Genomic DNA, 576,716 nt, shown 5'->3' on the forward strand with positions numbered 1-576,716 from the left:
TGTGCTTTTACGGTCACTACAAATAACTTGACCAGCTAAAACAGTACAGATTTGGTTAAATAGAGATGTGAGGCCTGTTTTTTTTTGCGCTGTGTGACAGGTATAGGTTTAATCACAGAATCAGATTTCTATCAGCACGCTAGCGTGTGTCTTAGGTTTTTCTGAATGACACTATCACTAGCTTCAATGTAAGATATTCTTTTTGGGATAGATTTCAAGTAGGCCTCAAATACCAGAAACTAGTTATTTTGAGAATGGCAAATTTGGGAATGGTTTTTCAACCCAGAAAAAAAAGTGTGCTTTTACGGTCACTACAAATAACTTGACCAGCTAAAACAGTACAGATTTGGTTAAATAGAGATGTGAGGCCTGTTTTTTTTTGCGCTGTGTGACAGGTATAGGTTTAATCACAGAATTAGATTTCTATCAGCACGCTAGCGTGTGTCTTAGGTTTTTCTGAATGACACTATCACTAGCTTCAATGTAAGATATTCTTTTTGGGATAGATTTCAAGTAGGCCTCAAATACCAGAAACTAGTTATTTTGAGAATGGCAAATTTGGGAATGGTTTTTCAACCCAGAAAAAAAAGTGTGCTTTTACGGTCACTACAAATAACTTGACCAGCTAAAACAGTACAGATTTGGTTAAATAGAAATGTGAGGCCTGTTTTTTTTTGCGCTGTGTGACAGGTATAGGTTTAATCACAGAATCAGATTTCTATCAGCATGCTAGCGTGTGTCTTAGGTTTTTCTGAATGACACTATCACTAGCTTCAATGTAAGATATTCTTTTTGGGATAGATTTCAAGTAGGCCTCAAATACCAGAAACTAGTTATTTTGAGAATGGCAAATTTGGGAATGGTTTTTCAACCCAGAAAAAAAAGTGTGCTTTTACGGTCACTACAAATAACTTGACCAGCTAAAACAGTACAGATTTGGTTAAATAGAGATGTGAGGCCTGGTTTTTTTTTGCGCTGTGTGACAGGTATAGGTTTAATCACAGAATCAGATTTCTATCAGCACGCTAGCGTGTGTCTTAGGTTTTTCTGAATGACACTATCACTAGCTTCAATGTAAGATATTCTTTTTGGGATAGATTTCAAGTAGGCCTCAAATACCAGAAACTAGTTATTTTGAGAATGGCAAATTTGGGAATGGTTTTTCAACCCAGAAAAAAAAGTGTGCTTTTACGGTCACTACAAATAACTTGACCAGCTAAAACAGTACAGATTTGGTTAAATAGAGATGTGAGGCCTGTTTTTTTTTGCGCTGTGTGACAGGTATAGGTTTAATCACAGAATCAGATTTCTATCAGCACGCTAGCGTGTGTCTTAGGTTTTTCTGAATGACACTATCACTAGCTTCAATGTAAGATATTCTTTTTGGGATAGATTTCAAGTAGGCCTCAAATACCAGAAACTAGTTATTTTGAGAATGGCAAATTTGGGAATGGTTTTTCAACCCAGAAAAAAAAGTGTGCTTTTACGGTCACTACAAATAACTTGACCAGCTAAAACAGTAGAGATTTGGTTAAATAGAGATGTGAGGCCTGTTTTTTTTTGCGCTGTGTGACAGGTATAGGTTTAATCACAGAATCAGATTTCTATCAGCACGCTAGCATGTGTCTTAGGTTTTTCTGAATGACACTATCACTAGCTTCAATGTAAGATATTCTTTTTGGGATAGATTTCAAGTAGGCCTCAAATACCAGAAACTAGTTATTTTGAGAATGGCAAATTTGGGAATGGTTTTTCAACCCAGAAAAAAAAGTGTGCTTTTACGGTCACTACAAATAACTTGACCAGCTAAAACAGTAGAGATTTGGTTAAATAGAGATGTGAGGCCTGTTTTTTTTTGCGCTGTGTGACAGGTATAGGTTTAATCACAGAATCAGATTTCTATCAGCACGCTAGCGTGTGTCTTAGGTTTTTCTGAATGACACTATCACTAGCTTCAATGTAAGATATTCTTTTTGGGATAGATTTCAAGTAGGCCTCAAATACCAGAAACTAGTTATTTTGAGAATGGCAAATTTGGGAATGGTTTTTCAACCCAAAAAAAAAAGTGTGCTTTTACGGTCACTACAAATAACTTGACCAGCTAAAACAGTACAGATTTGGTTGAATAGAGATGTGAGGCCTGTTTTTTTTTGCGCTGTGTGACAGGTATAGGTTTAATCACAGAATCAGATTTCTATCAGCACGCTAGCGTGTGTCTTAGGTTTTTCTGAATGACACTATCACTAGCTTCAATGTAAGATATTCTTTTTGGGATAGATTTCAAGTAGGCCTCAAATACCAGAAACTAGTTATTTTGAGAATGGCAAATTTGGGAATGGTTTTTCAACCCAGAAAAAAAAGTGTGCTTTTACGGTCACTACAAATAACTTGACCAGCTAAAACAGTAGAGATTTGGTTAAATAGAGATGTGAGGCCTGTTTTTTTTTGCGCTGTGTGACAGGTATAGGTTTAATCACAGAATCAGATTTCTATCAGCACGCTAGCGTGTGTCTTAGGTTTTTCTGAATGACACTATCACTAGCTTCAATGTAAGATATTCTTTTTGGGATAGATTTCAAGTAGGCCTCAAATACCAGAAACTAGTTATTTTGAGAATGGCAAATTCGGGAATGGTTTTTCAACCCAGAAAAAAAAGTGTGCTTTTACGGTCACTACAAATAACTTGACCAGCTAAAACAGTACAGATTTGGTTAAATAGAGATGTGAGGCCTGTTTTTTTTTGCGCTGTGTGACAGGTATAGGTTTAATCACAGAATCAGATTTCTATCAGCACGCTAGCGTGTGTCTTAGGTTTTTCTGAATGACACTATCACTAGCTTCAATGTAAGATATTCTTTTTGGGATAGATTTCAAGTAGGCCTCAAATACCAGAAACTAGTTATTTTGAGAATGGCAAATTTGGGAATGGTTTTTCAACCCAGAAAAAAAAGTGTGCTTTTACGGTCACTACAAATAACTTGACCAGCTTTTCTTGCAGCATACTGGTAGTCTGTCAGGACTGTAGTTAGGGTTTTCTCTAGGAGGTGTCCATCTTCCTTCCCTAGTTTCCAGGCTTTTTTCCGGTATCCCCTTTCCCTCCTATGCTCGGTGTGGTGTTTTCCTCCCACACACGAGCGTGACAGGCGCTCCATGAGCGCCAACGGCTTCTCGCAGCTTACCAAGCATGGTGCTGTACATTGTATAGTGGCTCTTTAGGAACCCTATTGAACTTATTCAGTGAATAAACCATCACAACTACAGATTAGTAAATCAGTTCTACATGAATAATTTTTTTAAATGATTTTTACAAACTTTACATGAATTGCTCAAAATAGCATCTGCTATTTTACATATAAGACTATGGGGAAGATGAGAAAGCGAAGATGGAGGGTCACATGACCCCAGCATGTTGGGCTTTCCCATAATTCCTAGCGGTCAGCCTCAGCCAATCATGAGGGACTATAGCTGGGATGTCAGTGGACCTGTTATAGGCAGTGTATTAAGACCCCAGGCAAGATCTGTCATGTTTTTCACCGTACATTGGAGGGATAGCATGTGTGTTAGATAGAGGAAAAATATCTTAAACTACAGAATACAGCTAGTTCAAACGGGTTATGCCATAATTAATGCAAAAAAAATGAAAAAAAGGCATCGTATAGTACATGACAATCTCTTTCTAACAAAGCCTGAACCAGCCGTGTACCTCACATGGAGCCAGAGATCTCCCGAATCATTGCTCTGGTAAATTTATATTAAGCCAGCAGCTTAAAGAGGACCTTTCACCTGTATAAACTATGTGAACTGAGTATGCTGCCATATAGAGCGGCGCCCGGGGATCTCACTGCACCTACTATTATCCCCGGGCGCCGCTCCATTCTCCCGTTATAGGCTCCGGTACCTTTGCTTTTTAAGTTATAGTAGGCGGGTCTTCCCTTGTCCGGTGGGCGTCTCCTTCTCCTAGGCTGCAGCGCTGGCCAATCGCAGCGCACAGCTCACAGCCTGAGAGGTTTTTTTCTCCCAGGCTGTGAGCTGTGCTCTGCGATTGGCCAGCGCTGCAGCCTAGGAGAAGGAGACGCCCACAGGACAAGAGAAGACCCGCCTACTATAACTTAAAAAGCAAAGGTACCGGAGCCTATAACGGGAGAACGGAGCGGCGCCCGGGGATAATAGTAAGTGCAGTGAGATCCCCGGGCGCCGCTCTATATGGCAGCATACTCAGTTCACATAGTTTATACAGGTGAAAGGTCCTCTTTAAGGTGAATATCCTTTTTTCTGTAGCTCAGGCGGCATGTCCTTTCAGCTCTCTCCCTATCAAAGCCCAGGAGGCAGTTGAAGGATAAAACTGAGCATGTGTGGCCATGTCAGTAAACCAGACAAAAAAAAACAGCAGGCAGTGCTATACAAATCCATTTTATTGAATAACTCAATGGCTATACTAACTTTTAAATACATGCAATTACAAAAATATTCAGGTGCTGGTTTGAAAACTGTAGAATATTTTTAGTGGGACAACCCCTATAAGGTCAGAAAGGATATTTCACAGTGAAGAGAATAGTCTATACTACTTAAAGGGGATTTCCAGAAATGATTCAAAAAGTTGCATAGCTGCCTTTGACGAATAAAGGGGAGGGGCCTCACTCAGGGTCGGCCATAGATCCTACAGAGAAATTTCCCGGTTGGCCGATGCCTTATGGTGCTGCCCAAGCCCTCCTCCCGGCCAGCAGCCGGGTACATAACGATTTAATTCTCTCCTATGCACCTGGCCAATGACCGCAGCTGCCCTCCTGAATTCAGCTGTATAGCTGTTCTCAGAACGGTGATACAGTTGAATATTGTGGTGCAGGTGGCAGTATTTTGTGCTGAACTATTGTCATGCCCTGCTCTGACTATGTGCGGAGGTCGGCCAGAATAGCAGCACGTGTTTAGTTTTGTTTTGTTTTGGAGTCGTGCTGAACCCGCCTCCCATCAGGTGCACTGGGTGGGGTCACTGGTTTAAATATCACCTTAGTCCAGTGTTCTGAGCGGGTTATAGAAATCAGTCTGGCCTTGGAAGCAAGGAAGGAAGGTTGTCTGTTCCAGCTCAGAAAAGATAAGTGTGGTTTCAGTTTTTGTTGATTGCTGTCTATGTTGTGTTTGTGTCATCTTTCCCATCCAGGTTCTGTGCGAGCAGGCTGCTCCTTTTCCCCTTTTCACCATCTCAGGGAATCTAGGGTGTTTTAGCCCAGGCACGAGGACACATCATTCCTACCTTCAAGGTCTGAATGTGGGCTGTGCAGTGCAGGGAAAGAGGTCAGGGTTTAGCTAGGAGGTGACCCTTCCCCTGCTTCTCGCCTAGAGCCTGGTTGTTGGTTTATCTGTGTGTCTGAGTTCCCCGTCTGCCGTGACAACTATGGTATTTGGTTCTACTGGGGTAGTATATTGTTCTGCGCTATAGTATTGCTGGCCCTGTTTACTTCTGTTGTCCCTGCTTACATATGTTGGCCCTGATTAGTTGTGTTGCCCCGCTGTCACGGATGTAGTAGGGGAGAACACCAAAAGACAACAAGAAGAAAGGAAAAAGACACTAGGCCTCACCACTAGGGAAGGAAAAGGGTCACCACCTATAAAACCCTGCTCCTGGCCCTAACTCCTATCCGAATGGGCACCTCTCGATGGTAGAGATGCCCATACACAGGAACCTAGAAAACCCTGGTGGCCCTCGGATGCCCTAATGGTAATGACAGGGCAGAGACAACCCGCTCCTTACCTGGTGAAGGAACCAGCGTCTCGATGAGGCCTAGTAAACAACAAAGGTGGGGGGAATACAAAACACAACAAGCGGAACACTTAACTTCTGAGGCTGATGGATGATGGATGAACAGGACTTCAACTAGAACCACACTCCAGCTCTTCCAAAAACCAAATGAAGCTATCCAGAGCAAGGAGTGATGGGTAAAGTCAGGCTAAATAGGGGAAGGTAAAGGTCACATGATCCACACCTGAACAGGAGGTGTGGACATACCAGCATCACACAGACAAAGTGCAACCAAAAGAGGCAGTCAAATCAGTAAAGTGCAGATAATCTTTCAGACCTTCTCAAACCTGTCACCGGTGTGACAGTACCCCCCCCCCTTCTACGGGTGACCTCCGGGCACCCAGGACCGACTTTATTAGGATGAGCTCTGTGGAATGCTCTCACCAGACGACTAGCATTAACATCGGTAACTGGAACACACATCCTCTCCTCTGGTCCATACCCTCTCCAATGAACGAGATACTGGAGGGATCTCCGGAGAACTCGGGAGTCCACAATCCTGCTGATCTGAAATTCTAAATTGCCGTCCACCATGACAGGAGCGGGAGGCAAGGAGGACGGCTCAACAGGTTCAACACATTTCTTTAACAACGATTTATGAAATACGTTATGGATTTTCAATGCCTGAGGAAGTTCAAGACGGAAGGCTACAGGGTTAACAATGGTAGTGATCTTATATGGACCAATAAATCTTGGTCCTAACTTCCAAGAAGGTACCTTAAGTTTAATGTTTCTTGTAGACAGCCACACAGAATCACCCACTTTCAGGTCCGGACCACTCATACGTCTGCTGTCAGCCGCACGCTTATACCTGTTACCCATCTTTTCCAGGTCATTTTAGATTTTCTGCCAAATAGAAGACAAAGAAGAGGAAAATCGTTCCTCCTCAGGAATGCCGGAATTATGAGCACCAGAAAATGTACCAAACTATGGATGGAACCCATATGCCCCAAAAAATGGCAACTTATCAGTGGATTCCTGTCTACGGTTATTTATAGCTAAACTAAGCTAACGATAAAAATTAAGACCACTCTTCCTGATTCTCTGAAACAAAACATCTCAAGTAAGTCTCCAGATTCTGATTAGTGCGCTCCGTCTGTCCGTTCGACTGAGGATGAAAAGCCGAAGAGAAGGACAATTGTACACCCAGACGAGTACAGAACGCTCTCCAGAATCTGGAAACAAACTGAGTCCCTCTATTGGACACCACATCAGAGGGAATGCCATGTAGTTTCACAATGTTGTCGACAAACACCTGCGCAAGAGTTTTAGCATTGGGTGGACTAGGTAATGCAATAAAGTGTGCCATTTTACTAAAACAATCGACAACCACCAGAATCACAGTCTTTCCCGAAGAATTCGGTAAATCCGTGATAAAATCCATGGATAAATGGGTCCAAGGTCTGGACGGGATGGGCAATGGAAGCAGAGATCCGGAAAGCCGAGTATGTGTCACCTTAGCATGTGCACAGGTACCACAGGCTGACACATAGTCCTCAATACACTTACGCAACCCCAGCCACCAGAATCTGCAAGAGATGAGATCGACAGTCGATCTGCTGCCAGGGTGCCCAGCAAGCACCGTACAGTGATGTTCCTCGAACACCTTGTGACGTAATTCGGAGGGAACAAACAATTTCCCCTGAGGACAAGAGTCTGGAGCATCCTCCTGTGCCTCCAACACCCTGGCCTCGAGATCAGGATAAAGAGTGGATATAACTACCCCTTCAGATATAATGGGACTAGGGTCATTAGACTTACACCCCCCCCCCCCCCCCCAGGAAAGCTACGTAAAAAAGCATCCGCCTTGACATTCTTAACCCCAGGGCGGTAAGTGATGATGAAGTTAAATCTGGTGAAAAACAATGACCATCTGACCTGCCTTGGGTTCAGTCGCTTAGCCGACACCAGGTAGGCCAGATTCTTGTGATCCATAATTACCATAATAGGGTGAATTGCTCCTTCCAACCAATGCCGCCATTCCAACTTAATGGCCAGCAATTCCTTATTCCCCACATCATAATTCCTTTCAGCAGTCGAGAGTTTTTTAGAGCAAAAAATGCACATGGGTGCCATTTACTAGGTGAAGGACCTTGCGACAAGATTGCTCCTACCCCTACCTCGGACGCGTCAACCTCAACAATAAATGGCACGTCACGTCCGGTTGCATCAGAATAGGGGCCGAAGCAAAACATTCTTTCACAGCAGAAAAGGCCTGTAATGCCGCATCAGACCAGACAGAAATATCTGCACCCTTCCTAGTCATGTCTGTTAAAGGTTTAACCACCGATGAATAGTTCAAGATAAATTTACGGTAGTAGTTGGTAAACCCCAAAAACCGCATAAGCGCTTTCAGATTTTCGGGTCGATCCCAGTCCAGCACGGCACGGAACTTCTCGGGATCCATACGAAAACCTGAGGATGAGAGCAGGTAACCCAGAAATTGCACTTCCTGTACAGCAAATACACACTTTTCCATCTTAGTATACAACTTATTCTCTCTTAGGCTCTGTAACACCTGTCTCACATGATCCTGATGAGTCTCTATATTAGGTGAATAAATTAGTATGTCATCAAGGTATACAACGACAAACCTCCCCACCAGATGATGAAAGATGTCATTGACAAAGTGTTGAAAAACCGCAGGAGCATTGGTTAACCCAAAGGGCATGACCAGGTTTTCAAAATGACCCTCAGGGGTATTAAATGCAGTCTTCCACTCATCCCCCTCCTTGATCCTTACCAGATAATATGCCCCCCTCAGATCCAACTTAGAGAACACCTTGGCACCGACAATCTGACTAAACAAATCCGGAATCAAAGGAAGGGGGTAAGGATCACGGACGGTAATACGATTGAGCTCACGGAAGTCCAGGCATGGTCTCAGGGTACCATCTTTTTTCTTTACAAAGAAAAACCCAGCAGCCACTGGGGACTTGGATGGTCTAATATGTCCCTTTGCCAAACTCTCGGTGATATACTCTTTCATGGCCTTTCTTTCGGGTTCCGAATGATTATACAACCGAGATTTGGGCAATTTAGCTCCGGGAATAAGATTGACGGGACAGTCCTACTCCCGGTGCGGAGGTAACTCCTGATTACCACTCTCAGAGAAAACATCAGAAAATTCAGAAATGAACGAGGGTACAATTTTAGTGGTCACCATAGAGAATGATGCATTAAGACAGTTGTCCATGCAAAAAATCACTCCAATCGAGAATCTGTCTCGCTTGCCAGTCGATGTTAGGGTTATGTTTGCTTAACCATGGTAAGCCCAACACCAACAATACATAACAGGAGATAAATTCCTGATGCAAATCACCCATTCTTAAATAAATGTCATTCACTACCTGCGACAGGTATTTTTGGGTGAGAGGTGCTGAGTCAATTGCAAAGACAGAAATACTTTTCTCTAATGCATTAGTAGTCAACCCATGAATGCGTACAAACTCTCCATCAATCAAGTTAACTCCTGCCCCACTGTCGATAAATGCTTCGATTTGCACAGTTTTGGACTCTAGCGCCACCTCGGCAGACGGGAGAAAACGGGTACTACCAGTAAAAGACAAAAGTAGTCTTTCTTGCTCACCATCCACACCACCAATAGTAATTTGAGGATTAAAAGTTTTTTTCTTTTTGTTTACTGCAAGTACGGACAAATATTCACAAAATGTCCCTTCTTGCCACAATAGAAGCAGACTCCTTTCACATGACCCAAGCTTTTGCCAGGAGTAGCTCCTCCTAACTGCATAGGCTCATCACAAGGCGCAACTACCAGTGTCTGTCCAGCATAAGTGTCAAAGGAAGCAGTACCCTTTTTGGAAAGTACGTCCTGAAGGTGAGGACCCCTAGATCTCTCCCTCAGGCGTCTATCTAGACGTACAGCAAGGGACATAGCTGCCTCCAATGACATAGGATTTTCATGAAAGGCCAACACGTCCTGCAGTCTCTCAGAGAGACCCTGACAGAATTGGCTGCGGAGAGCAGGATCTTTCCACTCAGTATCGGTAGCCCATCTCCTAAATTCAGAGCAATAGATCTCTGCGGAACGATCTCCCTGCTGCAAACTCCGTAACTTGGTCTCGGCCTGAGAGATCCAATCCGGGTCATCGTAGATGAGACCCAAGGCTCTGAAGAATTAATCTACCGACTGGAGGGACGGTGATCCAGTTGGCAGAGAAAATGCCCAAGATTGGGCGTCCTCTTTAAGCAATGAAATAATAATACCCACACGTTGACACTCATCCCCAGAAGAGTATAGACGCAGCTTAAAGTATAATTTACATGACTCCCTGAACCGGATGAAATTGTCACTACCCCCGGAAAACCTGTCCGGGAGAGCCATCTTCGGTTCAGGACAGGCCTGGGACCCACCACCGGAACCAGCAGCCTGTGGACTCTGAATCTGCAAGACAGTTGCGCGGAGGTCTGCTACCTCCAAAATCAGATTCTGCATCTGTTCGACCAGTGCAGACATAGTATCCATAGCTGCACAGATCAGAACAAAAATGGCGGTATCGGCTTGGGATAATGTCGTGGATGTAGAAGGGGAGAACACCAAAAGACACCCAAGAAGGAAGGGGAAAGACACTAGGCCTCACCGCTAGGGAAGGAAAAGGGTCACAACCTGTAAAACCCTGCTCCTGGCCCTAACTCCTATCCGTATGGGCACCTCTCGATGGTAGAGATACCCATACACGGTAACCTAGAAAACCCTGGTGACACTCAGATGCCCTAAAGATAATGACAGGGCAGAGACCACCTGTTCCTTCCCTGGTGAAGGAATTAGCGTCGCACTGAGGCCTAGTAAACAACCAGGGGGGGGGGGGAATACAAAACACGACAAGCGCAATACTTAAAGGGCTTCTATCACCAGATTTGGTCCTATTTAGCTGACTGACACTAGCGATATGCTAGTGTCAGCAGTCCATAACAGTGTTTTTACTTATCATCTGTCTGCTGCCGTTCACCTTAAAAACGTACTTTTAGAGATATGCTAATGAGCCTCTAGGTGCTATGTGGGCGTCATTAGCACCTAGAGGGCTCCGTCCACTAACCATTTCAGCCGCCCATCGCGTCCCTCCAGCCCGCCCCGCTCCTGTTGATTGACGTGAAACTTTTCAGTATCTCGTACCAATTCCCGCGCCTGCGCCGTGCGCTTCTGTATTCGGCGCAGGCGCAGTGAGTGAATGCCGCGCTTCTGGTGCCGGCTTCCTCACTGTAACGTAGTTGGCGCTGGCGCAGTGAGGAAGCCGGCGCCGGGAGAATACAGAAGCGCACGGCGCAGGCGCGGGAATTGGTACGAGATACTGAGAAGTTTTACGTCAATCAACAGGAGCGGGGCGGGCTGGAGGGACGCGATGGGCGGCTGAAATGGTTAGTGGACGGAGCCCTCTAGGTGCTAATGATGCCCACATAGCACCTAGAGGCTCATTAGCATATCTATAAAAGTACGTTTTTAAGGTGAACGGCAGCAGACAGATGATAAGTAAGAACACTGTTATGGACTACTGACACTAGCACATCGCTAGTGTCAGTCAGCTAAATAGGACCAAATCTGGTGATAGAAGCCCTTTAACTTCAGAGAATGAAGGATGAACAGGACTTCAACACGAACCACATTCCAGCTCTTCCAAGACCAAATGAAGCTATCCCAAGCAAGGACTGAAGGGAAAAGTCAGACTAAATAGGGCGAGGTAAAGGTCACATGATCCACACCTGAACAGGAGGTGTGGACATACCAGCAACACACAGACAAAGTGAAACCAAAAGAGGCTGTCAGATCACTAACGTGCAGATAATCTTTCAGACCTTCTCAAACCTGTCACCGGTGTGATACCCGCCTTCTGTCAATTTGACCCTACAACATGGGGCCACTTTCATTTTTTTTCCAGGGCCACTTTAGTTTCCTAGTCCACCCCTGGCCTCACTACACACTACGCTGCGCTACATTAGATGATGACGATATGATCCTGCCTGTGATATGCCATCATGGCTGAACAGACAGGAAACTCACTAATATCTGTTACGACTATTGGGTGGGACCCACTGGTCAAACCCGAGAGGGTGGATTCTCTGTGGCAGCCACTAACCCCTAGGATGTTATTCAGCACTGTCACTGGGACAGGACAGAATGCAGCAAGAGAGAAACAGAACCAATACCTACAGGATTAGCTAATATGGTTGACAGCTGACTGACAGAGTCAGACAACAGGAAATGCTCCAATAGCTCAAGTTGCAGTAAGAACCGCAGTTAGTCCAATAGCAGACATGGTGGTGAGAAGGAAGCAGGCGCCCTTATGGGAGGCCAGCATGGGATGGAGCTTCTGGTAGGCATGTGCCTGCCACATCTGGTTGAGACAGCAGCGGGAGTGAGGCAAAAGATGCTGGGGACATGACAGGTGAAACAGCGGGAGGTATGGCAGGAGGCCGGGGCCTAACAGTACCCCTTTCCTTAAGCCTCCCGCTCCTCTTATTGGACCTGAGGGCAAATTTTGTGAGATCCAGAGGAGCATCGATGTCTTCAGGTTTCCAGGATCTCTCTTCAGGACTGTATCCTTTCCAGTCAACTAAATAGAATATTTTACCTCTGACAATTTTTTTTGTCCAGAATGTCCTTGATCTCATATCCACCATCCGTGGTGACTGGAGGAGGTTTCTCAGAGGCACCTTTACAGAATGTTAAATACAGCAGGCTTGAGTAATAAAACATGGAATGAGTTAGGAATGCGAAGAGATGCTGGCAGTTTGAGTTGCACATAGGGTTAATCTTCTCTGTGACAGGAAAAGGACCCAGGAAGCGAGGAGCCAACTTATAAGATGGAAGCCTTAAATTGATGTTCTTAGAGAAGAGCCATACCTTGTCTCCAGGTCAGAATTGAGGAGGAGTGCTGCATCTCTTATCCACATTTCTCTTCATCTGACCCATGGCTTTTTGAAGAGAGTTCCTGGTATCCAACTAGATCTTGGAGAATTCTTCGATAGAGGCATCTGCGGCTGGTACCCCAGAGGAAGAGGACAATGGAAGAGGAATATTAGGGTGGTGATTATAGACAACAAAAAAAGGGAGATTTACCTGTAGCATCACAGACGTGATTATTGTGTGAAAATTCAGCCTAGGGTAGGAGTTCGACCCAGTCATCTAGATGAGCATTAGTGTAGTTCCGCAAGAATCCAGTAAGGATTTGATTGACTCGCTCCACATGTCTATTAGATTGAGGATAATAGGCTGAAGAAAAATCGAATGTGACATCCAGTAGTTTGCATAATGTTTTCCAAAAACAAGAAGTAAACTCTACACCCCTATCAGAAATGATGTGGAGAGGAAATCTATGTAATCTGAAGATATGGAACAGGAACAGCTCAGACAGGTACAAAATGCGCCATTTTAGAAAAACGGTCAACTACCGCCTAGATGACCGTGCAACTTTTAGAGGGTGGAAGATCAGTGATAAAGTCCATTCCTATATGTCGCCAAGGGACTTTAGGTAGAGGCAGAGGAAGAAGGAGACCGGCTGGTTTCAACTTAAAATACTTATTTTGGGTCCATAGTGTACAAGAGGAGACAAAGTCTTGAATATATTTGCTTATGAAGGACCACAAGTAAGGACAAGCAATTAATTTCTGAGTTCCCCGAACTCAGGATGACCAGCAGTCTTAGACTATTTTCACACTTGCATTTTGGGCAGATCCGCCATGGATCTGCAAAAACTGATCCGTTACATTAATACAGCCGCATGCATTCATCATGAACGGATCCGTTTGTATTATCTGTAACATAGCCAAGATGGATCTATCATGAGTTCCATTAAAAGTCAATGGGAGACGGATCCATTTTCTATTGTGTCAGAGAAAACTGATCCGTCCCCCTTGACTTACATTGTGCGACCGTTTGGCTCAGTTTCGTCAAGCGGACAGCAAAACGCTGCAGGCAGCATTTTGGTATCCGCCTCCAGAGTGAAATGGAGACTGATCGGAGGCAAACTGATGCATTCTGAGTAGATCCTTTTCCATTCAGAATGCAATAGGACAAAACTGATCAGGTTTGGACCACTTGTGAGAGCCCATGACGGATCTTTCAAACGGAAAGTCAAAATGCGAGTGTGAAAGTAGCCTTAGAGGCATGCCCCCATTGAAGGACCTTAATACGTTGGGCTTCAAGAAGAAAAATCTTACCCATGGGTACTTCCTATAGTTTGACAGGTGCCACCTAAATGCATCTGGAAGGATCAATTATGTGTTGTGGATCGTCCTCAACATCAGAAACATCAAAGGACCTGGAAAGAGCATCGGCTTTAATGTTCTTATCTGCAGAACAGAAATGAAGCTGAAAGTTAAAGCGTGCAAAGAAAGGTGGCCATCAAGCTTATCTGGGATTGAGCCTCTGAGCAGTAAAATTTTTATGGTTAGTGAAGACAATTACAGGATGAAGAGCTCCTTCTAATAAATAAAGAAATTCTTCAAAGGCCATTTTTATGGCTAGTAGTTCTCTGTCTACGATTGAATAGTTCCTTTTGGCAGCAGAAAAAGATTTTGAAAAGAAGCTACATGGTAAAAACTTGCCAAAATTTTTTTTTTGAGAAAGCACCAGCACCAGTTGTCACTCCTGTGTGTGGGAGGGAGACACCACACCGGACGAAGAAGGAGAGGGAACAATGAACAAGACCTGAAAGCTAGGGAAGAAAGAAGGACACATCCTAGTCAAATCCCTAGTCACAGTCCTGACTGGCTATCAGTATGAACAGTCCCCAAAGGTAGGTGAGTTCATATGCAGGAGTACCTAAAGTCCTAACTCACCCTATAAGACCCTGGCAATAGTGATAGGACTGAGACTACCTGTTCCTCCAGAAAGGAAGGACGAACAGGAGTCTCCCTCAGGCCTACAACAAAGGGCAGGTAAAAAACAATACACAGGTAAACCAAAACAAAATGCAAAAGGGAAAGGAAACACTTAACTTTTCAGTAGTTATGGCAGCAACAGGAGCCAAGAACCAAACAGCAGACCACAGATACCACTGAAGCTATAAAATGCACAGCATTGCGGGAGAAGCAACTATAAATAAGGAAAGGTAAATGACCACAATGGCAACACCTGGAGGTTAGAGGTGTGGCCAGTATCAGAAACAACACAGATGCCTATTGATCCACAAGGAAACCTGTCAGATCTAAGCACGTGTTGCCAGTCTCACAGATCTTCTGTCACCCACTGTCGTGGGGACATCCGTATGTCTCAGTACATCCGTGACACCGGTGGAGGATGCGTCCACCTCCAAGAAAAATTGTCTATTCACATCAGGACGATGAAGAATGGCTGCAGAGGCAAAAGATTTCTTCAGGGTCAGAAAGGCATTTTTAGCCTCAGGAGTCAATTTTTTTGCATTGGCACCTTTGGTGAGGGCAGAGAGACGAGTGATCAGAGAGAAAAAATTAAGAATAAACTGTCAGTAATAATTAAACATAACCTATATAGTAACCCAGCGAAGCCACACAGAATTGCATAATACCTACATAGATATAGTGTATAGCCAATTATAAATTACAGACAACCATCTCATTGGTAAAAAAAGATCTCTTTATTAGATACAGATATATAACAGACATGTAAAAAACATATACACAGGAGTCCCCACCATTTCTTTTTAAATCAGATAAATTTTTATTATTTTGTAAAAATAAACAATATCATTTTACAAAATTCTTGTGTCTTATATTATGTTCAACACAGTGCAAAAATACTCATTGTACAAATTAGGATAATCAATAAACAGGATCCTTAACATAAAGATCCAACAACCAAACTCCCCTCCCCCTCCCCCCCACTGTGAGACCTTGTTGTGAGTAGATAAGCATAAACATGTGTAAGACCTATTTGTTTTAGTAACAGACCATGACATCACCTATGCACTATAAAGCTTAAGCACACTAGGCTTAAACAAACACAATCAGCCCCATCTCTCCCCTCCCGGGCTAGCCCGAAGATCCTCTCCCCTCCCGGGCTAGCCCGAGAAGATCCTCAGACTAGTTAGCCATGTACTACAAATTCCAGATCTGTCAATCCAGGGGCCCCAAATGGTATCAAATTTCGACATGCTATTACGCTTCATGTATACTCTTTCCAATCTTATGACTGTATTCATTCTGGTAATGAATTCCGATATGCTTGGGGGAAGCGGCTGTATCCATTTAGCAGCTAGGGTTTTGCGTGCCTAATATAAGATTCTGTTGATTCCGATAGTAACATTTGGTGGCAAGTTATCCGAATCTAACATACCAAGCAAGCAAAACCTAGGATCCAGTTTATAATTAGCGCTATAAATTTTGTTTAATAAATTGATTATATCTGTCCAATAACCCTGTAGCGTACTGCAATTCCACAGCATATGGAGCAATCCGGCCCCTTCTTCCCTACATTTCGGACACTTGGAGTCAGATCTATATCCCACCTTCCATAAGAAGATTGGAGTTCTATATACCCTGTGTATCCTAAAGAGTTGAGACAGTCTGGCCGCTTCGCTAGGGGTTAGAGTAGGAATCTGTGCAAGGACTTCCTCCCATTGGCTGTCTGAGATGGGGCCCACATCCCTCTCCCACTTCAACTTAGAGTCCCCACCATTTCAGTGGGACTAAAGAAGTGAAAGAGGGACAACTGGAATGAGACTAAATGTATAAAGTATATAAGGTGAGCACAAGAAAGATATCTTCCTGCTGATGACACATATATTACCTAATAAAGTGCTTAAGAGAGGAGAGACACAGGTAATTGGATCTCTACTCCAGGTTGCACATGTATAAATAAGAAAGTGCATCAATCATTATGAAGTCACACACAGGTATAATATAATGTTGAACCTGTGGCAGTAAAATCAGGAGGCGACCATATAGGGGAGAACCAAAAAACCGAAAACAGGCTTATCAATATGTAACAGAGTGTAATCACGTCTCTCATATGAGTAATAAAGTACTTAAGCAAGTGAAAGTGAAGGTAAACGGATTTCCACTGCAGGCTGTTCATATATGAATATAAAAAAATCTTAACACATTACAAAGTCACTCACACGTATAGAAGAATATATTTAGACTTGTAATAGTAAAAACATAAGATAGCCATATAGGGGAGAGCCAGAGAAACCTCAAACAAGCTCACCAATGCATAAACAGAGTATAATCACATGTCCCATACCAGTGTCCCTAACTTACCCAATGCATTTCAACAAATAGCTTTGTCAATGCAGGGATGAGGTCCCACCGTCACACAATTAAAGAGAAGAAGCTACACTTTCCTATGGCTAAGCATTTCTGTAGCCCAGGACACAATGAAGAACACATGAAAGTTCTCATATTAAAAGGTAACTTCAAATCCCAAAGAGCTAGAAGAATTTGGGAATACAAATTTACAGTATAACACTGCTTGACACTTTGAATACTGGACTGAATTTGTCCCTGGGATTTATGACACACTACAAGATCTAAAGAGTCTTCTATAGACATAGTCGGGGCACCAGGTCTCTGAGATAACATCAATTTAGAGACCATAAAACTTTCACACCCCTTATCTGTAAGATAATTAAGGACTCATTCTCAAGATCTTTGATATGTTGTTCTGTTATTTTTCAAATGTCCATTCATTCCCCCATGTCTCTGTTCTTATTGCTGTTTCTTCATATATTCTTGTAGTACACCTGATAAAGGGACTGGTGATGTCTCGAAAGCTCGCTATGTAACATCATTACTTCTATTTTTGTTAGACATTAAAATGTATCAAACCTGCAATACTCTTATTTAGTTTCTCTTAATGAGAGCACTAAACTAGTTTTCTATTGCTTAACACGTTACCAGACTTTTTCCTTTTTCTTTTGGTTGCTTGTACTACTGATTTATGCAAAGTTGTGTGAAAAGTTAATGACAATTTAACCACCTCCGGACCGCCTAACGCAGGATCGCGTTCCGGAGGTGGCAGCCCTGCGCACAGTCCTGCGAGACGCGAGATTTCCTGTGAACGCGTGCACACAGGCACACGCGTTCACAGGATCGGAAGGTAAGCGAGTGGATCTCCAGCCTGCCAGCGGCGATCGTTCGCTGGCAGGCTGGAGATGCGATTTTTTTTCAACCCCTAACAGGTATATTAGACGCTGTTTTGATAACAGCGTCTAATATACCTGCTACCTGGTCCTCTGGTGGTCCCTTTTGTTTGGATCGACCACCAGAGGACACAGGCAGCTCAGTAATAAGTAGCACCAAACACCACTACACTACACCCCCCCGTCACTTATTAACCCCTTATTAACCCCTGATCACCCCATATAGACTCCCTGATCACCCCCCTGTCATTGATCACCCCCCTGTCATTGATCACCCCCCTGTAAGGCTCCATTCAGATGTCCGTATGTTTTTTACGGATCCACGGATACATGGATCGGATCCGCAAAACACATACGGACATCTGAATGGAGCCTTATAGGGGGGTGATCAATGACAGGGGGGTGATCACCCCATATAGACTCCCTGATCACCCCCCTGTCATTGATCACCCCCCTGTAAGGCTGCATTCAGATGTCCGTATGTTTTTTACGGATCCACGGATACATGGATCGGATCCGCAAAACACATACGGACATCTGAATGGAGCCTTATAGGGGGGTGATCAATGACAGGGGGGTGATCACCCCATATAGACTCCCTGATCACCCCCCTGTCATTGATCACCCCCCTGTCATTGATCACCCCCCTGTAAGGCTCCATTCAGATGTCCGTATGTTTTTTACGGATCCACGGATACATGGATCGGATCCGCAAAACACATACGGACATCTGAATGGAGCCTTATAGGGGGGTGATCAATGACAGGGGGGTGATCACCCCATATAGACTCCCTGATCACCCCCCTGTCATTGATCACCCCCCTGTAAGGCTCCATTCAGAAATTCTTTGGGCCCAAGTTAGCGGAAATGTATTTATTTTTTCTTACAAAGTCTCATATTCCACTAAATTGTGTCAAAAAATAAAATCTCACATGAACTCACCATACCCCTCACGGAATCCAAATGCGTAAAAATTTTTAGACATTTATATTCCAGACTTCTTCTCACGCTTTAGGGCCCCTAGAATGCCAGGGCAGTATAAATACCCCACATGTGATCCCATTTCGGAAAGAAGACACCCCAAGGTATTCCGTGAGGGGCATATTGAGTCCATGAAAGATTGAAATTTTTGTCCCAAGTTAGCGGAAAGGGAGACTTTGTGAGAAAAAAAATAAATAATCAATTTCCGCTAACTTGTGCCAAAAAAAAAAAAATTCTATGAACTCGCCATTCCCCTCATTGAATACCTTGGGGTGTCTTCTTTCCAAAATGGGGTCACATGTGGGGTATTTATACTGCCCTGGCATTTTAGGGGCCCTAAAGCGTGAGAAGAAGTCTGGGATCCAAATGTCTAAAAATGCCCTCATAAAAGGAATGTGGGCCCCTTTGCGCATCTAGGCTGCAAAAAAGTGTCACACATCTGGTATCGCCGTACTCAGGAGAAGTTGGGCAATGTGTTTTGGGGTGTCATTTTACATATACCCATGCTGGGTGAGAGAAATATCTTGGCAAAAGACAACTTTTCCCATTTTTTTATACAAGGTTGGCATTTGACCGAGATATTTATCTCACCCAGCATGGGTATATGTAAAATGACACCCCAAAACACATTGCCCAACTTGTCCTGAGTACGGCAATACCAGATGTGTGACACTTTTTTGCAGGCTAGGTGGGCAAAGGGGCCCACATTCCAAAGAGCACCTTTAGGATTTCACCGGCCATTTTTTACAGATTTTGATTTCAAACTACTTCTCACGCATTCGGGCCCCTAAAATGCCAGGGCAGTATAACTACCCCACAAGTGACCCCATTTTGGAAAGAAGACACCCCCAGGTATTTTGTGATAGGCATAGTGAGTTCATGGAAGTTTTTATTTTTTGTCACAAGTTAGTGGAATATGAGACTTTGTAAGAAAAAAATAAATAAATCATCATTTTCCGCTAATTTGTGACAAAAAATAAAAAATTCTAGGAACTCGCCATGCCCCTCACGGAATACCTTGGGGGGTCTTCTTTCCAAAATGGGGTCACTTGTGGGGTAGTTATACTGCCCTGGCATTCTAGGGGCCCTAATGTGTGGTAAGTAGTTTGAAATCAAAATGTGTAAAAAATGACCTATGAAATCCTAAAGGTGCTCTTTGGAATGTGGGCCCCTTTGCCCACCTAGGCTGCAAAAAAGTGTAACACATGTGGTATTGCCGTACTCAGGAGAAGTTGGGCAATGTGTTTTGGGGTGTCATTTTACATATACCCATGCTAAGTGAGATAAATATCTTGGTCAAATGCCAACTTTGTATAAAAAAATGGGAAAAGTTGTCTTTTGCCAAGATATTTCTCTCACCCAGCATGGGTATATGTAAAATGACACCCCAAAAAACATTACCCAACTTCTCCTGAGTACGGCAATACCACATGTGTGACACTTTTTTGTAGCCTAGGTGGGCAAAGGGGCCCACATTCCAAAGAGCACCTTTCGGATTTCACCGGCCATTTTTTACAGATTTTGATTTCAAACTACTTCTCACGCATTCGGGCCCCTAAAATGCCAGGGCAGTATAACTACCCCACAAGTGACCCCATTTTGGAAAGAAGACACCCCCAGGTATTTCGTGATGGGCATAGTGAGTTCATGGAAGTTTTTATTTTTTGTCACAAGTTAGTGGAATATGAGACTTTGTAAGAAAAAAATAAATAAATAAAATCATCATTTTCCGCTAACTTGTGACAAAAAAAAAAATTCTAGGAACTCGCCATGCCCCTCACGGAATACCTTGGGGTGTCTTCTTTCCAAAATGGGGTCACTTGTGGGGTAGTTATACTGCCCTGGCATTCTATGGGCCCTAATGTGTGGTAAGTAGTTTGAAATAAAAATGTGTAAAAAATGACCTGTGAAATCCTAAAGGTGCTCTTTGGAATGTGGGCCCCTTTGCCCACCTAGGCTTCAAAAAAGTGTCACACATGTGGTATTGCCGTACTCAGGACAAGTTGGGCAATGTGTTTGGGGTGTCATTTTACATATACCCATGCTGGGTGAGATAAATATCTTGGTCAAATGCCAACTTTGTATAACAAAATGGGAAAAGTTGTCTTTTGCCAAGATATTTCTCTCACCCAGCATGGGTATATGTAAAATGACACCCCAAAAAACATTGCCCAACTTCTCCTGAGTACGGCAATACCACATGTGTGACACTTTTTTGCAGCCTAGGTGGGCAAAGGGGCCCACATTCCAAAGAGCACCTTTCGGATTTCACCGGCCATTTTTTACAGATTTTGATTTCAAACTACTTTGCACGCATTTGGGCCCCTAAAATGCCAGGGCAGTATAACTACCCCACAAGTGACCCCATTTTGGAAAGAAGACACCCCAAGGTATTTCGTGATGGGCATAGTGAGTTCATGAAAGTTTTTATTTTTTGTCACAAGTTAGTGGAATATGAGACTTTGTAAGAAAAAAATAATTTAAAAAAATCATCATTTTCCGCTAACTTGTGACAAAAAATAAAAAGTTCTATGAACTCACTATGCCTATCAGCGAATACCTTAGGGTGTCTACTTTCCGAAATGGGGTCATTTGTGGGGTGTTTGTACTGTCTGGCCATTGTAGAACCTCAGGAAACATGACAGGTGCTCAGAAAGTCAGAGCTGCTTCAAAAAGCGGAAATTCTAATTTTTGTAAACGCTATAACTTTTACCCAAACCATTTTTTTTTTACCCAAACATTTTTTTTTTATCAAAGACATGTAGAACAATAAATTTAGAGAAAAATTTATATATGGATGTCGTTTTTTTTGCAAAATTTTACAACTGAAAGTGAAAAATGTCATTTTTTTGCAAAAAAATCGTTAAATTTCGATTAATAACAATAAAAGTAAAAATGTCAGCAGCAATGAAATACCACCAAATGAAAGCTCTATTAGTGAGAAGAAAAGGAGGTAAAATTCATTTGGGTGGTAAGTTGCATGACCGAGCAATAAACGGTGAAAGTAGTGTAGTGCAGAAGTGTAAAAAGTGGCCTGGTCATTAAGGGTGTTTAAGCTAGGGCTTGGCTGAGGTGGTTGAGAACAAGGCCATAACTAGTGACATAACCTTATGAGGGCTTATTTGTTTCTGGGACAATTATATTTTTTAATGGCACCATTTAATTTACCATATTTTGTATTGAAAAATGGAGAAAAAATATATTTTATAGCATGAAATAAAAAAAAAGAAATGAAAATTTTCTTTGCATTGTTATACAACAATGGTAAGGTAGAGGGGATAAACTGTCTGTAGGGAATCATGTAACATTAGTTTTACTAAGCTATGTTACATACTTAGGGAGGCAGAAGTTAGGACAGGGAGATTAGATTAAATGTCCTTTTCAGATATTGTAAATGCTCATCCCTGTCCCCAAACATATTGAAAAGTCCATCATCTATAGTAAAGCCATCAGATATAACCGAATCTGGTCCAGCCCATCAGACAGGGATGAGCATTTACAATATCCGAAAAGGACATTTTTACACCAGGGCTATCATTCTGCTTCAATTGAAGATCAAATCACAAGAGCCACCAAGATCCCCAGAAGTCAACTTCTCCAACACAATAAAAAGAAACAGAACCAGCGCATACCTCTGGTTGTGACCTACAACCCACAACTAGAGGTACTGAGGAAAACTGCCCAAAAATTACATCATGTCCTACGTAAGGATGAACGACTAAAAACAATCTTCTCAGATCCCCCCTTACTAGCTTACCGACAACCTCCAAATCTAAGGAATATTCTGATCAGATCAAGTTCAAGGTCACGTACCACAGAAAAAGGAACCCATCCCTGTAATATAAAAAGATGCAAAACCTGTTCCCATATAATGACAACAGATAAGATCCGGATCCCAAACACACAGCAGGACTTTAAGATCCCTGGGACGTTCCCATGCTCTACATCTAATGTTATTTATCTGTATATCTTATTCTCTGCACTAAATGTCCTGTTGGAGGCCTCTACGTTGGAGAAACAGGACAGAAACTCAATGCAAGGATGAGGTCCCACCGCCACACAATTAAAGAGAAGAAGCTACACTTTCCTATGGCTAAGCATTTCTGTAGCCCAGGAAACAATGAAGAACACATGAAAGTTCTCATATTAAAAGGTAACTTCAAATCCCAAAGAGCTAGAAGAATTTAGGAATACAAATTTATAACACTGCTTGACACTTTGAATATTGGACTGAATTTGTCCCTGGGATTTATGACACACTACAAGATCTAAAGAGTCTTCTATAGACATAGTCAGGGCACCAGGTCTCTGAGATAACATGAATTTAGAGACCATAAAACTTTCACACTCCTTATCTGTAGGATAATTAAGGACTCATTCTCAAGATCTTTGATATGTTGTTCTGTTATTTTTCAAATGTCCATTCATTCCCCCATGTCTCTGTTCTTATTGTATATATATTGCTGTATCTTCATATATTCTTGTAGTACGTCTGATTAAGGGACTGGTGATGTCTGGAAAGCTCGCTATGTAACATCATTGCTTCTATTTTTGTTAGCCATTAAAAGGTATCAAACCTGCAATGCTCTTATTTTGTTTCTTTTAATGAGAGCCCTAAACTAAGCAACCAAAAGTAACTGTATGGGCAGCTTACCCCCTTTGCTAATTGCTTTTCTCTTTGAAATATGATTTAAATCCATGCAGGACTATCAGCTCCACAGAATGATCATATAAATACACTTAGCTAAAGAATTATTAGGAACACCTATTCTATTTCTCATTAATGCAATTATCTAGTCAACCAATCACATGGCAGTTGCTTCAATGCATTTAGGGGTGTGGTCCTGGTCAAGACAATCTCCTGAACTCCAAACTGAATGTCAGAATGGGAAAGAAAGGTGATTTAAGCAATTTTGAGCGTGGCATGGTTGTTGGTGCCAGACGGGCCGGTCTGAGTATTTCACAATCTGCTCAGTTACTAGGATTTTCACGCACAACCATTTCTAGGGTTTACAAAGAATCGTGTGAAAAGGGAAAAACATCCAGTATGCGGCAGTCCTGTGGGCAAAAATGCCTTGTGGATGCTAGAGGTCAGAGGAGAATGGGCCGACTGATTCAAGCTGATCGAAGAGTAACGTTGACTGAAATAACCACTCGTTACAACCGAGGTATGCAGCAAAGCATTTGTGAAGCCACAACACGCACAACCTTGAGGTGCATGGGCTACAACAGCAGAAGACCCCACCGGGTACCACTCATCTCCACTACAAATAGGAAAAAGAGGCTACAATTTGCACGAGCTCGCCAAAATTGGACTGTTGAAGACTGGAAAAATGTTGCCTGGTCTGATGAGTCTCGATTTCTGTTGAGACATTCAAATGGTAGAGTCCGAATTTGGCGTAAACAGAATGAGAACATGTATCCATCCTCTGATGGCTACTTCCAGCAGGATAATGCACCATGTCACAAAGCTCAAATTATTTCAAATTGGTTTCTTGAACATGACAATGAGTTCACTGTACTAAAATGGCCCCCACAGTCACCAGATCTCAACCCAATAGAGCATCTTTGGGATGTGGTGGAACGGGAGCTTCGTGCCCTGTATGTGCATCCCTCAAATCTCCATCAACTGCAAGATGCTATCCTATCAATATGGGCCAACATTTCTAAAGAATGCTATCAGCACCTTCATGAATCAATGCCACGTAGAATTAAGGCAGTTCTGAAGGCAAAAGGGGGTCCAACACCGTATTAGTATGGTGTTCCTAATAATTCTTTAGGTGAGTGTATGTCTGTACAAGTCTATGGAGAGGAGATGAGTGAGCAAGAAATCAGAGACAGGCACAGCAAAAGACACTGTTAAAGCTAAATAGGAAGTTTATATCTCAGCTCAAGCGCTTTATTCACAGCCATACAGGTTAGTACTTCTCTGTAATGTCCTCTATAATCCTGGACCTGCCTCTGAAGGAGTGTGATAAAATTAAGAAGCAAATTCTCCTCTACTTCTTGTGTGCTGTAATTAGCAGCCAGTCTCCACCCACCAGATCTGGAGGAACTACAAACTAGACATTCAGCATGCACAGGGAAAAACAGCTAAAAATGCTAGAAATATAATGGCCAGAATTTTTTTATTCCTCACTATTTATTAATGCAAAGTTTTTTTGTAAAGGGGTATTCCCATCACGCTGTTTTATACTTACCTGCTCCCAGCGCGCTGTCCACTTCCTGGTTTCGGCAGGGGGTGGGCTCCATCTTGATTGAAGTCTTCGCGCATGTGCCCTGGTGACTTCTTCCTGGCAAGTATACTATACTGGCCAGGAAGAAATCACCATAGCGCATGCGAAGCCTCGGCGTGCGCTTTCGGGACTGCGCGCGGACGGCCGGGAGAAAAGAAGAAGTCGTCTGCGCAAGCGCGGCCACCGCGATTCCGGAGAAGAGTGGTGGCCGTAACCAGGGTAGACGGAAGACAACAGTCAGGTAAGTATATGCTCATTTTCTTCTAAGGGGTGGAATTAGTTAATTAAATAGATTTAGAAAAATGATAACTGTTAAATCATTAACAGATTTAACAGTGATCATTAAGATGGGAATGCCCCTTTAAGGGAGAAAAACTCTCTACTCCATATATGACATTCAGAATAAATATCTGCCTCAGTGCTTAATCTCTAGAAATTTAGGGGATCATGTATCAAACTGGTGTAAAGTAAAACTGGCTTAGTTGCCCATAGCAACCAATCAGATTTCACCTTTCATTTGGGCAACTAAAACAGTTTTACTTTACACCAGTTTGATAAATGACCCCCGTAGTATGTACTTTTTAGAAAGGCTTCCTCGCACTTGGCCTTGTACAATAAATCGACCATCACAACATCTTGTGGAAGAAGGTTCCATAGTCATGGTAAACCCTGCTTTCCTCTAGATGTAGAGGATGTCACGGTTACATGCCTAGGTGTAAAAGATCGCTAGAAGGATCTCTTTATTGTCTAGATATATACTTTTACATTATAATTAGGTCGCCCTTAAGCCGTATTTTTTTCCACACTAAACAAACTCAAGTTTCAGAACCTGTCTTGGTAATGCAGTCCACCAATTCTTTGGTCACTCTCATCTGCATGCGCTCTAGTTCGGCATTTGACACTGTACCACATAAAAGGTTAGTATAGAAAATGAGAATGCTCGGACTGGGAGAAAATGTCTGTATGTGGGTAAGTAACTGGCTCAATGATAGAAAACAGAGGGTGGTTATTATTGGTACACACTCAGATTGGGTCACTGTCACTAGTGGGGTACCTCAGGGGTCAGTATTGGGCCCTATTCTCTTCAATATATTTATTAATGATCTTGTAGAAGGCTTGCACAGTAAAATATAAATTTTTGCAGATGACACTAAACTGTGTAAAGTAACACAGAAGAGGACAGTACACTGCTACAGAGGGATCTGGATAGATTAGAGGCTTGGGCAGGGAAGTGTCAGGTGAGGTTTAACACTGACAAATGTAAGGTTATGCACATGGGAAGGAATAATGCAAATCACCCGTACATACTAAATGGTAAAACACTCGGTAACACTGACATAGAAAAGGACCTAGGAATTTTGCCTTCAGAATTGCCTTAATTCTACGTGGCATTGATTCAACAAGGTGCTGATAGCATTCTTTAGAAATGTTGGCCCATATTGATAGGATAGCATCTTGCAGTTGATGGAGATTTGAGGGATGCACATACAGGGCACGAAGCTCCCGTTCCACCACATCCCAAAGATGCTCTATTGGGTTGAGATCTGGTGACTGTGGGGGCCATTTTAGTACAGTGAACTCATTGTCATGTTCAAGAAACCAATTTGAAATGATTCGAGCTTTGTGACATGGTGCATTATCCTGCTGGAAGTAGCCATCAGAGGATGGATACATGTTCTCATTCTGTTTACGCCAAATTCGGACTCTACCATTTGAATGTCTCAACAGAAATCGAGACTCATCAGACCAGGCAACATTTTTCCAGTCTTCAACAGTCCAATTTTGGCGAGCTCATGCAAATTGTAGCCTCTTTTTCCTATTTGTAGTGGAGATGAGTGATACCCGTTGGGGTCTTCTGCTGTTGTAGCCCATCCGCCTCAAGTTTGTGCGTTTTGTGGCTTCACAAATGCTTTGCTGCAAACCTCGGTTGTAACAAGTGGTTATTTCAGACAAAGTTGCTCTTCTATCAGCTTGAATCAGTCGGCCCATTCTCCTCTGACCTCTAGCATCCACAAGGCATTTTTGCCCACAGAACTGCCGCATACTGGATGTTTTTCCCTTTTCACACCATTCTTTGTAAACCCTAGAAATGGTTGTTCGTGAAAATCCCAGTGACTGAGCAGATTGTGAAATACTCAGACCGGCCCGTCTGGCACCAACAACCATGCCACGCTCAAAATTGCTTAAATCACCTTTCTTTCCCATTCTGACATTCAGTTTGGAGTTCAGGAGATTGTCTTGACCAGGAGCACACCCCTAAATGCATTGAAGCAACTGCCATGTAATTGGTTGACTAGATAATTGCATTAATGAGAAATAGAACAGGTGTTTCTAATAATTCTTTAGGTGAGTGTATTTCTGGAGTGTAATAATATTACAGGCTATAGCTACTAGAGAGGGGTTGTTGATCCAGGGAGTTATTCTGATTGCCTGATTGGAGTCGGGAAGGAATTTTTTTCCCCCTTAAGTGGGGAAAATTGACTTGTACCTCACAGTTTTTTTTTTTGCCTTCCTCTGGATCAACTTGCAGGATAACAGGCCGAACTGGATGGACAAATGTCTTTTTTCGGCCTTATATACTATGTTACTATGTCCTTATACGAAGGAGACAAAATAATACACTGCATTCCATATGTGGTCTGTAAAGTGATTTATACAGAGGCAAAACTATGTTCTTGTGATGAGCATCTGCGCCTCTTTTGATGTATCCCAATATTTTCCTTGGCAGCAGCTGCCTGGCACTGGTCACTAAAGTTTATTATCCACAAATATCCCCCAGTCTTTTTCAAAGGCAGCTTTTCCAGTGTTTCACTGTAAATTACATAATTGTACATTATAGTTCCTCGGCCCAAACCTGACCTTACCATTTATCCACATTGACCTTCATTTGTAATTTCTCTGCCCAGATCTCCAACTTCCTCAAATGAATCTGTAATCTGCAATCCTCTGTTTTGATTAGTTTGCAGAATTTAGTATCATCTGCAAATTATAACGACACCCAATTGTTTGCAACACTGCAGAACTTAATTCACCTATAGAAGTCACTTTTCCAAGTCCTAGCCAATGGCTATGGTACTCAGAATCCCCTAGGACTTGAGTAGGGCAGAAATATATAACAACCGGATCATGGCAAGAAAAAAAATATACACAGCACATTTAAAATTGACAGACATCAAATACAGAATAATAAAATAATGGATAGATGACAGAAAACTGGGTGAGGATGGCAACAGATGAGGGAGATGGGAATCGGCAACAGAACAGATGGCAGACTGCAACGGCGTATAGATGAAGACCAATGGCTGTAGGTAAGAGGAATAAAAACTAGCAGAAACTGACCCTCAACTGCTAAGTCCAAAGAAAGAAAACCAAAACCCAAGAAAGCTGAACCCACAACAAACACAACTACAATACAGAGAACAATAAGACTGTGGAACTACATATCCCAGGATGCACTCAAGCAAAGCCAGTGAACTAAGATTCAAGACCCTCTAACAACTGCACATAGCATTTGCTATACCCGACAAAGAGGCCCAGAACCTAAAAGTGTTTAAAGGCAATCACCAGACTAAGCAAATTGATATCAGATTCAGGTATAAGGCAGTTGGATAACACCTACCGCAGAAAAAGTTAGTGAGCAATAAACAGGAGATTCCTGTTGCCTGTAACACAGATATTAAAATTCTAATTTGTACGTTCTCTACAAGGTCATTAATAAATATATTACATAGAAGAGGACCCAATACTGACCTTTCTGGTACCCCAATGATAACTGTGACCCAGTTTGAGGCTGTACCATTAATAACTACGTCCGGAACATAACCAGAAAAGGCTGTCCTCATGGCAAATTTTTTAACTGGGCCCCTCCCAAGTGACTACAAGAGGAATAGTAAAGAATTTACTGTATGCCATTCTGGGTCTTGTATACCCTCTTAGTGCCCCACACAGTAGTTATCCCTCTTTAGTGCCCCACACAGTAGTCATGCCTCCTTAGTGTTCCCTTCACAGTAGAATGTCCTCTTAGTGCTCCCTTCACAGTAGTCATGCCCCCTCAGTGCCCCCACAGAGTAGTCATGCCCCTTTTGTGCCCCCATACAGTAGTTTCCCCCCTTACAGTAGTGCTGCCCCTTGAGCATTAATACAATAAAACAAAATAATTCTCAAATAGCCCTGTTCTCATGAACGAAGCACATCCCGCTCTCCCAGCAGGCGCATTGCAGTGATGTCATGATACCTGCTGGACTGAATAGGGGAGAGCACAGGCCAGGGAATGACCCTCAACCAGTGTGAGCTTCTGCTCAGTCCAGCGGGCGCGATGACGTCACTGCATTGCACCTGCTGGGGAGAGCTTGGCCGGGGAATAAGGCCTAAGCCCTCATGGATGACATACACAGCACTTCTATGTCTGTCTGTCATTACAACCAGGGCCTCTCCTGCCAGTACACATATGGTAATCATTACTCTTTGTGAGGATACAGCTGTAGTTCTGTCACTGTGTCCTTTCACTGAACCAATTGTTTACCCAATTACACATTCTCCCCTTGCACCAGTATTCTCATTTTATGTACCAAATTTATATACACCTGTACTATATCAAACACCTTTAAAAAGTCTAAATACACAACATCCACAGCATTACCCTCATTCAGTCTTGAACTCACCTCCTCATTGAGGTTGATCAGATTAATCTGACAGGCTATTTTAAAGGGGTTCTGCAGTTTGTTTAAACTGATGATCTATCCTCTGGATAGATCATCAGCATCTGATCGGCGGGGGTCCGACACCCTGGACCCTCACCGATCAGCTGTTTGAAAAGGCTGTTCACTTGAATGGAGCTTAGCCCCACCCAGGCCAGTTGATATTAGTTGTGACGTCACTGGGCCTCCGGTAAACAGTGAGAAGGCCGCAGCACTCCTGGAGTGCCGCTGCCTTCTCAAACAGCTAATTGGCGGGGGTCCCGGGTGTCGGACCCCCGCCGATCAGATGCAGATGCTGGATAGATCATCAGTTTAAACAAACTGCAGAACCCTATTAAGGAAGGTTATTTTGTAAGAAAACCTTCAATTACAGTACTGTGCAAAAGTAGGCAAGTGTGGAAAAAAATGCTGCAAAGTAAGAATGCATCCAAAAAATAAAAGAGTTAATAGTTTATTTTTATCAATTAACAAAATACAAACTGAATGAATAACAGAAAAATGTAAACCAAATCAATATTTGGTGTGACCACCCCTGGCTTTCAAAACAGAATCAGTTCTTCTAGGTACACTTGCACACAGTTTTTGAAGGAACTTGGCAGGGAAATTATTCCAAACATCTTGGAGGACTAACCACATATCTTTTGTGGATGTAGGCTTGGTCAAATCCTTGTGTTTTATCATGTAATCCCAAACAGACTCAATAATGTTAAGATCAGAGCTTTGTGGAGGGGGAGGTGGGGAAGGCGGAACATATCATCAATTCCAGTACTCCTTGTTCATCTTTACACCTTGTTCTTCTTTACACCTATCGGACATTGCCACCAATGTCCAATAGGTTGGGTCCTATCTCTAGAATGGGTCCTCCAAAGTGAACAAGGGTGCACCGTTCAAGCACCACCACCTTTATTCACTTCTATCGGAGTACTGAAAATAGCCAAGCGACCGCTAGGCTATTACTAGAAATTCCATAGAGGTGAATGGAGAAGTGGCCGTGCTTGTGCTGAGTGCTCTCCATTCACTTCTATGGGAGTTCCGGAAATAGGCGAGCAAATGCACTCAGCTCTTTTGGGAACTCCCAAAGATGTTAATGGAGGGCATACCACGTATGCATGATGCACTCTCCTTTGTTTTGGGAGCCCTGTTCTAGAGATACGTGCAGGTCCCAGAGGTGGATATGCCACCAAAGTTCGAGATGGACCAACCCTTAAAATGGCACCCTCTAAGGAGTGCTGTAGCCATCAGGTGCCTGGTGTTTTACACAGCAGAACCTGCCATTAGTGTCTGTTATCAAAGACCCCATGCCATGGTCAATTACCGGACGCAACATGCTCCCAGTGAGCGAACACCCCTGCAACAAGATTACAATTGCTGTTCATTTGCTATGAAGTCACATTTACAGTGGTGCTTAAATGTTTTTGAACCCTTTTTCTAGATTTCTGAATAAATTTGACCTAACATGATCCACACTCTGGCTGTAGAATTTAATTTATTCAACTTTTAGAAAAGAAAAATACACAATTTTTCGACATAATCTGTCTTCTTTTTCAATACACTTTTGTACAGATTTCGTATTCCCTCATTAAAAATTTTTTTTTAGATTGAGCTGGGAGCTGTCTTCATCTCTTCATCAGATGTGAATTTTCATCCTTGTAGGGCCACATAATCCACTTTCACTTGTCTATCCAACAGAATCGATTCAAGTGCACATTCAATTTTGTCATCGGTCGTGGACGGGTGTCTGGTTTCTTCATGGTTGACACTTGTGCAACCTTCCTTGATCCTATCTATCCATTCATACACACTTTCTCGCTACAAAACACTATACTGTGCACAAAGTCTTTCATAAATATTGGCACCAGACATACCTTCAGACCACAAAAAACACACTGTTCTTCTTTTGTGCAAATCACAAGTGGTGCAGCCATTGTTTCTCACACTGCAGTCACAAATGGACTGACGTAACATGTTTAAACCTACACAGCAGTTACTAGGAAGACTATGTCAAAAAATTATGTATTTCTTTTTTCTCAAAGTTGATTGAGATGGATGGCTATTTGGCTTGGTTGTTTTCCCTTGTCATGCCACTAGGCTTTTTAAAAAGTCAGATTATGAGTCATAGGGAGCCACTTCCACAAGGTGGCACTAATGACGGCTTGACAATGAATGGGGACAAACCGGAAGCGTTTTTTTTTCCAGTATTGAGAACCTATGACGGATCTCAATACCAGAAAATGTTAACGCTAGTGTGAAAGTAGCCTTAGAGATGGATAGTCTTACATTGCAAAAAGAATTTGCCTAAGGCAACATATATATTTATGTGTGCTGAACAAAGAATCCTCAAGGTGAGGACTCTTGCCAAAGATAAGTAAGCGGATGACATTTCAGCTGTAAGAGAAGGAGGGCATTGTTATAAATCCATAGTATTATATAACAGTAAAGAGGTTGTCTCATCTCAGACTTTGATAGTACTGTATATCGCTAGGATATGTAATCAAAGTCGAATAGGTCAGGGATTCATCTCTGGAACCTGCACCTATTTCCAGAACAGGCTCCCTGAAGCTAATGACAGCGCACCACGCAACCACAGCCATCCTCTATTCACCGATATGAGAGTTGCGAAAATAGTCCTATAGAGTTGAATAGAGCTGTGGCCACACTATAAATTTCTATGACATTTCCGAAAATTACAGAGAGTGCTTCACTTTGGGGGCCCTGTTCTAGAGATAGGAGGGGGGCCCAGAGGTAGGACTTGCACCTTCTTTGACTTTGATGGCATATCCTAGGACCCTTAATAAAACAGGATTCTTAAAGGGTTTCTGTCACCTGAAAAATGGGTATTAAGCTGGCTGACATTAGCGATGTGAAGGATGCTCGGCGCGAGATTTACACTGCAGACACGGCCTGAGGGAGGAGAGCAGCGCTGCCCTGGCCCTGTCAATCAAGAGAAGAAGGGCGTGAAAAGAGGTGGGCAAACGGAGCTTATAGGAGCACGTGCTCCTAGAGGCAAATTAGCATATTATTAAAAAAAATTCTCTCAATAATGGCTTTAGGCAGTGAGATGACACTAATATAGTTTTGTTCAGCTGACATTAGCACATCTCTAATGTCAGCCAGCTTAATACCCATTTTTCAGGTGACAGAAACCCTTTAAGGTCCTGTATAAACAGAGGGTGGGCGCTCAGAATAATTTCCTTTGGTGGGCCCAAGGGACCTCAGTCTGATGTTGGAAGGACCTAAATCAATAGAGCCGTCTTTAATGGTGGTTTAGACAGGAGTGCACCCGTCAAAAGCCCATAAAAATAGGTACACTGTGTAAAAAGTGGGCCATTACTTATACTGGAGGACACTAAGGGGGCCATTCTTTATACTGGGTGCATTATCGGGGCATTGGATGTCCAGGGGGCACTATGGGGGCATTATGTATACTCAGGGGACTGCAGGGGAGAGGATTTAAAAAAAAAAAAAAGCCTATTAAATTCATCTATTTTTAACAGCTGTTAATGGCCATTAGAAATGGATAAACGGCCAGAAAATGGATGCACACACTGATGCAAAATGGCCATGAAAAACTGAGTTTATCCGCTTTTAATAGATTTTTTTTTCACTGTTGTGTGAATGCACCCTAACAGACAATAGCATTTTTTTTATACTAAAAGCCATCCTCCTAATTCTGCCCAATAATTATCTATACATGCCCATTCCTGCCAAGTGCCCTTTATGCATTCATACAGTAAATAAGGTATCCCCCCTTACTGCCGCCACACAGTAAAATATCCCTTTAGTGCCACCAGACAGTAGTGATGCTCACCTGGTGCCCCCTGAGTGCCGATTTTGAATGTGTTTTTTTCCCCACAAAAAAAAAAAAAAAAACAACATAGTATGGAAAGACTTCAGGTCACAAGGGTAAAAAATAAAATAAAAAAAAGACTCACCTGTCCCAGGCGCTTCAGTTTCAGTTCCACTTGTGATTTCCATTCTCCTCCGCTTCCAGCCCCCATGGGTCCAGAAATATGATGTGTCGTCTACACGCACATAACCGCGGCCGGCCCGCCTCAGTGGTGACATGTGCAGGCATAGGACGTGACTGCTGCCATCGCTGAGGCCATTGATTGGCCGATAGCAGTGATGTGCATTTAGACAGCACATCACACTTTGTTCATTTCAGTTATGATCCGGCATTTCCGTTATTCCTGTAATGGAGCCAAACAATGGAATTCATAAGCACAAAGCCGCTTAACAGTAGAAATAATACAATACAGACTCAAAACCACCTCCGATAGATCAGGGGTAAATAAAAAACAAAGTTGGCTCAGTTACAAGGGGTTCACAAAGTGCGGGGGCAATCCATGCAAAACTTGCAATTATATGACCTCCTTGCAATCATTTGAAAATTCCGACCACTCGTGCAGTTTTCCAATTCAAAGTTACATCAATTGTAACACTGCAGGAGTAGTGTATATTATTCGCTGCACTGAATGCGATTTGATGTACATCGGGAGCACGATTCGGAAATTTAAAAATCGACTCCTAGAGCATCTGAATTATATAATTAACCCAAATGCATTGAACATTTCAAATGTTGCGAGACATTTCGTGCAGAAGCATGCTCGCAAAGTGAAAAGCTTTAATGCCGCCTTTGCAATAGAGAGGGTGTTTGCACCCACGAGAGGGGGTGATCATCGCAAAAAACTCCTCCTATGGGAGGCTTTCTGGATATTCAGACTGAATAGTAGAGTTCCAGCAGTTCTGAATTTGAAAAGGGAGCTAATGTATATTTATCAGTAAATCCCACTTTCAGGAAATTTAATGTATTATTATTATTCTCCTCATAGCAACCATGTATGTAATCCCATGCAATCCCTTCAATCAGGAATGCAAAGGCAGGTTTAAGGTCATTTTAGTTTGATAATAAATGTTTTTATATGTAAGTATGATATTCACACTGTGCGGTTTCTCTTTTCACTTCCCTTAGCCAATATGACGGGACTATAGTGCCCGAGGGGTTAATTTGATCTAGAGTTCCAGCACAATGTGAAACACATCTATCTGGTGATTACCAACCCAGAAGATGGGTGTGACACATAGTGAGACAACCAATGAAAATTTTTCCCTCCTCCCTTGAGTTTGAAGGGACTGGCACTGAATTCATTTAAATTGTAGTGTCTCACTATGTGGCAATGTTACGACTAAGGGTCCAGTACCCGAAACGCGTCAACGACTGTTCCGTGTACCTTGTGGCGATGTCTGCTGTAAATTGTATGTTCTAATAAAGAAGAAGTTTTTAAAGAGGATCTCCATTTGAATCCAAGACCAATCTTTTCCAAGTTATTTGCAGTCTGCAACGGGGACACTCCCCCAAAGGTTTGGAGTCGGGAGCATATATTGACCAGGAAGGTGAGCTGGATTAAGAGTGTTTTGCTAGTAAAAAGAGAAAACTGTTATTTTCAGGTGGAGCACATGGATGAAACATCTACCTCCTCCGGGCAAAACTTCTACACTAGGCTTGATCAACCTTTTATGGTCCAAGGGCCTATGACACTTATGACACTTCTGACATTTTGAAAGTGCACAATGACGGTCACTTATCAGAATCCCATTCTCCCATCACTCCAGAAAGTACCCAGCAGCGATGTGCCGTTTGGGGATACGTGACTGCTGAAGTTGACAGCGGGGAACGGGAAGTGCATTGAAGACTGCCCAGGAGCTGGAGTAGAGCAGGTGAGTATAGATCTCTTTAAAATTACCTCTGGGTGGGTGTGAGGGGTTATTAAAAAAAAGTCCTGGACAATCCCTTTAAAGTCTACCTGCACTTTGAAAAAACTTTTGAGATGTCATAGCAACAAAGGTTTTGTCATTTTGGAATCACCTAATAATACAGATTTTATGGAGATGCTGACGTCATTTGAAGTCTTTTGGAGTATATCAAAGGTTTTGATCAGTGGAGGTCTGAGGGCCTAGACCCCCACTGATTGCTAGAACGAGGAGACAGAAGCTTTCACACAGAGCTCACAGACTCATAGCATATGTTAGCACTTCTTTCTCCTCGTTCTAGTGATCGGTGGGGGTCTCTGCACTCAGACCTCCACCGATCAAAAGCTTTGATATACTCCAAAAGGCTTCAAATGACATCAGCATCTCCATAAAATCTGGTTTATTAGGTTATTCGAAAATGACAAAACCTTTCATATGTTACTATGAATATCCCCACACTAGTATTTATCTCTGTACTACAGTAACTGGGAAGCTGAGCCTCTGGCTGGGGAGCACTGGTGTAGAGTATCGACAAACTTCCTGATGTTAGTCCACAGGGGAACAGAGATGACACATCTACATTAAAAGGGATATCATTATTTAAAAAAAAAAAAAAAATTCATATTCATCTGACCTATACCCTGCTGCTTCTGTTGCAATGCTTACCCACCACTTTCTGCTCCTGATCCCTATGGATGTGGATTTCCAATGCGGATTCCACTCTTTGTGATGTACAGGGCACAAGGCTTAGCACTGCCAATAAGTCTTCATACCACTGAGCACTTCCAGTAAGTCTCCGTACAGAACTGGTCTCTTTAAGGACAGCCAGTCAGGGGAAGACTGGCTATAGACCATACAGGGAGTTTTCCCAGTGGGCCCTTGGGCCCCCCTAACTGCCGCTGGCCAAGGACATGGAACTGAGGTAACTATAAAGGTCCTTATTAGAGGAGGTCCAGGAAGCATGCTGAAGGTAGGGCTGGCTTGGTGTTGTCGCTCACATCTCACCTCCTGAGCCACCCCTCGCTTCATATCCACATTAGAGAGAATTGGAGGACAGAACATGGAGGTTATTGATGGCCACCACAGGGACAGGTACTGGGAAGGTATTTGATTCTTTGGGATGGTATTCTGTGCTGCACTATGGTTTTACAGACCCTGATGACATGTATTGGCCCCATCTTACTTGTGTTGCCCCACCTTTTGTCAATTTGGACCCACCTACAATGATGGGGCCACTTTTGAGTTGTTTTTTTTTCCAGTCTGCCCCTGGAGCCAGTACCCTACCTAAGCTAATGTACTGGGTAAAATTCAAGGCAAAGCCACAGAAAAATCTACCACTTCTGTCATTATTCATCCGCGCGAGCCTGCTGCTTTAAGCCATACCTCCCAACCATCCCAGATCCGGAGGGACAGTCCCGGATTTCAGTGGCTGTCCCGCAGTCCCCGTACGGGGGTGGTATGTCCCACTCTCTGGTAGTTGTCCCTGGTTCCATAGGATGCAGAGACAGTTGCCTATAATGATGAAGCAGAGAGACGTCCATTGGCTCCCTGCTCCATCATTTCTCCCCCCTGCCGACGCTCCACACTGCAGGTCTGGGCAGGGGGCGGGCCAGCCGGGAGCTGCGTCTATCATCCTGCTGCTGCTGGGGAACTAGGTAAGTATGTGGAGTTTATTTTTTACTGCCTGAGAAGGGGGCACAGCTGGGCATATTTCTGTGAGGAGGCACATAAATGGGTATAACTACTGTGAGGATGCACAAAACTGGGCATATTACTGTGAGGGGGAACAACTGGGCATATTACTGTGAGGGGGCACAGCTGGGCATATTACTGTAAGGGGGCACAGCTGGGCATAACTACTGTGAGGGGCACATATCTGGGCATAACTACTGTGAGGGGCACATATCTGGGTGTGAGGAATATGGATCATTATTTAATGGTAGCCATGATTTTCATCTGATTCACCTTTGTCAGTGTACATGCAAAATAAGTTCTCAGGGGGGATGGCTGCTTCAAAGCCAGAAGATGGCAGAGAACCTCTAGCAGTCCACCAGTGTTTACAACTTTTCACGCTTCCATCCAGTCAGTCAGGAACCAAGCTGATGTGACAGGAAGAATCTATCAGCATGAGGTCTAAGCCATTTTCACCACTTCAATCAGATTATCAGACAGGTTTGAACCGGCGGTTCATAAGGAATTATGAATCGCCCGTGCATTACAAACATGAACCAGATACATATTTGTGTCCCTGTAGCCACGACGAACAGGTCCGTGGTCTTAGTGTGGTGGTGGGAGGCCAGGGAAGGCAGATATACATATCTCCCCACAGAAACAAAATAACGGTACCATGCTTGGACTCTACTTGTAGCCGGAACCCAGGCGGGTCTGTTGGTCCCAGAACCATCTCCCTGTGACCTTCTGGTCTGAAGCTATGAACCCTAAAGCGTTTTGTGGGTCATTGAGCTGCCAGGATCAGCAGGGAGGGGGGACCCTTCCCATAGGTGGGAAGAGAAGGGGCCAGCTACAGTTTAAAAGGCTTGTGCCAGCAAGAGGGCAGGTCTTTCTCTTAAGGAGGGTCACATCGTGCCATGTGTTTAGAGGGACCTGCAACCAGCTGACATCACTGCCCTCCATGTGACTACCCGGTAACTGACTTGTACTCTGTGTAATCCTGTTTGTACCCTATTACCTGTATTTGTAACCTCAGACCACTGTATACATTCCTGTATATTGTGTTATCTAGTGGGACTGGGTAATTATAGGATGGGAAGATAGGGCAAGGAAGTGGGACTGGGGGAGCAATGGAAGGAGGGACTAGAACAGTTCAGAAAGAAAGGTGTAGGGTAAAAATATTAATTGTATGTAAACTAATGCCAGAAGCCTGACTAATAAAACTGGGGAACTGGAATTAGTGATGTGTGAGGAGGACTATGACATAGTGGGAATAACTGAGACATGGCTGGATGATAGCTATGACTGGGCAGGTAATGTACAAGGTTACAGTCTGTTTAGAAAGGATCGTCAAAACTGGAGAGGGGGAGGGGTCTGCCTTTATGTAAAGTCCTGTCTAAAGCCCACAGTCCGAGAAGATATAAGTGAGGGACATGAACATGTGGAGTCACTGTGGGTAGAAATACATGGAGGCAAAAATAATAAATTAGTAATAGGAGTTTATTATAAACCACCTAATTTACTAGAGTCCACAGAAAATCTACTACTAAACAAGATAGACGAGGCAGCAAATCATAATGAGGTGGTTATTATGGGGGACTTCAACTACCCAGATATAGACTGGGAAATTAAAAGCTGTACATCTCATAAAGGAAACAGGTTCTTGGCAATAACCAAAGACAATTACCTTTCCCAACTGGTTCAGAATCCAACTAGAGGGACGGCAATACTGGACTTAGTATTAACCAATAGACCTGACAGAACAACAGATGTGCAGGTTGGGGGACACCTGGGAAATAGTGACTATAAAGTAATAACCTTACAATTATCCTTCAAACGAGCGTTTCTACAGGGAGGAACAAAAATACCAAACTTCAAAAAAGCTAAATTTAGCCAACCAAGAGAGGCCATAGGCCTAACTAACTGGAACAAAGTCCTCAAAAATAAAGATACCGCCACAAAATGGGATATTTTTAAAAGCATCCTAAAATCTAATTGTGAGAGGTACATACCTTATAGGAATAGAGGGTTAAGGAAAAAGAAGAAACCAATGTGGATAAATAGAACTGTAAAGAAAGCAATAAATGACAAAAATAAAGCATTTAAATCACTAAAGCAGGAGGGTAGCGAGGAAGCACGGAAAAACTATAAGGAAAAAAATAGAATATGTAAAAAACAAATAAAAGCCGCCAAACTAGAGACAGAGAGATTAATTGCCAAAGAGAGCAAAAATAACCCTAAAATGTTCTTCAATTATATAAATGATAAAAAGTATAAATCTGAAGGTGTCAGCCCTCTACACAGCGATGAGGAGAAAGCAAAGCTATAAAATATTTTTTTCTCCACTGTATCCACTGAGGAAAATAAACTGTCAGATGAAATGCAGAATGTAAAAGTAAATTCCCCATTAAAAGTGCCCTGTCTGACCCAGGAAGAAGTACAACAGCGACTTAAAAATATTAAAATAGATAAATCGCCAGGACCGGATTGCATACACCCCCGTATCCTAAGATAATTAAGTAATGTCATAGCCAGACCCTTATTTCTGATATTTACAGACTCTATACTGACAGGGAGTGTTCCACAGGATTGGCGCATAGCAAATGTGGTGCCAATATTCAAAAAGAGTGCAAAAACAGACCCCGGAAATTATAGGCCGGTAAGTTTAACATCTGTTGTGGGTAAACTGTTTGAAGGTTTTCTAAGAGATGCTATCTTTGAGGATCTCCATGAAAACAAGCAAATAACATCATATCAGCATGGCTTTATGAGGGATCGGTCATGTCAAACTAATTTAATCAGTTTTCTATGAGAAGGTAAGTTCTAGACTTGACAGTGGTGAATTAATGGATGTCGTATTATCATTTGACACTGTACCGCATGAAAGGTTAGTATATAAAATGAGAATGCTCGGACTGGGAGAAAACGTCTGTATGTGGGTAAGTAACTGGCTCAATAATAGAAAACAGAGGGTGGTTATTAACGGTACACACTCAGATTGGGTCACTGTTAGAGTTGAGCGGACACCTGGATGTTGGGGTTCGGCCGAACTTCAGAAAAAAATTTGAGTTCGGGACCCGAACTTGACCCGAACTTGACCCCGAACCCCATTGAAGTCAATGGGGACCCGAACCTTTGAGCACTAAAATGGCTGTAAAAATGTCATGGAAAGGGCTAGAGGGCTGCAAATGGCATCAAAATGTGGTTAAGAGCATGGCAAGTGCTCTGCAAACAAATGTGGATAGGGAAATGACTTTAAATAACATAAAATGGTAAAAATAAAAAATAATAATCTTGATCTAGGAGGACAAGGTCCATATGGAGTAGGAGGTTGAGGAGGCGGTGGATGTGGCGGTGTAGGTGGAAGTGGTGGTGGAGGAGGAGGAGGTAGCCTACACTGCTTTTTCTTTTAAATTTATAAAAAAAATATTAAATCAGGGTATACCCCAAAACATTGGGAAATATAACCTGTGATAACCCCCTCCAGTCGTGCTAAACACACGTTCAGACAATACACTGGCTGCAGGGCAGGCCAGCACCTTCAAGGGGTATAGGGCAAGCTCAGGCCATGTGCCCAATTTAGAGACCCAGAAGCTGCAGGGGCTGACCCCTGTCAGTCAGTTCGTGTGGGCGTGTGCACACTTACTGCCCCACCATGTCACACGTCCCCGCGATGTTCACGATACAATTTGATATCTGCTCTATCAACTTTTGATGTTCTTTTATGCGCCTACCATGGTGATCACGGTTGGCGGGGAATCAGGGTTCCGCGCCGGAGAGGGAGCGTGAGAAAGAGAGACCACATCCAAGGGAGGATTCGTTTTTTCAAATTTAAAATTATAGAGCAGAATTATGGGACAAATTATTAAATCGTAAAAGTGGGACAACTTTTTAAAGTTTAAGCATTGAATGAAAGGATGTGGCGCATTAATTAATGAAGAATTTCTTAAATTTTATTCCCTGTCAACTATGCAGAGCAGGGGTTTCTATCCGGCAAAATTTAAAAAATGTCACCTGACAATGTAATTGACAATTTTTTAAAATGTATGTTCCTGTCACCTATGTAGAGGTGCCCCAGTGAAATCCACCATCCATTTCGATATCTTCTCTATCAACTTTCGATGTTCTTTTCGGAGCCGACCATGTTGATCACGGTTATCGGCGAATCAGGGTTCCACGCCGGAGAGGGAGCGTGAGAAAAAGAGACCAAATTTAAGGGAGATAAATTTATTTTTAAAAATTGGGATCGAGCGGAAATTTGGGAAAAGCTATTGAGGCGCAAATCTGGGACAATTTACAGAAGCCCAAATGTGGGCCAAAAGAGTAAAGTGGAAATATGGGAAAAGCTATTGAGGCGCAAATGTGGGACAAATTACAGAAGCCCAAATGTGGGCCAAAAGAGTAAATCAGAAATTTTATTCCCTTTCACCTATGCAGGGGTTTATTCACGTCTAAAATTGTATAATGTCAACCAGAGGCGTAGCTAAAGGCTCATGGGCCCTGGTGCAAGAGTTCAGATTGGGCCCCCCTTCCTTCAGTGCTTTATGGCCAGGGGCAGGGAAGCACATTGCCTTCGTGCTGTCTGTACAAATTCTTGACATTACCCCTTTCCCTCCAGCCAGAGGTGTAACTTGACCAGCATGCACTTTCTATAATACTGGTGTCTTCTTATGTGGCACAAGGGTCTTTGGGCCCCCTCAGGCTCCTGGGCCCGGTAGCGACTGCTACCTCTGCACCCCCTATAGCTATGCCCCTGATGTCAACCCAAGAATGTAACAGAAAAATTACAGAAATTTATTAACCTGTCTACTTGGTAGAGCACGGGTCTATGACAGAAAAACATTGTTTATTGTCACCCTAAAATGTAAAATAAAAATGATTGAAATTTATTAAGCTGTCAACTAGGTAGAGGAGGGGTATATTACACCCAAAAATTTGTGAATTTCACCCAAAAATGTAACAGACAAATTATAATTTTTTTTTACCTGTCTACTCGGTATAGCAGTGGTACTTCACACCCAAAAATTGTTGAATTTCAACTGAAAATGTAACTGACAATTTTTTTTACCCGTCTACTAGGTATAGCAGTGGTACATCACACCCAAAAATTAGTGAATTTCACCAGAAAATGTAACTGACAATTTTTTTTTTCAACCTGTCTACTAGGTATAGCAGTGGTACTTCACACCCAAAATTTGTTGAATTTCAACTGAAAATGTAACTGACAAAGTAGTGAAATGACATAAAATAAAATACGTACAAATAAAATTAGATTTATGAGGTGGAGTTCCATATGGAGTAGGAGTTTGAGGAGGCGGTGTACGTAGCGGTGTAGGTGGAAGCGGTGGTGGAGGAGGACAAGGTAGCCAACACAGGTTTTTGGTTTTAATTAAATTTTTTAAAATTAGGGTACACTCCAAAAGAGTGTGAAATATCCAAAATACAAGAATGAGCAATTGCGCTGCAGTATACCAATGGCTGGTTAGTGCCGGTATACATGTCTATTCTGCACAAGGTACGGACAAGTCCTGTGGGATCCATGCCTGGTTCATTTTAATGAACGTGAGCTTGTCCACATTGGCTGTGGACAGGCGGCTGCGCTTCTTTATGATGACGCCCCCTGCCGTGCTAAACACACGTTCAGATAATACACTGGCTGCAGGGCAGGCCAGCACCTTCAAGGTGTAAAGGGCAAGCTCGGGCCATGTGCCCAATTTGGAGACCCAGAAGTTGAAGGGGGCAGACCCGTCATTCAGTACGTGTAGGCATGTGTACACATACTGCTCCACCATGTTGGTGAAATGCTGCCTCTAAGATGTTCCATATCAGCTGGTGGCGCTGGTTGTTGTGTCGTGCTGACAAAGCTTTTCCACATTTCGGCCATGATAACCCTGCCTTCTGAGGTGCTGGAGGTGCCCCAGCTGCGTTGGCGACCTCGCCCTCTGCCTTCGCCTTGTGCTTCCACTGTGCCCCCGCTGTCAGGTGGGAATGCCACCAGCAGCGCGTCTACCAGTGTGCACTTGTACTAGCGCATCTTATGATCACGTTCCAGTGACGGAATTAAGGACGGTATGTTGTCCTTGTAGCGGGGATCCAGTAGCGTGGCCACCCAGTAATCAGCAGAAGTTAGAATGTGGGCAACTCGGCGGTCGTTGCGGAGACACTGCAGCATGTAATCGCTCGTATGTGCCAGGCTGCCCAGAGGCAACGAAAAGCTGTCCTCTGTGGGAGGTGTATCGTCTGTGTCCTCTGTATCCCCCCAGCCACGCACCAGTGATGGCCATGAGCTGGTCTGGGTGCCACCCTGCTGTGGACATGGTTCCTCCTCCTCCATCTTCTCCTCCTTATCCTCCACCTTGTCATCCTCCAGAACTGTGCCCTGGCTGGACAATTGTGTACCTGGTGTTTGTCGGTGCAGGAACCCACCCTCGGAGCCACTTGGGAATGACTGGCCGGAAAACCTACGAAATGATCCCTCTTCCTCCTCCTGTGCCACATCCCACATCCTCTTCCATCATCGCCAGCAGCGTTTTTTCAAGGAGGCATAGAAGTGGGATAGTTATGTTGAGAACGGCGTTATCGGCACTGGCCATGTTGGTGGAGTACTCGAAACAGTGCAACAATGAACACAGGTCTCGCATGGAGGCCCAGTCATTGGTGGTGAAGTGGTGCTGTTCCGCCGAAAGACTCACCCGTGCATGCTGCAGTTGAAACTCCACTATCGCCTGCTGCTGCTCGCACAGTCTGGCCAGCATGTGCAAGGTGGAGTTCTTAAGGACATTTTTTTTTTGCATAAAAAAATACCTAATTTACCAAAAAATTTAAAAAATTTGCAAATTTCAAAGTTTCAGTTTCTCTACTTCTGTAATACATAGTAATACCCCCAAAAAATGTGATGACTTTACATTCCCCATATGTCTACTTGAATTATTTTGGGAATGATATTTTATTTTTTGGGGATGTTACAAGGCTTAGAAGTTTAGAAGCAAATTTACAAAAACCTAATTTTTAGCGACCACTACAGGTCTGAAGTCACTTTGCGAGGCTTACATAATAGAAACCGCCCAAAAATGACCCCATTCTATAAACTACACCCCTCAAGGTATTCAAAACTGATTTTACAAACTTCGTTAACCCTTTAGGTGTTGCACAAGAGTTATTGGCAAATGGGGATGAAATTTGAGAATTTCATTTTTTTGCCCAATTTTCCATTTTAACCAATTTTTTCCTCTAACAAAGCAAGGGTTAACAGCCAAACAAGACTGTATCTTTATTGCCCTGACTCTGCCGTTTACAGAAACACCCCATATGTGGCCGTAAACTACTTTACGGGCACACAGTAGGGCGTAGAGGGAAAGGTGCGCCGTATGGTTTTTGGAAGCCAGATTTTGCTGGACTGTTTTTTTGACACCATGTCCCATTTGAAGCCCCCCTGATGCACCCCTAGAGTAGAAACTCCATAAAAGTGACCCCATCTAAGAAACTACACCCCTCAAGGTATTCAAAACTGATTTTACAAACTTTGTTAACCCTTTAGGTGTTGCACAAGATTCAATGGAAAATAGAGATACAATTTCAAAATTTCCCTTTTTTGGCAGATTTTCCATTTTTTTTCCCCAGTAACAAAGCAAGGGTTAACAGCCAAACAAAACTCATTATTTATGGCCCTGATTCTTTCGTTTACAGAAACACCCCATATGTGGTCGTAAACTGCTGTAGGGGCACACGGCAGGGCGCAGAAGGAAAGGAATGCCATACGGTTTTTGGAAGGCAGATTTTGATGGACTGTTTTTTTTGACACCATGTCCCATTTGAAGCCCCCCTGATGCACCCTTAGAGTAGAAACTCCAAAAAAGTGACCCCATTTTAGAAACTACGGGATAGGGTGGCAGTTTTGTTGGTACTAGTTTAGGGTACATATGATTTTTGGTTGCTCTATATTACACTTTTTGTGCGGCAAGGTAACAAGAAATAGCTTTTTTGGCACAGTTTTATTTTTTTTTGTTATTTACAACATTCATCTGACAGGTTAGATCATGTGGTAATTTTATAGAGCAGGTTGTCACGGACGCGGCGATACCTAATATGTATACAATTTTTTTTATTTATGTAAGTTTTACACAATGATTTCATTTTTAAAACAAGAAAAATGTTTTAGTGTCTCCATAGTCTAAGAGCCATAGTTTTTTCAGTTTTTGGGCGATTATCTTAACTAGGGTCTCATTTTTTGCGGGATGAGATGACGGTTTTATTGGAACTATTTTGGGGTGCATATGACTTTTTGATCGCTTACTATTACACTTTTTGTGACGTAAGATGACAAAAAATGGCTTTATTTACAACATTTTTATTTTTTTTTATTTTTTATGGTGGTCACCTGAGGGGTTAGTTCATGTGATATTTTTATAGATCCGGTCGATACGGACGCGGCGATACCTAATATGTATACTTTTTTTTAATTGACTTAAGTTTTACACAATGATTTCATTTTTGAAACAAAAAAAATCATGTTTTAGTGTTTCCATAGTCTAAGAGCCATAGTTTTTTCAGTTTTTGGGCGATTATTTTGGGTAGGGTATGATTTTTGCGGGATGAGATGACGGTTTGATTGGCACTATTTTGGCGTACATGAGACTTTTCTGATCACTTTTATTACCTTTTTTGGGAAGTAAGGTGGGCAAAATTTCAATTTCATCATAGTTTTTTATTTTTTATTTTTATGGCGTTCACCGTTCGGATAAAGTAACATGACCGTTTTATAGATCAGGTCATTACGGATGCGGCGATACAAAACATGTGTATTTTGATTTTCACTTTTTTTTCACTTTTCTTTACTTTTTGTTTTTACCCAGACCCACTTGGTTCTTGAAGATCCAGTCGGTCTGATGTTTGTATAATACAGTACAGTACACTATATAGTGTTTTGTATTGTATTTTACTTACACTTTGTCTGAACAGATCTATGCCTTCAGCACCATGGACAGCAGGATGCCTGAGAAGGCGTATTGTTGCCATGGGAACCTTCCCCGTCTGCTCAGTTGTGTCCACAACTGCGCAGACGGGGAAGGGTAAGGAGGGGGGCTCCCTCCCTCTGTCACCCCATCCTGTCGGGGGGCTGCAAAGGCACAGCAGCCCCCCGATGGGAGAGGGAGGGAGCTCCCGACTGTTAACCTCTGCTCTTCCATACCGCGGTCCGTACGGACCGCGGTATGGAAAGGGTTAAACGGCTGACATCGCATCACAGATGTCAGCCGTTTATACCAGGGTGTCAGCAATGTAGATCAGAAACCAATACTAGCTTTTAAAAGATGTCGTACATTTGGGGACATCTTGGTGCGTAGCCGCTACAGCGAGCGTAAACCACGCGATTGGTTGTCACTCGGTAAGCCGGTTGGCAACTATCGCTGTGGTGACTGCTCCCTATGCGGTTATATGCTTCAAGGTCGCCATCTCTTTTTTGGAGGCATTGAACACTGTGCACATCAATTTATTAATTGCAGAACAACATTTATAGTCTATGTATTGATCTGCGTATGCGGGTCCTTCAATGAAGGAAAAACCAAAAGATCTTGAACACCGCAATTCTATTAAAACAGGCAAGGGACATACTCGCCTCACTGAGCATGTACGGTGCCAACATGGAGGAGATGCGAGCGTCCTACGATTTGCGGGGTTAGAACAGGTTCCCCCATTATTACAGGGAGGTGATAGGAACCGCATCCTGCTCCAAAAGGAAGGTTTATCATCAAAACCAATGCTACTGGTTACTTGGGCCCAGGGCCGTCTTTACCGCGGGGCAAAAGGGGCAGCTGCCCCGGGCCCAGTTGCTCCTGGGGGGCCCAAGCAGCATTTTACTTGGAATTTACTTGGGCCCCCTATATTTTGTTGCCGCCGCCGCCCACTGGCCATGTAACATCACAAAGTCACGGTTCGGACTATAGAAAGAGACTGAGTGAGTCTCTGCTGCCTGGCCTGCCTGTCTCTTTAACAGAGCAGACCAGTGGCTGCTGGAGCGTGACGCAGCTGCCGCACAGGCAGAGAGAAGAAGGAGGCGGAGCGAGCGCCAGCCAGCAGCCACAACAGACACAGCCTGAGCCAGCCAAGCAACTAACAGAACTTATAGGTATTTGGTAGTACAAAGTACAATTTTGTACAAAGATAACAACTGGATGGATCCCATCTGCCACTGGCCCATGATGGAGTGGGAGAAGAGAAATGTGCCATGGGGGGGGGGGGGGGGGGGGCTCATATAGGACAGGGGGACAGTGTGTGCTTTCCTGCTACTACATCAACCCCCCCCCCCCCCCCAGGGATTTTGGGGGCCATTAAGGGTTGGACTTTAACTCCTTGCTGCTGATGTTGAGTGTGCCAGTGTGTGTGTCCGTCCCTGTGTGTGTGACTGTCCGTCCCTGTGTGTGTGTGTGTGTGTCTGTCCCTTTGTGTGTGTGTCTGTCCTTTTGTGTGTGTGTGTGTCCGTCCCTGTGTGTGTGTGTCCGTCCCTGTGTGTGTGTCCGTCCCTGTGTGTGTGTGTGTGTGTGTCTCTCCCTGTGTGTGTCACCATGCCCACAGTGTTCCTATGTCTTGACGCAGCTGCTTCAGAACGTTCTGTGTGGGGCAAGAAGAAGAAGATAGAAGAGGAGGCAGCGCCAGCATGGAGTCCGTGCGATAGACATAGGGAGGCACACTAAGGACGAAGGTAACACTTCCACATGATCTACACTAGTGTTATCTGTGGTTTTACATAGGACTGCAGGTAACACTACTACATTTTTCAGCACTAGTGTTATCTGTGGTTTTACATAGGACTGCAGGTAACACTACTACATTATTCAGCACTAGTGTTATCTGTGGTTTTACATAGGATTGCAGGTAACACTACCACAAGGTTAGCTCGCACAGGGCACCTGAACACCTAAGGCCGGCCCTGGCTGCGCACCCCAGCGCCAAGACCCCCCCCCCCCCACACACACATCCGGCGCTTTCCCTCAATATAGCGGCGGAGCAGGTGCCTCATCCCTTGTACATATAGATATATATACTGTATGGAGACCAACCCCGCCGCCCGCTCATTTCCCGGGGTTCCCCCCTCTAAACAGTTTGTGTGTGTCAGGCACATGTCTGATGTCTCACCCTGCAGCTTTATAATCTCCTGTGTCATACAAGAGAACGAACTGTAATCTGTAGCGTCATATAGAGGGATGCCGTCAGTGCTGTAATATGCCTCTTATATGTGGAGAGCGGTGATGTCACAGATGTAATATATCACCTATATGTGGACAGCGGTGATGTCACTGATGTAATATATTACTTATAAGTGATATATTACATCAGTGACATCACCACTCTCCACATATAAGTAATATATTAATTCAGTGACATCACCGCTGTCCACATATAGGCGATATATTACATCAGTGACATCACCGCTCTCCACATATATGTGGAGAGCGGTGATGTCACTGATGTAATATATTACTTATGTGTGGAGAGTGGTGATGTCACTGATGTAATATATTACTTACCGATATATGGGGACAGCAGTGATGTCACTGATGTAATATATTACTTATGTGTGGAGAGTGGTGATGTCACTGATGTAATATATTACTTATATGTGGAGAGCGGTGATGTCACTGATGTAATATATCACTTATATGTGGAGAGCGGTGATGTCACAGATGTAATATATCACCTATATGTGGACAGCGGTGATGTCACTGATGTAATATATTACTTATATGTGGAGAGTGGTGATGTCACTGATGTAATATATTACTTATAAGTGATATATTACATCAGTGACATCACCACTCTCCACATATAAGGCTACTTTCACACTAGCGTTCAGGTGTCCGCTCATGAGCTCCGTTTGAAGGGGCTCACGAGCGGCCCCGAACGCATCCGTCTGGCCCTAATGCATTCTCAGTGGAGGCGGATCCACTGAGAATGCATCCGCCTGCCAGCGCTCAGCCTCCGCTCCGCTCAGTGAGCGGACACCTGAACGCTGCTTGCAGCGTTCGGGTGTCCGCCTGGCCGTGCGGAGGCGAGCGGATCCGTCCAGACTTACAATGTAAGTCAATGGGGACGGATCCGCTTGAAGATGACACTATATGGCTCAATCTTCAAGCGGATCCGTTCCCCATTGACTTTCAATGTAAAGTCTGAACGGATCCGCTCAGGCTACTTTCACACTTAGAAAATTTTCTAAGTTATAATGCAGACGGATCCGTTCTGAACGGATGCAAACGTCTGCATTATCGGAGCGGATCCGTCTGATGAAACATCAGACGGATCCGCTCCGAACGCTAGTGTGAAAGTAGCCTAAGTAATATATTACATCAGTGACATCACCACTCTCCACACATAAGTAATATATTACATCAGTGACATCACTGCTGTCCCCATATATCGGTAAGTAATATATTACATCAGTGACATCACCGCTCTCCACATATATGTGGAGAGCGGTGATGTCACTGATGTAATATATTGCCTATATGTGGACAGCGGTGATGTCACTGAATTAATATATCACTTATATGTGGAGAGCGGTGATGTCACTGAAGTAAAATATCACTTATATGTGGAGAGTGGTGATGTCACTGATGTAAAATATCACTTATATGTGGAGAGCGGTGATGTCACTGATGTAATATATCACTTATATGTGGAGAGCGGTGATGTCACTGATGTAATATAACATTATATGTGGAGAGTGTTCATGTCACTGATGCAATACAGCGCTCCAGATGGCGACCAAAATGGAGTGCATGCGCGGTCAAATTCGTAGCGGGCGCATGCGCAATGCGATGCCCGCTCCTGGCAGGGCATCGCAATACCTACTGCGCATGCGCCCGCTACGAATTTGACCGCGCAGCTGCAGTGGAAAAGGACAGAGGAGGGGAGTAATCGGACGGGCAGAGGCACACGGAGGGCGGGGTTATGAGCCGTTGAGGAGGTGCTGCCTGGGGCTCGGAGGATTGAGACGCCGCCCTGGGCACTTGAGAGGGCTCATTAACATAATGTTCAAAGTTCATTTTTGGCCAAAAGAAAAGTCCGTTTTCCACAACAAAGGTACCGTTTTTAAGTTCTGGGTGGCACATATAACACTATTTGATCAGTCTAATATGCCCAAATGTGGTGACAGACTCCCTTTAAGCCGTGAACTCCGCTGTCCTGGATAGTTGGAGGAGGCCAGGTATTGGTTCCGTGTCAATACAGGTGGGAAGACGGTGCCCTCAGCACTTCTTGTTGTATTTATGCTGGTGCACTGAGCTTGCATTAAATGGCCGCCGCCCGCCTAACTGACTTATAAAAGTTATTTTTTTTAGGTCACTGGGCTCAGGGCAGGATAAAAAAATTGTGCCCTGCACCCACACAACACAATGTATGTAGATCGCTGAGTTAGGCCTCATGCACACGACTGTTGTTTGGGTCTGCATCCGAGCCGCCGTTTTGGCGGCTCGGATGCGGACCCATTCACTTCAATGGGGCCGTAAAAGATGCGGACAGCACTCCGTGTGCTGTCCGCATCCGTGGCTCCGTTCTGTGGCCCCGTTAAAAAAATATAACATGTCCTATCCTTGTCCGCGCTTTGCGGACAAGAATAGGCATTTATATTGTCGGCGCCTGTTCCGTTCCACAAATTGCGGAAGGCAACACGGTAGGCTTCCATTTTTTGCGGATCCGCAGTTTGCGGACTGCAAAAAACTGCACGGTCGTGTGCATGAGGCCTTAGATTCACGTTTTGAACAAAGATTCTCTCCTATTCTCTCCCTGAAATCACCAGCAGTATCCTCTCCCTACACTAAGCACAGCAGAGTGACGTGCAGCGCTACGTGACTCCAGCTTATATTGCAACATCCCAGAGTATGTCACTAAAACTCTGTCACCCAGCTTCATGATGTTAAAGCGTAGATGTGTTGTCATCTTATGTATTCTAACATTGCATTTATATTGTATGCCATTTCTATGTCTGTATTGAATATATTTGCTGTAATTCCAAATGTACACCAGCAGGTGGCAGCAATATGTAGACAGAATAAGGCCAGTTAGTATACCTAGACTGGAATATACCATTCCAGGCTAGCTTCCCCCTATCTGAGGAGGAGTGGAATGTTCCCACATCCTACTTCAGAGGGAGGACAGAAAGTTCTAGGCAGTGTACCAGCCACCCCCTGTTGGGGTAGGCTGTGTGAATAGGAGCTCCCAGAAACAGGGATCCCAACCAAGGATTCAGGCCTAACCTGAGGCCCAAAGCAACATTCCCAGCCTGAGTTCCTTACCTCAGCTGGATGACAAAGAAAGCAGCAAGCTTCAGAACTATCAGATCTCCAGGAAGAAACCACCATTCCCTGCGAGCAGTCCTGTAAGTACAGATTCCAAATACAAGGAGAAGATAAGTACCTCCATAGCTAGTCAGGCCCATACTAAGCAGACCTCAGACAGAGCAGAAGACAGATACCTGCCAGATTCTTAAAGGCGTATGTTCAGATGCAGAATATAGATATAATTCCTGCCACATATTGCCAATACCTGCTGGGACCTAAAGACTATTGCTGTAACATTGTATGGATCTAGAGCTGCATAAGATAACCTCAAGTAAAGACAAATTGGACCCTATTCTCTGTGTGGAATTCCATCATTCCTCCATTACTCCTATTAACAACACTCAATTTGTTGCATGTGAGCCAGGATACAGGAGTCCGGCCGTACTAAGGTAGGAGACACCATTGACACAATACAGAGACAATATCCCCCTCTGGCATTCCTTACCTAGTACGTGAGCTCATAACATCTTAAAGGGCCCTTTTACAGTACCTGCGCAAGCTGCAACTGGCGTCACGAACTTAGTTACACCTAAATCTGACCCACTGCATAGCATGCCCACTGACCCAGTGTCCTGCTCATTGCAATATAGAGGGTGGGTCACATGCTACACTGGCCAATCACAGCCATGCCATTAGTAGGCAAGGCTGTGATGGCTTCTAATGGCACAGAGTTAAACGCTTGTTGATTGGCTGCTCTGCAGCCTTTCAAAAAGCGCCAAGAAAGCGCCGAACACCGAACCCGAACTTTTACTGAAATGTTCGGGTTCAGGTCCGGGGTCCAAAAATCCTAAAGTTCGGTACGAACCCGAACTTTACAGTTTGGGTTCGCTCAACCCTAGTCACTGTCACTAGTGGGGTACCTCAGGGGTCAGTATTGGGCCCTATTCGCTTCAATATATTTATTAATGATCTTGTAGAAGGCTTGCATAGTAAAATATCAATTTTTGCAGCTGACACTAAACTGTGTAAAGTAATTAACACTGAAGAGGACAGTATACTACTACAGAGGGATCTGGATAGGTCAGAGCAGGCATCCTCAAACTGCGGCCCTCCAGCTGTTGCATCCTGCCGCTAGTGACCGTGTGCCTCCGGACTGCTGCTCCGTCCCCATTGACTATAATGGTGGCGGGAGCGGAGTTCCGGCGAGGCACGGCGAGAGGCTGCCGGAATAAATGTCGAACATGTTGTAGTTTTATTCCGGCAGCCTGTCAATGGGGACGGAGCGGCAGTCCGGGGGAACACGGTCACTAGCGGCAGGACGGATCCGGCAGGCTGTTCACCCGACGGAACAGCCTGCCGGAGGACCGTGCCGCTAGTGTGAAAGTAACCTTAGGCTTCTGCGTGGCCATGCAACAACTCCTGTGACATCATCTTCCTAATGAACATAAATTACAATGGGAAAATTTATTGGAATGCATAATAATTAAGTAAAAAAAAAAAAAAGCATACAGTAGATATGAATATTATTAAGGTGAATACTAAATATTATTCGTTAACAGATAAATGATTAGATGTCATGAATGATTTACAATGAATTTCTACACTTTCATCAAATTGTCATGATGAGGGAGAGAACCCGCGGACGCTGCTGAGGGGGGGGGGGAGGGGACACTTTCCCTTTAAGAAAACGTACGAAACAACGCAAACATGGCGCCCTGCAGGCTGCAGGCTTCACGCTCCTCCCCTTTTCTGAACAGATGTTTCCCGACCTCCCGCTGGGCCCGGAGCAGGTCAGCCAATCAGCGCCTCGGAATCTTTCCTCTTCTCAACCAATCAGCGAAGAGCAGGTCCACAGTCGTCACTGGGCGGTCTCCCTGACAAGAATTCTGCGCCATTTTGGCTTCGTTCTTTGCGAGGAGGTTGAGCGGCCGGGGGCTTATTCTCTGAGCTGTAGCCGCCGGTAAGTGTCACTCCGGTTTTCGTTATTTTCAGGTATATTCCTGGGTGTAAACGGCAGGACCCGTTATGGAAGACCCGCGGCTCTGGCAGCGGTTGTAGGCGGCCGTGTACTGCAAATGAATGGAGCTGTGAGGGGTAGAAGAAGCATCTTTGTTCAGCACATCATCCTATGTTTTGCTGTTAGAGTGCATGTCTCCTCCTACTGGGCCTTCTACACCATGCAATGCCTCATGTGTAGGTGGCAGTTGGTATATGCTATACTGATGGGACTACAAGTCCCAGCAGTCAGTGCAGAAGTCGCAATATCTTATGTAGTGTGATGGTGGAGCCCAGGCTGCAATGTACCCAGGTGCACTATAGATGTATGATATGGTGGGATCCTCCCCGGCCTCCTCCATATGGATAAAAATACTGTGTTTTTTAAAAACGGGAACTTGAGCATGCGATGATTACACTGCCATTGCAGCCTGTGGGCAATTCACTAGGTTCCTATGTGTGGTAGCCTTGGATTCTTCAGAGGGACTGAGGCTACCACAGCGAGTGAAGGGCTTCCCCGATCTCAGTGCCGGGAAGCCGTTTGGGCACCAGTAGCAGCTCGGTGCTCCTCGGGAAAAGCCATCGTTGACCAAGGCATCGTTGCAGGGAAGGGGTTAAATGAGCCCCACTCCTCTCCTTTTGCGTTTGATTGACGGCTCCCCGCAGGCGCGGTGCGTTTCAAGTTTGTGACATTTCTATGTCTCTGTTCATGACAGATTGATTTGACGTAGGAACTGGCAAAAAAAAATATAGAATAAAAATACAGCCCCTCTGCCAAGCCTCTCTGCTGTAGGAGCGGGTTACAGGGGTCCCCCGGGAAGGGAAACATCGACCGCAGCTCCCCTCAACTGAACTGCGTGTTTATGATACGGTCAGCTCATATCTGAACTTTAAAGGGGTCCTCTCAATTCAGTAAATTGTATTATAAAGAGGAGTCAATACAAGGCACTTACTAATGTATTGTGATTCTCCATATTGCCTCCTTTGCTGGCTGGATTCATTTTTCCATCACATTATAAATAAGCAGCTTGTTTCCATGGTTACGACCACCCTGCAATTCATCAGTGGTGGTCATACTTGCACACTATAGGAAAATGCACCAGTCTATATGAGCTCCCACGGTCCCGACCACCGAGAGGCCAGCGCTTTTTCCTATAGTGTGCAAGCACGACCACTGCTGATGGATTGCAGGGTGGTCGTAGCCATGGAAACCAGCAGTGTCTAATGTGATGGAGAAATGAATCCAGCCAGCATAGGAAGCAACATGGACAATGACAATACATTAGTAAGTGTCTTATATTAACTTCCTCTACATGATGAATGCCATCTGCTGAAGTGACACAACCCCTTTAAAGTTCCTCTGTTATTTCTCCCAGAAATATATGAACTGGACATTACCATGATCCTTGTGATACTGCGCTGTCACCATGGCTGATATTGTTAGACTTTGTAGATACACCTCCTGTTGACCAGGGGAATGGATTTATGTGCAGATTCCTTTTGCTTTAAAGGGGTTGTGTGAGATGATAAAATCAAGACATTGTGAGAAGACGACAAAAACGCCAGTAGTCATGTGAGATTCCCCCTACTGCTACGACCATGACCTACCCCTCTACCCACATGATAGCAGTCATTGGTCTCTGTGGTGCAGAAAGAAGCACAAGACTGCAGAGGCCAGTGATTGGCTACAGAGGTTGCTTGGGTAGACGCACGTGTCATCAGCACAGCCAAGTAAACCCAGACTGATGGGGAGCATCAGTGCAGATGCTTTGGAGGTCCCCCACGGGTCTTTGTTTACAAGCTCCCAGAGGAGAGGTGAAGTGCCATACTGGCGTGTGACTTCTACGCCCAGTCAGTGGCCTCTGCGGTCACCTGCCAGATTGCTGGCAGCTTATAAACAGGAACCGCCGGATTGATAAGGGGAGTATTTTTTTCCCCCATTTATTTTATAACATTTGCGGTTTGGTTTGATATGTGTCCGGAGAGGACCATTGTATATTTTAACCTACCAATATGTTTTGTATTTTAGAAACTGACCTGAAGATGCCAATGGACCGGTTCGAGCTCGGCTACGAGCCCAGGAAATTTAGGTACAGTCTCTGCTGAAGAATGTGATTAAAGGGGTTATCCAATCCCTATAATGACCCCACCAATGCCCAGGCCCCTCCTCTAGGTCATACTTACCTGTATCCATGCGCAGCTGCCAATGCATTTCCCCGTTGCAGGGATCAAAACACAGTGACTAGCATCTCAGGTGACGCTAGGGAGGCTGGTCACCATCGCGGCCTGCCATTGGGATGGGAAAACTCCTTTAACAAACATTAAATCTAAAAATTGGCACAATATGGTTGCTGTTAAAGAGGACCTGTCACCTCTCCTGACATGTCAGTTTTAGTAATTGCTTTCATTCCCTATGTAATAACAATTCTGGGGCATCTATTTTTATAGCTCTATGTCTCGATGTTGTGCCATTCCTCTTTTTCCTTCTAGAAGTTTATGAATGAATTACTATCAGTCTGCAATGAAGGTCCAGTTTGGGGGGGGATTTCTCCTACAGTGTCGTAGGGACACCCCCATGTATATTGCATCGACCAGTGTAACAGGCCGACGGAATCAAGTGCTGACTGACGCGTGTCCAGCCCTAACATCGGGCAGTGTAATGGTGCCCTTAGGGCTGATTCACCTGACTGTGATCATGGCTGGGAAACATGGTCCATGTATCGGCTGCATCTCCATATTAATTTATAATCCAGTCAATGTCTGATCACAGGGCTATTGCAGTGTACTCACATGATGATGTGATCAGATACAGACTGATAAGGGTCAGGGGAGCCGTGGCCAGCACATGCACTGTGTTTCCCAGGCTGGTCATGGTCGTGTGAATCAGCCCGTAATATGTCTGTACATGTCCCTGGGTGAATAAAATAAAAAAATGTAGAAGTGGTATCTGTCCTGTGCACTCTCTCTCTTTTTATGATTCACAGCTGGTTTTGGCTTCAAACTGCATAAAAGAACCTGAATAAAACCTGTGCATGTACCTCTAAAGGATGAATGACACACTCCTGGTGTAACCGTACAGCGCAGAGGGGAGACGCAGTAGTCTACCGTGTATTGGCTCTGCTTTGTCCTCCTCTGTTTACAGTGCCTGCAGGAAACCAGTGGGGAATTTGATATTCCAGCGTCCACCCCCTCCTCCATAGTTTAACTTGGTTTGCCCCAGTTTTTACGTATTTTTATATTTTTTTCACAGGGGCCGAGGAAATCGGGGCAGGGGGAACTTCATTGGTAGAGGCATGAAGGTTCAAGCGTCATTTGGAAGGGAGAAGTTTGTGAATAAACCAATGAATGGCATTGTACCAATGAGGTAATATTATTTACCAGCCTCTCAGTAAGTGTTGATTCTGCACCTTAAAGCAGCATGTAGGCTTCGTTCACACGGGCAAAAGCTTCCGCTGATTCAGTGGACAACGGTGTTTTCCACTGTGTAATCCACATCCAAAACGATATAAACATCTTCCCATTGTCTTCACTTTAAAAAGAAAAACCTTTACAATAGCTGAAAGGTTGAGAAGTGACATGTTACTACTTTGAAGCAGATTTGATGGCAGTTTTCCATTGAAGTCAATGGGAAAGGGGTAAAATAGTAGAAAGAGAGAGAGAATAGGAGACGTATTTGGCGTAGTTTCCTCCACCAAATAAGATTTTGTTACCGAGTGAACATAGCCTTAAAGGGGTTGCCCGAGCGCTGCCATCTACTCATTGTTTACCTGCTCGCCGTCACAACCGCAACAATGAGCAGGTGTAATTACATCTCGGCCATCCCATTCACTTCTATGGATGGCTCTGTAATACTCACTTGAACAGGTAGGAGCCGTCCCATAGAAGTGAATAGGATGGCTGCGAAGTACTTATACCTGCTCACCCCTTCGATTGCAACGGTAAGCAGATAAACACGCAGGAGAGCTGCTTTCTCTTCAAACAGGTGATCGGCGGAGGTGGTGGGAGTCGGACCCCCGCCGATCTGATATTAATGACCTATCCTCAGGAATGGTCATTAATATAAGTGAAGGCTACATTCACACAACAGTGAAAGAAACGTCAGTTAAAAATAGATAAACTGCAATTTTTTAACGAAGTTTTTTTCACTGATGCCTTTCTGAGAAACAGACGTTAACGGTCCCATAATTGTGTGGGGGCTGTCGGTCAGTGGAAACGGAAAGATGGAACATATTCTATTTTTTGACGTCTGTTATTCACTAGCCGTAAAAAAAAAACCTGCATTGTGAATGACCATGCAGACCACCATTGTTCTTAAAACCGACGCGTGACAGCTGTTAGTTTTTTTTTTTTTTTTTTTTTTTTTTTTTCTCACTGTCATGTGAATGTAGCCTCAAAAATAAGGCCTAGCCCTGCCTTCCCTGAGTCGTAACTTTTTTATTTTTCTGTTCACATGGCTGTATGAGGGCTTGTTTTTTGTGGGACAAGTTGTACATTCTGATGACACTGAACCCGGACATACCCACAATTTCACACAGGCAGTACCCCCCCCCCCCCCCCCCCCCCTCCCCGTTATGAGCATCAGAGCATTTCATGCTCTGATGCTCTCCTTTGCCCTGCGCGATTCAGGCATGGAGTTCCGGTAACATACCGGGCTTTACCAAAACGGCCTGGGCAGCGCTAAAGCCTGCCCCCCCCATCAGCGCCGGTGATGTCACCGGGAACACTGCAGCAGTGTGTTATAAGCAAAAAAAAAAAAAAAAAACATTGCCCTGCGCGATACATTGCGGGGCAAGGGAGAGAGCATCAGAGCATGAAATGCTCCAATGCTAACATCAGCGGGCCTGCCTGGAGAAAATGTGGGTATGTCTGGGTTCAACTCTGAACCCGGACAACCTCTTTAATATTGCATAAAATGTAGAGGGAAAATATTCCAATTATGGTGGAATTGGGGGTAAAAAAAAACTAATTCCACCATAGTTTTGGGGCATTTCGGTTCTGTTTATACAGCGTTCCTCAATGCGGTAAAAGTCACTCTACTCGGCTATCTCTGGTGCTTTCATAAAAATGAATGGAGCAGCGGCCCGTGGCGGAGCTCCACAGGGTATGGGGCCCCTGTTTTCGTGACCAGTGCGGGTCCCCGCTGTAGGAACCCCACCGATCTAATAGTTATTAACTTTTCCTAAATGGAATAACCCTCAATTTTTGTAGGACGATTTGTATTTTGTATTGATAACATTTTCAAGTGCGTGAATTTTTGATCACTTTTTATGAGATGAGATGAAGAGACCGAAAAATGTGAATCAGCCTTTTTTTCCATTACAGCATTGAGGGTACGGGATAAATGTGTGTGTGTGTGTATGTATATATATATATATAATATATTTTATTTATGAATCAAACAATATTTTCCATACAAATACATATCCAAATCATTATTACTTTATTAGTTTTCAACCTCATAATACCCTCCCTACCCACTGCGGTGCGTGGGATAAATGTATATTTGAATAATTGTAGCATTTTGGGATGTGACGATGCAAATGATAATTTTTTTTTTTTTTTATAGACTACAATGATTTAAGGCTAGTTTCATATCTGGCAGGCTCTTCCAGCAGGGAACAGCCTGCCGGATCTCTCTGCATTCCAGCATTGCCTACAGCTTTGCCATCCGGTCCCATTAACTATAAAACTAGCCTAATATTGCATCCTATGGAAGACTTGGTGCACTACTATCAAGCCCTGGGCCTGATAGGAACTTCACTGTAGCAGGCTTTGGAGTCTTCATAAGGCCCAAGGCTGCCATAGCAAGAGAGAGGCTCCCTTGATCTCAGCACTGGGAACAAAAGACCACTCAGGTGCCATGGTTGCAATTGACCACAGCATCTGATGGGTTAAGGTTCCTGCTCAGCTCCTGTGCGGGTGCCAATCTTTAAAGCCCCAACTTGCGCTGAACATGTACAACGCAAGTCCTTAAGAGGTTAATTGTGGAGTCTATGCGTAAATCCGGAGAATCAGTTTGCCGGCAGTGCATGTGAACAGGACTTCTCTCATACCAGAAAAAATCAATACTGGATAATAAACATGCCACAGATTGTAAATCCACAACATGGACTCTTGGAGAATGCTAAATGTGTCTTTATGTGTTTTCTAGACGTGGTATTGGGAGAATGCATCCGTACATGGACCCTCGAGGACGTGGAGGTATGAGAGGACGACCTCCAGGATTTATGCCACCACCACCACCACTTCCTCCAAGGGAAATGGGAGAACCCTTTCCACCACCACTCCCTCCACCACCACCTCCCCTCGCTCCTCTAAGGTTTTTTTTGGGCATAATTCAATGTATTAACTTTATGTTTATGGCTAATAATGGGCAGTAATGCAGTTTATAATGTGTTTTTTTTTTTTATTATTATTTTTTATTTATTATTATTATTATTATTTATTTTACGTGAAGGCGTGGACACCCACCACCTGGACTGATGGGGTTTAGAGGCATGCCACCTCCCCCCCGTGGTAGAGGTATGTTGCCGCCACCACCACCAAGAGGAAACTTTTCTCAACTAAGAGGGTAAGACCACTTAATATTTGTTCCCATATTAAAGTTAATACCATATTATATAAATTAAGAAGCTACTAAGGATATATTGGCTTTTATTGTAGAGGCATAGCTTTAGAGTAATAACCGTCTAGGTGCCATGTTACTCCTGCATGCAGTACTTTATATAGTTATGTGTATATATAAATAGTATACACTATTTTTTATTTATTTAAACCAGTTTCCCATATAGCAAACACTTGTGATTTTATCCTTCCACACAGCTTTCCCAATGGACGCGGTGCTGCAGCACATCCTCCGCCACCTGGCCGGGGCCAGAGATGGCCCGGACCGCCAGGTGGCAGACGCTTTTAAAGAGACACACTGTTTACAATCCATAGCAGTTTTTATGTGGCCGGAGAGTGAAACCCGTTTTATTTTTAATTTTTTGGGTCCTTTTATTGCCAAATGAGTTTTTTTTTTTTTTAGTTTGAGTTTTGAAAGGAATGTTTTCCAGCAGCCCTCATGCATTAAGCGGCATAGACAAAAAAAAAAAAAAGCCAGACCGCATCACATAAGACAAATGATCTTTCTCTTTGGACATTTTATCAAACACGTATTCCGTAATAAAACGCGTGGACATTTGGCTGTTGCACAGCAGGAAAGAACTTACAAGATGGGTCAAGCGTTAACCTTAATTATAATTCTAAGTATCGGACTTGTGTGCAACGTCCTCATTGTATTATAAGCACTCTATACCAATCTAGCAGAATCTGCTGTCGTACATATTTGTAACGCTAAGTGTTAAAGTTGGGGGGGAGAAAATTGTGAACACTAAGAAGCAGAAATGTTGTGTAGTAGAATACAAAAGCCGACCTCCTAGTCACCTATAGGAACGCTTGACCTGCTGTGAAGGCTGCGTACTTGGCATAATTGTAATCTGTACCATTTTCAAGTGGCTACGTAATGCCATTTGGAGAAGTAAAAAAGTAAAATTTGTAAAACAATCCATTTAACGTTAAGATTTGTATGCTTTGTAAAACTTCAACAAGACTGTATTCTGCATCTAAAGGTGTTTTATAATGTGAGCAAAATCTATAATTTACCAAGTATTACTGTTCATAAATGTAATTCACTTTAGCATTACTGTAAAAATGGAGCTACAACGGCATATTGTACGCACTGCATTTCTCTCCCCCCCCCCCCCCTCCCACTTCTCTCTACTATTCTGCTGAGGGCTGAATTGAAACAAAAAGGGGGTGATTCATACTGAGGCACTGTAATATTCCCAAGCCAACGTGCAAAACATTGATTGAGTACCTTAATTTATGAATATCCTTGAATCGGTTTCTTGCTCACACACAAGGAAACTGTTGTATTTTTTTTTTTATATTTTAACAGAATTGTTGCATTTCTTTAGTTCTGAAGTTAAGCTATGGTTTACATTGTAACACTAAGCTAAATGTATACTCCTGCCTCGACAGTATTTATTCTAAATGTTTAATACATTTTTTTTTTTTTCTTTTACGTGTCTCCATTTTTTTCCCCATCGAAATACAAATGTACAATATTAGCAAGGCTAATGTTTTTAGTGTAAGTTTAGTTTTTTTTTTTTTGCTGATGGAAGGTGTCTATAAACCGTGTTGCAAATTTGCCTCCTACACCGCTAAAAGGAAAAAAAACGAAAAACTATTTGACCGCATACCTATCCATATATACAAGCACCTCCTTGACTGTGCAAGCATATATGAAGATGTGGTATGTCTCACTTATTCTAGACATATAGCCAGAATGATATAACACAAGGGATTACTTAAACCTCGCAGTTTACCCCAGACGTTGCAGAAGCAGACGATGTCAAGAGAATGTAGTTATATTCATGGAGAAAACATCAAGCAAATGTCCATCTATTCAATACAATTGCAGTAAAACAGAGCTCCATCTAAAGGGTACCTAAACTTTCATGCAGTGAATGGAAGGCGGTGCAGCAGCGCTGCTCAGATAGATCTACCCCTTCTGCTTGCCTCGGCTCTGCGCTGCAGAGTACGGATCCTATATTCTTTCTATGGATCCGTACCTGGCATGCTGTAAATGTAGAGCAGTGCTTTGCGTGAAGGTTCATATACCTTTTTAATCCGTACAAAAACGTTGGAACTAAAACTGACCTGGTGTGAAAAAGTAGACATTCATTTTAGGATTGATGTCAAATAGGCTGCATGTGAAGAGTGATTCAGCTCATGAAGGGGATGCCGGGCTGCACTGATCATGTGTAGAACAGAAAAGTTTGTACAATGACAAGACAAGGGGGAAGATTTAGCAAAAATATTGCAAAGTAAAGCTGTTGCCCATAGGAGCCAGTCAGATTCCATCTTGGGGCTTTTGTAAATTGAAAGCATCAACTGGATCCTGATGGACAACTGCTCTGTGTTTTTTTTTTTTTTTTTTTTTTTTATACAGTACAGACCAAAAGTTTGAACACACCTGCTCATTCAAAGAGTTTTCTTTATTTTCATGACTATGAAGGCATCAAAACTATGAATTAACACATGTGGAATTATATACATAACAAGCAAGTGTGAAACAACAGAAAATATGTCATATTCTAGGTTCTTCAAAGTAGCCACCTTTTGCTTTGATTACTGCTTTGCACACTCTTGGCATTCTCTTGATGAGCTTCAAGAGGTAGTCCCCTGAAATGGTGTGCCCTGTCAGGTTTAATAAGTGGGATTGCTTGCCTTATAAATGGGGTTGGGACCATCAGTGGTGTTGAGGAGAAGTCAGGTGGATACACAGCTGATAGTCCTACTGAATAGACTGTTATAATTTGTATTATGGCAAGAAAAAAGCAGCTAAGTAAAGAAAAACGAGTGGCCATCGTTACTTTAAGAAATAAAGGTCAGTCAGTCAGCCGAAAAATTGGGAAAACTTTGAAAGTAAGGGCTATTTGACCATGAAGGAGAGTGATGGGGTGCTGCGCCAGATGACCTGGCCTCCACAGTCACCGGACCTGAACCCAATCGAGATGGTTTGGGGTGAGCTGGACCGCAGAGTGAAGGCAAAAGGGCCAACAAGTGCTAAGCATCTCTGGGAACTCCTTCAAGACTGTTGGAAGACCATTTCAGGGGACTACCTCTTGAAGCTCATCAAGAGAATGCCAAGAGTGTGCAAAGCAGTAATCAAAGCAAAAGGTGGCTACTTTGAAGAACCTAGAATATGACATATTTTCAGTTGTTTCACACTTGTTTGTTATGTATATAATTCGACATGTGTTAATTCATAGTTTTGATGCGCATATATATATATATATATATATATATCTCCCCTATACGCTTGAGAATGGGTTTTCCATTATATTATAGTCACACCGGTGTGCAAATATATAAGACTATATCTAAATAATGTTACTGAACTGAAAGAATGATGCTATTGTTGTCGTCCTTTGAAGCACATAGAAGATGGCACGCAGACCATTGAAGATCGAGCCTTTTTTAAGGTGAGAGTGATTGTTTTCTTCTGTGTCCTCATCCTCTGGGGTTTCTTTAGCAGGTAAGGTTAAGTGCAAAGCCATGCTGCCATCTGGAAATCACGCTGCCTTGTGTGCTCATAGCTTAGGAAAAACCTTCACTTCTTAAAATAGGAATAACCTTTCTGTTAAAGTCCCTTTTTAAAATTCTGTGCAGTCAGATTGATCAGGTCACAGTAAAATTTCTCTATAGCTCAACATCTTGAGGTGCTGCATGGACGAATAGAGGCACAAACTAGACTGTTTAAAGGGGTCAGCCATGAAAAGATATTTGAGTTATCCTTAGGATAGGTTATCAGTAGGGATGAGTGAAACATTTTACCGAACTCTGGTTCGGTTCCTGGGTACCACCTGGAACCGAAACAGAGTTTGGTAAAAGTTTTTTTTCAGTAGAAATTAATTTCTGAAGTTATTACCCGAAGTCTCGCAAGAATTTGTGAAGTAATAACTTTTGGCTCATCGGAGCCAATACATTCTAATGCTGTACGGAGTGAGCTCCGTACAGTATTCAAACAAAGTTTTATGTGAATCGACTTCGGATGTTTCATCCAAAGTCTTTTCGCTCATCCCTAGTTATCAGAATTATATCTGCGGGACTTGAGCGCTGCAGCCCCTTCCTAGGCCAGTGACATTACTGTGCATTGGTCACATGGCCTAGTTGCAGCTCAAACCCATTCAAGTCAATGGCTGAGCTGCAGTACCAAGCACTGCCTCTATAAGGTGTACGGCGCTGTCCTCGGAATGGTGCAGGGAGCCTGCATTGCTGACCGGAGCTTCCGCATGTTTCCTATCCCACCAGGACAGTTGTACAAAGCTTCTATATGGACACTATAGGTGGTCAATGTTAGTGCAGTTTACACTAACTTACTACTAGACAAAGATGTTGGGGGTTCACATACATAGCTATAGCCAGCAATGGTTAAACAAGTACAATTCTCTAAGAAAATTGACATTTTAAGAACTTCAGACAGTAATTTCTATAAGGCTACATGCACACGACCATATGTGTTTTGCGATCCGCAAAAAAAAAGGATGACATCCATATGCAATCTGCTTTTATTTTTTTTTGCGGATCTATTGTAACTGCCTAAAACGGACAAGAATAGGACATGTTCTATTTATTTATTTTTTGCTTGGCTATGGAACGGACATTGAAATGAATGGGTCCGCATCGTATCAGCAAAAAAACTGAACGGAAACAAACAACATTTGTGTGCATGTAGCCTAAAGCGAATGTATGGCTTAAACTTTCACCATTTTAACTAACAGTATTGCACCACAGAAGATTGAAAACACATTCCAAACATACCCCTGCGTACTTTTGGGGTCATTTATCAAACTGGCGTAAAGTAGAACTGGCTTAGTTGCCCATAACAAACAATCTGATTCCACCTTTCATTTTCCAAAGGGGCTGTCAATGAAAGGTGGAATCAGATTGGTTGCTATGGGCAACTAAGCCAGTTCTACTTTACGCCAGTTTGATAAATAACCCCATTTGTGTCTTTATTCCATGTCCTGAAAAAGTTCATTTATGCTGCTGAAAAATAGCTCCAAAGTCCCCGTCAGCAAACCAAACTTAAGATGGGCTGCTTTAGCTGCTCATATCTTGGGATTGGTAGCAGTAGAGATATGGGCTTGTTCTTGCTTGAAAGGTGGCATTCCAAGCTTTAAAAAATAAAGTTGGAATCGCGGCATTACATCCACTACACTGGGAGATATAGCTGTTAAAAATTGAGTTGGCAAAGAAAGCAGTGACACCTGCTTTTACTTTCAGCTGCATTCACTGCCATCCTAATTTCTAACAGTGATATCTTCCGATGTAATCGATATAATGCTGCGATTCTGGTATTTGTAACTATGATGCTTCAGTACTTAGGGACATTTCCATATCTTGTTTTAGATTTATGAATGTAAAGTAAATGGAGAATGCTTGAAAACGACTCCAGCTCATCACTAACTCCTAGGAGACCCTTAAAGGGGTTCTCCAGGAATTAAGAAAATGAAAATACATAAAGTAATATTATAAATAAATTCCCAAATACCTTTCATTTGTTATAAAGGCTCATTTTCACTGGGGAGCAATCATTAGGACGGAGAGGACAGACTATGGTAATGGAGGCTGCATACAAGAGCTGCTGCTCATCAGCCACATCCCCACCTCTTCTCTGTACCTCATGGGATCCACTCCTACAGAGATTCAGCTGAAGATCATAGATCATCAGCGAGGAGGATGAGGCAGCTCTTTAGCTCAGTGATGTGAAGTAACTTGTCCTCCTGTGATTAGAACAGGTTTTGTATGTACTAATAGGACGGCGGCCATTTTATTTCTCCTAATCATTGCTCCCTAGACAAAATGAGCCATTATAACTAATGAAAGGTATTTGGGAATATATTTATAATTAAAGTAATATTTAGGTATTTTCATTATCTTCATTCCCAGAGAGCCCCTTTAAACATTTTCCATCTTCCTCAAGATTCATTTTATTACATACCTCCATTTATCAAGGTCACTGCGGTAATACCTCTTAGGTTAGAGCAGGGTCTCCCTGTGGCCGTTTGTGGGGGAAAAATTCAGTGTGTCTTGTATTTTATCTACTGAAATTTTATCTACTGAAATTTCTGTTCTTTTTAGGTTTAGGAGTAAATTGGGTGGTGTGATTAGTGCTTGACAGCTCTGTGTGTGTATATATTCAGGGACCTCTAAGTATAGAAAGGGCAGAGGTTTATGTGGATAAAATACAGATTATGCTGAATTTTCTCCCACAGAATTGTATATCATTCTGCTTGGCTCTCCCTGTTCTAGAACGTGTTTAATGTGAGAGGTTGCCTTCAGACTTCCTGAAGATTTTACTGTAACTTAGGCCTCAATAATTCAGTAATAAAGGCCCATGTTTTCTGAGTTGCATCTTATTATTTGGTACTGCTGTTTGTTTTACAGTTTTCATAAAATAGGTCCTGCAAGTAGTAAAATTATATAGATTTTTTTAAAATTTACTTTCCAGCCATCCTTACTTTTATCTTCCATTCTTTATTTTTTCCAATTTCTGCTGAATGTAGTGTCATGTGCCACCACATCAAAATTTGAGGTAGATATATTAGAAATGTTATTTTCTCAAATAAAAAAAAAAGGTGATGCGTTAGTTGAATCAGTGAAGTTAAGTGCAGCTGTAAGGACTAACGTATTAAAGTAGAATAGAACACCTTTCCATTGGTCACAATAGATGGCTCTAGTCCCTTGGACACAGCAGTTCTCATAAGGGTACCTGCACTAGATTGCCGTTTGAGGTTTTTTTTGGTGGACTTTTTATGTTAACCAAATTGAAGTCTAGGGGAAAAACAGAAGGTACTTAATCACACAAAGTATCACAAACATTTGACATGCTGCAGATTTTAAAATATGCACAACAGGTAAATTTCAGCATTGAAGAAAACAGCAAAGTGTACATGAGATTTATCAACTCTCTCATCACTTTGCTGGTACTTTATTAGGGCTCATACACACGGCAAACAGTCGGTCCCCAATGCACGGAACGGGTGGCACACATGAGCCCTTAGACTGTGGCTTTTCTGCACTTAATCTGCAATGCGTGCATGTACTCTTAAAGGGATTGTGAGAGATTGAATATAATTTAAAGGGCAACGGGTGGGTTTAAAAGGAAAAAAAAAAAAAAATCAAGCACTTCAGCACTCGCCTCAGACTGTCCTGTTCCAGCACTGCATCCTCTGTGAGGATATGCTCTCTCTAATCTATCTCTACACACAACTGCTGCCAGCCGATCTGGTCACATGTTGTCCGAGCAGACATCGCTGCCAAGCATCTATAAGGCATGTCATCCCTCCCTCTCCAGCCCCACTGTAAATTTTAGTCTCAGACAATCCCTTTTTAATAGGGAGAGGGGAAAAGCCCACTTCTCAGACGTGTTAAAATTCAACCCTTATTTCCTTCGACATGTGGGGGACGGTCAGGGCACCTGCATACACAGTAGATGGTCATTTGATCCAGTCACAATGGCGAGGCATGGCTGACTTTCTCATATTATGGCCACCTGTAGGGTAGGCACAAGCTCCCCTTTTCAGGATCAGCAGTAATGATTTTGGATGGACATGCAACCCACAAATACGGTATGTTTATTTCAGCTCTACTTAGAAGAGGATTGCAGAGGTAGGCAGCAGCCTTCTATCACTAAAATAGCACAATGACATTGCTTGGTCTGGACAAAATTGAAGGAAAAGTTCTTAGAATAGATCCTGTTTGTTTCTGAAATTTCAGTTTATAAATTGTTTTGTCTTTCAACAAGAATTTTTCAACATAAAGTAAAACCTTTTGTTTTGCGCAGATCTCAAACTATTATAAAACAATACTACTTAACCACTTGCCATCTGGGCCATTTGCCCCCTTCCTGACCAGGCCAAATTTTGCAAAACTGACATATCTCACTTTATGTGGTAATAACTTTGGAACGCCTTTATTTATCCAAGTCATTCAGAGATTGTTTTCTCGTGACACATTGTACTTTATGATAGTCATAAATTTGAGTCAAAATATTTCACCTTTATTTATGAAAAAATCCCAAATTTACCCAAAAATTTGCAATTTTCTAAATTTCAATTTCTCTGCTTTTAAAACAGAAAGTGATACCTCATAAAATATTTATTATTTAACATTCCCCATATGTCTACTTTATGTTGGCATCATTTTGCAAATGTCATTTTATTTTTTTAGGACGTTAGAAGGCTTAGAAGTTTAGAAGCAATTCTTCAAATTTTTAAGAAAATTGCCAAAACCCACTTTTTAAGGACCAGTTCAGGTCTGAAGTCACTTTGTGGGGCCTACATAGTGGATACCCCCATAAATGACCCCATTGTACAAACTACACCCCTCAAGGTATTCAAAACCGATTTTACAAACTTTGTTAACCCTTTAGGTGTTCCACAAGAATTAAAGGAAAATGGAGATCAAATTTTTAAATTTCACTTTTTTGGCAGATTTTCCATTTTAATCAATTTTTTTTCTTTAACACATCGATGGTTAACAGCCAAACAAAACACAATATTTATTACCCAGATTCTGCGGTTTACAGAAACACCCCACATGTGGTCATAAACTGCTGTATGGGCACACGGCAGGGCGCAGAAGATAAGGAACTCCACATGGTTTTTAGATGCCATGTCCCATTTGAAGCCCCCTGATGCACCCTTAAAGTAGAAACTACCAAGAAGTGACCCCATTTTGGAAACTAGGGGATAAGGTGCCAGTTTTATTAGTACTATTTTTGGGTACATATGATTTTTTGATCATTCATTATAACACTTTATGGGGCAAGGTGACCAAAAAATTGGTTGTTTTAGCACAGTTTCTATTTATTTATTTTTACAGCATTCACCTGAGGGGTTCAGTCAAGTGACATTTTTATAGAGCAGATTGTTACGGACGTGGCGATACCTAATATGTATACTTTTTCTCATTTATTAAAGTTTTACACAATAGCATTTTTGAAACAAAAAAATTATGTTTTAATGTGTCCATGTTCTGAGAGCTATAGTTTTTATTTTTTGAGAGATTTTCTTATGTAGGGGCTCATTTTTTGCGGGATGAGGTGACTGTTTTATTGGTACTATTTTGTGGGACATACGCATTTTTTATCACTTGGTGTTGCACCTTTTGTGATGCAAGGTGACAAAAATTGCTTGTTTTGACAGTTTTTTTTTTTTTTTTACGGTGTTCACCCGAGGGGTTAGGTCATGTGATATTTTTATAGAGCTGGTTTTTACGGACGCGGCAATACCTAATATGTATACTTTTTTTTTTATTCCTTACTTGGGAACTTTTTTTTTTTATTTTTTTTCAACCCTTTATTTTTTTTATTTTTTTTTACACTCTTCGTCCCCCATAAGGTCATACAAGACCTCTGGGGGACATTTGCTTCACTTTTTCTTTTCACTGTTGATTTCTCCTGTAACTGGGGCTGACATAGTAGCCCCAGTTACAGGACAAATGTACCCCTAAAGAGGCTGTACAGCAGCAATCCAGCGCTGTACAGCCTCAGAGCAGGGCTGATCGAGGTCTCTGAGAGCGCTGTGTCTCGGTGAGCGCTGTGTCTGCAGGGATCGTGAAGGCAGGGACACCTGGGAACTGTCCCTGCCTTGTCTTAGGGTTGCCCTGCTGTCACTGACAGCGGGCAACCCGATCAGCGTGCAGCTGCTATTTCTGACAGGACGTTTTAAAACGTGCTGTCAGAAATAGACGTCCACCCATAGGACGTTTATAGTCTATGGGCGGACGTGAAGCGGTTAAAGATTTGACAATACACACTGCATATCTTATTAAAGGGGTTCTCCTGGAATTTAGAAAATGAAAATACTTAAATATTACTTTATTGTAAATATATTCCCATATACCTTTTATTAATTTATAATGGGTCATTTTGTTTAGGGAGCAATCATTAGGAGAAACAAAACACACAAAACCTGTCCTAATGACACAGGAGGACATGTTATTTCCGAGCACTGAGGTAAAGAGCTGCCTTATCCTCCTTTCCTACTTGTCAGGGGCTATGATTAGAGATGAGAGAATTTCATGTTATGAAATTCATTCACTCTTCGTTTGGTGGTAAAAGCATAACTGCGTTATGGATTCCGTTACCACGGACCATAACGCAATTCTATGATGGAATGCCTTTAGAGGCATTCCATCATAATAGAAGTCTATGGGCTGCAAAACGGAGTCCTCTCCTGCATAACAAAACGAATCCGTTATGCAGGCCAGACTGACCGCTTCTTTTTAGCCACACTAATTTCTAAGTTTTTCTTTACAGACCAATTATATGTAGGTTCCCCCCCAATAATAAAGCATTGGGTAAGGGGAAAATATTATATATTTTTTTATCTTCCTTCCCCCCCCCCCAATCCCATTAGGGACTTGAAGTTATGACACCATGATCCCTGAAATACATTGCAATTTCGGTACTGTAGTGTAGATCAGGCTGCCTATTAGATCCAGCAGACGTCATTGTTAGGACCACAGCTGCCATGACAACCCTGAAACAAATAAGACTGGTAAGCGAAGCAGTACCTGATGTGATAATTACAGTACTTGACCTGTGCATCATTTATGAAAAGGGGAACAGAGAGATTATAAAAGTCCATTTTAGTTGGAAGCACCTTGATCTAAGTGTTCAATTCTCATCCAGTTAAATCTCTTCCCCTTTTCGCAACTAATGTATTCAGAGCATTAGTGACAGCAGATTATACTGTTTTCACAGACTCATTGGCGCTGCTTCCCCGGAACATGAGAAGCCTCACTGCAAGTTTATGTGCAGCCTTGTTCCTGCTATGCAGAGGTATCTATCCATGGTACTGACCATTTCATATGATTAAGACGTATATGTGCAATGTAAGCGACACCAAGTGATGTATGGAAAGGTATTTGAGATTTGCAGATGTCCCTGTGGGACCATGTATGTCCTTATTCTTCTGCGCTGGAGGGGATACGACTTTTTTAGGTTTACCATGTGAGTCTATTGTAAAATGCAGTTAGTAATAAGATGACATGAAGCTAGGATTGGCCCAAATTAAGCAACAGTTACAGGCCTTGAGTGGCAGGTGGTCTACTGTAGAGATTAGCGCTGTAGGCAAAGAGGACGCAGAAAGCCATGTGATACACAACATATTTTATTACAACAGGTTTACTATAGGCTCAGAAGGGCAAAGACGATTCAAGTCTGCTCCACGCTCTCCAGTTTGTCCCATATTGGCTGTTTTAGATGTTCTGGTAACTTCTCAAGTTTGGTCTGAGAGCAGAATAAAATGTTTGGGTTAATTTTTCCCCCCAGAAGTCTCTACACAGATAACACTAGGTTGTGTTTCATACCTTTGTGATCTCTAAGGCCACACCTTCAGGGAGATTGCGCTGGATGTATTCTAAGTAAACGTTAGCAGTGCTTCCGGTCAGGTGTTTTAACTGTAGAGAAAGTTTAGGAAACTAATGTCCAGGTATTATACCAAGACGATGAATGACAAGATTCCTTTAAGAGATTATGACTTCAGTTATAAATGAACAGCAGCTCCTGGAACGATTTTATATAACCACAGTCCCAGCTCCTCAAGTCTAGAGTCTATTGTCGTACAGTCTTACCTCAAAGCATCTGTAATGTGTCCTCATCTCATACTGCACCCTGTGCTTCTTAAAGATGTGTATTGATTTTAAGAGGGTGAAACGTTCAATCTTCCTCTTTGGCTCATTCCTAGAAAGGAGAAAAACAGTGTAAAGGAAAAGATGACGAGTATGTGTAGTCATTTGGCTGGCCTGTAATACTACATTTCCCCATTAGAGGCCACTGCAGGGAAAAAATGTGGTCGGCTGCTGCAACTTCCACTGGCAAAATCGGCTAATCTGTATAAAGTGATCTATCCCAGCATGAAGTGACCCCCAAATACTTACACTTCCAGAGACAGGCCAAGCTCCTTAGCTGCCAGGACTGTGAAGTATTCGTAACTATCCAGCACAGATTTGTCATGGCCCTTTGCTAACACTTCTATCTTCTTGTACAGGACGTCTGGCTCATTAGTAGTACTTATCTGTATTAATGAAAATAAATGAATTGAAAACCACTTTTGTTGTGTCCTCGTGATTATTTTTCTCTTTACTACACAGTATAAAGAACTACCCCCTCCCTCCATGAATGGAAATTAAAACCCATTCTGTTCCAATTAAGTGTTTATGAAGTTTTTTTTTTTTTTACGCACTTATATAGCGACACTATAGTCCATAGCGCTTTGGGCTCTCAATTAGAGTTGAGCGAACCTGCCTTTTTGGCAGCTTCGGATTTTAAGTGAATTACATTATGGATTCAGTTCTCACGGAATCCATAACGTAATTCAATTCCAGCATGCCGCATAATACAAGTGTATGGCTAGCAGAACGCAACTCTCGGAGCTGGCCATATACTTATATTATGCGGCAATTACATGATGGATTCTGTAATTCACTTAAAACCCGAACTCAACTCTCACAATCTAAGTTCTCTATCAGTATGTCTTTTAAGTGTGGGAGGAAACTGGAGTACCAGGAGGAAACCCAGGCAAGCACGGTGAGAAGATACAAACTCCATGCAGAGCAGGAAAGAACATACTCCAAGATCAGGGGTGGATTCAAAAAAGAGAAGTCATACCTGTACTTAATCTTTTATGAGCCACTCCTGATTTTGGTTTCAAAAACTGCATAAAAAAAAACATGAAGCCTCAGGGTTTGGCTATATGTCGAGCATGGTTGCGCGATTTACATGTGTGACCATGCCCATCCATTGCCAGATGTAAACAGTCTGAGGGCAGGAACATAGACATGCAGTAGCCAGCGCTGAGGACTGGGGAACAGGCAAGTAGGAATCTTCTATTTACGGAGGCAAGCTGCGGGCTGATAAAAAGTTTTTATTCCCATAGAACCCGAATGGGATTCAACTGCAATACTAGGCACAGCCACTATGCAGTGTACTGTACTGTGCCTGGTATAGTATCAAGAGACCCCAGTGCTCCTCTGAGGCTGATTGACAGGGGAGTAACACCCCTGCCAATGAGATACTGATGACCTATCCGAATATTTCATTTCTGGCAAAACACCTTTAATGTTATTCCAGAAAATGTCTTTCACAACAGCTTTTAAATAGAGATTATATATATATATATTTTATACACACAAGGGTGAGTCAAAAATTATTCACACTCTGGCGGTAGAATTAATTTAAATCAACATTCACAAAAGACAAATACATCATCTTTCGACAGTCTCCCCAGTCACTGCTGTGCAGGTTTAAACATCTTACGTCAGTTCTTATGCGACTGCGGTGCGAAAAACAATGGCTGCCCCACTTGTGATTTGCGTGCAGCGATTGTTTTTTGTGGTCTGAGGTTGTGTCTGGTGCCGACATTGACCGAAGACTTTGTGTACAATATGGAGAAAGTGTTTATGAATGAATACAGAAGTTCAAGTGTCAGCCATGGCATCCTTCCACGACTGATGAAAACAATGAACGTGCGCGTGGATAGATGAGTGACAGTGGATTACGTGGCCCTACAAGGATGAAGAAGTGACGACAGCGGTGCATTCATGGCTTGCAGCTCAGCATTTTTTAATGAGGCAAAAAGAAAGCTTGTTGACAGATGTACAAAGTGTACTGAAAAGCAGAGAGATTATTTTGAAAAATGAAGTATTTGTCTTTTCTGAAAGTTCATTAAAATAAATTCTACAGTTAGAGTGCGGATAATTTTTGACTTGCACTCGTATATTATCTCCTAAATTATTGTGAAACTTACCAGCTTCTGCACTCTGGACTGTATGTCATTTGGAGGAGTCCCTGGCATCGCAGTAGATGCAGCATGGCTGCTAGTTCTAAAAGAACAGAAACCAGTCAACAACACTTCAGTCAGACAGTGGCATTCATGTTTGAGGTTATACTTTCATCTGCAATCAATTGTTTCTGTTGTCGGCCATTGCAGGTTGGGAAGAGGCTAGTAATTATTACTTAGGTATTCTGCCTCAGAATCACTACCTTATCTCCTATATCTTCAGGGGTGGCACAGCTTGATGTAGGGGGGGCCGTGGCCCCCTCTGGCGATGCCACTGTTCACACTACCATATCCGTTTGGCCACGTGTTTGACACATTTTTCCCTTCTGCAGATACTGCACTATGTAACGAATACCTATTTTTGTCCACAAAATGGACAAAAATAGGGCATGTTCTAGCTTTTTTGTGGGGCCGTGGAATGGACATATGGATGCGTACCATCCGCATCTTTTGAGGTCCGATTAAAATGAATGGGTCCGATCCACATTTTTTGGATCGGTCGTGTGAATGGACCGTAATGCCTCATTCACACGTCAGTGATTTCCATCAGTGATTGTGAGCCAAAACCAGGATTGGAGCCTCCACAGACATGAGGTATAAGGGAAAGATCTGCTCCTGTTCTGTGTTTAGAGCCGCACCTGGTTTTGGCTCAAAATCACTGATGGAAATCACTGACGTGTGAATGAGGCCTAAGGAAGATATCTGTGTTGTTAAAGTTAATCTATGGTGATGTATATTTTTGGTCAGTGACAGGTTCTGTCGTTCATGCCAAAGGACAAATCTGCGTCCCATCAACAGAAGCTTGAGACCAGGCCACAGATCACGTCAGAGATCAATAACCAATTTGTCATTTTAATGTATGGCACTGCCGTCCAAAACAAACTTTGTACAGATGAATCGAGAAGAAAACGTCCACCTGAAATCTCATGTGTGACCCAGCTCAATGTTCACCCTTGTGCCCAGGGGTCTCACTACTGTGCTTACCTTACATGTCTGTAACCCTGGGTAGCAGTACAGGCACACGAGGGAAGCTGCCTTGTTTTGAGCACCTAGGACAGAAGAAGAAATAAAATGTGGTCAGTGTTCCTTGGTTGTTGACCTTGCACTCCAGCATGAATGGTTCAGCAAAAGAAAGTGAACCACCAACCCAGCCTCTCCAAACATTAAAGATATTCTGGAGTAACAGACAAGATTAGTGATCTCTATACAGAAGACCAGACCATATCCTCTTGACCCTAGGGGGAGCGGGGGCTCAGGGTTAGGGGAGTAGGACTCACAGGTGTTCTCCACGATTAAGGGGGGGGGGGAACAGAGTTGATACCACAGACACTGTTCAGCATTGCCCCTCTCTCTTTTGCAGCACTGAGGAGACACTGCGGATGACACTATGATCTGAACACAGCAGCTGATCCTAGCGGTAAAGTGTGAAAAACACCATACCCTATCGGGGTCCCGACACGCCACTCTATCGCAGTTGCAAAGGGCACGCTGCCCCTTGTGGTACTACAATACTCCCTGGCTGCAGCGAGCCCCTCGGCTACCTATCCCGCTGTCACATCCATGATTACCTGACAACGCGCCGCTGCCCGCACAGTGCGGGAGAGAAGGGCAAATCCTCTACAGGCGCTCATGTTTTTCTGACAGGCAGCGATGCCGTCACTTCCGGCGCATCTTCATGACGTTTTGACAATATGCGGTATTAAGGGCGGAAAAAGGAAGTGTCGCGTCAGATTCACAGAGAGGCTTACCGGGCGGAAATTGTGAGCGGCCATTTTTTATTTGGGCACTCTGACTTTTCCCTGACACGATGACACCTTATTTTTGTTAAACTTTTAATGTGTTTGTATCGGTGTGACTAATATATAAATAATTTTTTACTAATATATCAGTGATTTTACTTGTAAATTGTGTTCGGTAATTAATTCAAGGCATTTCCAGGCAGGGGCTTTTCATACATGATGCAGTTAGGCGTTAATACAATAATAATAATAATAATGTAAATAAAAACAGGAAGATGTTTGGTTCTTCTTTCTGTGCAGTCTGACATCTATAATTTCGTGTTTCATGCAGGTAAAGTTTTACATTTTTTGTAGTTGATGGCATTTTGGGGTACGTACATATAATTTTGTGTTTACATTTTATTATAGGGGAAATTCAGCAATCACCATGAGTAATATTATATATACCGCTATGTATGTGCTATGTAATATTTTATGCAGTTAATTCTATATAGTTTCCTTTTTTTGCAATATGGTTGTACATTTTATTTTTTGTAACTTTTTTGGGGAGTTTTAAATGATTTTTCATAGTGTGAAAGCAGTGTAGCTGTCAATCATAACCACTATTCTGTTCCATTAACAGCTCATGCAGACCTCAAACTGCAGATCCGCAAAATACAGATGCAGTCCGCATTTTTTTGTGTGGATCCATTGACTTCAGTGGGTCCGTGGTCCACATTTTGCAGACTTATTGTGGAAAGCGCATAGATGATCCATGTGCTTTCGAAATCCGTATGTCCGTTCCGTAAAAGGGTAGAACATGTCCTATACTTGGCCACAAAATGCAGACCCCGGACTCATTGAAGTCAGTGGGTCTGCAAAAAAAAATAGCAGATGCAACATGGACGGTATCCGCATTTTGTAGATCTCCATTTTGCCAACCACAATTGCAGGTCCACAATTCAGATATATAGGGTATATCTCAATGTGTGGAAGCCCTACAACAGGTGGTGGAGAGGAGCTGGGACTGGAGCAGCGGATGAGGATTGGGGAGGTGAGCATTATTAGTTTATACATTTTATTCATTCTGACCCTGTTTTTTTTTATTATTTCCCTGATATACCACTTTAAGTACTTACCTGCTCGCAGTACCTCCTGTAGATCACAATCAGGTGAATGCAAATTATTTGTGACTTTCGGGAGCTGCCAAACAATTGCAGATCAAACGTTTTCAGATTTGGATATTTTTTAAAAAGGTGTCATTTTGAAGTCTTTGTATCCCTCCTCCCTAAAGTTTTCTCTTAAAGGGGTTGGTCCAAAATAATAAAAAAAATCTAGAAGTAGCCATAAAATGGTTTAAAATAATAAACATGTCCTACTCCCCCTTTTCACCATCGCCGCTAAGGGCAGTGATTGGCTGCAGTGGTCTGTGCTGTATACAAGAATGTCACCGTAAACAGCAGCAGGAGAACCTGACCAGCACCACAGAGAACGGTGATGGAGAGGGTGCGAATAACCTTTTTTTTTTTAGACCATTTTAGGGCTTGTCCAAAAATTTTTATGATCTTGGATAACCCCTTTAGGGCTGGGTTCACATTAGCGCTATCAATGTCCATCATTCTGCTCTGTTATAGGAGCAGAACAACAAAAATAACCTAAATGGAAAAAAATCCAGCACAAAACTGAACCGAACAGTGCAGAACCAACACAACTGACTATAATGGTGTCTCTTCGCTTTCCGTTTTGGGATCTCGCTCTTTTAGTGAAAAAAAAAAAAAAGGTCCTGCATGGAGAATTTTTATTGGTCCGCTGATTTTGACAGTCTAGTGTTGAGCAAATCGAAGTGGACTTTGATCCGAATTTCAGGATTAAATTTGATTCATCGAGAAGCAGAATTTCCTTGTGCTTTGTGGTAACCAATCGATTTAACCTGAAATAGTGTAAAAAAAAAAAAACATACTTCATCCATTTGCAACGGGCTGGCTTCCACCATCTTGCTTGAAGATCTCGCACAAAATCCCGTAAGATGTCACCATGGGCCGCGCGAGATTTCGCACCAGATTTTCAATCAAGATGGTGGTGGCCGTCCCATCGCAAGCAAATGGATGAGGTAAGTATGATTTTTTTTATATTACACTGTCTTATCTCATTCATAGGTGATCGCAGCATCTGAGGGGTACAATGACGATGAGCGGCTACTTACAAACGACTACTTACAAACAAATGCGCTTTGTGACGAAGTAATTAATCAGAAAGCGTTTTTTTTGTTTTATTCGTCAAAGCAGCCGAATAGTTTTTTTTAATACTTCGCTCATCACTAGAAGTTCCCTAATGAAGCCGCCAACCCAGATAAGATGATACATGTGTAACAATTACACAAGGAAGCCAAATACCACCTGAATAAAACTCAATTTTATTGTGAAAATAGGTACAAACCCAACCACAAATACTGCCCCCTTGTGGCGAAGAACGGTAATAAGGCAACAGTTTGTACAAAGTCGTACAGTGGATATGGGCAGAATTTCAGCTTTAAATGTACAGTAAAAAAAAACAATAACAGTTTTCTATTAGTAATTCACAAATCATCAGCAGCAGCGATAGAAAGGCACAGGGATATGAGAAGGGGAAGCACTGTCAGCCCATGAGAGAACTGTACATATGGCTATCATCTCTGCTTTATACAATTTACAGTCAAAAGCCTAAAAAATATTTACATCTTCTTACTGAAAAATCTAACAACAGTTAAATATTCTCATAAAACACATAGTAACATCCTATAATTCAGTATATATATTTACATAGCTGTTTTTTCCCCCCAGAAAACAGCTCCACACCTGTCTATGGGCTGTGTCTGGTAGTGCAGGTCGGCTCCATTGATGCGAATAGGCTTGAGCTGCAATACCACATACATCCCGTAGCAGGGGTGGCGCTGTTTCTTGAAGAATGCAGCCATGCTTTTCTAAACATTTTCTGTACAACCCCTTTAATGGCCGCAAAGATTGAACGTTATACAGGGGGGACAATACAGTATGACTGGTGGGCCCGAGGCAAGTCGCTAACACTAACCGCAATCTTAAAATTCTTATTCGTGAAGAGTCTGCATGCAGTGTTAATAAACGGATTGTACAGGATTCAAAAATCATGGCTGCTTACTTCTAGAAATAGCACCACACCGGTGCACAGGTTGTGTCAGGTACTGCAGCTCAGCTCAACTGAAGTGGATGGCGCTAAGCTACAATAGCACACACAGTCCGTAGACAGGTGTGGCAGTATTTTCGAAATAACCCAGCAATGATTTTCTAATCCTGGACATAAATCCTTTAGGCTAGTTTTGCCCATGGGAGACTTTTATTAAGGCCTCATGCAAACAAACATATTTTCCATTACGCCCCATGACAGCACCTGTGAGAGATCCTCCCCCTTCCGGACAGGAACTTCCCAGATCTTTAAAAGGGTCCTCTGTACTCCACTGCTCAGTTTCTTCCTGTTTCCTGTCCGTAGGACAGGGGGATGGTTCTTTCCCAGGTCTATTAGGGGCCTGCAGGACCTCTAGGGTTAATTACCTTAGGCCTAGTGGAGCTACCTGACGGCGTAAGTCTCCACTAGGAGCTGCTGTAAAACCTGGTCATTCCCTCTTCATTATGCCATTGGGGGATCCCTGGTGGCCACCTCGTACCCTTCGGTCTGCGAAGTTCGGTGAAGAGGGGGGAGGAGTCGTCCTCTACTCGTGGTTAACGGCAGGCCTGTCCTGGGCGCACGGGAAGTAACACGTGCGTTTCACCTGAACAGGAAGGGCCAAGAAACATGGCGGGCGGTGCACGGCCTTTTTGAAGAGGGGACGCCAGCCAGCATGGAAGGAAGCAGCAGCAGGCTTTGACCAGACAGCCAGATCTTCCTCCCATACCCCTTAAACGCACGCAAAATGCAGGAAGGAGGGGAGATGCAACAGCGCACTGAAAGACAGGAGATACACTCCGAATCCTGCATGGTACTACTGGGGGGTAAGAGGGGTTATCCCTGCTATCTCCTTTTTAGGAGATTATTTTTTCCTTTTGGTAACTGATTATGGGCTATGTGTTAATGCAGGTTAAGAAGGCCCCAAGAAAAGCTACGCACAAGACTAAAGCCAGAGAATGTGGAATTTGCAAAAGAAAATTGAGCCCATCTTACCCCAAAGCTTGTTGTCAACCCTGTCCGGATAAATTGGTAGCGGAATAATCCCCATCCTTACTCTAGAATATTCAGGATTTAGTCAAAATGGAGGTTCGTTCCTCTGTGGAACAATTTAAAAAGTCACTTCCAGGCTCGTCGAAACATAGGAAAACTGATTCAGCGGAAGGAGCAATTACAAGCTCGGATTCTTCCTCTGAAAAGCTTGCGGGGAGGCCACTGTTCAAAGTGGAGGATACAGATTTATTACTAAAAGCAGTGAGGTCCACAATGGAGGTAGAGGAAGAGAAAGAGTCTAGATCCAGACAAGAAGTAATGTTTGAGAGTCTGAGATCAAGAAAAGCTAGAGTATTCCCCATTCAGGATTGCATTAAAGAACTAGTTAAACATGAATGGGACAAACTGTATAAAAAGTTCTTTATCCCTAGAGCTGTTAAAAGAAAATACCCATTTAATGATGAAGAAATTGCGGCCTGGCAGGATGTCCCTAGGGTAGACGCCCCGGTAGCAAAAGTGAATAAAAGATCAGCACTTCCATTTGAAGATCTTGTATCCCTTAAGGATCCAATGGATAAGAGAGGGGACACCTATCTAAGAAAAAATTGGGAGGCATCCACATCGTCTTTTAAGCCCAATATCGCAACGACTTCAGTGGCCAGATCGCTTAAAGTCTGGTTAGGAGAATTAGAATCACATATAGTGAATAAGACCCCCAAGAGAACAATTACTGGAGGGGATACCTACCATGCTAAAGGCAGTAGATTTTATTTCAGACGCCTTGGCGAATGCACTAAGGTTATGGGTTAGAGCAGCTGCATTATCTAACTCCGCCAGGAGATCCCTCTGGTTGAAGGGATGGAAGGGTGATGTGGCATCCAAATCTAATTTATGCGCCCTCCCTTGCCAGGGAAATTTCTTGTTCGGGTCAGCATTGGATGACATACTGGACAAGTAGTCAGATAGAAAAACTACCAACTTTTCCCAAACAAAGCAAGCCATTTTGGGTGGAGAGAAAAAAAGGGGCTTAGGGGACCAAGAGAAAGGTAGTGATTGGAGAAGTAGCAAATCAAAGGGTTTGTTGTTCAAATCCAAACCTCAAACCCCAAATGTGTCTCAGCAATGACGCCAAGCCTCAGGTTGGCGCTGATCTTTCTTTATTTTCTCAAGCCTGGCAAAATATCACAACAAGTGCCTGGATAAAAAAATATTATAAAAGGAAAATTACAGTCTGATTTCAAAAAGCTTCCACCAAAAAGATAAAAAATCGCTGCTAATCAAAACTCACCAAAGCAAACAGCATTGATAGAAGAAGTAAAAAACCTACTGACCAAGTCGGTACTAATACTGGTTCCCACGGAAGAAATAGGGAAAGGATTTTAGTCGACTCTCTTCCTTGTCCTCAAACCCAACGGGACTTATCGGACGATAATAAATCTAAAAGAGCTGAATCAGTATTTAACATACCGAAAATTTCCAATAGAATCAATATCCTCAACAGTTCTTCACCTATTCCCCAACTGTGTGATGGCCTCTATAGACATAAAAGACGCCTACTAACATGTACCCATACATCTTTCATCTCAGAAATTTCTCAGGGTGGCAGTACGGATGGGGAATCGATAGCTCATCTACAATTCAGAGCGCTCCCCTTTGGATTATCACAAGCGCCAAGAGTGTTCACGAAACTAATGGCAGAGGGGTTGGCACAAGTAAGGAGATCGGACATTATCATAATTCCTTATCTAGACAACCTCCTTATGGTAGGGCAGTCCCCAGACATTCTGGCGAGCCAAATTCAGATAGTGTTGGGGATTCTGACAAAACTAGGTTGGCTCATAAATTGGGACAAGTCATGTCTAACACCAGCTTACCGCTGCATTTTTCTAGGAATTCAACTAGATTTATTAGCCCAAAAATCCTTTCTTCCAGTAGAAAAGAGACTGGCATTACAACAGACGATGAGGGAATTCAGCAGAATATCCACGCTGAGAGAAGCTATGTCCATTTTAGGTCTAATGACTGCATGTATACCAGCGGTAAAATGGGCCCAGTTCAGGTACAGAATACTGCAGTCATACATCCTTTCGCATTGGGACGAGGGAATGTTATCCCTAGACTGCAAATATGTAATCCCCAGGTCAGTAAAGGATTTCCTTTTGTGGTGGATGAAGGAGCTGAACTTGATTCAAGGAGTAGAATGGGTGAAAGAAGATCCATTGATAATTACAACAGACGCCAGCCCCAAGGGGTGGGGGGCCCCCTCAGTTTTGGGGTTTTCCCAAGGTCAGTGGTCAAAATCTCAGAGTCTACAATCCCAAAACTCCAGGGAATTGAGGGCAGTACGGGCTGCCTTGAAGGAAGGTCTTCCCTTTCTGATAGACAGACATGTCAGAATTCTATCCGACAGCACGACAGTGGTGGGCCTATATCAACAGACAAGGGGGGACAAGATCTCCTCAGTAGTGTTGAGCGAACTTGTGTTTTAAGTTCGGCGTCTAAAGTTCGGGTTATCGAAGTATCCCGTTATGGATTCTGCTACCATGGACCATAACGGAATTTAGAATCCATAACGGGATGCTTCGATAACCTGAACTCAAACTTTAGACGCCGAACTTAAAACACAAGTTCGCTCTACACTACTCCTCAGCTACTGAATCTAGCGTCCTTAATTTTCTAATGGAGGGGAAGGTTCCATCTCTCTCAGCAGTACACCTGAAAGGCTCAGAGAACTGCGAATCAGACTTTCTGAGCAGACACAAATTCAGTCAAGGAAACTGGTGTCTAAACCAAGATGTCTGTTATCAGATAGAAGCTCTGTGGGGGTCCCCAACAATAGACCTTTTTGCATCCAGAGAAAACAGGAAATGCCAAAAAAAATAATTCTCAGTTTGTCAGATCAGTCCCTGGGGATGATGCCCTGTCTCAACATTGGGGCAGAGATCTGGTTTATGCTTTCCCCCCTCTCTGCCTATTACCCAGGGTAATTCAGAAGATCAGGAGGGAGGAGGCAACGGTGATCTTAATAGCTCCATTCTGGCCGAAAAGAGTATGGTTTGCCTGTTTAAGGAGGCTATCTCTTTCGGATCCCTGGATACTGCCAGAGATGGAGGACTTGCTGTATCAGGGCCCTCTACGTCATCCGGAAGTAAAGAAGTTACACTTAACGGCCCGGATTTTGAAAGAGAGAGTTCTTTAAGGCCAGGGGTCTGTCAGAACAAGTGGTAGAAACTCTACTAGCTAGTAGAAAGGAGGTTACCTCTAACATTTATTTGAGGGTTTGGAAGACCTTTGTTCAATTTGCTGGGTCAGGCCTAGATCTGGTTTCGCCACCAAATATTCTATTCATTTTAGATTTTCTACAGGAAGGTCTTAACAAAAAATTGAAACCTAGCACTCTAAAAGTCCAGATTTCTGCCTTCAGTGCGCTATTTGACTTCAGGTTGGCTACCCATCCCTGGATTAAGAGGTTTATTAAAGCGCCATCCAGGTTATTCCCTTCTGTTAAGGTCAAGACAGCTCCCTGGGATCTTAATATAGTACTTTCTAGGTTAACAAAAAGTCCATTTGAGCCCATAGATTCTATTTCCTTGAGAATGCTGTCATACAAGACTGCATTTCTGATGGCTGTTACATCTGCTAGATGAGTGGGGGAGCTTTCCGCCTTATCCGCCTCTCCACCTTATACCTTGGTACTGGAAGATAGGATAGTGTTTAAACCAGACCCTGCTTTTCTGCCAAAGGTTGTCTCGGATTTTCATAGATCCCAGGAAATTGTTCTCCCCTCTTTTTGTCAAAATCCCAAAAGTGAAGACGAGGAGACATTTCATACACTTGATGTGAGGAGATGTGTCTGTAGATACTTAGAGTCAACAATAGGAAAGCCTCTCAACTTTTCGTTCCGTTCTAGGGTGCTACAGAGGGTTAAAAGTTACAAGTCGCACTTTAGCCAGATGGATTATGAAGACAATAGGCTTAGCTTATTCTCTGGCAGGTCTCCAGGTTCCTACTGGCTTCTCGGCCCATTCAACGAGCGCAGTGGCATCATCTTGGGCAGAGAAGGGGTGTGCCACCATTGACCAAATTTGTAGAGCTATGACCTGGAACTCTCAGACCACGTTTTACAAACATTACAGATTGCACTTCTTGTCTGCTCAGGAACTGTCCTTTGGGAGAAAGTCCCACCCTAAAATTATCTAGTCTAATCTCTCACAGGTGCTGTCATGGGGCGTAATGGAAATACATTGATTACTCTTACCGGTAATCTGTTTTCCATGAGCCCATGACAGCACCTACATTATTCCCCTCTCCCCCAAAAATAAAATAAAAATTACACATATATTTAGTTTCATAGAAGTTATCTTAAAGAGGAGATATGCTGAATGGCATATATTTAAGATATTTATGTATGAGGTGTTAAGTTTCACTGTATATAGGGGTTTTGAAGGTCCTAGGAATCTTGTCACAAACTGAGCAGTGGAGTACAGAGGACCCTTTTAAAGATCTGGGAAGTTCCTGTTTCCTGTCCGGAAGAGCGAGGATCTCTCACAGGTGTTGCCATGGGATCATGGAAAACGGATTACCGGTAAGAGTAATCAATGTATTTTTGTCCACGTCCGATCTGCATTTTTTGCAGATCGGATGCGGACCCATTCAATGGGGCCGCAAAAGATGCGGATCGCACACAGTGTATGTCTGTTCTCTGTATGTCTGTTCTGTCCGCGTTACAAAAAAAGGATAGAATTGTTCTATTATAGGTCGTATAAGTTGAAAAAGTGGAACGCACATGGACGGTATCTCTGTTTTGCAGATCCACAATTTGAGGACCGCAAAACAGGCTACGGTCCGGTGCATGAGCCCTAAGACAGGTGTTTTGTAAGCCAGTCTTAACTTGTGTCAGATGCACCACAATTATGAAGAGGCGCATTCTCCCTAATAACTGGGGGCATATTGGGCCATCTGTGCACCAAAACTGAAATCTACAGCAGCAAGGGGAGTTTTTATTTTTATTTTTTATTATTGTAAATTTTATACAGGTCGTTTTTCAGAAGTTTTTCCCTTAGGTGTCTGCGTGTATAAAATTGACAATAAAAAAGCCATAAAAAATATGGTAACACCAGGTGAAGCAGAGATCTGATTGGCTACGGTGGCGGTTGCCCCATTTTCTCTCTGCGCTACTTAAGGCCTAGTATATACATTTTCTTTCATCCTGGTGTACGCTCGAGGCCCCATGTGAGGAAGGTTGCACTTTAGAAAAACTTTTTAAGAGACCAGTCTGATAATAAAAAAATAAAACATTTTAAAAACACATTAATTAAAATAGAATCCCGTTTCAAACACTCATTTAGTACATCACGACATCCACCCTAAACAAAACAAAGAACGAGGACACCATCTTGTTTCTAAGGATGGTTAAACAAAAGTCAGGGATCTGGGAGGAGCCCAAAGCGAAACTTAGAATGACTTACGTACCGTAATGGGGGAGAAGCTGCCGATAGTATCCAATCGGATCACAGGTTGAGAACTGCAATCTGGGGGGTTACCACGGGCAACATCACCACCATTCCTGGGCACAGCTCTTCTGGTATATCATCGAAGATGTCCTTATCTGAATAACGGGGTCCAGCAGCTAACTGCTTGGGTTCATATTGCTGGTAGCCCCCCATTAGTAGGGGGAGACAAACAAGGGGCTCCAACCCAATGGATAGCCGTAGTGTCCTTCATTTAAAATGGACATCCCTATGATCCTCCAGTACTACAGCTCCCATCATCACATTGGGTTTGGTGGATGGAGAGTATTCGGTATAGTAGTCATGTACAGTCAGCTTCTAGAAGAATCTTCCTTATATGTAAACATGTCGTTCCCTTTGGTTCCTGCCTGTAATATTTTTCATCGTTCATTGACGTTATAGCCCCATGACACTTCCCTCCTATGCTCTGGGTTTTTCCAGACGACTTGTCATAGGGACGCTGTAAGAATCCAGATAGTCATTTACACCAATCTCCACATCTTCAATGGCAGCTTTGTGTGGATAATCACAGGGACGGTGTGGATTTGGATCCACGCAATGTCCCTATGAAAAACCAGCAGAGAAGACTTCTCATGAGAACACTATTGATTTTTCATATTTTTATCCCAAAATAACCATGGAGATCGCAGGCTTGTGTATTTACCAGAATAAATGAACCTTGTTGGGGTCTGAATAGGTAACTGCTACACTGCACAACGGTCTGACCACAAAATGGTGGCCACCATGGTCACGGTTTTGCCTGAGCAATGAATGTAAACAGCCTTAGAGGGGTATTCCTATCTCAGGCATTGATATATCTCTAGGATATGCCATCAATATCAGACAGGTGCAGGTCCTACCTCTGTGACCCGCTTCTAGCTCTCATAGCTGTGAATAGAGAGGTGGCTGTGCATGTGCGGTGCGCTCTCCTTTCACTGCAATGGGACTTCTGGAAATAGCCGAGCAAGCTCACTCCGGTATTTTCAGAATTCCCATAGTAGTGAATAGAGAGCAAGCTATGGATGGGCTCTCCTTCACTTTGGGGTCCCATTCCTAGAGGTGGGACCCGCTTCTGTCTGACACTGATGGCATATTCTAGCGATGTGTCATTAATGTCTGAGATGCGCCAAGCCCTTTAACAACGGCAAACAAATTCGAATTCAGTAAAGCTTCACATCGTACTTTGTGTTACAGCGAGTTGGTGGCTCCAGGGCATATAATGCTCAGCCAACAAAATGAACCCCCAACTATAACTGAAATGGATGCAAGGATCCATGTTGGTGGCTACAAGTCCCCATCCTGCAGTAGATCCACATCCTCATCATCCAAGATCAGATCGGGGTGCATGACCTCTGTCTCCTTTAGGACATCTTCTAAATCCTGGGCCACATCGTCATCAAACTCTTCTTTCAAGCTTTTAATCAGGCTGAAGGGATCAAACGGCATGATATTGTCCGTGGGCAAAGTAGTCCTTACTATAGTCCTTGCAATGGTGTCGGCCATTTCCGCTGCCACCGCCGCCTTCTGTGCCTTCTGCCTCTGCTGCTCCTCCTGCTGCCTGTGAGTCTTCATGTGCGCGTTACGACTCTTGATCTTGTAGAAGACCCTAGGACCACAGATGGTAGGTATAGTTATACACAGGTTGTATTGCCTGCGCCTGTCAGTATGCATCTACACCAGAGGAGTAACTTGATGCCTCTGGGCCCTACAGCAAAAGGGCCCCCAAATATTACGTATCATTTTATAACACTGGTCTCCTCATACATGCCCCCTTAGATTGATCGCAACCGATGTATCCAGGGCTGGACTGCGACTAAAATGCTTTTCTGTTTGGTCCCGGCTGTACTCCTTATAGTTATGTCCCTGGATATCTTATAATAAATTATTAGCCTAAAACTATAACATACAATCATCTGAGTACGTGAGTAACAAGGGAGGGCTTGCAACTGAGGAATGTTTCTTTAATCAGAACGTACAAGGAATAATTTCTCTGTCTGGGACCATTTATGTTACAGCCATGCACTGTACGGAGTATCTGATACGATGCACTTTCCTGCGACTTGGGGGGAACGATTGGGAAGATGTGGGTAGTAAATGAAAAATAAAACAAGTGAGCAGGGAGCAACAGCGAGCACTGGTGTTTCGGATTGTGGAATACCAGGCCTAAACAGTGACACCTACAGGCCACATTAGAGAACACCTCTCTGTAAGGGCTCTTTCACACGAGCGGATGCCGTGCGGGTAATCTGCTGCGCGAAAGAGTACAAAGCCCCGTTCTGGACAGCAGAGACACGGAGCATTACCATGATTGATAATGCTCTGTGCCTCTCTGTGACCTTTTTACTACAAAATCACAGCGAGATAAAATTGTCACCGTGATTTTGTAGTAAAAAGATCACAGAGAGGCACGGAGCGTTATCAATCATGTTAATGCTCTGTGTCTCTGCTATCTGGAACGGGGCTTGGCACTCTTTCACGCAGCGGATTCCACGCACGGGATCCGCTCCTGTGAAAGAGCCCTAAGGGTTCGGCTACACAGCGGCAAGTGTTGTGCGACAAAAAGGGTACAGCTAGACGGCAACACTTGTTGCGCAACTTCTCGTCGCAGAACAGTCGCACAACTTTTTTTGTAATGATAGTCAATGGCGTCGCAATGTGACATGCTGCAACAGTCGCAAAAAAATCCAACTTGGATCGATTTTTTTACAACTCGCGTCATAGCAAGCATGTCACATTGCGACAACATTGACTATCATTACAATAAATGTCACGAGACTTTTCAGTGTCTCCGTGTAGCCGGACCCTAAGACTGGATTCACCTGCTGTGTATGTTTTCTCTGCGTTTTTTTTTAATATTTTTTTTTAGGTGGCGCTATAGAGATATTTTATTGAATAACTCGTGACTGTAATAAAAATTTTTATTGCACACAATTCCAAAAGTATTTACCCCTAGGTGCTGGTTTAAAAACTGCTGAATATTTTTTTTTGGGACTCTGCGTTTTTAGTTGTCAAAAATACTACAGATGTTATTTTAAAGTCTATAGCAAACTAATGAAAAGCCTGCATGCACAGCATTTTTGTAGAAATTTTTTCAAAACTCAGTATGCTCTGGGAATGGATTTTTTTCTCCGTCTCCCCCCCCCTCCCGCACCTATATAGGACCCAAAAAAATGCACGTAAAAAATGCCACCAAAAAACTTAACTCAAGGAGGCCTAACATAGCTAACATCTGGATTCACAGTTAGGCTACTTTCACACTTGCGTTGTTCTTTTCCGGCATAGAGTTCCGTCACAGGGGCTCTATACCGGAAAAGAACTGATCAGGTATGTCCCCATGCATTCTGAATGGAGAGTAATCCGTTCAGTTTGCATCAGGATGTCTTCAGTTCAGTCGTTTTGACTGATCAGGCAAAAGAGAAAACCGTAGCATGCTACGGTTTTATCTCCGGCTAAAAAAACTGAAGACTTGCCTGAATGCCGGATCAGGCATTTTTTCCCATAGGAATGTATTAGTGCCGGATCCGGCATTCAGAATACCGGAATGCCGGATCCGTCCTTCCGGTATGCGCATGCGCAGACTGAAAAAAAGGTGAAAAAATAAATGCCGGATCCGTTTTTGCCGGATGACACCGGAAAGACGGATCCGGCATTTCAATGCATTTTTTCGACTGATCAGGCATTTTTAAGACTGATCAGGATCCTGATCAGTCTTACTAATGCCATCAGTTAGCATACATTTTGCCTGATCCGGCAGGCAGTTCCGGCGACGGAACTGCTTGCCGGATCTCTCTGCCGCAAGTGTGAAAGTAGCCTAAGTTACATAAATAGTAGTTTTCTTTAGTTTTTTTTTAGATTTGTGTTAAAAAAGAAAAAAAAAAAGAAAAAAAAAGTATTCAAAAAGTGAAATAAAACACCACAAAAATGCAGTTTGTAGTGTGTTTAACATTTTCCTATTGACTTGGCGTCTTTCAGACGAGCGTATTAATCCCGGGAAACACTCCCCTTGTGCGAGCGGTAAATCCCTGCCTGAACGCTGCACCTGTGAAGTAAACTCCCAGCAGTATAATGATTTATGATGTGATGAATTCCAGTCTCACCGCCGGTCTACTGAACTGTTATAACGTAATGCGGTGACTACAGTTTGGTAGATCGAAGGGGAGACTGACATTCACATCATCATAAATTATAATGTTGCACGGTCACTTCAAAAGGGGCAGTGTTCAGAGTGGGAAATACCATTCACAAGTGGAGAAGGCTTCCTGGAATGAATACGCTCGTCTGAAACTACTTTTACAGCGAATATCTGGCCGCAGCAATAAAAAAATAAATAAAGGAAACTCCCCCCCCATAAAAATAAATGGTTGTTTTTTTTTTAAACCACTCAAATTCAGGTTTTATTTATGTATGCCAAGAGTTGGAAAATTTGCCCCAAAACCCTGACAGAGGAAGGGTCAAAAAGTGTCCAAAAGGTGACCACCTAGAAATCAACATCATGGATACAGCCTTGACGCTGGCGCATAGCCGCTGCCATTTACTCTGGCGCCCTGACATGGCAAGAATGAGCTGCTACTTACTTGCCACAGAGTTTACATGGGAATACGGATGTAGCGTCGGTCTCCCCGCTGGTGGTGCTGTGCGCCGGGGAGCTCTTCACAGAACAGTATTCACTCTGAGCCCCTGATTTGGGTCTTCCTGTACTTGTAGCTGTAAACACCTTGGCGGGGGTAGCTGTTCCTCCGTGAATACGGGCATGGCCGTTCAGAGCCTGCCTGGAGCAGAATATCTGTAAACCAAAGGACAGGATATAATATGACAGGGAGAAAACTGCGCTCAGTGCAACATAGTATCATGAGAATCTTGTCAGGGTGGTAGCATGTCCCTGCGCTGTATGCCTGCCACTAATGACCGTGCACTTACAGCTCCGCAGTTTCCCATTTCACACACAAAGTTGGCGGCTGGAGGGCCAGGGTGTGCAGGTACAGAATGGTCGATCACTGCTGGATGTAGTAGTTCTGCAGTTTTCTGCACTGGTTGATGGGCTGAATCGTTCTTCTTGGGTTCATCGCCATCCTCCTCATCCACGTCATCCACACTGGTCTAAACAAAAGAAATGATCTTTGTCAGTGCAATACATGTGATAAACTGAGGCCTAATCACTAGTCTTGTGTGCAGAGGGAGTTACATAGCGGGATTATCCAGGAATACCATCCTGGCCGCTCTGACATCAGGCATGGTGAGGCCCCACTGCATCCTGGGAGGTACAGTTACCAAAGCAAATGTCAGATACCTAGCGAGCGTAGCATGCAAGGGTCCTGTTCTAATTAATACTAACTGGGCATCAGACGATTGCCCTGGCCTGCAGTGGTAGATCGGGGGAAAGACTATGCCTGGATAATACCCTTTAGGGCTCGTTCCCATGGCAGAAGTTGTGTGTGGATTTCTGCACCAAAATCCACACGGAAAACCGACCCCCGTTGTTTTCAATGGGAATCTGCTCTGCCAACCATACGACGCGGGATCATTTCTGAGCAGATTTCCAAAGAAAGGACATGGACCTTTATGGGGTGGTTTCTGCAGAGAGGTTGTTCACTTGCAGATTAGCGCCACTGAATGAGGAGGATCCACAAAATTGTGGCAGAAATCCATGGGTCGCTCATGGATTCTGTGGTAGATTTTTCTGATGGAAAAATCCAGTGTGACTATAACCTCGATGGGACAGAAGAGAAAACCCCACCAATGTTTGATGGCGGAGTTGATGTTGTAATGTACGGTTGGGCTTCATGTTACATATTTGGAAATAGCCCTGTTCACATTTTGGGGGATGTTTATCACTGCAAGATGCATGGATAGTTTGCGGCAAATTGATCAAAATGTCATAGGTGGCTTTAATTGTCACTATTGTCCCCAAAAAACTTTTTGATTGATAGGGGTCCAGGTACTGAGACCACTAATGATCGCTGGAATGAAGGGGCAGAAGTGCGTAACTAAGGAGCTTATATGGACTTGATCAGCCTTGGGCTACATTCACACATTGAAAAATCGCTGTCATGCGGTCATTCTTAGAACCAATTGAGGTAAATAGGGCTATTCACATGACAGGTTTTTTTTAAGTGCACCTGTCAGCCGTTAAAAATGGGTACACCAGTAAAAAAATAAATAAATAAAATAGCCTTTTAGGGGTTAAAATAAAAATGCCTCTGCCCGTGCAAGTGGATACGTTTTTTTTAACCCCTAAAAGGCCATTTATTCACTAGTGTACCCATTTTTAAGGGCTATTAGATGGGTGCACTCCTGTCTAATGGCCGTAATGAAGTATTAAAAAAATCCTGCACATTATTAATGCTGGGGGCCACTCGGGGGAGGGAACCTTATTACCGCCGTCAAAAAAAAACTGACAAAAAACAGATGCAAAAATGACAGAAAAACTGACAGTGACTGTAGTGTGAATGTAGCTTTAGGCTAGGTCTACACGACGACATTTTGTCGCGCGACAGTTTTTATAATGATAGTCTATGTATGGTGTCGCATGCTGCGACTGCGATGCAACAGTCGCAAAAAATCCATTCGAGATGCACTGTAGTTGTGCCCTATCTGTTGCGCAACTTATTGTCGCGCGACACATGTCGTCGTGTAGACCTAGCCTTAGATGTAATGGAAGTGATGCAGCCAGAACCACAGGGCACAAAACACATGCATTTTTACTGCTTGCTGATGTGGTCTCATCACTTTAATGCGTTTTACCTGTGTCCGCTGCCTAACCGCGGCACTTGGAGGTAAAATCTGAGGTTTCAGATCACTCAAACAGCAAAAACTGCACTACAGGGGCTACAAACAAAGCCGGGTGCACAGAGCCTGTACCTCATGGAGGCCGTGTGGACTGGACTATATAGAGATGAATGGTTTCCATGAGCTTCTGTACAGGCGTTAGGCCCCTTCGTTCCAGCAGGCAGTGGGGTCTTAGAACCACAACTCCCATCCAGATATCCCACCATATTCATGTGAGCCCCCTCCTCAATATGAAATATCACATCCCGGGCCGTCCTAGGACAATACCCTCACCGTATCATCCTCATGCAGTTCAATGAGACGTGACCTCTTCCTGCGGCCCATGTGCAGGATCTTCTTCCAGGTGTAATAATATTCTACGCACTGCGACACCGTCTTTGTCTTTATCTAGAAAAAACAACGGCAACGCGGCTTCGTTAAGATCCTCTTGTTTTATCTGTCCATGCATGGAGGTCACACAGGCTCACCAGTACGTGCTATAATTATAAAGGTCTGCTAATAAATCACAGAAATGTAATAAAATGTATATCTCCAGAAGGCCAGTTTCACACCAGAGTTTACAGATGCAGCAGGGTGTTCCTGTCGGATCCTTCACTGCCATAATGGCGTCTGGCCCCATATCTATAATGGGATCCGGCGAAGATCTAGCCAAAACCCAGCAAATATGCCGAGAATCGGCTGGGCAAAACGGTTTGTGTCTGGCTGATTCCTGCCGGCAGTGTGAAACAGGGCTGACGGGTGTGCAAATGCTCATACAAAACCAGTCGCATAAGAATAATTCGGATAGCCAGGACCGCATGGTAGTAAAAGCCCCAAGCATATCCACCGGCCCCTCCTAAGGAAGTTGCCATAGATGTTGACAATACACGTGGGGTTCGTGGTCATTTATACTTATTTTGGGTAGAGTTAGGGTGGCCCTATTCACTTTATGACTATGCTGCTAATTATATTTAGTGTTATGAGTCATTTCCGGATACGGAGTATATCATTTTCTGTGCGGCCAGAAGTAGCAGCATAATGCCGTCATCCGAGGTTCGTGTGTACTCCCTTTCCTTAAAGGGCATCTGTCAGCAGTTCTGTACCTATGACACTGGCTGACCTGTTACATGTGCGATTGGCCGCTGAAGGCATCTGTGTTGGTCCCATGTTTATATGTGCCCGCATTGCTGAGAAATGAATACTGATGTTTTATTATATGCAAATGAGCCTCTAGGAGCAACGGGGGCGTTACCATTACACCTAGAGGCTCCACCCTCTCTGCAACTGCTGCACCCTCTGCACTTTGACAGGGCCAGAGATTGAAAACATGATCACACCTCGCCCTGTCAGCTGCAGGCTCGGCAGCTGGAGAGAAAGCGGAGCCTTTAGGTGTAATGGAAACGCCCCCGTTGCTCCTAGAGCCTCATTTGCATATAATAAAACATCATTTTTCTCAGCAATGCGGGCACATATGAACATGGGACCAACACAGATGCCTTCAGCTGCCAAGTGCACATGTAACAGGTCAACCAGTGTCATAGGTACAAATCTACTGATAGAGGCCCTTTAAACAGTGCTCCTTGTAGATGCCACAAGTCCCGTCTTGTGAGGTCAGCCATGGAGCAGTCTGCTATAGACAAGCTATAACGTTTCCATCAGTTGCTGCTGTCTGTCCTACATGACATCAGAACATTTGTTCTTGGCTTGTGTTGGGAGGAAATGAGACTGATGGCCATCTCTGCCCCGGGGCTGAACCCAACACTTATCACAGCACTTTCTCCTTGTGACGGTCGGGCGAGGAGCTTTGGTATCTAATGTCCTATCATCGTTGTGCACTCTGCACATACCGCCCACCGTTTATTTCTATTCTACAGTATACAGCAACCATTTTAGGTTTTAAATTATGATTTAAGAATAATAATACATTTCTGACATGAAATGTTCATGAAACTGTATATAAGACCCCCGTGTAGTCACTGTTCAGCTGGTACCCATTTTAGGATTTTATTCCCCCCCCCCCCCACCCCCACCCCACTCTGGATTATCAGTATTTCTGGCCGATCATATATCATGTGCTGCATTAAAGGGGTTGTCATAAAAAAAAAAAAAAACTACAGGAATGGTCTTAAAATAATAAAAGAACGTATATTCACCTACCTTCTTATCCCCCTGGACCGGCTTTGTTTGTTTGTCTGCAGCAATGTCGCGCCCATATACCTCTCCATAACACTGCAGCCAATCACTGGCCTCATTGGTCTTGTGCCGTGTACTGCTGAGGCCAGTGATTGGCTGCAGCAGTGTTTGGGATGTCATTGCTGCAGCCAATGAGATGACGTCATGGATGCAGCATCGGGTAGGATCGGAGGCAGGTGCAATTGATTATTTTATGACTATTTCTGCCTGTCAGAAGTTTTTTTTTTTTTTTTTTTTTTTATCTCAAACAACCCCTTTCATGGATTTTTACCATATTCTCTACTGTCCATATGACAACAGGAGGAATTTACCATCTTCTGGACATGGAATAAATCCTTATTGCAGGTGTTTATTGCTTTGTTAAAACTCTTCTTCTCGTTGGTGGTCCAGTAATCGGATCCTGGAAAAAGGAATATAAATAGAGTTTCAGTTGGAGGCTGAAAAAACGGTAGGTACATCCCTCTACCACCCGATGGCTTTGGGGGAAGGGGGATTGGTTGGTGTCAGATTGGAAAACATGCACATGGGTTTTTTGACTTGACAGGTGAAACATATTAAATAATGTGTTTTAACCAAACAGTCTAAAAACACCTTAACGGCCTTGTCTGCAGGCATGCTGGGAGTTGTAGTTAGCAGTAGCTGGAGAGCCACAGATCAGAGGCTACTCCTGCATCCTCTCTCTGCTTTGGTAATGGAGATATCTGGCAGCTACACACCCTCCTCCCTCCATAGACGGAATGTGTTCTTCTGAGCCAACCATAAATATTAGGGTCCATTCACACGACCATAAGCTGTCCGTGCTCATACTGCAGACCGCAAACGGCGGTTCAGCAATATATACGGGCACCAGCCCTGTACGCTCCATATCCTGGATGCGGACCCATTCATTAAATGGGTCCGCAATATACGGAGCAGTGTGGAGTGGAAGCATTATGCAGCACTTCCGTGGGATTTCACTCCGTGCCTCCGCACTGCAAAAAAAATGGTCTATTTTTTAGCAGTGCGGAATGAATCGTGTGGATCGCAAACCCATTCAAATGAATGGTTCCGCATCCACAAACGGGGGCCACAATGCCGGTGCCCATGCATAGTCACAGGGCGCACATGTTTGTGTGCATGAGCCCTTAATGGGAGAAGGTGGTGTGAAAAACAGCAGCCGGATAACTTTTGTTAGTTATTTTATGTCTATGGCCGGCTGACATAGGTGGTAGGCACTATTTTTTTTCTATCCAACAGCCCTAAAGTTGAAAACATGCATGGATACATCTTGCATCCAGAGCATTTTTGGTTAAATACACAGTATATACAGTCAAGTCCCATTATTCTGACCCCCTCCTACTCTCAACATCAGCAGTGTTTAGCTCATGAAGGAAGTCACATATGCTGAGCTGGCTCGGTGGGTATATAAGGTGTGCTGAGCTGGCTCGGTGGGTATATAAGGTGTGCTGAGCTAGCTCGGTGGGTATATAAGGTGTGCTGAGCTAGCTCGGTGAGTATATAAGGTGTGCTGAGCTGGCGGTGAGTATATAAGGTGTGCTGAGCTGGCGGTGAGTATATAAGGTGTGCTGAGCTGGCTCGGTGAGTATATAAGGTGTGCTGAGCTGGCTCGGTGAGTATATAAAATGTGCTGAGCTGGCTCGGTGGGTATATAAGGTGTGCTGAGCTGGCTCGGTGAGTATATAAGGTGTGCTGAGATGGCCCGGTGAGTATATAAGGTGTGCTGAGATGGCCCGGTGAGTATATAAGGTGTGCTGAGCTGTCTCGTGAGTATATAAGGTGTGCTGAGCTGGCTCGGTGAGTATATAAGGTGTGCTAAGATGGCTCGGTGGTTATATAAGGTGTGCTAAGATGGCTCGGTGGTTATATAAGGTGTGCTGAGATGGCTCGGTGGGTATATAAGGTGTGCTGAGCTAGCTCGGTGAGTATATAAAGGTGTGCTGAGCTGGCGGTGAGTATATAAGGTGTGCTGAGCTGGCTCGGTGAGTATATAAGGTGTGCTGAGCTGGCTCGGTGAGTATATAAGGTGTGCTGAGCTGGCTCGGTGAGTATATAAGGTGTGCTGAGCTGGCTCGGTGAGTATATAAGGTGTGCTGAGCTGGCTCGGTGAGTATATAAGGTGTGCTGAGCTAGCTCGGTGAGTATATAAGGTGTGCTGAGCTGGCTGGGTGGGTATATAAGGTGTGCTGAGCTAGCTCGGTGAGTATATAAGGTGTGCTGAGCTAGCTCGGTGAGTATATAAGGTGTGCTGAGCTAGCTCGGTGGGTATATACCATGTGCTGAGCTGGCTGGGTGGGTATATAAGGTGTGCTGAGCTGGCTCGGTGGGTATATAAGGTGTGCTGAGCTGGCTCGGTGGGTATATAAGGTGTGCTGAGCTAGCTCGGTGAGTATATAAGGTGTGCGATAGGTTGTCTGCACACATATCCTACTGTAATGGGTAATAGGGGATATTTATCAGAGTTGCAAAAAGGGATGATAATTGGCTTTCGGGCCAAGGGTGGCCGTATTTCGGACACTGAGCAGTGTGAACAGTTCACATGCTTCTGAAGTGAAAGTGTATGGGGAGTGGACAAATTGCACCATTGTGAATAAGCGACATGAAAACTTCAGAGCACCATGTGCCACTGATGTGAGAGGTGAACGTCGGCTACGAAGGTGCATGAGGGTGAACCAACCAGCTACAGTAAAAGCAGCTTACCGCCAGAATGAACCAGGGGGCACCAGACGTGTGTCTAATACAACAATTCAGGGAACCCAACTGCATATGGGGCTCCAGAGGAGACATTGCACCTCTGCTAACGAAGCTGCATCAGCGGAAAAGCTTCAATTTACATGTCTGTGTCCGAACTGGACCTCAACTGATTGGTAAAGGGTTGTCTTCTCCGATGAGTGACATTTTCTACTTCATCAGGACGTTGGCATGTCAGGTGAGAAACATCAGAGAACAGACACCCTGCAGCCATTGCTGGAAGAACACAAGCTGGTGGTGACGGATAGGATTTTCCAGCAAGACAATAAGACATGTCATACGGCTAGAAATGTCCGGCATTGGTCGGAAGAGCATGACCAAGACTTTAAGTCTGGGGAATTAGGGGCCAGGGTAGTACCTGAACAGAATTAAGCATCCGTGGGACCACCTCGATGGTCGTGTTCGCTCTATGGATCCCCCTCCAGCAGCTGTGGGATGCAGTCAGCATGGCTCCAGATACCTGGGACAACCTACCAGGACCTTACGGAGTCAGTCCCAGCCCGTCTAGCCGCTGTCTGTGCTACACACAGCGGTTACTCTGGATATTAGCTGGTGGTCAGAATAATGGGACTCGGCCATGTAGTACATAAACTCTAGTACTTCATATGACATCTGCAAAACCTTCACCAGTCTCTAGGCACTGGAAACCATAAACAAGTTGCTGATGATGGATCTATTATTTTTATTGTATGCGTCTGTTTAGTACTTTCAGCATATAATGTTTCCATATTGTGAACGGGCTGTGGGTCTGATAGCCAGCACTTCAACACATTAATAACGCCTGTTATTAACAGTAACATGACCAATGTAATAAATACTGTACATTCAATATTCATAGTCATCAAATACTGCGTTAATGACCTTGACTTGGATGTAATGTACAACCTATGGTTAAAAAAATAAAATAAAATCCATAATATAATTTGTTGGTAGCAGTGGCCTGCTTGTTGGTGGTTTCCATATTTGTAGATACCAAAGAGAATAAAGAATGAAAGCACATTTTTGCAGAGTCTGGAATGGCATTGTTTCCTTCTGTGTTCTTCCATCCAATATAGTGTATGGTAAAGCACTAATGACTATCTCCATCGAGATAGTCTTCTGTTACCTCCTTTGTGCAATGGATCTACTGTCGCACAGATAATGAGAGGTTTTATTGTGGAGGGTCGTATCACGCAGGATCAGTAAGACCTGGTCACGAGGTGATAAGTAAGTAATAAGTAGATTGTGCTCCTCGGTGTCAGTGTGCGGTCAGGGTGAGGCTCTGCACATAGTCGGAGCTGGTTTCGCTCTAGCATTGTTCTTCATGTCATTTTGACATACAGTACAGACCAAAAGTTTGGACACACCTTCTCATTCAAAGAGTTTTCTTTATTTTCATGACTATGAAGGCATCAAAACTATGAATTAACACATGTGGAATTATATACATAACAAACAAGTGTGAAACAACTGAAAATATGTCATATTCTAGGTTCTTCAAAGTAGCCACGTTTTGCTTTGATTACTGCTTTGCACACTCTTGGCATTCTCTTGATGAGCTTCAAGAGGTAGTCCCCTGAAATGGTCTTCCAACAGTCTTGAAGAAGTTCCCAGAGATGCTTAGCACTTGTTGGCCCTTTTGCCTTCACTCTGCGGTCCAGCTCACCCCAAACCATCTCGATTGGGTTCAGGTCCGGTGACTGTGGAGGCCAGGTCATCTGGCGCAGCACCCCATCACTCTCCTTAATGGTCAAATAGCCCTTACTTTCAAAGTTTTCCCAATTTTTCGGCTGACTGCCTGACCTTAATTTCTTAAAGTAATGATGGCCACTCGTTTTTCTTTACTTGGTTGCTTTTTTCTTTACTTAGAATTTGTATTATGGCAAGAAAAAAGCAGCTAACAGTCTATTCAGTAGGACTATCAGCTATGTATCCACCTGACTTCTCCTCAACGCCACTGATGGTCCCAACCCCATTTCTAAGGCAAGAAATCCTACTTATTAAACCTGACAGGGCACACCTGTGAAGTGAAAACCATTTCAGGGGACTACCTCTTGAAGCTCATCAAGAGAATGCCAAGAGTGTGCAAAGCAGTAATCAAAGCAAAAGGTGGCTACTTTGAAGAACCTAGAATATGACATATTTTCAGTTGTTTCACACATGTTTGTTATGTATATAATTCCACATGTGTTAATTCATAGTTTTGATGCCTTCAGTGTGAATCTACAATATTCATAGTCCTGAAAATAAAGAAAACTCTTTGAATGAGAAGGTGTGTCCAAACTTTTGGTCTGTACTGTATATTTGGTAAATTATGCATACTAACTCATTTTTATGGAGGAGAGGAAACTGATGCCAAAATGCAGGATGCACTTTCAGTCCAGATCCAAAAAATGCAATGTGTTGCTTTGTTGGGTTTTGTAATAACTAAACCTGCTTCAAAAGCTGATGTGAACTGATATAACTGTCTGTAGTATAGAAAAACATAGCTGCAGCTTTGTGTCCGGTCATAGAAACTAAAATAAAATAAACGGATCCGGTACTGAAAACAATAAAAGTCAGTGGTGACAGATCCATTTTTTTAACAGCCTAAAAAAACGGATTAGTCACCCATTGACTTTCAATGTACTTAGCGATTGATCCATTTTGATTTCACACAACCGCATCCTAACGGAAAGGATAAATCCTGATGTGCAAGATCAAAACTGATCCGTTTAATTCCGGTATTGAGATCCGCTGCTGGATCTCAAAACCGGATTTAAAAAAGCAAGCGTTAAAGTAGCCTTACTTACTCCTCGTAGCCTCCATCCCCTCTGGTCCTGCGCACTGGATGATGTTCGTCCATATTCTGGTCTCCAGCTTGTTTTCTTCACGTGCGCTGCTTCAGCATCACTGCTGAAACCAGTCATTGACTGCAGCAGCGCAGGCGACAATGTATCTCAGAAAAAAAACAAGCTGGAGACCAGAACATGGATTAGCGGGAGCCAGTGCTCAGGACTGGAACGACAGAGAGCAGGTAAGTATGAATCTTTCAATAGGTGATGCAGGCTACAGGGCGCAAGTATGAAAAATCTGGCCTATTAATTAAATCAGGATTTTATTTTACACAAATATTTATTCAATTTTTGTTTTACATTTTCCACATCACTATATTTAGAACAAAATATCTCAAATCATGCAGTTATCGCACTGGCCACTAGTCCTAAAAATAAGTTGAGACTTCCGGTTCTTTATAGGTAACTTTTCAGTAGCCATCGCATTATCATTACAGGCAGAATTACAATGACAGATATCACCTCTGTATAGATAACACAGGATCCACTGTGATATCACAGCTTATTTCCTCTCTCCTGACCTCTGCACAGGTCACAGAGCACGCCTAGAAAACTCTACCATAGAAGTCAATGAGGTCCGTCCTCTCTATTGTGTCGACGGCCCATGTGGCTGCGCTCAAAGAACAGGATAGGAAGTCTTGACGTGTTTTAAGCCTAGTGGCCAGTGTGAGAATTGCATGATTTTAGGATTATTTTTTAAATACAGATAATGACATGGAAAATTTTAAAAAATTGTCACCAAAAATTCTAAATAAAATGTTTAACATAAAAACTTGATTTAAACAATAGGTCATTTTCATGTCCCCTTTAAAGGTACACTACCATGAAGGTACTTGCATCCATACTCCGTGATGAGAATGTTTACCAGCATATTTTTGTCTGTTCAGTTCTGACGACTTTGTGAAAATAAATTTAGGTGTTGGGCGTCTCAGGCTCTGCTTCAGTTCAAAACTTTAATATGATTTATGTACCATAATTATTATTATTATTATTATTTTTTTAAATAAAATGTTACATTTGGATGCAAAATTGCATGAAGGAGCTGATTAGTGTAAAATATTGTGTGATATTGACACAAGGTGGCAGGTTTCAGAAAATACAGTATGATGATGTTATAAAACTTTTAGCCTTTATTTCAGGTACTATTTCTATACTGAATGTCATTAAAGGGCTTCTGTCACCCCACTAAAGTGATATTTTTTTTTTTGGGCTAGTTAAATTACTTATATTGCGATATATGAAAATATAATGGTCTTACTTACTTTGATCCAGCAGTTTCTTCCAAAAACGAAGTTTTATAATATGTAAATTCGGTCTCTACCAGCAAGTAGGGCGTCTACTTGCTGGTAGCTGCTGCAGAAAACCGCCTCCCTCGTCGTGTTGATTGACAGGGTCAGCCGGGATCTCCTCCTCCGGCCAGCCCTGTCGGCATTTCAAAAATCGCGCGCCTGTGTTCATGACATCACCGAAATAGAAGACGTCATCGGCGCAGGCGCACTGAGGGAGTTCTGAGGAGACGAACCTCCTCATCTCAGAGCGCCTGCGCCGAATGAACACAGGCGCGCGATTTTTTAAATGCCGACAGGGCTGGCCGGAGGAGGAGATCCCGGCTGGCCCTGTCAATCAACACGACGAGGGGGGCGGTTTTCTGCAGCAGCTACCAGCAAGTAGACGCCCTACTTGCTGGTAGAGACCTAATTTACATATTATAAAACTTCGTTTTTGGAAGAAACTGCTGGATCAAAGTAAGTAACACAATTATATTTTCATATATCGCAATATAACTAATTTAACTAGCCCAAAAAAAAAAAATCACTTTAGTGGGGTGACAGAAGCCCTTTAAAGGGCATCGTCAGCAGATTTGTTTCATAGGTAACAAATCTGCTGACAGATGGACTTTAATTGTTAAAAATGTGTCCATAAATTCCTGAAGCTCACGGAACGATCCATACAAAAGAGTTATGTTTAGTGCAGGGGCTGGAGGGGGTGGAGCATGACTCATGGATTCTCTTTTTAATCTTTTATGCTTCGCCCCCTCAAAAATAACACCGTGTACCATTTATGCTTGGAGAATTCCTTTAAGAACACCCAGTGTGTCCTGGAAACACTGCTGTTTAGTGCAATACATAATGTATATATATAAAAAGCAAACACTATGCCTGAGCAGCAGCACAACACTAATATAAATGATCTTACTGTACAGGGAGACTTGGCGAGATCATTATCTGGCAGCTACGACTTGCACATAGAAGGCTTGATTGTGGCTTTCTATCACTATTATATCAGACAGCCAGTGCCATTCTGACTGACCTCAAACGTATGACTAAACAATCACATTTCAACCACGCGGCTGCCACCGAACACCACAAGTAACCTTCAAAGTCAGCATCACCAGAGGAAGATCACGTAAGAACCACAGAAAAGCAGAAGGTAAGTAAATGGGTTTTTAGATAGTCCTGGCAAACCAGTGACGCACCCTCATTCCTGAATCTTCCACACTTGGGTTTCATAAATTTGTGTGGTTTCGGGAAACTGTATGCAAAGCACCCAGGAAATGCCTACAATGCCAACTCTGGGGTAAATACTGTATGTAAAAACACCCACCGATCTTTACAAATGCTTGCATTCAAGGACTGTTGGCAACTATGAAATCAATCCCACATACTTAAAGGGGTTCTCCGGGAATTAAGAAAATGAAAATACTTAAATATTACTTTATTATAAATGTATTCCCAAATACCTTTCATTAGTTATAATGGCTCGTTTTGGCTGAGCAGCAATCATTAGGAGATATAAAATGGCTGCCGTCCTATTAGTGCACACAAAACCTGTCCTGATCACACAGCAGGACAAGTTACTTCACAACACTGAGCTAAAGAGCTGCCTCATCCTCCTCTCTGCTCTACTTGTCATTGATTATGGTCCTGAATACAGATGATAAGAACTTCAGCTGAATCTCTGTAGGAATTGAGTTAACGAGGAGACATGAAGTACAGAAAGGACGGACAGGACAGACTGCGGTAATGGAGACTGCATACAAGAGCTGCAGCTCATCAGCCACATCCCCACCTCCTCATGAACTCCATTCTTACAGAGATCCAGCTGAAGATCTTATTATCTGTATTCAGGATCATAATCCCTGACTAGCAGAGCAGAGAGGAGGATGAGGCAGCTCTTTAGCTCAGTGTTGTGAAATTACCAGTCCTACTGTGCGATTAGGACAGGTTTTGTGTGTACTAATAGGACGGCAGCCATTTTATTTCTACTAATGATAGCTCCTTAGACAAGACGAACTAATGAATGGAATGTGGGAATATATTTCTATTAAAGTAACATTTAAGTATTTTCAGTAATTTTATTTTCCTAGTTCCCGAAGAACCCCTTTAAAGGGGTCGTCTTGTGAAACATATTCTACATTAGATCTGAATACTTTTGTAATTGCATGCAATTCAAATTTTAGTATAGCCACTGAGTTATGTATTTATAAACATGTACTTGCATAGCGCCATCTGCTGCTAATTTCTCTGTCCACCTCAGTAGCATAAGCTAAGGAGGTCGCACATGCTCAATCCCATCCTTCAAATGCCACCTGCTTTATCTAATGTTAGAAGCTGTGACAAGGAGACAGCTACAGAAGAAAGGACAAGCCCCCTGAGCTGTGATAGGTAGAGAGCTGCAGCGGAAAGGACATGGCCCCTGAGAAAGGACACATCCCTGAGCTGAGATAGAGAGAGATGCTGCAGAAATGACATTCCCTCTGAGAAAAGATACACCTCTTGAGCTGTGATAGGGAAAAAGCTTCAGAAGAAAGGAAACCCCCCTGAGCTGCAGCAGAAAGCCCTCACCCCCATGAGACAGGACACACTCCCTGAGAAAGGACACACTCCCTGAGAAAGGACACACTCCCTGAGAAAGGACACACTCCCTGAGCTCCCAATCAGAAGAGAATCTAGCAAAGCAATTGGAGCAATGAATGTGGAGATCTCTGGATCCATGTGAGGTGCAGGGCTGGTTCTAGCTTTGTTAAAAGAGATTCTTGTGTACTATATGGCGCCTGATATTCACTTTTTCTATCAATCACAGGATAACCCCTCTAATAGAGTTGGGTTGGCCCACTAGAACAGCAGAGGATGCTCCGCTGGGCCCAGGCTCTGGCACAAGAATAGTCTCCAAAGGTCCTGCAGAAGACAACCCTATTTGGAGGCGAGTCACAAATAACCTATTATCTATTAAAGAGATGTCCTGTGTATACAAGGATACAACAGCAAACATTACATGAATCTAATAAATAGTGGGCATGCACGTCTTCTGTACAGATGGCAGTTGGGCCCCTAAGAGTCATCTAGGAACCCTGGGGTGACACTGCACATGGGTATTAAATTCTCCCTTTTATTTCTTGTATTTATGATCTCTAATCAGGATAAAATGTCAGAAATTTGAAACTTACTGATATCTGATCGGCACAACCAATGTATTCAATGTATACATTAGATGCCCTATTTTTCTGCTTCTCTTCGTCAACATGCCCCATTAAAGGGAACCCGTCATCAGCTTTATGCTGACCTCACTGAGGGCAGCATAAATTAGTGACAGAAATGCTGATGTCAGCGGTGTGTCATTCATGAGCTAAATGTAAGTGGTTGCCGAGAACCAGCATCATAATCATTGCAGCCCAGGCCTTGAGAAGAGTCAGATCTACCTGAGAAGAGTCCTGGTTATTCCTAGTCTCCTGCTCTCCTCGCCCATCTGCTGATGACTGGCAGTTCTCTCCTAGAGAGAAAGGGAGAAAACTAGGTAGAAGACTGTCAGCCATCAGCAGGTGGGCAGGAATACCCATGACTCTTCTCCGGTGGCCGTGACTCTTTTCCAGGCCAATTCTGCAATAATTGTGATGATGGTTCTCGGCAACCACTTACTTTTAACTTATAAATGACAGACCCCTGAAATCAACTCACCTGTCTCTACTTTATTCTGCCGATAGTATGGGCAGCATAAAGTTGACGACAGGTTCCCTTTAACAAGATGCATAGTACTGACCAGTTATCAATGTATTCATATTTTTCTAGGAGGAATAACAGAGGAACTAGCCAAGATAGGATTCTGAGGAAAGATGCTTCAGAGTTGCTAGAGTATTTGGTCTGCATCCAGGTAACATCTTTTCAAATGCCCCTTTACACTTTACTCATCTCCTGCATCTCAGAGGAGGCAAAAAGCTTCATACAAAATATAAGAAGTCACAGGAATAACCCCCCTTATAATCTAATCCCAAACCCAAACAATTTCCCAAATTATATAGCCTCTAGCTATGAGAATCAGTTTGTGGCTGGACGTGTCAGCCACACAGCCTATTGGACAGTGTTACCTGCATAGTGGTAACTTGCCAGTGGATGGGTTTTCAGCCTTGGTGCATTTCTTAAAAGCAGCAGCTCCAATGCAGTCTGTAATTTAGAATAAAATAACAGCAATTATACAAAACTGTACCAAATCTCCATATAAACAAAAGGGGTTATTTCAGATTAGAACAAAATCTGAGCTGCAATACCAGGCACTGCCCCTGGACAAGAGTGGCGCTGTTTCTGGATAAAAACAGAACTTTTTTTCATTTATACAACCCCTTCAAGGGTATTTTTCATATGTACAACTCTGCTGACATTTCCTTTCTATGTGCATCCTGAGCAGTAATGCACACTACAGCTTAAAGAGAACGCATCACTAATTAAAACCAGAGAGAGATTTTTTCCTGATCTAGTTATATTTTCTAATTGTACTTTTTTTTTCCATTTAATTTTCTGTATTGTGATTAAGGCAATCATCCTGTAATGCTATTAAAAGCATTCCAAGATACGCTTTACAGCAGCCACATGGACCATAGACACAATAGTCGGGAGATGTTCAATGACTAATATAGGAAAGCGTAGTGGGCATGCTCTGTGACCTGTGCAGAGATCACTGTACAGGGAGGGGGAGTATATAAGCTGTGATCTCACCTATCCTGTGTTATCTATATATTGGCATTGATGATGTGTGATGACAATGAGATGACTGCTGAGATGTGATCTCAACAGAACAGGAAGCTTCAGAGTGAAAACTGTAAAATTTGAGGATTAATTGTTAATATAAATAGTGACAGAAATTTTTAAAAATCATCTGATTATGGGGGCAGCCATCCTGCCTGTGTTGTTGTTAAAAGACTTCCGAGATACGCTTTACAGCAGCCACATGGACCATAGACACAATAGTCGGGAGATGTTCAATGACTAATATGGGAAAGAGTAGTGGGCATGCTCTGTGACCAGTGCAGAGATCATTGTGCAGGGAAGGGGAGTAGATAAGCTGTGATCTCACCTATCCTGTGTTATCTATATATTGGCATTGATGATGTGTGATGACAATGAGATGACTGCTGAGATGTGATCTCTACAGTAGTGTTAAGACTTTTATGAGGCTCAGTGATCAGAGTGAATAATTGTAAGATTTCAGGATTACTTATTATAAATAGTGACTTAGAAAAAAATTAAAAAATAAATCTGCAATCTCCAATATGTCTGCCCCCTAAAAGGAAAAGAATAAATCACAAAAATATTCTCACCATGATGTTTCCATTGGCTTCAAAGAGAGAATGCAGAGCGTATTCCATGTTGGTTCCTCCTCCTGGTAGTACGCTGGAACACGACATGCTCAGGAACACCTCCACTGTGGACAAAACAGAAAGAGCATTACCATAAGGGGGGAGTCATTGGACCGAACCTGAACATCTCATTACCAAGGCTTCTTTTACAGGGGTGGAGTCTCAGCCCCCAACTAGTGCCCATACAGTTCACGGTCGCTCATTTATCTCCTTTGACACAGGAAATGGGGATGACCCTTCTCGGCCGGTGATTGGCTGAGCGGACAGTCCAAGCCATTTCCGGTGTGATGAGCCCTGGATGTGTAAGTCTAGAGCAGCAGCTTGGGAATAGAATCACAGGAGGATCGGTGAGGCGAGTAATGATTATTTCTGACCCATTCTGCTCCATTTAAAAAAATATATAATTATTCCCATAGAAAACTCTATTCATGTCCTCATAAAAGACGCGATCAGCCAGTAGACTAGCGTCGGACATGTTAACGGTTGGAAAAGAACACTCCCACTGACCAGTGAGAGGACAAAGCGGGATATGAGGCCTACAGGGTGACTGGTCATGGGAGAGGTGGAAGATAGACGCTGGCCTGAATATTAAAATGGAGTTGTCCAGTATGAGCAATGACTTTTTTATTAGTCTCTCACAAAGGCCCCGCTGCTGGGACTCCCAGCGATCAGCTGTAATCTCTCAGGGGAACTTGCCAGCAGGTGTCTCATTTCCCTGCAGCATCACCACTGGACAAATTATGTATTACACAGTTCCCACTGAAATCAATGGGCTGTTTATATAATGCTGAGTCCTCCAGGATGAGACACTCTTTGTAGCTGGTCTAAAATATGGGTCTTGAATGAGGAACCGTGTCTATTAACTCTTTATTACCTAACAAAGGATATGAAAATGTGTGTTTTTTAAGCAGTCAAGGCTCCTACATAAATAAAGCTTAATCATCAGAATAGCATATACTTTATTTCCTGCGTTTCATTTGTTTGCGGTCAATGAATATTTAGAAGCAGAAACACTGCCCTCACTGCTGACATAGTCAGATGACTTGTTACAGTGTACCAGTTTAGGCAGCCCACTGGGATATAAATGCAGCAGTGCAACTTTCTCTTTCTACTCCAGATCTCACCGAAACTAACACCATTGTAACACGCTGCAGTGTGAGAAAGTCTGGAGTAGGGCGGGTCTTCAGTAATGTAGTGAATGTTTCAATTCGCTGTTGGCAAGCAGAGATCTTAAAATTGGTGAGGAAACACAAAGTATATTAGAAAACTATGTAACCCTTTCCATCCACGGTGACTTAAGGGCAGGGTGCTGAATCTCCTTAAAAAGAACAGTCCTGTATGGAGACTTATTGGCAATGCTCCATGGGAAATTAGGTATCCCCAAAGAAAGAGAACCATCTCACTAGCGCCACCTATTGGAGTGTATTTCTTATAAGTCAAGATCTGACTTTCTATCAAGCACTAGGATATGACAAAAGTCTTGTTGGAAGATCTTGACTCATAGAGAATACACTTCCAATAGGAGGCGCTGGCAAGATGGTTCTCTTTCTTGGGAAATACCTCTTTGCTCAAACACCAAGTTTTATTGACTGCACCACCTTGTAACACTCAGTCACCACGTACACAATTATGGCAGAGAATGCATGTGTTTTCAATGGAGAGAGAGGGAAGTAAGCAGTTGCTGGACACCTCCATTGGCAGCTTAAATGGGTTGTCCAGGTTCAGAGGTGAACCCGGACATATCCCCATTTTCACCCCGCCAGCCCCCCTGACTTGAGCATCGGAGCAGTTCATACTCCGATGCTCTCCTTTGCCCTGCGCTAAATTGCGGAGGGCAAAGACATTTTCTGGAGTTCCTGTGACGTCCCGGGCTCTCCATAGGACTGCCAGGCGGAGGCTTCCGCCGAGCAGGGTGCCCGGTGACGTCACCGGCACTGATGGGCCGGCTTCAGCGCTGTCCTAGCTAAAGCCCGCCCATCAGAGCCAGTGACATCACTGAACACACTGCCGGTCGGAAGCCTCCACCCGGCAGTGTGTTATTGTAAATAAAATAGCCCTTGCCCTGCGAGATCCAGCGCAGGGCAATGGAGAGCATCGGAGCATTTCCCTAACATCAGGGGGGACTGCCTGGGTGAAATTATGCGTATGTCCGTGATCAGCTCTGAACCCGGACAACCCCTTTAACTCTCTGAGAACAGAAGGAGCAGACATGTTGAAAACCAGCATTCTTCTTTTCCCCTGACATCTACACATTAGATGTTTGGCCAATACAGGCGTATTAGTCTGATAATAATCTAATGTGTATGGTCAGCTTACTGCAGGGGCTGCCCTGAGAACGGCGCACACGTCAGCACTCCCAGCCTACCTCTGTGTTGCGATTCTTCACTCTCTAGGTCCGGCCACGGTTTCCACACCAAGGTCGCTTTGTGCGTATCTTTCTCAAGCAATGAGCGGTGCTGAAGATCTGGGATCTTGGCCTGGAATCTTGATCCAATATTGATTTTCCTTTAAATACAATAAAGTTTTTCTGAGTCGTTAAGAAACCGATCATCAGACCTGAGCAGCCATCCCATTAATGTTCATATACTTGGAGAAGTAGGCGAGATCAGTGGACCATGTGATGAACGCAGTGACGTCACCAAAGGTCCTTTTCCTCCCAGGTCCTCCTATTATTATTTTTTAACCCCTCCATCCCTACTTAGCATTCTGTATTAAGAATGCTATTATTTTACCTTATAACCATGTTATAAGGGAAAATAATAAAGATCGGGTCCCCATCCCGGTCGTCTCCTAGCAACCATGCGTGAAAATCGCACCGCATCCGCACTTGCTTGCGGATGCTTGCGATTTTCACGCAGCCCAATTCACTTCTATAGGGCCTGCGTTGCGTGAAAAACGCACAATATAGAGACTGCTGCCATTGTCACACAACGCACCAGTGATGTGTGAAAATCACTGCTCATGTGCACAACCCCATTGGAGTGAATGGGTCCGGATTCGGTGAGGGTGCAATGCGTTCACCTCACGCACTGCATCCGCACGGAATTCTCGCCCGTGTGAAAGGGGCCTTAGGCTTTGTTCACACATCATTGTTTCATGGACGTGTGCTGTCTGTGTTCTCCATGGACAGTACACACACCCATTCATTCACACATCCGTGTTCTAGTGCGGTCCGTGGGTCCATGGTTTTAGCACAGAAGCATGCTCTATTTTGTCCGCGTTTACAGTTCCATCATGCCCACTACAATCAGTCTATGGGTACGTGCATAACACATACCCAAAACGGACGCAATCCGTGTTTTGTCCGTTTCACAATAGGAGATGCTCTGAAAATTCATTTTCAGCTGTGCAGTGTCAGTGGAACATGGAAGACACACAGAGAAAAAATGGACACATGGACCAAACACGGATCCTCACAGATAAATTACTGACCATCTTATCACTGATTTCATTATAGACACGGTTGTGTGAATAAGGCCCTAGCTATATGAGAACTTGAATTTTGCAGGACAAGTTGTAGTTTTTTTTTTTAGGAACTATTTTGGGGGACAGAAAGATAAAAAAAAAATGGAATTTTAATAATATTTTGTGGGATTTATTTTTATAGCGTTCACTGTGTGGTATAAATAACTTGATTCTGTAGGTCACTCTGATTATGACTTTTCAAAACTTGTATATTGTTTTATATTTTTTCTCTACTATACTGCAGGCTGTCATCTCCCCCACTTCCCTCTTCCTCCTCCTCCAGGCTGGCTGAGATCACAGCCAGCTGAAAGGGGTGGGTTGCTTTAACTCTTCGTATCTCGGGCTGGGTAGCAGCTAGAGATAAGAGTCTGGTCTTGTTTGAAAACTGATAATCTAATATTTAATATTATGTTACAAATAAGGTTGGGAGTGAAAGCAGCTGAAACTTGCTTTCATTTTTAGGTGCTATCATTCCCGACCTGATTTCTAACAGCTATATCTTTTGATGTAGAGGAGATAATGCTGTGATTCAGGCGTTGTTTTAAAGCTTTTCAAACTTTCCTATATCTCTAGCTTCTTCCTAGCCTTTAAAACCAGCCCCCCCTCCCCCTCCCCATTCACACCTTATTGCCCAAGCTGAACTGTTAAGTATATTTCTCTTGGGCAAAACTGTTAAGTGGTTAAAGGAGTATTCCCATCATATAATGTTTTGGCACATTGGGAAATGATACCTTAAAATTGTGGTCAGTGGCGATTCAACCACTGGGACTTCCACCGATCCAGACAACTAAGGGACAAAGATCTTATTGGTCTTTATTCTAGTATTTTATAGTTCCCTGCACAGAGGGAATGTGCTGCTGATATATAACTCGGTCAAAGGCGAAATCCAGCTTTTAACATTGGTGGCTTGTGCAGTCGTGTCTTGTACTGTGGCTCAGACCCCTGAAATGAATGGAGCTAAGCTGTGGCTGGAGTTGCAGACCATAAATATTAAAAGCTGGTAAATTCCCTTTAAACTGATAGATCTATTCCCTTTTTGTGAGGCATATTCATCTTCATTTTGATGACATCAGGCTCTCTCTGGGTTGTAGTCAGTGCTGAAGATACCCAGAACATGCTGTGAACTAACTGAGGACATAAAAATGTATGAAATATATCTACTATTTCTTACGGTTCAACATCAACAGTTTGTTCTCCAGGTCCTGGCGTTACTGTAGCAGTGGTCCCATCAATGCATTCTGAGGAACAAATACAGCATTACATAAAGTTGTCACTTATTACTGAGATCCAGTAGGTTGTCGACCCTGTCCTACAACATGGAAGTCAACAGACCCACTAGCATGGAAACATAATTGACTGCAGGTCAATTTCACCAATAGATTTTTCTTATATTTTTAAAAATCTTATCCATTTTGCTGGTACTGTAATACGATGCAGAAAATCAGCAGTGTATCTGCCATGTGTGAACATACCCTAAGGGTAAGGCCATACATGCAGTGAATATGTAGGAAAATCCATGTGTTTTACACAAAGATTTAGCTGCGGATTGTGCCATGGATTTCACCCTTGCCACATTGAAGGTAGTGAAAGTGTGTGTGTGTGAATTCAAGGACGGAATGAAAATGCTGCCGATTTGAAAACCCGCAGCATGCTTGATTACCTGTATAAAAGTCTAAAGCACAATCCTCAAATCGGCAAGGTCTAAATTTACCCTTATAGGGACTTTTATTGAGTTGTCTACAAAATCCCTTTTTGTTAGAAGTGTTCCTGTATGGTAGGTTAATATGGCACCTCCAGCAATCGTGGGAGAACCTGGATATGTTCATTTTTCCTACAGTGCCACCACAGGTGAAATGAGGTATTACTCAATTCTCATTAAAACCAATGTGTGTCTGCATAATAATTTGGCGTTCTGCGTCCTTCACAGCAATACACTGTTCTTTGCTTGATGAATTCTAAATGGAGGATTCTCTCATATTACTCTAAATCCCATAATAGTGTCATTGAATATATGTCTTCTAAACCAGACAACCCCTTTAAGTACATTCTTAATTGAAGTGTAATACTTACTATATCGGCAGAGCAGCACTCTTGGAGTGGGTGTCAACGGGGTGAGCGGAAGATGAGCATTGTGTGCTGATGTGATGACGCTACTGAAAAGTCCGGATCCTTGGCGCACAGGGCTAAGCATAGGCGGTGGAGTGTAGGTGAGTGGCTCCTGAGTTCTCAGAAGCAAGGGATCCGCAATGAGGCGAGGGGAGCGGAGCTGGCTTTGGTACAATGTTGCCCCAAAATGAGATAGATTTGCACCGAGGAAAGGAGGAGGGATGAACAGAGGTTCAGGTCTGTGGCGATATTTCCGCCTTTCTTGCTGAGGTTTGGTTCCCTGTGCTTTGACCAATTTCGTACTGGGTTCTTGAAGTTTTCTGATCATTTCCTAAATGTAAATGTATAAGAATCACAGGCTTATACTCTGGAACCGTGCATAGCACATTTTCCATCACAGTAGTCTGAAGAGTGCCATGTGGTTTTCCTGTGATAACCAAGAAGACTAGACGATGACATGGTTTACTTGGTTTATGTACAGAGATAAGTAGGCAGAAGCTGCTGGTGGCTCCGATGCGGACTCAAAACAACGGTTACATGCAAGGATTTTGACAAGCCATCGGACATTGGAGGAGTTAGAGGTAGGGATCACTACTCCACCTTATTTTGTAAGTAAATCTTGACCCATCTGCTCTTATATGCTATGAAGGTTGAAGTACAGTATCACCCTATTTAGCACTAGAACAGAGTTTCCTTTTTCCCCTCTTCTATACTTGCTAAACAGTGGCCTATATAAAAAAGTAACAAAAAGTGTATACACAGTATATACAGTCACATGTTCTGATCACTTCCTACTTTCAATGTCAGCAGTGTGTAACTCATGAAGGTCATGGAAGTCAGGTGTGGGTATATAAGGTGTACAACTAGAAATGTCCAACATTGATTCGAAGAGCATGACCAAGACTTCCAAGGACTACCCTGGCCACTAATTCCCCAGACTGGAACCGAATTGGGCATCTGTGTGATTGTGTTCGCTCTATGGATCCTCCCCACGTCCCCCCAGCAGCTGTGGGATGCAGTCAGCATGGCTCCAGATACCTGTGACAACCTACCAGGACCTTATGGAGTCAGTCCCAGCCCGTCTAGCTGCTGTCCGTGCTGCACACGGCGGTCACTCTGGATATTAACTGGTGGCCAAACCAATGTGACTCAACCATGTATTTTATTTCTTCAACATATATATCTACCACTGCAAATACGGTTTAGTACTCCAATGATTCTATAATAAAACAAATGCAGCAACTTTACAAATAGACTTTACTGTTCTCATACCATTTTGTGTATACCGTTCCTATGCAGTCCCCAGCTTTCAGATTACTGAAACTAGGGTATTAGTTAAGATATTAAGAAGTTAAAATCGAATCTATCTTTGTCTTTCAATCTAAATATCTACATCTGCTACTGACAACAGAAGGGAGAAAGTACTACACTAATTCAAGTCTTATCCTATTCTGGAAATTAATTGAAATACTACACAATTCCTATCACAAACTGAAGCCTTACATTTCCATTATTTTTTCTTCTTTCCTATCACCTTCCCTTCTTCATTTCTATCAATTCTTCTTCTTTTCTCCCTCCTTCTGTGCGTCATTATCTATCTACACTCTATCTAACTGATATGAGCAGGGAGAAAGTAAAGGACTGCACTCTTTGTATTCCACCCCATATGTAAATTAATGGAGTGTGCAACCTATAAGTGAAGAAAGAGTTCAAATGATCATGACTTCTACATGTCAGCAATGCTATACTTGAAGTTGAGAATAAAATTGTTTTCACTGGACAGAAATCTTTTTCAGGTAAGTAAAAGACAATCATGGTGATGAATCACCAAATGAATCATTTACAATTACATGATGTTGGAAATGTAGTTTAAGTTGTAATCCTCTCTTGGCCAAATATAATACAGAATTTAAATGGGTTGTCTCATCATGGACAATGGGGGCACATCGCTAGAATATGCCCCCATTGTCTTATAGGTGCGGGTCCCACCGCTGGGACCCGCACCTGTATCGAGAACGGAGCCCCGCAAATGAAGGAGGGCACACTGCGCATGCGCAGCCGCCCTCCATTCATTTTTTATGGGGATGGCGAAAATAGCTGAGCACTGGCTCGGCTATTTCCGTCGGCCCCATAGAAATGAATGGGAGAGGGGGCCGCGCATGTGCGGTACGTTCCCATTCACTTCTATAAGAAGCCGGCTTGGTGGTGGCCGGACCGGAGTGCTCCAGCCAACACTTTGCGGGGCTCCGTTCTCTATATAGGTGCTGGTCCCAGCGGTGGGACCCACACCTAAACTACAATGGGGGCATAGCCTAGCGATATGCCCCCATTGTCTATGATGAGACAACCCCTTTAACAGCACTAAAGATGGATTCAGCTTGAGATGTGGTGCTTCAGATGGTTTACTACTTTACAAACAGGGCATACAAACATAACTCTAATAAAGCCTCAGAGCACCCATTCAGCCGGGAAGCCGCCCATCACTCCCTCCAATGTAGAGGTTTCACCAGGAAATGGTTCTGACTTCTATGACTATGTTACTTGCACTACTTATATACATCTCTTCCTCTTACTACACTACCAATCTTTAAAGTTTTTCAGGAGTTTTTGTATCTACTGTTATTTCCATGTCAAAGGGCCTGAAGTACAACATGTCCAGGGGTGGACTGGTCGTAGACCCTACAAGGAAATGTCCTAGCGGCCCACCCAAACTCTACTCATGGCTGCCAGCAGGATACATAATGATCTCATGCTCTCAGTAGTTATTAATGCAAGGAGTATCAGGCACTTATGCACTTGGCCAGCAGCCATAGGTGCCCATCTGTATTCAGGATGGTAGTACAGTTAAATACTGCAGCGTGGGTGGCAGTATTTTGTGCTGCACTACGGTATTGCTGGTCCCATCTACTTGTGTTTTCCTTGCCTACTTGTGTTGGCTCACCGTCTGTCAATTTGGACCCGCGTACAACATTGGGCCTATTTTAGGTTTCTTCCAGGGCCACTTTAAGTTCTCAGTCTGTCCCTAGACACGTCATCAATCACATGCTGTAAAATGGGGCAGGGCTAGGGTTTTAAGCATGCACCTCTGGCGCATGTTCGCTGCGTATGTGGGCCCCCCTTCCCCCAAATGCACCATACATGGGGTTGTTCTATACTGAGCACAGCAGCTGGGACGGCCGCATTAGGATAGCATTTTTCATTGTATTGCTGAGACTATAAAATACCGCAATTTCTAGAGAGAGGACTCCAACTGTTCCTAACAAAATAGGATGGAGAACATCAGAACATCTGTAATAATTTGGAAAAATCGCACAGACACAAGGACAAATATCATGAACACACATGGATTAGTTGCTGCTGGAGGCCAAATAGAATTGATTTTATAACTTTCTGCAGAATTTCCAGCAGAAGAATCCAAATTGTATCTTTGTTTCTAGATATTTAGACGATGATGATTTTAGACCAACCATCAGCAACGTGAGATAAATACGACAAGACATGGAAGCAAAGAAAGACGAGCACTCACAGAAGACGTGCGGGAGCTGTCCGCCTTTGGGGAGGATGTTGGGGAGCAAGTCATCCTGGTTAAGATGGGCATTTCGTCATCGGACATGCTGTTCGCTGGCTGATCTGCTCTGCAGCTGAGCTGAGCATTGGCATCAGGTGGCGTAAGCTTTACAGGTACAGACACAGGCATGACGATGGGCGTGAGGTTTTCCGCCTCGCTAGTCTGTGACTTCTGGCCTTCGTCCTGCACAGATAAGTACACACGTTCAACCTCAAACAGCCACAACGCTGACAAGGCACATGCAGAAAATGCTAGCAAGTCTTCAGAGTATGGAAAAAAAAAACTGAAGAATTATAATGTACAGGATGAGGAACCAAAGAACGTGGAGATGGTGTTGGGCTTCTTTCACCCCACAGGAGTCAATAGAACCCCCCTAGTTCTACTGAACAAATATATAGCAAGATAGAGCCCTACAGCACTGTAGGTTTGGTTCAGTAGAACCACACAGGCCTGGGTGCTACATCCAGGCTATGCACAGTTAAACATGGGTCATGTACATACATCTTGTTACACATCTCTCCAGGGTCCCATGTAGTTCTATTCCTCTGTACTCTGCGCATTGCCGCAGCAAAGACATGGTTTTTATCTGGGTTTTGAGCTCTACTGCTATTCCGTTGTTCTGAGATGCTCATCAACATTGCTATGTCTACTCCATCAGACCTCTCACTCCCTACCTGGAGATAAAGGGGGTCATTTACAAGGACCGTTGTTTGACCCCGGTCCGATTCCTCCCTGTGCTGACAAAAAATGCCCATAATTTATAAACGAAGCTTTCGCTTTGTCATAAATTAGGCTACTTTCACACTAGCGTTTTTGCTGGATCCGGCAGGGTTCAGCAAAAACGCTTCCGTTACTGATAATACAACCATCTGCCTCCGTTATGAACGGATCCGGTTGTATTATCTTTAACATAGCAAAGACGGATCAGTCATGAACTCCATTGAAAGTCAGTGGAGGACGGATCCGTTTTCTATTGTGTCCCCATTGACTTGCATTGTGGTCATGACGGATCAGTTTTGCTCCGCATCCCAGGACGGAAAACAAACCGCAACATTCTGCGGTTTTCTCTCCGGTATGAGAACGGAACGGAATGCATTTTGCAGCACTCCATTCTGTTCAGTTCAGTTTTGTCCCCATTGACAATGAATGACGGATCTCAATACCGGAAAATATTAACGCTAGTGTGAAAGTAACCTTAGGTGCACCTTCAGCAGACTGTGCTCCTGATGTAAAAACGACTTCACCCCCTGACTGGAGTAGTTTTTCGCCAACATTTAGCCCTGTTTCCAGTTGTAAATATTAGTAAGTTTGTGGAGATTGATCTTGGTTCCCACCACTGTCAAGAATTCGCATTGCATGGGGAATGCAAGCAGTTACTAAAACAGACAAGAGAGGTCCTCTACTATCACTTGTGCAACAGTAACGACATCCTCTGCAGAAAGGTGCAGAACACATCTGAATGAGGCCTAGGAGCGTTCATGGCAAACTGCTTTTGTATCTGCTATTCTTATGTCCCAGATGAGTGGAGACAAGAGACTGATCACATTTCTATTGACTGGTTAGGCATGGTACTGGCTCTTCTTAGGGCTCTTTCACACTTGCGTTCTTGTCTTCCGGCATAGAGTTCCGTCGTCGGGGCTCTATGCCGGAAGAATCCTGATCAGGATTATCCTAATGCATTCTGAATGGAGAGAAATCCGTTCAGGATGCATCAGGATGACTTCAGTTCCGGAACGGAACGTTTGTTGGCCGGAGAAAATACTGCAGCATGCTGCGCTTTTTGCTCCGGCCAAAAATCCGGAACACTTGCCGCAAGGCCGGATCCGGAATTAATGCCCATTGGAAGGCATTGATCCGGACTTAAGCTAAACGTCGTTTTGGCGCATTGCCGGAGCCGACATTTAGCTTTTTCTGAATGGTTACCATGGCTGCCGGGACGCTAAAGTCCTGGCAGCCATGGTAAAGTGTAGCGGGGAGCAGTATACTTACCGTCCGTGCGGCTCCCAGGGCGCTCCAGAGTGACGTCAGGGCGCCCCAAGCGCATGGATCACGTGATCGCATGGATCACGTCATCCATGCGCATGGGGCGCTCTGACGTCATTCTGGAGCGCCCCGGGAGCCGCACGGACTAAGTATACTGCTCCCCAGCTCCGCGCATGGCAACCAGGACTTTAATAGCGTCCTGGGTGCCATAGTAACACTGAAAGCATTTGGAAGACGGTTCCGTCTTCAAATGCTTTCAGTACACTTGCGTTTTTCCGGATCCGGCGGGCACCTCCGGCAACGGAAGTGCATGCCGGATCCCAACAACGCAAGTGTGAAAGAGGCCTTAAAGAGACCCACTGTGTATGGAGACTTAGTGGCAATGCTTCATGGGAGAATAATATGCAAATAGATAGCTCCCAGGGAAAGAGAACCATCCCACTAGAGCCACCTTTGGAAGTAGCAAACTATGAGTCAAAGTCTGGTTTTTTAACAAGCCTTGGAACATGACAAGGGAAAATAGCTAAGTCAAATATCCATCCGCTAACAGCTGTTTTAGAGGTGCTTGCCCCTCATCGGTACGGAGCAAGATTCTGGCTGGCTGGCTACCATGCCTTGGATGCAACTTAGGTAGGGTAATGATTCTATGGTTCTTCTTAACGAGACCAGCAGTGTATGGAGAATTAGTGGCAGTGATCCATGTTATGGAGACTTATTGGATGGTCTCTTTAAGCACAGCCAGTACCCTGCCTAAGCTGTCTCCAAGGCGCCTCACCCAGCCAGACAGAATCCTGCTCCGTACTGATGAGAGGCAAGCACCCCAAAACAGCTGTTTGAAGATGGATATTTGGCTTGGATATTTTCTCTTGTCACGTCCGAAGGCTTGTTAAAAATTCAGTCTGACTCATAGGGAGACACTTCCACAAGGTGGCGCTAGCGAGATGGTTCTCTTTCCCTGGGAGATACCTTTGTGCATACTATTCACCGGTTAAAAAGGTTTTGCAAAAAAAAAAAATTTCTATGCTGAAAGGACATGGTATTAAATATGGAGCGTCGGGGGTCCTGACACTGGGACCTGCACTGATCTGGGTCATCTCCATGCATGCTCTACAACATCTATTTATTTCATTGGTAAATGATCATGCATGCACAACCCTTGTCTACACTAAAACTAACAGGCGTCAACCCCCACCTATGAGCGTTATATAGATATATATATATATCACTGCAGAGATCGATCGTCGGCTTCAAATATTCTATGAAGAACCAGGATAGAAACTTGAATCTTTTTGTTCATTGCAACATTTAGAGCACGGACTGGCTATACAGGAATAGCAAGATACCTTACTGGATGCTTCTGAGCAGAGCTATGTATTTGCAAACAGTAAGCAAAGCACAGGACAAGCAAGCACCAAAAGTAACTCGTCTCATCTCACCTAATGCCAGGGGGTGCAGTTACAAAGTAATACGAGTGAGGTGTCCGATTCACCAGCACTACAGGCGGTAGAAGTAAAGACCACATAGACAACATAGCTGTACCTGTTTGGGGACTGTTCGCACCCCACCATGTGACCTCAAGTGTCCGTTCAGGGCTGGAAGGCTCTTGAATTCCTTGAAGCATACTGAGCACGTGAGCCGGCTTTTCGACTCGTCCAGGAATAACTTGCTGGTTTATGTTCCAAAGTGATAAGAACAAAAATGTTGAATGTTTACATGGCTGCTTCCATTCTACAACGTATGCAAAACGGCACTTGAAATCTGGTTATTCCTAACTACAATACTGCTGTTCCTACGTGCAATATTATAGATGAGCCTCGTCATACAGGAGCGCAGCTATAAGGGGCGCATGTAGCAGTAGCATCTGAGCCCTGGTGTCTGAGGGGGCCCAAAGCGCCTTATCCACACAAGACACCAATATTATAGCATTTATGTTGTTTGCTATGTGCGGTCATAGAGCAACCACACATTGATGGTCATGCGTCTGAATTTACCTGTTGTCTGGAGAGACAGTCCCGACTTTCCCATCCGACACATGCTACAAGAAAGTAAAAAACATTCTTACATGTTTATGGCATAATAGTGCAAAAGGCAACAATGTATTAAAGGGCTTATCCCATGATTAATGTAACAATAAAAATCAGACATCATATAGTACATGACAACCTCTGTCTAACACAGCTAGAACCAGCCCTGTACCTCACATGGATCCAGAGATCTCCCCATTCATTGCTCTGCTACATTTATTTTAAGCTGGCAACTTAGGGGGCATGTCCTATATACGGCAGCTGAAGGATGGAACTGAGCATCAGCTTCCATCTCAGTGAGCAGGACAGAGAAATTAGAAAAAGAGCAAACAGCAGGTGGCGCTATACAGATAGATTTCAGTGAATAACTCAGTGGCTATAATATTTTTTTAATTACATGCAATTACAAAAGTATTGAGATCCAGGTGCTGGTTTTAAAATGTAGGAATATTTTTTTCATGGGACAACCCCTTTAAAAGTAATTCCTCCTCATTTTGCAATTCACACGTGACGATTTCTACCGGACAGTGGAAAAAGGGTCTAATGAGAGTTTTTTCCAACTGACCTACAATACCAGATGCAACTGATGGATCGGACATCTTTGTTCATTACACGGACAGCCCACCGCCGTCAGTGAGAACTGTGCAATACTTTAATTCTCGTACCTAATCCTCCGCCCCCCCCCCCCCCCCCCCCCCAATTGAGTCACACTAGCCTACAAGTGGTTCCAAAATTCTAATATCTAGGAATTATAATTTCCCCATGTCAACATGTGGAACACCTTCTGGCTAAATTCAAGAGGAAGATTAATATGTGGTGTAAACTACCTCAGATGCAGTAACCTTCTTAAAACGGTGCCTATGCCCCACCTATTGTATATCCTCCATAATTCTCCTGTATTGCTGCCTCAGAAAAATATTTTTTTAAATACAAGGGTTGTTTAGAGCTTTAATCTGGAAGACAGAGCAGGCGAGAATTAAATTGGAGACCTTTCAGGAGGGGAAAGAACTCCAGCGGGTTGTCCATCCCGAACCCTTGGCTATACTTTATGGTCTCAGAGCTTCACCATCTCAAGGGTTGGGCGCGGACTGAATACTTCTGGGAAGAAGACAGCTGTTCTTAGTAGCCAAAGGTCCGGCTCTTGAATTGGGTGGGATTAAGGCTCACGCCCGTATGTTTCCCCCAAGCAACCTTATGGTTAAGGTTAGTTTCACACATGTGGCATAGCAATTCGGCAGAAAACAGCCTGATGGAGTTCTCTGGATCTAACATAGCCAAATAGTGCAGCATGCCCGCCAGACCCCAATGACTATTATGGGAAACGGCGAGTTAAAAATTTCTGCGCGCAAAGTTTTTGGTCTGGCTGAATTCCAGCATTTTTGCCGGGGAGCGAATGGATCCCTGTCGGTTCCCATTATAGTCAATGTGATCTGGTGGGCACACAGCACTATCCGGCTATGCCGGATCCAGAGAATTCCAGCAGGTTGTTCTCTGGCGGGACAACCTGCCAGATTGCTGTGCCACATCTATGAAAGTAGACTAAGACTTGGAATAAATTCAGAACTATTACACATCGAGGGTTACACCCTTATGGCGAAATCCGAAGCTGCCAAAATTGTTCCGTGTGTAGATTAATGGTGTGGTTTAAATCCTTTGCCCAAATTAAAGATGAATTTGGTCTACAGCAAACCTCATTTTACCAGCTCTTACAATTATGACACACCTTGAGTAGAGATGGCCCTGCTACATTTACTTCTAAGGCCTCATGTACACGAACGTATATTCTCTGTGTCCGTTCTGTTTTATTTTTTTTTAAGGACCATATGCAGAACCATGAACTTCAATGGGTCCCCCAAAGAAACGAAGTTACTCCATATCCATTTCATTTCCATGTCCGTTCCGCCCCAAAAAAAAAAAGAACATGTCCTATTATCGTCCACATTACGGACGAGGATAAGACTGTTCTATTAGGGGCCAGCTGTTCTGTCCTGCCAAAAAACAGATTGCAAGCGGACGTCATCCATATTTTTTGCGGATCTGTGTGTTTCTGCAGACCGCAAAATACATATGGTCGTGTGCATGAGACCTTATGCTGTGATGTAACAGGTTTTGGAAGATGGCACCGAGGGGTTTATCTCTCTTGTGTAGACACTAATGCTGGGTTTACACAGCTAGGTGTTCAGCCGAATATCGGGAGCGAACGTGGCTATGAACCCTCGTTCACGATAATCTGCTTGTCTAAAGGGGCAGCCGAAATGCTCGATCATCGGGTCAAACAATCATTAATACAGACACCTAAATTATCATTTCTGGGCAGCAGATTGTGTTGGCTAAAAAGCGATCTGCTGCCCAGAAACAATGCAGCTGTATGAGGAGGAGCGATTGCAGGAACCATTGCTCGTCCTCATACAGTGGAGGGGATTGCTGCATGTAAATGCAGCACTTCACCTCCACTGAACCAGCAGCCAATTGTCGAAAAGGAACATTTCCCTCCCGATAATTGGCTGCGGATCGGAGCGTGTAAATGCAGCAGCACTCTCTGATTCACTCCAGCCTTCCTTATGCATCAAATTGGGATTCAGAGAGATCCCTCCTGCCCTTGATGCGAATTTGCTCCAGCTAAATCTTCTACATATGGTTTGGGAATGTACGTAATTGGGGGAGTATTGGATAGACGTTTTGGGAGTTGTTCAAAATGTATTTGGCATTTCTATCCCATTGGATCCTACGATATGTATAGTAGGTATTTTGAGGGATTTAGTGACATGACTACCTTGGGTATTCAGAGGATCTTATCCTAGGTACAGAAGCTAATCGCCCGGTATTGGATTTAACCTAACCTTTCCACCAATTCATTAATAGAATGAACACTTTCATTAAATTCGAAAGGAGAATCTATTTGAAAAGAAAGTGAATTTATAGATTTGAGGCCCTATGGAATAGATGGCTTGATGCCTCTGGGGTTTACCTTCCAAGTTTTACTGGTTATGAGATGTAGACCATCATAAAAGTATTGTTTTTCTTTATTCTCCTATGCAGGATGCTATCTATGAAGATGTTACACAGTGGAGTCCCATTTTTATGACCAGGAGCTAATATCCAGAGTACTGTGCAGCATGGACAGCAGCTAGAGGGGTTGGGAGTGACTAAATAAGGTCCTGGTAGGTTGTCAAAGGTCTGGAGCCATGTTGACTGCATCCCACAGTTGCTGGAGGGGGTGTGGGATCCATAGAGTGAAAATGACGATCGAGGTACTCCCACAGATGCTCAATTGGGTGTAAGTCTGGGGAATTAGGGGCCAGAGTGGTACTTGGAAGTCTTGGTCATGCTCTTCCAACCAATGTTGGACATTTCTAGTCGTGTGACATGTCGTATTGTCTTGCTGAAAGATCCGATCGGCCCCAGGGAAGACAATCAGCATTTATGGGTATATGTGATCTGCAAGAATAGATTCATACCCAAATCGGTGAAGTGTGCCTTCCACATAAATGAGTGGCCCAGAGAATGCCAAGAAAGCATCCCCAAACCATAATGCCGCCACCACCAGCTTGTGTTCTTCCAGCAATGGCTGCTTGTTCTCCGAAGTTTCTCGTCTGACACGCCAACATCCATCCATTTAAAGAAGCAGAGAATGTGACTCATTTGAGAAGACAACCCTTTGCCAATCAGCGGAGGTCCAATTGCGATACTGCTGTGAAAATTTTAGCTTTTCTGCCAATGCAACTTGTTTAGCGGCGGTGCAGTGACCGTCCATTGGCTTTGGAGCCCTATATGCGATAGGGTTCACTGAACTGTTCTGTTAGACACACGTCTGGTAGCCTCGTGGTTCATTTTGAAGGCGAGTGACCTTCACGCACCTTCATAGCCGATGTTCACCTCTCACATCAATGGCACGAGGTGCTCCACAGTTTCCACGTTGCTTATTCACAATGGAGCCATTTTTCCACTCGCCATACACTTTCACCACAGCAGCACGAGAACAGTTCACAAACTACTAGTTTGAGAAATACCGCCACCCTTGCCCCAAAAGCCAACAATCATCCCTTTTTGCAACTCTGATAAGTCGCTCTTTTTACCCATGACTGCAATATGGGGATATGTGTGCAGACAGCCTATCACACACCTTACATACCCACCAAGTCGCATGTAACTTCCGTCATGAGCGTCATGCTGCTGACGTCGGAAGTAAAATGTGACTCAACTGTGTATATTACTTCAGTTTGTCAATATATTGGTGATAGAAATAAATGATATTTATTACTTATAAGTATATACTGCCTGGTTATGTCATTATGCCTTATTATGCTGGAAGTGTATTATTTATACCTTGATTACATTGGATTGAGTATACATGCTTTGATCTTCAGCCCACGTATCTGACTGATTTCTGAAGACATTAAACAAAACTGTCTCTCTGTTTTCTCCTTATATATCTGATTAAAAAAAATACTTTACTTCTCCTGTGGAGGCACTGAAGGAAAAAGGAAGACTTGTCGCCAGGTTTCCCTGCAGATTACGGCTCAAGCAAATGGAGACTGGTGGGAGAATGTTTCAAGACTGGTGTTTCTTACGCCAGTCTTGATAGCAAACGCTGCTGATGGACGTTGCGTCAGAATTATTAAGAGGTAATAATTTGTCGAGAGTCACGGTGCTAGCTAGGGAGCTGGTGTAGATTTCTGGTCTGAGGTGCACCAGTTTTCTGGCACACATTTTGTTAAATTAGTTGGACTGCGGACATCCCACACACCGACTGCCTCCTCCGGTAAAAGTGTCGAGAGAGGAAGTTGCAACTTTTGATCCAAAAAATTGTGCCTTTCGTACAACAGAAAACTGTCATACACAGAGATGATACATTCTTACCTTCACGAGAATGTTCTAAAAAAAGGGACTGTCCAAAGCAGACAGCCCCTATAATTAGATGATACCATAATATAAATGGTGTAGCTTTATGCATTCCCCATGTAATAACAATTCTGGAGCATCTATTCTTATGGCTCTATGCTGTGCCGTTCCTTTATTATTTCTACTAGAAGTTATGAATGAATTGCTAGCAGTCTGCAGTAAGGGTACAGAGGGGAGGTAACCAGCTGGGGGGGGGTGTACTGCTGCCATTTTCAGACTGTGCAGGTACCCCCCCCCCTTCCCAACTGGTTGCCTCCCCCTCTGTACCCTTACTGCAGACTGCTAGCAATTCATTCATAACTTCTAGTAGAAGTTATGTCGGACCTCCGCCGATCAGATGCTGATGATCTATCCAGAGGATAGATCATCAGTTAAAACAAACTGCAGAACCCCTTTAAGTAATCTATCAATGAACAACATTCACATCATCTAATGCTGAAGTATAGGGGGAAATAGAGGGCTGGTTTGCAATCGAAACGATAACTAGGAAGACAGTAATCTAGTAATGAGATTGTACTATTGAGAGATCGGTACCCTACCTGGGGCCATGCCGCGCTTGGAGAATGCCGCGCTCCTTGATTACTTAGCAAGTAGGAGTTATCCTGCGTTAAAGCATGTCGTTGAGGGGCACCATCCGCCATTATTCCCATACTGTCCTGGCTGTAGTCATTTAAGTTGTCTGTATTCGATAGCCCCACAGATCTCCTCATAAGAGCCGGAGGTTGAGCTTCATTTTTATATGGCTTTTGAGCACTGTTATCCTGATGAAGGGGCAGTTGCGGGGCTACATGCTGTTTATACGAATTTCTGACTGGTTGTGCGTTCTGAAACATGTACTGCGGCACTGCACCTAGCTGAATCAGATGCATGTCGTGGGACTGATTTTGGGCATACTGCTCGGCTTTGGAATTGCTGTACGGTGGTTGCTGATGTTGAAGCTGCACATGATGGTGATGGGATTGCAGTACGTTGTGATGCATTTCTTGCCCTGCTGCCTGCACTTGGTAGTACTCAGACAGCTGACCAGAGAACGGACCCTGCTGCTGTACTCCCTGGTGTAAGAGTCGATGCTGTTCTGGCTGTTGATGCTGCACATAATACCGAGTCTGTTGCAAGCCCTGTCCGTGTTGTGCTAGAACCTGATTGGACTGTCCCTGCTGCCCATACTGCTGCATTGAAGGCTCGGGCGGCATCTGAGTGGCATGCGGGAAGTAATCATAGTAAAATGACTGGGATTGCTGCATGGGCTGTAGAGGAGGCTTCTGCTGTTGGTTGGATAGGCTTGGATGCATCTGCTGAGAGACCTGAGGATACCTGTCCATAGTGGTAGCTTGCTGCACACCCGTTGGTTTGACTGACAGCAGCTGCCTGAGAGCACTGTCACAGTCCGCCAGCGACTGTTCGGGTAAACCCTGAGCCATGGCATGGATTCTTAAGTTCTGCCTAGCAAACACCTGCGTGAAAGAATCCAACTTATGTAATGCTCTGCTGGTCATTTTCGGACGATTATCCAGTTCGGGATAGTAAGACATCTGGTAGGCGCCAGATGTGGGATCGTTTGGTACCTGTGAATTCCATTGTAAGCTTTGGTCATAGCAATTCATATTATTGCCTCCCTGAGTGTGGTTACCTACATTCGACCAATGTAAAGTTCTAGATGCATCGACCTGTCCGGTATTTTTAGCTCCAGGATTTAATGTGATCTCTCTGGAATCTTGGGACAAGTGAGGAGAGGATGAAGAGGACTCGGAGGCGTTCAAGTCCAGAGAGTCGTAACTGTGGTTGAGCAGCTGGCTGTTTGCCTGATGCTGCATTTGTTGATAGTACAAACTATCGCTACTGTTGGAGACGAGCTGTGTCTTGTACATCTGCTGGTCTTCCATAGTGACTGGGGTAACCAGATCTGGTTGGAGCAGTGCCCATGTAGGATAATGTCCCTGAGAGATGAGAAGAAATAAAGTGTGCAGCTAAGTATTGAGCGTGCCCATTTATTTGGAAGAAGCTTTTCTTCTAGTTAGAACGGCTTAAGCTCTCCGAAGGAAAAGGCTTAGATTCTTCAGAAGGAGACCATAGAGGACAAGGCAACAATTCTGTAGAAGAGCCATCCATCTGCAAAAAACAAGAACATTTGGTCATTATTTTACTATAAATCAGCAGATATATCCTTGGTACACGGCGGCAATAATTTCTAAAAACTGAAGTATTAATACTTACAGCAAGGTCACCAACCTCTGAGACAGAGCTTTTACTTTGAATGGCTGAAGGTTTGTTCAGTTACCAGGGTCGAACTAGGGTTCCTTGAGGAAATTATTCTCGGGGCCCAACCCCCAAAGCATAATACGTTTTGATTCAAAGAAACAGACCCTAATGACAATTTATTGTCTCCAAAGGCAGCTCCAAAAGTATTATTTTTTTTTCTAGGCCTTAGGGGCCCACTATGGGATCAGAGATGGGGCCCACAAGAGGATCCTGTGGTACTCTGGTGGGCCAGTCTTACGCTGCCAGTTACCCTAGCCGAAAATTCTGAGTTGATAGAAGGGGTTCCACTATTCGCGTGTGGAGAGCGGTTACAAAGCCCCTCTCACTCTGGAGGACCTATCCGGTACTACTTTACACAGACAACCCACCGATGTAAATGGGCACTGTTTAATACCTACCTTCCCCTGTGCTGACACTGCAGAGTAATTAAAACACTTACGGCAAGGTTACCCCACAGATTACAGCTGGTCGCTGCGGGCCTCGGCAGGGGGACACTTTGGTATGTATTGGTTGTCAAAGTAGGAATTGTACAAGCAGAGAACTAATTAAGAGTTATTATCCAGCAGATTTCAAGTTTAAGTTAGTTTTTGTATTGGTCTAGTGCATCTAAAACAAGCAACTCTGCAAATATTCCTAATGAAGTATTTCCTATCAATTGTGCCTTTAGATAATGTTATGTGTCTCCATGGTAACAGACTACAATCAAGGCCTGTGTAGTCTGATCCTGCAGTCCCCTTCTTCACATGGTATGTTGGCAAGAAGTAGGTGACACATGGATGACGATATTGCAAAAGATACATTTGTAGCTGAATAAATAGACTACAAAGTGTTTTCTAATGTTTTCAATCACTGTGAACTAGACTTTTCTGCGTAGCACCGTGGTACTTAAGTGGTACCTGTCACCAGTGACCTCACAATCACGCTGTTTGCATAGACACATAGCTGTAGTTCATATGATTAAAACCCCATTTGTCTTTTGTTGATCCGAGACTCTGTTCCCAAGTTAAATACTTTTTCTTAACATGCAAATTAGGCCTTTGGTGCAATGAGGGCATCACCATTGCTCTTGTTGCACCCAAACTCCACTCTTCTCTGTAGACAGCTCCTCTCTCACTGCTTTGATTGACAGGGCCAACCAGTGGCAAAGCAGCCAGGAAGGGACTGACCACAGAAAGCAGTGGAGCTTGCGTGCAACATAATACACCCTCATTGCACCAAAGGCCTAATCTGCATATTAAGAAAAAGTATTATAGCTTGGGAACAGAGTCTCAGATCAACAATAGAGAAACAGCATTTTAATCCGGTAAACCACAGCTATGTGTCTATGCAAACAGTTTGATAGGGAGTTCGCTGGTGACAGATTCCCTTTAAGTCCAAGGTCATCCCCATGTTTTGGCAGGTTCATACTGAATACAGCAGAGCTTGCTAAGTGGGTGGATGGCAATGTGACTGCAGGATCAGACTACACAGTAGTTGTCTGTAGTCTGTTACTATGGAAATATATAGTTCTGTATAGAAACTTAGACAAAAACATATTTTTAATATTTGCTTAATTTTAAGGTGTACAGGAGCATGCAAATCTGTGAGAATTATCTTTAGTATTTCAAGGATGTCCACAAACATTAAATATGTCATTTGTATCTCAACAATTTTCATGTAATCTGGCGACAGTATAGGCTTAGCATACCTTCACCCAGGTGAAAATGAAAAGTCAAACAAGCAGACTATTCTGCTCCGCTATCTCTCTGTAGCACACCCACAGAAGCAGCACCACGATGGACATTATACAGCAGTGTTGAGCGGTGTAGCTGTGAATCCTGCACTGGAGTGAGGCAGAAGTGCACTTACTAGAAGCAGTAGCAATGTCTGTGTCTGTCTCTCTCTCCTCCCATCTCCATAGACTCCTATGGGAAGCTGCAACCCTTTCACTCAGGGAAGCTGATAATCTGTCTCTTATCTGCCTCACTGAGAATGGATTTTTACCAGTGAATTGACAGGGGGGGAAAGGGGGGGGGGGACTGGTGGTAGAGGATCTTGAGAACTGGAGAAAAGGGCATTTCAGGTGGCCCCTATCTGTTAGATTGTAGGTAAGGAAGGAAGGCAAAAGTGGGATGTTGCACTAAGCAATTGTACAATAAAAACGGTACCTGGATGATGTAAAACTGATGAATGAGTTTTGCAACCGGTAAAAAACTTGTACTTAAACCAAAGTCTATATACGAACTTGTTATGTCACAAGTAATACATGGCATCAAATATCATACATACATGCAGTCATTCCAGTTTTTAGATTTATATCAGGAAGTATTTCATTAAACACACAAACCTCGCACATGATGTGAGTGTAACACGCAGCGTACCTTCTCTCTGTCGGTAACCGTCCACTTCCTGTCGTCACACAGAATGTAATGAGATGAACTGTTCAAGCGCTTTTCTAAACAGAAGTTACAGTCTGGATCATATTTCAGATCTTCCTCCCTTTCACACAAATGGTATGTAATGCATAAGATCTAAAAGGTGACAAAATAGAACAAATCGTTAATTAGGGAACAGAAAAAAAAAAAAAATCTGCATTGATTTCAGTAAAAAATAATAATTTTGTTCTACATGATTTTTCTGTACAAGAGCTCACGGCAAATACCTTTTTTACTTCTTATTGGAATTTTCTACCTATTATGCCCAAGGTGGATCAAATATTTTAAATTCTTCGAGATCTTAAAGGGGAAATCAGGTTATATAAAGTTACCCCCTATCCACAGCAGTCCTACCAGTGGGACCCCCACCGATCAAAAAAAAAAATTGGGCCTACCCTGTGTGGCCCCCCCTGAAATGAACAGAGTGGCTGGTCGGACATGTGTGTGGCTGCTTCATTCATTTTTATGAGCGTTCCAAAGATAGCCGAATGTTGTACTCGGCTGGGAGTCCCAGCGGTAGGACCCCCATGTATCTAATAGTTATCACCTAGGGCAGTGGTGGCGAACCTGTGGCACAGGTGCCAGTGGTGGCACTCAGAGCCCTCTCTGTGGGCACCCGCACCCTGGAAAAAGTCTATGGTGTACAATACGCCTTAGACTTTTCCTGCCATTCATCAGCGCAGGGCGCGCTATGAACAGCACAGGCAGCGCACTGAATGTAGGCAGGCTGCTATAGCTAATTGACAAAGTACATGGAAGATATACTATATTAGAATTCAGGGTAAATTGCTGTGTTGGCACTCTGCGATAAATAAGTGGGTTCTGGGTTGCAATTTGGGCACTCGGTCTGTAAAAGGTTCACCATCACTGACCTAGGGGATACCTTTACATAACCGTAATACCCCTTTAACATTAAAAACAGAATTCGAAGGTCAGTAAATATTTCTTTTTCTTTTGGTTTAAAAATGGGTAATGACCCTTTGCTGCTAACCTGAAGTAGTTCCAATGCCGGTGTCTGCTGTGTATCCAGTCTAGCAGATGACCTTGCCTCTCTGCTGCAGTCCTCTGGACCTAGCGATGGCTCTTCTACGCTACTCGATCTTCTACCTAGCAGATTGTGGCCCGTGCATATTCTGCCCATTGTTCCCTGGGATCTTGATTCAACCTGATCCTGACCTCAGCTTAGTTCTTAGATTTCACTCCTGCCTGACCCTCTAGACTGTTCAGGTGGCACCTAGAGTTAAACTCCTGGCTCTTCCCATCGTCTCTGCTCCTCACTATGATCCTGTCTTGTCCTCAGGCTTGATGCATCCTGAACGCTCTCCTGTTGACAACTCTTTGCCCCATTCTTGACTACTCTACTTTTCCCATCTGTGCTGATGGTGGCAATGGCATGGGGCTGATGGCACTGGCTGGGGGACATGATGATGGTGACAATGGCATGGGGCTGATGGCACTGGCTGGGGGACATGATGATGGTGACAATGGCATGGGGCTGATGGCACTGGCTGGGGGACATGATGATGGTGACAATGGCATGGGGCTGATGGCTCTGGCTGTGGGACATGGATGATATGGCAATGGCATGGGGCTGATTGGCCTGGATGGGGGACATGGATGATGATGGTGGCAATGGCATGGGGCTGATGGCGCTGGCTGTGGGACATGGATGATATGGCAATGGCATGGGGCTGATTGGCCTGGATGGGGGACATGGATGATGATGATGATGGCTATGGCATGGGGCTGAAGGACACTTCATCTTTACATTGTTTGGAAAAAGATCTGTTACACAGTACACATCTTAAAAATTTCTTGAACAGTTTTGTAATTTGTAAACATACAGAAGAAAATAATATATTGCGATATATATCATTATATCGCACATGCTTCAAATTATTTTGCGATATAGGTTTTAGGCCATATCGCCCAGGCCTAGACTCAAACAATCGATGGCCAGAGAAGTGACCGACCTCACCATACTATATGGGGGCGAATTACTATGTGGGGGCAGAGTGCGGGAAAATTACTATGTGGTGTAAGTGTGGGGGACATTGCTATTGGGGAGACACTGTAGGGGCATTTCCATTACAGGGGCATATAATGGGACATTATTTTTGGGGACACTATTCAGGCATTATTACCTGGAGCACAATATAGGGTGTTGTTATTACTGGGGACACTCTAGGGGACATTATAACTGCTGTGTACACTAAAGGGACATTTGGGGTCATTTATCAAACTGGTGTAAAGTAGAACTGGCTTAGTTGCCCATAGCAACCAATAATATTCCACTTTTCATTTTTGACAGCTTCTTTAAAAGGTGGAATCTGATTGGTTACTATGGGCAACTAAGCCAGTTCTACTTAACACCAGTTTGATAAAAGACCCCAAATGTTAAAGTTAAAGTTAGACACCACATTACCATTTCACTACATTTAACATACATCTACAGCTGTCAATGGAGTAAGTATGATTTTTTTTATGTGTGTGTGAGATGACGGGTACTCCGAGACTGATTCATACTGTAATCTTGGTCCCCTCAGCAATATTAAAGATATTTTACCATTTTAAAAGGAGTCCGTCATCTCTCTACAGCACTATTAACAACAGTAATACATGAGTAGTCCTGGGATGGCTAATTAATATCTTGATCCCCCTTCCCCGTTGTAATACATTAAGAAGACTCATGAACTCTGACCCTTTGCTGTTGGCCCCGCCCATTTCCTCATCTGCTACTGTAGCTTTCAAAACAATTCTAATGTAACATCTACTAGTGCGATTACATCAGTAGTCACGGTAACGATGGCGCCATAAGACCTACCACTTTTCCGATAGTGATTAAATTTAATGTGTTATGGGCTAAAGGCATTTTAAAAGTCAGTTTTTGCTAAAAAAAAATAAAAAAAAATTAAAATAAAATATTAACCATTTGGCTTCTGCAGCCTGTATGTATTACAATATATAGCAAGCTGCATTTACAGTTAATTCTGTCGGAGGATCTCATTCTGCAGCTCCTCTCTCTGTGCTCCTGAACGTTCATAAAGCTGACATGCCTTTTGATTTAAGGCTCAGTTCACACCTGAGCGTTCTGAAAGGAGAGCTCTGTATGCGCGATTGTACGGGCGTTTACAAGCGCGCATACAGAGACAAGTGTACACACAGTGTCGCGCGTTCCCGAAAGTCTATGTACGGGAATGCGCGACAAGCGCCCAAAAAAACCGCTCCTGTACTTGTGTGAGCGTCGGGCGTTTTACAGCGCGATCGTACGCGCTGTAAAACGCCCAGGTGAGAACCATTCCCATAGGGAAGCATTGGTTTCTCCTTGTTGAGCGTTTTACAGCGCGTAGGAACGCGCTGTAAAACGCTCAGGTGTGAACTGAGCCTAAAGGGGTTGTCCAGGATTAGAGAATTAAAACATGAAAAGCTTTCTTCCAAAAACAGCATCACCCCTGTCCATGGGTTATGTCTGGTATTGCAGCTCAGCTCAATGGGGCAGTGCTACAATTTCAAACACAACCTATGGACAAGGGTAGTGCAGTTTTTGGAAAAAAGCAGCCATGTTTTTCTATGCCTGGACCTGTACCCAATCCTGACGTGTCTGTTTCTGATAACTACTTGCACTTCCCATGTAATAACAATTCTGAAACATCTATTCTTATAACTCTAGGTTGTGCCATTCCTTTATCATTCCTTCTAGCAGTTATAAATGAATTACTGGCAGTGTACAATGAAGGTACAGATGGGGGGGGGGTCCCTTCACAGTCTGAAACTATCCAATCAGTGCTCACGTCAGTCTGTGCAGGGACACAACCTCGACTGGTAACACCCAACTGGACCGTCATAGTAAACTGCTAGCAATTCGATTATAACTCCTAGCAGGAATAATAAAGAAATGGCACACTATCGAATCATAAGAATAGATGCTCCAGAATTGGCAATACATGGGGAATACAAGGAATTACTAAAACAAACATGGTCAGGAGCGGTGACAGGTCCTCTTTAAAGGGGTTATCCAAAAGCCACCCACAATGCCCGAGCCCCACATACAGAGAATACTCACCTGGTCCCAGACAGTGACCTGCCCCCTTTCCTCACATGTGACACGAGGGGAGCAGGTTGGGATGCGGCCTGCTATTGGCTGCACCCCCCCGTCGATGGATGTTGTGATCTGCATGCCAGGGAGATGCAGAGACGGCTGTGGAAGTATTTGGGAGGACACAGGTGTCGGGACCAGGTAACTATTTTCTGTATGAGGGGCCCTGGCATTGTGGGTGGGTTTTCCAGGTTTGGATAACCCCTTTAAATGTATTTCATTTGGTTATAAAGAAGTAATTTAACATTTTTAATTAGGAGGGCGTAGAGAGGGGGCGGCCGTGTGAGCCGTCAGAGCTCTGAATAGTATCCAGCGGCTGGTACTGTAGTGTAAAACAGAAAGGCTGCAGAAGGCAGACTGTCCAAAAATTCTGATCCGAAGCCGTCCATGGCCTTTAAGGTTATATTAAGATATAAAACCTTGAGTAACCCCATGCAAATTATTTCTTCAGATTGTTAACCCAGGAAGCTCTTAACCGCAGAATGTGTCAATCATACCGACCATTATAAAGAACAGAAGGAAGCAAAATAGGGGATACTTTGAACAGACATGGGGACAGATTTACTAAACCTGTGTAGTCTTCAGCCAGTGTATACTTAGAACAGACAGATGTATGACAGCGGCTGATGCTGGGTGATAAATCTGCTGCACCTTTACACTGTCTCGCCTAACTTTACACCACCCATCGTGACAGAAGGCTTCCTTTACGCCAAAGCACTGCTACAGTACATCCTAAACCATCAAATTTTCCCCTTGGTTACTTCCCTTTCCACCTAAATTATAGAAGTCGAACACAGTGGGTGAGTCCAGGTGTGACTTTTTAAAAAAAATTTATTACAATTTATTTTGAATTAAAATTTCTTTCGCTTACGCTACTTTCATACTAGCACCAAAATGAACTGGTAGAGAAAAAAAAAATATATTAATTAACTGGTAGAGGAACAGCCTGCCACAGTTCATTGCATCTGGCATAGCCAGAAGGGGCTGGGGCTCCGCCAGGCACCATTGACTTAAAAAGGGACTTGGCCTGTTTCTGGCATTAGGGCCGAGATTCCTCTAGACAATTAAAGGGGGGTCATTTATGATGGGAAGTACGCCACTTTGTGGTGTATATTTGTTGCAGATTTGTTCGCAAAGGGGGTTTGCGGGCCAATCTGCAACTTTTCCCCGCTCACTCCACTTTTCTAAGGTGGCGGGAAAAGGGGACGTGGGCGGGGAAGAGGAGCTGCCATCCCATTTTCTACGCCAGTTTATGGCGTGGAAAATTGTGTTAAACGACTTCAGCAAGGGATCTGGTGTAGTTTAACCCATTTCGCGAGGCCGGCGGAACCAAGCGGCAAAGTTAGGTAGAGGCCTGCGCCTCACAGGGGTATTAAGACCAGTGTATAAATAGCCGGTCTTAACAAATGACCCCAAAGGTTGTTTTCTGTCTGAATACAGGCACTAATGCCAGAAACAGGCCGCATCCCCATCGGGTCCCATTATAGTCAAAGAGTCCCCGTTGGGAAAGGTAGTATCCGACAATGCCAAATACAATAAACTCCAGAAGGCTGTTCCTCTACCGGATCATATTAATTCATCTGAGATCTGGGTCATTGAACTTTGCATGGGAGTGATAGACGCACACATAATCAGAAACTGGGTAGGGCAGGGGAGACCATTTTAAGTTTTGCTATGAGGCCTTACAAGATCTGTCTGATGAGTCAAAAAAGATCTAAATGTGGTGCAAAGCATGTATGCCATTATTACTGTATCAATGGGGCACTCTGTTTGGCACTATATTTCTGGGGCTACCTACAGTTATAGGGTGCCTAAGCTAAAATTGGAGGAAAAGCAGAATGAGGCTACTCTAAAACTTAACCTTTAAAAAATATACATAAAAAAGTGTCAAAATAACAAAGGTTATGTTGAATCATCCCAAAAAAAGACAATCTGAGAAATTTCATGCAAAGCAAATAGGAAAACACAAAGAGGGGTCACATATCGAGGGGAGACATATCGGATTAACCACCATATTAGTTTGTGGAGATTACTGCACAAAAATAATAATAATAATGCAACACTATGCTGTACTTATCAAACAAACAGTACGAGTAACGAGTAGACCACTTTCACAGAGTCAGGAATTTGGTCAGTGATTGTGAGCCAAAACCAGAAATAGAGGCTACACGTATAATGGAAAGATTTTCACCTGTTCTGTGTTTCTGACTCGCGCTTGGTTTTTGGCTCACAATCAATGATGGAAATCAAACACTGACCAAACACTGTGTGAAAACAACCTTACTGTGGACTCACCACCCCTAGTCAGAAGCTCAGTTGAAGCATGGAGAGCCGCCTCCTCTTCAAACAGCTGATCGTCTGGGGTGCCGGACACCCACAGATCAGATATTGATGACCTATCTTAAGGATAGGTCATCAATATAATACCACCTGCACAACCCCTTTAACCAGCTTCATCAGTGGGCAACAAAGCTAGGACAAAATCCTTCAGTAAATGTGCATGGTCAAGTGTAAAATGACTAGTGCACCAATTGGATCTGACTAACGGGGGAATTTACAGGGGCATCAAAATAAGAACTTTGTGTAAAGAGTGAACATATGCTGGAAAAGCGTGGAGCCAAAGACATCTGAGTGGCAAACTCTACAGAGACGAAACAAGGTTGGTAGAAGTCTTCATGGTGGTTTGGGTCAGATGGAGAGGAGAAGGGAAAGGGAATGACTCCAATTACAGAAGATGTCATATCTACGTCAAAATCTTTCCTACTAGTTTATCAAAAAATTGTCAACCGTCTAGCTTTAAGACAATCCAATATTGTAACCCTAGTGTGAATGTGGTCATTTATTAAACTAGAAAGTCTTCTAGTTAAACAGAAATCTAGGAGTGCAATATTTAAATTTTATGGCCTCAAAAAAGATCTCAATGCTAATTCTAGATTTCCTGTTGAGGTATAGTTCAGTGTTTCCTGTCACACGTAACTCAAATTTATTTAAGCAATATAATGGAGGTATCAGTGCCCGAAATATACATTGAGATATACGCACAAAAATAGAAATGAAGTACACCAGGGAAGATTTACCAATGTGACAACTGAAGATAGACCATATTCAAGATAGACTGGCCACTGTGACACATTACTGCCCTGGCCTTGGGTTACAATGTAGTGAATAAGATTTTATGAAAACTCATTCACAAAGTGAGGTTAAAAACCATTTAAGGTTTGGACTTTTTTTTTAAATTACCTATTTAGGGTGTTTTTGCCATCTTTTGCCTCTAAGGAAATCAATAAGCAGCATCACAGTATTTAAATCATCACTATCACCACCCATCAAATATCCACTAAGACCCAACTGCCCACCCTACACAGATGAAGACTATTAGTGGACTGTTGCCTGAAGCTGGAGCACATTACCTTCTTCTCGAGACTGTCTCAGGCAGAGATCGCGCTACATTTTTTCCAGAAGAGTAAAAAAAATTTGAGGAGTATTTTTAGCAGAGGAGGAGTAAAAATTTTGTGGTAATTCATATATATAATACATAACGTTATGAGGCTGATATTTCTGCAGGAAACCATTGCTAGTCTCCCATGCAGAAATAAATGTAGACAATTTTACATTTATCCAACATCATACACTAAACAGAAGACCACTGCTGCCATACACAGCGCCCACCTGACGATGCCATACACAGGGCCCTCCTAACGCTGCCATACACAGGGCCCTCCTGACGCTGCCATACACAGGGCCCTCCTGATGCTGCCATACACAGGGCACACCTGACGCTGCCATACACAGGGCACACCTGACGCTGCCATACACAGGGCCCACCTGACGCTGCCATAAACAGGGCCCACCTGACGCTGCCATACACATTACATACACAGCTCTACCACATGCACATTACACATATAGTTTACTATATACACATTGCACACACACAGATCTACTACATGTCCATTACACAGATAGAACTACTGTGTGCACATTACACACAGAAAACTGTACAATAGACTGGTTACACTGACATAGCCCTGCTTTATACACACCTTCCATACATAAAGTACCTCTGCATTCTCCACCAGCACAGTCCTACAGGGAGCCTGTGTTCCCCTAACTCCTCCCACACACATGGCTGTGACATCACCACAGGTCCTGTAACCACAATGTAGTGTTTAGTCCAGACTCTGGAGCTGCTCCTTGTAAGAGAGATGTCCGTGAGGGGTGGGGCTTCTCAGGAGATGGGCGGGGCTTCATGCGTGCCGAACCTGACAGCTTCTAATACAGCGCTCCTGACTAGAAAAGACCATGCATAAAAATACGCATGAGTCTTTGTCCATGGAGTAAAATGGCCTGAACAGGTGTCTATGACTCTTGTTCAGGCGTTATTGCGACCTCTGGTCTCAGGTAAAAAGTTAATTTATGCACCATACCAAACCAGGACAACCATCAGGCTAAGAGGGTAAAGAAGAAGGGCCAAGTAAGGGCTCTGATGTGTTACCTGCCATCATTGAACTAGATCTGTGATGGCTAACCCCCGGCACTTCAGCTGTGCTAAAACTACGACTCCCAAGATGTACACTTGCTTGGCTGTTCTCAGAACTTCACAGAAATGAGTGGAGCATGCTGGGAGTAGTGGTTTCACCACAGCTGGAGTCTTGGAGGTTAGCCATCACTGAACTAGATAAAATTATTCCACCCTTCATCCACCACCAGGAGGAGCTCCTTACACACAGATCCATGCAGTTGTTATTGCATGACATGAGCTCCCCCTAGTGGTAGGTGCAGGCAGCCAAAATGTTATCATTTACAAAGGCATTTGCATCCATGCTATTTTGCTTGGTGCAACAGTTTTCAGCCATTTATTTGTTCTGTAATGCCATGCTATATTTAATAAAGACTGTGCCCTGTTGGGTAACGCAGCACACAATGGAGTACAGCACAGCAGGGTACCCCTAACATTTTATTGTATGGGGCCTAGAAATTTCTGATGATGGTCCTATATCAAATTTCAGCTTTTTTGTTTTCAAAACTGCACTGGAGAGAAGAAACTGCAACATGTCCACTTTTTGTCTGAGAAGGTTTTGCTACACGACGCCCGTACAGCACTGTGCAAAAAACAATTGAGAAAATGGAATGAAAGTAAAAACGTCTGATAACCGAGTCCTCACCCACAACCTCAATAGACTCTTTAGTAAAAGAGTGTATTGGCTGTGTTGAAGGGGTCAAAGGGGTATCCCACGAAAAAAATTAAATAAAATAAAATCTGGAATAACGCACACCATTTTTTAAACTATATCAAAGCAAGATATCCAGTGTCATTTTCATCCTTTTTTTGATATTTTATTCACTCCTCTGGTCTGCCCTCACCCCTCACGCAGCTCTGGTCTCTTCACTTTCTGTAGGTCGGCAGCAGCTGGTCACATGAGACAGTCAAAGCAGCTGCATCTCACAGGAGTGCATTGTATTCAGTTCTTGTTAGTCCCTCACATATAGCCCCAGAGATACATAGGGTATGTAACGTCCCCACAATTTCTATTTTTCCCTGTCTGTAGAGAGATATACGGTAGCTATATATTTCTATGAATGGCTGAAAGGCATCAGGGCCTCTCTACTATGAGATCACTATGTCAGTACTGAGAACAGGGACGCTACTGAGCATTAGTCCACTTTTGAATGCAGGAGAAGGTGGACCAGAAGGAGAAACAGCAGGGGGTGCGTCCAGAGTGCAAAATGTAATCTATGTCATATATACAAAAATAAAAAAAAGAATATTTTTATTGCCGATATATTGTGCTAATACTTTATTTGAAATGCTCTTTTCGTTACATAGTAATATTTTTCATGGGGTAACTGATTTAAGAGGGTTTTCAGAGATGCAGCACTACTACGAGCACCGGTGCCTTCTCAAACAGCTGATCAACACAGGCCCCCCCCACCGATCAGATATTAATGACCTGTCCAGTTCAAAAATCTCGGAAAACCCCTTTAAAGGATACACGATTATTTTATGCTGTTGCCAAAATGTCTCCTTTTAAAGTGCTATTTATTTCAGCTAAATTATCAGGGAAATGATCTCCCTCTGTATGAATTGGCTCACCCGAGCTCTAGGCTGGCAGCACAAAAGTCACCACACCTCTGTAATTCCACACAACAAACACTTTATAGGATCTGAAAGGAGCACACAGTCCTCCCGCTGACAGTGTCAGTTAGGGTAAACCCGTCATCCAGTGCCCATAGAACATTGCATTCTCGTGTCTCCTCGGTGCACCTGTCTTATATAAATGACGAGACTGTTAGAAGACATTTTTGTAGACCTGTTGTAGTCAATCAGTCTCTCCACAATGGCTTACCAACATCCATGGCTGATGAGAAGTCTTCCCCTTCTTAGGCACTATGCAAAACGATGCCCAACCCAATTGTCTGTCCACCCCAGCCTCTTGGAACTGAAACAGATTGTATGGCCACCCCAAGCCTGTATTCACACATGCACTATTTGGTTCAGTTTTTGATGCAGTTTTTTTTAGCCACAGTCAGAAGTGGGTCCAAAAGGAGTCACAGAAATTAATATTTTATTTTTGTATCTACTGTGCCAAAAACTACATGTGTGAATATGGCCTGAAGGAAAAAAACTCAGTACAAATATTTTTTGTATTTTTGAATATTTTTCATGGCAAATGTTCAACAGTCTGCAGCAGCACGAAGGATACCTAACTTAAGAAATTAAGAGGGGGGGGGGGGGTCTCACTGCAGACGACCCATCTTTCAGGGGGAAGCCATGGACATTTCACATGAAAGGTAGTCTATGTAGCTGTGTCCAGTAGAATGGCTCTCGGCCACGGCATATGAACAGGGGTTGTCTGTCGGGATTCTTTTAAGAAAACATATGGTAGAGCTTCCAATTATGTGAACAAAGCCTATTATGGTCCTTGAATTTTAAAATAGAGAAAAAAAACTCTTAATAATTCTAGAGTACCTTTTAGCAGGCTCAACCCTATTTAATTAGGCATACTGTCTGGTAGGGCAGAATTTATTAAACTGGTCAATCCTGTCTATTTCTGTATGCCACAAAACATTCACTTCCACTTCCTCTTTTAATTTCCTGCGCCTCTCCCTCCGACTTACGAATGTTATTTTTCCTGCAGATAAATGTATTTCATCCTGAAATCTGTTCTAGAGAAGACACACGGTGGAAAATGTATAAGTCCCCCTGAAGTAAGAAAAGTTGTACGTTTTCGCGCAAGCCCCCTTTTCATGTAGAAATTTTTTTCCGGCGCAAGGACCTCCAGAAGATGCATCAAAATCATTTTAATATTTTTTTTATAAAAGGTGCCAGACTTAAGGGAGTTATCCCATGATTAATTTTTATTTTTTACATTAGTCATCATATAGTACATGACAACGTCTAAGAAAGTCAGAACCAGCCGTGTACCTCACATGGATCCAGAGATCTCCCCATTCATTGCTCCAATTGCTATGCTTAGATTAGCGAGGAGTCTACTTTCTAAAGGGATGTGTCCTTTCTGCTGCAGTTGAAGGATGGAGCTGAGCATGTGCTTCCATCTCAGTGAGCAGGACAGAGAAAATCGGAAAAAGAGCAAACAGCAGGTGGCGCTGTACAGATACATTTTATTTAATAACTCATTGCTTATACAAAATGTTTAATTAAATGCAATTACAAAAGTATTCAGATCTTGGTGCTGGTTTGAAAAATGTAGAATATTTTCTATATTACATTCCTATCAAGCCAAAATAAACATAATACTGTCTTTAGATGTTGAGCAATAGGTTGTTCAGTAGTAATTATCAAGCCACACCCCTTCTACTTCCTTACCTAACCCCTATCATAAGGCAAGATTCAACTGAAGACCATAAGAATCCATAGCAAAACTTAGAATGGACCATATACCCTAAAAAAAAAAAAAAAAAAAAAAGAAGAAGAAGAAGAAGAACAAAAAGGCAAAGAAAAAAAAAGTAGCATTTAAAACTGGATATACCGGCATTTATTAATAACGGAGCATTTATAGAGAGAAGATGGCAAAACTTGTGCCTAATTTATAAAAACATCACTATTTTTAAATCACTGGGCGCAGCGTTCTTGTGATTGGCTGCAGCGGTCACATCATCGCTGCAGCCAACAGCCTGGGAATAAATGGGTAAGGAATGCTTCTTCTTTCCCCTTAGGTATTGTTAATCTCCAACTCAGACAACCCATTTGAAGTGAATTTCCACCTTCAAAGGGTGTCAGTAGTTAAAGGGGTTGTCCATGTTCAGAGCTGAACCCGGATATATCCCCATTTTCATTCAGACAGCCCCACTGACATGAGCATTGGAGTATTTCATGCTCCGATGGTCGCCTTTGCCCGGTGCTGAATCGCGCAGTGCAAAGGCATTTTATGGAGATCTGGTGACGTACCTGGCTCTCCATAGAGTAAGCAGTGAGCCTGGTGACGTCACTGGCAATGATGGGTGTAAAATGGCTAGGGCAGCGCTAAAGCCCGCCTATCTGTGACGGTGATGTCACCGGCAAGACTGCTGGGCGGAGGCCTCCGCTAATCAGTGTGAAAACATAAAAAGCCCTTGCCCAGCGCAATACAGCGCAGGGCAAGGGAGAGAATCGGAGCATGAAATACTAAACTGCTGACAGCACTAGGTAATGCCTGGGGAGAGCAGGACAACATATAAATACACCTTTTGTGGGACTTTTATTATCAGCAGGAGTGTGAATAGGAAGTTTTAGTCCACCAAATTTTACTCTTGCAAGTGCCCGGTAGGCAGAGCTTCACTGTGAGGTCCTCTCTGCTTCACAGCCACAAGCATCTTCTTTGAGTAACTGTAGCATTCAACCAGAAGACCACTACAGCTGTCACAGAGAGTGGGGGAGAAGCTGTACAGCAGCTCCATATGGAGAGCACTTTATAGTAAAGCTCCACCTACTGGACATTTACAAGAGCAGAATCTGGCAGAATAAAAGGTCATATTCACACTACTCCTGATGATAAAAGCTCCACAAAAGGTACGTTTTCCCTGCTCTCCCCATCCGCTACCTGGTGCGGTCAGCAATTTAGTATGGTCAATACTGCTGACAGACTCCATTTAAACACTGCAAGCGTGACACAGGTCACATGTAATACTACATTTGTCTGGCCAGGCAAGGCTTGCTGGAAACCAGACTCACAGGTCAGACAATCAGTATAATCGCTGGGAGTTTCAGAAATAAGATTCAGCATGATAAACGTCACCGGGTTGGGTTTAGTACAGAGAAGAGCCAAACATTTCCACTAATCATTTGTACCAACTAATTGTTTAATCAATGGGGCTCCTGGTTTTAAAATCTGCAGCATGTCAATTTATTTTACTTTTCCTGTCTGGATTTTCTCCATTCACTTCAATGGGGACAGTAAAATCCGCATGTAATTCAGCACCATTTGACGCGGATTGACCGCATGGATTTCCCTGCGAACCTGCAGATTTCAGGGCGGATTGTCCACACATAAATCCTGAACGTGTGCAGTTATCCTTAGGGTGCATTCACACGATCGTAGTGTTTTGCGTTCCGAAAAACAGCGATACCGGCCTGTGTGCGTTCCGCAATTTGCAGACTGCACATGGCCGGCACCATGACAGAAAATAGTACACGCGCTATCTTTTTTGCGGTGCAGCAGAACGAAACTACAGATGCGGCCCCCCTTGAAATGAATGGGTCTGCACCCATTCTGCAAAATTGCGGAACGGATGTGGAACCATTCATAGTCGTGTGAATGTGCCCTTATGATGAAGGTTGATCCCCGATTGGTTGCGATAGACAACGAAGCCGCTTTCTCTGGGAAGGTTTTGATCCATGGGGCGCATTGGATGAGACTGTAATAATGCAAATGTAGACATAAGGGTTGGGTTTAATGAATCATAATGGGATTAATTTATTCTGAAATGGCCTATTTTCCCAGGAGGTAAAGCGTGTCCTAGATAAGCGCGTTCTCTAGATGGAAATCAGATCCGTGTACTTACATGTTTACCTCTACGCCATAATTACATTCTATACGCTTTGCTTTTTTATGAACTACATTAGTCCTGAAAAGTGACAAAATACTAACTTTTTAGACGTTTTACTGTCTTTATTGCTAGAAAACCCGTGAAGTCCCATATATGAAGCTGCTTTATCCAATATAAAGCACGAAGATGGAATAGTTGGCAAAGATTTTCCCTTTTCTTGGGATCCAGAGTTTTTTTTCAGCCTAAGGGCTCATGCACATGAGCGCAAAAAAACGGATCCGCAAAAAGTACGGATGACATACGTGTGCATTCTGAATAGAACAGCTGGCCCTTAATAGAACAGTACTATCCTTGTCCGTAATGCGGACAATAGGACATGTTCTATTTTTTGGCGGAACGGAAATACGGACATACGGAAACGGAATGCACATGAAGTAACTTCTGTTTTTTTTGCGGACCCATTGAAGTGAATGGTTCCGCATATGGTCCGCAAAAAAAAACGGAACAGACAAGGAAATAAAATACGTTTGTGTGCATGAGACCTAAGTTTTTTTCTAAAGTACTAGAATCTTTACAGCATTCGTTAAAAATTTCTTAAAGGGAACGTGACATTTTTTTTGGTGTCAGTTAAAACCAGATAGCAACACAAAGCCTTTTTTTAAATCTGTTTTTATTTTCTGATTGCAGATTTTTTTAATTCTATTTCCTGTACATGATTATGGGGGTGGCCATCTTGCCTGAGCTGTTCTTAGCAGCATTAAGAGAGCATTTCCAGAATCGCTTTACGTCAGCCCCATGGTCCATAGATACAATGATCAGGAGAGGATCTCATTGACTTCTATGGGAGAGCTTTCTAGGTATGCTCTGTGACCTGTGCAGAAGTCAGGAGGGACTAGGTAAGCTGTGATATATCACCTATTGTGACAGGTAGATCCTGTGTCATCTATACACAGAAATGATATCTGCCATTGCAATCCTCCCTGTAAGGATAAGCAGATAACTGCGGTAAACTGATTTGTACAGACCAAGAAGTGGTGCCTTTTATTAGACTTCGTAGCCTGTGTGAACACTGCAGGAATTTATAGTTTTTGTTTAAATACAGATATTGACATGAACAATTAAAATAACATCATTAAAAATTATTTAAAATTATGATTTAACATAAAAAAGTGACTTAAACAAAAGGTAATTTTTGATGACACATTTCTTTTAACATTTTGTTTCTACAGAGCATGTAAATCTTTCACTTCTGACATAAATCCTTAAGGCCCCTTTCACACGGGCGAGTATTCCGCGCGGATGCGATGCGTGAGGTGATCGCATTGCACCTGCACTGAATACCGACCCATTCATTTCTATGGGGCTGTGCACATGAGCGGTGATTTTCACGCATCACTTATGCGTTGCATGAAAATCGCAGCATGCTCTATATTCTGCGTTTTTCACGCAACGCGGGCCCCATAGAAGTGAATGGGGTTGCGTGAAAATCGCAAGCATCTGCAAGCAAGTGCGGATGAGGTGCGATTTTCACGAACGGTTGCTAGGAGACGATCGGGATGGAGACCCGATCATTATTATTTTTCCTTATAACATGGTTATAAGGGGAAATAATAGCATTCTGAATACAGAATGCGAAGTAAAATAGCGCTGGAGGGGTTAAAAAAATAATCATAATAATTTAACTCACCTTAGTCCACTTGCTCGCGTAGCCCGGCATCTCCTTCTGTCTCCTTTGTTGAATAGGACCTGTGGTGAGCATTAAATACAGTTACAGGACCTTTGATGATGTCACTCCGGTCATCACATGGTACGTCACATGATCTTTTACCATGGTGATGGATCATGTGATGACCGGAGTGACGTCATCAAAGGTCCTTTACCCAGGTCCTAAAGAAAGAATAAAGGAGATGCCGGCTGCCTATCAAGTGGACTAAGGTGAGTTAAATATATATATTTTTTTTAACCCCTCCAGCGCTATTTTACTTTGCATTCTGTATTCAGAATGCTATTTCTTTTCCCTTATAACCATGTTATAAGGGAAAATAATACAATCTACAGAACATCGATCCCAAGCCCGAACTTCTGTGAAGAAATTCGGGTTTGGGTACCAAACATGCGTGATTTTTCTCACGCGAGTGCAAAACGCATTACAGTGTTTTGCACTCGCGCGGAAAAATCACGGGTGTTCCTGCAACGCATCCGCACATTTTCCCGCAACGCCCGTGTGAAAGAGGCCTAAGAGCTCTGCTTGCGCCTCTGATGTTTCTCTCTGCTCTCCTCCTCCCTTCTCTCAGTGTTTGACAGCAGCAGAGAGGGGGAGGAGGTTGTACACAACAGATCATAGAGTGGAGAATTTGGAAAGCATCCAGGTTAGAGTAGGGTAGTAACTTCAGTACTCTGTTCCAGCAGAGGAGCAGACTACCAGAGTTACCATATGAGGCATGGCCAAATACCGCCAGATCCCAAATGGGATTTGGGGGGTTTCTGACATAAATGCTGGCTTTCTGTAGGAAAAAGATCACTGCATGTGGTTACTGAACGTAGATGTGAATCTACCTTTAACAGGAAGGGAAGATCAAGAAAGCTGCAGATAGGCAGGAAAGCACACAAAGAGTCTGCTTTATTCCGCCCAGAAACAGCTCCACTCGTGTCGAAAGGTAGTATCTGGTATTGCAGCTCATCCCTATTCACTTGAGCTTTAATACCAGACACAAAAAGTGGTGCTCTTTGTGTGGGCGGGGAACAGACCCCATTTTTTCTAATCATGCGCATCCCTTTCACTTCTGGTTGTCTGTCCTGCCTTCCTCATGACCTAGATCGCACATGGATTGATCTGACTTCTCCTCCAGTGTCTATTCCCAACAAGTAAGCTGTCTTATCTCATGCGATCAGTTCTACCCCTCCCGTATCTTCTGTTCTCTCCAACAATACATTATCCACATGTGGCATTACTAGTTCCAAAAAGAAAACCGCACAAAAAATCTGTTCACATTGCACCTGTAAAGGGCGTCCAGGCTCAATCCTTCTGGTCAGAACATACTAGGGGAGACTGATCAAAACTGGTGTAAAGTACAACAGGCTTAGTTGCCCAAAGAAACCAATCACATTCCACCTTTTATTTTCCAAAGAAGCTCTAAAAAAATGAAAGGTGGAATCTGATTGGTTGCTATGGCTTTGCTGGCTTGATTCATTTTTCCATCACATTACACACTGCTCGTTTCCAGGGTTTATGACCACCGCTGCAGCGCAGATACAAGGTGGTCGGGACGGGAGCTGCTGCGCATGTGTGCCTATGCGCAATCACACGGTCCTAGCCACCAGAGAAACCCGAAACTTTTCCTACGGTCTGCAAGCACGTCCACTGCTGCTGGATTACAGGGTGGTCGTAACCCTTGGAAACAAGCAGTGTATAATGTGATGGAAAAATGAATCCAGCCAGCAAAGGAGGCAATATGGACAATCACTATACATTAGTAAGTACCTTGTATTAACTTTCTCAACATGACAAATGCCATTTGCTAAAGTGAGACAACCTCTTTAAGTCTCATCATCTCTTGAACCAAAACATTAAAAAGAATAAAATCCCCATGTGAAGCTGGCTCACATCCTAAGTTCCCTATCAGTATGTCTTTGGGGTGTGGGAGGAAACCGGAGAACCCTGACTAAACCCAGGCAATCACGGGGAGAACATACATACTTCATGGAGGTCCTTGGTCGGAATCGAGCCTAGGACCCCAGCGCTGCAAGGCACCAGTGCTAACCACTGAGCCACCCTGCCGACCACCATTCCTTTATATTGCAAACGTCAACACTGGTTTTTACTTCTGGAATATTGCTATAAAACTAAGGCTTCGTTCACATCACTGTTCAGCCTTTCCGTTCTCCTGCTCCGTTTAGGAGCAGGAGAACGGAAAGGACGAATTCGGCACATAACTGAGCCAAACGGAGCCCTTAGGACCCCATAGACTATAATGGGGTCCGTAATGTCTCCGCTCATGCACAACTTTTGTCTCCGCTCCAAAATCATCTTCTGAGCGGAAAGATAACGGACCCCATTATAGTCTATGGGGTCCTTAGGCTCCGTTTGGCTCAGTTATGTGCCTTCTCCGTCCTTTCCGTTCTCCTGCTCCGTTTAGGAGCAGGAGAACGGAAAGGCTGAACGGTGATGTGAACGAAGCCTAAGAGTGGTTGCTAACCTGAGAAAGGCCGCCTCCGAAATGTGTTGCCTCCTGCCACCTTTACGTGTTATTGTTTTATATGTTTTTAGCCATTTTTGGTATGTTTTTTAATAAAACTTCATTATAGTGATCAGCGCCCCAGAAACCATTTTCTCCTTTGCTACCTCCCTTTCTCAGGACCTTCCTTTGTACTTTTGAGAATTTACGTAAAGGGATTCTGTCACCCCGATTTTGGACATGCGTAGTACTGCATATAAGGAGTCCAGATCACTATATTGTATTTTCCCGCTGCCCCCAGTTCCCCCGTCGTCAGCACTCAAAGTAGTGATTTGGACTCCATACCTAGAGTACTACTCGTGTATTACTGTAGATGATCAGGGCTTCCCTTTAAACAAGCAGAACAAGAAGAAGCGGCAGAGTGTGATTAATAAAATAGGTCAGTAAGATAGGCAAACATGGACTAAAAAAAGAAAGTGAAGAAAACAAATAGAAAGGGGCTATACCATAAATCTCTAAGTAGAATGCATTACATAGAGTCCATACTGTGCTTGGTGCAGATCCACAAGATGTCTCGTGATGAGACAATCCCTCCAATCTGATCTCCGATTGTCCCTTGGGATGATGGCACCTGCTGCTCATTTCCCCTGCAGTCATTCAGATAAATGGTCGTTCATATAACACATGACCAGCTTTCTGCCAAAGGGGAGGTTCGAACAAAAGACCCTCTATTTTGTTCATGAGGGGCTGTGCTCATGGGATTATCATCCTTAAAGGATCTCAATAGCGGGGGAAAACGCTTCCATTTTGTCCCCATTCATTAGCAATGTGGACAAAACTGAACTGAACAAAACGGAATACACCAGGATGCATTCCATTGCGTCCCCATCGCGGATATAATAATGCTTCAAGCAGCGTTTTTCTGTTCGCGATGTGGTGCGAAGCAAGACGGATCTGCCCTGACACACAATGTAAGTCAATGGGGACGGATCAGTTTTCTCTGACACAATAGAAAACGGATCCGTCCACTATTAACTTTCAATGGAGTTCATGACGGATCCGTCTTGGCAATGTTAAAGATAATACAACCGGATCCGTTCATAATGGATGCAGACGGTTGTATTATCAGAACAGAAGCGTTTTTTGCTGAACCCTGCCGGATCCTGCAAAAACGCTGGTGTGAAAGTAGCCTTACTAATGTATTGTGATTCTCCATATTGCCTCCTTTGCTGGCTTGATTCATTTTTCCCATCACATTATAAGCTGCTTGTTTCCATGGTTACAACCACCCTGCAATCCATGGTCTCTTCAGCAGCACAGGGGAGAAGAAAGCACTCTCTCCCTCCCCCAGTGCCACTGCTGCCGCTTCCACCAATGAGGAGAGAGGGGCGAGCGCACTGCGCCACCAATGAAAGTAAACGTTTAATACAAATCCAGGAGGCAGGTGCTGGCGGGGAGCTGCGATCAGCGGCAGTTAACCCCTCAGGTGCCGCACTCCTGTATTAAATGTTAATTAATCATTCGTGGCGCAGTGCACCCTCCACCCTCCTCCCCAGTATTAAAATCGTTGGTGGCAGTGGCCACAGGGTCCCCTCCCCTCCTCCTCATTGGTGGTGCAGTGGCAGTTGTGATCGGAGCCCCAGCAGTATAATCCTGGGGCTCTGATCAGTTACCATGGCAGCCAGGACGCTACTGAAGCCCTGGCTGCCATGGTAACATCCCTGATGCTGTGTGCACAAAGCACAGAGCAGCAGGGAGAGTGTGAAGTCCTATTCATCCTAATAGAGCTCTATCAGGGTGAATAGGACAAGGGATGAAAAGATCCCAGGTTCTAGCCCCTAAGGGGGAAATGGTTATTAAATAAAAAGTATAAATCACCCCCTTTCCCAATTTTACATATAAACTATATAAACAATAAATAAATAAACATATCACATATTGCCACGTCAAAAAAGTCCAATCTATTAAAATATAAAAAAAAGTCCTATGCAGTGAACGCCATAACAGAAAAAATAAATAAAAACTGCGCGATTCACCATTTTTTTTTTTTTGTCACCTTGTCCCCCCAAACAATAGGATCGGACTGTTCTATTATGGGCCGGACATTCCATAAAATGCAGAATGCACGCAGCTTTTTGGGGTGTTTTTATTTTTTTCGCATGGTATCGAGTATCGCAATACTTTTTGGCATCGAAACAACCCTAGTCATAACCATGGAAACGAACAGTGTAAAATGTGATAAAAAATGAATCCAGCCAGCAAAGGAAGCAATATGGAGAATAACAATACATTAGTAAGTGCCTTGTAAGTGTGCCTTCTATCCCAGTGCTAAGGCTAGCTTTAGCACTGGGATAGAAGGCACACCTGCTAAAACGTTGCAAACCTGCAATCATAAAAATTCTAGAAATGAATTAACTTGCCTCATGGATGATGCTTCCCTAATCACATCATTTAGTAGGTTTTTATTAATCCTTTTGGGAGTATTGTTATTATTGTTGCAATTTTTAGTTATCCTTTATGCACACAAACTCAACAGTAAAACGTGATATCATCAGGCCGCTAATAATCAGGGAACAAAAGGAAATCACTACCTCCCCTGAGGGTCCAATCCCTTGTTGTAAAGCAGAATGCTCCTTAGGCCTCATGCACACGGCCGTGGAACACAGCCGTGAGCGGTCCGTGGCATCCCGGCCTGGCATCCTGCTGAGAGCAGGAGCGCACGGCGTCACTGGTTGCTATGACGCCGTACGCTTCATGCCGCCGCTGCACTACAGTAATACACTCGTATACAGTCGTGGCCAAAAGTTTTGAGAATTACATAAATATTGGAAATTGGAAAAGTTGCTGCTTAAGTTTTTATAATAGCAATTTGCATATACTCCAGAATGTTATGAAGAGTGATCAGATGAATTGCATAGTCCTTCTTTGCCATGAAAACTAACTTAATCCCAAAAAAACCTTTCCACTGCATTTCATTGCTGTCATTAAAGGACCTGCTGAGATCATTTCAGTAATCGTCTTGTTAACTCAGGTGAGAATGTTGACGAGCACAAGGCTGGAGATCATTATGTCAGGCTGATTGGGTAAAAATGGCAGACTTGACATGTTAAAAGGAGGGTGATGCTTGAAATCATTGTTCTTCCATTGTTAACCATGGTGACCTGCAGAGAAACGCGTGCAGCCATCATTGCATAAAAATGGATTCACAGGCAAGGATATTGTGGCTACTAAGATTGCACCTCAATAAACAATTTATAGGATCATCAAGAACTTCAAGGAAAGAGGTTCAATTCTTGTTAAGAAGGCTTCAGGGCGTCCAATAAAGTCGAGCAAGCGCCAGGATCGTCTCCTAAAGAGGATTCAGCTGTGGGATCGGAGTGCCACCAGTGCAGAGCTTGCTCAGGAATGGCAGCAGGCAGGTGTGAGCGCATCTGCACGCACAGTGAGGCGAAGACTTTTGGAAGGTGGCCTGGTGTCAAGAAGGGCAGCAAAGAAGCCACTTCTCTCCAAAAAAACATTAGGGACAGATTGATCTTCTGCAGAAAGTATGGTGAATGGACTGCTGAGGACTGGGGCAAAGTCATATTCTCCGATGAAGCCTCTTTCCGATTGTTTGGGGCATCTGGAAAAAGGCTTGTCCGGAGAAGAAAAGGTGAGCGCTACCATCTGTCCTGTGTCATGCCAACAGTAAAGCATCCTGAGACCATTCATGTGTGGGGTTGCTTCTCATCCAAGGGAGTGGGCTCACTCACAATTTTGCCCAAAAACACAGCCATGAATAAAGAATGGTACCAAAACACCCTCCAACAGCAACTTCTTCCAACAATCTAACAACAGTTTGGTGAAGAACAATGCATTTTCCAGCACGATGGAGCACCGTGCCATAAGGCAAAAGTGATAACTAAGTGGCTCGTGGACCAAAACGTTGACATTTTGGGTCCATGGCCTGGAAACTCCCCAGATCTTAATCCCATTGAGAACTTGTGGTCAATCCTCAAGAGGCGGGTGGACAAACAAAAACCCACTAATTCTGACAAACTCCAAGAAGTGATTATGAAAGAATGGGTTGCTATCAGTCAGGAATTGGCCCAGAAGTTGATTGAGAGCATGCCCAGTCGAATTGCAGAGGTCCTGAAAAAGAAGGGCCAACACTGCAAATACTGACTCTTTGCATAAATGTCATGTAATTGTCGATAAAAGCCTTTGAAACGTATGAAGTGCGTGTAATTATATTTCACTACATCACAGAAACAACTGAAACAAAGATCTAAAAGCAGTTTAGCAGCAAACTTTGTGAAAACGAATATTTTTGTCATTCTCAAAACTTTTGGCCACGACTGTAGATCATACGAGTGTATTACTGTAGTGCAGCGGCGGCATGAAGCGCACGGCTTCATAGCAACCAATGACCCAGTGCGCTCCTGCTCTCAGCAGGATGCCAGGCTGGGATACCACAGACCGCTCAAAGCCATATTCCACGGCCACGTGCATGAGGCCTTAGAGACACTTACTGATGATAAATAAACCAGAGAATATAGAATTCCATAAATCTTATACAAACCCAGATGAGACTACAACACAAAAAAAAGGAGTATCCTATAGGTTTTTATGTTAACACCAATGTACACAAAGCTAGCAAGTTAACTCTTCTTTCGAGAGATTATAGAACTGGCGAGCTGCCAGCTGTATAGTCAGGCCTCTTCAAGAAATATCACCTACGTTTTGGTGCCGGGTCATCCTCTGACACGTGTTCAAAATCATTTAAAAGGGACAGGACACAATTCAATGACTGCTACTGTAGTCATGTGCATTTATAAATCAGATTTATGGTGACCTTTATTCTGTCAATACATTGTAGAAACTAGTCTGTAAAGGTTATCGTACTTCCAGGTCATTATTTATCTTAATAAAATGGGAATGGTTGGTGATATTAACTTCCTGTTTGTGGCACATTAGTATATGTGAGGGGGGAAACTTTTCAAGATGGGTGGTGACCAAGGCGGCCATTTTGAATCCAACTTTTGTTTTTTCAATAGGAAGAGGGTCATGTGACACATCAAACTTATTAGGAATTTAACAAGAAAAACAATGGTGTGCTGGGTTTTAACTTTATTCTTTCATGAGTTATTTACAAGTTTCTGACTACTTATAAAATGTGTTCAATGTGCTGCCCATTGTGTTGGATTGTCAATGCAACCCTTTTCTCCCACTCTTCACACACAGATAGCAACACCGCAGGAGAAATGCTAGCACAGGCTTCCAGTATCCGTAGTTTCAGGTGCTGCACATCTCGTATCTTCACAGCATAGACGATTGCCTTCAGATGATACGAGATGTGCAGCACCTGAAACTACGGATACTGGAAGCCTGTGCTAGCATTTCTCCTGCAGTGTTGCTATCAGTGTGTGAAGAGTGGGAGAAGAGGGTTGCATTGACAATCCAACACAATGGGCAGCACATTGAACACATTTTATAAGTGGTCAGAAACTTGTAAATAACTCATGAAAGAATAAAGTTACGTTAAAACCATTGTTTTTCTTGTGAAATTCCCAATAAGTTTGATGTGTCAAATGACCCTCTTCCTATTGAAAAAACTAAAGTTGGATTCAAAATGGCCGACTTCAAAATGGCCGCCATAGTCTCCACCCATATTGAAAAGTTTCCCCACTTACATATACTAATGTGCCACAAACAGGAAGTTAATATCACCAACCATTCCCATTTTAATAAGGTGTATCCATATAAATGGCCCACCCTGTATATATATATTATATACACACATACACATTACTCACAAAAAGTTGGGGATATTATGCTTGCGGGTGAAATTTCAGGATGAACCTAAACTGCACTCTAACCTTTACAGGTGAACTTAATGTGACCTTCTCTAAACTTCTGAATGCACATGTCTCACTGTTCAGTGCTTCACTACTTTTTGCACAACTTTCTGTTCTTGAACAAGGAGCTTAACAGCAAAATTCACAACAGGTGTTTGATCCATTTCCTGGTTTAATTAGAATTGGTATTTAAACAGTCCTCCTCATCATGCTGTTCACATTTTGACATCATGAGACCAAGATGACCATTAACAATTGATTAACTGTACCTCGCCCTTGCGAAGCTTCAAGCAGGATGTTCTCAGCTGGAAGTGGCTGCTGAGCTTAGAGTGTCACAGAGTGTCATCAGCAGGGAGACTGGAAATGTCACAGAAAGGCATAGAAGTGGACGACCTTTGGCCATCAGCTGAGTCGCCGTGTAGAGGCTGGTAACTCTGTACCCCAGAACCTCAATGACCTGAGGGTCGCCCTTCAAGAAGAGTGGGATGCCATGCCTCAGAAGACAATAAGCCGAGTTGTGAACAGCATGAGACGTCGTTGTCAAGCTGTAATTGATGCTCAAGACCACATGACAAGTTATTGAGACACTGACATTTTTGTGGGGGTATACCCAGCACTGGTGTCAGCTTTTGTTTCAATAAATTGTTTGAGATGAGGAAATCACCGATTCTGCTTCTACTTAAATGCCCTATTTTCATGATATAATATCATTGTAGTGGGAACTACGTTTTCCATAAATGTCACCTGAAAGCCAATTATCCCTAACCCTACTATATATACAGTACAGACCAAAAGTTTGGACACACCTTCTCATTCAAAGAGTTTTCTTTATTTTCATGACTATGAAAATTGTAGATTCACACTGAAGGCATCAAAACTATGAATTAACACATGTGGAATTATAGACATAACAAACAAGCGTGAAACAACTGAAAATATGTAATATTCTAGGTTCTTCAAAGTAGCCACCTTTTGCTTTGATTACTGCTTTGCACACTCTTGGCATTTTCTTGATGAGCTTCAAGAGGTAGTCCCCTGAAATGGTGTGCCCTGTCAGGTTTAATAAGTGGGATTTCTTGCCTTATAAATGGGGTTGGGACCATCAGTTGCGTTGAGGAGAAGTCAGGTGGATACACAGCTGATAGTCCTACTGAATAGACTGTTAGAATTTGTATTATGGCAAGAAAAAAGCAGCTAAGTAAAGAAAAACGAGTGGCCATCATTACTTTAAGAAATGAAGGTCAGTCAGTCAGTCAGCCGAAAAATTGGGAAAACTTTGAAAGTAAGGGCTATTTGACCATGAAGGAGAGTGATGGGGTGCTGCGCCAGATGACCTGGCCTCCACAGTCACCAGACCTGAACCCAATTGAGATGGTTTGGGGTGCGCTGGACCGCAGAGTGAAGGCAAAAGGGCCAACAAGTGCTAAGCATCTCTGGGAACTCCTTCAAGACTGTTGGAAGACCATTTCAGGGGACTACCTCTTGAAGCTCATCAAGAGAATGCCAAGAGTGTGCAAAGCAGTAATCAAAGCAAAAGGTGGCTACTTTGAAGAACCTAGAATATGACATATTTTCAGTTGTTTCACACTTGTTTGTTATGTATATAATTCCACATGTGTTAATTCATAGTTTTGATGCCTTCATAGTCATGAAAATAAAGAAAACTCTTTGAATGAGAAGGTGTGTCCAAACCTTTGGTCTGTACTGTATATATATTATATATACACTCAACTAAAGAATTATTAGGAACACCTGTTCTATTACTCATTAATGCAATTATCTAGTCAACCAATCACATGGCAGTTGCTTCAATGCATTTAGGGGTGTGGTCCTGGTCAAGACAATCTCCTGAACTCCAAACTGAATGTCAGAATGAGAAAGAAAGGTGATTTAAACAATTTTGAGCGTGGCATGGTTGTTGGTGCCAGACGGGCCGGTCTGAGTATTTCACAATCTGCTCAGTTACTGGGATTTTCACACACAACCATTTCTAGGGTTTACAAAGAATGGTGTGAAAAGGGAAAAACATCCAGTATGCGGCAGTCCTGTGGGCGAAAATGCCTTGTGGATGCTAGAGGTCAGAGGAGAATGGGCCGACTGATTCAAGCTGATAGAAGAGCAACGTTGACTGAAATAACCACTCGTTACAACCGAGGTATGCAGCAAAGCATTTGTGAAGCCACAACATGCACAATCTTGAGGCGGATGGGCTACAACAGCAGAAGACCCCACCGGGTACCACTCATCTCCACTACAAATAGGAAAAAGAGGCTACAATTTGCACGAGCTCACCAAAATTGGACTGTTAAAGACTGGAAAAATGTTGCCTGGTCTGATGAGTCTCGATTTCTGTTGAGACATTCAAATGGTAGAGTCCGAATTTGGCGTAAACAGAATGAGAACATGTATCCATCCTCTGATGGCTACTTCCAGCAGGATAATGAACCATGTCACAAAGCTTGAATCATTTCAAATTGGTTTCTTGAACATGACAATGAGTTCACTGTACTAAAATGGCCCCCACAGTCACCAGATCTCAACCCAATAGAGCATCTTTGGGATGTGGTGGAACGGGAGCTTCGTGCCCTGGATGTGCATCCCTCAAATCTCCATCAACTGCAAGATGCTATCCTATCAATATGGGCCAACATTTCTAAAGAATGCTATCAGCACCTTGTTGAATCAATGCCACGTAGAATTAAGGCAGTTCTGAAGGCAAAAGGGGGTCCAACACCGTATTAGTATGGTGTTCCTAATAATTCTTTAGGTGAGTGTATGTGTATATTTCAAATCTGGCCAGCACTGCCCTTAGCAGTAAAGTCTGGGCGCCAGCGTCATAAACCCTTGATCATGGGTGCATCAATAAAGGATTAAAAAATCCACGCAACTCCTGTAGATATGGTGAAAAAACGTGTCCTTTATTCACATATGACACAGTGACGTTTCAGTCCTGTCACGGAACCTTTCTCAAGCCAGGTTTTTTTTTCCCATTGGTAATCAGTTATGCTATTCCAAATAGAGGTTGCCAATAAAAAAACATATTTGTTATCCTGGGAGCCTACTGGTTGTGTATGTCCCTGAATGCCTACACAATGGCAAATGATGAAGACTTCTGTTGAAAGTATACGTCAGGACATTCCTGCACCGTATACCTCAGTGTGAATGTAACAAGACTTAACTCTCAATTGGGTTTTAACAGAAATCAATATAACAGCACTGTGGCTCAGTGGTTAGCACTGGTGCCTTGCAGCGTTGAAGTCCTGGGTTTGAATCCAACCAAGAACAACATCTGCAAGGAGTTTGTATGTTCTCCCCGTGTTTCCTCCGGGTTCTTCGGTTTCCTCCAAAGACATACTGATAGGGTTCTTAGTGAGCCCCACTGGGGACAGAGCGATGATAATGTCTGTAAAGTGTTGCAGAATATAACAGTGCTATAAAAGTGCATAAAATAAATAAGTCCTGAGGTATAAATTATTTTTTTCTTCACGTGCCTCTACCCACACTCTAGTTCTGCACTGATACCAAGTACAAAATGGCGGCCTCCTGTGCAAGTGAAATGTGAACAGGTTTCAATTTTGCATTCAAATTCATTTAGAAACTTGACAAAATGAGGTGTCAACGGCATGTCAGGTCCAAGTAAAAAAATAAATAGAAAAATAGCACCATAAAAGGAGAATACAGTTTAGTCTATGTTTACTGCATGGTGTTAAATCCCGCCCCCCAATTTTTTTTTTTTATGAAATAATTAAAACCTATTATAGATGATTTTCCCTACTTTAGGAAAAGACTAATTCCCAGCCCCAAAAAGGCAATGTATAATCAGAAAATGACATTTAAAAAAAAAAAAGGTTTTATTAGAATCATATGTATTTTTGCATTTTGTGTTTTTTTTTTGTTATACGAGTAGCCATATAAAAGAATCCTGATATATTTTACTTCTTACACTAGCCACTGGAGCAATAGGCTGACATTTCCTGGTTTCTGCAGCTCACTTGTCAGCTTTGTTGTGTAGACTGGAAACGGGTAAGCAGAGTCACCTCATTATCATTACAGGGTGTCGGATTTAGGCTACATGCACACGAACGTTGTTTGTTTTCATGTCCGTTCCGTTTTTTTTTTTGCAAATAGGATGCGGAGCTTGCGGACCCATTCATTTCAATGGGTCCGCAAAAAATGCAAATGCTGTCCGCATCAGTATGTCCATTCCGTAGCCCCGCAAAAAAAAGAAATAAATAGAACATGTCCTATTCTTGTCCATTTTTCGCACCGTTACAATGGATCCGCAAAAAAAAACAAAAAAACGGATGGCATACAGATGTCATTTTTTTTTTTTTTGGATCCGCAATTTGCGGACCGCAATACACATACGGTCGTATGTATGTAGCCTTAGTGTGAAACTAGCCTTACTGCCAATTTGCTCCTGCATGAGACAACGCTACATTTCCACACTTTTATGGTAGCATCTATCTATCTATGGCTGTTGCCAGAACTTAAAGTGTATCTGCCACCGGCGACCTCCCTATCCAACTGTGCATAGACACATCACTGTGCTTTACCCCGATTAAAACACAGTTTTTCTTTTGTTGATCTGAGGCTCAGTTCCCGAGTTATGATACTTTTTCTTAATATGCAAATGAGGCCTTTGGTGCAATGAGGGCATCACCATCGCTCTTGTTGTACCCAAGCTCCTTTCCTTTCCTCTCTCACTGCTCTGCCACTATCTGGCCCTGTCAATCAAATGAGGGGAACTTGAGTGCAATGTTGACGCCTATATTGCACCAGAAGCCTAATTTTTATATTAAGAAAAAGTATCAGAACTCGGGAACGGAGCCTCGGATCAACAAAAGAAAAACAGCATTTAAAATGGGATGAACTACAGCTGTGTGTCTGCAAAGACCTGGAGGTTGCTGGTGAGAGATGGAGGTTGCTGGTGAGAGATTCCCTTTAAAAGGGGTATATCAGCCAGAAACATTCAACACCTATCCACTGGATTGATAATAAAAGCTAGCATGGCAGAGGTCCACCACAGGGCCACAGCTAGGAGAAGTTTTATTGGAGTGGTAGTCAAGCCTGTGCCCTGCCACTCCATTCAAAGTCTATGCTCTGACAGAAACAACTAATGGCTGAAAACGCCTTTAAATGGATATCGAAAGGATAAGGAAAACATGTCCGATTTCTTTCATAAACGGAACCACATTTGCCCAAGAGTTGTGTCTGGTGCTGCAGCTCAGCTACATAGGGAAAAGGGTTGAGATGTAATACCGCACACAACTTGTGAACAGGTACGTCTGTTTTTGAATGAAAGCAACCATGCTTTTCTAACCTTTGGCAACTGCTTTAAAGGGGTTGTCGCATAAAAAATATTCTACAGTTTTCAAACCAGTATCTGGATCTGAATACTTTTGTAATTGCATGTAATTAAAAATTTAGCATAGCCACTGAGTTATTCAATAAAATGTATTTGTATAGCGCCACCTGCTGTTTGTTTTGTTCATATTTATTTGTCAAGCTGACTGAGATGGTCGCACATGCTCAGTTTCATCCTTCAACTGCCTCCTGAGGGAGAGTATGGACACGCCCCCTGAGCTGCAGCAGAAAAGACACGCCCCTTGAGCTGCCAGCTTGATATAAATCCTGTAGAGCAATTTATGAGGAAATCTCTGGATCCATGTGAGGTACAGGGCTGGTTCTAGCTTTGGTAGAATGAGATTGTCATGTACTATATGATATCTGGTTTCCTATTTTTACATTAGCATTGGGAGAACCCCTCTATGGTCCTGGATGCAGTTGCAGGAAGACATGGCTGACACAGAGATAAAGCTAGAATTACATCTGGTTACATGCAGACTTCTTTAGACTATAATACTAAATTTGGACATCCCGCACCCCCTTTCTTTTTGCACATGCCTAAAGATATTCCTATGGATTTTGTTGTAGCAGCCGTTGCCCTGTGCTACATACGGCTAGCGTATAGGCTCAGTGTGAATACAGTGACAGATGCTGCCCCGTACGTATGCACTGGCAGGACCATGATGGAGATTTTCCAGGACTGCAGGATGAGATGGCGGCTGTTCCACCAGACAGTAAACACTAATGGCATTCTGCGCCGTGAACAGAGATAATCAAGTTAACGCTCAAAGGCAACATGCCGACCAGCTTTTCCAGTTTAGCTCACGCTCATGAAATCCTCACTCTGGTTAGAAAATACACATAATATCTGATTTAGAAAAACCTTCCGTCCTAAGAGAACATTGCCCTCCATTTTTCAGAGAAGACCCCCACCAGTGAGGCCAACAATGCATCCTAAAATGTTCACTATAGTGGAATTGGATTGGTTGTGATGGACAACTAAGCCAGTTTTTCCTTTACACCAGTTTTGATATATCTCCCCCCCAACCTAGGAGAGAGTGTTGTGAGCATGGCTCTGTGACATTTGCAGAGGTCACATTGTGGTAAAGGACAAGAAGAGCTGCCCCCCAAATCCTGACCTAGGTCTCTCACCCAGTTAAGCCAGTATTCTCTGTGTACTGATGAGGGGCAATCACCCCGAAACAGCAGTCTGCAGATGAGATGCAGGCTTATTTATTATCTAAGTTATGTCTAAATGCATAGTTAAAGTGTTGCACATTGTCTTATAGGATAGCTGCCTTACATCTGGTGGCATCAGAGGCAAAGCTTGTTAAGAGCTCATTTGCATACATTTCTTCCCAGAATTCCAGAGGAGCATGTATGGCCTATACATCTCCTCACGCTGATTAAGGCGCTCTCCATAAGGAGAGACAGTGCCCCCCAAATCCTGACCTAGGCCTCTCACCCAGTTAAGCCACTGCTCTCAGCTCTGTACTGATGAGGGGCAATCACCCTGAAACAGCTGTCTGCAGATGAGATGCCGGCTTATCTATTATCCAAGGTCTATTTAAACAGTTGAACACTGACTTATAGGATAGCTGCCTTACATCTGGTGGCATTAGAGGAAGAGTTTGTTAAGAGCTCATTTGGATCCCTTCTTCCCAGAATTCGAGAAGATCATGTATGGCCTACAAGTCTCCTCACACCAATTAAGGGACTCTGTCTCCATAGGGAGATACAGTATTCCCCAAATCACAATCTTTATATAATCATCCAAACTCTCCCCTGCCCATCTATCCTGAATTCAGCAACCAGGCTCATCTCTCCATCATGGAAGGCTCTACTGGGTGCCAGTCACTGGGCGCCCACTCGCTTTAGAACACAATTTACAGACAATTTACAGATATTAATCTCACCCACAAAGCTCTGCACAATGCAGCACACCCTAAATCTCCTCTCTCACCTCTATCTACCGCACCAATGTCAAACATCATGCTGCACCAGGTCCATGGTGCAGTACAAAGATTGTCATCCCGTCTTTCCCTGTCCCCACTGAAATTCAAACTAACCTATCAGTATGTTTTCTGGAGCAGGACAGAAAACTCAGGCAAACAAGGGGAGAAGATATGAACTCCATGCAGATGTTGATTCTGGTCGGAGTCAAATCCTGCCGCATTATGTGCACTACCTTATGTGACATAAAAGATGGCTGGACCATTCTACCAAACAAGCTATCAATTTTACCTACTGCATCATCCTCATCTTAATTGCTAATTGTTTTCATTCTAAATTTTCTTTAAGGGGTTGTCCTATGAAAAATATTGAACATTTTTTGATTCCAGTGCCTGGATCTGAATACTTTTGTAATTGCATGTAATTAAACATTTAGCATACCCACAAAGTTATATAGTGTAATCCTGTGGTATCTACCTTCAGCTTAATAAGTGACTAGCTGAAGGACCCGGCTTCGCTCGGGTATATTTACTCTATTTCATTTAATGTTTGTGTGTGTCGTTAAAAGATATCAACACTATCCACTATAACAGTGACCTCTACAGCACCCCCACCCCTTAACATTGACCTCCCCCCACAGTGCCCCGTCCCTTAAAATTGGACCTCCACAGCAGCCCACCCCCTTAACTTTAACCTTTACAGCAGCCTTCCCCTTTAACAGTGAGTTTCACAGCATACCACCCCCTTGACAGGAACCTCCACAGGGCCCCGCCCCTTAACCCCTTAAGGACACAGCCTTATTTCACCTTAGGACCAGGCCATTTTTTGCAAATCTGACCAGTGTCACTTTAAGTGCTGATAACTTTAAAACGCTTTGACTTATCCAGGCCATTCTGAGATTGTTTTTTCGTCACATATTGTACTTCATGACACTGGTAAAATGAAGTCCAAAAAATTATTTTTTTTGCACAAAAAATACCTAATTTACCAAAAATTTGGAAAAATTAGCAAATTTCAAAGTTTCAGTTTCTCTACTTCTGTAATACATAGTAATACCCCCAAAAATTGTGATGACTTTACATTCCCCATATGTCTACTTCATGTTTGAATTATTTTGGGAATGATATTTAAATTTTTTGGGGATGTTACAAGACTTAGAAGTTTAGAAGCAAATCTTGAAATTTTTCAGAAATTTACAAAAACCCAAATTTTAGGGACCACTACAGGTCTGAAGTCACTTTGTGAGGCTTAGGGCTCTTTCACACTTGCGTTCTTGTCTTCCGGCATAGAGTTCCGTCGTCGGGGCTCTATGCCGGAAGAATCCTGATCAGTTTTATCCTAATGCATTCTGAATGGAGAGAAATCCGTTCAGGATGCATCAGGATGTCTTCAGTTCCGGAACGGAACGTTTTTTGGCCGGAGAAAATACCGCAGTATGCTGCGCTTTTTGCTCCGGCCAAAAATCCGGAACACTTGCCGCAAGGCCGGATCCGGAATTAATGCCCATTGAAAGGCATTGATCCGGATCCGGCCTTAAGCTAAACGTCGTTTCGGCGCATTGCCGGAGCCGACATTTAGCTTTTTCAGAGTAGTTACCATGGCTGCCGGGACGCTAAAGTCCTGGCAGCCATGGTAAAGTGTAGCGGGGAGCGGGGGAGCAGTGTACTTACCGTCCGTGCGGCTCCCCGGGCGCTCCAGAGTGACGTCAGGGCGCCCCAAGCTCATGGATCATGTGATCACATGGATCACGTCATCCATGCGCATGGGGCGCTCTGACGTCATTCTGGAGCGCCCCGGGAGCCGCACGGACTGTAAGTATACCGCTCCCCTGCTCCCCGCTCCTACTATGGCAACCAGGACTTTAATAGCGTCCTGGGTGCCATAGTAACACTGAACGCATTTGGAAGACGGTTCCGTCTTCAAATGCTTTCAGTACACTTGCGTTTTTCCGGATCCGGCGTGTAATTCCGGCAAGTGGAGTACACGCCGGATCCGGACAACGCAAGTGTGAAAGAGGCCTTACAGAATAGAAACCGCCCAAAAATGACCCCATTCTATAAACTACACCCCTCAAGGTATTCAAAACTGATTTTACAAACTTCGTTAACCCTTTAGGTGTTGCACAAGAGTTTTTGGCAAATGGGAATGAAATTTGAGAATTAAATTTTTTTTTTCCTAATTTTCCATTTCAACCTATTTTTTACCACTAACAAAGCAAGGGTTAACAGCCAAACAAGACTGTATCTTTATTGCCCTGACTGCTGTTTACAGAAACACCCAATATGTGGCCGCAAACTACTGTACGGCCACACAGCGGGGCGTAGAGTGAAAGGTGCGCCGTTTGGTTTTTGGAGGGCTGATTTTGCTGGACTGGTTTTTTGACACCATGTCCCATTTGAAGCCCCCCTGATGCACCCCTAGAGTAGAAACTCCATAAAAGTGACCCCATCTAAGAAACTACACCCCTCAAGGTATTCAAAACTGATTTTACAAACTTTGTTAACCCTTTAGGTGTTGCACAAGATTTAATGGAAAATAGAGATACAATTTAAAAATTTCACTTTTTTGGCAGATTTTCCATTTAAATTTTTTTTTTCCAGTTACAAAGCAAGGGTTAACAGCCAAACAAAACTCATTATTTATGGCCCTGATTCTGTAGTTTACAGAAACACCCCATATGTGGTCGTAAACTGCTGTACGGGCACACGGCCATGTCCCATTTGAAGCCCCCCTGATGCACCCCTAGAGTAGAAACTCCAAAAAAGTGACCCCATTTTAGAAACTACGGGATAGGGTGGCAGTTTTGTTGGTACTAGTTTAGGGTACATATGATTTTTGGTTGCTCTATATTACACTTTTTGTGCGGCAAGGTAACAAGAAATAGCTTTTTGGCACAGATTTTTTTTTTGTTATTTACAACATTCATCTGACAGGTTAGATCATGTGGTAATTTTATAGAGCAGGTTGTCACGGACGCGGCGATACCTAATATGTAAGTTTTACACAATGATTTCATTTTTAAAACAAAAAAATATATTTTAGTGTCTCCATAGTCTAAGAGCCATAGTCTTTGGGCGATTATCTTAAGTAGGGTCTAATTTTTTGCGGGATGAGATGACGGTTTGATTGGCACTATTTTGGGGTGCATATGACTTTTTGATCGCTTGCTATTACACTTTTTGTGACGTAAGATGACAAAAAATTACTTTTTTTACATCGTTTTTATTTTTTTACGGTGGTCACCTGAGGGGTTAGGTCATGTGATATTGTTATAGAGCAAGTTATTTCGGACGCAGCGATACCTAATATGTATACTTTATTTATTTATGTAAGTTTTACACAATGATTTCATTTTTGAAACAAAAAAAAACATGTTTTAGTGTTTCCATAGTCTAAGAGCCATAGTTTTTTCAGTTTTTGGGCGATTATCTTGGGTAGGGTATGATTTTTGCGGGATGAGATGACGGTTTGATTGGCACTATTTTGGCGTACATGCGACTTTTTTGATCACTTTTATTACCTTTTTTGGGAAGTAAGGTGGGCAAAATTTCAATTTCATTATAGTTTTTTATTTTTATGGCATTCACCGTTCGGGTAAAGTAACATGACCGTTTTATAGATAAGGTCGTTACGGACGCGGCGATACCAAACATGTGTAGGGAATTTAATTTTTTTCATTTTTAATCAGTGATAAATGTGTTTTTTGATTTTTACTTTTTTTTTCACTTTTTTTTTTTTGACCCAGACCCACTTGGTGCTTGAAGATCCAGTGGGTCTGATGTCTGTATAATACAGTACACTATATAGTGTTTTGTACTGTATTTTACTTACACTTTGTCTGAACAGATCTATGCCTTTAGCACAGATCTGTTTAGCACCATGGACAGCAGGATGCCTGAGAAGGCATCCTGTTGCCATGGGAACCTTCCCTGTCTGCTCAGTTGTGGCCACAACTGCGCAGACGGGGAAGGGTAAGGAGGGGGGCTGTCTGGGGGCTCCCTCCCTCTCCATCGGGGGGCTGCAAAGGCACAGCAGCCCCCCGATGGAAGAGGGAGGGAGCTCCCTGAGCTGTTAACCTTTTCCATACAGCGGTCCGTACAGACCGCGGTATGGAAAGGGTTAAACGGCTGACATCGCATCACAGATGTCAGTCGTTTATACCAGGGTGTCAGCAATGTGCTGACACCCTGGTATACCCACTGGCCACCAACGATTATTCAAGGGGAGGCGGGCGGGGGATCGCGATCCCGCCTGCCGCACCGCCCACAACCCCCCCTGCACCTCCCGCCGCCATCAAATCATTCAGGGGTGCAGGGGGGGTGAAACATATACAGTTTAGGCATACTAAAGTTTCTGATCCCCGTGGTTAGGGACCGCGGGGATCAGAAACTGCAAAAAGCGCAGCAAACCGCAGGTCTGAATTCACCTGCGGTTTGTTGCGATCGCCGTCATTAAGTACCAGGACACAAGGATGTACCTGTACGCCCTATGTCCTTAAGAGGTTAACAGTGGCCTTTACATCAATCTTCCCCATAACACTGACCTTCATAGCGGACCATCCCCTTAACTGTGACCTCCATAGCAGCCTGCCCCTAGGGTGGCCAGAGGTCCAGTTTTAGGCCGGACAGTCCGACTTTCAGACTCCCTTTCCTCTGTCTGGCACAGGGCCTGGATGCACACAAAGATGTCCTTTTTAACAGCTCACTCTCAGACAGCAGCACTGTGCTGTCTGAGTGTGAGCTGCAGGAGAACCTTCCATCCCACCCCTGCAGCTGACAGAAGTTGATTTTTAACTTAATTTTTTCAATCCCTGTCGGCTGAGGAGTGCGAGGGGGTATGGCCTAACCAGATCGGAGCGTGACATAGCGGGACCTAGAAGTTGATTTTTAACTTCATTTTTTCAACCCGTCGACTGAGGAGTGGGAGGGGGCGTGGCCTAACTGGTTTGGGGGAGTGTCCTTTTGAACAGCTCACTCTAAGACAGCAGCACTGTGCTGTCTGAGTGTGAGCTGCAGGGAGAAAGTCATCGTCCTTCCACCTCTGCAGCTGACAGAAGTTTATTTTTACCTTCATGTTTTCAATCCCTATCGGCTGGGGAGTGGGAGAAGGCGTGGCCTAACTGGATCAGAGGCGTGGCTTAGCGGGACCTGGGGGCAGGGTTTTAAGTCTGTCTTTTGATGGTGGCCTAAATGGCTACCCTGCCTGCCCCCTGAACTGTGACCTCCACAGCACTCTGCTCCCTTAACAGTGTCATGCACAGCGCCCTGCCCCTTTAAAGCTGATCTGCAGTAGTGAAGAAAAATGTTATGGAAACCTGGTGTAAAACTGTGTACGTGGAGACTGGAGGACCTGCAGGCTTCTATTGGCTGATAAGGGACATGTGACCGTGCATATGGCAGTTGGGATATGAAGAGAAAGACCTGCAGGCTTCTATTGGCTAATGTAGGTCATGTGATGTGTCATATTTGCATTTTTTGTGGACTATCTCAAGAACGGTACGTCCGGTCTAAAACCTTCCTGGACACCTGATGTGCCCGTGTGCCAAATTTCGTGATTGTAAATGCGATGGTGCGGATTTCTTTAGCGGACATACACTCACACATACACTCAGCTTTATATATTAGATGTGTCTGTGATCTGCTCATTGACGGTTATCATCTTTCTACAGACCAAGCCCTAGTGTACGCAGCACAAACTGAAAAGTAATCAACACAGTACCGATTAAAGGCTAAGCTGTCAGTGTAAAACCTGCAATATTAAAAAAAATATTACAAGGTCAATTTAAAAAATATTACTAAATATTACCAACCTACAGGTGACACTCAAAAAATTTGAATATCGTGCAAAAGTCCATTTATTTCAGAAATGCAAATTAAAAGGAAATGCATTCAAGGCGTTCTACAGTTTGTTTTAACTGATTATCTATCCTCTGGTATTTTTCGAGTTTCACCTGTATATATATAATTTTTTTTAAATAATTAAACCTTGAATTAAATAATAGGTAACCTTCTTACAATAGATTCCCATTTATAAGGGCTTGCTAAACAATTTAAGGTGTTATCTAAAGTCTGAAAGATCTCCCCCCAATGCCCGGGCCACTTGAATAGCAACTAGGGAGGCTCCTCCCCATCATGGCCTGCTATTGGCTGCTCTCCTCCGTTTTAAACCGCGTGATGGAGAGGATCCTGAGCGACCCGGGTGCTGGGTAGCAGGTAAGTATAAGATATATGGGGGCCTGGGCATTGGCGGAGATCTTTTAGAGCTTATTCCAGGCAGAATCATTTCTATAGGTGGGGGTACAACCACTGGGACCTACACGGATCATGAGAACCGGGACTCCATGTGCTCAGTTTGAATGGAGCAATGGTTGAGCATGCACATGACCGCTCCATTCAAAGTCTATGCTGGAAACAACTGAGCGCTGAACTCTGTTGAGGTGAATAGAGTGACAGTGTGCAGATTTATTCATGCAGGGGACCCCAATTTCCGTTATTGGTGAGGGTCACAGTGGTCAGAACCATAGCAATCCAGCAGTAGAACCCAATTCAGTGGACAGGAGGCATCTTGTTCTAACCAGAATATCACTTAGAATTTTTAAAAAAAATAAAATAAATAAAAGACTTCCCAGAAATCCCCTTGAAGGAGTCTGTCTGGTAACACAGCCACTATCTGTTTCAATTTAGAAGTGGAAAAAAGAAAAAGAAAAATATCAACAAAAAGTAGTGGAGGCGAAATTACCGTAAAAAAGTGCTGAATGAGCAAATCTTCTGAGTAAGGTTCTCAGATTAACTCACTAACGAGGAGTTTCACAACTAGCACTAAACTTTCATTATGAAAAACGCTGTAACTCGGAATATTTTTCTCTTCAGGTTACACAACATCTGCCAGTGATACCTTCAATTACTGTAATACTGAGTGGTGGTGATGTAAAGAGACCTCTTTACCTTTGGCCACAGTTACTGGTGGCCCAGGCCAGGTAAACACCAGCTTTCGCATGCGGGGGCATCCCATAAAAAAATAAAATCAGAAGCATGGGATGTGTGTGCAAAGTTGCCAATCAAACAGCGGTGTTTATTCAGACATTGGTGTATAACAAAATGCAGATAAGGTGTATCACAAAATGCAGGTGGTTTGGCGTTTGTTCACACACAAGGAAAGTCCATAAACAATAAAAGTCACCTCTTTATCTGGGTGTTCATTCACACCCGGTTAGCAGTTCAGCCTCATCAAGTCCATAGGCGGCCTGTCCGCCTTTAGATGGGCCCGAGTCCGCCAAATCCCAGCACAGCCCTTAGTTCACAGCACACAGACTCCTGAGCTCCACTGTCAGAGGGAAGTAAATCCACCCACCTGGCAGTGCTGGCTGTTTTTTATGCCTGGCAAAACCTGGCCTGAAAGATGGGGAGTAGTCACCCACCCAGCACTTTGACTAATCCCAGTAAAAGCCATCCCGGATCAGCTATGATAGCCATTCTAACTCTCAAGGTGTCAATTAGCAATAGCTGCTGCTGACACATAAAATACCGGCTCTTACTTCACCGAGGCCAGGAACCTCGGTGACACATACCTTCCATCCACGATGATTCCAGGTACCTTCTTACATACACATGAGGTGGTGAACACCTGCCATACAGTATACCCGGGACAGGGCATCCGCGTTTCCCTGCAACCGGTCTGCCTATGTTCCACGGAGAACTTAAAATTCTGTAAGAACAGGAACCACCTGGTGACTCGGGCATTTCTCTCTTTGGCCTGGCTCATACACTTGAAAGGGGAGTGGTCAGTCACCGGGCGGACTTTCTCCCCAACAAATAGTAGCAGAGACTCGAGTGCCCACTTGATAACCAGGCACTCTCTCTCTCCCTATTGAAGTCGGGCGTCACCGGTGACCCGCACAGGGCTGACTTCAAAGTAGAAAAAGCCTCTTCCGTCCGCTTATCCCAGTGAACCATCACCGATTTTTGTCCCTTCCAGAGCTCTGAGGGCGCGGCTATAGTGGCAAAGTGGTGAACAAATCTCATGTAATAGCCTATCATTCCTAGGAACGACTTTACTTGTTTAGTGGTGACAGGTCGGGGCCAACTTCTTATCGCCTCTATTTTGTTTATTTGGGGTTTGATCACTCCGCGCCGAATTACATACCCCAGGTATTTTGTCTCCTCTAACCCCATCGCACATTTTTTTGGGTTAGTAGTTAGTCCAGCTTTTGGAAGGGAGTCTACTACAGCCTGCACTTTTGGGCAGGTGACTTTCCCAGTCGGCACTGTGGATGACAATATTGTCCAGGTAAGCTGAAGCGTACCGATGATGTGGTCGCAGCACAATGTCCATTAGCCTTTGGAAAGTGGCGGGGGTGCCATGTAGACCAAAGTGTAACACCTTATACTAGTACAGCGTCTCCGGTGTGATGAAGGCCGTTTTCTCTATGGCAGCCTCCATTAAGGGTACCTGCCAGTACCCTTTGGTGAGGTTCAAAACAGAAAAATACCGGGCTTGTTCTAACCTCTCAATCAGCTCATCTACCCGGGGCATGGGATACGCGTCGAACTTACATACCTCGTTTAAATTTCGAAAATCGTTACAAAACCGCAACGTTCCGTCAGTACTATATGGCTGGCCCACTCACTTCTAGACTCCTCGATCAGGTCTAGTTGCAGCATTAGTTGTACTTCCTCAGAGATCGCCTGAGGCTTACTGACGATGTCATGCTGGATTATGTGCAAGAGGTCTGAGAACACATCCATGTTCCTGCCTCCTGAACTCCCTGGCCTCCTGAGTCTGTTTAGAGGAGAGGCTGTCAGCAATCTTCACTGTGGCAACCACTTCCCTTACATCAGACTTAGGGGCCGGAACCTCTCCCCCTAGAAAACTCGGCCGCGGGCTATCGTCAGTACTGGTCTCCCTATCCTTCCACGGTTTGAGTAAATTCACATGGTACACCTGCTCCGGCTTCCATCGCCCTGGCTGGTGTATCTTGTAGTTTACTTCTCCAACCTTTTCGAGTACCTCATAGGGTCCCTGCCACCTAGCCAATACCTTACGGTCCACTGTCGGTACCAGAAACAAAACTCTTTCTCCCGGCTTAAAGATCCGAACCCGAGCCTGATGATTATACATCAGACTTTGAGCTCGCTGAGCTGCCTCCATATGTGCCTTTACCAGTGGCAACGCGGTTTCCATACGTTCCTGCATCCGGGTGACGTATTCAACAACACTTTTATATGGTGTGGGTTGTTGCTCCCACTCCTTTTTGGCTATGTCCAACAGACCACGTGGATGTCTGCCATATAGTAGTTTGAAGGGCGAGAACCCAGTAGAGGCCTGGGGCACTTCTCGCACTGCGAACATACGATAGGGCAGAAGGAGGTCCCAGTCCTTTCCATCCTTGGCTACTACTCGTTTTAACATAGTTTTTAAATGTTTGATTAAACCTTTCTACTAGGCCGTCAGTTTGCGGGGGATAGACGGATGTTCGTATCTGATATTCAGCAACTTACAGAGCTCCTGCATGACCTTGGACATAAAAGCAGTCCCCTGGTCAGTCAGAACCTCTTTGGGTATCCCCACTCGGGAAAACATCTCCATTACCTCTTTTGCTATGAGTTTGGCCGATGTATGTCGCAGTGGCACCACGTCCGGGTACCAAGTGACGTAGTCCAGGACGACCAAGATGTGTTCGTGCCCCCTGGCGGACTTCGGTACTGGGCCTACGAGATCCATAGCGATTCTCTCAAATGGTACCTCGATAATCAGGAGGGGCACTAAGGGACTGCGGAACAGGTGCTGGGGGCTAGTGTTTTGGCAGGTCGGGCAAGACTTACAAAAGTCATCCACCTCTCTAAAGACACTGAGCTAGTAAAACCGTTGTAGTATCCGGTCCTGTGTCTTCTGCAGTCCGAGATGACCCCTGAGAACATGTTGGTGGGCTAACTCTAACACAAGTTTTCGATAGGCCCCGGGCACCACCAACTGTTCAACAGGTTCACCTAGCAGCTGGTTTACCCGATAAAGCATATTCTGGTGGACCACAAAACAGGGAAACATTGACTTGGCCCCAGGTTGTTGGGGTACACCATCAAGTATTACTACATTCTCCCAGGCCCGGGATAGGGTTGGGTCTTGGCGTTGGGCTGTACCGAAATTCTCCCCGAAGACGTTGAGGTCTGCCAACCCAGACCTGGTGGCAACTCCTCCACGTCTCCCACCATTACCCTACGCAGGGTTGTCTCCCCCTCTTCCACCGAAGTGGCAGTCACCCCTACAGCTGGCCCTTCGGCCTCAGGTTCCCAGGGTTCTGGCCATTTCCCTGAACAAGGCCAATCTCCTGGGCTTATTCCGGTCTCAGAGGTATCCGTAACTCTCACAACCGGCCATAGGGCCGGGAAACCTGGAAAGTCTCTCCCTATTATGAGTTCATAGTGGAGATTTGTGACGACTGCCACTTCGTGGGTCCAAATGCCGGCCACCATGGTTAGAGACACCAGCTCAGTGGGGTAGTCTTTCAAGTCTCTATGAATGCACATCACCCCAACTTTCCGGCCACTATACTCAGCGGACTGCACCAGGGTAGCCCTTACCAGGGTCACCAAGCTCCCTGAGTCCAGCAGCGCCTCCGGGGTACCTGTGGCACACAGTTTCCTAGCATATAGCTATTGTCGGTAACCACAGTTAGTGTCCATGGGCTCAACCCGATGAGGATACTCAGCCCTGGTGTGGCGAGGTTCCTGACACCGCCAGCAGGTTAACTGGGTCCAGCCCATAGGGGGAACCTCCCGGGGAGGGTTTCATTGGCTCATACCAGTGGGCCTGGGGTGGGGAGTTCTGGATTTTGCCCGCATCCTCCACCAATTGTGGGGATTCGCTCTGGTAGTTAGGACTAGCTGATGCAGTATAGTGGCAAAGTACACAGTTCTTGAATCAAACAGCGGTGTTTATTCACACATTGGTGTATAACAAAATGCAGATAAGCTGCATCACAAAATGCAGGTAGCTTGGTGTTTGTTCACAAACAAGGAAAGTCCATAAACAATAAACCCTTGTTTCCTGGGTGTTAATTTACACCCTGTTAGCAGTTCAGCCTCATCAAGTCCATAGGTGGCCTGTTCGCCTTTAGAGGGGCCTGAGTCCTCCAGCCCGGCTCAAACCTCAAATCCCAGCACAGCCCTCAGTTCACAGAACACAGACTCCTGAGCTCCAATGTCAGAGGGAGGTAAATCCACCCACCTGGCAGTGCTTGCTGGTTTTTGTGCCTGGCAAAACCCGGCCTGGAACATGGGGAGTAGTCACCCACCCAGCACTTTGACTACTCCCAGTAAGAGCCGTCCCGGATCAGCTATGACAGCCATGCTAAATCTCAAAGTGTCAATTAGCAATAGCTGCTGCTCACATAAAATACCGGCTGTTATTTCAGTGAGGCCAGGAACCTCGGTGACACATACCTTCCATCCACGATGATTCCAGGTACCTTCTTACAATACATATTAGATAAATGTTGGCCAAAACCAAGGTTTTAAAGGCTATGGACACCTTTGAGGGCAATTTTTAATTACAGTATTCCACTCATTTTGGACTCAATTATTTATTTATTTTCTTCTACAGCTTTCACTTTCAGTGCATTTGCAGACTAGCGGCCTCTCAGCTTTAGGCCTTATGCACACAAACGTATGCCAGCCGGGCCCGTGCTGCGGATGGCAAATTGCAGTCTGCATTGAATGTGCACCGACCATAGGGCCACCATATACGGAGGCAGGACCCATTCACTTGAATTGAGTTCGCGATCTGCATGCTCTACTTTTTTACGGTGTGGAGGCATGGAAAGAAACCCCATGGAAGCACCTCCGTTCCAGACCAACCTTCAGGATTGCGGACCCATTTACGGCCGTGTGCATGAGGGAGCTGTTCTGATGGCTTAATCTACAGCCCTTATCTTTGAATTCCTGACAGAACATAAACACGAGAAGCTCCCTGATGGCTTCAGTGTAAGGCCTCATGCACAAGGCCGCATCGCGGCCTGCAAACAGCTGGTCCGGAATACACCGGCACCGGCCGTGTGCACCCCGCAACAAGGATGCAGGCCCATTCACTTGAATGGTTCCGCAATCCGGAAGGTTGGTGCAGAGTGCTTCCGGGTGGTTTCTGTCAGGGCCTCCGCACCGCAAAAAAGAAGTGCATGCACTACTTTTTTTGCGGTGCGGACCGTCGGATAGGGTTCGCGGACCCCATTCAAGTGAATGGGTCCGCATGCGGTGACCCTACGGTTGGTGCCCGTGCATTGCGGACCGCAATTTGCGGTCCGCAGAACGGGCCCGGCCGGCACACGTTTGTGTTCATGAGGCCTAAAGTTGAGAGGCCACTAGTCTGCAAAAGCACTGAAAGTGAAAGCTGTAGAAGAAAAACTAAAAAAATGTGAGTCCAAAAGGAGTGGAATACTGTAATTAAAAATTGCCCTCAAAGGTGTCCATAGCCTTTAAATCCTTGGTTTTGGCCAACATTTATCTAATATGTATGGTGACCTTAAAGGGTTTCTGTCAGCAGGAAAATTCTTATTAACCTGGCTGACATTAGTGATGTACTAATGTCACCTGAAGTTACATAACTATATTACTGCCATCACACTGCGTGCCGCCGTTATTGAGAAAAATAACGATCACAAGTCAATAACGATCACATTTAAAAATGATGCCTAAAGTAAGCACGGTGCAATAATAATAATAAAAATCATAATACATGCACCTAAAAGGTGTCTATAGCCTTTAAGCAGGATCGGCTAGTTATCTGATGAGCAAATCTTAGTATATGTCGGCGTAAATAAGAATGGGCCATGTTGGATCTTTCGCTCCTGTAGGAGATAAGCTGTCCGTGGTATCGCTCTCTCCCCAGTGAAAAGCAGGTTTAGATGAGCACGTTAATGGGCGATGCGGGAAGACTAGCTCTTGGCTTCAATCCACAGCCATTTACGGAGTATGGGTAACCTAACTCTATGACGTTGCTGCTGTATTATACAGACTTCCACATACAGTATGGTAAGCCTTAAATGTGTTTCTATCATTTTTATGAAATTATACAAACAGGGTTCCCTCAGAAAATGAACCTTTTTTTATTCCTATAAACGAGGAACAATTTTTTCTTATCAATTCCAGAGAACTCATGTATAAGTCCTTATCTATGCATGGCATTTTTGTATGAGATTACACTATGAGATACATTTAAGGAGGGGTTACCTCAAAAGGCAAAAAAATTTTTTTAGCTGCCCATAAGTAATATTACACAGAAATGCATACTATTTCTCTGTACAATTTGCTATCCTGCTACATTTTCACCAGTAAAGATAAGAATTCCGCACAAATGTACTCTTATAGTAAACATGCATAATACAAGGCATAGACTAGAAGAAAATAACTTTTATTACACTTTGTGGACCCTTCATCTGCTCCTCAGGGGTCAAGATGCCCCAATCTCATGTAGTTAATATATCCTAAAGACAAACCAATAATAGGAGGTCCTGAGAGACCCAAGTAATAAGCCGGCTGCAGGCCCCCGTGCACAGAGCACCACCGATATCTTCTGGCACTTTCAAGAGATAATTAGGCTGGGTCTACAAGGAGATCTTGGCCGTGACACCCATAGTGCGACCAAGGGGTTGCTGCATAGCAGTTCAGCCTTTGAACCAAATGGGGTCAAATCGTGACGTGCAACTTGCTGCTACCATGACCCCAGAAATGTAAAAAAATCCAGCAGTCTAGAATTTTATTTATTCAGGAGTTGCAGTAGCTTGCGAGTCGAGCTGCGACCCCTTTCAGTTCAATGACTGCGTTGCCACAAAACAGTCCTTCATCGGACATCGCTACATAGCCCCAGCCTTAAAGTCAAATATTACAGAGGCATTCCTTGCTTTTTTATCCCCATACAGGCCTAAGAGGCAGCATTTGAGACTACAGAACTGGATATCTTTAGAATCTGATTTCTGTTGAAGACCTTTCTGACTTGACTTGGTTTCTAGGACTTTCTGGGAGGCAGGGAGGCTGCTGCACCAAAATTCCACGGGAAAACCGGCAGTGTGAACGGGCCCTAAGTCGACCATGTCTGTGAGAGCAATGATAAAGAATACAATGTAATTAAAACTACCTGACGCTTGCATGTGCGGTACGGGGCTGCTCAGGTCAGTGACTTGTTGCACCCGTCACGTGGGTGTATAGTGACATCATCGCTGCAGCAAAGTAAACAAAGTCTGGCAGGGACCTCAGGGGTGGACAGGGCCAAAGCGGTGGGGGATTTAACGGGATAGGTTAAGACATAGATGTTTTTTAGCAGGCCAGTGCCAAATCTGCATATTACGTGCATTTTGTTATGTTGCTCCTTGTGCTAAAATAAAATAAAAATTCAAGTCTTCCCCCCCAAATCAATCTGCAGTCAATACCCCATAATGAAAAAGTTAAAACAGAATTATAAAAAATAATTGCAAATTTATTGAGAAGAAAACAAATACATTTCGTGTGGACAGTATTCAGACCTTTATTGCTCTGGGCCTTCCATTTTTCTTGATCATCTTTGAGATGTTTCTACACCTTGATTAGAGTTCAGATGTGGTGTTGATTGGACATGATTTGGAAACACAGCCCTATCTACATAATGTCTCACAGCTGACAATGCATATCAGAGCAAAAACCAAGCCATGAAGAGAAAAGAACTGCCTGTAGAGATCAGCGATAAGATTGGGTGGAAGCATAGAAGTTCCCAAGAGTAAACCTGATCCAGAGTGCTCTCGACCTCAGACGGCAGAAGGCTCACCTTCCAACAAGACATTCACTCTAAGCACAGTCAAGACAACATAAGAGTGTCTTAGGAACAACTCTGTGAATGTCCTTGAATGGCCCAGCCAGAGCCCTGACTTGAACCCAATCAAACATCTCTGGAGAGACCTGAAAATGGCTGTCCACCGATGGACCCCATCCAACCTGACAGAGCTTGAGAGGATCTGCAGAGAAGAATGGCAGAAAATCCCCCAATCCAGGTGTGCAAACCTTCATCATCCCCAAGACTGGAGGCTGTAATCACTGCCAAAGGGGCTTCAACTAAGTCCTGAGTAAAAGCTCTGAATACTTATGTCAATGGAAGATTTTAGTTTTTCCTTTTCAAAAAAATTAGCAAAGATTGTTTACATTCTGTTTTAACTTTTGCGCCTTATTTTTTTAAAAATTTTGCACAAGGCTGCAACATAACAAAATGTGAAAAAGTCAAAAAATTAAGTGCATTCTAATAAAACACAATTCTGTCTCTGAGCTCTACAGGAAGTTCTTTCCTCCTCACGGCTTGTTTTTTTTTGTCTGATATGTATTGTCAGCTGTGAGACCTTATATAGTAAGGGCTGTGTCTTTCCGAATCATGTCCAACAGAGAAATGGGCGGCCCCCAGAACTAAATGAGGATGGTTGCATCCAAGACGGGTGACTCTAAGGCTGTTAGAAATTGACAGCTGGAGTCTAGGACCCAGTTTTAACCCCCTAACAGTAAAAATTAGAATTGTAAAAACCATCCCAAAAATGTAACTTTTTTTAATTGTAGATTTTTAAATGTGTGTCTGCAGTAAATCTTGTTGGCGCAAAACTCAGGGGACACTATTGCATTTTTAACCCCTTAGTGACAAAAATTTTAGCCTTAAGGACCAATAATATTTCCGCCCTTCGTGTTCCAGCAGTCATAACGTTTTAATTTTTTCTTCTAAATTCTTTTTATATTTTGCAGGATTAGTTGTAGGTTTTTTAGATACCCTTTTGGGGGTATTTATAGTGTATTAAATAACTTTTATAATTTTTTTGTTAGGGGAGGGAAAAAAAAAAAGCAATTTCAACATTATTTTGTGGAATGTATTTATGGTGTTCACTGTGTGGTAAAAATAACAATTTTATTATGTCGGTCACTACACTGATGATAATGTCACATTTCTACATATTTTTACTATTTTTCCTTTCTTCCTGCAGCCTGTCAGCTCTGCAGCTGCTCCCTCATTCTCCTCCAGACTGAACAGGAGGAAGGGCAGCTGCTTTAACGGCCTATATCTCTGGTTTGGTAGCAGCTAGAGATATTGTTTGAAGGCGGCCATTCCAAGCTTTCAAACAATACCAGAATGACAGCAATATCCTCATTACATGGGAAGATATCGGGATGCAGTGAATACAGCTGAAAGTGAAAGCAAAAGGTTTTACCCGTGATTATTCCTGAATCGATTTCCAACAGTCATATCTACTCTTTAATGTCTGGAATGCCAGCTTTAAAACCATGCTTCTAGCTGCTACCATTCAATAGATATCAGTAGCTAAAGCAGCCCCCCTTCCCTTCCACTTCTGCCTGAGCTGAGCTCTGGCAGAACAGTTAAGTACTTTTCCCAAATCCAGAGCTGAGCTCGGGCAGAACAGTTAGGCCTCTTTCAGACGGGCGTTGCGGGAAAATGTGCGGGTGCATTGCGGGAACACGCGTGATTTTTCCGCGCGAGTGCAAAACATTGTAATGCGTTTTGCACTTGCGTGAGAAAAATCGTGCGTGTTTGGTACCCAAACCCGAACTTCTTCACAGAAGTTCGGGCTTGGGATCGGTGTTCTGTAGATTGTATTATTTTCCCTTATAACATGGTTATAAGGGAAAATAATAGCATTCTGAATACAGAATGCATAGTAAAATAGCGCTGGAGGGGTTAAAAAAAATAATAATTATTATTATTCGCGGAGCCCAGCATCTCCTCTGTCTTATTTGCTGAACAGGACCTGTGGTGAGCATTCATTGCAGGAACAGGACCTGTGGTGACGTCACTCCGGTCATCACATGATCCATCACCATGGTAATAGATCATGTGATGGACCATGTGATGACCGGAGTGATGTCACCACAGGTCCTGTTCCTCCAATGAATGCTCACCACAGGTCCTGTTCAGCAAAGGAAACAGAAGAGATGCCGGGCTGCGCGAACAAGTGTACTAAGGTGAGTTAAATAATTTTTTTTATTTTTTTTTAACCCCTCTAGTGCTATTGTACTATGCATTCTGTATTCAGAATGCTATTATTTTCTCTTATAACCCTGTTATAAGGGAAAATAATAATGATCGGGTCTCCATCCTGATCGTCTCCTAGCAACCGTGCGTGAAAATCGCACCGCATCCGCACTTGCTTGCGGATGCTTGCGATTTTCACGCAACCCCATTAATTTCTATGGGGCCTGCATTACATGATAAAAACGCACAAAGAGGAGCATGCTGCGATTTTCACACAACGCACAAGTGATGCGTGAAAATCACCGCTCATGTGCACAGCCTCATAGAAATGAATAGGTCGGGATTCAGTGCGGGTGCAATGCGTTCAACTCACGCATCGCATCCGCGCAGAATACTCGCCCGTGTGAAAGGGGCCTTAGGGTTAAAGGGAATCCAGACATCCAAAAATCTCAATAGATCTCAGCAGGGCAGCAGGTGTCACCACTGATAGATCTGGTCCAGCACACAGGTGGGTAGGTGTGAAATTCACATCTCTTGGGTTTTGCTGTTCTCTACAGCAGATATTTATGTCGTGTCATGTGCTCACTGAGCCATTTCCCTTGTCATATGTGACTTGTGCATTATTAGCTTACTTCCTGCTCACAAAGGATAAGAAACCCTGACGCGGAAAGTTATTTTCTAATTTGCTTTTCTTAATGAAAATGAAAAGACTTCTACAGAGGACGCAATCTACAGATACTGATATGTGGGGAAAAGTCTGAATTTGGCAAATAAATTGGTATCCGGATCTTTTTCAGTGAGACGTGTCAGCGGATAAGATAACTGGAGGGGCGGCTGTAACGGGTGTGAGGCGCAGTACCATTTCCTGACTGCAGGGGGCGAGCAATTTGTCACATTAGGCTAGTGCTACAGGGCAGCATGTGCTGTGCGTCAGCTCGGCTACGAAGTTCCGTGCAACTTGTGACCAAAAATCCAACAGGGTTGGATTTTTTGTGACTGATATGTCTCGGTCGTAAAATCATTAGATGCAATACCAGGCGGCTACATTCATGTTGTGCAACACATTCGCCATGTAGAACTGGCCTTTAAAGGGAGTCTGTGACCTCCGGTAAGCCTACCCCTAGCTCTGGATAAGTAATTTGTATGTCAATATGCAACCTGCTAGAATGCACTGAGAGGACTCCTGCGCATGCGCACATAATAGAGAGGAGTCCAGGAGAAGTCCTCTCTATGTGGTGGAGGAATGAGGATATGAGTATCGACATACAAATTACTGATCTAGACTCGGTCTACATATCAACAAATAGGGGCAGGGGCCCTAAGGTAGTAGAAATGTGAAAAGTCCCCCTGGTTCTGGAAGCCTTACTATTTTCAACAGACGGGATCTGATACCATCAAAAAGAACTACAGTATGCACCTTTACCGGGTTTGCAGATTTTCTCTGTAATGGGCATGCTTTCTGATTTCAAACATATTATAACTGATCAGAGAGCAGTTGCCTCTGTGCAGCTAATGCTAATTTAAAGGGGTTATCCAGTATCTACAACAGTCCCCCTATGTGCCGGGCCCCTCCGTGGGAATATACTTACCCATCTCCCTGCGCCGCTCCTGGTCCCCGCACGCCGCTGTCGCTTCTTCTCCCTGTACACGGATGAAAACATGCAGTGTCGTGGGGGGTAGGCAGCCAATGGCAGGCAGGGACGGGGACGAGCCTCCCTAGCACCGCGGGTGACGCTAGAGAGGCTCGTCCCCGCCTGCCATTGGCTGCTTCCCCCCCCCCCCCCCCCGACACCGGATGTTTTAAATCAGTGTACAGGGAGAAGAAGCAGCAGCGGTGGTGGTGCGGGGACCAGGAGCGGCGCAGGGGGATGGGTAAGTAAATTCCCACGGAGGGGCCCGGCACATAGGGGGACTGTTGTAGATACTGAATAACCCCTTTAAAAACCATACACTTCCCCTGTTATTCCACTTAGAAATGTAAAGGGACAACAGTCCCAAACACACGATTTTGAAATGTAAAGGGGCTGTTCTAAAGAAAAACTTTGGAAAATTTAGAAATGTTTTTATGAATTCCATTGAGGATTCCCTATGATTAACGGACGATTGGCAAGACTGCCGGCAACAAGGTTGACTAAGGTTGTTAGGTCTAAAGTACATACAGATCAAAATGGCGCGTTGCCAAATAAATCTACATCTGATAATACTGGGAGTTTTTTTTTCTTTTATGAACATGCAGACCAGCCCATCCAAAAATTTAAAATAAAAAAAAAAAAAAATAATATGTTAGTTTTAAAGTGCCATTAATTTTTTTCTTTTTTTTTGTAATGTGTAAGGGAAGTGACAAGGAAAGTTTTTCTAATATACTTTATTAAGTGAATTTATACATTTGTATGAAAAAAAATGCTCCTGAAGTGTCTCTTTCTCTCAAAATGAGCTTTGCTAAGGAATATCCGTTTTCACATCGCAGTGCAGTGCAGTAAGCGCTGACAGTGTATGATCCTTCTGTATCCCCGAAGGGCTGAATAACTAACCACCTGCCATGAGATGCAGTAGCAGGGACAGTCGGGAGAAGTTGTTCTACAATATCTAGAGTCAGTTACCGTATTTTTCGCCCCATAAGATGCACTTTTTACCCCCCAAAGTGGGGTAAAAAGTTACTGTATCTTATGGGGCAAATACTAATGAGCGCTTCCATTAGTACCGGAGGAGTGGGAAGTGGTGAATGTAGTGCTCCCCGGGCTCTGTACTCACCGCTTCCTGGTCCTTTGCTGTGCTGTGGCTGCACACAGCGTGAGGACATCAGAGCTCTGTGACTTGACTTGTAGGGTGACAGCACAGTCGACAGCAGGAAGAAGAAGGGCACAGGAGGTGAGAAGTGGCGGTGTCCAGAGCAGGAGAGGTAAGTTGATTTTTTTAAGTTTTATTTGGTCTGAGGCTGGGGGCTGATCTGAGGCATGGGGGGGGGGGGTCTCATCTGAGGCATGGGGGGGGGGGGGTCTCATCTGAGGCATAGGGGGGGTCTCATCTGAGGCATATGGGGGGGTCTCATCTGAGGCATATGGGGGGGGTCTCATCTGAGGCATGGGGGGGGTCTCATCTGAGGCATGGGGGGGGGTCTCATCTGAGGCATAGGGGGGGTCTCATCTGAGGCATAGGGGGGGTCTCATCTGAGGTCTGAATGGGGGATCTTATTTATAATGGGCTCTTATCTCAGGTCTGATTGGGGGTTATTCACATTGGGGTCTAATCTGAGGTCTTATTAACACTGGGGGTCTGATCTGAGGACTAACTGAGGGTCTTATTAACATTGGGGGTCTGAATGGGGTTGTGAGCTGACTATTGTGGAAAGGTGGAGAGAAAAACAACTGTATAAAGCCTCCCTAGATTGTCCTTAACAGTAAGCACGTTTAGGGTAGAAAAACTTTAATTTTACATTTCCTGATGCTCTAGGGTTGCAAATGTTAATTTTACATTCCCTGGTGGTCTAGGATATCAAAAGTGAATTTTACATTTCGTGGTGGTCTACAGAAATGAAGGGGTCAATGGTAAATTCTGGTTGCTTCTGGTCATCCTAGGCAATGGGGACCTTGGAAAATTGCTCAGTTTCCTTTCGCCCTAAAACCGTAGCTTGTGGATTGAACTGTAGTTCACCAAATTGATGAGAATTAATTATAGAGGAAAGCCGAGAAAACCCCCACTCTCTTTATGGCAACTCTTTGGGCTTCCTCCGAGTATGTAGCCCCCTGATAGCTAGACGACCACTCTGGCTCTACAAGGACCCTTGCAGATCTGCAAGTGATGGCAGCATGATTTTGGGGGGTCACAACAGTTAGACCCCCCGATCAGACATTGGTCACATGTCCTAACTATCTGATCCTAATATCTGTGAAGAGACAACCCCTTTAAACTAATTCACAACGGTTCTATTGATTTTCAATAAGCACCAAAAATAAGATTGTTTACCATAGGTAATATGAACATTAGACCACTGTTAATATTCAAGGGGCTCTCCGAGAATGATTTAAAATGGCCACCAGCAACCTGTACTAGAATGTGAGCAGGACTGGTTGCCTCTACTTGGAGAGCTGCCTAGGGGGTGAGGGGCAAGTGCTCACTACACTGCCCTACAATAGATAGTAATGATGTGATACTGCCTAGGATATGCCATCATGGCTGAGCAGCCTGACAGGAAAGCTCACCAATATGTAGTATATGCAAGTGCCAGAGTATAGTGTAGCGAGATCCCACTCCTCATCCCCCTGGGCAGCTCTGCAAGTGGAGGCAACCAGTCCTACTCCATCCTAGGACAGGTTGCTGGTGGCCATTTTAAATCATTCCTGGAGACCCCCTTTGAAAGGGGACGTTCAGGATTTTCATATTGATGGCCTATCCTCAACATAGCCCATCAATTTCTGATAGGAGTGGTCTGACACCCCACTGATCAGATGTCCCGAAGTAGCTCCAGTGTGGGAAGTAGGAGGCGGAATTACTCTGTCCATTGTGTAGTGGACCGACATGGTCACAGCAGAGCTGCACCCACTCACTTCAATGGCAGTAATCGCTACACAATGGATAGAGCTGTGTAGTACTGCGCCAGTTACTTTTGGAACAGCTGATCGGCAGCGGTGCGGGGGGTTGGACCCCCCACCAATCAGAGATTAATGGCCTAAAAAAAATAGATAGATAGAGATATATCTATCCATCTCTGGACAACCCCTGTAAATTAAAACAAAAAGTGGGAGGTTCTCTTTAACCCCTTCATGACTGGGCGATTTTTCCAGTTTTGGCTTTTTACTCCCTCCCAAAGCCATAACTTTGATTTTTCTGTTCACATAGCTGTATGAGGGTTTTTATTTTTGCGGGATAAGATTCCCTTTCTCATGGCAGTATTGACGATTGCATACAAAGTGGTGAGAAGGAAGGGGGGGGGGGGGGTTATAAATGGGGTGAAATAAAAAAATTAAAATAAAATTCCTGAACAGTTTTTGGGGGTTTTCTTTTTACTGTGTTCCCTATATTATATCATAGTTACTTTCATTCTCCAGGTCAGTACGAATGCGTCAATACCACATATATATAAATATAATCTATAACAACGGAAAATGGCTGCACTGGCCAATAAGCAAGTCTTGCTTGAAAAAGGCTCTAGTATTGAGCCGAAACGTTGCACTGCATGGGTGATTAAAGGAGTTCTTATTTTTTCATGAGACATTGGAGTGCTGTTCATTTTTCTGGACTAATTATATATATATATATATATATATATATATTATTATTTATTTATTTTTTATTGCATTTCTATACTGAAAAATAAAATAAAAATCTTGAAAATAATATTTTTTTCTCTTTTAGTCTCCATATTCTGACCGCTATAACTTTTTTGTACACTGCTCAAAAAAATAAAGGGAACACTTAAACAACACAATGTAACTCCAAGTCAATCACACTTCTGTGAAATCAAACTGTCCACTTAGGAAGCAACACTGAGTGACAATCAATTTCACATGCTGTTGTGCAAATGGGATAGACAACAGGTGGAAATTATAGGCAATTAGCAAGACACCCCCAATAAAGGAGTGGTTCTGCAGGTGGTGACCACAGACCAGTTCTCAGTTCCTATGCTTCCTGGCTGATGTTTTGGTCACTTTTGAATGCTGGCGGTGCTTTCACTCTAGTGGTAGCATGAGACGGAGTCTACAACCTACACAAGTGGCTCAGGTAGTGCAGCTTATCCAGGATGGCACATCAATGCGAGCTGTGGCAAGAAGGTTTGCTGTGTCTGTCAGCGTAGTGTCCAGAGCATGGAGGCGCTACCAGGAGACAGGCCAGTACATCAGGAGACGTGGAGGAGGCCGTAGGAGGGCAACAACCCAGCAGCAGGACCGCTACCTCCGCCTTTGTGCAAGGAGGAACAGGAGGAGCACTGCCAGAGCCCTGCAAAATGACCTCCAGCAGGCCACAAATGTGCATGTGTCTGCTCAAACGGTCAGAAACAGACTCCATGAGGGTGATATGAGGGCCCGACGTCCACAGGTGGGGGTTGTGCTTACAGCCCAACACCGTGCAGGACGTTTGGCATTTGCCAGAGAACACCAAGATTGGCAAATTCGCCACTGGCGCCCTGTGCTCTTCACAGATGAAAGCAGGTTCACACTGAGCACATGTGACAGACGTGACAGAGTCTGGAGACGCCGTGGAGAACGTTCTGCTGCCTGCAACATCCTCCAGCATGACCGGTTTGGCATTGGGTCAGTAATGGTGTGGGGTGGCATTTCTTTGGAGGGCCGCACAGCCCTCCATGTGCTCGCCAGAGGTAGCCTGACTGCCATTAGGTACAGAGATGAGCTCCTCAGACCCCTTGTGAGACCATATGCTGGTGCGGTTGGCCCTGGGTTCGTCCTAATGCAAGACAATGCTAGACCTCATGTGACTGGAGTGTGTCAGCATTTCCTGCAAGACGAAGGAATTGATGCTATGGACTGGCCCGCCCGTTCCCCAGACCTGAATCCAATTGAGCACATCTGGGACATCATGTCTCGCTCTATCAACCAACGTCACATTGCACCACAGACTGTCCAGGAGTTGGCAGATGCTTTAGTCCAGGTCTGGGAGGAGATCCCTCAGGAGACCGTCCGCCACCTCATCAGGAGCATGCACAGGCATTGTAGGGAGGTCATACAGGCACGTGGAGGCCACACACACTACTGAGCCTCATTTTGACTTGTTTTAAGGACATTACATCAAAGTTGGATCAGCCTGTAGTGTGTTTTTCCACAATTTTGAGTGTGACTCCAAATCCAGACCTCCATGGGTTGAAAAATTTCCACTTTTTAAATTTTTGTGTGATTTTGTTGTCAGCACATTCAACTATGTAAAGAACAAAGTATTTCAGAAGAATATTTAATTAATTAAGATCTAGGATGTGTTATTTTTGTGTTACCTTTATTTTTTTGAGCAGTGTATTTATGTGTGCAGAGCTGTGTGTGAAGACAAATTTTTTGTTGGGCGATCTGTACTTTTCAGTGATAACATTTTGGGTACCGTGTACGGCTTTTTGATCACTTTTATGATTGGGCATTTTTGAACGCCGGGATACCTATGGTGTGTATTTTTATTTTTATTTTTCATTTTGAGGAAAGGGGGGTGATTGAATTGTTTATATTTTTTTTATAAAAACATATTTTTTTTTACACTTATTTTTATAGTTTCCATAACTGTAACTAGCACTTATTGGATTGCTTTTCTTATAGACTACAATGCATTAGCATTGAAGTCTATGATGATTTTACTGTGTTTCCATGGAACCCTGCTACAGGCAGGGGCTCCATAGAAATTAGTAAGCAGCAGCCTCCTGTCACACAAGGAGTACAGGGGCTGCTGCTTGCACATTCCGTCTCTCCCAATCCCCTCCGGGGAGAGCCGGAGCACACCCGTAAGCGCGCGCTTCCGGGTTTTCAGCACTCAGATGCCGTGGTCAGGATTAACCATGGCATCTGAAGTGTTAAATGTCTGTGATCGGCAAGTACCGTCGGTCGTTGACATCATCTACAGGTGCCTGAGCGGAGTGGGCGCTTTTTATATTAAAAAAATATGTAAAATCAATATATACCCGAGTACAATACTTCCCCGTGAGCTATCATTCATAGTATTACCATTCACTTAGAAGTACAGTATAGTTTTCAGTTTCATCACAGGGTGTGTAGAAATCTGACACCTGGACTGAGGCTTCAGTTAGATATTAAAGGGGTTCTCCGCGAATATATAAATAGCACTTAAACCACTGAGCACTATTCTTACATTATGTGGTCAGTTTGCCCGCCTTCATCATTCTTTTTCATTCACCAATTGTCCAATTTCTTTCTATGTTACCTTTCTACGCAAATGCAGGGGTGGACTGGCCACAGACCCTACAGGAAAATTTCCTGGTGGGCAGGTGCCCAGGGGCCCCTGGAGCCCTTCTCAAGGCTACCAGCCGGTTAACAATGATCTGATCCTCTAAGCATTAAATAATTCTGAGAGCCTAAAGGTACATATGCACCTGACCAACACCGCAGGAGCCCTCCTGACCTCAACTGTATCACCATCCCCAAGACTGGGATACAGTTGAATACTGTGATAAAGGCAGCAGTATATTGTGCTGCACTTTGCCATTTGGTATTTTTTGCTGCGCACTTCTGTTGTCTCTACCTACTTGAGTTGCCGCACCTTATGTCAATTTCGACCAGTCTACAACATAGGATAACTTGCAGTCTTTTTTTCAAGGGAGTTCCGGGTCCGCCCATACCCAAATGGAATAAAAGTCCACTAAAGGAGTTGTATGAAGCTGCCCGATCACAGGTCTGGCTTCTCCACCGCTAGTAGTCAGCTGTTGTTGCCAAGAGAAGCTGCTTCTAGCTACACAGCGCCCCATGCATGAGGAAATGTAGCATTACATGGCAGCCACCCAACGCTGGATGTGCACGTCCTCCAGGTTCTCCATTCTGGCTCAGAGTGGTGGCATGCAAGCAGGGTCTGTCTTTATGACACAACCTCTATAATACTGCTCCCAGTGGTTTGGATATCTTGCTAATAAAGAATGGATGATAAGTATTTCTAGTCCTTCTTCTGTTAGTGGCATTGGCTTTTCTCAATTATTTCTATACTTTTCAGGGATTGTCCACTTTGAACATTAGAAGGGTCGTTTGACTATAAGATGACGACAGGTTGTCTCCCTGGTGCAATCTTAATGATCAGTTTTAGGGCTCGTTCACACAACACGAAGCCCGTGCTGTGGACCACAAATTGCGGTCCGCAATGCAGGGGCACCGTCCGTGGGGCAGGTGCATGGGGATTGCAGACCCATTCACTTGAATGGGTCCGCGATCCTTCCGTTCCGCAAAAAGATAGGGCAAGTTTTAGCTTTTTGCGGTGCGGAAGCACGGAATGGAACCCCAGAAAGCACTCCGTAGTGCTTCCATAGTGTTCTATTCCGTTCCACATTTCCGGATTTGCGGACCCATTGAAATAAATGGGTATCCGTGATGCGGAATGGCCATGGAACAGTGCCTGCGTATTGCGGATTCGCAATACGGCAACAGGCAGCACACTGAACGAGCCCTTAATCTGTGGGAAAATCTGGCAACAAAACGCTCAAATTCCCAGCAGTGCCCCCAGAGGGGAAATGAAGTATTACACAATTATTATTTAAATCATTTGACTGTCCGTGTAACGAATGGCTGTACCGGGTCCTCCAGAGTGAGAGACACACTTTGCAGTCACGTCTGCTTTTGAACAGGAGACCCTCCTATTAAATAGGAAATTCCATTAAAGGGTATTTGAAAATGGGTTTTTCAAACCACATCTGCACCTGGGGCAGTCTACATTGCGTATTCTTGTCTGGCTCTATTAATCTATGGATCTGGTCCCAAGCAAGCAAGATTATCAGAAGCTTACCAGAATTTGATTCAATCTCTATCATATAAATCTAAAGTACTAGGATGAGGAAAGTCTAAAGTCCTCTAAGGTTCATATGTTGAGACACACAGCCGGTTAGGAGTCCACTGATTATACAGTCTCTTTCAATGTACAAGCAGTTTATAGAAACTAGTATTTCGGTTCCTTAAATTTAGTCTTCTACATAGACCTACTTTCTGTTTCTTACTCTCTAATCCACAAAACTCTGTACCGTTAGTGTGGGTCCACCTACCAATGATGAGAGCGGGGGCCCCATACACCAAAATGAATGGCTCAGCTAGAACACCATGCGCTCTATGGGACTGCTGGAGACAGCCAACTACAGTGCCACATTTATTTCTGGCAGTCCCATAAAGAATGAATGGAGCTACATGGTGGATGCTAGACAAGCCACTCCATTTATTTCAGGGCACAGGGTTTCTGTTCTTGTGATCGGTGAGGGTTCAAGCAGTTATCCCCTGTCCGGTGGATAGGGGATAACCTTTATAACCGGAATACCCCTTTAAAATATCTTTATATCTGTCAGAGCTTTTTTCCTGAAACAGAGCTCTGATTTCCCTGTATAAATGTAGCATAGACAAAGACAAATTTCTGTGCACTTGCAGCTACCACTAGGGGGAGCACTGCATACTTTTTTTTATACATGTAATGTTAAAGGGAATCTGTCACCTAAAAAACGCCTCCCAAACCACCAGCATTACGTTCCTAAAGATCCTTTTCTTCCTCCGTCCAGATGCACCAAAATCTTGAAAAACTAACTTTAATCCCCTGCACGCGCTATGTAACAGCAGAGTTTGAAGTCAAGGGGGCAGCGGCCTCCTCGCTTCAAGTTAAGATAACCACGCCCCCTTTCCCTGTCTCTTCGCTTTTGATTGACAGCCAATAGCTTTCGGCTGTTCAGCAAAGCCGGCCGACTGAGTGTGAGTGTGTGCGTCAGACGTTCACGTGCGCGGCTGTCAATCAGAGGTGAAAGGGCAGGGAAAGGGGGCGGGGTTATCCTGACTTGAAGCGAGGAGGCCGCTGCCCCCTTGACTTCAAACTCTGCTGTTAAATAGCGCGTGCGGGGGATTAAAGTTCATTTTTCAAAGATTTTGGTGCATCTGGCCAGAGGAAGAAAAGGATCGTTAGGAACATACTGCTGGCTACTTTAAGGTAATGCTGGTGGTTTGGGAGGCGTTTTTTAAGTGACAGGTTCCCTTTAATTTAAACAGCTGAGGGTCCCAAGAGTAGACACCTTATGATGATCTTATTTTTGGGCGACTCCACCAACAAAGTGAGATTATCCAAACTGAACAACCCTAAAAGGGTACATACAAACATTCATTCACTTCAACTATGATGCAAAATGCACTCTTCATCCCATGTCTTATTACATTTATTTCTGGTTAGTTATGAATGATCAAATATCTATCTTTCTTTTAAGTTTCGATTTATGTTTTATTACTTTTAATGAATACAAACACATTTTTTTAAAATATTTATTACCGAGGGGGGAAAATGGTGGTGGGACTTATAAAGTGAATACTAGTCAGTGCTTCCATTTTGGAAGCGCTCACTATTATGTATTAGGTGCAGGGAGCGGGTAAAGCGCTGTCGGTACTCACCCTCCCTTGTCTTCTTCTCTGGCCTGTGCAGGTCCTGACCGCATACAGTGTCAGGACGTAGTGCGCGCATTATGACCTGCCGTTGCAAGCAGTCAGGTGACAGTGCAGCGCAGGCCGGAGAAGACAAGGGTGCGTGACTGGAGGAGCGATCACCGGACCTGGAGAAGAGCGGCGGAGCAGGAGAGGTAAGTGAAGTTCTTTATTTTATCTCTGATCTGAGGTCTGAAATGGAAGTTTGATGGGGGTCCGACATGGAATTCCCATAGGGTCCTGGCATGGAAGTCTCTGATCTAAGGTCTGACATGGAATTCTCATAGGGTCCTGGCATGGAAGTCTGATCTAAGGTCTGCCGAAAAATATTTTTTTCTCATCTTCCGCCTCTAAAACCTGGGGTGCGTCTTATAAATTGAAAAAAATGGTGATTGTTTTAAATGTTTGCTCCTTTTTTTATGTTACCTATGTCTTCCAGTAAATTGATGCAGGTGCAAAAAAAATAAAATAAAAAATAAAATAAAAATGATAGCTGCTCTCCCCCCTGCAGGTGAATGCTAGCTCACAGTGCCATACATCTATGGCAGTGAATGCTTATTTTGCGGCTCAATGTATTTTACTGCTAAAATAGGGGACAGGGTTAATCTAATATGCTCAGTGTCAGATGCTGGCCTCAGAGTCTGGATCACTGTGTGGTTTGTGGCTGCAAAGGGATGTTACAACTGGTAAAATAATTTAAGGGGTTTCCCAACCCTCAGGATAGGTTGTCAGTATCTGATCGGTGGCAGTGAGGTGAGCACCACGGCCTTCTCGCAGTTTACCCCAAGGTAGTGACGTCCCATCACTCACATGGCCTAAGCGCTGCTCAGTCCCATTCAAGTGAATGGGGATGAGCTGTGATACCAAGCACAGAAACTACACAATACGGCACTGTGCTTGGTAGGCGCCGCAGCCGCCTCAAACAGCTAATCAGCGATGAACCTGGTTGTCGGAATACTCACGGATCAGATACTGATCACCTATCCTGAGGTGTATAAAACAGTCGGAAAACCCCTTTAAAAAAAAACGTCATCTTTGACATCTTGCATATAAATGCTTGATATGATACATTATGTATTTCCGTTCACAATTTTGCCCCATAATAGATTAATAAATAACTCCCTATGGGCGATAGGAGAAAGTCAATTATTAACTGCAGAAGAGTTGGAATTTATGACAGTGTTGCTGAGGAGCTAATCATTACGGTATTAAATATCATATGACTCAATTTTCGAGGCAATTTCCTTTTTACTGTGTTTGCCATATAACAATTATGCCTTAGGTCTGGGATGGCTAACCTCCGGCCCTCCAGCTGTAGTAAAACTACAACTCCCAAGATGCACACTTGCTTGGCTGTTCACAGAGCTCAATAGAAATGAATGGAGCATGCTGGGAGTCGTAGTTTCACCACAGCTGGAGTGCCGGAGGTTAGCCATCACTGCCCTAGGTAACATAAGATGTTCATACAAAGATGATTTTTCAAGATGTCAAATATAGATACCTGCATACGGCTGCATTTGTTCCACTAGTAACCATAAAAACTCCAGCAAACTTCCATAGCGAAGGCTTTATTAGATTCTGTAAGGAATAAAAGATACAAAAACAATGGTTACATGTCAGCAATATTATGCAAAATCAGCACAAAGATATCGGAATAATATACGAGGTGAGAAGTTTTAGAACGTTACACTTCACATTTACTAGGGGCTACCAAATATGCATTTTAGGGATGAGCGAACCCGACGTTTTCAGGTTCGGGCGGTGGAAGAATTTAAAACGGAATTCTATGACAGAAGGCAAAACGGAAGCCATTTAAGAGCAATTCCGTCATAATAGAAGTCTATGGGCAGCAAAACAGATCCGTCTGGATGGAAAACAACGTCCTGTCCGACATAACGGAAACCAGATGGATCCATTATGCGGCCCACAGACTTCTATTACGGCAGAATGCTTAAGGCTTCCGTTTTACCTTGCGTCATAGAATTCTGTTATATTCCATGCTAACGGAATCCATAGCGGAATTCCTCCACCGCCCGAACACCGAACCCGAAAACGTTTGGTTCGCTCCTCCCTAGTGGCAATCAAAGGCATGGAGGGGAAATACTCTACATTTTGTACAAAGTAGATAAGATTTTTTTTATCAGACAATATAACTCATATATAGAGATAGATAGATAATACAGAATAAATGGATAATGAGATAGATACGATTGATTGAAAGAAAGATAGATAGAAAGTTAAACTATATTCTATCATAATTACTAACTCAACATAAGACAGCAACACAAATACAATTTTGAAAAATGTAATTTTCTTTTCAATTCCTGTTTTTAATTTCCTGTTTTAAGCTAATACGGTATATCCATAGCAACCGCATTCCGTGTTTTTCTACATTCATTATTCCTCACAATATCAATGTCTAGTTGTGGTCCTAAAAAATACATAGAAAAGTAGAAATACAGTCATACAATATAAATAAAAATTCCAAAAAGAGATTTTGACAGAAACAAGAACATACAAAACCGCCATAAAGAAATACCGTGTAACTAAAAGTGACAGGGCGCATATACGCTGCCTGTCCCAAAAAAAAAGTCGCCACCTGGAATTAACTAAGCAAATAGTTATGAGCCTCCTATTGGATAATTACTGCAGGGACGATTATCTTTCAGCTGGTAACAAGTTATTTAACCCAAACTGGTGCAATGAGTTGCTTCTCATTTCTTAAACAACCATGTCGAAAGACACATCTCGTGGTTGTGGAAAAGATGTTAGTCTGTTTGAGAAGGGTCAAATCATTGGCAGCATCAAGCAGAGAAAACATCTAAGGAGATTGCAGAAACTACTAAAATTAGGTTAAGAACTGTCCAACACATTATTAAAAACTGGAAGGATAGTGGGGACCCATCGTATTCGAGGAAGAAATGTGGCAGGAAAAAAATCCTGAATGATCGTGATCGGCGATCACTTAAACGTTTGGTGAAATCAAATCGAAGAAAAACAATAGTAGAACTCAGGGCTATGTTAAATAGTGAAAGTAAGAGCATTTCCACACGCACAATGCGAAGGGAACTCAAGGGATTGGGACTGAACAGCTGTGTAGCCGTCAGAAAACCACTAATCAGTGAGGCAAACCAGAAGGGTAAGAAGAGAGGCAGATGAAGTGATGCACCCATCATGCCTAGTGCCTACTGTACCAGCCTGTGGGGGCAGTGCTATGATCTGGGGTTGCTGCAGTTGGTAAGGTCCAGGTTCAGCAACAGTATGTGCTCCAAGAATGAGGTCAGCTGACTACCTGAACATACTGAATGACCAGGTTATTCCATCAATGGATTTTTTCTTCCCTGATGGCACGGGTATATTCCAATATGACAATGCCAGGATTCATCGGGCTCAAATTGGGAAAGAGTGGTTCAGGGAGCATGAGACATCAATTTCACACATGGATTGGCCACCACAGAGTCCAGACCTTAACCCCATTGAGAATCTTTGGGATGTGCTGGAGAAGGCTTTGCGCAGCAGTCAGACTCTACCATCATCAATGCAAGATCTTGGTGAAAAATTAATGCAACACTGGATGGAAATAAATCTTGTGACATTGCAGAAGCTTATCGAAACAATGCCACAGCGAATGTGTGCCGTAATCAAAGCTAAAGGTGGTCCAACGAAATATTAGAGTGTGTGACCTTTTTTTTGTGGTGGAGACTTTTTTATTGGACAGGCAGTGTATGTAGAAATGGATAAATACATTGTAGATGAGTTATACTTAGGCTATTCAAAGCCATGAGTTCTTGCTACGATAGATAAGGACGGATGGATAGACAGATAGATAACTGTGAATTTAGGACGAATCATCAACAAAATAAATAGTAAATTGCGTAAGTCATGGAGCTGGTAAATCTGTTTGTTTAAAGAATCATAGATTATTTCATGTAGAAATAGAAATTAAGATTTGCTAAACCTATCAGTTACTATATAGTCACAGGTAAACGCTGCACCTGCTTTCACGATTACTCCTACAAAAGGCCAAACTGGTCTGAAATGAGACTTTTTGTCATCAGAAGTTACAAATGTGGCTTATATGATCTTAAGGCCTCATGCACACAACCGTGTCGTTTTTTGCGGTCCACAAACCGCGGATCTGCAAAAAACGGAAGCCGCAATTTGCAGAACGGGTGGGCCCACTGTAGACATGGCTATTCTTGTCCGCAAAACAGACAAGAATAGGACATGCTATATTTTTTTGGCGGGGCCTCGGAACGGAGCAACGGATGCGGACAGCACACGGAGTGCTGTCCGCATCTTTTGCGGTCCCATTTAAGTGAATGGGTCCGCATCCGAGCAGCAAAAACTGTGGTTCAGATGCGGACCATAACTACGGTCTTGTGCATGAGGCCTAAAAATAAGTTTTTTGGAAGCAGATTTTTCTACATATTTTTTTTTTGCCAAAAGTGCTTTAGAAAGGAATCTGGAATATAAAGTACGGACTTGTACTTCTCCCTCCAGCAGGAAGATCTACATCAAAACCTCCTCCAAAAAAAACTCTGTGTGAACCTACCCTTAGTAGTAATCCTCAGGAGTAGTGTTGAGCGAACTTCTGTTTTAAGTTCGGCGTCTAAAGTTCGGCTTCCGGTTAGCGGAGAATCCCGATATGGATTCTGAATTCCGTTGTGGTCCGTGGTAGCGGAATCAATAATTGGCCATTAAAACAGAAGTTCGCTCAACACTACTCCTGAGGATTACTACTAAGGGTAGGTTCACACAGAGTTTTTTTCTCCCAGGCTGTGAGCTCTGCGCTGCGATTGGCCAGCGCTACAGCCTAGGAGAAGGAGACGCCCAGCAGAACAAGGGCAGACTCCGCCTACTATAACCAAGTCCCCTAAGTCTCCGCCTACTATAACCAAGTCCCCTAAGTCTCCGCCTACTATAACCAAGTCCCCTAAGTCTCCGCCTACTATAACCAAGTCCCCGAACATACCAGAGGACATAACAGGAGAACGGAGCGGCGCCCAGGGATAATAGTAAGTGCAGTGAGATTCCTGGGCGCCGCTGTATATGTCATGATACTTAGTTCACAATGTCAGGATCGGTGAAAGGTCCTCTTTAATGGTTAAAACTGGTGAGTCACACATTAGTCCTGTTATCTATCAGGACAAGGTGTCATATAAGGCCAACAGGAAGACGAGGAAAGCTTCTCAGGCTACTTTCACACTCGCGTTTGGTGCGGATCAGTCATGGATCTGCACAGACGAATCTGTTCAGATAATACAGCCGTCTGCATCCGTTCAGAACGGATCCGTCTTGAACATCTAATTATATAATAAGGCCTTACTATATTGAGAATAGTGTTGTTGTTTTTTCTAAAACCTGTTACTGCTTTATTCAGAGACACAGACACGATTATGAAGAAACCAGTAATATTTATTAGCTTTCTAAAAAAAAACACTATTCTCAATATAATAAGGACATAGACTTTTCTTATGGGATAAATGTGGAAGAAAAAAAATAATAAGTGAAGTAAAGTCTCTACTAAGATTCAAACCTCTAATGACGGCATTAGAAGATGGATCACTGGATAGACTGGGCAGTGATATTCCGATACTTCGGGTGATTCATAAGGTCTGGTGGAAAGGCAAGACAATAGCTGGGGTACAGGGTTATACCAGGTTTACCGCAATTTGGCCTAATCTTATGTATACAGAACTACACAAAGTGTCTGATGTTCAGGTCTGGGGTAGATTCGGTCTCATATACATGCATCAGCTGTATGAGGGGAATACTCTGAAAGAATATGCTCACCTACAAAGGGAATTTCAGCTCCCACATTCCCAATTTTACTTATACTTGCAGATACGGCACGCTATACGCGCCCAGGATGCGGCTGGGGGGGTTGCGCCGGCCTCCAGAAATCCGATGATTGATTTAGCAAGCTCAGGGGGATCCACCAGTGGGGTCATATCACTGCATTATAGCAGTCTTATGGAAATGCAGATTAAAAAGCAACCTCTTCAGTTGTACGAAAAATGGCGGGGGGATATCGAAGACTTGTCAGAGGAGCAATGGCAGACAGTTCTGGAGGGGTTCACAGATGTCGCGGTTGGTGAATCGCACAGAATGTCACAATTACTGCTGTTACATAGAGTTTATCGGACGCCTGTCCTTTTAAGGAAAATGGGGTACAGGTCAGATGACATGTGTCCCAGATGTGGTGCACCCAATGCTACGCTGATACACCTTATGTGGAACTGCCCCAGGCTGAGGAGATATTGGGAGGACATAATAGATCTAATCCGAAAAGTGTTTGAGACAAGAGTGGAGTCAGATGCCAGATTATGTGCATTAGGCTGTACGGAGTCTGTACAATTAGCCGCTGAGCAGAAATTAGCGGTTACCCGCATAATATATCAAGCAAGAAAGGTGATTGCGTACCATTGGGTGGATCATGATCCTCCAGAGGTGGGAGAACTTGTTCGTAAGGTTCACACACTGTTGCAAATGGAAAAATATGTATACCAGAAGAGGAATAACAGTAAAAAATATGAGAAGATCTGAGGACGGTGGAGGCAATACCACAATATGGTAGATTAATGGTGTTTAAGTAGATAATGGAATTTGCATCGCCCCGGCTTTACTGATGTTTTTTATTTATGTTCTTAAAGACCGCACACGGGATGTATGGGTGTTATTGTTCACCGGGGGGGCATGAGGGATAGATGCTGTAAGAAGTAATGGGGTGTAGTCTATTGGGCGGAGGGGTGGTATATATGCTTTGCTATGCTGCCGTGGAATGTACTGATGTATTCGAAATACTGACATATGATTTGTGCTTAAGGATTAGATATCGGGTGTCCAGCTGTACTGTATAATTATTGCATTTCAATACCGAACTCTTTTTGGAGAGGAATTTTGGAAATGTTTTCCTTGGATTTAGGTCGCTTGGGTATGGGGAGGGGGAGAGGGGGGGGATGCTCTGTTTGTTTTATAAAATGTTTAGAAAACTCAATAAAAACAATCTGATTTAAAAAAAGATTCAAACCTGGGATCTTCACTAGGGATGAGCGAGTCGGTCTCATCAGGGATGAAACATCCGAAGTCGATTTGCATAAAATTCGTTCCAATACTGTACGGAGCAGGAGCTCCATACAGTATTAGAATGTATTGGCTCCGATGAGCCAAAGTTATTGCTTTGCGAAGTCTCGCGAGACTTCGGGTAATAACTTCATAACTTAATTTGGACTGTAAAAAAACATTTTTCCGAACTCTGGTTTGGTTCCACCACTTCGAGAAATGTTTTTTTTTTACAGTACAAGTTAATTTATGAAGCTATTGCACAAAGTCTCGCGAGAGGGGAGATTTATACATCACAGGGGGTGTAATGGAGCAGTGGGTACCAGGTGAATGTGATTTTAATAGGTATCACATGCTCCAAGGGATAGTTTAAGGGGGCAAAATCCTGTAAAACCCATTTAAGGGCCAATTGTTATGACAGTGCCTCGGCCCATTGGAAAACACTTTGGTGGACCAGTCTGCTGATTGTTAACATATTGGTCAGACAGATTTCTGGGGCCTTTTAGTAAATTCCCCATGAAATATCAATTCAAGGGTCCTGTAGTGTTCTGTGTTCTAATGTTATTACTCCTGGAAATTTATGAAATGACCACTAAACAATATCACCCACCATGCCAGGAGGGCGAGTCCCTTACATGGACACCCTCATTACTGACTGAAGAGTGTTGGAGTGTGCAAGGATACACCTTATTGACAAAGGCAATGGTAACACCCAGTCAATTCATTCATACAATTCTATGAGGAATAACAAAGGAATGGTATATTGTTGAGTTCTAAGTAAAGATGCCCAGAACTGATGTTTTATGGGGAAACAAAATGTTTCCGAAAGTACACAGGTCAAGAGAGCGGAGAGATCCTTTTTAAAAGGGACTTTAAGTTGATAATCTGTCAATGGGCTGAACGTATCTGACTGTCGCTGCGCGGTCTACTGTCATAGGGATGTGGCAGTCCAGTGCCCTCCGTTTCAACATTATTCTGCTAATAAGTGTGGGTTCCTGGGGTCAGGCTCCCACTGATCACACACCGATGGGCTATTCTAAGGACAGTCCATCAATATTACAAACTTGAAAACTCCTTTAAATGTGCCTGTGATGAATCATATACAGTGTAAGTGTGTGACGTACAACTTATGAGAAAACACACTTTACATGGCAAAGCTGAAGACGCTGTAGTAGAAACCCAACTGGAACCATAAAGCTTCAGTGTCTTCCTGTGGTTTACAGAATGAAAATGTTCTAACTGTCATTTTGTCATAGAGGAAGCATGAAAACCTCTAAAGAAATATGCAGCAGGATATATATATATATATATATATATATATATATATATATACACACATATACACATATACATACACACACACATATACACACACACACGCACGCACATACATACAGTGGCATGCAAAAGTTTGGGCACCCCTGGTCAAAATTGCTGCTACTGTCAACAGTTAAGCAAGTTGAAGAAGATAAAATGATCTCCAAAAATGCATAAAGTTAAAAGGTGGAACACACTTTAAAAACATTTTAACCCCTTCCTGACACATGACGTACTATTATGTCATGGAAGCCACTGCGTTCCCGCAACTTGACGTAATAGTACATCTTAGTGATCGGGCGGGCACCGGAGCGGTGCGCGCCCGATCACTGCAGCGGTCCAGCAGTCCCTGGTAGCCGGGCCCCTGCTGTATCCGCCAGCATCGCTGTAAAAGCCGATGCCGGAGGATTAACCCCCTACTATGCCGCAGTCCACGCTGACCGTGACATAGAAGGGGTTTGTGTCGAGTGAGGGTGCACATCGAGTCCCCGCGCTGCTGTGGCGGGGACTCTATCTGTCAGAAGGCAGCCCGATGCCTTGCACGGCATTGGGACCTGCCTTCTACGGGAGCCGAGGAGATCCAGCCTCAGGCACGGTCTCCTAGGCAACCTGTTTGTGTACTACTCACTATAGCTCTCAGAACATGGAGACACTAACCCTAAGTTCACACTTGCGCGTTTTACATCGCGTTCGAACGCGCTGTAAAACACATAACCGATGCAAACCAATGCTTCCCTATGGGACTGGTTCACATTTTCGCGTTTTACAGCGCGTTCGAACGCGCTGAAAAAACGCCCGACGCATAAACAAGTTCTTGAGCTTCTTTGGGGCGTTTTGTCGCGCGTTTGCGGCCATAGGACACTGCTGTCAATCACACAAACGCGCGTAATACGCGCGTTGACTATGGACAAAAACGCGCATATCAAATACGCTCAGGTCTGAACCCAGTGTAAAACATCAATTTTTTTTGTTTCAAAACTGCTATTATTGTGGTAAAGTTAAATACATAAAAGAAAAATACATATTCGGTATCGCCACGTCCGTAACAACCAGCTCTATAAAAATATCACATGACCTAACCCCTCAGGTGAACACCGCAAAAAATAAATAAATAAAAGGGTGTAAAAAAAGCCTTTTTTGTCACCTAACATCACAAAAATTGCAACAGCAAGACAATCGGTCAAAAAATTAAAAAGCTATGGCTCTCAGACTATGGAGACAGCAAAACATTACTTGGGTTTCAAAAATGCTATTGTGTAAAACTTAAATAAATAAGAAAAAGTAGACATATTCAGTATTGCCAAGTAACGATCTGCTCTATAAAAAAAAAGTCACATGACCTAATCCCTCAGGTAAACGCTGTAAAAATAAAAAAACTGCGTCGAAACAACTAATTTTTTTGCCACCTTGCCCCATAAAGTGTAATAATGAATGATCAAAAAATCATATGTACCCAAAAATGGTACCAATAAAAACGTCAACTCCTGCAAAAAACGAGCCCCTGCACAAGACGATCGGCAGAAAAAATAAAATAAAAATAGGGTGTTCAGAAAATGGAGACACAAAAACATAATTTTTTCCCCCAAAAAATGCTTTATTATGTAAAACAAACAAACAAAGAAAGTAGACATATTTGATATAATTGCGTCCGTAACAACCTGCTCTATAAAAATAGCACATGATCTACCCTGTCAGATGAATGTTGTAAAAAATAAAAACGGTGCCAAAACATCAATATTTTGGTTACCTTGCATCACAAAAAATGTAATATAGAGCAATTCAAAATCATATGTACCCCATAATAGTACCAATAAAACCTGGCACCTTATCCCGTAGTTTCCAAAATGTGGTCACTTTTTTGAGTTGCTACTGTAGGGGTGCATCAGGGGGGCTTTAAATGGGACATGGCATCTAAAAACCAATTCAGCTAAATCTGCCTTCCAAAAACCATATGGTGTTCCTTTCCTTCTGCGCCCTGCCGTGTAGCCATACAGCAGTTTACGACCACATGTGGGGTGTTTCTGTAAACCGCAGAATTAGGGTAATAAACATTGAGTTTTGTTTGGCTATTAACCCTTGCTTTGTTACCGGAAAAAATTGATTAAAATTTAAAAACTGCAAAAAAAGTGAAATTCAGAAATTTAATCTCCATTTTCCATTAATTTTTGTGGAACACCTAAAGGGTTAAAAAAGTTTGTAAAATCAGTTTTGAATACCTTGAGGGGTGTAGTTTCTAAAAATAGGGTAATTTTTGGGTGGTTTCTATTATTTAAGCACCACAAAGTGACTTCAGACCTGAACTGGTCCTTAAAAAGTGGGTTTTGGAAATTTTCAGAAAATTTCAAGCTTTGCTTCTAAACTTCTATGCCTTCTAACGTCCCCAAAAAATAAAATGTCAATTTTCAAAATGATCCAAAACTAGACATATGGGAAATGTAAAGTAATAACTATTATATGAGGTATCACCATCTATTATAAAAAATAGAGAAACAGAAATTCTGAACATTTGGGAATTTTTAAAATTTTTGGTACATTAGGAATTTTTTCACGAATAAAGGTGAAATATATTGACTCAAATTTATGACTATCATGAAGTACAATGTGTCACAAGAAAACAATCTCAAAATAGCTTGGATAAGTACATAAAGTGACACGTCAGATTTGCAAAAAATGGTCTGGGCAGAAGGGCGAAAACTGGCCGGGTAGAAGGGGTTAAGCAATATCAGTGTATTTGGGTTGTGTACAATTTTAGAGTGAAAAAAGGAAAGCAGTACCTTGCAAAAGCATGGGAACGCAAGGAGATGTGGGCGCTCACATAACTTTGACTGAGGTCTCAGACCTTAAATGCCTGTTAGGGTTAAGGCTTGTTCACAAGCATCGTTAGGAAAAGCCAGGTATTGCAAATTTCAAAGCTTACCCAGACTCCTCTAAACTTGTTCCAAAAAATGGCAGTCACGGGTTCTTCTAAGCAGTTGACTAAAACTCTGTAAATGAAAACAGTTGAGGCCCACAAAGCAGAAGAAGTGTATAGGACCATAGCAAAACGTTTTCAGGTTGCCATTTCCTCAGTTTGAAATGTAATTAAGAAATGGCAGTTAACAGGAACAGTGGAGGTCAAGAGAAGGTCTGGAAGATCAAGAATAATTTCTGAGACAGAAGCTCGTAGGATTGCTAGAAAGGCAAATCAGAACCCTGCTTGACTGGAAAAGACCTTTAGGAAGATTTAGCAGACTCTGGAGTTGTGGTACATTGTCCTATTGTTCTGCGACACCTGCACAAATATGCCCCTCATGGAAGAGTCATCAGGAGAAAATCTCTCGTGTCCACACCACAAAATTCAGCATCAGATGTTTGCCAACGGAGATCTAAACAAGCCTGATGCATTTTGGAAATAAGTCCTGTGGACCGATGAGGTTAAAATAGAACTCTTTGGCCACAATAAGCAAAGGTATGTTTGGAGAAAAAAAAAGGCACAGAAATTCAGGAAAAGAACACCCCCTCAACCATTAAGCACGAGGGTGGATCAAGCATGCTTTGGGGTTGTGTTGCAGCCAGTGGCACGAGGAACATTTTAATGGATACAATGAAATTCCAGCAAATTCTGTAAGCAAATATAACACCAACTGTAGAAAAGCTGAAGTTGAAAAGAGAAAGGCTTCTACAAATGGATAATGATCCTAAATACACCTCAAAATCTATAATAGACTACCTAAAAAAGGTGCAAGCTGAAAGTTTTACCATGGCCCTCACATTTCCCTGATCTTAACATCATTGAAAATCTGTGGATAGATCTCAAAAGAGCAGTGAATGCAAGACGGCTCAGGAATCTCAGAACTGGAAGACTTTTGAAAGGATAAATGGATGAAAAACCCTTAAACAAGATTAGAAAGACTCTTGACTGTGATACTTGCCAAAGGGGGTGCTACTAGGTACTAACCATGCAGGGTGCCCAAAGTTTTGCTTCAGGCCCTTTTCCTTTTTTGTTAATTTGAATATGTAAAAGATGAAAATAAAAAAAGTTATTGCTTAAAATACAAAGAGAATTTGTCATCTTTAACTTTATGCCTTTTGAAAAAAAATTCATCTTCCACTTGCTTAACTTTTCACAGTAACAGTAATTTTGACCAGGGGTGCCTACACTTTTCCATGCCACTGCATATATAGCTTTATATATACATTGCAGCTCAAAAGTGTAAATTATCCAATTGAAACTCGACAGGGTTGCGATCCCATAGTTGAGCTGGCCGACCCATTACAGACATAATTCCAGCAGATTAGTGCCCTCTGCTGTTTCTCCTGCAATCAGTGGTGGACCGACATGCTCAGTATCTTCCCAGCTCCCTTTCTCCTCTCAGAGCCAGCGTACTGATCTCAGTGAAGCGGGCCAACATATTTTATGTAATTATATCTAGTTCTAAGCTCATATTAATATATAGCTACTAGGGCTGCACGATATGGGAATTTTGTGCGAGTGCGATTGCGATTAGGGCCCTAAAAATTGCGATAACGATGTGCGATGCGATATTTTAAAGGGAATTGTGCTAGAGGTCTATTTGCTTGGATTTTCCCATATGAGCCGCTGACGCGGCTGGGTATGACGCTGTTATGTGGGGGATCTGTGGATGACGCTGTTATGTGGGGGATCTGTGGATGACGCTGTTATGTGGGGGATCTGTGGATGACGCTGTTATGTGGGGGATCTGTGGATGACGCTGTTATGTGGGGGATCTGTGGATGACGCTGTTATGTGGGGGATCTGTGGATGACGCTGTTATGTGGGGGATCTGTGGATGACGCTGTTATGTGGGGGATCTGTGGATGACGCTGTTATGTGGGGGATCTGTGGATGACGCTGTTATGTGGGGGATCTGTGGATGACGCTGTTATGCGGGGGATCTGTGGATGACGCTGTTATGTGGGGAATCTGGGGAGGACGCTGTTATGTGGGGAATCTGGGGAGGACGCTGTTATGTGGGGAATCTGGGGAGGACACTGTTATGTGGGGGATCTGTGAAGGACGCTGTTATGTGGGGAATCTGTGGATGACACTGTTATTGGGGATCTGTGGAGGACACTGTTATGGGGGATGTGTGCTATGACACATGGGGCCATGAGGGGGGCCAGCATAAGACACACATATAGCATCTTATGCTGGTCCCCCTCATGGCCCTATGTGTCCCCTCATGTGTCCTAAACTGCGCACATAACTCTCCTATTCATAAAATGGCCAGCCTCTGTACTTTTACTATGAATGCACTGCAGTGCAGAGAGCGTCAGAGAGCGAGCCGGCCGGCGCGTGACTGACGTCACTGTTACGCTCCTCCCACTTAGTCACGCTCCTGCTTCCTGAATTAAGTGACGTCAGTCACGCGCCGGCCGGCTGGCCGCCTCGCTCGCTCCCGCTCGCTGCAGTGCATTCATCGTGAAAGTAAGTACAGAGGCTGGCCATTTTATCAATAGGACAGAGGACATTTTATCAATAGGGGCCCCTTCATACAGTCTTGTGAAAAAATTAGGACACCCTTTGAAAGCATGTGGTTTTTTGTAACATTTTTAATAAATGGTTATTTCATCTCCGTTTCAACAATACAGAGAGATTAAAGTAATCCGACTAAACAAAGAAAACTGAAGAAAAGTCTTTTCAAGATCTTCTGTAAATGTCATTCTACAAAAATGCCTATTCTAACTGAGGAAAAAGATAGGACACCCTTGCCCCTAATAGCGAGTGTTACCTCCTTTGGCTGAAATAACTGCAGTGAGACGGTTCTTGTAGCCATCTACCAGTCTTCGACATCGGTCTGAGGAAATTTTACCCCACTCCTCAATGCAAAACTTTTTCAGCTGTGAGATGTTTGAGGGGTTTCTTGCACGTACAGCCCTTTTCAAGTCACCCCACAGCATCTCAATGGGATTCAAATCTGGACTTTGACTTGGCCATTCCAGGACTCTCCATTTCTTCTTTTTCAGCCAATCTTTGGTTGATTTACTAGTATGTTTTGGGTCATTGTCATGTTGCATGGTCCAGTTCCGCTTCAGCTTTAATTTTCTAACTGATGGTCTCACATGTTCTTCAAGCACCTTCTGATACACAGTAGAATTCATCGTGGATTCTATGATGGTGAGCTGACCAGGTCCTGCTGCAGCAAAGCAGCCCCAAACCATGACACTTCCACCTCCATGCTTCACAGTTGGTATGAGGTTCTTTTCTTGGAATGCTGTGTTTGGTTTACGCCAAACATGTCCTCTGCTGTTGTGTCCAAATAATTCAATTTTGGACTCATCTGTCCAAAGAACATTATTCCAGAAGTCCTGGTCTTTGTCAACTTTATCGCTGGCAAATGTCAGTCTGGCCTCGATGTTTCTCTTGGAAAGCAAAGGTTTCCTCCTTGCACACCTCCCATGCAAGTTAAACTTGTACAGTCTCTTTCTGATTGTAGAGGCATGTACTTCTACATCAACAGTAGCCAGAGCCTGCTGTAGTTCTCGAGATGACACTTTAGGGTTTTTGGATACCTCTTTTAGCATCTTGCGGTCTGCTCTTGGGGTGAACTTGCTGGGGCGACCAGTCCTGGGCATGTTGGCAGTTGTTTTGAAAGCCCTCCACTTGTAGACTATCTTCCGGACAGTGGAATGGCTGATTTCAAAATCTTTTGAGATCTTTTTAAATCCCTTCCCAGACTCATAGGCTGCTACAATCTTTTTTCTGAAGTCCTCTGACAGCTCTTTTGCTCTCACCATGGTGCTCACTCTCACTTCAACAGTCAGGAGCACACCAAACTAAATGTCTGAGGTTTAAATAGGGCAAGCCTCATTCAACATGCAGAGTAACGATCTACTAATTATGTGCACCTGGTGTGATATACCTGTGTGAGATCTGAGCCAATTTAAGAGGGAATACATGTGAGGGTGTCCTATCTTTTTCCTCAGTTAGAATAGGCATTTTTGTAGAATGACATTTACAGAAGATCTTGAAAAGACTTTTCTTCAGTTTTCTTTGTTTAGTTGGATTACTTTAATCTCTCTGTATTGTTGAAACGGAGATGAAATAACCATTTATTAAAAATGTTACAAAAAACCACATGCTTTCAAAGGGTGTCCTAATTTTTTCACATGACTGTATATAATCGCTGCATTTTCGGGTCGGCCGAATCGCAATATCGCATTTGCCGATTATCGCGATTCGATTATTTTTGCGATATATCGTGCAGCCCTAATAGCTACAGTATATCTCTCTCTAGGAAATTGGGGGAAGGGCATTACATACCGCAGTGCTATTTAATAGTGGAATAGCCAGGGTTGTGAGTGCTACACTATTTCCTATGCAGGGGAGGGAGGAGTTAATAAGAACCGATTTCAATGCACTCGTGGGAGATGCAGGTGCATGACTGTTACATGCTTCCCACCCACAGAAAGTGAAGAGACCAGAGCAGCAGAGGGGAGAGTAAAGAAGCTAAAAATCTGAAAATTACATTTGCCTTAATACAGTTACCTCCAGAATTGTATTGATACAGTTAACCCTAGATATTTTAATTTTTTTAATTTGTGGGATAACCCTTTTAATGGCAGAGCCCACAATACAGAGCTCTAGAATTAAACAGATTGGGCTGGCATTTTGTCTGTCGGAGCCTACTGAAGTGAAAAGGTGTTAAAAACTCAACGTAAGCCACCCACATACTACTTTAGGTTATGGCAGGAAAGAATACAAATTGTTACCTTTCTTCTCAGGTATTTGGTAGAAAAAGAAGAAAATGTAACATTTTTGCCCATTTTTTCCTATGTAAAATCTAAAAGATACATGTCCTATTTTGGTATCATATGAAAACCCATTCCGTGCCAAGTGCTGTACTCTGCATTTCTTTGACAGTCCCTTAGAATTGAATGGAGCAGTAACGGGCATGCGTGACCATTGCTCCATTCACTTCCTGGACTCATAATTGGCAGTGGGACCCCCACCAATCAAATACTTATCCCCTATCCAGTTGATAATAGATTAGTAGTTATGGTGGGACAACCCCTTTTAACTATTATATTCGTAAATTGCATTATGGGTATTATTATGATATTGGGTGGGAGGAAGAGTGACATGTGAATAGATAAAATGGTGGGGGGCTAAGAGTGGGAGCAGAGTGACAGGCTAGACCGACATGGCGGAGGAGTGTGTCTGTGATGATCAGACAGAGGGTGTTGTTAGCGGAATATAAAGTGGAAGACGACCACTTTAGCTCAGGGGGTGTGTCTTTTCTGCTGCAGCTCTCTCTCTGTAACGGATACAGCTCCTAACAGAAGATACAGCTGGTGGTAGTTGAAGATTTAAAATGTAACTGTCATTCTTTTTTTTTTGTGTGTGTGTAATGTGTAGAGGCAGTTATGCTTAACATTTTTGTAATATACTTTAATTACTGAAATCATACATTTCTATTAGAAAAATAGCTCTAAAGTCACCCATTTTGAGCCTTAGCAACGCTCCTCTGTCTTCTGTTTACATAACTCTGGAGACTCTGTGCTCAACACTGACTGTGTTAAGTAAACAGAAGACAGAGGAGCGTTGCTAAGGCTCAAAATGGGCCACTAATAGAAATGTACGATTTCAGTAATTAAAGTATATTACAAAAATGGTCAGTATCACTGCCCCTACACCTTACACAAATAAAAAAAAAAAGAATGACAGTTACACTTTAACCACCTCAGCCCCCAGTGCTTAAACACCCTGAAAGACCAGGCCACTTTTTACACTTCTGACCTACACTACTTTCACCGTTTATTGCTCGGTCATGCAACTTACCACCCAAATGAATTTTACCTCCTTTTCTTCTCACTAATAGAGCTTTCATTTGGTGGTATTTCATTGCTGCTGACATTTTTACTTTTTTTGTTATTAATCGAAATTTAACGATTTTTTTGCCAAAAAATGACATTTTTCACTTTCAGTTGTAAAATTTTGCAAAAAAAACGACATCCATATATAAATTTTGCTCTAAATTTATTGTTCTACATGTCTTTGATTAAAAAAAAATGTTTGGGTAAAAAAAAAAATGGTTTGGGTAAAAGTTATAGCGTTTACAAACTATGGTACAAAAATGTGAATTTCCGCTTTTTGAAGCAGCTCTGACTTTCTGAGCACCTGTCATGTTTCCTGAGGTTCTACAATGGCCAGACAGTACAAACACCCCACAAATGACCCCATTTCGGAAATACACACCCTAAGGTATTCGCTGATGGGCATAGTGAGTTCATAGAACTTTTTATTTTTTGTCACAAGTTAGCGGAAAATGATGATTTTTTTTTTTTTTTTTTTTTTCTTACAAAGTCTCATATTCCACTAACTTGTGACAAAAAATAAAAACTTCCATGAACTCACTATGCCCATCACGAAATACCTTGGGGTCTCTTCTTTCCAAAATGGGGTCACTTGTGGGGTAGTTATACTGCCCTGGCATTCTAGGGGCCCAAATGTGTGGTAAGGAGTTTGAAATCAAATTCTGTAAAAAATGACGAGTGAAATCCGAAAGGTGCTCTTTGGAATATGGGCCCCTTTGCCCACCTAGGCTGCAAAAAAGTGTCACACATCTGGTATCTCCGTATTCAGTAGAAGTTGGGGAATGTGTTTTGGGGTGTCTTTTTACATATACCCATGCTGGGTGAGATAAATATCTTGGTCAAATGCCAACTTTGTATAAAAAAATGGGAAAAGTTGTCTTTTGCCAAGATATTTCTCTCACCCAGCATGGGTATATGTAAAAAGACACCCCAAAACACATTCCCCACCTTCTCCTGAGTACGGAGATACCAGATGTGTGACACTTTTTTGCAGCCTAGATGGGCAAAGGGGCCCACATTCCAAAGAGCACCTTTCGATTTCACTCGTCATTTTTTACAGAATTTGATTTCAAACTCCTTACCACACATTTGGGCCCCTAGAATGCCAGGGCAGTATAACTACCCCACAAGTGACCCCATTTTGGAAAGAAGAGACCCCAGGGTATTCGCTGATGGGCATAGTGAGTTCATAGAAGTTTTTATTTTTTGTCACAAGTTAGTGGAATATGAGACTTTGTATGAAAAAAAAAAAAAAAAAAAAAAAAATCATCATTTTCCACTAACTTGTGACAAAAAATAAAAAATTCTAGGAACTCGCCATGCCCCTCACGGAATACCTTGGGGTGTCTTCTTTCCAAAATGGGGTCACTTGTGGGGTAGTTATACTGCCCTGGCATTTTCCAGGGGCCCTAATGTGTGGTAAGTAGGTAAATGACCAGTGAAATCCGAAAGGTGCTCTTTGGAATGTGGGCCCCTTTGCCCACCTAGGCTGCAAAAAAGTGTCACACATCTGGTATCGCCGTATTCAGGAGACGTTGGGGAATGTGTTTTGGGGTGTCTTTTTACATATACCCATGCTGGGTGAGAGAAATATCTTGGCAAAAGACAACTTTTTCCATTTTTTTATACAAAGTTGGCATTTGACCAAGATATTTATCTCACCCAGCATGGGTATATGTAAAATGACACCCCAAAACACATTCCCCAACTTCTCCTGAGTACGGCGATACCAGATGTGTGACACTTTTTTGCAGCCTAGATGCGCAAAGGGGCCCAAATTCCTTTTAGGAGGGCATTTTTAGACATTTGGATACCAGACTTCTTCTCACGCTTTGGGGCCCCTAGAATGCCAGGGCAGTATAAATACCCCACATGTGACCCCATTTTGGAAAGAAGACACCCCAAGGTATTCAATGAGGGGCATGGCGAGTTCATAGAAATTTTTTTTTTTTGGCACAAGTTAGCGGAAATTGATATTTTTTATTTTTTTCTCACAAAGTCTCCCGTTCCGCTAACTTGGGACAAAAATTTCAATCTTTCATGGACTCAATATGCCCCTCACGGAATACCTGGGGGTGTCTTCTTTCCGAAATGGGGTCACATGTGGGGTATTTATACTGCCCTGGCATTCTAGGGGTCCTAAAGCGTGAGAAGAAGTCTGGAATATAAATGTCTAAAAAATTTTACGCATTTGGATTCCGTGAGGGGTATGGTGAGTTCATGTGAGATTTTATTTTTTGTCACAAGTTAGTGGGATATGAGACTTTGTAAGAAAAAAAAAAAAAATTCCGCTAACTTGGGCCAAAAAAAAGACTGAATGCAGCCTTACAGAGGGGGGGGGGGGGGATCAATGACAGGGGGGGTGATCAATGACAGGGGGGGTGATCAATGACAGGGGGGTGATCAGGGAGTCTATATGGGGTGATCACCCAACTGTCATTGATCACGCCCCTGTAAGGCTGCATTCAGACGTCCGTATGATTTTTACGGATCCGATCAGTCTATCAGTGGATCCGTAAAAATCATGCGGACATCTGAATGGAGCTTTACAGGGGGGTGATCAATGACAGGGGGTGATCAGGGAGTCTATATGGGGTGATCACCTCCGTCATTTATCACTCCCCTGTAAGGCTGCATTCAGACGTCCGTATGATTTTTACGGATCCGATCAGTCTATCAGTGGATCCGTAAAAATCATGCGGACATCTGAATGGAGCTTTACAGGGGGGTGATCAATGACAGGGGGGTAATCAATGACAGGGGGGTGATCAGGGAGTCTATATGGGGTGATCAGGGGTGATCAAGGGCTAATAAGGGGTTAATAAGTGACGGGGGGGGGGGGGGGTGTAGTGTAGTGGTGCTTGGTGCAACATATTACTGAGCTGCCTGTGTCCTCTGGTGGTCGATCCAAACAAAGGGGACCACCAGAGGACCAGGTAGCAGGTATATTAGACGCTGTTATCAAAACAGCGTCTAATATACCTGTTAGGGGTTAAAAAAATCACATCTCCAGGCTGCCAGCGAACGATCGCCGCTGGCAGGCTGGAGATCCACTCGCTTACCTTCCGATCCTGTGAACGCGCGCGCCTGTGTGCGCGCGTTCACAGGAAATCTCGCGTCTCGCGAGAGGACGCACCGGCGCGTCCACCCAGAACAACAGGACCGCCGCAAAGACGCAATCCTGCGTACGGCGGTCCTGAGGTGGTTAAACAGAGCGTGTGACCACCTCAGCGAGGTGGACAAGAGACAAGAAAATGAAAGAACAGTAGGTGGTGCTATCCAGATACATTTCATTGAATAACTCACTGGCTATACTAAATTTTTAATTACATGCAATTACAAAAGTATTCGGATCCAGATGTTGGTTTGAAAATTGTAGAATATTTTTTGTGACACAACCCCTTTAATGGGCGTGTATTTACAATCAATGGCTGCAGAGCTTATGGAATGGCTTTGTGAGTAAAAGAAGAAAAATTTGTCACACAAGTATGAGGGTGCAATTCTGCAGTTATTCATTAAAAGGTAATAGTAATAGAGTTAGGGCCAGTGCCTTGCGCAATTTGCGGAACGTAACGGACGACCCTTTATAGAAATGCCTATTCTTGTCTGCAAAACGGACAAGAATAGGACCAGACACTGAGTGCTGTCCACATATTTTGCCACCCCAAATGCAGCTTGGATGCGTAACCAAACCACGGTCGTGTGAATGAGCCCTTAATAAAAGGTCAAAACCTTCTGTGTATTAGTCAGAAAAGTGCTATAATCTAAAATTAATGAATAGCCATCTCTGGTTTCATCAGAAGCACCAGGAAACCATCTTATCAGCTTTTACCTCCTTTAAGTTGTAAAATACACCCTCATCCGCACAAAAAAAAAAAAGGTTGAAAATACTAAGACTCGCAGGAGAGCGGATGACGACCGTCATATTGGTTGTAACCTATATTTTCCAGAAATATGTATGTAAAAATCTAACTATAAACCATACAACGGGAGAGATTATATTGGAATTTTTTTAGGCACGGACAAGCCCCTTTTTGGGACTCCACCCCCTTTCCATGATGCATCACCTCCCCTCCCCCAGAGCACATGCGGGTGGGTGCCAAGGCTTCATCTAGAGATGCAGCATCCCAGGACTGAATACAGTTAGGAGCACTGTTTTCCAGTAGAAAGCAGCGCTTTAGACGCTACTTGTGAAATTTGCCAATTTTCTAGGAGTCCGGGAGGTCTCCTCTTTTTCTGGGACAGTTGGCAAGCACACCATCAACATGGCTGGTTTTCTTGGTCTCCTAGAAGGAAAAGATTTTGGCTCTGGATAAAGAACCAGACACCTCTGTGGATTTCTATATCCTGCCATAGTGTCACGTTCCACCGGCTCACCTTTCTCTACACATGCTGGCTCGTGGATTCTTAAAGGGCCAACGTGCATTAAGGCTCCTTCACTCCAGCCAATGGCCAGTCATCCCAGGGTTCCTAAGGGCCCTTCCTCCAACACCCAGTGCCTAAGCAATAGGTTTCTGCAATCTACAGAGGTGTAATTTTTTTAAGTCTTGCTTGGCATTAACCTGACTTTTGATTTCTCACTTTATCAGTTGGCTGCTGCCTACCTTGACCTCTGTCTGACTCTGGTTTACAAGCCAACTTTTACGGCCTCGGCTTGTCTGTCTACATTTCCTGTCTGCTGTTTTGGTACTATAAATGGGTCCCTTCTGGCCACACTGCTAACCGAGAATACTCTAGTGGTAGTGACCAGAAAATTCCCGATGTCCACATCACCAGTGCAGGATTAAAGGCTATGCACACCTTCGGAGGCAGTTTTTGTTTATGATGGCATTTTACACATTTTTGGCTAAAAAACATATTTTCAATTGGCCTTTTTAAAAAAAAAATATTGAGCCATTCTGTCACAAAGGGTTAACTGTTTTTCTAACTGTGTGACTGGTACTTTCACATTGTGCTGGTCATCTAATAAACCTTCTCTCTAAACTACTGACAGGTTATAAACACTTATTTAAGCCACATTCTTATCAGTAAGATAAGAACTGAGCTATAATGTGTTTATAATGTCAGAGACCAGAAATAAGGAGTCTGTCAGCTCCCCAACTGACGGAAAAGAGAGAAAATCCACAGGCTGCTACTACAGCATCTCAGCTATGTACACAAAAAAGTACTCCATATTTTTTTTAAATAAAGACCAATAATTTTTTTTTTATTTTTAGATCAAAATAAGTACAATGCAATAATAAAAAAAATTGCCCCCAAAAGGTGTACATAGTGTCACGAACCAGCGGGTGTGAACCCACTGTGCCACCTCCTCTAAGGGCGTTGTCTAAGTATACCCCTCGATTCTTCACAGTACCCCTGTTGGTGGGGATAGACTTTCTCGAGGGGAACATCAGGTCGCTACCTCTTGAGGAAAGAAGGCACACGAGGCAGCTGGTCCAGGCAGAAAAGGAGATACCGCTGTTACATATAGGCTTTAAAGGGGTTTTACCATTACATACAATGGGGGCCTATCGCAACTACAAGAACGGAGCGGGGAAATGAATGGAGGGCGCACTGCACATGCGCAGCCGCCCTCCATTCATTTCAATGGGGCTGCTGAAAATAGCCGAGCACTGGCTCGGCTATTTTAGTCTGTCCCATAGAAATGAATGGGAGCAATGGCAGTGCGTGCGCGGTGAGCTCCCATTCACTTGTATGGAAGCAGCGCTTGGTGGTGGACGGACTCCTGGAAACCCAGAATCCTCCAGCCACAGCTCTCCCCGCTCCGTTCTCCGTGTAGGTGTTCTAGCGATATGCCCCCATTGTATGTGATGGGAATACCCCTTTCAGGACGCAGATGGCACAACTCCTTAGTCTCTCTGGTTTAGCTGCGAGCCAAATCTCTAGCACACCTCATTACAAGTGTGGAACTTTTTATGACATGCCTAAAAAAAAAAAAAAAAATTACAAAACAGAAGACCCCTATAGAGCTACCATATACCGACTGTGAATGGGCACCAGCTCATGAAAATAGGTAATTGGTAGGGGTGGAGGAGTTGGAAAAACTGCCAATCTTATACTGATGCAACCAACGAATACTTTTCCCATATATGTATATGCGATCCAAAATCACAATAGACGGAACCAATAACAAAGAATATATGGATCAAAATTTAAGCAAACAATAATTTCACCACACAATATATACTCAAATAATCACAATTTTTATTAGTGTTTAATAAAAATTTTGATTATTTGAGTATATATTGTGTGGTGAAATTATTGTTTGCTTAAATTGTGATCCATATATTCTTTGTTATTGGTTCAATCTTATACTGATGACCTGTCCTAAGGAGAAGTCATCAATAATGGAGTCCTGGAAATCCCCTTTTTGATGTAAGACCTCCGATCTGCCATAGTAACCCATTAACGCAGGGGCATTGACTGAGTAACGGAGGGAGACCCCCCCTTCATTAACATATGCAAATAAGACAAGTGGGACATTGACGTTACACCTGGAGGCTCTGCTCTCTCTGCAACTGCCACGCCTTCTGCACTTTGATTGACAGGGCCAGGTGTGGTGATGTTTACAATGTCTGGCCATGTCAATGTGCAGAGGGTGCAGGAGTTGCAGAGAGAGCAGAGCGTCTAGGTGTAATGGCAACGCCCCCGTTGCTCCTAGAGACTCATTTGCATACATGAACACATCATTTTTCTCAGCAATGCAGGCACATATGAACATGGGACCAACACAGATGTCTTCAGCTGCCAAGCGTACATGTAACAGGTCAGCCAGTGTCATAGGTACAAATCTGCTGACAGATGCCCTTTAACCTTCTATTTTCTCCAATAAGCAAAGATTCTTTAGGGAATGATTGTGGCTTTTATTAGCCAAAACAGAAAGGATTTGCGGCATTTGCAGGTTCTGGCGCATGGTTTGCTGCACATAAATCTAGTGCTGGCACCTTTAACCTCAAGCAGTCACCTGCGCAGATCAGATGCTGGATGTGGTTATGTTACTGCACGCTGGTCCTAGGACGGTGGGATGATCATAGTCATCGCTGAACAGACACCTGTCATATCTGAGTGACTAAAAGTGAACGTGGGTGGGTGTCAGTGTGAAAAGGTGAGGTGGAACTTCTAAAAACGTGCAATTACCTGGCTTCCCGCTATCACGGAGGAATACAGAGGCTCAATACACATAAAAAAATTCTACATAAAAGTCACCATGACTAAGGACCGCAGCTTATCTACAGTGTACAGTCGTGGCCAAAAGTTTTGAGAATGACACAAATATTAGTTTTCACAAAGTTTGCTGCTAAACTGCTTTTAGATCTTTGTTTCAGTTGTTTCTGTGATGTAGTGAAATATAATTACACGCACTTCATACGTTTTCAAAGGCTTTTATCGACAATTACATGACATTTATGCAAAGAGTCAGTATTTGCAGTGTTGGCCCTTCTTTTTCAGGACCTCTGCAATTCGACTGGGCATGCTCTCAATCAACTTCTGGGCCAATTCCTGACTGATAGCAACCCATTCTTTCATAATCACTTCTTGGAGTTTGTCAGAATTAGTGGGTTTTTGTTTGTCCACCCGCCTCTTGAGGATTGACCACAAGTTCTCAATGGGATTAAGATCTGGGGAGTTTCCAGGCCATGGACCCAAAATGTCAACGTTTTGGTCCCCGAGCCACTTAGTTATCACTTTTGCCTTATGGCACGGTGCTCCATCGTGCTGGAAAATGCATTGTTCTTCACCAAACTGTTGTTGGATTGTTGGAAGAAGTTGCTGTTGGAGGGTGTTTTGGTGCCATTCTTTATTCATGGCTGTGTTTTTGGGCAAAATTGTGAGTGAGCCCACTCCCTTGGATGAGAAGCAACCCCACACATGAATGGTCTCAGGATGCTTTACTGTTGGCATGACACAGGACTGATGGTAGCGCTCACCTTTTCTTCTCCGGACAAGCCTTTTTCCAGATGCCCCAAACAATCGGAAAGAGGCTTCATCGGAGAATATGACTTTGCCCCAGTCCTCAGCAGTCCATTCACCAAACTTTCTGCAGAAGATCAATCTGTCCCTGATGGGTTTTTTTGGAGAGAAGTGGCTTCTTTGCTGCCCTTCTTGACACCAGGCCATCTTCCAAAAGTCTTCGCCTCACTGTGCGTGCAGATGCGCTCACACCTGCCTGCTGCCATTCCTGAGCAAGCTCTGCACTGGTGGCACTCCGATCCCACAGCTGAATCCTCTTTAGGAGACGATCCTGGTGCTTGCTGGACTTTCTTAGGCGCCCTGAAGCCTTCTTAACAAGAATTGAACCTCTTTCCTTGAAGTTCTTGATGATCCTATAAATTGTTGATTGAGGTGCAATCTTAGTAGCCACAATATCCTTGCCTGTGAAGCCATTTTTATGCAACGCAATGATGGCTGCACGCGTTTCTTTGCAGGTCACCATGGTTAACAATGGAGGAACAATGATTTCAAGCATCACCCTCCTTTTAACATGTCAAGTCTGCCATTTTAACCCAATCAGCCTGACATAATGATTTCCAGCCTTGTGCTCGTCAACATTCTCACCTGAGTTAACAAGACGATTACTGAAATTATCTCAGCAGGTCCTTTAATGACAGCAATGAAATGCAGTGGAAAGGTTTTTTTGGGATTAAGTTAATTTTCATGGCAAAGAAGGACTATGCAATTCATCTGATCACTCTTCATAACATTCTGGAGTATATGCAAATTGCTATTATAAAAACTTAAGCAGCAACCTTTCCAATTTCCAGTATTTATGTAATTCTCAAAACTTTTGGTCACGACTGTATGTCTGTGATACTCTAAAACCCAACTGCATCAGGTGGTAGTTCTGATCCCTCATGCTCTACACTGCAGACCTGCTTGTTCAGAAGCTGCTCAAAAGAAACCAAAACATCACTGTGAAAAAGATGATCAGGTGACTGTCAAACATATACGAGACAACCTGCATCTTATTAAGAGGGAGCTTGAGATCCCTTTTCAAAGTGTCCTAAAATACTGTAAAAAAAAGACAAAGACTACGGACACATTCGGTGCAATTTTTTTATAGGATTGCATTTCACTCAAGTCATTTTTTTAATAGGTCTTTATTAAAAATGTTCAGCCGTTTCTGAGATACAACTGTTAAACACCAGTATATTTGCAGGTGGTTAGTGTATTTTCTTTGAATCCTATCATCTGACAGGTCATGTGTAGCTCTTATCTCTGGACCTCATTATACATCAATTCTTATCAAACTGATATAAACATGGCTTAAAGTGTTTATGAGGTCAGGAGATCAGAGACAAGAGCTACACATGAGCAGTCAGATGACTGGATTCAAAGAAAACAGAAACTGACAGCCTGCAAACAGGCTGATTTTTAACTCTTGTATCTCAGAAACGGATTAACATTTTTAATAAAGATCAACTAAAAAAAATAAGTGAAATGCAATCATAAAAAAATTCAGACATTGAAAAAGGTAAAATCACCCATCTTTCCCCAAAATCAAAAATACGCAAACAATAAAAAAAATTACAAACGGAAAATACAAATGTGATAGCACTCTGCATCCAGCATTCTGCCCTGCCTCCATGCTGGATGAGGCATTGGTGTACATTTTGGCCAAAGCGTAATAAGCCACTCACCACGTCAAGGTCGCCTCTATTGAGTGGTCCCTAACACTAGTTCCTACCTGTTTATGGGCCATGACAGCCACACAAAGTCCAGGGAATGCAGGTCAGCATGCAAGCCAAGCACACTCTGCTTTTAACCCCGTCCGGTGCCATTACAGCTTTCATCGGATCCAGGGATGCAAGTACCAACATGCACGCTGAGCCCACCATATCCTTCTCCTGGAGCCAAATGGCTACTGGTAGGTTCTATATAAGCAGACTCAGTTTTATACTGACTTTAAAACCAGCCTCCAGGACAGATTGACTGGTCAGGTGTGCATGACTCAAAGGAGATCGCCACGCCACCAATATATACTACAAAGAAAAAATGTGGGGGATTGGGTCAGCACAACCTGTATGTAGGTGCACATCACTATGGCGAAATACATATACAAAACGGAAAATACAAATGTGATAGCACTCTGCAACCAGCATTCTGCCCTGCCTCTATGCTGGATGAGGCATTGGTGTACACTTGGCCAAAATGTACACCAATGCCTCATCCAGCATGGAGGCAGGGCAGAGTGCTGGATGCAGAGTGCTATCACATTTGTATTTTCCGTTTGTATATGTATTTCGCCATAGTGATGTGCACCTACATACAGGTTGTGCTGACCCAATCCCCCACATTTTTTCTTTGTAGTATATATTGGAGGCATGGCGATCTCCATGCAGTCATGCACACCTGACCAGTCAATCTGTCCTGGAGGCTGGTTTTAAAGTCAGTATAAAACTGAGTCTGCTTATATAGAACCTACCAGTAGCCATTTGGCTCCAGGAGAAGGATATGGTGGGCTCAGCGTGCATGTTGGTACTTGCATCCCTGGATCCAATGAAAGCTGTAATGGCACCGGACGGGGTTAAAAGCAGAGTGTGCATGGCTTGCATGCTGACCTGCATTCCCTGGACTTTGTGTGGCTGTCATGGCCCATAAACAGGTAGGAACTAGTGTTAGGGACCACTCAATAGAGGCGACCTTGACACGGTGAGTGGCTTATTACGCTTTGGCCAAAATGTACACCAATGCCTCATCCAGCATGGAGGCAGGGCAGAATGCTGGATGTAGAGTGCTATCACATTTGTATTTTCCGTTTGTATATGTATTTCGCCATAGTGATGTGCACCTACATACAGGTTGTGCTGACCCAATCCCCCAAATTTTTTCTTTGTAATAAAAAAAATTACACATCATGGGCATCTCCGGGTGCAAAAACGCCCGTACTATTAAAATATAACAATATTTATCCCATGCGGTAATGGCGTAATGGGAAAAAAATCTAAATGGCCAATTCGCCATTTTTGTCACTTCAACTCCCAAAAAAAAAAAAAAAAAAAACGTAATAAAAAAGTGATCAAAAAGTCACATTTTAAAATTGTACCGCTGAAAAGTACAGATCACCCCGCAAAAAAAATGAGTCCTCATACAGCAATGAACATATAACTAAATAAAATAAAAAAGGTTTTAGGGGTCAGAATTTGGCAAGGAAAAGAAATTATTATTATTTTTTTCAAAGGTAAACGCAAGACTATAATGGTATCGTTGTAAGTCAATTTTTCTGCAAATAAATTCTGTAACAAAAAAAAAAAAAAACGGCAGAACGACATCATATGCAATATTAAATAGTGCTAGTAGAAAGTACAACTTGTCCCGCAATAAAAAAAAAAAAAAAAAAAGCCCTCATAAGGCCACGTGAACGGAAAAAAAAAAAAAAAAAAAAAATGTATGGCTCTGGAAAGGCGGGGAGCGAAAAACAAAAACAGAAAATCGCAAGGGTTAAAAGGTTGTGTCTGCCTTCGCAGCCATTTTTCTTTATTGTTCCAATGATTCCAAAATGAAAAACAGATTAGGGTACTTTCGCACTAGCGTAATTCTTTTCCGGCATAGAGTTCCGTCCTAGGGGCTCAATACCGGAAAAGAACTGATCAGTTTTATCCCCATGCATTCTGAATGGAGAGTAATCCGTTCAGGATGCATCCGTTCAGTCTTTTTGACTTTTCAGGACAGAGATAATACCGCAGCATGCTACGGTTTTATCTCCGTCCAAAATGCCGGAATACTCTTTTTTCCATAGGAATGTATTAGTGCCGGATCCTTCCTGCGCAGACCGAAAAAAAGGCGAAATAAAATAAAACGCAGGATCCTTTTTTCCGGATGACACCGGAAAGACTGATCCGGGCATTTCAATGCATTTGTAAGACGGATCAGGATCCTGATCAGTCTTACAAATGCCATCAGTTGGCATACGTTTTGACGGATCCGTCGCCGGAACTGCCTGCCGGATCACTCTGCCGCAAGTGTGAAAGTAGCCTAAATCTCTTCCATTTCATTAAAAGAAAAACCTGCTATTATTTGGGGCTACAGGATCTATGTTTCCATGGTAACAGACCACAATCTCTGTAGTCGGATCTTGTAGTCATATTGCCTTCCATCTGCCCCCTGATTCTCACACACATATATATTCTGTAGGTAAGCAAGAACTGGATGGCAGATGAAAGGGAGTATGGCTAACCGGATCCGACTACACAGGGTTTGCTTGTCGTCTGTTACCATAGCGACATACAGATTTGTATAGGCGCTGTAGAGACAGAGGATGGGAAATGTTTCCCATTATTTGCAAGGTTGATTCTTTTTTTCATTTTATATACAGGAACACAAACATTTTAGCCTAAGAGGTAAACATATGTTCACCGAGGATTCCTTTACTTCTAGCGTCTCCTGGTCTTGACAGCTGTCACTTTGCCAAAAACTACTCGCAGAGCTCTGCTACTCCGTTTCCCATTGATATACTGTATGGGAAGTAGTTTTAGGTTAAAGGTTTTTTTTCCACCACAGTCTTTTAAGGTATATTGACTTGGCATGCCATAAAATCCTTATCCTTGAGCTGCTGACGGATTTACCCCCACCAGCCCCATCCCTGGACAGGTGACTGCACATTACAGTAAAAGGGAGCTGCGTACACAACCACACACACAACTAAGGCTGGGGTCACATTGCGTTTTTCCCATCCGTTTAATGTATACAAAAAATGGATCCGTTCAACAAAGAGTTACATTTAAAAAATAAAATAAAAACGTATATGTTTAACGGATGCCTCAGACTAATGCCATAAAGAGATAGGCTTAGGTTTTTTCTGGATCCATCATGGATCATCAAAAACGCTTCGGTCACGATTATACAACTGTCTGCAACCGGTCTAAACGGATCCAGTTGTATTATCTCTAAAATTAGCCGTTTTCTTTTGTGTCCGAGAAAACGGATCCGTCCCCGTTGATTTACATTGTGAGTCATGACGGATCCGTCTCGCTCCGCACCACATCGCGGACAGAAAAACGCTGCTTGCAGCATTAGTCTGTCCACAATGGGGACGCAGCCAAACAGATCGCATTAAGGTGCACTCTGTTTCGTTCAGTTTTGCCCAAATTGACAATGAATGGGGACAAAATGGAAGCGTTTCCCCCCCCCCCCCCCCCCGCTATTGACGGATCTCAATAGAGGAAAGGGAAAGAGGAAAGGGAAAGCGCAGATGTGAAAGTAGCCATATCTGTTCACCATAGAGTTCCATTATAAAAAAAAAGTTTTTTACCATTGTAAAAAAAATTATTATTACATACAACTCTATGGTGAACAGATACCACTGTATGGGCTCTTTCACACCTGCGTTATTGTCTTCCGGCATAGAGTTCCGTCGTCGGGGCTCTATGCCGGAAGAATCCTGATCAGGATTATCCTAATGCATTCTGAATGGAGAGAAATCCGTTCAGGATGCATCAGGATGTCTTCAGTTCCGGAACGGAACGTTTGTTGGCCGGAGAAAATACTGCAGCATGCTGCGCTTTTTGCTCCGGCCAAAAATCCGGAACACTTGCCGCAAGGCCGGATCCGGAATTAATGCCCATTGGAAGGCATTGATCCGGATCCGGCCTTAAGCTAAACGTCGTTTCGGCGCATTGCCGGAGCCGACATTTAGCTTTTTCTGAATGGTTACCATGGCTGCCGGGACGCTAAAGTCCTGGCAGCCATGGTAAAGTGTAGTGGGGAGCGGGGGAGCAGTGTACTTACCGTCCGTGCGGCTCCCCGGGCGCTCCAGAGTGACGTCAGGGCGCCCCAAGCTCATGGATCATGTGATCACATGGATCACATCATCCATGCGCATGGGGCGCTCTGACGTCATTCTGGAGCGCCCCGGGAGCCGCACGGACTGTAAGTATACCGCTCCCCCGCTCCCCACTACTACTATGGCAACCAGGACTTTAATAGCGTCCTGGCTGCCATAGTAACACTGAACGCATTTGGAAGACGGTTCCGTCTTCAAATGCTTTCAGTACACTTGCGTTTTTCCGGATCCGGAGTGTAATTCCGGCAAGTGGAGTACAAGCCGGATCCGGACAACGCAAGTGTGAAAGAGGCCTATGGCATCAGTCTGAGGCATCCGTTTAACGTGTAATTTTTTTTGCATCCGTTAAATGGATAGGAAAAACACGACGTGAACCCAGCCTAACAGTATCTATTTTGCATCCAGACAGCTACAAACATTATTCGCTTATGGACGAGCATCTGTATTTCAATTTTAAATGGCTGTAGTTCCACTTTTACATATCTTGTGTTAAAACAGCACCCACATAGGTTGGGGGTTTCTCAACAAGTAATGTATTAAAAAATCCCCCAAAAAATCCCTTAAATGTACAGTATGTTTGCTTTTTGCGCATAAGAGAGGAACTGCAATAACCATGAGAGGCACGATGCAGGAGGCACAGAAATCCAGCAACCTCTTTGGATTATTTTTTTGGGATCAGGTATATTCTGCTTTTTATATATATATTAGCAAAAAGGCAGCACTCCAAAAATCAGTAAAAAAAAATGAAGAAAATGCTTTTATTCACCTATGTGGATACGCAACGTTTTGACTCAACACTAGAGCCTTTCTAGTTTTGGCTCTAGTGTTGAGCTGAAACGTCGCGTATCCACATAGGTGAATAAAAGCATTTTCTTCATTTTTTACAGATTTTTGGACTGCTGCCTTTTTGCTACTTTGTCTAGTCCCTTCGGGCGTGCACCTTTTTTTTTTGTTAAAGTTAGATATAGTGCTGCCAGATTAATGCCAATATATATATATATATATATATATATATATATTTTATGTCTGTAAAGACATAATTATATATTTAATGTCTGTAAAGTGTATAAAAAAAAAATATTATTATATTATAATTTTACATGTCTTACACATTGCAGGTATAATTAATTGAGGGAGTGTATAAAATTAAGCAGATTCCGAAATGGCTATAATGTTTTTTTTTTTTTGTTTTTTTTTATTGTTTAACCCCTTCAGAACATTTTTTTATTTTTCCTCCACCCGTTTCAAGGGCCACAACTTTTTCACTTCCCATCATCCTAGGTGCAGGATCTGGGTGGATGTCACTGGAAGACGTGGTCCTGGTTTTTTTACAATCAAGTCCTGTTTTTTTGCGGGAAGATTTGTACTTTTTTGCGGCACTCCTTAATTTTCCAAATAATGTTAGTCAAAAAATGTATTGGGAGTTTTTTTGGGTTTTTCATTTACGGAGGTAAAGGTGATACGACGACCTTGTTCTGTGGGTCAGTAGGATTACAGAGATACAAAATGTATACAGTTTTCCTACTTTTGATTTGTGTCGCCATATTCTGACAACCGAAACTTTTTTATTTTTTAGTCAATGGTGCATTTTCTGATGCTGTTTTTCACTTTGAGCGCTGTGGATCTGGTTGTGGCTAAGCTCCACTGAATGGAGCTAAACCGAAAGTGGACATCTACCGCGACTTCCAGTGACGTCCATCCAGACCCTGCGCCAAGGATGTGACCTTTATTGGAGTGGTTGTGGCTTTGAACCACCGGCTGGACAAACAGCAGCGTGGCCTCCCTTTGAAAACAAAAGGGGCAAAACCCCTGCCAAAATTCTTGTATCAAAAGAATAAAAGCATTTTCTTCATTTTTTACAGATTTTTGGACTGCTGCCTTTTTGCTACTTTGTCTAGTCCCTTCGGGCGTGCACCTTTTTTTTTTGTTAAAGTTAGATATAGTGCTGCCAGATTAATGCCAATATAAATATATATATATATATATATATATATATATATTTTTTTATATCTGTAAAGACATAATTATATATTTAATGTCTGTAAAGTGTATAAAAAAAAAATTATTATTATATTATAATTTTACATGTCTTACACATTGCAGGTATAATTAATTGAGGGAGTGTATAAAATTATGGGGATTCGCACAGCAGGAACTCGCCACGTACACCCCTCGCGCACCTGGGGCATACAGTTACATTCAGGTAAGTGAAGGGGTTAAGCTAATATTTTTCTACGTTTTTTTTTATGGGGATTAAATTTTTTACCATAGTTACACATATACGATTTGCTTTTTACAATCATTGAGTTTTTAGAGTATTTGTATTCGTTATTGTCTTCTGGTTATATTAATGTACAGTATAACACGACCTCTCTAGGGATCACACCCACACAATTGTATCCTCTTCTCAGCTGAGGGCAGGACTAGAACAGGTTTCCAGACTGTTCTCGTTCACTGACAGCAAACAGTTCTTGCAAATGGTGAGGAATCGAAACACAAAGCGTATGAGAAAATTGTAGAACGTTTCATTTATAGGGCAATTTTGCATAAAACTAGGACACTCCCTTGAAAGGGTCAAAGTAATTTTGGAGTATTTTTTCATTCTTGCTTTCCGTCAACCATAACTTTATGTCTTCGTAGCCTTTATTATTTTTTTGTGAGAGTGGTGTAGATATTTTAGACATTAGGCTGGAAGATGATGTATAAGGCCCCTTTCACACGGGCGAGTATTCCACGCGGATGCGATGCGGGAGGTGAACACATCGCACCCGCACTGAATCCGGACCCATTCATTTCTATGGGGCTGTTCACATGAGCGGTGATTTTCACGCATCACTTGTGCGTTGCGTGAAAATCGCAGCATGCTCCTCTTTGTGAGTTTTTTCATGTAATGCAGGCCCCATAGAAATGAATGGGGTTGTGTGAAAATCGCAAGCATCCGCAAGCAAGTGCGGATGCGGTGCGACTTTCACACACGGTTGCTAGGAGACGATCGGGATGGAGACCCGATCATTATTATTTTCCCTTATAACATGGTTATAAGGGAAAATAATAGCATTCTGAATACAGAATGCATAGTACAATAGCGCTGGAGGGGTTAAAAAAATAAAAATAATAATTAAACTCACCTTAATCCACTTGCTCGCGCAGCCCGGCTTCTCTTCTGTCTTCTTTTTTGCTGTGTGCAGGAAAAGGACCTGTGGTGACGTCACTCCGGTCATCACATGGTTCGTCACATGATCTTTTACCATGGTGATGGATCATGTGATGACCAGAGTGACTTCACCACAGGTCCTTTTCCTGCACACAGCAAAAAAGAAGACAGAAGAGATGCCGGGCTGCGCGAGCAAGTGGATTAAGGTGAGTTTAATTATTTTTTATTAACCCCTCCAGCCCTATTTTGCTATGCATTCTGTATTCAGAATGCTATTATTTTCCCTTATAACCATGTTATAAGGGAAAATAATACAATCTACCCAGCACCGATCCCAAGCCCGAACTTCTGTGAAGATGTTCAGGTTTGGGTACCAAACATGCCGATTTTTCACTCACACGAGTGCAAAACACATTACAATGTTTTGCACTCGCGCGGAAAAATCGTGCATGTTCCCGCAACGCACCCGCACCTTTTCCCGCAACGCCCGTGTGAAAGAGGCCTAACAGATTCCATTATCAGCCAGGCTGCTTCTTAGTCACCCAAAAACCTCACTCCTGTTTTTAAGCTGGCCTTACACATAAGGTTGGGTTCACTTTACGTTTCCGTCTTACATTTAATCTATGTGTTTGGGGGGGGGGGGGGGGGGGAGATACAAAAGCATATTACACTACGTTTTTCCACCCTGCAGCCCAATAAAAAAAACGTATACACTAACTTTTTTCTTCTTTTTTTTTTTACAATGAAATGGTGACATTTGCCACTGTATGGCATCCGTCTGAAGCATCCTTTTAATGTATACTTTTTTTTTATACTTTAAACAGAAGACAAAAACGTGATGTGAACCCGGCCTTATATGTATATTGGCTAAACCCACCAATTTCAGAGGGACTGGCCAACTATTTAACCACTTTAGGACATCCCCCACGTTTTACACAACAGAGGCCTGGGTCTGCAAAAGTGACCACGCAATCTGTGCGGTGAAAATGCCAGAGCCACATGCTCCTGCGCCGGTAAAAGCTTCCCCTGCCTGAGGTCGGGGAAGCTTTTACATTGCAGTGATAGGCCGGAGCCTGCTGGAGCCTGGAGGCTCCGATGCCTATCATTGTTACATTCCAACACAGGCCTGCAGGTGGTAGCACTTCATTGGAATGTACTGAATGCTGTATTCTGTAATGAATCAATCTAATCTAATAGTTGTTTGTTATAGTCATTTAGGGTGATTTAAAAAAAAAATATATATAATAATAATAATTATTATTATAAAAAAAAACAAAAAAAAAAAACACACAACACGTTCAAATCACCCCCTTTCCCTAAAATTAAAATGAATAAGCAATAAAAAAAAACAAAAAAAAACATCATAGGCATTGCGGTGTCTGAAAACCTATGTACTATTAAAATATAAAAATATTTATTCCATATAGCAAATGACGTAACAGAATATATATATATTTTTTTTAAATGGCCAGTTCGCCATTGAATAAAAAGTAATCAAAAAGTCCTACAGACCGCAAATTGGCATCAATGAAAAGTACAGATCGCCCTGCAAAAAAGGAGCTCTGACACATCTCCATACACATAAAACTAAAAAAGTTACGGGGGGGTAAATCAGAATATGGATACTGTAGAGGAAGCTCACTGATTCTTCTGGAGCCCAGTCTACTGAGCACCTCTCAGTATAACCAAAAATAATAATAAACAATAACGGCTGGCTCACAGTGATTTGCATATAAATTCACTATTTAATATCACAATACATAAAAAAAAATACACCTATATAAAACTAAAAACATAATTCATATCAACCATTTCGTGAACCAAGTCCCTTTAAATGCAGAGCTCACGCATATACTTCAATATATAAAAAAAAATACATTTAAAAAAATGACTAATCTAGCAAACTGTGAATGTAGCTAAATAACAACTAAAATTACTAATCACACGTCCGGAGTGAAGAAACCAATAAGGAAATTGTGTTTTAGATCATCATTTTTTATATATTGAAGTATATGCGTGAGCTCCGCATTTAAAGGGCATTTTTAGTTTTATATAGGTGTATTTTTTTATGTATTGTGATATTAAATAGTGAATTTATATGCAAATCGCTGTGAGCCAGCCATTATTGTTTATTATTATCAGAATATGGCAATAGGAAGAAGAAAAAAATAATTCCCCAAATTTTATTTTTCAGTATTAAAACACAAGAAAAACTATATGAATGTGTTATCGCTGTCATCGTACTGACCCAGAGAATGAATTTAACAGGTCAGTTTAACCGCATAGAAAATGCAGTAAAAAAAAACAAACGATAAAACTGTGGCAGAATTGAGTTATTTTTTTTCCAATTCCGCTTTTTTCCAGCTTCCCACTATATCATATGAAAAAAATCAAATGGCGCCATTAGAAAGCACAGCCTGTCTCGCAAAAAACAAGCCCTCATATGTGAATGGAAAAATAAACACATTATGGCTCTGGGAAGGTTGAGTGTAAAAAAAATTAAAATGCAAAAAAAAAAAAAAGGAAAATCTCCAGGTCCTGAAGGGGTTAATCCTAATGTGTATGGGGGTTTCCTGACTCCACCTCAATGGCAGAGGTCAGAGGAGAGAGGGATTGGGCGGCTGGATTTCAACTGCCCGATCCTTTTGTTCTAGAGCAGATCGGTTGCAGCGAATTACTCCCCTCTCCCCATTCAGAACACAGGCATACTCAATCGACCCGAGGGCGCACTCACACGTAGATTTGCTGATTTTTTTGGTGTGAATTATGGTGCGGATTTTGTTGTGGCTTTCCTATATGAAAACCGGATTTTTCAATTTCCCATTTAATTGAACAGAGATTCTCATACAGAAAATGCACAGCAGAACAGAGGGATCGATAGTTTTCAGTCAAGCGGCCGTATACGCCAGCCTTAACGCTTCCTGAACGATGTTAGGTATGGTCACCCAGGGAACTTCCAGATCTTTCAGTAAGGGCTGGGGGGAGAGGGGTGTAAAGTTCACTTAAGACACAAGATGCACAGAACAGGAAGTATACCAAAAATAAACTCTACCTTTACTTTCAAATACACTTTACAAGTGCACAGAACGGACAGCAATAAACCTGCTATATAAAGATACAGAGCAGCCGTGGTGCACATAGGAAAGGGGGGCCCAAAGCAAAAATGGGCCCCTTTTCAGGTGTTGGGTCCATTTCCCCAACCCCATTGTCTGCTAACAATGCAGGTCCTCGGGAGACAGGAATCCCGCATGGGTTCTCACCACCCAGTAAAAACGGTGCCCTGATGGTACGCACGCTCTTGCACTACAGAGTTAGGCCTCATGCACACGACCGTTTTTTTTTTAAGGTCCGCAAAAACGGGGTCCGTTGGTCCGTGATCCGTGACCGTTTTTTCGTCCGTGGGTCTTCCTTGATTTTTGGAGGATTCACGGACATGAAAAATGAAAAAAAAAATCTAAGTCAAGTTTGCCATTGAAATGATAGGAAAAAACGGACACGGATCACGGACGCGGATGACAATCTTGTGTGCATCCGTGATTTTTCACGGACCCATTGACTTGAATGGGTCCGCGAACTGTTGACCGTGAAAAAAATAGGACAGGTCATATTTTTTTCACAGCCAGGAAACACGGATCACGGATGCGGCTGCCAAACGGTGCATTTTCCGATTTTTCCACGGACCCATTGAAAGTCAATGGAGCCGCAAAAAAAAACGGAAAACGGACCCACGGACGCGGATGCACACAACGGTCGTGTGCATGAGGCCTTAGTCATACGGCACAACTTACACATTGTACTTTCTACTTATTAAAATCTGCAGAATCATTATTTGTTTTTTTTACATTTTTTGATTTAGATATTTTACACTAGGGCTATTCTTACTACAACAGGGCAACGAGGGTAACACAACGTACTATATATGACTGTTATAAACATCTGCCAGATCCATTTAAAGGCACAGGGGCTTTATTAAAGGGGGTTTTCCAGGAATTAAGAAAATGAAAATACTTAAATATCACTTTGTTATAAATATATTTCCAAAATACCTTCCATTAGTTATAATGGCTCGTTTTGTCTAGGGAGCAATCATTAGGAGAAAAAAATATAGCCGCCGTTTTTTTATTACACACAAAACCTGTCTTAATCACACAGGAGGACAACGCACTTCACAACACTGAGCTAAAGAGCTGCCTCATCCTCCTCTCTGCTCTGCTTGTCAGGGGTTATGATTCTGACTACAGATAAGATCTTCAGCTGAGTCTCTGTAGGAATGGAGTTCATGAAGAGACATGAAGTACAGAGAGGACAGACTGTGGCAATGGAGACTGCATATAAGTGCTGCTACTCATTACCACATCTCCACCTCCTCTTTGTACTTCATGTCTCCACATGAACTCCATTCCTACAGAGATTCAGCTGAATATCTTATCTGTAGTCAGAATCTCAATCCCTGACAAGCAGAGCAGAGAGGAGGATGAGGCAGCTCTTTAGCTCAGTGTTGTGAAGTAACTTGTCTTCCTGTGTGATTAGGACAGGTTTTGTGTGTACTAATAGGACGGCGGCCATTTTAATTCTCCTAATGATTGCTCCCTAGACAAAACGAGCCATTATAGCTAAAGAAAGTTATTTGGGAATATATTTATAATAAAGTAATATTTAGTATTCTCATTTTCTTATTTCCTGGTGACTTACTTCAGGATAGGCCATCAATATTAGATCGGTGGGGATCTGACTCTCGGCATCCCCCCCAGTGATCAGATGTTTGATGAGGCTGCATTTTCATAGTAAACCAAGCAGAGCACCATGCATCGTCTAGTGGTTGTGCTTAGTATTGCAGCTCAGTCCCAGTCACATGGAAGACCATGTCATCGATGGACGTGAGGTCACAGGCCGAGAAGTGGCCGCTGCTCTTGCTTAGGTCGTCAAGATTTACTTTTCGGAAAACCCCTTTGACTATATTTTGGAGAATTTTCTCACGGTTATTTACTTGTATTGTTCATGAAACCAAAATGTAGAATATAAAGTCGTAGTATGCTGTTATAAAACCACAATGCAACACGCAGATGTCCACATAAAAGAGACCATGCAGCAATACTTTCATTTCTAAGAATACTTGGGTATATACGGGCAGTAACGGGTTCCTCCCCTTTATAATAATACAGACAACCTGGAAAAAATGGTAAAACTGCCCATGTCATACAGCACTGCTCGGGATCACACCCAACTGGTCGTCACAAGGCTGGTGGCACATAATTCACTGGAACGTCATTACATGCTGTAGATTTAATTTCACCAGGAAGGACGGTCACCAACTAGGAGAAGGCCCCAGCCCAACACACAGGCCGAACCCAAGCTCATCTGCCATACTGCCACCGATCATCACCGATCACTGCTGATTTCTTAAAATTCTCATGAACTTTGCTGGTCCTGTAAAACACTGTGGATTTGCTGGCAGCAACAGAAAATCTGCAACGTACCCATCCTAAACCCGGACACTAAAGGGTTATTCTGGGAGTGGTGAGTAACAATATACGGCTAGGATGCTGGGACAGCTTGGAGCACCCATTACTTTCTAAAATGAAGCAAGCAAAGTGCCATTTTTGGCACATTTAAAGAGGACCTCTCACCACTGCTGACATGTCTGTTTTAGTAACTACTTGCATTCCCCATGCAATAACAATTCTGGAGCGTCTATTCTTAGGACCATGTGTCATTCCTTTATTATTCCTGCTAGAAGTTATGAATGAATTGATAGCAGTTTGCAATGAAGGTCCAGCTGGGGGCGTGACCTTGCATAGTCTAACACTTGCCAATCAGTGTTGCCGGTGTCAGACTGGGCAAGGACTCCCCCCCCCCCCCCAACTGGTAACACCCAGCTGGACCTTCATTGTAAACTACTAGTAATTCATTCACAACTTCTAGCAGGAATAATACAGGAATGGCACAACATATAGCCATAAGAATAGATGCTCCTAAGTTACTCTTTACTACATGGAGAATGCAAGTAGTTGCAAAAACATTAAAATGTCACAGCACTGTAGCCAGAGTCCCACCAGTTCTGAATGATGGAGCCATGGGCACTCTGTATGACCTTCTTTGGTGTCTCCATGCGGAGAACACCTCTGTAATAAGGTGTACAACATGCCCTGATTTTATGAATCACTGAACAGACGCCCCCTTGCACCTCCGTATGATTTACAATGCACACTGGGGTACAGTATGGACCCATAGCGTCGTATGGTAGCGGTATTAAGGGGTTTTCCTCTGTATCCCCATGTCCTCTTCCATCAGATCTTGTATTAGGGATTTATTCTGCCCTGGAAGCATTGCACTGGGCAGAAAGTACTTCTAAAGATGGTAGACAAGAGAGTAACATACAGAAGTACCGGTACATAGACTCCCTGCCGCTGTGCCGGCTCACACACATCACATGTAAAGCTGACCGAACCCGCTGATATCAATGGGATCAGATCTAGTGTGTGTTAGGGTGTCCGGTACCCTCAACAGCAGACGTCGGGGCTATCAAAGATGGGGCATGTTCGATTTCAACATGTCTGATCTCTCCTTTGTCCCTGCAGGAGATAAGTGGCCGCCAGAGAGGTCTGCAGTGGTTGCTCCCCTGCGTGTATATGGGGGGAAGTCATGCTCCTATCTCCAGAACAGGACCCCAAAGTGAAGGGAGAACAAGCCACACATGCGCGCCCAACGCTGTGGGGATTCCAAAAATATTTCAGAAGTCCTATAGTGGTCAATGAAGATAGTGGGGGGGGGGGGGGGGGGGGGGGGGAAATGCTTGCGCAGTGCACTCTCCATTCACTGCTATGGGACTTCCAAAAATACTTGAAAGGGTTCTCCAAGACTTTTAGGCCGAATGCACACGACCGTTGTTGTGTTCCGTGTCCTTTGTTCCGTTTTTCGTGATTTTCTGTGGACTCTGACTTTCAATGGGTCCATTGAAAACTCGGCTAATGCACCGTTTGCCATCCGCGTCCGTGATCCGTGGTTCCAGTCCGTCAAAAAAATATAAACTGTCCTATTTTTTTTTCACGAAAAACAATTTGCGGAACCCATTCAAGTCAATGGGACCGTGAAAAAACGCGGAGGCACACAAGATTGTCATCCGCGTCCGCTTTTTTCCTATCATTTGCATGGCAAACTTGACTTAGATTTTTTTTCACTTTCCTTCATGTCTGGTGATCCTCCAAAAATAAAGGAAGACACACGGAAACAAAAACGGAACCCCATTTTGCGGAACGGAACACAACAACGGCCGTGTGCATTCGGCCTTATACTGATGACTAGTGTTGAGCGAACTTGCGGTTTGCAAGTTTGCCCTTCGAGTTATCTAAAAATTCCGTAATGGATTCTGTTACCACGGACCATAATGGAATTCTAGGATGGCAGGCACCCCGGATGCTTATAAGAGGCCAGCATAGACTTCTATTACGACGGAATACCTCTTATAGGCTTCCGTGGTGCCTGCCGTCATAGAACTCCGTCATGGTCCGTGGTAACGGAATCCGTTACGGAATTCTTAGATAATCTCAACGCCGAACTAGCGATTCTCTGGATAGATCATCAGTATCTGATTGGTGGGGGTTCGATACCTGGGAGCGCCATGGCCTTCTCTCAGCTCACCAAGTAGAGCGCTGTACATTGTATAACGCTCAGCCCCATTCATTTCAACCAGAAGTAAAAGCCGTACTGGTGGCAGAAGTCTAAAAATGACAATAAATAGCAATAAAGGTCACAAATTAAAATATCCGATAACAAACTGCGGAACAAGCCGGAAACGACTGCTCAGAGGTAACGTCTAGTAACCGGGCTGGTTCTCTATCACCAGACAATAAAAGGCATCTACATAATCTACATCAACAGGAAAGAAAACACCACAAAGTAAGGAGAAGCCGTCCCCTCTCCGACATGTCCGTTTTAGTAACTACTTGTACCCCCCATTTAAATGGGGGCGCTGCAGAATGTTGGCAATATATTATATATATATAAGAAAATAAAATAATAAATAAATAATAATAATGATAAATAAATAAAAACACAAACATTCTTAGTGTCAGACCGTACAGGGGCACGACCCCAACTGGCAACAGCCAGTTGTCAATTCATTCATACATTTCTAGAAGGAATAATACAGGAACACTCCATGAAGTATTTCGTACAGCAGACAGGTCAGGAGAGAGGACAGACCTTCTTTAATACCTATATACATCGTAGGAACACAGGGAATGCAAGGACTGGGCTCAGGAGCAAAACCAGCCCGCAGATCACTTACACCCAGTCTATTTAACACCAGAGATGCTGTCATCAATAGCGACCGCAACATCTGACCAGTAAGGCCCCATATGCATGCGACCACATTTTTAGCGGAGCCACTGTGGACCTATTCAATTCAATGGGGCTGCAAAAGACGCGTACAGCGCACCGTGCGCTTCCACATCCGTCTGTCCGTTCCATCGGCCCGCAAAAATTCACTTTCACATAGAAGTGAATGGGGCTTGTGTGAAAAGTCGGAAGGCATCCGGATGTAAAGTGTTTTTCACTGATGTACACTGTTAGGGCTCAAAAGTAATTTCTTTCCGTGTTTGTTACGTTTCTTTTGGCGGGCCGTATGCGGAACCATTCATTTCAATGGGTCCTCATAAAAAAGGAAGTTACTTTGTGTGCATTCCGTTTCTGTATTTCCGTTCCGCAAAAAAATAGAACATGTCCTATTATTGTCCACATTACGGACAACAATAGGACTGTTCCATTAGGGGCCAGCTGTTCCATTCCGCAAAATACGGAATGCACACAGAATTTTTTAGCGGAATGTTGCAAATACATACGGTCGTGTGCATGAGCCCTTAAAGAGGTTATCTGAAGTCTAAAAGATCCCCACCCAATGCCCAGGTCACCGTCACAGCCTGCTATTGGCTGCACCATTCTAAACCCTACCCCCCCGGCAGAGATTTTGAGCCGAGCGACAGGTAGATGCAGTGGCGGCCGTGCAGGGACCTGGAGCAACGTGGGTGAGTATCATGTATACGAGGGGATATCTTTTAGACTTTGGATAAACCCTTTAATCAGAGAAAACGCACACACTGAACACAATCGCACAGAAAACTGATAGAACTTGGGTGCAAAACCATCAGTTATTTCCTAAATAGATCCGGACACAATCCGTATTGCTGGAGTTAAAGAAGCCTTATATGCCTGAGCTATTAAGAGATTGGTGAATACCATTAAAACAAATCCTAGTGCCAGAATTTCCTTTTTTTTTGGTGACTTTGCCGTCCCCAAAAAAGGATACTGATCAGTGGGTCCACCACTGGTTCCAAGAATGGGGTCCTGTTCTCCCATCCAAATGAGCGGCAGGCCGAGCATGCACCCTGCCGCTCCATTCATTCTCTATGGGACTGCCGGAGATAGCAGAGTACACCTCTTGGCTGTTTCCGGTGGTTCCATAGAGAATGAATGCAGCAACGGGGTGCATGCTCGGCCTGGACAGGACGGGACCCCTGCTCTCAGGATCCATTGGGGGGGTTCCAGTGGTCAGATCCCCACTAATCAGTTAGTTATCCTCTATCCTATGCATAGGGGATAACCTGAAGACGTGGCACAACCCCTTATATTTCCACAAAGGGCACTTGACCGTGCCATCATGGTTAGATAAAACGCCAGCGATACTTCTGCTACTTACACCGACAGGCAACCTATTAGGTCCCGCCAGGGCTATTGGACATAGCAGACCTGGCGACCATTGTTGTGGGGCGGCTATTGGTTTACTGAGAGAGGTCGCTCCTCCTGTAAAGCCATTTAGATGCTGTGCTCAATATGGACTGCAGCGTCTGAGGGGTTAATTCCGTTCCCAGCTGCTGAACCAGATTGTCAGCTATATGTTAAGGCAGACACTGACGGCGCATAATGCGGTCACAGCTCCTGAGCCTGTGCTGCAATGGTATGGCCCAGTGCGGGAACTATCCGCTCCATATGCTGTACTATTTCGGCACTGTGTGGGAAGGGGTTAACGCTACATAATAAGCCTAAATCCACTCTACAGTCCCCATAGTTACAATTTGCTTCATAATATATTATACCGTATATACTCCAAAAACAGAAAATAGTTCAATGACTAAATAGGAGCAGCAGTAGACACGGTGTGCCGCTATATAGTGCCTCTAGACAGGTCCATATTACCGGCAAATTATGCTCTAGAACAGGGATCAGCAACCTTCGGCACTCCGGCTGCTGTGAAACTACAACTCCCAGCATGCAAACACATAGTCAGTGAATGGAGCATGCTGGGAGTTGTAGTTTCAAGAACAGCTGGCGTTGCTAATGCCTGATCTAGAAACAATGCTTCTAGGGGAGAATCCAACTAAACAAGAATCTGGCATAACAAAACCCTAAACCTCTTATCCCATGTATGAATCCGAAAGGGTTACAGGGGCCCAAAATGGCCGCATGGGTGCTTTATTAGGGATCTGAACAACTTGGCACTTCTACGGAGCCGCAATACACCTGTGTGCATGGGGCCCTTAAGCAAAACTTAACAGTGGGTCCATGACCAAATCAAAAAAAGTAAAAATACCGCCATATCCTGTTGACAGGTCACTGGCTGGACTTGTTACTTTGCAATCACGAATGGGAAATTGTTATCGTAGAATCAATATCCTGATCAATAATTGTAATCATTTCCACAGTTATCAGCAGCACACGTACGTTGAAGGCGCCATTGCAGATGTGTTTTCTGATAGAAATCCAACATATCTCGCTATAATCAATGGGGTCCATCGGGAGAGGTCGTTATCGCCATTTGGCGTCTCTGACGCTTCGTTATCTCTGAAGCACGGCAGCATAATGTTTCCGCAAGAAATGGGAGGCATAAAGACATACAGAAGATGCCATATTACGGTATGTCTCTGCACAACTGAAAGGTTGTATGGAGCCACAATATGGATGAGCCCTAACGCAGTATATAAGGGGGTCATATTCCGGCGTCGGAGACGCGACCGTAATACGAGTGAAAACATTGTTGGTAAGCGTTTTGGCGCGGTTCGCAAATTGATGGTTAATGTCTGCAGGTCTAGGTCTAGGTCTAGGTCTAGGTCTAGGTCTAGGTCTAGGTCTAGGTCTAGGTCTAGGTCTAGGTCTAGGTCTAGGTCTAGGTCTAGGTCTACACGATGACAATAAGTCGCGCGACAGATAGGGCACAACTACATTGCAACATTTTTGTCGCACCCATATCGCGCAACAATTTTTTTAAATGGTAGTCTATGGTGTTGCAATGCGACATGCTGCAACTGTGACGCGACAGTCGCAGAAAAAAACATTTCGAATGGATTTTTTGCGACTGTTGCGTCGCAGTGCGACATCATAGACTATCATTATGACAAATGTCGCTGTGTAGACCTAGCCTAATAATCTGCAAAACGGTCCAGCCATTAAGGGTCTATTCATTGTGATTCTGCAGATGCGGGGTGCTGCGTCTTTATTGGCTTTTGTCGAGTTTTTTTTTAAGTTTTTTATTTTATTTTTGGGGGGGGGGGGGGGGATTTTTAGTCACACATTTTACTTGTATTTTTTCAGATTTTTTCCCTATGGAGAAATCTATGGGAAAATGGCCGAACAACCTCACACCCAGACAACGCTGCCAAGTGAAAAAAAAAACGCCGGTACATTCCTAAAAACGCCGGTACAAATAAAAATTTTTAAAAAATGTGGCGTTTGTAGGACCTTTGATAATTTCCTATTGGCCAACAAGTAACATCGGGTTGTGAAAGGTTTTGTGGTCCCAAAAATACAGCGCTGTTTTGGTTAAAAAAAAAAACACACACAGTGTGAAACCTCCCTTAGGTCTCACGCACAGGACCGTAAGTGTTTTGCGTTCTCGGCCGTGCTCATGCCTCAGTTTTTTTAAACTCCTTCAGAAATGTCCTATTCTTGTCCGCAAAAAGAACAGGAACAGGGCCGGCGGAACGGTAGGCTAGCCGTATTTTTTGCGGCCCCACTAAAATAAATGGATCTGTATCTGACTTGCAAAAAAAAAATGCAGATCATCGGTTCACGTTGTGTGCATGGGGCTTAACAGAAATCTGACCCGAGAAACAGCTTGGGGGTGCGGATTTCTGCCACATCGTGGGCGGCTGCTCCGCGTGGCCGGGGCTCCTCACATCGACGATGTATACACCATAGCAGATTTCAATGCCCCATAGAGCGTCATCTCGGCCTTCCTAACCGTACTGACTACGCCTTTCAATACTGGGCGATATTTCCTAAGAATACTGCCTATACCCCTCGCTGGGCGACAAATGTAACTGCGGGCTGCAAACATCCGCACAATTTCTAATAGAGAGAGAAAATAACAAAAAAAAAAAAATGTGCAAACAAGTCCCAGCACGATTCCCATTAGAAATCCATAGGTCAGTTTATGTCAAGGGACATTTAAAAAGACGTCCAATTTTTATTTACATTTTTTTTAATAAAAAAAATACATATATCTATACAAACTATACCCATCTATCCATACGACACGCTCTATACGCCTCTACCTACAACCTGACATTCCCCTACAGCACATCCCAGAAAAGTTTTCCCCACCCCCACACAGTCAAAAAAAATTAAAAAAATTCCCTATGAACCAAACAGATTGAGGCAGGAACCCCCCCCCCCCGATTTCCATATGTCACTTCTGACAGCAACACAGCCTCATGGACTCTGCCCACTTCTTCCCATTACAAATAGAGTGCGAGCCCCCTGGTCAAGCGCCCCCTTCCTTCACACAGCTGACCCCCCTGTGACTGTTCTGCCCTCGGGTCGATCCCTGTGCAGCCTGCGGCACCTGTCATGCAACCGTGCGCTGCAAAGGGTTAACTCCGAGGCACCGCGAAATAAAATATATTATATAATATAGAGAAATAACCAGGATCTACCTGTTCCGTCTTCTTGTAAAAGTGAACGTGCAGCAGGAGTGGTAGGAGCTAGGACTGCCAGGCGTCCATGTGCAGCAGGGGCTCCGCGGGCACTGCCAGTCCTGCCCATGCACCCTTCTCCCTTTCTGGCAAGCAATCTCGAAAGCAAAGCCAGTTCCTGAAGTTGGATGTAAGGCGGGCGGTGATTGGTGCGTGCAGGGCCCGCTCCTCATTGGTCACTGTGCCCGGCCCCGGGATTGGCCCGCTCTGACTCCCCCTGCCGGCGGCTGTCAGTAGGTGATCACGTTGCCTCCTGATTGGCTCGCTGCATTATCTCTCTTGTCATTTTCCTCTACTTAGTATGTGACAGCACAAGGCGGCGGCGGCGGAGGAGGAGGGCTAGGGCCGCTGACGGCTGCTGCTGCTGCTAGTGGTGTTGTCGTTCAGGAAGCAGAAGACAAACACAAAGTTTGAAAGAAAACTTTTTTTTTTTTTTTTTCGTGCAATTTGCAGGGACTGAAGTGAATGGCTCTGCATACGGGCCGCAAAAGACCGGAACGGACATGGACAAAAAAATACGTTTGTAGGCATGAGCCCTAGGATCTGCGGCAAATGAGATTAGGATGAGATCTGCGGCAAAACTGCATCAAATCGGCAAGTTACACGCACAAATTGAAACCGCAGAGAAATCCGAACGGAAATCTGTGCGGAATTTGTGTTAGATCCGGGAAACACGCTCCGTGTGATGGCCGCACTTCCCGGACCGAACACTGCCCCTCTAACATGAACTCACAGCATCATAATGATCTCCGATTCTGTCAGTTTGCGCCCCACCTCATGTCTACTGAACTGCACCCTCACAAGCGCTCAGTGCCTGTATCGGGGACGGTCCGCAATAAACGGGCACTGGCCGTGGTGCGGACCCATTCACTTGAATGGGTCCACATCCGCCAGATAGGACCAAAGATAGGACTTCACGGATCGGAAGCACTACGAAGCCGGGGGATTTGGGTCCGTGCCTCCGCACTGCAAAAAAATAGAACATGTTGCGGACCATCTCTTCCGGATCGCGGACCCATTCAGGTCAATGGATCCGCAAACGGTGTGCACACGGACAGTGCCCGTGTATTGCGGAACGCTATCTGCGGTCTGTAACATGGGCACAGATGCTCGAATGCTGTGACTACTGTACAGAAGACTTGTGGTCCGGCAGGAACTGGCAGCTTCATAAGTCTTTCTGATGCTGTGAGTTCCTCTCAGAGGAGCAGTGTTCGGTACAAGTGCGGCGACCACAAGGAACGTTTCCCAGATGGAACACGCTCGAGTCAAACTGGCCTAAAGCTATGTTCACTCTGATGCAGATTTCCCTGTTAAAACCCAACCTTATTACAAGCCAGTGAGGTATGACGAGCGCCACTGGCTGCCATTTTTCAGCTCTGGCGCTGTGGTTTCCGTTTATTACAGAAACCAAATTGCAGATGTGAACAGAATCTTAGCAGAAAATAAAAATGTGGTATATAAAATTCCAATTTTTTTTGTTTTTGTGCATACCCCAGGCCACATTAGCTTTCATGGGGGCAGATACATATAAAAAGTTTGGCATATTTTTGACTATTCAAATCTCCCACTTATGCGAAAGACATAAACCCCGCAATGTAAGCCATAGGGCTCGTTCACACAAACGTTTATTGCGTTCCGTATATGGAACCATTCATTTCAATGGTTCCGTAAAAAAAAAATGGAATGCACTCCGTATGCATTTCGTTTCCATATATTCGTTCCGTTCAAAGATAGAACATGTCCCATTATTGCCCGCAAATCACGTTCCGTGGCTCCATTCAAATCATTAGATCTGCCCAAAAAAATGGAACACATACGGAATGTACTCCGTATGTCTTCCGTATCCGTTCCGTTTTTGCGGAACCATCTATTGAAAATTTTAGGCCCAGCCCCATTTTTTCTATGTAATTATTGTATACTGTATATGCCATACGGAAAAACGGAACGGAACCGGAAACACTGCTGAAAAAAAAACGGATCTGGGAAAAATGTCTCGCAAAACACTGAAAAAGACATACGGTCGTGTGCATGTAGCCATACAGTTACATAGGTCACCCACAGACTCCAATGATAAAAAGAAAATACAGTGTGCGTTTCTTTGCGCTGAGGCCCCATTCACACGGCCGTAGTTATGCTGTGCCAGTCTTGCGGTCTGCAAAACACGGGCACCGACTGTGTGAACGCCCCATCGTGTGCCTTCAATGGGATTGCGATCCGCAAGAGATTTGCTATCTTTTGTGGAGCGGAGGCACGGACCCGGTAGCCCACGGAAGGGCTTCCGTGTGTTTCCACAACACAGACAACCGTATGAACGGCTGGCTACACTTTCTACATACCACAAAGAAGCTGTTACGTTGGGTCACATGGGGGCCTATGGCTACATTTGGGAATGCTCCTGACCCACATAGGCCCCCACTGACCCAATGTCCTCTCCCATACATGCTGATGGTCTTCCCTGGGGCGGATGAGATCCTCCAGTAAGACAATGTCATACGGCCAGAAACGTCCAACATCGATTGGAAGAGCATGACCAAGACTTCCAGGTACTACCCTGGCCACTAATTCCCCAGACTGGAACCCGATTGAGCATCTGTGGGACCGGGGTGCATTACCTTTCTGTTACCTGAGGCGAAAACTGAGATGCCCCCCCCCCCCCCCCACATGCCAAATTTTCAACCTAGCCCCTGGAAAACATGACATATAGTGCTACAAAACATACTGGTTAGTATAGCGATACAGTTGAATATGAAGAGATGAACGCTTCCACAATGAAAGCGCTCGTTGCCCAAGGTCTTTCCGCTGTCCCTACTTGGTGCTGCCTCACTTGGCCTCATTGACGGTGCACCCCTGCTGTGGGACCCGCACCTACAAGGAGAACGGAGCAGCCGCCCTTCATTCATTTCTATGGAGCCGCCGAAAATAGCCGAGCTGCCTCGGCTTTTTCTGTCGGCCCTATAGAAATGAATGGGAGCGGTGGCCGCACATGCGCGGTGCACTCCCATTCACTTCAATGGGAGAGGCGGGGAGCTACGCCTGGTGGTGGACGGACCTCTGGAAACCCGGGGGTCCTCCAGCCACAACTCTCCCCGGCTCCGTTCTCCTTGTAGGTGCGGATCCCAGAGGTGGGACCCGCCCCTATCAGACAATGGGGGCATATCCTAGCGATATGCCCCCATTGTCTAAGATGGGATAACCCCTTTAATGGTCGTGTTCTCTCTATGGATCCCCCCCCCACGCACCCTCCAGAAGATGTGGGATGCAGTCAGCATGGCTCCAGATACCTGTGACAACCTACCAGTCACTCCCAGCCCGTCTGGCTGATCGCCGCGCTGTACGCGGCGGTTACTATGGATATCAGCGGCTGGTCATAATAATGGGACACCGCTGTGTATGGCAGAATCTATGGCAAATCTGAACAAACTGCCCAAAACTTAGATCTCAGCTTGGTGCTCTCTATGATAACACTGACGGGACGGCGCCTGTCAATGGCTACAGTGCCCGTTAGTCCCAGCAAACTTATGGAGGGCATGGACTGTATCAATAAAAATGATAACATGGTCCGGCAGAAATTTTTACGGAGGAACACTTTAAAATGAGAACCTTTTGAGTGATAAAAAAAACTTTACAGAAACTCAAGTGAAAAGCTGGATCTGTAGTGAAAAAACTGGATCTGTTGCCTAGTAACAGGCGCTGCAGGTAGCCGGTGATACCGCTGGACCTCCGCGCTCCTTGGGTAAAAATGGAAGTCACCCACTGATTTCACGTGGAATAATGACATTAGTTAAAGATACCTATGCGTTACTACTGGGGATGAGCGAATCGACTTCCGATGAAATATCTAAAGTCGATTCGCATAAAACTTTGTTCTAATACTGTACGGAGCAGGAGAAATGGTTTTTTACAGTACAAATTAATTTATGAAGTTATTGCGCGAAGTCTCCCGAGACTTCGCAAAGCAATAACTTCGGCTCATCATAGCCAATACATTCTGAGGGCTCGTTCACACGAACGTTTTTTGCGTTCCATATATGGGCCGTTTTCTGAGTTCCGTATACGGAACTAAATATTTCAATAGTTTCGCCAAAAAAAATGAATTTACTCCGCATGCATTCCATTTCCGTATTTCCGTTCCGTTGAAAGATAGAACATGTCCTATTATTGCCCGCAAATCACGTTGTGTGGCTCCATTCAAGTCAATGGGTCCGCAAAAAAAAACGGAACACATGCGGAAATGCATCCGTATCCGTTCCATTTTTGAGAAACCATCTATTGAAAATGTTATGCCCAGCCCAATTTTTTCTACGTAATTACTGTATACTGTATGTGCTATACGGAAAAACAGAACAGAAACGTAAACACAGCGGAAACAAAAAACTAAACGGATCCATGAAAAACGGACCGCAAAACACTAAAAAAGCCAAAAGGTTGTGTGAAAGAGGCCTAAGGCACCCCGTGGTCGTGCTGCGGGCCGCAATGCACAAACACTGTCCGTGGGGCAGCTGCAGCGGATCACAGACCCATTCACTTTAATGGGTCCGCAATCCAGCCGTTCTGCAAAAAGATAGGACATGTTCTATCTTTTTGCGGAACGGAAGTACGGGACGAAACCCCACGGAAGCATGCCGTAGTGCTCCCGTAGGGTTCCGTTCCGCATCTCCGGATTTGAGGACCCATTGAAGTGAATGGGTCCGCATCTGTGATGCGGAATGCACACGGAGTAGTGCCCGTGTATTGCGGATCTGCAAATGCTCCGCAATACCGCCACGGAGCGTACACGTTCGTGTGCAATAGGCCTAATACTGTACGGAGCTCCTGCTCCGTACAGTATTAGAGCTCATGCACACAAACTTTTTTTTTCCCGTTTAAGTACCGTTTCTTGCGTTCCGTATACGGTACTATTTATTTCAATGGGTCCACAAAAAAAAAATGGAATGCACTCCATATGCATTCCGTTTCCGTTCCATTCAAAGATAGAACATGTCCTATTATTGTCTGCATAACGGACAAGGATAGGACTGCTCTATTAAGGCCCCTTTCACACGGGCGAGTATTCCGCGCGGATGCGATGCGTGAGGTGAATGCATCGCATCCGCACTGAATCCTGACCCATTCATTTCTACGGGGCTGTGCACATGAGCGGTGATTTTCATGCATCACTTGTGCGTTGTGTGAAAATCGCAGCATGCTCCTCTTTGTCCGTTTTTCATGTAACACAGGCCCCATAGAAATGAATGGGGTTGGGTGAAAATCGCAAGCATCCGCAAGCAAGTGCGGATGCAGTGCGATTTTCACACACGGTTGCTAGGAGACGATCGGGATGGAGACCCGATCATTATTATTTCCCCTTATAACATGGTTATAAGGGGAAATAATAGCATTCTGAATACAGAATGCATAGTACATAGTATAGTGGTGATGGATCATGTGATGGACCATGTGATGAGCGTCATTAAAGGTCCTATTGCTCACAGATGAAGACAGAAGAGATGCGGGCTGCGCGAACAAGTGGATTAAGGTGAGTTATTTTTTATTTATTTTTAACCCCTCCAGCCCCATTGTACTATGCATTCTGCATTCAGAATGCTATTATTTTCCCTTATAACCATGTTATAAGGGGAAATAATACAATCTACACTACAACTAACCCAAACCTGAACTTCAGTGAAGAAGTTCGGGTCTGGGTACCACAGTCTGTTTTTTATCACGCGCGTGCAAAACACATTGCACCCGCGCTTTAAAAACTGAACATCGGAACGCAATCGCAGTCAAAACTGACTGCAATTGCGTACCTACTCGCGCGGGTTTGCCACAATGCACTAGGACGCATGCGGACACGCTCGTCTGCAAGGGGCCTAAGGGCCAGCTGTTCCGTTCCGCAAAATACGGAATGCACGCGGACGTCATCTGTATTTTTTGCGGATCCCTGAAATACTGAAAAAGCCATACGGTCGTGTGCAATAGGCCTTAGAACAAAGTTTTATGCGAATCGACTTCGGATGTTTCATCCGAAGTCGATTCGCTCATCCCTAGTTACTACTATGGGGCGTGAAGAGAGTTCAGTGAGCGACTGCAAACATAAGCTGTGGTTTAAGGCTGGGTTCACACTTGAGCGTTTTACAGCGCGTTCAAACGCGCTGTAAAACGCTCAACACATGATAACCAATGCTTCCCTATGGCCCTGGTTCTCACTTGAGCGTTTTACAGCGCGTTTGAACGCGCTGAAAAAAGCCCTACGCTCAAACAAGTTCTTGAGCTTCTTTGGGGCGTTTTGACGCGCGTTTGTGGCCATATAGGACACTGCAGTCAATCACACAAACGCGCGTCAAACGCGCGTTTACTATTGCAAAAAACGCACATAAAAACGCGCGACAAAAACGCGCGTTAAACGCGCATATCAAATACGCTCAGGTCTGAACCCAGCCTTAGGGTTTTATTTGCGGTTGTTTGTCATTTTTACACCTGTCAAAAGCCCCCGACCAACCAAGAGGAACTAAGGTCATGGGAAAAGGCGCTGATCGATTAAACACAATATATGAAAGAGGTACTGCTACCACAGAAACACGCGAGAATACTTCCAGTAACACACAAGAAAAAAGCTTTTTAAAGGGAACCTCTAACCTCTCCTGACCTCTCAGTGAATGCCTGCTGTATTCCAATGTACTTTGGAGCACCTTTTCTTACAACACTATATTGCACTGTTCCTCTGTTATTCCTTCAGGAAATTCTCAAAAAAATAAAATAAATGGATGCTACTATTCTCCACGTCAATGGGGTCCATACATAGTATAACACTGACCGATCAATGACTGGTAAGGCTGAGTTGTCTATTCATACATTTCCAGGAGGAATATCGGAGGAATATCGGAGGAATGTCACAAGGCAGAGTTCTAATAAAAAATGCTTCAGAATGGCTAGTCGGGGAACACAAGTATTTGCTAAAACAGCTAGCTCCTCTTTAATGTGAATGTTAAAGGGGTCGTCTGAAATTGATGACCTATCCTCAGGCTGCCCCCACCGATCAGCTGTTTCGGACAGCCTCTCCACAGGAAACTATACAGTGCACGGAGCGGAAGCAGAAGGTTCTGTACACCGGGTGGTTTTCATCGCTGACCGAAAGAGCTTATCTGTGGAGGTGTCAGACCCCCGGCCGATCAGATACTGATCACCTACCCTGACCAAAAGTCATCAATATCTGTGGCCTGGACAATCCCTTTAAGTCTTGTGTGATACGAATATTCCTCCTGTGTGACATCTATGAAATGCACCAAAGGACTGTTAAAGGGTTGTCCACTAGATAGTCACTTTTTATTTACATCCAGCCTCCATGCTCCTACACCTTCCAGTGACAGATCATTAGACCGCTGAGGAGGTCCATAAGGACCGAAACGTCCGGTCAAACGATTTTTGTAACTGGATCATGGACTTTTCTATCTAAATGTGCCGCAATTTCATATTACTACTGCAGCGCCACCACAGGTAAAATGAAGCACTACAGTGATCCCAGTTTAAAGGGGTTCTCCGGGCTTTTTAAGAAAATCCATGCTTTATTTCTAACTTATGGATCAAAGACAACTTAGTACTTACCCCTCTGTGGCGCCGCTGATGCAGTCTCCGCTGCACAAGTTAAATCTCAGAGAACCCCTTTAACTCTATTTTATCTTATGTGTAAGGCTACATGCACACGACCGTGGCGTTTTTTGCGGTCCGCAAACCGCGGATCCGCAAAAAACTGAAGGCGTCCGTGTTGCCTTCCGCAATTTGCGGAACAGGCGCCGGCAATATAAATGCCTATTCTTGTCCGCAAAGCGCAGACAAGAATAGGATATGTGATATTTTTTTAGCGGGGCCACGGATGCGGACAGCACACGGAGTGCTGTCCGCATCTTTTGCGGCCCCATTGAAATGAATGGGTCCGCATCCGACCCGCCAAAACGGCGGCTCAGATGCGGACCCAAACAACGGTCGTGTGCATGAGGCCTAATTCACAGATTAGTGCCGGGTCCTCCAGTAGTGAAGGCCAAGGGCTCAAAGAGATTGTACAGCACCACACCTGTCCACAGGTGGTGTGCGGTGTTGCAGCTCTGCCCCATTGACTCCAATGGAGCAGAGCTGCAATACCAGACACAACCAATGGACAGGGGTGGCGCTGTTTTTGGAAGAAAGCAGCCATGTTTTTCTACTCCTGGACAACCCCTTCAAATCCATATTACCCACCAAGGCAAACCTTGATTTGCCCCCGCACTAGAAATAAACGCTGATTTCCAGTGAAGTTTGCCCCAGCATTTACATGGGCTTGTCTGATAAAAGGAAATAAGACTGTGACCCAAACAAGAGGCTGATCAAAGGTAATACAGTCTGTGATAATACTTCAGCGCAGTATGCAGACATTTCATGGATAGCGGGACCACCAGCACCACCAACAGGGCATTGCAGGTACTGAAACTCGAGATGTAGGTCTACCTGTCTGATGTATGCAAATGTATATTGTAAGGTTCCCAGAGGAACAAACCCATCTTGTTCCATACTCAACTATACAGTCTAAGGGCTCATGCACACGACCTTATGGGTCCACCAAAAATAAAAATAAATAAAAAGGATGACGTGCAATATCAGTTTTTTATTTTATTTTGTGGATCGATTGTAACAATGCCTGCACCTGTCCACAAAACGGACATGACTTGTGGATATACGGATATGGAATGCCCACGGAAATGAATGGTTCCTCATACGGGCCGCAAAAAAAAAAAAAACGGACACAGACCTACAAAACCGTGTCCGTTCCTTTTTTTTTCGGCTCGTATGTGGAACCATTCACTTCAACGTGGCCGCAAAAAATGGAAATGACTCTGTGTGCATTCCGTATCCGTACGTCCGCAAGTCCTTTCTGCAAAAAATAAATAGAACGTGTCCTATTCTTGTCCGCATTAAGGGTTAGGATAGGACTGTTCTATTGGGGACCAGCTGTATCCGTGTTTTGCGGATCCGCAATTTGCAGACCGCAAAACAACAGTTGTGTGCATGAGCCCTAAATGTGAACGGAAAATTAAAGGGGTACTCCAGCTACATCAAGGTATCCACTACCTACAGGACCTCTGAGATCATCAACGATCATAAGAATGGGGGGGAACCCCAAAATGAATGGAATGGCAGGTCGAGCACGTGCACTGCCGCTCCATTCATCTCCATCGGACGGCCAGAATTAGCTGAGCGCTTGTACGCCATGATCTCCGGAGGTCCCATAGAGATGAGTAGAGATGAGGTGTGCACCCGCGACCTGCTGCTCTTGGAGCTAATACACCCTATTTTGGAGCTAATACACCCCATTCTTGGGATTATTGGGGGTCCCCGCCCACCCCCCCACCCTCAATCTAAGGCCTCTTGCACACGAACGCGTGCGCCCCGTGGCCCGCAATGCATGAAGACACCGTCCGTGGGGCAGCCGCAGCGGATCGCGGACCCATTCACTTTAATAGGTCCGCGATCCGCCTGTTCTGCAAAAAGATAGGACATGTTCTATCTTTTTGCGGAACGGAAGTACGGGACAAAACCCCACAGAAGCACTCCGTAGTGCCTCCGTAAGGTTCCGTTCCGTGCTTCCATTCCGCATCTCTGGATTTGCGGACCGCCAACGGAACGGCGCCCGTGTACTGCAAATGCGGTCCGCAATACGACCACGGAGCGCACACATTCGTGTGAAAGAGGCCTAACAGTTATCCCCATTAGTTGTTGAGCAGCAGAAGTTGGGGAGATAAGGATGGGGCTGTCAGATTTGAACATGTCCGATCCATAAGCCGCCAGAAGCATCTCAGAAGCTCTCTCGCGCCTGGCTGAGCGTATGTGTGCACGAGGGTCGTCGGGACTAATCGCCGCCTGCAGAATGAGAATTTAGCCGACAGGTATCTCCTGTGTCTGGCTAGCCTAAGGGCTCATGCACACGAACGTATTCTTTTTCTGTGTCCGTTACGTGTTTTCTGCGGACCGTATGCAGAACCATTCATTTCAATGGGTCCGCAAAAAAAAAAAAAAATAAGTTATTCCGTGTGCATTCCGTTTCTGTATGTCCGTTCCGCAAAAAAATGAAAAATGTTCTATTATTGTCCACATTACGGACAAGGATAGGACTGTTCTATTAGGGGCCAGCTGTTCCGTTCCGCAAAATACGGAATGCACACCGACGTCATCCGTATTTTTTGCGGACCGCAAAATACATACGGTCGTGTGCAAGAGCCCGTACTGTGACATCTGTGACAAGATGGTCAATGGTTCATCCATGAAGATGTCCGTGAAAGATCCGTGTTTGGTCCTTGTGTCATCCATATTGTTTTTTCCGAGCATCTCCTACCAATAGTCCGTGAAAGCCACAGATCAATCATGGGTGACATCCGTGTTGTGTCCGTGTTTTTTTTTCTCGGACCCATAGACTATAATGTGCGGTAGGGACAAAATAGAGCAGGCGTCCGTGGTAAACCGCTGATCCGTGAATGACTACACTCGCTGTCTGTGGAGACCATGGACAGGACACGTGTGCGATTCACGGAGGTGTGAACAAGGCCTTAGTCACAGCGCCGCGTCCTCTAACGCTAGGGCTTCGAAGTTTCCCAACTGAGGAATAAAGCCGTAAGACGGCGAGAAGTCATCTCTATTCCGCATAATATGGACGCAAGAGCGCTGCTGGCGAAACTCCTTTAATCTAGCGCCCAATAATCCAGAAAATCTCATGATCAGGCAGTACAAGCACCAAAGCACAAAATAGATGAAACCTATTTTTTTACCGATGACTAGAGACGAGCGAAGCAAGCTTGGTACGCTACATCCGAAGCCGCTTTGCTAAAAAAACGTATTGGAATACTGCACGGAGATCCGTCTGGTGGCCCAGACCGTGGCCGTGTGCATAGGCCGATGCTTTTTTTTTTCTATAGTGTGCAAGCACGACCACTGCTGATGGATTGCAGGGTGGTCGTAACCATGGAAACGAGCGGTGTATAATGTGATGGAGAAATGAATCCAGCCAGCAAAGGAGGCAATATGGACAATCACAAGACATTAGTAAGGGCCCTGTATTAACTTTCTCTACATGATAGATGCACTTGCTGAAGTGAGAGGACCCCATTAGATACTATATTACCACCTCCACTGCACTGGACTACCGGACCCGTCACACACTCCTTATTACATGACTACTCCCAGCCGCCTCGCCCTCACATGCTGCTGACGCGGTCACGCTGGGACTTGTCGTTCTCCGGGAGGCTCGCGCACGCCGCCCTGGTGCCTAGACGCCGCTGGCTCCCGCGCGCCGGCCACGCCTCCTCCCGTGACGCGTTTCCGCTTTCGGTGCAGTCTCCTGCTAAGCGAAGATGGCGTCTCCGTTGCGGGAGCCCGAGGAGCTGGGCACGGAGAGCGAGCTGCTGGGCTGCTCCGCCCGGGACGTCGCCCTGGTATGTGACCCGGGGAGGGGAAAGCGACACGACCCGAGGGGGACTTCTGTCACGGGGGTTCACTCATGTGGGGGCCCAGGAGCCCCGGCCGTGGTGGGAAGTGACAGTGGGTTTCCCAGCTGTGTGTATGTGAGCTGCATCCATGTCACCCCGAGCGGCAACTACAGCTCCCAGCATGCCCTCACTGGGACGGGCTGACGGGGGGATGCTGGGAGTTGTAGTTTTCACAGCAGCTGGAGTGTGTGAGGTGACAGGCTGGTGTTGTGTAACCAGTGTGCAGGGGACAGATCTCCTCCACAGTCCTGTCTATGTCCTCACAGCACAGCACACACCGTGTATATATATATCCTCCACAGCACAGTCCTGGATGTGTCCTCACAGCACACACTGTATATATATGTATATCTGCCACAGTCCTGTATATTTCCTCACAGCACACACTGTGTATATATATATCCTCCACAGCACAGTCCTGTCTATGTCCTCACAGCACAGCACACACCGTGTATATATATATATCCTCCACAGCACAGTCCTGTATATGTCCCCACAGCACAGCACACACCGTGTATATATATATATCCTCCACAGCACAGTCCTGGATGTGTCCTCACAGCACACACTGTATATATATGTATCCTCCACAGTCCTGTATATGTCCTCACAGCACACACTGTATATATATGTATATCTGCCACAGTCCTGTCTATGGCCTCACAGCACACACCGTGTATATATATATAAATATTTATAGATATATTTATATAGCCATCTGCTGGACATGGAACATAATACCCCTCATACAGAAATAGGGGTGGGCAACCTGCGGCACTCCAGCTGTTACACTACAACTCCCAGCATGCATACTTGCTCTGCTCTTCTCAGAATCTCGTAGAAATAAATCGAGCCTGCTGGGAATTGTATCCCTTTAAGGCAGCCATCCTCAAACTGCGGCCCTCCAGCTGTTGCAAAACTACAACTCCCAGCATGCCCGAACAGCCTACAGGTATCAGCCTACAGCAGGGCATTGTGGGAGTTGTAGTTTTACCACAGCTGGAGGGCCGCAGTTTGAGGATGCCTTCTTTAAGGCCTCATGCACACAGCCGCAGTTTTGGCGTCTCGGATGCGGACCCATTCATTTCAACTGGGCCGCAAAAGATGCGGACATTACTCCGTGTGCTGTCTGCATCCGTTGCTCCGTTACGTGGTCCGCAAAAAAAATATAACCTGTCCTATCGCAGACAAGAATAGGCAATTATATTAATGGCTGTCCGTGCCGTTCCGCAAATTGCGGAACGCAAACGGACACCATCAGTGTTTCGCGGATCCGCAATTTGCGGACTGCAAAACACACAACGGTCGTGTACATGAGGCCTAAAGGGTGCATTCACACGACCGTATAAATGGATCCGTTCATTTCAATGGGGCCGCAAAAGATGCGGACAGCACTCCATGTGCTGTCCGCATCCGTTGTCCCTTTCCGCGGCCCCTCAAAAAACATGGAGCCGGCCATTTGCGGTCCGGAAAATGCGGAAAGCACACGGCCGTTATCTGTGTTTTGGGGATCCGCAACTTGCGGACCGCGAAACACTTACGGTCGCGTGAATGCACCCTAAGGCTACTTTCACATTAGCGTTTTTCTTTTCCGGCACTGAGTTCCGTCACAGGGGCTCTATACCGGAAAGTAACTGATCAGGCATATCCCCATGCAATCTGAATGGAGAGTAAGGGCTCTTTCACACCTGCGTTCTTGTCTTCCGGCATAGAGTTCCGTCGTCGGGGCTCTATGCCGGAAGAATCCTGATCAGGATTATCCTAATGCATTCTGAATGGAGAGAAATCCGTTCAGGATGCATCAGGATGTCTTCAGTTCCGGTACGGAACGTTTGTTGGCCGGAGAAAATACCGCAGCATGCAAAATCCGGAACACTTGCCGCAAGGCCGGATCCGGAATTAATGCCCATTGAAAGGCATTGATCCGGATCCGGCCTTAAGCTAAACGTCGTTTCGGCGCATTGCCGGATCCGACATTTAGCTTTTTCTGAATGGTTACCATGGCTGCCGGGACGCTAAAGTCCTGGCAGCCATGGTAAAATGTAGCGGGGAGCAGCATACTTACCGTCCGTGCGGCTCCCCGGGCGCTCCAGAGTGACGTCAGGGCGCCCCAAGCGCATGGATCATGTGATCACATGGATCACGTCATCCATGCGCATGGGGCGCTCTGACGTCACTCTGGAGCGCCCGGGGAGCCGCACGGACGGTAAGTATGCTGCTCCCCCGCTCCCCGCTCCTACTATGGCAACCAGGACTTTAATAGCGTCCTGGGTGCCATAGTAACACTGAACGCATTTGGAAGACGGTTCCGTCTTCAAATGCTTTCAGTACACTTGCGTTTTTCCGGATCCGGCGTGTAATTCCGGCAAGTGGAGTACACGCCGGATCCGGACAACGCAAGTGTGAAAGAGGCCTAATCCGTTCAGGATGCATCAGGATGTCTTCAGTTCAGTCATTTTGACTGATCAGGCAAAAGAGAAAACCGTAGCATGCTACAGTTTTATCTCCGGCGACAAAAAACTGAAGACTTGCCTGAATGCCGGATCAGGCATTTTTTTCCATAGGAATGTATTAGTGCCCGATCAAAATACCAGAATGCCGGATCCGTCCTTCCGGTCTGCGCATGCGCAGACTTTTAAAAATGAGAAAAAAATAAATACCGGATCCGTTTTGCCTGATGACACCGGAAAAACGGATCCGGTATTGCAATGCATTTTTCTGACTGATCAGGATCCTGGTCAGTCTGAAAAATGCCTGATCAGTCAGAAAAAATGGCATGCGTTTGCATACAGTTTGCCTGATCAACCGAACTGCCTGCCAGAATCAAACAACGCAAGTGTGAATGCACCTAATCCAGAGGCTGATAATCCCGACTCTTCGATTATGTGGCCTTTGTGTCCGACACAGAACTGTCATCAAATCTGGGTTTTTACAAAATCCAATATGAACAAAAAACTGTTTATGGCTCACTTTACACTCAATTTTCTATTTTTTATTTTATTTATTTTTTTAAACTTGAGGTGCGATAGTGTAAAGCAGGGATGCCCAACGTGCGGCCCTCCAGCTAGTGCAAAACTACAACTTCCATCATGCTTGGGCAGCCTATAGCTATCAGGGCATGCTGGAAGCTGTAGTTTTGCAACAGCTGGAGGGCCGCGGGCTGGGCATCCCTGGTGTAAAGGAAAATTGTCTTAGTTGCCCATAGCAACCAATCAGATTATACCTTTCATTTTCCAAAGGAGCTGTGAAAAACGAATGGTGGAATCTGATTGGTTGCTATGGGCAACTAATCCAGTTCTACTTTTACACCAGTTTTGATAAATCTCCCCCACCCACTCCAGACATTAGCTGAAAGTCTATAGCAGGGACGTCCAACCTGCGGCCCTCCAGCTGATGTAAAACTACAACTCCCGGCCGCAGGTTTGGCATCCCTGGTCTATAGGAATTGTGACATGCAGGACAGTTATGCGTTGTTAGCGTTTTTTGTGTCCATGTTTTTTTTTTTTTTGTCTAAGCACGTTGTAGCCATGGCATCATTTAAAAAAAAAAATCCAGGAAAACACATTTCATCACAGGGGAAAAAAAAACATTTAACGAAAGAAAAAACTCTTGCAGTTTAGGTCCTCGCACGCATGACTTGGGCTCTGGCTCATTTCACACTTGCATTTTTTTTTTTTGCATTTTTTTTTGCATTTTTTTGGATGGATTTTCCCTGGATGTCAAAAGGACACGGAAATGTGAGTGAGGCCTAAGGGGTCGTTAACGCACCGGATTTCTGGCCAGAATCTCTTCTTTTCTCGCAACGGCTAGAAGCCTCCTCCGCAGCCACGGACAAGAATAGGCATTTCTATCATAGTGCGGTCGTGAAATGCAGAACGCATGTCATCGGTGTTCGTGTTTTGCGGATCCGCAATTTGCAGACTGCAAATTACTTGCGGACGTGTGAATGTACCCTTAAGGTCCATTCACACGTATCCGCAAATTGCCGGCACTCTCATAGAAAATGCCTTTTCTTCTCCGCAATTGGGGTCAAGAATAGGATATGTTCTATTTTTTTGCGGATCCGCAAATGCGGATGCTAATAGCCCATTCCGGCCTCATTGAAAATGAATGGGTCCACACCTGTTCCGCAAAATTGCGGAACGGATGCGGTCACATTTTGTAGACTTGTGAATGGACCCTTAGGGCTCATTCACACGACCGTATGTCTTTTTCAGTGTTTTGCGGGCCGGATCCGTTTTTTATTTCCAGTAGTGTTTCCGTTCCGTTCCATTTTTCCGTATGGAATTTACAGTAATTACATAGAAAAAATTGGGCTGGGCATAAAATTTTCAATAGATGGTTCCGCAAAAATAAAACTGATACGAAAGACATACGGAGTAAGTTACGTATGTGTTCCGTTTGTTTTGCGGTCCCATTGACTTGAATGGAGTCACGGAAAGCGATTTGCGGACAATAATAGGACATGTTCTATCTTTCAACGGAACGGAAATAGGGAAACGGAATGCATACGGAGTACATTCCATTTTTTTTGCGGACCGTTAAAATGAATGTTTCCGTATGCAGACCGTATATGGAACGCAAAAAACGTTCGTGTGAATGAGCCCTTACTTTGAGACAAATTTTTACACCAGAATTGTGGTGCAGTCTTGTCACTAAATGGCGCCTCTTTCTTAGGCCACGAACCTTTGTGCTAAGCACCACCCCTTGTCTAGCATGGTGGGAAAAAGTGTAGAACCCCCTAGATGCGCCAAATTGTGCCACTTTGTTAGACATATATTTGGCGTATGCGCATTAGTAAGTCTGGGGCCATATGTTTTCCAGCTAACGTTCCAGGGCGCAGAAGCCAGAAAGACCTAAAACCCCGACCTAATGAACAGCGCGTGTGTCCTGCACTTCCTATAGACCCTCAGCTTACATCTGGAGCCGGAGTTTTTACCCATGAAAAACGCCAGGAAAAAAAACCTACGGATGAAAGCACCCGAACGCGCAAATATACCATGGGCCAAAAAAGTCCTGTATTTCATATTTCCCATAGACTTTCCGCCAACGCCGGGAGCTGGCACAAAAGTTAGGCCGTTTTTGGCAGCATGGAAACGCCAGACTAAATTTGTGTGCATGAGCCATTAAAGGGGTTGTGCCAAGTGGGGACGTTATCCCATATTCAGAATAGGGGGTGACTCGCTGTCTGTGGGAGTTCCGGTGATAGCCGTGTACAGATCTCGCCCGTCTCTGACACTCCCATACAAATGGAAGGAGCGGCTGCGCATATTTCCGACCACCACTTCCGTCCATTTCAGTGGGACTCCATGGGGGACGGGGCCCCCGTTTTCGGTGGGGTTCCTACCCCTGGGATCTAATAGCTGTCCCCTATCCTGTGGATAGGGGATAAAGTTCTGTAATCAGAATACCCCTTTAAAGGGCTTGCGTCACTTCAGCAAATGGTATTCATCATGTAGAGAAAGTTAATACAAGGCACTTACTAATGTATTGTGATTGTCCATATTGCCTTCTTTGCTGGCTGGATTCCTTTTTCCATCACATTATACACTGCTCGTTACCATGGTTACTACTAGGGATGTGCGAATCGATTTGCATGAAACATTGTTCTAATACTGTACGGAGCAGGAGCTTTTAACCCCTCAGATGCTGCGGTTAGAAGGATGGGACGTGTACTCCCTCTGTCTCCCAATCTGTTGTTGCTTGACCAAGTGGCATGCCTATTTCTGTCCTGAAGAAAGGATCAGCACATCAGAATCTAATCTTTCTCCGCACATCTGGTGTCAGGTGACCCCCCCATACACTTTGGGTTTCGTCTAAACCTGGCTGCCCAGGAAACAGCGCCACTCTTGTCACTAGACTGTGTCTGGTATTGCGTTTACTTGAATAGGGCTGAACTGTAACAACCTATAAAGTCCATGGGCTGGAGAGGCACGACTCACAGCCGGTTCAGACCTGCTCAACAAAGAGAAACCAATGCTTCCCTGTCGGCATGGTTCTCACCTGGGCGTTTTACAGCTCGTACGATCGCGCTGTAAAACGCCCGACGCCCCAAAAAGTTCAGGAGCTTCTTTGGGGCGTAGTGTCGCACGTTCCCGTACATAGACTTCCGGGCACGCGCGACAATGGGTGTTCGCTTGTCTCCGCTGCGCGATTGTAAACGCCCGTACAATCGCGCATACAGAGCGTACGTTCAGTACGCTCTGGTGTGAACCCAGCGTTATAGAAAAAGACAACCATTCTTGTTTTTCCAGTGTCATAAACCCTTCAGTTCTCACTTCATCATATACTGTCGAGTGAATACATAGAGACCGTTCCTTCCACATATCTGTCAGCCTTGTTGATTTAGTACATTAAAGGGCATCTGTCAGCAGTTCTGTACCTATGACACTGGCTGACCTGTTACATGTGCGCTTGGCAGCTGAAGGCGTCTCTGTTGGTCCCATGTTCATATTGCTGGGGAAAATTATGTTTTAATATATGCAAATGAGCCTGTAGGAGCAACGGGGGCGTTACCGTTACACCTAGAGGCTCTGCCCTCTCTACCACTGCTGCACAAGGACAGGCATTATGTTTTCTGACCCTGGCCCTGTCAAATAGCAGAGAGCAGTTGCAGAGAGAGCAGAGCCTCTAAGTGTAATGGTTACACCCCCGTTGCTCCTAGAGGCTCATTTGTATATAGTAAAACATCATTTTCTCGGGAATGTGGGCAAATATGAACATGGGACCAACACAGATGTCTTCAGCTGCCGAGCGCACATGTAACAGGTCAGCCAGTGTCATAGGTACAAATCTGCTGACAGATGCCCTTTAAAGGCTATGTATACCTTTTGGGTTAACTGTTTTTCTAAGGGTAATTTCACACTAGCGTTTTTGTTTTCTGGCATTGAGTTCCATTCTAGGGCCCTACCGGAAAAGAACTGATCAGTTTTATCCTAATGCATTCTGAATGGAGAACAATCCGTTCAGAATGCATCAGTTCAGTCCCTCTTACGTTTTTTTTTTACGGAGAAAATACCGCAGCATGCTGCAGTTTTCTCTCCGGCCAAACATACTGATCACTTGCCGGAATGCCGGATCCGGCATTAATTTACATTTAAGTGTGTTACTGCCGTCATTAAGTGTTCCGGCAAAACGGATCTGGCTTTCCGGTCTGCGCATGCGCAGACCTTTAAAAATGCAAAAAAAAAATCATACCGGATCCGTTTTTCCAGATGACACCGGAGAGACGAATCCATTATTTCAATGCATTTGTCACACGGATCCGTCTGACAAATGCCATCAGTTTGCGTCCGGATTGTCGGATCCAGCAGGCAGTTCTGGCGACGGAACTGCCTGCCGGAATCCTCTGCCGCAAGTGTGAAAGTAGCCTAACTATGTGACTGGTACTTTTCACTTGGTCATCTAACAAGCCTTATTATCTTAAACTACTGAGCAGTTATAAACACTTATTTAAGCCACATTCTTATCAGTAAGATTGAGATTTGATGAGTGTTTATAATGTCAGAGAGCAGAGATAAAGAGTCCATCTGCTCCTCAGATGACGGAAAAGGCAAAAAAGAAAGTGTCGCACATGTGGTATCGCCGTACTCAGGAGAAGTAGGGCAATATGTTTTGGGATGTATTTTTACATATACCCATGCTGGGTGAGAGAAATATCTCTGTAAATTGACAACTTTGTATAAAAAAAATTAAAAAGTTGTCATTTACAGAGATATTTCTCACACACAGTATGTGTATATGTAAAAAAAAACACCCAAAACACATTGCCCTACTTCTCCTGAGTACGGCGATACCACTTTTTTGCAGCCTAGGTGCACAAAGGGGCCCAAATACCTTTAGGATTTCACAGGGCATTTTTTATGCATTTGGATTCCAAACTACTTCTCACTCTTTAGGGCCCCTAAAATACCACGGCAGTATAAATACCCCACAAGTGACCCCATTTTGGAAAGAAGACACCCCAAGGTATTCCGTGAGGGGCATGGCGAGTTCCTAGAATATATTTTTTTTGGCACAAGTTAGCGGAAAATGATTTATTTATTTTTCCTCTTACAAAGTCTCATATTCCACTAACTTGTGACAAAAAATAAAATTTTACATGAATTCGCCATGCCCCTCACGGAATACCTTGGGGTGTCTTCTTTCCAAAATGGGGTCACTTGTGGGGTAGTTATACTGCCCTGGTATTTTAGGGGCCCTAAAGCGTGAGAAGTAGTTTGGAATCCAAATCCGCAAAACACATACGGACGTCTAAATGGAGCCTTACAGGGTGGTGATCAGGGAGTCTATATGGGGTGATCAGGGGTTAATAAGTGACAGGGGGGGTGTAGTGTAGTGTGGTGCTTGGTGCTACTTACAGAGCTGCCTGTGTCCTCTGGTGGTCGATCCAAGCAAAAGGGACCACCAGAGGACCAGGTAGCAGGTATATCAGACGCTGTTAACAAAACAGCGTCTGATATACCTTTCTGGGGTTAAAAATATCGCATCTACAGCCTGCCAGCGAATGATCGCTGCTGGCAGGCTGTAGATCAACTCGTTTACCTTGCCATCCTGTGAACAGGAAATCTCGGCTCATGCGAGATGACGGATCTATGCGTCCAGGAGGAATAACCCGGCCGCCCGCAGGACGCATCCCTGCGTTAGGCGGTCGGGAGGTGGTTAAAGGGATGCTGTTCAGAAAGGTGTTTTTTTTTTAAACTGAATATTCATAGATAACCATAGAATTTTGGCAGTTTTTCTTTTTCCTCTCGGCAGTGCTATGCCATTGAAAATGAAATGCACAGAGAGGCAAAACATCCTTTTGTCCTCTGTCAATTTACTGCTGCTGTGAGGTGATGTTTACTGAAGGGTAGTCCTCATGATTATAATAGTTGTAGAATTGGGGTGACAGTATGACGGCTCTATTCTCTTGATAGGACTAGATAGAGAAGAACAGTATTGCACTATCAATGTAACATGGGATGCTTTAATGGATGATGATCAGCTTGATTCGACACTGCATCCTTGCTGAAACCTTAGCCCAAAATCCTACATCTGGATGTCCCTAACCTCTTCTGGCCGACCACCTTTACAACTATTTTTTAGCTACTTCCTAGTTATGTCTGCGTCTGACACACAGTATGGTCAGCGTTACCACAACAGAGGACTCGTTCCTGGTCCTGAAATAAGGAAGGAAACCATAAAGGAGGCTGAGCGCACATGTGGCTACTTCTCGGGGTCTATCGAGTCTATGCCTTGTCATCCCTCCTGACGTGTCTCTCTTAGTAAATACGTGTTTTCCCCCTGAAATAACAGTTGTGGAGCTTTTTTTTCTTAAATGGGTTGTGTCGGCTGAGACCTAGTGATGTGCCACCAGTGTCATATCTGGGATCTGCACCTATCTTTAGAATGAGGTCCCCAAAGCAAAGGAACACACACCGCGCATGCGCTTCATTCTCTTCAGTGAAAGGAAAGAGGTGAGCGCTTGTGTGGTGTGCCCTCTTTTACTTTGGGGGGCCCGTTCTAGAAATAGGTGTGGGTCACAGACGTGGGACTCCCACCTATCAGACATTGGTGGCATGTCCTAGCATATCCCTTTTAAAGGAAACCTGTCATCAACTTTATGCTGCCCATACTAATGGCAGAATAAAGTACAGACAGGTGAGTTGATTTCAGGGGTCTGTCATTTACAAGTTAAAAGTAAGAGGTTGCCGAGAACCATCATCACAATAATTGCAGAATTGGCCTGGCAAAGAGTCACGGCCACCTGAGAAGAGTCCTGGTTATTCCTGCCCACCTGCTGATGACTGACAGGCTTCTACCTAGTTTTCTCCCTCTCTCTCTAGGAGAGAACTGCCAATCATCAGCAGATGGGGAGAGAGCCGGAGATTATGTATAACCATGACTCTTCTCAGGTAGATTTGACTCTTCTCAAGGCCTGGGCTGCAATGATTATGATGCTGGTTCTCGGCAACCAATTACTTTTAGCTCATGAGTGACACACCGCTGACATCAGCATTTCTGTCACTACTTTATGCTGCCCTCAGTGAGATCAGCATAAAGTTGATGACGGGTTCCCTTTAAACTACATTCACATCTCCTCCATTTAGTCATTCTGTAGTCTGTTCTGGCAGAGGAACAGACTACCAGAATTCTGTATCTGTCATAACTGGACACCGCTGCAAACGGCCATGCACTCCCAGATCCTCGGCCTAAACCCTCTGTTATTCCTTCTTGAAATAAATAAATACCATTCCTGACATCAATAGGGTCTGTTCTTAAACAGTCTACCACTATCTGCGCTGATATTCCTCAGCTAGGATTCTGCAAAAATGCTTGAATATGCCCTCACCGTTTCCTGCCTAGACTACTGTAACTTCCTCCTCTGTGGCCTTCCATCTAACCCTCCAATCCTCAACTCTGCTGCCCAACTAATACTCCTCTCACCCTGTTACTCCTCTGCCTCTCCCCTCTGCCAATCCCTTCACTGACTCCCCATTGCCCAGTGAATTCAGTTTAAAATACTAAAAAATACATATAAGGGTTCCCGGCCGTATTGCGTTTGTGTGCATGAGCCCTAAGGCCGTCTACAACCTGTCCCCTCCATACATCACCAAGCTATCTTCCCACACGGAGTCTCCGATCCTCACAAGACCTCCTTCTCTCCTCTTCCCACAATCACTTCCAAGATTTCTCCCGTGAATCCCCCACACTCAAGAACTCGCTACCCCAACATATCAGACTCTCACCTACAGTGTAGTCCTTCCAAAGAAACCTGAAAACCCACCTCTTCAGACAAGCCTACAACCAGTGACCCTGCTGCCTCTATACCGCCATGACCTGCTTCACCCGCACCTACTGTGTCCTTCCTCCATACCTCGTAGATTGAGTCCTTGTGGGCAGGGCCCTCTCTCCTTCTGTACCAGTCTGTGACTCGTCTTCCTCATGCTTATTGCAATTGTTTGTATTGTGTAGGTATATTAACTAACCGCTTAAATCGGTGTAAAAAGTAGACGTTTACAATTGTCATTAATTCTCAGCCTGGTAATGAACGTTAAAATAAAACGAAAACGAACTTTATTGCGGATTCAATACTAAAATCTGGGGCAGTACAGCCCACCTAAAGCGTCAAATGCAGGCTCGGGTGCAATAGTTAATTAATAGAAAATCACGGCCCACGGCTTTTGTCTGCAGTTCATGGCATTTTATTCATGCTACATCATACAAAATTCATGATCCAGTAATATCTCTGAAGCGCAATTGATTATAAGTGTTAGATTAGGTGACCGGACGTTTCGGCCTATCAAGGCCTTCCTCGGCGGTCTATTATCTAAGGCCTCTTTCACACTTGCGTTGTCCAGATCCAGCGTGTACTCCATTTGCCGCAGGTGCCCGCCGGATCCGGAAAAACGCAAGTGAACTGAAAGCATTTGAAGACGGATCCGTCTTCAAAATGCGTTCAGTGTTACTATGGCACCCAGGACGCTATTAAAGTCCTGGCTTCCATAGTAGTAGTGGGGAGCGGGGGAGCAGTATACTTACAGTCTGTGCGGCTCCCGGGGCGCTCCAGAATGACGTCAGAGCGCCCCATGCGCATGGATGACGTGTCTATGCGATCACGTCACCCATGCGCGTGGGGCGCCTTGACGTCACTCTGAAGCGCCCTGGGAGCCGCACGGACGGTAAGTATACTGCTCCCCACTACACTTCACCATGGCAAACAGGACTTTAGCGTCCTTGCAGCCATGGTAACCATTCAGAAAAAGCTAAACGTCGGATCCGGTAATGCGCCGAAACGACGTTTAGCTTAAGGCCGTATCCGGATTAATGCCTTTCAATGGGCATTAATTCCGGATCCGGCCTTGCGGCAAGTGTTCAGGATTTTTGACCGGAGTAAAAAGCACAGCATGCTGCGGTATTTTCTCCGGCCAAAAAACGTTCCGTTCCGGAACTGAAGACATTCATTCAGAATGCATGGGGATAATCCTGATCAGGATTCTTCCGGCATAGAGCCCCGACGACGGAACTCTATGCCGGAACAGAACAACGCAAGTGAATAAATGACCCCCATCGTTTTTAAAAACAGACATCGCCCATAGAATTGTATGGGAGGCAGTGCACAAGCTTGGCCACCATACAGCTCCTTCTCACCAGAGACTTGCTGCTGGCATTTTATTTTCTAGCAAATGATGGGGGTCCCAGTGGTCACAGCCTATGGATAGGTGAAAAGGGGGGGGGGGGGTGTCCGGATTCAGAGCTGAACCCGGACATAGCCCCTTTGAGTGGAGCATCGGGGCATTTCATGTTCCGATGCTCTTCCTTGCACTGCGATGCATTGCACAGGACAAGGGCTGTTTTGTTTATATTTTTACACTGCTAGGCAGAGACTTCCACCTAGCAGTGTTGCCAGTGACATCACCGGTACTAACGGGTAGGCTTTAGCGCTGCCCTAGCAGGTTTACAGGCTAGGACAGCGCTAAAGTTCGCCCATTAGTGCCGGTGACATCACCGGGCTCACTGCTAGGCGGAAGCCTTCACCTAGCATTCCCATAGTAAAACCCAGTATGTCACTGGATCTGGTAAAAAAAAGCCCCTGTCCTGCTCGATTTAGCGCATGGTAAGGCCTCATGCACACGACCGTTGTTGTGTTCCGTGTCCGTTGTTCCGTTTTCCGTGATTTTCTGCGGACCCATTGACTTTGAATGGGTCCGTCGAAAACTCGGATAATGCACCGTTTGTCATCCACGTCTGTGATCCGTGTTTCCAGTCCGTCAAAAAAATAGGACCTGTCCTATTTTTTTCAGGGACAACGGTTCGCGGACCCATTCAAGTCAATGGGTCCGTGAAAAAACACGGAGGCACACAAGATTGTCATCGCGTCTGTTTTTTTTCTATCATTTGCAAGGCAAACTTTTTTTTCACTTTCCTTCATGTCAAAAATCAAGAGACACGGAAGCGGAAACGGATCACGGAACAACGGAACCCCAGTTTTGCGGACCGTGAAAAAATACTGTCGTGAGCATGAGGCCTAAGGGAGAGCATGAAATGCTCCGATGCTGTGCTCAAAGGAGCTGCCTGGGTGAAGAAGGGGTTATGTCCGGGTTGAGCTCTGAACCCGGACAACCCTTTAATTAGTGACTGGTATACTGCTTTAATATGTAGCTTTACTTCACATAGATATATATCTTTCTCCTTGATTGCGAGGATGTTGTAGCTCCAATTTATCATGAGTTTATGTATCTTTGCCCCTATCATTGCATTCTACTCATTTTGGGCTAAAAATATATATATTTTTTAATTGGTTTTTATTAAAAATTGTCAACGCAGACCTTTAAATCTGTGAAAAAAAGAAATACTGGATCCGTTTTTTACAGATGACACCGAAGAGACGGATCCGGTATTTCAATGCATTTGTCAGACGGATCCGCATTCGGATCTGTCTGACAAATGCCATCCATTTGCGTCCGGATTGCCGACGGAATCCTCTGCCGCAAGTGTGAAAGTACCCTTAGTTACAGCTGTTTTGAACCCTACAATATGAGGACCTTCTCAAGATGGCTCCTTTGACAGTTCTCTGAGGACATATCTGCTTTCCCTCACTTCCCATACACACTTGCTGTAGCCAGCAGCTCGCTGCCAGCCAATTAGATTGGATTACTGAGAGACACGCCCCCGCACTTGGAAGCCTAATGCAGTACCGCCCCTCTGTCTTCTGTTTACACTGAAGGGAAGACAGAAAAGCCCTAGCAGCGGTCTTTAGGGACTAGATAGTATGTATTCGGTGGCTCACCAGTTGGACACAACAAAATGGGTGCACACTTCAATGGACTCGCCCGTCCCAAAAAAGAACTAAATAGAAAATGGATTGGAGAAGGGCACTCACTATATGGGAATACACAGAAATTTAATAAAACTCCACTTGGATGAATACAGGAGTTAAATCAATAAAATAACACAGTAGTAAAACCAATTGTAATGACACAGCAATAAAACCAATTGTGATGGCACAGCAATCAAATCAGCTGAAATAAACTGCCTAAAATAGCCAACCTGCTAACTAAAATGTAGTAAACATACACGTCCACACCTAGTTATGCAGAGTATATAGCCCGTAAGTTCACACTTGTAGAGTATCGGATTATGAGGTGTCCCTCATAAATTACACAAGCCTGCTGTGTCCAAAAAAACTCCAGGTTATTATGGGCAGACGAATGATTACTAGCGGGATTAGTATGGTATGTTAAAGAGGACCTTTCATCGGTCCAAACATTGTGAACTAAGTATCATGACATATACAGCGGCGCCCAGGGATCTCACTGCACTTACTATTATCCCTGGGCGCCGCTCCGTTCTCCCGTTATGTCCTCCGGTATGTTCGGGGACTTGGTTATAGTAGGCGGAGACTTAAGGGACTTGGTTATAGTAGGCGGAGTCTGCCCTTGTTCTGCTGGGCGTCTCCTTCTCCTAGGCTGTAGCGCTGGCCAATCGCAGCGCAGAGCTCACAGCCTGGGAGGTTTTCTCTCCCAGGCTGTGAGCTCTGCGATGCGATTGGCCAGCGCTACAGCCTAGGAGAAGGAGACGCCCAGCAGAACAAGGGCAGACTCCGCCTACTATAACCAAGTCCCCGAACATACCGGAGGACATAACGGGAGAACGGAGCGGCGATAGGGATAATAGTAAGTGCAGTGAGATCCCTGGGCGCCGCTGTATATGTCATGATACTTAGTTCACAATGTTTGGACCGATGAAAGGTCCTCTTTAACATACCATACTAATCCTGCTAGTAATCATTCGTCTGCCCATAATAACCTGGAGTTTTTTTGGACACAGCAGGCTTGTGTAATTTATGAGGGACACCTCATAATCCGATACTCTACAAGTGTGAACTTACGGGCTATATACTCTGCATAACTAGGTGTGGACGTGTCTGTTTACTACATTTTAGTTAGCAGGTTGGCTATTTTAGGCAGTTTATTTCAGCTGATTTGATTGCTGTGCCATCACAATTGGTTTTATTGCTGTGTCATTACAATTGTTTTTACTACTGTGTTATTTTATTGATTTAACTCCTGTATTCATCCAAGTGGAGTTTTATTAAATTTCTGTGTATTCCCATATAGTGAGTGCCCTTATAAGGTAATTACAGACCTTTTGGCAATCATTAACAGACTAACTCAGGTATACATGCCTAGCTCTAATCAACTAACAAATAAAAAAAAAAAAAAAAAAAAAATATATATATATATATATATATATATATATATATATATATATATATATATATGACAGTTACCCTTTAAATGAGTGTTAATAAGCTATCGGGAGCACAGAGATAAGGACTGTACATCCAGCTGTCGGAAAAGCAACCTGAAGGTTCAGTGTGAACGTGTAAGATACTCTGTATATAAATGTGCAGATAGACTGAAGAGTAACCATGTAGGGCAAAAATTGTTGAAAAATTTTAATAAAGACCAACTGAATTTTTTTTAGCCCAAAATGAATGAACTGTAATAATAAAAAAATAAAAATTGCTTTAAATAGCTTTTAAAGGGGTTTTCCGACATTTTAATACTGATGACCTATCCTCAGGATAGGTCATCATTATGTGATCGGTGGGGTCCGACGCCCGGGACTCTCGCCGATCAGCTGTTTCAGAAGGCCCTGACACTCCTGAGAGAGCCGTGTCCTTCTCCAGGTTTTCCTAGACCAGTGACGACACGTTCATAGGTCACGTGGCCTAGGCATAGCTCAGCCTCATAGAAGTTAATGGGCCTGAGCTGCGATACTAAGCACAGAACAGCGATGGCTCACCTTCGGCACGCCAGCTGTGGAGAAACTACAACTCCCAGCACGCTCCATTTGTTTCTATGCAGTTCTGAGAATAGCCAAGCAAGTGTGCATCTTGGGATGTTTTACCACAGCTGGAGTGCCGGAGGTTAGCCATCACAGCCCTAAGGGTCCATTCACACATCCGCAAAATGGGTCTGCATCTGTTCCGTAATTTTGCGGAACAGGTGCGGATCCATTCATTTTCAATGGGGCCGGAATGTGCTGTCCGCATCCTCATTTTCGGATTCGCACTTCCATTCCGCAAAAAAATAGAACATGTCCTATTCTTGTCCGCAATTGCGGACAAGAAAAGGCATTTTCTATAAGAATGCCGGCGATGTGCGTTCAGCAAAATGCAGAACGCACATTGCCGGTGTCCGTGTTTTGCGGATCCTCAAAACACATACAGACGTGTGAATGGACACTTAGGCATAATTGTTATGTGGCAAACGCAGTAAAAAAAAATTGCCTCGAAAATGGAGTCATATGATATTATACAACGTATTGCGCTGCGCTTGGTAAGCTGCAAGAAGTCAGCGGCAGCACTCACAGCTCTGGCGACTTCTGAAACATCTGATCGGTGGGGGTCCCGGGTGTCGCACCCCCACCAATCAGTTACTGAAGATAGGTCATCAGTATTAAAATGTCGGAAAACCCTTTTAAGTGCAGGCAGGCATTTTCTTGGCTGTACCAGTATAATTGTCATCTGTTCGCTTGTAGGTGGGTCTGACCGTTAGGTGCCAGCACATAGTTTTTATTGGTGGGGGATATTAAACAAGGGAAATTCCTATCTGGACATGTATTGATACCGGTAGTTTATCTATAGTATATATCTAGTATATGCCATAATATCCCAAATAGGTGTGGGCCCGACTATGGAAGGACAGGGGCCCACTGAATGGAGAGCACATTGCGCTTGCACGACTTTCTCCGTTCTTTGCTGTGATAGGCGAGCACTGGCTTAGCTATTTTTACAAGTCTCGTAGCGGTGACTAATTCTTTAGATCGCCACGCATGTGCAATGTGTTTTCCAGCACTTATGGGACCTGCTCCTATCAGATAGTCATAGCGTGTCCTATTGATATACCATAAATATCCTGATGGGGATACCCCTTTACACTTTACTTTGCTCATCGAAAGCAGTATTTGGGATGATTGGTAAAAGGGTTAAAAGAGGGTTCACACCTTCAGCATGAAGATATAACTGTGGGTTTTCTTTGCTTTTAAATAGAAATGGCTCCAAGCAACGGATCTTCCCAAAGAAGTCTACCAGCACCTGGCCTACTATGTCCCCAAAATCTACTGCAGACAAGCGGATCCGGTCACAGATCACGAGGAGATGTTGGCACAGCACACACTGCTGGGGGCACTGGAGTGGTATCTGTGCGGGGAGGATCCTGCCATTGGCATGCAGAAGCTGGAACAAGCAAGCAAACCGTCCCAGCTCTGCGGCCGCGTGTTCAAAGTGGGAGAACCAACATATTCCTGCAGGTGGGTTTACATGGATGTAGAAACCTGGGATTCCATACTTTTCCCAAGGACTATAACTTGATATACCAAAAAGTACATTTTTGTTTTTGGCAACCATCAGAATGTCTACAGCAGATAATGGCTAGGACATGCCCCCAATGTCGGATAGGTACACCTCTGGGACCCGCACCTATACTTAGAGCTTGCAAGGTTCCGGGGGGCACACCACGTATGGGAGTGCAGAAGTTCCATTAAAATTCATTTCTATGGGGCAGCCAGCTCTCAGCTATTTTCGGCAGTCCCATTGAAATGAATAGAGGGTGGCCGCACATGTGTGGTGCCCCCTCCAGCACTCCGCGGGCTCTGTTCTAAGTATAGCTGTCCCCCTGATATTCCCCCAATGTCCATGATGGGAATTTATTTTTATTTGAAAATCTCCTTTTCATGCAAAGGTAATTGCTAAAGGTGATTATAGGGCATCCTGCTGCTGGGACCCCCCAACTATCACAGCAGAGAAGCATGTGTTAACTTCCCCTGAAGCACCACCATGGGGGAAATGAATCATTACTGGCATGGTGGTCAGTGTAGTCTTTGGGCTGTCTGTATAATGGTCTTTCAAGGAATATTCCCAAGTGAGCCTTAGTACCCCGAGTACAGGGGCCACGGTGTTCAGCACTGCACAGCTATACGGCCGGGATTGCTGCTGTGGAGGGAAAACATAAAAGGGGACACAGTGCTGCTCCCTGTTCCTTCTCAGGATCGGTGGGGGTTCCAGAGGTTGGAGAATCCTATAGGTCCTTCCTTTATATTTGATTTTTCTTTTGAATCCATTCATGGCTTTGGTTAAAAAAAAAAAACTGCAGTGGTGTTTGTGTCTGAAACCACCCTTAGGATATGTTGACATGAGACGGAAATGCTGCCAATTTTCTGTGCTGAAATATTTTCAGCATATTACAATAGCAGCAACGTAGATTTGGGCAAATCCGGTCCATGCGTTGCACATTTTTACCATGGATTTGACCCTTTTTGATGTAGATGGGTAAAATCTGCAGCAAAATCTGCATGTTACCCATTTTGCGGCAGATTTGCAGTTAATTTCTATGTCGCTGGTGGACGTATCCTTATGGTTGACATTTCAGCTGTCTATCCACATCTCCCCCATAAACGTGCACGCCTGGGTTGGCTGCTCATGCATCTTTATTGCCATGGTATAGACGGGATAAGTGGTTGTCGGCTCTGGCATCACTTATCACCTGTTGGAGCACAGGGTTAATATCGGAAATGCCCAATCCTTGTTTCAGTGGGACAGTCAGGCCGTCCCAATACCAAAGCTATTGCTGCTGAATCATCTGGAAATAGATGCCGGTCACAGATCTGTAGCCCCAGCCTAAAGCTGGCCACACACATTAAATAAACGTAGGCCGAACCTGACGACCACGTAAGGCGTATGAGGCCCCGTGACACACTCTCAGTGGTAGATTTCATTTGAGATGAGGATCCTTTGTTTCTCAGGGCGAGAAGCCAGAGACTGGCAGTGGCTTTCTCCCCCTCTCCCCTTTCAGGATACTTGCATGCTGGGATGAGCTGAGCATGCATGTGTATTGGGGAGTTGAGATAGAGATGTATGGGCAGCCTTAGTGGAGCTGAACAGTGATATAAGGCTTGTCCTAATTGTTTTACAGACAACACTCCCCACCCCCTTGTAATTATATTTTTTTTTTTGTTGATCGTTAAGGCTTGTTTGCCGGCAAACAGGAAGTCGACTCAAAGCAGGCTTTAACTATGACCTAATTTACAGTTTGGTGTGAAGAGCGAGCGTAGCTTCCCGTCACATATATATTTATGCCATTCTCACCTTATCTGGCCCCGATCAGCTTGAGAAAATAGCAGCCTCCAAAATTACGTCTATTGAGATCTGGCTTTAAGAGCCAATGTCAGGAAATATTTTTACACCGAAAGAGTAGTTGAGTCTTGAAACAACCTGCCAGCAGAGGTGGTTGGGAAACCGACAGTAAGGCTACATGCACACGAACGTATTTTGTTTCGGTGTCCGTTCCATTTTTTTTTGCGGATAGGATGCAGACCCGTTCATTTCGGTGGTTCCGCAATCAGTGTGTCCATTCCATAGCCCCGCAAAAGAAATAGAACATGTCCTATTCTTGTCCGTTTTAGGCATTGTTACAATGAATCCCCCCCAAAAAAAACAGATGGCCTACGGATGTCATCCCTTTTTTTTTTTGTTTTGTTTTTTTGCGGACCGCAAAACACATACGGTCGTGTGCATGTAGCCTAAGTGAAGTTAAACCTGCCTGATAAACACACGTCTGTCCTAAGGTGAGGAATGCTATAAGGGCAGGCTTGATGGACCATGCAGTCTTTTTCTTCTATGTTTCTGTGATACTTGACAACTCAATCCGTCGACATACCGCTCAGTATTTGTGTAGTGCGGCAAGCTGACACGTACATGTGATATTGATCAGTATATGTTACAGTGAATGGGGGTCCGGCAGTGCAGGATACAGTGACCTTGGCAATCTGTTCACCTTTGTACACCTCGGCTGGAAGGCTCCGTCCTACGCCATTGTTTAGATATACAGTGCCAGATATCATTTACGTGCCACAAGGTTAAAAAAAAATTAAAAAAAAAGTGAACCACATGGTATACTGGCCCAATGGAGGCCAGGAGGACACACATCCTGGTAAGGTGGCAGCCGAGAATGGATGGAGAGGCGGCTGTGCTTGTATTCGGCCCTCTCCATTCTTTTCTTTGGGGGTCACAGATACGGGTGAACATGCTTGGTGTTTCTCTTTCCCATTCATGGATATGGCGGCCTCCACAGCCGTAAAGACAGGGGTCGGGGAGACCGATGTGAGTCGTGTAAGTATGCAGTAAGTTTCTGGGGATTCCCCTTTAATTATTGTATGGCTTTCTTGCCATCAGGGGAGTATATACTTTTCCTGTTAGTTGTATTGATGTTGTGTTGTATACTTATTGCTTGTTTTTTTTTGTTTCTTGACAGAGATTGTGCAGTGGATCCAACATGCGTCTTGTGCATGGAGTGTTTCCTGGGAAGTGCCCACAGAGAGCACCGATACAGGGTTAGTAGCTTTGTATTTTATTCTATAAGGGTGCGGCTTGGCGGCTGGTACTGCAAAGGGACACGGCCACAGGACAGGCCATCGATTAGGTCGTGAACAACACTAAACCTAGAAATGAGCCGTACAAGTAAACAGGAGATATTCTTGCCCCCTCCCCCATTGTTTCAGTCTACAGCGGGGTACTCAAGTGGCGGACCATAATTGCCTGTTCTCCGGACGCTTGCATGACGCGCTTTCAACTTTTTCTCCGTCCTTAAGGGGGCATCTAAGGGATCATAACTGTAAGGTGTGGGGGCAACTAGAGGTATAACTGTGTGTGGAGTGGGCTATCTAGGAGATATAACAGTGTGTTTTCCCCTCCTGTAGACAGGGCGGAGAGTGGGGGAGGCTTCTGGTGCAGCCAGTTGTCTTACAGCCAGAAACAGAAACAGGGGAGGGAGGCCTGGCTAAGCTCCTGGGACACATGAAGACGATTTCTTTATATATATATATATATATATATATATATATATTTCTCCATGTTCCTTGTAATGAAGAGCAAAATGGAATCAACGGAGAGGACGAGGGAGGCAGAAGTGGTTTGTTTTTATGTATTACCTAGGTTTAGTGAGGAAAGAGGGGGTTGGGCATGCTCTCGGTGCACTTACCAGCTTATCTGCATACCCATTAAAAGGTAGATTTGTCAACAGTGCAGCCACTGATTAAATACCGAAAGATAGCGTTTAATCAGGTAAGCGAACACTGCAAAGCGGCATGCTTGGTTTAAAACTCATTTTGCTGGTGACAGACTCAATTTAAAGGGGCCACAGCGCCGCTTTACAATTTTTGTCTCTCAATTTGCGCAATTCTGATGTAGACTTGGTTCCCTTATGTCTCAGATGACCACATCAGGAGGAGGAGGCTTCTGTGACTGTGGAGATGCTGAAGCATGGAAAGAAGGACCCTACTGCCAGAAGCATGGCCTTAACATTTCTGAAAATGAAACTGAGGTAAGGACGGCATGTCATGATTCGCTGCTGATTCGTTACTTTGTGGTCTTTGCTTTACCACCATAGTGTGCACATCAAGTGGGTTTCATACTTCTAGACTGTGCATAGACTTTGGGAGCAATATTAGGGGAACCAATTCTCCTGATAGGTGCAGGTCCCAGAAGTGGGATCTTTATCTGTCGGTGCTTTGTGGCATATCTGTACCCCTCTATTGTCGTGGCATTGTTCAGGCTTGGGTTACACTTAGAAACTGACAGTTGTTCAAGAGTAGAGAAAAATGGTACTGGCTCAAGCTTTCTCAAAAAATCCATAAAAACTATTTATATTAACCCCTTAACACTTCATACCATTTGCACCCTCCCCTCAACAATACAATGACTAAATGCTCATCAATAAAGTATATGAACATCAGAATGGTGGCATTGAAAAATGCAACTGGTCTTTCAGAAAAAGCAAAAAGTCATGCAGCTTTACCAATGGAAAAGTTATAACTTGGAATTCAATTGTAAAAAGCAAAATAATTGCTTTGCACCTTTAAAGGTCACCTTCGGAGAAATTTGTCTAATGCATTTTCCTTATTTTGGGCGAAAAATCATTTTTCTAATTGGTGTTCATTAAAAATGTTCAGCCATTTCTGAGCTGCAGCGGTTAAAAATCTGTCTATTTGCAAGCTGTCACTCTGTTTTCTTTGAATCCTGTCAACTGATGGCTCGTGTAGCTCTTACCTCTGATCTCCTGTCCTCTTCAACACTCATTATAGCTCAGTTCTTATCAAACTTAGAATATGGATCAAATAATAAGAGATCATATAAGAGCTACACATGAGCCATCAGATGACTGGTTTCAAGGAACAGCTTGCAAACAGACTGATTTTAACCCCGTCTTCTCAGAAATAGCTGAACATTTTTAATAAAGTCCAAAATGAGTAAATGCAATTATAAAAACAAATGTCCCCCGAAGGTTCACGTAACCTAAGGCCTAAAACAAACCAGTCCCACATGTGCCAGAATACGCAGGGTACGGTTGCACTTTTTGCAGTACAGACTTCTTGCATAGTTTTCAGAGTACGTTACCAAAGTCGAATTTACCATCGAGTTCAGTTGAAGTTGTATGAATGTCTTTAACTCCCTCTAGTGGCAGCTGCATCCAATGGATATGTCATAAATGTCTATTTTTGGAAGACACTACCCCTTTACTTTGCACTGCGTGTTTTTTATGTACATTTAAGGGGTTGTTCTGCTCAAGAAATCATTTTTTCATATGATGGACGTCCTACGGTAGTCCGTCAGTTTACACCCCCCCCTTCCCCCCCAACTCAGCTCCCTATCTGTTCTCCCAAACCAGCTTCATTGTATTTAACTTCATGGTACTGTATTTCCATTATTTATCGTTCTTTTATATGCATCTAATCTCCTGGAACATTTATCACTCAAACTCTATTACACTTTGATAATATTTTGTTTGCGCTTTCCTTTTTTTTCCTTCCAGGATCCTCTTATTAACTTGTCAGATGATATGGTGGCACGGGCGTACAACATTTTTGCTATCATGTTTCAATACACAGTGGACATACTCACATGGGAAAAGGAAAATGAGCTGCCTCCAGGATTGGAGCATACGTAAGTATTGACTTATGTAGGGCATAGCAGGCTGTTCCATACCAGAGCGCATATGAAAGGAAAACTCATAGGAGGTCATTTACTGTTGGCACCACACCAGTTTTTGGTGTACAAAAAAAAAGTCTTGACCCATCTTGCGACTTTCACAAGCCTCTGTAACAATATTTTGTCCCATGGGCATTTTTGCGCCGTGCACTTTTAGGAGTGACGGAGGCCGAGACCTAAGCCGCGAAAAATGTACTAACATTAACGCTTGGAAACAACTACTCCAGTTGGGAGTAGTGTTTACTCTTGTCGCAGAGGTGTGCCTAATTTATAACTAGGCCCGTGCCTCGTCAAAAATTATCCGCTTCCTCTGGCGGCACAAGGGGCTATCAACGATTGGTGTAAAAAGCTGGTCTTTGAGCAATGACCCCCCCTTCATAATTTCCAATCTGACTGAAGTATGATTTTTCATTTATATCTGGAAGAACACTTTAAAAGAGTTCTTCCCTCTTATAAAGTAATGGCATATCATTATACCATCTCTTTATGATCGCGGGGGTTCGACCACTGTGACCCGCACAATCCTGAAAATGAAAAGGCTGTAGCACTGCGTTTCCTTCTAACATCCAGGCTTTGCATATTAAATGATACCTCCATAATGAACTGTACTAAGGATTCTAGGGTACTTCTCACCAGAATTAAGGGGTATGAAAAAAAACCTATACAAACAAAGAGCTATTGGGGGAAAAATGGAAGAGGATATGGTCAACCTGGGAGGACTAGGTACCATAGGTGTACAGTGCTGCCCATAATTATTCATACCCCTGGCAAATTTTGACTTTTATTCAACCAGCAAGTAATTTCTTGACGGGAAATGACAGATGTCTCCCAAAAGATAATAAGACGATGTACAAGAATCATTATTGTGGGGAAAAAACACTTCTCAGCTTTTTTTTACATTTGAGCAAAAAGTGTCCAGTCCAAAATTATTCATACCCTTCTCAATAATCAATAGAAAAGCCTTTATTGGCTATTACAGCAATCAAACGCTTCCTATAATTGCAGACCAGCTTTTTGCATGTCTCCACAGTTATTTTTGCCCATTCATCTTTAGCAATGAGCTCCAAATCTTTCAGGTCGGAGGCTCTTCTTGCCATCACCCTGATCTTTAGCTCCCTCCACAGATTCTCAATTGGATTCAAGTCTGGACTCTGGCTGGGCCACTCCAAAACGTTAATGTTGTCTGCTAGCCATTTCTTCACCACTTTTGCTGTGTGTTTTGGGTCATTGTCATGGTGAAATGTCCACTGGTGCCCAAGGCCAAGTTTCTCTGCAGACTGCCTGATGTTGTCGTTGAGAATCCTCATGTATTGCGCTTTTTTCATGGTGCCGTTTACTGTGATTAGGTTCCCTGGTCTATTGGCTGAAGAACACCCCCAAAGCATTAGGTTCCCACCACCATGTTTGACAGTGGGGATGGTGTTCTTTGGGTTGAAGGCTTCTCCTTTGTTACGCCAAATGAAGGAAACCTCATTGTGACCAAACGATTAAATTTTTGTTTCATCTGACCATAACACAGAAGACCAGAAGTCGTCTTCTTTGTCCCAGATGAGCTTTTGCAAAGGCCAAGCAAGCTTTTGTGTTCCTTATCTGGAGAAGTGGCGTCCTCCTTGGTCTGCCAAGGGTATGCATAATTATGGGGAGCACTGTATTTGATAACTCCTTGAACTCTGTTCCTCTTCAAAGCAAGTCCCGTACCCCAAGAGACACATCGCAAATAGGTTGGGTTAAGGGTGGTTTAAGGGTTTGAATTAACAGAAATATTTTTGATCTCAGATGGATTGTTTGTTAAGAAATTGTGGTCAAGCCATTTGTATACCATATACTGCCACTGGCTACCTCAGCAATAATATATGTGTAAAGTGTAGAAGCAGATTACTATATTTTATTTAGAGAACTGAATATTAAAGGATAACTGTCATATTATTATTATTATTTTTGCTAAAGTGTAGGGCAAGTGATGGGTAACAATTTAGCCAAAACGTTTATTTTTGGTAGAAAACTGGGGATGAAATGGCCCTTAGCAGCACTCTTCAAATGAGCGTTGCTAAGGGCCATCCGTCCATTAGAAAAGACTGGCTGTGCAGACGCTGTGCTTCAGCCTCCCGTGCTTCCCTGGGAGCCAGAAGGCTGGGCACAGGAGTCTTAGTAGTTTAAATTACATTTATATTCCCCCTTTCTATGCAATCTAATGCTCCGTTACATTGACTGACCTGCGATCCCTGTGATAATAATTCATGAAGCAGCAGCCGGCTCTCTGCGCACAGTGCTTCTACTTCCGGCGGCTGCTTCATGAATTATTATCACAAGGATCGCAGGTCAGTGAATGTAAGGGAGCATTAGAAGATTGCATAGAAAGGGGGAATATAAATGTAATTTAAACTACTAAGACTCCTGTGCCCAGCCTTCTGTCTCCCAGGGAAGCACGGGAGGCTGAAGCACAGCGTCTGCACAGCCCGTCTCCCCTTTGCTAATAGGAGACGGATGGCCCTTAGCAACGCTCATTTGAAGAGTGCTGCTAAGGGCCAATTCAGCCCCAGTTTTCTACCAAAAATAAACGTTTTGGCTAAATAAAGTCTATTGCAAAATTGTTACCTATCACTTGCCCTACACTTTAGCAAAAAAATAATTAAAAATATGACGGTTATCCTTTAAGTGGAGCGCTAATTAAATGTGTAATGAAAAGTCAGTTCTTATTCCTGCTCAGAGCCAATGCATCAAGTGTCAAATGAAGGTTTTTCTTTGCTAGAAGATGAATAAAGATCCCCATAAATTGTGAGGGGGGAAAAAAACAAAAACATCCAGGCTATGTATGACATTATAGCTGACGCGCCCCCTTCTGTGCTGCGGTTCCCCTACGCGGCGAGTGCCCGGCAGCACGAGTCGGCGACTTTGCTGGTGTTTTCAAGAATTCCATTTCCACTTATTTCAATTTGACGGTGGCATCGAATGTATAATTTGTTATAATAGTTATAAATGCAGCAATTCGGCACTATGTACAGTAATATATTGTTTTCGGTCTGCTACAGGGAGAAAGAAGACAATTATTACTGCATGCTTTTTAATGATGAAGTCCATACCTATGAGCAGGTTATCTACACCCTGCAGAAAGCTGTGAATTGTAGCCAGAAGGAAGCCATTAGTTTTGCAACAACTGTGGATCGAGATGTGAGTACTTGGTTTTCTTCACACATTTCACGTTTAGCAGGAATATATTGTGGCCACAAAAAATAAAATAAATACGAAAAATATTTTGTCTTTAGGGACGGCGATCTGTGCTTTATGGAAGTTTCCAAAGCTGTGATCAAGCAAAATCTGTTATAGTGGTGAGTGACTTTTCATGGTTTTGTAAGTAATAAAGTGACACAAGAAGTAATGACAGATACATTTAAGGGATGTGGCTCTTTTTATGTGTCTGTTCTAGGGCATATTCAGACACAGTGGATGAAATGTAGAAATGACTGCATTTTTTGCTTTATAAGACGCACCTGATAAGACGCACCCCCAGGTTTTAGAGGAGGAAAAAAAAATAAAAAATCATACTCAGTTCACACCCATATATCAGAACTTAAATCAGACCCCCCCATCAAACCTCCATGACAGACCCCCATCAGACTTCAATGCTAGACCCCCATCAGACCTTGGATCAGAGATTAAATAAAGAACTTCACTTACCTTACTCTCCTGCTCCACTGCTCCTTTCCAGGTTTCACAAACACTCCTCCAGTCGTGCTCCCTTGTCTTCTCCGGCCAGCGCTGCACTGTCACCTTACTGCTTGCTGAGTCGGATCATAGTGCGCGCACTACGTCCTGGCGCTGTACAGGGTCAGGACCTTCATTGCAGTGCAGCCTCAGAGAAGAACACAAGGGAGGGTGAGTACCGGCAGCTTTCCACCCACTCCCTGCACCTAATGCATACTAGTGAGCGCTTCCATAATGGAAGCGCTCATTAATGTTTTTTTTTTTTTATAAAACGCACCACCTTCCCCCCCCCCTTCTTTTAGGGGGGGTGCGTCTTCTGAAGCGAAAAATACAGTACATAAGCAAGCCCTCAATAACATGCTTGAACACAAAAAGATGGCAGTGACTAGTTCCTCAAAAATAAACAGCTGTGTCCTAAAGTAAGAAAATATATGTGCCGTGCTATTATTCCAGTAAATTGTGGAGCCTCTACACTAAATTGCTGGGTGAGTAAAGAGATGAGTGCTGTTTTGTGTGGTCGTTTGGGGGGGGGGGTCATTTTAGGCCATTTTCAGCCTTTTTGTCTTTAACAATTAGCTCCTTTGAAGGGGTTGTCCAAATTAAAGGGAATGTGTCACCTCATACCTTCATATAACTCCATTGCCGATTCTATTGCACTTGCTCCTATCTCAATCCATTAACCCGGTCCAGAGAAATCGGCCTTTTAATCATATGCTAATTTGGTGGAACAAGGCTCCGCTTATTCTCGCCCAGGCCACGCCTCCACCTCCTTGACTGACAGGGCCAGGCAGTAAAGATGTTCTCACGTTTGGCCCTGAATTCCAGGCATGTAGTGTGTGCGTGCGCCAAATGCACTGCAGCGAGAGTTCAGGGCCAGACAGGAGTACATCCGCATTGTCTGGCCCTTTCCGTTCTAGTGGTGGGGGCTTGGCCTGGAAGAGAATGAGCAGAGCATCTGGGTGCAATGAGGCGCAAAGTCAACAACCCGCATTGCACCAAGGGGCTAATTTGCATTTTATTAAAAGGCTCATTTCTGTGAATTACGGGAATGGATCGATATGAAAGCAAGCGTTAGAATGTGCTGACACGTGCACATTTACCATGGCAGGTGGATTTATATGTGAGTTTGAGGTGACAGAAGTGTGATAAAATAACAAAAGAAGTCGCACAGTTCCCCCCCTCCCCCCTCTTCTTGCGCTGTACTCCATTTCTCTCCGCCTTTGTTTTCTGGGCTGCAGCAGTGATGTCCCGTGCAGACCACATCACCGCTGCAGCCAATAAGTGATCTAAGCAGTCACCTGCTGTATACTGCTCAGGCCAGTCATTGGCTGCACAGAGACCTGGTTTTCATGGGATGTCCCCGCTGCAGCCAGGAAAATGGCTAAAAAAGCCCTGTGTAAATCCAGCCTAAATTATGAAATTCAGTAAGCTTTCCTAGCTGGAACTGCAGGCAATATGGTCGTGTATTTCCAACAAATACATATCACTTACACAGTCCATTAATGCAGCTGAAATCTTGACAAAACTTCAGACTAAAAAGTTGAATCAACGATCAACACTTCGATACAGGCTATTACATCAACAGGACTTCTCTTTTTTACTTAAAGGAGTATTCCGGTAAAGTAACTTAATTTTTGAAAAACTGCATTAAGGCTGCAAGCTGTGATCCAACCAGAACCTACACCTATACATATAACCAGAGCTTCAATTTACCTTGCAATCCATTTGTCTGGCTCCTGGGTGAGCCTGCAACAGACAGTGTCATGGCGCCTGATCTTCCTTCATAAAACTTCAAAAACGACAATCCCCACAATCCCTAGCTTTCCTGCTGTGAATGTTGATGTTTATTGATTGGCTGCCTGATATCACAGTCCGGTCACGCCCCCTCTCCTCAGTGATCTCCAGCACACTGACACGCCCTTTGTTTCACAAGACATTTAGCTAGAGAATTGATAGCAACACACTGAGCATGCTCGACCTAGAGTTGAGCGGTAAACCTGTGTCAGCGATATACCGCAGTATTGAATAACAGCGATATGGCGATATTGCTGTTTCCTAATAACCGTGGTATTTTGTGACGTCATAGAAGCAGTCACATTTGCGCTGACAGCTTCTAAATCTGTGTCCGCTGGCCCCTGCATAACAGTACTCCCAACCATATTACTGCCTGCAGAGGCTGCCCCGGCTCTTCCTAGCTCCCCATATTCATGTCTCCGTCCACCAACGTTGGAGTTGGATAACAGCAGAGGCGAGCACAACAGCCAGGCGGGAAGAGTCTCCAACTCAGAGTTTGGCCTGCGAGGAGTGAGAGAGACGAGACCTTAAACATAGAATAGAAACAGCCCAGGTGTCATACATAAAGGTCCTCTGTCTGTCTGTCTGTCTGTCTTCTGCGGCCTGGTCCTTCCTTCCTGGCTGCAGTCTGCACACTGATCTATAATAGCAGGCATTAGGGAATAATGAGGCCTCCATACATGAGCAACATGACATTATTATACTGGGGGGGGGTCAAAACTTGTTCACACAGTAGAACGTCTCCTTGTGGCTGCCCCCACACAGTAGAACGTCTCCTTGTGGCTGCCCCCACACAGTAGAACGTCTCCTTGTGGCTGCCCCCACACAGTAGAACGTCTCCTTGTGGCTGCCCCCACACAGTAGAACGTCTCCTTGTGGCTGCCCCCACACAGTAGAACGTCTCCTTGTGGCTGCCCCCACACAGTAGAACGTCTCCTTGTGGCTGCCCCCACACAGTAGAACGTCTCCTTGTGGCTGCCCCCACACAGTAGAACGTCTCCTTGTGGCTGCCCCCACACAGTAGAACGTCTCCTTGTGGCTGCCCCCACACAGTAGAACGTCTCCTTGTGGCTGCCCCCACACAGTAGAACGTCTCCTTGTGGCTGCCCCCACACAGTAGAACGTCTCCTTGTGGCTGCCCCCACACAGTAGAACGTCTCCTTGTGGCTGCCCCCACACAGTAGAACGTCTCCTTGTGGCTGCCCCCACACAGTAGAACGTCTCCTTGTGGCTGCCCCCACACAGTAGAACGTCTCCTTGTGGCTGCCCCCACACAGTAGAACGTCTCCTTGTGGCTGCCCCCACACAGTAGAACGTCTCCTTGTGGCTGCCCCCACACAGTAGAACGTCTCCTTGTGGCTGCCCCCACACAGTAGAACGTCTCCTTGTGGCTGCCCCCACACAGTAGAACGTCTCCTTGTGGCTGCCCCCACACAGTAGAACGTCTCCTTGTGGCTGCCCCCACACAGTAGAACGTCTCCTTGTGGCTGCCCCACACACAGTAGAACGTCTCCTTGTGGCTGCCCCCACACAGTAGAACGTCTCCTTGTGGCTGCCCCACACACAGTAGAACGTCTCCTTGTGGCTGCCCCCACACAGTAGAACGTCTCCTTGTGGCTGCCCCCACACAGTAGAACGTCTCCTTGTGGCTGCCCCACACACAGTAGAACGTCTCCTTGTGGCTGCCCCCACACAGTAGAACGTCTCCTTGTGGCTGCCCCCACACAGTAGAACGTCTCCTTACGGCTGCCCCCACACAGTAGAACGTCTTTTTTTAGTTTCTGGGGTCGTGCATGCGGCATATGTGCCAGTTTACTCTGCTACCCCATTCATTTCTGTGCTAGCACCGCTAGAAATGATGGCACAAGGGGGGAGAGACAATGGCACAAGGGGGAGGGGCAGAGGAGCTGAAGGCACCCGGGTGGGGGGAGAGGAGCTGATGCACTTGGGCTGATGGCAGGGGGTCTGATGAGTTTTTATGAAGGAAAATAGTCTATTAATTCATTTTTTCTTATTAGAGTACTTGATTAATCGTGAAAAATAATCGTTTGCTGCAGCCCTAGTCATAATTAATTCACAAAGTTATTACACAAAGTCTTGCAAGACTTCGCGAAGTAATAACGTCGGCTCAACAGAGCCAATACATTCTAATACTGTACGGAGCTCCCGCTCCGTACAGTATTGCAACAAAGTTTTATACGAATCTACTTCGGATGAAGCATCCGAAGTCGATTCGCTCATCCCTAGTGGCCGTGCTTGCACACTGTAAGAAAAAATGCCAGCCTCTCTGGTGGCCGGGACCGTGGGAGCTCACGTAGGCTGGTACTTTTTCTATAGTGTTCAAGCATAGCCATGCTGCTGGCCTGCAGGGTGGTCGTAACCATGGAAACTTTCTCTGCATAATAAATGCTATTTGCTGAAGTGGTAAGACCCCTTTAAATGATAGGAATTGTTCCAGTACTACAACTAAGCAGTATTAGGATAGTCAGAAGAATTTTTGTCTTTGTTCAATGTTCTTTTGTTACCACCTTTTTGATGTTACTGACCTGGTCCTGTCTTCTTTGTAGAGAAACACCAGTCGTCAGACGAAGCCTCTTAAGGTTCAAGTCATGCATTCAGCTATTGTGGCCCACCAGACATTTGGACTCAGAATCCTCAGCTGGCTTGGTCAAATAATTGGTTACTCAGGTAAAGTAATAGTTATTGCATCTCATTTACAAATCTACTGAAAATCTGCTCTGTATTACAGCAGGTATATAGATGACAGGCATTCTGAGGGTGCAGTGTTTGGGATCCATGTGACACCTATAGTAGAACTTTTGTGTGTTCACACATCCTCTTTGCAGCATATTTGCTGAGATTTGTACAAAATTTTAACAAAAAAAGTGTGCAACTAAATAACTCCACAACCTACCATATATAAATACACCTGAACTCGCCAAGTCAAAAACAGAACTTAGTTGTTCATCACTGAATATCCTAAAGGAAGAATCCTAATCTTTATGCTTTATTTCTCATCTTTTCAGATGGATTAAGACGAATTCTGTGTCGAGTCGGTTTGCAGGAGGGCCCAAATGGTGAAAACTCCTCTTTAGTGGACAAACTAATGCTATACGATTCCATCCTGTGGAAAGGTACAAGAATTTATCATCAATGTCAGATGTGAGATTTGTATTTTTTTTTTTTTGCGCTCTTGTGACCGATGGACATTTTCTGTTCCTTCCTAGGTGCAAGAATCTGCTACCACCAGCTGTTCATGAGCAGTTTACTGATGGACCTCAAATACAAGAAGCTTTTTGCCATCCGTTTTGCGAAAGTAAGTTGCTAACTCCCTACCTTCAATTCTACACTGTATTTATCAAGATATTGCCAAATACAAAAAGAGGCCTTGTCCCATCTTACACTCCGGCATATATACATATATTATATATACACTGCTCAAAAAAAATAAAGGGAACACAAAAATAACACATCCTAGATCTGAGTTAATTAAATATTCTTCTGAAATACTTTGTTCTTTACATAGTTAAATGTGCTGACAACAAAATCACACAAAAATTAAAAAATGGAAATCAAATTTTTCAACCCATGGAGGTCTGGATTTGGAGTCACACTCAAAATTAAAGTGGAAAAACACACTACAGGCTGATCCAACTTTGATGTAATGTCCTTAAAACAAGTCAAAATGAGGCTCAGTAGTGTGTGTGGCCTCCACGTGCCTGTATGACCTCCGTACAATGCCTGTGCATGCTCCTGATGAGGTGGCGGACGGTCTCCTGAGGGATCTCCTCCCAGACCGGGACTAAAGCATCTGCCAACTCCTGGACAGTCTGTGGTGGTGTGGTGGATAGAGCGAGACATGATGTCCCAGATGTGCTCAATTGGATTCAGGTCTGGGGAATGGGCGGGCCAGTCCATAGCATCAATGCCTTCGTCTTACAGGAACTGCTGACACACTCCAGCCACATGAGGTCTAGCATTGTCTTGCATTAGGAGGAACCCAGGGCCAACCGCACCAGCATATGGTCTCACAAGGGGTCTGAGGATCTCATCTCGGTACCTAATGGCAGTCAGGCTACCTCTGGCGAGCACATGGAGGGCTGTGCGGCCCTCCAAAGAAATGCCACCCCACACCATTACTGACCCAATGCCAAACCGGTCATGTTGCAGGCAGCAGAACGTTCTCCACGGCATCTCCAGACTCTGTCACGTCTGTCACATGTGCTCAGTGTGAACCTGCTTTCATCTGTGAAGAGCACAGGGCGCCAGTGGCGAATTTGCCAATCTTGGTGTTCTCTGGCAAATTCCAAACGTCCTGCACGGTGTTGGGCTGTAAGCACAACCCCCACCTGTGGACGTCGGGACCTCATATGACCCTCATGGAGTCTGTTTCTGACCGTTTGATCAGACACATGCACATTTGTGGCCTGCTGGAGGTCATTTTGCAGGGCTCTGGCAGTGCTCCTCCTGTTCCTCCTTGCACAAAGGCGGAGGTAGCGGTCCTGCTGCTGGGTTGTTGCCCTCCTACAGCCTCCTCCACGTTTCCTGATGTACTGGCCTGTCTCCTGGTAGCGCCTCCATGCTCTGGACACTACGCTGACAGACACAGCAAACCTTCTTGCCACAGCTCGCATTGATGTGCCATCCTGGATAAGCGGCACTACCTGAGCCACTTGTGTGGGTTGTAGACTCCGTCTCATGCTACCACTAGAGTGAAAGCACCGCCAGCATTCAAAAGTGACCAAAACATCAGCCAGGAAGCAGAGGAACTGAGAAGTGGTCTGTGGTCACCACCTGCAGAACCACTCCTTTATTGTGGGTGTCTTGCTAATTGCCTATAATTTCCACCTGTTGTCTTTCCCATTTTCACAACAGCATGTGAAATTGATTGTCACTCAGTGTTGCTTCCTAAGTGGACAGTTTGATTTCACAGAAGTGTGATTGACTTGGAGTTACATTGTGTTGTTTAAGTGTTCCCTTTATTTTTTTGAGCAGTGTGTGTGTATAATTTATTTTTCTTTTCTTTTTTTTTTTTTTCTGTGTAGGCTGCACTAAAAACATAGAAAACAATAAATTTGTGATGATTTTTCCATAGTCTGCTTCGGCGGTCTTAGTAGTTTAGATAGGAAGGATAGAGCCACAGACGGCACCTTTCCTCCTGTCAGTATGACAGAAACCACAGCTCAATCGGACAGACCACATTCGGGTCAGTCATGTATACCTGGTATCAGGTGTTTGAGGGGTCTGACAGTGTTGTGGCTTTCTTTATAATTGCCAGTGGGATTGTAGCCTTACTGTGTTAATTGTAAAGCAAGAAGTAAATAATAAAATTATACCAACTGGTAATTAAAAATGGCGGGATCAAATTATTAATTTAAAGGGGTTGTCTCATCTGAGACAATAGGGGCGTATCACTATGATATACCCCCCATTGTCTGATAGGTGCGGATCTCACCTCTGTGACCCACACCTATTTCAAGAACGGAACAGGCCAAAGTGGTGGCTGGAGGACTCCGGTCTGACCACCACTAAGTGCTTTCCCCATAGAAGTGAATGGGATCGCACCGCGCATGACCGGCCACCCCTCCCATTCACTTCAATGGGCCCAACGTAAATAGCCGAGCCAGTGCTCAGTTATTTTCTGTGGCCCCATCCAAATGAATGGAGGGCGGCTGCACATGCACTTTCGGGACTCCATTTAGGAGATAGGTGAAGGTCCCACCGCTGGGACCCGCTACTATCAGACAATGGGGGGTGTATCCTAGTGATATGCCCCCATTGTCTCAGAAGAGACCACCCCTTTTAGGGTCAGTTCACACGGCTGATTTTAATTTTTTTAACCGCGTCAAACGCTTGTAAATAGCCTAACATTAATTTGCATGAGTCAGCACTTTTATAAACTTTAAAAAAATAAGTGTGCAAAAAATAAATAAATAAGCAGCATGCCTTATCTTGGGGCAGAATAATGGAAAGTAGAAATGCAATGTGCCAAAAACACTTGAGGGGGAAAAAAGGGGAGAGTAGTTTTATTTGTTTTGGTACATAAAAGGGCAATTCTGGATATGTTTACAAAAAATTTTCATTAAAAGGTTTCATTTCTGCGTACTTTAATCTGATTTTTGGAGCTCATAGCGAACATACAGATGTGCTCTTATGTTATCCAAAATAGCTCCTGGGATGAAGGGTCGAGTTTCTATGGTTGGCATAGAAACCAACCTGTGGATTCTAAAAATAAAAAAATTAAAACAATCTGCCTAAAAAAAGCGTCAAAAAAAATGTGCATAATTTTGAGGCGTAAAAATCAGATTGATTTTCAAAATCCACATGTAAAAAATCAGCATTGAATCCAGTCATGTGAACTCACCCTAAAAGAGTTTTTAGGGGAGAAAAAAAAAAAAAAGGCAATGTATAAAATAAAAAAGTAGTATTACTCACCTCTACCGAATCACTGCCGTTCACACACTTCTCCAGTCCCTCCTGCTCTCCACTTTTTGTCTCAGCTCAATATACAATTCCGTTCAACCAACACAGGCCCTAGCTGCGACCTCCGCCATAAAGGATTTGTCTGAGTTATGAAAAAAATTATATATAGCACTGTAAATCTGATGGTCAGCAATATATAACTAAGCTAAGCAAGTTTTCAGCAACCAAATATCTATTTTCTCATTTCCCTCTTCTGCCCCTTTGTTTACCTACAATAACATCAATCTCTGCCCCTCCCCCCTGCTCTGCAAAGGGAGTGAATACAAGTGCTGCTCTGAGTGACATGTCTGCCTGCTGGGAGACTCAGCAGCATGTTGTTTGTGTAGGACTACAAGTCCCAGCTGTATAATGACACTGCTGATACACACAGGATTTTCCCCCTACCTGTTCCTGTGCAATGCTCTGCAGAACTCCTCTGTCAGCTCCTGTGCCCAGCATTTGTTTCCTCACTGCCTGCAGCTACTCAGTAAAGCCTTCAGTCCTGAGTCTGTGCAGCTGAAGGGGTTAAGCATCCAGGGAGAGAGCAGGGGGGCGTGGCCAGCACAGTGACGCCTTGTGTACAGACTCATATCTGATCTCTCAGGCTTGTGCACGAAACATAATCAGAGCAGGGAGAGAAGCTGACATCACAGGTCATGTGACCGTCGGTGAAATCTGAGAGGAGCAACTACAGATGCAGTAAGTGCATGGTAAAGCTGTTACATTTGCCTAGTTAGAAACCTACAAAGAACAAAAAAATAACTGACAGTGATTTACGGAGCAGTCCTTTTTGGGCTTCTCTGGCATGTCCTGTGGGAGTAATGGTGGTGTCTCGCTGGAGGTGAATAATGCTGCTTTTAAATTTTTTTAGACAATGGCCCCCTTTTAGTTAAAAAAATAATAATAATAATTTCTCCCCAGAAAACCTCTGCCATCTTATAAAATGTCGGCTTATCATTAGGATATGCCCTCACTTTGATTGATGGTGGTTCTTTTTCTAGGATCCCTACGACCCTAAGAATGATTTGTCACTGCTTCCCCTTTCTGAGGTCTCCATCCAGCGGTGCACTTTGGTGGCTGGGGCACAACTTCAAAGGGGAAGCAGCGTAGCACATCCTTCATTCTGAGTCGTTCGGACCCCAGAGGCCGGGCCACCATCCCTGATTTTTATGCAGAAGTTTGTTCTCAGCTTAGCTTTGTGTTAAAAGTTGCTTAAAAGTCTCATAGCATTTTCATGCTTTGAGGCAAGGGTCTGTGAAGAGGCGTGAGGTACAGCAGATACAGCCATGTATTGCACTGATTTACTGGATGGGGGGCGGCATTCCCATTTCGCCCCTTCGTCTTTTAAAGCTCTTTAAGACTACCATGAGAGGCCAGTGTGGATTAGAGGTGAATTTCCCCCTTGTTGTTTAGAATTACCAGCAGTTGCAGAGAGATTTTATGGACGATGATCACGAGCGAGCAGTGTCCGTGGCTGCTCTGTCTGTGCAGCTCTTCACTGTACCCACAATGGTGAGTAAATGCCCGTTGTTTTTGAACTGATAGATGCCACCCCTTGTCTTTCTCACCTTCCTCTCACTAGAACTATGAGCGATTGCAGAGTGATTATGTCAAAGATGACCACGACAGCGAATTCTCAATCATTGACCTTTCGGTACAGATAATCACAGTGCCATCACTTGTAAGTATCAGTCTTACAGTACATAGCCAGACACACACCTTCCATCATCTAGTAAGTATTAATACCACAGACATGTTTATCCATTAAACCTGCACATTTCAGCATTCAATGTGTTTGTTTTATTCCTTCTCCAGTTTTGTATTTTCTCCTGTATGATTGTGTTATTTTACTAATGTAACCGTGAACATATACCGAAAATGTCACATTTCAGAATATATTTTTTTTGTTAAAATGGTTTGTCCAGCCACTAAATTAAAATTATAAATAAATCATCTCTGATTGGCATGAAACGATAAAATAAGGAATACTCACCTCAGGCTGCTTTCACATTTGTGTTTTACATTTTCCGGTATAGAAATCAGTCATAGGTTCTCAGTATAGGATAAGAACAGAACGGAGTCCACCAGAATGGATTCCGTTCCGTTTGGTTGCGTTCCCATACCGGAGAGCAAACCGCAGAATGCTGCAGTTTTCTTTCCGTCATGGGATGCAGAGCAAAACCGGCATGACCCACAATGGAAGTCAGTGACTTTCAATGGTGTTCATGACAGATCCGTCATTGCTATTTTAAAGATAATACAACCGGATGCGTTCATAACGGATGTAGATGGTTGTATTATCAGTAACGGAAGCGTCTTTGCTGATCCCTGCTGGATCAGGCAAAAACGCGAGTGTGAAAGTAGCCTTACCATCCACCTCTCCTGCTCTGACATTTACTAGATCTCTGCCCGTCTTGACATATAGGAAATGTCCGCTTAGCCATTTATGACTCAGAGTGGTCACTCACCAGTGGTTGACTGAGCAAGCATTTCCTGTGTGTCGAGATGGGGCCAGGAAGTTTAGACCAGCAGGGACCCAATAAGTGTCAGACCGGGAGAGGAGGGCCCATTTAAAGTTGGGCATCCTTCCGCAGCCTTCTTTCAGCTTTCCCTAGGCCAAGTGATGACATGTTCATTGAAATGAATGGGAGTGAGCTGCAATACCATGCACCACTATACAATGTACGGCGCTGTGCTTGGTGAGCAGGGAGAAGGCACCGGCACTTACAGGAGTACTGGTGCCTTCTTGAACAGCTAATCGTCAGGGGTCCCGGGTGTCAGTCCCCCACCGATCAGATACTGATGGCCTGTTCAGAGGATAGGTCATCAGTATTTGTCTCGGAAAACCCTTTTAACCCCTTAAAGGGGTTGTCCGGGTTCAGAGCTGAACCCGGACATACCCTTATTTTGACACAGGCAGCACCCCTGATGTTGGCATCGGAGCATCTCATGCTCCGATGCGCTCACTTGCCCTGTGCTTGATCGCGCAGGGCACAGGCTCTTTTGTTTACAGTAACACACTGCCGGGCGGAAGCTTCCGCCCAGCGGTGTGTTCGATGACGTCACCGGCTCGGTTGGGCTATCTTTAGCGCTGCCCTAGCTGTTTTCCTGGCAGCCCCATGAAGAGCCCGATACGTCACCGGAAGTCTTGAAAATGCCTTTGCCCTGCGCAATTTAGCACAGGGCAAAGGAGAGCATCGGAGCATGAACTGCTCCGATGCTCATGTCAGGGGGGCTGCCTGGGTGAAAATGGTCATATGTCTGGGTTCAGCTCTGAACCCGGACAACCCCTTTAAGTATCGGGCCCATTTTTTGTTTTGCATTTTTGTTTTTCTTGTCCCCACGTTCCAATAGCCGTAACTTTTTCTTAAAAATTTTCCGTTCATATGAGGGCTTATTTTATTTTTTGTGGGATAAGTTGTATTTTTTAAGGGCACCATTTAAATAAAAACCTTTGAAACAATGCAAAGGTTTAAAAAATTAAGAAAAAATGTAAAGTTTAAATCGCCCCCTTTCCAAATTTTACATATAAAAATATATTAACAATAAAAAAATTAAATTTTGAACTATTAAAACATAAAAAAAAAATGAAAACCACACAATTCACCATTTTTTGTTTAGTCCCCTTGATCCCCCCCCCCCCCCCCAAAAATTAAAAAAGTTGAATAACAGTAATACAAAGGTCACAAAAACCAAAACCAAGCCTCACTCAGCTCTCTAGACCGAAATATAAAAAAGTTATGGCTGTCAGAAAATGTCGATGCAAATAATTTTTTTTTGCTTTTACAGTAATAACTTTTAAGCCCCTTAGGAAGCTAGAACCTGGGATTTTTTGATCCCTTGTCCTATTCACGCTAATAGAGATCTGTTTGGGTGAATAGAATTTTAGACTCTCCCTGCTAAGCTGTGCTTTGTGCACAGTTCAGCAGGAAGCTTACCATGGTAGATCTGGGAAGCTTCAGAAGCATCCAGGCTGCCATGGTAACTGATCTGGTTCCCGCAATTTCACTGTGGGGGCTCATATCGGAAGGCAGAGGGAGCTGCATCCCTCTGCCTTGCCTCACAGATCTCGGCATTTGAGGGGTTAAAAGACGGCTGTCGGCACGATCGCCGTTCCCAGTCATCGCGGCCAAGTGTCTGCTGTATGATACAGCCAGCTCCCACCCGGTATGGAGCTGCTCACTGCAGCAGCCTACTCCATACATTGCCTCAACCACCGTGACATACTGGTATGTCTCAGTGGTTGAAAGGGTTAATGAGGATTATCATGGTGACAGCCCTTTTAGAGCATTGGTTAGATGCCCTAATTGAAGCAAATTACCTTTCTTGCTAAAATACCATGGATGCGGCCATGTTATCCCTCTTAGGGTCCATTCACACATCCACAAGTGTTTTGCAGTCCGCAAATTGCAAAACATGGACACCGGCCATGTGTGTTCCGCATTTTGAGGATCTCACATGGCCGGCACTATGATAGAAATGCCTTCTTGTCCGTGGCTGTGGACAAGAATAGGACATACTCTTATCTTTTTTGCTGGTCCGCGGAACGAAACTACAGATCCGGACAGCACACGGTGTGTCATCCGCATCTTTTGCGGCTCCATTGAAATGAATGGGTCCGCACCGGTTCTGCAAAATTGTGGAATGGATGCAGATCCATTCATGCAGACTTGTGAATGGACGCTTAGACTGAGAGTGCTTTTGCATCCTTTTTTCCAATGTATATGTAAGCCAGTAAGGCCATACTCTGTGACTGTTGCTTTCTTATGGTGCCCTAAGGCCTCATGCCCACGAATGTATTTTCTTTCTGTGTCTGTTCAGTTTTTTTTGCAAACCGTATACTGAACCATTCATTTCAGTTGGTCCACAAAAAAACGGAAGGTAAATGTGCATTCCATGTCCGTATTTCCATTCCGCAAAAAATAGAACATGCCCTATTATTGTCCGCATTACCGACCAGGATAGGACTGTTCTTTCAGGGGTCAGCTGTTCTGTTCCGCAAAATACGGAATGCACACGGATGTCATCCGGTTTTTTTGCGGATCCGTTTTTTTGAGAACCGCAAAATACATACGGTTGTGTGCATGAGGCCTAAATGAGGAAGTCACCATTTAGTAGTTGCACTACTACCTTTGGTCTCTTTCAGGACATCCCATAGATACTCTGATTTAAAGGAACCTAGTACGTGGATTACTAATACTAAACTGTTACCCCTTTATTCCTCTCTTAAGCAGCATTACTGTCCTCCTTGTACATAAAGGATTTGATGAGGTGTGGTGTTAATAAAACATATCCGGCAGTATGCCAAAAATTGGCGAATAGTCATCTGAGCAGGCTGCTGCGAGTGGTCCCACTGTCATCATCTTTATACTTGACTGATCATCTTAACACAAGAGGAGTTTATCAGCCAAAGGGGACAACTAATACGTTCACGGAAGCTAAGGGCTCATGCACACGACCGTGCCGTGTTTTGCGGATCTGCAAAACGCAGATGCTGGCTGTGTGCGTTCCGCAATTTATGGAACGGGTGGCCCATGATAGAAATTCCTATTCTAGTCTGCAATGTAGACAAGAATAGGACATGTTCTATTTTTTTTTTTTTTGCGGGGCCACAGAACAGAGCAACGGATGCGGACAGCACACGCATTGAAGTGAATGGGTCCGACCCAGACCCAAACAATGGTCGTGTTTATGAGCCCTATGGGGGGAGTTACTTCTCGCACACCGAAAACATACTGATAGGTTGTTTCACCTTCTATGAACCAGACCCCAAGTGTGAGCCCCAGTGGGACAGGACTGATGTGAATGATAGTCTCTGTACAACGTTGCCGAATATGTTAGCGCAATATGCGCTTCAGAGGTTGCATTGCAGTCTCTGGCCATCCATTACTCCTCATAGCTTACTATATCACACATGAAAATCAGCCATTTTTTTCTGGTCTAGGCTCGGATGTTGATCACGGAAGAAAATCTGATGACAACAATAATAAAGACGTTCATGGATCATTTGCGGCATCGGGATATCCAGGGCAGGTTTCAGTTTGAGCGATACACAGCCGTGCAGGCGTTCAAGTTTAGGAGAGTTCAGAGCCTGATTTTGGATCTAAAGTAAGTTCCCCAGCAATGGCTGCATTACTTTTCATGTACATACTGTATATTGTGTACTCTGCCTAATAACTATTTGATTTCAGTGAAGGCGGGTTTACACTGCACACTTGATTGTTGGGATGATTATTGGAATGATTATTGGGCCATGTAAAGGTGCCGCAGATCGCCCAATTAATGAGCAAAACGCTTGTTTATCGGCTGAAATCATCATCAATGTGGACACTTAAAATCATTGTTTCCGGGCAGCAGATTGTGCTGTGTAAACAGCGAACTGCTGCCCAGAAATAGTAGTCGTCGCTCGTGGAGGTGTTGGTAATGTAGCTCTTTAGCTCCACTGATGATCGCCCCATTCTCGAGAAGTAACGGTTCCTTCCGAATAAATGCCTGCTCAGTCGGCCCGTGTAAATGTGCCTTTATTGTTCATGTTGGGATGGTCCTCGGGTTACTGTATTGTTTTTTTGATTGGTTGGCAGGTAGTATGGTTTGCGGAGAACCTGCTTTTCTACTGGTTTACTATTCTAGATCAGACATTGTATTAAATTCCGAGAAAATCACAGCAGAAGCCGCTACAGAGTGAGGAATGGCAAATAAAAGCTAAAATAAACATTTTATACGTGTTTCGCCATCTCTGGTTACAGTTGACGTACTCCTGCACAAAACTAGGAAAAACTTTGTTGTGTTTTTCACAACTGTTATGCTCTTTTTCTTTCTTCCTTTTTGCTTCTTTATTTTCATAAAAATATACCTAATAAAAATTGTCTGATTAAGGCCTCATGCACACTGCCGTTGTTTTGGTCCGCATCAGAGCTGCCGTTTTGGCGGCTCGGATGCGGACCCATTCATGTCAGTGGAGCCGCAAAAGATGCGGACAGCACTCCGTGGGCTGTCCGCATCCGTTGCTCCGTTCCGTGGCCCCGCAAAAAAAATATAACCTGTCCTATTTTTGTCCGCGCTTTGCGGGCAAACAGGTACAGAGCAGCCACAGAGAAACTTTCTTGGAGCATCCTGGTAAACCATACAGTGTTGCCGACGATTGTTTTGTAACAGGTGTTGGAAAGTAATCTCCCTTTCTCTTGAATGCATTGGGGGCCACTGCACCATGGGTATATGCCCGGCTGACACTAGGAGGCTGACACTAGAAGTAAAAAGTGTTGGCTCCTCCTATCTGGGCTACACCCACTGCAGATGCAGGAGCAAACCAGTTTTTTTCTAGTGTCTATAGGAGGCAGACACGACCTGCTTTTTTCCTGCAGGTCTTGCTGCTATTTTGTGGTTTTATTTTTTCTTCATGTTTATTTTTTTCTTCTTTGTGCAGGATTTTCTCCTGCTGCAGGTGGGTGCTCCATCGTGGGCTGCCACTTTAATTGCACCCCCTGCGGGCGCGTACTTCGGTACCGCTGGTCACCCAGTCCCCATTACTGCCTCTGCAGTGGCTTGCCAGCATTCCCATGGGGCCAGTGTTGAGTCTGCTGATGGGGTGACCCTGCTGCGCCTGAAGATGTCAGAGGGTAAGTACAGCTCTCTCCCCTCTCCCCCCTCTGGGCCACTGATCCCTTACTACCTTGGCAAGGGCTTCTGTTCATGGGGCTCCTGGTGTAGTTACTGAAGGGGACTCTTCCATTCAGGGACGCATGTAGCTGTACATAAGGGCCTGCAATCCTGCCTCTGGTCGGTTCCTCCTCTTTCTGGTGGTCTCCTGGGGCGTCGCGGCTCCCTCCGCTGGGGTCCACATTTTTCCAGCCCCCTCCCGGAGCTCCGGTCCGGCCGCTTCAACTAATTTAGTCCCTGGCTTTTCGGCCTGCTAGACTTGGCTCCGCCCCTTTTTTTTCTTTTCGGGCTTCGGCTTGACTCCTTCTCTCACTGGGAGGGACCTCCTGCTTAGCTCTTATCACTGCTAAGGGTCCATTCACACGTCCGCAATTTGGTTCCGCATTTTGCAGAACGGAATTGCGGACCCATTCATTTCTATGGGGCAGCATGATGTGCTGCCCGGATCCGGAATTGCGGACCCGCACTTCTGGTCCGCAATTCCGTTCCCGAAAAAAATAGAACATGTCCTATTCTTGTCTGAAATGGCGGACAAGAATAGGCATATTCTATTAGTGCCGGCAATGTGCTTTCCGCAAAATGCGGAACGCACATTGCCGCTGTCCGTGTTTTGCGTATCCGTACCTATGTGATGTCTCCCTGGTCTCGTTTTCTGCCGCTCCTGGGGACACCTGACTCCTATTCTGTATCAGAGCAGAGTTCTACTTTATCTGCGGCCATGCAGGACCTCATTAAGGCGGTTAGAGACACTCTCCATGTGTAGGTGGGTACTCCCTCCTCTTCTCAGGACTCTGTGTCCTACCGCCGTTCCAAGCGTTCCGTGTTAGTTTTTCCTAACCACCCGGACCTCGACGTACTCCTGGCCAAGGAATGGCGTCAGCCTGATAGGCGCCTGCAGACCTCTAAGGGTTCGGACGCTCTGTTTCCTTTCAGTGCAGAGTCTGTGAACCTCTTGTCAGTCGCACCCCTGGTTGATCCTCAGGTGGCCCGTTTGGCCAAGGACACCACCCTTTCCTTGGCTGATGCGGCTTCCTTGTCGGATCCTGCTGACAAGAAGATTGATTCCTTGGCTAAGGCTGTTTTTGTAGCGGCAGGCTCCGCTGTTCAGCCTGCTTTTGCCGCCTCCTGGGTCGCCAAAGCCTGTGTGGTCTGGGCCAAGCAGCTCATCCGTTTGCTGTCGGATTCTGCTCCAGGTGAGGTTTCCATTCTTGCCTCTCAGCTTCTCCAGGCTTCCCGGTACCTATGTGATGTCTCCCTGGAATCGTCTAGCAGGGCGGCTGCTAACTCTGTGGCCATCCGCCATACGGTCTGGCTCCGTTCATGGGCTTCAGATGCAGCTTCCAAAAAGGCGCTGATCTCTCTCCCTTTTCAGGGTGAAAAGCTGTTTGGGAAACGCCTGGTGGAGCTTATTTCAGAAGCCACGGGAGGAAAAAGCTCCCTCCTCCCCCAGAACCGCCCTCGTCGCCCTCCCTTGGTGGCTTCAAGGTCCAAAAACCTTCGCTCCTTTCGGGACTCTTCCTCCCGCTCGGACAAGAAGTTGGGGGGGGCCTTCCTTCAAGGCCAGGCCTGCCTGGCATTCTCGCCCCAAGTCTTCAAAGCCCCAGTCTGCAAAAACCTCTTCTGCATGACTGCCCTCTACCACATGTGGGGGGCCGCTTGCTCTACTTTCAGGAGGTCCTGGAGATAGTCTCTTTCAGGTCGGTTTTTCATGTCGCGTCCCCCCAAGTCTCCCGTAAAGGCGGCAGATTTTTTCCGGGCCATTCATTCCCTTCAATCCCTCGGAGTGATCGTTCCAGTCCCCGATTCGGAACGCTTCCAGGGATTTTATTCAAATCTTTACGGTCCCCAAGAAGGACGGCTCCTTCCGCCCTATCCTGGATCTGAAGTCGCTCAACTGCCTTGTTGGGACCTGGCACTTCCGCATGGAGTCGCTCAGGTCGGTGATTGCCTCCCTGGAGGAGGGCGAATTTTTGTCGTTCCTGGACATACAGGACGCATACCTCCATATTCCCATTGCCGTGGCCCATCCGCGGTTCCTTCGCTTCGTGGTGGGTTCTCTGCATTTCCAGTTTGTGGCTCTGCCCTTTGGCTTAGCGTCCACCCAGAGGGTCTTCACAAAGGTACTGGCCCCTCTTATCGCTCTCCTCCACACTCGGGGGGGGTGGCAGTGATTCCCTACCTGGACGACCTGTTGGTGAAGGCTCCGTTCCTGGAGGACAACCTGGCCAGCCTCCGTATCACCCGGTCTTTCCTGTCTCAGTTCGGGTGGTTGGTCAACTAACCCAAGTCCTCCCTGGTTCCCCGCCAGAGAATGGATTTCCTGGGCATGACCTTAGACTCTCGCCTCTGTCGAGTGTTCCTTTCCCAGGTGGCTCTCCGAGATGCAGTGGTTCGCCTTCGCAAGCCGCCCCCTCTACCTCTTCGGACGTGCATGCAGGTTTTGGGCCAGATGGTTGCCTCTTTCGAGGCAATTCCCTTGCACAATTCCACTCCAGGCCTCTTCAGCTGGCGATCCTGTCCAGCTGGGACAAGTCCCAGCTGGGCCTCGACCATCTGGTTCGTCTTCCCCATCTCGTCCGCAAGGAGTTGTGCTGGTGGCTTCTACCTTGCACCTTATTGCTGGGCAAGTCCTTTCTTTCCCCTCGTTGGCGGGTGATCTCCCCCAGCGCCAGCCTGACTGGGTGGGGAGCCATCTTTGGGTCCCTGTCTGCTCAGGGCCTGTGGTCAGCAGCGGAATCCTCCCTGCACATCAATATTCTGGCGCTCAGGGCGATTTTTCTGGCTCTCTCTCATTGGACACACCTTCTCTCCGGTCTTCCGGTCCGAATCCAGACGGACAACTCCACTGCGGTGGCGTACCTGAATCATCAGGGGGGCACCAGAAGTGTGAGGGTCATGGAAGAGGCCTCACGCATACTTCGGTGGGCGGAGTCCTTGGTTCTGGTCCTCTCCGCAGTCCACATTCCCAGGGTTGACAATTGGGCAGCAGACTCACTCAGTCGCCAAAGCCCCGACCCGGGCGAATGATCCCTTCACCCAGAGGTGTTTCTTCGACACTCGTTTGGGCATGCTGGACATAGGCCTCTTCGCCTCCTGTCTCAACCACAAGGTACCGTGAGGTCCCGGGACCATCAAGCACTGGCCTCTAATGCTCTGGCTAGGGGTGGGCGATATAGGCGATATGCGATATAAATTTGGGCCACGATATGGATTTCCGCCGGAACGCGATATGATCGTGCTTTCTGCGCACACCATTTTCTCCTGAGCCGGCACAGTGAAGGAGGGAGCCCCTCCCTCCCTCCCTCCACACTGTGTGTGGCTGCCGCTGAACACCAATGAGGACAGAGTAGGAGGAGGAGGGGAGTGTGGCCACTGCGCCACCAATGAATGTGCCGGCCATATCCCACAGGGTCCCTCTCCTCCCCCCCATCATTGGTGGCAGTGGGCAGTTCCGATCGGAGTCCCAGCAGTGTAATGCTGGGGCTCCGATCGGTTACCATGGCAGCCAGGAGTCACGCTACTGAAGTCCTGGCTGCCATGGTATGTTAGTGAGCAGCATTATACTCACGTGCGACCGGCGGCCACGGCGCACGTGAGTATAATGCTGCTCACTAACATACCATGGCAGCAGGGACTTCAGTAGCGTGACTCCTGGCTGCCATGGTAACCGATCGGAGCCCCAGCATTACTCTGCTGGGACTCCGATCGGAACTGCCCACTGCCACCAATGATCGGAGCGGGACCCTGTGGCCACGGCCACCAATGATTAATACTGGGGAGGGAGGGGGCGCACTGCCCACTGCCACCAATGATGGGGGGGGGGGGGAGGAGGGGGACCCTGTGGCCACTGCCACCAATGATTAATACTGGGGAGGGTTACTGGTTTTTGAGTTACCAGAGGGGGGCGGATCAGAGGGAGAGGCTGGGGGGCACATGAAAGGGTTGGGGGGGCGGATGAGGGGCTGGGGGGCGGATGAGGGGCTGGGGGGCGGATGAGGGGCTGGGGGGCGGATGAGGGGCTGGGGGGCTGATGAGAGGCTGGGGGGCACATGAGAGGCTGGGGGGCACATGAGTCTGGCTGCCATGGTTAGTTCCCTGCTGTTGTGTGCACAAGGCAGCAGGGAGAGTGTAAAGTCCTATTCACCCTAATAGAGCTCTATTAGGGTGAATATGACAAGGGTTCTAGCCCTTAAGGAGGCTAATAGTTATTAAATAAAAAGTAAAAAAAAAAAAATTTAAACAACCCCCCACCCCCCTCCAATTTAGAAAACTATATATCGCATATCGCACATGCTTAAAATTATATCGCAATATAGATTTTAGGCCATATCGCCCACCCCTATCTCTGGCCCTTCCTTGGTCCCAGTTCAGTCACTTGTACCTCTTTATTCCCATTCCGCTCCTTCCCAGGGTTCTCAAGCACCTGAAGTTGGCCTGGGTTCCGGCGATTCTGGTGGCCCCGGACTGGCCTCGCCGAACATGGTACGCGGATCTTCTGTTCCTACTCGCAGACTCACCGTGGCGTCTCCCTCTACGTTCCGACCTCCTTTCCCAAGGTCCGCAACTCCACCCGAATTTAGCTGCATTTAACGGCGTGGCTGTTGAGGCCGCGGTACTGAGGTTCCGCGGTCTCTCGGAGTCTGTTATCCAGACTGTGCTCCACGCACGCAAGCCCCAGTCTTCCAGAATTTATCATCGTACCTGGAAGACTTATTTTTCCTGGTGTGAGGCTGCTCAGTTTCACCCCCTCTACCTTTCTGTTCCCAGAGTCTTGTCTTTCCTCCAGACGGGCTTTGACAAGGGACTTCGACTGGCCTCTCTCAAGGGTCAGATTTCGGCACTATCTGTTCTGTTCCAGAAACCCCTGGCTTCTTGCCGCTAAGTGAGAACCTTTCTGCTGGAAGTCGCTCACCTCGTTCTGCCTTTTCGTCCTCCTGTGGAACCGTGGGACTTGAACATTGTTCTGGACGCTCTTCAGGCCTCTCCCTTTGAGCCTTTACAGGATATTTCTTTCCTTTGTCTCGTTTAAGGTCGCCTTTCTTTTGGCGATTACTTCTATTCGCAGAGTTTCTGAACTTGCTGCGCTCTCTTGCAGATACCCATTGTTGGTGTTTCATCATGATAAGGTGGTTCTGGGTCCGGTCCCTTCCTTTCTCCCTAAGGTGGTGTCCTCATTCCACATTAATGAGGAGATTGTCCTTCCGTCCTTCTGTCCTCACCCCTCTCATCCTAGGGAGCGTTCTCTTCACCATTTGAATGTTGTTAGGGCTCTTCGCCTCTATCTTCGGTTGCCTGGGTCCTTCCGCCGGTCGGACTCCCTCTTTGTGGTCCCTAAAGGGGTCCTTGCAAGGGCCTGCAAGCTTCCAAGGCCACCATATCCCGTTGGATTAGGTCGGCAGTTAAGGAGGCCTATGTTGCGAAGGGTCGTGTTCCTCCCTTTTGGTTGACCGCTCATTCCACTAGGGCGGACGGGGCTTCTTGGGCGGTTAGACATCAGGCCTCAGCTTCCCAGGTCTGCAAGGCCACCACCTGGGCCTCTGTCCATACGTTTTCCAAATTTTATCACATCCACTCCTTGGCTTCTGCTGATGCCAGATTGGGTCGCAGGGTTCTGCAAGCAGCCATGAGTTAGTTGCATTGCATGGCTGCTCTGCCTTGTGGACTGCTTTAGGACTTCCCATGGTGCTTTGTCCCCCAATGCATTCAAGTGAAAACTGGATTTTTGTACTCACTGTAAAATCCTTTTCTCGTAGGATGCATTGGGGGTCACAGAGCCCACCCTCTGTCGCTAGTTTTTTCTGTTGGTCCTCTTTGGTTTAGGACTTGTTGGCTTATAGTTTTGTCTTGTGCTCCTACTGCTTTTCTACCTACTGGTTTGCTCCTGCATCTGCAGTGGGTATAGCCCAGATAGGAGGAGCCAACACTTTTTTACTTCTAATGTCAGCCTCCTAGTGGCAGCTGGGCATATACCCATGGTGCTGTGTCCCCCAATGCATCCTACGAGAAAAAGATTTTACGGTGAGTACGAAAATACAGTTTTTGTTTTATAAGCGTTTAACCTTTTGTTAAATTATTGGTTAATTTATCAGAATTGTAGACTCTGGTTGATCCCACCAGGGGAAAGTAAGTAAACATGCGGCTCTAAGGCTAATGAGGTATAGTTGTCATCCGTGTCATTGGGGGACACAGAGAGACCTTTGGTATAGCTGCTGCTCCTAGAAGGCGTACACTTTTACACCTCCAATCAGCTGTACCCATGATACAGGGATTAACCACGTAACAGTTCTGCCCGAGCACAGCTCGGGCAGAAGGTGAAGGGAGGGAGCAGCTTTAGCTGCTCATATCTCCGTATTGGTAGCAGCTAGAGACATGGGCCTGGTCTTCTTTTAAAGGCTGACAGTCAAAGCTTTCGTATCGGCTGTCACTACCGCTCGCAGTACTGCCGTGGTCTTCTCCAGGTTTCCCTAGGCCATGTGACATCTCGTTCATCAGTCACATGGCCTAAGCACAGATCAGCTCCATTGAAGTGAATGGGGCTGACCTGCAATACCAAGCACAGTCACTATACAATTTACAGCGCTGTGCTTGGTATGCTGAGAGAAGACCGTGATGCTACTATGAGTTCCGGGTTCCTTCTCAAACAGCGGTTGGGGTCCCGGTATCAGATCCCCACCGATAAGATACTGATGACCTATCCAGAGGATAGAAAAGTGTCAGAAAACGAGAAGATCATCTTGCCTACAATTTGTCCATCCCCTTGTCAAGCGAAGGAACATGCCCTATATTCCCTGGAGGTTGTGCAGGCAATACGCATTTACCTGTCCTCTACATCCTTGTTTCTGAGGTCATATTCTCTTTTTGTTATTCCCGATGCTCTTAGGAAGGGTCTGACGCCTCCAAATGAAATGTCTTTCAGTCGATCCGCCTTGAAGTTTCTGAGGCATATTTCTCTAAGGGCAAGGAGTCTCCCCTTTTGACGGCTTAATCTACCCTTTTCATAGGCGCCCCTTGGCCGATGCGTCACCAAGCATCTGCTTTTCAAGTGTGTTAAGCGGCTACCAGATCATCTCTACACATCTTTACCAAATTCTGTCGTGTGCACATCTTGGCATCCGCTGACGCAGCAGTGGGTAGCAAAGTTCTGCAGGCGGTGGTCTGCTAACCACACACAACTATTCAGAACACATTTTTCCCCACCGTGGGTACCGCTTTGGAACACCCTAAGGTCTCTCTGTGTCTCCCATTGACACGGATTAGAAAAATAGATTTTTGTCACTTGACATAATATTTTTCTCTGCCGTTCATTGGGACACAGCTCCCACCCTTTAATTTCTTCTGGCCTTTGGTTGACTAGTTTGGATTAGTCAGAGTTCTATGACCTGCTCGTTTGAGTTCGTTCTGTTCCAGATTCCCACATTGTGATTGGCCTAATCTTCCTTGTTCAGCTACTGCCTTGGAACTCTTAGCTTAGTCTTTTTAGAATGGGTATAGCTGATGGGAGCAGTAACACTTTTTAACTGCTTAGTGTCTGACTGCTAATGGTGTCTCTGTGTTCCTCAATAAACGGAAAGAAAAGATTATAAGGTAAGTGGCAAAAATCCATTTTTCTTCCTTAGTGCAAAAATAGAGATATATGTTGCAGCAGTTCTTATTCAAATTGAATAGGCGGCTGTGCTACACAAATAGCACAGCGCTGCCACAGTTGTGTGCTATGGCAGTCATGTTGGCGGCTGCTGTTTATGTAGTTATAGGAAACATATTTTCAGGTTTTGACCGAATACGTAAGTTATTTTTTTTATATATGTTTTTTTTTTACTTTAGATATCTACTCATCAGCAAGCCACCCGAGTGGACTTCTGGCTTACGCACAAAGTTTCTTGAAGGGTTCTTCGTCTTTCTAGAATTGTTAAAGTGCATGCAGGTACGGTTTGTGATGGCACATTTATTTCTGATGTAACTGGTGATATAACGCATTTTTTTGTATATGTAATACTAGACAGAGGGGGCACACTGACCATAAAGAGAAGTGCAAAAACGGTTTATACACTGTAATAGACAAAAACCACAAACAAAACTGCAATAGGAATGCACCTCCAATTGAATAAAATGAATAGAGCAATTTTATTATGAAAAACACACAAACATTTAAAATTTGTATGCTATAAAGGGTGTTCCGGTATAAATGAGACCAGGCCCAGGCAATAGCTCACCAAAGTCCACAAATAATGAACAATCCCGTACAGTCCAGGACAATATCAGACTCCATCAACTATCAAAGAAATCCTGATAATGCAGCATCAATGAATGTAGCACAATACCTTAAAATGAATGGAAATGAAATACGTCCCGAACTATTAGGTGAGCATTGGCAGATAGACTGCCCTTGGCTCGGCTATTTCCGTCTGCCCCATAGAAATGAATGGGAGCAGTTGGCCGCACAAACGCGGTGCACGCCCATTCACTATTACAAAGACACCGCTTGGTGGTGGCCGGACCCCGGAAAACCCGGGTTCCTGCGGCCACCACCTTCCCCACCGTAGGATATGCCCCCATTGTCTCAGATGGGAATACCCCTTTAAGCCTCGCAATGGCGAGCTACTGTTGATCAATTGTTAGGTGTCGTCTTGGTCTCATGTCAAAATGTGAACAGCATGATGAGGAGGACTGTTTAAATACCAATTCTAATTGAACCAGGAAATTTATTGGGCGATTCATGGATCAAACACCTGTTGTGAATTTTACTGTTAAAGGGGTTGTCTCATCATAGACAATGGGGGCATATCGCTAGAATATGCCCCCATTGTCTTATAGGTGCGGGTCCCACCACTGGTACCCGCACCTATATAGAGAACGGAGTCCCGCAAGGTGGTGGCTGGAGGACTCTGGTCCGGCCACCACCAAGCCGGCTCCCCATAGAAGTGAATAGGAGCGTACCGCGCATGCGCGGCCGCGCTCCCATTAATTTCTATGGGGCTGACGGAAATAGCCGAGCCAGCACTAAGCTATTTTTGCCAGCCCCATAGAAAATGAATGGAGGGCGGCTGCGCATGCGACCTGCACCTATAAGACAATGGGGGCATATCCTAGCAATATGCCCCCATTGTCCGTGATGAGACAACCCCCTTTAAACTCCTTGTTAGAGATTAGCAAGTTGTGCAAATAGTACTGAAACATTGAACATTTGGCCATGTGCATTCAACAGTTTAGAGAAGGTCACATTAAGTTCACCTGTAAAGGTTAGAGTGCATTTTAGGTTCATCCTCAAATTTCTTCCATAAGCCACACATCCCTAACTTTTTGTGAGTAGTGTACACTGCCCGTCTAAAAAAAAAAAAAAAAGTACCCACCAAAAATATTTCGTTGGACCGCCTTTAGCTTTGATTACGGCACACATTCGCTGTGGCATTGTTTTGATAAGCTTCTGCAATGTTACAAGATTTATTTCCATCCAGTGTTGCATTCATTTGTCACCAAGATCTTGCATTGATGATGGTAAAGTCTGACCGCTGCGCAAAGCCTTCTCCAGCACATCCCAAAGATTCTCAATGGGGTTAAGGTCTGGACTCTGTGGTGGCCAATCCATGTGTGAAAATGATGTCTCATGCTCCCTGAACCACTCTTTCCCAATTTGAGCCCTATGAATCCGGCATTGTCATATTGGAATATACCCGTGCCATCAGGGAAGAAAAAATCCATTGATGGAATAACCTGGTCATTCAGTATGTTCAGGTAGTCAGCTGACCTCATTCTTGGGGCACATACTGTTGCTGAACCTAGACCTGACCAACTGCAGCAACCCCAGATCATAGCACTGCCCCCACAGACTTGTACAGTAGGTACTAGGCATGATGGGTGCATCACTTCATCTGCCTCTCTTCTTACCCTTCTGGTTTGCCTCACTGATTAGTGGTTTTCTTATGGCTACACAGCTGTTCAGTCCCAATCCCTTGAGTTCCCTTCGCATTGTGCGTGTGGAAATACTCTTACTTTCACTATTAAACATAGCCCTGAGTTGTACTGTTGTTTTTCTTCGATTTGATTTCACCAAACGTTTAAGTGATCGCCGATCACGATCATTCAGGATTTTTTTCCCGCCACATTTCTTCCTCGAATACGATGGGTCCCCACTATCCTTCCAGTTTTTAATAATGCATTGGACAGTTCTTAACCTAACTTTAGTAGTTTCTGCAATCTCCTTAGATGTTTTCTCTGCTCGATGCTGCCAATGATTTGACCCTTCTCAAACAGACTAACATCTTTTCCACGACCACGAGATGTGTCTTTCGACATGGTTGTTTAAGAAATAAGAAGCAACTCATTGCACCAGTTGGGGTTAAATAACTTATGGCCTGCTGAAAGATAATCGCCCATGCAGTAATTATCCAACAGGAGGCTCATAACTATTTTCTTAGTTAAATCCAGGTGGCGATTTTTTTTTTTTTGGACAGGCAGTGTATATCTCTATCTCTCAGGTTTGCATTATGGAAATAGGATCTAAGGGCAGCACAGGGGTTGTTTCTTTGCAGCACTTGGGTCCTAGGTTCAAAACCGACAAAAGACGGCATCTGCATTGAGTTGGTTTTCTCCATATTACGTGGGTTTTTTCAGGTATTCCAGTTTCCTCCCACATTCCAAAAACATACTGACTTTTGCCCTGTACATGTCTGAGGTAGGGGACTCGCTTTGTAAGCCCCATTGGTGACAGATACCTATGTGTGAGTGACGGCAGTATCTGTACAGCATTGTGGAATATGTTGGAGTTACGATACAACACAAATAAGATAAATTACAACATTTTGTATATTTTCAACATTTATTGATCATTTATGAATTGTCCTGTGTGAGGCAATAGGCAGGAGCAGCCATGTGCTCCACTCTCAGGCAAACCTGTACCAATGGGCTATGGAAGGTTTTCGCAGAGCGATCGGGCAAACGTTAATGCATGAAGCTAATTTTTGCTGAATTTTATGCAATTGAAAATCCGTTCCATTCATCTGAATGGAGCTTGCAGAAATCCATGTGCTTGCCGCCCCATTCATATGAATGGAACTGATTTTCAGTGGTGGAGAATTCTGCAACAAAATCTGCAGAGTGTGAAGGTGCCCTTAAAGTAATCAGGCCCCAGACCAGACAACTAAAATTAATTGGACACCAGGGCCCTAAACTGAATTCATGCTCCAGACCAACTCCCTAACCTATATTGCACTCCAGACCAGACCCTAAAATTAATCAGACCAGACAAAAAAGAAAAGTATATATTGGCCACTCCCAGGTCCCTTTCTCTTCCAGGCACTGCCACACACAATGGGGGAGATTTATCAAGACTGGCATCTTCTGCTCTGGCCATTATATCACCTGGGCCGCCAGAGGATGCTTCTAATATGAGGTGGAGCATCCTCAGGCAGATTGCTCCCATAGTTCTGGACCTTCTCTGCTGGGCCCTGGCAGTAGCTCTACTCCCGAAGTAGACACTGTTCTCCAGATAGCAGGTCAGCAGGGTGTGTACAGCTGGCATACCGTCCAAGATTCGGACTGTGGTCCACCAGTTGAGGACCACTGGAGTAGATAGTGTGGCAAGTGTGGATCTGCTATGAATGACTGTCAGATGCCTGTGTTCCTGCAGGGAATGGATCCTATAACTCGACAAGTTGGACAGCATATCGAGATGGAGCCGGAGTGGGAGGCTGCCTTCACCTTGCAGATGAAACTAACACATATCATATCCATGATGCAAGACTGGTGTTCTACTGATGTAAGTAGCAGTTCCAAGTATAAAACTGCTGAAATGCTGTACTTATCCGAAGGTGCACTTGTGAAGAGAATTGCAGGAAGAAATATAATCCTTTAGCAAATAGAGAAGGTAGTTCAAGGTTTTGTGCCGCTATTACATGTCATACTCATTTTATAGATCATAAAAATGAAGCATGTTTGCTATTTTCATGCTCTTAAAAATGATCCATTGAGTAGTTATAAGATCTACTTACCTAGTATGCCGCCACCTGGTAATCACATTGTATAACAATGTGTAGTGCTGCTGGTTACACGTGTTAAAGGGGTTGGCCAGTTTCCTATATTGATGACCTGTCCTTAGGATAGGTCATCAATATCAGATCAGCGGGGGTCCTACTCCCGGCACCCCTTTCAATCAGCAGTTTGAAGAGAACATAGCGCTCGTACGAGCACTGCTTTCTCTTAACTGTTTGCCTCCTCGCTGTCGACATCGGGTTTAATTGCAGCAGCTCCTTCCCCATTCACATCAATGGGAAGGAACAGATGGAATGTAGCTGCTCCTTTCCTTTGAAGTGAATGGGGACGGGGGAGCTGCATTTACACCTGCGCTCCGCTGCAATGTCAGTGGTGAGCAGGTACAGTGAAGAGAAAGCCGTGCTCGTACAAGCGCTGCATTCTCGTCAAACAGCTGATCGGCAGGGCGCCAGGTGTCAAGGCAGCTGCCAATCTGATATTGGTGAGCTATCCAGGGGATAAGTCATCTATATAGGAAACTGACCAACCCCTTTAAGTCATTCTCCACAACCGTTCACGGCAGGGGAGCTAATTAAAAAAAATGTCTCTTCCCTTCAGAAAGCCAGTTTACAGTAGTGCCATCAGAACAGAGCAAACTTGCATCAATGCCCCCTGTAACAGAGACTATTTTCATCAGAGCCATTTTGAAACTGTGAGAGAGGGAGAAAAAGGTCTAGCAAACGCACGAGCTAGAGGCACCACACCTGCGTCCTAGACCTGTGTCGCCATAGCCCCTAAGAAAGTGATGGCGAACCTTTTTATAGGGCGAGTGCCCAAACTGCAACTCAAAACCCACTTATTTATTGCAAAGTGCCAACACAGCAACTTACCCTGAATGCTACAGTCCAGTATTGTATATCTTCCATGTACTTTATCATTTAGCTATAACAGCCTGCCTACATTCAGTGTGCTGTTCATAGCGTGCCCTGTGCTGATGAATGGCAGGAAAAGCCTAAGGCATATTGGTAACAGAGCCTGAGAGGGCTCAGAGTGCCACCTCTGGCACCTGTGCCACAGCTTCGCCACTGCTGCACTCGGATATGCGTACCACAAAATGAGAAGTAGTCATATTGTACATTATAACAGCTGTTCATGTTCTACATGGATTTGAATTGTTAACTCCACAACAATAGGTTTGCTCTCTGGATGAAAGGGTTAAAACATTTGGTTAGAGGACCCGTCCCCTCTCCTGACATGTCTGTTTTAGTAACTACTTGCATTTCCCATGTAATAATTCTGGAGCATCTATTCTTATGGCTCTGTGTTGTGCCATTCCCCTGTTATTCCTACTACAAGTTTGAATGAATTGTCAGCAGCTTGCAGTAAAGGTACAGATGGGTGTTACCAGTTGGGGGGGGGGGGGGGGGCACTGACACTGGCAGCACTCATTGGACGGAGTCAGGCACACCTACTACTGGTAGCACCCAGCAGTACCTTTATTGCAGACTGCTGTCAATTTATTTGTGAACTTTTAACTGGAATAATAGAGGAATGTCACATCATAGAGTGTTACAGAATTGTTATTACATAGGGTATGAAAGCAGTTACTAAAACTGACATGTCAGGAGAAGGGACAGCTCCTCTTTAAAGGGTATTTCAGTAGTTTCAAGTTATTTCCCTATCCACAGGATGAGGGATTACTATTATATCAGTCGGAGGTCCCACCACAGGGACACCCTGCTATCACAAGAATGGGGGCCCCATATCCCACTGGGCCCTCTCGAAATGAACGGTTCTCTCTCTGTGAGACTGCCAGAGATAGCAGGTTACAGCGCTCAGCGATTTCTGGCAGGTTCCATAGAGATGAAGCATCAGGGTCCATGTATGACTTGACACTGTTCATTTTGGGGTCCCTGCAGGGTACAGGGCCCCCATTCTTGAGATCAGTAGGTAGGTCCCCCACTGATCTAATAGTTATCCCCTATCCTTTGGATAGGGAACAACTTGAAATGATCAGAATACTCCTTTTAAATGGTTATGAATGGGCGCAAGTGCAGATCAATGTAGTTTTCCATGATTGTGAAGTAGTACGGCATTTGCATTATATTTTTTAATTACTAGATATCCTGAGTACAGTAGATGACTAACATTTGGTGGGTGTTTTCCAGGAGCATGTTCTGATAGAAGCCTACAAGAAGTGCCTGGCCGTACTCACACATTGTCACAGCGGCTTCACCGATGGAGAGCAGCCCATTACTCTCACCTTAGCCGGGCATTCAGTGGAGACCATGCGATACTGTGTGTCACAGGAAAAAGTTAGCATTCACCTTCCAGTCTCTCGCCTTCTTGCAGGTAAGAATTGCATACTTTAAAGCAGGCATGCCCAACCTTTGGCCCTCCAGCTGTTGAAAAACTACAACTCCCAGCATGCCCGCACAGCCTACAGCAGGGCATGGTGGGAGTTGTAGTTTTACAACAGCTGGAGTCCATGTAATTATCAAAAACCCCTCTATTTTCTATTTAATGTCTCTTTAATGTCACTTCAGAAAATAGCATTTATTATGCAGAGAATGTTAATTATCCTTATTATTTTCTTTGCTGGTTGCATTTTTCCATCACATTATACACTGCTCGTTCCCATGGTTACGACAACCCTAACATTCAACAGTGGTTGTCGTGCTTACACACTGTAGAAAAAAGCCTATGTGAGTTCCCACAGTCCCGGCCACCAGAGAGGCCTGCTCTTTTTTCTATAGTGTGGAAGCACGACCACCGCTGCTGGATTGCAGGGTGGTCGTAACCACTGGATACGAGCAGTGTGTAATGTGATGGAAAAATGAATCCAGCCAGCAAAGGAAGCAATATGGACAATCACAATACATTAGTAAGTGCCTGGTATTAACTTTCTCTACATGATAAATTTGCTGATGTGAGACAACCCCTTTAACTCCTCGAGAGCCCTGCGATTTCGTTTTTTTATTTTCCCCGCCTTCCCAGAGCCTTTTTTTTTTCTCGTTCACATATCCATATGAGGGCTTCTTTTTTTTCTTTTTTTTTGCAGTACAAGTTGTACTTTCTAATGGCACCATTTACTGTTGCATATGATGTAGTGGGGAGCTGGGGGAAGAAAAAAAAAAAGGAATTCTGCCACAGGAGCAGGTTTTGGAGTGTGCTTTTTCTTGTGTTTTAATTCCAAAAAATAAAATAAAAACTATGACCTTTTTGTATTTATATCTATGGAGCTCTGTGAGGGATCATTTTTTGCGGGGTGATCTGTACTTTTCAGTGATACCATTTTGGAGTATGTTTGACTTTGTGATCACTTTTTGTTAAATTTTTTCGGGGGAGGTAAAGTACCAAAAAAGCGCTAATTGGCCGTTTAGATTTTTTTTCCAGTACACCATTTGCCTTAGGGGATAATTATTATTGTATACGGGTGTTTTTCAGATGTGGCAATGCCTAAGATTTTTTCCAATTGATTTGAACTTTTTAAAAATATATATGTATGTATGTGTGTGTATATATATATATATATATATATATAGTGTGTGTGTTTTTTAAAATTTATTTTAGGCGATTATAACCAGCAATCATTAGATTGCCAATTGTATTCTGTGAAGGATTTTGTGCCACCTGCAGGCCTGTATTGGAATATACCAGTGATGGGTATCAGAGCCTGCTTGAGGTCCCGGGCTATCACTGTAATGTAACAGCTTCCCCGATCTCAGTGGGGGAAGGGTATTAAGAGCTCAGGAGCATGCAGCTCTTGCATCTTCACTGCTCAGATGCAGTGGCCACATTTAACCACGGCATCTGAGGAGGAGTTAAATGTCTACGATCTGCCTTATGGCTGATGGTAGGCATAAGCCCTGGGCCTCTGCTGTTTGGAACAGCAGAAAACTGGCAGCTATGGCACCCACTGGTGTTGTGAGCAAGCACCATCTTTAAAGTGACGACTTCCCCGGTACATATATGGTGGAGGTCGTCAAGGGGTTAAGAGCACATAGGAAAGCGCAGATAGCCGATTGTGTTGCGGTTTGTCCCGTTTCCTCTTGCATATTGGTAGCGTTATTCTTGTCATTTTCATACGCTTCCTGCTTGCCTAAGTTAAAGGGTTTCTGTCACTAGAATTTTCTGTATTAAACTGGCTGACATTGGCGATGTGCTGCACCTAACTCTGCTATTCTAATGATTATCCGTGCCCCGTTACTGTAGAATTCTTACTTTTATAATATGTAATTGAGCCTCTAGGAGCAGGGGGGGTGGGGGGGTTGCTCCTGCACCTAGAAGCTCCTGTCTCCCACCTCAAGTCACACCTTCCAAGTGTTGATAGACAGGGCCAGGCATCGTTCGCATCCTTCTGCCTGCCCTGGGGAAATCTCGCGCCTTTCTGTCTTCTGCGCAGGTGCAGTGAGAAAGCTGGCAGCCTGCGAGCGTCCTTCCCTCACCGCGTCTGCGCAGAATACCGAACGGCGAGATTTCCCCAGGGCAGGCAGAAGGATGCGAACGATGCCTGGCCCTGTCAATCAACACTTGGAAGGCGTGACTTGAGGTGGGAGACGGGAGCCTCTAGGTGCAGGAGCAAACACCCCCCCGCTCCTAGGGGCTAAATTACATATTATAAAAGTAAGAATTCTACAGTAACGGGGGCACGGATAATCGTTAGAATAGCAGAGTTGGGTGCAGCACATCGCTAATGTCAGCCAATTTAGTACTAAAAAATTTTAGTGACAGAAACACTTTAAAAGTGGTATTCCGCCTAAGAAAATGATCACATATCTCTAGCATATGCCAACATGTTACGCTCAGTGAGGCGTCCCACCTTGTATTCTGCCAGTAGCTGTCCTTTTTTTTCACTTTTAGGTCTCCATGCTCTGCTCAGTAAGAGCGAAGTGGCGTACAAGTTCCCCGAGCTGCTTCCATTTGTAAGTGAATATCTGTTTTTCTCATACAATAATTCCAGCTGCAATAAAGTCACCAAAATGCTGCGTCTCTCGGTAAGATGGACACTTTTTCCCAAATGTTGCTGGCTCAGCAATCGGCGTGGTGTGTGTTCAGAAACCCACAGTCGTCAGGATATCAGAGTAGACTGGACAACTGTGTTATACATGGCTGGGCTGATCATGCTAGACTCACTCATAGTTGGTGTCTTTCTCCTCTGCCCAATAACAGAGAGTCCCTGCATTTTTTTTTTTTACTGCCTCTGCAAGAGACTAAGGGTACTTTCACACTTGCGGCAGATGCCTCCCAGATCCGTCAAAATACATGCAAACTGATGGCATTTGTAAGACTGATCAGGATCCTGATCTGTATGACAAATGCATTAAAATGCCGGATCCGTCTCAACGGTGTCATCCGGAAAAACGGATTCGGCATTTATTATTTTCACGTTTTTTGTGGTCTGAGCATGTGCAGACCGCAATGCCAGATCCGTTTTGCCGGAAACACTCAGGGCCGGATTCGGCATTAATGCATGTCAATGGGAAAAAATGCCGGATCCGGTATTCCGGCAAGTGTTCCGGAGTTTTGGACGGAGCTAAAACCGCAGCATGCTGCGGTATTATCTCTGTCCTGAAAAGTCAAAATGACTGAACTGAAGACATCCTGAACAGAATGCTCTCCATTCAGAATGCATTAGGATAAATCGATAAATCTGATCAGTTCTTTTCCGGTATTGAGCCCCTAGGACGGAACTCTATGCCGGAAAAGAATAACGCTAGTGTGAAAGTAGCCTAAGGCCGTGTGTACACTGTGTCAGAGCACTGCATCTGGAAAAGCTTCTGATGCATAAATGAGAGTGCTCCATTTACTCAACCACAAGATTCTTTTTATTTTTTTAAATTTTTTATATGACAATGACAAACATTTGTAATGTGCTTTTCACACATGGACTCAAAGTGCAGGGATAGTTGTGTGGCTCCCTGGGAAGGCACTGGCCGCCATATAGGCTCTCGACCCTAACACACAATACACACTAGGGTCAGTTTGCCTATTTGTGTGGAGTGCGGAAGGAAACCAGAGTACCCAGAGGAAACCCACACAAACACAGGGAGAAGATACAAACTCCATGCAGATGTTGGATTCAAACCCCGGACCCAGCGCTGCAAAGCACCAGTTGTAACCACTGAGCGACCGTGCTGTCCTTCAGCCCAATGGGCTACCACAAATAACCATATACCACAGATGGATGTGTGGTATATACAGGGTCATACGCCAGAGCCTTCCATTGGGAGTATACGCAAATTATCTATGTATGTATCTATTAAAGTATGCATCCAACAGAAAGCTGGAGTATAGTCTGTACAGGGCCTAATACAACCTGGTCACTTGTATTGACACGTGTGTCTTCTGCTGGTCATCATCAAGGTTCTGGTGCTGATGAAACAAAACCTCTAGTAATGCCAATCGACATATTATAACGTCTTATTGGAGCTTGAAGCATAGAACTGTAATCGAACCTTAATCAGGTTCCACTGATTATCATGTGAATTCCAAATTAGTAGAAAGCTACCGAGCTCGGAGAATAAACACAGTATGTGTCCAACAAGATCAAGAATTGGAAGTTGCTTGTAGAAGTAGAAACGCGTAACACTGCGTTGTGTGTGAGATGGAAGTGTAAGTTCTCGGATTATTATTTTGCAGAGTCAATTGAGTCCACCAATGCTGATTGAACACCCACTGCGGTGTTTGGTGCTATGTGCTCAGGTGCATGCTGGGATGTGGAGAAGGAATGGGTTTTCCTTAGTCAACCAGGTAAGGAGATCTTTTCTGTTTCTTTTGACTTGATTTGCTATAAATATTGTGTTGTATGAGCGAAAAATATGCTTCAGTAGTAGAGCAATTCTGAGGTAGACAAATCTATGGGGTCACAAGTGGTTTTGCCAAGTTCCCATATAATATGTACGGACCAATTGAATAAAGACACTAATGGCGGCGTTGCTGTTTTGTTTTCCAATTCCATTCCCAGAAATGGTTATTAGAGAGAGTCTGACACCAGCTGAGTTATCCCTACAATGCAGTGTCCATGGTTTAACCATGAATTTGCTTTGGATACGTTATGAATACCCTGTAAAAGTGCTATTGAGAAATACCCCTTGTTCTGCATCAGAACAACCCTTCATGAGTGGCTGGCTCTGTCTGTTCTCCCCCGCCCTTCTCCCAGTCTTAGGCTAGTTTCAAAGTAAGGCCTCCTGCACACGAGCGTTTCCTTCCGTTTCCATTCCGTTTTGTTTGCGTTCCGTATACTGAACCATTCATTTAGATGGATCCGCAAAAAAAAAAACCTTAAGGTACTCCGCATGCCTTCTGTTTCCGTATTTCCATTCCGTTCAAACATAGAACATGCCCTATTATTGCCCGCAAATCACATTCCATGGCTCCAAGTCAATGGTTCCGCAAAATAAAAACGGAATGCATGCGGGATGCATCCGTATGTCTTCTGTATCCGTTCCGTTTTTGCGTAACCATCTATTGAAAATTTTATGCCCAGCCCAATTTTTTTATGTACTTACTGTTTAAACATTATTGTATGCTTCCGTTTCCGATCTGAAAAAAAACGGATCACAAACGGAAACCAAACAGAAAAATGGAACAGAATCGGAAACATTACTGAAACAAACTGAAAAATGGACCGCAAAATACTGAAAAAGCCATTCGGTTGTGTGCAGGAGGCCTAAGGTGAAATTTTGCACGTCGTATGGGTGAGTGTGCCCAATAGCATCATAGGGGTCTACGAAGTTTGTGTCATTAGGCCGAGAGTAAGGCCAGGACACTCACTGTACACACAGCAGGGAGAGCGATGGAAGTTGGACAGTGGAGAGGAAGGAAAGCCTCCAAGTTTTCCAGGCTGTAGATGGGAAGGGAAAATTATAGGTAGGGAAGATGAATCACAAAGCCTGTGTACCTGCACTGAAATACACAGTCTGGCCTGTTGTGCCACACTAACATAATGAAACCGTCCTGACAGGGTGTTTCAATACAGTTCTGAGCGCGGACAGTGGGGAAAAAATAGTACTGCTAACGTTTTACTGTAGGTAATAGTCCAGAATCAGTGTGACAGATTCCCTTTAAAGTTCAGAGATATGATTTGTGACCCAAATAATTTATCTTTCTGACAGCATTGTTTTAGATCATAACTCAGACTTTTTCATTGTAATCAACCTATTTGTATTTGCGGATGTTTCTAATTTTTATTGTGTTTTTTTTTTTTTATACTTTTAACAGATCTACTACTATCACAATGTCAAATGCAGAAGAGAGATGTTTGACAAGGACATTGTAATGCTACAGGTAACATTTATACCCGTCCTGTCACAAAAAAAAATATTAGAATTTCTAATAATGAGATCTCTGCCATTGACTTCACTCATGGCTGCAATGTGAATAGAGTTCCCTGCAGGCCCCGCAGCCGCTGCAGTGATTGAGTCCCAGTATGTTGTCATATCTTTCAATAACAGTATCCAAAACTTATTAGACTTTATTAGGCTGGGTTCACAAAGCGTTTTTCCCATCATTACAAAAAGGTATACGTTAATCGGATGCCTCAGTCTGATACAATACAGTGGCATCTGTTTGCCATAGAGTTCCATTGTAAAAATAAAAAATATATATTTGTATGTATATATGTGTGTGTATATGTGTGTGTATATATATATATATATATATATATATATATATATATATATATATATATATATATATATATATATATATATATATAGCAAACAAATAACAGTAGCAGCACACCACTATATGCGCTAAGACTAAGTGAACAGGTAAATGTGTGAACAGGGTCAAATACATGACGCCATATAGTATATAGTTACTGCAAAGCAGTGGAGAAGCTCTTAGCGCATATTATTGATCAAAAATATGTCGGGCCCACCTACCAGACGGCAAGGTCGCTTCTCATCAGGTGGGACCTACTCTAACACGGAATGTCCAGCTCCATTGTTTCTCTGATTAAAAGCACCAAGGGGTGGGGGATGGGCAGGGAGTGCTAAGTTCCACAGAGGATGCCTTCTCCACTGCTTTGCAGTAACTATATGGCGTCATGTATTTGACCCTGTTCACACATTTACCTGTTCACTTAGTCTTAGCGCATATAGTGGTGTGCTGCTACTGTTTTTTGTTTGCTGTATTATGCCGGGTAGCTTGCACCTGCGATTTGTCAGGAGATCCTGGCTCGTACGTACATCACACAGATGGACCTTGACAGATGCTAGGTCAGGGATCAGCATTTTCGGCACTCCTGCTGTTCTGAAACTACAAATCCCAGAATCCACCTTTTCACATCTATAGGAGTTACAAGAACAGATGCGTAAGAGTGCATGCTGGGAGTTGTAGTTTCACAGCAGCTGGATTGCCGAAGGTTGCTGATCCCTGTTGGGTAATGCTTTGCTTCTACATGGGATGTGGGGTCTCCTCAATGATTCTTTATTGCAGCATCTATGATCTATGAAAAAGGGTTGTCCAGAATGTAAAAATGAATACCCCTCTGATATATTGTTTTTATAGGCTGGAGCTTCCATGATGGACCCCAACCATTTTTTGATGATTGTCCTTAGCCGATTTGAAATTTTCCAGATATTTGGCACTCCTGATTATGGGAAGAGGTTCAGGAAAGACAGCACAAACAAGGTACTACTGTTCAAAAAATGGGATGTGTTCATGTTGAACTGCTGTTACGTCAATGGAAGGGGTCAGGTTGAGGGACTTTAAATGTGTTGTCCCACCATTAAATATCATATTCATTGTATGGATCAATAAAACCAATGGCAGGCACCACTCAATAATTAGAAGGGCGCTGCAGCTATCATACTTCACTGGTGAGATAACTGCAACAAACAAGTGTGCACAAACTCCTGCACCTCCACATAATGGAAAAATAAACCAAAATGAAAATATGAAAAATACAGTTCGTTATTAGTACAAAGCAGCCAGAATAAAAAAACAATTAGAAATGTCAGATGCACATATGAGGGGGTATGATAAATCCCTAAACCCACACACACACCACCACCACCAATACCACCACCACCAATAATGTGTATAGGAGGACCAAATCATCAAAATAAATTGCAGATCTAAGAAGAAGAATAATAACCAAAGATTAATAAATAATAACTTTAAATATAGCTGAGGTCAAAACAATGGTGGTTGAGGACAAGAGCCCCACTACCACTTAGCAGCGGCATTACGTGTGAAGAAGCCACTGAGTGGTGGCTCTTGTCCCCCACACCACATTGCCATGGTCACACATTCTCAGTCACTCTGCCCACAGCCAAGTATTTGAATTCTGTGTATTAGTTTTCTACCCTGCCAATCGGCAGAGGAGCAGAGCCTCTTCAGCAGTTCGATAGTATAGCTGAAAAGAATCCCTCTCCAAGGGAAGTAAGAAGGGACTATATTGTCAGCTGCCAGAGGGGGAAGGAAATTGATTCTGTCAAGAGCCCGCCCCTAGCAGCACAGATGAGCAGCAGCAAGAGGAAGACCGGGAAGAATAATGAAAACTGTATGTCCCGTACTATAAATTACTACCCTATAGGACTGTTAGTATGAAAATGATTCATGGGATAACCGCTTTAAATGTTTATCAGGCACTGATATGTTTGTGTGATGAGTCTTTTCTGTTCTCTCTGATCAGGATCTAGTGCAGCAGAATAACACCCTTATTGAAGAGATGTTACATGTGATCATTATGATAGTTGGTAAGTTACTATTAACACATCGATATGTGAATTATAACATTGACTTGCTCTTCTATACGTTCCTTCATTCAGGACCACCATCTCAGGGCAAAGCATAACTACTAAGAGTTTCGACATCTCCCCCGAGGGTACTTGGTCTTTCCATGCATTACATAGTGCCCAGTGGGATTTATGGAATGCTTCACTTCCACTGTGGTGTTGCTGTAGGGGAATTAAACACTTGGGCCCAGATTTATTAATGCGTTCAAAAAAATCTGTCTAAAAAGTGGTGCCAAATAGCGCAGTTTGTTGCAGGTAGGGTTTCTACAGTGTTTTCTGACTAGACACGCATGACAAGGTGGAGGGATTTCGGGGGGAAATGGGCGGAACTTTGTACAAAAGGGTTGGGGTCTAAACTGCACCATAGTGTAATAACCCTAAGCGGGATCTCGTGGTGGAGTGCACCCAACCACAAGCTTTGGGTTGCATTGCATCCTTATTGAAAACAGAAGTTTTGCTGACAGGACTGATAGTTTTTATTTATTTTTTGGTCTGTAACAGGTGAGAGATTTTGCCCTGGCGTTGGGCAGGTGACAGTTGCTGATGAGATAAAACGTGAAATCGTCCATCAACTGAGCATACGGCCCATGGCTCATAGTGAGCTGGTGAAGGCGCTGCCAGAAGACGTGAGTATAGTAGGTTTTCTTTGCTGTTACTTTGTAAAGCTGCGTCTCTGAACCGATTCATGCATTTTCCCTCATGTTGGAGGAGTCGTCCTGCTTTTATAAGCTGATAACAGATGCTCCAGATAGGTCATCAGTATCAGATCAATGTCATCAATCAGCCATTTGCGGCATTGACGTTTTATCAAGACCGGAATGTTCTGCACTGGTCTGTTATATCCCTTGTGCTGACGGAGCATGTACCAAGTTTATGTTGAGGTTCAGGACTGGTCATAATTTAGGCACATCTTCCGGGAGTCTGCGCGCCTACACTTAAAGCTGCAGTACAAAACCGGTGTAAATGAAGATAAATGTACCGGCCCTGCTGGCCCCGCCCTCTTTTTTGGAAAGCGGTACGGGCGGCTTAGAAACTCCATTTGAGGCAAAAGTTTGTTGTTGCAGTGGCGTTTAAAAAGTTTCGAACACTGTTTGCGACTTTTTTTCTACTCCATAAAAATGGTGTAGGGAGATGATAAATCTCCCCCAAGTGTCTGCAGGAGGGTGATAGCTGTTGGGAGGAGCTTTTTTTTCACTTGTCGCCTCCTAGTGGTAGCAGCTATACCAGCAGTCTCCCAATCACACAAGCAAGAAATATATATGGGTGTGTGTGTGTGTGTGTATATGTATATATATATATATATATATATATATACATATATATATATATATATACACTGCGTGCAGAATTATTAGGCAAATGAGTATTTTGACCACATCATCCTCTTTATGCATATTGTCTTACTCCAAGCTGTATAGGCTCGAAAGCCTACTACCAATTAAGCATATTAGGTGATGTGCATCTCTGTAATGAGAAGGGGTGTGGTCTAATGACATCAACACCCTATATCAGGTGTGCATAATTATTAGGCAACTTCCTTTCCTTTGGCAAAATGGGTCAAAAGAAGGACTTGACAGGCTCAGAAAAGTCAAAAATAGTGAGATATCTTGCAGAGGGATGCAGCACTCTTAAAATTGCAAAGCTTCTGAAGCGTGATCATCGAACAATCAAGCGTTTCATTCAAAATAGTCAACAGGGTCGCAAGAAGCGTGTGGAAAAACCAAGGCGCAAAATAACTGCCCATGAACTGAGAAAAGTCAAGCGTGCAGCTGCCAAGATGCCACTTGCCACCAGTTTGGCCATATTTCAGAGCTGCAACATCACTGGAGTGCCCAAAAGCACAAGGTGTGCAATACTCAGAGACATGGCCAAGGTAAGAAAGGCTGAAAGACGACCACCACTGAACAAGACACACAAGTTGAAACGTCAAGACTGGGCCAAGAAATATCTCAAGACTGATTTTTCTAAGGTTTTATGGACTGATGAAATGAGAGTGAGTCTTGATGGGCCAGATGGATGGGCCCGTGGCTGGATTGGTAAAGGGCAGAGAGCTCCAGTCCGACTCAGACGCCAGCAAGGTGGAGGTGGAGTACTGGTTTGGGCTGGTATCATCAAAGATGAGCTTGTGGGGCCTTTTCGGGTTGAGGATGGAGTCAAGCTCAACTCCCAGTCCTACTGCCAGTTTCTGGAAGACACCTTCTTCAAGCAGTGGTACAGGACGAAGTCTGCATCCTTCAAGAAAAACATGATTTTCATGCAGGACAATGCTCTATCACACGCGTCCAAGTACTCCACAGCGTGGCTGGCAAGAAAGGGTATAAAAGAAGAAAATCTAATGACATGGCCTCCTTGTTCACCTGATCTGAACCCCATTGAGAACCTGTGGTCCATCATCAAATGTGAGATTTACAAGGAGGGAAAACAGTACACCTCTCTGAACAGTGTCTGGGAGGTTGTGGTTGCTGCTGCACGCAATGTTGATGGTGAACAGATCAAAACACTGACAGAATCCATGGATGGCAGGCTTTTGAGTGTCCTTGCAAAGAAAGGTGGCTATATTGGTCACTGATTTGTTTTTGTTTTGTTTTTGAATGTCAGAAATGTATATTTGTGAATGTTGAGATGTTATATTGGTTTCACTGGTAAAAATAAATAATTGAAATGGGTATATATTTGTTTTTTGTTAAGTTGCCTAATAATTATGCACAGTAATAGTCACCTGCACACACAGATATCCCCCTAAAATAGCTAAAACTAAAAACAAACTAAAAACTACTTCCAAAAATATTCAGCTTTGATATTAATGAGTTTTTTGGGTTCATTGAGAACATGGTTGTTGTTCAATAATAAAATTAATCCTCAAAAATACAACTTGCCTAATAATTCTGCACTCCCTGTATATATATATATATATATATATATATATATATATATATATATATATATATATATATATATATATACGTACACACATACATACATACATACATACACACATGTACATACATACACACACACAGTATATTACTGAGTGATGGGTGACGTTCCAGTAAGTGGCCATGTTTGTGTGCAACATTTTACTGTCCTGTTTTTTAACCGATAGGAAAACAAGGAAACTGGAATGGAGCAAGTGATTGAGACTATTGCACTATTTAAGTAAGTTGTGATGTCTTTTCTTGATTTTACCACACTCGGAACCCGTTCAGTATCTAAAAGTCATTTTTGTCGTTATCTCGTGTTAAGAAAGCCAGGCCTGACGGGAAGAGGATTATATGAGCTAAAGCCGGAGAGCGCTAAGGATTTCGACCTCTTCTATTACCATTACTCAAGAGCAGAACAGTCAAAGGTAAATTCACTTTTCTACCTTTTCGACTTTTTGGTCAATTTATAAATATGTTAAAGAATTGGTCGGCGATCAGCCACATTTTCACTGTATAGGTCAAGTTCTGATGGGAGACACGGCAGCTCAAAGATGAAGATGGCTGCCCATCCTCTGTACAGGAGCCAGTGTAGAAGATGTCTACAAGAGGATTGCTAGTGGTCTTGTCATGCCATTGTGTCCCTTTTATTAGCGACTGGAAATGAAAGGAATACTAGAATAACCTCCATGCTTTCAAGGATGCAATGTCATTAACTGAATGCGTCTTCTCTCATTTTGCAGGCTGAAGAGGCCCAGCGTAAGCTGAAGCGTCTCAGTGAAGAGGATACAGGTACACGTCATTCATTTATTGGGAAAAATAATTGTGTGCTTACCATCCAGCAAAGCATCTGTGGGATTCCAACCTTCAGGCCCCATGCACACAACTGTATTCGTTTTGTGGCCCTCAACTCGCAGATGCGGTCCATGTGCCATCTGCATTCTTTTGCCGACCCATTGACCTCAATGGGTCTGCGGTCTGCATTTTGTGGACATATTCAATTTTTTGGTGGAACCCACATATGGATGCAGAAAGCACATGGATCATCCATGTGCTTTCTGCATCCGTATGTCCATTCCTTAAAAGATAGAATATGTCCACAAAATGCAGACCACAGACCCAGTGAAATGAATGGGGACGCAGCACGGACAGTATCAGTATTTTGCATATCCACAATTTGCGGACCGCAAAACGATTACTGTCGTATGCATGAGGCTTTAAAGTGTAGCCTCAATTCACACACAGCTTTTTGCTGTTTCTTGCTGTATTTTTGTTGGTGTTTTTAACGACTTTTTTATTTATTTATTTTCGACACAAACATCGCATTGTGACACAATGTTAAATGTTATAGAATGCACTATATCCATAGCATTTTTATTTGTTTATTTGTTTTTTTTTCTTCCCTAAACGTCAATCTTGTATCTCCCCCATGGTTTTTTTGTAAGACATTTGAGGGAAAAAACTGTGAAAAAATTGTTGTTTAGGAAGGAGCCCTAAGGCCATTCTTAAGAAATCAAAATATGGTCACAATATCTGGACTAAAATTGTTCAGAAAATGTGATATTAAATTGTTATAAAACCCTGTGGTGATGTACAGTGGACTTCTCCCTGACTTGTCTGTTTTAGTAAATGCTTGTATAGTAATTCTGAAACCTCCTTCTTAAGCGCCTCATTGTGTCGTTCCTTTGTTGTCCCTCCTAGAAGTGTATGATTACATTGACAACTAGCTGTTACCAGTTGGGTTTGTCCCCCTATACAGTCTGGCATCGTCCAAACAAGGCTGCCCGTGTCACACCCCTTTGACAAGGGGAACGGTACCCCCTCTTTGTCATTTGATTCATTCATTTTCAGTTGGAATAACAGAGGAATGGCTCAGTGCAGGCTTTGAAGGGAAGAGGCTCCAGTATTTTTGTTTCATGTGGATACGGATAACAGACATGTCACTACCAATCTATTCACACATGGGACTTGGGGACGCCCATTCTCATGATCAGTGAGGGCCCCAAGGGACGGGCCCCTAGTGATAATACATTTATTATCTGTCCTGGAGAAAGGTGATGAATGTTATTCTCAGACAATCATTTTAGTACATGGTTGCTTGCTTCAGGAAGGTTTCCCCAGCAGTTTGTAGACTTCTGCCTGGCACCATAATGTGTATGATGTAAAAGTAATAAACTGTGTATATGAAGAGCATTGTGAAATGTAAATAATTCTTTCAATTTATCCCAGCTTTGCCTCCTCCGGTGCCGCCTCCATTTTGCCCTCTGTTTGCCAGCCTGATCAACATTCTCCAGTCAGATGTCATGCTTTGCATCATGGGCACAATTCTTCAATGGGCAGTAGAGCCCAATGGATATTCCTGGTCTGAGGCCATGCTGCAGAGGGTAGGCACATGCTGCTTGAACTGAATGATTTCATAAACGCCATAAATGTCTAAAATAGGGGAAACAAACCCTTTTAAAGTGTTTTTTACATTTTGTAATCTGGATCAGACTTTGCAATTAATAAGTCATGCTCCGAGAACTCGCTGAGCAGTGATAAGTGACAGTCACTCTGAGCACTTCTGTGACTGCAGTTTCCAGCCAATGACCATTAACATTGTGGTTCAGCTCATGTGACAGTGCGACTATATTATATATTTAAAGGCTGTGTCCACCTTTTGCAACTATTTTTTTTAATTTTTCTTGTGCCTCTGAAATGAGCAATGATTTGCAGTAGGACATGTACCGTTGTGTTTAGCTCCTATACAGACCTATGTGTTTTCAAGGCAACAGACAAGAAGCAAACCCAGTGCAGTGAGATCCTGCAGTCGTATCCTCCACTGTCCTTTACGTCTTGCTAAAAACATAGTAACATAGTTTGTAAGGCTGTAAAAAAGACATTTGTCCATCCAGTTCTGCCTGTTATCCTGCAAGTTGATCCAGAGGAAGGCAAAAAAAAAACTGTGACGGAGAAGCCAATTTTCCTCATTTTAAGAGGAAAAAATTCCTTCCTGACTCCGATCAGAATAACTCCCTGGATCAACGACCCCTCTCTAGTAGCTATGGCCTGTAATATTATTACACTCCAGAAACACGTCCAGGCCCCTCTTGAATTCCTTTATTGTGCTCACCATCACCACCTCCTCAGGCAGAGAGTTCCATAGTCTCACTGCTCTTACCGTAAAGAATCCTCTTCTATGTTTGTGTACAAACCTTCTTTCCTCCAGACGCAGAGGATGTCCCCTCAGTCCTGGGGATAAATGTAGGTTAGCATAAGCTAGGGTGAGAATGGAAGGAAATACGACTGCAGGATTAGATCCCACAGGGTTTCGTCTGTTACCATGGGACATGCGTTGTTTGCATGGAGCTGTAGAAACTAAACTCTAGGAACTTACTGAACCTTCAGTTTTTTTACTTTAAAGGAGTTGAAACAGAAAACTAATATGGTTGCAAAAGGGGACATTAGACCAATTAATTAGACAGCTATCAGCTACTGCCTTGTCATATTCTTCATATTCATACTGTTCAAGGACCCTTCTAATATGCAGGGATTGCACAAAGTGGAGAACCCCTTTAAACGGGTATTTCAGGATTTTACTGTTCAATATCCTCATTATAGGCAATCCGGATCTGATTGGCGGTGGTCTGACACCCAGCACCCCTGCCAATAGATTGAGCTGGTCACTGCAGAGCTTCTTCCATTAAAGGGAATGGGAGCAGCTCTTCAGTAACCAGCACCAGAGTCACTGCAGATATTGATGCCCTAACATGGGAACTCCTTTAGTGTTTATTCTATAGTGAGTGATTTTTTTCCCATAACTGTTTTTTTTTGTTACTTTTAAAGGGGTTTTCCAGGCGCTTGATATCTGACCTGTCCTCAGGATAGGTCATCCATATCTGATCATTGGAGCCTGACCCCATGTGCCCCCACCGATCAGAAGCCTCTGACCCTGGAACTAGCACAGTGAATGGAACGGGAAGCACAGCTCCATTTACAGCATAGTGGCCGTGCTGGGTTACTGCAACTCAGTCACTTCAATGGGAGCTGATCTACAGTAACCTACCACAGCCACAACACTTCACCAAACTGTTCCATTCAAGAGATAATTCCAGCACCGGAGGCTGTAGGGAACTGCTTAACGGTGGGGGTGTGGGGCATCAGACTTTGGTCAGATATTAATGACCTATCCTTTGGATTGGTCGTTTATAGTGGGAGCCTGGAAACCCCTTTAAATTTAAAATGTTCAGTGTAAAAGTAATACATCAGATTAATTCTCTGGTTGCAATTCTTCAGGTTCTGCATCTGATTGGAATGGCGTTACAGGAAGAGATCCAGCATCTGCAGAACATCAGCGAGGACAATGTTCTCACCTTCACATTCTCGGAGAAGATCTCAAGTAGGTCATGGCTTTCAGGTTACTTCAGACTTTGTATGAACTTGCTTTCAGGAACCGATACTGACCTGACACTAAGGACTGTATTACACCAACAGATTATCTGACAGATTTTCTGACCCATCTTTGGTCCAGTGGCCTATTACACACACAGATCTTTTGTTATACACACCGACTATTGGTCTGATTGGACAGATATTGGTCAGATAATCTGTTGGTGTAATACAGCCCTTAGTTTTCCCCTATCAAGTAGTGTAATTAGTCCCAGTTGATTAGCCACATGGAGCTTTTTAAGCAATCACATGGGACTACTCTGTGCTTGAAGCATACTAGAAAAAATATTACAAGTAGGAGCGTTTATTAGGTTTATATATCTACGTGGTGGCACAGGTGACATATAAAGTTAATATGCTCATGTCTGTCTTGTGCAAAGACACAACAATTTTGCAGGCTTGAAGAAATGGTGCTTCAGAGTCCTTTAGGTGCTATATATTAGATATAGTTGTGTGCAGATAAATACCTGGTCAGGATTTTCCGATATTTTTGAAATTCATGTATTTAAGATGGTTGTCCAGGATTTTAATATTGATGGCATTCTCAGGATAGGTCTGACTTCTGACACTCCTGCCGATCAGCTTTTTGAAAGGGCTTAGCGCTGCTTCCCGGGTGCATTGTGTAGTGTCTGTGCTCAGTCTTTCAGCTCAGTCCCATTCACTTGAAAAGGACTGAGCTGCTCAAAGACTGTGACAGACAAATGTGGCCTCACAGGCTGAGGAAGAGGCCACGGCACTCGGGAAATGGCTGATGGATGGGGGTGCCGGGAGTTGGATCCCAACCGATCAGATATTTGTGACCTACCTTGAGGATAGGTAATCAGTATTAAAGCTGCATCTCCCCATCAGGTGGATGAAAACCAAAGGATGGGCCAGACAAAAATAGTATACTGACTACAGTGACTGTGGATGTGAGCTCTTCAGTCTGTGCATGTAAGGCTACTTTCACACTCGCGTTTTGTGCGGATCCATCTTGTATCTGCACAGACGGATCCGCACCGATAATGCAAACGCTTGTATCCGTTAATAACGGATCAGTTTGCATTATTCCTTCAAAAAAAAGTCTACGTCAAAACGGATCCGTCTGGACTTATATTGAAAGTCAATGGGGGACGGATCAGTTTTCAATTGCACCATGTTGTGTCAGTGAAAAACGGATCCGTCGCCATTGACTTACATTGTAAGTCAGGACGGATCCATTAGGCTTTGCATAGTCAGACAGTACCAAAACGCTGCAAGCTGCGTTTTAGTGACCGTCTAAACGCAACGGAGACCAAACGCAGCCAAATTGATGCATTCTGAACAGATCCTTATTCATTCAGAATGCATTGGGGCTGAACTGATCTGTTTTGGGCCGCTTGTGAGAGCCCTGAAACGGATCCCACAAGCGGACCCAGAAACGCCAGTGTGAAAGTAGCCTAAGGGCGTGACTGACAGATCTTTACATCTGCGTCAAAGACAGGCTAATGTGAGTTAGCAAGGGCACATTGATGCAGGGTAGAGATGAGCGAATCTATTCGTGTTTTTGGCCAGACTTCTTCACCTGTTGGTGGGTAGTCCCCACAAGTGAAGAAGCACTCACTTGCCATATGATTGACAGGTTTGCACATGTTCTGCTTCCTTAATATACAAGTGTTTTAAAAAGTTGCAGGACTTTAATTAGTATTTATTCATTGTCAGGACCAGGTGAAGCTCCAAACACGTCGCCCAGTATCTTGGCTTTGTTGGAGACATTGCAGAACGCAGCTCACTTGGAGGTTCATAAGGATATGATACGCTGGATTTTGAAGGTAAGATTTCATAGATCACTGTAGCATAGAGAAAACTTTTTTTTAAATGAAATAGGATTTAGATTCCAAATCGTTAACAGACTTGTGGGTTTCACACCGTAGCAGTTTGACATGTTTGTGGGACATCCCAATTCAAAGCAGTCAAAAGCACCTTTAGTCCTTCTAGTGTTTTGCTTTATTCTGCCACGCCATTCAGAACTGCGACTGAAGTGTGGGCAGAATGTAATAGATATAGGACGGCAAACGCGAATGTTTTTGGATATTTTTTTATTGGCATCAATGATGTGGAATTGGATTGTTCCCTTTGGAAGAACTTTAAAAGCTTATTCAGTAAGGCTACTTTCACACTAGCGTTCGGGGCTCCGCTTGTGATCTCCGTTTGAAGGCTCTCACAAGCGGCTCCGAACGCATCCGTACTGCCCTAATGCATTCTGAGTGGATGCGGATCCGCACAGAATGCATCAGTCTGGCAGCGTTCAGCAAGCGGACACCTGAACGCTGCTTGCAGCGTTCGGGTGTCCGCCTGGCCGTGCGGAGGCAAACGGATCCGTCCAGACTTACAATGTAAGTCAATGGGGACGGATCCGTTTGAAGTTGACACAATATGGCTCAATTTTCAAACGGATCCGTCCCCCATTGACTTTCAATGTAAAGTCTGGACGGATCCGTCTGAACAACTTTCACACTTAGAATTTTTTCTAAACTATAATGCAGACGGATCCGTTCTGAACGGATCCCAACGTCTGCATTATAGGAGCGGATCCGTCTGTGCAGACACCAGACGGATCCTCTCTGAACGCTAGTGTGAAAGTAGCCTAATAATGTACCCATTTAAAGTGGTGGTGCCATATTTCATTTGCTAGTTTTGTTGTCAATAGAACATAGGTGGTAGTCAGACCTCTGTCACCACTACCACTTCTGAGAACAGCGTCAGGCCGTGCATGCATTTCTCCTTTCTATTGTAATGTGATTAGTGTTTACAGAGATGGCTGGGCATCCTCAGAGTGAAAGAAATGAATGTTTTCCTGATTCTTGTTTTTGCTTCTTTTGGAGGTATATGTCAGGATTATTTCCTGCTGTATACCTCAGACAGAAGCCTCTCAATTTACGCCACTCTATAGTCATACGGTGGCATATGTCTGCCATTGACACCCATTTTAAAGAGGGTCTTTCCAGGTATTTGAGTATTTTTGTAAGTGCTATTGAAGTGAATGGAGAGAGACGTGGAAGTAAGGCCACCTTTTCATTCTCAGCCAGGCATGACAATGCCTCATTCTGAAGATAGGAGCAGTTCCGCCAAGTGGGACCCAGTTGACATGCCATAAATGTCCTAGATTGGGCAACCCCTTTATTAACTTCCTCTTCAGGAACATACTGGAGTGTTGAGGCTTAAATATAGATCATGGTTGCTCCTATGTTTGTTTTCTAGGCGTTCGGAACTATTAAGAAGATCAGAGAAAGTTCTTCTTCAACTCCAGCGGTGGAGATCGGGGGCAATGTGTTGGAAGAGGTATGAATCCTAATTGCCACCATAATTGATCATTTAACCACCTCCGGACCGCTGTACGCACAGACGCGTCCTGGAGGTGGTTGATTCATTCCTCCTGGACGCATATACGCGTCCTCTCGCGAGACGCGAGATTTCCTGTGAACGCGCGCACACAGGCGCGCGCGCTCACAGGAACGGAAGGTAAGAGAGTTGATCTCCAGCCTGCCAGCGGCGATCGTTCGCTGGCAGGCTGGAGATGTGTTTTTTTTAACCCCTAACAGGTATATTAGACGCTGTTTTGATAACAGCGTCTAATATACCTGCTACCTGGTCCTCTGGTGGTCCCATTTGTTTGGATCGACCACCAGAGGACACAGGTAGCTCAGTAAAGTCCCACCAAGCACCACTACACTACACTACACCCCCCCCCCGTCACTTATTAACCCCTTATTAGCCCCTGATCACCCCTGATCACCCCATATAGACTCCCTGATCACCCCCCTGTCATTGATTACCCCCCTGTCATTGATCAACCCCCTGTAAAGCTCCATTCAGATGTCCGCATGATTTTTACGGATCCACTGATAGATGGATCGGATCCGCAAAACGCATCCGGACGTCTGAATGAAGCCTTACAGGGGCATGATCAATGACTGTGGTTATCACCCCATATAGACTCCCTGATCACCCCCCTGTCATTGATCACCCCCCTGTCATTGATTACCCCCCTGTAAAGCTCCATTCAGACGTCCGCATGATTTTTACGGATCCACTGATAGATGGATCGGATCCGCAAAACGCATCCGGACGTCTGAATGAAGCCTTACAGGGGCATGATCAATGACTGTGGTGATCACCCCATATAGACTCCCTGATCACCCCCCTGTAAAGCTCCATTCAGATGTCCGCATGATTTTTACGGATCCACTGATAGATGGATCGGATCCGCAAAACGCATCCGGACGTCTGAATGAAGCCTTACAGGGGCATGATCAATGACTGTGGTTATCACCCCATATAGACTCCCTGATCACCCCCCTGTCATTGATCACCCCCCTGTCATTGATTACCCCCCTGTAAAGCTCCATTCAGACGTCCGCATGATTTTTACGGATCCACTGATAGATGGATCGGATCCGCAAAACGCATCCGGACGTCTGAATGAAGCCTTACAGGGGCATGATCAATGACTGTGGTGATCACCCCATATAGACTCCCTGATCACCCCCCTGTCATTGATTACCCCCCTGTCATTGATCACCCCCCTGTAAAGCTCCATTCAGATGTCCGCATGATTTTTACGGATCCACTGATAGATGGATCGGATCCGCAAAACGCATCCGGACGTCTGAATGAAGCCTTACAGGGGCATGATCAATGACTGTGGTGATCACCCCATATAGACTCCCTGATCACCCCCCTGTCATTGATTACCCCCCTGTCATTGATCACCCCCCTGTAAAGCTCCATTCAGACGTCCGCATGATTTTTACGGATCCACTGATAGATGGATCGGATCCGCAAAACGCATCCGGACGTCTGAATGAAGCCTTACACGGGCGTGATCAATGACTGTGGTTATCACCCCATATAGACTCCCTGATCACCCCCCTGTCATTGATCACCACCCCTGTCATTGATCACCCCCCCTGTCATTGATCACCCCCCCTGTCATTGATCACCCCCCCTGTCATTGATCACCCCCCTGTCATTGATCACCCCCCTGTAAGGCTCCATTCAGACATTTTTTTGGCCCAAGTTAGCGGAATTATTATTTTTTTTTCTTACAAAGTCTCATATTCCACTAACTTGTGACAAAAAATAAAATTTGACATGAACTCACCATACCCCTCACGGAATCCAAATGCGTAAAATTTTTTAGACATTTATATTCCAGACTTCTTCTCACGCTTTAGGGCCCCTAGAATGCCAGGGCAGTATAAATACCCCACATGTGACCCCATTTCGGAAAGAAGACACCCCCAGGTATTCAGTGAGGGGCATATTGAGTCCATGAAAGATTGAAATTTTTGTCCCAAGTTAGCGGAACGGGAGACTTTGTGAGAAAAAAATAAAAAATATCAATTTCCGCTAACTTGTGCCAAAAAAAAAAAATTTCTATGAACTCGCCATGCCCCTCATTGAATACCTTGGGGTGTCTTCTTTCCAAAATGGGGTCACATGTGGGGTATTTATACTGCCCTGGCATTCTAGGGGCCCCAAAGCGTGAGAAGAAGTCTGGTATCCAAATGTCTAAAAAGGCCCTCCTAAAAGGAATTTGGGCCCCTTTGCGCATCTAGGCTGCAAAAAAGTGTCACACATCTGGTATCGCCGTACTCAGGAGAAGTTGGGGAATGTGTTTTGGGGTGTCATTTTACATATACCCATGCTGGGTGAGATAAATATCTTGGTCAAATGCCAACTTTGTATAAAAAAATGGGAAAAGTTGTCTTTTGCCAAGATATTTCTCTCACCCAGCATGGGTATATGTAAAAAGACACCCCAAAACACATTCCCCAACTTCTCCCGAGTACGGAGATACCAGATGTGTGACACTTTTTTGCAGCCTAGGTGGGCAAAGGGGCCCATATTCCAAAGAGCACCTTTCTGATTTCACTGGTCATTTACCTACTTACCACACATTAGGGCCCCTGGAAAATGCCAGGGCAGTATAACTACCCCACAAGTGACCCCATTTTGGAAAGAAGACACCCCAAGGTATTCCGTGAGGGGCATGGCGAGTTCCTAGAATTTTTTATTTTTTGTCACAAGTTAGTGGAAAATGATGATTTTTTTTTTTTTTTTTTTTTCATACAAAGTCTCATATTCCACTAACTTGTGACAAAAAATAAAAACTTCCATGAACTCACTATGCCCATCAGCGAATACCTTGGGGTCTATTCTTTCCAAAATGGGGTCACTTGTGGGGTAGTTATACTGCCCTGGCATTCTAGGGGCCCAAATGTGTGGTAAGGAGTTTGAAATCAAATTCTGTAAAAAATGACGAGTGAAATCCGAAAGGTGCTCTTTGGAATATGGGCCCCTTTGCCCACCTAGGCTGCAAAAAAGTGTCACACATCTGGTATCTCCGTACTCAGGAGAAGGTGGGGAATGTGTTTTGGGGTGTCATTTTACATATACCCATGCTGGGTGAGAGAAATATCTTGGTCAAATGCCAACTTTGTATAAAAAAATGGGAAAAGTTGTCTTTTGCCAAGATATTTCTCTCACCCAGCATGGGTATATGTAAAAAGACACCCCAAAACACATTCCCCAACTTCTCCCGAGTACGGAGATACCAGATGTGTGACACTTTTTTGCAGCCTAGGTGGGCAAAGGGGCCCATATTCCAAAGAGCACCTTTCGGATTTCACTGGTCATTTACCTACTTACCACACATTAGGGCCCCTGGAAAATGCCAGGGCAGTATAACTACCCCACAAGTGACCCCATTTTGGAAAGAAGACACCCCAAGGTATTCCGTGAGGGGCATGGCGAGTTCCTAGAATTTTTTATTTTTTGTCACAAGTTAGTGGAAAATGATGATTTTTTTTTTTTTTTTTTTTTTTCATACAAAGTCTCATATTCCACTAACTTGTGACAAAAAATAAAAACTTCTATGAACTCACTATGCCCATCAGCGAATACCTTGGGGTCTCTTCTTTCCAAAATGGGGTCACTTGTGGGGTAGTTATACTGCCCTGGCATTCTAGGGGCCCAAATGTGTGGTAAGGAGTTTGAAATCAAATTCTGTAAAAAATGACGAGTGAAATCCGAAAGGTGCTCTTTGGAATATGGGCCCCTTTGCCCACCTAGGCTGCAAAAAAGTGTCACACATCTGGTATCTCCGTATTCAGGAGAAGTTGGGGAATGTGTTTTGGGGTGTCATTTTACATATACCCATGCTGGGTGAGATAAATATCTTGGCAAAAGACAACTTTTCCCATTTTTTTATACAAAGTTGGCATTTGACCAAGATATTTATCTCACCCAGCATGGGTATATGTAAAATGACACCCCAAAACACATTCCCCAACTTCTACTGAATACGGAGATACCAGATGTGTGACACTTTTTTGCAGCCTAGGTGGGCAAAGGGGCCCACATTCCAAAGAGCACCTTTCGGATTTCACTGGTCAGTTTTTACAGAATTTGATTTCAAACTCCTTACCACACATTTGGGCCCCTAGAATGCCAGGGCAGTATAACTACCCCACAAGTGACCCCATTTTGGAAAGAAGAGACCCCAAGGTATTTCGTGATGGGCATAGTGAGTTCATGGAAGTTTTTATTTTTTGTCACAAGTTAGTGGAATATGAGACTTTGTAAGAAAAAAAAAAAAAAAATAAAAAATCATCATTTTCCGCTAACTTGTGACAAAAAATAAAAAGTTCTATGAACTCACTATGCCCATCAGCGAATACCTTAGGGTGTGTACTTTCCGAAATGGGGTCATTTGTGGGGTGTTTGTACTGTCTGGGCATTGTAGAACCTCAGGAAACATGACAGGTGCTCAGAAAGTCAGAGCTGCTTCAAAAAGCGGAAATTCACATTTTTGTACCATAGTTTGTAAACGCTATAACTTTTACCCAAACCATTTTTTTTTTACCCAAACATTTTTTTTTTATCAAAGACATGTAGAACAATAAATTTAGAGCAAAATTTATATATGGATGTCATTTTTTTTGCAAAATTTTACAACTGAAAGTGAAAAATGTCATTTTTTTGCAAAAAAATCGTTAAATTTCGATTAATAACAAAAAAAGTAAAAATGTCAGCAGCAATGAAATACCACCAAATGAAAGCTCTATTAGTGAGAAGAAAAGGAGGTAAAATTCATTTGGGTGGTAAGTTGCATGACCGAGCAATAAATGGTGAAAGTAGTGTAGGTCAGAAGTGTAAAAAGTGGCCTGGTCTTTCAGGGTGTTTAAGCACTGGGGGCTGAGGTGGTTAACTAAACGTAGAGACACAAAGAGACATATACATAGTGCCAATAATCTAAAATGGGATGGGATGACTGGATCTACTGCAAAAATGCTAATAGTCTATTTGTGAACTGCAAAGTTTAGTGAGCATTCATAGAGGAGTTGTTCCTAATTTACCTGTTGTCTGCCTACAAAGGGGCCATATTATGATCTAAACCAATGTTCATGAAGAAATAGACTACCAGTGACAGTAGGGCCATTACTAAGACCACCCTTTGTACATTGAAGGCCTCTGAATTATTTTTTTATTCTCCCGATACATCTGAAATGAATCAGCTTTAATTGGAAGCATTAACATAGGTTTGTGTCTGCAGATTGTCATGGTAACAGACTACAAACAAAGTTTTTGTAGTCTGATCCTGCACTCATTTTCCCTGTGACCTCTCCTATACTTGCTGAGATACATTTGGTAGGTTGGCAGATAGGAAGTAGTATGATAAACACAGGGTTTTCTTGTAGCCTGTTAACATGGAGATGCACAGGTCTGCATAGAAGCCGTTCACAAAATCATAGGGAGAGTTGTTTAATTTATGAATTGGCTCAGTGTTCTTGCACATTTTAATGAATGGTTTTTCATGACTTTCAGAACACTCGCGATAAAGACAAAGCAGAGAGGAAACGGAAAGCGGAAATTGCCCGGCTCCGCAAAGAGAAGATCATGGCCCAGATGTCTGAAATGCAGAGACACTTCATTGATGAAAACAAGGAGCTTTTCCAGCAGTCGATGGATGAACTCAGCGTGTCCGCATCAACATCTCATGATAACAGGTGAGACGAGCACTTTATATTGATACGTCCAATTGATGTTCCTGTAAACTAAAGACCCCCATATACATACAGCTATTATAGACCAATCCCACCATTTTCTGTGGAACTGGCCGAAGGTCTAATGATTTCAAGAAAAGGATCCGCTGACTTGAATTTTAAGGCCCAGTCCTTTTATTCTCCCAGAATATGAGTTGCCACTAGAGGTGTCTGGCAGAGGCTTCCTCTCCTTTCTCCATTGAAAGGCAGTACATGCACGACTGAAAAGAGCTTATATGGGAGAAGTGGGAAAGAGCATTGTCATGAAGCCAACATCTATTTGAGTGGTGGAGGTCTGCCTACATGGACCATTAACTGCATGCAAGTTAAAGGAGTATATACCTGCCTTCTAAAGTAATGACCGATCACTGATACTGAAACTGAAGGACCCCTAGTTTAGTGCTGCATCTCAGACGTGTTCAGGTGAATGGAACTGTGCTGTAGTTCACTGTGCATGTGTAGTGGGTTGCCTCTGTGCAGGAGAAGCTGAAGGCCCTATTACACGGGCAGATTATTGCTAAGATGATCACTAACAAGCGCTCATATGAACACTCGTTAGAAATCATCTGGCAGGGTAAAACTGCCACCAATTCCCCGATGAACGAACAAACACTTGTTCATCGGGTGATCAGGATCTTTTAACATGTTAAACAATCCTGGTTTGCCGGCAGCTGATCGCACTGTGTAATAGGCGCTCTGCTGCCAGCAAGCAATGACACAGTATAGGGACAAGCGATGCATTACCGATTGCTCATCCCTACACTGTGGAGGAGATCGTTGCATGTAAAAGCCGCGGTTTCCTCCTCTAGTGAGCAGGCAATTGACGGGACGGAACACTTCCCTCACAACAATAGTCTACTCTATCTGCCAGTGTAATAGGGCCCTTAGAAAGGGGACACAGCCCTAAATGAGCACTGCAACCTTCCATTCTACAGATGGGTGGGGTATCCCAGAGGTCAGATCCTCACCAGTCATAAAGTGATGTCATATCCCAGCACTTTACAACATGAAAGTAACTCTTTAATTCCTGTTTTAACCTGATGGCTCGTTAGAGGTTTCTGAATGTCATGCAAACCATATATTATTTATCTGTGATCTTTATAGTGGTCCTGCTTTGCTGGACTCCAAGCTGGTTGCACTCGGCCCCCACCAGACCCGGTTTGGTGAACAGAGTCAGCTGGTCACTTGTATCCTGTGTCAGGAGGAGCAGGCATACAATGTAGAAAACAAAGCTATGGTCCTGGCTGCCTTCATCCAACGTTCTACAGTCTTCTCTAAGAACAGAGCAAAGATTATTCAATACCCAGGTATGGAGACAGATCGTAAGGGGAAGATATTCATGGTTTCTGGCTTTTTATAGATGGGTTTGCTGTTTGTAAGTGGTCATCAGCAATATTAGATGTGTTGCAGTCATTGAATTATAGTCTAGAGAGGTTGCTGCTCCTCTTTATGATGCATACGTGATGGAAATCTAAGAGTTAATGGAGGGCTTAAATCTCATAAATATTATATCCTCTAGTACTTGGTATAGTATCATTGATGGATGTACAATACTGCAGATTATGTTGTTAATTGAGCTCATTTTCTGTGCAGACAACTATGATCCGCTCTTCATGCATCCAGACTTGGCTTGTGGGACACACACGGGAAGCTGTGGGCACATCATGCACGCTCACTGCTGGCAAAGGTATGTAGTGGATATCCGTCTTCTGGATGTGGACTTACTGTATATGACATTCTGCAAGTATGCACAATTTGTGGTCAGTGGAGGAGAGAAAATACACCATTTAAAATCATAAATCATATGATAAGTATATGATATGTTAAAAAATATTAATGCTTCCAACTTTTTCAGGTATTTTGATGCTGTGCAAATGAAAGAGCAGCGCAGACAGCAGCGTTTACGTGTACACACGAGCTACGATGTGGAAAATGGTGAATTCCTCTGCCCCCTCTGTCAGTGCTTAAGCAACACAGTCATCCCTATGCTGCCTCCAGCAAGGAGCTTCTACCACAGGTACGCAGCTGTATTCATTATATATACATATACAGTGCTTTTAAACAACACAGACCGAAGATATCTTGGCTTTATAGCAAGTATCCCTGGGTCTGTGTTGTATGTGAAAAGAGTCTTAGGGTCCATTCACACGTCCGCAGTGTTTTGCGGATCCGCAAAACACCGGGCCTGCAACCCAATAGAAATGCCTAATCTTTTTTTCTTTCTTTTTTTATCAGTAAATTTTTATTGGTTTTTGATATATTATAAGGTTACATTTCATATGTTTAGTTTAACATTTGATCAGTAAACAGAACTTATACAACAGTTTCTTTGTATTATCGTTATTTGTTAGAGTGGTTGAATTATATAATATTAGTGAGTGGAGAATAATTTGTCATTATAACATCTGGTTTTCAGTTAATAATCCATGTACATCCATACGAAAAGACACGTGTATACGTGCATGTACATATATACCTACATATACACACACGTGAGTGTCCTATATACATATCCATACATTGACCACGACTAATTATTATATAAGTTATCAATCACTCAAGTGATATAAAAATTAATTAGAGGGATAGGGGGTAGATTGGACATGCTGATATGAGTTAATGAATAGTTAATAACATTGATTTTAAATATGAATAAAAAACGTGCACAGGCATTAACTAACATAACTAAATAACAGTTCAAATATACACTGCTCAAAAAAATTAAGGGAACACTTAAACAACACAATGGAACTCCAAGTCAATCACACTTCTGTGAAATCAAACTGTCCACTTAGGAAGCAACACTGAGTGACAATCAATTTCACATGCTCTTGTGTAAATGGGATAGACAACAGGTAGAAATTATAGGCAATTAGCAAAACACCCTCAATACAGGAGTGGTTCTGCAGGTGGTGATCACAGACCACTTCTCAGTTCCTATGCTTCCTGGCTGATGTTTTGTTCACTTTTGAATGCTGGCGGTGCTTTCACTCTAGTGGTAGCATGAGACGGAGTCTACAACCCACACAAGTGGCTCAGGTAGTGCAGCTTATCCAGGATGGCACATCAATGCGAGCTGTGGCAAGAAGGTTTGCTGTGTCTGTCAGCGTAGTGTCCAGAGCATGGAGGCGCTACCAGGAGACAGGCCAGTACATCGGAAGACGTGGAGGAGGCCGTAGGAGGGCAACAACCCAGCAGCAGGACCGATACCTCCACCTTTGTGCAAGGAGGAACAGGAGGAGCACTGCCAGATCCCTGCAAAATGACCTCCAGCAGGCCACAAATGTGCATGTGTCTGCTCAAACGGTCAGAAACTGACTCCATGAGGGTGATATGAGGGCCCGACGTCCACAGGTGGGGGTTGTGCTTACAGCCCAACACCGTGCAGGACGTTTGGCATTTGCCAGAGAACACCAAGATTGGCAAATTCGCCACTGGCGCCCTGTGCTCTTCACAGATGAAAGCAGGTTCACACTGAGCACATGTGACAGACGTGACAGAGTCTTGAGATGCCGTGGAGAACGTTCTGCTGCCTGCAACATCCTCCAGCATGACCGGTTTGGCATTGGGTCAGTAATGGTGTGGGGTGGCATTTCTTTGGAGGGCCGCACAGCCCTCCATGTGCTCGCCAGAGGTAGCCATTAGGTACCGAGATGAGATCCTCAGACCCCTTGTGAGACCATATGCTGGTGCTGTTGGCCCTGGGTTCCTCCTAATGCAAGACAATGCTAGACCTCATGTGGCTGGAGTGTGTCAGCAGTTCCTGCAAGACGAAGGCATTGATGCTATGGACTGGTCCGCCCGTTCCCCAGACCTGAATCCAATTGAGCACATCTGGGACATCATGTCTCGCTCTATCCACCAACGTCAAGTTGCACCACAGACTGTCCAGGAGTTGGCAGATGCTTTAGTCCAGGTCTGGGAGGAGATCCCTCAGGAGACTGCCTGCCACCTCATCAGGAGCATGCACAGGCGTTGTAGGGAGGTCATACAGGCACGTGGAGGCCACACACACTACTGAGCCTCATTTTGACTTGTTTTAAGGACATTACATCAAAGTTGGATCAGCCTGTAGTGTGTTTTTCCACTTTCATTTTGAGTGTGACTCCAAATCCAGACCTCCATGGGTTGAAAATTTGATTTCCATTTTTTTATTTTTGTGTGATTTTGTTGTCAGCACATTCAACTATGTAAAGAACAAAGTATTTCAGAAGAATATTTAATTAATTCAGATCTAGGATGTGTTATTTTTGTGTTCCCTTTATTTTTTTGAGCATTGTATGTGCATATGTGTTAAAACCGCGCACCTACATCCGGACACATATGTATTCTGCTGCGGACAAGAATAGGACATGTTCTATTTTTTGCGGAGCCGTGGACTGGAAATGTGGATGCGGACAACGCACTGTGTGCTGTCTGCATTTTTTTTGTCCCCATTGAAAATGAAAGGGGCCGCACCCGTTCCGCAAAATTGCAGACCGGATCCGGACCCAAAGTGCGGACATCTGATTGGAGCCTTAACCCCTTAGGGACCCATGACATACCGGTACATCATTTGTTGTTCCGATCACCGGCGGGCGGTCATCGGTACCCAGTGCCTGCACAAATCATTGAGCAGGCACCTCGGCTAAATGCGCGGGGACCCCCCTCCCCCCCCCCGGTGTCCGCGATCGCCGCAAACCGCAGGTCAATTTAGACCGGCTGTTTGCGGTTTTTCTAAGTTGCGGTGGTGGTGCCATGGGGCTGTGGGGGGGACCCGATGGCATGGAAGGCAGCGCGCTGTCTAAGGAAGGCATTGTGCTGCCTTCCGGTGACGAGCCTGTGAGATCCAGCCCCCTGGATCTCACAGGCCGGAAGCTGTATGAGTAATACACACAGTATTACTCATACAGCCAACGCATTCCAATACAGAAGTATTGGAATGCATTGTAAAGGATTAGACCCCCAAAAGTTCAAGTCCCAAAATGGGACAAAAAATAAAGTGAAAAAAAAAGTTGAAAAAAATAACTTTTCCCCCTAAAAAAATTACGTTTTAAGTAAAAATAAACAAAAACGTAATTTTCCCCAAATAAAGTAAAAAAAAAATTGGTAAAAAATAGGTGGGGAAAAAAAAGTATACATATTAGGTATCGCCGCATCCGTATCGACCGGCTCTATAAACATATCACATGACCTAACCCCTCAGATGAACACCGTAAAAAATAAAAACTGTGTTAAATAAACCATTTTTTGTCACCTTACATCACAAAAAGTGTAATAGCAAGCGATCAAAAAGTCACACGCACCCCAAAATAGTGCCATTAAAACCGTAATCTCATCCCGCAAAAATCATACCCTACCCAAGGTTATTGCCCAAAAACTGAAAAAATTATGGCTCTCAGACTATGGAAACACTAAAACATGATTTTTTGTTTAAAAAAAGAAATCATTGTGTAAAACTTACATAAATAAAATAAAAGTATACATATTAGGTATCGCCGCATCCGTGAGGGTCACTTTTTTGGCGTTTCTACTCTAGGGGTGCATCAGGGGGGCTTCAAATGGGACATGGTGTCAAAAAAATCAGTCCAGCAAAACCCTTCTTTCAAAAACCGTATGGGATTCCTTTCCTTCTGCGCCCTGCCGTGTGCCCGTACAGCGGTTTACGACCACATATGGGGTGTTTCTGTAAACTACAGGATCAGGGCTATAAATATTGAGTTTGGTTTGGCTGTTTGCCCTTGCTTTGTAACTGGAAAAAAATCATTAAAATGGAAAATCTGCCAAAAAAGTGAAATTTTGAAATTGTATCTCTATTTTCCATTAATTCTTGTGGAACACCTAAAGGGTTAACAAAGTTTGTAAAATCAGTTTTGAATACCTTGAGGGGTGTAGTTTATAGAATGGGGTAATTTTTGGGTGGTTTCTATTATGTAAGCCTCGCAAAGTGACTTCAGACCAGAACTGGTCCCTAAAAATTGTGTTTTTGAAAATTTGTGAAAAATTTCAAGATTTGCTTCTAAACTTCTAAGCCTTGTAACATCCCCAAAAAAAAAAATATCATTCCCAAAATGATCCAAACATGATGTAGACATATGGGGAATGTAAAGTAATAACTATTTTTGGAGGTATTACTATGTATTATAGAAGTAGAGAAATTGAAACTTTACAAATTTTGGGTAAATAAAAAAGAATTTTTTTTTACTTCATTTTACCAGAGTCATGAAGTACAATATGTGCTCACCCCCCCCCCCCCCCCCCCCCCCCCCCCCCCCAAGGCCTCCTCACCTGTCTAGCATATGCTGTGGCAGTCAAAAGGGGAGTTTATCTTGGTCAACCTGCTCCAATTCACCTCAAGAGCGGACCCTGGGACAACATCAGGCGCCCTACTACAGGCTAAGTGCCTTCATTCAGCCGCAGCAGGGGCATCCAGGCTACGATCGCAGGCAGGCAAGGCCTGCCGCAACAACAAGCAGCCGGCACACTTACACTGCCGGCCGGCATCGCGACGTCCGGACGCAGGGAATAGCGGCGATCGCTCTATCCTGCGGGGGTGGAAAGGCTCTCCCTTACTCTGCGGCGGCCGTATACTAATTGTGGAGGAAGGCTCGGCATTCAACTGTGCGATATGGAGTCGCGGCCTCTCATTACAGCGCCACAGACTGCCCCTCCCCTTCTCTATATATTCGAATCGCGTGCGCGAACGGAGCATTGGTGGGGGCGGGGCTTCGCTTCCCGCTCCCCTCTCATTCCCGCCTTTCCAATTCACCTCAAGAGCCTGGCCACTGCTGCTGCCTCTTCTCCTCTGCTGCCGTGACGCTGTTGGATCTCTCCAACCGCTGCCGCACTGCCCTGAGGTCTTCAGTCTGGTAGGACTGTTAGCCCCTAGCCTGGACAGCCCTCCCCTCTCTTTTTTTCTGCAAACCTTATCACGAACATGTCTGACCCCTCAGGGCGGACCCTGCACCGCCTGTGAAGCACCCTTTCCACGGGGGCAATCAGACCCACGTTGCTCTGCATGCCAGGCCCCAATACAGGGTCCGCCACTTGCTGTGCCGCCCCCTGTTTCCTTGGATCCACCTGATTGGGCAAGATCCCTGTCCCAGGCCGTGGAAAGCCTCACTCATGTGGGCCGCCTTGTAGACACACAGCCTGCCACGCAGTCTGCTACACCCCCTGTCGTACCCTCCGGGTCCGCTACTTCTGCCGACCCGTCTGGGTCCCTCGCTCCCAGTGATGCCTCCAGGGCCCGGCACCTCCAGAAGTGCTCCAGGGCGGACTGCTCGTCTTCCTCGGGCGCGTCCCTATCTCCTCCGCGGGTGCGGACTCAGTCGGGTCCCTCCTCCTCACAGGACATGCCCTCTGAGGGAGAATTGGTGGATTCGGATTGGGACATGGACTCGGCATTGCCGTCCAAGCTAGCCTCTGCTGTGGGTTATCTCATTACCAATATTCGCACCACCTTTAAAATTCACGACGACACTCCCGGCACTGACAAGGCCGGCGTGTCCTTTTTCCGCCCCAAACAGGCGTCCACGGTTTTCCCCCTCCACGCCGACTTCTCTTCGATGGTCTCTAAGGCTTGGACTCGCCCCGATGCCCGTTTTACCCCCCCCCCCCCCCCCTAAGAAGTTGGATATCTGTTATCCCTTCCCAGCGGATTGCATCTCCACTTGGGCGTCTCCACCTTAGGTCGACCCTCCCGTTGTCCGTCTGTCTTAAAGCACGGCCATTCCTGTGGTGGACGGCTCCTCTCTTCAGTCCACTGAAGACCGTCGCATGGAATCCCTTACAAAAGCCATATTTGCCGCCTCCGGTTCAGCCCTCAGACCGGTCTTTGCTTCCGCTTGGGCTGGGAAGGCGGTCTCGGAATGGGCTTCCCAGCTCGACCAGGAACTTGATTCGGACGTCTCCCTTCAGGTCCTCCATTCTTTAGCCCAGCTCGTTGTTCAGGCAGGGAAATTCATTTGTGAGGCCTCACTTGATGCGGATGCCCTCATTGCCCGTTCCTCTGCTCTGGCTGTCTCAGTCAAGAGAGAACTTTGGCTAAAAGTTTGAACGGCGGATGCCGCTTCCAAACGGTCTCTTGCTGGACTTCCCTTCGTGGGTTCCCGTTTATTCGGGACCCGCTTGGACGAGATCACTTCTGAAGCCACGGGGGGTAAGAGCACCCATCTTCCCCAGCCCAGGACCAAGGGCACCACTCAAGGCCGTCCTGGTTTCTCTCGTTTTAGGTTCTCCGGCCCTCGACCCGTGACCGGTCCCTCCTCTAATCCCTCCCAGGATAGGCATAAAAAGCCCTTTTTTCGGACTCAACCCTCCTGGCGTAAGTCCCAACCTGCTCGCCCCTCCTCGGCCAAGCAGCCCTCCGCCTGAAGGTGCGCCCCCCCCCCCCCCCTCTGGGGGCCGCCTCCTCCTTTTCAGGGACATCTGGCAGGCACACGTCTCCGACGCCTGGGCACTCGAGATTGTGTCATCCGGATACAAAATTGAATTCGCGTCCCTCCCTCCGAATCGTTTCTTTCGGTCCCGTGCCCCGAGGGACCCCCAGTGTGCGGCCGCCTACTCCGAAGCCATTCGCACCCTTCTGGACAAGGGAGTGATTACTTCCGTTCCTCCAGATTCAAGGGGTTCTAGTCGAACCTTTTTGTGGTCCCCAAAAAGGAAGGCTCGTGAGACCGATCTTGGACCTCAAACGGTTAAACCGGTTTCTCCATCTTCGCCGGTTCAGGATGGAGTCCCTCCTATCCGTGGTGGCTTCTCTGGAGAAAGGGGAGTTTGTCGTCCATCGACATCCAGGATGCTTACCTCCATGTGCCGATCGCTCGTGTCACCAGCGTTTTCTTCTCTTTGCGGTGGGGAACGACCACTATCAATTTATCGCCCTCCCCTTCGGCCTGGCGACGGTTCCTCGAGTGTTCACCAAGATCCTAGCCCCTGTCCTGGCCTTGCTCCGCTCCAGGGGTGTTTTTCTGCTTCCCTACTTGGACGACCTGTTCATTAACAGGTTGGATTATCAACCTTCCCAAGTCTTCACTTACCTCCTCCAGACAGCTCGTCTTCCTGGGAATGCTGCTGGATACCGAAGCAGCGGAGGTTCGTCTCCCGCCGGAAAAGCGTCTGACCCTTCACCGTTCGGTTCGGATCCTCCTTCTCCACCGCCGTCCGTCCTTCCGGTCCAGCATGCGGGTATTGGGACAGATGGTGTCCTGCTTCGAAGCGATTCCATTCGCGCAATATCACTCCCGCATCTTCCAGACAGCGATCCTGTCTGCCTGGGACAAGTCCCCGGAGAGTCTGTATCGGCCCTTCCCATGTTCGGACCTCCCTCCTCTGGTGGTTACGGACCCCTCTCCAAGGGAAATCCTTTCTGCCGATGACCTGGTCGGTGGTCACCACAGACGCCAGTCTGCAGGGTTGGGGAGGGGTGTTTCCTCCCCAGTCCGTCCAGGGCACTTGGTCCCCATCGGAATCCAAGCTGCCGATAAACATCCTGGAGCTGACGGATTCTCCTATCGCTCCGGCACTGGACTCCCCTGCTTCAGGGCCATCCCGTCCGTATCCAATCGGACAACGCCACGGCCGTAGCGTACATAAATCATCAAGGGGGCACTCGCAGTGCAGCGGCTATGCGGGAAGTGTCTCACATCCTCCGCTGGGCGGAAACTCATGTTCCGGCCCTGTCGGCTATTTACATCCCGGGGTGGAAAACTGGGCGGCGGACTTCCTCAGCCGGACCACAATCGACCCGGGAGAGTGGTCTCTGCACCCCGACGTGTTCGAGTCCATTTGCCTCCGTTGGGGTCGTTCGGATGTGGATCTTATGGCCTCCAGGTTCAACCACGAGCTCCCCACCTTTCTGTCCAGGTCCAAGGACCCAAGGGCGTATGGCGCCGACGCTCTCGTTCTTCTGTGGACGGAATTTTCCCTCCTGTATGTGTTTCCCCTCCCCCTTCTGCCTCGAGTTCTCCGAAAAATCGCGACAGAAGGCATGCCTACGATCCTGATAGCCCCAGATTGGCCTCGCCCGGCCTTGGTACGCCGACCTGATGCTACTTCTGGGAGACGCGCCTTGGCCGCTGCCTCTAAGAGAAGACCTTCTCTCTCAAGGGCCGATCTTCCACCAGCATTTAGGGTCGCTACCGTTAACGGCGTGGCTGTTGAGACCGCAGTTTTGACGCGACTGGGTTTTTCAGCGGATGTGGTTCATACCATGATCCGCGCGCGGAAGCCGGCCTCGTCCAGGATTTATTACCGGACTTGGCGGTCTTACCTAGGTTTCTGCGAGAATCTGGATTTTCACCCTCTTCGTTTTTCCCTCCCCACGGTCCTGTCCTTTTTACAGTCTGGCCTGGACCTGGGTCTGGGTCTGTTTGTTAAAGGGTCAGGTCTCTGTGCTTTCCATCATCTTCCAGTGTTCTTTTGTCCCATCTCGGACCTGTCAAAACCTTCATCCAGGGAGTCGGTCACTCTGTTCCTCCTTATCGCTCTCCCATTCCACCCTAGGACCTTTAATGTTGTGCTCTCGGCGCTCCAATCCTCCCCCTTCCAGCCGTTACGGAAGGTCTCTCTTCGCCTTTTGTCCTGCAAAGTCATGTTCCTTGTGGCCATCACGTCTCTACGACTGGTGTCTGAATTGGCGGCGCTTTCTTGTACTGAGCCCCTTTTGGTCTTCCACCAGGATAAGGCTGTTCTCCGTCCGGTCCCTTCCTTCCTCCCGAAGGTTTTCTCCGCCTTTCATCTCCAAATCAGGACATCGTCCTCCCTTCCCTTTGTCCGTCTCGCCCTCGAGAATGGGAGCTTCACCGCCTGGCCCTGAAGATTTACCTGGAGGTCACCGGACTTTTTCGGCGCACGGACACTCTTTTTGTGGTTCCAGAAGGCCCGCGCAAGGGGTTGGCGGCGTCCAGGGTGTCTATTGCCCGCTTCATCAAAATGGCTATTGCCGAGGCTTACCGCACCAAGGGCAAGGAGACGCCTTTTGGTGTTACCGCTCATTCTACCACAGCGGTCTGGCTTCGGCTGAACAACTGTTCAAGGCGGCCACCTGGTCTTCCTTGCACACATTCACCAAGTTCTACAGGGTGAACACCCATGCATCGGCGGATGCTGCTTTGGGCCGCCTGGTCTTGCAGGCGGCGGTTTCTTAATACCTCCGGTGGTTTCGCCTTGGGCTGTAGTCCCTCCCCTCTTGGACTGCTCTCAAACGTCCCAAGGTTTCCTGTGTCCTCCAAAGAATTGGGCGTGAAAACGAGATTTTTGTATAACTTACCAGTAAAATCTCTTTCTCGCTCTTCCACAGCACCCACCCATTGTTCTGGTTTACTGTTACGGTTTGGTTGCCCCGGTCGGGTAGTTGACTTGTTTGGTTTTACATGGTTGGTCATTGCATTTTTTTCACTACTTGGGCACGCAACTGGTAGTCTCTCTCTCCAGGCTGAGGGTATAGCTGCTGGAGGAGGGACTTAACAGTTTTCACTTAGTGTCACGCCTCCTAGGTAGTTGAGCTATACCCAAGGTCTCCTGTGTCCCCCAAGGAAGAGCGAGAAAGAGATTTTACTGGTAAGTTATACAAAAATCTCGTTTTTATTTTATTTGCCAGTTTGAGAGCTAGGCATGTATACCTGAGTTAGTCTGTCAATGATTGCCAAAAGATCTGTAATTACCTTATAATAACAGCTTTCATGTTCATGTCCCCTGTCCCTTTCCTACTGGTCCCTTAAAAGACCGTTGCTAGGGCTTGTCTGTCTCCAGTTAATTGTAACAGAAGACAGAGGGGCGCTCCTCCACACTGCATGCCTGCATTAGGCTTCAGACTGCTGAGGCACCAGCAGTATCATATGCTAAAATGTATTTTTTGATGAAAACATAAGTTACACTTTATATATTTTTTTTTTTTGGAGTATTGGATTGTGGTGATTAATATCACCTTGGTGGCCCTATTTAAACTTTTCACTGTGTATTCAATTACCCCTTAATTCCAAATTTTTGTTCCCTGTACTGCCTACTTTTGCCTGTGCTTAAAATAGGGTTGCTAGGCATGGTCGGTCTAAACAGATAGACAGAGCACGCAGCGTGCAGCGTCACATTACTGACAGCCAGGGACTGTAAGTAAATGATTAAAGCCAGGTCCTCCCCAGCAGCTGATAACAGTGCCTGGGCTGTGTGCACTTCTCCCTGTCCCTGCGCTTGGCAGACGCTCCCTCACTCAGCAGAGCTGGAGAATGCAGAGTTGGAGCAGCGCAAACCAGGGAAGGGAGATCTGCCATCTGCTCAGTGTATAAATGAAAGCAACATGTGGTAAGAGGACCCCTTTGTGCTGCAGGAGATTAACCCTTTAGGGGGGAGGGCTCTGTTTACTGACACTTTTGGGGGGCTATTGTTACTGGCTAGTGCATGTGAGGAGCTCAATGCATTGTGGGTAGTGAGGGCAGGCGGGATTAGCCTCGGGGTGAGGGCAGTGGCGGCCATCTTAACTGAATTGGGAAATTGCAGTTTTATGCAGACTGGTTGCTAAGGCCTGAATCTTATTAAATATGGGGTAAGTCAGTCTAATAGTAACTGATTCTGGAATATCATGTTATTAGTAACTACATATATGAAAATTGAAATGAGGTTCTAAATGTGACCGTTATCCTTCAAAGAGGTTCCCTGGGCTACAGATACCGATGACCTATACTCTGGTCAGGGGGGGTCTGACGCGTGGCACCCCCACCAATGAGCTATTTTGGCCTGTCGTGGTGTGAAATACTATACAGTGTACAGAGTTTGAGGCAGACAGCTCCATACGCTGTGTAGTGGCTGTGTCGGGGTACTGCAGCCCAGCTCCCATTCAAGTGAAACTATACAGTGTATGGGACCTTCTACTTTTGCTCTGTTCACAGCTCTGCGGCAGCCCAAAACAGTGGATCATTGGGGGGGTGCCAGGAGAGTCCCCCATCGATCTGATATTAATGACCTGACGATAGGTCATCCATATCTGTACCCTGGAGAACCCAATCATCAACCTCAAGAAAATAAATATGTTTGGGCCAAAGATTTTTTTTTTTTCTCCAGACCAGGGCAAATTTAAGTCGAAGAATGCAGTCCTCGCTCTGGCAGAACCAACCAATCCGAGTATTACAATGCAAGACCAGCATTTTATGCCACATTTCCCTGGCAGAAGCCAAACATGGGTTCCCCTGGCATCACCTGATCGTTGAGAGGGGGTGCACCTGTGGTAGTTTAAAGGAATTGTCCAAGATTAGAAAAACATGCTGCTTTCTTCCAAGTAAAGTACCCAAGTGTCCACAGTTTGTGTGTGGTACTGAGGCATGACCCCATTAAGTATCAAACACAACTAATGGAAAGGTGCGGTGCTGTTTCTGGAATAAAGCAGCCATGTTTTGCTAGTGCTGAAGCACACTTTTTAAAAAGCGGTTGTCTGTGTTAGAGCAGAAGTTGGTCGAAGCTGTTCAGTCTTCACCTTCATTAATGTCTTCTGTGTTTTATTTCCACAGGTTAGATTTTTCAGATCAACCAGATTTGTCCGAATGGGTAAATGTAACAGGACAGCAAATCAGAGTACTAAAAGAGCTTAATGCAGAGAAGAGCATGGGTGAGTTAACCTATTTTTGTGGATTTGTATGTTTGTGTGACGCTGTAACCAGATCTACTCATAATTATCTAATTATTATAGATGAACCAGACTCTTCCAAGCAATCAAACGTCCCTGAAGGTTTCCGGCCTGCTTTCCAACCAAAGTACGTATATAAATGATCCTTTACTTAAAGGGGTTTCCAGTAAGAGCAAGCTATCTCCATTCACTGGATAGGTTAAGATTGTTGGGGGTCTAGTTCTAAACTACACATCTGCTTCTCCCTCACTACCAGAAGAGAATTCTACCTATTCCCTCACTTGACAGGTTAGATGTTGGGAGACTGTATAGAAACACGCAGAACCACTCAATATCTTGGGTGCTCCTGCACCTTCTGCCTTCTAGTACACAGGACAACTCCTATTTCCATCTTGAGAACAATAAGAGACAATGGACAGCCTATAGTTTAATTGTTTACTGGATTATTTAGTTAATATGTTAGATTTCAAAATATAAGTACATGTCTATCATTGAAAATGTTGCTGTATATACACTCACCTAAAGAATTATTAGGAACACCTGTTCTATTTCTCATTAATGCAATTATCTAGTCAACCAATCACATGGCAGTTGCTTCAATGCATTTAGGGGTGTGGTCCTGGTCAAGACAATCTCCTGAACTCCAAACTGAATGTCAGAATGGGAAAGAAAGGTTATTTAAGCCATTTTGAGCGTGGCATGGTTGTTGGTGCCCGACGGGCCGGTCTGAGTATTTCACAATCTGCTCAGTTACTGGGATTTTCACGCACAACCATTTCTAGGGTTTACAAAGAATGCTGTGAAAAGGGAAAAACATCCAGTATGCGGCAGTCCTGTGGGCGAAAATGCCTTGTGGATGCTAGAGGTCAGAGGAGAATGGGCTGATTGATTCAAGCTGATAGAAGAGCAACGTTGACTGAAATAACCACTCGTTACAACCGAGGTATGCAGCAAAGCATTTGTGAAGCCACAACACGCACAACCTTGAGGCGGATGGGCTACAACAGCAGAAGACCCCACCGAGTACCACTCATCTCCACTACAAATAGGAAAAAGAGGCTACAATTTGCACGAGCCCACCAAAATTTGACTGTTGAAGACTGGAAAAATGTTGCCTGGTCTGATGAGTCTCGATTTCTGTTGAGACATTCAAATGGTAGAGTCCAAATTTGGCGTAAACAGAATGAGAACATGTATCCATCCTCTGATGGCTACTTCCAGCAGGATAATGCACCATGTCACAAAGCTCGAATCATTTCAAATTGGTTTCTTGAACATGACAATGAGTTCACTGTACTAAAATGGCCCCCACAGTCACCAGATCTCAACCCAATAGAGCATCTTTGGGATGTGGTGGAACGGGAGCTTCGTGCCCTGGATGTGCATCCCTCAAATCTCCATCAACTGCAAGATGCTATCCTATCAATATGGGCCAACATTTCTAAAGAATGTTATCAGCACCTTGTTGTATCAATGCCACGTAGAATTAAGGCAGTTCTGAAGGCAAAAGGGGGTCCAACACCGTATTAGTATGGTGTTCCTAATAGGGCTGCACGATAAATCGAAAAAATAATCGAATCGCGATAATCGGCAAATGCGATATGGCGATTTGGCCGACCCAAAAATGCCGCGATTATATATGAAGGGGCCCCGCGCACATAACTGGCTTTGTGTGTAAAGTATTTTACTAGTGTGTGAAACAATCTCTCTCCTATTGATAACATGGCCAGGCTCTACTAACTTTCACGATGAATGCAATGCACTGCAGCGAACGGCAGCGAGCAGGCCGGCCGGCGCGGGACTGACGTCACTTAGTAACGCTCCTGCTTCCTGAAGTGGGAGGAGCGTTACTAAGTGATGTCAGTCACGCGCCAACCGGCCAGCTCGCTGCCGCTCACTGCAGTGCATTCATAGTGACAGTGAGTACAGAGGCTGGCCATGTTATCAATAGGAGAGAGATTGTTTCACACACTAGTAAAATACTTTACACACAAAGCCAGTTATGTGCGCAGTTTAGGACACATGAGGGGACACATAGGGCCATGAGGGGGACCAGCATAAGATGCTATATGTGTGTCTTATGCTGGCCCCCCTCATGGCCCTATGTGTCATAGCACACATCCCCTATAACCGCGTCCTCCACAGATCCACCCCATAACACTGTCCTCCACAGATCCCCCATAACAGCGTCCTCCACAGATCCCCCATAACACAGCGTCATCCGCAGATCCCCCACAACACAGCGTCATCCGCAGATACCCCACAACACAGCGTCATCCGCAGATCCCCCACAACGGTGCGTCATCCGCAGATCCCCCACAACGGTGCGTCATCCGCAGATCCCCCACAACGGTGCGTCATCCGCAGATCCCCCACAACGGTGCGTCATCCGCAGATCCCCCACAACGGTGCGTCATCCGCAGATCCCCCACAACGGTGCGTCATCCGCAGATCCCCCACAACGGTGCGTCATCCGCAGATCCCCCACAACGGTGCGTCATCCGCAGATCCCCCACAACGGTGCGTCATCCGCAGATCCCCCACAACGGTGCGTCATCCGCAGATCCCCCACAACGGTGCGTCATCCGCAGATCCCCCACAACGGTGCGTCATCCGCAGATCCCCCACAACGGTGCGTCATCCGCAGATCCCCCACAACGGTGCGTCATCCGCAGATCCCCCACAACGGTGCGTCATCCGCAGATCCCCCACAACGGTGCGTCATCCGCAGATCCCCCACAACGGTGCGTCATCCGCAGATCCCCCACAACGGTGCGTCATCCGCAGATCCCCCACAACGGTGCGTCATCCGCAGATCCCCCACAACGGTGCGTCATCCGCAGATCCCCCACAACGGTGCGTCATCCGCAGATCCCCCACAACGGTGCGTCATCCGCAGATCCCCCACAACGGTGCGTCATCCGCAGATCCCCCACAACGGTGCGTCATCCGCAGATCCCCCACAACGGTGCGTCATCCGCAGATCCCCCACAACGGTGCGTCATCCGCAGATCCCCCACAACGGTGCGTCATCCGCAGATCCCCCACAACGGTGCGTCATCCGCAGATCCCCCACAACGGTGCGTCATCCGCAGATCCCCCACAACGGTGCGTCATCCGCAGATCCCCCACAACGGTGCGTCATCCGCAGATCCCCCACAACGGTGCGTCATCCGCAGATCCCCCACAACGGTGCGTCATCCGCAGATCCCCCACAACGGTGCGTCATCCGCAGATCCCCCACAACGGTGCGTCATCCGCAGATCCCCCACAACGGTGCGTCATCCGCAGATCCCCCACAACGGTGCGTCATCCGCAGATCCCCCACAACGGTGCGTCATCCGCAGATCCCCCTCAACTGTCATACCCAGCCGCGTCAGCGGCTCATATGGGAAAATCCAAGCAAATAGACCTCTAGCACAATTCCCTTAAAATATTGCATCGCACATCGTTATCGCAATTTTTAGGGCCCTAATCGCAATCGCACAAAATTCCCATATCGTGCAGCCCTAGTTCCTAATTCTTTTGGTGAGTGTAGATCTTCAAATCCATTGTGATTGTATCATTGATGACTGTATCTTCTATGTCTTGATAGTCTATACAGCCACAAAAAAGGAAAAAATAAATTGTTGGTGGACCGTCTATTGGGACCGATCACAAAAACAGGGTCCTTTGTCCTCTTCGCATAAATGGAGCACAGCAGCATACTCAGATCTCATAGGGCTCCATAGCAAAACTTTTTATTTTTCCAGTGTACATGTGTTAATCACTACCAGGCAATGCAGAACGTGCGCCACTCTCCAGATTTATGATTATTTTTTAGCTCTTTTTTTTAAATAAAAAATTGAATACATTTGAATTGAATTCAAATTGTAATAAAAAAAAAAGGTTGCCTTAGGCCTCACCCACTTTATTCAACTTTTATGTTAGAAAAAGTGGAAGAGCTTCTTCAAATATATGGCGCTTATTTTGAACACCATATTTTTCAATGTGTTTTCACCAGAAAATTGGCAAAAATACATTATTAAATTTCCTGCTTTTCTTCTATTACAAAGCTGTCAGCCTGCAGCCACCACTAGGGGGAGATCAGTGAATAGGAATGAATACAACTACCATGGAAGCTGTAATAATCTCTGCATTTTTAACGCCCCTAGTGGAGGCTGTGTGAAAATGCAGTGTTTTTACTCAGGGAAGAAAGGAGGGTCAGTAACCAGCCCTCCCTCCCCACTGAGCCCCATAGCAGGTAGGCCACTGTTGGAGCTTCAGTTGAGCATGTGCGCTACCACTCCATTCATAGCCACGGGACTGCCAGGGAAAATCGACTACAGCACTCGGGTATGTCCAGCAGGCCCATAGAGTTTGAACAGGATCTCCATTATTGTGATCAATTTGGTCACAGCAGTTGGACCCCCACCGATCTAACTGTACACGGAACAGCTTAACAACGGCCGTGTACAAGAGGCCTATGGGTGTATTACACCTGCTGATTTTTTGGCGAAAGTTTGGGCAGTCCAAATCTTTTGACAGGTTAAAAAAAAAATCATTGTTTGAAGACTACAGACCATGCTGTCTAATCACGATCTGCTGCCAGCAAACAATGATTCAGTATAGGGAAGTGTGATGGTATAACGATTGCTCCTCCCTATACTGTGGAGGAGATAGCTGCATGTAATACCAGCGGTCTCCTCCGCTAGCAAGCAGACGATTGCTGGGAAGGAACGCTTCCCTCGCCTGTTAAATCGGGCTGTCTAATACACTCTTTAGTTTAACCCTTGTTTGTAAAAAAGGAACATAATGAAGGGGTGAGGGTTGAATTACCAAAACAGATGATAAAAGGGTTGTTTGTAGTTTGTTACCATGGAGACCCATAGGTCCGACTAGAAGCTGTTGAGACAAAACGCTAAAGTTATTTGCAAAGCTGCTTCATTTCTTGTTTTAGGTGCATTTGAACAATAGATAAATTACTTGCAGTTGGACATATTTTTGTACTGGTGACACTAAGTGAACTTTTTGGTCTCCCATTCTTTACAAGGAACCCATACTCAGATAGTATTAAAGAAATGCTAACCACGTTTGGAACAGCAACATACAAGGTCGGCCTCAACGTTCACCCCAATGAGCAGGACCCTCGTGTCCCCATCATGTGCTGGGAAAGCTGTGCGTACACAATGCAAATTATTGGTAAGAATTGGTTATCTATAGTCAATCAGTGTTTCTCCATTAGACTACAGGTAACCATGATTTTGCACTCTTTCAGAACGCATATTAACGGATGAAGAAAGACCCTTATTTGGAAATCTACCATGTCGACAGGTGAGCATGATTTATGATGAATTTTCTGGGATTTTAATATCTAATCGGGGGGGGGGGGGGGGTCTCACTGATCATGTGTTTGAAGGGCTCACAAGCTCTAACAGTGCTGTGGCTTCATGCTATATGAAACACGGTGCAGTGCATGTTATAGCAGCCATGCTTGGTATTGAGATCAGTGTCAATCACTGGAATGGGCAAACAACAAATGTAGAGCAGCACTCAGACCTTCATGACCTCACCAGAACGCATCAGCCAACCAACGTCCACAGATCCTCAGTGGTCCATCAAGTAGCATAAAACAAAAGACTGCAGCATCTCCAGTGTATTTCTTTATTGGACAAGCCTTGATAAAGGCTAGGATATAGCAGAAACGTAGCTGTCTGGTGGTTCTTATTGCACGCATTCTGTAAATGCTTGTCCAATAAAGAAATACACTGGAGATGCTGCCGTCATCTTTTGTTTTAATCACTGAAATGGGACTGAGCAATAGAAAAACCATGTGACCGATGGGCCTGACATCACAGACCTAGGAAGAAGCTGCGGTGCTCAGCAAACAGCTGATTGGTGGGTTGCTGGGAGTTAGATGCCCACCGATCAGATATTGATGATAGGCCGTCAATATTGAAATCCCAGAAAATCCCTTTAGGCCACCTGCACCCAGATGTGGGTGAACATAAGTTCCGCACAAATTTCCTTGCTACAAATCCGCACCTAAATGCACAATGTCTAAATGCAGATTTTGATGCGGTTTTGCTGCTGATCTCGCCCTTCCATTGAAAAGGATGAAACTTTCAGCTAAAACCACAAACCTAATTGACATGCTATTGGATATTTTGAAATCCAATCCACTCAGTAGGTCCATTTCCGCATGGAAAAAAATCTGCAAAATGTACATGCGATTTGTGTAATCTCATACACTTTGCTGGTACTGTAATACACTGCGGTTTTTCCACACGAGAACCCGCGTGAAAAAAAAACCTTACGTATTCTGCAATGTGTGCAGCTGTCCTTAAGCTGGTTTGTCCTCGGTGTTAATCAGTAATGCTTGGCTTGCTTTTCTCCCGAGTACAAAGTTCTTTTCAAGCAACTGATTGATGGGTGCCAGGGGTCTGACCCCCAGCAATCAGATATTGATGACCTATCCCTGTGGTCATCAGTATCCGAGTCATGGAAAGCTCCTAAAACAGGGAATATATCTGGAAAATATGAAAACTTTTAGACATATATGGGGTCATTTATTAAGACCGGCATTTTAGATGACGTTTTAATAAGGCCCTGAGCTGGCGCTTAATGCGCCTAAGTTATGTAGAGGCATTGGCCTCTACATAACTATGCGAGATCCCTTGCTGGTGTGGTTAGATCATTTTCTACACCTGAGACGGGCCGGCCAGCCTGTCCTTGCTATGCCCCTGTTTTTAGAACTGGTGAACGTTGGCGTGGATGTGTAAGAAGTCACAGGTCCGGCCGCAAATCCTCTGCGACAGATATACATCAAAAATTGGAGCATATCTATTCATAAATGACTCCTGTAATGATCATTGATTGATGTTATTTTGTCTGAGTGAAAAATCTGATATCTCATTTGCCTACTTTTAGGATGACTGCTTGAAATCCCTGACAAGGTTTGCGGCAGCACACTGGACTGCGTGTCCTCTGGCAGTGGTGCAGAAACACTTCTCTCGGCTTTTCCAGTGTAAGTTATTACAAAGAGTAACAGTATGAACCGGATTTAAATCTTGGGCTCTGTTCACATCTTATCCAGTCTATACGTCAGGCGTATCCCCCCCCCCCCCCCCCCGACCTATGCCACATGTAGAACAATACAGTGGCACACATCAACCATTGACCACGGTGCAAAGAAATGTACTCCTCTTTGCGTTTGTATCTTTAAAACGTTTTTTCTCGCCCAATTTCCTTGGGGGACACAGAAGACCTTGGGTATAGCTCATCTCCATAGGAGGCGTGACACTAAGTGAAGACTGTTAAGCCCCTCCTCCATCAGCTATACCCTCAGCCTGGAGAGAGAGACTGCCAGTTTTTGCTTAGTGTCCAAGGAGGCAAGACACTCCCTGCTCTGCAGGGCTGCTTTCTCCTTGTTTCAATTTTAGATTTTTACTTTTTTATTTTCTTTTTGTTCCAGATCATCAGGGATAACAGAGACGCACTAGACCTCTCTGTTCTCCCGGGGTTGAGCTGCTGCCTCCCCCACAGAAGGCAAGGTGGACCAGGGCAGCCCAGCTCCCCTGCATCCCGCCAGCGCAAGGGTCGCCCGCACGCCAAGTCCCTCCCCCGGCGTCCTGCCACTACGGTGCCAGTAGCTGAAGGGGCGACCCTGCTGGAACGGACCGAGGGTGAAGACGGCTATGGTGAGAGATTGGCTTCTCCAGCCCTACGTCCCCCCCCTCCCCCCTCGGTCTCCTGCGTGCCTGACCCTTACCTGGGCCTATGGACCCTTCTGTCCCTGCTAGACCTAGGCTGGCCCTGGGCTGCCGCAGGTCGACATCTGCTCCCTCTCTCCTGGCCTCCAGGACATTGGCACCCTTGTTCCTACAAGAGGAATGCCTAGGGAGCTGCGGAGGTCCGCACCTAGCTGCCCCTGACGGAGGGGTCATGCAGGCGTCCCACCCTCACAGACCCGGTCTCAGGGTCCCCCTCCCTCTTACCGGCCACTACTTCAGGGCCAGAGGGCCCGCGCCTTGCTGCCACTGACCCTCCCTGCTCTCACCGGTCCAGGGGAAAGGTGGTTGTAGCTGCCGGCAGGGGTGAAATCATATGGAGCGCTGTTCTAGGCCAAGGGCCCGCTCCAGGGGTAAAATGGCTGCCGGGTGCAGGGTCCTGACTTCCGGACACCTGGGTGGGCACCGCGGCCTGCAAAGGAGCGCTTCAACAGCCCCGGCTGACCGTCGGAACCTTCCGGTCGGCCGGGCGCCGAAGTCTTGTGTTCCACTTCAAGACGATCCCGCTCTATCCGGGTCCCCGGCTCGCGGGGTGGGCACCCGCGGCCGGTATGTGCCGCTCCGTAGGCCCGGCTGGTACTTTAGGTACTTGCGGCCCCGGTCAGCCGGGCGCCGCTAAAAATTTAGGCCCCGGCTCTTCCGGCCCGCGGGGTGGGCACCCGCGGCCGGTATGTGCCGCTCCGTAGGCCCGGACGCTACTTTAAATACTGTGCGGCCCCGGTTCGCCGGGCGCCGCTAAAAATTTAGGCCCCAGCTTCACGGCCTACTAGGCCGCAAAAATTCAGGCCTCTGTTGGAGGGGGCTGGAACTTCTCCAGGCGCGAATTTTTCCCGCCTGGAGGTTCCCCCGCCCACAGAGGATAGGCCTGTATGGGTGGATCTGTGCCCTGTAGGTGGCATCTGCCTCAGTGAGGCTGTGTGTTTAAAAAAAAAAAAAAAAAAAATATTTATTATATATATGACTTGTGGGCTGCGCAGGACGCTGCAGCCTCATCTCAGAGTGCTGCCTGTATACATGCCCCCCTTCCATAGGCGGCATGGTGTCGCGCTCCCCGGCTGCGGCGCTGCCAGGTTCTTTTTTCCCCTTCTGGGGGTTTTTTTGCCCTCTCCGCGCTACGGCGCTGGTCAAGGTGCATGCTTTTTTCTGTAGGCAACATTCGTCACCCTCTCCAGTTATGGTGCCTGCCATGTGCAGGACCCCCCTCCTGGGCGGGATACTGCACTCTCCCTAACTGCGGGTTGGCCTTGTGCATGATCCCCCTTTCTTTGGCGGCCTACTGCAGTTTCTCCGGATACAATGCTGGCCATGTGCACGACCCCCTTACATAGGTGGAACACGGCACTCTTACTGGATTCGCTGCTGGCCATGTGCGTGCCCCCCTTCCATAGGCGGAACGCTACACTCTCACTGGATTCGTTGCCGATCATGTGCATGACCCCCTTTTTTAGGCGGAATACTGCATTTTCACCGGATACGGTGCTGGCCATGTGCACGACCCCCTTCCTTAGGCGGAACGCTGCACTCTCTCTGGATTCGCTGCCTGCCATAGGCATGACTCCCTTCTGTGGACGGCATTCGGCACTCTCACTGGATTCACTGCCAGCCATGTGCATGACCACCTTCCATAGGCGATATGATGTACTCTCATTGGATTCACTACCGGCCTTGGGCATGCCTCCTTCCCGGGTGGCGGCATACATACACTCCCTCGGTCGGTGGTTGTTCTCTCGCCTGTACATTGTTGGCCATGTGCATGACCCCTATACATGCACTCTCTCTGGATCCACCGTCGGCCACATCATGACCCCCCTTCCGTGGGCGGTGTACGCACTCTCACTGGATTCGCTGCCGGCCATGGGCATGCCTCCTTCTGGTGGCATACACACATTCTCACCGACTGCTCGCATTCTCCCTGAATGCGATGCTGGCCTTGTGCATGATTCCCCCCCCCCCTTCCTTTTCTGGGCGGCATACTACGCTCACCAGATACGTTGCTGGCCTTGAGCATGGCCTCTAACATGGGCGGAACGCTTGCGCTCCCCTTGGATACGGTGCTGGCCTTGGCGTGACCACCCCTCATTCCATGGGTGGAATTTTGCACGCTCACAAGATTCAAGGCTGTCCTTGTATGTGCTGTACTGGACTTGCACATGTTCCCCTTCATTGGCGGAGTAGTTACACTCTCACGAAATTTCGGTGTTGGGTGAATTGTCGCACACTCACTTAATGCTAGGATAGCCCTATGCATGTCCCCCTTTTCCCTAGGTGGACCTCCTGCGTTTCCGCTGGATACTGTGTGGCCATGTGCATGGCGCCTTTCTGGGCGAAGTATGGTATGCCCTACTTCTCTGACGTAGGTCCGGCCTTGGGCATCTCCCCCTTTTTGGGGCAGGCCTTTGCATTCTTGCCCACTGCAGTTTGCCAGGTACATTTCCTCCCTTTCGGGGCGGTCAGTTTGCGTTCCATCGCATTCCATATTAGTCTTGTGCATAACTCCTTTCAGTTTGCACTCCCGTAGATACTGTGGCACTCTGTGGCTGGCCCTCTTCGCGGTGTTATATTTTTGCAGTGAGCGGACGTTCTTGTGCGTTGTTTGGGCCGTGTATGCCTTCTCGTCCTGTAGGTGGGTTGGCCTTCTCACTGCTTACGGGGCTACTCGTACGTAGCCTCCTTCCTCCTGCGACATTCTTTTTCTCTTGGGATACGATGATTGCCGCAAGCCTTGCACTATTCTCTAAGGAGATCATTCTGGTGCAGTGTGGTATGATTCTTTCCGGATTGGCGCCCTCGGTGCTTCAGTCTGATCTGCTACCAGGTTCGGGCGCTCTTCTTGGGGAGGTCACCCAACTTCTCTTGGGTGCTCGCTTATACAGGTCCGGGGGACCTCCACCTTGGGTTCTTCAGGGTATTCGCCTTCTGCGTGGCGGTGAACCGGGCGTCTCTGTGTAGCGGTGTTCTGCTTTTGAGCTGTCCTATGGCCTCTCTGTTGCCCACCCCCCCCTTTTTTTGTTGGAGGGTGTTATACCGGCCTCTGTCTCGCCTGCCTTTTCTCGCCGGCTCTGTTTGACTCCCACTCGGTACAGATCATTCCGATGTGGCGTCTGTTCCGGCCACGCTTCAGAGGCTGTTCCTTCACTGCCCTTCCCTCTGGGGAGAGCATGTTTGTTCATTTGGATGGTTATGGTGTTCCTTTTCAGTCTCCCTTGTCCACACTGGCTGTACTAGCTGTGTGCCTAGTTACCGGGTCTACCGCTTTCTGTCCTCCCGCTGGGTGCAGATTGCGTTTTTTCCATTCTAGGCAATGTTTCGGCTTTGGATTCACCTTCTCGGTAACTTGGGAGGACTACCATTTGGTCAGGATTGTCTTTTGATCTCCCACACCGGAACTGTAGTCTGTCTTCCTGTGGTGGCTACATTGGCTTCGGCTTTAGCCTGTCTTGTCCTGGCGGTTGCTGGGCAGACCCTTCGGTTCCTGTCCGTTTGTCCTTCTGCTTCCCCACTCTGGGGGGATACGGGACAACCTTGCTCGGGGGCCGACGGGACCAGTTCTACCGACTGTTCTACCCGTGTTACTGGTCCGCGCCTGATCATTGGGTTTTCACCCGCTTGCCCAGGCGACTCTAGTGGGCTCGCTAGTGTTCGCTTCTAGCCGAGTTTTCGTCCAGGATCTGTGGTAGGACTTAGGGCTTTACCTGGGGTTCTGTGGGAAGCTGGGCGTTCCCCCACTCTGCCTTTCTCCATGGTTCTGTCTTTCTCCAGTCCGGCCTGGACCTGGGGCTGGGACTCTGTTGCTTGAAGTATCAAGTGTCATTCCTGTCCTTCCTCTTTCAGCGTTCCCCGTCCCTCTGGGCCTGTCAGGAACTTCTTCCATGGAGCGGCTCTTGGGTTCCTTTGTACTGCCCTCCGGTACCGTCCTGGGAACTACATACTGGGCTCTTGGCGCTCCAATTTTTCCTTGGAGCCGTTACAGAAGTTCTCTCTACTCCTTCTGTCCTGTACGGTTGGGTTTTCTGTAGCCATCGTGTCTCTGACGGGTGCCTGAGTGGCGGCCCTTCTTGTTCCGAGCCTTCTGTCTTCCCCCAGGACAGGATTGTTCTCCATTCCGTCTCTTCCTTCCTTCTGAAGGTGGTATTTGTCCTTCATTTCATTGAGGCAGTCGTCCTCCCCCTCCCCCCCCCCCCCCCCCCGGGAACGGACACTTCACCGATTTGGACGTTGTTTGGGCCTTGCAGTTTTTACTTGGAGATCTCCGACTCTTGTCGAGTTCGGTCTCTTATGTTTCCAGGAGGTCCGAGCAAAGGGTTGACGGCCTCCAGGGTGGCTTTCTTCCGCTTTCTCAGAGTGGCTCTTGTTGTGGTTGCCGCACCAAGGGCAGGGTCCTGCTTTTGGTGTCACCATTCATTTGGCCAGGGCCGTCTGTTTTTTCCTGGGCCGGAGGCTTTAGGCTTCGGCCATCCATTTGTGCAAGGCGGTCACTGGTCTTCCTTGCACACCTTACCGAGTTCTACAGGGTGCATACGCGGGCTTCGGCGTATGCTGCCTTGGGCCGCCTGGTCTGCAGGCGGCGGGTTTTTTTGATGCCTTCGGGTGCTTCGCCTTGGTGCTGTGGTCCCTCCCCCTTTGGACTGCTTTTGAACGTCCCAAGGTCTTCTGTGTCCCCCAAGGAAATTGGGCGAGAAAACGAGATTTTTGTATAACTTACCAGTAAAATCTCTTTCTCGCTCTTTCCTTGGGGGACACAGCACCCACCCATTCTTTGTTCTTCTCTGACTGTTTCCGAGTTTGTTTTACCCTTAGGGTAGTTGGCTTGTTGGTTCCAATTTTTTTGGACTTTGCCTTTTCTCACTACTTGGACACGCAACTGGCAGTCTCTCTCTCCAGGCTGAGGGTATAGCTGTGGAGGAGGGGCTTAACAGTCTTCACTTAGTGTCACGCCTCCTAGGGAGATGAGCTATACCCAAGGTCTTCTGTGTCCCCCAAGGAAAGAGCGAGAAAGAGATTTTACTGGTAAGTTATACAAAAATCTCGTTTTCTAGATCAGGATAATGTCAAATCGTCTGAATAGGCAATCAATATCAGAAAAGTAAGTGTCCAACTCTTGGCACCACAGCTGTTCGAAGCCCCCATAGTGCTCATACTAATGCTGCAACTTTCTTCATTGTTTACTTGAATGGGACGAAGCTGATGGGACCCTGTACCACCTCTACTAAGCCAGTGGTGAACAGCTCACAGGCGCACCTCTGCTTCTTTAAGCAGCTGATCAGCAGGGTGCCTAGAGTCAGACCTTCACCACTTATCCTGAGGCTAGACCATCAGTATCTTTGTGCTGGAAAAAACTCTTGTCATCTGACCTCTTACATGACTTCATATTCTCCTACAGCGATCGTACTTCAAGAGGGCAGCGAAGAGGCCCCCAGCATACTCGACATTGACATGTTCCATTTAATGGTGGGTATTTTTTATTTATTTTTTTCAATCTAATTTTTGATACTTATTAGCAATTTTTTTTACCAGATTCTAAATATTAGGTTCTGTTCACATTAGCATCATGACATTCCAGAGTAAAAGGCTTCAGTGTTGGAGCTACTCGCAGATTTCTAGAACTGAAAATTTGGCGCAAAATAAACAGAGGCCCATTTAGTCATCGTCATCGCCTTACTTCGTAAAGAGGTTTTCGGGGAATACAGTAAAATATCATTATGATTAAAGGGGTTGTCCGAGTTATGTAAAAAAAAAAAAAAATGGCACTGTGATTCTGATGGTCAGCGATATATAGCTAAGGGCTCTTTCACACTTGCGTTATTGTCTTCCGGCATAGAGTTCCGTCGTCGGGACTCTATGCCGGAAGAATACTGATCAGGATTATCCTAATGCATTCTGAATGGAGAGTAATCCGTTCAGGATGCATCAGGATGTCTTCAGTTCCGGTACGGAACGTTTTTTGGCCGGAGAAAATACCGCAGCATGCTGCGCTTTTTGCTCCGGCCAAAAATCCTGAAGACTTGCCGCAAGGCCGGATCCGGGATCAATGCCCATTGAAAGGCATTGATCCGGATCCGGCCTTAAGCTAAACGTCGTTTCGGCGCATTGCCGGACCCGACGTTTAGCTTTTTCTGAATAGTTACCATGGCTACCGGGACGCTAAAGTCCTGACAGCCATGGTAAGTGTAGCGGGGAGCAGCATACTTACCGTCCGTGCGGCTCCCCGGGCGCTCCAGAGTGACGTCAGGGCGCCCCAAGCGCATGGATCACGTGATCACATGGATCACGTCATCCATGCGCATGGGGCGCTCTGACGTCATTCTGGAGCGCCCGGGGAGCCGCACGGACTGTAAGTATACCGCTCCCCCGCTCCCCGCTACTACTATGGCAACCAGGACTTTAATAGCGTCCTGGGTGCCATAGTAACACTGAAAGCATTTGGAAGACGGTTCCGTCTTCAAATGCTTTCAGTACACTTGCGTTGTTACGGATCCGGCAGGCACCTCCGGCAACGGAAGTGCATGCCGGATCCCAACAACGCAAGTGTGAAAGAGGCCTAAGCAAGTTTTAGGTTAAAAAAAATATCTATTTCCTAATTTACTTGGTTCTCTTCTGCCCCTTTGTTTACTTGCAATAACAATCTCTGCCCTTCCCCCTGCACTGCTAAGGGAGTGAATACAAGTGCTGCCCTGAGTGACATGTCTGCCTGCTGGGAGACTCAGCAGCATGTTGTATGTGTAGAACTACAAGTCCCAGCTGTACAATGACACTGCTAATGGAGTGAATACAAGTGCTGCCCTGAGTGACATGTCTGCCTGCTGGGAGACTCAGCAGCATGTTGTATGTGTAGAGCTACAAGTCCCAGCTGTACAATGACACTGCTAAGGGAGTGAATACAAGTGCTGCCCTTAGTGACATGTCTGCCTGCTGGAAGACTCAGAAGCATGTTGTATGTGTAGAACTACAACTACAAGTCCTAGCTGTATAAAGACACTGCTAATACACACAGGATCTTCCCCCTACCTGCAATGCTCTGCAGAACTTCTCTTTCAGCTTCTGTGCCCAGCATTTGTCTCCTCGCTGCCTGCAGCTACACAATAAACACTTAAGCCCTGCAGCTGAAGGGGTTAAGAATCCTGGGAGAGAGCAATAAGCAGCAGCTGGCAGTGCAGGGGGGCGTGGCCAGCACAGTGACCTCTCCTGTACAGATCTCTCAGGCTTGGCTTTGTGCAGGAACATCATCAGAGCAGGGAGAGAAGCTGACATCACAGGTCATGTGACCCTCAGTGAAATCTGAGAAACCAGCCACTGGAGATAAAGTGAGTTAATTGGAAAGATGTTACATTTGCCTAGTTAGAAACCTAAAAAGAATTAAAAAAAATAACTCTGACAACCCCTTTAAATTCATTAACTTTGAATAGGAGAACATGCTCATTTTACCTCAAGGGTATTTAGTGTAGTACATTTAAATGGCTTCTAGCCTGTTAAGCCTTATTCACATGTCAGTGTTTCACCTACCTGTGCTGTACGTGTTCTCCATGGACAGCACACATACCCATTTACTATGGCCCGTGGGTCTGTGGTTTTAGCACGGATGCATGCTCTATTTTGTCTGTTCACGGATCCATCACACCCTGTATGGTCTATGGGTCTGTGATAACCACGGAGTCTGGAGGGCTAGCTGTAATACAGTGTTCCTGGTCGCACTGACATGACATGACCTATGTGCTCAGTCAGCCTGACAGGATGGTCTCATTGTCTAGGCACGGCTAGGCCCTAATCTCCCTGCTTGCTTTAGGTGACCGCTTATTTAGAGATGCATGCCTCTTAATAATTGTGGCGCATGTTTGCAGGTCCGTGCGACAAAGCCGAGCTCTAGACCAGCAAGGGAACTGGTCTAGATGTCTGCTATACCCTAGGGCGGATTTCTGGCTTACATTATAATACATGTGACGGACCGCCTACCCCGAACCCTCACCACTTTGAAAAGTGCTGAGTAAAACTGGACAACTGGTTTTCTGAACTGTACAATCAGTGAAATGACACGTGACTTTCTGTATATTACTTTAGATTTAGTTTTCTTGTGGAAATGTCACAATTTTTGGTGATGCTGTATTTCTCTTGGCAGGTCAGCTTGGTGCTCTCGTTTCCAGCAGTACAATGCCAGGACTTTTCAGGGTACAGCTTGGGTATTGGGGACCTGCATCTTTTTCACTTAGTAACCATGGCACATATCATTCAGATAGTGTTCACATGCAGTCCGGGTAAGTAGATGCCATAATGAATGTAGTATGTTTATCCGGCATAATGTTTTAATCCGTAATAACCCTGGTAACTGTACATTTTAAAGAAGTTGTTGGCTTAATAATTGTACCTTTTGGAGGTGAGGTCGGTTTCACACACAGCATTTTTTTGAAAAAACACTACAGATTTAGAGCCAAAGCCAGAAACAGATTCAAGGGTAATAGGAAATATAAAGAAAGGGCATATATTATTTTTTTCTTCCTGTGGGATCCCTTTCTGGATTTCGCCCAAAAAACTGTAGAAAAAAACTGTGTGAAACCACTGTAATACTCTACCAGCAGATTATTTTCTTCAGTTTTAACTGCCAGCTGTGATTTGCTACTGTATACTTCCTCAGATGTCCTCTCATGAGGCCAGAGTAGGCACATTGTAGAGCAAGTGGCCATTTTAAATTCACCTTAAGGGGGTTACCGGGAGTTTAAGCTCCTTATCCATCGGACATACGTTGTGGGTTCCCCTGCCAGTTGACATCTGCTGGCTGGGTTATCTATATTTGTGCATATTCCCTTCCCACTATTTGTTCTGTGAGATAAGTATCGTTCCCATATCTATCTTTATCTATTAGTTTGTTCTTCCCTACAATTTTTCTATATAGCTTTTCTGCCTTATCACCGCCTGATGAACTGCCAGGTGCAGGTGAAACGCGTTGGAGTCTTTTTCCCATTCTTATATTATTTTGTTCTTTTTCTCTTTCATACCTACTAGGGGCCATCTGTGCCCCATCCGATATGTATCGTATTTATTATTATGATACATTGATGTAGGGTCAAAATAGGGTAAGGATCATGTTTAGTTACGAGGACAGGGAACCTCTTCCATCAGGGGGTGTCCCTGGCCATAGGATCATTTAGGGTGTTACAGGGATAGTTTTCCCTTATCCCCCTCTCCTGATTCCTATACCATTTTTTATCTTCTTTACTTTTTTTCTTTTTTCGTTTTGGTGGGAGTCTCCCCTGATATTTATCATCACTGGGGCAATTTTTGCTCATTTACCCGTTTATAATTTATAATAAAGGTAGCTTTTAATTACCACGCTTACTCTGAGATGCTTAAACTAATTTTCTTCATGGTTCACTAATTCTGCCTTGGTATATCTAATAATTAATTTTTCTTTAATATTGATGGCTTATCCTCTGATAGTTCATCATTATCTGATCAGTGGGTGTGACTCATGGCGTCCACACCGACCAGCTGTTTGAAGAGGTCGCAGGGCTCCGGTGAGTGCTGCAGCCTCCTCTTAGCAAACTAAGCACGAAGTCAAACATTCTGTAGCAGTTGCCCTTGGTATTGCAGCCCAGTACACATGAAAGAAACTGAGCTGAAAATAGGCATGTGACCAATGAACATGATGTCACTGGCCAAAGAAGAGGCTACAGCGCTTGGTATGCTGTGAGGAGGCAACATCACTCGCCAGAGCTGATTGGTGGGGTGCCGGGAGTTGGACCCCCACGATCGGATATTGATGACCTGTCCTTAAAGATATGCCAGCAGTATTGAAACACAGAAAGACCTTTCACCACAGGTACTCGCTATGTCCGAACCCAGATCCCTGGCTCCAAAGCCGGTGGTCACTTCCGTCTGACATTTTGCATGTGCTTCTTGTTGTTCAAAATTCCCATGCGGTCAGTCAGGCCCCTCCTGCCCAGCCCATGGTAGAGCCCGAGTGGGTGCGCTCTCTGTCTAAGATGGTGCAGGACGTTTCTGTTTCCAACAGAGCCATTGTGGACTCTGGGGACCCCTCTACTGCCCCCTATCGCGGCAGTCCTGCAAAACGGGCCAGACCACCCTCTCCTCAAAGGTCGTCTGCGTCCCCCGTTTCATCCACCTCCCAGGGAGTCTCGCTCCGACGCGTCCTCATTAGAAGAGGCGTGTTCTGAGGAAAAGTTGTCAGACGCTGACTTTGTCTTACCGGAGGACCAGTCTCCCAAACTGTCCTCTATGGTAGACAATCTCATGGCAGCGGTTATAGAAACCTTACAGGTTGAGGACTCTGCGCCCTCCTCTGCCGGTTCTGTTTTTTCCTTCAGGCGATCCCGTTGCTCGCCAAAGGTGTTCCCCCAACCACCTGGCGTTTGATTCCTCCCTTTCTAAAGAATGGAACTTCCCTGACAGGCGTTTTGCTTTACGGAAACTCTTAGACGTCTTATATCCCTTTCCAGAGGATTTGATTCTTGATATTGTTGACCCTCCGGTATCCCGCCTGGCTAAGAATACCACCTTGCCTGTGGAGGATGGGGCTTCCTTCTCTGACCCAAGGGATAAGTAATTGGAATCCTTTGCCAAATCTTGTTTTGAAGCATTTGGCACTGCCCTGCGCCCGGTTTTTGCCTCGACATGGGTTAGTAAAGCTATGACCGAGTGGGCAAACTAGCTACGTCAGGGCCTCGTCTCTGGGGACTCCCCGGGGGAACTTTCGGATATTGCAGTGCAACTTTCCCATGCCAGCTCATACATCTGTGAGGCCTCTCTGGATGCGGCCAGGCTTTTAGCCCGCTCTTCAGCCCTTTTGGTGGCTATTCGCTGTACCCTGTGGCTATCTTGCTGGGCGTTTGGATAATGCTTCTAAACGGACCTTGACGTCCCTCCCGTTTGCAGGTAGCAGACTTTTCGGCAAGTGTCTGGATGTGATTGTCTCGGATGCTACAGGGGGTAAAAGCACCCATTTGCCGCAGAGCAGAACGCGATTCAACAAATCTAAAAATCGCAGACCTTTTTTTCGGCCTCTTCGCAGCTTTTCCAGCCCCGAAGCGGCTAACCGACAAATCTGCCCCAGAGCAGAAGCGCAAACCATCTTTCAAGCCTCGCCCTCCCTAGCATCCTGGCCGGCAGGGCTCCAAGCCCTATACCCCCAAGTCCTCCCCTGCATGACGTGTGGCCTCTGGCATTCCCCAGTCGAGTGGGAGGTCGTCTTCATCTGTTCCAGCATGTCTGGCTAGCTCACGTCTCAGATGCCTGGGTGCGAGACGTCATATCGGAGGCTTACAAACTGGAGTTCCGTTCCCCACCTCTGCCCCGGTTTTTTCGCTCTTCCCCTCCGACCTCGCCTTCCACCGACCATTCCTTTTTTCAGGCTATTCTCTCCCTTCTGCCACAGGGAGACCGTTTTCGCGGATTCTACTCCAATCTCTTTGTGGTCCCCAAGAAGAAGAGTACGGACTGTCACATCCTAGACCTTAAAGCACTCAACTGATTCCTTTTGGCTCCGCCGCTTCTGAATGGAGTCCCTGCATTCGGTCATTGCATCCATGGACCCGGGGAAATACCTGTCCTCGATAGACATCAAGGACGCCTACCTCCATGTTACTATCTGTGTTGGTCACCAGGAATATCTTTGGTTCGCAGTGAGACCTTTTTATTACCAGTTTGTGGCCCTCCCATTCGGTCTTGCCACAGCTCCCAGAGTCTTTACCAAGATTCTGGCCTCACTCATGGCTCTGCTTCATACCAGGCGGATAGTGGTGATTCCGTACTTGGACGATATCCTGATCAAGGGTCCATCATTCCAGGCAACGGCGGACAGCCTGCGCATCGTCCGTGACACCCTGGAATGCTTAGGATGGGTTCTGAATCTATCAGTCATGTCTTCATCCATCTCGGCACCTGAGGGGGTGGGGGGGGGGGGGGATCTGTGGATGGCACATAGCATAGGATGCTATATATGCGTCATCCACAGATCCCCTCCTTCCCCAATAGCAGTGTCATCCACAGATGCCCCCATAACAGTGTCATCCACAGATGCCCCCATAACAGTGTCATCCACAGATGCCCCCATAACAGTGTCATCCACAGATGCCCCCATAACAGTGTCATCCACAGATGCCCCCATAACAGTGTCAGCCACAGATGCCCCCATAACAGTGTCATCCACAGATGCCCCCATAACAGTGTCCTCCACAGATGCCCCCATAACAGTGTTATCCACAGATGCCCCCATAACAGTGTCATCCACAGATGCCCCCATAACAGTGTCATCCACAGATGCCCCCATAATAGTGTCATCCACAGATGCCCCCATAACAGTGTCATCCACAGATGCCCCCATAACGGCGTCATCCACAGTGCCCCTCCATAACGGCGTCATCCACAGTGCCCCTCCACATAACGGCGTCCTCCACAGTGCCCCTCCACATAACGGCGTCATCCACAGTGCCCCTCCACATAACGGCGTCATCCACAGTGCCCCTCCACATAACGGCGTCATCCACAGTGCCCCTCCACATAACGGCGTCATCCACAGTGCCCCTCCACATAACGGCGTCATCCACAGTGCCCCTCCACATAACGGCGTCATCCACAGTGCCCCTCCACATAACGGCGTCATCCACAGTGCCCCTCCACATAACGGCGTCATCCACAGTGCCCCTCCACATAACGGCGTCATCCACAGTGCCCCTCCACATAACGGCGTCATCCACAGTGCCCCTCCACATAACGGCGCCATTCACAGATCCCCTCCACATAACGGCGCCATTCACAGATCTCTCCTCCCCCCCATAACGGCGCCATTCACAGATCTCTCCTCCCCCCCATAACGGCGCCATTCACAGATCCCCTCCACATAACGGCGCCATTCACAGATCTCTCCTCCCCCCCATAACGGCGCCATTCACAGATCTCTCCTCCCCCCCATAACGGCGCCATTCACAGATCTCTCCCCCCCCCCCCCCCCATAACAGTGCCATTCAGATTCCCCCCCCCCCCCCCCCCATAACAATGCCATCTACAGCAAATGGACCTCTAGCACAATTCCCTTAAAATATTGCATCTCATATCGTTATCGTAATTTTTAGGGCCCTAATCGCAATCGCACAAAATTTCGATATCGTGCAGCCCTAGTGTAGGGATTGAAATATCAATATTTTCATTTTTATACTTGTTAGAGACCCAAAAGTCCTTTTAAGGACTATTGTGTGTGGCAGCAATATATATTTTTAGTGCAACCTGTGCTAAATAGCTTGCACTTGTTTGGCCGCTACATCTCCTGTCTAACGTGTGCGCAGCCTAAAAATATCTGACATCCAGTGTACTTTTTCCGTAGACGGTGTCCGCTGCGGACAGTTACATTACCTGCGCTACATCTCCTGTATAACGTTTGCGTATTCGAAATATCAGTGACATTCATTCAGTGTAATTTTTTATTAGGTGGTGGTGACAGCGACATTACTTGCGCTATACCTCCTGTTTAACGTGTGCGCATCCTAAAAATATCTGACATTCTGTGTACTTGATTTGCGCATACACTTAAAAAACCTTCGCTACTGTACATGTGACATACTTGCAAGCATATGTGCCATTTAATATGCGCAGTAAGGGACGGGGAAGTGGCTGTGCTGCTGATGGTGCACGCAGAGGCCGTGGCCCTGGGCACGGTGAAACTGTGCCTGCGGCCAGAGCACAAGAAGTTTGCAGGGCGGCGCAGGACACCACTCTCGAAGGTTGGATTGCAGCAGCACCACCCTGTCTTCCAGAAAGTCCAGTCTCAGTAGCCAAGAGTCTGGTCAACAGAATCCTCACCCTGATCCTCCTTCCACCCACCATGAAGAGTCTTGGCAAACAAGTGATCCCATACTCGGATATTCCGAGGAGCTGTTTTCATTGCCATTCTTTAATTTGGGTCTCTCGCCAAGCCCGCTTGAAGAGGGACATGAGGAGATCTTGTGCCCTGATTCCCAAACTCTGGAGCATCCACAGTCAGAAGATGATGATGGTGGGGAATGGCAATTAGTGTTTCACGAGGTGGATGATGATGATGACACAGTTGCCAATAAATCAACCGCAATTAGTGTCTCAAGAGGTTCATGATGAGCATGAGACACAGTTGTCACTAACGGAGGTTGTTGTTTGGTCAACAAGTCAGGAGGATGACCAGATTGAGTAAGTGGAAGAGGAGGTGCTGGACGATGAAGTCACTGACTCAACCTGGGAAGGTGGCAAGCCTAGCGAGGGATCCGCAGCACCGCAACAGGCTGGGAGAGGCAGTGGGGTGGCAAAAGGGAGAAGATGGGCCACACCAAACAGGCCCGCAACTGTTCCCCGGAGCACCCTCTTGCGGCAGTCTCCCTTGCCAAGGGGTAGGTGTTCCACATTCTCGTGCTTTTTTGAGGAAAGTGCGGATGATAAAAGAATTGTCATTTGCAACCTGTGCCGTACCAAAATGAGCAGGGGTGTGCACACTAGCAACCTCACCACCACCAGCATGATCCGCCACATGGCATCAAAGCACCCTAATAGGTGGGCCGAACGCCTGCGTCCACAACCAGTGTCTGCGGGTCACACCACTGCCTCCTCTTCCCCCTGTGTTACGTGCTGGCCAATCCCCTGTCCAAGACGCAGGCCCGGATGCCTCCCGCCATCTACCTGGACCTTCGCAACCACCATCAGCTAGCACATCCACTTCTGTGTCCCAGCGCAGCGTACAGATGTCAATACCCCAGGCTTTTAATGAAAGCGCAAATACCCAGCCACCCACCCACCCACAGGCCATAGCACTTAATGCGCACCTTTCTAAATTGCTGGCCCTGGAAATGTTGCCATTTAGGCTTGTGGACACTGAGGCTTTCCGCAGCTTGATGGTGGCGGCTGTCCCGCGGTACTCTTTCCCCAGCCGCCAATATTTTTCAAGGTGTGCAGTCCCAACCTTACACCAGCATGTGTCCCGTAAAATCACCCTTGCCCTGACTAACGCAGTTATTGGGAAGGTTCACTTAACGACTGACTTATGAACAAGTGCTTTTGGCCAGGGACGCTACATTTCCCTGACGGCACACTGGGTGAACGTTGTGGAGGCCGGGAGCGAGTCGTACCCTGGGATGGCACAGATGCTACCGACGCCAAGGATTGCGGATAGCACTGCAGTGGAGAAGCGGCAACAGGCCATGCTTAAACTGATCTGCTTAGGGAACAAACAGCACACCACCGCAGAGCTGTGGCAGGGGATAAGGGAACAGACTGAGCTGTGGCTTTTGCCACTCAACCTAGAACCAGGCATGGTTGTGTCTGATAATGGCCGTAACTTGGTGACTGCTTTGGAGCTTGGCAAGCTCACACACATACCATGCCTAGCCCACATGTTCAACCTAGTGTTTCAGCGGTTTCTCAAAACCTACCCCAATTTGTCTGAGCTACTGGTGAAGGTGTGCCGCGTGTGTACCCATTTCCGCAAGTCATCGAAAGCTTCCACCGGTCTGGCAATGCTGCAGCAGCGCTTACAATTGCCAGCTCACTGACTCATGTGCGGCTTTGTGAGCAGCAGAGGGCAGTTGTGGAATACCAGTTCCAATATGGTCGTTGCCTTTCCAGTCAGCTTCCACTATTCACAAGCGAGGAGTGGGCATTGATGTCTGACCTCTGTGAGGTTTTACGCAGCTTTGAGGAATCAGCACAGATTGTGAGCAGCAATAATGCTATTATCAGCGTAACCATCCCACTTCTGTGTCTACTGAAACGCTCACTGCTCACAATGAAGGCGGACCCTTTGCATGTGGAAATGGGGGAAGACAGTACACAGGGTGATAGCCAGAGCACCCTCAGTTCATCTTCTCAGCGCAAATTGGATGATGAGGAGCAGGAGACTGTTGCCTCTGCTACAGAGGGTAGTACCCATGGAAGTTTTATTCCATCTGTTCAGCGTGGATGGGTAGAAGAGGATGAGGAGATTGAGTCATCCTCCTGATGAGGACAGAAAAGTCTTGTCTGTTGGTACCCTGGCACACATGGCTGAATTTGTTAGTCTGCCTTTCCCGTGACCCTCGTGTTGTACGCATTTTGGCTAACACCGCTTACTGGTTGTTCACCCTTCTCGACCCTGGGACAGTTTTATGAACCCCCGCCAGCACCCTCAACCTGATGAGCGGCCTAGTGTCCCAAGGTGGGAAAAGTTTTGGAAGATGGTGAAGGAGTACGTAGCAGACCGTGTCAGCTTTCTCAGTGATCCCTGTGTGCCTTACAACTTTTGGTTGTCCAAGCTGGACACCTGGCAAAAGCTCTACGCCTTGGAGGTGCTGCCCTGCCCCGCCGCCAGCGTTTTGTCAGAGGTTGTATTTAGTGCTGCTGGGGACATAATAACTGATAAGCGCATCCGCCTGTCAACTGAAAATGCTGACCGATTGACTCTTATCAAAATGAACAAGGCCTGGATTGCCCCTGACTTCTCTACTCCACCAGAGGAAAGCGGCTGAACATAAAGGCACTCTAAATGTGCATTTTATTGTGTATTTAATACACTGTATTCCCATGCACCCCTTACACCACTAAAAAGGGTATATGGTTCAATCTCCCTTTTCTCGTCCTCCTCCTCCATCATATCAACATGCTTATTAGGCTGCCCTCGCTCCTAATGTTTTAGAGGGTCCGCTCAGCAGCAGACCCTCACCCATAATGTTTTTGAGGCTCACCAGCAGGCCCTCAACCATAATGTTTTAGAGGGTCAGCTCAGCAGCAGACGCTCACCCCTAAATTTTTAGATGGTCAGCTCGGCAGCAGGCCCTCGCCCATAATGTTTTAGATGGTCAGCTCGGCAACACGCCCTCGCCCACAATTTTTTTTAAATGGTCAGCTCGGCAGCAGGCCCTCACCCCTAATGTTTTAGATGGTCAGCTCAGCAGCAGACTCCCACCCCTAATGTTTTAGATGGTCAGATCAGCAGCAGGCCCTCGACCCTAATGTTTTTGAGAGTCACCAGCAGGCCATAAATTATAATTTTTCAAGGGTGTGTATGATGCCCACATAAAGGGGTGTATTGGAGTGCCGGTTCCTTGTAATTTTTGTAAGCCCTTTCCCTTAGTGCATTGGCTTTATCAGTGTAGGAGTCCCACTACCTGAACAATTGTACCACAATTAATGCCCTCCTTTATGTGATATACAGGTTGTATCGGAGTGCCTTTTTCTTGTAATTTTTGGCAGCACTTGCACTTTATATACAAGTAAATATATAGGAAAGAATGTGTCCTAACAATTTTTCCTCTAAAATCGATTTTATCTTTGGTTTTGTGCGTATTATTATTATTATCAGTCTGTAAAAGTGGCGTACTACTCGGACAACATTGTTCCCAGCAGCAACCTGGGAGTCCAAGATGCATCCAGACATCCTCCCCATGCTGTGCCCGAACCATTTCAGTGGTGTTTCCATCAATTTCTGACATTTTACTATGAACCAGACACCCTTCCCTCTTCAGAGCAGGGGGTGCCTGGTTTAATGCTCAGGTTCTCCCGTTGACTTCCATTGTGCTCGGGTGCTCTTTAGCTGCTACTGCAGTTTTCGGGTCATCGCTGGATGTCCTCTCTGATATGGCTGTGACAGGACTAGTGAGCGCCACACACCTACTTGGTGGGTGGAATTTTACACTGCTCGCTCTGGTATCGGACATGGTCCCGTAGTTCTTCAATGGTCCGGGTGTTCTTGGTACTACCTTATGTTCTCTGATTAGTTGTGCTACATGACAGAAGTGCCGTTCACTTGGGCCTTGCCGTTGTCTGCACCTGTCAGTTTCTTCCCCCTTTCTTAGGGGTTTCATTGTGCTCTGCTGGTAGCTGGTTTCTACATGTCAGTGTAGTCTCTCCCGGCTTCCCCTGGCGACTTCCGCATTCTTTTCTGACATATGGATGTCTGGCGATTCTTTTACAAAATTCAGGGTGCTGTACTTGCCCCTTCCGGGGCACTGTTATACAGTATGCTAGTCGCTACACTTAGGATGGTTGGTTATCCATGGCTGATGTTTTTTTCCCTATGGTTGTTACTTTTCATTTTTCCTTTGATAATCTGGCTATTATTGTCCTCATGTGGTCCAGTTCTGTGGACCCTTCTTGAGCCTCTGACTGGGTAATTCTGCTTGGAGTCCCTGCCCCAATGATTCTTTAACCATCTAGCTGGCAGGTTCCCTCTGGGGAAGCTATTCATGACATCTCTGACCGCACATGCTCTATATGACAGATGCTTCTTTGGGCCTGGTTTGGTTCTTTTCCCTCCTGGGTCCCCATAGGCTTGTTTCCCTCTTGAGATTCTAACCTCTCTTCCTGTCTTCCCAGGTTCAGGTCCTAGTACCTGGGAGTTTTTTGCTCCAGTTTGCAATTTACATTCATATTGGCCACTTCTGGGATGGAGCTTTCCCTCGATTTGAGAACTGTTCCTCCTCAGGCTGTTTGGAGTTCTCTCTCTTCTACTCCAATATCTCTCAGACGAGTGTGTCTCCACTTGTATTACCAGGACCTGTGACTTATTCCTTTTTCCTGAGACTTCATGTGGCCAGGGATTTTTCTGGTCTTACGTTTCACAGTGATATTTTGTTCCAGTTTTTCTGATTTTATTTACATTCCATTCTCCTGGCCATTACCAAGGACCCCCTTCTCCCCCAGAGGTTGTCTGCTTTCTCTGGCAGGATGGGGTGTCCACCTTCTCATAGGGTGTTTCTCTTTTCCCACCTGGTTTGCAGTGGAAGGAGGCTTGCTCCCTTCCCATGGTGAGTCTTTGCTATCCCTTCTCTCAATCGTTCAGCCTCCAGTGCTTCCTTGTTTCCTCTATACCCTAGCCTTCACATGGTGTTTGCCACGGACAGGCCATGTTTTTGGTCTGAGACGATTTATAGTTTTTTCCTTGCCGGGTCCTCTTACTTGTCCGTTTTTTTTTCTTCCAGGCCTTATGGAATCGCCTTCCTTTTGCCGAGGGGTGGTCCACAGGGTCTTCCTTTAGTTTGTCTCCAGGAATTTTATTTTTTTATTCTTTTTCCTTGGTTCAGGGCTGCTTATGTCCTTTTCAATGGCATTTTCTCTCCTGCCAGGTTCGCTCATGGTCTCATTTTTCTTGTTGGGTCTGTCCTCTTATAGATCCTCCTCCTGGAGCATCCTTCTATATGCAGAGCATTAGGCCATTACCAACAGATGCCTTCCAGTTGTGCTGCTCTCCTGTTTCTTCAGGGGGAGCCCTGGTTTTTCCAGATCCTTCCTCTGGCTCTCTAGTGCACACAACTCTCTGTTCTTGCACAGGACATCTAGGCCTGATCCCTATTCTCTAGCTTCTTTATTTTTCCCACCTTGGGTGGAGCTGGGTGTTTCCCTTTGTTCCTTTCTTGCATATGGCCTTTTTTCCCAGGCACTTGTCCTTGGGATCCTGGCAGTCTCCCACAATTTTTTTTTTGGACTCTTCCTGGTCCTGGAGCCTCTCGGCTCACTTCCTTAGTTTTCTATCTACCATTTCATGCTATGGCCTCTCCTGGTCCTGTTGGGTCACGTGGTTCTCCTGCACCTGTGCGCCCAAATTTTTGCATGAGATTTCCTTCCCACCCTTGGGGATTGCTTTGGGACGTCCCATGGTGCTGAGTCCCTAATGACATTAACGAGAAAATTGGATTTTTGGACCTACCGTACAATCCCTCGTTCAATTCATTGGGGGACACAGATCCCACCCATTTCTCTTTCTGTCACCGGACTGCTGTTCTTCTTTCCTTCCCCGGTCCAGGACATGTTGGTTCTTTTCTTTTGTTTCTCTCTCCTACCGCTATTGGTACAAACTGATTAGTCTAGTGTTTGTGGAGAGGGTACAGCCCACCTGGGTGGAGCCAACCTTTCTCGCCCAGTTTCCTTGGGGGACACAGAAGACCTTGGGTATAGCTCATCTCCCTAGGAGGCGTGACACTAAGTGAAGACTGTTAAGCCCCTCCTCCACAGCTATACCCTCAGCCTGGAGAGAGAGACTGCCAGTTTTTGCTTAGTGTCCAAGGAGGCAAGACACTCCCTGCTCTGCAGGGCTGTTTTTCTCCTTGTTTAAATTTTAGATTTTTACTTTTTTCTTTTCTTTTTGTTCCAGATCATCAGGGACAACAGAGACGCACTAGACCTCTCTGTTTCTCCCGGGGTTGAGCTGCGCCAGTGACGGTCACCCGCACTGCTGCCTCCCCCACAGAAGGCAAGGTGGATCAGGGCAGCCCAGCTCCCCTACATCCCGCCAGCGCAAGGGTCGCCCGCACGCCAAGTCCCTCTTCCAGCGTCCTGCCACTACGGTGCCAGTAGCTGAAGGGGCGACCCTGCTGGAACAGACAGAGGGTGAAGACGGCTGTGGTAAGAGAGAGGCTTCTCCAGCCCTACGTCCCCGTCCCCCCCGGTCTCCTGCGTGCCTGACCCCCATACTGGGCCTATGGACCCTTCTGTCCCTGCTAGACCTAGGCTGGCCCCTGGGCTGCCGCAGGGCGACATTCTGCTCCCTCTCTCCTGGCCTCCATAGGTCATTGGCACCCTTCTCCCTACAAGAAGAATGCCTGGGGAGCTGCAGAGGTCCGCAACTAGCTGCCCCTGACGGAGGGGTTATGCAGGCGTCCCACCCTCACAGGCACCCGGTCTCAGGGTCCCCCTCCCTCTTACCGGCTACTGCTTCAGGGCCAGAGCCTTGCTGCCCTTGACCCTCCTCTGCCCTCACGGGCACCGGCCCAAGGGCAAGGTGGTTGTGGCTGTCGGCCACATGGGGCGCTGTTATAAGCCAGGGCCCGCTCCATGGGTAAAATGGCTGCCGAGCGCAGGGTCCTCGCTTCCGGGCAGCGTGGTGGGCACCCGCGGCCTGCAATATGAGCGCTATGCTCCAACAGCCCCAGGCCGACCGTCGGAACAATCCGGTCGGCCGGGCACCGCAGGCTTTGCGGCCGCGATCCCGGCGCTCTATCCGGGTCCCCGGCTCTTCCGGCCCACGGGGTGGGCACCCGCGGCCGGCATGTGCATGCGCAGCTTCGTTCCCCGGCCGGTACTTGAATACTGTGCGGCCCTGGTCAGCCGGGCGCCGCTAGAAATTTAGGCCCCGGCTTCACGGCCTACAGTTACTAGGCCGCAAAATTCCGGCCTCTGTTGGAGGGGGCTGGAACTTCTCCAGGCGGGAATTCTTCCCGCCGGGAGGTTCCCCCGCCCCCAGGGGATCGCAGCGCCGCCCTCCAGGCCGGATCCCTGTTAACCCTTTGGGTACAGGCCGGCTTCAGATGGGCCTGTATGGCTGCCCCCAGGGGATCGCAGCGCCGCCCTCCAGGCCGGATCCCTGTTTAACCCTTTGGGTACAGGCCTGCTTCAGATGGGCCTGTATGGCTGCCAACCCCCGTGCCCCTGTAGGTGGCTCCCCTTTCTGCCTCAGTGAGGCTGTTATATATATAAGGAAAGAAGAAAAAAAAAAAAAAAAAAAAACATTTTTTATATATATATAACTTGTGGGCTGTGTAGGACGCTGCAGCCTCATGTCAGTACATGCCCCCCTTACTTAGGCGGCATGTCGCGCTCCCCGGCTGCGGCGCTGCCAGGGTCATTTTACCCTCCTAGCTCTCTCTCACGATACGGCGCTGGTCAAGTGCATGCGGCCCTTTCTGTAGGCAGCATTCGTCACCCTCTCAAGTTATGGTGCTTGCCATGTGCAGGACCCCCCTCCTGGGCGGGATACTCTACTCTCCCTGGCTGCGGGTTGGCCTTGTGCATGATCCCCCTTTCATTGGCGGACTACTGCAGTTTCACCGGATACGGTGCTGGCCATGTGCACGACCTCCTTCCATAGGCGGAACGCTACACTCTCACTAGATTCGTTGCGATCTGTGCATGACCCCCTTTCTTAGGCGGAATACTGCACTCTCACCAGATACGGTGCTGGCCATGTGCACGATCCCCTTCCATTGGTGGAACGCTGCACTCTCACTGGATTCGTTGCCGATCATGTGCGTGACCCCCTTCCATAGGCGGAACGCTGCACTCTCTGGATTCGCTGACGCCCATAGGCATGACTCCCTTCCGTGGACGGCATTCGGCACTCTCACTGGATTCACTGCCAGCCATGTGCATGACCACTTTCCATAGGTGGTATGATACATTCTCATTGGATTCGCTGCCGGCCTTGGGCATGCCTCCTTCCCTGTGGCGGCATACATACACTCCCTCGGTCGGTGATGTTCTCTCGCCGGTACGTTGTTGGCCATGTGCATGAACCCCATACATGGCGGGGTGCTTGCACTCTCACTGGATCCGCTGCCGGCCATATGCATGACCCCTCTTCCGTGGGCGGTGTACGCACTCTCACTGGATTCGCTGCCGGCCATGGGCATGCCTCCTTCAGGTGACATACACACATTCTCACCGACTGATCGCACTCTCCCTGGATGCGATGCTGGCCATGTGCATGACCCCCCCCCTCTTTTCTGGGCGGCATACTACACTCTCACCGGATACGTTGCTGGTCTTGAGCATGGCCCTCTAACATGGGTGGAACGCTTGCGCTCCCATTGGATACCGTGCTGGCCTTGTGCGTGACCACCCCTCATTCCATGGGCGGAATTTTGCACGCTCACGAGATTCAAGGCTGTCCTTGTATGTGCCGTATTGGACTTGCGCATGTTCCCCTTCATTGGGAGTAGTTACACTCTCACGAAGTTTCGGTGTTGGGTGAATTGTTGCACACTCACTTAATGCTAGGATAGCCCTGTGCATGTCCCCCTTTCACTAGGTGGACCTCCTGCATTCCTGCTGGATACTGTGTGGCTATGTGCATGGCGCCCTTCGGGGCGAAGTATGGTATGCCCTACTTCTCTGACGTAGGTACGGCCTTGGGCATTCCCCCCTTTTTTGGGGCGGGCTTTTGCACCCTTGCCGACTGCAATTTGCCAGGTACATTTCCCCCCTTTTGGGGCGGTCAGTTTTGCGTTCCATCGCATACCATACTAGTCTTGTGCATAACTCCTTTTCAGTTTGCACTTTGCACTTCCGTAGATACTGTGGCACTCTGGCTGGCCTTCTTCGCTGAGTGATATTTTTGCAGGGAGCGGACGTTCTTGTGCGTTGTTTGGGCCGTGTATACCTTCTCGTCCCGTAGGTGGGTTGGCCTTCTCACTGCTTACGGGGCTACTCGTACGTATGCCTCCTTTCCTCCTGTGACATATTTTTTTCTCTTGGGAGACGGTGTTTGCAGCAAGCCTTGCACTATTCTCTAAAGAGATCATTCTGTCCACCTGTGTAAGCCTAAGGTGTTGTCCAACAAACAATAAATGAATGCCTTATATATAAGTAGACGGCCTCTACCTGCTCGCTACTGCTCCGAGCTGGGCGGTGCTCATTCATTTCGTTGGCCCTTCCGCCGGGGAGTGTTCGTGGTTCCTAGACACGTACCCATTCGTCTTCCCGCAGCATTGTTTCCCTGCGCTAGTGGTCACATGGTCGAGAGTGCTGTCTGCAGCGCCCTTCGCATTCTATGTTGGCTCTGGCGGGACTACGGTCCCCTCGCCTACTACTATTTCCTCCTACCAGGTTCGGGCCGCTCTTCTTGGGAAGGTCACCCAACTTCTCTTGGGTGCTCGCTTACCCAGGTCCGGAGGACCTCCACCTTGAGTTCTTCAGGGTATTCGCCTTCTGCGAGGCGGTGAACCGGGCGTCTCAGTGTAGCGGGGTTCTGCTTTTGAGCTGTCCTATGGCTTCTCTGTTGCCCACTCCTCCTTTCTTTTGGAGGGTGTTATCCCGGCCTCTGTCTCGACTGCCTTTTCTCGCCGGTTCTGTTTGGCTCCCACTCGGTACGGATCTCTCCGATGTGGCTTCTGTTCCGGCCACGCTTCAGAGGATGTTCCTTCTCTGCCCTCCCCTCTGGGAAGAGCATGGTTGTTCATGTGGATGGTTCTGGTGTTCCTTTTGGCCTCGTACTGTCCCCCTAGTCCACACTGACTGTACTAGCTGTGTGCCTATCTAACGGGTCTACCGCGTTCTGTCCTCCCGCTGGGTGCAGATTGCGTTTTTTCCATTCTAGGCAATGTTTCTGCTATGGATTTACCTTCTCGGTAACTTGGGAGGACTACCATTTAGTCCGTCCTCCTGTGGTGGCTACATCGGCTTGGGCTTTAGCCTGTCTTGTCCTGGCATCGGGCGGGCTGGGCGGACCCTTCGGTTCCTGTCCGTCTTCTCCCCCACTCCGGGTGGATACGGGACAACTTTGCTCGGGGCCGACGGGACCAGTTCTACCGACCGTTCTGCCCGTGTTACTGATCATTGGGTTTTCGCCCGCTTGCCCAGGCGACTCTAGTGGGCTCGCTAGTGTTCGCTTCTAGCCGAGTTTTCGTCCAGGATCTGTGGTAGGACTTAGGGCTTTACCTTGGGTTCTGTGGGAAGCTGGGCGTTCCCCCACTCTGCCTTTCTCTCTCCATGGTTCTGTCTTTCTCCAGTCCGGCCTGGACCTGGGGCTGGGACTCTGTTGCTTGAGGTATCAAGTGTTGTTCCTGTCCTTCCTCTTTCAGCGTTCCCCGACCCTCTGGGCCTGTCAGGAACTTCTTCCATGGAGCGGCTCTTGGGTTCCTTTGTACTGCCCTCCGTTACCGTCCTGGGAACTACATACTGGGCTCTTGGCGCTCCAATTTTTCCTTGGAGCCGTTACAGAAGTCCCCTCTACTCCTTCTGTCCTGTACGGTTGGGTTTCTGTAGCCATCGTGTCTCTGACGGGTGCCTGAGTGGCGGCCCTTCTTGTTCCGAGCCTTCTGTCTTCCCCCCAGGACAGGGCTGTTCTCCATTCCGTCTCTTCCTTCCTTCTGAAGGTGGTGTTTGTCCTTCATTTCATTGAGGCAGTCGTCCTCCCCTTCCCACCCCCGGGAACGGACACTTCACCGATTTGGACGTTGTTTGGGCCTTGCAGTTTTTACTTGGAGATCTCCGACTCTTGTCGACGTTCGGTCTCTTGTGTTTCCAGGAGGTCCGCGCAAAGGGTTGACGGCCTCCAGGGTGGCTTTCCTCCGCTTTCTCAGAGTGGCTCTTGCTGTGGTTGCCGCACCAAGGGCAGGGTTCTGCTTTTGGTGTCACCATTCATTTTGCCAGAGCTGTCGGTTTTTCCTGGGCCGGAGGCATTAGGCTTCGGCCATGCATTTGTGCAAGGCGGTCACTGGTCTTCCTTGCACACCTTACCGAGTTCTACAGGGTGCATACTCGGTCTTCGGCGTATGCTGCCTTGGGCCGCCTGGTCTGCAGGCGGCGGTTTTTTTATGCCTTCGGGTGCTTCGCCTTGGTGCTGTGGTCCCTCCCCTTTTGGACTGCTTTTGAACGTCCCAAGGTCTTCTGTGTCCCCCAAGGAAACTGGGCGAGAAAACGAGATTTTTGTATAACTTACCAGTAAAATCTCTTTCTCGCTCTTTCCTTGGGGGACACAGCACCCACCCATTCTTTGTTCTTCTCTGACTGTTTCCGAGTTTGTTTTACCCTTTGGGTAGTTGGCTTGTTGGTTCCACTTTTTGGACTTTGCCTTTTCTCACTACTTGGACCCGCAACTGGCAGTCTCTCTCTCCAGGCTGAGGGTATAGCTGTGGAGGAGGGGCTTAACAGTCTTCACTTAGTATCACGCCTCCTAGGGAGATATGCTATACCCAAGGTCTTCTGTGTCCCCCAAGGAAAGAGCGAGAAAGAGATTTTACTGGTAAGTTATACAAAAATCTCGTTTTTTCATATCTAGTGTTGCCTCCTAGTGGTAGCTGTCCCCCAATGAATTGAACAAGAAAGGGATTTTACGATAAGTACAAAAATCCAATTTTTTTGCAATTTTCCCAAAATAAAAGAAAATGATAAACCCTAACGTTTTAATATACAGCCCTGTATGTCAGATAAAAAAAAAGTAGCAAAAATTATTTTGGTAGCCCAACAAATAAAAAACTGTTATTAAACTACCACATGCACAGAATCGCTAAAAAGTGAGGTCATTAAGAAGTTAAAGGGGTTGTCTGACTTCAGTAAGTTGCATTTATAATGTAGAGAAAGTTAATTCAAGCCATTTACTAATGTATTATTATTATCCATATTGCTTCCTTTGCTGGCTGGATTCATTTTTCCATCATTATACACTGCTTGTTTCTATGGTTACAGACCACCTTGCAATCCATCAGTGGTGGTCGTGCTTGCACACTATAGGAAAAAGTATCGACCTCTCTGGTGGCCGGGACCATGGGGGCGCACATAGGCTGGTACTTTTTCCTATATTGTGCAGGCACAACCACCACTGATGGATTGCGGGGTGGTCTGTAACCATGAAAACGAGCAGTGTATAATGTGATGGAAAAATGAATCCGGCCAGCAAAGGAAGCAATATGGATAATAATAATAATATTACATTAGTAAGTGGCTTGTATTAACTTTCTCTACATGATAAATGCAACTTACTGCAGTGAGACAACCCTTTAAAGTTCACTTTTAATTGTGTCTGGTTAACACTATGGGGGAATTCATCAGTTTTGCTTGAGTCTGTGTTGGAGTACTTTATGCCACATTTATCAAATGTCACAGGTTGTTTTATACATTTGGCTGGTCTTTAAACCTAACACTTCTGTCTAGAGAAGCTATTCCAATTTTCCTACTTCACCCTCCTCCTGAAGAGAGATTGTGACTTTTTTAAAGTCACAGTGATAAATCTGGAGTGAAACTCATTAACATAGCTAACCACACACACCTTTCCACCCATATTAGAAAACTGGAGTGAGGGTATGATAAATCAGGGCCTATGTCTCTGGCTTGGATAGAGTCCTTCCTTAGGTCAGTATTACATTGGATGTCTGAACTACCCGCCACGCCGATCCCTGAAGAGCCGGTAGACCTAGCGAAACGTGTTGGCCCATAGAGGGTTTAGCCAGGCATAGGGTTATTTAGTGTAAGGCCCGAGGTTCCAGCAGGCTGGGGGTCGCTCTTTTCGGGGCGGTTACTCCGACAGCCATTGAGGTGCTCCCCTTGAGAAGAGTAGTATCAATAGGAACAGAGTACCCAGGCAGTTATTTGGAATGCTTCTGAGTCTATAAACCGCCACTGAGATGTATGAGCTTTATCGGACCCTATCTAGCCGCAATTACCTCGACCTCCATGTGAGTCTACTTTCACACTGGCATTTTGAATTTCCTTTGTGAAATCCATTTCAGGGATCTCAAACTGTTCAAAACAGATTAGTTCAGCCCCAATGCATTATAAATGGATAAGGATCCGTTCAGAATGCATCAGTTTGGCTCCGTTCCGCCTCCGTTCCGCTCTGGATGCGGACACCAAAACGCAGCTTGCAGCGTTTTGGTGTCCGCCTGACGATGCGGAGCCAAACTGATCCGTCCTGACTTACAATGTAAGTCAATGGGGGCGGATCCGTTTTCACTGACACAATATGGTGCAATTGAAAACGGATCTGTTCCCCATTGACTTTCAATGAAAGTCAGGACGGATCCATTTTGACTTAGACTTTTTTTGACAGAATAAAAGTAATAGTAAAATTTTACACTAATTTTGTAAGGAGAACCCAGCCTATAGTATTACATGTTTATTACTCCCTGGGTCAAACTGACAGTGATCCATACCACAAGTCAGAAATGTTGGTTTTACATTGGATGTCTGCTATATAACATTTCAGGATTTATAACTGTTATGATAGGTGTCTGCGCTCTGTTGCAGATTGAGAATTTAAAAGGGTTTTCCAGAAACAACTAACTTTTAAAGGGGTTGTCACTTCAGCTAATGACCTTTATCAGGTAGACAAAGTTAATACAAGGCACTTACTAATGTATAGTGATTGTCCTTATTGCCTCATTTGCTGGCTTGATTCACATTTCCATCGCATTATACACTGCCTGTTACGGCCACCACCGCAGTGCAGGTGGCAGAGACGGGATCTGCTGCACATACATGCCTATGCCACCAGAGAGGTCAGTGCTTTTTCCTATAGTGTGCAAGCATGGCCACCGCTGCTGGATTGCAGGGTGGTCTTAATCCCTGGAAATGAGCAGTGTATAATGTTATGGAAAATTAATTAATCACAATACATTAGTAAGTGTCTTGTATCAACTTTGTCTATATGATCAATGCCATTTGCTGAAGCGAAACAACCCCTTTAAGTGATACCCGCTGCCTTCCTCTGTTTTTAAAAGACTCCCCACTGCTCCGATCCTGCAATTTGCACCCATGTCTCCATCTTCTAGTCACAAGCTTTGTTTACTTCTGGCCGGCCATGGTCACCTACTCCCTTGCCGCCAATAACTGGCTTCAGATGTGCTGCAGTGGACTATGTCTGGCCAGAAGTAAACAAGCCACAGGAGCCATTGTGCAGATTCGGAGCAGCGGGGAGTTGGCAGGTATCCATCTTTCAGTAGCGGAAGCTATGTCCTATAGGATAAGGAGACAATGCCTTTAAATATATGATGCAGTGAAGAATTTGACATTCTCACATAGTATGGCACCACCTGGTGGTCAGAGTGTATAACAATCTGCACGTCCATGTATTGCACTGAAGACACTCACTCATTCTACCCACTGCCAGGTCTCTACCTAGCCAATTGAAATAGCTTTCAGTTCTGCTTTTCAAGTGACGTTCAGAGTCTGTGCAGTTGCAGAGTACGGGCCGTTTCACATGAGTGTGCAGTCTGATCCTCCGTTCTGGATACTGCTCTTCTCTCTGGAGCACACAGCATTATACTGATTTATAATGCTATGTGCCGCTGCATAACCTTACTGCTACAGATTCGTACCGTCAGTATAACTTTGTAATAGTAAGCTCATGATTAGGCACATTATAAATCAGTATAATTCCATGCGCTCCTGCAAGACGAGCAGTGTCCAGAACGGAGGATCACGCTCACAAATGGAGTGTTATTTCCGGAATGTACATGCTGGTGTGAAAGAGCCCTATGGGTCCATTCACACGTCCGTTTTTTCTTTCCTGATCTGTTTAGTTTTTTGCGGAACAGATCTGGACCCATTCATTTTCAATGGGTCCTGTAAAAAATCGGACAGCACAATGTGTGCTATCCGTTTCCGTTGTTCCGTTCCGCATGTCCGTTTAAATATAAAACATGTCCTATTCTTTTCCGCAAAATTCGGATCCTGGTACAATACAAAGTCAATGGATCCGCAAAAAACGGAAGACATTCGGATGTCATTACGTATGTCATCCGTTTTATGCGGATTCCGTTCCTGGAAATTACATTAAAAAATTTTTTCAATGTATTTATTTCTTTTTTTTCAAAGAAATCCAAACAACTTTATTTGCTTATTGAAATTGATACATGTTTCCGTTTTTTGCGGATCCGCAAAAAACGGATGACATACGGAAACATTTTCAGGAACAACGGATCCGCAAAAAACGGACCGAAAATCGGGATATAGAAAAATACTGACGTGTGAATGTAGCCTTAGAAGGGGATGATATTTTCCTCTGCCAGAGGGGTAAGGGAACTGACTCTATCCAGAGCACGCTCCCAGCTGCAGCAGCGCCAAGAGGGACACATGGAAGCAATAAATGATGAAACATGGGAAACACTGTTTAAGGCCCCTTTCAGGCGAGTGTCTCGCTGTGGACTCGCAGCGAGGAACCTGGCCTGAACTTTCAGCACTGCCGGGGTCGCATAGCATTATATTGATTTATGACGCTATGTAACTCTTATAGTTCTGGAATGTATTGGATAACACTGACAGCGTTATGTCAGTGTCATCTAATACATTCCAGAACTGTAAGGGTTACGTAGCATCAGCAAGACACTCGCTCGTCTGAAAGGGGCCTAAGACAGCTAGTAACATATAAAAAGCCATGGAAGACTAAGAATGATTCATGTCATAATCTCTTTATCATATATTTATAGATGAAGATGGAATGGAACAGGAATGCCCAGATGGAGAAGAGGAACAAATGGCATTAGCTCTGTACAGGACAGTCTGCCAGTGTACTGGAAGGTGGGGGGCTATATGTTGTTTCACTCACAGATCTGATTGACTGTTATTGCCGTATAATAATAGTGCTGTGACGTAAGCTGTGAACGAATGGAAAAATACATTACAGAATCTATAGCACAAATATTGTGCTTTCTGTATTTTGTCACCAGAAATTCACCGCTAAAACTCAGCCGAATGTAATGATACCTTTCACTTACCAATCCATTGCTTCATTCTGGAGTAAAACAGCTTTTAATCCATATCCCAATGAGCAGTTAAGAGCACTGAGGGCGGACCTAAGCCACTGTGCACCCTAGCTCCTCCTGCTTCCTCTGCCAGTCCTTCCCTCTCCTTGATTTGCATTGTCATCTCAGCTGCTGCTCCCAATCAAGTAGGAGAGGCAGAGGAAGCAGGAGAAGCAAGGGTGCAGTTTTTTTGGCCCGCCCTCGGTGAACTTAACTGCTTATTTGCATATGGATTAAAATTATATTTTCTCCAGATTGAAGTAAAAAAATCAATAAGGCCTCATGCACACGGCCGTTGTTTGGGTCCGCATCCGAGCCACCGTTTTGGCGGCTCGGATGCGGACCCATTCACTTCAATGGGGCCGCAAAAGATGCGGACAGCACTCCATGTGCTGTCCGCATCCGTTGCTCCGTTCCGTGGCCCCGCTAAAAAAATATAACATGCCCTATTCTTGTCCGCACTGTGCGGACAAGAATAGGCATTTATATTGAAGGCTGTCCGTGCCGTTCAGCAAATGGCAGAACGCGCACGGACGCCATCTGTGTTTTGCGGACCGCAAAACACACCACAGTCGTGTGCATGAGGCCGAAGTGAAAGGTATTACATTCAGATGAGAGAGCCCTACAAACTAATGAATTTTACTGGTGACAGATTGCATTCAAAGGGGTTATTTTGGGAATTTGATATTGATAATCTATCCTCGGGATGGCTTATCCTGTAGATAGGCTATCAATATCATATTTTTGGATAACCCCTTCAAGAAGACCAGTCAACTCTTGTGACATGTATGTTGTAGTGCAGTGACCATGTCCCTCACATATCACATCACTGGGTCACTCGACGCATGGGGGACACCCCCGTTTAATGGCAGATACTATGTTTCACCTTGTTTGAATCCACCCCTGGTTTTGGCTTCAAAAGCCGCATCTAAAACCTGCGTGTGTGGCTGTACCCTCAGTGTGTAGGGCCATTCCCTATTGGCAAAGAGGTTGGTAACGCCAAGCTGTCTATACCAGGGATCTGCAACCTCTGGCACTCCAGCTATTCAGAAACTATAACTCCCAGAATCCTCCTTTCACTTCTATGGGTGTTACAAGAACAGCCAAGTAAATGTGTATGCTGGGAGTTGTAGTTTCACAGCAGCTGAAGTGCCGGAAGTTGCTGATCCCTGATCTATACAGTTCCCAGATGAATGACTTGGGAATGGCACAATGCAGAGCTCCCAGCAAAAATACTCCAGAACCTGCCACATGGAACGTGGTGTGTGAGCTGCAGGCAGCAGGTTATAGAGCAGAAGGAGCTGAGCAGATGGATATATAGTTTTATGAGAAAATATATTTAGTATAATTACTTCATTTAAATCCCTGCTCATTCAGGGTTTTGAAGTCCTGGAGGCGGTCCTATCAGTGATTGACAGCCTTCCTCTATCACTGTGTATACAGAGACAGCTGTCAATCACTGATGGGACCGCCCGCTGGACTTCAAGCCCTGAATGAGCAGGGATATAAATTAGAAGTTCCACTAAATCTTTTCCAATATAACCATTTATTCATTTGGTCAGCTCATCCTGGTCTAGAACATGCTGACTGCAAATGATTGTTGGTTGCATTTTCATGGTGACAGGTTCCCCATAACACTTGTGCTATGTAAAATATTGAGCAGTATTTACCCTCTGTCTGTACTTTTGTATTAACAACCTTGTGTCCCTTTTATTTTAAAGCACAGCGACGAAGTGGTCCTCCGGTTGGCACCTGTGCAGGGCAATAAAAACCGCAGTGCTGCCTTTCCTTAGGAGTTCAGCTCTGTTTTTCCATTACCTAAATGGTGTGCCAGCACCCACTGAATTGCCAGGTATGTTAGTAGCAGTAACGCCTGTTACCTCGTAGTGATGTCACTAACTGACTGGGCAGAATACTGATATTTCCATCATGCTTGTATTATGGGTATGTTTCCAATGCTGACAGACGATGCAGTGGCCTGCTGTACTGACATGTAATCGCTGGCTGCAGCAGCTGTGTGCTGTGCATGAGGATGGCATCACCGCAGCCAGGAAGTGCAGTGGGTCACTGTCAGTACGGCAGAGCATTACCACAGCAATAGTCAATAGATCAGTGGGGCCATGGCACTGTCTTTCAGCAGTGGGATAATTATAAGCATTGTGTGCAAGCAAAAAAAAGCTGGAAAGTGCGTGAAGCTCCCATTAATTTATACATAACATTTTATATCTTCCCTCGAATTTTAGTTTGCTGCAAAATATTTCTTTTTCATGTTTTTTTAGTGAGTGGATTGAGCAGATTGACCATCTCTGCAGTTTCCTCTCATTCCCAGCAACCTCCTCAGCATTTTTCAACAAAATCCCCAAGTGACAGATGCACTCATCAATAGGTAACTGACAAGCTATCAAAAGGCTTAAATTACGGTATCTTTAAAGGGGTTCTCCAAGACTTTCATATGTACATGCAGGGTTTAAAATAAAACACTCACCTGCCGCTGGCATTCAGCTAGTAGAGCCGAGCTCCCTTCTTCTCGTCCCTGCTGGAGCAGAAGTGTTCTGTACTGTCTACGTGTACATCACCACTGCCAGCACTCACATGCCAAAAAACTGAGCCTCGTCTCCCCCCTGCTGGACTACAAGCGTGACGCGTCATCTTCACGAACGTCACCGCATCCTGCCTGCACATATGAAAAGAGTTCCCGGTCTTGGAGAACCCCTCCAAAGCTAGCCTGAAACTGAGTGATGCTATAAGCTTAGTACATATTTGTATGTGATTAAATGGCCCCCATACACATTAGACTGTCCCCCATTTAATGTGTCTGGGGAGTACATATCTGTATGTGATTAAATGGCCCCATACACATTAGACTGCTGTTAATCGGACCTGCCATTTAATGTGTGTGGGGAGCTTCTGACTAGATGATGTCGGGGATGAGGATGATTGGGCACTTCAATTTCAATGCATGATGCTTTTGTTCTCTGGGGAAATAAGCTGCTATCAGAGATGTCTGACATTCTCCTCTCTCGCCATTGAAGAGACACCCTCTACCAAACAGAGCACGTGTATATGTAATGGGGGAGTATGGAGAAGTGCGTGCCCACCTAAAATCCTTACCTCCATAGTCTTTCTGCAGCAGGCTCTCCTCCTCTGTGATCACTAGCTGGTCATTCTCTAGTGACTACCATGACATCTCTTGCAATTGCATAGTAAAAGCATTAAGATATTATTATATTTTTTTTATATATTATTATGTCATTAATTATAGTTGTACCTTTTTTCTCACTTTTATCTTTTCTTTTTTTGTGCAAGTTGGTGTAAACACAAAGATGTAGACTGTTTTGGATGCTGAACGGACGGCTATAAGGTAAGATTTTTTTTTAACATACTATAGTTTGTAAAGCTCCTTTCCTTACAGTATACTGAACTGTATAAAGCAGTAGGCTAATAGTCTATATGTAAACTTAATTAAAAAAAACTACTGTGGCATGTCTGACCAGCTCTCTATTCACTTCAGAGTACAGCACTTTCACACTAGCGTTATTCTTTTTCCGGCATAGAGTTCCGTCCTAGGGGCTCTATACCGGAAAAGAAATGATCAGGTTTATCCCCATGCATTCTGAATGGAGAGTAATTCCGTTCAGGATGTCTTCAGTTCGGTCATTTTGACTGAACAGGCAAAAGAATAAAACCGCAGCATGCTACGGTTTATCACCGTTGAAAAAAACGGAAGACCTTGCCTGAATGCCGGATCCGGCATTTTTTTCCTTAGGAATGTATTGGTGCCGATCCGGCATTCAAAATACCGGAATCCGGCATTTCAATGCATTTTTCTGACCAGGCATTTTTAGGATTGATGAGGATCCTGATCAGTCTTACAAATGCCATCATTGGCATACGTTTTGCCGGATCACTCTGCCGCAAGTGTGAAAGTAGCCTTAGCTATCTCCGGCAGCTGCATAGACAATAAAGGGGGATAGTTTGGTAGATGTAGTCTCCCAAGGATGAATGCAGGCATGTGATTGCATACTGAATGCACATCCACAGAGAACAGGTTCAAGACTGATAATAGTAAGCACTGCGGAGAAGTACAAAGGTATAAAAAAAAAAAAAAAAAGTTAGATTTATATGAAAAACTACATGATATTTATCCACTAAGTAATGCAATACCATAAAGTTTATGTGATAGTGGCTCAGTGGTTAGCACTGGTATCTTGCAGCGCTGGGTTCATAGGTTCAAATCCGACCAAGGACAACATCCTGCCTGCAGTTTTGTATGTTCTCCCCGTGTTTGTGTGGTTTCCTCCAGGTCTCCGGTTTCCTCCCACACTCCAAAGACAGACTGAAAAAAAAATTCCAAAAATAAAATCTCCCCCACCATGTTTAGTATTGCTGCGTCTGTAACAACCCGCATTATACAAATATCATGTAAATTATCCACTACTAAAAAAAAAAATTATAATTGCTAGAATTCTTGCTTAGGCTACTTTCACACTTGCGGCAGGGACGGATCCGACAGGCCTGTTAACCATGTCGGATCCGTCCTTCCGCTATTTCGCTGGACCGCCGCTCCGGCGCAGCTCGGCGGTGCACGGCGAGAGCCGCCGGACTAAAAAGTCGGACATGCTCCGCCCCTGTCCCCATTATAGTCAATGGGGACGGAGCGGCGGCATGGCGAAATAGCGGAAGGACGGATCCGACATGGTGAACAGCCTGTCGGATCCGTCCTGCCGCAAGTGCGAAAGTACCCTTAGTCGCCACCAAAATAAAAAAAACTTAACAAGCAATTAAAAAGTGTTATTTACCCCAAAATGATACCAATGAAAACTACAAGTCGTCCCGCAAAAAATCAAGCTCACACATTACGATAGAAAGGAAAATAAAAAAAAGTTTTTGATGCAAAAAAAAAGATTTCTTCTTAAAAAAAAAAGGGGTTTTATTGCACAAAAGTACTAAAACGTAAAAAAAAAAAATATATAGGTATTTGGTAATGCTGTAATTGCACTGAACCCAGAGATTAAAGATATTATGTTATTTATGCCCGAAAAATGAACCCTGCAAAAACTCAGTGGCAGTATTGCTGGTTTTTTTTTCCATCTCCCTCCCAGAAAGAGTTAATCAAGAGTTATGTATACCCCAAAATGGCACCATAAAAACAACTTTTCCTTCAAAACACAAGCCCTCATACGGCTACATAGACAGAATTTTTATAATAATTGCTCTTGGAAGGCGACAATGAAAAAAATGAAGGAAAACGCTTGGTCAGTAAGGCCTAAAACAGGCTGGTCACTAAGGGGTTTAGAAACTAAATTCAAGAATTGTTTTAAAATGGGGAATACAAGTCATATTTACTAAAACGGACATGTCAGGAGAGGCGAAAGGTGCACAGGATACTTGACTATAATTTGTTATCTCTCCCTCCTAGTTACCCACGAGAATCCAACAAACTAATAGATCTGCCAGAAGATTACAGCAGTCTGATCAATCAGGCCTCAAATTTTTCGTAAGTAAGAAAGTTGTGTGTTAAAAGCATTTTCCTGTCGTTTCAGCAAACTTTGCGTAAATCAGAAGTGCAGGTGAATGTAAGAAAATTGTGTACCAGGCACAGCGTCGTACACTGTAACGGCTGGGCCTGATTTTGCAGCTCTGTCGCATTCAATTGAATGGGACTGAGCTGCGGAAAAGGCCGTGTGACCGATGGATGTGACGTCATTGGCCAAGAAAGAGGTCGCTCCCTTTTTTTGAACGCTGCGACTCCTTCCAACAGCTGATCCAGCAGGGGTCCCGGGAGTCTGCTCCAGAGATCACACGTCTATTACTAAATATTTATCCCCCAGACAAACCCTTTTAATGCTTAAAATGATTAAGAATAGGTTTATAATTCAACTTTCTTTCTGTATTTAAATTAGATGTCCGAAATCGGGAGGCGATAAGAGCAGAGCCCCCACGCTGTGTCTGGTTTGTGGTGCCATGCTGTGCTCTCAGAGTTACTGCTGCCAGACTGACCTGGAGGGGGATGATGTGGGCGCCTGCACCGCACACACTTACACTTGCGGCTCAGGGATGGGGATCTTTCTAAGGTCAGTAGTAGTCCATCGTCTCTTACAGAAAACCTCCAGCAGAGGGACAGGAAGTAAATGATTATATCATTATATATTTATTCTGCAGAATGTTTTGGATCTGACAGTGCCATGTATAATGCTGTATCATTTGGGACCTAGATTTAAAGAAGTTTATTGTAAATAAAAATTGCCTTTTTTTTTTTTTTTTTTATAGGCTACTTTTACACTAACGTTATTACTGGATCTGGCAAGGTTCAGCAAAAACGCTTCAGTTACTGATAATACAACTGTCTGCATCTGTATAAACAGATCCTGTTGTGTTATCTTTCACTTTTTTTTTTAACATTGTCAAAACTGACCCGTTTTGAACACCATTGAAAGTCAATGGAGGACGGATCCGTTTTCTATTGTGTCAGAGAAAACTGATCTGTCCCCATTGACTTGCATTGGGGGTCATGACTGATCCGTTTTGCTCTGCATCCCAGGGACGGAAAGAAAAAAGCAGCTTGCTGCGGTTTTCTCTCCGGTCTGCATTTTGGAGCATTCAGTTCTGTTTAGTTCAGTTTTGTCCCCATTTACAATGATTGGGAGCCAAACTGAAGCGTTTTTCTCAGGTAGCCCCTAGGACGGAACTCAATACCAGAAAACGTTAACGCTAGTGTGAAAGTACCCTTAAACGTCACTTTTTTTTATCCCATAGGTGATTTCTTTTTTTTTTTTTTTTAAATACTGCAGATGAATTGTCAATTTAGATATTTATTTATTTTTTTACTATCTATAGACTAGTACATTAGCCTCTCTACCCAAGTATGCCCTACCAGGGAATATGGGCAGGCAGCCATAGGGTTATTCAGTGGACCCTGTTCTGTCTGCCCGTACCAGATGTGGATTCTCCCTGTGCCTTAATCAAAGTGGGGGGGGGGGGGGGGGCAAAATCTATGCCTTTTGAATGTCACAAACAAAATGTATTGTGGCACTCAAAGGGTTAAAAGTCAACTCATAGAGCAGGGCTGGGGAAGTTAATTCAAAAAGGTTTTCCAGGCTCCTGATAACTATCTATTCTCAGGATAGTTCATTAGTATCCGATCGATGAGGGTCCGACATCCTGTACCCCCACCGATCTGCTGTTCCCCTGCAGCTCCAATTGAAGTGATTGGGAGCTGAGCTGCAGTACCCAGCATGACCACTACACTTTGAACAGCGCTAGTGCTGGAGGCTGCAGGGAACAGCTGATAGTGGGGGTGCGGGATGTCCTGAAGATAGGTCCTCAATATGAGGAGCCTGGAAAACCCTTTTATACTGTTGTCATCATGGAGCAACTGCTTCCCACTCACAATGAGTATTCTCCCCCTACTTCCTCAACCAGTACTTTTACAGAATGTTATCAGTCAGGTGGATGAAGTTTAATTCTTTTCGCTTTTTTTTACGTTTGTCACTGTTGCTTTTACAGAGTAAGAGAATGTCAGGTCCTCTTCTTGGCTGGTAAAACCAAGGGTTGTTTCTATCCACCTCCCTATCTGGATGACTACGGAGAGACTGATCAAGGGCTCCGGTATGTGAGATGGCTTATGTGGTCATGTACAAGTGCCAATGTATTTTAGACAGCAGAATTGTCCCCCTTCCAGAAGAAATGTTGTACCTGTCATTATAAAAACCTTTGCATGTCTGCCGCACCCACAGCTCTGATTGCCGGGCAGAGTTGTGCACTGTTTGTACTGACATGAAATTTCTCTCCCTTTAGACGAGGGAATCCTCTTCACCTCTGCCGAGAGCGTTTCAAAAAGATCCAGAAGCTTTGGCAGCAGCACAGTGTCACAGAAGAAATAGGGCACGCACAGGAAGCAAATCAGACGCTCGCTGGCATCGAATGGCAGCATTTATAATACAGGCACAGTTATTTTTTTTTTCTGTCTGTCCTTTTTAGTTTTCTTTTTTTTTTCTTTTTTTTTTTTTTTTAGCAGCCCCATTTTCTTAAAAAAAAAAAAAAAAGAAAAAAAGAAAGCTCCATTGTTAACTTTTGCATAAACAGTGCAGATCTTTAATTTATATTTCAGTGTCTAGTTTATGGAATAAAGCGGAATTTTCTTAAAACACTATCAACGTCATATCTATGTCAGATTTCTCGATTCTCTCATTTCACTCTTCCGTTATAAGAAGTGGTGAAATCTGCAGGAGAAATTCCTTTAAGGGACATCATCATAGGGACTGTGTAGTCTTGCTAACCGTATTTATAACCGCCAGTCCATTTTTTTTCTTTTTAATTATTGTGTCCCTTTATAATAGCTGTAGTTCTCTTTCCTCTTCCCAGTCAATTTCTTCTTCATTATTATTTTTTTTTATAGTCATATCTTTTAGCCTAAAGGGGCATTCTCGGTACAAAGTCAAGTTGTACAGTTTTCCGATATACGTTCTCTATTATTTCCCACGATCTCTGCTTGTAGTCATTGAATGGCAGCATGGATTGCTTACTTCCATAGTATAAAAAAAAAAACTTTTATTCACAGGAAGCGACCAGTGGAGGTTCCTGTTGATTTCACAGCAAGCAGAGATAATGAAAACCGAGAGGAAATGATGCAGAAAGTATATTAGAAAATGGTAATTGCTGAAAGTGGAATACCCCTTTAATGCTTCATGAAACGAATCGGCCATTGAAGCAATACAACGGAGAGCTAGTCAATGCATTTGTTGCTTCCTAGGATCTGACCTACCACTACTACGCTTACCTCTTACTTCCAAAGTGTGCAATTAAGATAATCCATAGACAGGGGGCTTGCTTTTAAAGGGGCAGTTTGCAATAAGCCACTTTTGCATAGAATGCTAAACAGCGGTCCTGTAATGTGTCCTATATAGATGTGTACCTATCGCAATGGGGTCTATAGCAATATGTAAATAGGAAGCATCCTCACCCCTGTATTCACCTATAGGCCTCCTTCACACACACAATTTTTTTTCTATCTGTACCCGGAGCATGCCGCGTTTAAAAAAATAATAGTTTTCAATAGTTTGCTGTAGACTTTAACCGTGTGGCTGCAATGATTTCGACCTAAAAAAAATAAGGCCAACGGCCGTGCCGAAAAAATAAATGCGTGTGAATCCAGCCATATAGATACAGAGTTATAGGGCACATCCTGGGGTAGCCTCCTTTCTGCCATAGGGGTGGAAAGGAAACTACGAATGAGCACAATTAAAACACCATAGGGAAGCTACAGAGAGCGTATCACCCCCTATACTCGCATTACTGCTGCGCTTGAGAGATTGACTTCATTATCTTATGCCGTATGTGAAAGTCATTTCAGTTTTTTTTTGCGCCTGTTCAAAGGGGATCGTACGTGAATAGAAAAACATGGCCGTCCTCGAACGGTGTCAGGTGTTGCTGCTCATCTGTTCACCTGAGTAGAGTTGCAGTACCACGGACAGGACTACAGCAGCCATTTTTTTTCTAATTTCATAGAAACCCATTTACTTAAGCATCCAGATACATAATACACATATAACCATGGCAGTTTGCAGATCTATGGTACAACCCATAGTCATTTTAGCTCATATTTTAATCATGTCTCTTGACGCAGGGCTCTGGACTCCCTAAAGATGTCGCCCAGTTACCAGGGGTTAACTGATTCCAGAGCTGCTTCCTTCTGTAGGTGATGCCACGTACTGCTGTAGAGGGCAATAGCAAGGGAATATGGACAGTGCCCATGTATACTGCCGAGTCAAAATGTATGACTTTTAGGCCCACCGGCAGGCACTTTCTCCAGAAACACACGATCTGGTTCGTCTTTGGTAGTCAAGGCTTGTGCCTGTGATTTTCATCCATTGCATATATTTGACATAATTCTGAATAGAGCTGATTCCCCCCCCCCCCCCCCCCCCCCCCCCCGAACACGCTTTATATCACTGACTACCAGGTAGTCTTACCTTATAACTTGTGCTCATGACGTCCTTAACAGGATCTAGTCTAGAATCTCCCATTTTTCTTCCGATCCGTTCGGTAACCTTCCACATATCCCCCCCTCCCTTGCGATTTTGTTTCTTTGCCAGGACATTTGGCACGTTGGTGATATAGCTGTGAACGTTTTTTTTTTTTTTTTTTTTTTTTTTTTTTTTTTTTTTTTTCGTTTGGACGATTTGTAGTCATTTATGAGGTTTTCTTTTTTTTTTTTTTTTTTTTTTTTGTGGTGTGATTTGTAGAAGGCGATGCTCCTTGGCTAAACGTGTTCAGTCTGGAAAATAGTGCATCCCCTGGACGCAGCCATATATTATGAAGATTCAGTACCTCTTATCTGCCTTGTGGCTTTAACTGCAAGAGTCTGGTAGTCTGGAATCTCCTTTGGTTTGGCATATGCAGGCATAGAATCGCCACCAGCACTGGTGATTGTCTACCTATTAGAGTGTTGTCTGACAAACATGCCATTTTTGGTGGGACCAGCCAACAATCTAGCATGTTTGGAAGCCATGACTGATGAGGTCAGTGGGAAAATCTTTTCACCAGACTGTTTTCCCAGTAGAAAAGCCACTGCCAAAAATCTTTGGCAGCAGCTTTCTTATCTTTCTCCATAGAAAACACTAACACGCTCGGCCATAGAGGGTGCGGGGGAGTAGAGAGCGAGAGAGAGCTGTCGAGCCCAACCAAGATATTAAAGCGGATAGTGGTGACGCACCCTCTACCATAAGCCTGTTCCACAGCAACCAGAGGTCCACAGTGCTCACCATGAATCAGTGGAACCTGTTGATTTTAGTTGGCTTTCTGTACAGTATTTAAACCACTGCAGCAATAGTTTAGCAGATGCCACCAACAACAGGCATTTCAGATAGTGTTGCACTATCGTACAGCTTTTTTTGAGGGTCTCGTGGAGAACACTTGTGGAGGCCACATGTCGAGTAGATGCTGCAGAAAATCCACTGTGCTTACAGTAGCTGCAAAGTGCATGAGATTTTCACAAATCTCAACCGCACACTGCGGTAAGTGTCCACGAGAAAGTCCACCGTACATCAGTTTATGTTGCGGATTTCACCATTTGCAATGCACCATTTCCAAAAGGATTTCCTTAAAATTCTGGCAGATACACTGCAGATTTTTCATTGGGGAAGATCTGCAGCAGACCCACCACCTCTATACCGTGCCCTAATATAGACACCAGACTATTGGAGTCTTGCTATAGTTCCTAATAATTTGATGGAGTACAAATCGTAAATTTGTTCTGGCACAAAATGGCTGCCTCCGGGATGACACCTGCATTAACCCTTAAAATCCCTTTGATTTAGCCCATTAACTCTTGGAGAATCCTCTTCCTCTGTCAGCATGTATTTATGTCTAATGTAGAAATATTCATGTAAAAATATGTATGAATGGAATTCAATTTGGAAAAAGTTTTAACTCTTTAATATACATTAAAAATTCTTGTAATATTTGAATGTAACATATGTATAAAAAAAAAAATAAAAAATAAATAAAAAAAGACACGACTTATCCAAAATAAATGCATTAGCTGTTACCGCTCTCTGTGTCTTCTTATTGACCTCCTCTGTGTTCTGCTGACTAGGACGCCACAGGCTCAGTGTTTTAAGTAGCCCAGATATGTCAGCGCTAAGCCGGGATTACCTGGATACTTGTAGCATGGGCAGGTAGGACCAGAAAGTAAAGGTGATTATGATATTGGGTTTAATAAGAGCCAGGTAATGCTTACTCATCAATTTAAGACTTTAGTGCAGAGTAGACACTTTGCTTGTAGTCAGAGGGTCAATGTCAAGTCCGCTGTAGTAGAACTGCTTGGTACGGTTGCAGTGTAACTCCATTTTGTACACCTATGCATAAAGGTTGCAACATATAGTATATACCAAGGCCTCCCATTTTTTCAGTTTCTGAGGAGGTTCTTTGCTTTGAACTATGCCCCTTTTTTATGTTATTAGGGTCCCTTGACAAGAAGTGGATGACTAAGGCAGGTTTCACACAGGCGGCAGAGCAATACCGAAATAATGTTTGGGAGCGGACATATTCCCTCCAGATCCTATTATAGTCCATGGGGTCCAGTGGCGCTATCTGGCTATGCCAGATCCGGAGTGCTCTCTTTGCTTTCTGTGTGAAAGAAGCCTAAGTGAATCCCAGCGATCAGCTGTAATCTGTGGGGAAACCTGCTAATAAGTGTTCCATCTCCCTGCAGCACCACCAGAGGTAGAATTCAGTATTACACACAGTGACCATTAAAAATGAATGACAAGTGGAGGATAGGTCAGGTCCTCCAGAGAAGAGACTTTTTCTAATTGCTTTTGCTCTGTGGCCAAGAGATGAGGATCTGGAACAGAGAATCTGCCCTGTATTCACTCAGAATGTGACAGCAGTTTTAGTCTAGGAAGTCAAAACGTGAAGGTAAGTTGCCTAATGGTATAAATAACTGTCTAACATTATACCACCTATTGGTTCTTACTTTGAATTTTGTAGAAAAATGTGGATGAAAAATTGCGCATCTCCAGCCATGCTCCCAAATAGCGCCAGAATTTGGGCGCATCCACAATAGTTCATGAGAGTCTCTGTATACAGAGCCTAAAGTAAGCACAAAATGAGTCGGGTATGTTGGTAAACCAAGGATTGTGCAGCCTAGATTTTGCTTGCCCCAAAAATTTGATTTAATCAAGAAAATAAAAACCATTGCACAAGATTAAGGCGCCACAAAAATGTTTTATGGTATATGGCTATTTTCCCATAGTATATTATTACTCTCACCTTCAGATATGTTGGTACACTGATAGCAAAGAAAGAAAATGTACTAATCTGCCATTTGCAAAAATTTCAGGAGTGGATCCCTAAGGGACAAAAAATCTAAAGCAAACTCTTATGCTGCTACTCATTATTATTATTTTCTTTGTGTTAAAGAATAGGCATAAAAATGAACTTTGTAAAGAAAAGCATCTTTTTAAAAAAAACTTTTTAGTTACTCTTTTAACATGAACACATCTCGTCACAACCCCACTGAGTGTTCACCTTTGACATTGAAAAAGTGCAAATTCATTTCTTAATATATTTTTATAGTAGCTTTGTTATTTTGATGCATGCTTCTGGCCTGCAGCCACCACTAGGGGGAGTATAGGAGCTCACTGTAGACCCTTATACTTAGAATTACAAAGTATCCAGTCAGCTGCTAAGCTCCCCCTAGTGGTAGGTGTAGGCGGACAGAATGTGATCTTTTCAAGTGTACCTGTACTTATAACATAATTTTGATATGTCATAGTGAGATATCAAAGGTTTTGATCATTGAGGGTCCAAGTACTGAGACCCCCACCTATCACTAAAACGATGAGATAGAAGTGCTCACACAGAAGACAATGGAAAGTCTACGAGTCCAGCTCCTGCAGTGAGAAGAGACAGCGCTCGCTTCCTTCTCGTTTTAGCAATCGGTGGGGGTCTCGGTACTCTGCCTCAATCAAGGCCTTTGATATTATTATTATTATTATTAAAGCGCCATTCATTCCATAGCGCTGTACATATGATAAGGGGCGCACATACATAATACAGACAATTGCACTAATCATAAACAAGATGAGTTACAAACTGGTACAGAAGGAGAGAGGGCCCTGCCCGTGAGGGCTTACAATCTACATGGTATGGGAGAAGGACACAGTAGGTGAGGGTGAAGTTGGTCATGGCGTATAGAGGCAGCAGGGGTCACTGTTGTAGGCTTGTCTGAAGAGGTGGGTTTTTCAGGTTTCTTTTGAAGATTCCAATGTAGGTGAGAGTCTGGTAAGTTGGGGTAGCAAGTTCCAGAGTATGGGGATGCACGGGAAAATCTTTAAGTCGATTGTGGGAAGAGGCGATAAGAGGAGAGAAGGAGGTCTTGTGAGGATCGGAGAGTGCATGTGGGGGTGTATCGGGAAAGTAGCTCAGAGATGTAGGGAGGGGACAGGTTATGGATGTAGTAGTTAGTACTTTGAAGTGAATTTGTTGGGCAATGGGGAGCCAGTGAAGGGGATTGGCAGAGGGGAGAGGCAGAGGAGTAATAGGGGTGAGAGGTGGATTAGTCGGGCAGCAGAGTTGAGGATAGATTGGAGGGGTGCGAGAGTGTTAGATGGAAGGCCAACAGAGAAGAATGTTGCAGTAGTCTAGGGCGGGAGATGATGAGAGCATGTACAAGCATTTCGCAGATTCAAAGTTAAGGAAAGCGCAGATGCGGGAGATGTTTTTGAGTTGGAGGCGGCAGGTTGGAGGAAAGTGCTTGGATGTGCGCTCGGGAAGGAAAGGGCAGAATCCAAGGTCACTCCAAGGCAGTGGGCTGATATCTCACTATGACATATAAAAAGTTTGTTAAAAGTACAGGTACACTTTACATCATATCTATGAAGGGGGCTTGGAGCCCTGTCTCATAAAAACTGAGCTCCAGCCACTATAATAAAAAATAACCAGCACAGATTTTTGGACCTAGAAATGACTCTTCCGGTGGTGACTATATTTTGTCTCCTTAGCTAATGATCGATGTAATGCATGGAAAAATTATTTACATATACGCATAATTGGTGGTTGCCTTAGTTTTAAAAATTTGCGCTGCGTTCAGTCTGAAATCTTCATTTATTCATTTTCGGACCCTGATATTCAGTTTGCAACCTACCAAATACATTGTGGATCTGAGGTCTGCGTGTCCAGGATGCTGCTGGCTTCACTAGCTCTCATGTATCAGCACAGCTTAATTTGCGGACTGATTACTCCTTTTCAAAAACATGAGGGATTTCTTCTCTCCCATGTGCTGATAATCGCTGTTAGTGAAACGTGTGTGATTCCTCTCCCCCTGTAGACTCTGCCATGGGTATTTTTCTTTATCTCTACACCCATACACAGCATGCGTGATCTGCCTCACACACACACACACACACACACACACTCTCTCTCTCTGATCTGCCCTGCACAACCTTATCCCGGACTGTCTGCTATCTACAGGACTTACACACGCTCTAGAGCAGTAAATTCATAGGGAATTTGTAATCAAGATGATTTAGAAAGCTGCTTCATTTTGGATGAATTCACTATTTAGAAATCTACTTTATTTAGGAAACAAATGTACAATGTCCATTGGTTGGCAGTTTGTAAGAAACTCTGACTGCACTTCAAGGCAGGAATAACTAAACTTTAAAAATGAAGGTTATCTATAAATATAACTTTTCTTGTAAAGTGATATTCGCCTGCCTCTGGCAGTCTGTAGTGCAAATGAAAGGATAAATGAAAACTAAAGCAATGAGCCAAACCCACCTGAAATTCTCAGGAAACCACTGTAAATTAATGTACTTGCAGCCAACAACCCCTAGGTGGCGATGATCCACAAACAGCAGAGATTACATTAAGTTGCAGTCAATTCTATTTATCATTGGTATGTTTTATTGGTCCTCCACTTAAAAATGTATAAAGCCTGCATCTGCTCTTGTCAAACGGGTCTTTCGCTAAAATTATATTGACATTTAAAAAAATTTTTTTTATCTGTTTACCATTTTAAACAATATTACACAAAGTTAACACGCTAAGCCTGTTATTCTGTATATGATGATCATAAAATATACAAGCAAAATCACATTTTTAAATGTATATGCTTTTTCCCTTTTACCCAGGAGCCCATGGGAGTCATGGACCTTAAGCAGCACCCAGCAGTAGTCAGCATTGTTTGAAGCTTAGCAGAATAGTTCAGATGATTTAGGTTAAAATGTCTAATGCATTTCAAGGCCAAACCGACTTGGTCGCTTCAGCCCACGCGGGAGCATGTCTACGTAATGCATTAAACTACTGTGGCTGAGGGTGTCAGGGGAAGAGTTAAATGTACACAAACCAATTCTAGATCACCCAACTACCAATTTACATTCTACCAACATTCAGTTCTGTCTCAGGTCCTTCCATATGCCCTTCCTATATGTAATATATATGTAGTACAATATGCCTTCCTGTCTGCCTGCTACTATGAGAATTCCTTATCGCTGTATTATCTACCTGCACCATTTAAAGGGCAGAGTCAATTATTAATGGTCCAGTCCCCTTCATGTAAAATTTTGTAAGGATCAGTAGAAATATAGAGTGTGTTCCATATACACACATCACACTGTTATCATATGTCATTTGTGGTATATAACTGCATTATAGCAATTTAATATGTATTAGGAAAGGAAATCTATGGGATTGAAAGCTTTGCACGTCTGTTTTTGGATATTACTTTTTGTTTCAAAGTGATAATTTCACATTTGAAAGCTGACTTATTAAGAAAGTCCTGGCTAGTCCTGGCCTTCAGCTGACGGTGGCCACTGCTGGGGTCTTGTCTTCTCCGTCACCTTCGGCATTTTCCACCTTGTTAATCTTAAACAGACTTTTTAGGAATCCCAAGAAAGACGCGATAGTCTCTTTTAGGCTTTTCTCCACAGCCAGCCCTCACTTTCACATTCAGGATCTTCGGGATTTGCTATGCTGTCCAAGCAGTGTGCAGTAACGGAGCCCAATCATGTCGGCCATCTGCAGAAAATGCAGAAAAAAACGTGATTAGGAGTACGAAAAGTGATATTACAAAACATGGTAAGACTGATTACATTGGTGTGGTCGTCTGCATTCCCAGTGCTTTTGACTGACAAATGACGTAATCTTGTCAAAAACACTAGAACGCCCCAAAAAAACCTTAAAGGAGTTGACCTACAAAAAAAATTTCTACATTTTGCAAACCAGCAATTGGATCTGAATAATTTTGTAATTGCATGTAATTAAAATGTAGCATAGTCACTGAGTTATTCAATAAAATGTATGTGTATGGCGCCACCTACTGTTTGCCCTTTTTATAAATTCTCTGTCCAGCTTATGGAGATGGGAAGCACATGCTCAGTTCCATCCCAGCTGCAGCAGAAAGAACAGGCCCTTGAGATAGCACATACCCCTGAGCTGCCAGCTTGATATAAATCCAGTAGAGCAATGAATGGGGAGATCTCTGGATCCATGTGAGGTACAGGGCTGGTTCTAGTTTTGTTAGAAAGAGACTATCGTGTACTATATGATGTCTGATTTTCATTGTTTACATTACTCATGCAATAACCCCTTGAAGGATCCTATTATATGTAAGTGGGATTTGTTAAAAAATGGATTTGTCATAACCGCACGGCACATTAACCATAGCCACCATGATGGTAGTGTGAACAGAGCCTCTATTACATTTTTCACAGGCACCCTGTCCAGAGCCTGCTATATACATAGTAACATAGTACATAAGGCCGAAAAAAGACATTTGTCCATCCAGTTTGGCCTGTTATCCTACAAGTTGATCCAGAGGAAGGCAAAAAAAAAAAACCCTGTGAGGTAGAAGCCAATTTTCCTCACTTTAGGGGAATAAAAATTCCTTCCCGACTCCAATCAGGCAATCAGAATAACTCCCTGGATCAACGACCCCTCTCTAGTAGCTATAGCCTGTATTATTATTACACTCCAGAAATACATCCAGGCCCCTCTTGAATTCCTTTATTGTACTCACCATCACCACCTCCTCAGGCAGAGAGTTCATAGTCTCACTGCTCTTACCGTAAAGAATCCTTTTCTATGTTTGTGTACAAACCTTCTTTCCTCCAGACCAGAGGATGTCCCCTCGTCACAGTCACAATCCTGGGATAAATAGATGATGGGAGAGATCTCTGTACTGACCCCTGATATATTTATACATAGTAATTAGATCTCCCCTCAGTCGTCTTTTTTTTCTAACGTGAATAACCCTAATTTTGATAATCTTTCAGGTACTGTAGTTTGCCCCATTCCAGTTATTACTTTAGTTGCCCTCCTCTGGACCCTCTCCAGCTCTGCTATGTCTGCCTTGTTTACAGGAGCCCAGAACTGTACACAGTACTCCATTGTGGTCTGACCAGTGATTTGTAAAGTAGTAGGATATGTTCTCATCACGGGCATCTATGCCCTTTTGATGCAACCCATTATCTTGTTGGCCTTGGCAGCAGCTGCCTGACACTGTTTTTTGCAGCTTAGTTTGCTGTTTATTAAAATTCCTAGATCCTTTTCCATGTCAGTGTTACCGAGTGTTTTACCATTTAGTATGTACGGGTGACTTGCATTATTCCTTCCCATGTGCATAACTTTACATTTGTCAGTGTTAAACCTCATCTGCCACTTTTCTGCCCAAGCCTCCAATCTATCCAGATCCCTCTGTAGTAGTATACTGTCCTCTTCAGTGTTAATTACTTTACACAGTTTAGTGTCATCTGCGAAAATTGATATTTTACTATGCAAGCCTTCTACAAGATCATTAATAAATATATTGAAGAGAATAGGGCCCAATACTGACCCCTGAGGTACTCCACTAGTGACAGTGACCCAATCTGAGTATGTACCGTTAATAACCACCCTCTGTTTTCTATCATTGAGCCAGTTACTTACCCACTTACAGACGTTTTCTCCGAGTCCGAGCATTCTCATTTTATATACTATGAGGTACAGTGTCAAATGCTTTGGAGAAGTCCAGATACACGACATCCATTGATTCGCCGCTGTCAAGTCTAGTACTTACCTCCTCATAGAAACTGATTAAATTAGTTTGACATGACCGATCCCTCACGAAGCCATGCTGATATGGCGTTATTTGCTTATTTCCGTTAAGATGCTCTAACATAGCATCTCTCAGAAAACCTTCAAACAGTTTACCCACAACAGATGTTAAACTTACCGGCCTATAGTTTCCAGGCTCTGTTTTTGGACCCTTTTTGAATATTGGCACCACATTTGCCATGCGCCAATCATAGGGAAACCTATAGTACCAATCGGAGTTAGTGTTTTACGCTATTGAGGTTGCATTTTTGGGGTTTCTAAATTATAAGAACAAACACTCTCAGTCAATCAGGTGTGACGAGAGGTTCCACCTGTGTGGTCTTATTCATTTCTACTCTTGTGGTAGTTGCTACTACTTCATTACTGACGATACTATTGTTTCTCATCCGTATCATTGGAGGACACAGGCTTGACCTTGGGTATAGCTATTGCCACTAGGAGGCGACAGCACAAAAGTGTGAGCTTCTCCCTCCAGCTACCGTATACCCTTCCTACAGGGACTAAGCCAAAACAGTTTTAGCTTAGTGTCCGTAGGAGGCAGACCTTCCCTGCTTTTTTTTTTTTTTCTTTTCTTTCAGCGGGATTACAGGCAGTCCTAGCTGCTTGGACTCCCACCCAGGAGATGGGAGACCAGGGGGTCCCCAAGCCTGCTGCTCCTTCCCAGTCTCCAGAAGACAAGGAGGACCAGAGGTTCTTAAAGCCTCAGCATCCCGCCAGCCTTACGGTCACCACAGCCGACTACGACAAGTCCCCTCTGTTCCGGTGAAGCTGCCCTCCCCAAGGGGCCGCACACCGAAGGTGTCCCCAAGGGGGGCAAAAGACACTGGACGGGTAAGTATTCTTAGCTCCAAGCCCCCCTTTCCCCCCTCCCCCTTCACAGGTTACTTGCTAGGATGGCCCCCATGAAGCCTTGTCCCCCCAGGCGGGTAAAGAGTTAACAGATGCATGTCAGCTCTCCTGTGGGGGTGGGGTGAAGGGGAAGTCCTCTGTACTTTCCAAGCTTCTTTCTGGGCCCTAAACCCTGCGCCACCTGTTTCATGTGGAGTTCCGCTATTCTCCGCCGGGGCCGCTTGTAAATTGAGGCCCCAGCTTCTACTGCGGCCTACTTCTGACCCACTCGCTGCAGCTACTTCTCACCCGGCCGGCATTTCCGCTCGGCCAGGGCTCATTGCGGCACCACCGCTGTACTGGGGGTGTGGGGGAGAGTCCTGGGGAGTCAGTTGATGTGCTCCTTTTTCTTTATCACGGGCGGCTGACTCCATCATGGTGGCGGAGCATGAGTTCTCCCCGCTTCCCCTCCATCTGGCTTCCTGGCGCGAATTTTTTGCGCTCGTTTCTCTGACTCCGCCAATCTCCTGCTCAGGAGGACCTCTGCGGACTCTGGCACCAGGTTTTTTCTGAACAGGCTGCAGTAAGGGGCACAGGCTGGGTAAGCTCTTTCCCCTCCTTTCTACAGGGTCTAGCTTTTCCCTTCTACCCTTCACCATAGGTACTCACTATGTCCAAACCCAGATCCCAGGCCCTAAAGCCGGCGGTCACTTCCGTACGACATTTTGCATGTGCTTCTTGTCGCTCAAAATTCCCATCCGGTCAGTCAGACCCCCTCTGCTCCTCTTGCTCTGCTCCACCACCAAGTGACTCTGACCCTGTCCCAGTCGCCCCTACTGCCCAGCCCATGGTAGAGCCAGAGTGGGTGCGCTCTAAGATGGTGCAGGACGTTTCCCATTCCAACAGGGCCATTGTGAAAGTGCTGGGGCATTTAGCTGCATGGCCACCCTCTGACCAGTCAGATTCTGGGGACCCCTCTGCTGCCCCCTATCGTGGCCGTCCTGCAAAATGGACCAGACCACCCTCTCCTCGAAGGGCGTCTGCGTCCCCCATTTCAGCCACCTCCCAGGGAGTCTCGCGCCGATGCGTCCTCATTAGAAGAGGCGTGTTCTGAGGAAAAGATGTCAGACGCTGACTTTCTTACCGAAGGACCAGTATTCCAAACTGTCCGCTATGGTAGACAACCTCATCGCAGCAGTTATAGAAACCTTACAGGTTGAGGACCCAGCTCCCTCCTCTGCTGGTTCTGTTTTTTCCTTTAGACGATCCCGTCGCTCGCCAAAGGTGTTCCCCAACCACCCGGAGTTTGATTCCTCCCTTTCCAAGGAATGGAACTTCCCTGACAGGCGTTTTGCTTTACCGAAATGCTTAGACGTCCCATATCGACCTCTCCTATTGTTGACCCTTCAGTATCCCGCCTGGCTAAGAATACCGCCTTGCCTATGGAGGATGGGGCTTCCTTCTCTGACCCAAGGGATAAGAAATTGGAATTCTTTGCCAAATCTTCTTTTGAAGCAGTTGGCACTGCCTTGCGCCCGGTTTTTGCCTCGACATGGGTTAGTAAGGCTATGACCGAGTGGGCAAACAAGCTACATCAGGGCCTTGTCTCTGGGAACTCCCTGGAGGAACTTTTGGATATTGCAATGCAACTTTCCCACGCCAGCTCTTACATCTGTAAAGGCCTCTCTGGACTCGGCCAGGCTTTTGGCCCGCTCTTCGGCCCTTTTGGTGGCTATTCGCCGTACCTTGTGGCTATTTTGCTGGGCGGCGGATAATGCTTCTAAACGGGCCTTGACGTTCCTCCCCTTTGCAGGTAGCAGACTTTTCGGCAAGCGTCTGGATGAGATCATCTCTAATGCTACAGGGGGTAAAAGCACCCATTTGCCGCAGGGCAGGACGCGCTTCAACAAAACATAAAAAGCGCAGACCTCTTTTTCGGCCCTTTCGCAGTTCCTCCAGCCCGAAGCGGCCAACCAACAAATCTGCCCCAAAGCAGAAACGCAAACCATCTTTTAAGCCTCACCCTCCCTGGCCCTCTGGGCAACATGGTCTCTTCCTTCGAAGCAGTGCCCTATGCTCAATTCCATACCAGGGCCCTGCAGCGGTGCATTCTGTCCATTTGGGACCATTTCCCAGCCTCACTAGATTGACTCTTCAGTCTCCCTGCCCCGAGACCTCCGGTGGTGGTTGATTTCCGATGCTGATGTCTGGCAGCTCCTTCCTTCCCCTCTACTGGATAGACAGACCGTCTCGGGGGGTATCCAGCTTGGGTTCAATCCGACAATTCCACGACAGTTTGCATATCGAAACCACCAGGGTGGCACCCGGATCCCCGCAGCCATGTCGGAAGCAGCGCTCACCCTCTCCTGGGCGTAGATCCATGTTCCAGCTTTGTCGGCAGTTCATATCCCTGAAGTCGACAACTGGATCGCTGACTTTCTCAGCCGAGAGAGACTCTACCCCGGCGAATGGGTTCTGCATCCACAGGTCTTTCTCGCGATCTGCGAGCGATGGGGTCGGGTCATTGGGGGACACAGCTCCCACACATATTCTCTGGCTGCGGGCATATTCTCTGGCTGCGTGTTTCTGGGTTTGTACATTGTTTGGTTTCCTGTTTTTTCTTTTGCTTATCCTACTGCTTTTGCACAAACTGTTTTAGCTTAGTCCCTGTAGGAAGGGTATAGCTGGAGGGAGGCGATCACACTTTTGTGCTTAGTGTCGCCTTCTAGTGGCATAAGCTATACCCAAGGTCAAGCCTGTGTTTCCCAATGAACGGAAGAGAAACAGATTTTACGGTAAGTGCAAAAATCTAGTTTTTAATGCAGCTAAGTATCCAGTTAGGACGAGGCATGCTAGCTTGGAAATGGGTGTCATCTAAATCCACCGTAGAAGAAGGGACCAAGTCAATGCCAGATATATTTTTCAATGTTTGAGGCCTAATTCAGATTGAATTAATTTACGTCTGTGTGCTACTTCATTGTACACCATTCTCAACCGTTTTCCATCGAAAACCAACTGTCCAAAAAAAAAAATCACAGAAGTGTCCAGACGCCATAGAAACATTCAGATGTGTCTGTATTTTGCGGACAGAAATTGGAATAACGGTCTGTAAAAGCCTTATGGTAGCATAAAAACAACATTTCAGCACACTGGCCTTGCTCAAGCTTTAAAGGTGTTTTTCCAGTCTAGATACTGATGACCTATCTTTAGGATAGGTCATCAGTGAAAGATTGGTGAGGGACCAACCCCAGTGATAAACCCCTTTAAAGTTTGCTGAAATTGTGACATGAGTGTTAAACAGGACCTGTCACCTCTCCTGACATGCCTGTTTTAATAGCTTCAGCATTCCCCATGTGATAACAATTCTGGAACATCTATTCTTAGACTCTATGATGTGCCATTTTTTTGTTATTTCAACTAGACGTTATGAATTGCTAGCAGTCTGCATTAAGGGTACAGAGAGGTGGTAACCAGTTGGGGGGGTGTCCATGCACAGACTGAAAATGGTAGCACTGATTGGATAGCGTGAGTCTGTGCAGGTACACACCCCCCCCCCCCCCCCCAACTTGTTACCACCCCATTGTACCCTTACTGCAGACTGTTAGTAGCAATTCATTCATAACTTCTAGTAGTAATAATAAATGAATGGCACAGCATAGAGTCATCAGAATAGATGCTCCAGAATTGTTATTACATGGGGAAGGATGCATGAAGCTAATAAAATAGGCATGGCAAGAGAGGTGACGGGTCCTCCTCAAGTTAAATATTGCTACATGGAAAATAATTTTATTAATGGTCGGTATATGGGTTAATGAACTAAGTAAAATTATCTGTTCACACTATGGTTGTGGAAGCCACAAAAATGCCAAATCCATACTTTTTTCATTAGGTCCTGTTATGAGGTTCAGTTTGATGGACAGAACCGCACCACATACTATACTATTCTATCCTCAAATGTGTCTCTGACGGAAGTTTGAACACTGCCTAAATCATTTGCCACCATGTGGGCTACTGAATTGTTCACATCTAGAGCAGTGCAGGACCCAGGAGACCTCTTGTACTTCCTATTCGGAAAGGTATTCAAGTTCATGTACCAAGAAAAACTATTGCTGCTCTTGGTTGAGAGTGAGTCACCGGCACAGTCACAATAATACTGCAACCACATTGTTTCCCTGTGAAAGAAAATCTCACAAGTGACTTGTAACAATAGCAACTTTTTTCCCATCGCCACCATTGAGACAAAGCACAAAGTAGTAAATAAAGGGGGTCAGTCAGCACATCCCAATGTGCAGGTGCACGCTGCCATGGCTAAAAGAACAATGCAGCAGCACTCTGCAAACAAAAATAAAGTGGTGGCCATTATAGCCCACAACAGGTAGGATTTAGTGTTAGGTTCCCGTCTGATAAGAGATCGCCTTGAAGTTTGGCAGATGGGCTCAAATACTTTTGTATAAAATGTATTTGCCAAGAGTCTCTACTTTGATAAGCGTAGCATTTACACCAGAATGTTTCTAGAATTATGTATGGCATTACTGTTCTTTATTTTAGTTTGCAGAGTGCTGCTGCATTGTTCTTTTTTTTCTGTATGATTCTAGCCATGGCAGCGTGCACCTGCACATTGGGATGTGCTGACTGACCCCCTTTTTTTGCAGTTTGTACTGGAGGTGTGGCTGACTCCATTTGGTCTTGCACTCCTGACTAGCCTGTCTGCCCCATAGGCTGATTTTAATTGGAATAAGTATAAAGCTGTAGCCTTCTCTCATTGTATGTATTGGAAGCCATTTGGCACCAGGATAGGCATAGAGTGGGCTTGGCATGCATGTTGATACCTGCATCCCTGGACTTAATGGAGGCCGTTATGGCACCAAAAATGGTAAAAAGCAGAGTGGACCCAGCATGTATGTGGAACCTGCACTCCCTGAATTTTATGGTGGCCATTATGGCACACAACAGGTAGTATTTAGTGTTAGGTTACCGTCTGATCGCCTTGAAGTTTGGCAGATGGGCTCAAATAATTTTGCATAAAATGTATTTGCCAAGAGTCTCTACTTTGATAAGCGTAGCATTTACACCAGAATGTTTCTATAATTATGGCATTACTGTTCTTTATTTTTGTTTGCAGAGTGCTGCTGCATTGTTCTTTTTTTTTTTTTCTACAAGTTACAGTAGTGCCATAATTTTACAGTAACTCTCAGTCCTAAGGCTACTTTTATTTCTGTGGCGGTGGTATCTGGCAGGCTGTATCAACAGAGGAACAGCCCGCCAGAGTTCACCCAATCCAGCCTACCCCGATAGGGCCATGCATCGCCAGACCCCATTGACTATAATTGGACTCGGGGAGGATTCGGTCAGTCTCTGGAATAATTTACTCTGGTGGAACCAAGGATACCCCACTCAGGATAGGTCATCAATATCCGAATGGGAGGGGTCGTATGAGCGCTGCCTTCTCCTCACTGTTTACCTGCTCACTGTCGCAACAGCCATACAGTGTAATTAAAACTGTGTCCACTTCAATGGGACTTCTCCTTCCTGTTCAAGTGTATAGGATGGAGACGTCCCATTGAAGTGAATAGGTCGGCATAGCTGTAATTACACCTGCTCACCGCTGCAATGTCAAGGGCGAGCAGGTAAACAGTGAGGAGAAGGCAGCGCTCATACGAATTCTGCAGTCTCTTCAAACGCCTGATCGGCAGAGGAGCTGGAAGTTTACCCTTGTGGAACTGATATTGATGACCTATCCTGAGTATATGTCATCGATATATTAAAAAAAAAAAAGCAGACAACCTCTTTTAAGGTCATTTTCACATGCTAAGTATTTTGCATCAGTATTTTTAAAGGGGTTGTTGCACTTCAGCAAATGACATTTATCATGTAGAGAAAGCTAATACAAAGCATTTACTAATGTATTGTAATTATCCATATTGCCTCCTTTGCTGGCTGGATTTATTTTTCCATCACATTATACACTGCTCGTTTCCGGGGGTTACGACCACCCTGCGAGCCAGACCGCCTATGTGTAATACCCCAGCCTGGTATTACCATTCCTACACCCTGCTACTGTCTCTAATGGGCTAACCATATTGTTATCTGGGTTACATAGTTGATACGGTTGAAAAAATACATAAATCCATCAAGTTCAACCAAGGGATGGGTGGGGATGCGAATCCCAGAAGGAAGTGAGACTCCGATTTCTACACGTTTTCATAAGCATAAATGTTGTTTACTTTTAAGAATTCATCTAAACCATTTTTAAAACTGTCCACTGTTTCTGCTGTGACCACGTCCTGAGGAAGTCTATTCCACAGATTCACAGTTCTTACAGTAAAGAAGCTTTAACGCTTCTGAAGACTGAACTTTTTCTTCTCCAGTCGGAGGCAGTGCCCCCTTGTCTTTTGAGGGCATTTTACATGGAAGAGTTTTTCACCGTATTTTTTGTATGGCTCATTTATATATTTGTATAGGTTAATCATGTCTCCCCTTAGACGCCTCTTCTCAAGACTAAATAAATTAAATTCTTTTAATCTTTCTTCATAACTAAGACCCTTCATGCCCCTTATCAGTTTAGTCGCTCTCCTCTGTACTTTTTCCAGCTGCAGAGCGTCCTTTCTATGTAGTGGTGCCCAGAACTGAACTGCATATTCCAGAGGAGGCCACACCAACACTTTGTAAAGTGGTAATATTACATCCCTGCCCCTCGAGTCCATGCCTCGTTTAATGCATGACAATATCCTGGTGGCCTTAGAACAGGGATGCACAACCCACGGGACGCATGTGGCCCCTAGAACCAAGTTATGCGGCCCCCGTCTTCCTGGGCAGTAGCACAGCCGATTGTGCGATCAGCTGTGTTTCTGGCGGCAGCGCCGCATGACGATGGATGACAGCTCCTGCTCCTGCACTGTAGCAGGAGCAGGTCGGGCCCCCCGCTGGAAGTGATAGTGAAGGAGCCGAGGAGAAGGCAGAAGCACTTTATTAGCGTTTCTACCTTATCCTCAGATAGATGAGCGGCTTGGGGCAGAGGAGTGCAGAGCTGCAGGGTCAGGAGAGCCTGATGAGCTCTGCCTTCTACAAACCCCCACAGGAGGCTGGTTTCTCCTGTAACTGGGGTTCCTTTGGATGCCCCAGTTACAGTGGAAATAGTACAAAAAAAAAGTCTCTCATTGTCTCCAAAAGGTCAAATTATGTGGAAAAAAATATATTTAAAAAATGTATAAAAAGATAAATTTGTAAACTAAATAAAATGCAAATAAAAGAAAAAATCAAATAAAATATGTGGCAAAAAAATTGAATATTATAAAAAAAATACCATAAAAAGGAAAAAGTACAAAATAAAAGTGTGCACAGTCTTTTTATGACCATTTGGGAAACATATTATGTGTCAAAAATATATTTTAAAAAAATAGTTCAAAAAACAAAATTGAATACAAAAAAAATAAAAAGGAATTTAAAAAAAATAAATAATACAAATAAAATAAGAAGGAAAAAGGGCAAAATAATAGACCTCTTGGGGGACATATTATGTGGCAAAAATATATTTAAAAAAATAAGTGATAAATCAATTATAAAAAAAATACAATAAAATATTATATGGATTATATTGGAAGGAGATGAGAATCACCCTGACTCCTTACAGGTTGACCTGCTCACAACAGAGTGTTGCGAGGGGGGTCAACAGCCAAAGGCACCCCACTCCAAAGGTACCAGAACAGCCCTAAAGTCCAGCAATCAGACAAAAGCAGAGTTTAGCACAGCAGAGAGATAAAGCAGAATATTTATGTTTGCCTGCCAGTATATGCTGGAACCCACAGAAACGCCACTTCTTGTACGGATGCAAGTTTATTCAAGTAAAGCTGCTGAACCTTATAAAAGTCTGGACTTGACTATTTCTCCACCATTACTCTCCCCTTTATTGCCTTGGAGCCTAATCCTGGGGAACGACGGTATCCAGGTAGGAGCACTGTGACCCACAGAAAACTATTGAGGCCGCACCACACCACTCGGCATTCCGATAAATCTGGGACATGATCGGCCCCGGGGGGAAAGGCACGTTGCATATGCTTACTCCCGGACACTGGAGAGGCCGGCGCCTTTTCCTGTAGTGTGAAAGCCTCTGCTGGATTGCAGGGTTGTCGTAACCCCTGGAAATGAGCAATGTATAATGTGATGGAAAAATGAATACAGCCAGCAAAGGAGACAATATGGACAATCACAGTACATTTAATAAGTGCCTTGAATTAACTTTATCTACATGATAAATGTCATTTGCTTCAGTGAGACAACCCCTTTAAGCCAAAACCAGAAGTGAAACCTACAGAGAAATGGTATAATATTAACATTTGTTCCTCTTCTGTGTTTTGGACCCACTCCTAGTTTTGGCTTGCAAATTTTGCTAAAAAAAAATACTGACGGTGTGTTATGTGGAATGGGAAATCTTCTGGCGTATATCTCAAACATATCTCTAGGTCTCCATTCACCCAAGTGTCCTTTTGGCTTCTGTCTTGCAGTGAATGGGGCTGAGCAGCAATACCAAGCACAGCTGCTATACAATGCATGGCGGCACACTTGGCAAGCAGTGAAGAGACCGTAGCGCTCACCAGAGCTCCAGGGAAGAGCACAGTGGCCTCTTCAAACAGCTGATCAACGGGGGGTGCCGGGATTTGAACCACCCGCTGTTTTGGTATTGATGACCTATCCTGAGGATTGGTTGTTAATATCAAAATCCTGGATAACCCCTTGAACCTAAAATCTAATACAGGTATCTTCAAAATGAGTATATAACAAATATACCGTGGCTCACCCAGATCCAAAGTATGGTTGAGGTGCTCTGCTTTTTGATGATTCACCCAATCATCTCCATAAAAGTGCAGTATATAAATTTTAAAACAGGCACTCACCATCTGACAGTTTAAAATATTTTTTAATTTATTGTTATTAAAATTACACAAATTACCCCTACAATATTCTGCGATTAAAGTGTTCACACTATTCTGCGATGATAAATATTCTGCGATTATTTTGATCTCGAATTTTAACTCTTTGCAGTTAAGAAAATAAAAAATGTGCAGTGTGAAAATAATCGATATAACAAATATTCGACAAAGTATCCCTTAGTGCTTAAACATATTATCAAATAATCAAGTGATTTAGCGTGTACAAATATAGAACTTATCCTAATAAAACATTAATTATAATAGAGGTGATTATACTTTCTTCCCAAAATAATTGTCACTGATGTTAAGTGATGATATGGGAGATAACTTTTTCGTCACATAAGCAATTTGCAAATTTGGTATATAGAATTCGATGTAAGCAGATAAATCGGGGAGGTCCGGTATCTTAAATAAGGCTGGCGTCTGGGGCGTCCCCCTTGCACAGCCTCTTACCTGTTCCCTCCGTTCACTGCTCTCCAGGCTGGGTCTTTTTTATAAATATCTGGACTCCTGCGATAGTTTGCAGTCTTTCGATATGTCGCTTGTTGTTCACCGACAATTCAATTTTCCAGCTATGTAAAGCATAGACCTCGATGTCTCACACAAGAGATGTCTGCAATCTTCACCGCAGGATAGCAGCTGTAGCTTGAGGTCAGCTCAAATCAGATGCTGGTTTCACTCTGGTTCGAGTGTGAAATGCTCTTAAAGGGCCCAGTGTCCTGTATAGAGCCTCAATCAGAATATAAAATGTAGTCACTTTGTGGTGGTCTTGGGTGGAAAGTTGTAGATCCAAACACGGCCAGACGCGTTTCGAGGTAACAACCTCTTCCTCAGTGGCTTTATCTTCAAATGCAACTACCCCCTTCTTATATAGTCAGTGACTATCTATCCCACCCAAGACATGGTCTGGAATCCAATGATTTCCATCCAATCACCGAGAATTTATTCCTCACCTGTTGTGGTCAGATTTTTTCTCCATACGGAGGGATTTAGTTTCTTTTTTTTTTTTATAAAAAGAAGAACTCTTTAGTCACAGTTATATAGAGGTTCAAAGTCCATATCCTTTGCATTAATAATTCATTTTCCATATAATAAAAATATATAGGGCTCAGTACCATATATATATTTAATTCATACAATACAATTCATACAATGAATTAAATATATATATGGTACTGAGCCCTATATATTTTTATTATATGGAAAATGAATTATTAATGCAAAGGATATGGACTTTGAACCTCTATATAACTGTGACTAAAGAGTTCTTCTTTTTATAAAAAAAAAAAAAGAAACTAAATCCCTCCGTATGGAGAAAAAATCTGACCACAACAGGTGAGGAATAAATTCTCGGTGATTGGATGGAAATCATTGGATTCCAGACCATGTCTTGGGTGGGATAGATAGTCACTGACTATATAAGAAGGGGGTAGTTGCATTTGAAGATAAAGCCACTGAGGAAGAGGTTGTTACCTCGAAACGCGTCTGGCCGTGTTTGGATCTACAACTACCCACCTAAGACCACCACAAAGTGACTACATTTTATATTCTGATTGAGGCTCTATACAGGACACTGGGCCCTTTAAGAGCATTTCACACTCGAACCAGAGTAAACCAGCATCTGATTTGAGCTGACCTCAAGCTCCAGCATCTGATTTGAGCTGACCTCAAGCTCCAGCATCTGATTTGAGCTGACCTCAAGCTCCAGCATCTGATTTGAGCTGACCTCAAGCTCCAGCATCTGATTTGAGCTGACCTCAAGCTACAGCTGCTATCCTGCGGTGAAGATTGCAGACATCTCTTGTGTGAGACATCGAGGTCTATGCTTTACATAGCTGGAAAATGGAATTGTCGGTGAACAACAAGCGACATATCGAAAGACTGCAAACTATTGCAGGAGTCCAGATATTTATAAAAAGACCCAGCCTGGAGAGCAGTGAACGGAGGGAACAGGTAAGAGGCTGTGCAAGGAGGACGCCCCAGACGCCAGCCTTATTTAAGATACCGGACCTCCCCGATTTATCTGCTTACATCGAATTCTATATACCAAATTTGCAAATAACTTTTTCGTCACATAAGCAATCTCCCATATCATCACTTAACATCAGTGACAATTATTTTGGGAAGAAAGTATAATCACCTCTATTATAATTATTGTTTTATTAGGATAAGTTCTATATTTGTACACGCTAAATCACTCGATTATTTGATATGTTTAAGCACTAAGGGATACTTTGTCGAATATTTGTTATATCGATTATTTTCACACTGCACATTTATTATTTTCTTAACTGCAAAGAGTTAAAATTTGAGATCAAAATAATCGCTGAATATTTATCATCGCAGAATAGTGTGAACACTTTAATCGCAGAATATTGTAGGGGTAATTTGTGTAATTTTAATAACAATAAATTTAAAAATAATTTAAACTGTCAGATGGTGAGTGGCTGTTTTTAAATTTATATCTTCAAAATGACATGTTTAAAACCTACCAATATTGGTAAATGTAAAACCATATACAAAACTTCTTCCTGTTTTACCTCCATTAGCCAGACGAGTAAGACCAGAGCCCCCATGGAACTCATCATGCTGGTGTAGTAGTACAGCACAGCCTCCCTACAGCCGCTGGTCCATAAGTTCAGTTCTTCTGTCTGAAGGTCGTAGCTGTAATGGGCAGAGTTATTGGTAACCTGCAGCTGAATGCATGGTCGGGGGGAGCTGGGGTTGCAGCAGCTGAATGGTACTCCATCGATCAAGTATTTACCGTCCACGTTACTTTTAATTCGACTACAATGAAAAAAAGACAGAAACAAGGAAATTCAAACAACCTTAAATTACAGGCAATGGAAGCATAGTCTCCAACCTTTCTCTCCACTTCTAATGTGGCCCTAGCCATAGGTCCATGCTTTCCTGCACAGTGGTGACCCTGTGGGATGGAGTCCTCAACCTTATGACCTAATGGGATGGTCCTCGCTTCCTACTCGCCTAGGTGACACATGTCAACTTTCAGGTGACATCATGGCTTAGTGTCCTAAGCCCGCCGTCCCACTGAGTTAGTGTCCTGGATCTGATGACACATGGCTTAGCCCACAACCTCAGTCACCTGCTAGATAATGTCAAGATTTTGGTGTCCATTGGTCACTTACCTCACAGACAGAAAGTCTCATTTAATTAAAATATAACTTTCTAAATGTACGTGACTTTTTGTTATGTGGTTGGAACATAAGATGCCCTGGTGCTGGCCACGTGCTCCTATTCTTAGCTTCTTCATCATGATTTCTCCTTATATGAAGTAGTTTCTATGCATTAAAGTGGGTTTCACACTTGGCATCCTAATCACAATCTTGATGACCATTCACCTTCTGTAGCTGTCAGCCATTAGCTATTGCTCCGAACTCCCTCATACAAATGCTTGGTTCAACCAAACGTGCATGTGTTTTCAGTTGGTAGGGGGCAATAAGTCGCTGCCAGTCATCTTTGGCGGTGGCTTATCTTCCGTGAGAACATACCCCCATACACATAGCATAGTCGGATGGTTCGGCCAAAATTGCCAGATTCTGCTCAGTTTGCTCTTATGTAAATGGACCCCTTAGGATTTTTGAGCTGCAATAATTTTTTTGAGCACAAGAGTACCTAAAATTTTCCACCTTATTCCATATATACATGCAGCATTTCAGGCTCTGGTTATCTTTTTTTTTATATAATTTTTTATTTTTTTATTTTTATTATTAGACTCATATATATAATATTTTTATTAAATTGATGCATACTTTAGTGCTATGTAGGTTGGTATAATCTATTTTTGCTTGCAGCCTCCACCCAATGTAATCTACAGATTGCGTCAATTCAAGTTGCCCATCAACAGCTTGGCTGACTGACTGGGTGACCACCATTCAAATACATAGGTATGTGAACTGAAGAGATGACAGAAAGTCTGATACACACAGTCTTCAGGCTACACATTTGATTTAGGTCAATCACGGACGCAGGGCGTGACTTGAGGTGTGAGAACGGAGCCTCTAGGAGCAGGAGCAACCCCCCACCCCCCCTCCTAGAGGCTAATTTGCATCTAATCAAAGTTAAAATTGTGCAGTAAGGGGCGCATCGATAAGCATAAGAATAGGCTAGTTGGGGTCTGCTGACATTAGCACATCGCTAATGTCAGCCAGCTTAATAGGGTTAATTTTGGTGACAGAAACCCTTTTAACATATGGTTCAAATGCTTACATTCTATAAACTGTGTTGAGGATATAAAGCTGAGGACTGTTTCAGCTGGCTGGATATTACGCACATGGTGTCCTGCTGTGACTGCCAGTGATCAGGTGTAATCTGCGGGGATCCCAATGAAAAGTGTTCAGTTTCCCTGCAGTGCCACCACAGGTGAAGTGAAGCATTACACAGTGGTTAATGAAATCCTTTAAAAATATGAACATGCTGGGTCCTCCAGAACCCTCAAATTTTGGACAGAGGTGGCTGCTTGCTTCAGGTTTTATTGACTACAGATGGCCTAGATGGACAGTAGTGATCTGGGAAATAAGCTAGGAGGACCGTAGTCTGCCACACAGCAGAGAGAAGAAATTATTAGCTTAGCATACAGAGGTGTAGAGTAACGAGAGGCGGATAAGGAAGTCCTAGAGATGGAGTGGTCTGATATACAGAAGAGCATGGACGGAATAAACGTACCTGTTTGTACCCTGGTTATACCTCTGCCTCAATATCAATAATTTGTTCAACTACAGACTACACCTTGTTTTATTGAAGACATACCATGACATTTTTCATTGACATGTGGACCACTAGTGAATATTTAGTTGTGAGTCTAATCTTCTGCTCTGGTCCATAGTTCAGCTTATCCTTGGAGTAAACCTGGGAGTCCAGCAGCTCCTGGCATATACGCTATTATGTTCAGTGGCATCCATTAAAAGAATCTATACAATGCCAGTATATATATATATATATATATATATTTTTTTTTTTTTTTTACAAATGGGTGACATTATATACCTATGTAGTGGCATCCATCGGAGGTATATATTGGGAAATCCAGTGTAAAAGCAACTTAACCAACCCTTACTGACTGGGACATCTTCTGACAGATCATAAAAATGCATAGTGCCTATTCCACCCACTTTGTGACTCTTCTTGTCTTGATTTCAGTGTGTTTGCTGCACATAATGATTATAGATTATTAGAAAATAATTGTGCGTAGATTTAATGTGGAAGAACATCAGAAACATTGACCCCCTCCCCCGCCCAGTATTAAATTTGCAGTAAACATGTAGAATAACCAGATACATTGCAGAATGTTCAGGGCCTCAGGCACTGCTGTGAAGTCTACAATGGTAGGGCTCGGTTTACAATTGCTTTACCTGAATCTTTGCTCCCTTTAGTCTTTTTTCCATCTCAAGTGGAATTGGATTCCAGAAGCAGAGAGAAATTATAGGGCCGAGTCCCACGGTGAGCTCCACCAAATGTACTGCGCCTTTATTAAAGTTAAAAGGTTTTTCCAATCTGATTATGTTTTTGTTTCAGAAAACCACGTGGATTTGACTCAAGCAGTAGACATCGATCCTATTACTGTGTTTTGACAGTTTGCCAGCTAGACAGTGGGTGAAACGCTTTTAGATAGAGATTTGGATTTTTTTGGTCATTACAGATACGCCACAAACAATTCTTTGGGAGACTCATTAAGTTGTTGTGCGTGGAGAACTCATAGCTTTAGGTAGTAAAATAAAAAAATAGAGGTAAAAGACTCTCCACTCCTCGCTTTCCAAAATAACAGCCATTTAAACGATTTACAAACGTCAAAAAGCAAATCAGGCTGATAATGAGTTGGTTGCAATGAGACAACAACGTAAAGACCATTTAAATGTCCAACACAAAAAAACAATATCAGTACTATAGAATTACGTAGATTCTATGCTCACGGAGTCAGAGGTAATAGACTTATAATTTATTCAAAAAATAAATTCATCTATTTTCATCACACTAGCATATCTATTTTCCGTTATTGAGATCCGTCGGAGGGTCTCAATACCGAAAAAAAAAAAAAAAAACGCTTCCATTTTGTCCCCATTTATTGGCAATGGGGACAAAACGTAACTGAACAGAACGGAGTGCTCCAAAATGCGTTCCGTTTGGTTGGTTCTCATACAGGAGAGCAAACAGCATCATGCTGCAGTTTTCTTTCCGTCATGGGATGGGGAGGAGAAAAATTGATGATCCATAATGTAAGTTAATGGGGATGGATCCGTTTTCTCTGACACAATAGAAAACTGATCCGTCCCCCATTGACTTTCAATGGCGTTCATGACGGATTCGTCTTGGCTATATTAAAGATAATACGACCGGATCCATTTATAACGGATGTAGATGGTTGTATTATCAGTAACGGAAGCGTTTTTGCTGAACCCTGCCGGATCCAGCAAAAACACTAGTGTGAAAGTAGCCTAAATTAATCTATTAAAACATCCTCTGGGGCCAAATATTCAAAAACCCAAGAGATAGCGGAGGATTTTATAAAACCTAGATACCACTGGCCAATCATCAGGACCAGATGGCTGTAGATACCGTCCTTAGCATTGTACAACTACCTCAATTTTCCACCGAAGATTGCACCTCACTGCTCAAATCTGTCTCCACAGAAGAAGTCTCAGCCATTGTAAAATCTGTGCCTATTGAGAAAAGCCCTGGCCCTGATGGTTTCCCTTCTGGTTATTAACCGCCTCCGGACCGCCTAACGCAGGATCGCGTTCCGGAGGCGGCAGCGCTGCGCACAGTCACGCATATACGCGTCATCTCGCGAGACGCGAGATTTCGCTCAAAGCCGGCCCGCGTATGCGCATCGCGGGCCGGCAAAAGTTAGAGGACAAGTTCGTCACCAGCCTGCCAGCCAATGATCGTTGCTGGCAGGCTGGCGATTTTCAAAAAAACGAATCCGAAGCCACATAACACATCATATTAGTAAATATGATGTGTTAAATGGCTTGTCTGCTCCTCTGCTGGTCCTTTTCGTCGGTTGGTTCCAGCAGAGGAGCAGACATCACTGTGAGTACCCACCAAACACTACCCTTAGCCCCAGATCACCTTCCATCACCCTCATCATCCAAATTAACCCCTTGATCGCCCCCTGTCAATCACTTAGTGAAAGACAAAAAGTGATCAGTGTAAACTGTCACTTTTTTTTCCACTAGTATTGGCTGTTAGGTTTTAGGATAGTTTAGGCCCCTTGGTTAGGTAGTTAGCAATCGGTTAGCGCCCAGCCCACCGTACCGCAGTCGCTGATTAGCGTATCGCTAATCAGCATTTGTACTTTTATAGTATCTGTAAGTGATCAAAACTGATCACAGTCAGATCTATAATTGTATTAGTGTCACCTTAGCTCACCCTCCACCCAAAACGCAGTGTTTGCCCGATCAGGCCTGATCGGTCGTCCACACGTGCGTTCACCCACGCCCGCCCCGCCGCAGTGACAAAAAATATATATTTTTTTTTATCACTGCACATTCACTTTACACGCACTGCGGCGATAAAAAAAATCAGTTTTGATATTTTTTATCAACCGCAGCGGCCTCCGGTACTTCTCTAGCCTCCCCTTTGTAAGACAGGCTTGCTTTTTTTCTTGGGTAGTCTCAGGGAATACCGCTAAATTTAGTAGTCCAAATGTCAAACAGGGGGTATTCTTCTGAAGAGGCCTACAGGATTCTGACCCAGTCGGATGAGGAATGGGAACCCTCATCTGACGAATCTAGCGGGTCAGAATATGAACCTGTAGAAAGCAGTGGCTCTCTGACCCAAAGTTCAGACGAGGAGGTCCCTGATAGAACCAGGCGTACCCGGCCCTGTGTCGCTAGACCACAGGTTGCGCAGGATCCGCTTCAAGAGCAGCAGAGTGGGGCTGGCGCTGTCGGATCACGTGGTGAGGCATACACCAGCAGCGCAGCCCTTCCTGGACCTAGTACCAGCACTGCCGTACAACATGGTGAAGTGGCGAGCACCAGAAGGGCAGTTGATGCTGGTACGGTGGCACGTGCAGTAGTTACCCCGTCGCAGCCACCGCACAGACAGGCCCGTAGACCCCCTAGAGTCCCTGAGGTGCTGGCAAATCCTGATTGGCAGTCACCAACTTCAGCTGCACCATTAGTTCCCCCTTTCACCGCCCAGTCTGGAGTTCGGGTTGAGACAGCTCAGATCGGTTCGGCCCTGGGATTTTTTGAGCTGTTCTTGACTGCGGAGCTCTTGGACTTAGTCGTGGCAGAAACAAATCGGTATGCCACACAATTTATATCCGCCAACCCGGGAAGCTTTTATGCCCAGCCTTTCCGGTGGAAATCAGTCCAAGTTTCCGAAATTAAAATTTTTCTGGGCCTTCTCCTCAACATGGGTCTAACTAAAAAGCATGAATTGCAGTCATATTGGTCCACGAACCCGATTCATCACATGCCCATGTTCTCTGCTGCTATGTCCAGGGCACGATTTGAGGCCATCCTCCGTTTCCTGCATTTTAGCAACAACACCACCTCCCGTCCCAGAGGCCACCCAGCTTTTGACCGGCTCCACAAAATTCGGCCCCTCATAGACCACTTCAACCAGAAATTTGCAGATTTGTATACCCCAGAGCAAAACATCTGCGTAGACGAGTCCCTAATACATTTTACCGGGCGCCTTGGCTTCAAACAATACATCCCAAGCAAGCATGCCCGTTATGGGGTCAAATTGTATAAGCTGTGTGAAAGGGCCACAGGCTATACCCACAAATTTCGGATCTATGAGGGAAAAGATCAGACCCTGGAGCCGGTCGGTTGCCCTGACTACCTGGGGAGCAGTGGAAAGACAGTCTGGGACTTGGTGTCACCCTTATTCGGCAAGGGGTACCATCTTTATGTGGACAATTTCTACACAAGTGTGGCCCTCTTTAAGCATTTGTTCCTAGAACAGATTGGCGCCTGTGGCACCGCGCGAACTAGTCGCGTGGGCTTCCCCCAACGGCTCGTTACCACCCGTCTTGCAAGGGGGGAGAGGGCTGCCTTGTGTAACGAAGAACTGCTCCCGGTGAAATGGAGAGACAAGCGTGACGTTTACATGCTCTCCTCCATTCACGCAGACACGACAATACAAATTGAGCGAGCAACCCGTGTCATTGAAAAGCCCCTCTGTGTCCACGACTATAATTTGCTCATGGGAGGGGTGGACTTCAATGACCAGATGTTGTCTCCGTATTTAGTTTCCCGACGCACCAGACGCTGGTATAAGAAGGTGTCTGTATATTTAATTCAATTGGCTGCATATAATAGTTTTGTCCTCTACAGTAAGGCTGGGAGAACAGGATCCTTCCTCAAATTTCAGGAAGAGATCATCAAGAACCTCCTGTATCCAGAAGGTTCCGTGGCCCCATCCACCAGTGTAGTTAGCCGTCTACACGAGCGACATTTCCCCAGTGTCGTTCCTGGTACCTCAACCCAACCGTCACCCCGAAAAAGATGTCGTGTCTGTAGCAGGAGTGGAATATGGCGTGACACCCGCTATTTCTGTCCTGACTGTCCTGACCACCCTACCCTATGCTTTGGAGAGTGTTTCCGGAAGTACCACACACAGGTACACTTAGCATAGGGATTGCATCTCACAGGACAGGACAACACACAGGGCTATTGGGGCTCTTTTACTCACAGCTGCTGCAAACCTCTCCTTTCACCTGGGATAAAGTGCATAACGTACTTCACCACATCTTTGGGCGATTTGCGCTTTGCACATTGTCCCATGGGGAAGGAGAGGTTTGTTCTATAAAGGTTAAAAAAAATAATAATAATTACCGGTAAGTAAAAAAGTTAACGTTCAGTTGAAAAAGTTAAAGTTTATATGTTCTGTTCAAATTTTAATATAAAGTTAATAAATTTATTGCGTTGCGGCCTGTTTTTTTTTTTTTTGTTTTTTTTTACCTTCCAGGTGGACCAACCGATCGACTAGCTGCAGCACTGATGTGCATTCGGACAGAAGCATTGCGCTGCTGTCAGATTACACACAAGTCGGTGTATGCGGCGCTGCAAGACGAGATTTCTCCTCTGCAGTAAAAGATACGTTTGCCGAGGCATATGAGCTGAGGAGGTGGCGGTGTTCATATGCTTTGGCAAACACTTTGTATATATAAAAAAAAAATTAAAATCCCGGCAATGATTTATTTATCCACATCGATTGATGTGAATGGATAAATCTGGTTTGCCTATGTCCTGGCAGACGCCTTTCCCCTCCTTTTTTTTTTTTTGGCAGAGATTTTTTCATCCACATTGATCGATGCGAATGAAGAAATCTGTGCCATTCATTTTTTCTTTCAGCCCAGAGGCTGAACGGAAAAAAAAAATCTCATTACCCGTATGCTCAATATAAGGAGAATAGCAGAAACTCCTAATGCTGGCCATACATGTAATGATTGCGGAGACCCTCAAATGCCAGGGCAGTACAAACACCCCACAAATGACCCCATTTCGGAAAGAAGACACCCCAAGGTATTCGCTGAGGGGCATATTGAGTCCATGAAAGATTGAAATTTTTGTCTCAAGTTAGCGGAAAGGGAGACTTTGTGAGAAAAAACCCCAAAAAATCAATTTCTGCTAACTTGTGCCAAAAATTTTTTTTTTCTATGAACTCACCATGCCCCTCATTGAATACCTTGGGGTGTCTTCTTTCCAAAATGGGGTCACATGTGGGGTATTTATACTGCCCTGGCTTTTTAGGGGCCCTAAAGCGTGAGAAGAAGTCTGGGATCCAAATGTCTAAAAATGCCCCCCTAAAAGGAATGTGGGCCCCTTTGCGCATCTAGGCTGCAAAAAAGTGTCACACATGTGGTATCGCCGTACTCAGGAGAAGTTGGGGAATGTGTTTTGGGGTGTCATTTTACATATACCCATGCTGGGTGAGAGAAATATCTTGGTCAAATGCCAACTTTGTATAAAAAAATGGAAAAGTTGTCTTTTGCCAAGATATTTCTCTCACCCATCATGGGTATATGTAAAATGACACCCCAAAACACATTGCCCAACTTCTCCTGAGTACGGAGATACCACATGTGTGACACTTTTTTGCAGCCTAGGTGGGCAAAGGGGCCCACATTCCAAAGAGCACCTTTCGGATTTCACCAGCCATTTTTTACAGATTTTGATTTCAAACTACTTACCACACATTTGGGCCCCTAGAATGCCAGGGCAGTATAACTACCCCACAAGTGACCCCATTTTGGAAAGAAGACACCCCAAGGTATTCCGTAAGGGGCATGGCGAGTTCCTAGAATTTTTTATTTTTTGTCACAAGTTAGCGGAAAATGATGATTTTTTTTTTTGATTTTTTTTTTCTTACACAGTCTCATATTCCACTAACTTGTGACAAAAAATAAAAACTTCCATGAACTCACTATGCCCATCAGCGAATACCTTGGGGTGTCTTCTTTCCAAAATGGGGTCACTTGTGGGGTAGTTATACTGCCCTGGGATTCTAGGGGCCCTAATGTGTGGTAAGTAGTATGAAATCAAAATGTGTAAAAAATGAATGGTGAAATCCGAAAGGTGCTCTTTGGAATGTGGGCCCCTTTGCCCACCTAGGCTGCAAAAAAGTGTCACACATGTGGTATCTCCGTACTCAGGAGAAGTTGGGCAATGTGTTTTGGGGTGTCATTTTACATATACCCATGCTGGGTGAGATAAATATCTTGGTCAAATGCCAACTTTGTATAAAAAAATGGGAAAAGTTGTCTTTTGCCAAGATATTTCTCTCACCCAGCATGGGTATATGTAAAATGACACCCCAAAACACATTGCCCAACTTCTCCTGAGTACGGAGATACCACATGTGTGACACTTTTTTGCAGCCTAGGTGGGCAAAGGGGGCCACATTCCAAAGAGCACCTTTCGAATTTCCCCGGCCATTTTTTACAGATTTTGATTTCAAACTACTTACGACACATTTGGGCCCCTAGAATGCCAGGGCAGTATAACTACCCCACAAGTGACCCCATTTTGGAAAGAAGACACCCCAAGGTATTCGCTGATGGGCATAGTGAGTTCATAGAACTTTTTATTTTTTGTCACAAGTTAGTGGAATATGAGACTTTGTAAGAAAAAAACAAAACAAAAAAAAACATAATTTTCCGCTAACTTGTGACAAAAAATAAAAAATTCTAGGAACTCGCCATGCCCCTCATGGAATACCTTGGGGTGTCTTCTTTCCAAAATGGGGTCACTTGTGGGGTAGTTATACTGCCCTGGCATTCTAGGGGCCCTAATGTGTGGTAAGTAGTATGAAATCAAAATGTGTAAAAAATGACCGGTGAAATCCGAAAGGTGCTCTTTGGAATGTGGGCCCCTTTGCCCACCTAGGCTGCAAAAAAGTGTCACACATCTGGTATCTCCGTACTCATGAGAAGTTGGGCAATGTGTTTTGGGGTGTCATTTTACATATACCCATGCTGGGTGAGAGAAATATCTTGGCAAAAGACAACTTTTCCCATTTTTTTATACAAAGTTGGCATTTGACCAAGATATTTATCTCACCCAGCATGGGTATATGTAAAATGACACCCCAAAACACATTGCCCAACTTCTCCTGAGTACGGAGATACCACATGTGTGACACTTTTTTGCAGCCTAGGTGGGCAAAGGGGCCCACATTCCAAAGAGCACCTTTCGGATTTCACCAGCCATTTTTTACAGATTTTGATTTCAAACTACTTACCACACATTTGGGCCCTTAGAATGCCAGGGCAGTATAACTACCCCACAAGTGACCCCATTTTGGAAAAAAGACACCCCAAGGTATTCGCTGATGGGCATAGTGAGTTCATAGAAGTTTTTATTTTTTGTCACAAGTTAGTGGAATATGAGACTTTGTAAGAAAATTTTTGTACCATAGTTTGTAAACGCTATAACTTTTACCCAAACCATATTTTTTTTTACCCAAACATTTTTTTTTTTATCAAAGACATGTAGAACAATAAATTTATAGAAAAATTTATATATGGATGTCGTTTTTTTTGCAAAATTTTACAACTGAAAGTGAAAAATGTCATTTTTTTGCAAAAAAATCGTTAAATTTCGATTAATAACAAAAAAAGTTAAAATGTCAGCAGCAATGAAATACCACCAAATGAAAGCTCTATTAGTGAGAAGAAAATGAGGTAAAATTCATTTGGGTGGTAAGTTGCATGACCGAGCAATAAACGGTCAAAGTAGTGTAGGTCAGAAGTGTAAAAAGTGACCTGGTCATTAAGGGTGTTTAAGCTAGGGGGGCTGAGGTGGTTAAAGGTAATTTCTGCCCATCCTTCTCCCGCATCCGATGGTGGTGTAATGCACTTTTGAACGGCACATTTCTTCCCAAACAAGCACTAGAAGACACAATTACAACCATGCCTAAAGAGGGGAAAGACTTAGAACGACGTGGAAGATATCACCCTATACCATTGCTCAACGTTTATTCGAAAATATGAGTTAAATGGTTGAGTAGTTCTCTTTCAAAATTAGTAAATCCTGAACAAGTAGGTATTGTCCCAGGTAGGAAAGGTAATCATAATTCTTGTAAAATACTTAAAGGGTTTGTCTCACTTCAGCAAATAGCATTTATCCTATATGGAAATTTATGTTTCAAATGCTTTATTGAAAAATAGTTTTTCATCTTCATATAAGCATCATGATACAGCAAAAACATATGCATTTCGGTCATACATAAATTGTTAACAAAAAATAAAATAATAATAAAGAAAAATAACAATGACAATAACAATCGTCAAAGGGAGATCCAAAAGCGATTATCAGCTCTATATGGAAATTTAATGCACTTACTAATCTATTGTGATTGTCCATATTGTCTCCTTTGCTGGCTTGATTCATTTTTCCATCACATTATATACTGCTTGTTTCCAGGGGTTACGACAACCCTACAATCCAGCGGTGCTGGTCGTGTTTACACACTATAGAAAAAAGTGCCAACCTATGCACGCAGTCTCGGCCACCAGAGAGGTGGCGCTTTTTCCTGTAGGGTACAAGTGGGACCACCGCTGCTACATTAGAGGGTGGCCGTAATCCCTGGAGGATATGAGCAGTGTATAATGTGATGGAAAAATTAATCCAGCCAGCAAAGGAAGCAATATTAACTTGAGAGACAACCCCTTTAACGTGATCCAGTATGCTCTGGGCTTCCTCTAGTTCTTCTTGGCACTGATGCTGAGAAGGCTTTTGATTGCGTCAACTGGCTGTTCATGCAACAAGTCTTGGCCAGATTTGGTATGCCGTCCAAGTTTATTAGGCGATCATGTCCCTATACAGTAGTCCTAGTGCGATAGTCACGGGTAGGGCTCATGCACACGACCATTGCCCGACCGTGGCCATATTGCGGCCCGCATACGGTGGGTCCACAATACATGGGCACCGGCCATGTGCATCACGGATCGCGGACCTATTCATTTCAATAGGTCCGCAATCCTGGAGATGCGGCACAGAGGCACGGATCGGAAGGACTACGGAGTTGAATGGGACTGGATCTGTCTGCAGCAGCCACTTCTCTTCTGTCTTCATCTTTGAGGAATAGGACCTTTGATGACGTCACTGCGCTCATCACATGGTCCATTGCATGATCTTTTACCATGGTGATGGATCATGTGATGGACCATGTGATGAGCGCAGTGACGTCACCACAGGTCTTTTTCCTCACAGATGAAGACAGAAGAGAAGCCGGACTGCGCGAACATGTGGATTAAGGTGAGTTAAATTATTTATTTATTTTTTTAACCCCTCCAGCCCTATTGTACTATGCATTCTGTATTCAGAATGCTATTATTTTCCCTTATAACCACGTTATAAGGGGAAATAATACAATCTACACAACCTTGAACCCAAACCTGAACTTCTGTGAAGAAGTTCGGGTCTGGGTACCACATTCAGTTTTTTATCACGCGCGCGCAAAACACATTGCACCCGCACGATAAAAACTGAACAACGGAACGCAATCGCAGTCAAAACTGACTGCAATTGCGTACCTTCTCGTGCAGGTTTGCCGCAACGCATCCGGACCTTATCCAGACACGCTCGTTTGCAAGGGGCCTTACCCCAGTCCTCAGTCAAGATCTGCACAAATATCAACTTCTTAATCGAGCTTATTATCATTATAATTATTAGTATTACTTTTATTTTCTATTACAATTTACTGTATTTTTAATGCAATACCTGATCTATGGCAGCTTTGGAATACTAATGTTTTAAAATATTGACCCAAGGGAGATCCCAAGAATAAGGGCTCATGTACCATATTTTGCATCCATGTTGCATTTTTTGTGGGTCGCACACTAACCCATTCATTTCTATGAGACTGCAAGATAATGGACAGCATATGGATGTCATCCGTGTGCTGTCCGCATCCTTATATCTGTTCTGCAAATTATAGAACATGTGCTATTGTAGTCCACATTGCAGACGAGAATAGCCATTTCTATGGAAGGGAGAGAAAAATGCGGATTGTACATGGAAGCGATCCATATTTTCAGGATCCGTGGTTTGCCGACTGAAACACGGATTTAGTTGTGTGCGTGAGGCCTTAAAGGGGTATTCCCATCACATACAATAGGGGCATATCGCTAGTATATGCCCCCATTGTCTGATAGGTGCGGGTCCCACCTCTGGGACACGCTACTACAAGGAGAATGGAGAACGGTGCGGGGAGAGCTGTGGCTGGAGAACCCCGGGTTTCCTGGGGTCCGTCCTCCACCAAGAGCTGCATCCCACTACAAGTGAATGGGAGCGCACCGCGCACGCGTGGCCCCTGCTCCCATTCATTTCTATGGGGCAGATGGAAATAGTCTAGGCAGCGCTCGGCTATTTTCGGCGGCCCCATTGAAATGAATGGAGGGCGACTGTGCATGCGTAGTGCGCCCTACACTACTTTCCCCGCTCCGGTCTCGCTGTAGGTGCGGGTCCCAGAGGTGGGACCTGCACCTATCAGACAATGGGGGCATATCCTAGCAATATGCCCCCATTGTATATGATGGGAAAACCCCTTTAAGTTTTACAAAAACTGGACATGTTATCTGTTATATAACTGGTAATATTTTCTGACTCAATATACAGAAAATGCAAACCACGTATCCAGGGGCGAACTGGAAACTTAAAGTGGCCCTGGAAAAAAAATACCAAAAATGGCTCTGTTTTGTAGTTGGGTCTAAATTTTTGGAAGGCAGGGCCAGCAATACCATATTGTGGCACATTATACCACCCCAACAGAGCCAAATACCACAGTCCATCATAAAAAACTGCCAGCAATGCAAATACATCCCCAAAAACTTCCACTGACCGGCTGTGAGGAGGGCCCAGGTGGACCCCTGGGCATCGGCCCACCGGGAAATTTCCCTGTAAGGTCTATGGCCAATCCGCCCCTGCACGTATCGATGATCAAGGACTCCCACCGTGAAATATATTTGCTGTATCTATGTAGTGCTATCAAAGTAACAAAACACAAATGTTCACCAACTGGTCAAAGCTACACAAAAAGAGGAAATCCCTAAAACGTCTGATCCTATGGATTGTTTCAATTCGTGTAGCTTTGACCAACATTGGTGTTTTGTTGCTTTGACAGCACTACATAGATACAAATGGCAGCAAGTATCTTCTCCTGTGGGAATTAAAGCGGTTCTCCCCGATTTTTATTTTTTTTCTAAATTTGACAAGGGCCTGATGATCCCGCACTGCCACTCTGGTCCCCATCGTTCCAATCCCCAGTGAGCCTATAATGATGATGTCACGTTAATCATTCACTGCACCGCTGCTGCAGCCAATCACTGGTTTGGCTGCGGCTTTCATGGGAATGAGGCAGGGATTGAGGCGGTAGGGACTGTTGCAAAAGAGCGGGAACGTCTATACATTTTAAAGGTGATGGAGATAGGAAAGCACTGAATTTATACAAAGAGGATTCCTGTGTACCCCTATGTGAAGAGTGCAGCAGTCAAGCATGAGAGCTGCTGTTCCATTCATCTCTATGGGACTGCCAGCCAAGAGCTTTTCTCAGCTTTTCTTCAGGGGTCCCATAAGGATGAATGGAATGGCAGTGCTCATGCTCGACAACCATTCTACAGTATTTATATAGTGGTCTAAGAAGCCCCATTCTCCTGATCTGTGCGGTTCCCAGCGGTTGGAAAGCCACCGATCAGACACTTAGGATCGGGGATAAGTTTAAGTCTTATTACAACCCTTTATAGTCAGTTGGCGCCAGTGGCGGATTACAATAGGGACGTTCGGGTCGGCAGCCCCGGGCCCAGCGCCGCTGGGGGGCCCAACGCTGACCCGAACGCCCACATACTGCGGCGGGGCACGGGAGCGCATAGCTCCCTGTCCCCTCGCCGATCACCGCCATAGGCTTCAGGCCTTGTAGGCCTGAGGCCTATGCGGTAGTGAAATCCCGGCGCAGGCGTGCGTGATGACGTCATCATCGCGCGCCTGTGCCGGGACGCAGCACTGTGACGCGCCTGACTCATCCCGCCTCTGCGAGCAAGCGCCTGGCCCTGGACATAGGTGAGTATTTATCTTTTCATTTTTTGTTCATTTTTTATTTTTTTATTTCATGTGCCTACATTTGGGGGGTGGGGAGCAAATGGGGGCAGTGGTGGGGGCAAATTATTATGAGAGGGACTACACTATGTGGGGGCAAATTATTATGAGAGGGACTCCACTATGTGGGGGCAAATTGCTGTGTGGGGGCAAATTATTATGAGAGGGACTACACTATGTGGGGGCAAATTATTATGAGTGGGACTACACTATGTGGGGGCAAATTATTATGAGAGGGACTACACTATGTGGGGGCAAATTATTATGAGAGGGACTACACTATGTGGGGGCAAATTGCTGTGTGGGGGCAAATTATTATGAGAGGGACTACACTATGTGGGGGCAAATTATTATGAGAGGGACTACACTATGTGGGGGCAAATTATTATGAGAGGGACTACACTATGTGGGGGCAAATTGCTGTGTGGGGGCAAATTATTATGAGAGGGACTACACTATGTGGGGGCAAAATGCTGTGTGGGGGCAAATTATTATGAGAGGGACTACACTATGTGGGGGCAAATTGCTATGTGGGGGCAAATTATTATGAGAGGGACTACACTATGTGGGGGCAAATTGCTATGTGGGGGCAAATTATTATGAGAGGGACTACACTATGTGGGGGCAAATTGCTGTGTGGGGGCAAATTATTATGAGAGGGACTACTATGTGGGGGCAAATTGCTATGTGGGGGCAGTGTGGGGGAAAATTGCTATGTGGGGGCAGTGTGGGGGAAAATTGCTATGTGGGGGCAGTGTGGGGGCAAATTGCTATGTGGGGCAGTGTGGGGGCAAATTATTATGGGAGGGACTACTATGTGGGGGCAAATTTCTATATGGGGGCAGTGTGGGGGAAACTATTGTGTGGGGGTAATTGCTATGTGGGGACAGTGTGAGGAAATTGCTATGTGGGGGCAAATTACTATGTGGGGGCAGTGTGGGGGAAACTGTGTGGGGGAAATTGCCATGTGGGGACAGTGTGGGGAAATTACTACGGTATGTGGGGACAGTGTGGGGAAATTGCTATGTGGGAAAATTGCTATGTGGGGGCAGTGTGGGGAAAACTATTGTGTGGGGGAACAGTGTGGGGAAATTGCTATGTGGGGGCAGTGTGGGGGGAAATTACTGTGTGGGGGGAAATTACTATGTGGGGGCAGTGTGGTGGAAATTACTATATGGGGGTGTTGCTATTGGGGAGGCACTGTAGGGGAAATTCTATTATTTCTGGGGACACTATACAGGGATTATTGCCTGGAGCACAATAGAGGGTGTTATTATTACTCGGGGCACTCTAGGGGACATTATAGCTGCTGTGAACACTATAGGAACATTTGGGGTAATTTATCAAACTGGTGTAACGCAGAACTGGCTTAGTTGCCCATAGCAGCCAATCAGATTCCACCTTTCATATTTGACCGCTCTTTTGGAAATCCAGTTCTACTTTACACCAGTTTGATAAATTACCCCAATTATGTCTATTAGGGTCACTATTTTTTCAGCAGTATAGTTCCTGGGGCATTGGGGAGCACAACGGGCACAGTATTGGGGGTGGCAGGATGACGCTGTGGGGACACCAGGATGGGGAGGTTGATGGAAAAATTGAGAAATCTAACGTGTCTGTGTTACAAACTGTAGAGACGAGATGTGGCTGAAAGAATTTGCCATGGTGGTCTGGGTCAAATGGAGGAGAAGAGGAAAGAGAAGGTCTACATGACAGGAGATGTCACTGGATGTAAGAGGTATGTGGTGCTGTATTCTCCTCCATGTCTTTTTTATTACAATTATATGTATTTTAAATTTGGTGACCAAATTTTTCAGTTTAGGACCCAATTTGGGGTATTCTTTTTTAGTCTGAAGATGTCATATGGCCTAAGAAGAGACTGTGGCGCCCATGAAGCACCGCAGCCTCTTCATACAAAAAAAAAAAACTAAACTAAAATGGAGGGGGGGGGGGGGGCCCAAGTTGGGTAGACAGCCCCGGGCCTATCATGCACTTAATCCGCCCCTGGTTGGCGCAGAATGCGCCAGGCACAGGCCTCTTCATAAATTTGGCACATTTCCAAACAGCCCTTGCCCTAGACTTTCAAATCTACGCCAGTTATGAGCTGGCGTAGATTTGAACTTTTACGCCAATTTCTGCTGCAGTAAATCCATCAGACGGAGGGAGACCATCAAAAAGAACTTTCAAAAGGTGCTGAGACAAGCAAATATTTGCAATTTATGATGCAAATATGGTGTGTCCCATAACTTGAACTCTTTTAGGCGTAAACAGTTTGATAAATGCCCCTCAAGGAGTTATACCAGACATAGGCCTCATGCACACGACCGTTGTTTTATTCCGTGTCCGTTGTTCCGTTTTTCGTGATTTTCTGCGGACCCATTGACTTTCAATGGGTCAGTTGAAAACTCGGCTAATGCACCGTTTGTCATCCGCTTCCGTGATCCGTGGTTCCAGTCCGTCAAAAAAATATAACCTGTCCTATTTTTTTTCACGGAAAACGGATCGCGGACCCATTCAAGTCAATGGGACCGTAAAAAAAAACGCGGAGGCACACAAGCTTGTCATCCACGTCTGCGCCCGTTTTTTTCCTATCATTTGCATGGCAAACTTGACTTAGGCCTCTTTCACACTTGCGTTGTCCGGATCCGGCGTGTACTCCACTTGCCGGAATTACACTCCGGATCCGGAAAAACGCAAGTGTACTGAAAGCATTTGAAGACGGAACCGTCTTCCAAATGCTTTCAGTGTTACTATGGCACCCAGGACGCTATTAAAGTCCTGGTTGCCATAGTAGGAGCGGGGAGCGGGGGAGCGGTATACTTACAGTCCGTGCGGCTCCCGGGGCGCTCCAGAATGACGTCAGAGCGCCCCATGCGCATGGATGACGTGATCCATGCGATCATGTGATCCATGCGCTTGGGGCGCCCTGACGTCACTCTGGAGCGCCCGGGGAGCCGCACGGACGGTAAGTATGCTGCTCCCCCGCTCCCCGCTACACTTACCATGGCTGTCAGGACTTTAGCGTCCCGGCAGCCATGGTAACCACTCTGAAAAAGCTAAATGTCGGCTCCGGCAATGCGCCGAAACGACGTTTAGCTTAAGGCCGGATCCGGATCAATGCCTTCCAATGGGCATTAATTCCGGATCCGGCCTTGCGGCAAGTGTTCCGGATTTTTGGCCGGAGCAAAAAGCGCAGCATGCTGCGGTATTTTCTCCGGCCAACAAACGTTCCGTACCGGAACTGAAGACATCCTGATGCATCCTGAACGAATTTCTCTCCATTCAGAATGCATTAGGATAATCCTGATCAGGATTCTTCTGGCATAGAGCCCCGACGATGGAACTCTATGCCGGAAGACAATAACGCAGGTGTGAAAGAGCCCTTAGACTTTTTTTTAACTTTCCTACATGTCTGGTGATCCTCCAAAAATAAAGGAAGACACACGGAAACAAAAACGGAAACGGATCACGGAACAATGGAACCCCATTTTGCGGAACGGAACACAACAACGGTCGTGTGCATGAGGCCATTAGGGGGCCAAAAATGTGATTTACCATCTGCCATTTTGCTGACGTGGGAATAAAATAAAAAAAAAATAAAAAAGAACGTAAATGTTTCCTATATAATATCACTCATTTTACTATCCAATCCTTGCTTTTGGCTTCAAATACTGCATCGAAAAACTGCATCAGGAGAAAGCATCTTCAATACGAAAAATCTGTGCGTTTAATTGTGGTAAATTCCTCTCCAAGTGTTGTGTCACTATATGGATCAAGGGAAATTCTCTGTATCTATGGCCGGAAAATAGCGCCATTATAGTTTGCATGATTACAGTCACGCAGATTTCACTATTGTTATGGCTCTCAGGGGTTAAGATACGTTCTCCGCGTTATCTCAGCGAGTGGTCGTTGTGCTAAGATGGCGCGTGTGTATTTTCTGACGGATTAACCTGCAGGATCCAATCCTTAAACATGGATAATAGTGAGCTAATAAGCCAGCTCTGCTCTATTTATAACCTGGAAGCATGTCTTCTGCTTACATGGCGTTTCCTCGCTCGGATTGGCATGCACAGCAGCGCTATGTAACATCCACCGGGCATATAGGTGGACACAGGTAACACTGATAGGGCTGTGTAGTTGCACTAAGCATAAACTACAGCAAACAATATAATACACAACACATGTGCTAGAATTAAAGCCTAATATATAAGAGGGCGAACCTGGTACAATCAGTTATATGCATCGGAGTAAAAACGGAGGCAATCAATGAATCTACTGATACAGTATATATCCACCCGACAGGGGACAAACTGAAGTTTGTCTTCACGTTTGTCTACTTGTGTAAAGGTAACGGTCCGGTCCGTGCGCCACAGAACTTGTGAAATTTATCACGTTCTGGCTTACATTCGCTTGCCACAGCTATGGCAAGTCAGGATTGGAGTGCAGCTGAGACAATTTTTTGGTTCCTTTCCAAATGCCCCAATGATAAATAAGGCCAAAACCCAACATACTGTACACCATAGGAACGCTCACAAAACATCTGGAGATCTGAAATGAAAAGAACACTGGCCCCTTGCTTGTTGATAAATCTGCCGTAAAAGTAAAACGACAGAAAAGTCACGATTTACTCCAAAATGAAGACAAAGCCAGTTTGGTAAATTGGGGTCATAGCCATAGGACCAGTAGAAGACACCACCATTGGAGGTGACCAATCACTCACCATTAGGGTCAGGGGCGTAACTAGTAAAGGCTGGGTACGATAGCAAATTTTTGAATTGGCAACCCCCCGAGCATCTTCCCTACAAACCCCCCTCCCATGTCTTGTCACCCCCCACCCACTCAGTATTTATGCCTCCTTAGTGTCTCCTTCACAGTAGAATGCCCCCATGGATTAGTTATTTCCCCTTGGAGCCCCCACACAGTATGAAGCCCTCTTAGTGCCTCCACACAGTAGTGCTCCTCCTTAGTGCCCCCCTTACGTTAGTAAAGCCCCTGTGGTGCAAATTTTTTTAAATTCCATTAATACTCACCTAGCTCCATTCCCCTGATGAATGAAGCACGTTTCGCCTTCCCCAGGCGGCGTGATACAGTGACGTCATCATACCTGCTGGGCTAAGACAGCGCACAGGCCGGGGGTCATATCCTAGGCCAGTCTGTTCAGAATAGAGCGCACAGGCCAAGGATTATTGCAGCAGGCCTGATCATGTCACTAAATCATGCCTGCTGGGGAGAGCACAGGCCTGGGAATAAGGCCCAGCACTTAATAGATGACGGACATCGATTACGGCCCGGGCTCCCCTGCCACTGCGGGACCCATAGCAGCCTCTATGGTAGTTCCATCCCTGAGTAAGGCCAATTTATTACGGAATGGGTGACATATAAGCTTAATAGATCTCATTGATGATACGTCCTGTGTGTACAGTGATTAACTATAAAGATTATTATGCAATAAAAAATGGCCAGGTACGTGATCTGTGCAGGTAGAGGGTGGGACTCCATTGCATTTTGTACAGGAAAATGGCTGCTGATTCCTGGAAGGGAGTTACAGAAAAATAACATGGTTTATAAGGCGGAAAATAAAGACAAAGGAGCAGATTTATTAAAATCAGCGTTTTAGATGCCGGTCTTAATAAACCCCTGAGCTGGCGGTGGTTCTGCTGAAGTTATGAAGAGACACCGGCCCGTCCCCTTCCCCGCCACCTTTTTTAGACCTGGTGTGAGCTGGGAAAAGTCTCAGATTGCGGCACAACTAGCTGTTGCCCCACAATCTGCGCCTGAAATGCACCTAATATAGCACCTAAAAAAGCCCATCCAGCGCAGCCTCCATCAAGGTGAGCAGCGGAATGGGCTCCTGCCAGGAGGCATGTCTCTAATTGTAGGTAACTAAAACGCTAGCACTGGGGCTTAGACTACTTTCACACTTGCGGCAGAGGAATCCGGCAAAACGTATGCAAACTGATTGCATTTTAAGACTGATCAGGATCCGAATATGACTGATCAGAATATTCTAAAAAACTAATATATAGCAATATAGCAAATATATTCGTTATTTAGAGAATATTCCTCCCCGTCACCATGGGAACGCCTGTGGGTTACAAAATACCATCGGATCTGAGTTTTCTCTGAGATCGTGGAAATTCAGATCCGATGGTATATTCTAACCCACAGGCGTTCCCATGGTGACGGGGACGCTTGTCGGGGAGCAGTATGCCAAAGTGGAATAACAGTACAGATTGAAAAAAAAAAGACGAATATTCTAAATAACGAACATATTCGCTATATTGCTATAACTTTGTTTTTTAGAATATTCGTCATATTCTAAAACAAGAATATATAGCAATATAGCGAATATTCGTAAAATACACATATAGACTGCAATTTAGCTATAGTGCTATATAAATTTTTTCCAAATCTGAAGTTCAGAAGAGAAAAAAAAAAATTGACTATAAAAAAAATACTATAGCACTATATTAGCTAAATTACAGTCTATATGTTTATTTTACGAATATTCGCTATATTGCTATAACTTAGTTTTTTAGAATATTCGTCATATTCTAAAAAACAAAGTTATAGCAATATAGCGAATATTCGTAAAATACACATATTAGTCATAGCCATAGCCAACCAATAGGAAAGTTGCCTTATACAGTTAACAGAAAATCGCAATACGCGAATAATTAAATTGCATATTATTTGCGATAAATAGAATAATGATGAATATTAGATTTCGACGAATATAAGACGAATATTCAATCGAATATTTGCGAAATATCGCGAAATCGAATATGGCACCTCCCGCTCATCACTAATCCTGATGCATCCTGAACGGATTATTTTCCATTCAGAATGCATGGGGATAAAACTGATCAGTTCTTTTCCGGATTTGAGCCCCTAGGATGGAACTCAGCGCCGGAAAAGAAAAACGCTAGTGTGAAAATACCCTTAGCGTTCTAAACGAGCCACTGTCAAAACTGTTCATTTTAGGATTTTGTCTAAAAAGGAAGTTATAATACCACACAACGCATGCGCAGTGATGTGAGACCTACTGCCCTTATCTGCACACTGCAACCAGGAAGTTATAATGCCACACATGTGTATGTAAATTATTGGAGAACAGTCCAGCAGCGTGCATTATATGTAAATTACCAGAGAAAAGTCAGGCGCATGCGCAGTCTTATGAGGTACAGTGGCCTCATCTGCACACTGCCGTCAAGAAGTTATAATACTGTGCACATTGTATGTAAATTACCAGAAGAGAGTCATGAAAAGTGGCCAGTGGCAGTTTGCAGATGAAGTCAAGGCCAGTACACATATGTTTGCTGTGCATGCGCCAGGTACCACTGGACTCTCTTCCCATGACTTTTCTAAGGTAATTTACATACATACTATTATAACTTTTTTTCAGCAAAATACTAAAATGGACAAGTTTATGTTTAGAATCCTAAACCTTGGCTGTGGAATCTTTCCAACCATGATCAACTAATAGGAAATCTCTACCATACAAAGTACACCTTAGGGTATATTCACACAGGGCAGACTCCAAATCAACTCCATTTATCTGAAAGGGTTTGTTTTGGCGGCAAGCACGTGTTCACACTATGTAGTGTACATTTCACATCTAAGCTGCTGGTGAATACACTTGAGAATTGTATCCATAGGCCACCATTACACGGAGGACAACATATTGTCCTTATGGACTCCATCAGGGTGGTACACGTTGCTGTACTTTTTTTTTGCTTGATTGAATAGTGTTCAACAGTATATTTGTTTTTTCACATCGGAACCTCTGGATGATGGAGGAGCGGCATCTAATAGAGGGGGCCCGATGCCCCCAATGAACGCTGCAACATAGTATGTAATATGGCCCCTTAAAGAGGACCTTTCACCGATCCTGACATTGTGAACTAAGTATCATGACATATACAGCGGCGCCCAGGGATCTCACTGCACTTACTATTATCCCTATCGCCGCTCCGTTCTCCCGTTATGTCCTCCGGTATGTTCGGGGCCTTGGTTATAGTAGGCGGAGACTTAGGGGACTTGGTTATAGTAGGCGGAGTCTGCCCTTGTTCTGCTGGGAGTCTCCTTCTCCTAGGCTGTAGCGCTGGCCAATCGCAGCGCAGAGCTCACAGCCTGGGAGGTTTTCTCTCCCAGGCTGTGAGCTCTGTGGTGCGATTGACCAGCGCTACAGCCTAGGAGAAGGATACGCCCAGCAGAACAAGGGCAGACTCCGCCTACTATAACCAAGTCCCCGAACATACCGGAGGACATAACGGGAGAACGGAGCGGCGCCCAGGGATAATAGTAAGTGCAGTGAGATCCCTGGGCGCCGCTCCGTTCTCCTGTTATGTCCTCCGGTATGTTCGGGGAGTTGGTTATAGTAGGCGGAGACTTAGGGGACTTGGTTATAGTAGGCGGAGTCTGCCCTTGTTCTGCTGGGAGTCTCCTTCTCCTAGGCTGTAGCGCTGGCCAATCGCAGCGCAGAGCTCACAGCCTGGGAGGTTTTCTCTCCCAGGCTGTGAGCTCTGTGGTGCGATTGACCAGCGCTACAGCCTAGGAGAAGGATACGCCCAGCAGAACAAGGGCAGACTCCGCCTACTATAACCAAGTCCCCGAACATACCGGAGGACATAACGGGAGAACGGAGCGGCGCCCAGGGATAATAGTAAGTGCAGTGAGATCCCTGGGCGCCGCTCCGTTCTCCCGTTATGTCCTCCGGTATGTTCGGGGAGTTGGTTATAGTAGGCGGAGACTTAGGGGACTTGGTTATAGTAGGCGGAGTCTGCCCTTGTTCTGCTGGGAGTCTCCTTCTCCTAGGCTGTAGCGCTGCCAATCGCAGCGCAGAGCTCACAGCCTGGGAGGTTTTCTCTCCCAGGCTGTGAGCTCTGCGGTGCGATTGACCAGCGCTACAGCCTAGGAGAAGGATACGCCCAGCAGAACAAGGGCAGACTCCGCCTACTATAACCAAGTCCCCGAACATACCGGAGGACATAACGGGAGAACGGAGCAGCGCCCAGGGATAATAGTAAGTGCAGTGAGATCCCTGGGCGCCGCTGTATATGTCATGATACTTAGTTCACAATGTCAGGATCGGTGAAAGGTCCTCTTTAAAGGGGTCTTCCAGAGCAACAATAATTGGTGGCAGCAGGGTCACAGCATCTTAAGAGCATTATATTCACCACCTCGACACACAGGAAGTGCCTCAAATTACCTGCTAAACCAATCACTGGCTGAGTCGGTTCTTCGCTGTGGCAAGTGCTTGGCTAAGAGGGCATATCAAGGCGTTTTCTGTGTGTCAAGACAGGAGCTGTTGAAAAGATGGTGTTGGAACAGCATCAATGGAGGATCGGTGAAGGTGAGTATTGCTTCTTTCATGTTTTTAAAGGGCACCTGTGACCATGAAAATGCATATTAATCTGCAGGCAGAATTTTACAGAGCAGTAAGAGCTAAGCAGATTGATATATAGTTTTGTGGGGGAAAAATTAAGAAAAACTTGTATTTCATTAATTTATATTCCTGCTCATTCTGGGCTTTGAAGTGCAGGAGGCGGTCCTATCAGTGATTGACAGCTGTGTATGCACAGTCATAGAGGGAAGCTTGTCAATCACTGATAGCTCCGCCTCCTGGACTTCAAAGCCCTGAATGAGCAGGAATAAAAATGAATGAAATACAAGTTTTTGCTGAATCTTTTCCTATAAAACTATATATCAGTCTGCTCAGCTCCTCCTGCTCTATAACATGCTGCCTGCAGCTCAGACACCACGTTCAACTTGACAGGTCCCCTCTAAGCCACTCTGACACCACTGCTACCAATTTTACTTTCCCTGAAAAAACACTTTCTAAATACACAAAGAGAACAATATCAAAAATAATCTTGAACTTTTTGTTTTCTCCATTTCCAAGATCATGAACTCAACACATTTTCTATAAGTTCCTCACTATGTAGCCAACTGACTATGTCCATCCTCGTGTCCCAGCAAGAGCCTCCTTAGTCTGTTGCTCTGTGAAAAACCCATATCCCCATCTCCAATCAGGCAATGCAATATTTAGACCCGCAGAGATGACACCATCACCAAATATAACACGGGGCAAGAACAGCAGCCTAACATTTCTTTTTAGCATGACTGTACCTATAGTAATAATACAAGTAAAAATGTACACTGCTGAATTATAGGTAAGATGGACTCTGCTTCAGGTGGCCTCATGCAGGACCTACCCCGATCAGAAGAGAGGTTGGGTTCAATACGGCAACTCTGGATGATAGGACTGGCCAAATATTAGATAGTCGTTACTGCTTCCAGTCTAACATTTTACCATTACCAGGACATTTCCAATTTATAAAAATTAAAATGTTAAAATTGGAATAAATGTATGGTGCTCGGAATGATGGTTGTCAAGTGTTCTTAAAAGTATGTATCTGATCATAGTCTTTGTGTCTATGGCCAACTTTACCCAGAATCTGCAGGTAATCCAATCAAAGACTGTAGTCCAGATCTGTAGTAAGGGGATCCTTCCTTAATATACACATACTACATATATACACTATTACACTATATAATATGAATTCCACTTTCCATCCTCCTATATGTAATATGGCCACATTTATCATCCTATCTACCCCCCTATATGTAACAGGGCCACATTATATTACGTTATCCATCCTCCTATATGTAATATGGTCTCATTGTATCATCTTATCCGCCCCCCTACATGTAATATGATCACATTGTATCATCTTATCCATCCTCCTATATGTAATATGGCCACATATCATCTTATCCGCCCCCTATATGTAATATGGCCACATATCATCTTATCCGCCTCCTATATGTAATATGGCCACATTAGATCATCTTATCCATCCCCCTATTTGTAATATGGCCACATTATATCATCCTATCCGCCCCCTATATGTAATATGATCACATTATATCATCTTATCCGCCCCCTATATGTAATATGGCCACATTATATCATCTTATCCGCCCCCTATATGTAATATGATCACATTATATCATCTTATCAGTCCTCCTATATGTAATATGGCCACATTGTATAATCTTATCCATCCACATCTATGTAATATGGTCAAATGTTATCATCCATATTAAGGCTGCATCCCCCCTATGATGGTACCAAACCAAACTTAGATGTGCCGGTTATTGAGGATATAATAATGACACATAAGGGTTGTCAGGACTAGAAACAGCGTCACTTCTGTCCATATTTGGCATTGCAGTCCAGCTTCACTAGATTGGGGTTGAAGGGCAGTACTAGACACAGCCCATGGACAAAGGGGGCGCTGTTTCTGGAAAAACAGCAAATCATTTAAAAGGTGGCTGTATTACAGATTATTGTGGTTTTACATAGGACTGCAGGTATGAGCACAAACAAAGCAGCTCTGAGAGTTACAACTCGTGTAGCCCATCTAAGCCCTATTGCTTTTAGGTCACAGTGATAATTGATGTGCATAATTGAGCAAAATGATCGTATGTACTTCAGTCAGTTGGCCCGTGACTAGTAAGTTCTTCAAAGTTTAATTTTACTGGGTAGACAAATGTATTTCTATAAACACTCATCCCTCCAGGTGTAGCAGAGCTGAGTTAGTCATTTGGCACCAGTCATGATGATATCACAACGTCTTGTATATGGCTCCTCTACTTACTCTTTCACCTCCTTGGAGCTGAAGTCAAGGTATCGGTTGCTGACCCACTGGATCTCAAACCAGTCTCTGTATCCGTTATTCCCACAGCATTTGAACTCGATCTGGAGCAGATCTATGGTCCTCTTCATGAAGCATCTCCCCGGGGTGTCCGTATCCTTGTAATAACGCATCCCGTTCTTCAGCCCATGGGCCAGGGTGCTCTCTAAAGACCCCCTGGTCACCAAACACACCACGGCAATGAAGAACATGAAGATGTTAAAGAGCAGACAGACGGCCAAGTAAGGTTTCAGCATTGGCTTCCACTTTGCAAACTTTGCAGGATCCAGAGAATCGTAACAGATTTTACCAGCGAACGCGTTAAGCAAACAGGCCAGCACCCCCATGAGGATGAGGGAATTGGGCACAAAATGGCTTTCGACGTTATCCATCACCTCACTTCTCTTCCTCAGCTCGATCTTGAGGAACAATCCCATGGAAAACAGGACGATGCCAGCGACCACACTGCACCAATTCATCAGCCATATCCCCTGAGCCAACTTGACTCGTTTCTTCAGGTTAAATTTCATTTTCATCATCGCCATGGTGCCAACCTGGAGAACGGGATTTTGCTTGAAATTTTAGTGATTCTTTGGATGAACAAATCGACTTGGAGGACGCCGGTCAGTCCATAAGTGGCTGCAGGGAGTGTGACTTTTTCATATTGACCACCCTACCCTAAAGATGGAGGGAGAAAGTGCCTATGGCACCTAAGTGCGCGTGATAGCACAGTTCTAAAATGTTATTGACCGACAGGAGCTACAACTATCTCTGGTGGCCTACTTCCCATCGAAGAAGAAGAAGGAGTCTGAAAGTTTCAGATGATTAAACCTACAAGTGCTGTACGTCACCTAAATACCTCTAATCTCCTTCATCCCATTTTGCCAACCTGATAATCAGCAGATCTAATCCTCGTTCTACTGGTTACTGCATTTCTCCTTCCACAAAGTATGAGGCATTTTACAGCCTGGCGGACATTACTCTGTACTAAAGGAGGAAATGCACTAAAAGGGAATGTGTCATCAGAAAATCATGTTTTTTAAGTTTAACATATTTTTAAAGGCTTTTTGTTGTAATTTCAATATCTATATTTGAACAAAAACCCTAAAATCCTGCATCGGCCACTAAACCTTATAATAGGTGCCAATTCTAATCCTGCCTGTAATGATATCACCTCTGTGCAGGGGCATTGCTGGGGTCTCAAAAGATCCGGGGCCCAAGCCCCAATGATTATGGCCCAGTTCCATAAGTTGCCTCCCCCCACAAACCACATTTTGCTGTACTTGCTATACAGCAGCACATACCTGTCATATCCAGGGCCTCCCACGTGACGTCTTCTCCGATGTAGATCTTCTCTGTCATCATCTTCTCCATTCGGTCCAGACAACTTCTCCCAGCCACTCCTCGTCTCTGCAGAGTGTGACACACAGACATCTTAGCCTCCTCACATTTCTATTATCATCCCCCAACCTGGAGTCCCCCCAGTGTTATCCTGCTGGTCGCTGTGCTGCCCAATACTCCCAGATATTATCCTGAAGGAAAATGAGTGGCCCCCATAGTAATAGTGTTCCTCATAGTCCCACCAATAGTAATTCCCTTCTAGAATGCCCCCATTAGTAATACTGCCCCTACAGTGCCCCCAACAGTGATAATGCTCCCAAAGTGTGCCCCCATTAGTAGAAGAGCCCTCCAGTATTAATACCCTCACAGAGCCCCCCAGTATTAATACCCTCACAGAGCCCCCGGTAGGAATAAGGCCCCCTATTGTTCCCCCAGTGGTAATAAAGCTCTCTACAGACCCCTCAGTAGTAATAAGGCGGATCTATAAGTCACTCCTATAGAGGCCCCCAGTAGTAATAAAAATGCCTATAATGTCCCCTGGATTTACACTACAGTGCACCCAGTATTTATACTGCCCCCCACTGTTATAATGCTCGCCTGAAGTGTTCCAAGTATTAATAATGCCCCCTATAGTTATATTCCTATCTCCACTATACAGTCCCATGTAAATAACTCCCTTACTTCCTCCCTCAGACCCCTGTAACATTTAGTCCCATGTAAATAACATCACTGCCTCCCACAGCCGCCTTCAACATACAGTCCCATGTAAATAACATCACCCTGCCCTAGCCCCCTTCGACATACAGTCCCATGTAAATAACATCACTCCCGCCCACTGCCGCCTCCAACATACAGTTCTATGTAATTAACATCACTCCCTCCTACAGAGACATTGTTAGAGAGCAATCCCACTACTAGGTTTAAAATGGAATTAGACCAGATTCTTGAATCTGGGGTCGAAAGACGTGTACTTACACCAAGACTTAAGGATGGCCTAATGGTAGATCATCCTGTAACACCTACTTTATATCTCTTGCCCAAAGTTCATAAACAGCTGACTAGTCCTCTGGGGCGCCCTATAGTGTCTGGGGTGGGGAGTCTCTGTGAATGTGTGAGTAGGTATGTTGACTTTTATTTGAGGGGGTGCGTGGAGACCCTACCATCCTATATTAGAGACACCTCTGATGTTTTGAGGAAGTTCAATGGTGTGTCGCTCGAGGAGGAGATGTGGTTCATCACTTGTGATGTGGAAGCCCTGTACACGTCGATATGCCACGACCAAGGGACCAGGACTTGTCAGTACTTTATGCAGATGGCATATTTAGATCCGGATGTTATTGACTTTGTCATTGAGATTTTGGACTTTATTCTGAGACACAACTATTTTACATTCAAAGATCGCCTCTTCCTACAGCTCCGGGGAACAGCGATGGGGGCGACTTGTGCGCCCTCTTACGTAAATTTGTTCCTCGGGCTGTGGGAGAGGGAGACAGTCCAGAATCTTCCGGACTATAGCTCTGTGGTCTTGTGGTCGCGGTATATCGACAATGTTTTGTTCATCTGGCAGGGCACTGAACAGCAGCTTCTTGCCTTCCTCCAGCGACTTAATGATAATGCCCTCAACATCAGGTTGACATGGCACTATAGCCAGGTAAGGATAGAGTTTATTGATATCCTTATAAGTAGGGAAAGGGATGGGTGGGTCTCCACGGACCTTTATAGGAAACCGACCACCACTAATACTCTCCTGTATGCTAAATCATCTCACTACCCACAGACTGTTAGGGCGATTCCAGTCGGACAGTTTTTACGTCTTCGCCGTATCTGCTCAAGTGACCAGCGATTTGAAGTCCAATCGAGAGACCTTTCCAGGAGATTCCAAAACAGAGCATATAATCAACAGGATGTTATGAGGGGCTATGCGCGAGCCAAATCTACAACCAGAGATTCTCTTTTGGTAAGTAATAAGAAAAGGACTGACAATATAAGCTGCCGCTTTATTACGTCTTTTAATACACAATGGCGTAAAATACGCCAAATACTTACCAACTACTGGCCCATATTGCTATCGGATAATGATCTACGGGCAGCACTCTTGGATTATCCACAAGTTACATGGCGACGCTCTAAAAAATTTGGGAGACCTGTTTACGAATAGCCATTATGTTTCTCTCCATCTTACATCTTTGGGAGCAAGGGTCCGAGGTGGGGCTCCTTTCCATGTAACTACTGCCAGGCGTGTAAATACATGATCAGGACCTCCACATTTACTGATACAGAGGGCTTGCGTGATTATCAAATTGTGCATCATATCACATGTAGAACTACATCAGTGATATATTTGATATCATGCCCCTGTAATCTTTTTTATGTGGGGATGACTTTCAGGGAGCTTCGCGTGAGGATTTTTGAGCATGCTAGTAAAATTCGCCAAGCAGCTACTATGGAGACTGAGGAGCTGAATAAGCTACAACCCATAGCTTTACACTTTAGGGAGAGACACAATTGTGATCCCCAACATTTAAAAGTTAGGGGCATTGATAGGGTTAAAATGGGTTGTAGAGGAGGCGATATAAAAAAACGCCTCCTGCAGCGTGAAACAAAATGGATAGTGTTACTTAAAAGTGAGATCCCAAGAGGTCTAAATGAGACAGTTAGCTTTAGGTCTTTTTTGTAAATCGCGTTTTTTTTTATATTTTGTGTCGTCTTAATATAATATATTTATCATATGTTTGTTTGTTCTTTTATAGTATACATAATTGTGCTATGATGATGTGAGGTCTAATTGGAGGCATAAAGAATATGGACTCTGTGAAGAAATATTATAAAGCCTATTTTGCACCTTATTATATGAAATATTTTTATTTGAAATGGTCTTTTCATATATATTTTGCACCTTATTACATGAATTATGTTTTTTTAAGGTAGCACTTATATATCTTTTATCGCAAATATTTATTCACTATTAATATATGATCAGGTGAGGAGTACTATTATGTTTATTTTGCAGACTTTTTAATATGTATGTGTATTGGATGCAATGTATGTTTTTATATGATTTTAATTGATGTTTATACTTCTGCAATCATTGTATACAAAATCGCAATGATTGTATATAAAATCGCATCAATTATTTGTATTAATTATATGTGGGGTGCTGATTTATAGTATTGTACCCATTATCTGTGGGGTGCCGAGATGATACTGTGACGGCCGTCCTTATATTTGTTCTGTTTTTATGACCTCCACCAGGTATTAGCGCATCGTATTGGTGCGCTGTGGTGTGATATCATGGGAGTCGGGTGATGCACGCTCCTGGGCTGTGCAAGCAGGCTAGAGGGTGCTGTGGCGCGCATTGCTTGTGCAAGGCCTCACCCCGCGGCTGGGTCGTGCGGCGCATGGGGTGCGCTATACGTGGTTCTCTGGCAACTGGCGGCACGCTCCTATGATGTCGGATCCTCATTCACCATGCTCATGCGCACTAGTATTACCTGGCGTGGACCTCACTATTTAAGATGGACACCTGTGCACATTTTTCACCTCCTGACGAAGCCTTCTCTTGGCGAAACGGCGTCGAGGTGCAGCCCTGTCCAGACATCCGGTGCCTCCACACATCATGGGTAATTGACGCATTTCTTGTTTGTTTTGAGTGTCATTATGTATCAGTTATTTCCTTAGTATATCTACTATTGCCGTGCTTTCACTCTGTTTATATTTACACAGTTGCGACCAGACCTCTTGCTTTTTAGCAATTGTAGGCTGGCCATTGTATTTTTTATGGGTTACTGTGACACGGCATTTGATACTATGCACATTTATTATTTGGATATGTATCTAGTTATATGTCATTTTTGGGTCATTTATATTGGACCCATTAGTGTGTGGCTGACTATTTTCGGATTTTCTGGTCCGTCTCCTTGTTAGTACGGTACATGCGAGGATGTGGATTATTTCCCTGCTACATGGGGTTCCCCGTCTTCCCATGACCGTGTGCCTTTAGTAATTTTTGTTTATATTTCATGTATTAATAAATTCCATATATTTTATATGAGTGTTTTTCTTACTTTCTTTGGGGTTATTGGTTGGTCTTCTTTTGGTTATAGTGTTAACATCACTCCCTCCTACAGCCACCATCAACACACAGTTCCATGTAAATAACACCCCTCCATTAAGCCCTAACATACAGTCCCATGTAAATAACTTCCCTTCCTTCAGCCCTAACATACAGTCCCAGTTAAATAACCACAACTACCGGAATTGCTCTGCCTTTCCCTTCACTTACCTCTCCTCATGTACAGACATCACCACAGCTTCTTCTCTTCACTGCCGTCCTTTCCTGCACTGGTCACATAATTTAGTAAAGCTCATGAGAGAACTTTCATCTGCAGCTAATTATGATGAAGTTAAAGCAAGAAGTAGAATGAACAAGCTTTTTATGAGAGACTATGCTAAATCCTTAGGTGGTACCACAATCTCAAGTGTGACTTCCTTCACTAGCAGAAGTGCCACCCATATATCAGAGTCCTCAAATACCGAAAAGAAAGGAATTAGATGAACAACTTGCTGTCAAGAGAGCAGAAATTGAAATGGAAGCTGCCATCGAGGCGCAGCGCCAACTGATGGCTGAAAAGGAAGCTGAAAAGGATGCACAACGCCATCAGATGGAAGCTGAAATGGAGGCACAGCGCGATCAGATAGAATCCAAAATGGAGGCACAGGGCCATCAAATGGAAGCTGAAATGGAGGCACAGCGCGATCAGATAGAATCTGAAATGGAGGTACAGTGCCATCAAATGGAAGCTGAATTGAAAAGTCTGTAAAGACAAAAAGAAGATAAGATCATAGAAGCCAGACTCAGAGTACACGAAGAGGATATGAATCAGAGTAGTCATATGTTAAAATCTGTACTAAGTGAAGAGGCAGACTCCTACTTTCCTACATACTCCCAGGAGAATGGAGTGAAATCTCCAGCACTTAGTGAGGAAATAAGTTATTATCCTTCCATCCCTGCTCAGAAAGACAAAGAGAGGCCTAGTCCAGTGTTAGGAAAAAGGTGTGTGGATTTACCCTCTATCTCAACCGGAAAAGAAGAAGAAAGGGACTCACCTAATTCAGAACAAAGTGAGAAAATAGAACCGGAGGATTCTATTCCTAGATGCCTTGGCAATGCTCAGGAGAATGTTACAATCATTGTCCCAGCAAGACCATCGAGAACAGTCCTAGCCAGACTTCCCGTTCCGGAACCTACTGTATTTTCAGGAGACGTACTGAAGTTCATAGAGTGGAAGGCAAGTTTTGAGATGATTATTGAGCATCATTGCCTTAGTCTAGTTGACAAGTTATTGTACCTTCAGAGATATGTTGGTGGAGAAGCCAAGGAAGCTCTTGAAGGTAACTTCTATAGAAAAGACGAAGAAGCCTACAAGCAAGCTTGGGAAAAATTTAATGCAAGATATGGTCATCCTTTCTTAGTACAAAGAGTCTTTAGAGAGAAACTGAATAACTGGCCTAAATAGGTCCCAAAGAACACTTCAAACTCCAAAAGTATGGTGACTTCCTGCAAGCATGTAGCAATGCCATCCCACATGTACGAGGACTAGAAGTACTGAGCGATTATCTAGAAAACCACAGGATGCTAACTAAGTACCTGAAGAAGTGGCTTCAAGATGGAATCGCTATGTGACTGAACAGTTAGATCTAGGTAAGGACTTCCCAAGTTTTAAACAATTCTCCGAGTTCATCAATAAGGAAGCACGGATAGCATGTAATCCGATAACAGCATCTTATGTCTTTAAACTAGCCTTAGAAGAAAGGCCTGTGAGAGATAAAAGACGCGCAAGAGCAACTAGCTTTGCAACCAACACAGCAGCTAAAGGTCCAGATACCTACGAGAGCAAGTCCAAAGTCACTACTGGGATCAGTAGATAGACAGAACCGACAAATCTTCAGACTACCTTCAAATGTATGTTCTGTGGAGAGAACCACTCCATACACAAGTGCCAACAATTGAAGGAGAAGTCCCCAGATGAAAATAAAAGGTTTGTACTGGATAACCAACTGTGTTTCGGATGCTTAAGAAAAGGCCATGTTACTAAGGAGTGTAAGAAAAAGGCCACATGCAGCGTTTGCAAAGGATGCCATCCTACACCACTACATAATGAACGTCCAAAGAAAGATAAAACCTCAGTACCTAAAGATACTGAGGAAGGAAAGAAAGTATCGGTATTCTCTTGCAGAGTGAGGGAAGGAGAAAGCAACGGCACATCAATGGTTGTACCAGTTTGCATTTCAAATCCTAAAAGGAAGAAAAAGAAGGTATACGCCTATGCGCTACTGGATGCCCAGAGTGACGTCACCTTCATTGATCAAGAAATCTGCCAGAAATTACAAGTGACTACAGAACCAATGACGCTCAAACTCACAACAATGATGGGGAGAGACACATTAGTGAACAAAGGGTCAAATGACTGAGAGTTAGAGGACTTCATTCAAACTGCACATAAGATCTACCTCCAGCTTATACAAAATATGATATACCTTTAGATTGAGATAGTATACCTACCTGTGAAACAGCCAATAAATGGGAGCACCTATCTGTCATATCTCATGAAATGTCCCCGCTGAAGGAGTTTGGTGTTGGACTGTTGATAGGCTACGATTGTCCCGAAGCCTTGGTACCACAAAAGGTAATTACAGGAGGAAAGGGTGAACACTACGCTGTTCAAACTGATCTAGGATGGGATGTTGTTGGAGGAAAACAGCAGATCGCAAACTCACGACAGGTGACAGGATTGTGTCATTGAATATCTGTCCAAGAGTTACCAACTGTAAGTCCAGCAAAAGTAATCAAGATCCTTGAATCCGACTTTGCAGACATAAGTTTTAAAGAAAAGAGTGTATCCCAAGAAGACATAAAGTTCGTACACACTCTAGAAGAAAGTATTCAGCAGAATCAACAAGGTAATCTTGAAATGCCCTTACCTTTTAGAGAACAACCTCATCTGCCAAATAACAGAAATCTTGCCCTAGAAAGATTGAAATGTTTGAAAAAAAGGATGGTAAGAGATCCCAAACTGAAGAATTATTACTTGAAATTCATGGAAGGCATCCATGAAGAAGGACATGCAAAGAAAGTTAATAATCAGCCTAAAGAAGAAGTGTGGTACATCCCACATCAAGGTGTCTACCACTCAAAGATACCAGATAGGATTAGAGTGGTATTTGATTGCTCAGCAAGTACGGTGGTGTTGCATTGAACGATCATCTACTAAAAGGACCAGATCTTGCAAGCACTCTGCCTGGAGTGCTCTGTAGATTCAGAAAGTATCCCGTAGCAGTCATGTGTGACATTGAAAAGATGTTCCACCAGTTTCATGTGAAGAACGAAGATAGAGACTTCCTGAGGTTTCTATGGTGGGAGAACAGAGATACAGATTCAGAGCCAGCAGAATACAGAATGAAAGTACACTTGTTTGGAGCAGCATCGTCTCCAGGTTGCGCCAATTATGGTATGAAGTACCTGGCCAATCAGAATGAAAAGGATTGCCCATCAGCAAATTTTCTGAAGAAAAACTTTTAGTCCACAGAATCTGCAATCAAACTAGTGAAAGAAAGCCAAGAGTTATGCGCAAAAGGAAACCTGCACCTTCATAAATTCATCTCAAACAACAGAGAGGTACTGGAATCCATCAGTGACTCTGAACGTGCATCAACAATGAAGAATGTAGATCTCAATTATGATCATCTTCCAGTTCAAAACGTACTTGGATTGGGATGGAATGTAGAGAATGACAAGTTCTTCTTTGAAGTATCTATTGAAGAGAAAGTTGCAACTAGACATACCATTCTTTCCGCAGTGGCTTCTATATATGATCCATTAGGATTCTTGGCCCCAGTAATCCTCAGAGAAAAAGAAATATTACAACAATTATGCAGACAGAAGTTGGGATGGGACAATCCCAAACCTGAAAATTTGAGGCCAAGGTGGGAGAGTTGGATAAGAGACTTGCAAAACTTAAGAGAAGTTCGGATACCCAGATGTTTTTTACCTCATGATTTCGGAAAGTACAAGAAAATAGAACTTCATCACTTTTCAGATGCCAGTAGTTATGGTTATGGTCAGTGCTCCTACATCAAAGTGATAGGAGAAGAAAAGATACACTGTGCCCTGGTTATGGGGAAGGCCAGGGTTGCACCTACCAGTATTCAGACAATACCAAGACTTGAACTGACAGCAGCCGTGGTTTCAGCATCAGTAAACAAGTTTCTGAGAGAGGAATTGGAATTGAAAATAGATGAAGAATATTTTTGAACAGACTCACGGGTTGTTCTAGGATACATAAACAACGAAGCTCAAAGATTCCATATCTTTGTCGCCAACAGAGTTGAGAAAATTCGGGAAATAACAAATTCAGAACATTGGCATCACATTGACACAAAGCATAACCCAGCAGATCATGCTTCAAGAGGCCTGAATGTAACAGAATTGAAAAATTCAAACTGGTTCACAGGCCCAGAGTTCCTTTGGAAAAAGGAAATCACGCCCAGTAAAGGTTACACAGAATTATCTATGGGTGATCCAGAAGTAAAAGTTGTACAAACATTGAGCACTGCTGCCAAGTGTTAAGATTACATACTTGAAAGACATTATGGAATACGGTCATAAATGTAGTAGCTGGAATTCAACGTTTGGCAAAGGGAATCATAAAGAAGGAGTTGTTGAATGTAGAGGAAAGAATGAAAGCTGAAGAAACAGTCATAAGAATCATTCAACAGAGATTCTACAGTGAAGAGTTGAAGAGACTTAGTCAAGAACCTAAAAGGCTTCCAAACAACCACCCATTGTACAAGCTTAATCTTGTTCTGCAGGATGGTATACTGAAGGTGGGAGGGAGACTGGATAATGCATCGTTCCCTAGCAGAGTGAAGCATCCAGCAATTCTACCCAAAAACTCTACCTTCACAACATTGATTATTGATCACTACCACAACAATTCCTTGCATCAAGGAAGTTTTACCCAAAGCTGTTTGAGAGAAGGTGGTTACTGGATTGTGAAAGGAAGCAAAGTTATAGCAAAGTATATAAGTAAATGTGTAGTCTGCAGAAAGGCACGTAGACCTACCGAAGAACAAAGAATGGCAGATTTACCGGCAGATCGTGTAAACTTATCACCACCATTTCTTTATAGCGGAATGGATTGTTTTGGCCCATTCATCACCAAACAGAACCGCAAGGAGTACAAAAGTTATGGACTAATATTTACATGTCTAAGCTCCCGAGTAATTCACCTGGAAATGTTAGAAGATATGTCAACTGACGCATTCATCAACGCCTTGAGATGTTTCATAGCCATTAGAGGTACTGTCAGAGAGCTTAGATCTGACCAAGGATCTTATTTTGTCAGAGTGAATAATGAATTGAAGAGAGCTCTAAAAGAGATCGATAAAGAAAAAATAACTAAAGTATTTGTTAGAGAAACAGTGTGCTTTTCATATGAATTCTCCACATGCAAGCCATACAAAAGGAGTTTGGGAAAGACAAATCAGAACTGTAAGAAATGTGTTAAGTTCAGTGTTGAAAAAGAACACCGGAAGAATAGAGGATGCTTCACTTAGGGCTCTATTCTATGAAGTAATGTCTATTGTTAATAGTCGTCCACTTACAGTTGATAACATCAACGATCCAACAAGTTTGGACCCTTTAACTCCCAACCATCTACTTCACCTTAAGCCTGATTACATACAGCCACCACCTGGCAAGTTCACCAAAGAGGATTTATATGCCAAAAGGAGATGGCGAAGAGTTCAATATCTATCACAACAGTTTTGGAATAGATGGAGAAAAGAGCACTTAGCCAATCTTATGCTAAGAAGTGAATGGCAAACACCCAGAAGAAATGTCCAAATTGGTGACATAGTGTTAGTAAAAGAAGAAGATTTACCTAGAAGTCAATGGAAATTGGCCAAAGTTCTAAAAGTTCAAAAGGATGAAGACAGACTAGTAAGAAGTGTTGTTACAAATAGGACACTCAAAACTTGACAAAAAGGGAAAACGTCTCACTACTCCACTCAAGTTGGAACGTCATATACAGAAGTTAGTTGTTCTATTTGAGAGTGATAAAAGACACTAGGAAGTTGAGAACCTGATGGAAAATTCCTCAAATTCATGTTTAAGTCCTACCACTGAGAACATAGAATTATAGGTAATTTTGGTGTAGCTAAACTAGTATTGCCTGCTGGAGGGGCTGTAATGCCCCAGAGTGCCGTTACCACTTCTGCACCTCGCTACTATCCCCTATGGTTAACTACATGTCATCATATGTATTAATTTCCAGGTCTTGCAAAATGTGTGCATCTAATTCTATGCAACTGTTATGTTTAAGTGTAATGTGCCTGGTTCACCAGCAGATGGCGGCAACATTGGCAGAACTAGTTTACCTAGGATGGAACCACTCTTTCCATTCTAGCTCTCTCTAAGAGGGGGAGGAGTTTAGTTTTAAAAGAGTCAGTCTAGTCTACCCCCTGCCAAGGGAAGGTGTGCAGCAGGGGCTCGTCCCTGCTGGACGAGCCTTGCCTAAGCCGGCTAGAGCACCTTCAGCTCTGCTGGACCCAGAGGCCAAAGCCTGAAGCCTCACAGGCCAGGAGTAGAGTGTTGCCTGGACAAAAGTTAGAGACAGCCTACCAAGTGAGAATTTGCAGCACCCGAAGAAGCTGAGTTCCAAAGCCAGCCTGTTAGCACAGCAGAGCCAAAGAGCAACTCAGAGTTGAGTTGTTTGCCTGCCAAAGTTAATGCCAAAGCCTGCTGGGAACCAAGATAAAGCCTGTGAATTTGGAGAAGAGTTCATGCAAGTAAAGCTGTTATCAACTTCATCACAAGGTCTGGACTGAATTTATTTATCATCCGCTTCATCAACCATCCCTTTTCTGCAGTTTCGGAGGGCCACAGCTGGGGTTACAGTGTATCCAGGTAGTAGCACCGTAACAAGTGCAACACCAATAAGGGACATTAGGCCACCCACGACCACTCTGGCATTCCTACCCTGGGTACCATCCATATCACTAAAAGGGGCCCTTGTTTCTTCACTGCAACTGGCGTCACAACAAAAATATATACTTTTGCTTCTTCGTGAGTAAACAGAGTGGGAAAATCAGGGAACACCCCCAACTAAGGCGGGAAAGTCAAACCCTGCCCGCCGGGAACGACATTATAGTGTAAAGAGAGGAAGTGGTAGCTCCTCTCCTGCAGCCCCTCCTCCATCTCCAGTCCGTGCCAGAGGAAGAGAAGGCAAGATGGCATGTCCTCGCCAGCCAGACTGGAGCAGCCTTGTGTGGGTTGACGAAGACCTCAAAGCAAAGTGAGCGCCTGAGGAGATCTACCTCTCGCAAGTGCAGCAACCCACCAAAAAGGTACCACGGGCATTCCCCGTGTCAACTGGCGTGGCGGAGGCGGTCCGGGTTTCCACTCCGCCGCCCAGAAAGCATGGTTCATTTAAGGGACTCAACCCCCTGGTTCCCAAAAATATAACAGCCTGTGCCTGCAATATGTGGGATTACCGCTGAGCCATTGAAGACTGGGCTATCAGGGTCTGGGACAGGCCTCAGCCCAGGAATCCTATCTTTGAAATGAGGACCGGATTTGTGGTCTGGTTTTCGGTCGAGTGAGGGTCTGGATTCGTCCAGAATGACAAGACCGGGCGGGAGCTGTATGTGAATAGGCGCTCCGTGAAGCGTCACTACCTGCCGCAGACCCGCAACAGCCTTTACATGGGAGACACTTTGGAATATACCCCCATGGAGTCCCTCCAATTCCCTTCGCCGTGGCAGTGGTCTGGCTAAAGAAGCCTATGGTCCCGTTGTCCGCCCCTGAAGAATGGCTGGACAATCCCAATGCTACACCCCTGGTGCGCTGTCTCCAAGAGTCAGCAGACGGCGTACTCCACTTCAGAGAGCAACCCCAGCCAGACTCAGAGCCGCTCATCCCTAATCTACATGCGCCCCAACACCTCTTCCACAGTAAGCCTGTGTATCCACCACGTCGGTGACCATCAGTCCCACAGTCGTCACCTACCAACTGCCGTGGAAGATGGAGGCGGCTATGAGAAGAGCAGTGCAAGACTCCCCACCAAGAGAGGAAGACTGTTTGACGGCCCCTATACAGCCAGAAATTCTGGACCCGTTTGGCCTAGTGGGAAATTCTAGACCCCTCAAGCAGAAAATGGCAGCTGCTGTTAGCAGTACTACCCACCCGGTCAATGTCAAGTTCCGCCACAGGAGGGCAGTGGCGCCCACCACCCAAGCCAGGATGGACTATAGACGGCAGGACCGGCCACTAGTGATGGACGAACATCGGCAGGGAGAGTTCACGAACGTGATCAAATGTTCATGAACTGCACTTTAATGGCAGGCGAACCTTAAAAACCTCCAGCTCATATTTGCAGCCACCAAATACTTAGTAGAAGTGCACAAATAGTCCCATAACATGGACAGTGACATACCAGAGGGAGATCAATGACAAAAATTCAAACAAAAAATATGTATCTTAATCAGGGGATATTTTTATGCGTCTTAAAGGGAAATTCTCAGAAACGTGCCCTGTTGGAGCCTAGAAATTTTTTATTTTAGGCCACTGGAGTACGGGCCTTAAAAATTAGGCATTCACCTGACATAAAAGAAATTCTGATTATGTGGCTCGAGGTACATTATGCGGTCAATGGATAAAAATTTTACTGTAGGCCACTGAACTACAGGCCCCAAACATTAGGCATTCACCGGACAGAAAAGATCAAGTGATTAGGTGGCCGGAGGTATATTACACGGTCAATGGATATCAATTTTACTGCAGGCCAGTACAAATACAGGTCAAATACATATGTTTAAAAGAACTAAAAATATAAAATTGGATTAAAAACATGGTTAACGAAATCACCCCTTTTGAAATAGTTGAAATTCGATAACACGTGGTCGTCACTGGTGTTGAATTCCTCCGAGGCCCCAACAATTATTCATTCACTGGACAGAAAATAACAAGTAAGTATGTGGCTGGAGGTAGATTACACGGTCATTGGGTATCAATTTTACAGCAGGCCAGTGGACTACAGGCCCCAAAAATTATGCATTCACCGTATAGAAAAGAACAAGTAAGTATGTGGCTGGAGGTAGATTACACGGTCATTGAATATTAATTTTACAGCAGGCCAGTGGACTATAGGCCCCAAAAATTATGCATTCAGCAGAAAGAAAAGAACAAGTAAGTATGTGGCTGGAGGTAGATTACATGGTCATTGGATATCAATTTTACAGCAGGCCATTGGACTACAGGCCCCAAACATTAGGCATTCACCGGACAGAAAAGATCAAGTGAATATGTGGCCGGAGGTATATTACACGGTCAATGGATAGAAGTTTTACTGCAGGCCAGTACAAATGCTGGTCAACTACATATGTTTAACCCCTTAAGGACGCAGGGCGTATCGGTACACCCTATTTCCCGAGTCCTTAAGGACTCAGGGCGTACCGGTACGTCCTAACTTGAAATCGGCATTCCGGCGCCCCAGGGGTTAATCGGAACGGGATTTCGGCTGAAATCATTCAGCCGGCATCCCGTAACAATGCAGGGGGGGGTCATTTGACCCCCCCGCATCGACGATCGCAGAAAACCGCAGGTCAATTCAGACCTGCGGTTTTCTGCGTTTCCGATCCATTCGGGTGTCCTGTGACCCGATGAACCGGAAAAAGACTGCGATCGGTGGCGTAATTATACACCACCTATCGCAGTCCGAGGATTTGAAGAGGCGGTGCTGGCCCTGGTGCTGATGCCTGCTGTCCAGGGTGCTGATTGGTGCAGGGGAGAGAGGCGCGAGATTCAAACTTCCTGCGCTCCTCTCTCCCCTCCTCTTCCTGTCCAGCACCCTGACCGTGCAGCACCGTCCAGAACGAGCTCCTGTGTCCCCACAATCGGCATCCATCACCCTCCTGCACCCATCGCCACCCAGGTAGGTTAGGGTCAGTGAGGGAGAGGCACCATTAGGCAGGGAAAGAAGGGAAAAGTTAGTTAGGAAAAAAAAAACACTTTTATTTCCAAACTTTCTTTGATCCATCCTTCAGACCCCAGATCCCCCCCTGCCACTTGCCCCCCCCACCAGACCCCCACCCCCACCCCCTTTCCCCACCACCAGCCCCCCACCACCAGACCCCCCCCCCTCCCCTGACCACCAGCCCCCCACCACCAGACCCCCCCCCCTCCCCTGACCACCAGCCCCCTTACCACCACTTTTTTTTTTTCTGCGTGCGCTGACTGGCCGGCACTTTGTAGCGTCCGTCCAGTGTTAGCGCATCGCCCGCCCCACCACCCCACCGACCGCTGATCAGCGTTGTACCGCTGATCAGCAAGTTTGGACTTTTTTTTTCCTAACACTTGCCCTTTCTTTTTTTGCCTTTTTTAGTACGCGAACACCCGTTGCCCCCACACACACGCACATATAATAAAGGTTTCCACACACGCACACATACACGCACACACACCCATGGCCCGCTGGATGTTCTCGGCCGAGGAGGCATACGCCCAGATTGCCTCCGACTCTGAGAGCCCCAGTGAGGATGAGGATGACCCCACGTTCCTTTTATCATCCGCATCCTCCTCATCATCATCTGATGACGATGAGCCACCAAGGCGGAGCCAGGGGCCCCACATGCTAGGGATCCTGTGGCCCACCCTAGTACGAGCCGCCCTGGGATTCGTACTGGTTTCCCGGCCCACCAAATAAGTCCACCGGAGCCCCCTGCCGATGAACTTAGCTGGTGTCCCCCAGTGGACTTTGAGCCTGAGATTCCGGATTTTGCTGGCAATCCTGGAATCCAGATTCCCACAGTGGGGTTTACTGAAATAGACTATTTTAGTTTTTTTTTCAGTAACCCACTGGTGAATCTGATGGTGGAGCAGACGAATCTGTACGCCCAACAGTTCGTCGCTCAAAACCCAGGCTCATTTTTGGCTAGACCCGGTGGCTGGACGCCGGTCAGTGCAGCCGAGATGAGGACATTTTGGGGCCTCGTGCTGCATATGGGTCTAGTCCAAAAACCCAGTGTCAGGCAATACTGGAGTGGGGACGTCCTATACCAGACCCCACTGTACAGTATGGTCATGACACGTCCCCGGTTGGAGGCCATCCGGAAATGACTGCATTATTCCGATAATGCAGCATGTCCCCCCCGAAGTGATCCTGCCTATGACCGGCTGTACAAGATACGGCCGGTCATCGATCACTTTGGGGCCACATTTCAGCAGGCCTACGTACCTGGAAGGGAGGTCGCGGTTGATGAGTCTCTCGTTGCGTTCAAGGGGAGACTCAGTTTCCGCCAATATATTCCCACAAAGCGGGCGAGGTATGGCGTGAAGCTATACAAAATTTGTGAGAGTACCTCAGGGTACACTTACAAATTTCGTGTGTACGAGGGGCGAGATTCCCGGATTCAACCCCCAGAATGTCCCCCCACTCTGGGTGTTACCGGGAAACTCGTGTGGGACCTTATGTACCCACTGCTGGATAAGGGTTACCACTTGTACGTGGACAACTTTTATACCAGCATTCCCTTGTTCAGGTCCCTTGCCGCCAGATCCACGTTCGCTTGTGGGACCGTGCGTAAAAATCAACGCGGCCTCCCTGCCTACCCCCTCCAGGTACCTATCCCCAGGGGTGAGACCCGTGCACTTACCAGTGGAAACCTGTTGCTGGTCAGGTATAAGGACAAGAGGGATGTCCTTATGCTGTCCACAATCCACGGTAACAGCATCACCCCTGTCCCTGTGCGAGGTACCGCGGCAACGGTCCTCAAGCCCGATTGTATCGTCGCCTACAATCGGTATATGGGAGGAGTTGATCTCTCGGATCAAGTCCTCAAGCCATATAACGCCATGCGCAAAACCCGGGCATGGTACAAAAAAGTTGCGGTCTACTTGGTGCAGGTTGCCATGTACAACTCTTTTGTACTATCCCGAAGCGCTGGCAGCACAGGGACATTCCTCCAATTCTATGAGGCAGTCCTCAAGGACCTGATCTTTTCGGACCGGGAAAGAGCAGGCCGGAGTACCTCGGGAATTGGAGGCGCCCGGATCGTCCCTGGCCAACACTTTCCAGGTGTGGTCCCCCATACTGGAAAGAAGGGACGAACCCAAAAAAAGTGCAGAGTGTCGCAGGAGGGGGATACGGAAGGACACCACCACTCAGTGCGACACTTGCCCCGATCATCCGGGCCTCTGCGTTATCGATTGCTTCAGGGAGTATCACACTTCCATGGAGTACTAAATTTTTATAATCCCCAACAGTCCACTAGAGAACATAAAAAACTATGGCTCTCAGACTTTGGAGACACGGAAACATTTTTTTTTTCCCAAAAAAATATTAGTTTTAGTGCAGGCATCCTCAAACTGCGGCCCTCCAGATGTTGTAAAACTATAACTCCCAGCATGCCCAGACAACCTACAGCCATCAGCAGGGCATGGTGGGAATTGTAGTTTTACAACATCTGGAGGGCCGCAGTTTTTAGGATGCCTGCTTAGTGTCTCCAAAGTCTGAAAACCATACATATTGGGCATCGTCGCGTGCGTAAAAGTCGTCGCTATAAAAATAACTTTTGCCCAAACGCCTCGGATGAACGGTGTTAAAAATATAAAATAAAAACGGTGCCAAAACACCCATTTTTGGGCAAAATTTCCATTTGAATCCTTTTTGCCGGTAATAAAGCAAGGGTTAACCGCCAAACAAAACTCAATATTTATGGCCCTGATTCTGTAGTTTGCAGAAACACCCCATATGTGGTCGTAAATGGCTATATAGCCACACGGCAGGGCATAGAACGAAGGGAACTCCATATGGTTTCTAGAAGGCAGATTTTGATGGACAGTTTTTTTTTTGACACCATGTCCCATTAGAAGCCCCCCCTGATGTAGCCTAGACTAGAAACTCCAAAAAAGTGACCCCATCTAAGAAACTACACCCCTCAAGGTATTCAAAAGTTACTTTACAAACTATGTTAACCCTTTAGGTGTTCCACAAAACTAAATAGCGAATGTAGAAACAATTTTAGAATTTTCTTTTTGTTACATTGCCTCAAAAAAGAGTAATATAGAGCAACCAAAAATCATATTTACCCCTAAAATAGTCCCAAAACAACAACCACCTTATCCCGTAGTTTCCTAGATGGGGTCACTTTTGTGGAGTTTCTACTCTAGGGGTGCATCAGGGGGCTTGAAAGGGTACATGGTGTAAATAAACCAGTCCAGCAAAATCTGCCTTCCAAAAACCATATGACGTTCCCCTTCTTCTATGTCCTGCCGTTTAGCCAAATAGTAGTTTACGACCACATATGGGGTGTTTCTGCAAACTACAGAATCGGGGCAACCTATTTTGAGTTTTGTTTGGCAGTTAACCCTTGTTTTACTCCTGGAAAAAATTGATTATATTGGAAAATTTTCCAAAAAAATAGAAATTTCAAAATTGTTTCCCCATCTGCCATCAACTCTTGTGGAACACCTAAAGGGTTAACAAAGTTTGTAAACCCAGTTTTGAATACCTTGAGGGGTGTACTTTCTTAGATGGAGTCACTTTTTTGAAATTTCTATTCTAGGGGTGCAACAGGGGGCTTCAAATGGGACATGGTATAAACAAAACCAGTCCTGCAAAATCTGCCTTCCAAAACCCATATGGTGTTCCCCTCCTTCTATGTGCTCCCGTTCGGCCAAACAGTAGTTTACGACCACATATGGGGTGTTTCTGCAAACTACAGAATCGGGGCAACCCATTTTGAGTTTTGTTTGGCAGTTAACCCTTGTTTTACTCCTGGAAAAAATTGATTATATTGGAAAATTTTCCAAAAAATAGAAATTTCAAAATTGTTTCTCCATCTGCCATCAACTCTTGTGGAACACCTAAAGGGTTAACAAAGTTTGTAAACCCAGTTTTGAATACCTCGAGGGGTGTACTTTCTTAGATGGAGTCACTTTTTTGAAATTTTTATTCTAGGGGTGCAACAGGGGGCTTCAAATGGGACATGGTATAAACAAAACCAGTCCTGCAAAATCTGCCTTCCAAAACCCATATGGTGTTCCCCTCCTTCTATGTGCTCCCGTTCGGCCAAACAGTAGTTTACGACCACATATGGGGTGTTTCTGCAAACTACAGAATCGGGGCAACCCATTTTGAGTTTTGTTTGGCAGTTAACCCTTGTTTTACTCCTGGAAAAAATTGATTATATTGGAAAATTTTCCAAAAAATAGAAATTTCAAAATTGTTTCTCCATCTGCCATCAACTCTTGTGGAACACCTAAAGGGTTAACAAAGTTTGTAAACCCAGTTTTGAATACCTTGAGGGGTGTACTTTCTTAGATGGAGTCACTTTTTTGAAATTTCTATTCTAGGGGTGCAACAGGGGGCTTCAAATGGGACATGGTATAAACAAAACCAGTCCTGCAAAATCTGCCTTCCAAAACCCATATGGTGTTCCCCTCCTTCTATGTGCTCCCGTTCGGCCAAACAGTAGTTTACGACCACATATGGGGTGTTTCTGCAAACTACAGAATCGGGGCAACCCATTTTGAGTTTTGTTTGGCAGTTAACCCTTGTTTTACTCCTGGAAAAAATTGATTATATTGGAAAATTTTCCAAAAAATAGAAATTTCAAAATTGTTTCTCCATCTGCCATCAACTCTTGTGGAACACCTAAAGGGTTAACAAAGTTTGTAAACCCAGTTTTGAATACCTCGAGGGGTGTACTTTCTTAGATGGAGTCACTTTTTTGAAATTTTTATTCTAGGGGTGCAACAGGGGGCTTCAAATGGGACATGGTATAAACAAAACCAGTCCTGCAAAATCTGCCTTCCAAAACCCATATGGTGTTCCCCTCCTTCTATGTGCTCCCGTTTGGCCAAACAGTAGTTTACGACCACATATGGGGTGTTTCTGCAAACTACAGAATCGGGGCAACCCATTTTGAGTTTTGTTAGGCAGTTAACCCTTGTTTTACTCCTGGAAAAAATTGATTATATTGGAAAATTTTCCAAAAAATAGAAATTTCAAAATTGTTTCTCCATCTGCCATCAACTCTTGTGGAACACCTAAAGGGTTAACAAAGTTTGTAAACCCAGTTTTGAATACCTTGAGGGGTGTACTTTCTTAGATGGAGTCACTTTTTTGAAATTTCTATTCTAGGGGTGCAACAGGGGGCTTCAAATGGGACATGGTATAAACAAAACCAGTCCTGCAAAATCTGCCTTCCAAAACCCATATGGTGTTCCCCTCCTTCTATGTGCTCCCGTTCGGCCAAACAGTAGTTTACGACCACATATGGGGTGTTTCTGCAAACTACAGAATCGGGGCAACCCATTTTGAGTTTTGTTTGGCAGTTAACCCTTGTTTTACTCCTGGAAAAAATTGATTATATTGGAAAATTTTCCAAAAAATAGAAATTTCAAAATTGTTTCTCCATCTGCCATCAACTCTTGTGGAACACCTAAAGGGTTAACAAAGTTTGTAAACCCAGTTTTGAATACCTCGAGGGGTGTACTTTCTTAGATGGAGTCACTTTTTTGAAATTTTTATTCTAGGGGTGCAACAGGGGGCTTCAAATGGGACATGGTATAAACAAAACCAGTCCTGCAAAATCTGCCTTCCAAAACCCATATGGTGTTCCCCTCCTTCTATGTGCTCCCGTTTGGCCAAACAGTAGTTTACGACCACATATGGGGTGTTTCTGCAAACTACAGAATCGGGGCAACCCATTTTGAGTTTTGTTAGGCAGTTAACCCTTGTTTTACTACTGGAAAAAATTGATTATATTGGAAAATTTTCCAAAAAATATAAATTTCAAAATTGTTTCTCCATCTGCCATTAACTCTTGTGGAAGACCTAAAGGGTTAATAAAGTTTGAAAAAACTGTTTTGAATACCTTGAGGGGTGTAGTTTCTTAGATGGAGTCACTTTTTTGAAATTTCTATTCTAGGGGTGCAACAGGGGGCTTCAAATGGGACATGGTATAAACAAAACCAGTCCTGCAAAATCTGCCTTCCAAAACCCATATGGTGTTCCCCTCCTTCTATGTGCTCCCGTTCGGCCAAACAGTAGTTTACGACCACATATGGGGTGTTTCTGCAAACTACAGAATCGGGGCAACCCATTTTGAGTTTTGTTTGGCAGTTAACCCTTGTTTTACTCCTGGAAAAAATTGATTATATTGGAAAATTTTCCAAAAAATAGAAATTTCAAAATTGTTTCTCCATCTGCCATCAACTCTTGTGGAACACCTAAAGGGTTAACAAAGTTTGTAAACCCAGTTTTGAATACCTTGAGGGGTGTACTTTCTTAGATGGAGTCACTTTTTTGAAATTTCTATTCTAGGGGTGCAACAGGGGGCTTCAAATGGGACATGGTATAAACAAAACCAGTCCTGCAAAATCTGCCTTCCAAAACCCATATGGTGTTCCCCTCCTTCTATGTGCTCCCGTTCGGCCAAACAGTAGTTTACGACCACATATGGGGTGTTTCTGCAAACTACAGAATCGGGGCAACCCATTTTGAGTTTTGTTTGGCAGTTAACCCTTGTTTTACTCCTGGAAAAAATTGATTTTATTGGAAAATTTTCCAAAAAATAGAAATTTCAAAATTGTTTCTCCATCTGCCATCAACTCTTGTGGAACACCTAAAGGGTTAACAAAGTTTGTAAACCCAGTTTTGAATACCTCGAGGGGTGTACTTTCTTAGATGGAGTCACTTTTTTGAAATTTTTATTCTAGGGGTGCAACAGGGGGCTTCAAATGGGACATGGTATAAACAAAACCAGTCCTGCAAAATCTGCCTTCCAAAACCCATATGGTGTTCCCCTCCTTCTATGTGCTCCCGTTTGGCCAAACAGTAGTTTACGACCACATATGGGGTGTTTCTGCAAACTACAGAATCGGGGCAACCCATTTTGAGTTTTGTTAGGCAGTTAACCCTTGTTTTACTACTGGAAAAAACTGATTATATTGGAAAATTTTCCAAAAAATATAAATTTCAAAATTGCTTCTCCATCTGCCATTAACTCTTGTGGAAGACCTAAAGGGTTAATAAAGTTTGAAAAAACTGTTTTGAATACCTTGAGGGGTGTAGTTTCTAGAATGGGGTCATTTTTGGGAGGTTTCTATTATCTAAGCCTCACAATATGACTTCAAACCTGAACTGGTCCATAAAAAGTGGGATTTTGAAGATTTCAGAAAATTTCAAAATTTGCTTCTAAACTTCTAAGCCTTGTAACATCCCCAAAAAATAAAATATCATTCCCAAAATGCTACAAACATGAAGTAGACATATGGGGAATGTAAAGTCATCACAATTTTTGGGGGTATTACTATGTATTACAGAGGTAGAGAAACTGAAACTTTGAAATTTGCTAATTTTTCAAAATTTTCGGTAAAAATTGTATTTTTTTATGCAAAAAAATTAACTTTTTTGACCCAATTTTAGCAGTGTCATGAAGTACAATATGTGACGAAAAAACAATCTCAGAACGGCCTGGGTAAGTCAAAGCGTTTTAAAGTTATCAGCACTTAAAGTGACAGTGGTCAGATTTGCAAAAAATGGCCAAGTCCTTAAGGTGAAATAGGGCCGAGTCCTTAAGGGGTTAAAAGAACTAAAAATATAAAATTGGATTAAATACATGGCAAACAAAATACCCCCTCTTGAAAAAAACCCTAATGATAATAGTTGAGATTCGATAATACATGGTCGTCACTGGTGTTGAATTCCTTCGAGGCCTCAGCAATTATTCATTCACTGTACAGAAAAGAACAAGTATGTGGCTGGAGGTAGATTACACGGTCATTGGATATCAATTTTACAGCAGGCCAGTGGACTACAGGCCCCAAAAATTATGCATTCAACAGAAAAAAAAGAACAAGTAAATATGTGGCTGGAGGTAGATTACATGGTCAATGGATATTAATTTTACAGCAGGCCAGTGGACTACAGGCCCCAAAAATTATGCATTCACCATACAGAAAAGAACAAGTAAGTATGTAGCTGGAGGTAGATTACACGGTCATTGGATATCAATTTTGAAGCAAGCCAGTAGACTACAGGCCTCAAAAATTATGCATTCACCATACAGAAAAGAACAAGTAAGTATGTAGCTGGAGGTAGATTACACGGTCAATGGATATCAATTTTGAAGCAGGCCAGTAGACTACAGGCCCCAAAAATGATGCATTCAACAGAAAAAAAAGAACAAGTAAATATGTGACTGGAGGTAGATACATTGTCATTGGATATCAATTTTACAGTGGGCCATTGGACTACAAGCCCCAAAAATGATGCATTCAGCGGACAGAAAAGAACAAGTAAGTATGTGGCTGAAGGTAAATTACACGGTCATTGGATATCAATTTTACAGCAGGCCAGTGGACTACAGGCCCCAAAAATTATGCATTCAGCGAACAGAAAAGAACAAGTAAGTATGTGGCTAGCGGTAGATTACACGGTCATTGGATATCAATTTTACAGCAGGCGAGTGGACTACAGGCCCCAAAAATTATGCATTCAGCGGACAGAAAAGAACAAGTAAGTATGTGGCTGGAGGTAGATTACACGGTCATTGGATATCAATTTTACTGCAGGCCAGTGTATTACAGGCCCCAAAAATTATGCATTCACCTTACAGAAAAGATCAAGTGATTATGTGGCTGGAGATATATTAGACCAGCCATGCTCAACATGCGGCCCTCCAGCTGTTGTAAAACTACAACTCCCACTATGCCCTGCTGTAGGCTGATAGCTGTAGGCTGTTTTGGCATGCTGGGAGTTGTAGTTTTGCCACAGCTGGAGGGCCGTAGGTTGAGCATGCCTGTATTAGACGGTCAATGGATATAAATTTTACTAAAGGCCAATACAAATACAGGTCAAATACATATGTTTAAAAGAGCTAAAAATATAAAATTGGATTAAAAACATGGCTAACAAAATCCCCACTATTAAAAAAAAAAACTAATGATAATAGTTGAAACACGTGGTCCTCACAGGTGTTGAATTCCTCCGAGGCCCAAAACATTAGGCATTCAGACAGAAAATACCTTTTATGCCTGATTATTTACATAAGACAGGGACCATTCATTGTTCTTGGTGTTGTAGGATATGTGTGGGCTGGTATGAGAAAATTCAATTAAACGTGGTCGTCACAGGTGTTGAATTCCTCCAAGATCTATGCCTCATTCATTTTTAGAAATGTGAGGTAGTCCACACTGTCGAGTGCGCTTATCGATCACGATCCCCCCTGCTGCGCTGAACCTCCTTTCGGACAGGACACTGGACGAGGGGCAAGCCAAGAGTTCCATGGCAAATTGTGCCAGCTCTGGCCACAGGTCAAGCCTGCACACTCAGTAGTCCAGGGGTTCCTCGCTTCTCAGAGTGTCCACATCAGCCGGTAACCTGATGTGGTCGGACACCTGTCGGTTTAGGAGTTCCCTGAGGCTGGATCCGGAGGGCGGCTGTCGATGGGTTGGCTGCAAGAATGATCTCATATCCGAAGTGACCAACACATCTTCAAACCGCCCTCTTCTTGCATGCGCTGTTGGATTGGTACCCGTAACAGTTTCTCTGTGAGTGGAAATTCCTCTGCCAGCGCCCGCAATAGCAGAATGCAGCATTTCTAGAAGCAAGGCCTGGAAGTGCTGCATTCTGACAGCCCTCTGTGATGCTGGTAACATGTCTGCCATTACGTTGCTACCCAGTACTGGTCCTTGCCCTTTATGCTTTTTATATGGGGGTCCCTCTTCAAACACTGGAGCATGAAGGCCCCCATTTGCACTAAACTGGAAGCGGTGGAGTGGCCTGGCTCCTGCTCATCGTCCAGGATAATTTCGTCCTCAGTCTCCTCCCCCCAGCCATGGACAAAACCAGGGATCCCAGGAAAGTTTAAAGCATGCTCTTCTTGCTCTTCCTCCTTCTCCGCCCCGGCACCATCCTCCTCTGACTCATCTTCAGACTCCTGTTGACTTGTCTCATATGGAGTAGCCCCCCTGGGAATTCATCCAGCATTGCGACTTCCTCATCTTCCTGCTCCTCGACGGCTTGATCAATGACACGACGCAATGCACGCTCCAGAAAGAAGGCGTAAGGTACGATGTCACTGATGGCGCCCTGGCTGCGACTGACCAGTTTAGTGATCTCATCAAATGGCCGCAGAAGTCTGCATGCGTCGCGCATGAGCAGTCACTGGCGAGGTGAAAAAAAAACAACCTGTCCTGCCTCAGAGTTCGTACAGGTAGTCGTTAACTGCACGTTTCTGCTGGAGCAGCCTATCAAGCATATACAAGGTGGAGTTCCAGTGCATCGGGCTGTCACAAATCAGACGTCTGACGGGCAGGTGGTGTCGCCGCTGAACGTCAGCAAGGCGAGCCATGGACTTGTAAGATCTAAAACTGCCAGAGATTTTCCTGGCCTGCTGCAAGACGTCCTGGACCCCGGGTTATTTGGCAACAAATCGCTGCACGACTAAGCTCAGGACGTGTGCCATGCATGGCACGTGTGTCATTTTGCCCTGTTTCAGCGCGCTCAGCAGCTTGGCAGCATTATCGCACACCACTTTACCAACTGTCAAATTAAGCGGGGTTAGCCACTGATCGGTCTGTGACTGCAAATCTGAAAGGAGTGCAGGAGCGGTGTGGCTCTTGGCTTCTGGGCACAACAGCCGCAGCACAGCATGGCAACGTCTCACCTGGTACGTCGAATAGGTTCTGGGGAGCTTGGGGGACGCAGCGGAAGAGGCGGTAGCAGTGGAAAAGGAGGAGTCAGCCGAGGAGGAGACGGATGATGGAGTAGGAGAAGAAGAGGCAGGCCTGCATGCAATCTGTGGCAGTAACACCAAATCCACACGGGTGCCATTGGTTGCATGCTTGACGGCCGTCAGAAGGTTTACCCAGTGGGCAGTAAAATTTATGCACCTTCCCTGCCCGTGTTTGCTAGACCACGTGTCTGTGGTCATATGTATCTTGGCACCGACAGAGATACATTCACTTTCCGCTGAACGTGGCCATATAGCTCCGGGATGCCCTTCTGGGAGAAATATTTCCTTCCGGGGACCTTCCATTGCGGTGTGCCAATGGCCACAAATTTTCTAAAGGCCTCTGAGTCCACCAGTTTATATGGCAGTAGTTGGCAGGCTAGCAGTTCTGACAAGCCGTCAGTCAGCCATTGGGCAAGAGGGTTATCCGGCGTCATCATCTTTTTACACTCGAACATTTGGACCATGTCAGACTGCTGGGTTGCGACTGTTGATACCTCCTCTTCCTGATCCGATGCCAAGAATGGCTGCGCATCTGTAAGGTCTTGGAATGGATGGAAAAATAATTCCTCTGACTCGAGCGGAGGGGATATGGTAGTGGTGGTGTCTTTGCAGGGTGCACACAGCAGAGAGTGAAGAGAGTGCAGATAGAGAGGATGAGGAGGGTGCAGAAGCGGAAGGCTGAGTGAGCCACTCAACCAACTCTGGTGCGTCCTTTGACGTAATCGCACGCACCTTCTGCAACTTCCCACTTAGGCTCCGGCCTGGTGCACCTGCCCGACCCCTACCACCCCTGTGGAATGGCCTGCCTCTTCCTCTGCCTGTCATTTACAAAATGACCCTGTGACAAAAGTCCCTATAGATTAGCAGTATTTGTGGAAGAAGGTACATCACACCCCTGCCTCAATCAGTTTTTTGGGGGGGGGTCACTGGTATATCACACCAGTAGAAATTATTTGTTCCAATAGCGTTTGTCACTCTATGGAGCTGCGGTAACGCAGCAAAACCGCAAACAAATGCTGCACTATACAAATGCACTATAAAGAATGTAAATTATTGGTATATAACACCCCTGCCTCAATCAGTTTTTTTTGGAGGGCAACTGGTATATCACACCAGTATAAATTATTAGCCTTTACCCCTCTGTGTAGCTGCAATATCGCAGCAGAAACGCACACAACAGCTGCACAATACAAATGCACTATAATATACTTTCTATGTTAGAACGTATATTATAAGTGTATTACACCCCTGTGTACTGCACACCTATCGATAGCACATCTATACCAGTCCTTAAAATGACTTTTGTGTACCTATTAGCTTGCGTTTGGTGTCCCTAACAGTCTGTCCCCGCTCCACACAGCAACCTCTCCCTACACTGGCAAAAGACTGAATGTAAAATGGCGGCCAGATTGTGTCTATTTATAAGGTAGGGGGTATGTCCATGTGCTGAAACGTCTCAATTGGCTGTCCTGTACCACCTGATGGCTGTGTCGTGGGTCAAAGTTCTTCACAATGTAAAAGTATATGGTGGCGGCGGACATCGCCATACGTTGGCCCGTTCGGTGAACCGTGAACGAGCAAAGTTTGCCGCGAAACGACCCCTGGGCGAACCGCAAGACCATCTCTACCAGCCACTGATGAGTTTCTCCAGCTAAGTAGTGAGGAGGACCTGAAGTCCTTCCTCTGAGGGGCTCATTTGCAACATCTCCTTTAAAGAAAAAAAAAACTGTGACTTCTGGGAGCCATTCCATGGACTGGACCTGAAGGGTGAGGCCCGTTGGCGTTTTATCTATGTTTTTATGTTTCAGGTTGCCCCTTGTTTCTGCCCTCACCTGGATGGCCATGCTAGTAAGGACTACTTACAGCTCACAAACCCCCCCCCCCCCTTTCAGGTTATTTGGAAGCCCCTATGCTAAAAGGTTCTTATACCATGGGCTGCTATTTTTATACCCATGTGGAATACAAATGATATTATTTCCCGTGGATTACAAATATTACCTCGCGTTGATTACCAATGTTGCCTTATTTGGATTACAAATAATGACATTGCCTTATTCCCTATGGATTACAAAATACTTTTTTTTGCACTATGTGATTCCAGTGTAGTGCATTTCATCCGCCAACCAAGAGGAAGAGACTCTCAAGTGAAGTTATTGCATTATGCTATTGCTCTCTTTTATTGCATTAAATATGCGCCTTATCTATATATTTGCATTAAATCTTTGCACTATATTTGCACTAATCTTTTACATTTTCAGCAACGTTTAAGTATCGTGCCCATTGTGTGTATTTCTTTTCCAGATACCGCAATGGGACCTAATATGCATTTTGGTATGGACTATGGACTTTACATTGTTGACCAGATAGTGAGCGACTTTACTTCTTTGCTTAGCATGGACTGCCTCTGAGGACCAATATATACGTCACAAGCAACTCTAACATCGCCAATGCTCATTATGGACTGCCTCTGAGGACATTTAATACTAATGGTTCTTTACTTCACCTTGTGTTAGGTATTATATTGCCACACAGGGGGAACCAAGTGGTATGTCACAAGCAGATCTAAGACCGTAAAGGGTGACCGGCTGCCGATACGTGTCCGGAGAGATTGGAGTGCGTTGCCTCATCCTCCTAATTGTTATATAGCTTGTGGTTAGTTTATATCCCTAGGTCTCCCTAGGTCTTGTGCTTAGCCAAGCCTAGAGGAAATGTGTTTAGCTACCTGTTGAGATATCAAGGTAATGAAGTGTAAAGCATTTTAAGACCTTGGTGCAATGAAGAGAATACAGGATGAAGCCACCCTTCTATTTGCAAGCGTATCACGACATGTGGAGGGATTACACTATATGACACCCCCACGCTCCATATGCGCCAATGGCCACGTCGTGGAGTGTTAAGCGCTCAGTGCAGTAAATGAGTATATCCATTTATTTGGTTGGTTCACTGCGAGAGGGAAAACCGTAGTAAGACACCCTACTCAGTCAGGAGTCCATAGGTAGCTATCTTATATGTCTGTATATGTATTCTTATGCAGCACTTACATTTTTTTTATGGTACCCTTATAGCACATCTACGCCTAGATACCCTAAGCACAAGCCGAGGGTGGCTTGACTCTTAAGTAAGAAGGTATGTAACGCCCCAGAGTGCCATTACCACTTCTGCACCTCACTACTATCTCCTATGGTTAACTACGGGTCATCATATGCATTAATTTCCACGTCTTGCAAAATGTGTATATCTTTTTCTATGCAACTGTTATGTTTAAGTGTAATGTGCCAGGTTTACCAGCAGATGGCGGCAACATTGGCCTAGCTAGTTTACCTAGGATGGAACCCCTCTTTCCATTTTAGGTCTCTCTAACAGAGGGAGGAGTTTAGCTTTAGAAGAGTCAGTCTAGTCTACCCCCTGCTAAAGGAGGATGTGCAGCAGGGGCTCGTCTCTGCTGGACAAGCCTTGCTTCACAGACCAGGAGTAGAGTGTTCCCTGGATAAAAGTTAGAGACAGCCTACCAAGTGAGAAGTTGCAGCACCCAAAGAAGCTTAGTTCCAAAGCCAGCCTGTTAGCACAGCAGAGCCAGAGAGCAACTGACGTAGCAGAGTTCAGTCTGTTTGCCTGCCAAAGTTAATGCCAAAGCCTGCTGGGAGCCAAAATAAATCCTGTGATTCGTTTGGAGAAGAGTTTATTCAAGTGAATCTGTTATCAACTTCATCACAAGGTCTGGACTCAATTTATTTGTCATCCCCTTCATCAACCATCCCTTTTCTGCAGTTTTGGAGGGCCACGCCTGGGGTTCCAGCGTATCCATGTAGGAGCACCGTGACAAGTGTAACACCATTAAGAGACATTAGGCCACCCACCACCACTCTGGCATTCCATCCATATCACTAAATGGGGCCCTGTGCCCTTGTTGCTTCACGGCAACTGGCGTCACGGCAAAAATATGTACTTTAAAAAGAAAACCCCAGGAGTGCAGTCTGAAGGGCCACATGTGAAACAGGGAAAACAGAATGGCCTTTATAGAGGAAACCATGTGTTACTGTGGCAGCTCGCAGCTGTTCAGACCCACCTCCTGCTATCTTCTTCCCAGTAGGTCCAGCCACCAGGTCTGCTCTGTCCCAAAGGCATCTCTTCTTTTGCCAGTAGGGCTCCCACACACCCAAATTGTCACTGGAAACCAATGGCTGGCAACCCTGTGAGATGGTGCCTGAGCCACAGGTGTTTGAGCATGCTAGTGTCCTAAGGTGTCTGTTCTGTTGTCTTCTCGTGCAGGGCCGGCCTTTGGGGTGTGCGGGCTGTGCGGCCGCACAGGGCGCCATAGCAACAGGGGCGCCGGGCAGGCGAGGCGGCACTTGTGTTCTCCCTCGGGGCGGGCCCCCCGCCCCCTCCCCTGTCTGACCTGATTCCTCCTCCCCTGTGTCTGACCTGTCACCTGATGATCCTCCGTGCCATGCGTCTGGCACGTCTGCACCATTTCACAGTTCACACTGGCCAATCAGCTTTTCGCAGCGCAAAGATCCTGCTGCTGATTGGCCAGTGTGTAGGACTGGAGCAGCAGGCGCTCCGCTCGCATACCGCTTGTTCCTGTGTCACTTACCGCGTCAAGGTCTGCCGACTACAGCCCGCCCCAGCCCAGACAGACTGAAGGACTGCTCCGGAGACTGTCGAACCGGACTATCAGGTAAGTTACCTTATAGTAATTTACATGCACTAGAAAACTTATCCGTACCCTGTCCAATTTAGCAAAGTGGCAAGATTGAGCAAAAAGTCACAATTGTTTGAGCAAAACAAAGCTTGTGCAAAAATGTGTGGCTTCTTAGTGCCACAATTCTGGTGCAGGGGGAATGATAAATCTTCTCATTGTGTTTTCTAGCACCTTCTAAACTATGTTATAGGCACAGGTGCTAACATTGTTGTGCCCATGGAGGGAAAAGTAGGGTAAATTAATGATGGCACACCAGGGCCGGTGTAACGTTATACTTCCCTACCTCGTGAGATTTCCCTACTCTCGTCACTTCCGGTCGCACCAGACATGACGTGAGGAGGTGTTCAGCACCGCGCAGGCGCACAACGACGGGTTAGGGAAATTTCACAGCAGAGTGCGCAGTGCACAGGTGCGGTGATCGGATGGATGTTCTCAGCTGGACACCGGCCGACACTGCGCATGCGCTGGGAGCCTCACCAGCGGTTAGGGTAGGGAAAAAGCACTGGCCCGTATGTAATTTTTCCCTTCCCTAAACGCTGAGAAGTATAACATTACACCGGCCTTTGGGGTGTGCGAGTTGGTAAACTACTTGGTTGGATAGTCAGCCAGCCTATGCCATGATGCCAGCAACAAGTGTTTTTTGTTTTGTTTTTTTTGGGTGGGGGGGGGGGGGCGCCACAAGGTTAGCTCGCACAGGGCGCCTGAACACCTAAGGTCGGCCCTGTGCCCGTGTATCGACTATCTGCCCATTTACTGAATATTGACCCTTCACTGCCTGCCCTAAAAAAAAGTGAAAGGGTCTGAACACTTTCCCCATGCACTGTATCTCTAGCCTTTACTTCAATGGAAATTCTGAGAACAACCCTTTCAGTTTTGCGCTAATCCCAGATTAATCATTTATGGCGGTCCATAGTGTTTTGGCCAATCTGCATGGTAAGGAAGGAATCTGTACAACATACTTCTCGCAGCTCTGTAATATGGAATGGTTAGGATTCCTTGCGCCGCCATATGGTGGTTTGTATGTCAGGGATAGCCTTAGAGCAATACTGTAACTGGTGGAACGGGGCAGGATTTATTTTATTTTTTTATTGGAAATACTTCTGTAAAGTCTCATATGAAATGAGGCATGTGGAAGTATAGTACGGTCCTGTTGTGCCCCTACAAGGAGCAGACAGTACGATGGCAGCAGTGAATGGGGAGGATACAAACATTGCATGCAAACATGTCTTAAGTCTATAAAAACCTTGCAGCGAGGACAGCAGTAATCTGACCTCAGCTAAACCTGTGACCAGTACAGATCCTGTGTGATTAGCCAGGAGACTGATAAGTGACCACTACAGCAGACTGACTGACCTAATAGCGAAAGGATATTTCATCAATTTATTGGCCAATTTTCAGAGGCTGATATGCTACCAGCTGAGAAACCTAGGGCAAAAGACGCTGCATCCAACGCCCAGTGCAATGTGTCGATTTATGAATCATTGTTCCTTCTTTCACGGTCAGCATTTCTCGCAATTTTTTTTTTTTTATAGTAGATTTTATTTTTTACAGTTTTTTATTATTATTATTTTTTTTTTCTTCTATAAAAGAAAGATCTATGACTTATCTAAGTGTAAACAGCATCCGGTAATAGCTGAATTGCACCATCTGCTGGAAATAACCTGGTACTACAGTACTTAACACTGGTAATAAATAGGGATGAGCGAATTTTATATTTTGAAATTCATTTTCGGTTGTGGTATAATGTGAATTGCGTTCTAGATTCCATTACCACGGACCATAACAACATGGAATCAATGATGGAATGCCTTTAGAGACATTCCGTTATTCATTCCGTCATAATAAAAGTCTATGGCCTGCATAACGGACTCCAGCATAATGGAAACCAGACGGATCAGTTTTGCAGCCCATAGACTTCTATTATGACGGAATGAATAACGGAATGCCTCTAAAGGCATTGCATTATGGGATTGCATTATGTTCCGTGGTAACAGAATCTATAACGCAATTCACATTATACCACAACCCGAACCGAAAACTAATCTCAAAATATTTATTACTAGGGATGAGCGAATTTCATATAACTTACCATATACACTACCGGAAAATGAAAAAAGAACAAGCAGGAAAACTTACTGTGATTGAGCTGTGATGTAAATGGCTAGTGGTGCTTGGTCCGTGGTCACACAGCCGTCTACCCATGGACTATATACAGTAAATCCAGGGTGTCGGCATATATCACTGCGTGGACTTTTTAAAACATTCGTGCAGAGATATTTTTTTACCATCCGGAGTGCTGTGTATAGAGATCAAAAAGTGGTAATGCCGTTTCCTGCTCCAGTTCCAGCAGTCGTATGATTGCCAGGGGCTGGAAGTCTGTGGAGCCGACGGGGTATTATCAGACCCAGACCATCTTTTTAGTAAGGTTGTACAGCCCTGTGCAAGCGCCCTGGGGGCTGTAATCCCCCTGTAAACAGAGGCTAATATGTCAGCCCCGGATATGGGAGAAATCAGCAATAAAAAAAATAAAAAAATAAATGAATAAAATGTTAAATTAAACGTCCTGCAATGGTTATTTATTGTAAAAATTTAAAATACAAAAAAATAACACCACCACATGCCACAGCTTCTAGCCCCACTCCAATAACCCATACATGAAAAATGACTTATAGAAAGGGGAAATAATACAAAAAAAATTTGTTGCACAAGGTGCTGTTAAAAAATAATTTTGAAAAACACTATTTTTCCCTTTTTTTTTACATTTTTCTTGGCTAAAATAAAAATGAATAAAAATAAAGCCCCATGTAACAAAAAACTAAAAAAATTATAAAAAAGGTACAAAAATTGTCTACATAACACACAAAAAATATGGCTTTCAAAGATGCATGTACTGAAAAAAAATTGCAAATTTGCCTGGTCAGGAAGAGAGTTAAAGGAAATCTGTCACAAGGATAATCACTATTGAAGTAAAGCCATGGCCTAATAGCACTTAGTACCTTATTTCCAGCAATAGATGGTTTTTATCCTCTGAAAATCTAGTTTATTTTGTATGCAAATGAGCCAGTAAGGTGCCCAGAGGGGCGTCACACTTGCAGGAAGGAGCCCAGGCACGCCCTCATGCTGGGAGCAGGGAAAAGGGGGGCAGTTATGGCTTGAATGTGATGTAGGAGGGGTCGGTGGACACATTGTGGCAGGGGGCGTGTCTGGGCTCCTTCCTGCAAGAGTGACGCCCCTCTGGACACCTTACTGGCTCATTTGCATACAAAATAAACTGGATTTTCAGAGGATAAAAACCATCTATTGCTGGAACAAAGGCACATCTGGAACTAAGGTACTAAGTGCTATTAGGCTATAACTTTACTTCAATAGCGATTATCCTGGTGACAGATTTCCTTTAAATGGCCTGGTCAGGAACTGGTTAAAAAATGTGAAGTGAGAACCGCAAAATGAGAAAAAAAAAAAAAAAGAACATTTTAAGCAACCACTGTTTGCAACTTTTATATGTCCAGAGGCACAAATAGGTTATTAAAGTCAGAGAAATCCCGCGCCTGTCCTGTTGGGTCTACCTAAATTCTTTGTTATTGACGCGATACCTGCAGTTGCCGTATATTGGTCCGTGGCCCATCTAAGATGATCTGGGGATTGTGGAGCCGTTGGAGTACGGCGAGGTCATCAGCATGCTCATGGAACCGCCTGGAGACTTGGTGACATGATGCATTACAGTCTAGAAAGTTACCATTAGACGATGGGGAAAACCAAGGCCATCAGGGCTTACAGTTAAATGATGCTCATTGGGTTTTAAGGGGCCTCTCATGTTCCATTATACACCACCAACCTGAACCAATGACCTAATAGATGAATGAATGGAGCCACATGGTTACACTACCTGACCCTACAGTCTGCATGGTTTAGAAGAAAAACAACAACTTTGGGACCCCTATCTAGCGAACCCATTTGGCAATCCAGGAGGACCAAAGGGGAGAGTATATAGGGGCAGGTAAAGAGGTCACACGTGTGCCGCTCTCTCCATTGAAGTGTGTGGGAGCAGGTTTGTTTCACGATCTCGTCCTATTTTCAGGTGCCGTCACTTCCCTTGAGTTATTGAACGGGGATCTGAGAACCTATTATCCTGTAACTGGGAGCTGAGCTGCAGTACACCGTCATGGCCTCTTCAGCTCTGTACACTGTGTTGTTTCCGAAACAGAGGAGAGTATAGAGGTGCTGGGTGTTCATTTTACGTTCTACCGATACCATGAATGTTTAATTATTGGACCAACCGCTTAAATCTCCGCCAATTGCTGAAACAAAGGGTCTCAGTACTTTCCCCAGTGCCCCTCGGTCTCTTGCTAGGCTTCTTTCACCCAGTTGACTACCATGGGTGGGCTCCTGAAACCTCCAGTAATTGGCATATATTGCCTAGGAAAGACTAGACTGGGCTGTGTCTGTCGGAGCGGAAACCAGTCTTACTGGGCAGATCTCCGCTTTGCCTAGTAAAAAGCGATCCATCTCTAGGACGCCCCATATTCCCTCAACAGGGCACGAGGACGGAAGTCTTCATGAGACACATATGGCATTAATGTTCAATTTATTTATTGATTTACACCTATTCTGCATTCCCATGGGATATGCCATAGATACATAAGTGCAGGTCCCTCTCCTACTCCATAATCCATGGCCACCAGGGACCTTTCCCCCCTCACTGAATTCATTGTACAGGAGGCCTGAATTCTATGGACCTTACAGAAAGATCATGTGGAATGCTTTCACTAAACTGCTGGGGGCCTTTTTTTTGTTAAATTCATGGGATAACGCAAATAAGTAAAAATAAAATTGAAAATGAGAGTTGTCGTATAATTTTCAACTTTTTACCATCAGAGAAGTGGCACCGAGCATTTAATGAATTACCCCATATTTTATTTTGCTGGGGCTAAAACGCTAAAACGATGCTGCCAGATATTTATCGGAAGCCGTCTGCACACCACATTACGTTTTTCAGTTCAATGCCACTCGTACGTGCTACAAAAGTCACATTATGGCCCAAAGACACTGCGGGTGTGAGGCTGGACAGCCTGAGCACAAGTCACTACAAGAGGCCATTTCTTCTGCACATTTATTCAGTGATAACAGAACATACTGGGATATATTATGCAATGCAAAATCTTTACTAAATGTCTGTTGGAGAATCCAAATAGGCCGATCAATAAATTAAGAGTTAAAGAGTAATTACATTTTACAAAAACTGTTAATACGTCATAGTGACACAAAGGGTTTGATTGCTGGGGATGAATGAGAAAACGAGAAGCGCCCAGCTGGAGACCAGTCTGTCCTCACGGCTGAAGAATTAAGCGCCGGCGGCCTCGCTGACTTTCTACTGAGGCCATCTTCAGCCTGTAGCGCCCCGTTTTATCATTCGGACCACCACAGATCAAAACAATGCAAAAGTTTTTGTACTCTTTAATGAAACAGTACAGGACAAAACAGGATAAAGCAACAAATGCAGCATTCAATGAATGTGGCTGAGCAGCAATACCAGTTACAGCCTATAGACACGGGTGGAGCTGTTTATTGGGGGGGTTAGAGACCTTTTTAAATTCTAGACAACCCCTGTTAAATAATATCCGAAATACTACACGCCACAAACTGACATGTTCATGGCGCTGTTCATCGGAGGACAGCTTTGTCCACGTCTATCTGCTGAACTGTCGTCATTTACTAGAAAACAGCCGGCTGCGAGGAACGCTCGTTAGCGATGATCCGGCTTAGGTTTTACAGCCCTGAAAGTGCCGCCAATTACCCGATGAACGAGCAAACGCTTGTTCATCGGACAATCCAGATTTATAACAATGCTTAAAAAAACATTGTTTGCCTGCAGATCGGTCTAATCGCGTCAAATAATGATTCTGTATGGGGGATGAGCAATGGCATGAGCGACCGCACATCCCCATACTGTGGAGGAGATCCTGCATGTAATAGCAGTGGTCTTGCTCCACTAACATGCAGGCAATTGCCAGGAAGGAACGCTTCCCTCCCGACAATCGACTGCGACATTGTTTAATGTAATACAGCCACAAACTGCTGACCAGCAGATTGTCACACGTTTCACATCAAATCCGACAATCTACCAGGAGCGTACCCCTTCACTAGGAGATAACTGAACTCCCGGTGTCCTGCTCCAGCGAACAGAGCGATATTAAATTCTTCTGGCACACGTTCCTGGTTCTTGTCATAGCAGTGCCCGGATCCACATCATAAAGATCAGTTCTGCTACACATAGAAATCACTCATTCTGTATCATATGAAGAGTGTTTGACTAGAGATCACAGTGGGAGATGATCTAGAAGGATCAGCCGAGATGGGGAATGTAAAGTGGTTCTCGGAGACCAGTAAATCGTGGTCAGCTTTGTTGCCTATATGGAGTCTCCCGTAATGCAGTACAGAATCCTCTGAAGCAGCAAGATGTGATCTCCCGCCACCTGAGGGACAAGACAGCGGCACTTTCAGATGTGACGCCTCTCACCAGAGAAGTAATGATATCTGCCACTGAATGTGGACTGGAGAATTTCCGACGCAGAGCTACATTATATAATCACTAATGTATCTGCATGAACATTAGGCTGCTTTTACACGTCAGTCTTCGGTCAGTGATTTTGAGCCAAAACCAGGTGCAGCTCTGAACACAGAACAGGAGTAGATCTTTCTCTTATACCTTATATCTGTGGAGGCTCCAATCTTGGTTTTGGCTCACAATGCCTGATGGAAATCACTGACCGAACACTGACGTGTGAATAAGGCCTCAGCATTTACAGGAGTATCAGGAGACCAGATACAATTCAATGAACTCAACCACAGGATCCCAGTTGTGATATGGTGATCTCGAAGCGATACTGGGCAATAGAGCTGGTGGTGCAGCAGTGGGTACAACCACATTTACTATCTGCCAAAAGATTACAGGGCATCTGTCGGCAGATTTGTCCCTATGACACTGGCTGACCTGTTACATGTGCACTTGGCAGCTGAAGGCATCTGTGTTGGTCCCATGTTCATATTTGTCCGCATTGCTGAGAAAAATGATGTTTTACTATATGCAAATGAGCCTCTAGGAGCAACGGGGGCGTAACCATTACACCTAGAGGCTCTGTTCTTTGTGCAACGGCCGCGCCCTCTACACTTTGAATGACAGGACCAGATGTAATGATGTTTTCAGTGGCTGACCCTGTCAAAGTGTAGAGGGTGCGGCAGTTGCACAAAGAGCGGAGCCTCTAGGTGTAATGGTTACGCCCCCGTTGCTCCTAGAGGCTCATTCGCATATAGTAAAACATCATTTTTCTCAGCAATGCGGACAAATATGAACATGGGACCAACAGAGATGTCTTCAGCTGCCAAGTGCACATGTAACGGGTCAGCCAGTGTCATAGGGACAAATCTGCTGACAGATGCCCTATAAGCAGAACCATTTATTGACACGACGATGTCTGACATCATTTGCTCCCTGTAATCCGGTGACGATTAGTCTGGCTGGAGTACATGGCTATAGTCATACAATTACAGGCGTTAAATAAGCTCGGTCTCCATGTGACCCGACGTATACGGCTGGAAATCAGTACGGCGCTCTGGTCTCAGTTCCAGTGTGTGATCCTCTCCTTCTCGGGGATGACTTCCCAGTTTGGGGATCGGACGTCCATCGCCAACCAGTTGAAGTCGTCTACCAGATCCCAGTTGTTCCAGCTCTGATCCAGGCCAGTCAGCTCGTAGTCCCGCTGGATGCCGGGGTAGCTCCAGGTGAACGGGGCGAAGTGGAGGCCGCTGCAGTCTTCTATGATGGCGCGGCTGGTGACGTGCAGGTAGAAGCGGCAGTCGGTGCTGCTGTGGGTGCGCAGCTGCTGACACGGGAAGGTGAAGAGGCAGTCGGAGCAGTTATCCACGAACACGGACGTGGCCACCGGGCCGCACAGCACCTTACATCCACTCAGGTCCCGCATGTGCAGGGTGGCCGGGCTCCCGCGCAGGGTGACGGTGCACTGCCGCAGTTGGCTCAGCTGCACGTCCTTCTGCCCGATCTCCTCGGCCTCCATGAAGAGCACTTGTCCGCTCAGGCCCCGCAGGCCGCACTGGGCAGCAGCCGGCTCCGCAGGGGTCTCCTTGGCCCGGGTCTTCGGGGGCGCGGGCTGGGCGGTAGCGGCTGGGGCCTCCTTTTTTCGGGACTTGAAGGCAAATTTCTTATTGGGCTGCAGCTGCTGGCGCCGGGTCTCCAGGGCGGCCTGCAGCCGGGTGAGGTGCTCCTGGGCCTGCCGGATGTCATAGGACGCCAGGAACATCATGCTGTCATTCAGCAGCTTCTGCAGCCGCTGGAGCCGCCCGGAGGCCTCATCCAAAGCCTCAGCCCCCGCGTCCTCCCCGGACAACGCCTCTTCAATGGCGGCTCTCTCCAGGCCGAAGCTGGAGCTGAAGTACCCGCTCTTCTCCTCCTGCACGGCCTGGCCGTCCTTCTCTTGCCGCTTTTTCTCCGCCTCCCGCTGCCTCTCGTCCTCTCTCCGCTGCAGCCTCTCCGGTAACCGGGTGCGTTCCACAGAATCCATCATCTCCATAGTGATAGCGGGTAAGCAAGGAATGGCAGCAAGCTCAGCAGCAGCCCGCTGACGTCACGCGTTAGTAGTCATATGACCTGTCTGCAACGTAGTCGGCTTTATGGTGACGCTCGTCACGTGACTGTGCGTGCGCTCTAGGAGCGGCTCGATGACGTATCGAGGAAGCGACGCTTGCCCAAATGCGCATGCGTAGTAACCCACGTGTAACAGAAAGCACAATATGGGGAAGAGAAGGAGAAGAGATGAGGATGTCAGCTCCCTGACCAAGAAGCAGAAGAAGCATCTGAAGGAGTTCGGGGAACAGCATCCTTTTTATGACAAGTAAGTGAGGACTGGAGAGATATTCTCTGGTAGGAGACTGCCGCATGTCCACCTACTTAAAGGAGTTGTGTCACTTCAGGAAATGGCATTTATCATGTAGAGGAAGTGAATACAAAGCAACTACTAATGTATTGTGATTGTCCATATTGCTTCCTTTGTTTCCTGGATTAATTTTTTCCATCACATTATATAATGCTCGCTACCATGGTTACGACCACCCTGTAATCCAGCGGCGGTGGTCGTGCTTGCACACTATTGGAAAAAGAGTCAGCCGAGACTGCGAGAGTGCACGTGAGCTACTGTTTTTGTGCAAGCACGACCACTACTGCTGCTGGATTGTAGGGTGGTCGTAACTAGAGATGAGCGAATCGACTTCGGATGAAACATTGTGAATACTGTACGGAGCGAGCGCTAGAATGTATTGGCTCCGATGACTTTGGGTAATAACTTAAAAAAATGAATTTGTACTGTTAAAAACCTTTTCCCGAACACTGGTTTGGTTCCAAGGTACCACTTAGAACCAAAACCGAGTTTAGGAAAAAGTTTTTAACAGTAGAAATACATTTTTGAAGTTATTACCCAAAGTCATCTGAGCCAATACATTCTAATACTGTACGGAGCGCTCGCTCTGTACAGTGTTCAAACTAAGTTTTATGTGAATCGACTTCGGATACTCATCCCTAGTTGTAACCATAGAAACAAGCCTTGTATAATGTGATGGAAAAATGAATCCAGCCAGCAAAGGAAGCAAAATGGACAATCACAATACATTAGTAAGTGCCTTGTATTAACTTCCTCTACATGATAAATGCCATTTGCTGAAGTGAGACGACCCCTTTAACCACCTCCGGACCGCCTAACGCAGGATCGCGTTCCGGAGGTGGCAGCCCTGCGCACAGTCACGCATATACGCGTCATCTCGCGAGACGCGAGACTTCCTGTGAACGCGCGCACACAGGCGCGCGCGCTCACAGGAACGGAAGGTAAGAGAGTTGATCTCCAGCCTGCCAGCGGCGATCGTTCGCTGGCAGGCTGGAGATGTGTTTTTTTTAACCCCTAACAGGTATATTAGACGCTGTTTTGATAACAGCGTCTAATATACCTGCTACCTGGTCCTCTGGTGGTCCCCTTTGTTTGGATCGACCACCAGAGGACACAGGTAGCTCAGTAAAGTAGCACCAAGCACCACTACACTACACTACACCCCCCCCCCCCCCCCGTCACTTATTAGCCCCTGATCACCCCTAATCACCCCTGATCACCCCATATAGACTCCCTGATCACCCCCCTGTCATTGATTACCCCCCTGTCATTGATCAACCCCCTGTAAAGCTCCATTCAGACGTCCGCATGATTTTTACGGATCCACTGATAGATGGATCGGATGCGCAAAACGCATCCGGACGTCTGAATGAAGCCTTACAGGGGCGTGATCAATGACTGTGGTGATCACCCCATATAGACTCCCTGATCACCCCCCTGTCATTGATTACCCCCCTGTAAAGCTCCATTCAGACGTCCGCATGATTTTTACGGATCCACTGATAGATGGATCGGATCCGCAAAACGCATCCGGACGTCTGAATGAAGCCTTACAGGGGCATGATCAATGACTGTGGTGATCACCCCATATAGACTCCCTGATCACCCCCCTGTAAAGCTCCATTCAGATGTCCGCATGATTTTTACGGATGCACTGATACATGGATCGGATCCGCAAAACGCATCCGGTCGTCTGAATGAAGCCTTACAGGGGCATGATCAATGACTGTGGTAATCACCCCCCTGTCATTGATTACCCCCCTGTCATTGATTACCCCCCTGTAAAGCTCCATTCAGACGTCCGCATGATTTTTACGGATGCACTGATAGATGGATCGGATCCGCAAAACGCATCCGGACGTCTGAATGAAGCCTTACAGGGGCGTGATCAATGACTGTGGTGATCACCCCATATAGACTCCCTGATCACCCCCCTGTCATTGATTACCCCCCTGTAAAGCTCCATTCAGACGTCCGCATGATTTTTACGGATGCACTGATAGATGGATCGGATCCGCAAAACGCATCCGGACGTCTGAATGAAGCCTTACAGGGGCATTATCAATGACTGTGGTTATCACCCCATATAGACTCCCTGATCAACCCCCCTGTCATTGATCAACCCCCCTGTCATTGATCAACCCCCCTGTCATTGATCAACCCCCCTGTCATTGATCAACCCCCCTGTCATTGATCAACCCCCCTGTCATTGATCAACCCCCCTGTCATTGATCAACCCCCCTGTCATTGATCAACCCCCCTGTCATTGATCAACCCCCCTGTCATTGATCAACCCCCCTGTCATTGATCACCCCCCTGTCATTGATCACCCCCCTGTAAGGCTCCATTCAGATATTTTTTTGGCCCAAGTTAGCGGAATTTTTTTTTTTTTTTCTTACAAAGTCTCATATTCCACTAACTTGTGTCAAAAAATAAAATCTCACATGAACTCACCATACCCCTCACGGAATCCAAATGCGTAAAATTTTTTAGACATTTATATTCCAGACTTCTTCTCACGCTTTAGGGCCCCTAGAATGCCAGGGCAGTATAAATACCCCACATGTGACCCCATTTCGGAAAGAAGACACCCCCAGGTATTCCGTGAGGGGCATATTGAGTCCATGAAAGATTGAAATTTTTGTCCCAAGTTAGCGGAACGGGAGACTTTGTGAGAAAAAAATTAAAAATATCAATTTCCGCTAACTTGTGCCAAAAAAAAAAAATTTCTATGAACTCGCCATGCCCCTCATTGAATACCTTGGGGTGTCTTCTTTCCAAAATGGGGTCACTTGTGGGGTAGTTATACTGCCCTGGCATTCTAGGGGCCCAAATGTGTGGTAAGGAGTTTGAAATCAAATTCTGTAAAAAATGACCTGTGAAATCCGAAAGGTGCTCTTTGGAATATGGGTATTTCGTGATGGGCATAGTGAGTTCATAGAACTTTTTATTTTTTGTCACAAAAAAATCATCATTTTCCGCTAACTTGTGACAAAAAATAAAAAGTTCTATGAACTCACTATGCCCATCAGCGAATACCTTAGGGTGTGTACTTTCCGAAATGGGGTCATTTGTGGGGTGTTTGTACTGTCTGGGCATTGTAGAACCTCAGGAAACATGACAGGTGCTCAGAAAGTCAGAGCTGCTTCAAAAAGCGGAAATTCACATTTTTGTACCATAGTTTGTAAACGCTATAACTTTTACCCAAACCATTTTTTTTTTACCCAAACATTTTTTTTTATCAAAGACATGTAGAACTATAAATTTAGAGCAAAATTTCTATATGGATGTCGTTTTTTTTGCAAAATTTTACAACTGAAAGTGAAAAATGTCATTTTTTTGCAAAAAAAATCGTTAAATTTCGATTAATAACAAAAAAAGTAAAAATGTCAGCAGCAATGAAATACCACCAAATGAAAGCTCTATTAGTGAGAAGAAAAGGAGGTAAAATTCATTTGGGTGGTAAGTTGCATGACCGAGCAATAAACGGTGAAAGTAGTGTAGGTCAGAAGTGTAAAAAGTGGCCTGGTCTTTCAGGGTGTTTAAGCACTGGGGGCTGAGGTGGTTAAGTGATGATGACGACCACTATGCCACGAGAAATATTTGTCTTGTTCGTTGTGGCTGTGACAGTTATCGGCATGCCTTGTGTGCTGTGACGTGAGATCTTGGCACCCTCCATTAAATAACCTTTCTGACGCATCCAGTCTTAGATCTGTCCATTGTGCTGATCCTCCAGTATTCCTCCTGGAAATGTACATATGTGTCCCCGCTATCTACACAGAATGATTGGACCCAATTGATAAGGAAAATGGTAACACCCTGAAAAGATGCTCTAGAATTGTTATTTTTTGGGGAATATAAGTATTTGCTAAAAACAGACTTGTCAGGAGAGGAGAGAGCCGGTACTGGGGATTATGGGTATTTTAGGTGGCTTATTAGGAAAGCTGGTGAGAATCCTAAAATAAGTTCCTTACAGTTAAGGCTTCATGCACACAAAAGTATTTTCTTTCAGTGTCCGTTCAGTTTATTTTTTTTTCCGGACAATATACGGAACCATTCATTTCAATGGGTCCGCCAAAAAAATGGAAGTTACTCCCTGTGCATTCCGTTTCCGTATGCCCGTATTTCCGTTCCGCCAAAAAATAGAACATGTCCTATTATTGTCCGCATTACGGACAAGGATAGGACTGTTCTATTGGGGGCCAGCTGTTCCGTTCCGCAAAATACGGAATGCACACGGACTTCATCCATATTTTTTTTGTGAATCTGTTTTTTCCAGACTGCAGAATGAGGCTTAAGGCTACTTTTCACATTAGCGTTTTCAATTCCGCTATTGAGATCCATCACGGAATCTCAATACCGGAAGAAAACACTTCAGTTTTTTCCCCCATTCATTGTCAATGGGGACAAAACTGAACAAAACGGAATGCACCAAAATTCATTCCGTTCCGTTTGGTTGCGCTCCCGTTGCGGACAGAATAACGCAGCAAGCAGAGTTTTTCTGTCCGCGATGTGGTGTGGAGCAAGACGGATCCGTCCTGGCTCACAATGTAAGTCAATAGAGACGGATCCGTTTTCTCTGACACAATAGAAAACTGATCTGTCCCCCCATTGACTTTCAATGGAGTTCATGACTGATCCGTCATGGCTATATAAGACATAATACAACCGGATGCGTTCATGACGGATGCATGCGGTTGTATTATGGTAACGGAAGCGTTTTTGCAGATCCATGACGGATCCGCAAAAAAAGCTAATGTTAAAGTAGCTTTATTAAAAGGTTGTTTCAGAGGTATTTATACTTTTTTTTTTTTATATCGCTCAAAGTGGGTAAAGATGAATAAAAAGATAAGGAAGCCATATTGTCCCCTCGCCAATCCGCTCTCCACTTCACGAGTCAACATTCTGGAGGAAAGGCCTGGTCAGATAGTCCTTGGCCATAGTGCTTAGCTGCCTCATTGAATAGCAGGCTGAGCAGGCTTTTTCGGGCATTTCCGGCAAGCTGAGCTGTGTCAGGAAGTGGGGACTGAAGCAGTGCTGAATTGGTGGCAGCATCAGGGAATCAGTGGGTATTCCGGCTATAACAAGTTATCTCCTACTACTGATAGGACCCCCACAGATCACGAGAATGGGTGCCCATTACTAAAATGGACGGAGCGGTTGGTGGGAAAAACGTGCCACTGCTCCATTCATTTCTATGGGAATGCCAAAGATAGTCAAGGACTGTACTTGGCTATCTCTGGCGCGCCCATAGAAATGATGGGACCCCCACCAATCTGATAGTTATCCCGTGTGGATAGGGGATAACTTGCTATAACCAGAATGTCCCTTTACCCCCTGTGATCCATATCTATATAGTAATGCCACTGGACGCCCCCTTTAAATGTGTTTAATTGTGCCTCAGTTTTGCATTTTCAAGCACTGGAATAAAATCGGTTATTGTTTGCTTATTACAGAGTCTCAAATGTACAAGAGAGAACGCAGCTGGTCGAGCTGGTGAGTAAACTGTCGCATTGTAATCTCATCAGCCTCTGTACTCTAAGGCTACATTCAAATCCGGCAGAGAACAGCCTGGACGGTGTTCACCAGATGCAAGGTTGCCAGATTCAACAGATCACCGCTGGTTCCCTTTTGATTATAATGGGATCTGGCGGTGATACGGCTGCTTTCCAGCATAAATGGCGGGTTTCTGCTCAATAGATATCTGTGTGCAGCGCTTTTTCTTCTCTCTAACGGAGATGTGAATGTATCATAATCCTGGCGCCTCTATGCTAACATAACGTACATTCTGTATATTATTAAAATGGTTGCTCAGTAAAAAAAAAACAACAAAAAAAACCTTCTGTCCATGGACTGTCTTTGGTATTGCAGCTCATCGTAAATGTCTGAAGAGGCTCCAGCACTCCATGGAGCATCACAGTCTCTTGCTTGGCCAGTGACGTCACATGCATTATGTGCAGCTTAGGCCGAGTTCACATCAGCGTTCAGCCTTTCCATTCTCCTGCTCCGTTACAGGAGAACGGAAAGGACGGATTCGGCACATAACTGAGCCAAACGGAGCCTACAGACCCCATAGACTATAATGGGGTCTGTTAGGTTTCCGCTCAGAAGATGATTTTGGAGCGGAGACAAAAGTCCTGCGCGCACAACATTTGTCTCCGCTCCAAAATCATCATCTGAGCGGAAACCTTATGGACCCTATTATAGTCTATGGGGTCCGTAGGCTCCGTTCGGCTCAGTTGTGTGCTGAACTCAGCCTTAGTCCCATTCAAGTGAAAGGACCTGGGCTGCAATACCAAGAACAGCCACTATACAATGTACGGCGCTGTGCTTGGTATGCTGTGAGGAGGCTGCAGCGCTCCTCTGAGGGCTATGACTCTTTCAGTCAGCTGATCGGCGGGGGTGATGGGTGTCAGACTCCCATTGATCTCATATTGATGACCTATCCTTAGGATAGTCCTTAACAACCCCTTTAATAACTAGGAGATGGAAGAGAGCCTAATGTAGGATCAGACTCGTTTAACCAAATCAGGAAGTGTCCAGACGCCTCTCTCTAAGGTAACGAATGAAAGAAAAAAAACACCATACCTCGCCGATTCCCCCACAGCGCCTGTTCTGAGGCTTCCATTCCAATACCGTTCTCTGCTTCCGGTTGCAGCAATGATGTCCCGATACATTGCCTTGTGACTGGGTCATTGGGTTGATCTGATGGGTTGATCAAATGATTTTCTTTCTTTTAGCCTGATGGTTCTGAGAATGAGTCACATTCAGAGAGTGAGGCTGAGAGTGAAGAAGAGAAAGCCAACATGTATCAGAAGCTGCTGGCAACATTAAAGAATGTCTCTGATGAGGAGGAGGAGGAGGAGGAGGATGATGATGAAGAGGAAGAGGTGGATGATGAGGATCAAATGCAGGATGAGAATGAGCCGTTGAGCTCTAATACAGAAGAAGAGGACAGTGAAGAAGAGCAAGAGGCAGAAGGGGACGAGGATGTCCAAGAAGGTAGGAACTCACCACGTCCATTACTCTAGATACCATTTAACTCCCAGCATGCTGTATGACCTGCAGTTTTAAAACTTCCTTGCCCTTTAAATCTGGACTCTGGCCCTAAAAATAGTGCTTTTCTTTTCATTCAAAATTAGTTGTTTTTTTTTGTTCCAGTTTGAAGGATTTACACTGAGTGTGTGTGTCTTGTTTTAGAGCATGTCGCTAAGGGTGAGGAGCGGGGTGATGATGACGACAAGCCGACAGAACCTGGAGATCCAGCTCAGGAAGACGGAGAGGAATTCACAGACAGCAAACATGAAACTAAATTTAGTTTAGAAGCCAATTTCTTGGAAGAAGATGCAGAAGGCCAGAAGAATGAGACTGCAGAGCCCTCTGTGATAACTTCTGAAGGTAATCCTATATTATCCAATCTGATTTCAATACAGACGTTAAAGGCTTGTCCGGGATTAGAATAAAGGAGCAGCCCCCCCCCAGGAACAGCGCCACTCTTGTACATGGGCCATGTCTGGTATTGCAGCTCAGGCCATGGACAGCAGAGGAGCTGGGTGGGCTCTTCCGTTGCTGTGTGTTCTGAACCTGTCAGGTGTCTCCTCCCTTATACTGCTGCACCGAGATCTTGAGGCACGGCAGCTGTACCCCTTCCCGTATGGCTATTATTATTAGTTTTACACTAGACATGACTTGGGGGGCCTGATGAGGTGTCTGACCATTTATGGGGAACCTGCAGGCTGCTGAGAGGTGAGGAAAACATTATAAGAAAGAAAGTAGTGATTATGGAGACAGGGGTCTATCTGTCAGTCACCTAATAAACCATAGTCAGGTTTTCCCCAGCCAGATGAGGCTGATAATACTCTGCATTTTTGAAGACGTCTTCTAAGATACAGAATATGCAATCGGTATTTGATCTCGTGGGGGGGGTCTGCCTGTTGGAAATTCAGCCAATCATGCGTACAACGTGGCAGCAGCACTCTGTGAACTCCGACCGATCACACATTGATAGCATATCCAAAACGGGAGATGGGATTCTGCAGCATAAAGCCAACTGATGGGCTAGAAAAATCCCTGAACCCATCGTAACATAGTCTTTAAGGTTAATGCCCCTTTAAATGGTTTGTCTGGTTTCAGAAGGAAACTGGACTAGGGTTGTTGCGGGTATTGAAATTTCGATACCCAATCGATACTTTTGTCCCGGTATCGATACTTTACTGGGATTTCCATTTTTTCAATACAGTCTAGTATCTCTGAACATGAGCGCGCTGCTGTCGGCGCACTCATGTTCTCTCAGCAGCACAGAGGAGAAGGAAGCAGTTCTCCCTCCCCCTGTGCTGCTGCTTCCACCAATGAACGGAGAGAGGGGTGGAGGAGAGGCGGACGCACTGCGCCACCAATGATACTACACAGAGCGGCGCCCAGCGATGTCCCAGCACTTACCATTATTCCTGGGCGCAGTGCGTCCGCCTCTCCTCCACCCTGCAGTGCACTGTCCCATCGCAGCGCAGGGAGAAGGAACGCCCACTAGAGAAGCTGATGTCTCCTCCCCATCGCTCCGATAGTAATTGGCATATGGAGCAGGAGAGGAGACAGTAATGGGGCACTGCAGGCGAACGGAGCGGCGCCCAGGAATAATGGTAAGTGCAGGGACATCTCTGGGCGCCGCTCTGTGTAGCCTGCTACTTAGTCTGGACTCGTATAAAGAAGTATTTAACACATAATACAGGAGGCGGGTGCCGGCAGCAGAATCGCATTGCCGGCACCCTGCCCCTGACAGGGAGCTGCGATCAGCGGCAGTTAACCCCTCAGGTGCGGCACCTGAGGGGTTAACTGCTGCTGATCTGCCAGTACCCACCTCCTGTATTAAGGGGTAATTATCATTGGTGGCACAGTGCGCCCCCCCCCCCCCCCTAAAATTATTGGCACAGTGCCCCCTCCCCCCATTCTTAAAATCATTGGTGCCAGTGGCCACAGGGTCCTCTCCCCTCCCCCTCATTGGTGGTGCAGTGGCAGCTTCTGATCGGAGCCCCAGCAGTGTAATCCTGGGGCTCCGATCGGTTACCATGGCAGCCAGGACGCTACTGAAGCCCTGGCTGCCATGGTAACATCCCTGATGCTGTGTGCACAAAGCACAGAGCAGCAGGGAGAGTGTGAAGTTCTATTCACCCTGATAATGCTCTATCAGGGGGAATAGGAGAAGGGATAAAAGATCCCAGGTTCTGGCCCCTAAGGGGGGAAATGGTTATTAAATAAAAAGTAAAAAAAAAAAAACCCACCAGAATATTAAAGGGATTCTGTCACCTCGTATAACACAAATTCAGATTTTAAACCAGTCATGCTCCACGGCTTACCTTGAATCGTCTGTGCTGTTTTTTTATTGTAATCCGTCCAGCAGTTTTGCAGAAAAACGACTTTTATAAAACCCTGAAGGTGCCCAGAGGGGCGTTATGTTCCCCTTTGTGTGCCCAGTAGTGCCCAAAACGCCTTCCTCCAGAATCCCTAACCGCCCACAGCGTCTCATCCCTCTCCTCCCCCCTCCCTGACGACCGAGCGAAGTCTCGCGCAGACGCAGTACCCACTGAGGGCTGCGCCAGTGCGATTTGCTGGAGACTGAGGGCAGGAGCTTCATCGTCGTCACTGGGCATGCGCCGAGCCCAGTGACGTCCGATGCTCGCGCGAGACTTCGCTCGGCCGTCAGGGAGGGGGAGGAGAGGGATGAGACGCTGTGGGCGGTTAGGGATTCTGGAGGAAGGCGTTTTGGGCACTGTAAGAGGGGCGTTACTGGGCACACAAAGGGGAACATAACGCCCCTCTGGGCACCTTTTAGGGTTTTATAAAAGTCGTTTCTCCAAAACTGCTGGACGGATTACAATAAAAAACAGCACAGCCGATGCAAGGTAAGAAGGTAAGCTGTGGAGCATGACTGGCTGAAAATCTGAATTTGTGTTATACGAGGTGACAGAATCCCTTTAAGTATGAATCACCCCCTTTCCCAATTTCACATATAAAATGTAAATAAATAACAATAAATAAACATATCACATATCGCCACGTCAGAAAAGTCCAAGCTATTAAAATATTAAAAAAATTTATGCGGTGAATGCCGGAACAGAAAAAATAAATAAAAACTGTGTGATTCGCCATTTTTTAAAATGCGGAATGCATGTGGCTTTTTTGGTTTATTTTTTCACGTGGTATCGAATGGTATAGAGTTTCGCAATACTTTTTTATGGATTCGAAACCGAATCAAAAATTTGGCATTGCAACAACTCTAAACTGGACAACATGGGATCACTCTGCAATAAAGAAGTGATCATTACTTACCTGGCAGATCCCGCTGCCACTCTGGGTCTCCTGGCCGACATCTGTTTACCTGGCTGCAGTGGTGACACCATGTTGACAACACGTGACCGCTGTAACCAATCACTGGCCTCAGCGGTGCACTGAAGAGGCCAGTGATTGGCTGCAGCAGTCTTGTGCTATCAGTGATGTCGCTGTTGCAGCCAGGTTAACAGATCTAGGCTAGGGGAAACCAGAGGGGCAACGCAGAATCTGCCAGGTGAGTAATGATCACTTCTTTATTGCAGGATGATCCCCTGTGTTGTCAGGTTTCCTCCTGAAACCAGACAGCCCCTTTAAATGAGAAAGTCGGAGATGTAAAGAATATATGTAGATAACGCTCATGTTGTTTCTTCTCCTTTCTTCAGATCCATTTAAAAAACACATTGACCGAGAACTAGAAGAAGACGATGTTAACCAGATCACAGCCAACCCTAAAACATCTTCATCTCTGAAGGTAAAGCACAACCCTTATTAGTCATGACTCAAATCTTCCCATTCTCCTCAAATAAGTGGTGAAAATCTCAGCCCGATTCCTAGATTTCAAAATGACAAGTGATCCCAATCTTGTAAGCTTTTTGGCACCCTCAGGCATTTTGGTTATTCAGATTTCGGATTGGCAATGGGTTTTGATGTAAAGGATTTTTACAGACCACATTTCTTGCGGTTCAGAATAATAACCAAACATTAAAACCAAATTTCTTCTGGCCGTGATTCAAATCATTGCACTGATCAATCCGGGGTCATAAACTTAGCATAAGCTTAGTCTGATCTGTCAGTACGTGATCTGGAGGCACGAGCCAAATACACCCCCCCCCCCCCCCCCCCAAAACAATTGTCGTTGAGCGTGATTTAGGAAACGCCAGGCACTTTTTCCAAGCATTGGTTTTCACATCAGAACCCATTGGTATAATAAATATTTAATTAAAAAAGAGCAGAGATAGTAAAGCTGTCCATACCCAGTCCTGATCTCAGACATTTAACCCCTCAGATTTTGTGGTCAGTTGTGTCCACAGCATCTGAGAGGCTTCTCCCTGGGGGCGCTGCGCTCAAACGACTCCCCCGTGCAGAGACTGAGGAAGACTTTCATTCATTTGGTAGCCTCTGCTAGAACCGCCGAGGCTTAAAGGGAACCAGTCACCTGTAAAATGCATCTACACCCGCCAGCAGTACCTCATAGCAGCCCTCAGCCTGTAAATAATGATATCCTGTTGTCCGATGCTGCGTAAGTTAAAAAAACTCAGTTTTATTCTCCATCAGCGCTATAGTGCCGGCCAGCTTGAAGTCAAGGGGGCAGCGGCCTCCTTGCTTCAAGTTAAGGTAACCAGGCCCCCTAACCGTCCCCTCTTGCCTGAGAGTGACAGCCTGCAGTGCGGCCGCGATTCCCCAAGTCTCGCGCATGCGCGGTGCACTCTGTAGTAATGCGCTATCCAATCTCTTGCTGCCGCTGTTAGCAGAGTTTCAGCAGGACAATGCGCATGCGCGAGACTTGGGGAATCACGGCCACACTGCAGGCTGTCACTCTCAGACACTCTCATCACTTGACCCCCCTCAAATTTTTTTTATAAAAAGTGATCAAAAAGTCGTACACACTCCAAAAGCAATAAAAACTACAGATCGCACAGCAAACAATGAACCCTCGCACAGCTCCGAAGACATAAAAGTGCTGGGGGTCAGAATATGGCGATGCAATGGAAAAAAAGAAAGTTGTTTTTTTCTTTTTTTTTATAATGTTTTAAAACACAGGAAAAACTTTATAAAAGTGGTAATCGTACTGACCTAGAGAATGAAGAGAACGTGTCAGTATTCCTGCATAGGGAACACTGTAAAAACGAAACCCATAAAACAGTGGCAGAATTGCGTTATTTATATATTTTTTTTCACTGCCTGGCACGCAATATTAAAGGGGTTATCCCATCTTAGACAATGGGGGCATATCGCTAGGCTATGCCCCCATTGTCTGATAGGTGCGGGTCCCACCTCTGGGACCCGCACCTACAAAGAGAACGGAGCAGAGAAAGTTGAGGAGGGCGCACCGCACAAGCGTAACCGCCCTCCATTCATTTCTATGGAGCCGCCGAAAATAGCCAAGCCGGCTATTTTCGGCAGCTCCATAGAAATGAATGGGAGCGGTGGCCGCGCATACGCGGGGAGGCGGGGAGCTGCGCCTGGTGGTGGACGGACCCCGGGAAACCCGGGGTCCTCCAGCCACAACTCTCCCCGGCTCCGTTCTCCTTGTAGGTGCGGGTCCCAGTGGTGGGACCCGCACCTATCAGACAATGGGGGCATATCCTAGCGATATGCCCCCATTGTCTAAGATGGGAATACCCCTTTAAATGGTGCCATTAGAAAGTACAACTTGTCTCGTAAAAACACAAGCCCTCATACAGCTATGTGAATGGAAAAATGAAAAAGTCAGAGGCAGAGAGTAAAAAAACAAAACGCAGAAACGGAAAATTGTTAGTCCTGAAGGGCTTATTGCACGCACTTGCAGATGGTCAGACTATCAGCATTTACTCCTAGATCCAGAAATCCCATCTTCCTTCCAGCTATCTGTATTGTAGCAATAAATGGCGAGCTGACATTCTGGAGATTATATGACCGCGTTCGATCTGGTTATCACTGAGCTGTGGTAATCGCTGTAATAAAGTTTATTCTCCGTTTTTTTTCAGTGGCCAGCGCTGGGTCAGTTGGTGTTTTCCTCCGCCTTAAAAAAGGTCCATCCATTAAAATCTGAGAAAGAAACTGATCTGACCAAGCTATATCTCCGCAAACCCCTGGATTCCATGTGGCCCAGCGTCAACAGCTCTTTTCTTACCGGAGAGAGCAATCCAAACTTCACCGCGCTACAGAGAGAACTGTTCACCGTAATGAACTCTTACAAAGACTTGTATTATCCGTCCAGGATGGCGACCGCTCAGGGGGAGGAGGTCCGACACATCTACTGCCTTCATGCTCTCAATCATGTGCTGAAGGCTAACGCGCTGGTGCTTAGCAACAACGCCAAAAAGAGAGATCAGAAGACGGCGCTGGATGATGAGGAGCTGCGTGACCAGGGCCTTACCAGACCCAAGGTAAACGGTTCTCATTCTGAGTTCTGTGTGACAGGGCTCGTCCTACAGACAACAATGACAACGTAAAACGGCAATTTTTGGATTGGAGTTTATGGCATCTTTCACCATGTACCTGAGTAATAAACCAAATAAACTGGTAGCTTCATCACGGTCTCCTGATTTCAAATGTTGTTGTCCCTGTGCAGATCAGTGCCTCCTTTGCTGAGAAATTAGGCCTTCTTATTATGCAAATGAGCCGTTTGGTGCAACCAGGATGTCACCATTGCACCAACAGCTCCCTTCCCTATTGTGGTGAGCTCCAAACAAGCATCAGGGTTGTACAGCCGGCACACGGACTAGAACACAGGGGACGGAGCTAACCGTGATAGGGAAGGGAGATGTTGGGGTGATGAGGTGCAATGGCTACACCCTTGTTGCACCAAACCTCTAATTTGCATAATAATAAAGGCTTAATTTCTCAGCAACAGAGGCACTGATCGTCAGGGGGACAACCATGTTTATTACTCAGGAACGTGGTGACAGATTGTCTTTAAACATTCTCCTGTGTGTAGGTATTTCAGTTTCATACTTGTTATGGCGCCCCCTGCTGTTATTTTCCTTTCCTTTTCAGAATGTCCACCTAAGGTGTCCAATTCTGGTGAGAAGAAGCAGCTTCTAGAGCTGATTTTTATTGACTGCACAGTACCATCAATCGCTCCACAGCCCATTTTCAAGAGGATCTGGGTGATGAAACTGAGCATGTGTGACCACCAACACTGGACACATGAGGTGGACGTTTTGAGAGAGTTGAAAAAGAACAGCAGGGAGTGCCATAACAAGTGCATAACTGCAATATCCAGACACAGAAATGTAAAGGATGGATGTCTTCATTCTGCTTGTCATGGCTACGTCAATAGTTAGGCCTCATACACACAAACGTATTTTCTTTCCGTGTTTGTTCCATTTTTTATTTTTTTTGCGGACCGTACTCGGAGCCATTCACTTCAATGGGTTCGCAAAAAAAACTGAAGTTACTCCGTGTGCTTTCTGCTTGTCCGTATTTCCGATCTGCAAGAAAAAAATAAAAAATTTCCTATTATTGTCCGCATTACGGACAAGGATAGGACTGTTCTATTAGGGGCCAACTGTTCCGTTCCCCAAAATACGGAAAACACACGGACGTCATCTGTATTTTTTGTGGACCGCAAAATACATACGGTCGTGTGCAGACACATAAGAAGACACCGGTATTATAAATGGCATATGGTAGGTGGGAAAATCCTGTAGCATATTTTGCACTGGGACCTTGGAGCTTCAACTTACTCCTCCAGATGCAATTATGTAACCAACAGAAACCGCCATTGTCCGCATTTAGAGAACTAGAATGTGATGTACAACAGACATAAGATTTATATCATAAAGTATCTTACGACTAAACAGGTTTATCTCCTCAGGTCCTCATAGTTGTGCCGTTCCGGGAATCCGCCCTGCGAGTGGTGCAGCTTTTCATCAGTCTCCTGGAGGTTCCAGGCAGGAAAGTGGATGTGAGCAACAAGAAGCGATTCAAGGATGAATTTGGCTCTGCCCCAGAAGATAGACCTCCTAATCTAAGAAGGCCTGAGGATTATGAAGCCATATTTGCTGGGAACATTGATGACCATTTTAGGATAGGTAAGATTGGAAGGCAACGACTAATATAAGGGCTAATGATTCCCGACTATATTACCAGTCTGCGATACGGTTATTGGCATGTACTGTACCTCTGTATACAAAGTCATACATGCTAGTGTCCTATTGTATGCGGTTTTATCCAGGTATTCTCCGCTCCAAGCATTGCTTTAAAGGCAGTGTACCGATACTAAGGCATTCTCTCTTCAAGGAGAGATGGTAACCCCCAAATCCTGACTTGGCCTCTCGGCCAGTTAAGCCAGTACTCTCTGCTGTGCACTGACGAGGGGCAATCACCCCTAAACAGCTGTCTGCAGATGAGATGCTGGCTTATCTATTATCCATGTCATGTCACAAGGCCTTACATCTGGTGGCATCAGAGGCAGAGCTTGTTAAGAGCTCATTTGCTTCCCTTTTTTCTTCGATGAATTATGGACGCATGATAGAGAGTCTTTGTGCCATCATACAGTGTCTGTGAACATGGTATTACAGGTTGCATAATCTTTAAAGGGGTTGTGGAACATCGTTAGGATATTCAATGAAAGTCAGATAGGTGCAGGTATCATCTCTGAGACCCACACTTATCTCTAAAACAGGCACTAAAATTGAAGCCTGCACAGTGTGCTCCTATCTCCAGATTGGAACCCCCAAAGTAAGCCAAGAGCTGCCTCTGGGACCAGCACCTATCTACAGAATGGGACCCCCGAAGTGAGCTGAGAGCAGCCACGCATGTGGCCTCCATTCATTTCTATGGGAGTTCTGAAAACCTCCTGCAGTCTGATAAAAGTGATCGGCGTGGTGGCCCATTTGCGCTGTGCGCTCTCCATTTATTTCTATGGGACTTCTGAAAATTGCTTGAGCGTGCTCGCTTGACTTTTTTTCAAAACTCCTGTAGAAATTAATGTAGGACGCGTGGTGCACGCTTCTTCATTTTTGGGACACCAGTCTGACATCAGATGAGACGACCCCTTCAAAGCTGCAGAGGTGTATAATTACACTCCATTATGAATTTTCACAGATCTAAAAAAAATAACTGCACCCCAACGGTCATGATTTTTTGTAGCCTATAATAATGAATGGTTAGGATTTATTGTTTCGAATCTCATGGGCAACATTTGCCTGGCGTTTGCATCATCTTTGTTTTGAGTGGTGGTTTCCTCCCACGGCCTTAAAACATTAAGTTAGAGGGGTTGTCCAGACCCTGAAAAAATATTGTGGATGGCTAAGCGTAGTGTGTGAGTCCCAATCTGGCTGGAAATGTAATGTGCCAACTCCCCGCACGTCACAGCTGCTGACCAATCGGTGGTCACATGCCGTGCCTGCACACGTCACCACTGAGGCCAGTGATTGGCCGGCAGCGGTGAGTTGTGGGGAGTCAGAACGTCACACTTCCAGCGAGGATTGAGACATGCCATGCCCGGCCCGGACAACCCCTTTAATTGACTTCTTATGAAAATTGACCCACTTGCTTATGTAGTATGAGCCCCAGGATGTACAAGGACTGATGCCATCACTGCATTCCTAAATCTCATCACTTCCCTTCTACAGGTTTGTCCATTCTCCAGAAGAGCGTGAGACTGTATTCGCCCTTCTACTCTTCTGACATTATCATCGCTTCTCCTCTCGGTCTGCGTACCATCATCGGCAGTGAAGGCGAGAAGAAGAGGGACTTTGATTTTCTTTCTTCTATAGAGGTCCTAGTCATCGATCAGGCTGATATCTACCTGATGCAAAACTGGGAGCATGTGCTGGTAAGTGTGCCTCGTTTTGTCTGTAGAATTTCCTAATTGCTTGCTGAATAAACCAAATTATTGATGTTAATATTATAGTGATCTAAAATTTTTTTTTTTTCCAGTTTTATATACATAAAGTTCAATCCGTGTATTTTAAGAAAGGTTCTACAACTTCCTAATACACTGTGGGGGGGATACATGGGCAGAGAATTGGGAATGAACATTTATACGGACGAACAGGGCAATTATCTGGAATAGGCAATCGTTCACAGTAATTGCCCTGTGTAAATGTGCCAATGAAAATCACTTGTTTGTCAGGGGAGCAGTCAGTTATGCAGCACATGAACTCATCATTTGTTAGCAGCGCATCGCCACGTGCTGGTGACAATATGTATGGGGGTGAACAATCGCAGTTATGATTACACATACATCCCCAATGGTCCCATTCACTGACATCAAACACTTCTTGAAAATGGCAATGAATTGAAACATAAAGGGGTCATTTATCAAATATCGACATTGTTCACTAGTCTATGATATCCCCTGAGCTGCTGAAGGATGCACTTAATTTATGACAAGGCCCATCCTCTGCTGGTCTGGGTGCCTAGATTATAATCTACTCCAGCCCCTCGGCCGATAGCCCTGCATGTGCCTAAATTTAGGTGCACGGGTGTTTAACGATTTTAAAAATGGGGTCTTGTATCATAGGATGTCTTGATAAGTTAGCCCCAAAGAATATTAGAAAGTTATAGAACTTTTCATTTATACAGTGATCAATAACCTAAAATTATTAACTTGTTTTACTTACCGTATTTTTCAAAGTGGGGGAGGGGGGGAGAGAGAATCTTATGGGGTGAATACTAATGAGCGCTTCTATTATGGAAGTGCTCATTAGTACCGGAGGACCGGGAAGCTGAGAAGGCTCTGTACCCACCGCTTCCTGGTCCTCGGCTGTCTGCTTTTGCTGTGGCTGCGCACAGCGGGAGGGCGCTCTGTGACCTCACGCTGTGCGCCTCAGTTCACAGGAGCGCCGAAGGTGAGGATCAGCGGTGTCTGGAGCAGGAAAGGTAAGCGGGGCTGCATACATGAGGCTGGGGGCTACGGGCTGCATATATGAAGCTGGGGGGCTGTTCTGAGGTCTGATTGAGGGTCTTATTAATATTAAGGGTCTAATTGGTAGTCTGATCTTAGGTCTAATGAAAGATATTTTTTTCCTATTGTCCTCCTCTAAAACCTAGGTGCGTCTTATGGGCCGATTGTGTCTTATAGGGCGAAAAATACGGTAATCATATCTTTGCCACCTGCTTTGGGTCTTAGAGCTGATATCAGCTACAAAGAGAGTCTCTCCCTTCCTGGTGCAGAGTCAACAACTCCTTTAAGGCTATATGCATATATAAGACAGTGGAAAATGGCCGTGCGACTGTTTTAAAAAAAATTAAAAAAATTTACGGCTGTTTTCAGAACCTTTTGAAGTCTATGGGCCTATTAATTATTATTTTTTCAACAGCCAGTGAACAGCATACATCGAAAAATACGTCTTATTTTTGGCCCCCATTTCTATCAATGAAACCGGCCACTCAGACAGGATTGCATCCGTCAAATGGCCGTTAAAAACGGGTACACTAGAACAATATGGCCTTTTAGCGGTTAAAAAAAACCTCATCCACTTGCACGCGCAGAGGCAGTCGCTCCTCTCTTTGATTGAAAAGGACCTGCGCTCAGAGTGATGATGTCTCCGCACGCTCATGCACTGGGAGTGCGCAGTGATGTCATTGTGCAAAGCACCGGTCCTTCGCCATTTTTTTTTTTCTCTCTTTTCTCTCATTGTGGGAGACATTATTACTGCTGGGGCCACTATGAGGAAAATTATTACTGCACGGGGTACATTATATGTACTCAAGCCACTACAGTGACTGGGATCGTTATTAAAAAGAAAAAAACTATTAAATTCATCCATTTTTAATCGCCATGAAAGACGGATGCAAAATGAACATTAAAAATAGACAGGCGGCCAGAAAATGGATGCAAAAATGGTTGAAAAATAACCATGAAAAACTCAGTGTGACATATTATTTTTTTTCTACCGACATGTGCAATGTTTGTTTTTTTTATAGCCGTCATATGTCCGTTTTAGGAATAATGGTAGTCTGTAGGGTAATCCACACAGCTTTTTATTTTATTTATTTATTTTTTATTTAACGGTCAGGGAATAAAGGACGTAAAAAAATAGAACATGTTCGATCTCTTCTGTTTTCACTTACTGACAGCCCCCATTCAATTGAAGGGTACAGTTTTTAGCGTTCGTTTCTCAGTGAAAAAACATCAGTTAAAAACAGTTTATCCGTTTTTAACAGGTGTTTTTTTTTCACTGTGCGCATGTAGCCTAAGACTTCTCTGTGCTGTGGCTGGGAATTCTGTGATTATCTCCTTGCATATTGGCCGACCTCTTCCACTCTTTTCCAATGAGCTTGGTTTCTTCAGGTCGGTATTAGACATCTAAAAGCTTACACGGTTCTTCACAATACTCGGTCTCTCCACTACATACTCCATACATAACTTCTTTATTTTCTCTTATCTTATTTCAGCATCTGATGTCTCACCTTAATCTGCAGCCGAAAGACTCTCATGGTGTGGATTTCTCCCGTGTTCGCATGTGGAACCTCAGTAACTGGGCCAAGTACTATCGGCAGACGCTGCTGTTCAGTGCCTTGCAGGACCCCCAGATAAACTCTATATTTAATAAGCATTGTTTTAATTACAGTGGACAGGTAAGTGCACAGGCTGCCCAACGGGTTTTGACGCAAGTGAATCTGTTGTGATGTCTTTTGGTAGCAGGAGCAGATTGGGTTGGCCCATCTCAGACATTAGGATATGCCACCAATGTCTGAAAGGTGTGGGTCCCACCTTTCTAGAGCCTTTCTCTTGGGGGAGGGGGTGTAATTGGATGTCCCAGTTACAGTGGGGAGGTTCAAATAAATAAAGTCTAAATGTCTACTAGAGGTCTTTTATTATGTAAAAATAAAAACTAAATAAAAAAACTTAAATAGTTCAAATCTGTGGCTCCGTTTTAGAGGAATATGTACTTTATTCAATATGCTTATCAGGTGTTTGGAGCACCGAGGGGCGGGCCTAGCCCCTTGGAGCACCGTTTCACCACAGCCTTTCCTCCTTAGCCACTCCCCTTAAGTTACCGGGCCAAGCATCCTCACTGTCTTCCTGGCTGGCCCTGTAATACCGGAGCATGAACAGAAGGTTGTACCGTCCCCAACGCTGCGATTGGCGTGTGCACCAGCTGCATGGTGGTCTTTAGCACCCGGACCTCCCACTGAAGAAAGTGTTGTAACTTATATGGCAATTTTTTATTTTAAATGAAAGGTTCTCTTTAGGTAGGCCAGATACATAAGTTCCGTTGAAATGAATGAAATGCGGATGAGATGCAGAGCAAAAATAAGGTCGTGTGGATGGGACCTAAACCTGATGATTTTGGCAAGTTGGGCCAACAATCCAAAGTTTATGAAGATTGCCTGATGTCAGGGATTGGAGCACTTTGGCTGTTAAGGTGCCTGGCTGCCCCCATATTGACCAGTTGCTTTATATTTGCTCTTATTCAGGTGGCTGTAAGAAACATGCCAATAACGGGCTCCATTAGTCAAGTCCTGGTGCAGCTCCCGCATGTCTTTCAGCGTCTGGAGGCAGACAGTGTGCTCTCTGTAATTGATGCTCGGTAAGATAATTATGCTATTTTATTTCTAGATGGTGAAGGTTGTTTTTTTTTTTTTTTTTTTTTTAATGCGTTTTGTTTACTAGAAAAAGAAAACTTTATTAACCCTTATTTTATAACTTTTTTTCTTAGCCCTATAAGGGGACATGTCCATGTGATTGCCTGTGCAGTACACTGCAGTGATTTTGTAAATTTATCATTATTCTATTACCGTGAAAATGTGACCCCTCTTTGCTGCCCTCCCCTGTTTTTGAAACATAAACCCCAAACCTATATCCCCACCTATAGTGAACCTATATACACCATAGAATAGAACACCAATAGAAGTATATGTGGTTGAACCATAAATACTATAATCATGATGGATGTGTGATTAGCTTATCACATTTTTATTAAACCTGTATTACAGACATGATTGGCATAGGCAAATAAATAAAAAAAACGATTAAAAACACCAACACAGTGGTGGTGACCGAACTGCAGGTTAAACATAATAAAGCGCAAGTGCGAAAAGTATTTTTAGGAAGGTACTATAAAGTGCAGATTCAAGAGTTCTTAAACGAGTATTATACACACAGCCTAATAGTATGGCTATGAAGAGTACAGATCAAATAGCATGTGAAAGAAAAAAAAAATATATATAAGCAATCCAGTATAATACAAAGTATAAAGGCAAATATCTATATAATACCAACCACCACAAATATCTATATAATACCAACCACATTATTGTTGGTTATCATATATAATAATATTAGGGGTGCACCGAAATGAAAATTCTGGTCCGAAACCGAAAATTCAGGATGCCCTTGACCGAAAACCAAAACCGAAACAGCCTTTTTGCCCAAATACTTTTAAAATACTTTTTTTTTTAAATGATTTTATTAATAATTCTTTTTCATGAATGAAATTCATCTGTGGGTGGCGCTGTTATGGAGAGGGGGATCTGTGGGTGGCGCTTTTATGGAGAGGGGGATATGTGCGCTGTTATGGAGAGGGGGATAGGTGCACTGTTATGGGCATAACAGTTCACAGATCCCTTTCCCCATAACAGTTCACAGATCCCTTTCCCCATAACAGTGCACAGATCCCTTTCCCCATAACAGTGCACAGATCCCTTTCCCCATAACAGTGCACAGATCCCTTTCCCCATAACAGTGCACAGATCCCTTTCCCCATAACAGTGCACAGATCCCTTTCCCCATAACAGTGCACAGATCCCCCCTCCCCATAACAGTGCCATAGACCGATCCCCCTCTCCATAACAGCCACGGCCCTGCTGCTCACAGCAGACTACTCACTGCATCTTTATTTTACCTTACAATCGTGACGCTCCAGTAACAACTCTGCAGGCAGAGCGGAGGGCGGCGTAACGTCACTTACTCACGTGACGCACCTGCTCCGCCCACTTTATGAATGAAGGAGGCAGAGCAGGCGCGTCACGTGAGTAAGTGACGTTACGCCGCCCTCCGCTCAGCCTGCAGAGTTGTTACTGGAGCGTCACGATTGTAAGGTAAAATAAAGTTGCAGTGACAAAGTAAACCGCCCGCCCGCAGATGGTGGGTGACAAATCCCACACCCCATATTTTCGGCCGATATGTAACAATATCGGCCGAAGTGGATTAGGTGCATTTTCGGCCGATATTTTCGGCTGCCGGAATTTCGGTGCACCCCTAATAATAATTATATATTATATATAATGTGGTTGGTATTATATAGATATTTGCCTTTACACTTTGTATTATACTGGATCGCTTATATTTGTATTGACAATTTGATACTATCATGATGGATGTGCGATTAGCTTGTTATTTATCGTTGAACCACGTATACTTCTATTGGTGTTCTACTCAGTTTTTTGGACCCACTTTCTTGTAACTGGAGTGAATCCTATGCGAATATTGTATTAGCGAATCATTGGCCGACCAGGGCCCCTGGCTGCCCCCTGCCTCTTGTGTGGTACGATCAAGTCTATTGATTACGTTTTCACAATAGACACATCTGGCCTATCGGTGGGATCTGTGCTTAACCTAATGGGACCTTTCCTAATCCCAAGAACCTGTGTCCTGTGCTACTGCTTCACCGTATTAAGGAGTTCTCCAGTATAAAGAGGCCGCCCTGTGCCCTGTGTATCACTCTATGGCAATTTTTTTTTCTCTTAGATTTAAGTTCTTCACTAACAAGATCCTGCCTCAGTATCGAGACGCCATCATGTCGCACACCCTGATCTACATCCCGTCCTACTTTGATTTTGTGCGGCTCCGAAACTACTTACAAAAAGAGGAGCTCAATTTTACACACATCTGTGAGTACACGGACAAACCCGGGATCTCTCGAGCACGCCAGTTCTTTCTGAAAGGAGAGAGACCGTTCCTTCTGGTCACAGAGAGGTTTCACTTCTACAAGAGGTGAGGATACTGGAGCTTGTTTGTGAAGCCGAATGTCTCCCCGGGGAGAGTGACTCATTAGTGCATCTCATTAATGCCTCAGCCCAGGGGTTTGATGTGAAGAGGAGTAACCTATTGTCACTAACTAACCTTATGGTCACATGCAGACCTGTTGGCCGCCCTTCAGTACATTCCCTGGTGCAGAAGCTCCTCTAGAGATGCTGTGATAACCTTGTTTGTATGAGAGATGAAGACTACAAAGACCTTCATAATGTATTTGAGGCATTACCGTCTTTTAATGTTATGGCATATTCTATAACATTACGATCATTTTGAGTCTGACCTCAGGGACCTCTGCAGATCTTAAGTACTAGAGGGCTTAGGCCCTTTGCATTTCTTCCTACTTTGCAGCAACCACTGAGAAGGAAACTGCAACGCTGCTCCGTTCCAGTGTTAAAGGCTATGACTACCTTCAGGGACATGTCTTTTTTTTTATGATAGCATTTTACCGATTTTGGGCTAAACTCTTTTTTTTATTTTTTTTATTGGTCTTTATTTTACATTTTCAGCAGTTTTTGTCTTAAAGGTTTAACTCTTGTCGTAGAGCCATTACCTGCCAGCTATGTATATTCGGTATCTTTGACCCTCTAACAGCTTATAAACACTTATAGAAGGGTACTTTCAAACTAGCGTTAGAAGAATCCGGCAGGCAGTTCCGTTGCCGGGAATCCGTATGCAAACGGACATCATTTGTTTCCGGATCCATCTGACAAATGCACTGAAATACAGGATCTGTCATTCGGAAAAACGGATCCGGTATTTATTTATTTTCACACTTTTAAAGGTCTGCGCATGTTGAAACTGGATCTGTCAATGCGGCAATTTCCTGAACACTTGGTACTGGATCCAGCATTAATACATTTCAATGGAAATTAATGCCGGATCTGGCAATCCGGCAAGTGTTCCGGAATTTTGGCCGGAGAAAATACTGTGTCGCATGCTGCAGTATTTTTTTCTTCGGCCAAATACTGTTAAAGGGACGGAACGGAAGACATCCTGATGCATACTGAACGGATTGCTCTCCATTCAGAATACATTAGGATAAAACTGATCAGTTTTTTTCTGGTATTGAGCGCCTATGACGGAACTCAATACCGTAAAACTTTAACGCTAGTGTGAAAGTACCCTAAGCCATATTCTTATCTTGCTGATAAGAACTGAGCTATAATGAGTGTTTGAGGTCAGGAGATCAGATATAAGGAGCAGTCAGCTGAGATGTCTGATACCTGGTACTAGAGAATCTCAAGGCTGTACAGAGAAAGGGACTGGAAATTTTTAATAAAGACCAATTGAAAAAAAGATTTTTAGATTAAAATGAATACAATCCAATAGTTAAAAAAAAATTGCCCCCAAAGGTGACCATAACCTTTAAGTCCCCGTGCAGCTGCAAATTTCTGCTGCATATCTTTCCTTGAATCTGCAGAAAAATCTGCATGTGCTACCTGTGGGATGTAGGGTGGATGCACTGCATGTTTCAGCTCCATTAAAACCGGTAAAATTGGCAACAGATCTGCCAGGGATTTCATAATCCGCGTCATGTGGATGATATTTGTAAAATCTGCGTCGAATCCACCACAAATCCCTTATTTTTGTAATATTTTTATTTTTTTGGACAGGTACGACATTATGACTAGCACTGTATGCTAGCACTTGACTAGCACTGTATGCCATGTAACGGTGAATTCACACGACCGTATGCGCTTTGCAGTCTGCAAATTATGGAGGCTGTCCATGTGCATCCTGCACTTTTCGTGGGCCTCATTGATAAAGTGCCTATTCTTGTCCGCAAAACGAACAGGAATAGGGCATGTTATATATAATTTGTGGAGCAGGTGCATGGATGCAGAAAGCACATGGATGACGGCATAGAAATGATTGGGGTGCGGCGTAAAACCATCGTCGTGTGAATGGACCCTTATTCTGAGGATTGGTAGTAGGACCCCTATTGATTAGGAAGCCATGCATATCCCATTGGTGGGAAACCCCTTTAAAGAGTCAGTAAACCTGCTGTCTGTCATACCTCCAGTTCTAAGAACCTCCATAGACATTTCCATACTGATCTGTGGTTGATGGCGGCCTTTCAGTCTATAAGTTCTTCCTTTTATTAGGTTTCTATGGATCTGTGTACTGCTCCTTTAAGAGGCAGAGGCCCTCAGACCTCATGCATGGTGTTGGGTATAGATCTGTAAGCCCATGGTTTATAGTAGCTGACTTGACATTGATACTGGAACTTCTTATGTTCTTAGGTACAGTCTGAAGGGCATCCGAAACCTGATCTTCTATGAGCTCCCTACTTATCCTCATTTCTACAGCGAGGTGTGTAACATGATGAAAGCATGGAACAAGGGTGAGGAAGCGACATGGACCTGCACAGTGCTGTACTCCAAGTACGACGCCCAGAGACTGGCGGCAGTGGTGGGTGCAGAGAGGACCGCCCAGATGCTGCAGTCTAAGAAGAATGTCCACCTGTTTGTCACGGGGGAAAATAACTAACCTTCCCCAGAGGAAAAACAGACTGAAGCTCACTGAAATCAAACCCTCTGTTGTACAGAATTATTTTATTATTTTGTAAGCTGTTCATACCATTGCTGGAATTTTTATTGTGCCGAGTTGTTTTTCTTTTCTTTAATTACAATTCTAATACATAGCAGTTATTTTGCTAATTTCATTGTAGAAGGTTAAAGGGCTTCTGTCACCCCCCATTGTGCAATTTTCATTAGCTATTGCTAATGTCAGCTGAGTGCAATCATACATGTCCTACCTTTGTCTGTGGCTTATTTCTTGTAAAAATCATACTTTTATCATATGCAAATTTCTTCACTACCAGCAAGTTGGGCGTGTACTTGCTGGTATCTGCCGCTTCTAGACACGCCCCATCTCCTCTTGATAGACAGGGCCAGCGAGCGCTCTCCTCCTCCCGCTGGCCCCGTCTGCTGCTGAATTCCCGCACCTGTGCCGTAACGCTCCTCAATCGGCGCAGGCGTAGTAAGTGAAGGACGCGCGCTTGCCAGCTCCTTCCTCAGTGCGCCTGCGCCGATTCCGTCACACTACACCCGGAAGAGAAGACTGCCGGCATCAGCGATAATCGGCAGTCTTCTTTTCCAGGTGTAGTGTGACGTAATCGGTGCAGGTGCAACGAGGAAGATGCTGGCAAGCGTGCGTCCTTCACTCAGTACGCCTGCGCCGATTGAGGAACGTTACGGCACAGGCGGGGGAATTCAGCAGCAGACGGGGCCAGCAAATAGCTATTGTTGGCTAATTAAAATTGCACAATGGGGGGGTGACAGAAGCCCTTTAAATAAAGGGAAGCTGAACCTTTACAGAGATCAATCATGGAAGGTACTTCTCAGCTCTCTGCATCATGGGGTTTCACCATCTCTGCACAGCTTTTCCAGCATATTCCGCAGTGATACAGACAGTGGGTGTGGACCCATTTGTGCCCACTAACCATGGTCTAAACCTTTTAGGGCATTGTCCTGGAGGTCCCCTGGTTTTCACCCTTTAACCCCCATACAGGGATGAGGATTTCACTGTAGGGAACCAACCAGGCCGCTACCTCCTGGAGTAGTACTGGTCTAGTTGGCAACTGACCCACGGGGTACCGAGGATTATGTGACACTCGAAGTCAGGAAGCAGGGCTAGATCAGGGCAAGCAGACTTTGTGCATATCCGAGGTCAGGGCATGTGCCAGAGTATCCGAGTTGTAAACGGGCAGAAGTTTGGTACATGACAGACAAAATAGCACAACTTCACTGGTTAACTAGACAACTAGGAACCTAAGCTTTGGTAACGAGTGAGAGGACAGAGCAGAAGCTGACTACAATTAGAAACAGGCGTGCAACTCCACACAGCCAGGATGGAGGTGAGTGGTGGCATCAGAAATGGGAGTAGTAGTTGCTGAATGAATAATGTCCTAAATAGCAAAGGAAATGGACCGCCAGTGTAACTACTGGATCCACATACTGGATGAGCAGAGTCCACGAAAGCCGAAGGTGCAGATCATTCTGGGAAGCGATTCTGCACGATTTCAGTTAAGGTTTAAGCTCCCATTAACCTGTCATTCTTCATATAGTGCAAGTCGTGCTCAGATTTTTTCACACACTGGCCCTAATATAGTGTTAATGTGCCATAAGTGGTGATGTCGGTGCTTCTTAAATGACTAGAGTTCAGGTGTGGATTGGCTACAGGTTTTACCTTGTGCACAGGAGGAATCCACAGTGAACAGCTGTGACTTTTCTGCACATGAATAAGCATAAGATTTCTGTGCTGATGGTCGTGGGTACTTGTCTATTGGCTGCTGTTAAATCATTAAGGAACCTGCGCTGGACATCCACCCTGTCTAAACATGACCTAAGGACCCTGTGATCCAATGGCAAAAACCCTGTGATTTTCCAAAATGTGCCAGTTTTTAGATCTGGCTAAGGGCGCATTCACTCGACCGCGTGCATTTTGAGGTCTGGCAAAAAATATGGATGACGTCCGTGTTGTATTTTTTGTTTTGTTTTGTGGAACCATAGTAACAATGCCTATTCTTGTCTGCAAAACACACATAAATAGGACATGCTCTATTTTTTTTTGCGGAACCGCAGAGTTGACATACAGATGCGGACAGCACGCGGTGTGTGCTGTCCGCATTTTTTGCAGCCCCATTGAAATGAATGGGTCCGCATCCAATCTGCAAAAAATGCAGACCAAAAATATAGTCATGTGAATCAGGCCTAATTGGAAGGGGTGGGGGCTTGAGTCTATATTACGTCTATATAGAATGGAGAAAGAATCAGACGGGTTGCAACTGATGACCCATGAAAAGTGGTTATTGCTCTGAGGCATTGACCTATGTGCGTTAGTGGGGGATATAGGGGCACAGTTGTGCATAGCTCTGGCCTATTTCATGTTTATGGCGACAGTGTGGAAACAAAAGAAAGAATTTAACAGATTCACAGAATTTTTTCAGGTGCTTGGAAAAAAAATGAAGAATAACACAGAGCCTTTCTTACTAATCATCTGTGAAGATTGCATTGAGATATTGAAAGGTTTCAGAAGCTGCAACTTCTGAAAAAACATACAGTCCTAGTCTGTTGTGTAGCAGCTATTATTTGTGAGGCCACCACTAGGTGGCAGACTGTGATCTCGGCTAGGGATCCTTTCACTGCAAAAATTCTAAAGGAGACACTATTTTAATTTATAATTTAATTGTATTTTTTTTTCGAATTGTAGATTTTTATTATCAAGAGATTCTGTTTAAGGCCTCATGCACATGACCATATTTTGTATTTATGTCCGATCCGCAGATTGCCCGTGGACCTTTCTGTGGGTGTGCAAATAAAACGGACAGCACACAGATGTCATCAGCAAGTTGTTCAGCAACTTATACATGTCCTATTCTTGTCCCTATTGTAGACAAGAATAGGCATTTCTAGTAAGGGGAGTGAGAAAATTGCGGATTAGACACGGAAAGCATTGCGTACCGTGATACAGACACGTAAGCTGGGGCCCACACAGCAGCTTTTGCATGGTCCCTGGCAGCACAGAGCGCTCGGGGAAACTGACACAAACATTGGATGTAGTTGTATCAGATTTCTCTTTAATTCAAAGACAAGCTCACAATAATATAGGCTTGAAGCAGAAAAAAAACATCACATGACATTTGTGGTTATAAGATACAGATCATAAGACCATACGAATGTTTCCATTCCTCTCTCCTCTTGTTTTTAGCTTTATTATTATCTGTCTATTTAACCCTGTAAGCTCCATTTAGGACCTGACCTAAATCTCCCATATACACAAGATGGAGGACATTATATACAAAATAGATTCTCATCCTTCACAATTCCCCCATTTTGAGATATCTTCAGTTCTGCAGCTGGCACAGGACAGAAGATTTTCTCAATAGTCTCTATAATCTCTTCTCTTGGTACATACTTTGTGCACATAAACAGTAGCCTAAGCAATACATATGCTATGAGGATAACTATGGCGACTTGGACAATCGTTTGAAGAATTCCCATGGACCACCCTCCCAAAGTTTTGAACCAGTTGGCAGGGTTGAGGAAGGAAAAAGGTGCCTCCCCACTATGAGTCTTTGCACTATTTTCCTGTAACCATTTGTCTCTCATGGCTTTCACCTTTTCTATTCCAGCTTTTACCTGTAGGTTACCTTGGGGATCTATATAATGGCAATAAGCAGGTCCTACAACCTGACACATAGCTCCTTCCTTTGCTGTCAGGTAGTCTAAAACCAAGGTGTGTTGATTGGTGACAATGATTATCTGGTTCTGGACAATGCTAGATGTGTTCATGAGTCTTAACACCTCCTATATCTGATCATCCAAATAATCAGTTGCCACCACTAGCCTGTCCTACATCTGCATTACCATAAGGTACAAGAACAAGGTACTAAAAATCTTATTGGAGATGCTCATCTCTACTACGTGAGGTTTACCATTTGGTCTGGGTGTATTGTCCTTGGCCCTTCGATACAGAGTGTTTTTTAAACTCGTTTTATTGAGAATAACAAGTGCAAATTGGTGCATGATCACATATTTCAACATTCCAGTACATAAAATTACACACTTGTACATTGCAATAGCATCTTCTAGTACTGGCAAAATAAAGCTTGTTTTTCACGTGTGGGACATCAGTAATATCAGTATATAACTTCACCTAGTAGTATACAAAGCTCTACATAACCCAGTATTGCATACATCATCACAACAAAAAGGATACAATGAAATGTATATTAAGCAGAGTGCATATGAGATGGAAGCGCCGTGATCGGAGAGGAGCACCAGGATCCCCATATCTTCTCAAATTTTTGAGGGCATTTCCTATTGCCATACATTATTTTTTCAAAAGGTAGTATCTGATTAACCAACGCCTTCCACTGACCTATGGTCGGCGACCTGTCCGCCATCCAACAAAGTGCTATTGCCTTTATTGCCAGGAATAAGGTCTCTCTCAGAAAGGTGCATACGTACAGTGTGCGGTTATCACTTTCCACTATACCCAAAAGACACAACTTGGGAAAACAGGATATCACCTCTGCTACCAAACAAGACAAAATGTCCACTACCCCTTTCCAAAAGGACTGTACATACTGACAATCCCACAGAAGATGCCAGAAATCCGCATTGATTTGAGCGCATCTGTGATATCTAGTGTGATCTATTCTGCCCATCTTATACAACCTGGTGGGTGTTAAATAGCCTATTATTAAGGGAGGGCGAAACATTAGACGGTGCACTCAGAGCATCTGACCATTCCTCATCAGTGAGTTGCGGTATCCGCTCCTTCCACCTGGTTTCCACTAGCAGGGGGCTTGGATCGTATTTTGTATATAAGGTCGAAATAATACCTTTCGGCCCTTGGGTCTTGAGTACGCCAATCAAAGGATATTTGGAGATGGCTCGTGTGTCTTTATGAAATTGCGCAGGTAGGGCATGTCGCAACTGTAGGAATCTGTAAAAATGAGAACGTACAACCCCGGCCTTCTCCTGAAGCTGAGTGAAAGAGAATAGGATACCTTTCTCATATAGCTCCCCCAGGGTGAGTATACCATAGTTTTCCCAAACAGTTCTACCCTCACAATGTAACAAGTGTGGGAACATAGGGTTATCCCATAGTACAACAGCATCAGGGAGGTCATGATATTGTTGGAGTTTTGCAGCCCTCCAAACCTGATGAGCCAGCTTGTGTACAGGCAGTGTTCGGCCGCTGATAGCCTATAGATTTTCCAGAACCGGCCACAGGGTGGAGAGTCGCAAATGGTGTCTTAAATAGAATTCTGAATTCGGGAGAGGTGATTGTGAGACCCAAGTGGTCAGAAATCTCAGCTGACCTGCTAAAAAGTATAAGAATAGATCGGGCAGAGCTGCCCCTCCCTGCTGCCAACCTCTCTGTAAATTAGCCAAAGACAGCTTCCTCCTTTCTTTTCCCCACACAAAATTTGCAATTGTAGAGTGCAGGCGCTCAAATTAAACATCTCACAACTGGGGCGCAGGCGTGTTCTAGTAAGTATAATGCCTTGGGTAGGAGGACCATTTTGACAAGATTCAATCTGCCCATTATGGATAAAGGCAAGGTGGTCCAAGTTTTAAATTTGTCTACAGCATAAGATTCAATGGGAACAATGTTAAGCTGGTGGGACATTGCAGGGTCTTTGGTGATAATGAGGCCCAAATACTTAAAGTGATCCACCACCATAAGATTGTGATATACAGGGGGCCAACTCGGGGACCATGAGGGCTGATTTGGACCAATTGATGCGCAGGCCCGAGAAATGACCAAAGAGATTAATGAGTTCAATTGCCCTTGTCAGAGATGTCTCCACTGCATCCATAAACAAGATGAGGTCGTCCACATACAGCCCCAATCTGTCCTCTCTACCTCCCAAGGATATCCCCTTAAAGATGGTATCTTAGCGTACCCTAATGGCTAGATGTACTATTGCCACTGCAAATAACAGGGGGGATAAAGGACACCCCTGCCGAGTTCCCCGAATTAATGGGAAGGTAGTAGATAGAGAGCCATTGATCAAAATATTAGCTGTGGGCCGCCAGTATAATACCCGGATCCAATTGACAAAGGTTGGAACGAAGCCAAAGCATTCTAGGACCTGCAACAAGAATGGCCATTCAACCGAATCAAATGCCTTGGCCGTATCTAGTGCGGCCAAGGCCCATTGACTGCCAGCCGCGCAGCCCACCTGTGCAATTACCTAGGTCCTCCTGATGTTGCTAGAGGTAGAGCGACCCGGTATGAAGCCGGATTGGTCCTCGTGTACAATGGAGGTGATCACCTTGTTCAACCTGTTTGCTAAAATCTTGGTTAGTATTTTATAGTCAAGGTTTAAAAGTGATATTGGACGGTAAGATCCACATTCTAAGGGGTTTTTATCAGGCTTCAAAAGTATAACAATAGAAGCGTCATATAATGAATCAGGGAGATTACCTCTTTCTAAGGAAGCAGTATACGTCATGAGCAGCTGAGGTCCCAGGATACCCTCATATTTAGAATATACTTCAAGAGGTATACCGTCTGGGCCCGGGGACTTCCCTAGATTCAGACCTTTGATGGCTGCAGTTACCTCTTCCAACGTAATCTCTTTGTCAAGAAGCCCCCTGGGGATAATTGAGGATGAGACACCTCCCCAAGATACAGTCTTGTGAAAAAATTAGGACACCCTTTGAAAGCATGTGGTTTTTTGTAACATTTTTAATAAATGGTTATTTCATCTCCGTTTCAACAATACAGAGAGATTAAAGTAATCCAACTAAACAAAGAAAACTGAAGAAAAGTCTTTTCAAGATCTTCTGTAAATGTCATTCTACAAAAATGCCTATTCTAACTGAGGAAAAAGATAGGACACCCTTGCCCCTAATAGCGAGTGTTACCTCCTTTGGCTGAAATAACTGCAGTGAGACGGTTCTTGTAGCCATCTACCAGTCTTCGACATCGGTCTGAGGAAATTTTACCCCACTCCTCAATGCAGAACTTTTTCAGCTGTGAGATGTTTGAGGGGTTTCTTGCACGTACAGCCCTTTTCAAGTCACCCCACAGCATCTCAATGGGATTCAAATCTGGACTTTGACTTGGCCATTCCAGGACTCTCCATTTCTTCTTTTTCAGCCAATCTTTGGTTGATTTACTAGTATGTTTTGGGTCATTGTCATGTTGCATGGTCCAGTTCCGCTTCAGCTTTAATTTTCTAACTGATGGTCTCACATGTTCTTCAAGCACCTTCTGATACACAGTAGAATTCATCGTGGATTCTATGATGGTGAGCTGACCAGGTCCTGCTGCAGCAAAGCAGCCCCAAACCATGACACTTCCACCTCCATGCTTCACAGTTGGTATGAGGTTCTTTTCTTGGAATGCTGTGTTTGGTTTACGCCAAACATGTCCTCTGCTGTTGTGTCCAAATAATTCAATTTTGGACTCATCTGTCCAAAGAACATTATTCCAGAAGTCCTGGTCTTTGTCAACTTTATCGCTGGCAAATGTCAGTCTGGCCTCGATGTTTCTCTTGGAAAGCAAAGGTTTCCTCCTTGCACACCTCCCATGCAAGTTAAACTTGTACAGTCTCTTTCTGATTGTAGAGGCATGTACTTCTACATCAACAGTAGCCAGAGCCTGCTGTAGTTCTCGAGATGACACTTTAGGGTTTTTGGATACCTCTTTTAGCATCTTGCGGTCTGCTCTTGGGGTGAACTTGCTGGGGCGACCAGTCCTGGGCATGTTGGCAGTTGTTTTGAAAGCCCTCCACTTGTAGACTATCTTCCGGACAGTGGAATGGCTGATTTCAAAATCTTTTGAGATCTTTTTAAATCCCTTCCCAGACTCATAGGCTGCTACAATCTTTTTTCTGAAGTCCTCTGACAGCTCTTTTGCTCTCACCATGGTGCTCACTCTCACTTCAACAGTCAGGAGCACACCAAACTAAATGTCTGAGGTTTAAATAGGGCAAGCCTCATTCAACATGCAGAGTAACGATCTACTAATTATGTGCACCTGGTGTGATATACCTGTGTGAGATCTGAGCCAATTTAAGAGGGAATACATGTGAGGGTGTCCTATCTTTTTCCTCAGTTAGAATAGGCATTTTTGTAGAATGACATTTACAGAAGATCTTGAAAAGACTTTTCTTCAGTTTTCTTTGTTTAGTTGGATTACTTTAATCTCTCTGTATTGTTGAAACGGAGATGAAATAACCATTTATTAAAAATGTTACAAAAAACCACATGCTTTCAAAGGGTGTCCTAATTTTTTCACATGACTGTATGTTCGGAGTTCAAATGGGGTATAATGGGACCGCGAGGTGTACAGTTCGCTCTAAAATTCTTTAAATCTATTCAAAATCCCACTAGGGTCCTCAACCACAGCACCCCCTGCATCCTGTATGCGAATAATAGGGGGGGGGGGGCATAGTATTACGTCTTACAACCTGGGCCAGGACCTTCCCTGTTTTGTTACCATGCTCAAATGCCTGTTGTCTGAGGAAAAAGAGCTTACGGTCACTCTTTTCCTGTAAACATAACAAATATTGTCTACCTTTTAGCATCCAATCTAATCTGTTCTCCTCAGTAGGATCAGAAACATATTTATGCTCGGCTGTCTTACAAAGTACGCCCAGCTCCTCCTCCTTAAGCCTCGCAGCTTTTTTGATGTAGGAGATAGAGGATTTAATGCAGCCTCGCAAAAAAGCTTTCAAGGTATCCCCCAGGGTAAGGACATCACTATCCCCTTCTTTGTTTAGGTCCAGAAACATTTGCAATTGATCCGGTATGCGGTCATTCATGGTCATCAGGGAGAGCCAAAACGAGTGAATGCGGAGACTGTGGCCTCGTGTCCCCCCGCCGGGCGGGGTTAGCGCCCCCACAATAGGCGCATGATCAGACGGTCCCTGAGGCCCATACTTTACTTCAGAGATCATTGAATAGGCCTGCGCATCACATAGCAAATAGTCAATGCGGGACAGCGCCCCCCTGGAAGGCGTGAAGCAAGGGAACTCCTCACTGGAGGGATTCCTCTCCCTCCACACATCCAACCACCCCAGCTCCGAGATAAAGGCTTAAGCCGCGAATCACTCGTGCGAATAGTGTCGTCACAGGGAGGGGCCTGGAACCTATCCATTGACTCATCCACCACTAAATTAAAGTCTCCCATACACAATACCTTGAGCTGCAAAACCCGCCGCAGCTTGTAGGACAGATGTAGTGTCCCACTAGGTAAAGGTGGGCACTACACAAGGGTCAATTGGTGTGCGTGTTACTCCTACTCACAAGGGACAGAAATGTTATATCTAACTATGCATTCAATGTATTTTCTAATGTGTTTTTATATGCAATGTTCCCCTGTGTAAAGGCTTAGCAGGCCTAGTTGGGTGTAGTTAGACATCCCAGACACTAGAGGGAAATAGGGAGCCCCTAGTATAAATGTTCAGGCCCAGACAGGGAGGAGTTAGTTCAGAGTCAGGAGTCTGCAGAGACAGAAGTAAGAAGGCACCAGCCAGAGATATGCTGAGGGCCTCCTCCTGACATGCAGCTTGATAGCCCTGGCTGCTAGCTATGACCAGGAGGCTAGTGAGGAACCCTAGCCTGCCTGAAGATCAAGAGAGCCTTAGTTGGCTCAGAAGTCACCCCAGTAGCAGGACAGAACCTCCTGGGAGAACCCTGCAGTCATCCTCAAGCCAAGTAAGGATATTTCCAGCCAAGATAAGTACACTAATAGGCAGAGGAACTATAAAGCAAAGCAAGGATTAATACGGGAGGAAGATATATATTTACCAAGGATTTAAGCCAGCATTTAGGCATCCGGGCCTTGGGATTGAAACCAGACAGGAGTTCTAAAAGAACAGTGTACACTATTTCTGAGGAAAGGTACAACCTGATTCTGAGTGTGTTATGGATTTACCCTCTGAGTATCTTGCATGATAAATACCTGCCATCTTGTGAAATAAGCCTGCTTGTGAAGCTTGTGATGTAAAGGACTGCATTACTATCTTGATGTACAAAGTTGGACTGTTAAGTAAAGCAACGTTTGGTTCACTATACCACCTGTGTACCTCACTTATTCCAACTATAAATCGGTGTGCCACCGTTACAGGCACTGGCGTCACGAATCCAAAAGGGACCTTGCCCCAGGCACACAAAATACCAGTAACATCCAGGGCACCTCATCCACCATCAGCCCTGGTCCCTACATACCGAGTGTGCCCCAGAGGAACTGTGTCTACCTCTCCTTCACTGCCGCATGCCTGCCCAGGGTTCTCCAATACAGTGAGCAACCCTCGATTTCCCATAACCGTGACCTCACTTCGCTATACCCTGCAGGTCTGGCATGCTGCACAGAGAGGTTGGCAGGAGGAGCTATATATAAGTTTAGTATAACACAGGGAATGCCGTTCAAATGTGCAAACACAAACACAAAAATGTACTTGCCCTCAGGATCGATCATTTCCTGATGTAGCTCCCACCTAACCGAGCCTGTGAACCAGCATAGACACCCCTCTGGAATAAGAATTACCATATGCACTAACTGCCTACTGCACCCACGGTTTATGTAGTCTACTCTCCGTTTCAGCTGTGAGATGGTTTTCCTGGAGACATAGTATATGCGGATTATATCTGCGGACTTGTGCGAACACTGCCATGCGCTTCCTGGGACCTCCCAGACCGCGTACGTTCCAGGAAATAATTGTTACAGACGTCATGAGTACCGGAGGGATATAAATGAAAGGAAGGGTCCAGGAAACCCGTAATCGCATAATTTAAAACTACCACAGCGATGTATACCACAGCAATAAGTGATGCACCAAGTAACATAAACACAGTTAGACAGGTAACTCAACATGAAAGCCCAGCGTACTGGGCAGTGAACATAGGTGGAACACGTAACTTCAGTGGCCATGAAGGTGGGTGACCTGCACAGTGTAGAGGTGGAACAAACTAGTGCAGGTGAGAGAACTGGCTCCCCAGATAAGTGAGCAGCAAGGCCAGTAACCTATTTCGGCTGAGACAGTACCTGAAATATGGTCCAGTGAAATCCACGGGCCTCTCACATCCGCTAGTTGACAGGGATATCATACACTTGGAAGTCCAGTATTACACACATAGCCCTTTATGTAAATAACGAGAGATAGGTATGTCCGGTCCCGGACAACAAGATAGAACTTCCCTTGGATAGGTATGACCTCATCTCTGGGGCAAATTCCGGGGTCTCACCGAGAGCCAGTCCTCAGCCTCCCTGGGATTATTGAAGAAATGCGACTTCCTTCCATCTAGGACTCTCAGGCGGGCAGGGTAGGCCATAGAGTATTGCAAGTCGAAGTCTCGCAGGCGCTTCTTAATAGATGTAAATGTGGCTCTCTTCTTCTGTAACTCCGCTGAGAAATCCGGGTACAGGGATATGTTAGCTGATCCAAGAGTGATGGTTTGCTTCACTCTCGCCTTAGACAGAATGAGGTCGCGATCCCGCCAATTGAGCATACGGGCGAGAAGCGGTCTTGAAGGGGCCCCAGGTGGGGGCATCCGAGCAGGAACACGATGAGCCCTCTCCACTGCGAAGGCCGTGGAAAAGGACGCGTCTGGGAACGTCGATCTGAACCATCCTTCCAAAAATGTAGCAGGATCGGATCCCTCGGTTCTCTCAGGCATGCCAAGTATTTGCACGGTTTTCACGGTCATCGCATTTCTGGCGCCACATTTCAACTGCACTTTCTACAGCAGATATTCTAGCCGTTAGAGGTCTGGTCGAGTCTTCCAGCTCAGACAATCTTTCCTCGGTGAGCCGGACCCGCTCCCGTAGCTGCTGAACATCATGGCGCAGGAGGCCTAGGTCTACTCTGACCTCCTCTATCTTGCCTGTTAGAGACGACTGGCATCCCATGATAGCTGCGATTAACTGGCTGTGGAAGGATTGCAAGGTTAGTTCTGGTTCCCCCTCCGTCTCCGTCGATGGGAGTTGCACGGATTGCCCTCTGGTTTGTGGCACACGAGGGGAAGAGGTGGCGGTGGCGCCATGATGTGCCTCCTGACGGGCAAACTCTTTTAGGCGGTCCGTCGCTTGTTGCGCCTTGCTAGGACCCATATTCAGAATGTTCGGCCTCTTGGGGCTCCTGGGCACTGGTTCTGGGTGAAAGATCTGGGTTACAAGCAACAGGATTAGTCAGGATTAATGGTGGGAGCCGAAGCAGCTCTCAGACACGTCCGGCCATGTCGGCAGTTGGCCCCCCGATACAGAGTATGTTTAGGTACAGCGTTTATATCTATGTTGTAATGGGGCATTATAAAGGTTGCAGCAGTAAGTCGGGCAATTGTACATAAACCAGTGACATTTCTGGGCAACCACTTGTATGCCTTATGCCCAAAGACCAGGAATATATCTTCTGGCACTGCAACCACTATACTATTAAACAACTGAGTTATCAATTTGGCCAGTTGGACACCTTCTGCCAGTTTTGGTCTCTTTTCCTCACCCTCTGAGGAGTTAGAGGTTATTCCAGCAATTAAATCAACTAAGGTACTGTTGTTGCAGGCCAGATTCTTACCCTTTACAGGATTTATACCAACACACTGCACCAGGCTGTTCGGGTTATTGCAGCCGAATTTGTTATGAGGACTAAAAGACATACCTTTTGACTGTATTTGCAAACAATAACAGTGTGTCTAACTTGGAAAGCATGACACATTGCACCATATGTTCTCGTTCCAGGGGGTAGAGCTATAATCAACTAGTGGCCCTGATCTGTTTACCATGAGCCAGGGGGGCTCAGCCCATCCTGCAACGGGTAAGGGTGCTTCCCTGTCTCTAGCTTTAGACTTAACCTGCTTCATGCCTGAAAAACAGGAGTTGGCCAGTTCAGTCAATTCAGAAAAATTGAGGGGCACGGCGAAATAGGGCATACTGGCTGAACTCACAGGACTGTGAGTACAGATCCAACAGTCCCTCAATTTTTCAATGTCATTCAGTCCTTCAAACAGCACCTGATGGTGCTGTATCAAAGCATTTTCCAATTCATCATTCAGTGGACGAAACACTGCTGACACGCTCAGGGTCAGTGCCACTGTCAGCAGGAGGATTTCTTGCAGTGAGAATCGTGTATCCAGTTGGGTTTTCCTTCAACCTTTACAGCGGTGTGGGTGGTCAACAGAACTTGAAAGGGACCATCGAATCTTGGATATAGTCCTTTTCTCACATGCCTCTTTATCTCCACCCAGTCTCCGGGCTGCAAGCTGTGAATTTCTTCTACTGAGTTAGGATCTGGAAGTGAAGCAAACACTTGTTTATGAGTACGTTCAAGCCGTTTTGTGAGGGCCTGGACATACCTAGCGAGATTTTCATTGTTCATCTGTAACTGCTGGGGGAAGTACAACCCAAGCCTGAGAGCGCACCCAAACAAAATCTCAAAAGGAGACAGTCCTGTTTTTCGGTTGGGAGTGGTCCTAACAGAATATAGGGTGAGGGGCAGGCATTCTGGCCAAGGTCTTTGGGTTTCCTGCATGGCTTTCTGGATCTTTAACTTCAAAGTGCCGTTGAGGCGTTCAACTCGGTCTCTGCTTTGGGGATGGTAGGCCGTGTGAAACGCTTGAGTGACCCCTAGCGCCTGCATGACCTCCCTCATTACATCTCCTGTGAAATGGGACCCCCTAACTGACTTAATGACTTCAGGAATATCGTACCTGCATACCAGTCCACTGACCAGTTTCTTGGCGGTATTCTTTGCATTTGCCTTTGCTACTGGGAAGGCTTCCGGCCACCCTGAAAAGAGATCAACACACACAAGAACAAACTCATACACACCTACCTTAGGTAGCTATATATAGTCTATCTGCAATCTCTCAAATGGGTAAAATGGCCTCGGGTGTGCTTGCTTGGAGTCTTCACCACTTGACTGGGATTATTCAATGCACACATGATGCACCCTTGTACAAACCGAGCTGCTACACTGGTGCAATCCAACCAGCATTAACAACACTTACCATAGCACCTTTAGCCCATGGGCCTCCTGTGCCATAACAGGATACATTGGACGAGGTAAACAAGTCCTTTCATTGTTTCTCCAGATTCCTTGTTCATCAATCTTGGCCCCGTACTTTGCCCAAAGTTCTTTTTGCTCAGGAGGGGCTTGACCAGTCATTTTCTGGAGCATACTTACACGTCTTCAGGATTTTTACCGGGTGGGGACTGTCTTTACGGGCTGTAGTGCGGCTTGTTTGGCCGCTTTGTCAGTTCGATCGTTACCTTTTGCCTCCACCGTGGTGTGCCTGGTGTTTGCCTTGACCTTGATGATGGAAACTTACTCTGGTAACAACAGAGAGTTACAGAGTCTTTTTTCTTTATAGGCTGGCCTGCAGATGTTAGGAAGTCCTAACTGCATATCCAGTATGGAACCGGCCATCCTGTCCCATGAACCTGCTTCCATCTACAAAATAGTCAGGATTAGAAAGAGGTTTTTCATGAACGTGTTCAAAACCAGACGTTTCCTGCTGCATTAATTGTACGCAATCATGAGAGTTATGTTCAACAAGATCAGTTAAAAGTTCTGATACACCTCCCTCCCCATTTCTGAATCTGTAATCGGTAACAGAGTAACAGGATTCAGAGTAGTACAACGTTTGAATGAGATGTTTGCAGGCATGAGGAGTGCACACTGTAGTTTCAGTTGCCTGGCCATGGAAATATGTTTTGGTTGCACTTGAGTGAGAATGCCTTGAATGTCATGAGGAGTTTGAACAGTTACAGGGTAGTCCAGAACAATTTCAGAAGCTTTTTCAATCATGGCTTGCACTGCCGCTACTGCCCTGACACAAGAGGGGGTGCCTCTGGCAACAGGATCGAGGCGAGCAGAAAAGTAGGCAACGGGGTGTTGCCGATCTCCGTGTTTCTGAGTCAGTACAGCAGTGCTATGCCCCTGCATTTCAGAACAAAACAAACAGAAAAGTTCATCATATTTTGGAATGCCCAGAGAGGGGCAGATAGTATGCACAGTTTCAAAATATGAAAGTTATTAACAGTTTCTTCTGTAAGATGAAAGGGATCAGAAGACCAACAGTGATAGGGTTGCTGCATTAACATAGATGTGTGCCGTATCCAAGGGCGGCAGTATGAGACAAGACCCAAAAATACTCTCAAGTTCTGTGCTCCTTTAGGCACCTGTATCTTTTCCACTGCCTCTTTTTGTTCGGGGGTGAGGCGCCAGGCACCGTGTGAGAGACAGTGTCCAAGAAATATCACCTTGTCTTTACAAAACTGCAGTTTATGTGTGTAGTACGCCAAAGAGAGAGAAATAGGGCTCGCACTCAATAATATTATGAATATATAAATTTTATTAGTGTCTCCATATGAGACAAATCACGATAAAAACACATAGAAAACAGTAGATGGTGGAAAATGAGCACACAAAAATGACAAGGAGCACAACTATTACCTGAAATGGCAAATAGATACAAACAATGGGTATATAAATATAGCACTAATGTGCATGTGGGCCAAATAGGATATCAGAAATACATGTAGTCAGGCAAAGCTATAGAGGCTAAGTAAAGGTATCATATATAGTAACCAAAATATACATATAAAGTGCAGAGTGCAAATATATCAAAGTACATGGATAGCAGAAGCTAAATAGTTCACTGTAAAGCCATAGACAAAGTACCTGTATAGTGCTCCAGCAACCCCGACGTACGTTTCACGCAAGGCTTCTTCAGGGGGAGGTGTGTATGGAGGGGGGGCTAATAGGATGGCTTATATAGCCAAGAAAATAGCTGATGAATAGGAAGCAGCTGCAGACACTTAGGGAGCAGAACATGTGTGGCCACACAAGGAAGGGAGACGAGTGCGCTCCAAGCTGGAGCGCATCGGGTCACTTCCGGTTCCTGTAGATGAACCGCATGGTGGAACGCAAAGCGCTACTTCCGGGATTAGGCAGGAGTAATGAATAGAAGGAACTATGACCTGTGATGCTCCAACAGAGCCGTGGAGCCTGACTATAACATAAGAGGGCAAATAGAGCTCATATATGACACAATGAAAAACAGACCCAGAGGAGACCACATACAGCGCTACAATATTAAGCATATTAATAGGTGAAATATATAGAGATATATAGACACAGAATATATCAAATATATATAAAAAATATATATAAAAAATATATATAAAAAATATACATGCAAGATACATACAAAACATATATATATATATAATACATACCCACAGTGATGCCCATAACGATATATGTATATATAGATGTCTAAAGTGAATAAGGTACAGAACCCGCTGTACATATAGGGAGAAAAGTGTTGTGATGTGTGTGGGTGCGTGTGGACGCACGGGCGCAAAGGAAAGTAACACATATGCGCACGTGAGTGCACACGCACACAGACACAAAAAAGTGCATAAATGTGTATAGATAAATAACCTACATTAATGGAGATGAGATTTTAAAATGCAATAAGAGCATGGAAGTGAAAAACATAATAAGCTAGTACATGTGACAAGTGTAATATACATGTAAATACACCATAAGGTGAAAATGCGAAATCATGGTCAATTGAACCAAGACGTAGATACATCTGTGGGGTCCTCAACGGCAATGGGCCTGGATAGAGAGGAGGAGAAAGAAGAGGCGCGGAATCCTGAGTATCGATGGCAACCACACCCAAATAGCTGACACAAGAAAGACATAATTAAAAATCCCACTACAGGAAAGACAAGTAAAATACATCATAAAATAATTGAGCCAGCCAAAAGAGAGGCAGCCCTCAAGGGTATTGTATTAAACCTAAAAGCACCCAAAGGTGGAGACATGCCTGCGAACAGACAAGAAACTACCCATGGGCATACGCACACACACAGAATATATATATCTATCTATTCTAAAGGAACACAAAAATACAAAATTACAACCAAATTTCGAGCTCAAGAAAAAAGAAGAAAGAAAAAGGTTGAATACAAGCCATGGATGTGGCCCCAAAAGCATTACGGCAGAAAAGGGGCAAAGTTTAAACTCTCATTTAAACCATGAGGGGTGACAGTGTGTAATTGGAAAATCCACTTAGCCTCACGTTGGGCTAAGAGGCGTTTCCAATTGCCACTCCTGCTGCCTGCAAAAACCCTGTCGATCCCTCTTACCTGGAGCAAAGAGCTGTCGCTGGCATGGTATGTCTTGAAATGGCGAGGGATGGTCTTTAGGGCGGTGTCGTCTTCCTCAGTCGCAGCTGACTGTATCCCCAGCACATGTTCTCTCGTACGACGCCTTAGTTCTCGTGATGTGAGACCAACATATAGAAGCCCGCAGGGGCAACTGGCAACGTAGACCACCCCGGTGGTGCTGCAGGTGATGGTATGTGTAATTTGATAGATCTTCTGTCCAGCGGAGTCAGTAAAGGAGGTGGTAGTAAGGATGTTGACACATGCCACGCAATTGCCGCAGGGGCGACAACCCCATTTGGGACCTTTGGATCCAAAAATGCGTGAGGGGGTGGCAGCCTGATGGTGGCTGTGGACTAGAACATCCCGTATATTCCTGTCACGTCGAAAGGTTAAGGATGGCCTCGAAAGTAAGTGTTGTTTCAAAATGGGGTCCATACACAAGATATTCCAATGTGTGTTTAATGATTGCAGTACTGCATTGTGGCCTAAATTATAGGTAGTGATGAAGCGTACCATGTTGTTCTGAGATTTCTTTGTCTTCGGACGCTGTTGTAAAAGGTCCTCCCTCCCAGATTGTTTGGCTCTAAAATAGCCTTTCTTCAGAGAGGATTCAGTATAGCCTCTCTCTCTGAAAATATTGGTCAACTCCTGGGCGCGCTTTTCAAACAGATCGTCGTTTGAGCATATGCGTCTTAGTCGCAGAAATTAGCCCGTAGGGATCCCTTCAATCAGTCTCCGTGGATGTGCAGAGCCGGCGTGTAACAGACTATTCACTGAAGTGGGTTTACGGTGCAGGTCGGTGTAAATGAAGCCATGATGATCTACCTGTAGAAGAACGTCCAGAAAATCCATATCTCTTCGACCGGATTTGTAAGTAAGATGGATATTGAGCTGGTTCTGATTCAGGTTAGTCATGAAGGAGTCCAGTTCTCCAGTCGTACCCTGCCAAATCATGAGAACATCATCGATGTAGCGATTCCACATACAGGGAGTGCAGAATTATTAGGCAAGTTGTATTTTTGAGGATTAATTTTATTATTGAACAACAACCATGTTCTCAATGAACCCAAAAAACTCATTAATATCAAAGCTGAATATTTTTGGAAGTAGTTTTTAGTTTTAGCTATTTTAGGGGGATATCTGTGTGTGCAGGTGACTATTACTGTACATAATTATTAGGCAACATAACAAAAAACAAATATATACCCATTTCAATTATTTATTTTTACCAGTGAAACCAATATAACATCTCAACATTCACAAATATACATTTCTGACATTCAAAAACAAAACAAAAACAAATCAGTGACCAATATAGCCACCTTTCTTTACAAGGACACTCAAAAGCCTGCCATCCATGGATTCTGTCAGTGTTTTGATTTGTTCACCATCAACATTGCGTGCAGCAGCAACCACAGCCTCCCAGACACTGTTCAGAGAGGTGTACTGTTTTCCCTCCTTCTAAATCTCACATTTGATGATGGACCACAGGTTCTCAATGGGGTTCAGATCAGGTGAACAAGGAGGCCATGTCATTAGATTTTCTTCTTTTATACCCTTTCTTGCCAGCCACGCTGTGGAGTACTTGGATGCGTGTGATGGAGCATTGTCCTGCATGAAAATCATGTTTTTCTTGAAGGATGCAGACTTCTTCCTGTACCACTGCTTGAAGAAGGTGCCTTCCAGAAACTGGCAGTAGGACTGGGAGTTGAGCTTGACTCCATCCTCAACCCGAAAAGGCCCCACAAGCTCATCTTTGATGATGCCAGCCCAAACCAGTACTCCACCTCCACCTTGCTGGCGTCTGAGTCGGACTGGAGCTCTCTGCCCTTTACCAATCCAGCCATGGGCCCATCCATCTGGCCCATCAAGACTCACTCTCATTTCATCAGTCCATAAAAGTCTTGAGATATTTCTTGGCCCAGTCTTGACGTTTCAGCTTGTGTGTCTTGTTCAGTGGTGGTCGTCTTTCAGCCTTTCTTACCTTGGCCATGTCTCTGAGTATTGCACACCTTGTGCTTTTGGGCACTCCAGTGATGTTGCAGCTCTGAAATATGGCCAAACTGGTGGCAAGTGGCATCTTGGCAGCTGCAAACTTGACTTTTCTCAGTTCATGGGCAGTTATTTTGCGCCTTGGTTTTTCCACACGCTTCTTGCGACCCTATTGACTATTTTGAATGAAACGCTTGATTGTTCGATGATCACGCTTCAGAAGCTTTGCAATTTTAAGAGTGCTGCATCCCTCTGCAAGATATCTCACTATTTTTGACTTTTCTGAGCCTGTCAAGTCCTTTTTTTGACCCATTTTGCCAAAGGAAAGGAAGTTGCCTAATAATTATGCACACCTAATATAGGGTGTTGATGTCATTAGACCACACCCCTTCTCATTACAGAGATGCACATCACCTAATATGCTTAATTGGTAGTAGGCTTTCGAGCCTATACAGCTTGGAGTAAGACAACATGCATAAAGAGGATGATGTGGTCAAAATACTCATTTGCCTAATATTTCTGCACGCAGTGTATATACCCTGTCAATAAAAGGAACGGGGTCTGTCAGAAAGAAACCCCTCTCCCACAGCCCCAGGAAAAGGTTAGCATAGGACGGCGCACAAGCCACCCCCATCGCCGTTCCCTGGAGCTGTAGGTAGAAGGATCCCTTAAAAACAAAAAAGTTGTGCCGAAGGGCAAAATCCAAGATTTGCAGAATGAACGTAGCATAATCACCTTCGACATCAGACATGGCTAGGAACTGCGACACTGCTGCCATCCCATCCTGATGGCTAATGGAGGTGTACAGTGATTCTACGTCGCAGGTGACGATGAGCATGTCATCCTCCAGTTGTATCCCATTTAGCCTCCGCAGGATGTTGCCAGTATCTTTAAAGGGTTTCTATCGCTTGGTATGACATAATTAGCTGTCAGACACTAGCGATCTGCTAGTGTCTGCTCTGGCCAACCATCCTACTATAATCACTTGTGGGGCAGCGGTTTTTCTAAAAAACTAACTTTTATAAATATGCTAATGAGCCTCTAGGTGCTATGTGGGCGTCATTAGCACCTAGAGGCTCCGTCTACCTTCATACACAGCCGCCGCCCAGCGCGTCCCTCCAGCCCGCCCATGTCCTCCTCCGTGTGACGCAGCGGACGAGTTCTCGCGCATGCGCCGTGCGCGGCTGTATTCGCCGCATTTGAGATCTCAGCTCGGAGCGGTCAGACATTCAATGCGCATGCGCGGCTGTATTCGGCGCATGCGCATTGAATGTCTGACCGCTCCGAGCTGAGATCTCAAATGCGCCGAATACAGCCGCGCACGGCGCATGCGCGAGAACTCGTCCGCTGCGTCACACTGAGGAGGACATGGGCGGGCTGGAGGGACGCGCTGGGCGGCGGCTGTGTATGAAGGTAGACGGAGCCTCTAGGTGCTAATGACGCCCACATAGCACCTAGAGGCTCATTAGCATATTTATAAAAGTTCGTTTTTTAGCAAAACCGCTGCCCCACAAGTGATTATAGTAGGATGGTTGGCCAGAGCAGACACTAGCAGATCGCTAGTGTCTGACAGCTAATTATGTCATACGAAGTGATAGAAACCCTTTAAGGTAGGAAGGGAGATTCTCAACCAAAGGTCGTAACACATGATCGCCCAGTTTACATATTGGTTCACATAAGTTGTTGTTACCTGCGACGATCGGGCGACCTGGCGGGGTGAAAAGCTGCTTGTGCACTTTAGGTAGCAGGTAAAAGGTAGGTATCGTGGGGGAGGGCACAAGTAGACAACTGAACTCCTTCTGACTGATGGTACCTTGATCGTAGGCCGAATGCAGTATCTTATTCAAGGAGTCCTGAAAGGAATTAAGAGGATTAAAAGTGAGTTTCTTATAGCAAACTGGGTTCTTCAGCTGACGGAAAGCCTCCCTTTCGTATAGTGTAACTGGCCAGACCACTATATTGCCCCCTTTATCGGATGGTTTAATTACCAGGTTTTTCATATTACTTAATTGCTTAACCGCTAGGCGTAGGTTACCATCCATATTGCCATGTTGAAACTTGGTGGATGCCTTGGTCAGGTCATCCGTAACCAATTTCACAAAGATGTCAATGTTGGGATACATATAGATAGGGGGAAATTTTTTTGGATCTGGGCATCAACGTATTAGGCAGCCTACTTACTGGAGGGGGATCCTGTTCATCCAGTAGATCACATAAATCCTGTATTGCTCTTTGTTCATTGGTCAGGGGGGACAGTGCAGAGTTGCCATCCTTGTGAAAAATCCTTTTAAAAACTAGATTCCTTGCGAATAAGTTCAGGTCCTTTATCGCTGTGAAAACATCAAATTTAGTGGTCGGGACAAAATTAAGACCCAGACTCAAGGCCTCAAGTTGGGCCTCAGTGAGAACAGTGTCGGAAAGATTAATTACCTGAGCCTAGAAGCTTTACACCCATTTTCTTGGAGAAAAATTAGGAGTGACAGAGAGTGGCGGCTTGACAGCTGGTCTCCGTTTCAGCACACAAAACTAAGTCATCAACATTTTGTAATAAGACCACAGTTCCAGGAGGGGACAAGTTGGCTAGGACAGACTGTAAAGCCTGACTGTACATGGTTGGCGAGTTCTGGGCCCAACAGTCCATGTATACTGGTTCCCCTTAAAAGTGAAAGCAAAAAGATACTGACAATCTGGATGCAGAGGTACAATAAAAAATGCATTTGCCAGGTCAATCACAGTGAAACAGGTAGCTGTGGACAGAACTTGGGACAGCAAACTGTGCGGATTGGGCACTATTGGGTTTTGTAGGACCGTGACTTTGTTGACCTCTTGAAGATCATGGACCATTCGATATGTGACTGGCTGATCCTTAACGGCCTTCTTCTTCACTGGAAATAGGGGAGTGTTTGCTGGGGACAGAGTCTTAAGGAAAACACCTGCTCGGAGAAAATGATCTATTTGGCTGGACACTGCCATTTCCTGAGCGTGACTCAATGGGTACTGTTTAATTTGCGGGGGCTGACACCCGGGCTTTAGAGACACCATCACAGGGGACACAGGTAATTTGCCTATGTCTGTCTTTGAGGTGGCCCAAAGGGTCTCGGGGACCTGGCTGAGCAGACTCTTTTCAGATTCTGTCCAATCAGGAAGATTTAATTTAGCCACCGTTATAGTGATAACAGTACTGTCTTTGATTTTTTGTTTGACTGATTCAGACTCACGGACAAACACAGTTTCTCCAGTGAAACCCATGGCTGGGACGTGGTATGGATTGAGTTGATAGGGTTGTAAAAAGTTCTGGTCAACAACTGTTTTGGCTGCCCCCAAAATGGTACTGCCTTTTTATTTCCTAGGGATACCAGGATATGTATTTGGGGGCCCACAGACTCTATTTTTACAGGCAGAACCATCACAGGGGTACCGGTATCCTAGTCTAAAGACGGTGGTGATGGTTTTGGCTGCCCCCATGTTGACCAGGAATGGTACTGCCTTTTTATTTCCTAGGGATACCGGGATATGTATTTGGGGGCCCACAGACTCTACTTTTACAGGCAGAACCATCACAGGGGTACCGGTATCCTAGTCTAAAGACGGTGGTGATTGTGGACTAAATTGGCCACTATTGTCTCTTGGTTTCCTAGGAGCCCTGCAATCTCTCTTCATGTGACCTGCTTTGCCGCAATTGTAACATTTAAAATCATGTTTGGGTTTGGGACCGTTGACCTGCCCCATGTATTTAACAGAGTAGGGTTTTTCTTCATGTCTAGTTCTAACCCTTTGGCTGCAGCAATTAATTGGGTTAAAGGAGTCACACGCCATTCAGGTTTACAATCTTTCAGCTTAGCCTGGACGGTGGGTCGAAGTCCCTCCATGAATGCACATGTCAACAGTCTTTCTCCCATGTTTCCAGCTTGATCCCAACCCATGTCGGTCTAGATAGTCCTTAGTCCTACAGCATAAGTCTCTACAGTCTCCTGAGGACCTCCCTTGTACTTGCCCATTCTGTAAAAACCCTTACAAATTCAGTCCCAGACTGTAAAGTCTTGACCTAGTCTCTAGTCATAATATCCATGGGGGCATTTCCGTGTTCGTTCATATAGTCATTCACCATTTGATTTTGTGACTCGCCCATCTTCAGCAACATCAGATCCTTCAAGTTAGTCCACCTAGCCTCATAAGTCACCTGTATCTGTTGAAGAGTCCTAGAAGTAGGCATAGGTCTCGTCAGAGGGTCGGGCAGTCGGATCAAAAGTCTGAGTTGGTATTTCGGACTCCAGGAGTCGTACTCAGTCACACTGGCATGAAGAAATTCAGGTTCCTGATTATGGCTGGTCGCTCCAATGACCTCTCCGGGTGGTCCTGAGGTTGTATCAGGTCCTCCTCCCGTCGCCCCCTGTTGTCCTGTTGTGGGTCTGGGTAGGAGTCTTGTCTTAGTCAGAACAGGGTAGAGTCCTACAGGTCTGTGGGGTCGGGGGGCGCCACAGGCTCGGCATGCATTGGCCCAGTCTGGATTCTGATTGCCACAGACATTACAAGTCCATCCCTTCGGTCCATTTCCTCTTGGAGGTCTAGGGGCAGTTGGATATGGAGGAGGTCGTTCGTCAGCGTCATTGTCTTTTGATTTCTGAGTATACAACAGTCTACCTCTGACTACTTCTCCTCGCCACCCCCAGTTTCAACTTCCCCTACCACTTTAACCCAGGTATTAACTACTTCTTCACATCCATGATTCTTTATCCAACCACTATGTGTACTTCTGAATCTTTCCCAAGTATCCACATTCAAATTTCCATGCTTCATTCCTACCTTCTTCAACACCCTGTCAATATCTTTCAAACCTTCTTTTCTTTCCCTCTCCTTCGACTTAAGTCTTATCTGTTTTGTAACCCTCTGGTATACTGAAATTGGTCCCCATTTTGTATGTCAATCTTTTTCCACAGAAAGTTAAACAATTATTCAGACATCTATTTTCCGTCAGTTTCCTCAGAATTTCCCCACTATGTTTACCTAGTGTATTCTGTTACTGAGTTTCTTAACCAATCAAAACCTCATAAACCGGACATTGGAGTCCAAAAACTTTGATTACCCTTCCTGTAATTCTCCAATATTTTTCACATACAATAAAGAGCAAATAAGGCATATACTGTACCAAAACTCCCTAAACTAAACGAAAGACTTACCAATTGAAACTGTCCATCTCTTAGGTCTCAAAATCCAACAATCATAGTCATTTTCAGGTTCTTACCAAAAATAGTCTCAACTATAAAAGGACTTATACGTACATTCAATCACCAGATCCTCGAACCGGACAAACCACTCAGGGAGACACAGATAGTGTAAGATAAAGTATCTTACATTTTAGCGCTTTTTATATCTGCAAATCCCGGAACGGAACGTCCAATTTGTCGGAGACCAGATGAAGTGTCCTTTAGTTGAGCCCCACATTGGGCGCCAAGATTTTGCTAGGGAAATATCCCTTCACCTATAATTGTTGGAATCCAAATTAACCGCCTCCGGACCGCCTAATGCAGGATCGCGTTCCGGAGGCGGCAGCCCTGCGCACAGTCACGCATATATATGCGTCATCTCGCGACGGCCGAGATTTCCTGTGAACGCGCGCACACAGGCGCGCGCGCTCACAGGATCGGAAGGTAAGCGAGTGGATCTCCAGCCTGCCAGCGGCGATCGTTCGCTGGCAGGCTGGAGATGTGATTTTTTTAACCCCTAACAGGTATATTAGACGCTGTTATGATAACAGCGTCTAATATACCTGCTAGCTGGTCCTCTGGTGGTCCCATTTGTTTGGATCGACCACCAGAGGACACAGGTAGCTCAGTAATACGTTGCACCAAGCACCACTACACTACACCCCCCCTGTCACTTATTAACCCCTTATTCACCCTTGATCACCCTATATAGACTCCCTGATCACCCCCCTGTCATTGATCACCCCCCTGTCATTGATAACCCCCTGTATGGCTCCATTCAGAGGTCCGTATGAATTTTACGGATCCACTGATAGATGGATCGGATCCGCAAAACACATACGGACGTCTGAATGGAGCCTTACAGGGGAGTGATCAATGACGGAGGTGATCACCCCATATAGACTCCCTGATCACCCCCCTGTCATTGATCACCCCCCTGTCATTGATCACCCCCCTGTAAGGCTGCATTGAGATGTCCGTATGATTTTTACGGATCCACTGATAGATGGATCGGATCCGCAAAACGCATACGGACGTCTGAATGGAGCCTTACAGGGGAGTGATCAATGACGGAGGTGATCACCCCATATAGACTCCCTGATCACCCTCCTGTCATTGATCACCCCCCTGTCATTGATCACCCCCCTGTAAGGCTGCATTCAGATGTCCGTATGATTTTTACGGATCCACTGATAGATGGATCGGATCCGCAAAACGCATACGGACATCTGAATGGAGCCTTACAGGGGGGTGATCACCCCATATAGACTCCCTGATCACCCCCCTGTCATTGATCACCCCCCTGTAAGGCTGCATTCAGATGTCCGTATGATTTTTACGGATCCACTGATACATGGATCGGATCCGCAAAACACATACGGACATCTGAATGGAGCCTTATAGGGGGGTGATCAATGACAGGGGGGTGATCACCCCATATAGACTCCCTGATCACCCCCCTGTAAGGCTCCATTCAGACATTTTTTTGGCCCAAGTTAGCGGAAATTATTATTTTTTTTCTTACAAAGTCTCATATTCCACTAACTCGTTTCAAAAAATAAAATCTCACATGAACTCACCATACCCCTCACGGAATCCAAATGCGTAAAAATTTTTAGACATTTATATTCCAGACTTCTTCTCACGCTTTAGGGCCCCTGGAATGCCAGGGCAGTATAAATACCCCACATGTGACCCCATTTTGGAAAGAAGCCACCCCAAGGTATTCCGTGAGGGGCATATTGAGTCCATGAAAGATTGAAATTTTTGTCCCAAGTTAGCGGAAAGGGAGACTTTGTGAGAAAAAAAAAAATATCAATTTCCGCTAACTTGTGCCAAAAAAAATAAATTTCTATGAACTCGCCATGCCCCTCATTGAATACCTTGGGGTGTCTTCTTTCCAAAATGGGGTCACATGTGGGGTATTTATACTGCCCTGGCATTCTAGGGGTCCTAAAGCTTGAGAAGAAGTCTGGGATCCAAATGTCTAAAAATGCCCTCATAAAATGAATGTGGACTTATTTGCGCATCTAGGCTGCAAAAAAGTGTCACACATGTGGTATCGCCGTACTCAGGAGAAGTTGGGCAATGTGTTTTGGGGTGTCATTTTACATATACCCATGCTGGGTGAGATAAATAGCTTGGTCAAATGCCAACTTTGTATAAAAAATTGGAAAAGTTGTCTTTTGCCGAGATATTTCTCTCACCCAGCATGAGTATATGTAAAAAGACACCCCAAAACACATTGCCCAACTTCTCCTGAATACGGCGATACCACATGTGTGACACTTTTTTGCAGCCTGGGTGGGCAAAGGGGCCCACATTCCAAAGAGCACCTTTAGGATTTCACAGGTCATTTACCTACATACCACACATTAGGGCCCCTGGAAAATGACAGGGCAGTATAACTACCCCACAAGTGACCCCATTTTGGAAAGAAGACACCCCAAGGTCTTCCGTGAGGGGCATGGCGAGTTCCTAGAATTTTTTATTTTTTGTCACAAGTTAGTGGAAAATGATGATTTTTTTTTTTTCTTACAAAGTCTCATATTCCACTAACTTGTGACAAAAAATAAAAACTTCCATGAACTCACTATGCCCATCACGAAATACCTTGGGGTGTCTTCTTTCCAAAATGGGGTCACTTGTGGGGTAGTTATACTGCCCTGGCATTCTAGGGGCCCAAATGTGTGGTAAGAAGTTTGAAATCAAAATGTGTAAAAAATGCCCGGTGAAATCCGAAAGGTGCTCTTTGGAATGTGGGCCCCTTTGCCCACCTAGGCTGCAAAAAAGTGTCACACATGTGGTATCTCCGTACTCAGGAGAAATTGGGGAATGTGTTTTGGGGTGTCATTTTACATATACCCATGCTGGGTGAGAGAAATATCTTGGCAAAAGACAACTTTTCCCATTTTTTTATACAAAGTTGGCATTTGACCAAGATATTTATCTCACCCAGCATGGGTATATGTAAAATGACACCCGAAAACACATTCCCCAACTTCTCCTGAGTACGGAGATACCACATGTGTGACACTTTTTTGCAGCCTAGGTGGGCAAAGGGGCCCACATTCCAAAGAGCACCTTTCGGATTTCACCGGCCATTTTTTACAGAATTTGATTTCAAACTCCTTACCACACATTTGGGCCCCTAGAATGCCAGGGCAGTATAACTACCCCACAAGTGACCCCATTTTGGAAAGAAGACACCCCAAGGTATTTGCTGATGGGCATAGTGAGTTCATAAAAGTTTTTATTTTTTGTCACAAGTTAGTGGAATATGAGACTTTGTAAGAAAAAAAATAAATCATAATTTTCCGCTAACTTGTGACAAAAAATAAAAAGTTCTATGAACTCACTATGCCCATCAGCAAATACCTTAGGGTGTCTACTTTCCGAAATGGGGTCATTTGTGGGGTGTTTGTACTGTCTGGCCATTGAAGAACCTCAGGAAACATGACAGGTGCTCAGAAAGTCAGAGCTGCTTCAAAAAGCGGAAATTCACATTTTTGTACCATAGTTTGTAAACGCTATAACTTTTACCCAAACCATTTTTTTTTAACCAAACATTTTTTTTTTATCAAAGACATGTAGAACAATAAATTTAGAGCAAAATTTATATATGGATGTCGTTTTTTTTGCAAAATTTTACAACTGAAAGTGAAAAATGTCATTTTTTTGCAAAAAAATCTTTAAATTTCGATTAATAACAAAAAAAGTAAAAATGTCAGCAGCAATGAAATACCACCAAATGAAAGCTCTATTAGTGAGAAGAAAAGGAGGTAAAATTCATTTGGGTGGTAAGTTGCATGACCGAGCAATAAACGGTGAAAGTAGTGTAGGTCAGAAGTGTAAAAAGTGGCCTGGTCTTTCAGGGTGTTTAAGCTAAGGGGGCTGAGGTGGTTAAAAGGGATTCGAGCACTCGGGGAAACTGACACTAACATTGGATGTAGTTGTATCATATTTCTATTTAATTCAAAGACAAGCTCACAATAATATAGGCTTAAAGCAGAAAAAAAACATCACATGACAAACATGACATTTGCGGTTATAAGATATAGATCATAAGACCATACAAGACCATACGTATGTTTCCATTCCTCTCTCCTCTCCCCCCCCCTCCCCACTTCCTGAGGTACAGACTGATTCCTCTGCTAAAGAGGAAACTGTGGGGATGGGTGAGGGGTGTGTTGGTGCGATCAACACACATAAACGGACTTTTTTTACCTTGTTTTTAGCTTTATTATTATCTGTCTATTTAACCCTGTAAACTCCATTTAGGACCTGACCTAAATCTCACATATACACAAGATGGAGGACATGTTTATACAAAATGGATTCTCACCCCTCACACCTTATAGGTAATCGTGGAGGTTGTGTGATACTTACGTTATCATCACATGACCATAAGTCACATTGAACCTGAGCCCATGTTCATATGTCACAGATTTGTTGCAAATCTTAAAGCTAAATCCACATCGATAAGTTTCAGCTAAATCTAAAATGATCATTCAGTTAATTCGATGTCATTATATTTGATATATAAGATAGTGATCATGAGGAAGAGTGGGCAACAAATTTCTAGACTTGCAGTCACTCATCCCTTTGACGCCAGTAGTCCCCACCCTCAAATAGTTGATAACAGGGAACAATAGATAGGCCTGATTCACACAACTATGACTGCGCTCGGCTTGGGAGATACGGCTTGTGTGTCTGCTGCATCTCCTGGGCTGACCACAGCTCCCCTGATCGGAACTGACCTCATCAAAGTAATTTATGATAGTTAGTTCCTATCTGATTGTGGATCTATTGTACTGTACTCACATCATGTGCAATACCCCAGATAGGGTATTTGTAAATTGTTTAGTTTGCAATGCTACTGTAATATTTTTCCATGTCATTACACCAGCAGTTGGCATATGAGTGGCTCTGGGAATGGAGCTAGCAACTCCCCCCCCCCCCTTTGATAGGAGTGGGCTAGTTTGACTTCCTGTCATGAGAGAGGCAGGGAGCACATCCATCAGCTCCTGCTCCTTAGGACTAGAATTCTAGCTCCACTGTGCAGAACAGTACTTTAGAGAGGCAGGAAGGTCCCAAGGCTGCAGAATCCATCTAAGCTACGATCTACAAGACAGCAGCGTGAACAACTACCACAGTTTACAGACACTGCTGCAAGGTGAGGGGGAACGAGTTAAGACACCCATCACCATAAGTCATTCACTGCGAGGTGAGGAAGAACAAGTAAAGACACCCATCACCCCAGTTCTGGATAGGTGAATCTGAAGACCTGCATTGCGGGCACCTACCATCACAGGTTCCAGCTTTATAGACATAGTAAAAAGGAATAAAGAGAGAGAGACTTTGTCAGCTAGTTTACCTCTGAGTGTCATCTTAACCTCATCATCTGGTGACAGAAACTGCACCTTGTACTTAATGCTGGATGTACCACAAGTTATCCTTTGTACTCAGTAAATAGAGACCTTTGATGTTCTCTTTTGTCTGGCTGATTCCTTCACACCACCATTTCACTGCACCGAACTCCAGGGAGCGACGATCTCATCAGGGCCACTACCACTCCCATCCTCTGCACCGGCTCCTCAGGGGCTCCATGCACACATGAGTACAGTACACTAGACCCATGATCACACAGCAATTGACTGTATCATAAATTACTATGATGCAGTCAGTTTGCGTCAGCGGAGCCGGGGTCAATCCGGGTCGAGTGCCGTTATGTGAATCAGGCCCATAGTTGGCTGTATAGCAAATTTCCCTTTAAGACCAATGAATGTCATCATACTATTCCTGCATTGGCATGATGATTCTAAAAGGCCAAAAATTGCGCAGAAAATCTCCGCTCGATGAGAAATCTCGCCCTCCTCGTGGATATCACTTCAGACTCGGGATGCTAGGATCTCATTTTGTTCAGCTTCCCTGCCATTTCAATCCAGCAGCCCGCAGAGCAGTACAATGGACAGCAGCGAGGAACATTTTATTCCGGTGCTGGTTGGTGCTAACTAGTGTTTTGAATCCCCCTTTGCGCTGTCCGCCGTGGGATAGTGATTGGTTGCTAAGCTATGGTGAAATCGCCCGCGGCGAGCAGCTCGGAGAAGGTGTAGGTTAAAATCTCCAGTGTGGAATAAAAATACCCAGCACAATAGGCAGGAACAGTGGAAGTGCAGAAAGACTGCGTGATTGCGGCGTAATTGGCTTTATTGTCATCCATTGAGAAGGGTGTGCGGATTGTTTAATTGAATTTGATTGCAGGGGAAACTAAGGGGAAAGAAAGAAACAGCTGGAGGCCAGGTTTACACTATCCCGTCCTAAAAGGAAATGTTCAAATGCAAAGTAAACATTCCTTATAAGCGCGCCTTTCCTCTATACACTTGTCCCCCTCCCTCCCCCATATTCTTGAATTATGAATCATGTTGCATTGTATTTCATCCTGAATACAAAATCATAACCTCCTTTCTAACGCATCCATTCACTGACAAACGAAATGAAGAGATGTCGGGTTTAAGCTTGGATAAAAGCGGCCATTGAAACAGGGTTCGGTTCCGCCGCGCACGTCCGTTCTCGAGAGGTGGGGCTGTCAATCAGGGCGCGCTGGAGAGCGAAGATTGACGGCTCGACGGGTCCATAAGGCTTCAATGGCTTTGTGTGTGTGACTGTATGTGGGGGTTCTTGACAACCAATTACTTGTAGTTACTCGTTAAGTCATATATATATTTTTTTACACTGTTACATTCCAAGACCCAACTTTTCTAAATTTTTTTCCATCAATGTATCTGTATGAGGGCTCATGCACACGAGCGTATTTTATTTTCATTTCCTTCACTTACACGGACAGTCAAAAGGAGCAATGGCGCACCTTCGCAGGATACTAGCTTACTATTGCTTAGGAAGGTGCCTTAATCCTCTGGGATGGATAGACAAAGCATGGAAAGCTTAGGGTGTGGGCACGCCCTACGGGCAGAAAAAAGCGTACGGGCAGGAAGCAGGCCTCAGCCTGCGTGGAGTGGATGGAGCAGCCCTACTCTGGTGGCCGGACCCAACGAGCAGGGGCAGAGGGTCTACAGAAGGTTTAAGACCACCAGCACAGAGGACAGAAGATCCAGGTGAGTGCTCCAGCGGCAGTGCCCTCTGGGAGGAGTGAAGTGGTGGCCGACACGGACTGCCGTTATAACAACCACATGCGGATTGGATGCTGTCCAAAAATACAATAAATTTGTGTGAATACCCCCTAATAGTAATTCATAGCTTCTAGTAGGAATAATAAAAGTAAATGACACAACATAGAGTCATAAGAGTAGATGACTCCAGAATTGTCCTTACATAGGGAATGCAACTAAACGAGACATGTCAGAAGAGGAGACAGTTCAGACAATTCAGAGGACATCTTGTGTGCTGCAAGCTCCGACAACTGAGGAAGAGGACGAAGGGTCTTATTCAGGAGTTTTTGAAGGTTTTATGAAAGTGGGGATCACGACTGAAAACGTGTGCTTCTATGCTAAAAAGGGTATTTTCATCTCAACGACATATACAGAAGATACGCTATAAGTGTCTGATAGATGTAGGTCCCACCTCTGGAACCTGCACCTCTTGGAACTTGCACGTTCTGCAGTTGGCAGCTGCCACATCCTCCATTGAGTTCTATGGCAAAGTGACAAGGCTTGAACGTGACCCTCTCCATTGAAGTCTATGGGAGTTACATAAAAAGTGTTTGGCTCTTTCCATCACTCCCATAATCTATTGCATGTTATTATACAAGATTTTCATACATTATGGAGCTATTGGTCATTTCCTGCACTGGCCGAATATGGATCACCCCTTGGTCATGTAATGTCGTTTCGCCAGGGCTGTATGCCACCTGTTGTCTGCTTCCAGTATAAATACACGTCTTGCACCAGTGCCATGGATGCCAGGATGTGCCTTCTGGGCAGAATTATAGCTGTGAATCGCTTGCCCAGACCAAAGAAGTCACTGCCAGGAAATTGATATCCCCATCTGCCCCGTCTGCCAGTTCCTGATTGATGCTGTCCATACAAATACTGCAAAAACGTCAAAGAGCGAATTACAGCGAATCTCACATCGTGCGCCCCATTTATGGGCTCCACCTGTCCAGGGAGGGAGGCTCAGGGTAGAAAGGCTGGAAGAAGTGTTGGAACTATAGGGGTTAAATGCTGAAGGAATCTATTGTCAGAAAATGACCTATTCTTCGTACATATATTAAACCCCTTCCCATCCTTCGGAGCTGGTAGTGCACTCACTATGCAGTACATTTATGGCGTTGCGATTGCAGCGGGATCCCAGACATTTAACTCTTGTGATGCCAGAATGAAAAGCGATCACAGGGGAAGAAACTAACAAAGGACCCCCATGAGGTAAACACAAGGAATCTGTCAGCAGCGACATCCCTATCCAACTGTATCTGTGGTTCATCTGATAAGAACACAGTTTTGATTTTGTTGATCGGAGGCTCCGTTCCCGAGTTATGATGCGATTTCTTAATATGAAAATTGGGGGGAGAATGGTATTAATTACACTAAGTTTGAATTTCCTTTGTGTATCTGTTTTGTATATCAATAAAGATGTTAAATAAAAAATAAAAAAAGGGTAAGTGGTAAATGTTTGTGGCTCGAATACCCCTTTAACTTATGTATCCAAGGGACGGAAAATCTGCACATCGGGCTACTTTCTAACTCCTTACCGCCACCCCTAATTAAAGGGGTTTTCCAACAGTTTTTTTTATTCTCTGGATAGGTCATCAGTACCTGATCGGCTGTTTGGGAAGGCAGTCACGCTCACAGTTGCGCGGCGGCCTTCTCGCTGCTTTCCCTACGCCGTGTGACATCACGTTCATCGGTCATATGGCCTAGACGCAGCTTAGCTCCATGGAAGTAAATGGAACTGAGCACAATACCAAATACAGCCGCTATATAAAGTACGGCGCTGTGCTTTGTGAGTTGTGAGAAGGTTGTGGCGCTACTGCGAGCACCAGAGCTTTCTTAAACAGTGGATCGGCGGGGGGTCCCGGGTGTCGGACCCAGAGGATAGGTCATCAGTAAGAAACTCTTGGGCAACGACACCTATGCGCACTAGCAAGTGTTACTATGTTACAAGAAGAAGCGACGTGCGCGTGTTGCTTGCAACAACATATGATGTGGAGGTGAACTATGGAGTTCTTGTTTCAGTGTTTGCCTGCAGCATATTCCCCAGAGGAGGCCGGCTGCGCAGACAGGTATATTGCATTTCATAATGTCCCTGGGTTAATCCGAGGGCAGGTGAACAATTGCTCTGTATCTTTTGTTAAAGAGTAATTTCATCAAACGGCCTCTGTCTTCCCACCCCGGCCGGCTCAGCCGCTTACCTATGATCACATTTCAGCTCTGAGGCATCGACCTCCGCTCAGCTCAAAGTACTGTCTGTAACAGGTCACCTTACCTAAGACCGGGGACTAAGCGAGATTACCTGCGGCTCATGAAAACTGACCTAATTGCCCATGTCAGATAGAAGAGCCTGCGGGATAAGCTAGTTGAGTAGAAGTAAGCAGTGTGATTTGATAGAAGGCGCGCATGTTTTTGTAAGGCTATATCACCTGTACTAATTATTATTGAATGATATAATAAAAAGGCAAAAGAATATAATATCAAATAAAAAAAATAAGAAATCTATGACTTTCTCCACTTTGGACAATCCCAGTTAGAAAGGTCTCTTGATCACAAAGTGTCAGTAAGTGTTCAGATTCACTGCAGCGCCACCACAGGGGAAATCAAGCATTACACTATGTACATTCACATCAATGGGTTGCCTGTGTAATACGGGACAGGACAGGTCCTCCAGAATGAGAGACCCTCTTAGTACCGCTCTTTGTACTACTTTGTCAAATATAAGTTAGAAAACCTTTTTTTTTACCTTCACAGAAATGCTCATTTTGGGGACACATTTACATCATAGGAAAATCATGTGCCAATGGGACGTTGCAGTAGACCTCTCCCAATGTATTGTCAACTCATCTGCTAACTTGGTCACCTGGAAACCTACTTTGGGGGCATCTTTCAAATTGGCTTTAGTTTTTGTGCCAAGCCTGTACTGCTTAACACTTTATAGTATGTATTCAGGGGCAGACTGGCTCTTACAGGGGCTGCCTGAGTCCTCCTGCTGACCGGGTAAATGACGATCTGATGCTATCTGTATTAATTACCACTGGGAGCATCAGGTACTTAAAGGGGTTGTGCCACAAATAATATTCTATATTTTTTAAACCCGCACCTGGATCTGAATACTTCTGTAATGGCATGTAATTAAAAATTTAGTATAGCCAGTGAGCTATTCAATAAAATGTATCTGTATAGCGCCACCTGCTGTCTGTTCTTTTTCTTATTTCTTGGCCATCTCACTCTGGTGGTTACACACGCTCAGTTTAAATCTTCAACTGTCACCAGCCCTATTATTTTGTTAGATGCTAGAGTTATAGGGAAAAGTTAAAGGGAAAGAACTTCAGCAGAAAACACATGTCCTCTAAGAAAGGACACGCCCCCTGAGCTGCCAGCCTGAAATAAATCTAGCAGAGCAACTGGAGCAATGAATGGGAAGATCTCTGGTTACATGTGAGATACAAGGCTGGTTCTACTGTATGATGCCTGATTTTAATTTTTTCTGCACTTACTCCTGTATTTTTCCAATAATAAAAATGGACACGCTCAGCAAGGAGCGAAGGGAAAAAAACAAAAGCACGCTACATTGCTTACTTCATTAAAAATAATTTATTAAAAAATACAATAAAAATAAATAAAATATAGATGCTAGCTATGCATTTCAGTGGCGGGCCGCCACCTTCATCTGGCCCAAATAAACATAGTGATGTCACAGTACAGAGGTAATAAACACAGTGATGTCACAGTACATGGATAATAAACACAGTGATGTCACAGTACAGAGATAATAAACACAGTGATGTCACAGTACAGGGATAATAAACACAGTGATGTCACAGTACAGAGATAATAAACACAGTGATGTCACAGTACAGGGATAATAAACACAGTGATGACACAGTACAGAGATAATAAACACAGTGATGTCACAGTACAGGGATAATAAACACAGTGATGTCACAGTACAGACATAATAAACACAGTGATGTCAGTACAGGGATAATAAACACAGTGATGTCACAGCACAGGGATAATAAACACAGTGATGTCACAGTACAGTGATAATAAACACAGTGATGTCACAGTACAGGGATAATAAACACAGTGATGTCACAGTACAGAGATAATAAACACAGTGATGTCACAGTACAGGGATAATAAACACAGTGATGTCACAGTACAGAGATAATAAACACAGTGATGTCACAGTACAGGGATAATAAACACAGTGATGTCACATTACAAGGATAATAAACACAGTGATGTCACAGTACAGAGATAATAAACACAGTGATATCACAGTACAGGGATAATAAACACAATGATGTCACAGTACAGGGATAATAAACACAGTGATGTCACTGTACAGAGATAATAAACACAGTGATGTCACAGTACAGAGATAATAAACATAGTGATGTCACAGTACAGGGATAATAAACACAGTGATGTCACAGTACAGAGATAATAAATACAGTGATGTCACAGTACATGGATAATAAACACAGTGATGTCACAGTACAGAGATAATAAACACAGTGATGTCACAGTACAGAGATAATAAACACAGTGATGTCACAGTACAGGGATAATAAACACAGTGATGTCACAGTACAGGGATAATAAACACAGTGATGTCACAGTACAGAGATAATAAACACAGTGATGTCACAGTACAGAGATAATAAACACAGTGATGTCACAGTACAGAGATAATAAACACAATGATGTCACAGTACAGGGATAATAAACACAGTGATGTCACAGTACAGAGATAATAAACACAGTGATGTCACAGTACAGAGATAATAAACACAGTGATGTCGCAGTACAGAGATAATAAACACAGTGATGTCACAGTACAGGAATAATAAACACAGTGATGTCACAGTACAGGGATAATAAACATGGTGATGTCACAGTACAGGGATAATAAACACACAAAAGGTCACCATGAGATTACATACAGATATTACAGTATCCCAGTGCTGGAATAATGCAAAGAGTAATGTAGCAGAGAAAGGGGCACTGCATGGGTATCCACGGGGCTCTATTGTGGAATTTAAAATGGGGCCACATTCAATAACCACGTCCCCTTCCATCATCCATTGTCATCACCAACTGTGTCTTAGGTCGCAGTGGAAATACACCCCCTTCATTGATGGACGCCAAAATAGCTGCCGTGCCCGGTAACCTGGTGGTTAAAAGAAAGCGGTTAAGATTTCGAATAAACACTGGATACAACATATATATTAAAGAAAACGTGAACAACTTATGTTGCCAATAAAGTAAAGCAAACATTGTTAGCATAAAACAATACAAAAGTCAAACAAACACGGCACAGTAATGGGCAGAAAAAAGCAACAATTATTTCTTTTTTCTGCTGTCAATTTTCATTGTGTGAATACAACAATCCTCGCGCCGAAATACAAGATACAGCTGTTACAAGAGTCACCGATCGCTGCCGGAGTCACACATTGTTTTCCAATGTTGGCAATTATATTTATCTGAATGTTAAATACTTGATGTATATCTTTCTTTCTCGTGTAGGTATTTTCATAAAGGAGAATAACACATAAAGGAATAAAACGTTGCATTGAATAGTTTTTAATTAATGGTCTTGAACAAGTAACATTCACGGCCTCACTGAGCATGACATTGCTGAGTATAAGGTTGTGAGGCGGTGTATAATGAGGTACAGAATAATGCTATATTACTTAGAATGTAGGTATGACCTCCCCCAAAACACACACCATATAATGAGTAGACAGCTGTACTGTCACCAATAATGATATAGGAGTTGCATCGGAGCTGCTCCCTTAGATCGTAATAACTGTAGCACATAGGCAATGTGCTACAGCTGCAACACACAAGCAAGGTGCTACAATCAATAGTTGCCCTAAATGAATGGACATAATAACAATTAAAGTTACACTCTGCGACCTAAGCATAAAGGTTGATCATTGTGAACGGTGATAATTACCCCACAGAATCAATATACGAGTAGATCCTATATAGGATGGACTGCTATGCACTATAAGCAGTGCTACCAATAGGCACCAGTGGATAAAGAGAGGACTATAAGAGCAACCAGTGTAAATACGAACTGCCTATTAATACTCACTGCACCCTGATAATTTAAGGGCTCTTTCACACTTGCGTTCTTTTCTTCCGGCATAGAGTTCCGTCGTCGGGGTTCTATGCCGGAAGAATCCTGATCAGGATTATCCTAATGCATTCTGAATGGAGAGAAATCCGTTCAGGATGTCTTCAGTTCCGGAACGGAGCGTTTTTTGGCCGGAGAAAATACCGCAGCATGCTGCGCTTTTTGCTCCGGCCAAAAATCCGGAACACTTGCCGCAAGGCCGGATCCGGAATTAATGCCCATTGAAAGGCATTAATCCGGATCCGGCCTTAAGCTAAACCTCGTTTCGGCGCATTGCCGGATCCGACATTTAGCTTTTTCTGAATGGTTACCATGGCTGCCGGGACGCTAAAGTCCTGTTTGCCATGGTAAAGTGTAGTGGGGAGCGGGGGAGCAGTATACTTACCGTCCGTGCGGCTCCCCGGGCGCTCCAGAGTGACGTCAGGGCGCCCCACGCGCATTGATGACGTGATCACATGGACATGTCATCCATGCGCATGGGGCGCTCTGACGTCATTCTGGAGCGCCCCGGGAGCCGCACGGACTGTAAGTATACTGCTCCCCCGCTCCCCACTACTACTATGGCAACCAGGACTTTAATAGCGTCCTGGCTACCATAGTAACACTGAACGCATTTTGAAGACGGATCCGTCTTCAAATGCTTTCAGTTCACTTGTGTTTTTCCGGATCCGGCGGGCACCTCCGGCAAATGGAGTACACGCCGGATCCGGACAACGCAAGTGTGAAAGAGGCCTTAAACAGTGTTCTTTGGTGTTTGTATGTCTTTAATAGATTAAATTAAATAAAGATAAGTTTTTTATATATATATTAGTTAGGGACCCCTAAAGGGATTATTGGTCCTACAGACCGTATATGAATTGCGTCTGTATTCGGCGCAGGCGCAGTGACTGTCAGACCACTCCCTGCGCCGGCATCTCCACTGCTTGAGGCCGGGCGTCGTCTGTTCCTGGGAGCACTCTGACGTCATCGGCGCAGGCGCAGTGGAGATGCCGGCGCAGGGAGCGGTCCGACAGTCACTGTGCTTGCGTCGAATACAGACGCACACGGAGAATTCGGCCGCGATGGATGTGATGGAGGCTGGAGATGGGCGGGCTGGAGGGACGAGCTGGGCGGCAGACATGGTGAGTAGCCGAGCCTCTAGGTGCTGAAAAGATGCCCCCATAGCACCTAGAGGCTCATTTGCATAGCAATAAAAGTTTGTTTTTTAGGGTAACCGCTGCAGAGAAAGGGATTACAATAGCATGGTTAGGTACAGCAGATCGCTAGTGTCTGACAGCTAATTAGGTCAAAATGTGGTGGTAGAAACCCTTTAATTCAATATCTCTATAACATGCCTTAAAGGGGTTGTCCGATTTTATAATATGGATGACCTATCCTCAATATCAGATCAGCAGGGGCCACCTGCCGATCAGCTGTTTAAAGAGAAAGCCTCACCGTCACAACCGTAGCGTTCAGCAGGTGAAATTACAGCTAAGCCATTCCATGCACTTGAATAGGAAGGAGCCATCACGTTAAAGTGAATGGGATGGCTTAGCTGTAATTACACCTGCTGACCGCTGCGGTTTCGACGGTAAGCAGGTAAACAATGGAAGGAAGAAATCGCTCATGTGAGCGCGGCCTTCTCTTAAAACAGCTGATCTGGAAGGGGGAGGGGGGTTTGGTGCCCGGAGTCGGCTCTTGCTGATCTGATATTGATAACTGATCCTGAGGATAGGTCTTCATTATAAATAAGGCTACTTTCACACTAGCGTCTCTATTGTCCGGTATTGAGATCCGTCATAGGGTCTTCTGTTCTGTCCACATTCATTGTCAATAGGGACAAAACGTAACTGAACGAAACGGAATGCTCCAAAATGCGTTTTTGCTGAGCCCTGCCGGTTCCAGCAAAAACGATGTTTCGAAGTGCGAAAGTAGCCTAAAGCAGGCAAACCCTTTAAAGGGGTTATCTGGGATGCGGCTGCGATCCTGTGCGGCTGACAATTCCATGATCATGTGCCATACATCCAGCACCTGATCCCAGGCTGGGATTACATCCTGCAGTGCATGTGTGAGCCTGTATCTCTAAAGCGCAAGCGAGAGATTCAGACTCACGTATGCACCGCAGGTTGTAATCCAAGGCTGGGATCATGTGCGAATGTAGGGCAGATGATTCCAGAAGTGGCAGCCGCACTGGATTTCTGCCGCATCCCAGATTTAATAATAAGTACCTAGTGGGTGTATCCAGAGTCACTAACTGCCCCACCCATAAGTATTTTTTGGCCAATCAAAAGTACTAAAAAGAACCTTGTCTGAGCAGTTTACCACCCAGGGGTGTAATAATAGAACCTGGAAAGCTTGTAAAGAAACTGAGGTGAGGAAGAAAAGTTACCGTCCGGGACCACAGTCAACAAACTCAAAGTCTGCTATTTATCTTCCTTCACCTCTCCAATTAATAGATCTAAGGCATTAGTGTTAGGTATTGACCAGTTGGACTTGGCTGCTAGGGACTCAGATTACGTCTGCGGAGTAAGGTGGCAGAAAACAGTTCCAAGCTCACAGCTATTAGACTTATCAGATGCCAAGGAGTAGCAGTAAAAATGTATAATACAGAGTCTAAGACAGGAAAGTCACTGGGAGTGAAATCAGCAGACAAGTGGTTAAACCAGAGACAATCTAAGGTCAGTTCACCAGGAGAGACAACTGAAGCCAAAATAGGTAGACAAGGGGTTAATCCAGAGACAAGTCAAGGTCTAACAGAAATGCAGCAGAGTTCTGAGCACACAGAACTAACAGGAGCTGGGGACAAAGTCGCAGTCAAGGACAAACAGACAATGCCAGATTTAAAATCCCCCACCTGGGTCTTGGATTGGACACCGAGCCAGAAACCTGATTGACTTGTTGTCCAAGCTCCCAAATAGGTTGGCCAGACGGGGCTTAGCAACCCTCCTAGAACATCCGTGCACTGAAAGTACAACATAAACGTACATTGGTTCTTAAAATGGCTTGCCATGGGCCATGTTCCACATTCTGCTTATGGCCCAGGGGCTTCAAGTTGTTCATATCAAACAGATTTCAGAGCAGCAATTCTTTAATAACTCTAAGGTGTCATGCACGCAGCAGACAGTCCCCTGTAATATTATAGTCTCTGCAATACATCTGATAGGGTAGGTGTTGTCCCCCTGCAACACCTACCCTATCAGATGTATTGCAAAGACTATAATATTACAGGGGACTGTCTGAATGCTGTATAATCCAGCCAAGCAGACTGTGCGCCGGTAGCACTAGCTGCCAGTACCCTCACGGTATCTTCCCAGCTGTGGCCTTTATCAGAACCCGCCGTGTGTTACATTGGGTCCCCATGTCCGTCACTACCTCGCTATTTCCCGTTTCTGCCATCACCAACCACTCCCCTCCTCCCTTTGCTCTGAGTGCAGTGGCTGCTTCTAAAGGTATGTTCACATGACTGATTTTGAAAACACGGAATCCACACTGATTTTAAAAGCAGGGTCCGGGGTGTCGGACCCCCACCGGTCATATACTGTACTGTTGACCTATCCAGAAGATTTGTACCTATGACACTGGCTGACCTGTTACATATGCGCTTGGCAGCTGAAGACATCTGTGTTGGTCCCATGTTCATATGTGCCCGCACTGCTGAGAAAAATGAAGGTTTAAATGAGCCTCTAGGAGCAACGGGGGCGTTGCCGTTACACCTAGAGGCTCTGCTCTCTCTGCAACTGCCGCACCCTCTACACCTGGATTGACAGGACCAGGCAGAGTAAATATGATCACAGCTTCCTGGTCCTGTCAATCAAAGTGCAGAGGGGGCGACAGTTACCGAGAGAGCAGAGCCTCTAGGTGTAATGGTAACGCCCCCATTGCTCCTGGAGGATAATTTGCATATATGAAAACACAATTTTTCTCAGCAATGCGGGCACATATGAACATGGGACCAACACAGATGCCTTCAGATGCCAAGCGCACATGTAACAGGTCAGCCAGTGTCATAGGGACAAATCTTCTGGATAGGTCATCAGTACAGTATCTTGCTGCACTGCAATGGGAGCTACTGTTAGCATGGAGCGCCGGCCTGTTTCAGGGCTACCTGGTGGTGACCTTCATAATGGTGAGATGACACAACCTCTTTAAGGATAGGCCATCAATATTATAATCCTGGAAAACCCCTTTAAATGGGCTGCCTGGGATTATACAAATTGTCTGCCTTTCCCACTAGACACAGCGCCACCACTGTTCATGACCTGGTATTGCAAGTGAATGATGCTGAAAAAAAAACATTATATTTTTTTTTGTAATCCCTGACAACTCCTTTAACAAGACCATCATCAACCTTCTAGCCTGACATCAAGACAAAGGCAAAAGCTGGCATTATAAAGGGTCGTACGATGCGCATTGTAAAGCTGACTGCACTAACCATTTTGAAAGGTCTAACATTGAGATGTGAGGATTTTTCATCTGACTTTTTTACCAGCTGCATTTCATCACCGTACAAAAGAGCAGAGAGCGTTTGAAAACTGTAGAAAAAAAAAATAGCTTGATTGTGCAAAAGAATGAAAAATGTATTATTTCCCCCAGCAGAATCACAATGGATGGTAATTTAGGCCTCGGATTATTAGGGTCTTATTATGTAAAGAATGACTTTCAATGCATGAGCTGATTTGTTCACAAAGTCGGGGAAGAAGTCGTTTTAGTTTAGCGGGGAATGGCGGCGGAGTGGAGTAAATCTGGAATTTATAGACTCATCAGTCATTCATCCGCCCGCGTTATGTATAGGGGATGAAGCTTTAATCTAATTTACAATGACTATTTTAAGATGACTTCTGCGACTGAGAAATCGTCTATTGCTGGCAATGAGTAAAAATGGAATCAGAAGCTTTTTTTCAGCGCTCCGAAAAAAAAGAGGTTTGTCGAAAGACGTGTCTGCTGTGTGTGCTGGGGTTGTGGACAGGAATGGGAGAGGAACTGGACAATATCAGCGACACAGGCAGTCACAGGTATATTACTTTACAAAGGCTAGATTTGTGAAGTTATCAGCTGGGATCTACATTAAAGGGGCTGTGTCACAAAACATATTCTACAATTTCCAAACCAGCACCTGGATCTGAATACTTTTGTAATGGCATGTAATTAAAAATGTTGTACAGCCACTGAGTTATTCACTGAAATCTATCTGTATAGCGCCACCTGCTGTTTGCTCTTTTCCTTATTTCTTGTCCGCCTCACTGAGCTTGTCGAACGCGCTCAGTTTAAATCTTCCACTGTCACCGGTTCTGTTAGAAGCAGTGGCAGTTACAGGGAGAGAGCTGCAGCAGAAAGGACACGCCCCTGAGCTGCAACAGAAAGGACACGCCCCTGAGCTGCAACAGAAAGGACACGCCCCCTGAGCTGCCAGGCTGAAAATAATCTAGCAGAGCAATTGGAGCAATGCATGGAGACATCTCTGGATACAGACGAAGTACATGGATGGTTCCAGCTGTGTTAGAAAGGTATTATCATGTACTAGATGATGTCTGATTTTCATTTTTTACATCAGTCATGGCATAACCCCTTTAACATTATGAACAAACTTTTCCCAGTGCTGACCTGGTCACCACCATTACATATAGCTGGCTATGCAGGGTCTCTCTCCCTTAGCAGGAAGTTACAGTAACCAAAAGATTTTTTTTTATAAATAGGCTCAAAATTCTGTGCAAATAAATGTTTTAATATATCATTATGGCAGTCGGACTGAAATTTTTCAGAGACAGAGCTCCAAATCCTCAGCATAGACAAAGACTTAAAGGGACGCTTCCATCTATTTTTGTATTGCATATTAACAACCTATATATGAATTTTTTTACAAGCAATGGGTGGATGGTTTTTCAGATATAATTTTTTGAAGTTATTGCATGTATTATGCTTTCTGAATTGGCTCGTTGTTTGGACTTTTAGCAGGGCATATGGTGTCACCTGTAGTGACTCAATTAGAGCATTGCAGATTACGCTAATCAATGCAATGCTCTTCTGTGGACATCTTCATCTAGGCCTATCATGAGAACAATAGTGCTGTCATGTTGTTATTCCAATTCTACACCTACTATTATCACAATGATTACCATCCAGATAACACCATCCCCTCAAAGCAGCAGTAAACTGACAATGGATTCCCTATCCATGTCTTGTCATTTGTGCTGACTTCTACACAAGGAGAATATTTTGTATTTCATTTTCGACGCCATAGTACTGCCGAAATGAAAAAAAAAAAAAGCCAAAAGTCCATTTAAAAAAGAAACATGAATATAGATTAAAATATAGTTAAAAAAAAAACCTTTCTGGATAGGCAGATATGTGATCGGCAGTGGTCCGACACCCCACACTCCCATTGATCTGCACTTGACAACTTGTATAATACACTGAAATGCTTCTGTATTATAGTGCATTGTGCCCGTAGAATCACCCGACTTACAGAGTTGTCAAAGATTTAGGCTACTTTCACACTCGCGTTTTGGCTTTCCGTTTGTGAGATCCGTCTGGGGCTCTCACATGCGGTCCAAAATGGATCAGTTTGCATTCTAATGCATTCTGAATGGAAAAGGATCCGCTCAGTTTGCATCAGTTCAGTCTCAATTCCGCTTTGGAGACGGACACCAAAACGCTGCTTGCAGCGTTTTGGTGTCCGTCTGACCAAACTGAGCCAAATGGCTCCGTCCTGGCACACAATGTAAGTCAATGGGGACGGATCCGTTTTCACTGACGCAATCAGTGTCAACAGAAAACGGATCCGTTCTCCATTGACTTCAAATGGTGTTCAAGACGGATCCGTCTTGGCTATGTTAAAGATAATACAAACGTCTTAACGGATGCAGACGGCTGTATTATCTGAATGGATCTGTCCATGACGGATCCGCACAAAATGCGAGTGTGAAAGTAGCTTTAACTGGGTTGTCTAAGATTGGACAAGAATTTTCAGGTTGCTGGACATGGTGTACAAAGAGGAATAAAAAAAATTACCTTGTCAGAGAGTCCCGAATCCAGCACTATGGCTCCTGTCCACTCCACTTCCAATCCCTGCCGGACAGGAGGTGTGACGTACCGTCTACATGAATATGGGATGGGATATGCAGCAGCATCACATGAACGCTAAGAATTTCTGATCAGTCTTGGAACACCATTTTAAATACTTATGACCTATACTCGTGGGTAGGGGTCTAACTCCCAACATCCCTGCAGATCAGCTGTTTGAAGGGCCCATCGAGCTCAGATGAGCACTACAAGCTCTTTACTGTATACAAGCACAGCGGTGTCCATTGTATAGTGACTGTGCTGGGCATTACAGCTCAATCCCATGCAGCTGCAGAAAGGCCATTTGACCAATGCATGCAACTTCACAGGCATACTTACAGACATTTTTGTTGGTAAATTCGATGCATTTAAAGGCTATGCACACCTTCGGGAGCAATTTTTTTAAAATTATTGCATTTTACTCATTTTGGGCTAAAAATCTTTTTTTTAAATTGGTCTTTATTAAAAAATACTGAGCCATTCTGTCACAAAGGGTTGACTGTGTCTAGCTGTGTGAATCGTACTTTCACTTTGTGCCTCTAAGGGTACTTTCACACTTGCGGCAGAGGATGGAACTGCCTGCCAGAACCGCCTGCCGGATCCGAAAATCCGGACGCAAACGGATGCATTTGTGAGACAGATCTGGATGCGGATCCGTCTGACAAATGCATTGCAATACCGGATCCGTCTCTCCGGTGTCATCCGGAAAAACTGATCCGGTATTAATTTTTGTTGCATTTTTAAAAGGTCTGCGCAGACCAGAAAGCCGGATCCGTTTTGCCGGAACACTTAATGCCCGATCAAGCACTAATACACTGCCGGCATTCCGGCAACTGATCAGTATTTTTTGCCGGACAGAAAACTGCAACATGCTGCGGTATTTTCTCCGTCCACAAAACGTAAGAGGGACTGAACTGATGCATCCTGAACGGAATGCTCTTCATTCAGAATGCATTAGCATAAAACTGATCAGTTTTTTTCTGGTATTAAGCCCCGAGGACGGAATTCAATACCGGAAAACTTTAACGCAAGTGTGAAATTACCCTAATAACCCTTATCTCCAAATTACTAAAAGGGCATAAACACTTATTTAAGCCATATCCTTATCAGTAAGATATAAATTGGGCTATAATGAGTGTTCATTATAATGAGTGGTCAGATATCAGAGATAAGGAGCCGTCAGCTGAGCTGCCGGATGGAAAAGAGTGAAAATTCTGATCTTGCTACTAGAGAAACTCAAGGCTGCACAGAGACAGGGGTTCAACATTTTTAATAAAGACCAAGTGAAATAATAATTTTTAGCTCAAAATGAGTACAATGCAATAATAAATAGTGTTTATCGTGAATATTCTAATCGCAAATTTTTATCCCGAATATTGGCACTTCGAGAATTCGCGACTATCTAGAATATAGTGCTATATCTTCGTAATCGTGAATATTCTAGATTTTTTTTAATCAGTACCCATGATCCCTCACTGCTTCTTGCTTGTGGGTCAATGAGAAGGATGCAATATCTTTGACCTTAGGAGTAGTGTTTATTGCGAATTTTCTTATCGCAAATTTTTATCACAAATTTTCCGATTGCTGATTTTCGCAATCAAGAAAATCATGACTGGAGATCATGAATTTACGAATATATGACGAATTTTCACCCAAATATTCGCAAAATATCGCAAATTCTAATATTGCTCCTGCCACTCATCACTGATAAATAAAAATGCCCCCAAAGGTGTACATACATAGCCTTTAAACCCCACCACGTGAACACTCCTGGGAAATCCCTGCATACCTGTGTACACATACATCACTGTGCACTAAGGGGTTATGCCTGCTAAAAAACAGTTCATCTCACGTTCTTCATGGGTGGCTCCGGACCCCTGCATTTCTGTCCACCTGTTGACTCTGCCCTGCCCCTCCACAGAGTCCCTGCCACTTTGTGTCTCACGCTTCCTTCCCCTCCTGAAACTTCCCGTTGTCCAGCCTCTACCAGTAATGAGGTTGGGTCCAGACTCTATATAGTGCCCAGAAAGGATTGCCGCTGGCCCTATCTGTAGCAGAACATTATACGAAAACAGTGCAATGCCCCCCACCAGGTGTTCAGATCACTGTGGTTCATCTGCTTACAGTCACACCATTAATTTTCTTACATCACCTTTCACACTCGCTCTTATTCACAGAGCTGCTGACACTTTCACAGCCCAATATGCTGCTAATTTATGTAGCTTCACTGTAGCCGTATTATACTGGGTCTCTTGCAGGTTACAAAAGGCATTGCGTAAAAAGCCTTATATCGATGTATTATTATTAATAATAGTTGCACTGAACGGAAATGCTTTATATTCTGCAAGTAACATTAAATAATTAATTTTATCTGGAAGAAGCTTTTATTACTAAGTAAATCCAGATCTTCATGTAAAGTTGTGGTTGGGGGTATGGGTAATGTGAGTAGGTGTTGCACAGGTTAAAAGATGGTAATGATAAATAATGCTGGACCAGGGCGCCTAGGGCCCACCAGCGGAATTGACTCTGGCAGCCCACCCTACAACTACTGTACATGCAAATATTAACCATTCACCTCATGCATTGTGTATGCACTTGGGATGACAGATATCAGAGTAAGTTTTTCCTTAGGCTTTCCATATCCGATGAGGTCTGGTATCTTCTTTCTAGGTCCCACCTGTATATGCTATAGGTACCTCCTGGCAATTAGCGATGTCTGCATACGTATCCTCCTGCCGGACTGCATAGTGTATGGACAGACATGACCTATACTTAGGGTATCCTTTCCCTGCCCTCTTGCCTCCAATGAACTACCCCTGAATGATTTAGTCACCAAATAATTCCTCCACACTAAATTACCATGAAAACCAATAATATCACCACATGGTGACTAAGGAGTGGTAGATACCAGTTCTAAACTGGTGCACGGTAGACCATTATCACACCGTACAGCACAGTTAAATCCAGTGACTTCCAGGAGATGTTCCCTTTCCAATTTCTGTCCATTCAGCCCAGACTCTGTGTTAGATCAGCGGTCCGTGCACATTGTGCTACTCTCCATTCTGCCCAGCCCCATACTGTGCAGGTTGCGACCTACATGCCGCCTTTTGGCCTGCCAGTATCTGTGCTCTTAAAGGGCCGGTGTGCGCACTTCCAAATTCTTCCACAGCCAATGGCTGGGGGTCCCGGGGTATTTAAGGCATGTTCCTCAGTCAGAGGGTGCCTGAGCTTTTAGGTTCGCTGGGACCAGCAAAGGTGTTTAAAGTCTAGTGCCTCTGTGATTCTCCCACGTTTTGCCTCTGTTTATTTCTGTTTGTGCTCCAACCCTGTACAGTTTTTAGTTCTGTTCATGTTTAAGTTAACCCTGTCCGTCTGCCTTGTTCGTGTTCCTGTCAAGTACCCAGCCTGCCTGCCCTGCCTGTGTCTTCACTACCATCCAGCCTGCCTTCTCTGCCTGTGTCTTCACTACCATCCAGCCTGCCTGCCCTGTCTGTGTCTTCACTACCATCCAGCCTGCCTTCCCTGCCTGTGTCTTCACTACCATCCAGCCTGCCTGCCCTGCCTTTGTCTTCACTACCATCCAGCCTGCCTGCCCTGCCTGTGTCTTCACTACCATCCAGCCTGCCTGCCCTGCCTGTGTCTTCACTACCATCCAGCCTGCCTGCCCTGCGTCTTCACTACCATCCAGCCTGCCTTCCCTGCCTGTGTCATCACTACCATCCAGCCTGCCTGCCCTGCCTGTGTCTTCACTACCATCCAGCCTGCCTGTGTCTTCACTACCACCCAGCCTGCCTGCCCGTGTCTTCACTACCATCCAGCCTGCCTGCCCTGCCTGTGTCTTCACTACCATCCAGCCTGCCTGCCCTGCCTGTGTCTTCACTACCATCCAGCCTGCCCTGCCTGTGTCTTCACTACCATCCAGCCTGCTGGGTTGTCCTGTGTCTTCACTACCATCCAGCCTGCCTGCCCTGCCTGTGTCTTCACTACCATCCAGCCTGCCTGCCCTGCCTGTGTCTTCACTACCATCCAGCCTGCCTTGCCTGTGTCTTCACTATCATCCAGCCTGCCTGCCCTGCCTGTGTCTTCACTACCATCCAGCCTGCCTGCCCTGCCTGTGTCTTCACTACCATCCAGCCTGCTGGGTTGTCCTGTGTCTTCACTACCATCCAGCCTGCCTGCCCTGCCTGTGTCTTCACTACCATCCTGCCTGCCCTGCCTGTGTCTTCACTACCATCCAGCCTGCCTGGCCTGCATGTGTCTTCACTATCATCCAGCCTGCCTGCCCTGCCTGTGTCTTCACTACCATCCAGCCTGCCTGCCCTGCCTGTGTCTTCACTACCATCCAGCCTGCCTGCCCTGCCTGTGTCTTTACTACCATCCAGCCTGCCTGCCCTGCCTGTGTCTTCACTACCATCCAGCCTGCCTGCCCTGCCTGTGTCTTCACTACCACCCAGCCTGCCTGCCCGTGTCTTCACTACCATCCAGCCTGCCTGCCCTGCCTGTGTCTTCACTACCATCCAGCCTGCCTGCCCTGCCTGTGTCTTCACTACCATCCAGCCTGCCCTGCCTGTGTCTTCACTACCATCCAGCCTGCTGGGTTGTCCTGTGTCTTCACTACCATCCAGCCTGCCTGCCCTGCCTGTGTCTTCACTACCATCCAGCCTGCCTGCCCTGCCTGTGTCTTCACTACCATCCAGCCTGCCTTGCCTGTGTCTTCACTATCATCCAGCCTGCCTGCCCTGCCTGTGTCTTCACTACCATCCAGCCTGCCTGCCCTGTCTGTGTCTTCACTACCATCCAGCCTGCCTTCCCTGCCTGTGTCTTCACTACCATCCAGCCTGCCTGCCCTGCCTTTGTCTTCACTACCATCCAGCCTGCCTGCCCTGCCTGTGTCTTCACTACCATCCAGCCTGCCTGCCCTGCCTGTGTCTTCACTACCATCCAGCCTGCCTGCCCTGCGTCTTCACTACCATCCAGCCTGCCTTCCCTGCCTGTGTCATCACTACCATCCAGCCTGCCTGCCCTGCCTGTGTCTTCACTACCATCCAGCCTGCCTGCCCTGCCTGTGTCTTCACTACCACCCAGCCTGCCTGCCCGTGTCTTCACTACCATCCAGCCTGCCTGCCCTGCCTGTGTCTTCACTACCATCCAGCCTGCCTGCCCTGCCTGTGTCTTCACTACCATCCAGCCTGCCCTGTCTGTGTCTTCACTACCATCCAGCCTGCTGGGTTGTCCTGTGTCTTCACTACCATCCAGCCTGCCTGCCCTGCCTGTGTCTTCACTACCATCCAGCCTGCCTGCCCTGCCTGTGTCTTCACTACCATCCAGCCTGCCTTGCCTGTGTCTTCACTATCATCCAGCCTGCCTGCCCTGCCTGTGTCTTCACTACCATCCAGCCTGCCTGCCCTGCCTGTGTCTTCACTACCATCCAGCCTGCTGGGTTGTCCTGTGTCTTCACTACCATCCAGCCTGCCTGCCCTGCCTGTGTCTTCACTACCATCCTGCCTGCCCTGCCTGTGTCTTCACTACCATCCAGCCTGCCTGGCCTGCATGTGTCTTCACTATCATCCAGCCTGCCTGCCCTGCCTGTGTCTTCACTACCATCCAGCCTGCCTGCCCTGCCTGTGTCTTCACTACCATCCAGCCTGCCTGCCCTGCCTGTGTCTTTACTACCATCCAGCCTGCCTGCCCTGCCTGTGTCTTCACTACCATCCAGCCTGCCTGCCCTGCCTGTGTCTTCACTACCATCCAGCCTGCCTTCCCTGCCTGTGTCTTCACTACCACCCAGCCTGCCTGCCCTGCCTGTGTCTTCACTACCATCCAGCCTGCCTTCCCTGCCTGTGTCTTCACTACCACCCAGCCTGCCTGTGTCTTCACTACCATCCAGCCTGCCTGTCTCTTCACTACCATCCAGCCTGCCTGCCCTGCCTGTGTCTTTACTACCATCCAGCCTGCCTGCCCTGCCTGTGTCTTCACTACCATCCAGCCTGCCTTGCCTGTGTCTTCACTACCATCCAGCCTGCCTTGCCTGTGTCTTCACTACCATCCAGCCTGCCTGCCCTGCCTGTGTCTTCACTACCATCCAGCCTGCCTGTGTCTTCACTACCATCCAGCCTGCCTGCCCTGCCTGTGTCTTCATTATCATCCAGCCTGCCTGCCCTGCCTGTGTCTTCACTACCATCCAGCCTGCCTTCTCTGCCTGTGTCTTCACTACCATCCAGCCTGCCTGCCCTGCCTGTGTCTTCACTACCATCCAGCCTGCCTTCCCTGCCTGTGTCTTCACTACCATCCAGCCTGCCTGCCCTGCCTGTGTCTTCACTACCATCCAGCCTGCCTTCCCTGCCTGTGTCTTCACTACCATCCAGCCTGCCTTGCCTGTGTCTTCACTACCATCCAGCCTGCCTTCTCTGCCTGTGTCTTCACTACCATCCAGCCTGCCTGCCCTGCCTGTGTCTTCACTACCATCCAGCCTGCCTGTGTCTTCACTACCATCCAGCCTGCCTGCCCTGCCTGTGTCTTCACTACCATCCAGCCTGCCTTCCCTGCCTGTGTCTTCACTACCATCCAGCCTGCCTGCCCTGCCTGTGTCTTCACTACCATCCAGCCTGCCTTCCCTGCCTGTGTCTTCACTACCATCCAGCCTGCCTTGCCTGTGTCTTCACTACCATCCAGCCTGCCTTCTCTGCCTGTGTCTTCACTACCATCCAGCCTGCCTGCCCTGTCTGTGTCTTCACTACCATCCAGCCTGCCTTCCCTGCCTGTGTCTTCACTACCATCCAGCCTGCCTTGCCTGTGTCTTCACTACCATCCAGCCTGCCTTCCCTGCCTGTGTCTTCACTACCATCCAGCCTGCCTGCCCTGCCTGTGTCTTCACTACCATCCAGCCTGCCTGCCCTGCCTGTGTCTTCACTACCATCCAGCCTGCCTGCCCTGCCTGTGTCTTCACTACCATCCAGCCTGCCTTGCCTGTGTCTTCACTACCATCCAGCCTGCCTGCCCTGCCTGTGTCTTCACTACCATCCAGCCTGCCTGCCCTGCCTGTGTCTTCACTACCATCCAGCCAGCCTTCCCTGCCTGTGTCTTCACTACCATCCAGCCTGCCCTGCCTGTGTCTTCACTACCATCCAGCCTGCCTTCCCTGCCTGTGTCTTCACTACCATCCATCCTGCCTTCCCTGCCTGTGTCTTCACTACCATCCAGCCTGCCTGCCCTGCCTATGTCTTCACTACCATCCAGCCTGCCTGGGTTGTCCTGTGTCTTCATTCATCTACACTACCAGTGTGCAGTTTGGATCTGGTAACCTACATCTCATCTAATCCTTAGTGACTGTTCAGAGTGCTCCTGCGATTTTCCTGCAGTTTTGGTGTGTTTTCTGTATCCTGAGCTCCCAGGGCTTGCACTGGAGTCCCTGATTTCAGTGGGTCAGCTGTCAACTACACCGCTGCTATCCCAGGAGGTAGTGGTCTGGTTGCTTTCCCTGCAGCGAAGGCCAGATCCCTGTACAAGGGTTAAACGGTGAATACCAGGGGAGCACCGGAATAACACCCTTAGGGATAGTCCACAGCCAAACCAGTTATTTGGCACAGTGGTTCCACACTCACTGATCCGTGACAGTCTACAGAGTTTACTGGCCAGTCTCTGTTGTCACCCATAGGCATTGCATTACTGGACTTTCCACAGTTACTGTAGATGTATTGACAGAACAAGTGAGTTACCTGCTGCATTTGAGGCATATTCTGGGCTTGGTCCCCGTACTCACCATTTACCAGAATTTCCACAGTTGAATCCGTTCACAGAGCAAGTAAATATTCTGCCTCAATTACCTCATACCACACGTTGGCTCTATACCCCCTTGCCTAGGGGATGGGTAGTCCCTCAGCTATGGTTCCTGGTGGTTTTCTCCACTGGGGTTTTTCCACCATCACCAGGACCATACAGTAATTTTATGAGCCGCAGAAACTAATGCATTATCCGACAAACCAGGGTTTTCCTGGCTTGTCTGGTGAGTAACGGCACATTTACATGGAGCAATTAACGGTAACAAGCGTTAGAATGAACATTCCTTCCCGATTATCTGCCCATCAGGCCCTCGTGACATTACAGATGGCACGTATTGTGTACTGTACACGAAAGATTCAACTCAGATGATACATCAATGTCTTCTGAGCAACCTTGTGGTGTGCCTCCTCTAATCACAATGTCCTTGTGTGAATAAACTTGTCCTTGTCTATAAAATCTGATAAATAGCGCAGATGCATAAAAGGAATATGATACATAACACACAAAGCACACATTAAGCTCCAGTAAAAATACTAGCAATAACAAATGGCAGCAACTAATCTACAAAATGTCAAAAAGAACATATGTAGGCATGAAAAATCATTACCATTTACTTTATATGTCTGAGCTCATTGTATACTGTCGCTGACTCATTTCCAGATTATAGTGATACAGAGGTCCAAATTCACTGCATAGTCATAGAGTTCAATGCATGCGGCCACCACTGGGGGGAGCTAATTCTATACTGATTAGTCACTGAATTCTAAAATAGCATGCAGCTACCTCCTACAGTCTGTAGTCTGTAGTGATGACTGCAGGTAGCCATGATGATGTTCGAGCTTGGAACTGTCGCTCCAATCAATGTCTATGAGGGTGGTGAGGATAACCGTGGACAGCACTCTCTGCCCGTAGAGTTTAAGTGGGGTGGTAGTGCACATCCTTGACTGCCGCTCCATTAAAACAGGAGACCTGCGACCCTGGACCCCCACCGATCTAGTTACCCCCTATCCAGTGTGTTTGCATTCACCACCATTTTCAAGATCTGTGCTTGCTGTCAGTGAATGAGAACATCCAGAGGCTGAAAACCTGTGCAGACCTTACTTCAGACTATGTAAACTAGAGCATCAGCAGCACAAATCTTCTTCTCTTCTGTCCTGTTTGCTACAATGTATCAGTATAGGTAAAATGTAGAGATGGGACGGGGGATTCGTCGAATCCACGAATCCCTCGAATCTTGCTGGATTCGTGGGATTCGTGGACTCGAATCCCGACGGAATTTACCTGATACGAATCCGACGAATCCTGGTGGGAGGGACTGGGAGGAGGAGCTGGGGGCCGGTGCGTTCACTGTGCTCCGGCCCCTCCGCTCCAGTACAGTTATAAAATGTGTAATTCTGATTATTAATGATTCATGCTGCCCCCTCTGTAGTATAACATTCAATATATCCTACTCACAGGGCTACTGATATATCGTAATGCAGGCCGGCCGGGCAGACGAGCGGCAGAGTGACTGACTGACGTCACGTGCCTGCTCGGCCTACTTTATGAATGAAGCAGGCGGCGCAGGCACGTGACGTCAGTCACTCTGCCGCTCGTCTGCCCGGCCGGCCTGCATTACGATATATCAGTAGCCCTGTGAGTAGGATATATTGAATGTTATACTACAGAGGGGGCAGCATGAATCATTATTAATTGAATAAATTACACATTTTATAACTGTACTGGAGCGGCAATGGGGGGTCTGTGGATGGCACTGTTATGGGGTGGGGGGGGGGGGTCTGTGGATGGCACTGTTATGGGGTGGGGGGGTCTGTGGATGGCACTGTTATGGGGTGGGGGGGTCTGTGGATGGCACTGTTATGGGGTGGGGGGGTCTGTGGATGGCACTGTTATGGGATGGGGGGGTCTGTGGATGGCACTGTTATGGGGTGGGGGGGTCTGTGGATGGCACTGTTATGGGATGGGGGGGTCTGTGGATGGCACTGTTATGGGGTGGGGGGGTCTGTGGATGCACTGTTATAGGATGGGGGGGTCTGTGGATGGCACTGTTATAGGATGGGGGATCTGTGGATGCCAGGGGGAGAGGTGAGAGGCACTATGATACTACTGGTACATTGGGGGGGGGGGGGGGAGGCACTATGATACTGGCACATTATGAGGGGAGATGGCACTATGATACTACTGGCACATTGGGGGGGGAGGCACTATGACACTGGCACATTATGGGGGATATGGCACTGATACTACTGGCACATTGGGGGGGAGGCACTATGATACTGGCACATTATGAGGGGAGATGGCACTATGATACTGGCACATTATGGGGGGAGATGGCACTATGATACTGGCACATTATGGGGGGAGATGGCACTATGATACTGGCACATGGGGGGAGATGGCACTATGATACTGGCACATTATGGGGGATATGGCACTGATACTACTGGCACATTATGGGGGGAGGTGGCACTATAATACTGGCACATTATGGGGGAGATGGCACTATGATACTGGCACATTATGGGGGAGATGGCACTATGATACCGGCACATGGGGGGGGGGGAGAGAGAGGCACTCCGCACTTGATACTGGCACATGATTAGGGGGGCATCTATGGGGACACTTACTGGCACATTATTGGGTGGCACTGTGGGGCCACTTCTTATTGGCACATTATTGGGGGGCACTATGGGGGCATCTACTGAGGCCACAAAGAAGAGGTATTTTATATGGGGGGCTCTGTGTGGTACTAGTATTATCAGGGGTATTATCTGTTTCTGCAGTATAGTATTGGGGAGCACAGCGGCACAGTATTGGGGGTGTTAGGATGATTTGTCCAGAAGATGGGAGGATGATGGAAAAGTAGTAAACTAAGATTTTTTTTTTGTCAAACTGCAGACGAAAAATGGCTGAAAATGGTGGTCTGGTCTAAAGGTCTGAAAGGAGAAGATGAGGAAGGACAAGATGAGGAAAGAGAAAATCTACATCAAAGAGACGTCACTGAATGTAAGAGGTATGTGTGCTGTATTACTCTGTATGTTCTGTAGTGATAGGAGCAGGGGTCATCGTGGTCATATAGGGTGTGACCGTGACTGGGAGGTGGAGGTTCAGACAAACTGACACGGTCTGACTTTGTTTCTTACACCGTTCACACAATTATGTACAGGATTCGTAGGATTTGAGATTCGAAAGATTCGATATATTCGAGAACCTTTTCGGATTCGGATTCGAAAAAAATTGGATTCATCCCACCTCTAGTAAAATGTATCAGACCATTATTTACATCATAGTATTGGAGGTTAGGAACCGCTCTACCCCAGGGGCAGGTTTGCCATTGATCATGTTAAAGCCTGAGAAGCAAATTTAGATAGAAGTAGACATTACTAATCAGTCCAAACCCCCCAGCTCATTAGGAGGCACCACAGGGGGGTGCAAAGCGCAGAAATAACAAATGGGGACATAGCACCTGCTCCTATAGCCTAGAGGCTACACCTACACAATGAGCAGTGACATGGTCTGCTACATCCTGTACTGTATGTACTGAAAGCCATAGCTTTGAGGGAAGGGGGGGGGGGGGGTGTAAGTGGGGTTACTGGCTCTCCTTAAAGGGGGTTGTCCCACAAATAATATTCTACACTTTGCAAACCAGAACCTGGATCTGAATACTTTTGTAATTGCATGTAATAAAAATGTATTATAGCTACTGAGTTATTCAATGAAATCTATCTGTATAGCGCCACCTGCTGTTTGCTCTTTTTCTAATTTCTCTGTCCTGCTGACTGAGATAGAAGCACATGCTCAGTTCCATCCGTCAGCTACCACCAGCTGCAGTAAAATGGACCCCCCCCCAAGCTGCCAGCGTGATATAAATCTAGCAGAGTAACTGGAGCAATAAATGTGAAGATCTCTGGATCCATGTGAGGTACAGGGCTGGTTCTAGCTTTGTTAGAAAGATATTGTCATGTACTATATTATGTATTTTCATTGTTTACATTAATCATGGGATAACCCCGTTAAGGAGACCTGCTGTGCAGGGGCGTAGCTAGAAATGCATGGGCCCCATAGCAAAAAAAATGTATGGGCCCCCCCCCCGTGCCATCCACAGATCCCCCTCCCCTAAATAGTGCCATCCACAGATCCCCCTCCCCTAAATAGTGCCATCCACAGATCCCCCTCCCCTAAATAGTGCCATCCACAGATCCCCCTCCCCTAAATAGTGCCATCCACAGATCCCCCTCCCCTAAATAGTGCCATCCACAGATCCCCCTCCCCTAAATAGTGCCATCCACAGATCCCCCTCCCCTAAATAGTGCCATCCACAGATCCCTCTCCCTAAACAGTGCCATCCACAGATCCTCCTCCCCTAAACAGTGCCATCAACAGATCCCCCCTCCCCTAAACAGTGCCATCCACAGATCCCTCTCCCCTAAACAGTGCCATCCACAGATCCCTCTCCCCTAAACAGTGCCATCCACAGATCCCCCTTCCCTAAACAGTGCCATCCACAGATCCCTCCTCCCCTAAACAGTGCCATCCACAGATCCCCCTCCCCTAAATAGTGCCATCAACAGATCCCCCCTCCCCTAAATAGTGCCATCAACAGATCCCCCCTCCCCTAAACAGTGCCATCCACAGTATCAGGTGCCTCCCCCCCCCCATGTGCCAGTCAGTATCAGGTGCCAACCCCCCCCCCCCAGGTGCCAGTATCAGGTCAGGTACCAACCCCCCTCCCCCCATGTGCCAGTATCAAGTGCCCCCCCCCCCCATGGCAGAAACAGTCGGGTATTAAAAAAAATAAAAATAAACACTTCTACTTACCTCCTCCATGTCAGCAATGCGATGCAGCCTCTTCCTGTGTCCCTCCCTGTATGTCCATATATGGAGTCAGTGCTTGTATTTCAGAAAAGGTTTCTGCTGGGATTCAAACCCACGACCCTTTGTATCAGAGGCAAAGCATCTAACCACTAGACCATAAAAGCTGCCTTGCTGCTGACTGAAAAATTATGAGACTTCTACCGTTATAGCTGGCTAAGTGTACATCTATACACATGACAGCTGCTCATATATAGAGATATAGCAGAGCTGAGTGTGCTGGGATAGCTGTCATATAGAGATATAGCAGTGCTGGGTGTGTTGGGGCAGCTGTCATATGTATAGATGTACACTTAGCCAGCTATAACAGTAGAAGTGTCAAATTTTTTCAATCAGTTGCAATGCCTCCTTTATGGTTGTGAGGGTAAATGCTTTGCCTCTGATACACTCATTGCAGGTTGTGGGTTCGAATCCCAGACACATCAGGAGACTTTAGAATACAGTAAGATTAGAGCACATTAGCGTCCACTTGCCGGAATTAAACACCGGATCTGGAAAAACGCAAGTGTACTGAAAGCATTTGAAGACGGAACCGTCTTCCAAATGCGTTCAGTGTTACTATGGCACCCAGGATGCTATTAAAGTCCTGGTTGCCATAGTAGGAGCGGGGATCGGGGGAGCGGTATACTTACAGTCCGTGCGGCTCCCGGGGCGCTCCAGAATGACGTCAGAGCGCCCCATGCGCATGGATGACGTGCCATGCGATCACATGACGTCACTCTGGAGCGCCCGGGGAGCCGCACGGAAGGTAAGTACACTGCTCCCCGCTACACTTTACCATGGCTGCCAGGACTTTAGCGTCCCGGCAGCCATGGTAACTACTCTGAAAAAGCGAAACGTCGGATCCGGCAATGCGCCGAAACGACGTTTAGCTTAAGGCCGGATCCGGATCAATGCCTTTCAATGGGCATTAATTCCGGATCCCGCCTTGCGGCAAGTGTTCCGGATTTTTGGCCGGAGCAAAAAGCGCAGCATGCTGCAGTATTTTCTCCGGCCAAAAAACGTTCCGTTCCGGAACTGAAGACATCCTGATGCATCCTGAACGGATTTCTCTCCATTCAGAATGCATTAGGATAATCCTTCCGGCATAGAGCCCCGACGACAGAACTCTATGCCGGAAGAAAAGAACGCAAGTGTGAAAGAGCCCTAACTTGCAAATAAACTGTCGGGCCCCGAAGCAGCTGCTTCCCCGGTAGTTACGCCACCTCCTGGCTGTCTGTGTGTGTTAATAACAAAAAATAAAATAAAAATGAATGCGGTCGGACGGGCCCCCAGTGGAGTAGGGCCCCATAGCCACTGCTATGGTTGCTATGGCGATCCCTACTGCTGCTGTGTATGGAGACTTGCTCCATGGGAAGATAAAATGCAAAGAGTTAGCTCACAAGGAAAGAGAACCATCTCACTGGCGTCACATTTTGTAAGTGGCCCCCTATGAGTCAAAGTGGATGAATATTTGGCTTGGCTATTTTCTCTGGTCATATCCTAATGCTTGTTAAAAAGTCAGACTTTGACTCATAGAAAGCTGTTTACAAAAGGTGGTGCTAACGAAACAGTTATTTTTCCTTAGGAGCTACTCTTTGCTTACTAAATGTCAAGAAGCCTAAGGAGGAAAGTGCCCCTGAAAGAAGGAGGATGAAGACCACATTAGCCTGAGATAGGTTGCAGATTGATGGTGTTTCGTATGTACAGCAGTGCGGACTGTTGTATTCTTTTAATACAGAGTTAAAAAAATGGCCCACTGGTATAGTCAAGAAAGTGCACCGTTTTACCATCTTATTGACTTCAGGTCTAGAGGCCTCTGAGGGTGAATGGTAGGGTAAGGAGCCATGGCTCCCCTGCTCTGCCACAGTAATCATATGTATACTTGTCCTGAGATCAGGGATACAATTCAATTCAGGAGGGCACCTGTGACTGCCGGCTGGGTACACTAAGGAAATACACCAAGAGGGTGAATACTTTCACAAGGCACAGTAGGTAGCTGAAGATAGTGTATTTTATACTTTGCAATGTATAGGATGAAATCCAAGCAAATCTGCACCATATCCACTACATATCCGCCATGTATTCACCACATATGAACAGCAGATTTATCATAGACCGGCAGCATACGCCAGTCTATGATAACGAGGCAAACTGCTGGAGGCTGCATCGGTGTAATTATGACGAGGCATACACCATCTCTGTGCTCCTCTCCCTCCCTCGCCACCTCTATTTCTGCAGTCCTCTCCCTCACTCTATCTCTGCACTCCTCCCCCTCCCTCGCTGCCTCTATCTCTGCGCTACTCTCCCTTGATCTCTTCTCTTCTCTCCCTCGATCTCTGCGCTCCTCTCCCTCCCTCACAACTTCTATCTCTGCACTCTTCTCCCTTCCTTGCCACCTCTATCTCTTTGCCCCTCACCGTCTCTAACCATGCGCTTCTCTCAATACCTCGCCACCTCTATCTCCGCCCCCTTCTTGTACGCTCCTCTGCCTCTCTCACCACCTCTCTCTCTGCGTGTCACGGTCCCTCCCATGACAGAGGTTAGAAGATCTGAGAGACTGGCAGCACATGAGGTTATCTGACAGTCTCTCTGTTTTCACTTGTTGCAGTGTTGTTGATGGTAATGACCACACCTCTTGTCCCAGGTGCAGCTTGGGGTCATTACTGCTACTCTATTTAGTCTGGACTCACACTTCTTACCATGCGGTTGATATTATCTGCCTGGAGTTGAAAGAGCTGGTGTGTGGTTCTTATCAGATTTCCTGCTCATCCATTTTCTATTGAAGATAAGTGTTCTTTGCTTTGTATTTTGTTGTTCTCTTTGCTCGTTGTTTACTAGGCCTCAGGGAGACGCTGGTTCGTTCATCTGGGAAGGAACCAGCAGTCTCAGACCCTGTCACTACTCCTAGGGATTTTTAGGGTTACGAGGGCTAGGTTTCCGGTGTATGAATATTCCCACCTCCAGGGTCTATTCATACTGACAGAAGTCAGGGCTAGGTTTAGGGTTTCCTAGCTGGTAACCCGTTCCCTTTCCTTAGCCTTGAGGCCTAGTTCCTGGTCATTTTCCTTCTGTGGTCATTCTGGTATTTATCCCTTCCCCCTATACTGTGACATTATCAACCGCCAAAAAAACGTCATTTTGTTTGTGTCAGTGCAGCGATGGATGCTATTTCTGCACTGGTCGGACAACTGCAGGGACTGTCTTTGGAGGTAGCTGAACTCCGCACGACCGTCTCACAAATCCAGAGACCACAGGCGGCGGGTTCCGGCAGCGAGAACCAGGCCTGTCCTGAACCTAAGGGCGGTCTCCCAGATAGATTTTCTGGGGGAAGTGACAACTTTATTCGGTTCAGGGAGTTGAGCAAATTAGATTTTAAACTACGTCCTAACTCTTCTGGGGATGAGAGTCAAAGAGTGGGTATAATCATTTCATTACTTAAAGGTGACGCTCAGTCTTGGGCTTTTTCGTTGCCGACCGGATCACAGTCCCTCCGGTCGGTAGATCAATTTTTCAGAGCTCTAGGTCTTATCTCCGATGACCCAGATCGGATCTCCCTGGCCAAGTTGCGTGGCTTACGGAAGGGAGAGCTTTCTGTGGAGACCTATTGCTCTGAATATAGGAGATGGGCTACGGATACAGAGTGGAATGACCCAGCTCTCCGTAGTCAATTCTGTCAAGGGTTATCCGAGAGCCTGAAGGACACGTTGGCGTTTCAAGAATATCCTGGGGTCATTGGAAGCGGCCATGTCTCTTGCTGTACGTATTGATAGACGCCTGAGGGAGAGATCTAAGGTTCCTCACACTCAGGACGTACCCTTTGGTAGTGGCCTCCTCCGACACTTTGGGTAGAGAGACACTTTAGTACATGTCTGGTGATGAGCCAATGCAGCTGGGGGGAGCTACCCCTGGTGATAAGAACTTTAGGCTTAAGAAGAGACTCTGCTTTTTCTGTGGAAAAGAGGGACATTTTGTTAACGTATGTCCTTATGTTAAGCGTCAAGGTGAAAAAGAAAAAAATATGTGTTTAGTCCTCATCTCACTCTTGGTGGTGTGGGTGGGGAACCTGAGAATTTAGTTTGTCATTTGCCGGTAGTACCCAATTTCTTCTGCCTGCCAAGGTGGTGCTAGACTCCAAAACTGTGGGAATTGAAGTATTTATTGACAGTGGGGCAGGGGTTAACCTAGTTGATGGTCAGTTTGTTCGTATGCATGGGTTGACAACAAGTGCATTAGACAAAAATATTTCGGTGTTTGCAATTGATTCTGCTCCACTCACACAGAAATGTTTGTCACAAATGGTGCAGGACATTCGTTTAAAGGTGGGTGATTTTCATCAAGAGTCAAACTCGTGTTTTGTGCTGGAGGGTCTGCCTGCTCCCCTGGTGCTAAGTTTATCATGGTTAAGCAAACATAATCCTACCATCGATTGGCAAGCGAGACAGATTCTTGATTGGAATGATTATTGCATAGACAACTGTCTTAGCACGTTGCTTTCTGTTGTAACCACTAAAGTGGTAACTTCGTTTAGTTCAGATTTTTCTGATGTATTCTCTGAAAGTGGAGACCAGGAGTTACCTCCACATCGGGAATATGATTGCCCCGTCAACCTTATTCCCGGAGCTAGATTGCCCAAGTCTTGGTTGTATAATCTTTCTGAACCCGAAAGAGTAGCCATGCGAGAGTATATCACCGAGAGTTTGGCTAAAGGCCATATTAGACCATCCAAATCCCCAGTGGATGCAGGGTTCTTCTTTGTTAAGAAAAAAGACGGAACTCTTAGGCCATGTTTGGACTTCCTTGAGCTTAATCGCATTACTGTGCGTGATCCTTATCCCCTTCCTTTGATCCCGGATTTGTTCAATCAGATTGTCGGTGCCAAGGTGTTCTCTAAGTTGGATTTGAGGGGGGCATATAATCTGGTAAGGATCAAGGAAGGGGGCGAATGGAAGACAGCCTTTAATACCCCTGAAGGTGTTTGAGAATTTGGTCATGCCTTTTGAGTTGACCGATGCTCCTGCGGTCTTTCAACATTTCATCAATGACATCTTTCATCATCTGGTGGGCAGGTTTGTTGTGGTGCATCTGGGTGAAATAATTGGGGAAAAAATCTCATAAAATATAGATTGTCCAATCCCACTTATTTCTCAGGGATAATTCACCGGAGGTGGGGGGGCAGCCAGCCAACATGCAGGCACCGCTATCCCCCTGGGGACACGGTTGATGTGGGGGAGGAGGAATATATGAACAGTTTAGAGGACAAAACAAAAAATGGTGACCAATAATTCCTCACCACATTGTGTATATCATTACACTGTTGCCTAATATGTGCACCTGGACCTCAGTCTATCACTGATCCTATTCACATTTAGTCAGTGAACTTATGAAAATAAGCTGACTGCTCTTGCTATTATTGACTCTGACTGTTATTGCTGTCATTCACTCATGCACTCTGCACTTGACGCGTTTCTGAGGTTGTCCCAGTGCCGCAGGCTATGTCTCTATGTGCTGTACACGCAATACTAATGGCGTGCAGTATCTTTGTATGTTGGTCTGTCTGTTGCCACAACTAACACTCCTGATGAGGAGGCTGATGTTTATGAGAAGCCTCAGAAACGCGTCGAGTGCAGAGTGCATGACAGCAATAACAGTCAGAGTCAATAATAGCAAGAGCAGTCAGCTTATGTGAGACAGCAAGATTTAATGGGTTCATAGCCAGCACTATAGGATAGTTGGTGGGGGGAAATCCTTGGAGGTGAACATCCAGAAAGGAAGAGTGTGTGAGAGGCCAGAGTTCACTGACTAAATGTGAATAGGATCAGTGATAGACTGAGGATAGCACATATTAGGCAACAGTGTAATGATGTACACAAAGTGGTGAGGAATTATTGGTCACCCTTTTTTGTTTTGCCCTCTGAACCGTTCATATATTCCTCCTCCCCCACATCAACCTTGTCCCCAGGGGGATAGCGGTGCCTGCATGTTGGCTGGCTGCACCCCCCGGTGAATTATCCCTGAGGAATACTGTAAGTGGGATTGGACAATCTATATTTTATGAGATTTTTTCCCCAATTATTTTAATACATACCTAATAAAAATTAAATTTTAGCGACATTTATTTGCTTAGTGAACCGCTCTAGTATGTTTAGTCGCCAAACTAATTACATGATTTTTGAGTTAACCGGTATATCTGGATGATATTCTAATTCATTCTCCTGACATGGAAACGCATCAGGATCACGTGAGACAAGTGTTACAGATCCTAAGAGAGAATAAACTGTATGCTAAGATGGAGTAGTGTGTATTTGCACTTCCGGAAGTGCAATTCCTGGGTTACCTACTCTCATCTTCAGGTTTTCGTATGGATACTGATAAGGTCAGTGCGGTGTCGGACTGGGATCGACCCGAAAATCTTAAAAGCACTTATGCGATTTTTGGGGTTCACCAACTACTACCTTAAATTTATTTTGAACTACTCGACTGTTGTTAAACCGTTAACGGACATGACTAGGAAAGGTTGGGATATCTCAGTCTGGTCTGATGCGGCATTACAAGCTTTTTCAGCAGTGAAGAAGTGTTTTGCTTCTGCTCCTATACTGGTGCAACCGGATGTGTCACAGCCATTCATTGTGGAAGTTGACGCATCCGAGGTAGGGGTAGGAGCAGTCTTGTCGCAGGTCCTTCACCTAGTAAATGGCGCCCATGTGCATTCTTCTCTAAAAAGCTCTCAACTGCTGAAAGAAATTATGATGTAGGTAATAGAGAGTTGCTGGCCATTAAGTTGGCTTTTGAGGAATGGCGTCATTGGTTGGAAGGAGCGATTCATCCTATTATGGTAATTACTGATCACAAAAATCTGGCTTACCTGGAGTCCGCTAAATGTCTGAACCCAAGGAAGGCCAGACGGTCGTTGTTTATTACCAGATTTTATTTCATTGTCACCTATCGCCCTGGGGTTAAGAACGTCAAGGCGGATGCTTTGTCGCGTATTCAAGGTTTATTGGTCCATATAAGATCCCTGCCATTATTAATCCGGTAGCCTTTTCGTCTTGAACTTCCACAGGCTTTAAAAATTCATAATGTGAAAACTCACTGAGTTTGAGCAGATGTGTGTTTCTCCCTCAGCGGTCCTACATCCCATATCTTCTGTGTACAGGCTGCTGATACACCGACGATCCTCATGCCTTCCTCCCAGGGCCGGCGCAACCATATAGGCGAACTAGGCGTTCGTCTAGGGCGCCGGCCTGCTGGGGGCGCCCTGGTGGGCTCCCCCTGACTGGGGCTGCAGCCGCCTCCAGCGCCGTTACAGGGGGGCCAGGAGGTGCAGGTCCTTCTTAAATATGGCAGAGCAGGCATCTGCTTACCCTGATGGCAGGTGCCTGCTCTGCCAGTAAATTACCGGAGGAGAGGAGGCGGGCGGCAAGGGAGGCTTTTCTAGCAGCTCCCCACTCCTCCTTCATGCGCCCTCTGTAATGCCGGAATATGACGTCATTCCGGCCACAGCATACTAAACGGCGCGCTGGAGGGCTGAGGAGCTGCACCACACTGGACCCCATGGAGGTGAGTGTTTAAGTGTTTGACTGAGTGTCTGCCTGTGTATTTATGTCAGTGAGTGAGTGAGTGTATGTATGTCTGTCCGTCTTTCTGTCAGTAAATGTATGTGTGTCTGTCATTGAGTGTCTGTGTGTGTATGTCAGTGAGTGAGTGTCTGTCAGTGAGTGTGGATGTCTGTCGATCAGTAAGTGTCTGTGTGTTTGTCAGTGAGTATATGTGTGTGTGTTTGTCTCAGACAAGTATATACCCTCAGGCGATGCCCGGACTCCTTCTTCTTGGCTTGTTTGGAGGACATAGTGGCTGACCGGGACCGGCGCTATCTGTTCGGCTATGTGCTGTACTGGAAGCGGCGCGTCTGTCGGTCGCTAGGAAACGAGGGCTGCGCGTCCATGTGGCGGGGGCACGCACCGGACGTCGCCGGTTACCTCAGTGTGTGTGTGTTCAGACACAGCGAAGTGCAGCCGGTACCGAGCTCCTGGCCCCGGCTTGTACGGTCCAATAGCTCCCAGATATCCCTCAATTCCTGCTACTTTTGTCCCAAATGCCTCTGTCTCTCATTACTCTTGAAATGCCGCTTCTGCAACTGCTCCATTGACCTGCATTTTGCTATATGTGACTCATATACAGTAGATAGTGTTATAGAAAATGTAGGGCTAACAGCCCAGTAGGCACTTCCAAACTTTAGAGAAGTAGAAAAAGGGGTATTTTGTGGGGCACCACATCCTGGCAAACTTTTTCATCATAAACTAAGCCTGTAACTCCCGCCTAAAACACAATTATACCCACCCAGTCCTCTTAATGCCCCCACACAGTAATTATTCCCCCCTTTATGACCTACATAGTAATTATCCCCCCCATTGTCTGCCAGTGAGTGAGTTTCTGTCAGTGAGTTTCCGTGTGTGTGTGTGTGTGTTTCAGTGGGTAGGTGTATGTCTGTCATTGAGTGAGTGTGTGTCTGTCTGTCAGTAAGTTTCTGTGTACGTCATTCAGTGAGTGTCTGAGTGTGCGTCTGTCTGTCAGTGTGTGTGTGTCTGTCAGTGAGTGAGTGACATGAGGGGGCGGCAAAATGGATCTTTGCCTAGGGCGGCAAAAATCCTTGCAGCGGCCCTGCTTCCTCCATATTGTCAGGCCTGGGAGCGGGATCTGGGTAATCACTATACCCCAGCCCAATGGAACAAATGCTTCCTCCTATCGCACAAATCAACAATTTCTGCCAAAGCTCAAGAAATGAGCTACAAAATTATATCTAGATGGTATAGAGTACCAGCGTTACTCCACAAATAGTTCCCGACAGTGTCGGATCGTTGCTGGAGGTGTCTCACGGAGGAGGGCACGATGATCCACGTGTGGTGGAATTGTAGCGGCCTACGCCCTTTCTGGAACTTTGTCCACAAAACAATCAAGGAAGTCACGGGGGTCCCCGCTCAAAATTCTCCAGAGGCCCTACTGCTGTTCGACTGTGTCCTGAATGTCCCAGCATATAAGAAATCCCTCCTAAAATATATGGTACAAGCGACGAAAGCGGTGATTCCCAGGCATTGGAAATCCACCTCTCCTCCCTCACCCGAGGAATGGTTTGATGAAATCGCCCTGTATCAGAGACTGGAGGACCTCCTCAGTATTACGCCTGCAGACATCTCACGATATGTGAAAACGTGGAGCCCCTGGGAAGCCTTTCGCTCCTCGAAGTCATTTAGGGATGCACATGTCTAATCTCTTCAAGGGAAACTGCAACCTCTTTCCCATTTCCCCCCTGCCCCTTTGTCTAATGTCTTATTTGTATGTCTCCTCTAGTAACTTTTATGTCCACTTGGGCATTTAACCCCATATTGTTTCATGGTTCATATTGTTTGATACCGGGTTATTTATACCCTTTACAGTGATATAAACACCATACTTGAAATGTTCATGTCACATGACTCTGTAACGGCTTTACTGTGTTATATTGGAAAATCTCAATAAAACCTAAATGAGAAAAAAATAAATAAATCATAATGTTTTCCACAAATCATTGCTGAAGAGATATGTCGAACCTGCTGAACCGTCCTCTCTGCCTCCCGCTCCTGTCATGGTGGACGGTAATCTTGAATTTCAGATCGCCAGGATAGTGGACTCACGAATTCTCCGTAGATCCCTGCAGTATCTCGTTCACTGGAAGGGTTACGGTTCAGAGGAGAGAATGTGGGTTCCAGCGGCCGCCGACGTTAATGCCAGTCGCCTTGTGAAAGCCTTACACAGGGCTCATCCGGAAAAGGTCAGTTCTGGGTGTCCGGAGGTCACCTGTAGAAGGGTGGGGGGGGGGGGGGGGGGGTACTGTCACGGTCCCTCCCATGACAGAGGTTAGAAGTTCTGTGAGACTGGCGGCACGTGAGGTTATCTGAGGTAGCTGCCTGGTGTGGTTCAGAGGAACCTAGTCATCTGGCAGTATGGTAGTAGCTGAGCGGCTGGTGGGTGCCCAGCTCGAAAAGTGTTTTGTTACATAGGTTGTGGCCTCCTTATGTTCTCTGACAAGTGACCCTTTAAAAGAATTTTCCAGTTTGCATCAACATTCCTTAAAATAATCATTTATGAAGGAAGCTGTAATTCTGTAATGTATTTCTTTTCTCTTTATTGCTCCTATCTCCCGGTCTGGGCTGTGGTCACATGACCATGTCCATGCAGCTCTTTCTTATTTCCTGTGATGTCATGTCCTTGGGTGGGGCAGTGATAGGGGAGTGTCTATGTAACTAGCTGGTGGGAGGAGCTATACACTACATGGGTGTTGTTAGGGGCGGTGCTGGAGCTGTGGCAGAGGAAGAAGAAGTGCATCATGGGTTTGGTTGGATACAGGAACAGGAAGTGCTACATACAAGATGGAAACAAACCAGAGGGATTTAAAGATAAAAGCAAAAAAACAAACAAAAGCAAAACAACTATTTTTAGCATAAAATACATTTCATTGTGCATACCTTGATTAATAGACGCTAAAAGACCCCTACAGATAACAGGTATCTACACAGTAATAACCCCCCAAAAATTTATTTAACAGCTTCTTTACAGCAAAACGTGGACCGTATATATAAAAAAGGACAACAAATTGATATCTGTGCAACACAAATAATATATATATTGCTTGATGGATATGCACCTGTGATTCTGAATGTTCTGGTCTAAATTTTCTTGTAGTATATATTGAGGTTAGCGCCTCTTTTAGACTGAACAACGCCCATCTACCTGGGACTTCTGAGCAGAGAATGTATGTAGCTGGTCTCTACACTGCCCTGAATGTTGTAGGCTTAGGTAAGTTCAAAGCGAGGCGGTATATTTAGTGTTAGGCCCCTTTCACACGGGCGAGTATTCCGCGCGGATGCGATGCGTGAGTTGAACGCATTGCACCCGCACTGAATACCGACCCATTCATTTCTATGGGGCTGTTCACATGAACGCATTGCACCCGCACTGAATACCGACCCATTCATTTCTATGGGGCTGTTCACATGAGCGGTGATTTTCACGCATCACTTGTGCGTTGCGTGAAAATCGCGGCATGCTCTATTTTCGGCGTTTTTCACGTAATGCAGGCCCCATAGAAATGAATGGGGTTGCGTGAAAATCGCAAGCATCCGCAAGCAAGTGCGGATGCGGTGCGATTTTCACGCACTGTTGCTAGGAGATGATCGGGATGGAGACCCGATCATTATTATTTTCCCTTATAACATGGTTATAAGGGAAAATAATAGCATTCTGAATACAGAATGCATAGTAAAACAGCGCTGGAGGGGTTAAAAAAATAAAATACATTTTTTACTCACCTTAGTCCACTTGATCGCATAGCCGGCATCTCCTTCTGTCTCCTTCTTAGCTGTGTGGAGCAACAGGACCTGTGGTGACGTCACTCCGGTCATCACATGACCCATCACATGATCTTTTACCATGGTAATGGATCATGTGATGACCGGAGTGACGTCACCACAGGTCCTGTTGCTGCACACAGCTAAGATGAAGACAGAAGGAGATGCGCGATCAAGTGGACTAATGTGAGTTAAATTATTTTTTTAACCCCTCCAGCGCTAGTTTACTATGCATTCTGTATTCAGAATGCTATTATTTTCCCTTATAACCATGTTATAAGGGAAAATAATACAATCTACAGAACACCGATCCCAAGCCCGAACTTCTGTGAAGAAGTTCGGGTTTGGGTACCAAACATGCGCGATTTTTCTCACACGCGTGCAAAACGCATTACAATGTTTTGCACTCGCGCTGAAAAATCGCGCGTGTTCCCGCAACGCAGCCGCACATTTTCCCGCAACGCCCGTCTGAAAGAGGCCTTAGGGACCCATCTGCGGAAGCCACCTTGACGCCTGGTAGATGGGCCCGACACACGTTTGATCAAATATGTGCGCTAAGAGCTTCCATTAACTCATTTATAGTCGGAATTGTACCACTTTTATTTAGAATGACCCCCATTTCTTAGATCTATTGTTTGTATATATAACGGTGTGCAGCCATTTTATTTTTTATCATCATGTTTGCTTGATGGAGATGCACCTGGAATTCTGAATGTTCTAGTATAAAACATACATACAATTTCTGCTGCTTTTCGGTTGCTGAAATGCAGAGAACTGTGAAAAAAATAAAAAATACTGTGTCAGTAAGACCCAAATAAACTTGGTCATGAAGGGGTTAAATTGGGTCCCCCTGTATGTCATATAGGTAGATGTCAGGGGTACAGGACTGTGCCCCTCATACATTTGAGGTATGTTTTTGTATATCTTTAGCTATTAAATCTAATACACTGAGTATATAACTGTATGAATGCTGCTGCTGAAAGGACTACAACCCCCCCCAGTCAGTGGCAGGACTACAACCCCCAGTCAGTGACAGGCAGCATCCCCACAGTCCTCAGTGCCGGGCAGAGAGTACAACCAGCGCGTGGTTCATTCCTTATCACTCTCCAGCTCACACTCCCTCCTCCTCCCTCCCCCATAACCTGAGAAGTTGGTACGCTCCGTGCTGGAAGAATCATGGCGATAGATGGTAAGTAGGCCAATAACCGTCCGCTGATCGGCTCATTACCGAGTCATTAGGGGGGTTCTGAGACCCTGCGGCCACCACAGGGCGAGGCCGCCCGGGCCCCTGTAACCCGTGGGTGTACCTGTGTCACCCGGCAGCTTCAGCTTGCTGTATACAGTGTGCAGGGCGCCTGTGGCTGCTGTTTACTGGGCATCCCCTGCCTGGGTATGACTGCTGCCAGGGCTTGGTAATGGCCCCTGTGAGAAGTGTCTGCAGTACATGTGCCACTTACTTGTGCCCGGGTTTTGTGGGTGCACAGAGCAACTTTAGTGCATTTCAGTGGGTGCACCCGTGATTCGTCATAGCAACCGTCGCCGCAAAAAGTTGCATTTTGAGTAATGCAACTTTTTCTGACCCTAGCAGGTCACGCCGGTCACCTGCAATATTTTTTTGGACGTTTAGTCCTCGTTGGAGACATAAAATAATAGTCCACCAATTTCCATGCAATCTAATGGGGTCACCTGGACTGTCCCTCGAAATCAACCATTGGGTTGAGTCTGTCTCCAGCTTATCCCCCTGTTCCTGTTGGATTTTATGGGGGGGGGGGGGGGGGGCCGAGGGAATATTGATGGAACCCGCACCTATCTCCCCTGAAAAGAGCGGAGAGGACCCGCCCTCCATTCATTTATAGGGGAGACAGTCCCATAGAAATAAATGGAGTGGTGGCGGCGCCTGCGCGGTACACTCTCCATTTATTTCTATGGGACCTAGTTAGGGAGCCGAGGGACTGTCTATTGGCCGAGCAACCCCAAAAAGTGACGTCCCACTAGCGGGTTTTCTATACAGGGCCCCGGGATTAGTCCAGTGCTGATGAACCCATAACCGTATATGACGTGAGGTTTACACTGTGTATTGTATATGCTCCATATATGTTGGTTTTGGCGACTGAACATCGTAAGACCCCCGACCATAGACTTTTATGGCACAATAATAGGATACGTTATAAATATCTTATTAGTGGTGGTCCCACCCTTTATTGGATACCATTGGTCATTATGCTTCATACATCTGCGGTGTCAGGACCCCTCTGTTCCCAGTAGGTGATGGGATTACGTCATAAATGTCTACGGTCAGAATATCCCTTCAGTGATATTTGTATACCTATTTGATAAAATATTGTAGCGGGCAGTGGGTGTGGACCCACTGCTCCAACTAACTGGTTTGACTTTGGGCTATCCCTGAGGGCGTTATCCTGGCGGTCCTCTGGTTTTCACACTTTAACCCCTATACAGGGATCTTGTCTTCGCTGCAGGGGCGCCACCAGGCCACTACCTCTTGGTGTAGTTGGCAGCTCACTCATAGGGATCATACACACCGGTGCAGGGCACCGAGGGACCAGACAATATTCATAGCAAGGAGACAGGCCAAGGTCAGGGCTGGCAGAGTTTCGACATATCCGAGAAACAAGTCTGAGATCAGGGCAGGTGGCAGTGGATCAATACGAGAAACAGATTAAGGTCAGGGCAGGTGGTGCAGAATCAGAATCCATATCAGGCCGGTACACAGGCCGACACTAAAGTTCAGGCACCCTCCCAGCTATAGGCCCTTTAAGAGGTACTGCCTTCTGATGTTCATATTTGTATACAGACGGCACATAACATCTTCAGATACTGCAAGACTCCATATGCCAACATGCCCATATAGCCTGCAGCATCCTGGGAGATGTCGTTGCAGCTGCTGGAAAATCTTGGTTTCAGACCTATATATAATATGCAGGAGACGTGGTGCTGAATGGACAGCTCCTGACCGGCTTCAGGCTCCGCAGCAGAGCAGAGGCTTCTACAGTATACAGTATATATGCAGTCCTGTAAAATACTATATACTTTTTGGATCTGAGTCTGAGGCATTGTGTGTTGAGTCTAGTTTCAACTTACGATGGGTCAGAAAAGACCATTGTATGTAATATTGTATCCTGAGGGCCTCGTATTTTGAGGGACCACTGTATTACTATAAGGCAAGGTTCACATTTTGGGTGCAGATTCCATGCCAAAAACACATGCAGAACTTCCCCATTGATTTCAATAGAGAATCTGTAAGTTATCCAGCGGATTCAGTGTTTTTTTTTCTACTTCGGGTTTCAAAAACTACACCGCAGTAGAAAGAAGTGTCCTGTTCAATCTTGACGGGCCCAGAATTCCTATTGAAAATGGGCAGGAATGAAAATCCTGAACAGAGCCACACCAAAAAATGCATTAAAGGGGTATTCTCATCTCAGGCAATGGGAGAATATACCCCATATGCCCCCATTGTATGATAGGTCACCGCTGGGACCCGCACCTATATCAAGAACGGAGCCCCACAAAGTGGTAGCTGGAGGACTCCGGTCCGGCCACCACCAAGCGCTCTCCCCATAGTAGTAAATGGGAGCCCACCGCGCGTGACCGGCCTCCGCTCCCAGTCACTTCCAGCGCTCGGCTATTTTCGGCTGCCCCATAGAAATGAGTAGAGGGCGGCTGCGCATGCGCAGTGCACCCTCCACCGCTTTCGGGTCTCCGTTCTCAATATAGGGGCGGTTTCCAGCTGTCTATCAGACAATGGGGGTATATCCTAGTGATATGTCCTCATTCTCTGAGATGAGACAACCCCCTTTAAAAAATGTGTTAGTGAAAAAAATGCATGCAGAAAAAACCTGATGCAGATTCCGCATCAGAATTTAAAAAAAAAATAGCGCTGAAAATACTCTGTGTGAACCTAGTCTAAACACGTAACCCCTGCTGTAAATGATAAGTTACTGAGAAAACGCAAGGTGCTAGAACTCTTGTGATATAGAATAGGGGGTGCATTACCCTTTCTAAGACATACCTCAGCTTCTGCAGAACCTCTTTTTGAAGAGGAAGGGGGAGATGTCTGTCCACCGCTGAATTAAGTGAGACTCCCTCATCCTTTTGATAAAGAAGATCTGCAGCAGTTGAGGTGTGTGGTGATGTTTCGCAGTGTGATCAGTGTGTGCAGAGCCTCATTCACACTAAGCCACCTCTTCTTTGCACTCATGTACGCGGCCATAAGTGTTTCGCGCTCCGCAAATCGCAGATCTGCAAAACAGGGATCCTGGCCGAGTGCATGCCGCCATTTATTTTTTAACTTCTGTAGAAATGGGAGCAAAGCGTCCGAGAACAGGACGTGTTCTATCTTTTTTTGCTGGGCCACGGAATGGACGTGCGGCTGCGGACAGCACAGGAAATGTACAACTAACCTCACATCTGGTGTTACCATTCCCTTTTCAAACAGGGTGCGTCTGATGCTGATGAGCCCAGTAGTGTGCCGACACATGGTGTCCGTCCTCAGGTTAGGCAACCTTCCTGGTCTATGTAGCATCCTTCAGTCTGTATGGCAGGGGAGATGATTGTGCTGACGCACGGCTTTGTATTATTGCCGCAGTATCCTGTATACAGCTATGG

At 44.9% G+C, this 576,716-nt stretch overlaps 7 protein-coding genes and 1 long non-coding RNA gene across 11 annotated transcripts; 3 read left to right on the top strand and 5 right to left on the bottom strand.

The window, feature by feature from the left end:
- Positions 1 to 53,349: 53,349 nt before the first annotated feature.
- LOC120999462 (neural Wiskott-Aldrich syndrome protein-like) lies at positions 53,350 to 63,938 on the top strand. 3 transcript variants are annotated; one of them, XM_040430367.1, is made up of 6 exons: positions 53,350 to 53,433; positions 55,501 to 55,562; positions 56,723 to 56,836; positions 59,624 to 59,791; positions 59,930 to 60,043; positions 63,456 to 63,938. In XM_040430367.1, exons 2-6 carry the CDS (start codon positions 55,516 to 55,518, stop codon positions 63,460 to 63,462), a joined length of 450 nt encoding a protein of 149 aa, XP_040286301.1. In that variant the 5' UTR covers positions 53,350 to 53,433; positions 55,501 to 55,515; the 3' UTR covers positions 63,463 to 63,938. The 3 variants fall into 3 exon arrangements, with proteins under 3 accessions (XP_040286301.1, XP_040286299.1, XP_040286300.1); XM_040430365.1 differs by lacking the exon at positions 63,456 to 63,938 and adding an exon at positions 60,295 to 61,973; XM_040430366.1 differs by lacking the exon at positions 63,456 to 63,938 and adding an exon at positions 60,295 to 61,973 and having other exon boundaries at positions 53,398 to 53,437; positions 55,502 to 55,562.
- A 6,482-nt stretch (positions 63,939 to 70,420) lies between these two features.
- On the bottom strand, positions 70,421 to 75,561 carry MRPS10 (mitochondrial ribosomal protein S10). Its single transcript, XM_040430364.1, has 7 exons — positions 75,443 to 75,561; positions 74,859 to 74,923; positions 73,842 to 73,917; positions 71,974 to 72,110; positions 71,668 to 71,776; positions 71,404 to 71,493; positions 70,421 to 71,323 (listed from the first exon to the last, which is right to left on the bottom strand). The coding sequence occupies exons 1-7, from the start codon at positions 75,503 to 75,505 to the stop codon at positions 71,249 to 71,251; spliced, it is 615 nt and encodes a 204-aa protein (XP_040286298.1). The 5' UTR covers positions 75,506 to 75,561; the 3' UTR covers positions 70,421 to 71,248.
- Positions 75,562 to 84,781: 9,220 nt separating this feature from the next.
- Positions 84,782 to 235,758, bottom strand: TRERF1 (transcriptional regulating factor 1). Of its 2 annotated transcripts, none has more exons than XM_040430362.1 (17): positions 235,664 to 235,758; positions 190,103 to 190,179; positions 129,084 to 129,233; positions 125,004 to 126,573; positions 119,530 to 119,573; positions 119,078 to 119,204; positions 115,514 to 115,738; positions 111,952 to 112,318; positions 111,053 to 111,119; positions 108,782 to 108,921; positions 106,378 to 106,481; positions 105,151 to 105,226; positions 94,539 to 94,627; positions 92,329 to 92,442; positions 90,187 to 90,366; positions 89,844 to 90,052; positions 84,782 to 86,875 (listed from the first exon to the last, which is right to left on the bottom strand). In XM_040430362.1, exons 4-17 carry the CDS (start codon positions 126,345 to 126,347, stop codon positions 86,554 to 86,556), a joined length of 3,408 nt encoding a protein of 1,135 aa, XP_040286296.1. In that variant the 5' UTR covers positions 126,348 to 126,573; positions 129,084 to 129,233; positions 190,103 to 190,179; positions 235,664 to 235,758; the 3' UTR covers positions 84,782 to 86,553. The 2 variants fall into 2 exon arrangements, with proteins under 2 accessions (XP_040286296.1, XP_040286297.1); XM_040430363.1 differs by lacking the exon at positions 235,664 to 235,758 and adding an exon at positions 224,380 to 224,415.
- Positions 235,759 to 247,022: 11,264 nt separating this feature from the next.
- On the top strand, positions 247,023 to 388,529 carry UBR2 (ubiquitin protein ligase E3 component n-recognin 2). Its single transcript, XM_040430376.1, is given in 49 exon segments — positions 247,023 to 247,137; positions 264,233 to 264,492; positions 267,492 to 267,570; positions 268,449 to 268,559; positions 270,048 to 270,178; positions 273,253 to 273,391; positions 273,487 to 273,549; positions 278,287 to 278,407; positions 278,746 to 278,853; positions 278,947 to 279,035; positions 283,764 to 283,862; positions 288,126 to 288,289; positions 297,659 to 297,758; positions 301,461 to 301,589; positions 303,970 to 304,153; positions 306,665 to 306,726; positions 308,444 to 308,554; positions 310,025 to 310,090; positions 311,318 to 311,440; positions 312,447 to 312,510; positions 313,051 to 313,175; positions 315,653 to 315,705; positions 315,793 to 315,895; positions 316,211 to 316,259; positions 317,697 to 317,851; positions 319,743 to 319,845; positions 321,576 to 321,685; positions 323,115 to 323,195; positions 328,746 to 328,927; positions 330,068 to 330,270; positions 330,557 to 330,650; positions 330,819 to 330,980; positions 342,442 to 342,539; positions 342,621 to 342,684; positions 347,590 to 347,738; positions 347,815 to 347,870; positions 349,467 to 349,563; positions 355,707 to 355,774; positions 358,437 to 358,572; positions 380,176 to 380,266; positions 382,212 to 382,350; positions 382,783 to 382,810; positions 382,813 to 382,876; positions 383,797 to 383,817; positions 383,819 to 383,851; positions 385,910 to 385,987; positions 386,394 to 386,564; positions 387,997 to 388,098; positions 388,288 to 388,529. Coding segments are annotated over 49 exon segments (5,241 nt in total). The 5' UTR covers positions 247,023 to 247,056; the 3' UTR covers positions 388,430 to 388,529.
- On the bottom strand, positions 277,843 to 296,535 carry LOC120999472. The gene is made up of 3 exons (XR_005778534.1): positions 296,522 to 296,535; positions 281,932 to 281,935; positions 277,843 to 277,962 (listed from the first exon to the last, which is right to left on the bottom strand). It is a non-coding gene; the product is annotated as an uncharacterized LOC120999472 (long non-coding RNA).
- An 8,263-nt stretch (positions 388,530 to 396,792) lies between the features above and the next one.
- On the bottom strand, positions 396,793 to 438,662 carry PRPH2 (peripherin 2). The gene is given in 5 exon segments (XM_040430371.1): positions 396,793 to 396,923; positions 396,926 to 396,984; positions 396,986 to 397,014; positions 411,386 to 411,632; positions 438,082 to 438,662. Coding segments are annotated over 5 exon segments (1,047 nt in total).
- Positions 438,663 to 476,288: 37,626 nt separating this feature from the next.
- TBCC (tubulin folding cofactor C) lies at positions 476,289 to 477,622 on the bottom strand. Its single transcript, XM_040430375.1, has one exon. It carries the CDS (start codon positions 477,547 to 477,549, stop codon positions 476,581 to 476,583), a length of 969 nt encoding a protein of 322 aa, XP_040286309.1. The 5' UTR covers positions 477,550 to 477,622; the 3' UTR covers positions 476,289 to 476,580.
- A 93-nt stretch (positions 477,623 to 477,715) lies between these two features.
- Positions 477,716 to 503,477, top strand: UTP25 (UTP25 small subunit processor component). The gene is made up of 12 exons (XM_040430368.1): positions 477,716 to 477,870; positions 483,369 to 483,408; positions 484,653 to 484,914; positions 485,113 to 485,310; positions 488,619 to 488,707; positions 490,923 to 491,324; positions 492,758 to 492,974; positions 494,520 to 494,722; positions 497,290 to 497,472; positions 498,316 to 498,428; positions 500,588 to 500,833; positions 503,119 to 503,477. Exons 1-12 carry the CDS (start codon positions 477,770 to 477,772, stop codon positions 503,363 to 503,365), a joined length of 2,301 nt encoding a protein of 766 aa, XP_040286302.1. The 5' UTR covers positions 477,716 to 477,769; the 3' UTR covers positions 503,366 to 503,477.
- Positions 503,478 to 576,716: the final 73,239 nt, after the last annotated feature.

Source organism: Bufo bufo, chromosome 4 (assembly GCF_905171765.1).
Source record: "Bufo bufo chromosome 4, aBufBuf1.1, whole genome shotgun sequence".
Classification (NCBI taxonomy): Eukaryota; Metazoa; Chordata; class Amphibia; order Anura; family Bufonidae; genus Bufo; species Bufo bufo.

What these genes read in the sequence shown, in the direction of transcription:
- LOC120999462 (XM_040430365.1), top strand. Translation starts at nt 55,516, where the DNA reads ATGCCAATGGACCGGTTCGAGCTCGGCTACGAGCCCAGGAAATTTAG. An exon ending in AATGGCATTGTACCAATGAG is followed by an intron (nt 56,837 to 59,623) that starts GTAATATTATTT and finishes TGTGTTTTCTAG; the next exon opens with ACGTGGTATTGGGAGAATGC. An exon ending in AACTTTTCTCAACTAAGAGG is followed by an intron (nt 60,044 to 60,294) that starts GTAAGACCACTT and finishes CCTTCCACACAG; the next exon opens with CTTTCCCAATGGACGCGGTG.
- MRPS10 (XM_040430364.1), bottom strand. Translation starts at nt 75,505, where the DNA reads ATGAGCGCCTGTAGAGGATTTGCCCTTCTCTCCCGCACTGTGCGGGCA. An exon ending in AGTCCAGAGTGCAGAAGCTG is followed by an intron (nt 72,111 to 73,841) that starts GTAAGTTTCACA and finishes TCATTAATACAG; the next exon opens with ATAAGTACTACTAATGAGCC. An exon ending in CACATTACAGATGCTTTGAG is followed by an intron (nt 71,494 to 71,667) that starts GTAAGACTGTAC and finishes CTTTCTCTACAG; the next exon opens with TTAAAACACCTGACCGGAAG.
- TRERF1 (XM_040430362.1), bottom strand. Translation starts at nt 126,347, where the DNA reads ATGGAAGACCAGCAGATGTACAAGACACAGCTCGTCTCCAACAGTAGC. An exon ending in ACAGCTCCCGCACGTCTTCT is followed by an intron (nt 112,319 to 115,513) that starts GTGAGTGCTCGT and finishes ATTTACATTTAG; the next exon opens with GAAATGATCAGAAAACTTCA. An exon ending in TGAAGAATCGCAACACAGAG is followed by an intron (nt 106,482 to 108,781) that starts GTAGGCTGGGAG and finishes TTTTGTCCACAG; the next exon opens with TGGAGGTGTTCCTGAGCATG.
- TBCC (XM_040430375.1), bottom strand. Translation starts at nt 477,549, where the DNA reads ATGGAGATGATGGATTCTGTGGAACGCACCCGGTTACCGGAGAGGCTG.
- UTP25 (XM_040430368.1), top strand. Translation starts at nt 477,770, where the DNA reads ATGGGGAAGAGAAGGAGAAGAGATGAGGATGTCAGCTCCCTGACCAAG. An exon ending in CAGCATCCTTTTTATGACAA is followed by an intron (nt 477,871 to 483,368) that starts GTAAGTGAGGAC and finishes TGCTTATTACAG; the next exon opens with AGTCTCAAATGTACAAGAGA. An exon ending in CTCTCTGTAATTGATGCTCG is followed by an intron (nt 498,429 to 500,587) that starts GTAAGATAATTA and finishes TTTTTCTCTTAG; the next exon opens with ATTTAAGTTCTTCACTAACA.